This window comes from Pezoporus occidentalis, unplaced genomic scaffold (genome assembly GCF_034315485.1).
Source record: "Pezoporus occidentalis ecotype Australia unplaced genomic scaffold, CSIRO_AGI_Poc_V1 ctg94, whole genome shotgun sequence".
NCBI classification, from domain to species: domain Eukaryota; kingdom Metazoa; phylum Chordata; class Aves; order Psittaciformes; family Psittacidae; genus Pezoporus; species Pezoporus occidentalis.
This window is the reverse complement of record NW_026916304.1, coordinates 617,430-1,144,191: the sequence shown is the minus strand read 5'-3', so window position 1 is coordinate 1,144,191 and position 526,762 is coordinate 617,430. Positions and strand designations below refer to the sequence as shown.

General features: G+C 42.6%; 1 protein-coding gene and 2 long non-coding RNA genes across 6 annotated transcripts; all 3 read left to right on the top strand.

Moving 5' to 3' along the window:
• Window positions 1–36,998: 36,998 nt before the first annotated feature.
• Window positions 36,999–38,452, top strand: LOC134157309 (uncharacterized). Its single transcript, XR_009962277.1, has 3 exons — window positions 36,999–37,110; window positions 37,400–37,510; window positions 38,009–38,452. It is a non-coding gene; the product is annotated as an uncharacterized LOC134157309 (long non-coding RNA).
• Window positions 38,453–71,763: 33,311 nt separating this feature from the next.
• Window positions 71,764–125,310, top strand: LOC134157344 (uncharacterized). Of its 3 annotated transcripts, XR_009962287.1 has the most exons (7): window positions 71,764–72,467; window positions 75,112–75,226; window positions 75,363–75,676; window positions 113,021–113,143; window positions 113,716–116,447; window positions 119,314–119,402; window positions 125,205–125,310. It is a non-coding gene; the product is annotated as an uncharacterized LOC134157344 (long non-coding RNA). The 3 variants fall into 3 exon arrangements; XR_009962286.1 differs by lacking the exons at window positions 71,764–72,467; window positions 119,314–119,402; window positions 125,205–125,310 and adding an exon at window positions 72,767–73,004 and having other exon boundaries at window positions 113,716–115,990; XR_009962288.1 differs by lacking the exons at window positions 71,764–72,467; window positions 119,314–119,402; window positions 125,205–125,310 and adding an exon at window positions 74,653–74,965 and having other exon boundaries at window positions 113,716–115,990.
• A 6,650-nt stretch (window positions 125,311–131,960) lies between these two features.
• On the top strand, window positions 131,961–489,269 carry DPYD (dihydropyrimidine dehydrogenase). 2 transcript variants are annotated; one of them, XM_062606149.1, is made up of 23 exons: window positions 131,961–132,105; window positions 157,556–157,666; window positions 186,954–187,036; window positions 234,829–234,916; window positions 245,271–245,432; window positions 254,294–254,490; window positions 258,252–258,333; window positions 261,563–261,650; window positions 300,344–300,451; window positions 304,377–304,546; window positions 306,182–306,392; window positions 314,935–315,119; window positions 321,725–321,940; window positions 353,770–353,934; window positions 382,031–382,099; window positions 384,551–384,634; window positions 401,373–401,493; window positions 402,315–402,434; window positions 426,440–426,582; window positions 444,838–445,017; window positions 476,015–476,158; window positions 485,421–485,561; window positions 487,884–489,269. In XM_062606149.1, exons 1-23 carry the CDS (start codon window positions 132,067–132,069, stop codon window positions 488,052–488,054), a joined length of 3,078 nt encoding a protein of 1,025 aa, XP_062462133.1. In that variant the 5' UTR covers window positions 131,961–132,066; the 3' UTR covers window positions 488,055–489,269. The 2 variants fall into 2 exon arrangements, with proteins under 2 accessions (XP_062462133.1, XP_062462132.1); XM_062606148.1 differs by lacking the exon at window positions 131,961–132,105 and adding an exon at window positions 138,543–138,642.
• The last annotated feature ends 37,493 nt before the right edge of the window (window positions 489,270–526,762 follow it).

Sequence of the window (526,762 nt, the reverse complement as noted above, 5' to 3'; positions counted from 1 at the left end):
CTCAAAGGCTAGAAGCAGCAGCACTGCAGGTATTCAGTGCTTTATCTGATTAGAAAACAGCCTGGCACAGATGTGTTTTCTGCTCCATATATCAAGCTATGGCAGGCTTTTGCTGCTTCATTATGAAAGCATCTGAAGTAAAATAGGTTTTGGAACATAAAAAATGACAAATTTGGAAAAATATCTATATGCCAGATGGGTGTAGGAAGAATCCTTGTGACAAATATATTATTAAGGGAATATGCATAAGGAAAGAAACTGTGCCCAACTCTTCCAAGGATGGACAGGCAGGAAGGTAGCGTCTCACTGTGTCTAATGTATTCTCATCTAGTCTAAATCTAATTAATTATGTTGCACTGCTGACATCAGATCCAGGCACCACACACAATAAGCTGCATCGGGGCTTCAGCAGGACCTGATGGTTGCTCTGCCCTCCCTGCTTTTGTTTGCTTTCCTCGGGGCTGCGGGTCAGGGTGATGACATCTCTGCTGAGGAAAGGCTAATACAAACAGATGAGGCTTCTGCTGCACACCAGCATGAGCTCATCCTGGTCTCCAGAGTTACCACACTGTGTCAGTCTCCTCCAAGGATGCTGCTTGGAGGGGTTTTATTGCAGCCCGTGTGTGCTCCAGTTCAGCTTCTCCTTGTGTCTCACAGAGAAATGGGAGCACTTCAGTCGCTGCTGATTTACTCCACTGATGCTTTTGGAGCTGAGTTCAGTGTCTCAGAGATGAGGCCTGGACTTACTGGGAAGTCAGCTCCTGGCTTTCCCATATAGGAAGGGGTGGTGTCTGTAGCTCTCTGGCTCAGGGCACAAGGGGCTGTGAAAGCAGGAAAGTCAGTATTTCAGACTAAAAACCCCCAAAGGACAGGCAGTCCTGCATCTTTGTGGCACACCAGACCTGAGACGATATGAATGGCATCAGGAGGTGCTGCCTGCAGATACGAAACACAGCTGAAAGAGGTCTCAGCCTTTGGTTCTTCCCAAAGATGGGATACAAACCTGGCTTGGATTCAAGGTGTGAATGATCTAGCCATGAGGAATGTGTTCAGAACTGAAAGAGAAATGGAGGCAGGGAGGGTGGGATGGCAACCGTATCATTTGGCTTCATATAATTTGATTTCACTGATGCCCCCATCCACTATCTGATTGCTCTTTTCCTATTTAAACCCAGACAAACCAGGAGGCTTTTGCTCATGGGCTTTTAGTACTATTTTATTTGGCAGTTATGGAATACAAGAATTTTAGTATTGCCTTAGAGTTTCTCCTGCCATCTATCACAACCAATCCAGCTCATATGTGGGTGAACTGTGCTTTGATCCAATTATACAATTCTATTGGAGCCCTGTTACATTTCTTTTCCCGGGTGCATGTTGAAAAACTCAAGAGCAAAAGAAAATTCCACAAAGTGTTTCTCATTTACTGCAGGTTTGGAGATCCAGGAATGCATCAGACTGGCACTTGTGGAGGCCAACAGCAAACCAGGAAAACAACATGTTCTGCAGGGAAAAATACCCACCCTGTTAAGCATCGGCAAGATTTAGAGGGAGAGTAGCACAATCTGCATGTAGACATTATTGTCCTTGGGGAGACAGCCTTACTTTTGCTAATTGTATCAGCAAGAAGTTTGTTGGTGTCCATCGCTGCAGTGACAATGACAAAGGAGCTGCCAATCTGAAGACATTTCTGAGGATGAATAAAAATGACAAATCTGAAGACAACACAGACGCAAAATGACCCAGGCAGCATCCCCATGTATTATAATGACTGTAATACTTAACAACGCTGCTACTTTACACACTTAGTACCTCTATGGCAAAAATGCATTATTAAATCAACAACCCATGCACCATTTGATTACCATGATGCAGTAGTTGATCTAGGATATTTCTGGCTTCCACTGTCTTCGGGCTACAAAACATAATAAAGGGAATTAGGTGTCTCCCTTGCTCATCTGCTATAGAAAGCCATGCAGAGGCGTAGCTTCACAGTGTTGCTCCCAGGAGAGGAAATACACTCGCTCCAAAACTTTGTGGCTCCATCCTGGTGTTCTCCCACACACCTACCATCAGAATCCCCATCCTAAAACTATGTGACGAGGGAGATGCCAGGACCAAACCTTACGCAAGGGCAGATGTGCATGTGTGCTTGCAGCAGATGTGAGATGCAGCAGGAGGTAATGGGAAATCAATTCCATTGTTTCCCTTTCCTGTGCATTTTGGGTCAAATTCTCCTTCATTTTGCCATAGCACAGTTGAAAAGCAGCTCAACTGAATCACGAGAATTATACCCAAACTGATATAAGCAATGGGCATATTAAGCTATTGCAGACTCTGTTGTTTGCAGTGTTCCAGAGAGCTGTAGCTTAGCTGATGGACCATCACTTTTTGTGTATTCATTCTTTATTATGGTTATTAAAAAAGAAACATTAACAAAACAGGACATAGACCACATTCAGAAGTCTTTTTTCTGTCCTTTGCTCACTTGAACAACAAAAATTAGAGATATTTGGAATGAGGATGACATTGCAAAGCAGCAAAAAGCTCAGAGAAAGCCTTAGTAAGAAGAAAGACAGAAGGAAAGCTAATGGCACTTATGGAACAGTGCAGGGTTCCTGGTAGAATAAAAGACTTTGAAGCTTATGTTCAGAGGCTTGAAAGGAATAGGACAAGGGGGAATGGCTTTAACCTGCCAGAGGGGAGATTGAGATGAGCTCTTAGGCGGAAGCTCTTCCTGTGAGGGTGCTGAGGCGCTGGCACAGGGTGCCCAGAGAAGCTGTGGCTGCCCCATCCCTGGCAGTGTTCAAGGCCAGGTTGGACACAGGGGCTTGGAGCACCCTGCTCTAGTGTGAGGTGTCCCTGCCTGTGGCAGGGGGTTGGAACTGGATGAGCTTTAAGGTCCCTTGAACACTAACCGGTCTGGGGTTCTATGATCATTCCCAAGGCTGCCTGCTCTTGGTGACATCAGTTTTGCCTGCCTGTGATTTCAGCAGCTTAACAGTCCCTTTTTCCCTTATTCCCGAGGGTACAGACAGGTTGTTGGTCTCCAGCTCTGGAACGCCATCTGTGTTTCTGCTCCCTGTGGGAGGCTGACAAACGTGGCACCTCTCCCCGTGCCTTCCCCCGGTCACTCTGAGCCCCGTCATTAAGCTCTGCCACAGAAATCTGTTTAGTCACAGAAGCAGATTGCTTCCACGAAGCACAGAGATGTAATTTGCCACCACTTACGCTACAATATTAAATACTCGCACAAAGCTCCTTCACCTTTTCAGTTCTTTATAGCAGAAAATACTTGGTGTGAAATCCTGCCTAGACAAGGGTCAATGATAAAATCTGCCTCAGCGATGGAGCAGCTTCTGCCCTTCCTATGGTGAGTGGTTTTATTGGGTTTGCATTTAAAGCTGTTCCAATACATCAGTGCTTTCATTGCCGGTCTAGAGCACTTGGACACACGCAAAGCTGCTGCGGAGGGACAGCTAGGATTTAAGGACAGCCCTTGCTGGGATTTGCTTTCCCTTGGAAATGGATGGCTCCGAGGCAGAACACACTCCGAGTGCAGCCGTAAGCCACCATGCCTCACCCCAGGCTCCAGCCCGCTGTAGTTAATCATTAAATAATTCCCCCGGTGATGTTATCTGGTGCTGATAAATGACAGATTTCATTGTTTTGCCTGGAGCAGCTTTAAATTGTGTTAATTTCATCAAAGATTGACACTGGCTTTTATTTCCTTTTGCTCCTGTTGTGTCCTGTAAAGGCACCGCATGCCGCAGACTGCAGATTGCTCATAGAATTGGTACAATGGATTTTTCCTTTTTCCTCATATTTAGAGAAAAATTGTAATCAGAGCCTTGGAAATACCAAGGACTTTTCGATCAATAAACTACTAATGAGAGTGTATTCGAAGAGGAATATGACCACAAATCCAATGGCTTTTAAAACAACCTGAGTGTTGACTGTGTTTGTTTTACATGTGATCTCAGAATGATTTCTAATTTTATACAGCAGTGAATTTATTCCACCTCCAACACACGTTTCTGACACAGGGTTTTCTCCAAAACTGAAGATAAAATACATTATCCATCTTCCTGATGAGCCAAGCTATCATTGGGCTGATTCTTTCTTTTGGCAATGGGAAAAAAGATAGCCCAAGGTAGCCCTATTCTGTTGATGCTGAAGAAAAAGGCAGTTTTACATCAGTGGGATCTTGATCTTGATTTATGGCAAATTCCACCTATTTTGGAACAATGAATGTAACAGTTCGATGTGTATTGGATAAAGCACATGGAAAAAAATCAGAGCTGTAATTTGCAACTACAAAACTGATATTAAGTATTTTCTGTACCAGTAACAACATGACAGAGCACAATAGTCTGTTGTAGTAAACAAGGGGAGGTTTTGATCGTGCACTGTTGTAGCTCCCTGTGCAGAATGCTGGGTTTGACTAGGAAACAGTGAATAAAACTTGATATCCCAACTAAGGCTCCATATCACAGCTGGTATTTTTAATTGGGGTCTCTCTCAATAATTTCACTGGGGTACCCTGGGTTTGTTTTGGCGGCTTTTCATAATTGTGTTGGTTTATTCTCTTTTTAGGCGCGTGGTATAATGCAGTTGAAATACTTACTTAAATGTGGATAGAAACAAAACGTGTGAAAACACACTGTGCATGTGGATAGAAATGAAATGAAACCATAAGTCAGGTGTCCTGAGGCTCTGATTGTTGTTAATGGCTCTGACAAGCCTCATCTGGGGCCTCCCAGCCCACCTGTAGGCCAGGAACACTATTTAAGCTCAGGCATGGCCCACTTTCATTCTTTTGAGCAACGCTGTAGAGGGGTTGGTCTCTTGCTTCTTGTCCCTCACCCTGCTCATTTGCCCTCTGGTCTGTGCATGGACCTCCTGGTTTGGTGGCAGCCTCTGGAATGTGTCTGATCCTGACCTATGGGTTCGCCACCACATTGGCCTTGGAGTTGTGTCAGCCCCTTGAGCTTGTCTAATAGGAGCCTGTGGTTGAAGGTGCTCTGCTGTCCTCATCAGCTATTGTGGGACTGGCTCTGGCCTCAGCTCCTGCCTCCCTGCCCTGCTGGAAGAAGACATGGATTAGTCAAGGTAAATCTGTTAATGAAATTTACTTAACCTGGAGGAACCTGCCCTGGACCATGTCTGTACCCCCTGTTTTATATTAGAAGAATGGAATTTTTTAAGAGAATAAACAAGCAGCTACATTTAATGTCCCAGAGCAATTGTTCTGCTCATGTCAGCTCCTGCGAGCATGGACTAGTTTTCTATGCCTATTTTTCAAGTCTTGAGCCCCAGAAACATGGGTACAGGAACTGCAGTTCCCCCAGGGAAGCTTGTGCTGATGCAGAACTGCTGTTGAGCTCTTGCTCTCAATTGGTCTCCTCTGTGGCCAAGGGGTGTTTGTGGTCAATGGGGCCCATCTCCTTGCTCACCTGATTGATCTCATGTCTACCTGCTCCATGTGCAAACCCAAGTCATTGTTCAAGAGTTTCATAAATCAAACCATGAGCCTCCTGATGTCCATGGCCATGGTAAAAGAGATGGGGTGGTGGTGGCTGAGCACTGAAAAGAAGCTGGAGGGTTTGCTTCAGTTTGCTCTCTTCAGAACTCTGTGTTAGGCAATGAATGAGTTGATCCAAATCCCATGGAGGGTTCCAAAAGAAGAGCTGTGGTGATCTGTAGCAGAATGGAGCAGGTTAAAATTCCCCTCAGTAAATACCCAGCTCTTGAGAAGCCTGTAGCACTACTTCAGACATTGAGCAGAACAACACAAATGTGTAGGCCATTTAAAGAAGTGGAAGAGAAAAGCACTTTGTGTTGAGAAATATGGACAACAGTGTCATCTATTTCACCTCTAAAGAAGCTCCCTTTGTCCATCTTATTACTGGGTTTGATCCAGAGGAAGGCAGGAAAACTGTCTGTTCATGTCAAGGATCATGCTCAGACTGTTCGACTCTGTCAGATTTCCCCAAAAAAGTTTTGATTTCTCAGGAACTATGGAAAAAAAACTCATTTTTTCCAGATAGAGTGAGTTTGAGGGAGAAGCGAGTGTCTGCACATCTGGGATAGGTGCAGTGTGTCCTTCAGGTTATCTACAAGTGAATTGGGATGCGTCTAAAAGTAGTGTTACTGCAAAGGTAGTAGAAGAGCATGGGCCTTATCCCACAAAGTTGTAACCTGGAGCACTTGCCAGCTCAGACCATTTACATATGGGGTTAATGGGCATAATCTCTACATGTTTGCTTCCAACTGCTTTAAAGATTAAAACCCCGAAGCCGTGGGTCCTTGCAAGCAGTTGAAGATAACACATTCTCATTTTGGAAGTCCTCTTGAATGTACTGAGTGAGGGAAACAAAGGCAGGAAAACAAGCCTTTGGAATCAAGGTAGAAAGTCACAGTGTTTGTTTCCTGATACATCTGGGATCTTGCCACCTTGAGAAGCAGACCTTTGAAGCAAAAATAGCAGGGCAATAAAACAATAATAGTAAAAGGCATTGGCGAGGCACTTGAAAAACCTACATTTTACAGGAGTGTAATCATGATTTAAAAATACAAAAACACTGTTACTCAAGAGGGAGAGTGTGGGTGTTTGCTGGGGATGAGTCAAAAGAGAAGAAATCACAACTCCAGAAAGTGAATGCAAAAGCTGAAGCTCTGTGAGCAGAGCCTGCAAAAAGGCAGACCAAATTTATGCGTTTGTTCCGCATCCAGAGTTCACCTCCATGAGATGCAGAAGTCATTGATTAACTGACATTAGATTGAAATGGGGCAATTAGACAGAGGGAAATGTCTACAGCATAAATTATACAGGAAAAGTGTCTGAGGAGAGCCTCCCCTTTGTCTTTAAGACTTGCCAGCTGTTCCTTTCCTGCCTTGTGATTTTTACCTTCTCAGATAAGCATATTCCTGTTCCCTAAATCAACCTGACGGAGCAGAGTTAGCTGTACATCCCAGGGTACAGCTGTATGTCCAGATATGTTTGTAATAGGGCAGCCAGTGCAGTGGTAAAATAGCAGTGAATCATATTAGCAGATGAGGAGGCTGGAGGGCAAATGATGCTGTGGAAACACCTGCAGCAGACATTGCTGAACGCTTCCTTGGCTTGGATTTCTTGGAACACTTTGTCATGTGCTTAACCTGAAGCGTGTCCTTTGCTCCCCTTTCTAGTGGGTACCCGGCCTTATACAGTGTTGAAAGGTAGTCGCAGGAGTTAGAAATCCTGCTGGTTTCCCCTGTAAAGATAAGTAAATCACTGATTCCTTGCAGAAAGGAAGTCTGGGCAGTTCTGTGCCTATGCTGGCTCACTGATCTGGGCTTGAGACAGTGCAAGGCTTAATGTTGTGGGGTTTGGGCTTTTTTTTTCTATGACAATAACAACAGAAACTGAGGGTTTTCTTAAGAAATAAATTGCTCTAAGACTCCTCTTGTGCCTGTGGCAAGCATAACGTGACCTGAAAACACCTTAGTAGTGAATTTAGCTTACTTCTAAACCAAGCCAACTCTTTGCCATGGTTTTAGGGCATGGCGTGAGCTTCCATTGCCTCTCATCACGCTGCCTGATCAGCAGGTATTTATGGGCCCCCCTTCAGTTGAGAGCTTCCACAGAAGCACAGAGTTGTTGGAGATGCACAAAATGTGCTATTTCCAGCTGCAGCTTTTACAGCCCCTGCCCACTGACCAAGTTTAGACCTGGCTGAATAGGGATGGTCATGGCTATGGCAGCATGAAAAGACTCTGGGTTGCACCTTGCTCCCTGTGAGGCTGCTCTGAGCTCCTCAGCCATGTGAAAGACAGCCTGCCCTCATACATAGGGTCTCGGAGATGGGCACCCTTAGCAGTGCGGTGTGCACAGAGAGCATCTGGTGACCTACAACTGGTCATTTTGTCCAGAATAAGGAAAGAAAATCCACCTGTCTGAACAGCAGGTAAAGATGCAATGGCTGTGCTGTACAGTGATGTGTGCTGGGCTGTTGGAAGTAAATTGGGCATGAGGTGTTTTCTGATCTTTCTTTTACTTGTGCTGGCAAGATTGATGCATGAGCTCTTCTGCCATAGAATAATCCAGTTTATAGTGTGGCCAAGTGAGATGAACTGGTCTTGCGTAAAGCTCGCGTCACTGTTTACAAAGTAGAGAGTATTTAGAATAGCTCTTGGCCACTGCAGACTGCAGGCATTCAGTCTTCTCTCCCTGTGTTGATGGCAAAATCTGACAGTGAACTTGACCTGGTGGTAGCTGCTGGATGACTTCTTCAGGTTTGCATTTAACATTCCATATGTTGTCCATGGAATTCCAGTGGTGGTTTCATCCATTCTTTTCCAGTATTTTCTCTAAAAAGACAGTGTGTTTTTATTTCTCTGTAGTCCCAGCACAGCACTGGCTCAGAGCCACCCACATCTGATGGCATCTCCCCTCTCACCTGGAGCAGTCACTTCCTGATCCCAATTCCATTTGTAGGACCCCCTCAAGCATGAACTTGCATGGAGAGCAGGGGTTTATCATATTTAAGTTTAATGTGCAACACTGCTAAGGCCAACCAAGCGAAAGGGAACCAGGTGAACAGTTACTGAGTGGTGTTTATATGGTTTTATGTTGGGCTTTATCTGACTTGTCAGACACCCACTTTGTACTTTACAGACATGTTTCCTAGCCTTCAAAAATGCAGATTTATGAGTTTGAAAATATTTTACCAAAGCTGAGAGCATTTAACATTCCATAATTGGGTTGGAGGGCTGCGCATATCTCACCCGGCCCAATCTGAAGGGAGAGGGAAATGCTTCCATTTTTCATCTATAGAGCATGAAAATGTGAAGGCTGACTTTAACAATAATACATAAACCACAAGAGAAATGTAAACCAATCCAGCCTCATAATATATGTGCTTGTTTTGTAATTTCCTGGTGGTAAGGATTGTTTATACAGCGCTGAAGTTAAAACATCTGAATATCACCCAGACAGCATGATGGTTTTGTACAATGAACTCCTTTATAAGTCATTTGAAATGAACCTGTCAGTCATCATTAATGGTCTGTGAAACCCTACCCCAAGCTGGTGCCAAGTGTCCCTCAGCACAGTTACATCATGATAAGCTCTGCTGTGTTCACAGTAAATCAGGGAGTTTCACAATGAAGTTACACGATAAGCTTTACCATATTGCACAGTAAATCACTGTGTTGAACAATTACACAATTAAGCCTCCTTAGCTTTTTCTTTATGGGAGCGTCTCTCAGTAATGGATAAAAGTCAATATGAGTCTTTTTCTCCCCCTTCTACCACCTACCTCAAACACAATTTATGGGTGCTTCTTAAAGTTAGTGATAAGACCATGTTGTTAGGCTTATATGCCTGCACGTGTGATATGATGGAGTTAATAAAGCACTGGGGAGCAGTGCACAAGAAGCCTAGAGAAATCTGAAGCTGCATCTGAGGCTGGGTCAGTGATGGGAAGGGTATCCTTGGCTTTCAGTGGAGCTGTGCCAGTTTACAGGAGCCAAGTCTTTGATCTACAAGAAGACATGTACTAGAACTTCCTATTTATGCAGTGATTTGTGTTTGCTTTGCTCCATCTTGGTTTTCATTGTCCCATTCAATTTTTATTAGTCAACAAGGCTATAAGCAGCATCTTCCCTTTTAAAGTCTATTTTACCGATTCTTGTGGTTTACAGGAGCATTTCTTTCCCTACCCCAGCTCCTCTTGTGTGATTTAACCTGCTGCTCCTGTTTGACAACTCCTAACTCAATTTATTCTTTACTCCATCCCAAATCTTCAGCTGTCTCCCAGACATCTCCACATTGATGTCCCCTTGTCCTCTAAGGCCACAGGCTGGGACTCGAGCTTGCCTATCCTGTGCCGCTCCCTGCCTGTCTGCAAGGCTCAGGCTTGTTTTGTGATGCCTTGGTTTCATCTCCTCCTCCCTCCCTATGTCTCACCGCTTTCTAGAGACTTGCATAGCCTACTGCCAAGTGCTTCAAACATGCAGTTCGCATTCTCCTTGCTTGGCAGAGCCTCCTAAACTCCCACCCCACTACTACAGCCTTTGTGTTGCACTAAAGAACTGCACACCTTCTCATCTAATCTTGACAAGATGAAATAATAATAATAAAGGCTCCTGTTGCCATTCCACTTGGGTCCCTTCAGGTGTATGAATTTTTGGAGTCAGATTATAAGAGATGTCTGCTAAGAGATGTGTCTGCCTTTCAAAGAGCAGGGAGTTGTGTCTGCATTAATGCTGCCTCCGTAAAGCATCGCGTACTGAAAAGGGCTCTCATGTACACCACAGCTGCAGGAGTGAAATCCGCATCTGCAGCACATCAGAAAAGCTCCAGTAATATCAAGGGATGTAGCTTGGGCCTGTGCTGGCTGAAGGTCTGTCCGTGAGTGGGGACTGTGTAATGTAAGCAAGGAGATAGCTAACGAGGTTATTTTGCCTCTCATGGAAACGCACTGCAGTTTCATACCACGTTCAAGAGAGAATGTCACTGAAATGAGAAACTCAAGCACAATGCTTTGTGTTTCCAGAACTACCCTTCTGCTTTGTTTTATTTATGAATGTATTGTTAGATAACAACATTTTTGCCTATGAGCTTAGAGGTGCTGCTGTCTTCTAAACCCTAGTGTGAGCATTACCCTGTATGTATACATGAGAGCTGGTGGTGGTCGGCTCTCCTGTGTGGTGGAGAAGTCAGGAGGGAGTTCAAGTCTCTGCCAGCAAAGGTTTGTTGCACTTGCTGAGACAAAGTGTGCCATTTTTATCTGCTCAAAGCCACGCTGTTGTCTTACAGAAGTTCATTTGAGGTGGCTGGGAGGTTAGGAAGATGAGAAGTGGAATGTTTTCTAGTCTGCATGCAAGGCAGATCACTTATGATACGCATTGCTAGTTTAAAAGCCCTCAAGAGGATGCTGCAGGGCTCTGATGTATAAGGTATGTGCAAAATCAACATTTGCTGCCGTTATTTAAAATGTCATAAAGCTGGGATGTCTGCACTTTCTGCAGGAGCAGGCTGCGTAGTCTCCAAGAGGTATGTGTAGGTAGTATATTACAGCCCTTTTCCTCATATTCATCTGTTCCGTGGCCAAAATACATATTAACTCTCATCTTGTAGCAAGTGAATATTCTGGCACATGCTGTAGTATGAGCAGCCTCCAAACACATCATAGGACATGTGTGTTCCTGTTATGTAGGAGAGGTGCCTTTGTGTTGGGATGCAGGAAACCTGCACTTTAGTTTGTGGTGGACATATGGGCAAAATATAATGGGGGAACCCAGAAGGCTCTCAAAGCTGAAATGGGATGAGGCTGTCAGAACAACTATCCAGCCCATATGTGAATCCTCATATTGCAAGTGACATATATGTATTAAAACTAGCTTCTAAAAGCAGGCATTAAGGAGTTAAGAGGCAAAGTTACTAAAGGATTGAATACTTGAGGGCTGGGCATTTGAAGCTGTTGTTCCTGCCTTTTATAAGACTCAAGACATGCTTGAAGTTGTAAACTGCCTTGTCATCCCTGGAATCACATCTTCCAATGGGGAAGAAGTCTTTTTCCTGGAAAAACACTCACTCTCTGAGTCTTTTCAGATCCCATTTCTATTTGTGACAGTAGCTTTCTCAAGGAAAGGAGCAGAAGGTAGAACAGCATGCTGCTCCTGATTGTACATTTCTTAATATGCTTTAGGAATACACACACTGGCAACATTTTTTTACCAGAAAACGCCTCATTTTTCATGAAAGAATGACTTGTAGAAAAAAGCTTTGACTTTCTCATAGCTGTGTTTCATTAGGCATGTTTCACACTTCTCTAACACCACCTAAATGGCAAGTAGTCCTGAGTAATATCTAGGAGAGCAAATTGCTTTAAATGCTTCATTTAGGTGAATTTAGCAATTTCGTTCTGTATATAAACTGTAAAGGTTTTCTTAGCTTAGCTTTTCCACTTGCCAGAGTACAGGTATGTAGCTGTTGGGTGAGATCACGCATAGGCACATACTCTGAGGCACTTCAACAAAACCAAATATTCTAGCTAAGTGATGGTTTTAATTACTTCAGAGACACTGTACTTGGGCGCTACCAGGAGCAGGCAGGATTAGATTGTTTGGTAGTAATGGGGAAAGCACCTGATTTCATCATGTTTCCTATAAGCTATTGAGGAAGAGGAGCTGCAAGTGCTGAAAGGGAATTGAGTAAATACTAACTCCAAGGGAGCACCAGAAGTGATGTTCTGAGTATTTTACTTAAATATTTTTCTAAAAAGCCGTCTTATAACTTTGGTACTCCTTCCATGCCACTTTTAGTGCGAGTTCCTTTGATGCAGAACAAAAGCACTAAGGACAGAGGAAAGCCAAGCCCCAAAAGATTCACATCAGTAGGCTTCCCAATGCAATCATATTGTATTTTCAAGCAATGATTTCTCTTGCTTCCCTATTACCCTTACTTACTCTTCCTTTACGCTGATGGTTGAATTAACCAGTATACAAGTGCTTTTCTTCTCTAAATGTCCTTTAATTTGACAGCCTTGCAGCCTCAGTGCCCTCCTTTGCCAAATATTGCTTTTTCATAGACATGAGTTAATTCCTGTTGTATTGTGTGACAGGGTTGAGCACAGTGAAAGCCCAGCTTCCAAGCTGCCTCATTTCTTTCCAGCCCCTAAGGAATACTGGATGTGTCAGTAAGAGCAGATAAAACCATCAGTGTGTTCCTTCTGTTTCCTTACTTCTGAACATTTTTCTCAACTATATCCTAAAATGTGGGGTTGGTTTTTTTTTTCATTTTATTTTCCCCGCTCCTTGCCTCATCCAATTTCTTGCCATCTTCCCCATTTCTCACCTCCCCTATAGGAATGCAGTAGCCATATATCTTCACTTAGACTCCTTGCTGCAATTTGTTTGCGTGGCTGGAAGGAAAGTACACTGTCACTCATGAGCCTTTACACCTGCCAAAGCTAATGAGCTAAGCTTGACCCTCATTCTGCCTGTTTATTTAGAGCTTCACACTCCTAGCAGATTTCTAATGTCCCAAAGGAGCATCTGAGGTGTTACCACAAAGATTCCTATTAACAAAAAGTATATTTAATATGCCTTTCCCTCTATAGCAGCTTCCAGTGTCTGAAGGGGGCTACAAGGATGCTGGAGAGGCACTCTTCATCAGGGACTGTAGTGACAGGACAAGGGGTGATGGGTTCACACTGAACCAGGGTAAGTTCAGGTTAGATCTAAGGCAGAAGCTCTTCCCTGTGAGGGTGCTGAGGCGCTGGCACAGGGTGCCCAGAGAAGCTGTGGCTGCCCCGTCCCTGGCAGTGTTCAAGGCCAGGTTGGACACAGGAGCTTGGAGCAACCTGCTCTAGTGTGAGGTGTCCCTGCCTGTGGTAGGGGTTGGAACCGGATGAGCTTAATTAAAGTCCTTTCTAACGCAAACTAGTCTGGGATTCTGTGATGTAACTATGATTGTCTATATTCTATTTCATATCTAAATTGTATTTTTTTTCACTGCTTATAGTTATAAAAGTTTCAAAAGTAGAAATAAAATAATGGCATTTTTACTGGTCATTGACACTTGAAAAGTTTATTCTGAGCAATGGAGGTAATGCAGCAACAACGGCTTCTACCCAGCCTGACCCTGGGGTCCTGTCCTTTTCTTTTGGGTGTATGTCCTCATGGCATCCCTGATGGCAGTGACTTAACCCCTGAGTGACAGCACCCGAGGTGGTATAACTGGCATAACTCCATGATGACAAATAGGAAAAGGAGATGGGTGGTTGTACTAAAGGCGTCAAGTGATTAGTGGTTGGTGGCATGATATTTGTAGTCTGATGAGAAAAGCACCCAAAAGACTTAGACCCATGCTTCCCAAAGCTCTTGTCTGGCAGAAAGGGAGCTGAGTTACTCCTGGGGAGGTGCTGACTGGATACAGGAGGAGAATGTTTCACAATGAGAGCAATCAGCCATTAGAATGGTATCCATCGGGAAGCGGTGGATTCCCCAACACTGGACACTGTTAAGATTCAGCTGGACAGGGTGTTGGGGTGCCTCATGTAGGTCGTGTTTTGCCTGGAAAGGTTGGAAGAGATGATCTTTGAGGTCCCTTCAACCTGGGATTCTGTGATTCCATGAGGAGGGGCCAGTGGTGCACCCTTGGACCTTCTCCACGTCTGGGTCCATGGCGGAGGGCATGAGTGCTGTCAGTGCCACCCTGCAGAGGGAGGCTGATGCTCACCAGGGGTGCTTTTCCTTCTGAGGACAGCCTGTTATTTGACAAGTAATTTGCAGATTAAGGCCTAGACAACCCATAGAGTCTTTCAAAAGCTCCACAACCCCTCTGAGCCAGCGCGTTGTATTTATCTCTTACAGAACCTTGTCATTAGGCTCAAATTAAAAACGAGCTGTCAGTTTCTATTAATAATTAATGCTGAAATGTTAGCGCTTTGAAAGACTGTTTCAAGTGCAACACACCCCATTTAATGCTGAGCAGTTTTATATTTACAGTAATTCCACCTTTCATCCCTTAATGTCAACTTCTAAATCTTTAATGCTTTAATCACACTTCTTATTTTGATATCCCGAGTGAGCTGTTCAAACCTGCGTCCGCTCCCTTTCGATAAGGTGCGCGTTTTAGACTGGAAGGTTAGTCAGCAGCACTTGTTAATTATTAAGGAAAACAAAATGCTACTGCTGGAAAATTATGTTTGTTCCCAGCAGTATGTGTTACCTTTAATCTGTACTGACAAGAAGCAAGAGGAATCATAAAATAATCAGAGGAGCCAGGAGAGAGGATTGTTTGTGAAGAACATTACCCAGCAGAAATGTAGACAGCCTTGATTTGATTCCATAAATGAACCTAATTACTGCGTAATGTATTGTTCTATGGAAATGACATAGCTGGAAAATATGGAGTTAAAAGAAGGCTCTGTGAATTGGAAAGCAGATTATTTCTGCTTTCGAGTTGTGCTCCCTATAGCATGTTCCTGGACAGCACTGACTGACTGAGAGCTTCTGTCTTCACTGAAAGAAATCCCCCAACCTGCAGCACATGTCTGAGGCAAGGTCTTTACTGTAACCTTCCCATAATGAATAGGGAAGAATTCTGCAGGGAAACAGGCTGCCTCAATGTGCAGCAGAGTTCTTACAATTCTTGCTTTGTCTGTGATTCTGTCTCCCTGTACGTACCCCAGAATATAATGAAAGAAATACTTGGAATTTTCCTAACTGCCAGGCAGTTAATGGCTATCCTGGAGACACCAGAAAACACACTTCAGTGGCTTGCAAAGGAAAGAGACAATTTTGAACTTGTGGTTATAAAGCACATCATTCCAATTTGTTTGGGTTTTCCTTGCTGTTTCAGCCTGTTTCCTTGAAGTGCAATGTATAAATAGTTCATGGTATTTGTAACCAAGTTTACATTACATTAATGGGTTACGGAGGGATATTAAACTCTAACCTACTTTTTAATTACTGGGATCAGCAGAATGAGACTTTTTATCTCGCACCTGGCAGATTCATGTGCTCTGACGTATTGCTACCCATTTACACTATGAATTTATTACTCAGGCACACGTTTTCTGGGATAGATGCTGAAGACTAATCTGGTTGCTCCTATCTGCTTCCTCTGGTGCTGTTGTATGGAGCAGGAAGACAGTTCCCTTGTAACAGACACCTCAGCTTGCCCTTTCCTCTGCAGACACTGATGTATGTTGCTCTGGAGGGTACCTGCTATGACCTCTGGCCCCACTTAGTGATAGGCCCCATAAGGCTGCCTTTGTAATGAGGGCATATCATATGTATCTATCAGCAGTAAGATACCAAGATAACAATTCTTTAATAATAAGTGTTATTTCTTTTATTCCCTCTGCATCCTGAAGCATGTACTCCTTTTCTTTCACCTTTCGTAGGCAAGTTTCTCACCCTTGAAGAGCTCTCCTTTGGCTTTGCATTGGTAGCAAAGAGTTCAACTTGCAGCAAATAGTACCTTACTGCATGAATATCCATTTGGAGTCAGGGGATTGTTAAACTGAGACATCTCCGTTCTCTTTGGCCTGGCCATTCCCTCCCAAGCAAGCAGAGAACTATGTTGATAGGTGGTATTTTGCACCCATTTCGCCCAAGTGCTGGTGAAAGCATGATGTGCAAAGTGGCGAAAGATCCAGGCTGGATAATGACCAGTTCTAGCACATTTGCACCTCAGGTGCATGTATATCAGTAAGACTTAACTGGAATAAAAGATGGTAGGATTTTCTCAGCCTCAGAACTTTTGCTTGTATTATCAGCTCTCAGCAATATTATCTGCTTTTATCAGGCTCCCATTGACTGGGCTTTTTTCTAATTACATGAAGAGTGGATGAAGTCCTATTAAGTTGTCTGTGACTAGGAAAAGAATTACTGCACTGCTACTTTCAGTCCTCACTGGATTGTAAAAAATCAAGGCATTCAGAGTTTAGTGAAGCTCTACCTCGCACATCAAAACAGAAAGAGGAAAATTCCTGCTGTTACATTATCATGCAAGCATCCAATTCCATCCTTCCGCACTGTGGAGACATGCACAACATGCAGGAAAGTCTTAAATATCTTTGTTAAGATGCCCAACAGGACAACCCAAAAGGATGTGTAACTTACGTGTATTGTTCATTACAAACGTGATTAGTGTGTATATATATAATAGATGTGTTATTAAAGCACAGTGGGCTCTTCGAAGTTTGCAAGTTTGTTATGGATTGATTTATTCATGAAATGCTTTGTTTCTATGACAACTTTATTGGTTTGCCTGTGGTCTAAATACATATAGGCATGGCAGGAATTCCAAAGTACAAAACAAATTACACACTACCACCTGAATGGCTTGGTGCCCTTAGGGAATGTACAGAAATAGTCCACAATGAGGGCAGAAATCACCATAGACTTTGCCAGTATGAGAAGGCTTGCTTAATAAAGAAAAATGCTTAAAGGTCCTACACAGCTTCTAGCTCTGCAATAAAAGGGAAGGGATGGAACGGAAGAAAGGAATCTCTCAGGAAAACATAAAAGGCACCCAGACCCCAGCTGCAGAGATAGTAGCATATTCAAGAAAAAGCCACAGATCAAACACCGGCACTCTCTCCCACAAATAATAGAGCTTGGGAGAAGCTATTAATATTCATAACAGATCTAGAGCTACAAAGAAACTGGAGAGCTATTGTTTAGTAAGAAATTAGTGTGAAAGTGTAGGGCATTAGTTGATAAAAGGATAGGGAGGCTCATCGGGACAACACAAAATGGGATCAGAGCAGAAAGTCAATAAGTGGATCAAATGACAAAAGGACAATTTCTAGAACACAAGAGCAATAATTAAGACAAGGGCTTGGAAGATGACAACTGTTATGGAGGTCTGAGACCTAAACAGGGTAATAACATGTTTTAAAGCACAGTAAGTGCAATATAGCAGGCTTTCTGTGACTGATCCCCATGACATGGCACTCTCCAACACAGCATCCTAAACTATGGTAAAATCATGGTGCTTTGGCTGCTTCTGTCCTGTGTGTTACAAAGCTCTTTAGGAAATGAGAAGCAAGACCAGGGGAGTCTGTGAACCAGGCTCTCCTGCTCCATCACCCACAACCTGTGTGCTATTCAAAGCCATAAACATCAGAAGAAGCTGACAGCACACTTCCATTACAAAAGTGAGTTTTCTGGCAGTTTTTTTAAATCTAAACAAAGCTGCCCTGCATTCTGGATTGCATGGAGCAAATGAGCATGGGAGTTTCAAAGGGAGGAAGAATCACCGAGCATCCACTGCCTAGCCTGAAAGCCAGCACGCAAATACCTTCCATTAGAGCAACCCATGGCAAGCGCAAGTCTTTGCTTGGTTAACCACACTGCCCCACCAGCTCTTCTGCCTCCATGAGGGTCCTGTGCTGTGTTGGAGGTGACAATCCTTCTATGCTCACTTGGCTCAGAGCAATAGCTTGGTTGTTGGGGTGTTGTTCATTGAAGCGATGCTGATTCCACCTCTTAGCATGGAGTGTGCAGAGACTCGGGAGTGGGATGGGTACATCTGGCAGCAGAGCAGGCTTAAGGATGCAGTTGCCTCCCTCGTGCTGCAGTGAAGCCAAGCTGCAAAGCCAACAGGGTTCAGTCACTAAGATTTGGCTTAATAATGACTTCCAGATGGTGCTTTAGCCAAATAACCTTTTCTCATTCATTAACTAGGTAAACTCTGAAAGGCGACCAGGCTGACGCTAACAACAAGGACATGAGAGCCAGGGTCCTGAGTCCAGAAAGCACAGGGAGAAGAAAACAAAGGTAGTGAGATGCGAAGCCGTGCATGGCTCTGTGCTGGGCAGGCACTGCCACTCTCTAAGTGCCTGAGCCTTTTGACTAATGTGACATGGAAGCACTAATAAAATAAAAAGCTTCTCCAATTAGTGCATACTCTCTATTATTTCTGACTTGTGTTCTGACCCCGTCCCTTCCATACTCCTAATTGCCTGTGCTGCACTAAGTGACATCGCACTTTGAGCCGTAGTCTCCTGCAAGCGAATTATCTGTCTCAGCCTCCATGATTGATCTGAAATGGCTCTTACTGCAGATGTGTATTTACAACCTATGGAATATTTACAGGGATAGGCTTCAGAGGGAGGGAATGGTTACCTCTTTGGACAGAGAGCCTTATCCTCAGCTGGGTGTCCTTTGGTGTCACGCTTGCTTCACACATATATTCAAATTCACATGTATTTTTCAAAGTGATCCCAGAGCAAATCATTATACACATACCACATGTAGTTACAATGGGCAAGAGAAAGGGTTTGCTGTTGTCATTCTGTTCACTGACTGCTCTCCTGCCTTTGTGAAAGCCATACATAAATAAAGGAAGTATTTGCGGTGGCATTCTTGTGCATTCTCAAAGAAAACCTGAACCAGAAAGCCAGAAAATAGCTTTAAATGATTTCTTTTTCATGATAGTGTGCTGCTTTAGACATTTTTGGTGTCTTTTGGGGACACTTCTAGCCATTAGGTATTTTGGCCTTTTCTGTAGACAAAAAGGTCTACCTACCAAATCTCTCAATTAAGGTTTCCTTCCCCACCTCATTTTAACATGCTCCTTGCTTAAGGGGTATTAAAACTTCAAGTGACCTCTTGCTTTGGATGAAGTATGGCCATGTCCCAGAGCTGTGGTTCATAGTAAGCAATGGAAACTCAAGCCTCTAGCAGTTATCAACAAGAAAGCCATCTTTACCCTGTGGGGCTTTTTTTAAGGCTGGGAATTAGCCTTGGGAGAGAAAGGAGAGTTGACATCAGTCAAGTAGCTCCTGACTGCACCAAACCTTTGGAGTCTGAGAAACTGAAGCCTTTGCTGCTGTGCTGAATGAAAAAGGGGTTTGGTTGGTTTTTCTTTTTGCCTCAGTTTCAGTATCTAGTTTCAGGGTTGTTCTTTCTGTTGTTTAATTTTTCTTACTGGCTTAACCCTTCTCTGGTGCGAATAATACATTTTCAATTCAGCTTTCATTTGAAGAAAGCATGTAGGCTGGACAGGGGGGCAGTGTATCCCTCAAGGCTGACTTAAGCTAAGGCAGGGAGCCAACAGTAGCCCTAAATCTCCCTTAATGAACCAGTGGAGGCTTCACTCAGCACTTCTGAAGGATCTGCTGGCTTTCCAGCACTGTTCCCAAGAACCACAGCAGAGGAGTGACGGTGAGGAGACAGCAGGGCAAGGACACGCTTTGCACCAGGTATTTGGCTTCCAGAACAACCCCAGGAGCCAAGATACATGGCCAGAGCCATCTGGTGTTGGACGCAAGGGAGATGGGCAGCCCCGCAGTGCAAGTACCACTCTGCTTGTTTGTTCAACTTCTTTGCTCTTCTCCTTTTCAGGCGTAGGGAAATTTCTGGAGCACCCATCACAGGTGGATCTCCAGCAGCCAAGTGAGTTTATGGTTCACATATGGTATAATCAAAATAGTTCTGGTTGTACCATATCAGCACTGCTCCTGGTATCTGGTGCATGTGCTTCAGTAAAGAGTAGCTTTTAACAGACCCACTTGGCAGTGAATTTACAAACACTTTCCAGAAGTCCTTCCTTCCTCCCTTCCCTCTCATGAATGCTTTTAGGGCTCTTTTTGAATGTTATCTGAGCTGCATAGGAAAATGTCATAGTTCATCCCATAACTAACCACAATATTTAATTATTTAGTGATGCCCATAAAACAAGTGTAACAAAGGGAAAACTGCTCTGAACTTTCTTGACACTGTATTCAGCAAATATTGCTCTTTATCTGACATGCCATCATTTACTCGCTCAGCCCTCGGAGAACAGCGGGATGGCTGAACTATCGATAGAGCAGAAGAAAAATCATAGCAAGGAAAGTAAATTCTGACATTTTGAAACTAATGGTGTAGTTCGTCGATGCCTCATATTCAATGAGAAATCTAGAGGGAAGAGCTTAATGCACCTCTTAAAGTCTCCGTTGCAGTCCTAGTTTGTGTGATGTCATATTTATGCATGTATAAGGATGTCGTATGATCTGATGTGATGAGTTTATGCAGACAATACACACACATTCAGATGCTTAATAAAACTGCTTCTGTTCACTGCCTCTCAGGGGCTGGGCTTGCATGTGTCTGCATATGCATGCATACAGAAGGGTTATGAACAGATACCCTTTTTCATTAAGCGAGTGACATTTTCATGCTGTTGCAGCATCTATCTGTCTTCTTTCTGGCAAAGCTGTGTGCCTTTCAGTCAGCATCTGACTAAAGATCAATGAGAGAAAGCTTTTTGAAGGTGCTTTCAGGTCCTGCGGCAAGGGAGATGATCAGAAAGCTGCCATAAGCTTTGGACCCACTTGACAAATGAGGAACTGTTTTGGCGCTCTGTAAACTGCTGTCACATCAGTTAGAAACACTAATTAGAACTACTTTGCTGTTGAAAGTGTCCAGTGCATTAAATACCACTTCTGCTTATTGCAATTAGCTTATCCATTGACTTACACTTCATACCCACAAGACTATCAAAGATGGAAATGCATAAGGGAGGTTTTAATAATTGATGAGGGAAATTAGAACTGAATGGCAAAGAGTTTTTGCCTGCTACGCTTTGACTTTTCCTTCTTGCAGACCATGAAGCTCACATGTGAAATGAGCTCCTCTGTTTTGTCTGGCTGGACAAGAGTCACCAACCAACGATGCCCAGGTATGCAAGCATCGGATTGACAGCTTTGTCTCAGTGATGTGGAGATCAAGTGATGTGGGTCGCTTCAGAGAAGCAACTGGACACCCTGGTACACAGTGTGTAAAGCAAGATAACTTTATGCTCTCCCTGTATTGTTATCCAAAATGATTCTTACTATTGATAAAGCAGCAAGACTTTGTTAAATAATCTATACCATGTGGAGTTCAGAAGAGGGGGTTGTGAGTTTTAATGCGCTTTCTTTCCTTCACAGGGCACATTAATAGGGGGCAGAATCTAGTAAAACCAAAAAGCTAAGTTGTTTGTAGAGACTGACAACTTCCTAGTTTTGTTTTAGAGTTTGTGAGTCTGTAGTGTTTTAACATGCCTTAGGAGCAAGAAAAGGAAGCAAAAATGTTCTCATGCCATAAGACAACAGTGGCCCAGCCATTAAGGATGCTCTAATTCTACATTGTACACAGATGGCTTTAGCTGAGAGGAAAGAATATAGCTCTAAATAGGTGGCTTGCAATCTAGCACACAATATAGTCATGAGGCTGCATTGCTCCCCTGCACTTGTTACCTTGGTCTAGGCACTCACTCTTTCTGCTCAGGTTCCCACTGATAATGGTAGTCTTTAGTTTAGTTGCCAGGGTGTTAAGGAAGAGCAGGGCTTGTAATTTGGCTTAAATATGAGATAGCAATCTTACCACCACTTGTATTTCTCAAGAGCTGCAAGAGCTGTAATGATTCTCTCCTTAAGTGATATTTTTTGTTCTTAAACCTTGTTTTGCTCTTTGGGACCAGCTCAAAGGCTGCCTGTGTTCTGCTCCTCAGATATCAGTAACCTAGGATTGTAATGCACATTTAAAAGAAGCAGACAGGAAAGATAAAGCTTCAATGGGACAATTTCATCTGAATGCTCTTAAAAATCACCATTAATGATCCGACTGAGTACAAGAAACTTCCCGTTTTCCAATTCCTAAATAATTTTAACAAAGGCATAAACATATATACACTCACCCAAATGCAAGTATAAATTACAATGGGAAATGGTCTGGGTCTTTGAGTATATTTACAAGTTTGGGTTTCTTCTTTAGGAAAGAAAAGAGGAGAATTAAATGGCAAGATTTCAGGCCATACCATGAGCCTCCTCAGTCTACTCCTATCCAAAACCAGTGTCCTCATTCCAGTTTTGATGTCTGTAACTGGGAGAAGGGAGAGAACTGGTTTGTTTTAATTAGATGCATTTGAAAGCCAAAGTTGGTGCAAAATCAAACCTCAGCCTGACTGCGGCTTAGAGCAGATCAGCTCTTTGTCCCTGGAGCAAGCTGTAAGTACTCCTTTGAGTGGCCTTGCTGTTCTCGCTTCCATAGCAGGAATGTGATTGAGACATTACTTCTTCCAGAAACCCACTGCAATATTGAGGATTTCTGGCCATTATGGATGTAAAGACCCGACCTATGGAACACTTCTGAGGTTCAGCTGTGACTTTACCACTGTAAAGATGCTGGTGGAGCCAAGGGGCACTGTCTGTGAAGGAGGAGCATTGTCCCAGCCTGCAGCTTTACTTCCCTTCCTTCCTAATTGTCTGCTGCCTTCTTTTAAGTCTGGTAACCTTAAACCAGAGGGAAAAAAAAAGAGGATTATTTTTAAGCACGATGAAATTTAACTTGTAATCGCTGTTTCCACAGCAGCCAATTGAGAGGTAAGAGCAGAGCTTTACCAAGCAGCTCCTAATCTCCAAGATTTACAGATGTTTGCAAATGAGCAGGAAATCAGGGCCACAATGACCTGGCTGTGGTGCAAGTGCAACACATGCTCACTAGCTACACTAAAGACAATGCTCCTAGTAAATTTTGCATCACCTGCACAACTTTGATGCTTGTGTCAGGTTTCACTCAATGTTAGTAGGACCATGCATTGTGTTTAATATCAGTTATGGTATCCATCTGCTTAAGACAGGGTGTCAGAATAGATTCCATTGCTGGCAAGTTTCGACACGGAAACAGTAACTTATGCACTGACTGTTTCCCTGGAGGTTTTGTGCTCGTGTAAAACCAGACATTTAGAATAAAAGCAGTATTAGTTTAACTTTCACATGAAACTGCTAAAAATCCCTGTCAGAAACCAGCACTTCTGATGTCTGGTGCTGTAGGATGGGCATCACAGCGCTGCTCTTTTCTCTGGCAATATTTTAACAGTCAGCACTGATTTTGCTTTTTCCTTTCTTTAAAGTCCCTCTGTTGTAGCTGGCCAAAATTCTTCAGTTCTAAGAAGGGTTCTGGTTTTTCTCTTCCACACAAAGTAAGTAAAAACATGCTGTCAGGTATGTGGTACCTACCAAAAGCATCCCCTGGCAAGAAATGTGCCATATGATAGAGTTCAGCCCCTGCTCAGCTGTTTGCTCACAGCCCCGAGCACAGGAATGCTTGGTTTACTGTCCATTGTGTCTTGGTGATGCAGTTACAGCATGCTGGCTGCTGAAGGCCAAATCTTAACCGTGTTTGGGCTCATAAGGACTGATTCAGAGCTGCTCTGGGGTGAACATGGTGTTTTCTGTACCAGAACATCAGTGATGTGATTCAAATTCACACGTTTCTCAGAGTGATCCCAGAGCAAATCATTATACACATACGACATGTAGTTACAATGGGCAAGAGAAAGGGTTTGCTGTTGTCATTCTGTTCACTGATTGCTCTCCTGCCTTTGTGTGGGCCACACATAAATAAGGGAAGTATTGGCAGTGGCATTCTTGTGCATTCTCAAAGAAAACCTGAACAAGAAAGTTAGAAAATAGCTTTAAATGATTCCTTTTTTCACGATACCAGAGACTTTTTTGTGCTGCTTTAGACATTTCTGGTGCCTTTTTGGGGGTAGAAGACTTCTAGCCACTAGGTATTTTGGCCTTTTCTGTAGACAAAAAGGTCTGCCTACCAAATCTCTCAATTAAGATTTCCTTCCCCACCCCATTTTAACATGCTCCTTGCTTGAGAGGCATTGTAACTTCAAGTGACCTCTTGCTTTGGGTAAAGTATGACCGTGTTCCTGAGCTGCTTTAGAGAAGGGGGAGCTGTGGCCATGCAGGTTTGTGCCTGATGGGGGGTGCCTGGGTGCGTCCTGTTTTAGGGGGCAGGATGGGTTTAGGGGAACCTCTCCAGGGCAGGTTCCCCTCTTGATTGTCCCCAGGACTTGCTATAGGGTGTTGCTGGGCATCCTATCCCTTCTTCTGCCCCAGCAGCCAGTGGGATTTGGCTATTTTTGGTGCTGAGGAGGAGAAGCTATGCAGGAAGGTTATTTTCACTCTGACAGAAAACAGGGCAACATATGAGCTTTGGTTCATTTAACCAATGTATGTATTAAAACTCCTGACAGAGGCATATGTGGTTAAAGCAGCCCCGTTGAATGCAGTTGGCTTGGGAGGCAAAGGCTGCTCCTAAATTAGAACTGGGCTGGAGGCAAGTTGGTTTTCGATCTGAATTATTAGGCAACCAAATTCTTTGTCTCAGCTTTCATTGCCTGAGAAATGCTCTTGTGAAGTCTGGTTGGACTTAGTCCCTTAAAACTTCTGTAGATGGCAAAACTCCAGTGAACACGTTCAAATGGTATTTGAAAATAAATATGGGGTATATAAAAATACTTGATAAGCAGCTGAGCAGGAGAAAACTCTAAGAAAAATTGCTATTGTGTAAAGATATATAGTTGCAGCAATAGACTGATATCCAGTAATTTACTACTCCGAAGTTCTAAAAAGCAGATGACTGCAAAGTGTTTGCTAAACCATTCTTTTTCATCTGACATGTGGTTGGATTATGTGAACTGACTCACCATTTAAATGGGGCTACTGAGATTGGTGTGTTATTGATTCAGACAATCCTTGACCTCAGGGATAACACTTGCTCTAACAGAGGAAACGGGCTTTTAGGCTGGAATTCTCCATCTCTCTCTGCATGTCTGTTATTTGACAATACTGAAAACAAAAAGATTAGGGAAGCAAAGCAGGAGTTAATACCAGTGGAGCCAAGCGGCTTTCCCTGGGCTGTTGCTACTCATGAAATAGTGCTGGTGTTCTCCAGAAGAGAAATCCGGAGGTGCTGAGACTTTAGTCCTATGGAGTCCATTTTTCACCCTGGCTGCTTTGCATGTGTGTATATGCACATGTGCATATGAACATATCCACGTCTCAAAGTGCTGATGACTGACACCTTGGTGTTATGCTCTGAGATAGCCCAACTATACACCATGCAAGGACTGCATTCAAGCCTAAAATAGGAGCTTAGTCTCCATAGGCTCCCTGTAGAGTCAGTGGAGAGGTACAAGCTCTTCCACAAGGCAATTTAGAGCAGGTACCTATGGAAGGAGCCGCCTATGCTCACTGTGTGCCAGGGAGACCAGGTCTCCCCGAAATGGCACTTAGAGTGGCACCGGGGGTGTTCACAGAGCAATAAGTGCTATTGGTTCATAATGTCACAGTGCCCTCTGCAAGAGCTGCGTTGCTGCTGGGGAGGGAAACGTGGAATGCAGAGAAGGGGCCTGTCTGTTCAGAGTGTTGGGAAAGGAGGGCAGCAGCCCAGGTTGGCTCCACAGGAGCCTGTGGGGCTCAGACAAAAGCTGGTGGACATGGTCCAGGATGGCTTCTGGACCCTGCACACAGAGTAAGTGAAGGAGGGAGAGAGTTTTGTGTATGTGTGTGTGGTGGGAGTTCTTGTTTTATTTGTGTGCTGGGGTTTATTACTCCCGTCCTTGTGCAGAACACAAACATTCTGGGTCGCTGAGGAGGGAATTATGGCTAGGATGCACAGGCGAAAGAAGAGGATGCCTGGGATATGGGATTCTTAGGAGGTTTGGATGCTTCGGGTTTTTCTGCATAGCTCAGGAGGAGCTTTGTCCAGAATTTGTCAAAGACAAAGCTATCAGAGGGCACTTGTCGGGATGCCTTCAGGACCTTTTCTTTGCAGAGAAACCTCAACATAACAGATGAGTAACACAGCAGACTGATCACAGTCTTCACTTCAGACCTGCACTTTAAGTTTCTGACGATATCTTCCCTAGGCCTGTCTGTAGTCCCGGTACTGTGTGTACATTCCCAACCTGCCATTCATCACATGCCTAACAGTTGTCAATCTCCAGATATTAAGCAGATAGCCTGGCACTTGCCCAACAGGTACTGCATGATATCGCAGCTGCTGAACAAGTGCTTCATCAAAACATTTCTGGCTTTTTATCAGCTATTTCAAATCCCAGGTTGCAAATCAGTTGCTTCCTTTTTAGTTACATGGAAGCAAAACAAGATGCACCTGAATGCTTTTAGAAACAATTACTTCTAATACTATTTACCAATGCAAACACCCCTCCATCCTCAATCCTTCCTCTGTAGACTGTAACTCACTCCTTTCTTACTCTTTCATATGCAAACACTATGTTATAATCTCTGAGCACGTCAGATAAAAGTAGAATCTGATGTATTAAGAATGAAAATATTCTTCTTAATAAAAATATGGGTTACCATGGGATTTTTCCTAGAATTATACTATACTCAATATGATTAAGAGCCTCAGAACTGGTCTCTGAAAGCCTTATTATTCTGATCAAAGTGAAAATCCCATTTTTCTATGCCCGTATGCAGGTTGAAGAATGATCTCCTTGTATCTGTAGTATTTCCTAGGCACAAAATTTCACTAAAATCATTTGGGGAAAGGGCAACTGGCAATGTCTCAGCGTTGATCTTCCTGTAGTCTCTCTTCCTGTACTGCTATTGAAACAAGACGCAGAGGGAGCTGGTCTTTGGGAGCCTGAAATTTCACCCCAGGAACAGTATTGTGAGAAGAAATCCCTTTGTAGCTGCATGGAGTGGAATGATGTGGTCTCTTCTTGCAGAGCAGCAGCTGTGTGTTCACACTAAATGGCTGGTAATTCCATAGTGGAATGGCTGGTAGTTCCATAGTGGGATGAAGTCGAACATGGAGCCCTGTGTGATCCGTGTATACTAGCCTTTGGAGATATTTCCTTTCCATTTTCAGACAGCTCCAAGCCATTTGCTGATTCTTGGAAGGTTTCCTAAAGCTGTGAATCAGAAAACATTTGTGTGAGATGCTGATAGTATCAAATGGGTTACATACAGTAAGCTTCATTTGCTTTTATATGTTTAGGTGATAGTCTACTAGTGCCAAATGGTAGCAACCAAACAACATATCAAAACTGGGTATGATGTGGATGCCAGGAAATGCCAAGCATGCAAAAACCTTCCTTTTCTCTTAGGACCCAGAACTCTCACTGTACTGATACATGTCATAAAAGAGGCCTGCTCCTGCCCCAAAAATGTAATGGTCGTGTCCTACTGAGATCTGTAACTTAAATCAGGGTACAGTCAGAGAGCATGGCTTAAATGTGGGGCTTTCTTCCAGCAGCAGAAGAAATCCAGTAAAGTTTCCACAATTATTCCTAGATGGATCGACATAGTGCAAAATAGCGCACAGGTCATGAGTCATATCGAAGCCGAGTCCATGCTGACAGAGAATTTCCTCATTTCCTATGAGCTAGATTATTTTGTCTTAAATTGTGGACACCAAATAAAATGAGTTTAGCCTTTGCCTTTGTTGCTGAACGTGGCAAAAGGAGCTGTGAGTAATGGAGCAAACAGAGCAATCTGTTCCAGAGCCCCCGTGAAATCTTCCATTGTTTGGGGAACAAATCAGCCCATTCTCTGCATGAAAGGGGAAGTCACGCTTGGGAACTTGATTTGTTACAATGATCTTCTTTAATGCATTGCACTACTAGGGACATTCTTGCTGCTCTTGGGGTCCTTTGTGTGCTTTGTCTCAGGTTTGTTTTCTTGCCAGGGAATTGAAATACGTCTGTGTGTAAGGAAGTCAATCTTTGATTCTTTTTAGCCCAGAAGTGTGCCTGCTACCATGCTTCAGGTCACAGGCAGCGTTCCCAGTGGCACAGAACCAGGGTGTGAAAGGTCTGCTAATGATTTTACCCCATCTTCTTATTGCAGTGTGAAGTTTCACCTGAAAATTAAGAGCTTTGGGGGAGCTCGGAGCAGTGTTTGGAAGGGCACGGCTTCCACCACACTCACATGGTTGCTAGATTGGAGGTGGTTGGATACTTCCTCTAACCTGAGACATGACTAAGAAATATCTAACTTGTGAGTTCGTGTGATTTAATCAGTACTAACCTGAATACCCCGTCTTCCCCAAGATCTGGTTTTACAGGGATTTTCCTTCCTGGACCATGTACCCCAAAAATCCCAGGTGTCCTCTCTGGAGGCTGAAACTGGCTCCTGAGCTGGTCTTGCTGAGTCTAATTCCTTTATAGCTTTAAAAAGGCTCAGAAATGCACCTGAGATGCTGCTGCTGCTGGGGAAGGGGTTAATTTTGCCCTGTTTTTTCTTAGTTTACTCTTAATTTTCTCTTTGCTCCTCAGAGGAATGTGGGCTCAGCTTACAAGGAGTTAGGACCAGGCTAGGTTCTCTTTTTAGACAAAAGCCTGAAATTCCATGGAAGGATTTTACCCCTTTCGTCTGCTTTATCTGCCATTAGAAGGAGTGGCTGAGTTTCAGCAGCAGGTCTATTGCAGAAGTAGAAACAAGCTCTAAAGCTTGACTCTGGATCCTGATTTCCTCCAAAGCCTGTGCTGAAATTCAGACATAGGCTGGCATAACGAGTGCTGCTTAGAAATAATGCCATGCAGAGATTTCTGGGCTAAAGTTTGGTGTTAATCTCATGAAGTGCTGTCTGTGGGGTGTTGTTTCAGGGGTCATTCAGCAGCGTCTCGCCACAGAGAAGAGCACTATTGAACTCCTTGGAAAAGCTATGAAATTTCATACACTGGTTGCAACCCCAGGAGACTAATCCAGCCCCAAACACTATCACTCTTAGATTTGTGTTTCACTCAAGAAGTCATGAAGCAATCTATTTTGCCAGGGGAAAAGGGAAAAAAAAATAGAAAATCATTATTTTATCATCCTGAGTACTTTCCATGTATCACAAATGCCTGAGATCTTTGAGAAATCTCTCAGTTGTGCAGAAAAGCATTACACTGGCTGGGAACTCAGCCTTTCTTTGGGTATTTCTGCTTGTCATTTTTACTTACATACAAATATTAATGAAGACCTAAATGTGCCCTTTTCCTATTGCCCTTTATGTGTTTGATAAAGATGGCTCATAATCCTACAGCTGTCTTTTCCCCACTTTAAAAGGTTCTGGCTTCTTATTGCTGTCAGGATAATGCTGCATCATTCCACCTAACCACCAATAAATAGAAATGCAGAGCCATGACTTCTATTTGAAAGCATGCAGGCTCCTTTGTACTGTTTCTGTATATATAAATCTATCTTCCAACTTGTAGCTGTAGTACAACATCTGAATTAAATCATGACTTATTCTTTCTATTAAAGCTGTGTTGTCCTTGCCATTATTCCCTTTTCCAGTAAACTAATACAATGAAAAATTGATTCTAGCTGTATTGGACTGCAGCAAAATAACAAAAGATGATTGTTACATTATCAAAGCCCTCTCTGCTTCCATAGTATAGGAATCGAAACCACCTGCCTTTATCTTCTCAATCAATATTGCACCTGAGTCACATTTTCTTGGAAAACACTTTAAAGGTGTCCACTGTATGTTATTTAGATTTAACAGATGCATTATTCAGGCTGTCTTCATTTGTTTTGATTACCTGAGATTGCTCTGCCATCCCGGTGAGTTATATAAAGCCTGATATTAAATGCCACGCTAGACTAGTGTGTCAGTAACAATATCAGATGACTTCTCTTATGTGAAGCAGTGTGACAGCCGAACAAGTACACTGGGTGAAATGTATGTAGAAAACTTGTGCTCAACAGGGACAGTTCATTGCGTGCTGCTCCCTGCCTAAAAGGCAGAGCAGGGCAGAGGGCTTCAGTTAATGGTTGCTAGGACAAAATGACCTCACTGGGAACAGATTTGGGGAGAGCAAGAGCGGACATTAGAGTCTGCATTTCCAGAAAGGATGAGCCTGTGTTGGATGCCTAAACCTGTCAGCTGGGCTTTACAGCCTTGATTTTTAATATTGTTAACAGGCAATGCTTAAGAGCAGCTAATTTACTGCATGTCTCGGTAGCAGTCTGAAACTATCGGGCAGCTAGTAAGAACAGAGAAATAAATGTGCAGCTCTAGAGGCACGGCCATCATTTCAACGTGTGCATTTGCATATTCCAGCTAATGCCTGAAGTCAGATGCCTAAAATTAGTAGATTTATTTGGATGTGTGGAAATAATTGTAATTTGTTTCACAGCAATCAATTTGTGCTGCTTTGATTTCCCTTTCTACAGAATTAAATTATTAAGGGGCAAATATGATTTTCGAGAGACTTTTTATCATTCCCTCTGCTTGAAGTTTTGTCAAGTTTGACATTCCACAACCCAACATGCAGCCACGAGTAATAAATATTAAAAACCTGCAATCAAATAGAAAACAAATTAAGGATGAGGAATGCAAAGAAATGATGGACAGCAGGATAGTACCTTGCCAGGAAATGTCATCTTAATAGGGGCCTCTTCGCTTTATCCACTGCTTATCGGCATCGTTTCTGGGTGGCAATGCTGGTCTGAGTGAGGAGGCTGTGCCTCACAGGCTTTGTATAGGGCCATGTATGGAGGGCAGGGAGCAGGATGAAGGGTTGAGCCATAGTGTGACCCCACTTGCAGCACTGTGTACAGTGTTGGTGTCCTCAACATAAGAAGGACATGGAACTGTTGGAGCAAGTCCAGGGGAGGCCATGAGGACGACTGGGAGATGAGGCGCTAGCACAGCTGTCCTGGGCAATCATGGAGATAACACCATCTGAGGTTCACCTTGGCTTAGATGAGATCATGAGTGCCAGCAAGCCTATATCAAGTGTTTTCAACCTTCAACCAGCAGTACCGCTTTGGTACCTTGGCTTTCTCAGCTCTGCTGCCAGGGCAGCTTTGCTGGTGGCATTTTGGAGCTTCTATTTCTGATCCTAGCCAGCATGAAGGGAAGAACAAGAAATTAAGTGAGAAAAGCATGCTGGGCTTGGGTAAAGGTTATTTCCATTGGAAGTGGACCTCTGAGCACCCCTCCCTCTGCATGTCTTATCTCCTGTACACAGCTGCATGCATTTGCTGCCATGAGTGCTCAACAGGCTCTGCCTGCACCATGGGGTGGTGGGAAGGGGCTTTATACCTGGGTCTGTGAGAACCTGCAGTCCTGCTGTCTGCAGAAATGATCTGCTAAGCTGCTGCTTAGCTCCAGGCCTTAATGCATTCATATTTCCCTGTAAATATAACTACCAGCTGAACTAAAATTTGAGCTTATGATGGGATTCTGGCTTTCATTAAGAAGTTTTGTACCTATTTAAAAAATATATGCAGGAGCATGTTCTGATTATTTTAGGAACCTATGCAAATGTATTGATTTGCAGTAGGAAAAGCTCACTGTGATGTGTAAATTAAGCCATTTAAATCATCCTGTTTGGTAACTGAAGCCCCAGCTCTGTTTGCTCCATGGGTTAATACCCTATTACCCACCAGAGTTTTATAGTTGCACTTGTGGTCATTGCTGGCCTAGCTAGCTGTGCCCTTGGTTGTCTTTACTAGCAGAAAACCCTCCCACTGCTTGGGCTAGGTTTTGGTTGTTGCTGTTTTATGGTGGCCCAAGGTGTGCCAGCTGCCTCATCAGCCTCAATAGGCAAGGACATGGTGGCCTTGTGTTGGTGGCAGCAGCCATGCCAAGCTCTGCTGTTGATTGCTACAGATGCCTTAAACACATATTTCTCAGCAGGCAGAGTTTTCACCTAAATACTTCTGCAAAGCACCATTAGGGATATATTCTGTTTCACTCTCACCCTGAGTCAACAGTGGGGCAGATGTAATTGAAGATTAGACAGACCCTAAATTTTTTTCATGTCCTTGACATGAACGTTTAGAGGCTGCTTTAAGGATAGACCAAAGGATATATTAACACATAAATCCTGCAGATCATTGTATTAGTTCTCAGGCAAGCACATACATGAAAGGGTGCTCAGGGATTGGAACAGGCAGTGCTGGAGTCACCATCCCTGCAAGTGTTCACACACTGTGTAGACAGGGCCCTCAGTGCCATGGGTTAGTGGTGGCCTTGGCAGGGCTGGGGAACGGTTGGACTGGATGAGCTTAAAGGGCTTTTTCAGCCTGGTTGGTTCTATGGACATACAACCTGTGATACTTGTTATACCAGAGCTGGGCAACTGAAGTACATAGGTGTTCTTGGAAACATTTGTAGATACATGGGGTTGAGGTCTGAGATAACGTAAGAGTTCCCAGGAAACCCTAGCTTGGGGTCTACCCTGAAAAGGGATGCTGCAAAAAATAACACATTAGATAAATGATGTTCCTTTAACAGGTTCTCTTAATCAAAAAGTTGAGATGAACATTTTCTCTGGTGCATTGGCTTTTCCCTTCACCCATGTTTGATGTTACTGTCATTTAAGCTTTCACCAGATTCTTCTCAAATCTGTTTTTTTCTTAGCAGTAGAAGAGAATCACTCAGTAATCGAGGGATTATTCAATGCAGAAATAGTGGATACAACATCCATCAAGGCAAAACCACCCTGACTTTTGAAAGTCTTGCACACAATGCATGTGGTATTTGCCCATTTAAACAACTACAGGTTTCTGGGTCAACAGCCCATTGTTTGAGCCCACTGGTACTACGTAGCTCAAACCCATAACAGTCCTGGTAGGCAATGTTGCATCCTTTCAGGGCAAATACAATGTCCTAAAAATTCCAGATGAAACTGGGAAGAAAACCTCAACAAAACATTAAATGTAAATGTGAAGATGCATGTTTTAGTTCTCACATTTTACAAATGTAAGAGGTGCTGAATTTTACTGACAGTTTTCTTGGCAGCAAGTGAATGCCAAAGATGCACATGCAAATATTTGTCAGAACTGAATTTTTGATTTTGCATGCAGAAGGATTGCTCCAGAAGTGCTGGCATAGTCACTTGCTCACAGAAGAAAAGCAGTGTCATGGAGCACGTCTGGCCAATCCCAGGAAAACTCTGTATTTTCAATTTTAAATATTCTGATTAATCCATAGAGTAAAAAAAAAGTAAAATATAGTGAAAAGAAAGTCACTGAATATATTTGAATAACAACTAAATTCAAGATGGTGTGATTGGCTTATATATATTCCCTGAGCAAGGAGAGACAAAATTAATCAGATAAATTATTCATTTTGAATTATTTGTTCAGCTCTGTTTTTACAAGTGGAGGCCTAATACCACTGTCTGGATTCTGCAGTTCACTACCAAAACTCTCCTCTCATGTGTCCTATTATCCTGCCGGCCACTGCTTCGGGTCTGACTTCTTCACAGGTGAGCACTGCATTTGCTCAGAGGGCTATTGTCTATGAAAGAGTTGCTAAAAGCAATTAGGCCTTGAGTAGCATTGAAAGTCTTAACGTGCTCGTTGACCAAAAGGCATTAGAAATGTAATGTTGCCCATTTCTACTAAATCATTGCAACACAAATAGCTGCTCTGCCTTGGCCTTTGATCAGAATTAGATTCAGGTTAGAGTGCACTAGCACACGTACCCCGAGAAGCACTCAGCCCTGCTGTCCTAATTGCACCCCAGATATCTAGACTGTATTTAGAGGATTTAATGGCTCTACTACCAAAAGTCTGTTAGCCTTTATTGCATTTATTTTCAGGAGAAAAACTAATCATTGTGTTCTCTGAGATAAATACAGTAATTAAAATATAATTCTTCTTTCTTTGATAGCAGTGTGATATATGGTACTCGTCTGCAGTCTTGTTCCAAGCTCATACAGGAGGGGGAGGAGAAAGTTGAACTATTTAAGCACACATCACTCTTCTGACATTAATAATTAGAACCATGGAATTAACTGGGTTGGAAAAGACCTTTAAGATCATCAAGTCCAACCATTACCCAGCACTGCCAAGGCCACCACTAACCCATGTCACCAGTGTCCTCATCATCGTTTGTGAACAGTTCCAGGGATGGTGATTCCACCAGTGCCCTGGGCAGTGATTCTATGGACAAATGGTGGAATGACAATCGATGCTGCAGCACAGTCTTGCTGAGGGGAATTTGAAGTAGCAAATGATATGCCCCTGCTCCAAACCTGTGTGTGAGCCTCAGGGCTTTGCTCAGCCCCGGTACTCATGTCCCACTGCCCAGGCAGTGGCTCTGTGGGTCAGCCCCAGCCTGGGCAGAGGTCAGGGCTGGTGCAGGGGAGGGTTGTGATGGGACCTGTGAAACCTGGAGCAGTATGGTGGGCTCACTTCGTAAAAGCCACCAGATGATTGCGAATTTCATTGCCAAACCTGCCTGTATTTGAAATGCGAAAATACAGGAATGTAAGTGGCACTGTCAGCTCCCGAAAAATCACATCTTCTGCAGTCTGCAATACTTGTTCTGTTCCATATGTGGGGGGATTTTTGTGCAATGTTCCAGGCAGAAAGTGAAAAACTCTGCGGTGTACTGGCACGATGAAGCTATCTTGCATGAATGCAGTGCATTCCACTTAAAGTGACTTGCAGAAGTGGAAATATTATCCCCATTTTGCTGATGAAGAAACTGAAGCCCAGCGTTTCCTTTGAGTCGCATCCAGCGAGCACGGATAAAGCCAAGAATGAATGTGCTGACACGCAGGATTTCCCACTGCCACCAGACAGGTTGTCTCCACTGGGAATGTTTCATTCTGACTTTTATAGTCATCTCCCTGATTAAAGTAACATCTTACTAACCATTTGATTTCCACAGGATAGGAAAAAAAGATATATTGTCTGCCTTTGTTCCAATCTGCTCTCCAAAGCATCTCACAATGTGGTGGCAGACTTTGCAAGCTTTACTTGCAATGATTAGGCACAGCTAGAAGAGGCTGCGTCCTAAATTAACTGATGCAACTTGTGCATGCACTAAATCTGTAAATTTGTAGGTCTACAATATACAGAAGCCAGCGAAATGTGGCTCCTGGAAGCCTTATGTTGTCTGTAAGGAATCGTTACAGCTTTGGTTAGAATTGTTAACAATTCAGCCAAATGATATGAGACATAATTAGGTGAGTTATTGATCGATGCATATTAAGACCAACCTCCATTTCTAGGTTATTATGAAGTGTTACTGGGGCCTCTGAGCACATCAATAAAATCATTTATTTCTTCACATGGATACTAAAGAAGACTTAGAAAGATGCCATGTGCAGAAAGCTGCTTGTGCCAGTAAATTATATTTACATCTGCTGCATATGGATAGGCGGGATGCAGGCCAAGTATATGATGGTAGGAAGCAGCTTGCTGCTTCTGTTTTGGGAAAGTTCATCACAGTTGAGATTTTGGACAAATTGCATTCTGAATCAAACTACAAGAGAGAGCAGTAGATGAGCTCAAAACTTTGCTCCAGAAACTCCATTCAGAATAAGACACCACCTCATGTGTCTTAGCATAGAATTGTTTAGGTTAGAAAAGACCGTTAAGATTGAGTCCAGTCATAAAATCTGTCCATCAGAGGTTTGAAGATGTTTTTTTGGCTGCTGATGGGAGGAGGGAGGAAGAGAAGATCTTGCACTGAAACAGATTAAAATACAACCCGTTTCACTCTGAGTTTTGTGTTCAGGAAATCGCAGGCATAGAAGAGGTCCATCTTCACTGAAGTTGGGTACGAAAGTATCACAAAGGTATGACAGTCAGACTAAGCCAATGGCGAATCTAGGTTTCTGTGCTGGTTTGTACCCAAACTCAGTATAGACAAGACCAAATAGAGCTTTTGGGCAGAGTGCAAGGTTTAGATGAAGGATACAGATACAGAGGCAGATGAGTGCAGTGATTTCCCTGGCACAAAATCAGAGCTGAACAGAGCCCTCCCAGGAAGATCCCTTTGCCTGGTTTTGCACCTTTTTAGGCTCCTGTCTCGCTGCACCACCCTCTGTGTGGCAGGGAATAACTTGGGGTGTTGCCACTGGGGGCTGAGGTCCAATCTCTGCCCCAGTGCTGACCACTCAGGAAAGAGCTTCCCGTGGGGCAGGAGGGGTCTGGGAAGGGGCTGCGGGGGCAGAAAGCAGCTTTTGCCATTGTTGCTTGTGCGTTTTGCTCTGGAAGAACAAGAAGCTGGACCTGTGCCCTGGTCCTGTACAGGGCGAGCACATGCTGACTGTTGGGTCTGGCTGATGTGTATCAGAAACCCAGTGCAGTCGCTGCCATTACTTTGCAGTGCAGAAAAAGAAGCCTTTTTTTTCAGAGAACAAGGTGAAAATTGGCTTCTGCTTTGTCTCTAAACCACCTGAGGTCAGCTTAGAGACTTGAGCAAGCAGAGGCACTGCCCTGCAAGTGATGTCTGAAATGAAGCTGGCTGGACATGGTTGGACCACTCTTCCTGCAGTCCTCTCCAAAATCCTGCAAGTAGCAATGTGCATGGGGAAAACTGAGCATGGGAAGGAGGACAAAAAGGGAGGACTTTTCTGTTATTGTGCTGAAATTTGTTGACTTGTAGTTGTTAATACTGGCTAAAAGGGTGTCCAGTGTTTTCAGGCTTGGCTGCTGACAGGCTTGCCCAGCAAGCAGCTTGCCTGGCTTTGTCACAAAGCCAAGGACACTTACTGTTCCCTGTGCTTTCCCCCACCAGAAAGTCTCTGATCCCAACTCAGAGCATCCTGTGAAGATGATACTACCATCCTTTGCTGCCCCAGACCCTATTTGTGAGTTGCCCCATGGCACACACCTCTTTCTTCTGCAGGTAATTCACTTTATACCAAGTCAGCGATAGCTTGTTATAGTAGATCTCAATGTAGCAGATCACAACCATTGAAGACTTTGCAACTCTAAAATAACATTTTCCTGCTGCAGATATGGAATGGAGAGCGAAGGTGACTGAAGACCCTTTCTCAAGAGGCCAGAGTGAACCTGACTCTTCAGGCTGGAGCTAAAACTATGGTGAGCCCCACATCAACTTATAAAGGTAAATATGTATTCCACCAGTAAAATGCAAATGGGCCTGGCGTACTCCCCCACAGCAGAGTCCTGCTGTTGTCCTTGTTTGTGCCTATCCAATTTTGGATTATGTTTGCCTCTGAGATCTAGTAATTTTGACAAGTTAATTGCTGCCTGTTCTTGACAAGGCTGAAGCTACAAGGAATAAAGTAAAGAACAAAGAATAAGATGTTCCAGCAATGATATTGCATGGCAAGCTACTTAACATATAGAGACTATTGAAAGTGTTAATATCAATGGGTATTTTTTTTGCCCAGATAAAGGAACGTAACATCTACTCTGCTGAGACATGACTGAAGATCCTGGAGCAGCCAACTTGTGTGCTGTTGGAAGGAGGTCCATTTAAGATAAGGCAAAGGGCCTCAAAAGTAAAACAACAATAAAAACTCCTAGATTAGCCATTTAAGAATCTGCTAGAGATTTCCTTTCTGGGTCTTCAATACACTGGTTATATCACCTCAAGCCAGCCCAGCATGGGTTATGCAGCCAGAGAAAAGCCTGGAGCAGCTGATCCTGCAGCCCGATGTGTCGGCTCCGCTCCATCCTTCTCCTCAGCCTCCCTGGCCATGCTGTTCCTGCTAAACCCTGCTAACAACTGAGTTACATTCTACAGGTGGTAAATACTTTAGGGCGTAAATTAAAGGAAATTTAAGAGAAATTGGCTAGAGAAATTAAAACTGCCTCAGGCAGCTTAACTTGTGCAGCGACACATACAGTACTTAGCACCCTAGATTTCATTATTCTTAACAGCATAACTGGAGTCCTATTTTCACACATTAAATATTCTTGGAGTTTTTTTCCCCAATGAGCAGACATACGATGTTTTTTTTCCCTCTGCCATCAACATGCATGTTTTGTCCTTTCAGAGACTTTCTTCAGATTGGAATACAGATTAGTTTTACCTAGGACTGAAAGAGCTCGACTGCTCGGGAAGGCCTCAATCCCTGGTTTTTATGGAAATGCGTAGCTTTGGAGGCTATGGGGAGCTGCTCTCTGCTTAGCACTTCTGAGAGGAGATCTGTGCAAGACTATACCGTCTTCACATCTCTTGGATTTCACAGACAGAGTGAAATATGACTGTTTGCCGTGAAGAAAAAGCGTTTCTTAAGTAGGGATGGGCACGCTCCTATGCTTCCCCAAGGCCCGGTGTGCAAATCCCTGACAGCATGAAAGGAAAGGAAATATCAAAGCCTCACAAGAGATAGGGACTGAACTACCAAGGCCGGTTGTAATGTGCCTGAGGTAGAGGTTGAGGATGTATCATTAGGAGACTAGCAAATCTGAGATGTCTGCTTGTCACTGAGAACAGTGAGGGGGGAAAAAGGCTTCCCAGTAAGCCCCATGGCAGGCAGTGCACTCAAGGAACTACCCACTGGTGCGCAATAGCTCACCAGAAAGCTAAAGCAGACTGAGGGAGGCCAGCCTGGATATGGTGAGTTTTGATGAGTCCTGTGATAAGCTTTGGTGGCTTGCCAGTATTGCCATCGATAATCTCTTCACATTGCCACTTCTTGGGTTAAGACAGTGTGCCTCATGAAAGCTTGTGCTTCAGGGTTGCTTTGGTCATGGTCCATGGAGGCAGTTTCTGCATGCACACACCTGCCTAGATCTTGCTGGGCTCTCCCTTGTTTTCTTCTGAAGCCCTAGAGCCTTTCAGGGTGGGATTTGGGCAATGGAGAGCTCATCAGTAGAGAATCTGCCAGCTCACCAAGCATTGGTGTCTGCTTGTGGGGGGTAAGCAGCTTGCTAGACTCCCAGTGTATTGCATATGAATCCCCATGGACAGAAAAGGAGGCTCAGAGACACATGTGGGGCACCTAGACTTAGGTGTCTTAGTGTGGGGCTGAATCTCATCCTTGAGACTCAATGCAGCTGTAAAACAGGGTGTGCTGCCGCTTGTCACCCAACACTCTTGGGCATGTCAGTCCCTGCTGTGCTATCCTGCATTTAGGCACACTAAAGTGTCAAGTGTCATCAGGCATTTATGGTTAGGGACCAAAATCCTTCTTTAATTGCCCTGGGACCAGAGTGGATGGGTGTTCTGATGCGGAGCATCACCTTCTCCAAGATCACCTTCAGGTGTCTGGGTCCTACTGCTCATTAAATCTAAAGCCTCACCTGCTGGGATGACTTGGGCGTAGCTCATCTCAATAATTCTTTGCTATTGCAGGGGCCTTAGGTGTTACTGGCAGCTTTGTCTGTCTTGTTCTCAAGCAGTGGAGTACAACTTGATCTGAGGACTTGAAATACATTAGTCTAATGAAGTCTTTGAGTTTAGTGCACGGGTGAACTGTAGTCGCATATATGGTACAAGAGGTCAAACTGGATGAACTCATAGTCATTTTTGGCCCTAAATGATGATAATCAAAGAATGATTTCTAATAATGAATGCATTTGTAAAACTTCGATGCCTTCTCATGAATAATCTGCAACCAGAAAAACAACTTGTTTTGTTAAGCAGACTGCGACAAACAGTTCTTCCAACTTTATGCTATGCAGACATGTATTTTTGGATATTCTTTGGGGGAAAAATCTACTGCAGCCAAATCTACATAACCTGTGAGGAAAAAAAGAACCTGAAACAAAACAAAAGATATGTGTAGATTATGAAAGGTAGAGAATCGAGTTTGAATTCTAATGTAAATGTATGTCATTATCAGTAGAGATCACTTGTAAAGCACTATTTTAACTTGAAGAACTAAAACCTGGAATATTAAAGCAAAAGTCTTTTTACATGTGCATTTAGAACAAAAGCTACCCTGTCATTAGAAATGATATCTAACAGTTGGATGAGGGTTGTTGTTTTCAGTGTTTAGTTTAAACACAATAAAGATGAACAAAATTAAAATGTGTTCACTGATGCATGAGGATGAAGTCAAGATCAGAAGTACTATTTCCTAATTTTTAGATGTATTCAAAGGCTCTTCCTTTGTATTAACTCCTACAGATGTTTAATGAATGCTTAAAACCAAACACTGCTTTCCCCCACACACCCCCCCACTGTGTTCAATGCATTTCATACAGGCAACCTGATAAAAAGAGTATCTGGGAGGAGGGGAAGGCAAAATCAAAGTTGATGTATCAGAACATCTACTGCATATCTAAACACAATAAAATCTGAACTGTGTGGGTGTTTTCACTTGTTTTAAAGAATGTTCATTGATTTCAGGTTTATTATGTTTGGAATTGTGGTATGTTACACAAAGACCATTTTACTGATCTTTATGATTCCATAAAAGCCTACAACAATTTGGAGAAAACTGGCTGCACTGTATTTTTTCCCTTTGTTTCTGCTGTTAGACTTTGTGCTTAGCTCTAGGTATAATGAATACTTCGAGCTTTGCCCTCACTCACTGAAAACAATAGGAGCATTGCTACAGACTCTGAGGCATCCAGCTACAGGGTGTATCCTGGACCGTTCAACAGAGATACCTGTTTTGGCTATGTGTGGAATTGCCTACGGATAGCACAAAGCTGATGTGAAATGGACCTGTAACAACAACAAAAAGGGTATCAGTATCTAGCAGGTGCAAGCTGGTAAAGATCTGTGAGCAAATTTCCATGAGGTCTCAGAGATGCTATGCCCTGTTCTGATGAGATTTTTTCCTACTACTTCCCGTCTGACAGTCCACTTCCTGGTGTGCTCTTGGAAAGAAGGATAAGCCTGATGAAAAGGTGAGCTGGTGTCCAAGCAAAACTTTCCTTTTACCTTAGAAAGAAGTGCATTGTAGTTAGAGAAAAAGTAAGACACGGTATCTAAGAGCATCAGGTACAGCCAGGGGATGGTGAGAAGGACTTGGAGCAGTGGAGCGGGAGTCCTGAGAGTTGGGGTCTATTTATAACTCTGTAGAGATCCCACTGTGTGGACTTGGACAGAATGCTCCAGATTGAGAATATCAGTAGCGATACATAAGACCCCTGTTGGCTTCCAGAAGCTTTGAAGTATGTTTGAACCAGACTTCAGTGGCTCAGTACGTACTGCACTACCTGCTTGTGTTCTCCCAGGCTGAAGCGCAGACCTCCTGCATGGAGCTGTCAGGACAAAGCTTTTTCTCCCCAGGACCCAGAGGAGGCAGATCAAGGGTGCCAAGATAGTGGCTTTTTTGTGATGAGAGACTGGGCTTACCTTCTGCCATGAGGTGAGACCTCTTGAGCCTTCCCTTCTGGATCTGCAAGGAGCTAGCAGTCAGGAGAGCCTCAACATCAGCCACTGTGGGGTCTGCGCCCCGCCAAATCCATTGTGTCCTTCTTCTACAGGTGGGTAGCTGTGTGTGGGAAGTCTTTACTTGCAAGCACTGTGTGCAGTTCTGGTATCCCCAACATAAAGAGGACATGGAACTGTTGGAGCAAGTCCAAAGGAAGCCATGTGGATGAGCAGGGGCTGGAGCAAGGGGTGATGGGGTCAAACTGAAACAGGGGAAGTTCAGGTTAGATCTAAGGCAGAAGTTCTTCCCTGTGAAGGGGACAGGGGTTTGGAACTGGATGATTTTAAGGTCCTTTCCAACCCAGACCATTCTGTAATCCTAAATCAGCAGTCCTCATGACACAACACAGCAACATGCTTCCACTGTATTTTCCTAAAGAGACTCTGCAGGCTTCAGCCTGAATGTATTCAGCCATGAATGCAGCCAATGTATTCAGCCAATACATTCAGCTATGAATGTATTCATGACTTCTGTATATAAAGTCTTTCAGGACTCTGTGTTCTTCAAAACTGTTAAATGTTCCATTTAACCCCGAAACAATGAAGTAGAGGGCTATGGGTTTGCTTTAACTGACTCATGAATGAATTCTTCATCACCACCTTGTTCCACTCATTGCCAAAACAAGGAACTTGTGCTTCAGGGAGAGGATGGGCCACCCTAACTACAGCCTTTCAATGGTAATTTTTTAATTCATTGAGAAAAGCAGTGATTCTGTCCAGTTTGAAAGGCTCCAATTTCTTTTTTTGCTTATTCAGGTTAACCTTCCCTTTTTGAAGTAGTTTCCTTACTACATGGAGTTTGCATGTGCACAACAGGGTGCTCAGTTTCCTTTATAGACCCTTGCTATTTTGCAGGGCATGTGCCACAAACCCTACATAATTGTGCTTGATTTTGGATAAGCAACCCTGGCTTATGTGAGAAATAGCCTTACCTTTGGTGATATCTATCTCTATGGCCAGTCAGAGCTGTGGCATGTGTGAATTACGTTCTTAGACTGGCTTTGGTCTGCAGGTACAGTCAGAACCTGGATGTGTGAGTGCTGTACAAAGGGACACTCTTCACATAGACAGCTCCCGTGGCTTTTCCATTACTGGGAATATTGCTGTATTCTATGACTGAGGAGCCAAGGATGGGAAAGTGCCGGTGCAAGTTCTGTTAGGCAGATTTCCAGGGTGTTGGGTTTGTTTTTTGTTGCTGGCTGGGTTTAAACTGTGACATGACAACATTGTCCTTCGTATTCACTTGTGCTCTTCAAAAGGCATGATGTTAGGGAGAGCATTAAGAGGTAGTATTTGTGTTAACAGGATTCAAATACCCTGTGGCTTTTAGTCTCAGTTTTGCACCTCTATTTAATTGTTCCCAGATTTTTGCTCCTGACTGTAATTTACTGCTGGGTGTGAATGTCAAGATGTAGCTGTTTAGCTCACTGATTTGTGGGAGCAATGAAGTAATTTTATGCCTAGGTCCTCTCATTTGTACCTGCCAGCAATGCAGAGGCAGTCTCTCCTAATCAGGCATTAAAAGTTCTTTTTGATTAATCTCTGACTTTGCTGAAGACATTCCAGATTTAAGCCACTGTAATTCATTTCAGGATCAGACCCATTAAGTGTTTTCCAATGAATAATATACTGTGTCATTCTTCTGCTATTAAGTATTTCTAAGATCGCAGAAGGATTGATGCAGATCTGGGAGATACATGGCTCTTGTGCCTCCACTCTCCCCTTCCCTGACTTTCCAAGATTTGTCTCCAGGTGAAATTTCTTTATTTCCATTTCTTTCTGTGTTCAGCTGGAAGCATTCACGAACGGTGAAGTGTGATCCTGTCGATAAAGTGCTCTGTGTGGCCAGGCAATCAGGACAGAAATAATTAACACAGAAAGCGGCCTGCCAGTATCCTGCTGAATGAAACTGGAAGGAGTTCAGCTACAGAAAGATTTCTCAGCTTACCACTTCTGGGGTACACATAGCAATAGCCATTTGGAAGGACAACTGCCAGCTTCCATTTCAGGTTGCTTGACAGTACTAACTAGAGCACTAAGAACATCACTCCATGTCATCAGGAAATGCGAGCCAGATTTGGGATGTGGAGCATTAGTTCCAGACAGAAGAAGAGATCAGAGAGGGGATCAGGTGCTGCTCTGTTGTGGTGGATTTCTCTGAACACAGAAGGAAATGGGGCATGGGGAGTGCCTCTGGTTTCCAGCCTTCCACCACCTCCATGTTCCCAGCCCTGTCTGGACTGACCTGTCACCGTGCAGGGTCGATGCTGGGCTCATGGGCACAGCCACACACTGTCACCCAAGCTGTGTTGTGGTGCCTGTCCATGTAGGATGACAAAGGGAAGGGACTCCTGCAACTCTCTGAAGACCATCCTCCCTTTCTTCTTTCCACCAGATTCAAAGATGGGTGATAGAGCATGGAACAGAACAAATAGTGGCTGTATAGATTAAGAAATCTTCCTTAGGATCAGGGATGTCTCCTGCTGGAGAGGCGATGATCCCCTCTTCTACCACTGTATTGGCTGAGCATCCACAGCCAGGTTAAATCACAGAATCAGCAGGACTGGAAAAGCCCTTTCAGCTCACCCAGTCCACCCATTCCCAGCACTGCCAAGGCCACCACTAACCCATGGCACTGAGGCCTCGTCTCCACGGTGTGTGAACACTTGCAGGGACGGTGACTCCAGCCCTGCCCTGGGCAGCCTGTTCCAATGCCTGAGCACCCTGTGGGGAAGGAATTGTTCCTCAGCTCCATCTAAACCTGCCCTGGTGCAGCTTGAGGCCGTTTCCTCTTGTGCCATCCCTTGTTCCTTGGGAGCAGAGACCGACCCCACCTCACTAAAACCTCCTTTCAGGTAGTTGTAGAGATCAGGTATTAAAGCTGTGTGTGTTCAAGACCAGGTTGGGCAGAGCCTTGGGAGACATGGTCTAGTGCAAGGCATCCCTGTCCATAGCAGAGGGGTTGGAACTTAAGGTCCTTTCCAACACAAACCATTCTAGGATTTGTATGTCACCGCTGTCCTTTAGCTCTGTCTTTGCCTCCCACCCTGCAGATCCCATGCAGAGAGTAAGGAAATAAGGCAGAACTACAGTGCTCTACTTGCTGTAAACTGGGTATCTACGCTGATAAGATTGCTGCTGTACAGGCTAAAATTAGATCTGTCCTGGCAAGCACAGAAGCTGCTGCGTACTTTTCATGCCCTACAATTAGCACTGCATTGTCTGCCTGCAGCAGGAATATACTTGGTGCTTTCAGTGTTTTCTGAAACAACAAATGAGTAGATGAATAGGAGAAACAAGGGAAGACAAAAATAAGGAGTAGGAAGCCTATGGAATGGTTCTCCTCTGGAAATTGCTCAGACTGGTGGGCTGAGACGCCTGTGGCGAGACAGCATTACTCTGTGGTGCTTGCCAGTTTGCATATACAATGAGTTCTTCCAGGATCCCCGGTTCTGCCTTCTCACACTCAGTGATCCTGAGATGGTCCACTTGTACCTCTGCCACTGGTATATGTCATGAGCAGGCTATTACCCCAAGCTCTTACAGGCAATTACCTACTCTGTAGAGACGCTGGAAACCCAAGGCTATGCTGAAGCTATGCGTTGTTCATGTTTACAGGTTTAGTCCTGCTCTTGCTTACTTTTGCTTTGTGGTTCATCTTGCTGAGCACAAAAATGATGATCAGCCTCCTCCCTCTGTTGTGAGGAGGAGTCATGATGGAGGCCAGAAGAAGCACTGGGATCTAATTGATTATTAACTTCAGAAGATGGTTCCATGAGCTCCGTTTGACAGTAGTATTCCTCACTGACGTTACATCGCTTATTTCCTACCAGACAAGGTCTGTTGTCTTGGCCTGGAGGCCTGGCAAATCTTGTCTTTTCCTAGAGCTAGGCACGGCTTAAGGTGGTTTATTAAAATAGTGCCACAATTATGATGAAGAATTTGACTTTTTCCATGACTTCCACCGTGTCTCTTTTCAAATTTGTATTGAGTACATGGACTTGGTTTTTCTCATGCATCCTGAATTCAAGATTTAAAACTGACCTGGTTTAATTTGACCTTATCTAGCTAATTTCTCAAGGGCCTGCATTTCTAAACAGTGCTCTAAATAGAGCATGTTTCCTTCTATCTGCCCAAATAACTAAGTCTCCTGCAAAATTTAAGCCATTAAAAGTAAGGGTGATCAGGAAAGCTTCAAGAAATAAGTGAACTTAATATAAATATTCATAATCATGTCAACTCCACATTTGAAACCATTTCTGAAATGTTAGTTTGCTCTAACGGCTGGTCAGAAGCACAAAGGTTAGGTTAAAGCTTCCTTCGTTAATGGTCTGGCTCAATGCACCCAGCAGTATAATATATTTTATCAGTGAGGGAAATGATATTGGTTTAAGAGGTTTCATGTAACAGTCATATCCTGGCCAAATGTAATTTTGAAAACAATCAGGGCCATTATGGCTCACACAGAAAGAAAGATAAAGACAGATAGCTGTATATGGGTTTTTAATAAGTAATTCACCCTGGGTCTTGAAACATCAGATTGCCAAGTAATATTATTAATGTATAAGCATGTTGGTAAAATCATGTATTCTCTCCCATTGGTTGACTACAGATATGTTTCTGATGCAAATATCATGTAAGTGTATTGAATCCAAGCAATGTAAATAGACTATATAGTACATCCATCAAGCGGTTGACTTGATTATTCCACACACTAAAGAGCATTTTCTGACATCAATCTACATTCTGCCTAAATAGAACATTTTTCACCAATGATATTATGCATCATTTACTGTATATTTGATACTAATTGTTCAGCATATCGATCACCTGTCACTCTGAGAGTTTAGTGATCTTTGCAACTTGCCCTGGCAACTTGGAAGTCACAAGCAGTTGGTTACCTGTAGGAGCAGACTGAGATTCCCTGGATGAATCTTGCCCTGGGCAGGCAGCATAGAGAGAAGAGTTAAGGGATGAGTAAGGGCAGCCAAATTGGTACTTGAAAAGCTAAAAATGACAGCTTTTTGATTTTCATCAAGATTAGGCTACAACACAGTGCAAAGATTCACAGATATCACTTACTCTGCACTTTTCTGTTTGGAAGCAGGTTTTTATAGAAGGGTCAGGATGAGGACGACCAGTACAACAGAAAGACAGGGAGAGATTCTAGGTGTCGGTTCACCCTTTACTCGATGCACTGTGACATTTGGTTTTATGATTGCAAGATGCAGAAACTCTGTCAACTTCTTCTCTTGTATAAGTGGCTAAAAAGAAGGGGGTTATCGTTTTGTATGCAGAGCCTGCATATGTGGTAATCCGTTATCTGTCAGAGGACAATTACATCGATAGCTAAAGGATATGGCTTTAACTATCTGAACAGTTTCAACCACCTGATAAAGCAGAATCTCTTTTAATATACGTTGAACTTGCTGATCAATTTTAAACATTTGCTTTGTATATGAAAATATGGAGAGTTTAAAATAAGTTTAACTGCAGCTGGAGAGCGCCTCTCCATATTGACTGTTCGGTGTCTGTCACAGCACATACATTATTGAACTAGAAAACTACTGGAAGCAAAGGCTTTAGAGATAGGAGAAGAATATATTGATTTAATCATTGCATTCGTTCAGCAGTTCTTTTACAACCTTTTTTACAGTATGGAGTGTGGTCTGTCTGCTTGCAACAGACTTTATTCCCCAAGCCTGTATTTTCCTTTATAATCCCTCTGTGTTCCAGGCTTTTCCCTCTACAGAACATCAAAGCTCTTATCCAGATTCTCATCCCTCCACTGGCTCCACTACCATCAGTTCTTTCCCTCTGTTGTCTTCCTCAAGCCTGTTCTGCTAACAGCCTCCAATTCCCCCCTTGTATCCTTGTCCTTACAAGCTGGCCACCAGCTTGCCCTTACTCCTCATGAGGGCTTCTCCTTACTAGCACCCAGACTTACTATTCACCCCATTGCTGTTCCACTTGGACACAATATTCCCACTCCAGCACAAAAAAAAAACCTTTCTAGCAAGTTATCCAGATTTCCAGGGGGCAGATTGATTGTTTTGTAATAAACAGGAAAATTTCTGGGGATTAACATTTCAGGGAAAAAATGTAGAAAAGGATTCACTTGAAGCACAACTTTGTCTTGTGTTACATCGTGAGACCTGACTGATCCAAACTGGTTTTACCCCAGTGGCAGAACTCAAGGTTGTGTTATTTTCCCAGCTCTACCCAATGAGTCACTGGTGACATGCACCAACCGTACTGAATGTACAGACTGGTTGTTTCCTTAAACTTCAGTTGTCGGTCTTCACTCCTTGCCTTCTTTTTGCCTTTTTATTTAGCTCAACTCCTTCGGATGAATGTTATATTCTTACCAAAGGACTGCGCATTAACTCAAAAACTGGGACAAAATCACTAATATAAAAGAAAAGGTTTGCAAGAACTGATAGCAGCGTCGCAACAACTTTGCTTTCCCCAAAGGCATGATCATATGCTGCTTGTATGGAGATGCAGTCTCCCTCCTGCTCTGGGAATTGGCAACTTCAAAGTGGTGGCTGTCCACGTTTCTCATTGATTCCTGACTCTGGGGTTTCAGACTGCTCTAGAAGGCTTCTCTGAGTCATTCTGGGAACATCTCTGCCCCATCATCAAGCAAGTAAAGCCAGTTCTCATCTCCAGGAACAGAACTGCCTTGCATGCGTATGATTTGCTTCGCATCTTTTCAGCTGTCATTGTGGGGACCTTCTTCCCAGGGGTTATTCATAAAAGAGGCTTTGATTCAGGCGGCATGTGGGTTGGGTGTGTGTGTCAGGTAGCGCACACAGCACCCTCCCCACAGTGTCTTCTACCTTCTCCCTGCTCCCCCATCCTCAGCACAGCACCTTGGCTCTCCCCTTCATCTCTGCCTCCTGGCTCCCTCCCTCCCACCCGCTTGCTCCATCTTCCAACCCCAAAATGATTTGCTGGATGCACAGCTGCTTTGGAGTGGAGAAAGCTGTGTAGCAGCAGCTGTAGCTGTGAATTACATGAGGATACAGATCATTCCAGCACTTGCTTCAAAGGGATAGAGCTTATCTCGGGTGTAGACTCTGTGTAAGCAGTACAGAAATGACAGCAGCCCTGTATTGGTTTATTTGGGCTCTTGGATGGTATGGGCTGCGTAGGGAGGTGGGCATAACAGCTCTGTGGACATACACAAGTCCTGCTAATCTGGGCCAACCCATGGCCATGGCACCAGCAGCGGCCACTGTAAGCTCCTCAGGGCAGGAAAGGTTTCCTTACTTACTCATGAAGCATCATGCAGAGCAGCAGTTGTTTATAAATAATAGATGTTTAGAAACACTCAGGAAAATATTCTCTGCTGAATATACACAGCAAAATGTTACTGAGGCATCCCTGAGCCTGCAAAGCCACAGGCACAGTGAGCAGAACTGTAATGTCCCCCCATTCATCTCTCTAACAGTCACCACTCTGCTTTACATAGCTGTTTACTTTCTCAGGCATCTTCAGCCATAGCATTAAGGCACAACAGGGTGTGCTTTACTGGGACATTAATAATACATCGGGTGCGTTGTGAGCCATGACTGGAAAGGCTGAATGACTTCAATAGCCCCAAAAATGTATGAATGCTCCAGTAAACCACATCCGAGAGCGGTAATTCAGGTTTTATTTTGTCATTTTATTAATGACGCAAGTTACATGATATTGTATGTGATGCTGTCTGATGGGACAACAGGAGGATGGTGAGCCCACGGCAGTGCTGATGGGGAACATCTTCCTTCTGCATGTGCAGAGAGCAACTTTAGTTAAGGAATTTTAACTAACTGCATCTGCTTTGGGGGAATATCATAGCAATAGCAGGGAGAACCTGTGCAAACCTCTTGAACGTATTTAACAGTGAGTGTGGTGATGTTGTGAAGGGCACGTATATGTACTAGAAATGGGAAGATGGATGATTTGCATGTGCCTAATGCTGTAGCTAATCACATCCTTCAGCAGGAAAAGCTGGGCTCCTTGTTAGCACAAGAAATGATGAAAGAGGGGAAGAAAAAGAAAGAAAATCATCTCCCAAAGAGCACGAGAAGGAGGGAAGGACAGAGGCCAGTTTGTAGGAAGCATCTCACCTCATTAAGCATCTTATTTCCCTTTTATCGTCCGTACTGCACCGAAGCCTACAAGATACATGTGTGATTTATAAACAGTGCTGTGCATCAGCTGAGCAGTTTTATCCAGGGCTCTGGCCCTGGGTGGGTTTGTCTGCAGTGGTAGAACCTTGCCTGCTTTCAGCCGGGGTGTCACTTGCTCTGCTTGAACGCCTTTATTCTGATAAGTGGTTAAACACCTCTGTCCCAGATGAAGACAGGTAAATACAAGCCCGCTTTGCTCTAACGTCATCCTAAAATGAACTCATATGTGGATAGCCCTGCATTTCATTTAAGTCCACTAAAATAAGAGTCACTGATGTTTATTCAGAGCCAAGAAGGCTTCACGGATAATTTTATAGCCATTTAATACTTGTATTTGCTCAACTTAGTGTAGTTTAGATTTCCTTCTACTTTTGGCTGTTTCAGAGTGGACAATCCTGAGGAAAATCGGAAACAGCAATGAAAAATGCTGCTGTTCAGATTCCAAGATAAATCCAATAACAACTGACAGGATTGATTACAACCGAATCAGTGAAACCTCCAGACTCTTTTTAATGTGGTTTGAGACATAAAGAAGATAATGAAAGATGTTACTTGACAGGAGTAGGAGCTATGTCTAGAGCAAAAGCACACTCCTCTGAATTTTTGATTTCGTTCTTGAAGCATTTTTCCACTGCAAAATAGGATTTTGGCCAGAATTGACATATTCATGAAATTACATTAATTTCAATGACATTTATTGAAAAAAAAAATAGTTTTTGAATGATCCTTTGGAAAAATTCTATTTGGGAAAATGAGATAAAATCACAAACTAAAAGCACTTTTGAAATTAAATTCTTCACGTGTATTTATGGTTTTAACCTCATTTTATGTCATGTTTCTAGCAATATTATATTCTGGGGTGGTTTTACAGAACGTAGTCCTCTTCGCCTTTTCTCTCTGCACCTTTCTGCATCTCAGGGTAATTTCATGTGCAAACACACCATCAGGTACTATCCCTGCACATCGACTCACAGATCTACCTGTCTCCTCTGGCCAGCTTCAGCTCTGGGCTCGTTTCCCTGTCATTTCACATAGACGACAGTCTGTCAACTCAAACTCAATGTGGATGAGACAGAACTTTTAATCTTCCCCAATTCATGTCTTCCCTATTAGTCTCCTCTTTGATCACCGTGGACAACCTCACCACCCTGCCTGTTACTGAGGCCCATAATTTGTGCGTCATCCTTGACTCAGACCCTTTCTCAGGTCCTCACATCTAGGCTATGGCATAATCTCACTGACTACTGCTTAGCATCTTTCAGACCTTGCCTTTCCAGTCCACCCAAGGCCATTGCCCACCCTTTCTATGTCTCAATTAATGCAAGGGATTTTTTTATCAGGCCTTGATAAATGCAGCACCAGCTTTTTGGTGCCCACTTAACACTGGAAATACTCGTTTCCCAGATCATCCATCTCCCATTTTCTGTCCATCCTTCCTACATCTCTTTCAGCATTCAAACAAATATTACACCTTTGTCCTCATTTCGTGCTCTGTCACAGTCTATTTGAAGTTATCAGCAGTCACTTAGTGCTGCCGTTGATGAGAGCACATAATGATGCTCAGACCTGCACCCCCAGCTTCTCCCTTTTGCCTCCCCCTATTAAAAGGACCATCCTGCAAGCATCCCCAAGCTGCCTCGCATTCTCCTCCCCATCCCACAGTGAAACTCCCTGTGCCCTCTTTTCCTAGCTACTGCTAAGCTCTTCATTTGCTGCCTGTCCTGTTGCTCAACATCACCCTAAGTTCCCCTGTCCACACTCACCCATTTTTCTGTGCCCCACTTTTGTCTCTTGCCTTATTCTTATGTTGTAAGGCTTTAGGAGCAGGTATCATCTTTCTGTTTTGCCTAATACTTTGAGGCTCAGCCCACAGTCAGGTCTCATGAGATAGAAATCCATTATACACACGCACACACATGCACACATTATGATAATATAAACTGTTATTCTTTATTAGTAGTATCAGAATATGGCATGGCATATATCAACTCGTGCCCTTTTCTGACTTACTTAATATTCTACTATTTTATTGTCCTCTGTTTTTGTATTATTATTGTTATTTGAATAATTAACTTAATTAACTATTAAGTACAGATTTGAAGCTCCTTATTTTCTAGATCAAAGCATCTCCCACTTCTGTTATAATGAAACACTTGAATTCTTGGACAGTCTGCAAAGCAAACTTAGGTAAGAGTCAAAGTGTTTCATTGCAAAAAGCAAGAGGTGCTTTGATCTAGAGAATAGGATTTCCAATATTAATTTTTCATCTTACAGATAAAAGATCTAGCCCAACAAAGTGAAATCACACGAAAAGTTCAGCTGCTGCATTGCATAATGTGTGGAATATGTTGGGGGCACTCATTTATCACATGAGGTATGTCAGAAGGCTCCCTAACTCCCCTGCCCAGTTTCAGTATTGACTAAGCAAACTTCCCTATTCCAACAAAACTTGAGTGTAAAGCTGAGAAAACATTACTGGGAGCTCACTAGGATGGAAAGGTCCAGGTAGGCCCATGCCACAGCTCAGGGTGGTGGTGGTCCCACTGTACAAAGGGTGACTACAGAGAGATCCAGGTAGTGCAATCCACAGCTGCTGCTAGCATGACACTAGAGAAGCTCACAGCCTGCGAAGGGGTTTGGGAAATCTCAGGTTTGCACTGTTAAAAATGTCAGTTCAAAGTTAATTTTGAAAACTTCTTTCTATTCTGGCACATTCTGAATGTGATTTTACACTCTCATTTGCAGGGGGTGTGAAATAGCTGCTTTTCCTACAAATAGTTGTTCAGGTTCTGGGGTTTTGACCAGCCCTTGCAAGTACATCCGATTTCCACTTAAAATACACCATTTTGCTATTTTACTTTGCTAACAGAATGCACTTGAGAGTGAATATTTTGCAGTGTCACCAGAAAGCAGGAGTAGAAAAGTGCTAAAAATTGCCAGTGAAAGAAAGGAAAAATTACTGTAAAAGATTTATCACTGTACATGTGTGCTAAGAGCTGCCTTCACCCAGAGATTTCCCCTAAGCCATGGCACAGGTGACCATTCCATAGGATCCCAGACTGGTTTGGGTTGAAGGGACCTCAAAGCTCATCCACTACCCTGGGCAGGGACACCTTCCACTAGAGCAGGTTGCTCCAAGCCCCTGTGTCCAACCTGGCCTTGAGCACTGCCAGGGATGGGGCAGCCACAGCTTCTCTGGGCACCCTGTGCCAGCGCCTCAGCACCCTCACAGGGAAGAGCTTCTGCCTTAGATCTAATCTTAAAGGGTCCTCCCTGTCCCAGTGGAGAAATCCACAGCTACCACCTCTTTTAGGGTGTGTGAGCTGCACGGAGGTGCTGAGCTCCCAGAGATCCTTTTGGGAACCGATAGATGATGGATTAATACGTTTCCTAACAATCACCATGGAAACCAAAACTGGGGTGATAAAAAAATCCCACTGGCAATGTGGATTAGTGGCTGCTTCTCTGGGAGTCAGTGGCTGCCCTGGATGATGTAGTTTATCTCGGTGTAAATCAGATGTGACTCAGCGGCATACACAGCGCAGCCAAACGTGCAGAACGCTCATGTCAGTGTTGAATCAAAGCCTGAAACATGGGTTGTTATTTAAAGAGAGTTATGAAAACGCCAGGAGTTTCAAGAGAAGATCAACGCTGCTAAAGAAGTGAAAGCCAAGAATTATAGATATAACGATAGGAAGCTCTTAGGATTTATTAACTGTTTTGTTTGGACTTATTAAAAAGGAATGACACCCATTAAAGTATATCACGGGAATGAGCTATCTAGCAGCCCCAGGGCTGTGACTGAAGGGGAGCTCTATGATAAGGTGAGAGCTTGCTGTTGCTTTCCAATGACAAGGTATTTGGTAAAACAAAGAGAAGGTTTTGCTTTATAAATTGTTTGCTCAATTCAAGAGTTTTCTCAAACAAATATTGTTCTGCAAATACCTCTAAGAGCAAACAGCCCATTTCCCATGAAATACATGTGATTAGACATTAGTCTGAGATGGTTTGTGTTTGGTTGTTTTATACAGTTACCTGACAGGAGGATGGAGCCAGGAGGGGCTCGCTCTGCTCCCAAGGAACAAGGGATGGCACAAGAGGAAATGGCCTCAAGCTGCACCAGGGCAGGTTTAGATGGAGCTGAGGAACAATTCCTTCCCCACAGGGTGCTCAGGCATTGGAACAGGCTGCCCAGGGCAGGGCTGGAGTCACCGTCCCTGCAAGTGTTCACACACCATGGAGACGAGGCCCTCAGTGCCATGGGTTAGTGGTGGCCTTGGCAGTGCTGGGGTAAGGGTTGGACTGGGTGAGCTTAAAGGGCTTTTCCAGTGGATTCCATGTTTCTATTAGCTTTTGTGACAACTCAAAGTGTTCTGTAGCCATGTTGTTTAAGGAAGTTATGCACAACACCGCAGATGGCTGCACAAGTGATACTATTGCAGCAATTCCTTTTTGCTGTCTCCTCAGAGTGACATTTCTTCAGGTTGACAAACTCAGGTTGGCCCCATTTCTGTATTCACCTAAGCACCCATGCACCTCAAGTGCTGTAGGACTCAGGCATGCCCCTCTTCATCTTCACACCAGCCTCTACACGCATGCCTTACAAGCCTTGTGCATGAGCAAGAACCACATCTGACACAACTGGGGCTACCCCACCAGCAGGAGTGTCCCATCTCTTGCTGATCCCTCCTGCTGTCTGGCACCTCTTTTCAGTGTGTAGTCACTTTGGTGACTACAGCTTTCTTGCAGTGCAGATGTGAGCTGGGTACTTGGAGGTTCAATTCGAGAGCTATATGTACCAGCTTACTGGGTCCTTTCAAAGTGGTGTTTCTAATCCACTTCCTGTGAATCACAGCATCCCAGAACCATTACGGTTGAAGGATCCTCTGTAGATCATCCGGTCCAACCCCTGCCAAGGGAGGGCCACCCAGGGCAGGGCACACAGGAACATGTCCAGGTGGGTTTGGGATGGCTCCAGAGAGGGAGACTCCACAACCCCCTGGGCAGCCTGTGCCAGGGCTCTGACACCCTCATGTAAACAAGTTCTTCCTCATGTTGAGGTGAAACTTGTCCTGTGTTAGTTTATGGCCATTGCTCCTCGTCCTGTCACTGGGCACCACTGGAAAGAGTCTGGCCCCATCCTCCTGACACCTGCCTTTGAGCTACTGATCTACATTGATGAGATCCCCTCTCAGGCTGCTCTTCTCCAGAATAACCAGGCCCAGCTCCCGCAATCTCTCTTTGTGAGGAGGAGATGGGCAAGTGTAAGTCACAAGCTAAGATAAATCTCTTCATCTTATATTGTTATTTCTGTGCCAGCCTCTACTGTCACATCAAAACAACTCTGGGCTTATCTAGCTGCATTCAGAAGTTCTGCTGTCCGTTTTAGACCATGTAAAAACCACGGCTGTTTCTTTTAAATGGTAACTAGGATTTGGGAGCTTGAAACACAAAAGTTCCAGTCCTGCTTTGTGAAATTTCAGAGAGTGTGGCACAACAGGTTATAAAATACCACTGCAGACAGAGTTTCAACATGTACCTGAGCTACATAGCCATGTTCCTTCAACTAATGGTTTCTGTAATTCAGGCCATTTTGCTTTTCAGTTTAAAACCAGCAAGATGTTGAACCTAACCAGGATAATTGTGATGCCTTTCTTTTGGGGGAAATAACTGACAACTCTCCCTATGATATGGCAATAGGAGAGTGTCAGATTAGAAGTTCCTACCTCTGCCTCATGAGAACACTTGGTCCTTTGTGCATGCATCCTTGTTTTCATTTGGGCAAGTTTCATTGCAGCTTATTATTATTGAAAGTTAGAGAACAGATTGAAGACTGATAACAAGGAGATGGTGTACCATGGGAAAAGCCGAGTTGTATAAAAGCTTTGCCTGAGACTCAACTACTCTGTGTTCTGCAAAAGCTACTGCAGATATCCCTGTTAGTTTTATTGATCTTACAAATTCAGGACTGGAGCATTTAGAATTTAGCTTTGCTTTGGATACTTGCTTATTTTACCTGAATTTGCTCAAAATTCAACATATTCAAGTGATCTGACAGATTCAACCCCCAACCTCCTATGCCGTGTATCCCCCTTTCCAAATCTTTACAGCAATAAAGGAATTTCCTGTGTTTTTAAGAGAAATCTTTAAAACCTGTGATACTCCTGAGGTATAGGAAAGTGCTTTAGTTGCTGTTTTACTTAATATTAAAAGGTTAAAAAGCCCATGAAAACATATAGCTATGTGGAAATTAATGATGGCTATCTCTTATAAACTAGTGCTGTGTATGTACCTATCCACTCATAATGTTTTAAAATATACACAGCAGAGTGCAGATAGTGATAACACATTTGATTTTATCCACTGCAAATACATATATATATTTATATGTCAGACAAATAACTTATCTCCCTTCCTACTCTCTGTATTGATAAAATCCATAGAGGATTTAATCCATCCGAGTGTGCTTCTCCATGTTATTCGTCTCAGCCGTGCACTGGGAAAGTTCAAATATTTAAACTGCTTTAAAGTCAGAATATTAATGGCGCTTCTTAGAAATTCAATAACAGTTACATTTTTCCCAGTTGATGGATACTGTCACAAATGGCTACTGCAGAAGCGTACAGAGTTAATTACCTTGCGGCAATTAGGGTCTTAGTCCAAGTGCATGAAAACTTTTACTAGTACAGGTAAAGAGAGGCACTCTCAGCCCCTGGATCCTGAAGGAGTGTGCCAACAATATAAGGAAGAAATTCTTTACTGTAAGGGTGGTGAGGCACTGGAATGGTTTGCCCAGGGAGGTTGTGAATGCTCCATCCCTGGCGGTGTTCAAGGCCAGCTTGGACAGAGCCTTGGGTGACATGGTTTAGTGTGAGGTGTCCCTGCCCATGGCAGGGGGGTTGGAACTGGATGATCTTAAGGTCCTTTCCAACCCTAACTATTCTATGATTCTATGAACAATGCTGGCTGATAAGCCCTGAGGCAGCTCATGACAAGCAGTATTGTGTACCACCTAAGCACAAGATCTGGGGGAGTTCAGCTTCCCTCCAGTATAGGACACAGGATTTGATGTAGACAAGCACTGTTTCCCCTTCAAAGATCAGTCATGGGGAGAGGACTGCCAAGGAGAAGCGCAGCTTCTCTCCAAAGGTGCAGGCTATCAGTTAAACAAGCTGAGAGGAAAAGCACACAAAACTTACACAGAGCATTCAGCAGGCAAGGGAGCCAGCCCTGTGCAATGTTACACTGCAACTTTTAGTGCAAAGCCAGAACACATGCTTCGTTTCAAACCCTTTCTTAAATACACCCCTAATTATGAAATCATTACCAGAAACCTGCATGATAAGGAAAGAAGAATTATTATATTAACCTGGGGTCTTCAGTGTACTTGGAGGCATCACAAAGCAGCTCTCCTGCAGTCAAAGCCTGCGCACTCCCTGTTTTCTCTCATCCAGTGAGTCACTTCTTCCCTTTAATCTCCCATTAAAATCCTTTCTATCCTCTTCAGCTTATGACTCTGTTGCTGCAAGGTGGTTTGTGGCACTCGGTATGGCTAATCCTCGGGATCGCATCGTATTGAGAACAGAATAATTGAAAACAGCTTGAAGCGGTTGTAGTTAGGCACACAAATCAATGACAGATAATCATTTAAGCACAAACCAAAACAGACATTTACATGGAAAACAATCATGGCCTTGGAGTTACACCCTGTTCTTGCCATGCAAAATCTGTCATGATTTGGCAGAGTACCCTTTGGAAGCTAAACCTTGTTGCCAATGTGGCCATCCCCTCGAGACAGCCCTGGCAAAGCCCTGAAGGAAACCTGAGCTCAGCTGTAAATAGATTTGCCTTAAAGGCCATCTAGCTTCAGAAATAAACCCATAAGCAAACCCAGAAATGAACCTGCACTGCCCCCTGAGCTGTGTAAGAAAGCCATGGTCCGAGGTGAGCAGTTGAGAGCTGTGCAAAGCCACACAGCAAGCGAGAGCATGGGGCTGGGTCCCCCCTTTCAGAGTGCTGCTCCTATTCCGAGGGAGGTGGGTTGTGCTCAGGTACACTGCACTGTGTATGGAAGTGTAGCAATAATAAAACAAAACTCCCAAAGCAGACTGGCTCCTGACTGGATACTGCAGATGGGAGCACGTATTTGCCTGTAGTTTCCTGATGACAATCGTATTTATACCAGCTGGTTAAAATGTTTTAATAAATGATGACCTGATGAGAACGCTTTGCCATGGCTGTGGCCCTGGGGTTTGCTCATTTCTGCCATGGTCCAAATAACCGTTCCAATTAAAAAGCAGTAAAAATGACAATTTGAGGTCTTTCCTAGCATCTTTAGAAAGGCACCAGGAAACTTAAATCCCATCTTCCTTCCAGATGAAGGAAATGTGTTCAGGATGACATACGCTATCTGTTTGTCTTAGGGGGCTGGAAGAGCCAAGCCTCCATCCCTGGCTCATCCCAAAGCCAGGTGAGTGTGTTCCTCCCAGAGCTCTGAATTTCTCTGCCTGAACTTCTCTACAGTGTCTACTTTGCTACAATTATCTAATTATAAGTAGGTGAATGGGACTTTTCTCCCTATTATTTAGCCTTTTTCTTTAAAAACATCACCATCTTCACTGGAGAAGTTTCAAAAGTTGAGTTGCCAATTTTCCTTCCTCTTTCTGTGCCTCCAGTGAAAGGGTATTATTTATCAAACTAAGCGTATATTATAATCTTTGTAAAATGGTAAAGATCAAAGACTACCTTGCATCAAGCAGAATTACAGTGCCATAACATTTTATATTGTTGCAGCTGATATCAATCACGGCGTGACAGCAAGCTACAGAAGAGGGGTTTTGCAGCCGCTATCACTGACGTGCTGCAATGTCTGAAATACAGCAGCCAGGTAACATGTGCTTTGGGTGTGAAAGGGAAAAACCAGCAGCAGAAGTAAGTGCCTTCAGTATCCATGTCATTAAGTGAGGCCATTTGGCAGCGAAACACGTGCGCACGACTTTAATTCTGCCTGCGGCTGCTGCGTTCTCGGAAGGGAATAGATAAAAGCCTCTACGAGAAGAGAGGGCTTGATTTCAAGTGACAGTGGTGACATTTTCAGCAACAACCCCCCCGAGCATGGCAGGGTCCTCCATATGATACTCCTGCCCCCAAGGCATGAGCATCATCATCCTTCTCTCCCCAGGAAGAGGCAGGAATCTGGGTGTGCAGCCAGTGCTGCCCAGCATTCCCAAGTGCTCTGCAGCTCCCCTGCACCAGCCGTAAGCCAGTTGTTCTCCCCTCCATAACTCTCAATCACATCTTTGTTTAATTCATGCTTGAGGCCACTGACAGGCTGACGAAAGTTTCTCCTGCTCCTCCCCATGGCCCTGCCAGGCCTGCTGGGTCTTATAGCTGCAGCACTAAAAGCACTGCACAGTGTCCCCAAGACATATCTCTGGTGGAGAACAGCAAGGAAAGGGGAATGATAAGAGATCTGTTTCCATACATATCCCTTGCAATGCGGATACATCCCTCCTCTCCATGACTGTAGCCAACCCTATGTATTTCTCCCTGCAACACGCACAAGTCCGACAGCAGCATCTTCCTGCGCTGTGCTCACCGGCTGTGCTTCTGCAAAATGCCACCTGAGCTCCCAGGCTGTAGACCCCCCCTAGTATCCTGTAGTTGGGTTATATTAACACTATAACTTCATGAGAGGCAACTTCACTTCAAACAGTCCTGCTATTGTATCTCAGAGACTTCAATCCAGAGAGGGAACCCTTTCAACATAGCAAAGAGGATGAGAAGAAACAAAGCAAAAGCAGTTGGGAAAGGACCAGGGTTCAGCAAATCCAAACCTCTTGGGTTTTCAGGATTCTCCTGCTATTTGAATAAAAAACTGAGTTGTTATAGACAAATCTATTTTTCTGTCTCCTTCCCCTCTGCTCCTGAGAGCCACACAATGTACTTCCCCGCTGGTAACTAAAATGCTCCTAAAAACTTGAAGAATGATTTGAAAAAGGGCATTCCTATTCCTTATGCATAAAACATGCATGCATATTCATCTAAAACAGTTAGAAAAATTTGTACCAGTTATAATTAGCATGTTTTGTGCATCTATTTTCTTTGCTATTAAATAACAAATTTGTGGTAACCATAGCAACTGGAACATCACATGGTACTGGTGCTATTTTGGGGATAACATAAGTACCTTTCTTAAAGAAGCATTAACACCTCTAAGCTATGAATTCTAGTAGTTTTCATGATAAAATATCTGTTAGGTAGATTGTATTCACTCCTTGCTCTATCGTTGCTTTCATGTGGAATGCACTACCTTGTTTTGCAGTGCCTGTGACCACTTAAAAGCACTAATGAGTGCTCTTGTAGTGCAAAAAAGCAACAAACTTAAGAGAAGCTATGTGACATATTAATGGAACTTGCATTGAAGGGAAAAATACAATAAAATGAAGGATTTCTGTTATTGTTGCTGGAGAAGGAGCTAGCATTGGTCATGGAGCTCTTCATTCATGCTTGAATGGAGGAAAGCAGGAGGGAAAAGATGCTTTCATCCTGGACCAGTATAGCACCTGCTGGAATAAGCAGTAGATGCTGGGTTAGCTCTATTGGAAGGTAGGCGAGATCCTTAGGGACCTCACAAGGGAAGAGACCAACTTAGCAATCAAAGCCAATTCCCTGCCACCACAGTTAAGGGTGTTTGTCTACCGAATTTCTGCTGTACACACCACCACATGCCACGGGCCTTCCAACATGTCTCAGAGCCTTATAGCTAGTCAGATAGAGAGCAAGAGACCAAATGCTACAACATGTATGAGCCATTAAAAGAGATTAGATGGCAACAAGGTCAGTATCCATGTGCAGGCATAAATAAAACTTGCTGGAGCACCACATCACAGGTAAGAACAAAATGCCTCAAGAATCCCTGTCCATGTTGTGATGAATTGAGGAAAAATGGGCAAATGTGGGAGAAATTCCCCATTCAGTCTCTGAAACTGGTAATTCACTTAGTCATGAGAAGGTAAGTAGGATGAACCAAACAGACACCCATGAGAAATGGATGCTATTAAAAATATCCTGCTCACACTGATGTACTAATGAAAAACACTGGTTGACATGATCAGTTGTTTGATCATGAAACTGTGTGTATGGATGATACACACCCTGAGCTGTCAGGATGGTGTTATCCATCTCCCAGGCCAGAAGTAATGAGGGATCATTCACCCTAGGTGGCTCCCACACAGATGATTTGGGTTCATGCACATACTAAAGAGGCCGTTGGGCTGCGAAATTACTCAGACCAAGCCAAGGTGGAGTTTGGAGTGGAGGAATTTTGCCACAAGGTGAATAAAGGTACTGGGGTTGATGAGAAGAGCTGTGAAACTGAGCTGGAAGGAGGCACAGCAAGTATGCGCAGAGGATAAGGGTTTGTGGAGCTGTGTGGGTCGGTGAAAGGGTGTGATGTCCATCATGTGCCTTGGGCCTGAAGGTGGAGTGTATGGTGCAGGCAAGAGTTCACCAAGCTGTGGGCTAGCTCAGGGCAAATTGCAAAGAGTAGAAGTTAAGGTGAACTTGAATTTTATAAGTTCATCTGGGCCAAACCTGGCAAATCTGAGTCAAGATTCACAATGGAATCTTCTCCTCTGCCTCTGTCCTGCTCTGCCTCCTGTTTTCCCCCACTCAGAGTATCACTGGGAAATGCTCTGCAAAAGTTGATCTTTCTTTACCAGCCTTTTCTTACTTTAAAAAAGTGGCTTTTTATCATTGTGAATAATTGCAAATCATCAAAATGCTCCTTTTCAGCCATTTAGAAAGAAAGGATTTTGTTTCTAAAAGTGTTATAGTAGACAAGTTTACTTATTTTAAATCCAGCAAACTTTATGCTATCTCAAAAATGAAAAGTTTTTATTACCCTCAAATAATCCTTAATAATTTCCTGTGTTTTCTCTGCCCCCCCCCAATAAATAAGCCAAGATGGAGCAATCTCTTTTCACCCTTGCCGTGTCTCTGGGGACTTGCAGTGTTTGTTCTGGGGAGGCCCTGGCAGGATCTGCAGAGCTGCCTGAGAGAAGAAGCTCTCCTGGTCTCCACCATGCTCACTCCATGTGTTACATCATTGATCCTTTTGGACCTACCTGTTCTGCTTGCTTCCTGAAGCTACTCTGCGTGTTTCTTTGCCCACTGCCTGCCCTCTCCTCTTGTGGTTGGTGCATCTCCTTCCATTGCCTGATGCTATAGAGAGGGACTGGCCTTTGGCTCAGCTGAGGGTAACTCTGCTCCAGCCCTTCCCTCACCTTCCCATCTTATTCACCTCCAAACGCCCGCTCCTTAAGAAAAGGCTTGGGAAAAGGTCTACCAAGGCAGCACAAAGTGTTTCAGCTCCACACGTAAGCTTCCAGGAGCCCGGAGAAGTGAAGCAAAAGTAAAACCATTAGAGGCAAGAAGGGAAAGTTGCACAATATGTGTTTTTGTTGTTGTTTCCTTTTCTTGATCCATGCTGTGAAATGGGAGCTTCCCATTCTACTTTCCGTTTGGAGGGGAAGCGAAGAAAAGAGAAAGATTTGGCAGATGGTGGCAAGTGATAAAACACAAAGCGGTTCTTTTTCTGATATAGCAAATAAATGGCTTTCTGCCTTGCCTTTTGTTAAAGCTCTTAATCCAGCCTGTAAATAAGGACTTTCCCTTTGGACTGTTTAGATAGAAGACTTAGAGCTGATCTGAAGTAATGGGATCAGAAAACAGGAGATGTATATCAAAGAGAATGATACATATGCTCATAGTAGTGAACTTTCTCTTGCTGCACTCCTCATACGCTGTATGTAAATGTTCACAAGTACAAAGTGAGCTTCGTTTTCCTACAGACCTAAGCTGAGACGCCGGCTCTGAGAAGCCTGTTTGATCCCCAGGGGGCAGGCTGCCTGCCTTCAGGCAAAGCATGCATCCTCTGCAATAAAGCAGAACTCGAGAAGTAATTCTGTTACGTGGCCTGATTTAGGTTTACTAAATGATGGAAAAGCTTGGCTTTTAGGGATGCTGGAAGTGGAGATTCCCACCCCCAGATCTCATAAAAAGCAATGGTTCACCTGACAAAGTGAAAGAGCCAGCAAATCATAGACTCGTAGAGTGGTTTGGGTTGGAAAGGACCTTAAGATCGCCCAGTTCCAACCCCGTGCCATAAGATAGAGTGAACTGTTCATTAAAAAAAAACAGATTATCTACAACGAACAACCATTTTCCACATTCATAAAGGAACTTTTTACCCTAATTGTTACACTCTCCAAACTTTCACAATGAAGCTGTAGCCTTCCTCAAGGCTGTGCCGTGGCTTGCTGTGAGTACAGCCACAGCAATGCATTGTTCCTCTTGGGTTTGGAAAACCTCCAACTCATATTCAGCTGCCATAGGAAAAAGATTGGGAGAATTCACAGACTTGTCTGGTTTCCAAAGGCACCTCTGACCCAGGCAATGTATTCTAAACTCCTTAATCATTTTCTACTTACTGAAAATCCTCACTGGCTGAATACGAATTCTTCCCAAGCCAGATATTAAGAGGGAGAAAGGATTTCTTTTGTGGTTCTTAAAGATTAACATAAAAGTAGAGTGAGAATATAAATCTAAAATACGATGCATAGATTTTCTTCTTTTTATTTAAAATGCATAAATGAGTCACTTGCTTTCCATTTTGTATTTAGGACCATTTGGATGCTGTTTGATGCTATTTATATTTCCAGGGCAGCTTTTCATCAGATTAGTTTTTTGAATAGGTGTGCCTATGACTATATTTTAGAAGCCATTTGAAGCAATATAAAGAGGTAAACCTCAAACCAGCACCATCAAGGTCACTCGGAAAAGTTGCTCAGACTGGAGAGCTCTGAAAACAAACTTGTTTTCCTCCATTCCTTGCATTAATCTTATGTAAACCAAGTGGAACTTTACGGATCAATAATTAGTCCCAAGGAAAAACAAACCAACAAACAAAACCCTCAACAAAACTTCTCTTCTGCTGCCTACATCTGCTTTCCACATCAGCAGAAGTCAAGATCGATATCTGTGAAAGCTGCTGGCCTGAGCAGATTTTCTTCCCCATTGAAAATAAGATGGGAAGCCTTTAGAGGAGGCAGTGCAGGATCTGCCCTGTGCTCCCCCAGTCCAAGGCCATCAGCATGGAATTAGTTGCCTGTAACAATCCCAGCTCTTCCACTGAACAGAATGAACAATGGACTGACATCTGTGCATGCTGGTTTTCTTTGAAATGGTTTTTAGCACCATTGTACACTCTTCTAAGCTGTGCTGCTGCTGTGGTTTGGGGTTTTCTTCTCAAAGTAAACCTGATACCTGTCAAAACTACAAGAAGCATTATGAGTGTTTAAAATGGCTGTTTGTATTAATACGTTTATCAGCTGAAAGTTGTAAGAAGTTTGCTTTGAATTCATCCCTAATATATCTTTTAAATACCAGTCGAGGGGATGTTTTAATTCCACAACACAGCAAGCAGCCACTTTGTTCTTTCTCATTCTGAGCTCTAAGCTGTACAACCACTTCAATATCCCCTGCTTCAAATGCAAAGCTGTAATATTTAAAACACTTGAAACAAATATGTTGACTTCAGTATCAGTATGACCATCACTAAAAGGTGTGTCCTTCATTGCCCGTTTTAACATCATATTAGAAGGCCTTGATTTCAATTGAATTAAGTTTCAAGTTAAGTAATAAACAGGAATATTAGGCGATGGTACAGCACCATCCCAGTAATGCAAAACGATGAGCAGGGGATGAAAGGTCTACCCTGGAACTGAGGGGCTGCAAACATAGCCTGCTTTTCATATTGATTGTATTTTCCGATGGGCTTCAGGTCAGGTGCTGAGACCTTGGGGCTTGCTCCATCTCGAGCTGTCTCACTGTTTTCTTGGCTTACCTTGAGTAAGTTTTGAAACATTTTTGTACTGCTTCTCCAAGGATAAAAGAAGTCTAATAATGTTCATCAGTGTTGCAAAGGCATCAATGCCTCTGAAAAGGTCTTTGGTGTTCCCTATGAGGAAGATGCTATGCACAATAAAAGGAGACCTCTGTGTGTGTATATAAAAAAGTAATCTCAAGAGTTAGTGTTTCTCTGCAGGATATTTATTTTTGCCTATTAGTAAGTATATTGTGAATTAATGCTTTCATTTAGGTTAAAATAGGTTTACAGGCAAAAAAAAAGAGAAGAGACAGGTACCTGTTTAGGGAGAGGAGCAGCACAGAACTACATATGTTTTGCCAAAAGAATCTGTTGACACTGAACAGATCAATGTGTAACTGCATAATAAGGTGGGAAGATGAGATTAAATGTTCAAATACATATACTAATTAGGAAGGACATGTACAGCCATGTAGAGAACCTGATGGTGAGAAAATGACAGAGCCTCAGCACTACCGTGAATTATAAATGTCAAATTACAAGGATGCATGTAAAAAAAAGCTGGTAACTGTTAGGAACTAGACTCTGTATTCACGTGAAAGCTGTTGCTTTTATCATCTTCTTAAGTCCCTCTAAGGTGTTCTGTCATTCACTGTCAAATTGTCTACATAAGATAATAAGATGTATGTCACACAAGTGTTCCACACTGCTTCTCTGGCATTGCCAGGACACACCAATGTATTTTATCAATGGGGGTTTTGTGGGGTTTTTAAGCAATAAGAATATTAAGCAGAAAATCTGCTTCAGTATTAGCAGTCAATTACAGAGTGAGTTTTCTTTTCCTCTTGGATGTGCTAAAATCTAACACATGATGCCCAAACTGTAGGGGGAAAGAGAACAAGCAATGTGTGTTTGGATTTGGCTGCGGACTCAATAGGCTGTCAGAGAGCCATAGGATGCATGCTGAAAAAGGATGTTAACTACGTTTTGACGTGCAAGAGCATGAGTTTCATTTGCAAGATGTTTTGTTTAATTAAAAGGTAAATACCATTTATAATTCTTCTCACAGACTGGTTGAGAGCAGCAAAAACACCTACAGAGCTCTCAAGTCGCCTGAAGAACTTCTTTGATGCATCTGATCCAGGGGGTAGGTACATTTAAATGAGAACAGTTCACTACTTTATTAAGTGATGATTTTGTTTTTACACAACATTGGTTATTGCTTCTAAAAATGTCTAAACTTTGGTTGCAAGATATTAGCTGCTTGAAGCATGTAAAATGTTCTGCCGTGAGAGTGTGGTGAAGATCTCTCCCCAGATATAATTGACTCAGAACATTCTCCCTCGTGCAGAAGACATATCAACCCAAAGCATCACATAAACATGAAGGCATAAAACCTCTCTGCGCAAGCCATGTTCGGACCCCTCTGCACGCCGGGCACACAGGATTGCTGCTGAAACATAGTGCCTCTTTTGAGGCTTCCTTTCCTTTGCTGTATCTCTCCCTCCATACAAACCCCAAAGCTTGCAGTTCATAGAATCCCACAGTGGTTTTGGTTGGAAAGGACCTTAAGGCTCATCCAGTCCCAGCCACCTACCACAGGCAGGGACACCTCACACTAGAGCAGGTTGCTCCAAGCCCCTGTGTCCAACCTGGCCTTGAACACTGCCAGGGATGGGGCAGCCACAGCTTCTCTGGGCACCCTGTGCCAGCGCCTCAGCACCCTCACAGGGAAGAGCTTCTGCCTTAGATCTAAACTGAACTTCCCCTGTTTCAGTGTGAACCCATCACCCCTTGTCCTATCGCTACAGGCCCTGATGCAGAGTCCCTCTCCAGCATCCTTGTAGCCCCCTTCAGACACTGGAAGCTGCTCTGAGGTCTCCATGCAGCTTCTCTTCTCCAGGCTCAACAGCCCCAATGTTTTCAGCCTGTCTCCATACAGGAGCTGCTCATCCTCGTGGCTTCCTCTGGACTTGCTCCAACAGCTTCATGCCCTTCCTATGTTGTTATGTACATTTCGTTTAAGGTCCTTAAGACTCAACTCCTTATTATAGGCTGTGGACCCATGATCTGCTTTGGGCTGCTGGGGTTCCTTCAGCAGAACCCATCATCCAGACAAGGTCCTTCTCACTCCCCAAGGGCTGAGGTGAGTCCATGTCTACATCCACGGCAAGGGCTCTCTGGAAGCCTCATATGTTTGGCAAACAGAACTTCTGAAGCCAAGAGGCAATCTCAGTGCTCAGCAGCACTTACTGGCTACAACTGTGGATGAACAAATGTAAGGGAGCTGCCTGGCTCTGAGAGAAGGACCCTCTCCAACCAGTGGCCTTTAGGAGCAGCATCTCCAGGTAAGCTTTGCGAATGGGCAGCCCCGTAGCTCTCATTCTGATAGGCTGTTTTCACATAAGAGCAATGGCCTGGAAGAAGCACAGGCTGCTGACACCCAGCTCTGTAATTTGCTGAAGCTGGATCCTGTTCTGCTCAGAGGGTCTGATGGTATCAGCCTCTGGAGAATCAGTGTCTGACACTCCCAGCCTGTTGTTCATATTGGTTTGGTCTCAGCTGAGCTATTTCTAACAACGAAAAACATATCTGAGAGAGTTACAATTTGCTGTAATCATATTTTTCTAGTTTTTCTCTGTGATAATTACTCCCATAAATATCATTGCTTCACCTCAGCCCAAGAGAGTGCTCTCTGTTTCTGTGCTCAGCCTCACCCTTCCACACCCGCACTGCTGGGGAAGGACAAGGATAGTGTTTGTTATTACTAGGGCCACTCCAGCTATGGGGCTGCTGGGACTTCCAGCCTTAGTCCAGTTTCTGTCCTGTATTACCTGATCAGAAATTGACATCTGAAGGGAAAACTGATGAAGAAAAGGTGTTAAATTGTGCACATGTTTGTGTGCAACAATATGTAATGAAGTTTTGACTTGGTTGTCAACCAGACAAAGACTTGAAAACCAGAAGTCAAGGTGTAGCTTTGCAATTAGTCTTGGACTTTACTGCTGGCCCGTGGATTTAGTTTAGTAATAGAGAAGGATTTTAATGTAATTAATGGGTTGCAGATCTCAGGAACTCTTGCTCCTACTGTGCTTACAAACAGCTTTTATGATAGACCCTTAGACTTTATAGGTGTAGGGACTATGTTTAACCATCAGCTTCAGGGTCACAGACACTTCTGGACTTCAGAGTGGTACCAGGAGTACCCAGAAAAGAGGCACTTGTTCTGCCAGTGTAACAGTGTGAGTAGGTATCTGGGAAGGAAAAAGAGGTGACAACGAGACCAATATTGCTGGCCCCATTTTAAAGCTGGTGAAATGTGGCAAAAGACTGAAGGATTCACTGAAGTTACCTCTGTTGCTTATGGCAGACCTGGTGTTCAATGTAAAATGTCCAGATTTGTAATGTACCTTCTTAACTACAAGGCCATTCTTCCCCTCCAGAAGATGATATATTGGTATATAAATGTGCATTGATGTAATGCCAAGCTATAAACCACAAGCCTTTCAGAACTCATGTCCCTGATAGATTGCGAAAGAACTTGAAGTCAGAAGAATTGTGGTTTGTCTGACCTTATGCTAATCATTCTCCTTACTTGTGTCTTGGTCAAATAGAAAACGGATAGAATAATGAACCCTTTTGAAAACCTTCATTTCTGGGTGTTGGTCACGACCCAGTTTTCATAAGTTGCTAGGATATGGGGATAATCAGGGAAATGAAGATTCTATCTTATAAGACAAGACTGAAAAGCTTGATTTAAACAAAAGAAATTATGAGAAGGAATATTAGTACACTGTGAGGGGAGTAAATATCAGAGCTAATTAAGTTCAAGGACAAAATTGGCATCTGAACAAATAGATATAAACAGGGCCCTAATAAATGTGGGCTGGAAATCTCAAGAAGCTGCATTATGAGAATCTGGAACAGCTTTCCAAGGGGAACAGTAGGGCCAGAGAAAGTAAGTGCTTTCAAAATGGATCTCCATCAGTTTATGAACTGGGTATCATGCCCCAGACAATCAGAGAGCTAGGCTCTCAGGATAAACAAGTCCAATGTTCCTAGGTAACAGCCATATTTGTACACATCATCACAGGATTATTTGGGTTGGCAGGGCCCTCTGTAGATCATCCAGTCCAACCCCTGCCAAGGGCCACCCAGAGCAGGGCACACAGGAACATGTCCAGGTGGGTTTGGGATGGCTCCAGAGAGGCAGACTCCACAACCCCCTGGGCAGCCTGTGCCAGGGCTCTGACATCCTCATGTAAAGAAGTTCTTCCTCATGTTGAGGTGACACTTGGTGTGTGCTAGTTTACGGCCACTGCTCCTTGTCCTGTCACTGGGCACTGCTGGAAAGGGTCTGGCCCTATCCTCCTGGCACCTCCCTTTGAGCTATTGATCTGCATTGATGAGATCCCCTCTCAGGCTGCTCTTCTCCAGGCTAACCAGGCCCAGCTCCTACAGTCTCTGCTCACAAGAGAGATGCTCCAGACCCCTGAGCATCCTTGTTGCCTCCACTGGACCCTCTTCAGTAGCTCCTTGTCTCTCTTGTGTTGAGGAGCCCAGCACTGGGCACAGTGCTCCAGATGTGGCCTCACCTCAGTCAGGAGAGGGAGAGGAATCACCTCCCTTGACCTGCTGCTGCACTCCTCCTGATGCATCCCAGGATACTCTTGTCCCTCCTGGCTCAAGGGCCAGCTCATGGTGAACTCATCATCCACCAATACACCCATGTCCTTCTCAGCTGAACTGCTCTCTAGTGGGTCAGCCCCAACCTGTGTGGGTACCTGGGGTTCTTCCTCCCCAGGTGCAGTGCCCTGCACTCGCCCTTGTTGAACCTCATGAGGGTTCTCTCCACCCAATTCTCCAGCTAGAAAGTCTTGGGGATATTCTGTAAGAAAGAAGTAGGCAGCTACAGTCTGTCTCAAGCTCCTCTGGACTTGCTCCAACAAGCTGCATGTCTTCTTATGTCTTGCACACAGTGCTGCAAGAGGGGTTTTCACAAGCGCAGAGTGGAGGGGCAGGATCTCTTTCCAACCCCACCGGCCAAAGCACTTGAGATTTTCCTCAATATTCCCAATTAATCCTTCCCCCTCCTGAAGTGCCGGGGTAGGAGTACAGCGGGGGGGGGGGGGGGAGAAAGGTGGGGGGCCTGCGTCGCCGTGCGCGGCCAGCAGGGGGCGCCGCAGCCCCGCGCCTCTCCGCGCAGCTCCGCACCGCTCCGCGCCGCGCAGGCGGGATAAGCCCCGCGGGGCCGGCGGAGACAAAAGGGCGCTGTGCGTCCGCCTCCGCGGCAGCGTAGGGTGCGCGGCCGCTCCTCCTCCTCCTCGGGCAGCCTGCGCCAGGGACAGGCTCAGCCGCCCCAGCTGCCTCCATCCCCGCCCCGCTGCGAGGAAACACCGTCCTGTTGGTAGCGGCAATAGGGCAGTGGGGCACAGGCAGCCCGCGGGAGCTGTTAACACCGGGTAGAAAGCGTGTCCGCACAAACCTGTGCTCAGGTGTGCTGGGGGAAAGAAAGGGAGCGTCCGCTTTCTGTTGGGCGCTGCTGGTTCTGAATCACAAGGAACAATGAGTGGATGGCTTTAACATTGGGGTGATTTTTTGTTTTGGCTCGGCGTTTTGTGCAGCACCTGGCGGTGCCCGAAGCTCCCGCTGGACCCGCATCTTATCCTTTGGGATAGGGGCTCGGGGTTGGGGGAAGAAGAAAATGATGTAGGGTTGCCCCCTCGCAGCCCGCTTGGCTTTCCCGAAACATGGAGCGCGGGAGGCAGACTCTCAAGTTGTGCCCAAGGAAAAGTTGCCCGGCGAAGGGAAGTCGGGCGGGATCCCTAGCGCCGGTACCCGCCTGGCCCTGTTTGGTGTTGGGTTTTTTGCCTTGTTCCTCGGCAAACCCCGGGAAAGGGCAGATTTTGCCTGAGAAGTTTCCCGTAGTCGAATGGAGAGAAGGGGCGAGAGCAAACAACGAGCTGCACCTCGCCTTGTTCTGTCTTGTGCTCCCCTGGCAGCGCTTGGATCTGGGGACAGGCGGAGCACTGCTCCGTTCTGGAGCCCGCTCTCCTCGCTCGTAGCCCCTCCTAAAGCGACGCGCCCGAGCCCTCGAGTTGCAGAAGCAAAACCAACACTAAGTTCTTCTCCGAGAAGAGGGTCCGGGGAGCGCTCGCCTCGGCTGGGCCCTGACCTGCAGAGGGCAATAGTTGGACGCAAATGCGAACAAAGGCAGGGAGGCTTGATGGCTCGGCACTGTGGCCGGGACCCAAGAATGCCGTGTAGGTAGGCAGCAGGGCTTAATTAATGCATATTGAAACAAAAGATCTGGTAAATTGTTCGATTTGTCTTTAGGCTACATTTTCAAGGCTAATCTAATTCATAACTGTTACATTTATTCTAAAGAGATTAACACAAACTTCCAGGAGAGGCAAGCGGTTAACTCCAGAATTATCCCCAAAAAACTATTTACCGGAACGTTTACATCAGTATTTTTAGCGTTATTATTCTCCGCTGAAGGGATGGGCGAGGTGGAAACGGACGGCGGTGACGGCCGCGTCGCGCCTGGCCATTGTCTGCGGGGCCGGGCTGCTGCTGTTCAGCACCATGCGGGCGGACAGCGCCCAGCCCTGCTCCCCCCCTCATCCCCGGTCCCGGCTCCTCCACCTGGGTCTGGGAGATCTGGTGGGGGCTTCGCCTCCCATTCATCCTGGCAGCCTTTCCTCCCCGCTGGTGATGGATTTATCAGGGAGCGGAAAAGAGCTCCCCGACGGGCGCACTTTGTCTGCCCGTCTGTGCGCGTAGACGCGGCTGCCGCTGCTGTAGACGTCTGCAGCTTGTGTACATACAGCGCTTTAATAATTGCATATACGTCTCCATAACCTCATTATTCAGGAAAGACTGGAAAACGCGACCAAATTGGAGTGTTGGCCGCAAGGGTGATTGCAGGTCTGGATGCACACTCTGTCTCTTCCCAACTCACCGCCCCTTTCCTTCCCCCCCCCCCAAATCATATTTATCTGAGATCATGTCAAATTTCAGTGATCGGAAATGTCTTGCCCAAAAGCCATTCCCACTGGAAAAAGTCAAAAGGGTTCCTGGCATTAAAACAACCTTGCGTCATTCCTGATGAAATTAGCAGTGCTGCGTGTTTAGAGCTTTGCTATGGATGCACTTTGGTCACAGTAAGAAGTAAGAGATTTGGGGTTTAAACCCTCCCCCCTCCCCCCCCCCCCATCTGAGTAGGAGCCATTGGCTTTCACTAGCTGCACATCCCAAGACCAGTACTCGAAAGCACCTCAGCCCCACAGTCCATTTTTTCCTTGTCTTTAAGTGCAAGCGATGGGAATTGCTAACCTTGGCTAAGAAAATTTCATTTCCTCCATCATGCTAAATGGCTCTGGTCGACATATGTTTGTTATCAGAGAGAGGTGCTATGAACACAGAGCCATTTTCTTAGCAGCTCTTTGACTCTGTGTTACCATAGTCCCACACGGCATTGGTCCTTTCCCGTTGGGAAGTCATGAATAAGAGACTATGAAGCTTGCACGTCAGATCTTCCTCAATTAATCCACCATTAGCATGTTTGGGATCCTCTACTGGATGGTTAACAGCAGCTTTGGTAACTGTATGCTGTCCATACCCAATTATGCTCTGCTAAAAATGAACTCTGCAGAACAACCTTCCTGAGCTGTCAGTGTCTCCCGTTTTCCTATTTTAACGCTTGTGTGTAGTGGCAGGCGACAGATGGTGTAGATCAGATCGATTTGATTGCATTAGGCGATTTTTTTTTCCTCCTCTCCCCCCCGACTCCTTTTCTGGAAGCCCACATTCATCTGAGAGGCGATCGCCGGGGACATGGGAAGCAAGAGCAGCCGCCGATGTGTGAAAGCAACGAGACATGGCCAGCCAGAGGCGCCGGGTCCCTTCCCGGGGTTTGTTAACATGGTAATCCGGCACCAGGAGAGAAAGCTGTTTGCTGCTGCCCACAGCCCGTTCCCCATCACACATCAGATGACTCCCTGGTTTTACACACAGTTGGAGTTCTGCTCGAAGCCTGGATTTAAAGGGTAAGCGCTTCAATAGAGGTGGATTTCTGGTGGTTACTCGGGTAGGTGGCAAAAGGAGCAAGCTTTCAGTGATTTTAGGAAGAGGCTGCCTTTGAGCGGGCGTGAATATTTTCTTCCTTCCTCCTTTCCTTCTTTCCCTTCCTTTTTGTTTTATTTTTTAATTTTTTATTCCCTCTTCCCCCCACCTCCCCACTTTCCGTTCTCCCCCCCCCCTTCAGATCAATTTCTCGCAACCCCATCGTGCCTCTCTATTGACGGATAGGCTCTGTATCTCCCCCCCCCCCCACCTCTGAAATTCGCTTTTCGTGGCAAACCCGAGCTCTGCTCAGAGCTCCGCTGCTGATAGCTTAATTGTTTAATTCCCTCCACCCGTTCTCCTCCCTTCCGGCCGCCTCCCCGCCCTCCCCAGGCACGGCAGAGGCGATGGAGGTTCCCACTGGGGCCCTTCCCCGGCCCCGCCGTGCTGGGGCTCCGGTAGCCGGGCTCTTTCTGCGGGGAAGCGCCGGTAAACATGGCTTTCGGAGCCGGTGAACAAAGGTATTTAGTGCCGAGGCGGCACCTCCCGCATGCAGCGGGGAAGGTGCGAGGCGAGCAGCGCGGCGGGGTGTTCGCTCCCCTGGTGCTCAGCATGCCCGGGGGGGGGGGGGGTAGGGTGGAGGGGAGGGTGGAGGAGAAGAAAGGGGGGGGGGGGGGTGCGACGGGGAGCGCCTGTACCGGGTTGGGCTGGGGCGGGCAGGGACCTGCCGGCGGGAGGAAGTGCGGAGCGGCGTGGGGTGCTCAGCGCTGACCGGAGCTGTCCGCAACCCCGGTGCTGAAAGGCCCGGTGGGTCGGTGGGGGTCGGTGCGGGGCCGGGCAAGGGAAGTTTCGGCAGATGCGGTATTAGAGGGGGCTTGCGGGGGGGGATGCCGTTCAGGGGAAGGGCAGTGCCAGACGGACAGAGAACTGCATGGATTTCCCCGAGAATCGCATGTTTTAATATGAAAACACCAAAAAATAATCCTCAACACCCCAAAGTTTGGATTTTTGCCTAATTCTTTTGTGGAGCGGCTCCAGATTTCGGGGAACATCGGTCCAGGTGTGCCGCCGTAGAGTGTTTTCGCCACGACTCGGTGCGTTTTACTTCTTTTCAAACGGCTTTTGTTCAAGTTGAAGGAAAGCCACCACATCGGTTATTTGAGTTGCAACGGCAGCTAAATGGGGTTGCAGCCTTCAATTTCACAGCGGGGAAAAATGACAGTGTTTGGTATTTACTTTCCAGCTGCCATTTAGAATACGACTTGAAAGCTTGCTGTTAGAGGAATATAGGAAATTACACCTAAAATGAGATTAAAATAAAGGAGAGTGAATGGGATTATTTTTTTCTTAATTTAAGATTGTATGGCTATCAAAGTATTGTTTTTTCTTTTTCACTTTGTTTTTCTCTTTTTCTTTCAAATTCAGACTCTGACTTACAAAACACATGCTGTCTTCTCGTATGTTTTCATAGGAAGAATAGTGGTAATATGTCAAGGGAAACCAGGGCTCATGTTAAGGAAGGAATCTGTAGAAAAAGCAAGCATTAGAATCATAGAATCAATCAGGTTCGAAAAGACCTTTAAGATCATCAAGTCCAACCCTGCATCTTGTATTAATTTCAGTCGGAATCTAATCAACAAGCTGGTCAGTTACCGAGTGCGGTGGATAATGAGAGCGGTGCGTGCTGCATAATTACTCCTGGCTGCAGAAGTGCGGAGCATCCCCGCTCTGCGCGGGTCTGGCGGCGCATTGCCAGCTCCCCCCACACACACCACTTTTCACGCGTCAATCCTACAGAAGCTGTCTGGTCCTCAAGCATCGGGTGCCGGGGTGAAATAACCCGGCGAAGTTCCCAATCGCCAGGAGAAGTGTGCTGTGCCATGACGTTGCAGAGATCCTTTCTATTTAGTTGGGCGAACAATAAACGTTTATTATCACCGCGGCAGATCATCAGACAAAGCTTTCCCCTCCCGCCTCATCCCCCCCCCCCCCCCCCGCCAAGTGCGAGCGCTGCTGATAAGGGAACGCGCCTGGTGACAGGCAGAGCCGCAGGCACCGTTTGGAAATAACTTCTTTTATTATTATTATTATTACTATTTTTCTTCCCCCCCCCCCTCCCCCCATCCCCGGTTCGCCTTTTGAGAGCGCGTGCGGGGGGGGGGGGGGGGGGCGGCGGGTGTCAGCGCGGTGGTTGCGCTGCCGCGAACGAAGCTGCCCGCCCGGCTCGGTGCCTCGCAGCCGCCGGGCGCTGCCGTTCTGGCACATGCGGGGAGCCAAGCGCGCTGGATGTGTACTTTGAAGCCTTTTTCTCGCCTTAGATTCTGATGGCACTTGGGTTTTTTGATGGCACCGGGGAGGCCCGGCACAGGAGCGAGCGCCTCTGCTTGAGCTCGGAGCCTTTTGCGGTGTCTTTCTTTGATTTTCTTTCTCTTTGCCGCTCTCCTTTCCGCCCTCCCTCCTCTTGGTAGCACACCGAGTCAGTGTGAGTCAGGACTTGTAAAATGCGTTTCGGAAGCCCAGATGAAAAGTCTCTCAGGCGTGGCTGCTGCCTTATCGGAGCTCTCCCAAGCCCACCTATGCAAATAGATTTGTAATATTTGTGTGTTTAACCGTGTATCTCTCTTACAGGAATCTGTTGCTGCGTGTGTCATCTCTTGCAAGCTCCCAGAGAGAACTGATGGAGCACACGGGCAGGGAATAGGATGCCAGAGAAGCACAGAGGGAGAAACCAGGCGGTCACCAGGTAAACTCAACCTTACTTTGATTTATTTCCTTTCACCTCGCCTGCGAGACCTTGCCCACTCCAGTGAGGCAGCAGGAGAGCAGAGGGACTGGACGCGTGTGTATTAAACGCCTGCTCTTCTCATTTGCCTCCGCAGGATGGGAAGGTTCAGCGTCCATTGGATATGGGACAAGATCACTCGGCAACCCTTGTGGATTCTCCTTCTTCTAGAGGGGAATTATAGTTATGGATTTATTGTCCCGGTGCAGCACTTCCACCGCCACCACCAGCAACAGCAGCAGCTTTCTGACTCTCTTCGGTGACGGGTATTCTTGGGTGGATAATACGGATTACGTTGTTATTGCTTAAGAATACGCGTAGTCGAGGAGAGTACCGGCGGCGGGCAGGCAGGCAGGCAGCGCGACCGCCCCCAGCCCACCAGCTGGCTCCTAACCTCCTCTAGTTGCCAAGGTAGCACCTTTTCCATCTTTTCCTACGCTTTGCAATGTTTCACTCTGTCTGTGTCTCTGCCAGGGCGGGGGGAGCTCGGACGCCCTGTTCCCCTGCGGAAGGTGGGGGGGGTGATGCCCGCTGCTCTGTGTGTGTGTGTGTGTGCGTGTGTGAGCAAGCCCGCGGCTGGGGAGACGGGGAAGGCTTTGCTAAGCCTCGTAGGAATGAACACACTGCAAATGGCCCCCGGGGTGCCGGGGCCGCCGGTGGCGAAGCTGCTCGCCGCGGCTGGGAAGCCCCGGCACCGACCGGCCCGCGGCCCCCCGCTCCTCTCTGGCAGGGACAGGGGGACCGGGGGTCCCCACCGGCCGGGCACGGGCTGCCCGCAGGGTCGGGGCGGCCCCGGCTCCGCCTGTGCCTGCCGCCGGAGCCCGGGATGCGGCCCCACCGCAGGCGCGTTGTGCGGGACGGGGAGACGGCGAGCAGCCCGCACGCCCACTGGGGACACTCCTGTTCCCAGCCTGGGTCGCTGCTAGGGAGCAGGTTGTGGCCGGTTGCATCGTGGGGGTTATGCCCCCCTTGCCCTCACCCTACGGTACCAGCCCGGTGGGAGCAGGATTAGAAGCCAGCTTCACGCTCAGCTGGTCGGGAAGCACCCAGAGCTCATCAGCCTGAGGCCCCACCTTGTTCAGGGCCAAGAGGTTGTTTCCCTAGATGGAGCTCAGGTGGTGGCTTCTTTGCCCCTCCCCATACCCCCAAGAGTTCAGGACTCCCCAAATCCTACTTGCGGGTGGGAGACACAAGCAAGGGAGCACTGATTCCCATCACTAGCCAAGCCATGCCTCATCTCCAACACAGAAGAAGAGGTGCATCTGTCCCTCTCTCCAGTCTCAGCAGCAGGGCACAGCCTTTGGTTAAAGCCTGGTTAGCCTCTCAGATGCTGTGCTTAGGAAAATGCAGGCATAGCATTCATGCTTTCAGTCTTTTTTCCCCTGCTCCTCTGCCCCCAAGACTGGCAGAGGCAAGGAGCAGGGTGTGATCATCCCTATGTTTCCCCATTTGAGACGTCTCCGCACGCCCGGATGATCCCAGGTTTTGCTACCTCGTAGTTGCAATTGTGAGACCACATTTCAGCCTGAAATGAATTAGATCAGGAGCCATTTTAAAGCAAGACCAAGAGTACTGTGATGAGATAGCCTTTTTGAATGGATCCTTCCCATAAGCTCAGGCTAAGAATGATTTTTAACATGGGTGAGCCAGACATGGGGTGAGCGTTAGGTTGTGAGCGAGAGGTGGGATGATGGAGAATGTCTTTCTCTCTGTCTCTTGCTTAGCAATTGAAAGGCCATCCATGTTCTGCTTAATTATTTCCAACAACTGCCAAAGGAATCTTACTCTGTTGCCTTCAGTAGCGAGTGGAGTGCTCGTTGTTACACAGATGTGTGGATCTGTTATTCTTTAGACACATCTTTGATGCTAGCACTCTGATCCTCGTGTTCCTCTAATACCACTTGAAAGCAGCTTTTTTCCTTGTAGTTTAGTATGTTCAACAGCCTCAGAAATAATGTTAAATTACGCTTTAAAAAGACACCATCAGCTGCTAAATCCTAGTCAGTTCAGCACCATAACACAAGCCACATTCACAAGCGCTGCAGGAACAGCGATGGAAAGCACTGTTTTAAACAGCCAGGTTTGTATTACAAACCTTCCTCTGATCTGAGCTTTCAGTTGACATTTTCCCTTGAGTCACGACTTAGAGTATTATCAGGAGTTCCCATTTCATCACATAAAGGATGTGGTTTTGTTTGCTCTTTGCTTGGTTGAGTATCTTGCGCAGTACGGATTGGACTGGTCTCCATAAATACAAGCTTGGCAAAATGTTCCTTTTATACCTAGTTCCTTCTGGTTGCTTTCTGTTTAGCATGATGAGCTGGTTTTGCTGAATAATGCCTTAATGACAGGGCTGATGCATTTTTAATGCGTATACTCTTTGTCACTGTCAAAATTAACATTTTGATGATTGTGGATTTCTTTCCTCTAAAACCTGTGGGGAATTGCTCTGATACTGTGGGTTATGAGAGCGAAACTGTAAGGTCCGATCGGAGAAATACTGGATGTGCTCCCCAAAAGAACCATGAACTATTGTGAGCAGCAGGAGGGCTCTTGGAACGCTGTTTCCCAATAGCATGGTCTCAGAGTGGCTCTCCCTGTTCATTAGCAGGTCCTGGGGTCTGTCACGTCTCTATAGTGGAGGACAGAAGCAGTCATTGCTGAACAACAGATCTCTAAGAAGAGACTACTGCTACTGCAGGCCTGACTTGAGGAACACACATAGCGCCCATGCTCAAGGGAGCAAGGTTGCTCCTGTTAAATCCAAAATATCTGGGGCCAAATCCGTTGCTTGATGCAATAGTAAAGCCCCAATTGATTTCACTGCGGGAAAGATTAGACCCCTAGTGAAAGGGGTTTTTACAGCACTACACTCCCTATTTTTTTGCCTTAGAAATTGCGAATCCTGTGTGCTAAAAAATGACTCTAACCCCCCCCCCCCCTGCCTCTAATGAGACTCTATGAACAGCAAAACAATAATACTAAAAGGCTGGAGTGCAGCATAATAAGAAATTACTTTATCAATACGGGGTTTTAATTGTACCAGTACGAGTATTCTCTAAGACAACGTTATAGAATGAGGCTTGTGGCAGCCCCAGCCGTGTGTTAACAGCTAGTTTGGCGAATGCATATTTCATTCGTTCAGAATACTGAATTTCTGTTTGAAAATTTGGGTTTTTTTGTAATCTGCATCCTGATAGAAAATTAAATAAAGAATTAGCCGCAAAGAATTACTGTAATTTGGCCTTTTTGGGGTTCTTTTTAAAGGCCATAATCCCATGAAGATTTCTGTCTCTGGGTAATTTTATCCACTGGAGTAGCCTCCCTCCAAGGCCGCTCCTTTAGGTAAGTCTTTGTCATGCCAGGGCCTCTGTAGCAGCACAGCTGATGGATGGGGGAGCAGGCAGTGGGGTGGCAGCCACCCTGGTGCAGAGCAGGGTGCTGCAGGGTCCCCCCAAGCAGCCACCCTGCTCTGCAGTGGGGAGGCAGCAGGGGTCTGCCCCAAGGGCTGTGCACCTCAGGCACATCATGCCCCATGATGGGATTTGGAGAAGGAAGAGTAGTTTTGGTCCCTGTTGTCCTGTGCAGACAGAGGAACAGCCCTGTCTGGGTCTACCTATAACAGGGAGCATCGCTCTGCTTAGCAATACCCTAAATTAGGTGCCATTTGATTTCAGGTGCTCTACATACCAATATTTAAGCCTACAACCCTTATACGTATGTTCATAGCTCTAAATGGAATGAATATATAATATACACACCCCTCCGAAGGGAGGCTGGAGCCTAATATGCAGAGCCCCACTCTCCCAGATAGAGGCACAAGTCCCACTCACCTCAGCAGGGCTGTGCTGTTGTAGTGTGTATTTGTGACCAGTGCTGGGATTCCTCTTGTGGCCCACAGATTTGCCTACAATAAACACATGGAGATATGTACAGTTAGGAAGATACATTCCCTTGGGATCAGTTGTGCTTTCTTTCCACTTTGAAGACTATAGCTGATTTTGAGGGGAGTGGAAGGTTTCTTCCCATATCCGTTTAGGTTCTAGTGTTCATAGGTTTTCCTGAAGGAAAACAGTAATACCTGTACATCCACAGAGCTATACACATGCTTTGCAGCTGTAAGAATAAGCTAACTGAGCCTTTTGTCTCTGGGTTTTTATATTATGCTGGAAGTGATCTATACAAGTGGATTTTTATGCTGCTTTTCTAAGATAAACAGTGACTTTCCACACACAAAAGGCTTTTCCTTCTCTTCCTTCGAAAAGATTGCTGCTTTTCTGAAAAGCAGCTCCTAGGTATTACCCTCAGCTGTTATGACACCTCACCATTTAGTGTTGTAAACTTAATCATAACACTCATTAGTAATAATCCTAATTTCTTTTACCAGATTCAGCATTTGCCTCCTGCAAGCTTCAATGGCGGAAACATTCCCTGGGCTAACGCCCATGCTGCTTGCATGCTTTTTATTGCTATTATTTAGTAACCAAACGGCTCAAAAATCAAAGGACTTGATTATCACGTACCTGCAATGCATAGAGCTATTTATAAATGTTGGCTCGATAGGAACAATGACTCAAAACTTATTCAAATGACAGGCCAAAAATAAGGAGTCTAAAAGTGAAAACCCAAGCCAGAATTCATAGAGGTGATGGGAAGAGCCTGACATCGAAGGACAGAGAGGCTCCTAGGGGAGGTAAAGAGAAGAGGCCTGGAGGTGATGGTAGAGGGTAAATGTGCTGTGGCTCTGCAGAAAGAGCAGATGAGAGGAGATGCACCAGGCGAGGAGGTATTGCAGTGTGGCACTGGGAGGATGCACCATGAGTTGGGAAAGCAGGGTTGGAACAGCGCGCACAGTTGGTCGTTTGCTGTCTGGAAAAACAGTATCTAGTTAAAAGCGACCAAGTGAAAATGAGGTGAAATGTTCCAGAAACTAGAGGGGTTGATTGATGGGAGAAAGAAGAGCCCTCAATATATAGCTGAAAGGAAGTTGTTTCATATATATTTGTGTGCGTGTTTGTGTGTATATATATATATATGAATATACATACCTAGCCAAAATGACATAATAATACCCATATAGACAAATGAGCATCCTGCTTTTGAAACCATTCTCCTCCAGTGGGAATTTTCCATGGATTTCAGTGGGCCCAGTGTTTTCTCCTGTCTGCAAGAGTGCGCTGTATTCCGACGTGCACAAATAGACCCAGGAGCTATGTAGGGAGAAAATGCAGCGTGGCCACCAAGAAATGTTTCCTTTATAGGGAGTCCAATACTTCTCCAGCCAGCGGGAATGATAGAAAGCAATGGAGCAATCTCCAGGTGGGAAAACCCTTTCCTGGGAGATAGAAAATTAGCTTGGCCAAGACACTGCAGCCAGTAGTCACCTATGGGAGCTGGACAACCTTCTTGCTTCTGACTTCTGTGATACATCTCCATGGAGCCGAAATGGCTCTGATAATTCCCCAATACCACTAGAAAGAAGGAGGCAGGGCCATAAGAGGCTGCTTAAAGTTTCCAAGCTCCTTTCTCAGATTAAGTCAAATTTAATCTTTTATCTGTTTCAAGGTCAGTTGTCACCACAGTATTGTTCTGTATCAGTTTATCTGACTTGATGCAATGTCCACCACTTTTACATTATTACATGAGGCATGAAACGTAGGAAATATATAGCTGACGCATCTTTAATATTAAGAAGTGCTGATTCATAACCTTGTTTGGAATATTAGCAGGTCTCTTAATAAGGCAGGACAATGCAACAAAGTTTATTAATGTTCGTAGGTCAAGCCTATGTTTTAAATCACTGAAAATCAATGGCAAAGTGATCACCATGGGATTGATCTTCTCTAATTGGAGAAAGAGGGACATTCTGAACCAGAACTGTACAGCATTTGATTGTGCAGCCTGTTACCAAAAAAAGAACCGTCTCACTGCATCTTACAGAGGCATTTACATAGATAATGTAGAATTCATATGACTTCTTTTAGATTATCTGATAGTAATAGCTTTGCAAGTATTCACATTCTCCCAACAAGAAGTTGATAGAAAATTCAAATCAAAAGGCATCACGGTAATTACTGCATTATAAAGGATTTATTTTCTTTTCTAACTTAGCATAGAAATAATAGGAGCAGGGAGGCTCGATGCATTAATGCTTCACACCACCTGGAAGCTCATCCTTTACCAAGAATTTTTCCTTGGTTACTCCAAGGAAATGCAGAGCAGCATCTCCTCTTCCTCAAATCACCAAAAACATTCTTCTGAAATCCAAAATGACAGAGTTCAATGCCTGTGGTTTTACTGGACCAACAATTAGTTCAGTCTTGATGCTCTGGTTATTAAAAAGGACTACTGTTTCTTGTTCCCTTAGTTTCTTTGCTCCTTTGCTTGGCTGTCCCCACTCCTGCTTATGATATATGCAAAGGTCTGAGGGGATGGAAAGGGTTTTCTTTCTCCACGTTTTCTTTTAGGAATGTCAGGACCCTGTAATTCCTGTTCTTTTATGAATGTCTTCAACTATGGAAACTTTCTCAGACATCAGTTGAGGACATGGTGATTTTTCTGGTTTTAAGAAAGAGACCTTTTTCCCTGGATGTTTTCTGGGGGTCTGAGTAATGCAGAGGAAGGCAAGGTTTAGGTACCACACTTTTCAAGTTATATTGTTCTTTGTTGTGTTAGGACATTGTGTGGCTGTTGTACATATGATGATACAAACCCATTCACCTTCAGCTGTTCATAGAGCGCCTTGGTGAGAACAGGATCTAGTCCTGCTCTAGGGAGCAAGAAACAAACCCACTCCCTTTCACTTTCTTTGTTTAGATGTTCTTCGTTTCTGTGTATGTAAATTCTTACCAGTGAAGAATGCAGGACCCAGCCCCTCAGTTAGAGATGAAAATAGACGCATTTCACTTCAGTTCTGGAGCTGCAGTGAGTCAGTGCTGCTTGCTGTGCTCCAGCCTTCCTGGTACAGGGGGAGGAAAAACACCAACAAGGGAAAGGAGGCTGAATGGGCGTGATGCGAAATCTAAGGAAAGCAAACCAAATAAATAACTAACTTCTCCCTCCCATTCCCCCAGATATTTACCTGGAGTGTTTCTGGTTTAATTCTTACCAAGCACTGCTCTATTTGAATTAGTTCATGTGTTTTTGGATGCAAACCTTAACTATGTGTCCCGTAGAGAGGGTCAGAGTAAGAGCTGTTCTTTCTCTACTCCTCTTCTGAGATTAACTCTGGAGCTAGCAGGAAGGTCACTGTTTCATTTCAGAGAAGTCAGCTCACACTGACAAGGCTTTGCCTTCTTAGTGATGGGCCGTTTGCTGCTCAGAAGTGTGAGGAATGGCTCTTTGAAATATAGATACCTTGCCTTGCTACAGTTCATGACCAAATTTAGCTGGCAAGTATCAATGCGCTAGGGCAGCCGGATTGAAGGGATGAGAGGCTCGGGTCTTGGTTCGTTTTTTAAATCAGAGGATAACTCTTCCATTAGTGTAAATCAGTGATTTATAATAATGTCAAATGAGATTTGTGTCAGAGTTAGCCCAGAGTACAGTCCGGTCTTGGGACTTGAAAAGGAATAGAAACGTGAGGCTGAGACCATTAGTATTCTGCTTTCATTTGGGTTTGGTGTGGCAATATGCCTATGCACACATGCGCACAAATGCAGAGCTGCACCTCATTCCCACGGTTGTTTCCCATGGCCATGTGGCTGCCATTTAACAAGGGCCTAAGAGCACACAGTCTTCGTCCTGGTGTGGTGTGATTGACATGTGCAGAGATATCACAGAAAGGCTTTGGGATCCTGCTTTTCATCCATAAAAGGAAAGCAGGCAAGCTTCATTCCCGGCTAAACCCTTTGCACAGTGTGCATCAATAATGAGGCAGCATCTATTTATATATTGCTCACTGGAAATGACTGAATCCAGACAGAAGTTGGTGAGGCAGCCTGAGCTCCACCAGCCTCCATGGAGTTTATTGTTAGCACCCAGGATGACTCCTCAGGCAAATGGGGAAGAGGCATCATTTGGAGCCTACCACACCACAGGGAGGAATATCAGCTTTGGCACTTGTGGTGGTGTCTCCTCTCAGGGGATGCCTGCGGTGGCAGGCACACTGGAGGAGTGCAGGAGAAATGGTCACAAGAGCACAGACCCATTGCTGCTTCTTGGAAGTGGCACTGACCTGGGCTTACCCAGAGGGTGAGAGCTCCCTGACTTTCTTCATGGAGCAGCTCCCATATGGAGACAGACTGAGAGCATTGGGGCTGCTGAGCCTGGAGAAGAGAAGCTGCGTGGAGACCTCAGAGCAGCTTCCGGTGTCTGAAGGGGGCAACAAGGATGCTGGAGAGGGACTCTGCATCAGAGACTGTAGTGATAGGACAAGGGGTGATGGGTTCACACTGAAACAGGGGAAGTTCAGGTTAGATCTAAGGCAGAAGCTCTTCCCTGTGAGGGTGCTGAGGCGCTGGCACAGGGTGCCCAGAGAAGCTGTGGTTGCCCCATCCCTGGCAGTGTTCAAGGCCAGGTTGGACACGGGCTTGGAGCAAGCTGCTCTGGTGGAAGGTGTCCCTGCCTGTGGCAGGGGGCTGGAACTGAATGATCTTAAGATTCTTTCCAACCCAAACCAGTCTGGGATTCTATGATACTATGAGGAAATGAGATGTCCAAGAGGGAATGAGAGGAAGGCAGTACTTGATCAATACACACTGATGCCTTCTTGCCATGCTGTCACAAAAGGCTTTCAACAATATTTCTTCTTCAGAAAGAAGAAATAGACTTAGAAACAGATCTAAACAGATTTAGAAAAAAGATGCAGTAAAAAAGCCCCATCCAGTATCAGGATGTTGTTTAGGTAGGTCTGTGTGCCTGATAGTCCAGTGATGAAGCTAAAGGGCAGCGCTAACACATGCCCATGACAATGACAACTTGCTTGTCTATGAGATGCACAAATAAGGCACTCAAAACTCCTTACCAAAGCTCAATCCAGACACTGCTTTTGCTCTGTGTCCTTTTTTACTCCTCCTTTTCTCTGTGGCTCTTGTGCACTTTGCCCATATGCTCTGAAGCTATTTTGTTTTCAGTTTTATGTGTGTTTTATGTAAAGTAGAAGAATCAAGCTCCTCTGCTTGCTAAATTATAAATTGAGTGGAAATTGGCTGACTTTTTTTTAGACTATAAATTACACAAAATGTAAGTAACTGAGCTGAGCAGGCTGGGTTGGGGAGGGAAAACATGTCGATAGCATAGAATCTGTGTCCACGTGTCCCTGCATACTGCTAGTTGCTTTTCCAGCCTCGAATATCTCTTTCCTCTAACACCTCTTAGACCATTCTCCGAGATGCAGGTTTATTGTCTCCTCTGGTACTTTGCTCAGCATATTCATTATGCCTCATATAAATGAACTGCTCCTAAAAGCTCGTTTCCACTTCCTTGCTTTAGGACCAGAGTACATGCAGACTGCCTCCTCTGGGAGCACTGATTAATTTTTTTTCCCTTTTGTAAGTCAGAATGCCTGTTGATTTTAGTATCTGTCTCTTTGGCTTATTCCCTGCTTTGGCTCCACTTCCACTAACCCACATTGCTTTGGGTTATCTTTTCCTCAGTAGCCCACTGCAACCCCACAGGGTAGGACCGTGGTGTGAGAGCAGAAACAGCGGCTGGCAGTCTGAGAAATGCTGCCAGGACAGCAAGGGAATTGGCTGGTGTCTTGGGACAATGTGAGATGGTGGAGAATCTGCTTCAAGGCACAAAAGACATCCTTACTGTGGCCTGTTGCTGCTTAGTTAGACCAGGCAGTGCTCAAGGCCTGGCTGGACAGAGCCTTGGGTGACATGGTCTTGTGTGAGGTGTCCCTGCCCATGGCAGGGGGTTGGAACTGGGTGATCTTAAGGTCCTTTCCAACCCAAACTATTCTATGATTCTATGGTTCCAAGAAAAAGGGGCCTAAAAACAGACCCTTAAATCTATCCTTACACATTTACAAGTAGGCTCAATTTTGGGAGCCAGGAAGCCAACATTATCATGAGCAGATATGGGCATGGTGCTTCTCTACAGGCTTCAGGGCTTCTCTGTCAATTTTCAGATTCCTGTGACAAACCAAACTGCCCTTATAAGGGGAGACTGCTGCAGTCTTTGGGCACAGTATGCTCTGCTGATTCCAGCAGGGTGGAAGCATGTGCTTTGTTAAAGGGGATCCCTATTGAGTCAGTTTTGCCTGAGTAGACAGATGGCCTTCAGGAGTCTTGGGCTAGAACCTGCAGGGCACAAATGGGATCCTCTGTGCTCAGGCTCTGCCCTGCAGTTGTTGGAGTTTGGGCTCTTTTTCGCTGAGTTCATAAAACACATGCCTTTTTTGGTTTAATTCAGTCAATACTTTGATTCAGTGAGAATATGGTTTATTCTGTCCAGGCAAATGTTTACTGAGAAGTTATAAAGATGATCCAACCTGCCTTTGTAGAGCTGCTTATTTTATTGCAAAGGGAAGGCATAACCTTTCATTTCCCAGTGTGATTTTTATTAAACCTCTGCCTGTTTTATTTGCCAGACCACATATAAATTTAGTGTTATATGGAAACACTAAATTGTGTTTCCATATGAAAGACATATAGGTTGGTAAGCAGCCTATAAATCAAGCTGCTACTCCTTGAAACTCCTATCAGGATCATTTTAATCCATGGAATTGCTAATGAAAGCTGCTTCTCAACACAGAAAAATTAAGTTAACAGTAATTAATGTAGCCAGCCTGGAACCTTAGGAAGCTATTGCCAGCAAGTGTCTTTTGGTGCACTCAAGAGGATGCAGTTGGGTTGTTGGCACCAACGGACAGGTTGGGAATTGTAAACATGGTAATTAGCAGTAAGTTTCTGGATCTCAACTTGCCAGACTGGCAGCCTGATTCTTGGAGTAGTTGTCACATGGGAGGAGGGAAAAACAAAGTAAGGGAATTAGAGCAACCTTGCGTCGCTCCGCCAACATATGCCGCTGGACCAATGTTTTTCTTGGCAAGGATCTCCAACAAGGAGTTTAAAAGCAGCAAACTGGGAACCTCACCGCAGGCATCAGGCAACCAGCTCTGGCTCTTCTGCTCACACTATGAGTGGAAACTGTAGAGCCTGAGATTCCCCACCTCTGCGATGGGGCATGATGTTGATAAGGTTATCAACAATAATGGGATTAAAAGAGTTAAAATCCAGCTTTTGCCGTAATCCCAGGGTGTTCTATTGTCGAGCTATCAAAGATTAGGGTTATAGTAACCTTATTAACCCTTGGCGCAGTGTAAGTAAAAGGGAAATGTCAGCCTTAGTTCCACCATGAAATTAAATCTTCACTTCTCTAAAGGATGATTCAAACCCAGCTCACTCCAGCCAATGCGGTTTATGAATACACAGGGCCCGCATGAATTTAAGAAATCACATCAGAGAGAGAGAGAAAAGGATGATAAAGGTTGGTTTATCATTGTCAGAAATACAGTGGTTGCTGAACCCCTCTGCAAACACAGCCAGACGCTGGTGTGAAGGACTCAGGTTTTCCTTGTTAAGCTGATTTCCAGGGGGTAGGAGCTACCTCTCTAGCAATGGATGGTCCCCTCCTCACTTATGTCCCTGCGCATGGAGGCTGAATCTATCAGTAGGTGTGAAACTGCCCTCTGGGACTAGTTCTCTTACCTGAAGAGAGGGAAGGACATACAGACAGACCGGGCTTTGCTTAGAAGTCACTGGGATGTGGTCCAGGTAAATCTGTGTTTCCCTGTTGGGGCAAGAGGGGAATACAGGAGGCAGGAATGGGCTGTGTCCTTTGTTATGCTATTTTGACTGGGAGGAGGAAATAAAGTAGTGATAAAATTGGGTGACTCAGAGTGATTCTGCATGTTAAATACCTCAAACACTTACTCTGAGTCCCTAGCAGAGAGTTAATTAAGTATTAAGGAGCAGCCTATAGTGGGAAGTGAGCTCTCTGGTGGGCAACAGGCATTGCTAGAGAACAGAGATGATTTTAGTGGGGCTGTTTGCACGGAAAAGAGCTTTGGCACTTCAGCAACCCCTGTCTCCCTTATGGCATCTGCATCTCCTGGGAGTTACTGGCTCTGTGGGCTGATAGAGCTGGGGAGTGGGCACACTCTGCCTCTTTGTATTGCTTACCAAGGTCCTCGTGATCTCAGGTGGGGATGCGTTACAAAACTGAGGCTCATACAAGAGCTCGGTTCAGGGTGGTTGTTTTTCTTTCACTCACTGAATCATACTTCCCTCTGGTGTAAACTCTCCCAGCTCCAGAGTGTGCACCAGTTCGGATGTGCCTGCTGGGTCCTGGGCTGCCTCTGTACCCACTGCTGCTGCAACTGCTCCCACAGGCACAAACTGGCTTGCGCTGCTTCTTCTTGCTTTTCCGCAGTGTAGGAATAGACAGTGTGCCCATGGAGTTGTTCAGGAATATTACTGATGCTGCCTTCTAGGTGGTACTCCTGTGCTGGACAATTTCCCAGCAAAATAGTAAATGGCAACTGCAGAGAATTAAAGGCGATGGCGTATTTCTTTGACTGACATCTTGGAGCCTGCAGAACAAATGCAATTAGGATCCACAATATGTTGCAGCTTCCTTTCTTCATTTCCTACCCTGGAAAAGCTGCTGTTAGGTTCAGGTTAAGCTTGGTCCCTGCTTTATGTCAGGGACCTCTGCTTTGGGAGCAGAGCTTGCACCATGGTGTCCCTTCAGTGCTCAGACCTGCATTCCTCATCAGGGAGAAATCCCTGTTGGTGCCCACAGATGGGCAGAGTGACCCAGGGTTTGGGCTACTTGTCTTCACCAAGTTCTTTGATTGAGTCAGTTGATCTTTCAACTGATGTGCTCTTTGGTTTTGTATGGTCAGCAGTTGGTGCACTGTGATCAGAAAGATGGGAGGAGGAAAGGCAGTTATCCTTCAGATTTGTCCCAAGGAGGTAGCTGAAGACAAATGGCTTCCAAAAGCCAAGGGCTACAGTTGACTGCAGTGGGGCACTGTGGGTCACTCACCTGTAGCGAAGAGAAGAGGAATGAGTCAGAATTGTTTCTCTCCTGGTGGTGAAAGAGGGTCTTGGCCATATCATTTGGTCTGTAGGGTTACTCTGCAGCTTGTGGAGCCTGGCATGAAAATCCAGGCTTGGAGCAGTGCTTTAGTCACTGGAAAACATGTAGTGGGTGAAGGCAGGAGCAGCCATCCGGGAGTCACCATCCCTGCAAGTGTTCACACACCATGGAGACGAGGCCTCAGTGCCGTGGGTTAGTGGTGGCCTTGGCAGTGCTGGGGTAAGGGTTGGGCTGGATGAGCTTAAAGGGCTTTTCCAGCCTGGTTTGTTCTGTGATCCTGTGTAAATGCTGGCCTTGGCTGAAGGCAGCAGCAAGGTGGAGGCTCCAAGCACACAGAGCCTCCGTGCTCCCAGCTTGCTCCAAGTGGGAGCTTTACCCTTCAGTTTGAACATTGCTGCCATGCAGCGCTTTATTTGTTAACAAATGCAAGCAGTGCAAGGTTTGCTGTCCCCAGCGCTCCTCAGATGCCTCCGCTTGGGCAGACAGCGATGGTGAATTGTTCTGCAGAGGACCCTCTGCATGCAGAGGCAGGAGAAGCAGGGATGCATGGACCCACAGCCCAAAGGTGGTGGTGGGAAAAGGGCTGCCCTCCACTGGGCAGTGGCTCCCGAGGACTAAACCTCTTCTGTCTCTCAGACAAACTCTTTTGAAACCACTGAAGCTATTGTAAGGGTTCGGGAGATAAAAATAATGATGAAAAAGTGGATCTATTTTTTACTGAATTGCACTTTTTTCAGATACTTTGACTCAGAGTTCCGGCAGGATTAAAGAAGAAATTCTTCAACTTCCTATATCTGGTGACAAATTAAGTACTGCCCTCTTTCAGTGCTCCTGGCTCTCGCACCTCTGCTTTGTGCTCAAGTAACCTCTTACAGGGATGTGCTACAGCCTGCACTGCTCTGTGTCTGCTCCCTTCAGTAACGCTGCGCGCAGGAGGAAGCTAGGACAGCATCAGGAATGATGGAACCAAGTCAGGAATGGGAACCAAAGGATCTTCAAGCAGTCTAAATGCAGGGTAGCCCTACTGAAGTCTGTGGTGTTAGGTGAGCATTGGCTGTAACAGTGCTGAGGGTTGGGACAGCCTGATGACAGTCTGGATTTCAGTGCTTCAGAAAGGACTTCCAATAGCTTCCAGTATCTGCAGCCTTCCAGTATCTGAAGGGGGCTATGAGGATGCTAGAGAGGGACTCTTCATCAGGGACTGTAGTGACAGGACGATGGGTGATGGGTTCAAACTGGGGTGTGAAACTGGATGAGCTTTAAGGTCCTTTCCAACCCAAACCATTGTGTGATTCTAAGGCTTTAAAGTATGCATGTATAGCACAAATACTAGAATAGGAATACCCCTATCTAACAGGTGATAACCCCTATCTAACAGGAGATATGTGAAAAACAATCACCTGGCTCTCCTTGAAAATTACAACCTTTGATAGTTCAACTTACCCTTATAGAAAACCAAATCATGTGCTGATTTATCTGACTTACTATTATAATTAAGGAGAGCTTTGGGGAAGATGGGTAACAAAGCCATTTCTCCTCCTAGTGTGCAATGAAAAACCCCAATGCTGCCCGAGCAGCGGCCAGCCCCTGCACAGCAAGCTGGATGCGGTGATGTTGGTGATGCTCTGCTCCACTGGGCTCCTTGCCTGCACCAGGGCTGTCCCCTTGGGGTTGGCAGGAGCTCTGCTGCGCAGGGCACGTGAGCAATTGCTCTTGTTTTTAACACATCAGATCATAACTTGCTCATCCCTTCAGTGCCAGGGTTGAAAAACACTGTCAAAATGCAAATACAGGAGCTGGCTGAGGAATCGGGGAGTGTTGCTATCTGGGTGCTCCAGATTTAGACATTGTGATTGATAAAGGTTATAAAATATATTACTCTTTTCTGAGCAAAGAGACACTCCATTAGTATTATACAACTTGAACGTGTTTGTTTTAAGAATAACAGCTCTGTTTTACAGCAAGTGTGAGAACCCGTGTGTGCAGGAGCACATCTATGCACACACTGCAGTAGTCCAGCACCGCACGGAGTTAGCTGCTGAACTGAGCTGGCAGTGTGGAATGTGTTATCAATTCCCCACAGGGTAGGGCATAGTACCTGTACAACAGAGTCTGAGTTGTACTGGGTGAGCATGTTTCCCTAGCAAAACTTGCCCACGTTCAAGTTGTAACTTCATGAGCCTGCTTTCCATTATTTCCTCTTATAAGCTGAAGGGAAAAAAGGCAGGAAATGGCTCTCCCATGGAAGGAAAAGGTCTTGGCAGGACAACAGCTCTGTGTACGCTGCTAAATGCTGCTGGCTACAAGGAGCTGCTGAACGCAAGGTGTACGTGGTGAACTGAAGGAGTTTACAGATGGGTAATGACAACCCCAGGGCCTGGTGGGGTCTCCTGAGGCCAGGACATCTGGGAGCTCAGGGACCTTCAGTGGGCAGGATGGTGGATTAATGCAGTGAACATATCCAACTAATTCCCCCAAAATAACCCCTAACCACATGCTCAGAGGGTTCTCCCATCCTGCTGCTCCCTACCTCAGGCTGCAGTACTGAGGGATACTGCACCAAGGCATGATAGTGTAGTGTGATGCCTGGTGACAGCCAGCATTTCCAGCCCTCCTGTTCCTTGCTGGGGTGGGAGATATCTGGGTGGGCAGGGATGCTGCTGCAAGGCAATGGAGCAGCAGCTGGGATTGCTGGGAAGCAGCACGGCTTCTCCCTGCCCCACTGCAAGGATGTGGTTCAACAGCATCAGCAGGGCCCCTATGCTTTTGACCTTGGGTTTTCTCTTGATATGCATAAAGCACAATGAGGGGTTAGAGGCTTTTAATGGAAGGAAACTGACGAAGCCAGTGAATTATTTTGAATAGCAAATGTTAATATGTTTTGTTCCCAGAAATTTAATAGAATATGAGAGCGGGAAGTCAGCACTAATCATTAAAGAGGAGGGTCTTGGTTAAAGAAACTGAAGCTTAGGACCTCTCTCTCTAGTAACTTAACATTTCCACTGATGGATTTCCAAACAGCTACACTAAAGCTCTGGCAATCCGGGTATTATTTCCAGAGGACATATTTAAGCCTGATACTCACCAGACAAGCTGTGGGTTGCATGAAATAAATCCCTGCCATTCAGTCCCTTCCCTGGGTTAATTCGCTCCCTCAGTGAAAAGCTGGGAATGCCAGATTGCCAAGTGTGTGGAGAAAGGGAGAGGAAAGTGGTCTGATGAGCTGAGGAGTCCCCATCCCTTGGTGTAATCCATGCAGCACCCTCCCTGAGCAGCATGGCGCTTCCAGGCAGGATTCAAGCTTCCAACACCTCAGCATTCCTGCCCAGTGACATGAAACAAGATCAGTAAGAAACCTCTTTACTACAGCATGGTCTGGTTTTCCGATCCCAACAGAGTGCTGTACATTGGGTGTGAAAGTCCATAATGTTTGAGTAGTGCTGGAACTGACAGCTCTGAGCAAAGCACTTTCTGAGGTTATGTAAATGCCTAAAAAGCATTGGAACTAACCCCAAGCCTTCATTGAGCAGCAGATCTGAGTCCTGTGAAGCCTGGGTGTTGCCACATCTTCAAGTTGTGCTGCTACCTTACATAAATACTCATAAATACTTACAGTAAGTGCCCTAGAAAGATCTTTAACTCTCTGAGGGATCTACAAGAAGGTGTTGCAGGGCTGCCCCATCACCGCCGGCAGAGATGGTAATGTTGGGGTGTTCCCTTTGGGTTTGGTCCATTTTGGGAAAGAAAGGAGAGAGGCACCAAGGCCAGGCTTGGATCAACCTGGTCTATAGTGGAAGGTGTCCCATGGCAGGCGGTTGGAGCTGGTTGAGCTTTAAGGTCCCTTCCAACTCAAACCCCTCTGTGATTGAGTGGCATGCGTAGCACTGGCTTCTCCATTGAGAGAGCTGGTTTACTTCAAGTCCACCCTGAACTGCGGATATTGGGGATCACATCCCAGGGAGAGGAACAACACTACTTCCATTTCTGATTTCCACAAAGGGGGTAGAGACCTTTCCTTGTGCTTCTGTGCTCTAGTCTGGTGCAGCAACAGTTATAAATCACGTTTATAAATGCCACACGGGTGCTGCAGCCCTTGCTCTGAATCTCAAAACGTATTTGAGATTTATTGGCACTGTGCTGCTTCTGACATAAAGGATGTGGGGGACAAAGAGCAGGAGCTTCTGTGCTGTAAGGAAGCACATAAAAACCCGTCATACACTTGTAATTTCATGCTGGAAGATGTTGTTATCCAAACATCATTGTACTCAAAACTATTGTGTGCTTTAAACCTGATGTGTAAAATACTACCTGGTGTTAAAAACACCATAGTAGCGTGAGTGGCCAGAATGTTTTTGTGAGAGCTCTTGTTAGCTCTTATTGTCTTGTCCTTGGTGTGACTTAAGGCAGAAAATCAAGTTTACTGCATTTAAAATGCTTTCAGGAAGATGTGCTTAAGTAAATAGATGTCTTTATTTTCAGTGTTTGAAGAGGTACATAAAGAGAAGCGGGGCTGTATAAAGGTGAAGGCCATGTGGTAGAGCTTATTAATGCATATTAAAAATTGCCATGGATTTATTTTCTTTGGAAGGATTGAATCAGTGTCCTAAAGGATCTGTGACACTTTTAAAACAAAGTACTTGTTATACCCTTTGTTGTTGTTGCTTATTCCAGGCTGGGTGAGGAGCCAGTGCTAAATCACAGCTGTACCCGCCTTTTCTCTAGCCTAGGGAGCAAAGGAGTGGGACAGGGCACCTGAGCAAAGGGAAAATAGTAGAAGGGGAAAAGCACAGGATGGAAATGGCAGAGGAAGCGAAGAAAAAGGGGGAAAAGCAGAAAAAACAACCAGAGAGTTAAGGGAATGAAAAAGAACAGATTGGGAAAAGGAGTGGAAAACTTAAAACACCAGGACAGAAGACAAAGGAAGTAATGTCGTATCTGGCTGCATATTGGGTTGTGGGTCCTCTTTTGTCCTAAAAGGAGAGCTACCTGATGTGTCTTGTTACTGTCAAAAGGAAAAAACTCAGTTGTTGTGATTTAGAGGAGCTCAGTGTTTAAAATAAAATACACATACTGTGCTTCCCCACACTGATTCAGCAATAACTGAGCGGCTCGAATCAATGCGCTCTTCTCAAAGCCCAAAGATTGCATTTCTAAGGTGTTTATAGACTATCTCTGCTCTCATTGTGCCCTCTTACAATTACAGACAGGGACGATGAAAACACGTGTTCCCATGCAATTGCTTGCTGCTACCTTCTAAAAAGCCAAAGCCAAATGAACTTCAATAAGTAAACTAATAGCATCCTTGTGAAAAGCAACCTGAGGAGCGTTGCCTTACTACTGCCAGTGGAAGCAGACCTGCCGAGGAGAATAACCCTTCCTAAAAAGCCAGGTTTAAGATAAGATTTGAAGGAGTTTGACTCAGCATTTCCAACCTGATGCAAATGAATTGTGTGGACCTGGGCTGGACAAGCGCTAAGAATATATCTCCCATAAATCTTTACATTGTGTTTTGGAGAGACCAGTAATCAGAAACATCAGCTGTGCTTGCACAAAGAGCAGAGCGCTGATAAATGCACTGATCCCAATTTGTCCATCACTTTCCGAGTCATCAAAGCCATTTTAAAATCAATATGTTATGCTTAAGAGGGCAGCCATGTGTTCCTTGCTGGGCAGAAAGAACCCATTGAGCCTGTGCAGGGAGTGATAACATCCTGGTTTTGCAGTGTCTTGTGTAAACCAGGGAATATAAAGAATATTCCCGGAAAGCCATAAAGGGAGATGACGCAGGAACGGTTTCTGGGATGTTAAAAATACAGTTTATGCTTATGAGCTGCTGTGTGAGCCTGACTGCAGTGGCTGACTCGGGGTGATGCTGTGTGGATGAGAGGGATTGCTTCACAAATGTCAGGAGTGCAGAGCTGAGTCCTGAGCAGCTCCTGCAATTTTAGCATGTAAGGAGGCCAGAAGACAGCTCAGTGCAGTGATGATAATGTAGTGCCACTAATGTATGTAGAGATGTGTCTGAGAGCATCAGCAGGTCTGCCAGCGGCACTTTGCTGGACACCACAGTGATCAAATCAGGGGTTGCAGGCTTAAGTACAGGTCTGTGGGATCAAGCCACTAGTTTTTAATGGGTTTGAGCCCTTCTTAAATAAACCTTCATTAGAGTGGCACCGCTAAGTCTGCTTCCTACCAAGCAGCAGGAAGGCAGAAAGAGCATCTACAACAGTAATAGTTCATCACAAATTGTTTTAAAGGATGTAATAATAGGAAGCTTAGAGAGCTTGGATGGGGGGTGAAGGGTTGGGAAAAAAGAAGTAGGAACAGAGAGGAACAAAGCCCAGCCGGCTGCGGGTGAAGGAGGGATGTGTCTTTTCTGTTTTCTTCAGTCAGCTGAAGCACACACACACCCCATTGCAAACAGGAGATCTGAATGCTTGTGATGCACCTACAGAACCATCCTAGCCTTTGTACCCTGTCTGCAGTGCCAGGCAAACTGGGTATGCTGCCCTTAACACCCTTCCAACATCTCACTGCATGGCTGAGACCCACTGCAGGGTTGTTCAGGCTGTGATTTACTGCAGCATCTGCTTAAGGAGCTTCATTACGGTCTCCAGTTTCCAGAGATGATGTTTCAGTCTGTCCAAAATACGCCTGCAACATCTCAGACCTGTCCATGTCTTTTACTTTGCCTGCTGGATATAAAGTAGTGTGGCTCTTAGTATGCATCTGAATACAGGGTTTTAGTAGCTTGGATTGCTTTTATATGTTTGTGATGAAAGTAACAGCCCCTTAAAAAAAAGGGGTTATTGATCATGAGAAGACAGTGGATGGTTTTAATCTTTAGAAGCAGAACCACAAATCAAATTAAAGAAGTATATTTTATTTAAAGGCATTTTATTTTATTAAAAGCACTATACCTGGTGTTTACAGAAATAGAATACATCTTGTTTTTTTCAGATGAGGGTACAGAGGAAACCACGGTGAGAGTGAGCCCTTCTCACTCAGTAAGTGCACTGATATCAAGAATTCAAAATCACTCTTCCCAGATTGCATAAACTACTGAAAGATTCAAAAGTAAGGATTTGGACAGCTGTAAAATTCCCATTTCAGCTGGGAAACTATCATCTGCAAGCGTTGTGATCTTTTGCACAGTCACACACCATGCATTCTTTCTTGACTGAAAACATAGGACTGCCTTCATGCATGCCTATACATACACCAATACATATGTATGACGAGTAGTTGAGCATGTATAGAAGTGTGTGTGTGTACAGCTCTAAAGCTATATGCATATTGAAGATCCAAAAGTGCTTTTGGCCGCACAGTCTGTGCCATTTCTGAGTATGCTGGGTCCTGCTGGTACCTGCAGCAGCTTCTCCCACTGTCCTGCTCGGTGTGCGATGAGGAACCACAACAGAACCTCGCTGCCTCAACCTGGGGGCTGGTTTGCATGTTCCAGAGCAGCAGCTCTGCCAGAGGTGCCCATGGAGATGTGAGGACAGTGGCCTGAGCCTCATGAAGCAGAAAACAGCTGCCTTTAGCCTTGAGTCTGCACCTTCCACCGTTTCCAGAGGCTAAGCTGGTCCTTCCTTGGGAGAAGTCAACCAAAGAGGCTTCATGGATTTGAGGAGGCTGGTGGAACTGTGTGAATGCCAATGTCATGAATCAGATCTCTTGGAGCTGGATGGTTCTGTCAATTAAATCCCATCCCTTCAGAAGACAGGAACAAAATCACCACTTTATAATGTTTTTGTTTGCTGGCAAGGGTTTAAGTTGTGTGTGGCCATGCTTCCCCCTTAGAGTGGCAAAGAAAGAGACTTCATTAGTGAAATGCTGCCTTGCCAGCCTGGGTTAGCCCAGTGATAAAGTGCTCCAGCGACAGAAGTCACCTTCTGTGTTCAGCTGAGCTCAACTGGAACCGTGCTTTGTAGCTGTGCCATTAAGTGACTCTGAAGACGTGATGGTGCAGAGCTGTGCCTCTGTATTTCAAGGGATAATAAAAGCTCACCAGATGAACTGAAGGAGCACAGCTTTTCATTGTAGCAAGTTGGGACCGGATAAGCATCTCCATCATTGTGCTAAGGCAGCAGATGCACTTGGTGTTTGGAGGAAATGGTTCATGACCTGATGATGCTTCCCAAGGGATGCAGCCAGGAAACAAAGATGCTGAGGGGCCCTCGGGTGGAAGCAACACCAGTGGGGAGGGTGAGGAAAGGAGACAATGGGAGAGAGCAAGGAGAAAGGTGCAGAGCAAGCAGAAAAACCCTTTGCCATGCTTCAGGCTTGCTCTTGCGCTCAGAGCTGTGGGACAAGAGTAATAGCTAAGGTAAGAGCCCCTTCCTGAGCACCAGGAGGGTGCTGCAGCCACTGTCTCTGCAGTGAAAGTGAGGAGCGAAGCCATCATCAGCACGGGCACAGATTGCAGGGGTCAAGTCCAAGATCTGCATCTTGGGGGTTACTGGAGTATTTCAGTCCCTGAGCAGCCAACCCTGAGGATACATGAGTGCCCGTGCCTAGAGAGTGATGCATGGGGGGAAACACGAAGGTCAGAGGCAGAGCTGGCTCCCGGCTGTCCCAGCACAGGGGAGGGCTAAGCTGAGGTTGTGCACCCCTGGCAGGGCTTGGCCATTGCCCACAGTGCCCTGCTCATGAGCCCCCCATGGGCAGCATCCCATTGCCTGAGCACCCTTTGGGGAAGGAATTGTTCCTCAGCTCCATCCAAACCTGCCCTGGTGCAGCTTGAGGCCGTTTCCTCTTGTCCCATCCCTTGTTCCTTGGCAGCAGAGCCCAGCCCCTCCTGGCTCCATCCTCCTGTCAGGCAGTTGTAGGGAGCGATAAGGTCCCCCCTGAGCCTTCTCTTCTCCAGACTGAGCCCCCCATGTCCCTCAGCCATTCCCCATCAGACTTGTGCTCCACACCATGTACAGCAGTGGCTCCCACCTCTCAGGAGGGGTCCTCAGCACACAGTGATGGGCATCAGCATGGCCCAGTCTGTGCCTGCAGGGCACCAGGGAGTCTGAACCCATGCTTGAGGAGTTCTGCAGCATCTCTGATAACCCAGCTGAGGGTTTGCCCCCCTTGTCCCTGCATCAGATGAATCCAACTCAGCTGCACTGATGTGAAAGAGTGATTACATCTTAAAGCAATAGCTGCAAGAGGAAGGTGCAGCCAATAAAGCTATAAACATTGCTAACAGGCTGCACTGGCAATGGCATTATCTGCTGCAATCACCTGGGGGTTTAAAGACAAGGAAGCGAAACAAAGCTGGTTTTGTTGGAAAAGGTCACAGGTTCTGCACCAGTGCTCCACCCCCTGCTTGGTTCCTGTATCCCTGTGTCTTGCTGACCTGCTCCATCTGAGCTGCTGTGCCAGGGAGCAAACCCATGGCTGCTTTGGAGTCTGCTGGAGCCTGGGAGAAGGAACCAAAGGAGGTACCACGGATGGGATGGGATAAGTGTGAAGGGAGCAGGAGATAAAGCAGCTCCATGAAGCCGGGGCTGAGGCTGGTGTGATGCTGTGATGAGCTGAGGCACCTCAGAGGACCTGTCTCATGGCAAGGGTAGGTTACCATCCCTGTGACTTGTTTCAGTGTGTGTAAGTGTGTGTGCTGAGCCCAGAAACCAGTCACTGCAATGCCTTTCCACTCATGGTAGTCTCTGCTGCCCTGTGTTTTATTCCTGACATAAACCCGTGCTTGCGCTGCCTCAGGGAATTTCACCCCAGGAAGCACCTAGCTCGCTTGCTTTCCTTCACATCCATCGACACAAATACCTTTGGCAGTTTTCCTGCTACTGAGATTTCTGCATCACCCACTTTGGTTATGTCCTTCTTTAAGAAGTTAATAACCTGTCACTGCAAGTCCATTGACCCTCCGTAGCATATCTCTTTCATTCCTGAGGTCCTTTTGATAGTCACTTTGCATATTAGCACTGTTAGAATCATAGGATCCACTAGGCTGGAAAAACCCTTTAAGCTCATCAAGTCCAACCATTGCCAGCACTGCCAAGTCTACCACTAACCCATGGCACTGAGGGCCTCGTCTCCACAGTGTGTGAACACTTACCATCCAGCTTCTAGCTTTAGTATTATTGTGCAATGCACTTTCTTTTGTGTTACCCGAAGCTCATAAGGCATCTATCAGTTTGCCTCCTGACAGGGGAGAAGGTATCTGTAATATGTTCTGTGTCTCTTAAAAGGACAAGGAATCCCAAGCGCGGTAACTTGTGGATTTTTGTCTTGGAGAATTAGGATGTCTTTGCATTACTGAGCAGGCAAACACTGAGCAGTGCTTGATCAATAAGAGGCATTGCCAGAGGTGTGGTATAGTCTACTGCAGCTGACAGTAAGTGTTGCTATAGGCTATGGAACTAGGAATATGAAATGCAAAACGACAGTAATAATTCATGCATCCTGGGACATATAAAACCAACAGCATGTCAATAGCTGTGCCATGCTCTGCAGAAAATATGCAGGATTTAGATGTTGCAGGAGGCTGTGCTTTCTTTTAAACCACGCTTTCCTTGGCAAAAATATAGAATTTCCCCATTTGTTCAAAGCATTTGTTTTTGGTTTCACGTTGCTACTTTTCTATCAAGATTCTAAGAGCTGTGCAGCTCAAAAGGGGGCCTGAGATTCAAAAAGCAAAATATATGTATTTATTGAAGAAAACCACATAAAAGATTTATAAAACAGAGGGTGCAATGCTATTTGAGATTCACGGGCCATTTCAGGATTCATAAAAGCATACCTGGTTCTCATGTTGGCTTCAGAGGGAGTCGGACTTTGCTTGACGGATTACCCAAGAGTTCTCTGGCATTGCCTTAAAATGAAACGTCTTACAATCAGTTTGTATTTTACTTGGACTATTTTGTGAAATAAGAACTTCTCCGTTATTTATCCTCTGAAGAAAAGCCTTCAGGATAATTAATATTGCTTGTCTCTTCTGGAAAGATACTGGGGAGGGTGAATTACTGCAGCTAGGAAGGTATAGCATCTGTAAGAAGGAAGACTGTCTGATACACTTTCTCCCCTGTGCCACTATAGCACTGCTGCCTGGGAACCTAAAGGTGATGAATGCATGTCACTCATGATTAGATGAATATAGGTCTTAATGTACAGACAGAATGGAAAATACTTTAAAAAAGGGAGAATGCATCACAAAGAAAACCACCATACATGAATTAAATCCTCTCCTGTGAGAGGCTGAGGATACAAACGTATATAAATCGCCTGGTCTTCCGTGTAACAGCACACCCTCTACTTCAGAGTTGCAGCTCTTTAAGGGGTAAAACATCTTGAATATAATATTTGGCTTTGAAGACCATCAAGTGATTTTGATGCAGTAGACTGCACCTACCTAAACAGGCACTAATAGATATTTCAGCCCATCTTGCTGAAGCTAGAGTGTGACAGAGAGGGTGATTAAAAAATTAGTGCTGCTAACTGTCTGAGTCCTATGAAAAGGGATGTCTTTGTTCTGAGGAGAGCATCTTGGCTTGTTCTGCTCCTTCAGCTTGGTTTGGGGAGGAGGTATTTTACAGTCCTGCCATGATACTTGGCAAACTTAAAGCTCTCACAGCTGATCCTGCTTCTGTTTGCATTGAAAGAATGTCTATGGCGTTTATATAATGGGGGGAAACCTGCTATCTCTACTCATTGTATTTTCATTGTCTCTTTTCTGATGCCTGTACTGTTTGCCAGCTGTCGAGGGGCCACTTTGATGCTTGCTTTGATACCGCGGTTGATTGTGTTGCACAGTTGAGCCGACGTTTTTCCTTTCTAATCGGAGCTGGCATACTAGGATGGGGAAAAAAAAACAATAAAGCTTTCCTATAATTCTTGTTATCTCATAGAGTCTGCATTTGTTATAGTTGCTGGGGTGCTGGAAACCGGTGCTTGTAAATACCTATGTATATTCTGATTTGGTTTTGGTCTCAGAGATGATTTTGCCTGCTTCTATTCTTTCACCCCTGGCCACTCACGATTGTGTACCTGCGTGCTGAGTGGATATTGCCTCAGGAAGACACCACTCTGCATGTATTACCTGGATTATGTGCATGGCACAACCTACACCCTGTTCGCTCCTCTTGCTCTAAGGGATTAACATCTAGTCAAGAAATACAAACCAATACGAACAATTCACCCAGGGAGGTGTGAGTAGCCAAAATATCCAGAATGTTAATACTGGCAGCAGCAAAACAAGGCAACCTGGCTGGGTTTGAGTGTACTATGTGATGTCCACCTCTGTCTCACTGCTCTTGGAGATACACAGCTTCACCATAGTATCATAGAACCAACGAGGCTGGAAAGGCCCTTTAAGCTCATCCAGTCCAACCCTTGCCCAGCACTGCCAAGGCCACCAGTAACCTATGGCACTGAGGCCTCGTCTCCACGGTGTGTGAACACTTGCAGGGACGGTGACTCCAGCACTGCCCTGGGCAGCCTGTTCAATACAAGACTCTCCGGTGCCCATAAAAAGATTCACTTGCTGGTCCCCTTCTTTGCCCTGTGCTTCATGTGGTAATGCCAGGCAGGACTTAGATAATGCCCACTTGGCTGTAGCTATTCCTTTTCCCCCTATCTCTCCCAGCCATTTGCAGACTGATGAGGAACCATTCTGTTTCCATTTTACAGATGGAAAAGGAGAGACTTTGAGAGGCTGAGCGATTTGTCCAGGATGATGCAGCAAATCAATGGAACAAAAAGGGATCAGGCCACTCCATGCAGTTAAGGAGTGCCTTTAACTGCCCCATGGGATTCTCTAGGCATGCAGGTCCCTAAAGAGTCAGCTTCCACTGCAGGAGTGTTCCTCCATTATTTCTGTCCCATTATTGCTGTGAACAGTGGAGCAATACAAAATGTATTATTCATCTCTCCTGCTCATAAAATCAATACCTATCAAAACACAAATACAATTTAAATCAAAGGGCACTTGTTGAGTGCAGATCCTACTAATTAGGTCTGATTTCCCAACAATTTCTTAAATTATTTATTCAAGGGATGGGTGGCAGCCACTTTACGTGCCCCAGAGTGAATATTATAAACCTCTTGTCATGATGCAGCAAATGTGAAGTGTAGTACAATGCAGAGGGATTTGTAACCCTGATGAACTAATGTAATACCAACAGACATCAATCTGTGCAGAAAAAAATCTGTCTCGTCGTAACATCTAATGAGAGATGTCAAAAGACAATAACCTTGTGAAATGGGCGCACCTCTGTGGAGGATACAGGTTGTGCTGCTAGGAAACAAGTATAAATGTAATACACGCCTGCAGTGGAAGCTACTAAACCACCAGCACCATGAAAGAGGTTTACATCATGCATGGACGTTTGGCGGGAGGGCAGCTCCCTCCAGGCTGGTGGTTAGCTCCATAAGCAATTCCTCCATGATATCAGAGCTCTTTCTCTTATGCTGTTGTTGCTTAGTCTAGCCCCATTGTCAAGACAAAACAGTATTTATTCCAGATGTAGCTAATTACACCTTTAAAACCTGTAAAGAAAAGAGCCAATGGTTTGGGAGACTTTTGTATACAAATTAGGAAGCGGTTCACCTGTACAATGAGAATTCCCATTGCCAGTCATTAATGTTAGATCAGTGTACTTCAGACTTTACTCATAAGGATTTTCCTTATGCAGCTTCTTTGGATTTGAATTTTCAAACATATTCTCCCATCCATACAGCAGGTCTAAAAATTCCATCACACCAACCATGTACCAACTGAAAATCCTTGGTCCTATTGTACAAACATGGTACTTACTCACCAAATTGTTTCCTATCAGTGATTCAAAGGAACAACCTGAAATACTGGTATATTTCCTTCCCAATTTGTTGGAAATAGATGACTTTAAAAGTGAACATTTTATCATTTCACTTTTTCCTTTATCATCTCACAACAATTTAAGAGCAAGTGTAATTTTGAAGCCTAAACTAAATGGCAGAACCTGGAGCTCCTATGACTTCAAGGCAGCAATGCATGAGAGGCTGAAATAAAAGCATCGGAGTAATTTGGAGCTTAAACTCCTTACCCAGTGCCTTCCCCTTTGGCCTTAATGGTGACCAGGCTCCCAAGAAAGCTGCCAGGAGCCTGAGCAAAAAGCTGTAGTGGTCCAAAGTGCCTGCGTGCTTCAGCTGCTGCAGGCGTTCTGTGATCTTCCTACACCATTGGCAGTACTTAGGTGCAATTGTGCAAGGCAGAGCCTTAATTCCGGATTTCATGGCATATGAAAGTACAAGTAGGAATTGTGATGGTATTTAAACCTTCCTTATTAGCTGCACAATGAGTGTCTTTCAGCCACTGTTCTGCAAAATCCTTCCTGGTGGTATGTAAAAGACATGGACTGAAAGTCAGAAAGCTGAAGGTTGAATGCTGGGTATGTGGAAATGGACTGCTGAGCCTGAACTAATGGGAGGAGTAAGGGAGTCTGAAGAAGAACTGTATTAAGATATTGAGGACTAATAAGGGTAGTAGCATGGCAGAAAATATAAAGAAGCATGGCATGAATACATGGGTTATATAGGATAAATTCACCTCCAATTATTCAGCTCTCCTCCTTGTATTTTTGTTGGGTTTAATTAATAGAGGTTTGTCTGGCATGAATGAAAACAAAGTTCAATCCCAGAGTATTTAAGGTGTAAGTCTTAGCTACACGAAGTGAAAACAGACAATCCTACATGTAATGCTTTGCATTTTCTTATTCCAGTTAAATGAGATATCTGGAAGGAGCATCAAACATTGCAGCTACTGTTTAGTGGTATTTTCCTTTTCTTCTGCCCAATTCCTTTCATACATGTTTTGAAAGTGTGTGATTGTGTATTAGTGACTGCAAAGGTTTCCTGAATTAACACCATGGGCTCATTTTAAATGGAGGGTAGGAGCACATCTGTTTCAAACAGCTTTGTAAGACGCCTTTTGTGACTTCAAATATATCTAGTCGTGACCAATTCAGTGAGCTCCTACATACACAACTACTTATTTGCAATAATAGTAGCCAGTGCATCTATAAAATGGCACAAGCCTTTTGGTGCACTGAAATAGGTTCCTCCTCTCCCCTCTCCCTTAAGAATTCAGTTAGTGTTTAGTCAATCCCAAAGAAAAGGGTGTGTTCTTCCCCATGGCAGATGTGTTATTCGCTGTGTTGGATAGATGTTTTACATTTGGCTTGCATCTCTCTTGCAGAGAGGCATGACATTTTCTGTAGTTGTAACTAATGCAATTTTTCCACCTTGAATTTTTATAATTATAGAACATTATAAATATAATTGAAGGAATAAAAGCAAAGCAAACAGTCTAGATTATATCTTTGGGTTGTATTGAAAGGTTTGAAGTGTGTGGTTTTGCTGTACATCACACTGGATATAGTTTGGAAGTGATCACACAGAAGATACCAGCTGAGGGATGTATACCTTCCATATGAGCCTAGCTAAAATGACTTCCTTAGATAGGGAAATACGCTGTTTTGCACAGATGTCCTACAGATAAGGGTTTGTACAGCCTGCAGGTATCTTCAGTGGGCCAACTGAAAGTAAAGAAATGGAAATGTGTTCAACTGACAAATTTCTGATGTAAATGATTTTCCCTTAAATTGTGTAAGGATCAAAGTAAAGCTTTGCAGGATAGATCCTCCATAGGATCACAGAATGGGTTGGGTTGGAAAGGACCTTAAGATCACCTAATCCCCAACCCCCTGCCATGGGCAGGGATGCCTCACACTAAACCAGGCTGCCCTTGAACATGGCCAGGGATGGAGCATCCATCATGGGGATAAGGAGGCAGAGGACTGTAGTAGTGCTGCCTGGCCTCTGTTGTCGTACAGTCTGTAATGCATCTGTCTTATGAAGCAGGAAAGTACTATTACATTTAGTTTTGAGAGAGAGAGCTAAGACTTAGATAACGCGGGACCCATCTGCATGCATAAGGGAACTCTGGAAAAGCTGAGGGGTTGAAGAAAGCTGTGTGGAGGCCTTGGCTAACACCCTAAACCATTAGACCATACTCACCAGATTTATGTTGCCAAGTCTGTTGCCACTGATATCTGAAAGCAAACATTAGCAGCCAAGAATACCATGCTAATTAATTGCTTCAGGAGGACAGGATTTCCAAGATCTAATGAAAGATGGAATCCAGCTCCCATATGTCCCATTTGACGGCCCAAGAAAACATGCCCATGTTTTTCACAGAAACAGTGACAAATGTCCAGCTACTTGTTTCTCAGCTGAATAAAACTAATCTTCAGCCCCAGAGATGCAAATGGCTGCTCATCATAGAATCAGCTAGGCTGGAGTAGACCTTTAAGCTCATCAAGTCCAACCTTTACCCCAGCACTGCCAAGGCCACCACTAACCCGTGGCACTGAGGGCCTCATCTCCATGGTGTGTGAACACTTGCAGGGATGGTGACTCCAGCAGACCTGGCCCTGCAGTGTGAATGTCTTTCATGTCTCACAGCAACAGCCCCAGCCCAGCTTTCTTGGCCAGAGGATGGTACGGAGCACCTTGGTGGTCAACTGAACAGAGGGGAAGCTCAGTACAAGCAGGGAAGCAGCAGGATTGTGGCAGACCCTAGTGTATAACGCTTCTGAGCATCCCCTTATCCACCCAACCATCATTAGTATGTGCTGTCATCAATTTTTTGGAAACACCCCAAATATTTGTCTTCCTCTTTCATCTTTTCAACATGATCCATGTGAAATTGCTCATCTAAAAAGAGTGTCTTGACACCTGGTTTAGTGAAAATGGGCACCGGGAGAGCAGGTACAGATGGCACGGCAAAGTTTTACCTTAAATAATGAAGAAAATCTATTTTGTTCTGTTGACCCTAAGATTGAAGAGCAACAAAAACCTCCTAGGAAGGTCAAGGTAAGTAATTGTAACACACCAGCTCTTGTGCGTTTCCTCGAGAGTCCTCAGGTTTGGCCAGAAGAAGGACAATTCTGACCTTCAATAAGTTCCATGCAGGAAGGCACATCATTCTGACATGTCTCAGTAAATCATTTAACATGAGAAGGGCTGCCATGGTGCAGCCTGTGGGGTAAAGTTAGGCACAGAGTAGTTTTCTTCAGTTGGGCTTCAATTTCACTCTAGATTTTAGGTGATGTAAACCTCAAAAGGAGATCCTGATGCTACTCTCCCAGAGATGACATCAACACTTATGAGAACATGTTTTGATGACACAGCTGAGAGAATTGAAGTGATTATTATTATGGTAGGACCAAGGTGATAAGTACCATGTTCTGTATGAACTATTCTGAGTCAGACAAGCCAACAAAGGTCATCGTCCATTATATTAATGTCATAAATATTATGACACACTGACATCAAGATGGTCAAATGGGATTCTTGCACTTGTTTCTTTATTAAGTGCTGCTCCTCTTAAACTTCTCTGTCCTGGTTTAGTTTACATTTTGCTCTCAAAATAAAGGACTTCCAAGATTTTCAGCACAATGTTTTGGACACCCACATCACTTTTAGTGTCTTTTTCAGTTAAAGTAGCCAGCTGAAGTGTCAGAATCCATGACACCATGAACAGAGGAGGGAGAAACCAGCAAACACAATAATTCCTGAGTCTTTAGATACTGTCCCCCATTGCTTTATTTGAACTGTTGCCATCACATCTTCATCATGAGGGCATCTCCATGCCTCTTGCCCACATGCTGAGGCTGCTTCAGCTGAGGATGAGGACAGCAGGATGGCAGAGGTAGGAGCTCCAGTGATGGCTGTTGTCTGCATGGAGCCAGAACTGTTTCCTGTCGCAAATCACACTCTGGCCAGTCTTGTTGTTGTTGTTGTTTTGTCTTTTGCTATAGCAAATATGAACCAGTGTGATTCTCAGGAGTTAATGGCAGTGAAATGCGAGAGTGCAAATCATATATCTTCTGTGTTGCTGAGCATTTCACACGCAAAGGGAGCAGGCAGCTCAATAGATATCACCAGTGCATGGCTCTTCTGAATTCATCCCATGTGAAAGGAGTATCATCAGGGATGGAGAAAGGGGAGTCCTCTCTCATGAGACTTTTTCTTGCCAGCACCAAGGGGTCCTGCATCCATTGCTGACCAGTTAAGAGCCAGGAGTAAATTGTGGTCACGTTGCGTAAATACATGACTGCTTTAGAGCATGAAGTGTCTGAAGTATCTTGAAAGGGGGCTCCAAGGATGCTGGAGAGGGACTCTTCATCAGGGGCTGTAGCAACAGGACAAGGGGTGATGGGTTCAAACTGAAACAGGGGAAGTTCAGGTTAGATCTAAGGCAGAAGCTCTTCCCTGTGAGGGTGCTGAGGCACTGGCACAGGTTGCTGAGAGAAGCTGTGGCTGCTCCATCCCTGGCAGTGTTCAAGGCCAGGCTGGACACAGGGGCTTGGAGCAACCTGCTCTAGTGTGAGGTGTCCTTGCCCATGGCAGGGGCTGGGAACTGAATTATCTTAAGGTTCTTTCCAACCCAAACCAGTCTGGGATTCTATGAAATCTGTTCCCAAAACAGGCTCCCAAGCGAGGACAAGAGAGGTGACCTCTGAACCCATCCAAAAACAAAGCCTCTTGTCCACACTCACTAGCTTTACAAAGTCTGCAGAGGGGTGGTATCACCTTGAAATGTGGGTGCATCGGAGGTGACACAAGCATCCTGTGAGCACTGGACACTTGGCTTGCAGCGTTTAGGGGAATGTTATGGAAAGCTTCTGAAATGAAGAGAAATTTAAGGTGAGCTTTCCCATCCTAGGCAGAGTCCAAAGGGAAGAGCAGGGTAAGCACTGCTGGGAAGTGTCACACTGTGTTTACTGAGCACACCAGATAGGACACATGGTTTTATGTCAGCCTCGAAATTCAGCATTTCCAGCAGACTTATGCTGATATATGGGTGGGATAACATTGACGCAGGCAGGAGACAGCCACCAGTGAGTCACTGCAGAGTTTCCTCCAGAAGCTGGCTGTCTACAGCAGGCATCCCACTGCACTGCTCATCTAGTCTGGCTTGTAAAAGTCACCAGCCTGGTCTAGCTTGTACAATCTACAAAGAAACCACGTTTGTACTGTGCAGGTAGATGTTCAAAGTGAAACCAATACAGGCTAACTTGAATTGGAGAAGATAATGGCAAATCGTCACTTCCAATGAGAGTAGAATGCCTGGAACCACAGGCAGGAAAATACATTTACTGACTAGGAAATTATCTTGGGATAATAGTGGAATGCTTTGTGCTGCTGCATTGTGTGCTCTGATAGCTGAGGAAATAATACTATGGTGGAAAAGGCTCAGAATTTCAAAGAGAAGAGCTTTCATAGCAGAGTGCTTTCACAGGAGAGACTGTTTTTTCTGTGTTAGTTAGGGGAATACTAAAAAACAAACCAAATAAACAGAAAAAGTAGTTATTTTTTATGATTCAGACCTACATAGAGCAGCATCCTTTAGCCACTTTCTCTACTTTAGCTGGAAAGCCTTTCCTTGTTCATACAAGGTTACTTCCCTCTGTGACTGCAGCAGTACTCTTGACCACATGTGTTTTCAGAACTGGCAGCAACAAATCAGGCAGCTAGGGCAGTTTGCATGTTATGCAGGAGTTTCAAGCATGGTTTTAGAGAAAACAGAGCACCCTTTGAAATGTGGGAACGAAAGCTATATACTGTGCTGTTTACAATGTCTGTAAAGTGTATGACACCCAAAGTGCTTTTAGGATGCTCCAAGGTATACCAAAGAGCATTAGCTTCAGCACAGCTGGAAATGTCCCCAGATTCACTTATTTCTTATATCCTACTACAGTTAACACAGCCTTGGTCATTGTGAATAATCCACAGAGTAAGCCTATTAGGTGAGATTTAGCATCTACATTTTTCTGCTCACATCTGCTTGCCTGACATATGTAATCTGCCAGGATGTCACAGTTTACATCCTATTTTCGTTGGAGGATAATGAAACTTGATGGGTGTCTTCATCTCCTTCTTCATCCCTCTAAGAACTGTTTCTGCTTGTCAGCTCCTCCCCACGAGCACTCTTTGGAGCGATCCTTAGCCAGGTCCTTTATTAAAGGGGAGTGCATGCAAGGCTTGCAGTCAACCACACAATTTATCACTGTGCAAAATGGGTGCAGAAAGTGTTACTTCAAAGCCAGTAAGGAAAAAAAAGTGATGTAGTAATTCCTTACCTGAATGTTGTGGACTTCCTTCTGTCTGGTACAAACACACCAGAGATACACCAGATACAAAGCTCTATTGTGCCTCTCTTCGAGCAGCAATCAGTCAGCAGGAGCTTTCTGAAGACTTTTGTTTCCTTTTAATTCTTTCAAAACTGAACCAGAGGCACTTCAGGAATTTCAGATCAGCTCAGTCCAAGAGGTAAATTAAAATTAGGGAAAATTAAACCATTTCTAATGAGATGGTTATTACACTGGATAATGATGATTATTGGTTCTGCTTAATAAAGCTGTCAGCCAATGCAAAATATATATTAAGTGGAATTACATTGCATTATATTTCTATCAATGCAGAAATTCAGTGCGTTGCTTTCTCACAAACGGTGGGTATAACGGAATGTTAGACAGGGCTTCCTTTTCCAAATAGGATGAAACATGGAGCTTTCAAAACCAGCCTTTAAAAGCCCTGATTTAAAGCCCATTAAATCTAATGTGGTAAAGATTCACACTGACTTCTGTTCCATGTAGTCAGGACATCGCTAAAATGAGCAGTGTTCTCTCCTATTCCCTGTGCTAAATATCTAGGTAATACTACTGTGGTGACTATTTGACAATATTATTAGCCTGCTAAAGAAAAAACCTCATAGATCACGTATTCCCAGCCCCCTTGTCTCACTGAGCTCATTGCTTGCCTGTTCACCTGCTCCTGTGTTCTGATTTACCTGGCAAATTAGGAGATGGACTCATTAGGTGTACTACATTTTATTTCCGAGGTGAAAACAATGAGGAAAAACTATCCATTAGCTAAAAATGAGATGGTGCTGTGCAAAACTCAACAGTGGAGGTGCTTAGAGGTGAGGCAACTCCCCAGGAGCCAGGTTGGACAGGGCCTTAGGCAACATGGTCTAGTGTGAAGTGTCCCTGCCCATGGCAGGGGCTGGGAACTGAATGATCTTAAGGACCCAAACCTGTGAGCCTGCTGGCTCTCAAGATACTGGGAAATCAGGATGCTCAGCATTTTCTTGTTTAAAAGCAGGACATAACATCAAACCTTGCCTTGAGCAAGGTCCACTGTGCTGAGGAATGAGAGCCATCCTTCTGGGAGGGTGACTGCCTGCCTCTGCATCTGGGCCCTATATAGCAGTAAACTGCCAAAGGGGAAGGAAGAAAGAAGGGGGGAAGCCAAGAGCACATTACTGCTACCAGACACCCTCTGTGTAGGGTTTCATCTGAAAGGACATGTTTTAGTGGAATATTTTGATATAAATTGAGCAACGTTTGTCTTACAGAAATGGTGTTTTCTGCAGCTACAGTAGCAGTGTGGTTTATAGATTTTGAGGGACTAAACAAGCATAACAACTGCGTGACTAGATATGCCCCCCATGCCATCCGACCCAGTGAACTGGGGCGTGGAGGTGAGTGAGACTTTGTGGTGCACATTGAAACCTGGAGAAGCACAGATTTCCCTATATAATGTTATTTCTTCGAGGAAATAAATGCTTATTATGAACAGCAATGCATTATGTTAACCGAGGATGATAATGTGGTTAATAAGTCACAGCACACGTGATTGTAAGGGTTTTATCATGCTTTGAAACATTTACTAAGCGACATGATTTCTTGTTTTATGAAGCCCATTTTGTCGAGTTCCATAAACAAGGTTCAACAGTCACAATTTCATTAGCATTATATTGTTGCCATGGTAATGTGGTACCAATTCGATTGATGGGTTTTTCATCCTGGGCTTATTATAGAATCGCTCTTCCTGTCAAAGATACATCTATATGGAAACAGCAAACAGACCTTATCATCTGAATACTAGCTCCAAATTTCATCGTATGCTAATTTGGATGGGAGCAGAGCATGTTATTGGCATCGGATCCAGAACCCATCAGAAACACGATGCAAGTTACAAAACATCACACATGGCAAAGTCACACTCTAAAATTAGGAAAATTACTCGCATTGTTTGCTGCAGTATCTGAATTTGTGATCGCAAAAAGCACTTGGCTCTGCTGTGATCATTCTCTGCAAAGCTGGCGGAAGGGCACAGTGCTGCAGGTGGTAATATTAAAGGGGGCAAAAAAGCAGTTACAAATGCTAAGCGGTGAAATGTGAGCTGAAGGGATGTTGGTCTTTCTCCTGTTTGCACGTTCTTCAGCATGTCTGGGGAAAAACTGCTGTTAAACGCAACGCTTTGGTTTCCTGGTCTGTAGAATGGGGATAATGACCCCTTTCCCCCTCTGGTGTATGTCCGATAACAAGTGATAGCAGGTACTGCTAAAACATAGTTATTAAGTGAAGTAGCAATGGCTTTACCAGCTCCAGGAAAATACACTGCACACAGCTACAATTTGAGAACGTGGACTCACCCAGGGAAACACAGGAGAATTGGCAAGACAGAGAAGGCAGCAGAACATGGGCACTTATGAAGGAAAGATACTCACATCATTACAAAATCATTCCAGGGGTTGTGAAAACAAAGACTATTTATTGTAGTCTACAGGACAAGTGTCTGCAGCAATCTGAGCAAGGAGGGCTTCAATACAACATAAGGCAAGAGCGGGGTGCCTTACTGTATGTTGAAACAGTTTCGTGTGTATTTTCACTGGGTTTTGATGATTGTTTCCTATTTAGATAGGAAATATCTTCTTCCATCCTGACACATAATGCTCAGTTTATCATTTCTTAGCTTAAACATGTTGCGTCCTTTGCAGCCGCGGAGGTAAATTACAGGCAGGATGGTATTCCATATAATCAAAGATGTGCTCCATTTTACATGACAAGTTTTGTCTGATTTAAAAGGCAGTATCTTCCCCAGCTGAGAAGGAAAGAGACACCTTCACTTGCAGCTAAGAACACCTCAGAGGAGAGGCTTCTCCTCCATTAGGATCCTATTGCTCATACAAAAAGGTGGCCATTGTTACTACTATTATCTGTTTATATGCTTCCACCCTGATAAAGCCCCAGGACCCAGCTGAGACTGGCACCTCCTTGTGCTAAGCCACACAGACAGCCACGCTCCCTTCTTCAGGCAAATTATAAGTTTCAAAGGCATGAGAAAGACCAGAGAGGAAAATAAAATAGAGGGGGGTGGGGAAGAGCATAAATCCCTGACTAAAGGTCAGAGTGGCAGAAGCAGAGCAGGTCTCCAGCATGGATTTCCTCCATTGGGATGCTGCCGCACTGGGGTGGATGGGATATTTGGAGCTATCATCCCCCAAATTCCGAGGATTCAAACCCTAACCATGCACAGAACCACGCAGAAATGAGCTTTCCCCCACCATTTCAATGCCTGCACCTATGCTGCTGAGCAGGGGCAGCCTGAGGCAAAGCTTGAAGTCAGCTGAGCAGCCCACCCGTATTACCTATTAAAACACCTTCAGGCTGGCTCTAGGGCAACCCTGTTAATCCTCCCAGGGACAAAGGCTCAGGAATACCCTGTGTTCCCAAGCATGTTCAAGGGCAGCGGGGTCAGGGTACCTGCCAGAGGAATATTAATGGGTTTCCACACCACATACGAGGCAATAGGGATCAGCCTTTCTGCCTCTGTGGTAGGGACTTCCAAACACAAGCCTGAACAGATGGAGGGAGGAGGGGGAAAGAGTGAGGTTTTGGTCATGGGAGCAAAAAGTCAGTTTTCACCAGGATTTGAAGGCTTTGATCACAAGAAATACGATGTCTAAGATGAGGAAAGCGTTGTCTTGGAGTTTTTCTTGCTTTCTCCCTCTCTCTTATAAACCTGTAAAATGTAAAACCGTTAAACTGGGGGAGGAGACATTCATCTCCTGATCAGTAAATACTTCCTTTTGCTGCGTGGTGCCTGCTGACTTTACTGCTGCTGCAGCCTTTTAAAACACTTCCAGGAAATCTCATTAGAGTTTAACTTTATTTTCTTTTATTATTAAGGAATCTGAAGAGAGTTTCTAATAATTCCGATTTAACTTTTTAATAAAACCTGCAAATAATATGCCTGTATGGATTTGATCTCATATCTATAGCTGATAAAAACCCTGATCTGTAGTCAAATTCATTAGCCAGGGGTGTGTTGTCATCATACCGATGACTATCAAAGCTGGCAGCTTTAAAATGGCAATATTAGAGCAAGGCTGTATTTTTGTTTTCTAATGGTTTCATGTTTTGCATTCAGTATGGGTGAAGATTAAGACTTCGCACACAGAAGTAATATCAATTATGATGGGATTGTCCACAATGAACTGAGTGGGAAATTTGCTTAATTAAAAGTATTTCTCTTAGATAATTAAAGAAGTCTGTCCTACTATGGAACTGATGATGTAAATGAGTTTCCTATAATCAGTTCACTACTGATGACTCTCCTTAGACTTAAACAGAGGAAGAAAAAGGTAAGAGAAGAGTGAACAGGGCAGGGTGCAGGAGCAGAGCTGCTGTAGTTGGGGTATTTGGGCAGAGAATTTGGGGAGCAGAGCCAAGGCAAAGGGCAGAGATATAGGAACTGCTCTGACCTGCTCCCCTGGGTGGTTTTAGGCATCTGTTTATAACAACATACCTTTAAGGGAGAGCCCTAACTGGTGGAGTGTTTCAACCTATCTCAATGTTACAGCCTAAGTCTCCCGGACTAGTCCATCTTCCTTCCTCACCATGCCAAATGACCCATGGAAAGCCATAGATCTTCAGTGTGTGGGGACAACCGAACGTCAGCAACTTCTGGGAATGCTGCTACAAGGTAGGGCCACATCTAACTCCTTCAAACAGCCTCCTCAGCTCAGGTGTGCTGCTCACATGAAAAAACTCGTGATTCCCACTGTAGAGACCTACTTGTGTGCTTCTCGGAAACCCCTCCTGCCTGGAACAACCAGACCAGACATACAAAACACCCAATAACTACTTTTGGCTGAGGTTGTTGGATTAAATCTTCACAGAGAGAGCCAAGAGGACAGTCAAGAAATACTTCTCCATGCCACAACTTGTTTTCTCATTATTGCTTCTTGTCTCCTTTTTACACTCTTGGCGCTTTTGCTTTCTTCCCACTTAAGCTAATAGGAAGAAATACTGTGCCCTATTCCAGTCATTTCAGTAATTCTTATGATGAGTATTCAAATAGCAAGTGGCATTTATTGATATATATGTTACATTTCTGAAACACCAGAAAAATACTATCTGACCCGTTTTCTGCTAATGTTGGCTTAGATGATGTTTTAGGAGCAGGAACCTCCCTGCAAAGGATGCAGAGAATGGGAGTGTCAGTGAAGTGCATGGTCATGAATCTGGTGTTGATCTGTCCATGTGATTTTCCAGGTGAGCCTCACACCCTGCCTATGCTCTGTGCTCCCAGATGTTTGGCCCCGTGATGGCAGAAGAAGAAACATCTGGAGTTCTCCTGCTCCCACGGGACCCCCAGCTACCAGGCCCCGACCCACTGCGACTGCTTCTGGCATCTTCTGGTGGAGATGCTGCTGAGGCTGGCTTTGCCCTGCTTGCTGCTGTCTGCCTGTCTTATTCTTCTGAGTTATGCCCCAGCCCACTCCTATCGTGTTGTGCATCTGCCTCTGGGCTGTGTTGAGTTTTCAATTATCCCCACATACAGATGCTATGTAAAACAGCGTGCAGGGCTTGAGCAGGCTGAACACAGTAGAAATACACTTAAATAAAAAGTACTGCTGTAATACCAGGAGGCTGATTGGAAGCACAAGATAGCAGTGTCATATCCTGCAGCTTTTATGTTGGTAGATACAGATTTCAACCATTAGAGTCTAGCTATCCAACAAATAACAACCAGAGGAAATGGATCTGGGTGTCTTCAGTTGTGAACAACTGATACACTTTCCCTAGTAAATGGAGGACACGGTAAACTGCCACAAGACAGGCTTTTGAGATACCTACAAATATAATCAGGCATGTAATATGTGGCAGTGTCTATGTGTAACTTAGAGAAGCTCCCTGGGGTTGGAACTAGATGATCTTAAGGTCCTTTCCAACCAGTCTATGATTCTACGATTCTACTCACAATATGTTTAAAACATACATCAAGAGAGCTCTGACCTCCAAGAACCAATGTGTGGTTCCATTGGCAACTCCAAATTCAGGCACGGAAATAAAGAGCAAGTGTAGGTCTCAATGTCAGTATGTGTACAAGCAGTAAAAACTCCCCCAAATCAGGTACCATAATTCCTAGGTGGGGGGAAAATGATATGACAAAAGAGGGACAAATAAGCATAAAATAAGCTAATGTAAAATGTGCCTGTTACTAACCTCTAGAAGAGCTCAGCAGCTCGAATTGTAGAATGTGGTATGTAGACAAATGTAAAGAGAGGAACACATTAAGTGTGTTTTTCTCCAGAGCAGAATGAAATAGGCATACAGTGCAAATTATAATATTTAGTACTTTCAGGGCAAATTCTAGTTGAGGATCACGAAGTAATTTGAAAGTATTAATGAATTAGCCTCACAGCTAGCTTTCAGGTAGATAATAATGATAATTATTACTATAAATACATATTATTATTATCATTCTTGCTCCAAAGAAGTGAAAATTGAGGCCTAGAGAATTTATACGTTTGTCCAAAGTCTGTGTTTTATTCCTGTAACCATCCTCCTCTAGAACTATTATATATCAAGTTGACTATTTCCCACATACTGCATGAGATACACGATGCAGTTTATGAGCTCTAAACCCCAACCAGCTGAGCTCCCTTACAAAACAGTGCCTGTGAACATCTCCATTTGCATTTGAATTCTCAAGCAGCAACAATCCTGCTTAAAAAAAAAAAAAGCTATCAAGAAAAAAGGAATCATGAAAATCAGTAGAAAATCTGTCAAGGCCCCATCTGTGAGTGGGTATCAGAATAGCGCTAAGAAGCTCTGAGGAACAAAGTTCATTCCAAGTCTAACGCATAGTGCTTTCTGGTCGATGAAATGAATTCAAGCAGGGTGAAATGAGGGCACGTACCATGAAAAAGCGTGTTCCCCCACTGAGGAGTGCAGGAAAGCATTTCTGCTCTGTGTGTGGTCTCGGTGCATGCAGCCGTGCTTACATACTCAGTGTGTTCCTGTCTCCTTTTGATAGCCACACTTCTTTGGGGAGCATCAGGAACGAGTGATCTCTGGCCCTGACAAGATGAGGACTTGGATTATGTATGCCTGTTGCTAAAAGCAAGCTTTCATAGCCAGCTACCTGAAGTAGTATGGAAACAAAACCAGAGTTTCCACGCCGGCCTTGAAAATGCCCACATAAACACATTTATGTCCTTCTGAATGGGAATATATAAAGGTTAGGGACACTTACTTGCAGGCTATTTATATATCTCCTCTCAGGATCTGAATTCCTAAGAGCCTTGGCCTTAGCTTTTTGCTCTCATACATGCAATATTTGGAACTAACGACAGGAAAGTGGAGAACCACGGCATTAACACCATTCTAATGCACCAGATTATTTTCCTTTCCCTTTTTTTTGAGCTGTTAGAGTATGCAAATGTTCCGTTAACTGGTCCTCATGTTTTCTCTTTATTGAATTGCTTTCACGATGGCGAATAAATATTCATAAAGAAGTGCGGACAATAAATCATTTCAAATAGTTCAAAGCCATTTTCTTCCTAGACTGCATATATATTCAGCTGTGACTCGCCTTTAATATTTCACTCAAAAAGAGAGACTTGTAGAAGGACAATACAGATAATGTGTCAAGTAGTAATTAAAGCAGGGGGTAATGATTAAAACCATTTTGATCTGCATTGTACTCTGTCAGATTCATCATCTCCTGTGTTTGTTAAGATGACTTTCTACTTCCTTTATACAGAAACTCAAAATAAACTTCTTTTTGAAGACACTGCACAGAACAAAAGAGTGTCAGCCCTGAGCTTGTGGGGTCCAGAGCCCTCCCCAACTCTGGATTCAGGTATCATCTCATCCGTACCATCCTTACAAGATAAACTCAGCCAGCCACTGTCTCTGCTGCTAGCATTGTGCCTTCTCTGGGAAGTAGATCTAGATGTAGGGCAGAAGACAACCAAGGGCCACCCCGATATGTACAGGTACATGAAACCTGTCTCACCATTTAGATTTAAGATCAAAGCTCCAAAAGAAATTCAATTTAAAGATCTGGTTAGCTTATACATTTGGGGATCTTGGTTCAAATCCAAGTAACAATGATGTTCCTTGTCTCATTATATGCATTTTGGCTACTAATACACGTATTTGGCCCACACTCATTATCTTTCACGAGTTGTTGCTAAGCTTTTCGGCCCTGATTCAACAGAGCACTTACATACAGAGTTAAATAAATTGCTTTAGGAAAGCATTCTTCTTTGTGTTTAATCTTGGGCAGACATTCAACTTTGAAATCAATGGGACTTATGAACAGCCCTGACCTTGGGGTCTAAATGGTTGCTGAATCAGTGCATTGACAGAAACATACTGGAAAAGATAATATCCTTGTCTAATCAGAATTATAGTCTCTACTTTAATGGGAAATTACCCATAGATAACACATTATTCTGCTCAAGAAATCCATTTTATGGCATTTATTAGAAAGCCTTAATTCACGTTTTCTGTTTATGCCAAAGATACCAGATGAACAGTGTCATTTTTTGGTCATGTATCTGTAATACTCTTTAAATGAAAAAATAAAATACAGGAAAAGTGCTGGCACAAGGGGCCATTCCTAATTATTTACTAAGGCTTTCTCAATTGCCTGCCACATGGCAATCCTTCGGAGGACAGGCACATGGAAGGGGAGGCAGAGTGGTTCTGAAATCCCACGGACTTGAAGACCATGAAAGACCATGTTATGCAGTATCTAAACATGAAATGCACTCCAAAAAGCAACACTTCTAAGGCTGTCTTCCCAGTCTACATATGGAAAGTAAAGAAAAGTGGATGCTTCAGGTATCATGGTGTAGAGGTTATACAAGAGCAACTATGGCCAAATCTAAGAGAGAAAGAAGCAGCTGGTAAAATAATTGCTGCTATGTTGCATGAAACGAACCACTTGTGCTGTTCTTAAAAACTTCTCACACTTAGTTCTTCTTTATTCTATTACAAAGATGGCAAACAGGGGCTCTTAGATGTTATTTGTAGAGTTGAAACACAGAAATTCCACAAATGGGAAGTAAATGATGATGGATCCTGTCATACAATCTAATTCAATGAATGACTATGAAGTTCATAAGACAATGCAGGAAGAACCAATGGGTGCTACCTCCCTGTACAACCACAAAGGGATACTGTAGTCCACATTATTCCACTGGGTTCTGGGGGCAGAACTGGGGAAAAACACATAAAGAACAGCTGTAGAGCATTCACTTGGCTCACAGTGGTGGTGACTCCCACAGTCACCTGGATCTATCCTCATGCTGCCTACACTTGCTTTAAAGGTGATGAGTCAGGGATGCGCAGCTGCTTTACTGCATGCTCGTTGCATGAAAGCTCTGTGTTGCCTGCAAGCCTCTGAACCAAGGTCCCTTAGATCAAAGGACACACTGCAACAGGAAAGCACAGAGGGTCTTACCCTCCTGCATAACCCTAAAATTACCCCAAAAAAGGCAAAAGCTGAAGTTCCATAGCATGCTGTATCATCCACTCCACCCCAGGGGAGGGTGAGGTTGGAGCAAATCTGCCTTCTGAAACAGTTGCTGCTTCTTTAAGCTTTTGCCATAGATGGACATGAATTGGAGTTAAATTTGCTTAATTTAAGATCCCCTGTTCTCAATGAAATCAGTTAGTGTCTAGCAGGGGCAAAAGGCTTAGAGAGCTCAATGGGAGCAAGAAGAATTCTTTGCTGAGTCAAAGGCTTTTTACACTGTGAGAAGTTACTAGAAGGAATAATGGATCTATGCTACAATGTTCGGATCCCCTTAATCAGTTCTTTAGTTTCTGCTGGAATCTTACTGATTTAAGGACCTTAATTCTAGAGGTGAGTTTTGCAACTGTTTTAAGGAGGCTGGGATTTAACTTCTTTCAACTTTCATGGTGCCTTCGCTCAGAGCATAGTAATGATGCATGAGAATGCATGATCTCTATGGTGCATGTAACATAAAGGTCATAAGAAATAAATATTTCCCTTCTCACCTCACTAGTCCTTGCACTGTTACATCTTTTGAGGAACTAGAAAGAAGTCACCTGCTCCTTTTTCGTACCGAACAGTATCCCTGTGTGTCTATGCCCATTTGTTACAGTCATTCTCCTTTTTAACTTTATGAAGATTATTATTTGTATCTGCAAGTACCTTTGATGAATCTGCCTTTTGGCTTTATTTGCTGGTTTTGCCTGTCAATATTGGGCCAAATTCTTAATCAGTATTGATTTGCACTGATTTTGCTAGAGACAGGCTGACTTTTGACTGCTGAGTTGCTGGATGCTTAACTTTATATTGTAATCATTTCAGCTTTCTTCTTAATCCTTCTTTTAATAAAGGATTAGTTCATTCTTTTCATAACATGTAATAATAAGAACCACCTTAAGGCATCCCAATCACAAGTCCTATAGATGCTCAAATTCCTATGTTTTAAACAACAGTTTAGCATATACTGTAATTCCTTATGGAGCAAAAGAAGTTCATGGTGTGTTACACCATGTTATCTTCACACCCTGATGCAGCACCCCAGCTAATGTGAGATAAAAATGCAACATAATGTGATTTGGAAGAAATACTTCTTAATGCTCACCCACAGAGATGGGGAAAGGAAATATATTTCCCCTATTAAAAATATTTCCCTTTTCCCATATTTACCTGGAAACCGTGAAACCACCTAAGAGAAAACTGGGAGGAAAGGACCACAATGCATCCTGCATTGCTGTTTGAATGATTTCATTAATTCACTTCATTCATTTCAAAGCATCTTTATCAAAAGGCTGTCTGGTTACGATTTTTTCCTTTTTTTTTTAACTCCTCTTTTCCAGTGCTCTGGCTTTCCTCCAAGCAGGAGGATAGTTCCAACTCATAGCAGATGTAGACCATCCCCTAAGACTCAGGATCAATCAGACAGAAGGTCACTCTTCTCCTTAGCATCTTAAGATTGACTTTGGTTTCAAAGCCGGTTTTGTGTTCTGCAGACCCATTATTTACTCAAATAAGTGCTACAAAAGCAGCCACAGTCTGCTTAAAAATGAACAAAAATTGATTGAGTTTATACTCAAATGTAAACTATTCATCACAGAGGAATAAGGAAAAAAAGAGGCTCCTGATGCTGTGACAGAGTTAAAAGCAAAAGCTCCACATGGTAAAAAGGGCAAGTGAGAAGAGAGGGTGAAGAACAGGTGGCAGAAGAGAGACAAGGGGAAAGGGTAACAAAACAAGGGGAGAGGAGTATTGCAGGCAGAAGCTCAGACCAAAGCAGCACGTGCAGCCCCAGCAGTGTGTTTGTGGCACTTCAAAACAGGTCTAACTTTCCGAGATAGTAAAAGCAGAGTGGAAAGAGAAAGAGGAGGCGTGACAGCCTGTAGCAAAGAGTTGGAAGAGAGTTGAGAAGAAAAGCATAAGACACGCTCTGGTTATTTATACGGTCTCCCACACTTCTCTCTTTGCAAAACATCCTACGGTTCGGTTAGCTGGGGAGGTATGAAGAGCACAAGTAGATGCAATGGTTTAATGTGCTGATGCTGTGACTAAATACTTTGATTTAGGATATCTGTGCTCTGAACAGCAGGTTTAATTCATTTATAAAATCATAAAGGTGCAAAGAAAAAAACCCAAAATTTGCAAATTGATAACAGAAGTAATTTCTGTATTGCAGGAACTTCAGATGCTCAGCTTCTCAAATAGGAACCAAGATGTTCTAATAGTAAAACATGGCCCAAACAGACTTGGATTTTAAGTACTTTTCTTCACATTTCTATTTGGTATCACTGTTTTATGGAAGAAATACACATCCTTGAAGTTCAGATACAATGAACTTCAGGTACATGTTGGGATGAAATTACACTTGCTGTTCTATATGACCAAAACAAGGAAACAAACTGAATTGATTCTGTCTTCAGGGAAGTTATCAGTAACAGAAATGGGTCCAGTGTCTATTTATGACTTTGCAGCAGGTTTAAAGGTCTCCTTTTGGGAAACTCTGTGTGTACAGCTCCCTCTGCTCCATGAGCAGGCTTCTGTCTGCACCTTGGGCTTGCTGATCTCAGGCCTTGGTGCACAGGCTTTGTGGGCAAGGGTTGTAAGGGGCATGTGTTGCTCTTACTTTTATTGAAATTGTTGGCTAAAACTGTACTTTGGGTTGTAAAACTCCATTCACTGTAGTTGCTCTGAAGTTGAGAGATGCACTCTTCTGTTTCAGTAGTTACTTAACAGGAACCATTTGTGATATAGCACTTGATGATGTTTTGAACTCCTTTCATACACCACATCCTTTTAAACATTCCTTGAAGTTGGTGGGACCTGACAGCTTGTTTAGTCAAAGGCTATCTAGAATGATCCAAAGGATGTCTCAAATCTTAATGCAAAGGGGAATCCTTGTGGGCTCATGCCATATGCAGCAGCTTTCCCATTGGAGAAGAAATTGCTTGTCCCTTTGTTTGGGGTGCCTAAAGACTTCATCACTGGGAGACACAAAGCTTTGCTGAAGCTAACTGTAGGTGACTGGGCAAAATGAACCCCTCAAAGTGTCATCAATGAATGCCTTGATTTATGCACATGCAGTGTGTTCTGCAAACAACAGATTATCACAAATAATGAATGACCTTCAGTAAACAGAACACCAAATAATGATGTTGGCAGACATAGATTTTTTTGATAAACTGGATACTTTTTAAATAGATGTATTTAAACTGAAGAATGCAAAGCACATGCTGCTGTCCTGAAAGAAGAAGTATAAGGAGCTTTAATCTTCATTTCCCTGATGCTGAGCTTGTGTATAAGTATCCTACTTTGCCTCATAGAATCCCAGACTGGTTTGGGTTGGAAAGAACCTTAAGATCATTCAGTTCATAGCCCCTGACATGGGCAGGGACACCTCACACTAGAGCAGGTTGCTCCAAGCCCCTGTGTCCAACCTGGCCTTGAACACTGCCAGGGATGGGGCAGCCACAGTTTCTCTGGGCACCCTGTGCCAGCGCCTCAGCACCCTCACAGGGAAGAGCTTCTGCCTTAGATCTAATCTGAACTTCCCCTGTTTCAGTGTGAACCCATCACTCCTTGTCCTACTGCTACATTCCCTGATGAAGAGTCCCCCTCCAGCATCCCTGTAGCCTCCTTCAGACACTGGAAGGCTCCTATGATGAATGCTCCTTTGCTGCTATGGAGGAGACAAGGCACAGCTGATGGGCACTGTGTTAGTGGTAGGATGCTCAGCAACCATTACCTCAGCAGAGTCTCTGGGCTCCTATGGACTAGTACAACTGAACCCTAACATAATTGAGAATCTGTCCCTAAATGATCTCTTAAAATGACAGGTATATGAACAGTCTGGTTTACCTTTAAAGTTGGCAATAGTTAATTGAGAGAGACGTTAATCAATACTTGATGCAATTTAAACCTGATGCAACCAAGTTGTCTGTCTCTGGGACACTTTCCACCAGAGGTTTGCAATCTGCCTAGGACTCAATGGTATTTTGATGAGTAACATTTCTAGCAGGCTAATTTTCTAGCTAATTATCATCAAACACCCAGCCAGACTTTCTGCAATGTTAGATAGGCTTTGAAAAAAATTAATAAAGAGAATAAATCCCTTCAACCACGGGCAGAAGGGAATGACAAATTCATCACTATACAGATTCTCAAGTCTTCAACTTGTGGTTCATTACAATATGTGGGTGCTAAAATACAACATCTTATAGTTGGTAGGAAAAATAACTGATTTTGAAACTGAAAATCACAATCTGCAGATAGAGCCCAAAATTACATAAATAAGTGAAGTTGGAGGAATTTTAAATGGCAAACAGTGTGCTCTTCCAACTGAGTATGTTTTGGCCAAAGGGGTTCTATGCATTTTGGGGTTTGAGTGCTTTTTTTCAACCTTAAAGGGAAATAAAAAATCAACACCCTATGACATAGTTTACCAAAAAATTTCGGTTTTTTTATAGAACTTACATTACTTTTTTTGCAAGTATATTACTTCTATTCCAAAACACTTTGAGGTTCCAGCTAGTCATAAATATTTCTCATCTACTAGTCCCCTCTTCGTTTTGTTCTGTGGAAGCAGTAGGAGATGGAGGTAGAGACTTAATAGGAAAAACAGTCTCACTAGAAGCAGCAAAGCCAGCTCCGTCTCCCTGCCACAGCCTGCATCCTTCCACATAAATCCTGCTGATACCAAGGCTTGTCCCTCGCAAGATCACAACCTACATCTGCAGCAAGTAGTACTTGCTCAGCGTCACATTACTCAAGCAGTGCAAAATCAGCTCCAAGGGAAATTGTGTTACCATGGCTTTAATGGGGGGAGCTCATCATCTTTAAATGGCTGGCATGTACTTGCAAAGCACAGAACCCAAACCCAGAGATGACAGTTTAAGTATATGATGGGAAAATAACAAACAAGCGTAACAAACAGATGGGCCAGGCAGTCTGTTACAACGTGGTTCAACTGCAGGTCTGGCTGTGCGTGTGTAGGGGGGAGCTCCTTAGTCAATCTTAATTGTCATAGCTCCATTGACTTTGGTATTTACAGTAGTTTTATATGGTGAGGACTAATTTCTCTGTGATTGAGAAAGGATAAAAAACAAAAAGGCCTTTTAAATGCTTTTCTATCCAGTGACGGTGATGTAGGTTCCCTCTGCAATAGGTGTGAAATGACAAGTCTGCATCCACCTATGATCTCATCGTCAGTATTTGACAAGCCTAAAAAAAAAGAGCCCTGTTTTGGCTATAGAAGCTCTGTATGTAGGTGCTATGAGGCACGGGGGAGGGATCCTTCAAGTTTTGGGAATGTTTGAAGCAGGAGTTTGCTGTGTGGGCTAAAAGGGCTATATCTGTCCCCTTCTCTCCACATCTCCATGCATCCCAGCCAGGTGGAGATCGCACTTTCCTCCCCTGCTGTGGTGGCTGTACTCCACCTAAGTGCAGGCATTCTGCAGGAAGGTGTGATGCAGCTTAGCCGAAAGTTTCTGTAACAATAGCTTATGATGCAGTTAAAGTAAAAACTTGCAACGTGTAGGTGCTACAATGACAAACGGGATAACTGGTCCAGATTTGCAGAAGGAGCTTGGCTGAATATATTCCTCAAACAAACAAGCACCCCCCTTCAAACCAAACACCAGCAAGAAAACATGAAGACTTTTAACCTTTTTTCGGTTATTGTTTTTGGTTGGTTGGTTTTGTTTTGTTATTTTTACTTAAGATCTTAACCTTGCATGTGAGAAATCGCACCCAGCATAATACAGCACGTTTTTGGTGAGACATACGCTTCAGGGTTCCATGAAAGGGGTTGGTTTTCTGTGGGAGACTTAAAGGTCTTCTACAACCTGGTTGATTCTATAATACTGTGTGCAATGATAGATGGACCAGAGAAACGATAGCATTGTGTGTGCAAGACACTTGTCTAGGAAAGGTATCATAAGGGCAACTGGTATGTGGGGGCTAGTGGTAGGTAAAGAGAGAGGTAGAAGTAATAGTTTTGGAGGCAATATAAATAAAAGCAAGAAATCAAGTTTTGAATCTGATCAAAATCTACAAATTCAGGCATGAGATTAGATAATGTAATCTTGGTTTATTTGCTGGGAGAGGATTTATTTTATTAAAGCACAGTGCTATATAGCAGTAGTCATTTTCAGTGGCAATAAGATGGCCTGCATCAATGGGTAATGTTTGTGATAAAAGGGTTAATTTCCAGAAGGAAACTGGTTTAGCTCAGATTTATCTTTTATCAGATTGACTCTGCTTGATTTGCTGTAGCGATCTAATATGACCTTGATTAAATTAGAGCGAAAATGATGATGCAGCCTGTTTGTGCTATTGACAATTGCTACCTTAGGCTCGGGTGGCAGTGAATTAACGCCTTGCCCATATTTTGCAAGGACCTTGGGTAGGAATTAATTCCTCCTATTCATTTTGCCTTGCCAAGAAGGTAATAACTGTGGCTGATTGTAAAGGTAGCTGTTTCTGAAGTGGTAAAATAGGCTCAAAACAGTCCAAGACAGATGACTAGCTTGCTATCAGCCTAGTAGTTTAGCAAGGGCATAGGGATGTCCTACAAGTCATTCATATTATCTAAGCTTCAGTTCTTGAGCCAACAACCAAGGCTGGAGATAGCCTGTATCCATCATCTGATAAAAACAGCTGGGGGCTACAGCCACATCTGACACTTATAAGTGGAAATCAGAGCTCTTCTATGCAGTGTATAGGTCCTCGGTAAAAGTCAGCTCTGTGACAAGGTAGGGAAGAGATTTTCTTGAGCTTCCCCACAGAAAACATAGTCAAGTTTTTGTTCTTTTGCCCTATTTGCTGGAAGTTATAAGACAAAAGACGTACTGGTTAGTGCTTTGGAGGCTTCTACTTCTTTTCCAGCCCAAGCACTATGTTACCTTACAGCAATTATTTATGCAAGGTAAAGCACCATAAAACAATGTTTCTCCAGCAGTATTTCCTTGCTTATCTTAAAATATTCAAGTTAATTACCTGTGTCTGTTGGTGTTGATGGCTGTTATAAAACTCAAGTTATAGTTGTGGTCTGCTACACGGAGCACTGTAAAGACCTGAAGAAGACAGTGGCCTCTCTTAGAAAATTATTTTAATATATTAAAAAGCTGTAATATTATTATTTAAATAACATGAACAATAAAATACTCATTTTTGTGTACTATAAGAACTAAATAAGAAGATGTCTGTTAATATAAAATTCATATATGCTCTTACACAGTGAAACAACTCATGTCACCTGTAAATTGTCATCTCTAAGCAAGCAAAAAGACAGGCCTCTGGGAATGCCATGTGTTATACCTATGCTAGGGAGAAAAGCGTTCACAGCAGACAAGGTAAGTCTATCCTTGTTTTGCTTTTAGCAAAAAACTAAAAACCCCCTAAGATTTCTCTGGTAAACCTGCCTACTACGTTGGCTTTGCTTTTCATGAGGCAAGCATATAGCTCCCATCAGTTGCTATGGTCTTCTTTTGTAGTGTTGTCATTAGTACTTTCATAATAGACTATGCAATGACTATCAGATTTCTTTCTTTGGTCACAGGGCATAGCTGAAGGTGTTAAAAGGTGTTAACCTAGCTTAGAACTGCTGGTCTGAGCCATGAGAGGAATGAGTATATTGTGGACACAAAGGCTTAAGTACGCTTAAGTACACGTAAGTTGAGTTACCATCACTTATTGTTATTTCTTCTCGGAAAACACAAAGCCATTTGTTCTTTTTTGAACTCCTAAATAAGACCAATCAAAAGACATCAAGTTTGTTTGCAGGATGTTAATCTGGTCGCATTTTTTCTCTACAAAATAGTAATTTAAAAACCAACCAGTGGCCACAGTTTATAAAAGGTATGTTTTGTGAGGCATTTGAAAAGCTATCAAAGTTCAAACAAGTTCTGGGCAACTACAGACATCAGTAGTAAACACTGGTAGTATGTTGCAAATCATTCAACAGGCCAGTTTACCTTGTCAGGATCTCAGGAAAGCAACAAAATTACAGAAACCCTGGAAAAAATATTGCTGATCTCCTACTGATGCTCCTGCTGCTGTTGGAAGGGGTGAATTCACCACTATCCCTGGTAGTGTTCAGGGGCAGGTTGGACAGAGCCTTTGGTGACATGGTCTAGTCTGACGTGTCCCTGCCCATGGCAGGGGGTTGGAACTTAAGGTCCTTTCCAACCCAAACCAGCCTGGGATTCTATAATCTGAATGGAGAAACGCTGTTGCCAGAAGTTAGGTATGTAGTAAAGTTCTCTAATAGCTTGGCAGTCTGACTTGTTGGAGATTTGGAGACCTCTGCCCATTTTCCCCACTGGGGGAAATTTGGAGAGATTTGGAGACCTCTGCCCATTTTCCCCACTGGGGAAAAATGGCTGGAAGGTCAGTTTGTACAGACAGCAGCCAGTTGACATGTAGAGGAATCTCTAGTGAACTGGGTATCAGTTTGTCCTACTTCACTGCTGAACGATGAAATGCCTCTTTTCGAAAGGCAGACCTTACCCTTGCCAGAAACTTGCTGCCACAGGGAATATAGAAGAGGCAAAGAATGTAGTCAACAAGATCTGAGCACAAATGGTCTGATCCTCCAAAACCAAACTTGTTTTCATTCTTCTCATTCCAGATGTGTATATGCCTGGAAAGGAAGGAGCACCCTTTGCTTCTAACACCTGGGGCTGAGAGAGATGAATGCGACCCGCACCCCCCCCCCCCCCCCCCCCATCCACCACCACAACTATGAGATATGATTTCAAGTTTTCTGTTTTGTGTCCAGAAAGGCTGATTCGATCTGATGTAACTCTATGGCTGCCCAGTATCTCTAAAACTAAGTCCAGCATACTCCTCCTGTAAATTATTTTCAGCCTCCTCTTCCCCAGGTTCAACATTCCCAAATCCCATCTTAATCTGAGGTCTGTAGCTGCTTTTATCCAGGGAAGACTCATGCCAAATGTGGATACTTTTTAGTTTAAACACTCAGATTTCCTGACTATTCTACCTAGCTAAGGACCACCAGCATGGGAAGCACATTAAGAGACTGAAAATAATTTGAGGCTCATATAGAGAAAAAACTTTTAGACCAGGGCAAACCCAGGGCATCAATTCATCAGTTCTCAAGCTTATTAATAAGTACAGGGTGTGTCTACACATATCAACACTGGGGTTTGGGGTGGGGGGGAGGGGGGAACAGACAGATTTTTCCATCCCCTAAAATATCCTAAAGAAACATTTGGTGGAATTTAAATAGGAAAACATTATGCTATGCCAGAAACAAGTTTTACTTTTTAATTTTTTTTTTTAATTGCACGATAGTAGTTATCAAAAGATGTTTGTGGTGTGAAAATATGTGGGTTCTTTCTTGATGATTTTTTTTCTTCCTCCAAGATGATCATGTTGAAACTTGTGGTTCTTGCTACGTCTAAAAAAAACATGAAGCAGTTTAGGAGACAAGCTCTTGTTTACGCTGACACAGATGGCTGGAATAAATTAGTGGACTCACTAAAGAACAGTTCATTTTAGTTTAAAATGCATTTGGACACTTCTCAAAACTCACATGGTGACCATTTTCTGTTATTTATTCATCTAGTTGTGCTTTACAATTCCATGCCCAAAGGCTATGTCTGAGTAATGGTCAAAGTTTCCTCTTAATGGACTTTTATCATTATGTATATCTCATTTGTACTCCTGTGCTGCGGCCGACCATGGGCTATCCTGTGTAGCTACTCTTTCTGGAGACTGGTGCAAATCCAATTGCAACCAAGCAGATTAGAAAGACAAGGTAAACTTCACTACTGTGAATGTTCTAAATTGAGCATTTTCCCTAAATCAGTGAAGAAACGCATGAAGTTGTAACTACACACTTCAACATCAGTGCTGCTATTTAGAATCACAGAATCAACTAAGTTGGAAAAGACCTTCAAGATCATCAAGTCCAACCTTTACCTCAGGACTGCCAAGCCCATCACTAAACTATGTCAGTTTGGGAGAGGCTGTGAGAGCAAAGCTTCCCAAATTAACTCTTCAATTCCAATCCCCCTGGACTGGATCAGGATGAGGGAGGACAAAGCATAGCACTGTTACTCTATGGCTCTTCACTTATGGACCATTCAGAATCACCGTCTTCCTCACACTTCAAATTTTTCAAATGCACATACTTGTTTCCTCCTTCAGTGCAGTTAAGACATGCAGCATGTGTCTTTGCAGTTGATGAACCTGGCACTCTAATCAGTGGGGCTACTTCTTTCAACTTTAATAGTGCTTTGCATTGTACTGGCAAAGTCACCACCACTACTACTGCAACTCCTAGCATAAGGGAAGAAATCAATCTAACGTCTGAAAAGCTGTTGAGAGCCTTCAGAAGTAGCTTGTCATCTTCATGGAATTTTCTTGCTAATCCCATTTCTCTTGGACCTTTTGTATACTGGATATATCACCTTTACACTGTTGTACTCCAGAGTTCATAAGCCAAATTGAGATGTCAGAAGCAGCAAGTAACTAAAATAAACTGGCATAGTGAGGTGCTCAAAGGTAAAGAGCAACCTGGGTTCACTTCAGGATTTCCTGAATCCCATGAATTTGACAGATTAAGTTGCTTAAGTGTTGTGAGTAATCTGGATTGCTAAATCAGATGCTGGGAAATACTAGCTCTGAGACTGTAACCATCACTCTTCATCGCATACAATGAGTGAGGAAACTGGTCCTGGGATAAAAAGTATAAGATCAGTGTCCAAGTTACAACTGCACAGCAAATGGAAGTCTGGAAATGTCCTGTCTTTCTAGTGCTTGGACTGATGTGAATCAGAGGCAGTTGTGAGGCAGAAGTGGGGACTTGCTTGTATGGAATGTCAGTACACTAAAACCTTCAGGCTCCCTAATACATTACTGCCAGAATTTGAATGCTGAACTTTCAGAGTTTACAGTTTACCCCTTTAAACTTGCAGATTAACTACTGCAATGGCTGGCAGAGGAATCTTTTCTTTCAGATTGCAGGTTGTGTTTCTGCAACCATTTGAATTCAAAGGGCATGGCCTTGCTTGCTGCCTGCTGCCCATCTCTGCCCTCCCAGCACAAGGCTGTTGCTGCTGTGGTGGCACTGAGTGCCTGGAGGTTCTCAGAGAAAGTTCATTTGTGGCTGTTTCTTTGGCATATGAGCAAATTTTACCTGAAGAGCACAAGGAACAAAGTGTTAATGGCAATTTTCAAAAACCTATAACTCAACCAAGCCTCCACAACATTTCATGCCAGAAAGGAAAGGTCTTTAGCATCACTGCTGTTTCTGCTTCTTTCGAAACCCTGCTGAGGGGCTGCAGGGTTGAAGGGAGGTGGTTAAGAAAGAATAAAATCAGAGGCTTAGCACTTCTTCAGGGGAAAAAAGCCCAAACTATATTTAGGCTGTGTAACATGTCTGTTATTAAAATTTCATATAACTTCTGCTTTAGAAAAGTGGGAATACTTGTATTCTGATGGATGTTGTGCATGTCTCCCTATTTGTGCTCATTTATCTCCTGAAACAAACTTTAGCTGTACAGATGCTCAGTGCTGATAAAAGCACTATTTGCCACAGCTGAGAGTCCAGAGATCAGAAGGGTGATCCCTCCCAGACTGCTGGGGGAAGCTGGCAAAGTGCAGCAGGCTGACATAGACTGGCTGGCTGCCACGGTTTGCAGACAGTAAGTTGATCCCCAGAAGAAATGTGTGGAAGGGGAAATAAGAGAAGCCCCCTTTACCTAGAAACACAAACTGGGAGGTTTTCAACCACAAGGGTATGGCTGAATCCCATTCTCTGACCTGTACTTACTGGAAGAGTAAGTCCTGCTTAATTTGGATGGGAAACTGCTGTTGACATAGAATTTAAATGATGTTACTATTTACTGGTTCTACATGGCAAAAATCCATGGCTTGGTAAAAAATATGGGAGGAAACCAAGGATTTATAACTTGCAAAGCAAAGGAGAAGAGGTATGTGACGATGCTTATGAAAAAGTAGAGGTTTGGCCCTTAGTGCCATGGGTTAGTGGTGGCCTTGGAAGTGCTGGAGTGAAGGTTGGACTTTATATTAAAGATCTTTTCCAACCCAGGTGATTCCATGATTCCTCAAAAGGCTGTTACCTTTAACAGCTGAAAACCAGGCAGGACACAATGAAACTGGAGAGTCCAGTGACTCCTTGCTAGTCTCTTCCAATGTAGCTGCTCCTCAGGAACATACGGATGTGAACCGTAGACACAAAGTAGTTTATTACTTCATATACATGGAATATTCCTTGTGCAAATGACTTACGGGGCCTAATGCATTTGTATAGTCAATATACACACAACTAAACTCCCCAGCTAGCATCAGAGACCGCTGAGGTGCTCAGCAGTGTTGACACTAATGAAATGAACCAAGGACGCTTGGATTTGTAGGAGATACGTACTACCAATGCAGGGAATCCTGCTTCTGATTATCCTGCCTACACTTGAGGCACACAAAGACCACACTCGTATTTCTCCACATTACCAGGGAAACAGTCTCCACTGGACACTTGGAAAGAAAGGGCTCATTTACAGAGATGGGAAGAAATAAAATACTTAGAAAGCCAAGAAAATTTTCCCTTCTATTCTATAAAAGGTATTTGTAAACATGAAAGGAAGAGAAAAGGCAAACCCTGTTCTCTACTGCACCCAAATCAGTGTTCAGAAGCTACTCTAGACTTTTTCAGGCTTTTCATAAAGCAAATAAGAATGGGAAGTTCCCCCATCCCTTTTTAAATGCTTTTAAAGCTGTAATAAAGAAGAGAGAATGAAAGCTAACAGGATAAAGTGAGTGCTGTAAAGAGTATGTTAAAGACCAGATCTGAGAATGCAAGAAGTTGTCTGGCATGTAACTAGGAAAAATCAAAGATTGGTCTTCATTAAAGCTCCTCTATTGTGAAATCGGGAGAAAAGCTCTTGTATTTTGGGGGATCATGCATGTGGCTACTTGGAAGTGCTGTCTAGGAATCAATGTTATGGTGTTAGCTGGTTTCTAAGGTAGAACTTCTGGGTATGTTGCAGTGGAAATGTTTATTTTGGTGATACCCAAATATTGTGTCTGTGGAACTAAAGGACTGCAATGTTTGGGTGCAAAGAGACTTAAGAGAGCCCAGAGGCTGTGTGACCTGCCCTGCTTGCCCCTCTGGCTCTCCCTGTGCAGGGTGGCTTCTGAGGGTGGGGATGCTCCTTGAGGAGGTGCAGAGGAGGGATGGCTCAGGCTCGATGTCTCTGTGGGGAGCAGGGTGAAGGTCCAAGGAGAACCCGGGCCGGTGACACTGGGAAGGTGTGCCTGTAAAATCATGGAATCAACCAGGTTGGAAAAGCCCTTTAAACTCATCCAGTCCAACCCTTACCCCAGCACTGCCAAGGCCACCACTAACCCATGGCACTGAGGCCTCGTCTCCACGGTGTGTGAACACTTGCAGGGACGGTGACTCCAGCCCTGCCCTGGGCAGCCTGTTCCAATGCCTGAGCACTCTCTGGGGAAGGAATTGTTCCTCAGCTCCATCTAAACCTGCCCTGGTGCAGCTTGAGGCCGTTTCCTCTCGTCCCATCCCTTGTTCCTTGGGAGCAGAGCCCAGCCCCTCCTGGCTCCATCCTCCTGTCAGGCAGTTGTAGGGAGTGATAAGGTCCCCCCTGAGCCTTCTCTTCTCCAGACTGAACCCCCCCAGGTCCCAATCACACTTGTGCTCCAGGCCCTGCACCAGGCTCCGTTGTGAAACCAGGGTGAGGGTTAGCCCTGACCCTCTTCCACTGTGAGGAAGCAGGGCGAGCGATGGCGGAGGCGACTGTGGTGTGCGTGTGCGTGCACCGAGATGGGGCTACGGCGAGCCACGGGGTCGCGGCCGAGCCGCGGACACCCGCCCTTTGGGCAGCGACAGCCGAGCCCCAGCCTCTCCCCTCCGACGGGGTTTCGGTGAAGCGCCGCGCCCTCTCCAGCCCCTTCGCCCCTGGGCTCGCCCCGGCGCGGCTCTTACCCGCCCACTTGGGCGTTGCTGTCCGGGCTGTCGGCTCCGCCTCCACCCGCGCTCTGCTCCACTCCGGGGTTGCGGGGAGCCTGGGGAAGGCGGAGACGTTGTGGACACCATGGCTTGTGTGCTGAGCCGGGACACGGTGGACATTGAGGTACCTACGCGCCCTTGACGGGACTGTGCGGCTGTCGATAGCGGGGAGGAGGCCGGGCCGGGAGCACCGGCAAAGTTTAACTGCGTTAGGAAGTGCCTCTCCGCTGTGGCCGCTGCGCACCGCCATGCCGGGGGTACTGGGCACCGCTGCGGCTCTCGCCCCAGGCGGTTGAGGGGTGTGAGGGGTCGGCACCCGGCGCCTTCCCCTTCTGTGTCCCTCCGCGCCGGCCGGGTCGAGGGCTGGGTCTGGGCTCGCCCCGTTGCCGCGGCGCGGGAAGGCTGCGCGGGGGCCGTGGCGGTCTCAGGGGCCCTGAGGGCTGGGTCCTGTCACAGCGCCTTGACCTCGGGGGTGTGCAGGCCCTCCGCTGCTCCCCGTCCTGTCATGGGCCATGCACAGTGTCTCCTGGCAGGGAAACGGTTGCTTTGGATGCTGAACGGGATGGCAGGAGGAGCACCCTTGCTGCCAGTGGCTTCTAGACTTCACAGTGGGATTTACTGGTTTTGCACGGTGTTCTTTGCTACAGGTCGGATTGGGAGCTTGAAAGTAGGGTCTGGACACGGCCAGATGTAAGGTGGAGTGGAGCCCAGGGAGTGCAGCATAAGGTGGTGAAGTCCTGCTGGTGGGTGCCAGGTTGCATGCTTGGGACTCAAAAGTAGCTTTCCCCCACCTTGTACTTGGCTGTAAGCTTCAGTTCTTTTAAAGAGCCGAGTAAAAACACAGTGATGATAACCTAAGTTGTAGCGTGACAGTTTCCTTCCAGCCAGGCACAACTTTTTGCTGTGGTATCCCTTTAAGTTTAAAGTACTAGGTTTAGTTTTGCTGCAGCTCATTGAGTCATAACATGCAGATGTGCACAGCAGAAGCTTGAATACACCTCTAGGTCACTTGTGACTGAACTTTAACACAGTGAGTTCTCATATTGATTTGTTTTGTGTCCAGTACGTTTACTATCTGATCTGTTGCTCAAACCTTGACAGATGTCCAGAAATGGTCTTATAGATACTCTGTTAAAACGGGAACGTGGAATGGATTGGAAGAATGAACTATCATAAGTCTTCCTGGCAGTTAGGGAAGCACCGTGATAAGAAATCAGTCCTGTTACCAGCTCAGTGCTTTCAGAGTAGCCAATCTGGGGTTTTTCTGCAAGTGCTGAAGTTCATTTCTCTGTGACAAAAGTTGGATTTTAGCAGGACAGACTTTTGAGTACTTTCTTCCAATTTTTAATGCAAAATATTGCTGGGATTATGTTGTTTTCATTTCTGGATACGTATGGCTCGGATTCAAAGAGCAATATGTTATTGTAGCATCACGTGTTGGTGATAGTATGCAGCATTACGTGGTTTAGGAGAGTAACTGATGGAGTCTGAAAAAGGCTGATATTCACTTTGCTCTCAGGATGAAAATAGAAACTTTGCTCAGTATCTCCCTGTGGTTTTGTTTTCAGCACTCATTGAAATCAAGGCAGACCACTTCTAACTAAATGTATTGTCCTTTCCCGATCTGATGGAATAAATTTAGTCACTGTATGGTTTGTCTCCCAGATGACTATATCAACATTTATTGATAGTCTAATTGCAGTGCTTGTTGCTGGGTTTTGGGTTTTTTTTTTCCCTGCATGGGACCTTTTTGGGGGGCAGAACTAGTGTACTTTCAATAAAGCAAGCATTTTATCCTTTTATTTGAAGTAGAAGAGTGTATTTGAGCCAAGCCTATCTAATTGTAGATAAATACTCCCAGAAATACGCTTTTTGAGTGGAGAAGTCCATCAACATGAGCACTGGCAGCAGAACTTCACTATTTTGGTCACTTTCTTGGCTATGGTATAAAACCTGAATGAAATATTTCATGAATTCAGTGGTCAGCCTTGCAAACACGGTTCATATGATGAAACTATTAAGTATGACCTTTGGAGGCTTGGTACTACTTTATCATTTATTTAGATAGTTAAGGCTGGATGAAAAGACTGATATTGGTTAAAAGAGGAGGCAGTCTGAGCTAGAAGTAGTTAAACTCACAGCCAGTTCTCCAAGTTATTTAAACAAATGTAAGTCCCAGGAAGCTGTTCTTGAGGAATCTTGTCCTCCCTTGGTTGGTTTAGCCAGCAGCTTCAGCTCCTGAGCAAATCTTCTGGCCTAACTCAAACAGTTGAAGAAATTCCACAGATAATCTTGTTCTAAAAGTCTGCTTTCCAAATGGTGGAAGATGAGGAGGTTGTGATTAAAATCCAGGGTCTTCTCCAAAAACTGTTAGTTACAAAAAACCCCACCCCAAAACCCAACCCAAAAACCAAACTACAGCAAAAACACTTCCCCAAAACCCAAACCAAACAAAGAAATCCCCACACTAACCACCAGCTTCCCAAAACCCAAACACTGCCTTTGTTTAAATCTGGTCAGCTCTATCAGAATGTCCTGCAAATATTCCCCGGGTGCAGGAAGAACGATGTCTGCAACTGCCTGACAGGAGGCTGTAGTGAAGTGGGGTTGGTCTGATCTCTGCTCCCAAGGAAGAAGGGATGGGACAAGAGGAAATGGCCTCGAGCTACACCAGGGGAGGTTTAGGTGGAGCTGAGGAACAGTTCCTTCCCCAGAGGGTGCTCAGGCATTGGAACAGGCTGCCCAGGGCAGTGCTGGAGTCACCGTCCCTGCAAGTGTTCACACACCGTGGAGACGAGGCCTCAGTGCCACGGGTTAGTGCTGGCCTTAGTAGGGCTGGGCAATGGTTGGACTTGACTATCTTAAAGGTCTTTTCCAACCCAGGTAATTCTGTGTTTCTTTGATTCTAAACTCTAAGTAAAAGGGAAGAAAGTGCATTTCGAAATAGCTCCAGGTGAGAGTACTTGGGTGGATGGTGCAGGGACTTGGTTTTTTGTTTATTGCATCTCTAGAGTTTCATAAGAAATGATGAAATTATGGTCTGAGGACAGCATTCCCTTTCTAACTTGTAATGTGGAACTGTGTTAAATGTACATTCAAACTCCAGATAGTGTTTACGGGCTTCAGACATACCTCTCCCGGTGATACTCTGGGGAAGTAGGTTCCTTTTTTCCCCCCTGTTTTTAGCTGATTCCCTACTATCATTATGTGGAAACTGTACATAATTATATCTGCTGGAAGCTTCAGGGTTCTTTAAAGAGTTAAAATTGTCAGATCAAGTGCTCTGAAATTAATGAATGGCAAAACTGTGAAGTACTGAGTAAATCTTAGTTTATTGTGTTCATGCAGGATAGCACAACCCTGAATGACTTATTTGCTGTTTTTTTTCTGTGTTTTCCTGACTGCATTCCAGGCTTTCTCTGCAGTCCCTCTGGTCATCTCATTTGGTTATGGATACTTTGGTATTTCAATTTGATATTTTGGTGTTTCATTGGGGGGTGGGTATTTTCTAGCTCTTTGCCATCCTGTCTTACAGCTGGTGAGAGTGGGTCTCAGGGTCTCTTGTGAGGGCTTCTAAGCAGAGCAGAGATGCTTTGCCACGCTGTCACAAACCTGAAACATTGCCAGTGAACTAATACACACCCTGAACATAACTGAGTGTGAAACAGCATTATCATTCTTACAGTAGGAAGAGAGTACGTTGGCATTTCACGGATCTAACCTTACCTCTGAATCATCTCCTGCATATGTTTAAAGGGGAGTTGGGTGTTGATGAATGGGTAATTCCTGTCTGGGCCAGCAGCTGTGTGCCTAGCATGCTGTTAGAGCTGCTCCAGATTGTAGCACTGATGCCTGACTTGTGAGGATAAAAGGAATGGTGTGAAGGGCTAGAGCCATGTTCTGAAATACTGGAATTACCTGGGTAGATTTGTGGTGCTTTCACATACAATATAATGAGCATCTTCACTGTAACTTTGTCAGGCTTCATTTAGCTTTAGAAAGTATCTTAAATCACATGTTTTTGTTTGAAAAGCTATACTAAAATTAATCCATGTAGCTTATTTCGTGTTCCTTTAGAAAGCTAACATTTGTTGTGCTCCTTGTGCACTGTACTCTTATTTCTGTGGTGGTGTAATCCATAGGTATCAGTGAGCTGCTGTTTCCTATTGTGGGCAAAAACTTCACAAGCTACGCTAATTTCAGGGTGAAGAGGAGTGTTTCTTAAGGGCCAGACTGCCCATTGCATGCTGAGTTTGGAGTTTCTTCAGCAACATGATACCCATTGCTCTCAGAAAGGGTGCTAGTGAAGGTGGAATGAAGGTATAGCCTGTTAGAACAGCTCATCAGCCATCTGGTTCCAGGGTCAGGTGGCGGGGAAATGAGCCACCTTTGCACCATGCTTCCTGCTGCATGTAAAAGCTGCCTGCAAAGTGCCTCTAAGCCTCAAGGAACATTTATTGTCCACCCTGTGGTTTCCATACTGCTTAAAGTAGCAGGTTTGGGAGCAGTGATGGTTCTTCATGAGGTTCTTTGATCAGGCATTGGAACAGGCTGCCCAGGGCAGTGCTGGAGTCACCGTCCCTGCAAGTGTTCACACACCGTGGAGACGAGGCCCTCAGAGTCATGGGTTAGTGGTGGCTTTGGGAGCGCTGGGGAACGGTTGGACTTGATGATCTTAAAGGTCTTTTCCAACCCAGTTGATTCCATGATTCTGTTCTATGATTCATTCCCTGGGATATATAGTTGGCAGGTGCTACAAAGCACTGGCTATGCCATCAAGGTAAGCAAGTTTTGCTTGTCAGGTTTATTCCTCTCCCAGTACAAATGGACTGTAACAGTGAAAGACTGCAGGTAGCAAAGGTGATGCTTTGAAGGTATGTCTGAGAGCTGAGCTCAGTGCCCTTTAATGTGGGAAGCAGGGCAAGGACTGAAAAGTAAAGAGTACTGTAAAACCACAGGAAATTCCCAGTAAGAGAGCAGGGAATCCTACTAGTCAGCGTGGCTTGCAAAACTGATGAGCGGGTGGATGTTCCAGGCTGATGGCTGTGTCTTCCTTAGGTCATTTGAGGAGCAATCAGTGAGGAAACAGAACTTCCTGTTTGGCTACTTTTGTTTGATGGATTTCTCAAGCTCTTTTATTGGTTTATAGTGGTTTTATTGCAGTAAACACTTAGCTGAGTGGAACAGCAATTGTAGCATGGTTACTAAGACCTTGTGGAAGATTGTAGACCACAATTAGATTATTTTGAATGGTGTATATGCAAATCATGTTGATGCTCAAAGAGTTATTATGGTCTTGCCTCCACTGCTGATAGTCTGCTAAACTGAAACACTGACATTCAGTCAAGTCCTTCAAAATAATTATATTGGGGGAAAACCCTAAGAAGATCTACTCCTGTGCTTGTCTTTTTCCTTCGACCTTTGAGTTTTAATGTTATTCATGAATTCAGTTTCCATTCTACTCTTATCATAAGAAGGTCTTTAAAATAAGACCTGCTCCTCCCATCTTTTCTCATGGCTGGGACTTAGGAGTTGTCACTGCTGTTAGCTCTGAAAACAAGAAGGAACTGAAATTCATTTTCCTTTTAATTATGTAAATGGATTTCATGCTGGTTTCATGTTGTAGCCTGGACTTTTCATAGCCTGGACTTTAATTTTATTCTTTTCTTTGCCTAACATTGCATCCTTTCAGACAGTAAAACTGCATGTTGAACTAGGAAGCTGAGATCTGTAAAGCAGATCCTGTATGCAATCTTGTAAGGCAGGATTTTGCCCATCAGATGTGACAAGAGTGCAGTGATGCAGTGCGGTGTTTTGAGATGCATTTGAAAGGTTTTAGCAGCAGGGCAGAACTTGCAGAGTTTTCAGTGCAGCTCAGTGGTGGGGCTGTATCTGGTGGACTGGGATTTGCTTGGGCCTTAAGGTTACATAGTGCTCTCTATACTGCCAGCACGGTAGGATATACCTACTACATGCATGGTGCAGTTTGTGCTACCCAAAGGCACACGCTACTGCTTTTCAAATGGACACTTTATAAAAATCTGCTCTCCATCTTCTCCTGTACCATTTTTTCAGTGTCAGTAGCGTGACCCAGGGAGCACAGATGTACCTGGCACTGCGTTGGGAACAAGCTCCTTAAAATATTGAGGCAAGCTGAAATGCTTGGTGGTTGCACACAAGCTGCATTGAATGTGTCCTGTTTGTTCTGGCTATGCTAACCCTTTGACAGCACAGAGTTCAAATCAAAACCTGCTTTCTCTCCCTCCCTGGTTGCCTGGCAACCTCCTTCCTCTTATTAGCATATGATTTCTATTCCTTTTTTTATTTATCAGTACAGTGTTACACACTCTGCTCCCTGCCCTGTGTTGTCGCCTTTGAGAAGAGCAGAATTTGTGCCTTTATATGAGTATGTGATTTGGCAAAGAAATCAAACATTTGGGATTAGGAAACCTTTAGCCATAAATGGCTTTATCAGAAACTCAGAGGGTGGTGTTTGTGTGGGCATGTTATTTAAAGTCTTTTCATTTTCATTTGCTGTCATTTGTATACCAAGGGCAGAATTCTTCTGGAAGATGAGCACAGCATAGATCTCCAGCGTCTTTACATGTGCGGAGCATCAGTTTGTGAAATGTGCCAGCAGAGACTGGATATACAGATCTTGGTGGGCATTTTGTCATCTCCGTGTGTATGCAGTTCAAACACAATGCCATCATTCCAAATGTAAATACAACAAAATTGGATACATACAGGTCAAATTGGGACTGGGAAGGAAGCAGGTAAAGAAGTATGTGGAGGAAATGAACTAAATGTTTTGGGTTTCTTATTTCTAATAAGCATTATAATAAGAACAACAACATTTTGCCTTCAAATTGGCCATATTTCTTCGATGAAATAACAGGTGATTCAGACTGGGTCTTAAGTTTAAATTCCTTTTTTTTCTGTTCATAGACAACTGTAAGAAATACTGGAATCTTTGTTGTTGCAGATGGCAAAGAACACAGGATTCATGTGGGCAAGGTTCTCTAAATATCATGAGAAAAAATCAACAGCCACATCAAAAATTAGAAGACACAGAAATAATGAAATGGCAAAGCAAGTACATTTGGGGACTGCTTAGATCAAGATGCGTATAGGATTTTTTTCCTAATATTATCCAAAATCATAAGCTGTCACCCAGTTAAGTCGCAGTAGAATCCCCATTCTCAGCCCAGACTGACACTAAAGTTTTCTTTGCATGCAGGAAGAATGCAAGAATCTCTGTGAAGCAATTCCAATATGTACTTTGTCCCTCAGACATCACTTCATAGCCCTCCCTAACTGCTTTACAACAGAAGAGGGGTTTATTCCCCTTGGAAATGTATCATCCGAATGACTAGCATGTCTGTGTCAAACCGATGAGCGTATTTGTGAAGGACTTAGTGTTAGTGGAGGTTCCACTAAACAGCGGTAGGCCTTAGCCAAAGGCATCAGATGTTTCAATTCCCTCAGATATGAGTGTATGAGCACACATTGTGAGTAGTGGGAGGTGACTTACTCCATCTGATAGTTGTAGAATATCAACCTTAGTTGCTCAGACTAACAAACTAGATGGGGAGGGGGGGAGGAATACATCCATACTTTTGTGTAATCTCAGAACTAACCTCAGAACAAATAACCTCCTTTTTCAACATCCTTATTTTCTTATGCTGTAACTGAGTTAGGCAATTTCACTTCTGACCTCTTATGAAACATCTGATCTCTTTACCATGGTCAGAGGTGCCTCACTAAGCCAACATGGAGTTTTGAGTGGGTTTAGCTCTTGCAGAGGCATCACCATTTGAAATTAGGGCAAGCCCACCTACGGAAGTATTTTGGTTTTAATAATGCTTCCTGTATTTATACATATAGTTTCAGAAAGTTTTATTAGTGCGTGTGATGTTGGTGTTCTATTTGTAAATTTAAAGTGATAGAACACAATGAAGTTCTGGAAATGCCAAACCTTTCATTTGTGCTCAAGCCAAAGTTCAGTTTTATTTTCACTATGACATTTGCTACCTGAAGTGTTACAAGTGACTTGACCTTAAAATTACGTTGATTTTAGTTCATTGAAAGGGTTGGCCTTTCCAGTTCAACTTGACACCAACGGGGCATATGGGACAAGGCAGACATGCATGCCTGTGACTTCATGTGAAAGCCAATTAAAAACATATCTATGTGATGAATCTAAATATTTCCATTTTGATGAGGTGGTAGGCATCAGTTAAAGGCAATCATGGTGCATTCTGACATTTTAATTTTGGGTTCAAAGCCAATTATAGATGTAATTAAATAAAGTAATGTCCAGGCAGCCAAACTGTCTGATTTACATGTCTTACTGGTGTTTGCAGGTTGTTTTTAATACAGGTACCTGTGCACACCACTTGGAGGATGTAGAAATGTGGTGAAAAAATGGTTTATATTTATTATGAATATTAGACTCTGTGCCGTTTTCAGATAGGTTTTTTGGTACCTAGGTTATTTATTAACATATTGCTGCACACTTTCCTTGGGTCTTTGTTGTGTTTCTCTTAGCTATGCTCTGAGAGGCCTTATTTCAATTGAAGCTGCCTCTTTTGGAATGAGCTGTGCTAGCCAGGGTTTTCTTGGTCAACAGAACATTTGAGCAGCTTGAAGGGAATTAATCATGCTGCTTTATAGGAGATGCATCACTGAAATTTGAGCTACTCTTTCTCAAGATGGAGATGTTTGATTGTGCTGTGTGTTCTACCCAGCCTTGGGAGAGCTCCTGGTATTGCCCAGCTGTATCTCGATCACTTGATGGAGGAATGATAATATTATGATCTGAAGGGAGCTCTTTGCAGCCTTGAGGTGAAAGGATGCAAGGCAGGACACCTCTTCGTGGGTGATGAGAATTAGACTAAGAAATATGCAGAGGGGTTTAGTGAGAAGGAGAAATAGAACAGGCACTGCAAAGAACAAACAAGCGAAATAGGTGATCTTAAGATCCTTTCCAGCCCTAACCATTCTATGGTTCTGTTGCTGAATTTAACAATCGAAGCATTATCCTTTACTGTTAGGATCTATACTAGCATGTTAGCTCATCAGGAAATGCTTGGTTTTGCCTTGATTGTGAAGTGCATCCTCTGAAACCCGAGTCTATTCTGCTCTTAACAACAAGCTGCTTCCCTTGCAGGCATATATAGCATCCATGCAAAACTCATGTGTGAAAGTAGGTAGAAGTGTTAGAATAGGTTGTTAAAAATGTAGATCCATCATGTGAGTAAAAGAAGCTTGGAAGTATAAAAAGAGGTTTTACACCTGGAAGTTATTACAGTTATTTAGATTGCATGGGAATAATAACCAATTGTTTTTGAAGATGTATGACACATTTATGAAAAACCTTGAAGGATAAATGGATCTTTTTAGTATGCTATTTCCACAAAGGGCTCCATGAATAAAATAATAGTGAGAGAACTCTCAGTGGATGCTGAATGCTGCTAATTGATGAAATTATTACTTATTACGCTGCAACTGAACTCTGCTTCGAAACACTATTTTCAGTATGATTTTTGGGGAATGACAGCTGAAATGGAAGAGGCTTTGTATTGAAAGTGAATAGTGATAATTTCTTGATATCTTGGAAATGAAGGATATTTCAATGACAGTTAAAACTGAGAAAAGTGACTTTATTTTAAGTGCTCGGAATATTGCTATGAAAATAAACCAAACTTTTCTGAAATCATTAAAGTAGACTTCATGCGGCTTTATGAGGCATTTTAAAAACAATTGTAAGTGTTCTTATTTCTAATAAAGCAGCCAGTTATTTAAGTAAGCAGTTTTCCTGTTATGTCACAAGTTAAGCTTACAAATGAGATTTGGGAAGTAAGGTGTAGCCATTGCATTTAGGAAAACTGATTGTAAATGAAATCAGCATTGAAGAAGTACTCCATGTCTTACTACTTAGGGCAAAAATGGGAATGAGTCCCAGGTTTGCCTTTGGTTTTGTATTGATGAAACGAAAGCCTGCTGTCTTTGGTGTGTCATTTTAGCTCTTAAGGAATGTTATCAGTAATTGGTGTGAGGATCTGTGTGCAAACTATCACATGTAGTGTAATATTTTGGGATATAACTCCAGGTGAATACACGATCTGATTTCAGCCTTAACAAATCTGTTCAGCAGCACTGGAGGTCTATCTCCCTCTCTGTCAACCTCTGCAGTCTTCAGAGCCTGAGGACAAAGGAAGCTTATGCAGATCCACTCACACGCTTGCGTTTGTGTGCTGAAAGAGGAACACAAGATGGGACGTTACAGGTTGTTCCTGTTACAGAGTTGTTCTGCTTCCATTTGAAAGCTGTGTTGGATATTGCCCTTTTTCAGTTCCAGTTGAAAACACAATGTTTTCAAGGTTTTGATAAGCTCATACGTAGCTCTTCAAAACAGATGGAAGTGAGATAGTGACAAAAAAGTTAGGAGGCAAAAAAATACTCCAGCAAGATAACCACAGCAGAAGCTGATGCAGAAATGAATACAGAACAAACTCCACACCCCAGAAAAATATTATCTTGTCTCAAATTTACAGTCTGAGTAAAATGTCAGCAGTTGCCAATACTACAGATTGCTGAAGGGCCAGTTCCTCTTTGCTAGGATACCATAAGAATTGGTTTTTAGGATATTTGTTCTGAAGTATAGTGAAGTAGCTTGCAGGATGCCAAACCTTGGCCCCAGGTGAGGAGATAAGATTGATTTATGAACCCCAAGAAGTACTCAGCACAAAAGCAAAGTTAGCTCATTTTGAACTCCCAACAGAATGTTCTCTATGCACTTAATCAATGAGTCCTTAATGAATAATACATAAGCAGTCTTGGGGGCTGGGTCAAAAGTCTCTTAGTGCTGGAGCAGTGTTCTTGTCATGCTTTTCTCTGATTTGCTTTTGTGATCTTAGCTGAGCACCTAATCAGCTCAACTTCATCCAGGTTTGCCTTCCATCACGGTCAGTGGGCAGGAGGTCTTCTCTTTCCAGGGAGACTCCAGTAACCATTTAACTGTTAGGCGAAAGTGTTGCTCCTGTAGTTTCCTGTGACTCTTCCCCCTTTCCTCCCTATGTCTCGCATGGAAGCTAGGAAACTCGTGCATTTGAATTAAGTATTTAAACTCAGAGTTTCAGGCTGAGAACCATCATCCTAGAGGATGCGCACAGGGTGCCAAGCAGTGTGCAAGTCCAGGAGGACAAGAGGGAATGGATTCAGACTTAAACAGGGGAAGTTCAGGTTAGATCTAAGGCAGAAGCTCTTCCCTGTGAGGGTGCTGAGGTGTTGGCACAGGGTGCCCAGAGAAGCTGTGGCTGCCCCATCCCTGGCAGTGTTCAAGGCCAGGTTGGACAGAGCCTTGGGTGACATGGTCTAGTGTGAGGGGTCCCTGCCTGTGGCAGGGGACTGGAACTGGATGATATTAAGGTCCTTTCCAACCCAAAGCAGTCTGGAATTCTAGGAGCTGCTGTGGTTGTGTAGTTGTGTACCCCTTGTCTAGTTAGCGTTTTGTGATACCCAGCTGGAGGGTCCTGCTTGGCATTCTGGCAGCTGTGAATCCCTCCTCATTGCTGACTAGGACATGGATCTTCCACTGTTGGAGTCAGCCCTTGCTTACAAAACTTACCTGTCTGTGAATGTCTGTCTTTGCTCATGAAAAGTGAGCAAATAATACCTTAAAGAAATGCTGACCTCAAGTCAAGTTGAAGGAGGTAAAGACCAAATCCGAATTGTATTGCTGGTTCTTCTGGCATGTTTCTGAAGGTGTCAGCTGGAGATGAGCAGGAAGATAGTTAAAGCACTTATATGTAGGGTATATGTAGGGTACTTTTGCTTTGCATCATTCTAGTATAAATAATGTTCTTGTTATTCTGCAGTATTTGCTGCTGCTCATGCCAAACCACAAATAAAGGGATGCTGATCCAAGTGTTGGTTAATGTTTCCATCCTAATTGAATTATGGCTTTTGGGGCTTGTATCTTCTAGCCTAGGAAAGAGAGCTTTGTCCTCTCAGCAAGATGGCAATTTAATTTCTGTAGAAGTCCAATACTTAAATTTTTCTGCCCCTTAGAATTCCAGGCTTTAGGATCATTACAGTAGGATTATAGGCGAACTACTTAACTCTAGTTTTAGAAAACCTTATAAATGATAACAATAGTAATTCTTCCCTGTTTAGAGGTCTCAGAGCAGAAATGCAATTTGGGTTAATAAGTAAAAGAGTTGGAAAATAATGCTGCTACACATGCACCCTTTATAAAGTGTTTTAAAAATAAGTGTTCTATATCAGCATGTGACAAAGTATGATAGATCAGATTCCAAATGTTTGCTGGCACATTTTCAAGTTGGGCAGCCGAATCTGATTATCCTATTTATTTTTGAGAGTATTACTTCTGCCTCGTGCCCACACATTTCTAGAATCCCAGACTGGTTTGAGTTGGAAAAGACCTTAAGATCATCCAGTTTCAAGCCCCTGCCATAGGCAGGGACACCTCACACTAGAGCAGGTTGCTCTAAGCCCCTGTGACCAACCTGTCCTTGAACACTGCCAGGGATGGGGCAGCCACAGCTTCTCTGGGCACCCTGTGCCAGCGCCTCAGCAAAGAGCTTCTGCCTTAGATCTAACCTGAGCTGCTCCTGTTTCAGTTTGAACCCATCACCTCTTGTCCTATCGCTACAGTCCCTGATGAAGAGTCCCTCTCCAGCATCCTTGGAGCCTCCTTCAGACACTGGAAGCTGCTCTGAAGTCTCCACGCAGCCTATTTTAGCAGCAATTCAGCAATATTTAAAGTCAATAAGGTTTAAAAATTAAAAATATTTAATAAGAGTAAAGAATTCCAAGGAATTGCTTTGTCTTCGCTATTATCGCTGTATGTGTGTCATCTATACCTCTTGTGATGCCCTGTGTATTTATGGAATGTGATATTTCTTTGCTTAAGGGTGTCGACATTGGGTGACTGTGTGCTTCTGCTTAAGAAGATGCCCTGTTAAAAGGCAAAGGAGAAATCCTCATATCTTTATTTTTTTCAATTATCAGACATTTAATAATATTTTAACACTTCATAGCTTCATGTATCAAACCCTTACTCTTTATAGCATAGGGTCAACAAATCCTTCATATTTCCATTTTCCTTCTACATGCTGATTTCCCTTTTTGATGAGGATGCTCTGATGTCTACACAAGCTTCCTAGAAATAAGTCATTTCATTGTGAGCTTTGTATTTTACCACTGTATTAAACAGTCAGTACTGAAATCTTTTGGTACAAGTTTGCACATTGGTGTACATAGGTAAGTTTACTCATTGCTTCTTAATGTTGCAGCAGATTTAGAAAGTTGAGTTGGCACGTTCTTGGAACAGATACAAACGTTCACATGTGTTTCGAGCACTGAATGTACTGGAACTTTTGGATGCAGATTGTCACTCTCATCCTTACATTTCAGGCTCATTTATTGGACTTTGAAAATCACCTTTTAACAAAGTTTCCCGAACATTGCTGCGGTCAGCTAAAATTAGTTCCGCTGATTTTGCCAATGATTAAACTTAAAGCAGTAATAGCTGCTAATGCTGATTTCTCTCCTATGATCAAAAAAGTCAGTGGAGCATTCACTTTTCATTAACTGACATGTCTCTAATGCAAGTTTGGGTTTTGGTTAAGCAAAACCCCACAATTGAGGGTTCAGTTGGGACATTTAGTTATGGGGATACAATGGCCTAGTTTTGGGTTTGGCACTAAGTTTGCTTCCAAAGTCAACCGAGCTTGCTTTCTCTTTCAGTCTGTTTGTCTTCTTGCAGGAAAATAGAAGTGAGAAGTAAATGCATGTGTATGATAATGATCCTTTTTGCTATGAGATATTAATTAAATGACTGTCTATATGAGTGAGCAGTTACAAATGTTATTTAGTATTCCTCCTGTAGCAGAGCAATTTGATGCACAAGTGATCAAGGCAGACATAAATATTACAGCGAGGAAACCAAGAGCTTCTGTTATACCTGCAATGCAAACCTAAGTATTTTCTAAAGCTTTACGTTTTGATTTGTAAAGAAGGAAGATAATTTTACTACTAAGATGAGTAAAGGTAACTTCAGAGTGTAGGGGGTTTCACAGACTCTGGAGACCATGTGTGTGCTGACTTTTGAAGTAACAGCAGTCATCATGCTAAGAATCAAGGCTGTGACATGAATTGCTCTGTTTCTTTGCACTTAGCCAACGGGTTGAATGATTAAAGAGTGTCCAGTTAGAGAGAAAATGTACTGAACTGTTAAATATAAGTGTAGAGGATAGCTGCGCCAAATGTTAAAACCCTTCCATTTCTAAAGGCTGAAAATGAAATCACATTTTAGTCAACAAAATGAATACATAACAGTGAATTCAACTTGGAGTAGATCCATGAGAGCTGTGCTTTGCTATGCCTTCTAGGATGCTATATTAACCCTCATACCTTTTGACGTAAAGTATTGTTTGCAGTGAGAAAATGTGATCTTATCACAGAGTAGGGTGTTCCTGGAGAAGCCTCAGATCTGGGAACTTCATCTGATGGTACGGCGGAGTTTGAGCCTGCTTTAAGCTGTGTGGCTTTTAATGTATATATGCTTGTGTTAAATACGTGAATAACTCATTGAATGCTGGGATGCTATTTGGATACTTAGGCATGAAGAGTGGGTATTTGCTTTGGTTTTTCCTGTGAGGGTCAAGGTGCTTCTGCAGCGATTAGTTGTGTCAAGAAGTTTCATGCAGAGTTTCCAGCAGCATCATTTACCACCCAGAGCTCTTCCAACGGAGAAGAGTGGTTGGTGTCTATGGGAAGCAAGTAACACTCTTTGTTTTCTATTGTAATAAACCTCTTTAGTGACTGTAGTGACAGGACAAGGGGTAACGGGTTAAAACTTAAATAGGGGAAGTTTAGGTTGGATATAAGAAGGAAATTCTTTCCTGTGAGGGTGGTGAGGCACTGGAATGGGTTGCCCAGGGAGGTTGTGAATGTGCCATCCCTGGCAGTGTTCAAGACCAGGTTGGACGAGGCCTTGGGTGATATGATTTAGCGTAAGGTGTCCTTGCCCACGGCAGGGGGTTGGAACTAGATGATCTTAAGGTCCTTTCCAACCCTAACGATTCTATGATTCTATGATTCTTGGAATTGACAGTAACACCTAGCAGAAATGCGTTGCTGAGGTAGAAACATCAAGCTCAATCTGAAAGTTAAAATATGAGGAAAGCAGGATTGTGAAATTTTGCTATTTTGTTAATCTGTAATGCTTTAACTTTGCTTCTGTAACAAAGTGCATGAAGAATACCACAGCTTTGTTAACACAGACATATTTGTAACCAAGACTTGCGTGGCTTTTGTGGGAGTGTTCTTTTTGTTAACAGACAGTATTTACATACTGCAGGGAAATCTGAAGACCGTGAAAATCCTTAGTGGTTAAACTGGTTTGGAAACCTCACTTTCCAAGTATCTAGTAACAGATGTGGGACTACACCTCTGAGATGCTGGTATGCTATGGTATTATTACAATATAAAGAGTAGTCTTACTCTCATTAGAGGCTGTGTAAGGAGTGCAAGAAGCTGGAAAGGGGTTTGTTTTTGTTCTGAGATAAAAGCAGGCTGTCTTAGGGGGAAAGCCAAAGTTACGTGGAAGATGAAGATGTAGTATTTAAGTGCTGTGCTGAAGGCAGGGAGCTGTCAGTGTGCAGCTAGATGATGTTTACCACAAGATCATCTATTGGCCTTTGAATTCTTGTTCTTTATGAATGGCTTATATGGCTCAGAGGAGAAATAAGTCTCATGACTAAAAGCTGAATCTTTTCCCAGGTATGTTTCACCTCCCCCCTTGCCCATGTGCACACCAGGATTCGGGGTCAGGCCTATCGGCTTCTCAGCCACTGTCTCACAGGAGGCTGCAGCTCTGGTGCTCCTCTGGCATGTTTCCTCGTCTCTGCACAGAAATAGAGCCCCATCTTCCAACCCTTTGGGCCTTGAGGACTTTGTTTTGAAGATACCATAATAATGTAAATTGCCAGTTCTTGGGCGTGGACACAGAGGGTCACTTGAAGAGTTTATCTTTTCTGAGAGAGGTGAGAGGCTTGTGGCCTGTCACACTGTGATAAACTGAGATTGAAGCGGGTTTGCAGTCAGCTTGTCACTTTGCTCACGTGTGCAGCTCTTTGTCTTAGTAACAGAAAACATACCTGGTGATACACAAAGTAATCCTTTAAGGGTTTCCCTTCTGAGTCCCATGCTGTCTGGGATCCTTTCTAGTTCTAGAATTGGGTTCTCCAAAGGCTGACCACGCTATTCCCCTGACATCTGTGGTTGTTTCACATTACATCGAGTTTTCTCTATACTTCATTGCCTCTCAAAGCAGGCCTAAACTCCTGTGAAAGCAGTCTTCTCCTTTTTGAAAGGTTTTGGATGAATTCCTAGGATGTGTTACCAGCCAGCTTATATAAATTGCTTTTAAGGATTCTCATCAGCTCAGATTTTCAGTAAGGAAATGCTCATTTGATACAAGGAGCTATTCTACCATATAGAAGCATGAGGGAGAAATCTGTTATTTTCCCATATTCTTTCTATGCTAAGCAATAACACAGACCTGGCTTCTGGAAAACAAGACACTAGAGGTATTGTTTTGAGATCTTGTGTATCTTTTAGTGCCAGAAGCTCCCCCAGGACTAGAACTTGCTCATTTGGTAAGGAAGCTTCCACTTGCAATAGTTCGTAACTTTACGTGGCATTTGAAGTGCTGCATCTAACTGCTAGTGCTTCATGCAGCAGAGTGAATGCAAGAGGTAAAATGTGAACTAGGCAATTCAGATAAGTTATTAATAGAAAGTGCTTGTGCCTTAGTCATCTTTTCCTTAACTGAGATGATAGTTGAACAAAGTCATTACTCTGGGTCAGCTAATCTCATGAAAACAAATACTTGGAGATTGAGATCTTTGGTCTTTGACTGACTAACAACAATAAAATTAACTTCATGTTCAGATGTACTAGAAAATATCAGGAAAAAAAAAGCAAACCTGGTACTTGTTTCTGTCAATAAATGAACACTTGCATAGCTTTGAAATGAATTGTTTACTGTGCTCATTACCCTCAGAAAAAATAAATACGTTCTCATTATGTTCACTTGGTGAACATATGTATCTTGCAATGCATTTAATGTTACTTGCTGTGAGGGAGATTACAACTCTTTTTAAGGAAATTGGGTAGATTAATGGAATGGGGTGGGTTAAATGGCTCTCCACATGGATTCCCTGGCATGCCCAGCCTATTCCTGGATTTTAATTGATGTATGTGAAAGCGTTTAGCTGAGGATGCTCTGTGAAGGAGCTGGAGTCAACCAGGATCTAACCTGTGTATTGCAGGGGCTGTAGATGTGCTATATGCTAAGCCACTAACACATGGGATGACATTTTATGCCCATAATCATAGTCTGCATGTGAAGAATTGCATTTTAGCAGCTTCACTGAAGCTCTGTGTATATTGAGCTGTGGTGATCAAGTGTTTTGGGGCTGCTCATAAGAAACTGTTGTGGTTTAAACCCAGTCAGGTAATTCGTTCGCTCACTTCCCCCCCTTTCTTGCCCTCCCCCTGCTCTCGGAGGGACGGAGAGGAGAATCGAAAAGAATGCAACTCACACAGGTTGAGATAAGAACAATTTAGTAACTAAGGTATAACACAAATCACTACTGCTACCACCAGTGATAATAATGATAAAGGAAATAACAAGGGAAGAGAATACATCATCTCACCACCAGCCGACCGATAACTCGCCCCCCCCAGCCCGACCAAGCTCTGACCGATACCTCCTCCAACCCCGCAGTCTCCCAGCCCTTCCGGCTAACTCCCAGTTACATCCTGGGCATGAAGTGCTGTGGTATGGAATACTTCTTTGGTCAGTTCGGGTCAGGTGTCCTGTCTCTGCTTCCTCCTGGCTTCCCCTCCTCCCTGGCAGAGCATGAGGCTCACAAAGTCCTTGGCCAAACCAAAACATCCTTGTTATCAGCTCTGTTCCCAAGCTGAAAGTCAAAACGCTGCACTGCACCAGCTACCAAGAAGGGGAAAAATGAGTGCTACTGCTGAACCCAGGACATTCTCCACCCCTTATTCCATACCATTCACGTCATGCTCAGATCCCACATTTTCAATATACCATCACTCTTATCTCAGTGCACTCTTATCTTAGTGCATGGACCAGTCCCTATAAAGCTGCTGTGTCCATCTGGTCCATGATGCCAGGCTCCATCTCTTGTAACAGTCTTCCAGAGCAGGAGAGACTGTGTGCAGTGTTCACACTCGTGAATAACTTGGGCAATAGTGTCCATTGCTAAGTCCACCCCTTGATCATGAGTCCATCTCTATGTTGCGTCTCTGCTCTGATGGCCTGAAGTGCCATGGGCCCACCAGGCTTAAAATAATTCACTGTCCCCTTAAGCAGTTTCTGCAGCTTCTTGCTGGGGACTCCATACAGCTGCCTTCCATCTCCGACGCTTCCAAAGCACTGGAGGGGCCCAGCGGACTAGATACTTGCCCATACTGTCCCACACACCCTGCCACTCATGACTGTCCAGCTTTGGGGAAAATCTCTTGGTCCCCCTGCATCGTCGTCTAACCCCAGACAAGACCCAAACCTGACTCTGCTTAACTTTTGAGATCAGACAAAATGGTTGTGGGTAGAACACAGTCTGTGTGTGTGCCAACATGCTGATCCCCACCACAATCAGCAGGCAGGTCCCAAGGACACCCAAAGGCCATTCAAAACCTTCAGAACTCTCAGTTGATGCTGCTGTACTTGTCACTGGGGCTGGTGTAGCCGCTGTGCTTGCCGGCTCTCCCACCGCCAGCTTCTCTTTTCCTGAGTCCAGCTCTTCCTCCTCTGCCTTGCTGGGAAATGCTGCGTGGTCTCCTGCATCCTCCTGGGGCTCGGCGGGCGGCTTCCGGGAAACGCTCTCGGCTGTCGCGGGGCTCGGCTCCTCCGCGGGGCTCGGCTCCTCCGCCGCCTTCTCCCGCTGCTCGGCAGCCCCTTCCTTCTGCTCCTCGACCGCCCCGACCTCCTCCACCGGCAGCCGTCCCCTCGCGGCCTCCGGCCCCGCTCCCGCCGCCGCTTGGTCCCCGGGGCCGCTCTCCCGGGCCGGTTCGGCTGCCGCCGGCTCCCGGGGCCGCTCCCCCTCAGCTCCCCGCAGCCTCACGAAGATGGAGAGTAGGGTGAGGGCCAGGACGGTGAAGAGCAGCCGGACGGCCAGGTACAAGTCCACGGCCACGTCCGTCCCGCCCTGCTGCTGGAGCCCGCCCGTATTACAAGCCATTGCCATAAAGCACAGTGAGACAAGAACCTTAGCCCAGGCCCCACACTTGATAAACACTATCACAGCAAATACCGGCTCTACGTAAGTTACAACATTCTGAAGCTGTGAGATCAACAAGAACAACTCTGAGAGCCAATAAATCAGCATTGTGATGAGTGACTATTAATCCAGTCAAATCTGTCGTTATCTCAACCCTTCGTGCCCCACGTTGGGCACCAAAAAGAACTGTTGTGGTTTAAACCCAGTCAGGTAATTCGTTCGCTCACTTCCCCCCCTTTCTTGCCCTCCCCCTGCTCTCGGAGGGACGGAGAGGAGAATCGAAAAGAATGCAACTCCCACGGGTTGAGATAAGAACAGTTTAGTAACTAAGGTATAACACAAATCACTACTGCTACCACCAATGATAATAATGATAAAGGAAATAACAAGGGAAGAGAATACATCATCTCACCACCAGCCGACCGATAACTCGCCCCCCCAGCCCGACCAAGCTCTGACCGATACCTCCTCCAACCCCGCAGTCTCCCAGCCCTTCCGGCTAACTCCCAGTTACATCCTGGGCATAACGTGCTGTGGTATGGAATACTTCTTTGGTCAGTTCGGGTCAGGTGTCCTGTCTCTGCTTCCTCCTGGCTCCCCCTCCTCCCTGGCAGAGCATGAGGCTCACAAAGTCCTTGGCCAAACCAAAACATCCTTGTTATCAGCTCTGTTCCCAAGCTGAAAGTCAAAACGCTGCACTGCACCAGCTACCAAGAAGGGGAAAAATGACTGCTACTGCTGAACCCAGGACAGAAACTTCCCCAACAAGCCAGAGAAAGTGGACAGAATTAATGAAAAGAGCAAAATATTGCTTTGTCTCATTAAGAAGCCTGTACAGTTTTAATACCACAGCCTGTGGCAGAGCACGAAGAGGGGTTTTCTGATCCTTATTCTGGCTTTGAATTACCAGTAGCAAAGATAGACTTACATAGAATCACAGAATGAACCCAGATGGAAAAGACCTTCAAGATCGTAAAGTCCAACCATTACCCCAGGACTGCCAAGGCCACCACTAAATCGTGTCCCATGAGGGTTATGAAGGATTAAATACTCCTGGTGTAACTCACTGATTTCAGTAGAGTTCTTCCAAGAAGAGCTTTCAAAATTTGGAATAATGTCATCTATTTTATTAAGACAATGTGAGACCTGCAGGACTTTCTGGTGACTGCTTGAATTTACTGCAGTCCCACCTTTTTCTTAACACTATGCCCCCTCTGCCTATCGTGTCCTGTCCTCACCCCACAGCTCTGGTTAGTTTTGGAGCATTTCTCATAAGCATAGTGCTTCCATAACTTCATATTTTATGTTGATGAATGTGCATTTAATTAAAAAATGGGATTTAATTGCAATAGCTGCTTCTGATTTCAGCTAAACTGGTGCCTATGTGAGATGGGAATGAGCTGGGTGTGACACTTTTAATGGAATTAAAAAGGCAATGACATTTCTATACCAGAAATTTCTGTCGGATCCCTGTAGAGTGCGTGCCAAGCCTGGCTTGATTTACCAGAAACTGTCATTTCAGAAACAGGGCTTCCAACTGCAGGATGTGTCCTACCCCAAATGGCTGCCTTGGAATCACTTATTTTGAGTAATACTAATTCAACTTCTTGATGAATTCCTCACTGTAATGATAAGACATGCTGGTTTAAAACATTTACAGCTTTTTCATTAATAGATGATGGTGAAGATTAGAGCTAGTATTTTATTTTTTGTGGAGACTTTTTAATCACAGCCTTTAAAGTAGAAGCTGAGCAATAAACATCTAATAAATAGCTTATCCCAAGTTTATTCTCAGAAGCTATGTTACTGTGTTGGCACAGCCCAACGTAACTGTTTAGCACTAAAGTCTCAAGATTTAAAACCAGTAGCTATCACACTGAGAACAACTGGCATCTGTGCATTACATATGAGTAGGATATATTTTAGGGATACACTTTAGGATGATGTTTTGGCATAGGTTTAAAATGTAATAAACAACTTGGGTTTCGAGTTCTGCATTACTGTATGGAGATCTTCAGTTTTCCAGTGTCTGAAGTGGGCTCCAAGGATGCTGGGGAGGGACTCTTCATCAAGGACTGCAGCGATAGGACAAGGGGTGATGGGTTCAAACTGAAACAGGGGAAGCTCTTCCCTGTGAGGGTGCTGAGGCACTGGCACAAGGTGCCCAGAGAAGCTGTGGCTGCCCCATCCCTGGCAGTGTTCAAGGCCAAGTTGGACACAGGGGCTTGGAGCAACCTGCTCTAGTGTGAGGTGTCCCTGCCCGTGGCAGGGGTTTGGAACTGGATGAGCTTTAAGGTCCCTTCCAACTCAAGCCAGTCTGGGATTGTATGATTCTTGGAACCTAAATCAATATATAATAGTCAAAATGAATACATTCTCTTATAGAAGAGGGTGTGTTAGGGAATTAAACCATTCTTTAAGAATTCTTTAGCTTATAATAATCTTTGTCTTTTAAAAGGCATAAAAGAAACCATTGTCAAGAGTTATTATTAAAGGAATTCCTTAAGGCAGTCATATTTGAGGGAGTCATTGCAATATATGTTGAGTTGTGTTCTGTAGGTACAGACTGCTTGGCTTTCCTCCCAAAATGAAGTTTTCAGATTGATATGGAATTAATTCCTATGGAAATAATGACAGGTTAATACTTTGGTGGGGCCCATAATCATCAGTGTTGTGCAAAGTTGCAGGCTTAACTATGAACTTACATGTTGTGCAGCTATGCCACAAGTGTGTACCTGATGTGGGCTGAATATACTTCTGTCTACTTACTCATACCTCTGTTTCTTTCTCCATCCACATAGTATCTAAATAGATTTCTACAAAAATATGTGATATTCTGATTTGCAGCCATTAATGATAATAGATTTGTACCTACTTTCTTTTTAATGACATGAATCTGGCCATTTATATAAAACACTTAATATATAATGTATAGGTTTTCCTCTACTATACAAATAACCTCTTAATTTGAAAACCAAAGCTCATACAGCTCTGAGAAGTGATGTATTATGTACCCACCTCCTTCACTGGGGAACTTGAGTCTTGCCCTTTCAACATTTGGAGAGATCAAGCAGCAGCTCATCTGGCAAGAAGGACAAATTATGTATCAGAATAAGCATGGGGTTGGGACCAGCAAGATCACAGATGCCCAGGTAATGCTCCTCACTGCTGAGGCTGGGTGTCTCAGGATTCCTTTCTTGCATGTCCAGGGTGGTTTATCTGTATTTAGCTGAGTGCCTGCATTAAGTGTTAATTGCAAAACTCCCCCTGGAACTTTCTCCTCAGTAATTTTCCACTTCTTGGCTGACCTACCTGAATGTATTTGTTACATTTCCTAAATGTCTGACTAGCCATAAGCTGTGGAAAACCATCAAGGGAACTGAAATGAATAGGAAGAAAACACCCTCACTAATTTCCTTTTCTGACAGCTTAACAGACCCAAAAGTATTTATATTACGTTCCCATTTAGGCAGTTAACTTCTGAGTGGTTCTTAAACACCAGGGACTTGGAGCTAGAACAGCCACCTTGGTCAGCAATCCAAGATTTAGGCAGATAGTGTATTGGGTAGTGGGAATATAAGGAAGTTTGATATAGTATATGTGCTCTTTGCCAGTATTGTTTGGGATTTAATTCTGGGACATGCTGCGCCACATAGTCCTTTTGGATTTCTGCAACTGTCGCACTTGGAGCCATGCTCCTGCTGCAGAATTCCAACAGGAGCAAACATATGGGGATTCTTCCGTCCTTGGCTTGCCCCGCCATTTGTTCCATGGTTTAAACCAACTGGTGCTGTACCCAGTGGAGTACATCTGTTGCAGTTTATTACTAGACATTTGCAATTCATTTCACTTTGCTACAATAATTATAATATTCATGGCCAAGGGTACTGCATGAAGCAATTACAAAAGAGAATAGGCAGAATCTTGCTTGAGTGTATGTGTGATTCAGGACCTCCTGCTTGGTTTGGGTGCTTTGGTTACTCACCAGCCTGTCACCAATGAGTCAGACGTGCTCTGACAGTTGAGTTTGATCATCCTGAGAAATTAAGGTAGCAACTGAGATGCTGTGACATCCCTGATGTAAATGTCCCTGCTCTGTTTTAATTCCGAATGAAAGAAATTAGCATAAACCACTGGTGAATGTATTTGGTTGCTACATCTGGGGAACACCCAGAAATGGAGCAGAGTCTTTGCTGCTGAATTCCAGAAGCACATCTGATGACACCCTCAAACTCTTCCTGGTAACATTAACAGCACATAGGCAGCTAAATAGTCTATACCTTTTGGAATGTTGTACCCTATTTATATATGCCCAATGTCTCTACGTGCTTCAGGCAAGCTGGGAGTTACTCCATTGGGCTCTGTTGTTGTTTGCAGCTAGAAGTTTGAAGTTGGTGAGATTTCTGTTTTGTGGGAAGAATTGTTGAGTCCTGAGTAAAAAGTTGATTAGGAAGTGACCCCTTTGGATAAATAAAAGTCCCCCAAAACATCAACACCATAAAATCTTAATCCAACAAGTTACTTCTTAACCATTGTAACCCACTCACACAAAAAATTGAAATATGGAAACATCTTGATCTAATATTCATAAGCCCATCATATTCATCATGTTCAGTCTCCATTTCTGTAAGTCAGTCTCGCACATCTTTCACATATAGTAACAAAGTACAGCCTATTCACCACAGTAGAGAAGTGTAGTGCTAAAGTCAATTTGTTTTAAAGGAAGACTTAAAAACCAATTCCAAGAGTTACAACCAACACTGCACCTGGTTTGGTTCTCCATCACAGCTCTGAGTCTGAATCTGTCACTTGCACGCTGTTCACACTCACCCTTTGAATTAAATGAGGTCAGTTTTGCTGTGGAAAGCTGTCATTTACCTGATTTAAAGAAGAGGTTGGATTCCAAATCGCTGGTTTGATTTTTCTTGTTATACTAGTGCCATGAAAGACATCACAAGCTTCACTCTGCCTGTATCGTCAGCCCATTGCTGTCACTTAAAAGTACACCTATATTCCCAACATTTCATAGGATCACAGAATCCCAAACTGGTTTGTGCTGGAAGGGACCTTAAAGCTCATCCAGTTCCAACCCCTGCCACAGGCAGGGACACCTCGCACTAAACCATGTCACCCAAGGCTCTGTCCAACCTGGCCTTGAACACTGCCAGGGATGGGGCAGCCACAGCTTCTCTGGGCACCCTGTGCCAGCACCTCAGCACCCTCACAGGGAAGAGCTTCTGCCTTAGATCTAACCGGAACTTCCCCTGTTTCACTGTGAACCCATCACCCCTTGTCCTATTACTACAGTCCCTGATGAAGAGTCCCTCTCCAGCATCCTTGAAGCCCCCTTCAGACACTGAAAGCTGCTCTGAGGTCTCCACGCAGCTTCTCTTCTCCAGGCTGAACAGCCCCAACGTTCTCAGTCTGTCTCCATACAGGAGCTGCTCCAGCCCCTGGTCATCCTCGTGGCCTTCTCTGGACTTGCTCCAGCTGCTCCATATCCTTCATATGTTGAGGACACCAGCACTGCACACAGTTGTTTGTGTCCTTTCGAATAAATCATTGTAGGAGAAGTGAAATTAACCCATCAGCTCACTGGGTGTTGAAGGAGGTTCTTTTTGTGAAGGGGAAGTTGGATTTTATACCGAAATGATGAAACACCCAGAAATAACCTGGATCCTTTAACATATTTTTTGCTTGTTTCACTTTGCGAGTGATATGATGCAGCAGAATTATATCACAGTATCACAGTATGCTAGAGATTGGAAGGGACCTCAAAAGATCATCTAGTCCAATCCCCCTGCCGGAGCAGGAACACCTAGATAAGGTTACACAGGAATGTGTCCGGGCGGGTTTTGAATGTCTCCAGGGAAGGAGACTCCACAACCTCCCTGGGCAGCCTGTTCCAGTGTTCTGTCACCCTCACTGAGAAGAAGTTTCTATATGCTGTGCATAACAAACATCTGGCAATGGATACCATTTTCATGGCTACTACATAGAATTCTGTTTTCTAGCACTCCTAGAAATGTCTTTAAATATTCATCACCTAAGTGGTGTGGACAAGACAGATCTGAACATACGAGTATGAAGTTGGGCTATAATGTTGCTTAATTGTGTTTTGGTTTGGCATAGCACTATTAGTAAGTGTGTGAGGTGTTATTAAAGAGGCTTTGAGGCTTTTGGGGGAATTTTGCTTGTTTTTTAATAGTTTCTGTTCTCTTTCTACAGAACATTCTGGCTTTAAATCCCCGAAAACAGACGCATGCAACTCTCCATTCAACTGCAGCAAAGAAGCAAGTGAAGAAGCACTGGAAAAGGAATTCTGACAGAAGCTGTTCAGTAAGTGCACATTTATGATCGTATCTGAAACATGCAATAAATCATTGAGGCTGAAATCTTGGTTCTGTGAGAAATGCCAATTTTGTTTCCTTTGTCTTTCAGTAGCCAAATTTGGCTCCTACTTCTGTTCCTGTTGATAAAAAGTGACTTTGTGGTCAGCTCTTTACTTTTCAGAACCCAGTATTTAGTATTTCTGCCATTAAATATCATCATTTTCTCTCTTGGTATTTAGATTCCTAGTCTCAGTGTGAGATTTGCCTTAATCCTATCAGACTTTGTTGTCTTGTTGATCTCTCATTTGATTAGAAGGTTTGTAGTGATTTGGCTCTCTTCCTACAGATTCTCTTAGACAGTCCTCTGAATTCAGAAGGCTTTTAGGTAGACTGCTATGCCTGCAAACTCTTTTCTTTATGGGCATAATGTTAGCCAGTATGACCTACAAATACTTACTGGGAGGAGCAACCCCCAGAGCATCTGTAGCATTTTGATGCTACATATACTCTAATATAGTTCTTGGTTTATAGCATAGAATATAGCATACAGAATCTCTCTTACTGTAGCTCATACTGATAGAATCAAAGGATGCTTAAGGTTGGAAATGACCTTAAGATCATCCAGTTCCAAACCCCTGCCACGGGGAGGGACACCTCACACTAGACCATGTCACCCAAGGGCCTGTTCCTGTTTTCTTATTCATTGGCTTAGCTAATGTTATAGTAACTGGAAACTAGTGTACAGGAAAAGCTTCTGATTGTGAACAGGGAGGATGATTTTGAGATATCTGATACAGTTACTGCCCACAAGTGTGTTTTCCTGCTGCACACACAGTTGAGCTGCTCAGCAAGAAGCTCCTGGGCAGCTACAGTTTACATCGTTATGTTTTGAGGTGACCTGAAATCAGTACCGGGTTGTAAACACCTCTCTTTCCAGAACCTGTTTGTTAGGAAGCTCAGGTGTCCATGCAGCAGGGCAGCTAGGCACTTGTGCAGTAACCTGATTAGTTGTTCCAGTGTAGATTGTCCTAGTTAAACTTGAGACTGTAGCATATATGTATATACCTTCCCAGTGGGTGCATTAACGCTGATTTTCTAGTGCTCCTGGGCTTTAAGATCACTCTTGGTTATTTCTCAGTTTTCCCTCATTTCAGCCTTGTTTGATCTTTTTATTCAGTTGAGTTATAGAATGTTTGATATGTGAAGATTTTGCTGTTAATTGTGAAGGTGCATAGCTTTCTAGAAACTGTCTCTTTCCGTGTTCCTACTCTTAGCTGTGGGTGCACAGCTCATGGTGCGTCAGATGTTCTCGGATACCTAAGGTCTGAGCTTCTTGGGCTGTGCAGACAGTACTGATTTTGGGTTCATCTCTAGCTTGTGTGCCTTGGCTGGATTTTCAGTTGAAAGAAATTCTGCACATTAGCAAATATTGCAGTATGATGTTTTGGCATAGGTTTAAAATGTAATAAACAACTTGGTTTTTGAGTTCTGCATTACTGTATGGGGATCTTCAGCCTTCCAATATCTGAAGGGGTCTCCAAGGATGCTGGAGAGGGGCTCTTCATCAGGGACTGTAGCGACAGGACAAGGGGTGATGGGTTCAAGCTGAAACAAGGGAAGTTCAGGTTGGATCTAAGGCAGAAGCTCTTCCCTGTGAGGGTGCTGAGGCGCTGGCACAGGGTGCCCAGAGAAGCTGTGGCTGCCCCATCCCTGGCAGTGTTCAAGGCCAGGTTGGACACAGGGGCTTGGAGCAACCTGCTCTAGTGGAAAGTGTCCCTGCCCATAGCAGGGATTGGAGCTGGATGAGCTTTAAGGTCCTTTCCAACACAAACTATTCTGTGGTTTTATAGTCTGTGCAATTGTTAGAATCCTGAAATGTTGAGATCTGTTCATGTATTGCAACTTACAGGGTCAAAGGTTAGAGGTAAGCAAATAGGTGTATCTGTACATGTACACACCTTAGTCACAAATAGTTCTTACACTTCCTATTATGATTTACGTGGAAGAATGTCACTTTATTGAGTTTGCAAGTCATGATGAAAAATATGAAATGCAGAAGAAACTGTAAAAGGGGTGGTGCTTATTTTTAAGCCAGGAATACTCCTGGGTTTTAGAGTTTTCAAACTACTCAGAAATACGTAACCTATTTTTACTGTGCACTGTTTACCACACAAATCACTATTGTGGTAGAAAAAACCCTGCAAAACTCAAAAACTCCAACCTAAACAAGGTACCCCATCACATAAAAGGCATTCTGAAAACATGAGAGACTTTTACATACTTCAGATCATTGTTGTTGAATGGTTTTAAAAAGCAAGGAAGACAAAATGATAGAATCCTTTCCTAGCCTTCTTAAGATAAGAGGGGTAATATAGGACAGGAGACACTGAGCACAGTTTTCTGTCTAAAAAGCCGATGGCAGTAATGTTTAGGCCTGCTTGAACAGGTCAACTCTGTTTGAAGTCCATAAGGAAGTTTGCTTTTCCCTAAAATCTGAATTGGGCTTTTAGCTTTTTGTTCTTTTAAAACTGTACTGAGCTGCCTGTGCAGAATTCCTTTAGAGGGAAGGTGGGAGTATGAAAATACAAAAGTAATTAAATTAACAGCTCTCAAAACTCCGAACAAAAGCTGCATCTGCTGAGGGATGCACACAGTGACTTTGTAATGTCTAATACACTTCCAGATGGCAGACTTACATATGTCCTCCAAATAATTACACAAGTGCAATTTTAATTCCTAGCCTGCTCAGAGACACTTTGGGTTGCCCATTAACTGGGTTCTGAAGTGGAAACTCCAGTGTCAAAATCTTACCTCAGCATTGGGAAAGCCTTCTAAAGGGAATGTTCAATTATACTTGCAGGGAGTGCTATAGTTTATTTACTGTGTTAGTGACCAAATTTTGCTGTAAAAATGATTCATAGGTGTAGGTGCAAGGTCAGCTTTCAGAAATGTTAGCTCAAGTTTTAGATCAGAATAGGTAAACTCTTCATTGCTGAGTTGCCCTTGGTAACAGTGCTATACCAAAGCCTTAACACTGGTTTCTTCTGGGTCATGCTGAAAGGTGGTCTCAACACATGCCACTAGTCTGTTTGGGGAAACAAAGGTTTCTGGTGGTCAGAAGACATTCAAAGTAAAAGAGTTTTGACATGACTGTAGTAAATCCTGGAGAAGGAAACAAAATTTAGATCACATTGGGTCATCAGTTTACACGTAAAACTAAAGCAGAGAAACGAACTGTGGAAACTGTAAGGACTTGATTTGATTTCAAGGTTTTGCTGGGTACTTGAGGAGGATTTAGACGTCTGATTTATGTGTCTATTATTTCTGGCTTCAAACGCTCTGTAATTCAATTTCTGTGTGCATTTTGTGCTTGCTGACATTTAAATTGTGATGGGCACACGTATGCATTTGTGTTACACGCAGCGCACTGAATTTCTTGCTTTATGAATAGGGTTTCTAAGCATTATAGGAGAAGTTCTGTTTTTACTTTGTAGATGTGCAGATTTGTTGTTATAATGAAATTCCCCTCTGCAATTCTTATAAATCCCTTCGTTACTGGGGAATTCAGTGGGGGACTGTAGTCTGGTCTGTTTATGTAATCATGGAATCATAGAATCAAACTGGCTGGAAAAGACCCTTAAGATGATAAAGCCCAGCCTTTAACCCAGCACTGCCAAAGCCACCACTAACCCATGGCACTTGAGGGCCTTGTCTACATGGTGTGTGGTACCTGCTAAAGACAGGTGAGAGGGCATATACCCACCTATGTATTCAGACTTTCTTCAGTTTCTGGATTTAGGAATACTAGTAATAATTGCTCCAGATGAACAGTTGGACATATTTCAACAAGACAAGAAAGGTGGAAAGGAAATGGGGTCTAAATTGGTTTGTAGCTAATTGCCATAGCCTGTAAGTGTATTGATTTTCAGGCTGTAGTTGCATTGTTCTTCATTTCGTACATTTGCTAAGCCCAGTCAGCATTGTGCAACAAGAGCCTTTCTTCCTTGAACAAAATCAGTTTTAAGCTCAGGTGGTCTGTGGTTTTGTTTGCAGGGGCCTCACTTTTGAGGCAAGTCTTTTGACTTTCCAGCCATTAGAGAGAGCCAAATTCTTATGTGCAACATTAAGGTCCAACTACCAGATTGCTCTGTGCTAATAGTGGAGAGTGAGATTTGCAGTTCATTGCAGGATGTAACTGATCATGTTCCTCTTTAAATTCGGAGAACAAGGTTACTCCCTTCAAACAGTAGTAATAAGAGCTAAACCTTCAAACTGCTTTCCATTTTGATTGTACTGCCATGGCTGTCACTATTCTATAGGAACATCTGGAAGTACCTCTTGTTGTACAATTGTCCAAGCTTACATAGAAAAACCTGTAAATAAGGTGATTCTTCCTCACCTATAATTAGTCTAAGGCATATATAGTCTAATACTTAGACTATTAATAAGTCTTAAGTGTTGCCTTCCAGTGACATGGAAAAATGCCACGTGATTTTTGTGCCCAATCCCATATCACAGTGAGCGGGTCACAAATAACTGGTTGAAGCAGAAATAGTGCCAATTGCAAAGAAGTAGATCTGAAACCCATTTCACCCAAGGCCTGAAATCAGGAACCTTCATGAAGAAATGTTTGGTTTTTTTTTTTTTCCCAGGGACTAATGTGTCCCTTCCTAGACATGTCTTGATGATAAGATTAGATATTTATGAGAAAGAAGCCCCAACATTGTAAAGCAGAGAACACTCATTAAAGGGAATCAACTCAATTATCCTCAGAATCCAAATGTATAGTTTACCTTTGCAAATATTTAGTTTTGTCTTCATTGCAGATGAATATGGGAGTTGAGCTCTTTGCTGAATGGATACACAATAGCAGATGTCTCTCTAATCGCTGCTGTATTCAAACATTAATTGGTAGAACATATGTAGGATTCTACTACTCTGAATAGGTATAGGATAGCAGCAGTCTTTTTAATCACATCACTATTCAGCCACTAATTGGTGTGATGATTAAGGGACATTAGAGGGAGCACTTTGACATCTGATTCTTTGAACTGATGTGTGCTCCGGCTGCACTGGATTCATCATGGCCATGATTTCTTCAGCTCTGATTCCTAAACGTGGCAAATACTGCATTAGGATCTATTGAGGTGATAAGGGAATCTACTGAGAATGATTCTTTAACTAGTGGTTGGCTGTATATGCACAAAGTCTTCATATGAATAATACATGGGTTGCTGAGTATCAGAAAGAGCTGAGAAGTAGCAGCAAGATTTTCTCTTTCCTCAGTGTCAATAATTAAATATTAATACACATTTTAAAATGTAGCAGTTTAATCATTTAGCAGTCAAATTCCTACTCATGCATTTTTTAGGTTAACTAATTACTCTGCATTTGCTCATATCGATACCATATGCTGGCATTTATAACAGTTTTATTGGTATAAAGTGGTTTACATGTTTATAAATGACATCACTTGCGTGTCTCTAAGGAATGTATATTCTAATCCTGGAATTTTCTGTTTTATTTTAGTTTCAATGTCTTAAGGTGTTTTTATTAGAATATCTCAATAGCTCCTAACTTGCCTGGCTGGTACAAAGTGGTGCTTTTATGCACGTTTTCTGTGTATCGCATTGTAAATCCTAGCTGATGGCAAGTTATGCCGAATTCTTTCTTAGTTCTCTGCAAAAGGTTTCTTCTGACCTTGTGGCTCTTCTGCAGTGCTGTGCAAATCCACTTCTGGCCTCTTTGATACCTCTGTTCAGAGTTCTTCAGGTTTGGTGTCCTTCAAATTTGATGTTAGATGATTCCCTTTCTTATAGAGCCGTGCTTAGCAAGGATTTTTAATTCCAGGTGTATTTCTGATCTTCAGCATTTCCCAACTGAAGTGTCTTAGGCTTGCCAATCATTTGTTTTTACACAAACACGTATGACAAAATGCAAATGCTGAATTCTAGGTATGTCTGATCAACTCATTCCCCTTCATTAAAGCTGCACAGATCAGAGAGTAGAGATAGGAGCAGAAACCATCTTCATTGCTATATTTCATCTTCTGCTTAGCCTTACATTCTTTTCCATGTAGATATCTGTATGTGCACTTTCCTGTGATTATTGAATAAAGGTGCCTTCTTGTGTTGGTGTTTTGGAAAACAGAATAAATCCCAAGACCAGCTTCCCTTTTTCAGCCCCTCTACTGAAACCAACATTGCTCTTTTTCCTCTTTCCTCTCCTAAGGTTTCCTTCTTGTATTAGTGAAAGCACCATCTCTGGTTTGTTTAGAAATCTTTCAAATCAAAAATGATCATGAACTTTAGGTTAAGCAGTTGCAAGTCTTTGAACATTCTTACTTGGAAAAACCTCTGCTATTGTTAGCTGCTAGTAACTGCTTACTTCAGATCTATTTATCACAGTATCACACAGTATGCTGGAGATTGGAAGGGACCTCAAAAGATCATCTAGTCCAATCCCCCTGCCAGAGCAGGAACACCTAGATAACGTTACACAGGAATGTGTCCAGGCGGGCTTTGAATGTCTCCAGGGAAGGAGACTCCACAACCTCCCTGGGCAGCCTGTTCCAGTGTTCCGTCACCCTCACTGAGAAGAAGTTCCTTCTCAAGTTTAAGTGGAACCTCTTGTGTTCCAGTTTGCACCCATTACCCCTTGTCCTATCATTGTTTGCCACTGAGTAGAGCCTGGCTCCATCCTCGTGACACTCCCCCTTTATATATTTATATACACTAATAAGGTCACCCCTCAGTCTCCTCTTCTCTAAACTATAAAGACCCAGCTCCCTCAGTCTTTCCTCATAAGGGAGATGCTCCACTCCCTTAATCATCTTGGTTGCCCTGCGCTGGACTCTCTCCAGCAGCTCCCTGTCCTTCTTGAACTGAGGGGCCCAGAACTGGACACAATATTCCAGATGGGGTCTCACCAGGGCAGAGTAGAGGGGAAGGAGGACCTCTCTCGACCTACTAACCACCGCCCTTCTAATACATCCCAGGATGCCATTGGCCTTCTTAGCCACAAGGGCACAGTGTTGGCTCATGGTCATCCTGTCGTCCACTAGGACCCCCAGCTCCCTCTCCCCTACACTGCTCTCTAGCAGGTCGTTCCCCAACCTATACTGGAACCTGGGGTTGTTCCTGCCCGGATGCAGGACTCTACACTTTCCCTTGTTATATTTCATCCCGTTATTCCCTGCCCAACTCTCCAGCCTGTCCAGGTCTCGCTGGATGGCAGCACAGCCTTCTGGCGTGTCAGCCACTCCTCCCAGCTTAGTGTCATCAGCAAACTTGCTGATAGTACACTCAATTCCCTCATCTAAATCATTGATGAATATATTAAATAATACTGGTCCCAGTACTGACCCTTGAGGCACTCCACTAGTTACAGGCCTCCAACTAGACTCAGCCCCATAGACTACAACTCTCTGGCTTCTCTCCTTCAGCCAGTTCGCAGTCCACCTCACTACCTGGTCATCCAGTCCACACTTCCTCAATTTAGCCGTGAGGATGCTGTGGGAGACTGTGTCAAAGGCTTTGCTGAAGTCAAGGTAGACCACATCCACCGCTCTGCCATCATCCATCCACCGTGTTATTTCCTCATAAAAGGCTAAGAGATTGGTCAAACATGATTTCCCCCTGGTGAAGCCATGTTGACTGCCCCTCATAACCCTCTTATCCTTGATATGCTTTAAGATGGCACCAAGGACAAGGTGTTCCATCACTTTCCCAGGGATGGAGGTGAGGCTGACCGGTCTATAGTTACCCGGGTCCTCCTTCTTGCCCTTTTTGAAGACCGGAGTGACATTTGCCTTCCTCCAGTCCTCAGGCACCTCTCCCGTTTCCCAGGACTTGGTAAAGATGATGGTGAGTGGTCTAGCAATGACTTCCGCCAGTTCCCTCAGCACCCGCGGGTGCATCCCATCTGGACCCATGGATTTATGGACGTCCAGATTGCTCAACTGATCTCTAACCCATTCCTCATCGACTAAGGCAAGTCGCTCCGTCGACCTGACTTCATCTAAGGTCTCAGGGGTATAGGGCTCTTCAGGACTGCCTGCAGCAGAGTAGACAGAGACAAAGAAGGCATTCAGTAACTCTGCCATCTCTGCATCTTCTGTCACCAGGGCACCCATCCCGTTCATCAGTGGGCCTACATTGCCTCTGGTGTTAGTTTTGTCTGCCATGTACTTGAAAAAGCTCTTTTTGCTGTCCTTGACCCTTCTTGCCAGGTTTAATTCTAAGGAAGCCTTAGTCCTCCTAGCTGCCTTCCTACATCCCCTAGCAGCAGCCTTATATTCCTCCCAAGTGGCCAGCCCCTCCTTCCATGACCTGTAAACTCTCCTCTTCCACTTGAGCATACCCAGCAATTCCCTATTTAGCCACACAGGTCTCTTGGCCCTCTTCCTTGACTTCCTACGTGTCGGGATGCTCCGATCTTGAGCACGGAAAAAGCAGTCCTTGAATGTCAACCAACTATCTTGGGCCCCTTTTCCTTCAAGCAGCCTTGCCCATGGGATTTCCCCTAGCAATTGCTTGAAAAGGCCAAAGTTTGCCCTGCTAAAGTCCAGGGTTGCAATTCTACTTGGTATTCTACTAGTCCTACCACACAAGATCCTGAACTTCACCATCTCGTGGTCGCTGCAACCAAGGCAGCCCTCTACCCTTACTGCTTCAACCAGACCCTCCTTGTTAGTGAGGATGAGATCCAGCAGCGCTCCTCTCCTGGTCGGCTTATCCACCATTTGCAGGAGGAAGTTATCATCCACACACTGGAGGAACCTCCTGGACTGCGGCTTTATACTAAGTCCTGGAAGACCTCTGCTAACTGGAAGTAAAAGGAGCTGAGAGACCAGTTTTAGCATGAAGGAGGTAGGATAGCTTGCTGAATGCTCTATTGTAAGCAGGGCTGGTAGCACTGTCCAATATTAAGTTGCACTGAAGTGTTCATTGCAAGAGCCTGCTTGTAGTTTGCCTGCAATTTTGCCATATATTAGGACAAAAATTTGCCTAGTACCAGTCCATCAGTTCTTCTATGCATAATCAAAAATCGATTGTATATGCATTGGGAAAGCCTTCTAAAGGGAATTTTTGGTAGTGCATCTCAGGAATGATTTGAGACCTTAATAATGATTTCTTGATTGTTTTATAAACTGATACATTGTTTCAATATACTGTGTAAAATAAATGTAGTGTCCCATCCATTATTGGGAGTAAAGCTTTGGGGATTCTTAACTCTGCAAAGATTTAGGTACTCCTTGGTGTAAGAAGCTTCCCTCTAGCATGTGTGCTTCATACTGATGAAATGGGGACTGGTGGCTGGTCCAGTCTCTGGAGCTGTGGTGTTGCCATATGGAGGCATATTCCCTCTTAGTTTTTCTGGCTGTATGCTAAATCTGTCTTCAGAAAGCTTCCTGTACGTGTTTTCTGCAGGGACTTCATCCATCTCCAGTCAGTCCCATTTGATCAGCAAGTTTCTGGAACAGTCACTCAGCAACACTTTCTGTTCCCCTCTAATACTGAGAACAGGACCACAACCAAATGACGCTAGCTGAAGTGGAAGAGGTTTGCTTCTATAGAGCTAAAGATCCTACCATGCGCTTTCCATTTGAAAATCATCAAGTTGTAATGCGTGGCTTTTTGTAGTTTTCTTTAAAGTTGACCATTTCTTGTTCACATACCATTCGAGAGGAATGTTCTTAACATTGCTGAATCAAGCAAACAAATTAAGAAGCATCCAGATGTCTACCTGTATAGTTACCTTAAAGGCTATGCACTGTTCAGGACAGACAAACCTAAAGGTAAAGTATTTTATGTTAATAATGCGAAAGAGGGGAAGAAGATAGAAAGGGTAGAACTGACCCTTTATGGATCAAAATCACTTTACAGAAGGGTAATAAACTCACTTCTAGTGTGCTGAGAATATGCTACAGAGTCTCACACAGCAGGTTTAAATTTGACTGTGGCTGTAAATAGAAATAAATCTAATCATAGAATCATAAAAATGTAGGTTTGGGAGGGATAGTGAGAGAATTTCTGGATGGGGACAGAATGAAATATAGCCAGACATTCTTTGACAGATAACTGTAGAACCCACTTCTAAAGGCATATGATGATGGAGCCTTCTCATTCTTGTTAGTGTTTAATCAATGCAATAGCAAGTTTTGCCTAAAATGGACTATCTTTTCTTTGTTGAAGATCAAATTGCCATCTTGTCCTTCTCCTGTTACTTGAAAAATAGGTGATGCACCCCTCTTGGTATAAAATCTGTTGTATTAGGAGATTCCTGTTCAGTATCTTTCCAGTTCTCTCTTTTCCTTCAACTCTTCTTTGCTGGTCATGTTTTCCGAAGCTGTTATTCTGCTGCTTTTCTTTGGATTTCCATTTTCTGCCTCTTTCTCTAATTGTGATGCTGAAAAATGACATGATTTTCAGCTGGGACCTAGCTTAGTACCAAGGAGAATGAAGTAATTTCTTTGCTTCACACATGTAACTATTCTGCAATGAAACTATTCTGCACCCTTCTGAAAGGGTGTTAGATTGTTTGGTAGTGAATCGAGGCCTAAATTCTGACCCTTCAGTGGGCTTTGATTTTTGAATTCTTACCTTTGGAAGTGTTTAGTATCTCCTCCTTCCCTGTTTCCCTTATTCCAGCAAATGTGATGTTGGTAGAAACCGTTAGTACATTCTGTCCAAGTCACTGGAGTCCTGGGTGAATCATGAAGCATCTGGATGTTTGTTTTATCTAGACTACCTTTTGAATTGGCTTATGAAAATGTGCTGGGGAATACTTCCACAGTTCTTACTTGAGATGTGTCACATCTAGCACTTATTCAGGATTCCATTTATCCTCTTCAGGATAGAAAATCAGATTGATTTAGCTTTGTTTTTGCATACCCGTGTTGGCTTTTCTCTGATCACATTATCATTTTTAATCAATGAACTCTTATTTTCTCTGTCAGGGGCTATAATTGCTATTTTCACTCCTTTTTTTTTTTGTAAAGGGAAGCATTCTGTCTGTCTTGTCTGGCCTTTTGGAACCCCAAGGCCTCTGAGACTTTGAGTGCAATTGATAGTGGTCCATGAATTGCTTCAGTTAGTTCCTTGTTGACTCAGTGATATATGAACTGCATCTGGCTGATAAAAATACTCCCAAACTTCTTTTTTTTCCCATACGCAAGCCTAGCCTTCAATTCCATAAAAATAATTGCGAAACACAGGACTTTTAGTAATAGTTATGGCTATACCATGGCATCTTCATAAAGAGAGCAAGGAAGACTGTGAAGAAGTCATTTCACTCTGCCTCATTTGTGATCTGCTGTCCTTTCCTGTACATAACCTGTTCTTCTAGAATCGTAGAATAGTTTGGCTTGGAAAGGACCTTAAGATCATCCAGTTCCAACCCTCAAACTTGTTTTCTTCTTACTTATTCTTTGTTTTCTTCTTACTTCTAACATATATAGAACTGTTTCTTCTTTTTTTCTCTTCCTTGCTACTAAAATTTGCTTGGTGCCTTAGCTTTCTGATTTTATTCCTATAGTGATTGTGCTCTTCATTTATACTTAGAAATGTACATACTTCCAGATGTGTCAGAGTTTCCCTGCTTTTGTGATTTTGATTTCCAGTCTACCCTGATCCCTGAGTCTTTTGAAATGACATTTTGTGAAGCTCACCGTCCTCATTCTGGTACCCTCACAACTTTCTAAACTTGGAATGGATTGTAGTGTGTGGAAAGTGATTGTTAAGACACTTTGTCTTTCTGTGTACAGCCTGAAAGCCACAGATCCTAATAATGGTAAGGTGCAAGTGTTCCCTGATGTGATAACTGACAGCCTTTGTTAGTTAAAGTCATATTAAATCAGGAACATTAAGTTGTACAGAGTATCAGCTGTTACTAAGTCAGGCATCAAGCAGAATGGGCTTTAGCCTTAAATTTAGCAAATGGGGGAAGTCATAAAATAGATAATCATAGGATATAATGTTATCAAGCCCTTTTTATTAATCTAATAGAAATTCCATACAAGAATTACCAAAATTTAGGTTATTATTTTATAAGACAAACCCAGATGTTAAGGAAACTCTTTAGATCTCTGAACAGCTCCAAGATGTGGATTTTGAGGAGATTATTAATTCAAATAGAAGTTATTTGGAATTTGCATCCTGGCTTGTAAAGAAGAGTTTCAAAATGAACTGGAAAACAACTTCAGAAAGGATATTAAGAGTATGAGGGTAACACATAAGGAATTGAAAGAAACGGGATTGATGGGTAAAGCAGAAAGTACAAAGGGAGAAGTGAGAACATTCAAAAGTCAAGTTGAGTCACACCTGGTGAAAGAAATTGAAACAAATAGTAAAAGGTTATTCAGCTATATAAAACAAATAGTAAAAGGTTCTTAAGCTGTCTAGATTAAAGAAAAGAAAAAGAAAGTCATTGTGAAGGTAGGATTAAACGCCCCAGGTATTGTCTAAAATCCTTGTAAATCAGCGTCCTAGTTTCAGTGAAATGGGACTAAACCCAGAGGTGGAAATGGAAATTACCCCAGACAGGCCCAAAGGAACATTTTGAGGGTTGAAGTGAAAAGAACAGGAAAATGTCCATAACAGTATCACATGTGAAATTACAGGCCTAAGAGTAAAACAAGCTGTATGTTGTGGTACTTGATTAAAGGTGCAGGTTTTTATGTTAAAAGATGGAGAATTGATGGGCAACTTGCAAAACTTTTTTCTTTAAAGTTCGAGGCACAGATTTATTACATGTGTTAACATCAGTATAAGATGGAATAAGACATATTGGCCTTTATAGTTAGGGACAGATCATGACACACTGACTACACTTGTTTTGTTGCCAATTAATGAAGTATCATCTGCTTAGATTGGAATAATAACATGGATAAGGGGCTGGCTATAAGGGAAATGAGTTAGTAGTGCTTCAGAAGGAGCTTCTGGGCTTTGAGCAGAGCTTCGTGAAGGATCAAGCTTCAGATTCATTCCATTTAGTATTTTCATTAATGAGCTTGACATAAATATTAGGAGCGTGTTACAGGAAAGTCGACAGGCCTTGTCAATACAGAAGGAACTAGAACATCATAAAGAACTGTGTGACGCTGAAGTTTAGAGTAAAAAAAAAAGATAAGAATCAATTTAATAGTGCAGTTAGGAGGCTGTACAGCAAAGTGCTGAGGGTAGGAATGACTAGGATCTGAATGATTGGAATTAGAGAATAAGTTGGGCATTGGAGAATGGCTGGAATTAGAGAATGAGAAGATGATTTAGAAATACCAGCTGATCAGAGGGTGATGGTTCCATCAGCTGGATGAGAAGATCTGAATGTGAAGGGTAGAGAGAACTCTGATCATCTAAATTGTCACTTCCAATGTCCTACATACTTCAGTGTTTTGGCCATAGGTGTCTGACATAGCATGCTCGGTGATTCTGTAGGCTTTCTGTGCTGATCGCTACCTGTTAAAAGGGCATATTCAGAGTATGTAGAATAAATTGCTTTTTAATGACTTCAGATGCTATAGTTCGGAGTGTCATTAAAATGGTCATGAGGAAAACCAGTTCTGCCTTCAAGTATGGTTTTGAGCAGTGTGCAGTAAATAAGGCTCAACACTAAGAGCAAATGTTGAAAGACTATTGATTAGGTGAGCACTCTGTCTTCTGATTCAGGCAGCACTTCTGTGTCAAATAGCATATGAACATATCATTAAAACTGGTGTTCTGTGTATATGTGAAGGGGCCAAATCAGGGTTTGAAACAGCAAACTTTTTTTAGGGAGTTTTGAACTGAAGTGCTTGACTTTGCAATGCCTGGGTTTGTTTTATGGTGCCCTGTATCATTGGTGGGTTCTGCTGTGTTCTCCAACCAGCTCTTTGGCCTTGAATTTCCACACACATGGCTGTGGGAATGAGATTAATAAACAGGGATTATATACCTGAATATGATTTTTATCAATATAAATTAATTATAAAATATTAACATTAATATAGTAATTAATAGGTAATATTAATAACCTATATGGATCATTCATGGTTTCTTGTTGCTCTGTGACGGTCTGTAGCTGATAGGTGCAGCCTGATGCTGTTAAATATCTTTTTAAGGTTTGTGCTCTGATGGGCATTCTTTTCACTTGCTACTTGCACTGCTGTGCAGACATCCAGTTGCTTTAAGGCTGATTCAGCTATATGAAACATTCCCAAGTAATAATGCTGATTTTTATGCCCGTCAGGAAGATACATGTTAACTGAACGTGTTCTCCATTCTGTAGAGCTTCGCCGCAGGTCGGTCTTTAGCTTAATTATGTAGCTATTTAATATTAGGTAGCATTGCTGTTTCTTGGCTCCCTTTCCTAATATTCTTAAAGCTTTAGGCCCTTAGATAAGCATTATTTCCATCCCCAAATTAAAAGGACTTTCCTTTCTCAGAAGTTGCCATTGCCTGTTGGAAGGAGCTGTGGAATAAGAAAAGGTCTGTCAGGGAAGCTATCTTTAATACCTGTCCTCTGGAAGCTCAGTCTGGCTAATGCTGAATTAGCAATATTTTGTGAAGTCTGGACTTCATGAGCATTTGTTTGTAACTGTTGAATATGCAGCCCAGCAAACTTGTTTTGCAGGAATTGTGTGAGTGTGTGGGGGGAGAGCTTTGCTTTCACTTCTGTGGCATCTGAAGTAATTAGAAATAACAGAGATTGCAAATCTCTTAAACTTGGATCACTGAAATTCAGGAACACACACACACACTTCTCTTGCTTGATAATTCTGCTGCATTTTTGACAATGTTTGGACAGTTTTTCCTACTTTACACACTGTGGAGGCTACCTACTGTCTTGTCTTTGTATTGCAGCCTTTCAGCATTAAAAGGGGCCTATAAGAAAGATCTAGAGAGACTTTTGCCTGTTGTGACAGGATGAGGGGTGATGGGTTTAAACTGGCGGAGGGAGATTCAGGCTGGATGTGAGGAAGAAATCTCCACCATGAGGGTGGTGAAACCCTGGCACAGGTTGCCCAGAGAGGTGGTGGATGCCCCATCCCTGGAGACATTCCAGGCCAGGCTGGATGTGGTTCTGGGCAACCTGATCTGGTTGAAGGTGTCCCTGCTCATTGCAGGGGTTGGACTGGATGAGACTTGAAGGTCCATCCAACCCAAATTAGTCTGTGATTCTTTAGTGTAAAACCTTTAGAAGCAACTTTGCAAGAACATAAGAAGCCAATGAATCCCAATACACAGTAACTATGTCGTAGTTGGGCGAGCTTAACACACATTTTAATTGCATAAGGAGCACCACTTACATTCTCTTTCTCAAAGGCTGTAACAGTAGTGAACAGTAACAACATACAAGCTGTATTTTAGCATGCTTGCAGGCAGCACATATCATAGGATGTGGCCATTTCTTGTGTTGGAAGCCTAAGTCCTGTTGTTCGTGCTTTCTCTGGAGTTTTCCTTTCTCCTTTCTATTTTCCTCTGCATTTATTTTCTGGTGAGCAGACAAACAATGCGGGAAGGATCTTGCATACATTGGGAGCAATAAGTCGGGAAAGCTGTATTGCCACCAGGAAAGCTGTGGAGAGGTGCAGGGTGTTGCTAAGCAACACCTCATGGCCACAGATAGTATTTTCCTTTTAATTTATTTATTCTTCAGTAGGAGTGTGTCCTGCTTGGAGCCATTTGGGTAATAGTTAAGCAAGCACATAGGAATCAGAGAGCTGCAGGAGCGGGATAATGGAACGTGATATAAGACAAATAAGAAAGGAAAAGCCACATAATGAAACAGGCCAAGAGACATGAAATAATTAGTAAGGATTAAAGGGGGGAAGTAAACAGGCATTGGGAAACAGAACAGGAGAGGGGAAAAACCAAGTTATAAAGAGAAAAAGAAATGAAAAGGGGAGATAGGGCACTATGGAACAAAAATGAAACATTGAAAGCTCAGTAGGGGAGACAGGAAAACTGCTGCATAAGAATAAGGATTAAAAGTTGGATATAAAAACAGCTTTGAGAACGAAAAAGGTGAAATTTGGTAATTGTGTTAAAAGAATAACGATCTTGGTTTCTTTTTGCTTTGCAGCTACCCTGCTCTTTCCTAGTGCTCTGTTGGCACATATACAAAAGTAGTAGTGACACTCGGGCTCAGGACTGATGAATATGTCAAATACATTTTCCAGAGATGACAAATAAATTAAAACAAGAGTTTTGGTGTTACTCAGCAAATATTTAGTGTGTATTTTGTTCAAATAGCATTTACAAAACTAGGCTATTGCATCTTAATGTGAAATTTTGGAATCTAGAATTGTTTAGATTGGAAAAGACCTTTAAGATCATCAAGTCCAACCATTCCGGAGCACTGCCAAGGCCACCACCAAACCATGTCACTAAGGACCTCATCTACATGGTTTGTGAACATGTGAATCCTACTACTAAAGGTACTTGGTTAAGCTCTGTTAGCAGGGAGGGAGTTGTTCATAGTTAAACATATTAAGCAGGGGCAGGGATTTCCTGTGCAGTGCTCTGGGGATTAAAAGCCCTTCACTTGCAATAGTTGGAGCCACTTCTAGACTTGAGAGTAGTGCAGCCATGAGAGGAAAATGCCGTGATGGAGCCAGCCCTGGTGAGAGACCCAATGTATTAGCTCAGGAACTGTGCCATCTACCCAGATGTCTTGAGGAGCACTGGTTGTGGGACCTGAACTAGACTCCTCCTCCGAGTGCTAAGACTAGCTCATACCAAGGAGCCTTGCATCATGGTTTTCTTCTGGTGAATCTTGGCTCTCTTTGTCCCTGCTTGCTTGGGAATTGCTAGCTGGGTGCTTAACTAGTGCTTTGGGGCATGCATTGCCCCTCTCAGCTTGAGCACGGCAATTTTTGAGCCTGACAAGAAGGGGAATGCATCAGTCTGAGCTGTCTGAAGGCAGGCCACATGGTTTTGGGAGAATAAGGCTATTCAGGATGAGACATGAAAGCTTCCAAAGGAGTAACAACCTTCCAAAGTAAACAGTAAATGGGTCACAGAACTGGAAGAGTGCATAGTGCCATACTGAGGTATTGGGTTGTTAGATGCTTTTCTCTCTGAGGCGGTAAACAGAACTGAGACCTGAGGCTATGTATTTATCCTGGATGTTGTTTTCAAGCTGCATGTGAATAAACAGTGTTACAGCAGCATTTTAACGCTCTTTCTAATGTTCAATGTGAAAAGAAGTTCTGAATTCCCTGCTGACAAATGTAGGTAAACATAAACGCTGTTCATTTCTGTGGATAAGAAGTTTTTCCTTCGTGGAATTTCTTACAGAAAAGAAACTGATACCGTTTATTCCCTTTAATTTGTACTGGGAGATTCTCAAGCTAACTAAACATGCACGGAATCTTATCCAAAGAAAATGACACCGATTTGAGCAGTTATCCTTCGGTTTTGATTATGTCTGTGTGTCTGTAAATAGTTGACACAACAGATGGTGAGAACTTTGTAGGATTTGCAGTTATTGTCATCACAGAATCATAGAATGGTTTGACTTGGAAGGGACCTTAAAGATCAAGCCCCATACGTCTGATTTCCTTAATATTCTTTGATAGGGAGAAAGTATGTCACAGTAACAGTGTTTGTACTGTCCTGCTTTGTTGTTTGCCCCTCTTTGCCCAAAACTTGACTTTCCACCTCCTTAGCAATGAGTGTAAGATTTCATTTTGACTCACTTGGCTTGATGCAAGGTATTTAAAGATACTTATTATGTTGGCTGTTGAATAGTTTTGGCTTCGAGGCTCCAAATGAACTAATTTAGTGGTTCTTGTACATTCAAATAAATGCTTTCTGTGTTTTTGTGGTTTTTTTTTTTTTGTCCTTCCATTTGTTTCTTCTGACTTGGTAGGTATTGCAGTCGGAGGTCACTGTCCTACTGTATATAGACACTGTAGTGTTACAGGAAGGTTTCAGATAGCAGTCAGTGGTGAGCATAATAAAGAATGTGTAGAAATGTCATAGTCTTTTCCGTATTTGTTCTTCTTTATGCTACTTAAAAAGACTATAAAATAAAAAGACAGCAAGCTTTCCTCTGATTTAGCTATTTTAGATGGCCATTAATATAAAATGTATTTAAAACCTTGGCTTTCGTGAGCATCTCAGTACCAAGGACATGTCTTTTGAATCTCAAAGATAATGGAAGCAGAGGAGTCTAGTTTGTTTTCAGATATGTGAATTGACAGCTCACTCATGTTCTTCTCCTCACATGTCCTGCTGTCTGTCACCTGTGGTCATTTCAGAGTTAACATGTAGCTTGAAATAGAAGAGCTGCGGTACAGTTTTGTTGCATGTAGTGCATAGTTTACGAATGAGCTTCAGATCGTTTTAAGTCAAATCGTTCCTCATGTTTTGTTGTGTGGAAGGATAGTGATGGAAACTCTGATACAAAGTGCTGACGTGTAACACAACTGTACCAGGCTCTCCATACAAGGGTTGTGCTCTTCTGGCTGCAGCCTTTTTCCTAATTCTTATTCCTGTGACTCAGGTAGTTGGTTCTCGAGCAAACTTAATATTTCCAGTTATTCCTCTGGGGAAATCTAGTCTCAATTTAATATTTGACTTTGTCTGTGGTAAGTACCCTCAGCTGTCACTGAGGAAATTTGTTTCATTGCTATCTGAGTCATCCTTTATGCTGGGATACTGATTTTCAGCAAAGCCAGAGTAGACACACATCTACTCTTTTCTTGGTAATTCACAGATTCAGAGGATGGGATCTTAATAATACTTTTTGTGGCATTATTTTAGGGTATTTTTTGCAAACAAAAGTTTGCAAGGAGGAAGGATGATCCTTTATGAAGATTTGGCTAGTGAGCATAGTGACATATAACCACATATGGTTACAGCAAGAAATACCATCACCCACAGGCACCAAAGTGTTTTTCATGCAGAGCTGTCTCTGATTGCTTCTGCTAAGCTACACAGAGGATGGGATTTTTCCTACCCCTTCTGCAGGACATTGGTTAACTTGGAGCCCAGAAGTCATAGATGATACAGAGTTCTCTGTTCCTAATCTAGTCCCTTGGTGCTGTCACCAGTTCCTTGGTCTTCTATTTAGCATCTTTTCAAGCTCTTTCCAGAAGACTTGCAGACTATTTTATATAAGTCTTTTAGATGACAGAATCAAGAGTACACAACTCAGTAAGCAGCACATGGAATGGGGTTTAGCTGGTGCATGTGTTTCTGTAGCTGTCAATAGAAGGACATGATCTGTAAGATGAGGAGAGAAAGGCCTTGGTAGGACGTTGCTGTCGTGCTTTCACCCCAGCCAGCAGCCAAGCACCAGACAGCTGCTCACTCACTCCCCCTACCTAGTGGGATGGGGGAGAGAATTGGAAGGGTAAAAGTGTGAAAACTGGTGGGTTGAGTTAAAGACAGTTTACTAGGTAAAGCGAAAGCCACACACAAGAAAAGCAAATCAGGAATTCATTCATAATTCCCATCATCAGGCAGGTGTTCAGCCATCACCAGGACAGCAGGGCTCCATCACACATAATGGTTACTTGGGAAGACAAATGCTATTACTCTGAGTCAAAGAATCGTGGAATCAACCAGGCTGGAAAAGACTTTTAAGCTCATCAAGTCCAAATGGTCCCCAGTGCTGCCAGGGCCACCTGTAACCCATGGCACTGAGGGCCTCATCTGCATGGTGTGTGAACACTTGCAGGGACAGTGAATGTCCCTCCCCCCTCCTTTTTCCCCCAGATTTATAAGCCAAGCATGATTTCATACAGTCTGGAATATCCCTTTGGTCTATTGGGGTCAGCTGTGTCCCCTCCCAACTTCTTGCGCACCCCCAGCCTGCTCGGTGGTGGGGTGAGAGGCAGATAAGCCTTGGCTATGTGTAAGTTCAGAATTAGCAGCACTGTTTCCAGCACAAATCCAAACAGTAGCCCTTTCCAGCTGCTATAAAGAAAATCTATCCCAGCCAAAACCACACATAACCATGAAAGAAAGTGTTTTGTTGTGGCACTTTTGAAGAGCACTGTTGCCTTGTAAGAGATGAGAGGTGTTGGCATCTTGGCTGAGGAAGCAAGCCTGCTACGTGTCATTTGCATTTATTCCTCTGGTAGCACTGGACTGAATTGTTTCAGGGTGGCTTTTAAGCATTTGAACTTTAATTTTTGAAAAGCTCTTATATTTAATGATTAGAATCACAGAATTCCAGACTGGTTTGGGTTGTAAAGGACCTTAAAGCTCATCCAGTTCCAACTCCCTGCCATGAGCAGGGACACCTCACACTAGAGCAGGTTGCTCCAAGCCCCTGTGTCCAACCTGGCCTTGAACACTGCCAGGGATGGGGCAGCCACAGCTTCTCTGGGCACCCTGTGCCAGCGCCTCAGCACCCTCACAGGGAAGAACTTCTGCCTTAGATCTAACCTGAACTTCCCCTGTTTCAGTTTGAACCCATCAACCCTTGTCCTATCGCTGCAGTCCCTGATGCAGAGTCCCTCCCCAGCATCCTTGTAGCCCCCTTCAGACACTGGAAGCTGCTCTGAGGTCTCCACGCAGCTTCTCTTCTCCAGGCTGAATAACCCCAATGTTCTCAGCCTGTCTCCATACAGGAGCTGCTCCAGCCCCTGCTCATCCTCATGGCCTCTTCTGGACTTGTTCCAGCTGCTCCATGTCCTTCTCATGCTGAGGACACCAGCATTGCACACAGTGCTGCAAGTGGGGTCTCATGAGAGCAGAGCAGAGGTGCAGGATCCCCTCCCTTGACTGCTGCTCATGCTCCTGTTGATGCAGCCCAGCACATGGGGGGTTCCTGGGCAACAGGCTCACACTGAAGTGGCTCATGTTCAGTGTCTCTTTGACCAGTTCTTTAGCTATGTGTGAAAAATAAGAGGCATGCTGTAAGTTGGTACGCTCAAATATATGGGGTTAATTCCTTAAATTCTTGGTCTTCTAAAAAAAGCAGAGGCTTTTGGGTGTGTGTTTTTTCTTATGCTCTTTGTTGAAGGTCAAGAGCATAATCTGTTCTTTAGGAGTACAGTTCTACCTGCATTTTAAAGATTCTTCCTTTTTTCCCAAGTTATGAGCTCTGTAAATGTTAATTCTCAGTATGAGTCTGGTCTTTACCTGCATACTCTCATTTTATTTAATCTCAGTGAGTCAGGGGAATATTTACCTAAGCAGAGTAAAGAATCCCAAGGGAAAAGCAAGGTAGGTTGAGGTATGGGAAAGTACTGGGAGGAGAGGGGTACAGTGTTTGGGATATTTGCTTTTCTTGCTAATCTTTTACTTAGTTGTATTTTCCCTGTCAAGTGAAAACAGTATATTTAGAACTTCCGTGTAGAGCCTGTGTCTCTTTACTTAGACTTGATGGCCTTAAAGAATTCAATTGTAAATTTATGCTAGGAGCAGTGAAGAATTGAAGGTTTCAACGATTTAGAACAGGTCCCAGACATGATCTTAAACTATTGTCAAAGCTCTCGTGTCGTGCTCAGGCTCTCTAATGGGAAAAAAGCAGGACTGCATTAAAAGAGAACTAGTATGTAGACAAAGCTTGTCATATTCTAAGAGATAGTGTGTATTGTTCCCTGCTACAGAGCCCTTTGCAGGGAAGCAGTCTTGAAGTGTCCCTGCAGATGCAGAGGAACCAATACCTTGTTGCCAAGTCCTCTCATTTATCTCCTGATCAAGTTGAGTATTTATTCCAGGAAGAGAAGGAAAAAAGTGGGAGAGGCAAAGGTTTTCCTTCCTTTTTGTTCTCAATTTTTCTCTGTCTTCTCAAGCTCTCGCGAGGGGAGGAGCACTGTAAAATGTCCTGCCTGGTGGCATCACCTGCATTCTCTGCTCCTTTATTATTTCCAGCTGTGCCTCTGCTGTCTTGCATATCATTTGTAGCTTTTCATCCTTTTCTTTGGAGTTCTTTGGTGTACTCTGCTTTGTGTGCACGCTTGGTCCATTCAGAATGCCTTTTCTCATCCTCCCTGTATCGCTACTATGGGATGTGTTATCCAGTGCCAAAACACATGGTGTCCGCATCTGCTCTGACAACAGCAGGTTGAATGCAAGCAAGATACCATACCCTTATGTGAATATGAAGGCTGTTACAGATCTGCCACTTGAAATTCGTTCGTGAAACAGCGTGAAAAGGAAGTTAGCAGAATGCCATCTCAAACTGGAAGATCTTTCTTCCAAACAAAGTGTTACGGATGTTTAACAAGTTATTAACTTTCATATCGTGACCTGTCTGTATGGATGAAGTACACCACATTTAAACTGGGAAAACTTTAGAAAGTAATCCAGAATTGGCTGCTTCCACTTCAGAATTCCCAGTTACATTGACAGGATTTCTGGTAACGAAGAAAAACCCCACACTTTCAGGAGCAGAAAATATCTCGTGCCTTGGAGATTCCTGGTGTCAGTCCTGTTTTGGTGATATATTCCTGGTAGAGAAATGTGACACTTATGTTTGAGTTTTCATGTGTCTTATATTTAGTGCCTTAAAAATATTTGTCTCAAAACACCTACAAAAGATTACCATGGTTATGCTAATCGGGCATTGATTACAGCCACCCACAGGTCTACTGCATCGGTTTTCCTATGGATTTTTATCTGATTGCTAACACTTAAAGCTGCTTTGCTCTGGAAGTCTGCTATTTTAGATGCATTAATATCTCTATTTTTCAAAAGGCCTGTCTGGCCAATGTGGTTGTATCACGAAATGAACAAATAGTTATAACAAATGTTCATGTATTATGAATGACATGCTGTCAAACGTTATGTAAATACCTGAGGGCTCAATATACTTTCTGCAGCTATTAGGAATATGTACATAGTAAAAAAACTACCTATTTTTCCTATGTGAGCAGCTACTTGGGTACCAGTTTTAAGCTGCTTTCCCCCTGTTTGGAATGAGAACCCCTAGAGAATGAGTCACAGCACATGGGAAAGAAGAATTTTAGTAGGTAGCTGTTGTGTAGGTCATTGTATCTTAAAGGTAGGATCAAACAATTCTCTTGTTTAGCTTTTAGGGATGCTCTTAGATCAAACCCCTTGGCAAATGGCATTGGTTTTGTTTAGTTGCTCAATATGAAGCTAGTTTAAGGGGCTTCCTGTATGGAACACAGCTAGTGGCTACTGAATAACTGTAATGAGTTGTAGCACCAACATTAGAATAAATGCAGTCTTTGTAAGCCGTTTTACCCTATAGCAGATGGGTGCTTAAGTCTGTGAGTGAAGATCAATGGAACAATTTAGCTTTTTGTGCTGTTTCAGTGTAGAAAGACATTCTGTTCCAAATCAAGTCTGCTAAGACTATTTTGGCTTCATTGGAATAAAGTAGAGTGATCTGTAAGTTCACATCAAAAGCTGATGTGCTATTCCAAATTCATAACAATTGTCTGTTAGTCTGGTTTTAATAATTTTGCTTTGGCATCTAATCCTGTTTAATTAGATTCTACTCTCTGTTGTTTCAAGATTCCATAAACTGGAGTCTTATATACCAGCTGCTAAAGCAGGAGTTACTGTCTAAATGATATTCACAATGAGTATTTGGAAGGTTTACAATTATACCCTTGCTAATAAATTGTGCTATTTTCCCCAACAGTTTTAAGTGCTAATCTTCAGAAGGCATTTTAAAATTAGCTAAAATTCTGTCAAGAGATTTACAAAAATTGTTAGCATGAAGATAATTATGTCACAGTCCTTGGACTCCATCTCTGATTGTGTGCATAAATCAGAACATGTCAGCTGTGTTTTCCCTTAATAATTATCCTTGCAGCAATATATTACAGTTTAGATGACTATTAGAATGTTGCTTTAGGTTTAGAAAACACAAGTTAGTTCTACCTAAAGTTTTCTGCTGATGAAATCATTCATGTTTGGTGTTAACGTTTTGTCCATCAAGAAGGGATCAATGTGGAAATAAGCATTTTACAGTGTTACAGTCCCATGAAGAAGTCAGCTTTGTGCTTACAACTTTATTACACGAGGTCAATTCTACAGTATGGCAGACAAAAGAGGTACCCAGTGTGGTCAGCCTTGTGGTGTGTGTAGGACACCACTTGGAAAGGGGTTATAGGACCAAAATTGGAGGCTTTCCTTGCTGAATCTGTAGAGCACATAGGGACTTGTAGTAGCCAGTTTTGGCAATGTGTCTTTGGAGCCTGCCTTCTTAACCTTGCTGAAATAACTATATCCTTCAGAATTTGGAGCAGGTTGTCTCATTTCAAGCACTCCAAAGTGTAGGTGCAGGTTAATTTACTGTGCACTTTTAAAGATGTGGTTGCAACAACATGAAGAAATGAAGACACAACCTACTCTGTAGGGCCCTTTTTCATGGATTCTAAGGGAGAAAACAGGAGAAAAATGTATTTAAGCCTGGGTAAATACAAATCAGACAGGTGAGAGCTGTTCCATCTGTCCATTGCTGCACTTTCCTGATGTTGAATACTCAGAGAACATTTGACAGAAAAATGTTTTCTTTTTAACAAGTATTTGGGGAAAAAATCAAGCTTTCTAAGAAAATGTCTTAAAAACCCTGCAAAAGCCATGAATTCCAAGAATTCAGCAATCCTACTTACCCCCAAACTTCTTTCATGGAAGAGAGTCAGTATTTTAAGTAAGGCTTTTGATTTGGCAGTGTATCAAATAGGATAAGAGATGTACTCCAGTGATGCAGGCTGCCTTAGAATAGGTCTTACACTGGTGTCAGATCAAAAGATTTTATTTCTCAACTATCTCAACATGTGTGTTAAGATGATCTGTAATACTAACACTTTGGAAAGTCTTCTGTGAAGTATTCTGGGATAGAGTTAAAGTAGCAGGATATGCCTTATTGTGATCCCACTCTTGTTTGGCTGGAAGATCTAAGGTTGATTTCTGTGGAAGTAGGGTTGCTTCTTTCGTCAGTATTGTATTGCAGGATGGGCGAGTTTGAGTTATGGTCTTCTTGATACTCTGACTCTTGGGCCTGTCATGACAGAGCAGAGGCAGCAATGCTTTGGGGATATAGGGACAACATAACTGATGACGCCAGGCAATGGAATGCTCTTGGTTTCTGAGCTGCCTCTGCGAAGTTCTGCATTTGACCCAAGAAGCCAAATAGAATCACAGAATCCCAGACTGGTTTGGGTTGGAAAGGACCTTAAAGCTCATCCAGCTCCAACCCCTGCCACTGGCAAGGACACTTCACACTAGAGCAGGTTGCACCAAGCCCTGTGTCCAACCTGGCCTTGAACACTGCCAGGGATGGGGCAGCCACAGCTTCTCTGGGCACCCTGTGCCAGCGCCTCAGCACCCTCACAGGGAAGAGCTTCTGCCTTAGATCTAACCTGAACTTCCCCTGTTTCAGTGTGAACCCATCACCCCTTGTCCTGTCGCTACAGCCCCTGATGAAGAGTCCCTCTCCAGCATCCTTGTAGCCCCCTTCAGACACTGGAAACTGCTCTGAGGTCTCCACGCAGCTTCTCTTCTCCAGGCTGAACAACCCCAATGTTCTCAGCCTGTCTCCATACAGGAGGTGCTCCAGCCCCTGCTCATCCTCGTGGCCTCCTCTGGACTTGCTCCAGCTGCTCCATGTCCTTGTGACGTTGAGGGTACCAGCACTGCACACAGTGCTGCAGGAAGGAATATCAAGAATAGCTTTTCAAATGGCTGAGTCATGCAAAGAGGGCTTTCCCATCCACAACCAAAATGTACAAGAAGGCTAAGCTGATGAATGTTTAGAGATGTATTTTCAAAAGCAGAACTTCCTTTTTGCCAGAATGCTAGTTTTTTTTAACCTAAAACTAGTGATTCCTTCTTTATGTTCTCTAGTTATAAGAGCCAGCTTGTTACTTCTGGCCGTGTCAAAGTATAAGAATACTTTGGACTTGGTAGTTGCTGACTTTCCTCAGACTCTTAGAATATTATTCCAAGGTCTGTATCATGATGTTATTAATACTGTCACCATAACTGAAAGTATGGCATTAGGAGCACATAGTCCTTGCTTCTGAAGCTTGCAGTTTACTTTACTACAATAATAAATTGCAGTAGGAAAAAAAATCATATTTTTATGGTTATGGGAGGAAAAGCTTTTCAGTTTGTTCATTGATCTTCATCTGCATCCATTTATCATTTGTCTTTCTCATTTCTGATTATATGTTCCACCAGGATGCTGTGATGCCACAGATATTTGTAGATATCAAGCCTATATCGCCCTTTTTAAATAGTTGTGTTGTTTTAGTTAAGACCTCATATGATAAATAAGGCACTTGTTTCTATATGAAATTTCCTCCTCACTCTCTTGCTTTTAGATTCACTTGTAGACCTCGAAGTATTTATGTTTGAATCATTTAAGAAACAGTATTTAGACTTTTGTGGCTTTTTGACATGCGATGCTATTTTGCCTTATGATGACTGTGTCCCTAATCACAGCTCTGTACTTATTTTTCCTCCTGAACTTCGCAAAGGTAATACTTAGTATCACACAGCACTATAAATCTGCCAACAGGGATAACATACAGAGCGCTGTATAATCATTGAATCATAGAGATAAAACTTCTAGACTTTATACCCACTGAAAATCACTTGGCAATAATCTACCAAAGCCATTTTTTTTTCTCACTGCTTGTGTTTTGTTGTTGGTCCACTTTAGCTGCTGCTCAAACTGAAACACCCAGGTGTTTAATTGCTCCTTATAGTTAAATCTGGGAAGTACTATGGGCCAAAACATACTGCCCTATGCAAGGCATTCATAGATATTCATGTGTTTGGTAGCAGGGATAATAGAATTAGCTCAATTGTTGCTACTGATTTAATATTTAGGAGTGTAAAGCTCACCCTGGTCATAGTCTACCAAAGTTTCATCATTTCCCTGACACACTTTTGGAGTATTGTCATGGTCACAGTTCCACACTGGTTGCCTTTCTTATAAACTGATATCCTCTCAGGTAATCTACAGATGTAGCACGCAAGCTGAATCCTTACACCCAGAAAGTGGCATTTATACACCTGTAGCTTATTTGTATTTGATATTTCAAGCATGACCAGCAGGTCGAAGGAGGTAATTCTGTCCTTCTGCTCTGCTCTTGTGAGACCCCACTTGCAGCACTGTGTGCATTCTTGACATCAGAAGGACATGGAGCTGTTGGAGCAAGTCCAGAGGGAGGCCATGAGGACGCTCAGGGGCTGGAGCAGCTCCTGTATGGAGACAGGCTGAGAACATTGGGGCTGTTCAGCCTGGAGAAGAGAAGCTGCGTGGAGACCTCAGAGCAGCTTCCAGTGTCTGAAGGGGGCTACAAGGATGCTGGAGAGGGACTCTTAATCAGGGACTGTAGTGACAGGACAAGGGGTGATGGGTTCACACTGAAACAGGGGCAGTTCAGGTTAGATCTAAGGCAGAAGCTCTTCCCTGTGAGGTTGCTGAGGCGCTGGCACAGGGTGCCCAGAGAAGCTGTGGCTGCCCCATCCCTGGCAGTGTTCAAGGCCAGGTTGGACACAGGGCTTGGAGCAAGCTGTTCTGGTGGAAGGTATCCCTGCCCGTGGCAGGGGTTGGAACTAACTGTTCATACAGGAGATGCTCCAGCCCGTTGATCATCCTCGTGGCCTGCTCTGGTCTTGCTCCATTGGCTTCCCTCTTTCCGCGCTTGAAGCAGTGTTCTAAATAGTGGTTTTTTTGTCTGTTTTCCTTCAGGGTGTTAAGTTTCATTTATGCTTACACAAATACTTGCACCTAATTGCTGATGAATCAGGAATTCTTTCTTAGTATTGTTGATTTGGATTTCTTTGAGTGTATTTTTAATGACTGACCTGCCTGGATGAGTTTGGAGCTGAGGGTCAGTGTATGCTGATCTAAATAATGAAATACTTCAATTTAGCACTTGTCTTTCTCATGTAATCCCTTTGAGTTTTTGGAGTAAGGTTTTGCCATACAAAGGCCAGCTGATTATAATAGAAACAGAGAGAAAATATCAGCTTAGCCGTGGGGTAAGATTTTAGTACTCGTGCTTCAGGCATGCATCCTTTTTTATGAGGGAGAAAAGACATTGCAGAATTCCAAGTGTAGCTTGGTTCTTTGCCCCTGCTCAGAAATGTAATGTTAAAACTTTAAAACTTTGTATTAAAAAGCCTATAATCTTATTTAAAAATAATGATAGTTTAAATGAGAATTGGGCAAGCTCAAATATCCTGTTAGGTCATTTACAAATATCTATTTCCTTCCCAGTAGTGCTTTTGTAGCCTCAAATTGAATGTAATTATACAAATAAAGAATCAATACACCAAAGAAATAGCAAGAGGTAACTTTTATTGTATTTGTTCTAACTATCTTTAAGATGTGGGCTTGAAAATGAAAGAAGATATTAAAAACTGGAAAAGCAATAGGACCAAATAATAGTGCACATATTTCCTTAACAGCTCCTGCATAAAGAACCTGAGAACCCTGCCTTCAAGGTTGTTAGCAATAGTTAACTGTTTCGCTTGCAACTTGTGCTTCTTTGGCACCCATATGGCAAAATTATGCCTCCCAGAGGAAAGTTTTGGTATTGGAGATAGGTTCTACAGGGAGCAGCGGTAACCTAAAAGTCTCTTGTATTGAGGAAGCTCAAGAGAATGTAAGAATCTTTTGATTGATGCCGCTGATCAGAGAATTGTTTTGCTGGTGTTTCATGCTCACTTTGCACAGACACAGATTTCTGGCCTTCCCCCCCCAGCATCTTCTGAATCCATTTTACTGCCTTTGTGGAAGCAGGAAAAAACAAAAAGATGAGCACTCTGTTGGATGGAACCAGTCACACAGTTAATAACAATTAATAGAGGATAGTAAAGTTTTGGCTTCATTGATAATCTCCAGATTGTTGGCTTTTTCTTCCTTTTAGACATCCTGGTGAGCCAGGATTTCAGCCTCGAGTGGTTGAGGTGTCTATAAGTAATCTTTTCAGTTTGTTAGGCTTTTAAAATGAAATAGGAATTAAATACAATTGGTTTATTTCCTTGGGACAGAATGGATAACTTCTATTCGCATTCTAAAACACACATTTTGGTTTCTGTTCTTGTCTGCATATAGCAGCTTTGTAGCCTCGCGTATTGGTAAAGGAAAAACGAATTCCTTTCTGAAAGCTAAAACCAAGGAAAAATTCTATACATTTTTCCTGGAACATTGATACGATGATTTCCATGACAACCATATAATAAGATTCATGTTTACTTTGTTTCTGAGTTCTCAATGTCTTTTTAATGACTCCTGTGCAATTAAACCAGAACGCATCGTTTGAGGTTCTGTGATACAAACCCGTGTTGCCTGCCTGATGTCGAATACTGTTAATAAAGGTACAATATACACGTGAATATGTCTGTCTGTTGCAGAAGTGTGAGCAACTGGAGAACAATTTTGATGACATCAAGCACACGACTCTTAGTGAGCGCGGAGCACTTCGAGAAGCAGTGAGGTAAGTCTGGGTCACCATAGCAACAGTCACAGATGTGGTAAAGAAAGAGTCATTCTTCATTATTGGGGGAACAAATGAGTTCATTGCCACCATTCAGCTCTATTCTCTAAGGTATTAATTTGTCAGTGGAGAGGCTTCCCTTGAGGCTGTACTTTGGTTTTTGAAGCTGCATAAATGTTAAGCCTGACTGCACAGTAAAAAATGTAAATGTTTAATTTGTTATTTAAAATGCTTAAGGGGTGCCTTGCTTTATATTTAGTGAATGAAAATATTGTTCATCTAAATTCTGTAAGTGCTAAAGCAATTGTGCAATGCTGTTTGAACAAGCTTGTGTTTGCCTTCAAATTGGATTTGATTTTTATATATGTAGTACCTGTGTGCTCTGATTTTAACACCAGGTTGGCATGATTTTGGTTGTGCTAATGGAGCATTAAAATTTCACTGGTTCTTTGTATATTGTAGAGATGTATTTTTTGCTTAATATTCTCACCTCATTGCACTTCAGCCTTAGCAGATGCGGTTAAGATTAGTCAGGACATGAATCTTTGGCCACCCTTATTTGCAGAGTATCTGCATATAGGACTCCAAAGAAACTTGCTGGCTATAGCATGTGGATTTTCTAAAGTAATAATCAGGAAGATGTTAATTCTCTGTAGATGAGGAAATCATAGTGACCTGGACTTGTAAAGGTTTTGAAAGTTGGATAGTAAATGATGCCAACATAGTGCTTCATTTCACATGCTTGGTATCAGAGTAATTACTTGGACTTACACTTCAGCACAGTAAAAAGCCAAAACAACAACAGAAAACTGAGGGTCTTGAAATACTCATCACCCTCCCCTTTGCTTTAATTGTGTTTAGAATCCCTATAAATTTACATTTGGGTGTGAATGACTTGATGTGCATGACACTGACTTTATGTTAATGGTGCTCTTGTCTCATGTTACACTGCTGTGAATAAGTGTTTGTAAAGATCCTGTGAGATGCAATGCAACCTGCCTCTTTTGAACCCTTTCTTACTACCTTCAGATAATATTCTTTCATTTCTGAACATTTCAGCTCCTGGTGTTGCAGGTAATTCTAATGGCATTCAACTTTCTAATTGTGATTTCTTGCTTTTTGCTTTCTTTGCTTCATACATTTAGGGCTTTTCCCCTATGTGACCCTTCATCAGCATCTGTGATTTCACATTATGTGATATAAAATAGAGATGAGGAGAACTTTTGGTCTATGAAACTACTTTTAGTGTTCTCAACAAAGGGCTTTTCAAGTTGCTGCTCTCCTGTAACACAGGGAGGTTTGTGGTGTGCTGTGATACATGACTCAGCAGAGTTAATCTTGACAAAATTGGGAGCTGACAGCTCTTTGGTGATAAACACTAGCTAGCAAAGGAAGCTTTGGCATTTTAAAGGTCATGGTTCTGTTACAAGGACTATGTAGAGGAGTCTCATGATTCTATGCTCTGCATACAATAAAAAGCACTTTATTAGCTCATAAATTCGTACCCTGGCTATTTCAGCTGGTGTACAAGCCATTCTGAGGAATAGTTATTGATTGTGAAGTGAGACAGGTATTGTGCAATGCTGGGATTCTCTTAATTGCAGTCAATATTATATGATTGCTTCTTTTTCTTAGTTGTTTTTGTGGAGGTAAAGAAGTACCTGACTTTAAAACGCGCTGCAGTCTTTATTTAGTATTATGTCCTTGCCTAACACATCAAAGGTACAAAATGTGAATTTAGAGAAGTATATGCAGGTAGTTCCTATGTATTTTTCTACATGTGTGTAGAAGACACTTGTTATTTTAGGCTGAAGAGTTCTTTCAGCTGCTTCATAGTCACCCACATCCTTGGTAGCTGCATTTTTCTGCTTTTTTTGGATGCCAGGATTATTTGTAGCATATGGAATTTGAATGGTACATTTTGACAGATTCAGGTTCACTTTGCTTTCCCATACCTATAGTGGACATCGGACCAAACGAGGGAGGACATAGATTTGCTGGCCTCAGGATTGTGAGGTGCTTTCCTCCTCCTTTTGGTGAGGGAAGCATGTGAAAAGGGTTGCACATTGCACAAAAGCACTAAAATCATGTGGTCCTGAAAGCGAGGACAACAACAAAGTCCTAGTTGGATAGCTAAATGCATATGTGTGGATCCCAGATGAGCCTTGAGTTGAGTGGCAGTGTGCCCAAATCCTCTCTGATTTCCCAGAGTGCTACTGCTGCTCTGCCATAGGAGACAATCAGTGTTTTCCCCCAGTGCTCCTGTTTGGAATGAGGCCTTCCCTTTTATCTTTGAGAGAAATGGTCAAATGAATATAGGTTTCAGTACATTTCTACACTAGGAATATCACTGTGCTCTGCATAAACACTAATATCCAGGAAGGGTCTTGTTCTTTTCCCAGCTCTTCAGAAAGAGAATGGTATTTAAATTAAGGATTACTGAAAGCCATCTTTTATGTATATAGATGTATGCACAGGAAAATTTCTGAGGGGTTTTGAAATGGTCATAAAGCCCAAGAACTTTCCCTAGTTCCACTTTATATATAATTTTAGGCTTTGAAGGAGGTCATGGGCTGATAGTAGTTTGCCATTACTCAGCGTATAAAGAGTGGTATTGTAAGAAGTTGGTTTACTTCTGATTTCACATCAAATCATAAAGCATTTAATTCAGTTAATGTTTTGCTTATTTTGTTAATGTATTCCAAATGGTTTATTTAGTATGATATTTTAATGCAACTGCAATGCTTAAGTAAACAATAAAAATAGATTAGTGTTTGGAATTGGCTTTTATAAATGGGCCATCTATTGCTTTACATGCCTCGAATGTGTATACAGTAATTGGGCATTTGAGGTAGTAATTTGGCAGAAAAATTGCATAGATATGTACCTATGATGTCAGGTTGCAGAAGTAAAAGCATTAGGCTTTTGTTAAACAGGGCTTAGTTTGTTCTTAGAGTATAATCAGTGTAAAAGACCTGGATCCTGATCCTCAGGAAAGCTTCATCTAGGAATCTGAAGGAGCTTTTAGACTGGTTTGGCTGCTATAAGGACATAAGTATTTGAAGAGGAGGAAGTGCCTTTGCTAACTGTGTGCTGACCTTGGTAGTCTTCTCGTAAGTGGAAAACCAGAATGTGGACTGCAGTAACCATTCCTCTAGGAAAGTAGGGTAAGGGAGCCTTGAGGAGTCACAGGCTGAGCACGCTGGAGCTGTTGAGCCTGGAGAAGAGAAGCTGCGTGGAGACCTCAGAGCAGCTTCCAGTGTCTGAAGGGGGCTACAAGGATGCTGGAGAGGGACTCTTCATCAGGGACTGCAGCGATAGGACAAGGGTTGATGGGTTCAAAATGAAACAGGGGAAGTTCAGGTTAGATCTAAGGCAGAAGTTCTTCCCTGTGAGGGTGTTAGGCGCTGGCACAGGGTGCCCAGAGAAGCTGTGCCCTGTTTCAGTGTGAACCCATCACCCCTTGTCCTATCCCTACAGTCCCTGATGAAGAGTCCCTCTCCAGCATCTTTGTAGCCCCCTTCAGACACTGCAAGGCTGCTAGTTAGCATGTGTGAAAGCTTTGCAAGTGAAAACTAAAGCTGAGTATTTTTGTATAGACTTCTTGTTACTAGAGGAAAATGTAAGCATATTTCTTTGTGCTTCGAAATGGGAAAGGAGATAGAAAGTTTGCTTGTCTGTTTGGATCAGTATGAAAAGACACCAGAGTTCGTTTGGAATTTTATTTTGCATTCACATACTTGCATATGGCTTTGGATAATGTGAACATGAACATGAGGCTTCAACTGTGATTTCCAGTTTGATAGAGACAGTTTCTGTTAATGATGATATTCACTGTTGTCTTGACAACTGTATAAGCTGGGGTTAGTAATAATCAAGCTTCTTTTAATATGGTCTAGACTCTCAGATGGATTTGACAGTTTCTATGGCTGGGCAAAACCCAGGAAAATTGCAGTGTAAGAAATTCCATGATTTCACAACTGTTCATTAGTATTTACAGAGTCAAAGTTACGGATTTAAGAACATGGGAACAAAACAAGTCTGCAGCAAAACCACAGTGTAACCAACATATTAAAGTTTAACATATTAAAAGTATTCCTGCTTTCCTGTATTGTTTCTAAGCTGTCCTGGGAGATGGGACCAATCTCGAGTAACGTGAAAGGGAGGGTGAATGAGGAGGAATAAAGATGATTGCTTCTGGATTCCTGATTCAGGTCTTAAAGGTCATCTATTCAAATAATTCCTTCATATTCTGGTGAGATGAAGACTTTGGAGGGAATTCCAGTGATCCAGAGTATCCACAAGCCTTGGGATCAGTGTGCTTATTTGGGACTGAGGGAGGAAGTTTGAATTTCTCTTCCACCTTCTTCTATCTTTACATTTCTACTGAATGCAACCATTTGAATACTGCTTGGGGCAGGTTTTTAGGGGAGAAACAAGTGATTCCTTCCTATGTATTTAACAAAAATAACAACCCACAAAACTGTGGAGTTTGGGATGCAGAATATTAGAAGCACTTGAGAACGTTTAGTAGTACTTCCATAGTAAAGACCTATGTGGCTAATAGAAATGAGTCTAACTTTGGTGTGAGTGCTATTTGGAAACCAGAATTTCACTTTCATCCCTAGTGTGCATTACAGAGCAAACAGATTGTTTATGGAATGGGGTGGGTTAAATGGCTCTCCACATGGATTCCCTGGCATGCCCAGCCTACTCCTGGATTTTAATTGATGTATATGGAAGTGTTTAGCTGAGGATGCTCTGCGAAGGAGCTGGAGTCAAGCAGGATCTAACCTGTGTATTGCAGGGGCTGTAGATGTGCTGTATGCTAAACCCAAGTGAATAACACATGGGATGACATTTTATGCCCATAATCATAGTCTGCGTGTGAAGAATTGCATTTTAGCAACTGCACTGCAGCTCTGTGTGTATTGAGCTGTGGTGATCAGGTGTTTTGGGGCTGCTCGCAAGTCAGTAAAGATGGACAGAATTAATGAAAAGAGCAAAATATTGCTTTGTCTCATTAAGAAGCCTGTACAGTTTTAATACCACAGCCTGTGGCAGAGCATGAAGAGGGGTTTTCTGTTTGTCAGCATCACTTGCATTGACCAAATGTTGGCCATGTATCTTCAGAGTGCAAGGCAGCCCTGTCTATGGATAGCTGTGGCTGAACAAGCTCTTTAGGTGCTAGAAGCTGTTAAGTGGCATTAGCAAGGCTCTGTGTTCATGCAGTTTTACCCTGGTCTTTGTTGGCGGTTTAACTCCTGAGTCTCCCATTAGCCATCCTCTGGGGGCTCAGCAATGCCTGGGATACACTGCTTAGATCTTGCCATGATGGAGTAATTTCTGTGTACAGGCAAACACTCTGCAGAGCTGTAACACGCAGCATATACAAGAACCTGTGACATTAATGTAATCATTTCTATGAGGGTTATTAGAATATTTGTTGTTGTCCTGTATCATATACATGGAGAATTAAAGCTCTTCATATTTCAAGTGTGATGGGGAACGGCTGGGGGACCTGGGGGGTTTAGTCTGGAGCAGTGAAGGCTCAGGGGGGACCTTATCGCTCCCTACAACTGCCGGACAGGAGGATGGAGCCAGGAGGGGCTGGGCTCTGCTCCCAAGGAACAAGGGATGGGACGAGAGGAAACGGCCTCAAGCTGCACCAGGGCAGGTTTAGATGGAGCTGAGGAACAATTCCTTCCTCACAGGGTCCTCAGGCATTGGAACAGGCTGCCCAGGGCAGGGCTGGAGTCACCGTCCCTGCAAGTGTTCACACACCGTGGAGACGAGGCCCTCAGTGCCACGGGTTAGTGGTGGCCTTGGCAGTGTTGGGGTAAGGGTTGGGCTGGGTGAGCTGAAAGGGCTTTTCCAACCTGGTTGATCCTGTGATATGACAAAGTCTATTGTTTAGAGTCACAGGTATAGCTCACACTGAAGATCTTGTGGAACGAGTGATAATGTTCATCCTCTGCACTTTAGAATACAGTATGTACTTGATGTATTTTTAAAGTATAAGTCAAGAAAACTATCAAGTGTCTTGTTTCCAGCTTGATTGTGATATGGGCTTTTCTAGTGAATATCAACTTCATAATACGTTGACTAGAAGTTTTGATACTGAATTATACCTGGGAGTTTATTTCAGCTGGTTGTTGCACACGTGTTGTTCCAAAGGTTGTATGTAAGTTCTCATTTCTAACCTATGAACTGTAATTTGGTTTTGATGTAGTGATGTAGACAGGCTTTTCTCTTTGAATATTATAGAGGAGGGGATCAAGATAAGCCTAGATTGCTTTCCTTTGAATGCTCATTTAGTCACCTAGGTGTATTAGTCAACTATGTAAAACTAGTTAAACAGTTAAACTAGCAACTTTGACCTAAACTTGTGCATTGATGTTGTTCATTGCTGGCAGATGTGAAAGGGGATTGAATTTTTCAGTGATTCCAATTGGCAGTTGTGTATATTCACAGTTACTTTACATAAGGGGACTGAATTATGCCCTGCAGTGTATATAAACAACATGTGGATCCAGACCAAAAGCATTGTTAGCAACATAGCAATATAGCCAAACCGCAAATAAACACCCCAAGTTATATTCATGGTTTTGCAAGCTGCATTATAGTTACTACTTCTGTTGATCTACCGAAGTGTGCTTTAGACAAAATCTTACATGCATGTGTTTGGTGAAGGTTAGCATGCTTTTCATATTCTTCTTGCATGTGTTATGGTGACTGAATGATGCTTCAGGTCTGTTCTGTGTGTGGTAAACACATCATTTCTGTCTTCACATGTACCAGTCCCCAAATGTATTTCAGAAAGGAGATGGGGAAAACAAAACCCTCTTTCCTGTCACTTCAAGAGAGGGGAGCCTGTTCTTCCTTCTGAACCATTTAGTGTTTTGATTTAGAGTATTGGATAACTGTCAAAATCGAGCTTTTTAGCAAGCTGCAGGAGATGTCTGATGTTGATGGTGAAAGAGATTCTGAGAACCACTGTGGCAGATGGCTCACCACAAAGACTCCAAAGGTGGCATGCAGTGGGTGCAGCCTCAGACCTCTCAGTGCCCAACAGCTGCTTGTCTGCCGACTGTGAAGTGGGGAAAATTGCACTGCAGAATTGGGAGTTCACTCTGTGGGTTCCGCTTAGTTACTTCTCAAAACACAAGGTTTGAAAATGTGGTCTTTACTGCTATTAACAAGCAGGAAAAATGCTCTGGGTTGCTCAAGGAGGTACATATATATATGTATGTATGTATATGTATGTATAGATAAAAACCATATGGATATACATAATGTGTGTGTATGGGTACATAATGTATATATGTGTATATATGTGTATGTATATATTTGTATATTCTATGTGTTTATATTGTATATATGTGTATATGTGCATATATGTATGTATATAACACGTGTGTATATAATATGCATATACATATATGTATATAAAATATGGATATACATTATATATATGCAATATATACACAATACGGATATACATATTTTATACACAATACATATACATACTATATACAATATGGGTATACATAATATATATACTATATATATACAATATTGCCTATCAGGCTTATGAATACCTTGGTTTCATCAGCTTATACACTTTGAAAAATGTATTGGTTCATTAAACAAAAATTACAATTGATCAACCAAAGAAGCTGAGAGCTGAATGAAGGCAGTTTGCTTTGACCCAGGGCTTTCTGCAGATCATTGAGATCTGATGTTTGCGTTCCAGGGCTTTGGATGGTTTAGTTAGAAGGTGGCTCCCACCACTTTGCTTCATATAAGGCAGAAGTTCTTCCCTGTGAGGGTGCTGAGGCACTGGCACAGGGTGCCCAGAGAAGCTGTGGCTGCCCCATCCCTGGCAGTGTTCAAGGCCAGGTTGGACACAGGGGCTTGGAGCAACCTGCTGTTAGTGGAAGGTGTCTCTGCCTGTGGCAGGGGATTGGAACTGGATGATCTTAAGTTCCTTTACAACCCAGACCACTCTGGGATTCTGTGATTTCAGACCATAACAAAAGTCTGGGACATACAGAGAAACGGTGTGTTACAGCTTTGGTGAAGAAGTCAGCTGTTATAGCTCAAGCTCTTTAAGCTCGTGCTGTTTTATTTGTAAGTCATGAATTTAGTCTCCATTATTAAGATTACCACATTCCACATGTATGCATGAAACCGCATTTCCTACAGTGACTTCTGTTTCATGTACAGTCACTAACCAGTCTGTCTTTACAAATGCTATATCAAATATATCTGCACTTGTTTCTTTTCAGACATTTACTGTAGTTCTCAAAAGCCTGAAGAAGTGTTATAATGTGATTCTCACCAGAACACTTAAAAAGACATTGATTTACTGTCTGACACCATCACAATAGAATAATCTTTTAAAACTATAAGGTTTTGTAACTTATTTTTAAGCAGCACTACTATTTTTTTGCTACTGTTTGTTAATAATATTCAGTATTTTGACTATTAGTGTACTTTATAAATAGCGATTACTATTACTCTGTTTAATATTTAATGATCACTGTTACTACGAATTATCATTACTACTATGAATAGTGTTTGTAAATACTATTTGCTTTATTACTACTATTCAGTAGTAGTGTTTAATGGTACTTTCTAATACTACTAATGCTTTTATTACTGCTATTTTGCCTACTGAAATGCCTCTAAGCCTCAAGGAACATTTATTGTCCACCCTGTGGTTTCCATGCTGCTTAAAGTAGCAGGTTTGGGAGCAGTGATGGTTCTTCATCAGGTTCTTTGATCAGGCATTGGAAGAGGCTGCCCAGGGCAGTGCTGGAGTCACCGTCCCTGCAAGTGTTCACACAACGTGGAGACGAGGCCTCGGTGCCATGGGTTAGTGGTGGCCTTGGCAGTGCTGGGGTAAGGGTTGGGCTGGGTGAGCTGAAAGGGCTTTTCCAACACCACTGATGCTATTAATTAGTGTTAAGCAAGCATTTGCTTTGTTTTTGGTAATGTAGAAAGAAAACGGTTTTGGTCAGCATCTGTATTACCAAAAGGGTAAGAAAACACTTATCATTTAATTTATTCCAGGGACCTACAGTGTATTACTTGTTGTTAGGTCTTGGGCTATGCCTCACAGTGTCCACACCTCAGTGTTCCCGCTGCACATTTACTTGCATGGCAAGTAGATGCTGGTGGTGTCAGCCCTCTTCTCGCCTGAAGTGTATTCTCTTGTGATTTCCTCTCAGATAAAATGATTAATTGGGGTGGGAATTGTTGTCCCTGTAATTAAAGAACTCTACAGAAATGTTTGAAAATACTTACATAGGAGCTGTTACATATTTAAGAAAGATTCTGGTTTTGTGGAGTGTTTTGCACTAGGGAGAGCTGTGACTGCATGACTAAGCCTGAGTGCCACTAGCCATGGAGCTGCAGTAGCCAGAAGAGAGCTGAGAGTCTTGTTTCTTGGATGAATCAGCCTGCACTGAGGTGCAGCTACACTGTTAGCATCTGGCCTAACTTCTGGGGTTTTTTTTGGTAGGTGCAGACAAGCTTAAATAGCTCCTTTGTCGTCAAATGTTCAGTCATGGCCTACCTGCAGGGTGCCTCTGTGTCATCCTCACTGACACTAACTGGAGAAGAGAAGCTGTGTGGAGACCTCAGAGCAGCTTCCAGTGTCTGAAGGGGGCTACAAGGATGCTGGAGAGGGGCTCTGCATCAGGGACTGTAGTGATAGGAAAGGGGTGATGGGTTCAAAGTAAAACAGGTTAGATACGGCAGAAACTCTTCCCTGTGAGGGTGCTGAGGCGCTGGCACAGGGTGCCCAGAGAAGCTGTGGCTGCCCCATCCCTGGCAGTGTTCAAGGCCAGGTTGGACACAGGGTCTTGGAGCAACCTGCTCTAGTGTGAGGTGTCCCTGCCCGTGGCAGGGGTTGGAACTGGATGAGCTTAATTAAGATCCTTTCTAACCCAAACTAGTCTGGGATTCTGTGATTCTAAGACTCAATCAACATAGTGGAAAGCCAGTGGGGCAGGAGGATGCACTCCTGCTGTGGCTGTGAGTCCTGCATGTGGCACATGTGCACCTCTATGCTGTCTCTACAAGTGCCAGCACAGGCAACTGTGATGAGGAAGCAGCAGGGACATAGATGTCCATGTTGGTTGCTCAGGCCTACAGGAGTAGGTTAGATCTACATTGAAATAAACACTACCTGCATTTCAGGGAGGGTTACGTCAGGTCTTGATGCCAACTGTTTTGCTGTAGAGACCCTCTACTGCTGAGCACTTAAATGACTGCACATATAGATGCAGTCATTTTGGGATATCTTCTGCTGTTTGATATGTAGCCATTCTAGGGATAAATCCTTTTGCAGCCAAAATCATTGAATCCCAACTGGTTTGGGTTGGAAGGGACCTTTTTCTTTTCTAATACAGGAACCCGTTTAACTGGCAGAGACTATACAGCATAAATAGTTTGCTGTCTTTCCTAGTTGAATTAGGTATGTTTCACTAAATGTAAAGCTGTCTCCCTGTACTCCCTGCTTCTGTGATCTATTTTGATTCTTTCATTCTACTTGGCTATGCTGGGTGAGTGAACAGTTTACCCCTAAATTGGAAAGGCCTGAGTAATCTTTTGCTGTTGGCATTGCTAAGCATTCTTTCTCCTTTTAGTATAACAATGTCATAACATATACCTTTTATTTTGCCTTCAAACTGTACCTGCAAACAGAGCTGTGAAAAGGAACTTCTCTTAAATCTTATTTAATTCTTGATGTAAGACAAGAATTTATTGCTTTTGAGCTGAAATTGTGAAGCCACAAGCTGGTAACGGTAACTCAATGTTTGTAATAGGAAGCGTTGTTCCTGTAGCACGGTCCAATTATACAATAGTAAAGCAGGGATGTAACACAGCAAATGCTGCTTCCCTATTTGTTTCAGTAGGTTTAGCACAGCGGGAAGTGTGGCATTCTTCCAAGGTAATGCGTCAAGCTTACACTTGGCTGGAAGTGCAGTGGAAGTTATGCTAAGACTTTGCATGCTGGCTTAATAACTCTTGCTCAATGTACGCAGCAGTGGCCTTGTGAAAGGTGTTTGATGTCAGTTCATTGCCAGGATTTTCTATTCTAATGTTGAGATGTGGTGGTATCATGGCGGTATTTGAACAGGCTCCTCTGTGGATGCTGTGCTTAAGGCATTGCGGTTCCAGTAATCAAATATCATTCCTGTATGGTTAGAGATCATGGATGCCGTTTTTCCAAGACCCTGCTGGATCTTATGAAACCAGAAATAACTATTCCATTCATTTGGTCAAATGATTATCAAATTTTTCCACCAAAACCCTCTTATTTTGAGGAAAAACATATATAAAATGAGAGCTAAAATGAAAATAGATATATAATGTCAACAGAGTGTCTCATTTCTTTTTGAAACCCAGAGAACCAGTAACTTATCAGCAGTGTGGTACCTGGAAGAAACCAGAGGTAGAATCCTAGAATGGTTAGGCTTGGAATGGCCTTAAGATCATCCAGTGACCTAAAAATCATGTAGAATTGTTGCAGTTGGTCTCTCTTTTAACTACTTTTACCATCACTTAAAAGCCGTTCCCCAAATCAGTAGATATCCCTGCTGTACGTGGCAATCAGTCCATCACAGCTGCCTTAAAGGTACATGACTATTCCTTTACAATTAAACATACATTTAAAATAGCATGGGAGTGGCTTTACAAACTGCTCCATGGCATATCTCAGCATGTTTCAAATGGAATGAGGTACAGCCACTGCTTATGGAGCAGTAGCAAATAGTTCCCAATTAAGGAATTAATCTTCAGCCTCATCAGCAGTCTTGGTACAGAGGTTACCAGCACATGTTAAAAATAACGTGGGGATTTCCTTTTGTGACCCAGAGTACATCAGTAGTTTCAAGTAGATTATTGAATGCTGTCATAGGTAAAAATACCAATGTACTGCACCTGGTTTGACTTTGTGATTATAAAGGTAAAATACCCCATTTCTGGCTTTTTTAATCCCCATGACTGATTTTTCAACCAGCCTCTTCTAATCTGACACCTCTTGGTCACATTTGCTTCGATAGTAAGTTTGGGCTTACAGTAAACCCAGTAATTGCTACAAGCATTTAAAGCTTTCCAAAGAGCTTTAGTTCCATCCATCCACCCACCTTTCTTGAAGCATTTCTGAATGCCTTTGGCAGTGCTGAGCCAGCAAATGGAAGGTTGTTTGTCAGTGGCAGCAGTTGTTGGTCCAGGAGGAGTGTTTGTTCCAACACATCGGGGTTGTTTCAGCACTGACACCTGAAGAGTGAATAAAAGGGAGTAAAGAACAGAGGGGATGCAGAGGGGTTAAAACCCAGCTATCAGGCTCGACCCGTGCTCCTTCAGGCAGAAGTAGTGTTGGGTGAGTGGAGAGAAAGACCGCTGACTTAGCTGAGCATCAGGGCTCTGCACTGGTCTAGCAAAGCAAAGATAACTGCAGACAGTTATTAATGGGACTGAAAAGGGGGATCAATCAGTACTGATATCCCTTAGTAATTCCTAGCAGCATCAAAAGCACCAGCAAATTCTCCATGCAGTTAACACAGTGAGCTTGCTGACTGCAAATACGGGTTGTGTACGTTGTCTGCGTTTAAGGGTCCTTAAGGTGCATCAGAACTGGCTCACTAAGTAGGGGAAAAAGTGAGCATCAAGTGGACAAGGGCTGATTTGTCAAAGGATATAGGTTGAATTCCTCAGTCGATAGTAGCAACGATCAGAGCAGTGACATACTTTGGCATAGGGTGTGCCCATAGTTAATGAAGAATAAACGTTTGGGGCTGTCCAAGCTGGCTTTAGGCTCTTGCAGCTGCTTGCAGTGGTCTGAAAGCTGTTTTTTTACTGGAATGGCACACATACGTTTGAACATCACCTGTCAGGGGTTTTGGGGATAGCGATCACAAAAGGAGGATCAGTCAGAGGTGAAGATCAAAACTAAGAGCGACAAAACACGCTTGTCCCTGGATATCCTGGATCAGAGTTACCTGCTCAACGCCTTGGTCTGCTTTGATGACTAGTGGTGACGCTGAGAATGGTGCTGCTTTGTCAGGAACAAAACTCCAGCTCAACCACTGAGTCTATACCTGTAACATGCTGTGATTTATTTCACCTTTTTCCTTGCAGACGAACATCCAGCAAGAGAAAAAGGCATTGCAGTTTCTAATGCTAGGGAAAAAGACCTGGATTAAAAATGAAATATCCAAATCCTATAGAAATAAATACTATCTTTCCTTAATCCAAAGCCTTATCCCTAGTGCTGTACGAAGCAGAGCGGCTGAAAAGTTTAATCTCACTGTTTTGTTTATTGTTACCAGTCAGTAATAAGCTTCCTCCTTACATTCCATTATTTAATGTTTTCCAGACCTTCATTTCCTGCGGCACTGGATTTTCACCTGTAAAGCTGTAAGCATTTCCATACATTGTGTGGCACATTTAGTGTGGGACTCCGTTTTGGCAGTAGTAGTATTGCAAAATCATGTTGAGCCTTCAGGAGGTGAAAAGACTGTGCCTCTCAGATGAAGTGAGAATTACTTGTGAAAGCATAACCTGCACTATTCTTGCTCTTCTAAATATGTCTTAGTGCTGTATATTTGCTTTTAGATTGGAAATTGCCATTGAATGGTTAATGTGGGAAATGGCTGTAAGAAGGAGGAAAAGAATCAGCATTTTCATGTGGCGTCTTTGCTGCAGTTAGAACAATGGGGCAGTGGCACTGATAGTTTGCTCATTCTGGTTTCCCTTTACATCCTGCCAGTGCTCGGGGAATGGTCAGTTAATGCTATTATCCCAATAACTCTATTAATTACAACTAAAAAGGAAGAAAGCAGTGAGGAGGTTTTTTCTTCTCTGATTGCCAAGTTATTTGTATGTAGAGGGAAGATTCTTTTTGTATAATCAATCTGCTGCTACCCGTTTTACTGCCAAGCATTCCTTCTCTATGGTAGCATAATGTTACCTAGGGAACAGCTTAAAGCTGACACATACAGTGGTGCCACAAATTAATTTCACAGTTATCAGGATATAGGGTGATAACAACAACATGAGCTACTGTGAAATTACCATTGTTCCCATTGAGTTACAGTGTAATTATTACTTTTGTGGCAACTATGCAAATAACTCATGTCACCACTGTAGGATGGGATGTGCTTTCCTTTCTCTGATTCAGTACTTTGTGCTTCAGAGACATCTTTATGTACTGTAAACTAGAGCTGGGCTTTGAATTGGAGTCTAGATACGGTTTTGTCTTCACAAACAAAGAGAGAAAAGCAGAGCTTAAGAGACTAAAAACCCCAATCCCTTGCAGTATGTCCACTATCACCTTGAGTCAGATCTGCAAATGAGTGGTGATTTCACACAAAAATAATCCAACTGTTATATTCCCAGCATGAAAATGGGAATATTTCTTCAAAAATGGAGTTCTTTGGTTAGCTGCTTTTATTAATGGGCATTTTCAGATTTCTTTGCTGTTTTATGGAGGTTGTTTGGTGGAAGGGACAGGTAAAGAGGTGTTTGATTACATTCTATGTTCTTATGTTAGGTAGGACAAAACCTTCTGGAGCAAGGTTAAGATACTGTTCCCAGTGTGGATGATGGCATATATACTTGACCCTGAAGAAAGGACCCTGGTAAAACCACAGCAGCTCCTACCATAGAACCATAGAAATAACTCAGTGGGAAAAGACCTTTGAGTCCAACCTTTACCCAAGCACTGCCAAGTCCACCACTAAACACTGCTCTCCTAAGCATGTGATGTCAGAAGGCAAAAAGGTCACATAGTGTGGTGACGTTGGCACAGATTCTCCATATATGACTTTGTTAGGACGAGAGATCAGTATGCCTTGGGCTGCAGGTTAGAGTGAGTGTTTCCAACAAGGTAAGCTCCCTGTTGGTGTTTTTAGTTTGTTCAGTTTGTTTTTCTCCATCCTTAACTGGGATTTGCAAAGGTTTCTACAGAGAACTTAGGTGTGCACTTTACAGTTGTGTGTGGGTAGCTTGCTTTAAGGTCCCTTTTAAAACCCCTATAGCAGGTAAGTGGCTGATGCCCACATTTTCACAAGTGCTGAGGATTCAAGATCTTTTAAACACTTAAGTGTTTAAATAGGGAAGAAGAAAGAAAACTTTTGAGACATTTAGAAAAACATCATAGGTACTATTGCATGAAAAAAAGGAGTGAATGAAACTTGACTGGCCAGGTTGGACAGAGCCTTGGGTGATATGGTCTAGTGTGAGGTGTCCCTGCCCATGGCAGGGCCTTGGAACTGGGTGGTCTTAAGGTCCTTTCCAACCTGAACCATTCTGTGATTCTCTTCTATGATTCTTAATTTATATTTGATAGTATACTAAGAATGAAGTTAGAGAAAGCTTTTTCATTTTGTTATAATAAAATGACATTTGAAGTATGTTTTTAAATTGCAAAATTGCTTGCAAATGGAATCTCTTTTCCCTGTTCTTGTTATATTGCAGCGACAGAACTACAGAACAGCTTGATGAGCCTGTGTCAGTGATTGTGATGTGGTTCTGGACAGCCTCATCTGGTTGAAGATGTCCCTGCTCATTGCAGGGGGTTGGACTGGATGAGCTTTGACTTGTGAAGGAATAAACATGAGCAATGTCCTGAAGGAGCTGTGTCTGTGAGCAGTTCTAAAATGCAGTTTTGGTGCATCACTGAGGTTTGAGCTGCAGGGATATGCTGTGAAGCTGTGTGAAAATGCAACAGTTGTACTTTTTTCCCCTTGCATGTATGAGCTATAGGAGTATTTCTTTGAGGTTACGAAGAGAATTGTAGTGAAGCTATTCAAAGAGTAGGAATCACAGCCAAATGGTGACGGAATGATGAACTTCCATGAAGCTCCCCCTGATCTGTCTTTCTGAATTGCTGTACCCAAAGGAGAAGCATTTGAAGCGATAGTTGGGGTATGTTTTAGTAGCTGGATCTCTGTGAGTTCATCTCGAGAAAAGCAATGTTCTGGTTCTGTCTTTCTTGAGTTGGTTTTGTTTTGGTCAAAACATCCTGCTCAGGTTTTGCACTGTTGGAATATACCAGTAATGTAAAACTGCTGCAACCAGCGGTCTAGGGGAGAGGAATCACAAGACTGAGACTCCATCTGGAGTGCTGTGTCCTGCTCTGGAGTCCTCAGTACAGGAAAGACCCAGACCTGCTTGGGAGGGTTCAGAGAAGGGCCACAACATGATCAGGGGCTGGAGCACCTCTGCTGTGAGGAAATGCTGAGAGGGTTGGGGTTGTTCAGCCTGGACAAGGCTCTGGGGAGACCTTATTGCAGCCTTTCAGCTCTTAAAAGTGGCCTGAAGAAAGATGGGGAGAGACTTTTGAGCAGGGCCTGTTGCAGTAGGGCAAGGGGTGATGGGTTTAAACTGACAGAGGGAAATTCAGGATGGATGGGAAGAAGAAATTCTTTACAGTGAGGGTGCTGAAACCCTGGCACAGGTTTCCCAGAGAGGTGGTGGATGCCCCATCCCTGGAGACATTCCAGGCAGGCTGGATGTGGTTCTGGGCAACCTGATCTGGTTGAAGGTGTCCCTGCTGATTGCAGGGGGATTGAACTGGATGAGCTTTGAAGGTCCATCCACCCCAAACTGTTCTGTTGGATAGTCTATGATTTTAAGATAAATAAACCTTATGTTCTGGCTCATTTATTATCCATGTGAGATATATAATGGTGAAAAAGTGTGTGGTAATTAATGGACTGGCTTCATGGAATGACTCCTGTTTATCATATGGTTGTTGCTGGTTTTAGCAGTTGGCTGACAAGTATATTCATTACAGTCTGAGGAGGTCACTAATTAATATGGATGTTGGGAAGGCTTTATGGGAATACTCTAAAAAATCTGATTGCTCAACATTTTTCTTCCTGTCATCCTCTACTTTTATAGTTTTAGCTATTGAATGGCTAAGTCAATATTTAATGACACATATTGCTCAGGTGCGGTAATACTGAACCCACAGGTGTTTCATCTGAAAGAAACAGCTTTTTCTTATTGTCACAGAGTCATAGAATCCCAGACTGGTTTGGGTCGATGAGCAGAGCGCTCAGCAGAAGCAGCCTGAAAACTGAGGTCCAGCTGTTACTGCCGGGGAGGTGGATTAGGACCTGGAGGCTTCCAAAGGGTCAAACCTTGCATAAAAAACGAGTCCTTCTCATGGTGCATACTCAGTTGAAACCCCTGAACTGAGGTTTGTAAGCAGAGCCCTGGAAGGTCCTTCAAAAGGTACTCATGATGCCTGTCAGAGAGACAACCTCATCTGATCTGGAAATACAGCCTGAGCTATCTTACGTGCTGTAAGTACAGATGAGTGTGTATGTAACTTGGTGGTGTAAGGGTGAGGAAAGGAGTGTCGATGGACAGGCCATCAAAGGACAGGACACCAATCATTTTTATGTTCTCATGATCGACAGCACTTGGTGCTTCGTGCTGTGACTTTATCCAGGGAAAAAGGGCACCATGTGAGAGTGGAAGAAGTCCTTGGTTACATTTCCCTTTAGGGAAGGGGGGAACTTTTAACATGGGACTTGAAAGGGAAATCTTAATGTGGGACTTCCATGCCCCTTCCTGTATGTCAGAGTCACTGACCCTGAGAGACGTGGGTATGTCCTTACTTGTAAAACCACCCTTCTCTTGGAATTTCCACCTACTGGAAGAGGCTTAAAATGGCATTGCACAAAATTGTCTGTCCTTCCCAGACTGCAGACTGTGGTCCTCTTGTTTCACTATAATAAACCTACTATTTCTTTATGCAGGGCCACTGAAAATTAACAATTATGAGCTGTGCTCTGAAGAATATAAATAGCTCCTCTTCTCCAGGGAAAAAGACAGAGATCAGTGCCAAATCTTGCTAAATTAAAAAAACAAATAACCTCTTTCATTTTGGCAGGGTTGGCAGTGTTCTGATCCTTGGCTTCAGGGCCAACATATTTTTCTAGGCCTACATAGAAAGATGTTCATGTCATTTCTGCCTCTACAGTAAATAAAAAGCTGGATCAGCTCTCCTGTGTTGTCTCTGTAATGAGTTCCAACTGGAGTACTATCCCTCCATGCTTGGCAGCTTAGGCAGCTTTTCAGTGGAGCATTTTCTGGGTTTAGAAAGGGAGATTTTTAACCTTTTCCTTGCCTAGAAAGGTACAGACATTGTAACACAAGAGAGATCCTTAAAAAGAGAAACTACATTCAAGTTGTAGAGATTGAGGGCCATTAGTATGTCTTCTGTTTATCCAGAAGAGTTCTCTGCATTGACAAGTCTGTCTTCTGGTTTGGGGGGTCAAGAATAAACTATTAGTTTTGTTCTTCGTAGTAAGATAGAGGTTCTGGCATCAAATACAGCCTAGGACTATGAGTTGCTGTCTCGTACCAGTTACTCCTATATGGCATAAATCTCTTCTGGTTTTGTTTTGTACGTACATACATACACACACACACACACATATATATATTATTTGTTCAGTAGTCTTTTGTATTGCTTATGGGTTTTCCTCATTGAAATACTAAAACCTGAAAGTAATTGGTCTGTAAATGCTTTGAGTGGTCAGTTTGCCACTGACCAAGGAAACAAGCTCGGTGGGACCCAAGTTTTAACTGAAGGCAATATATGACATTGTACACTCAAACACTACCAAAGAGGGAAAACTGTCTTAGAAGAGAAATGTGATCTCTCCAAGCTTCCCTAGAAAATAATATGTGATTAGGGAATTCCTTGGGGACAAATGATCCCTTTCCATTGTTCCTCACGTAGGTTTGTGAAGAGCTTGCTTTATCTTCTTGTTTTGCCTATTACCAGCTTCTCACTGTGGATGAAGGAGATCTGCCACATCAGTGTGCTGTTTTACACTAGGAATTGCTTCCCTGAGCACAGGTGGAAAGCACAGCAAAATGCCAAGAACTTTGGCCAACACTGAGAAAGCTCTTACTTTTGCATTTCACTTTAAGCCAAATTCATATTTAAACTTGAGCATGTGCTTCAGTGCACGCAAAAGTGCTTGTTTCTGCAAAAGTAATGTCTGTACTTTATGTAGTATTTATGTTGGCTTATGGATATAGACTCAGGGCCTGGGAATTCAGCTGTTGCTTCTTGTGTGATGATGCCCTGCCATGTATCCACTGATGTGTCTGTTTTCTGGAAGTACTGAATGGATCAATCCCAAGTCTCATCCCTCAACTACCTACTAGAGAACAATAATACTCCTGTCACACCATGGATAGTGCTGATCTTGTGAGTACATTTCTGTGAGGAGCAGGATTAATAACTAATGCATGTTCCCTGTGTGTAAAATAGGATAATCTCTGACAGATGGTGGTTTTTAACAAGAACACTGCAGTAATTCAGATCACACCAAGCATGTTTTATCTGTGCCTCAAAAGGAAAAGGTGCTTACATGGATGTGTATAAAACCCACGTGGCTTTCTTGCTTTCTGTTACAGTTTTAGATCATGGACATAGTGGATTTTGGAGAGGTTATAGTAGTAGTAATGGTGGTGGTAGTGGGATTATGTCAAATCTCATAGCATGATAGAAAGGGTCTGCCATTAGCTGTCAGGTGTGCCTATCTGGAGGTGAAGAGCCAAGAGGAAAACCAAATTGCTACCAATAGTAGAGAGTCATCACCAGGTTGCTGTGCTAGAAGGACTGCCTGGTGTGCTATAAACATGTTAGATATTTAGATTCTCATTGTATGTCACAAACTGTTCTAAAAAAGTGTGCACATGGCATACTTGTGATGGATGGGTGTCATTGCTTAAATGAAGGCTTTGAATCCCAAATGTATGTGCAAGTAGTTATTTTCTTCCGTTTGTAAAGTACTGTGCTAACTATTTCTCAGAATGAGTAATGTGCCATGTATAGCACCAAAAGAGTGTCTAAAAGTGCTTCATATCATGCTAAGAAGAAATAGATGCGTCTACTGAATATAGCATGTAGTTTACATCCTTGGAAGTATCCATTGGACCTTTTTTCTCTGGAAATGTGATTCTGAATTACCCATCTTCAACAGAATAGAGGCATTTTTTTTCAGATATATTGAAAAATAGATGATTATTTTTCAAATAAGTGGACTATTTATTGAATCAATTTTTATATTGAGAGGGCTGTTAATATGCGAGAGGATCTTTTAGATGGTCAGACAAAATACCTGGTAGTTACAGGACACTAGGGGTGACTATCAACATCACTTAAGAGCTGCCCCCCGCATCTTCCAACAGCTTCTTTTGCATCATAATTTCAGTAATTGCATGAAGTCTTCAAAATGTTTCCTCTGGATACAGTACTTGGCCCAGGACAGAGAGATTTTATGATAGAGCCATCCCAATGTCATCTGATGTGGAGATCTGCTTTGAAAGCAGCCTTAAGAGTGGCTGGGAGATGTGTGTACTGCTTCTCACTCTGACATCACTGGGATGAGTCTGTCTCAGGCTTAAGGATTGCTGTTATGTGTAAGGATGATTAGTTTATAATACCTGGGGTGTATGTATTTGTTTAGTAAGTGATCATCTCAGTGGATCTACTGGGCAGAGGCTGAACGTGGAGTCTGCAATGAAGAGTGAGAGCTGTAGCAGGGACATTCAGAACTACTAAGTGCAGAGAAATGAGTGGAAGGGAAACCCAGTACGGTAAAGTACAGTTCAGGAAGGGAGAGGTATGTATTTTCCTCCCCAGGTGAGCCCAGCATGAGAATGTGGCACTAAATTAATCTGTATATTCATTAATATGTAATACCTGTTATCTCTCAAGTTTTGCATAGTACCCCATTGAGATCAGTGGTTGATTGACATCATTTGGCCATTGTCACCTTTATCTATTGTGTTCATAGACTGAGATCAAGAGCAGGAGTTGATCTTCTGTGAAAAGCAAGTTCCATAAGTGTGCTGTATTGTCAAAACCCTAATGCCTACAGGGTCAGATTTCGGGGAAACTCTGAAATCTATTTCCTTTTGCCTGTAGAAGTAGATTGATTTATAAGAGTATGAAAAAACCTCAAGTTCTGAGTTATGTCAGTCCGTGGCATAAGTATTACACCTTTCAGCTTTGAAGTTCAGGTTATTTATTGTAACACAATGGAAATACTCAGAGTGTTTTCTACAGAGTTAGGAAGAGGCTAACAGCAGTCTATTGTAAGAACAAGGAAGGTTCTGTTCTTACTGCATTGATAATTTTTCGCTTTGAAGGCTCAAAATGGAGAATAAGGTGATAAAGTGATTTTGTGTAATAAATATTTTTGTAACTTAATTTGTGTAATACATTTTTTTACGAACTAATAAGTAACTTTTTGGTTGTAGTTTGAAATAGCATCCCTGTTAAAATACAAATGTTTGAATCAAATGGTGACACCACTGGACAGGAGTTATCAATGTCACCATGAACCGTGTATGACTTTGTTACTGGTTTATCTGCTGTATTAATGGAACAGTTGCCAAATCAAGGTCTAGAGCTGTATAACAAAACTGAAAGCTTTAAAGTACCAATTAGACCAATTGGGACTGACCCTGTTCAACGCCTTTGTCAGTGGCATGGACAGTGGGACTGAGGCGCCCTCAGCAAGTCTGTGATGGCACCAAGCTGTGTGGTGTGGTCACACGCTGGAGGGAAGGGATGGGATCCAGAGGGACCTGGACATGCTGGAGGGGTGGCCAATGCCAACCTCATGGAGTTCAACCATGACAAGTGCAAGGGCAATCCCAGGCACAGCTACAGGTTGGGCAGAGAAGAGATTCAGAGCAGCCCTAAGGAGGATCTGGGGGTGTTGGTTGATGAGAAACTGCACACGAGCTGGCTTCAGTGTGTGTTGAGCCAAGAAACTCCCCATGTGCTGGGCTGCATGACTGGAACATGAGCAGCAGGTCAAGGGCGGAGGGATCCTGCCTTTCTACTCTGCTCTTGTGAGACCTCACCTGGAGTATTGTGTGCAGTTCTGGTGTTCTCAACATAAAAAGGACATGGAACTGTTGGAACAAGTCCAGAGGAGGCCATGAGGATGATGAGGGGCTGGAGCACCTGCCGTATGGAGACAGGCTGAGAACATTGGGGCTGTTCAGCCTGGAGAAGAGAAGCTGCATGGAGACCTCAGACCAGCTTCCAGTGTCTGAAGGGGGCTACAAGGATGCTGGAGAGGGACTCTGCATCAGGGACTATAGTGATAGGACAAGGGGTGATGGGTTCAAAGTGAAACAGGGGAAGTTCCGGTTAGATCTAAGGCAGAAGCTCTTCCCTGTGAGGGTGCTGAGGCGCTGGCACAGGGTGCCCAGAGAAGCTGTGGCTGCCCCATCCCTGGCAGTGTTCAAGGCCAGGTTGGACACAGGGGCTTGGAGCAACCTGCTCTAGTGTGAGGTGTCCCTGCGAGGTTGGAAGTGGATGATCTTTAAGGTCCTTTCCAGCCCAAAATGTTCTATGATTTTGTGATCCTCAGTACATCTGGCCAGTGAATGCTGATTTTTTCATCATATGGTAAATGTTTTTCACTGTGGATTTCCCAGTGTTGCTTTCAGGATGTGTTTCAGAAGAGGGAGTGTGGGTTTGTGCAGTGCTGCTGCCTGGTGCAGGTTGGTGTATGCCTCCTTCTGAGTTGACAGCTGCTGCAGTGATTTCAAGTAGAATCCAGGTTGTCTTCCCTGTGGCTTCTCCAGGTGCTGCAATGCCTGGAGGGGGTAAAATGGCACTAAACTTGTACAGATGTCAACATCTGCACCAGAGTTGATGCTCTGTTGATTAAAACTTGGGAAGTCTGACACCTTAACAGTAATTAACCCAAACTACTTGTGACTACAGATTTCATGTTATAGAGAGCTTTTTCTCTCTTCTTTCTCCCTCTTAGTGTTAAAGGAAATCATCCATTTGTTTTACTGGTAGGAACCCAGGCAAGGTTATATGAAATATTTCTATATTTCTTAGAAATATTAATTGTAAAACATTCTTTATTAATTCTTTAGGTCATTCCTTGAATTAATTTAGTTTGTTATATATTAATTATTGAGTGTAGTTGTGGCAGGTGCAGCTGCCCTGTCCAAAGGCTGTGGATGCTTCCCAACAAGAACAAGGAATTGAGACAAGAAAGGGCAGGAATTTGGGTCCTGAGCCCATGGTGGGTACATGACCATATCTGGCCACAGCTCAAGTTCAGCTAGGGCAGAAATGGAGCCCTTTGGGCAGCCATTTAGAGTTGGTCCTCTTCGATGCAATGGGTCTGCAGTTGGGAAATCACCCCTTGGTCTAAGGGAAGTCCTCAGGGTTGAGAGCCCCCACTTTTTAGGTGAGAGATTGCACATTTTGGGTCATTGGCCGTAAAGTTTAAGATTCAGCAATGCAGTGATGAATCCATGGGACATCCTGAATCTGTAGTTAATGTTGGTGGAGCTTTAATTGCGTTTGAACAATGCATTTCATGGAGCCTAAATGTATTGGTTCCGTGACAGTAGTCATACTGTGAGAAATAGAGACTGGGATTAAACTGTTGTACACTAGAATTAGAAACGTGGGGACTACAACATTCACTTTACAATCCAGATACATACGGTTTAACGCTACATAGTGTAAACTAGCCTGTAGGTTGTAACTTGCCTGCTGGATGGATGTTACAGAAGATACATGGTCACCTTTGCTCCTCTGTGAGTAGTACACATCACACTTGTTTTAGAAACCCTGGAAAGTACCTCGTTGTGTACTCAGGACTGTAAGTGATGTGTATGTTCTAGGACAGCCACTTTGTGTAGCAGAGGCTGGAGCACGACAGTTTTGTTCTGGAAGAGTGACTGAAGAAGGCTGCAGCTTCTGTGGAGCTGCCCTAGAAACACTGAGTAGCAAAACCTGATTAGGGAAGTGCAGGTAAGGTTTGTGAGAGCTGCATGCTGGCAAGTCCTTCCCCAGCTAAGAGGCACTAAGGGTATGGAAGATACATCTAGGTGCTGGTAAACAGCCGTCCAGCTTCCAGATGTCATGGTAAATATATGTGCAGGCAAACCTAGCCTCAGGCTGAGAGGAACTTTCCTCTTCTGATGCCCCTTCCTTGGGTCTCTGTGTCAGCTACTATAGTACTGATGGTTGTGGAGTCCTGCTCCGTCAGTGTCTTCTGTTAATTGGCAGCACCTTTCATTTCATGCTTTGAATTGTGACTTGTACCTGGGGATATCTTGGTTGTCAGCTTTCCTTGTGTTATGTTCTTGATAATCTTGATGAACATATAGTAGTGAAATCTGCCTATTACCTACCTGTGCGTTCTGCCAACATGTTAGAGAAACTCATGCAACAAGATGTGACTCCATGCCACTTCCTAAGTGTCCCAGATATGTATTTGCCTGGTTTTGGACAGCATTTAAGATGTGCATGTATCCATTTTGGAGAGAGATGCAAAAGCACAGGTGGCTTTTAGCTTTTAGGGCAATGCTGCTCTTCCTGATGCAGTAGTACAGCACTGCTGTTGTGCTGGGCAGTCAAGATAAGGGACATCAGTTCAAATGAAAGGCTGCTCAGATTATTCGTTGCTCTGCCGTGGCTTGGATCTGGCGACCTTCAGGGCATTTTGAAAGCACTGTGTCCCCAAGCTTTTGCTGGAGCAGGGGAAAGCCAGTGAGAACTTTCTCCTGTGTTCATTCTTCTTCTTGTTTGTTTCCATTAGGATCAATATGTTAAAAGGTGAAAGAAAATGGAAAGAGAAGGTAAACTTCAGATATTCGGAAGCAGTTTTATGTATTATAGCTCAAAATGAGCCCTTTTTTAGGGTTGGGTGGTTTTGTTTTTGCAATTGGAATGTAAAGGTGGGATTCAGTGGTAGTGCAGCAGCTGATTGTAGCTGGTCTCCAAAACCACGTTTAGTGTCCAGTGTTAAGTCTTTGCATTCATGTATCTTTCCTCCCCCCGGTTACGCTAGCAGTTCTGAGCTGCGTTTTTTAGAGATTCATATAGAAGTATTTCCTTTTTGGGGCATAATTTTGTAAATTCAGTTTTTTTCTTTTAAGAAAAAAAGCTGTTTAATACCTAGGAATAATGCTGTTGGAAAGCTGTTGTGTAGCATTGGAAAAGTGAGACTGTCTTTCATGTAATTCTGTTTTCAGAAATGGAGTTTTCAGTTAAATTGCCATAAAAACAAAGGAGTAAGGTAGAAGGAGAATGTTGAAGTGGTGAAGCTGTTTAGTGATAGCACATGTAAAAAAAACCCATGAATTATCAAGGAAAGTAAAAGATGAAGTTCCTGGCACTTGGCAGTGGTATTGGTCAAGGAAATACAAAGGAACTTGGACAGAGGACCCAGGGTCTACCAGTTTGTGTCTGTGCTGTTGAGATACCCCAGACTGGATGTGGGCTGGAGCATCTGTAGAACTGGAGCTGAAGCACTCTCTTGGGAGACTGGCTTCTGAAGTCCTCTGCTGATCTAAAGTGCAGTGGTAACATAGATGAGACAAAAAGCAAAGCCTGGGATGTCTATAGCCCTGGTATCATAATACATAAGCAACCAGGGATGCTCACAGTCCCTTTGAGAAACGTTATTATCTCTGCATACTGCAGAAATCAAGACAGAGATTGACCTTTTCTAGGTCATCCAAGCAGCACACAGGAGCTCTTGAAACTGGAAAGAGCTCTTGAAATGTTTCACTTCTGTGCCCTAGAGCAATGCAATTAAAGTATTTATAACCCTAAAGGATGCTCATGAGTGGACAATCAGTTCACTTCCATGGGCATTTGCTTCAGTAAAAGCAGCTCTGTACACACAGCGCAAGATGTGTCTTGTGGTGACTTATGTATTAACATTGGAACAAAGAGAAAAGAAACCAGCCACAGGCAGGTACTTTGAAAATGCTGCTGAATGCGTTGAAAATGAATGTTTCCTTACACTGTCATCTGTTGTGAATATTATGTTTTATTGTAGCAAGTTTGCTTGGTGGGGATTCATAAATACTGCAGTATTTCAAGCACTTGAAGGGAAGAATCTGTCTTTACTTTAGAATGTATGTTTGTATCATTGCCATTTACATTAATATGTAACGTACTCCTTAGAATGATCTGGAATTTGAAGTTTCTCAACTGTAGAAACATCACACTTCTCCTTTTAGGAGAGTTTATCCTCCCCTAATGCAGAATTCCATTAAAACACATACTTTGCAGCTCTTTGCAGCAAGGTACAAAACCTGCCCCTCTTAACCAAGGGTGTAGGCTGGAAGTACTTTCCCAAATAGTCTATAGCATTTAAAGGCAGCTTTCAGAAGGGACTGGATGGACATTAGGGGTTGTTCTCTGGAATATACTGCTTTCCAGTTGCTCTTTGGCAGTGTGGCTCTGTCAGAAGGATCTATTTATGCACAGGCTGGCTGAGAACAGGGAAGCTCAGAGGTCTGTCATCCTTGAGCCTCTCTTTATGCCACAGATGGTTTAATGTAGAGATTTTTATGTTTTGAATTGACTGAAATAAAGTATTTTGAAGGAATTTAAAAGTCTGATTAGGTAGAAGGGTTATGTTCCTTCTCACAAACCTCCCTTTTATTGAGTACCTTCAGACTTCTTCAATAGGATTATTAGATACCAGAGTCACACTTCAATTATGTCTTTCTTTCTCTAAGTATGCATCAGATGGATGCTTTATATGACAGGTGAAAGTAGAGGTTTTCTTTGGGATAGTTTCTTTTCCAAGTAGCTGATTTGCAGGGTGCAGCCTCAGGATAGCACCAGTGCTTTTGTTAGCGAGTGATTTGTGCCAGCCCCAATACAAATAACATATGTGATTTGTGGGTTCTGTTGCATTCAAATGTGCACATGCTTTCTGTCTTCAGATATCCTGTATTTTATCAACATGAGGGATCCGTATTTCTTTTCTTGCAGTGTGTAGTGAATACCAAAGCAGTGTATTAAGTTGTATTCTAGTGTTATGAAATAAGTAAGAAAGTTACCTAAGGTTAATTTCAGACAAGAAGGGACAGTGTACCATGCAGAACATGGCTTCTATTTGTTGGATACAACTGGAAAACAGTTTCTTTGTGTTACTCTCTAAGAAATATGTGTGAATATTCTGCTTGGACTCCTATTTAATTAAAAAAGAAGAGAGCTTCATCTTAGTACTGTTGCTGATATGTTTGGTAACATACTTGAGTGGGCTGAATTCTGTTATTCCGTGTGGCAATCACAGCGTACAAATCACTGCATTTTGTGCAGCAAACGTAGTCTGTTAACATTCATTAACCTTCAGCTATTTCAGATAAAACCAGCCCCAGAGCTTAGATGTAAAGTAAAATGATTATTTAATGTTATGATGCAGTATGTGCATGTGCCAAATTACACCTTATTTTCTTTCTGAAACTCACTCAGAACCTACAAGATACTCCCTGGATGATTGGGATTTTGCTATGTAGATCCAAGAGATCAAATTGATGGGAGAATCAGTAAGGGAAAGACATTCTAAAAACGAATCTGTAGGATTTCTCCTTAGTGTGAGAAGATGCTGTTTATTGCAGTAATTAGACTCAGTGGAGAAGGATGTCAAGTGAGCTGAGCATTATGAGCAATGTCAAGATACGCAGTCTTTCCTCATCACCAGTGATTTAAAACGTACTTTCTGCTTCTCTTTCTCTAAAGAACCATGCAAATAAGACTGCTGAGGTTTCTGAAAATGAGAAATACTAAAGATGAAGTAATTTGAATAGTAACAGCAATTTGGCAGATCTTCAAGAATGCAGAGAATCGTATTGGTGGTTGCAATATTTGGACTTGAAATGTCTCACAAGTTACACCTCTGTCACCCTAAACTTTATTATCTGGCATAAGGCTGATATCTACTGTTGAAACATTTCTATCTGGCAGACTATGGGCAATGGCACGTTCCAGACTATGGGATTTGGTACTAGATAACAACCTTTTAACATGCAAAAATAGAGTTTATTTTTTAATAGCTGCCTGCAGTTTACTCTCACGCATGTGTTAAAATCCATAGAGTTAGTTAGTTGGTGCTCTGCAGAACAGTTGGTTGTCACTGTTCATTCACAAGTGTATGATACAAAAAACAAAAGTTGATGTAACTTGGCGTGATTTATTAAAGCATTATTCTTTCCTCAGAATTGAAAAATGCCATCAAGGAGCTCTGGATCTCAATGATGTACACTTCTACATTTACTGGTTCTGCTCTTTTTCCTTTAAAAATGTCTAATCAATAGGCCTCCAACTTCACCAGCAGCCTGAACATGAGACTTTTATTCTTTTACTGTCATATTAACGCCTGTGACAAGGGGTCTTCACCTGACACTCAGCAATCTTCCTGGTGATCAATGACACAGTGTAAAGTCCAGGTAACTTTTGAGTTGTCTTCACTGTTGAGAACAAGCATGAGTAAAACTAGCAAAAGTGTTGCTCTGATTTCACCTTAGGGAGCAGTGAAGTTAGAGACAGACTTATAGAATCATGGACTTGTTTGGGTAAGAAAGGACCTTAAGATCATCCAGTTCCAAGCCTTACCATGGGCAGGGACACCTCAAACTAGACCAGGTTGCTCCAAGCCCCATCCAACTTGGCCTTCTCATTGACTTTCTCTGGACCGTGGTTTTGTTTCCTTGGAGCAGCAGATCCAGTGTTGCTCTTGATTGTGGTAGCTTTTAAATGTGAATTTTCAGAAAGCTTTTTTAAATTCAGCAAGCCAAAAACATCTAACCTGATGGTTCAGTGGAGACCCAGGTATGAGGGATAACTCAATGGTTCTGGCATCGCCTTGGAGGCTTTGGATGCGACTGATTTCAGTGCTGTAGGCTGCTAAAGCTGCTGAATTGTTCTGTGCCTTAGTCCTTCATTGTCAAAACTGAAAGAATATTTCTTTGCCTTACAGCTTTGATGGGGAGAGAAGTACCAACCAGGAGTGAGACATGTATCTCCAGGGGGCTCCAAGGATGCTGGAGAGGGACTCTTCATCAGGAACTGTAGCGATAGGACAAGGGGTGATGGGTTCACACTGAAACAGGGGAAGTTCAGGTTAGATCTAAGGCAGAAGCTCTTCCCTGTGAGGGTGCTGAGGCGCTGGCACAGGGTGCCCAGAGAAGCTGTGGCTGCCCCATCCCTGGCAGTGTTCAAGGCCAGGTTGGACACAGGGTCTTGAAGCACCCTGCTCTAGTGTGAGGTGTCCCTGCCTGTGGCAGGAGGTTTGAGTTAGATTATCTGAACTTCCTTTCTAACCCAAACCAGTCTGGGAGTTGATGATTCTACATTCAAAAGTAACTGCCTATTTTCAGGATGAACAGTAGTCACTGGGGTCACGATGCAGACAAGTTTTATGTTAGCAGGAAGTTATGGTTTCCAAAATAGCATGTTTGAAAATGGCTCATTGGTTCATGGTGCTTGGCCCAGGTATCACTCAGTGCTTTTGTCTGTTGGTTAGTGAGGCAAAAGACGCGTCATGCATTTTAAAGCTGTGGTAATAAGCCTGGGTTCTGGAGCTACTACAGAAATGCTGCTGGTGTCTATTACAGGTATAATGATGTGGAACTAGATAGAAAACTTCAGCTGTGTTAAAACAGTAGTCAGAAATAAGTTTGGCAAGTGACTGGCAATGTACCAGTATGAACATTTAGTACAATACAGTGTTATAAAACATAATGTAAAACAAAACATTTGCATTTTGGAGTCAGATTCAAATACCTCTTTCCTTTTAAAAGGAAAATGTGGGAACGTGGCAGTTTTGGGAAGTCATCAAATGAAGATTTATGACAGAACTGTGGGTCTCTGAGCTGTAAATGCTGGTCCCAGAATTACCATCATGGAATAGATCATTCGATAGAATGTAGAGCCATGGAAGCATCATTGTGAAGCACCTGGGCACTTGGGGTAGGTTTGGCTGGACGGGTTGTCCCTAGGAAGGTAAATGCCTCTGTCATTTAATGCTCACTACTGTTGGTTTTCTTTTTTCTCTCCTTTTCCTTCATCCATGTTTTTCCCCACCCCAGATACAGTGTGTCAGTAATTTAATCTCTTATTTCTCCAAGGTGGTAATGTCATACTTTATATTCATGGTAAATTAATAAAATATTTAATAGGTACTAGCATGAGCCATTATGAACAATGTAGAAAGGTGTAATACTGGAGGGCATTTGTCACACATAATTCATGGGTGCTGACTGAACTGATTTCCACTCTTCATTGAGATGGTTTGAGTTCCACACCTTCCCTTCTGGAAATTGGGAGAATATGGAAAATGCTGGCACTTGTTAATATTTTGTCTTCATAGCTGAAAAGGGGACATAAAATCACAACATCTACAAATCAGATAAACCTGATTTGTTTCTTCCGTTGGAACATGAAAATGATTTGAACTGTTCATCATTATTTGTTATGTTTGTATTGTGAACTGTGGTAGTAATGAGAGAGGTGCATTAGCAGTAACCCTTACTCCTCCAGAAATGAACAGAAACCACTGCTGTGGCACTTGCAAAGTAGTCCTGTGAACTGTAGTTGAGTGGTTATTTGGTTGCATCTGAAACCAGAATATGATGTTTAATTTTTTGATGGAACCTGCCTCTGGGGTTTATCTCTATGCACTGACTTAGGCTCATACCATGTTAGAGAAGGATTAGGATAGGTACAGTGTTACTGATGTGGCAGTAATAGGATTCATTCAGCAAAGAAATGACTTCACTTTAAAACATATGAATAGTTAGTGCTATCAGGAGCTATTCAGTAAAAATAGCTTTGTATTTTCAAGCTAAGCAGAAAAATGCTGGTGCTGGTGAAGTACATGTGTTGAGAAATACGTCAGGAGCTTGTGTAGAGCAATTTCCAGGATCAAAATAATCACTACAGAAGCTCATTTTGACTGTGTAACACTATTTCTCTTCACAGAGGCAACAAACATGCAATGGAAAGTATACATTCAATCCATATTTTTAATGATGGGCTAGAAAATTATTCATTTGCACTAATGATAGGGAGACCCTTTTATGAATGACTGCATTGTGCAAATCAGCAAGTGAAAAAAAGACACTAAAAGACTAATGTGTCACAGAATGTACCTAATCTGTATTGACATTTGTGGTTCAGTGTTAACTTTATGCCGGTACATCATCTTGCGCTGTGGTAGTAGACCTACTCAAGTGTATTTTAGCAGAGATCATGCTGTGCTATCAGTATTTTACCACAGCAGTGTCACTCCTCCCTCTTTACTGAAGAAGGGAAGAATTGTACTGCTTTACATAATATATTGTGCATATTTCTGTTGCTTTTGTTGAAAACTGGACAGTTTTGTGTGGTCATGTTTTGCAAACCAAATCGGTGTAACTTAGGTGGCTGGATTTTAGCATGTGTAAAGCACCAAAACAGATTTGTGAGGAGATTTTGTGATTCAAAGGGGCTGAAGAAGCTAGTCCTGGATAATGGGATGAAGAAAAGACAAAGAGCTTTTACTATTCTTCATTCCTGTGTAATGCAGAAAGACAAACCTCTCCTGATTGGCAAAATATCCCATCCTCTGATGATGCAAAAGATTGCTTCACAGTGTAGAAAATAATGAGTAGAGGCTATTTCCAAGAACGTGTTTCTAGTCATAGTGTAACTAGGATGTTTCATGCCAGTTGTGTAATGAGAGATGAGAAAAACTGGGTAACTGTATCCTTCTGTTATTCTAGGATTGCAAAGGGAAAGCCAATTGTATTGACTGATTCACAAGTGATCCTTTACTTGTGTTTGTTTTTTTCTGTCCCACTGCTTGATGTTAGTAATAGAACGTGTATTAGTGAAACAACTAATACAAGTGTTGGTTTGAATCTCTATCAATATTCTGTGTTGAACTGTATAACTTCAGTCAGAACTTGAAGACTGAAGATGAAACCTGTGTAGTTTCTAGTACCTTTAGGTACCTTTCTTGACTGAACAATATTTAACACCATACCCACAGAAAATGCAGTCCTTGAATACACCTGTATGAGGCTGGAGTGGGGTTCTAACACAGTATCTTTCCTTCTGCTGCTTAAACTTTGGAAGCCATTATCCAGATGCCTTCATACAGGCAAGCTAACTGCTTTTGAAACTGCTGACCAGACAAGTCCTTGTCTGCTAAAGCAGCAGCACCATTCACTATCAAAACTCTTACCTGTTTATAGGAACCCCAAATTGGAACATATTCTGCTCAGATTCTGGGCAAGATGAGGTGAGGGGAACAAGAGCTAGGCTTGACAATTGGCTTTCCTGAGCAAGGGATGCAGGGATGGAGCAGGCCGACAGCAGTAACTGTAAAGGAGGTGCTCCTGGTGGCTTCATTTGTGGTGAGAGCTGAGGTCCAGGAGAGCATTAGAGGCTTTTAGCAACAGTAATGCTCAGGACAGGGAGAGTGGTGATTATTCGGTAATAAAAAGAGCATGGGTAGAGAGCTTCAGGATTCTTACTGTAGAGAGCTTTAGCAAGAGCTGAGTCTGCAGGTATCCTCCTCTCCTGGAATTCATATAGAGTTCAGAAGGCAATCAGCAGCCCTCACTGTTAAGAAAGAGAGACATTGGTAAAGAAGCTATACTTGTGATTGTGTTGATATCATGGGCTGTATTGTATCATAGAATAGTTAGGGTTGGAAAAGACCTTAAGATCATGTAGTTCCCCCATGCCATGAGCAGGGACACCTCACACTAAACCATGTCACCCAAGGCTCTGTCCAACCTGGCCTTGAGCACCGCCAGGGATGGAGCATTCACAGCCTCCCTGGGCAACCCATTCCAGTGCCTCAGCACCCTCACAGGAAAGAATTTCCTCCTTATATCCAATCTAAACTTCCCCTGTTTAACTTTGAACCCGTTACCCCTTGTCCTGTCCCTGCAGTCCCTAATGAATAGTCCATCCCCAGCATCCCTATAGCCCCCTTTCAGATACTGGCAAGCTCCTATAGATAGTGAGGCATGAAGATGCTGGAAGTTACCAGCTATATTAATCAAACCCTAATACTTCTGAGTTAGAAAAGAGCAACACTAAAATCACAGTGTCCGGGGTTGCAGGAAGAGTTGGGTAGTTGCTAGCGCATACTCTGTGTAGAAAGAAGAGGTAGTAATGGATGGTGGAAGAGGATAAACACTTTGTACTGATTTAATTTTCTGCAGTGTCTCTGTGTGACTTGTCTGAGGAATACAGCATTTGAATCATTGTGGAGTACTTATATATATATAATATATATATACGTATATCTAAATTTTAACATTTTTTGTGTAATTATTTTCAAATAACTGCATAAACACGAATTGCCAAAAGGCAGACATCTGCTCATCTGTCTCCAGAGAAACAAGCTACCCAAAGAGAAGATTTCAATGCTTCCAGCAGGTTTGTGAGAAGGCAATGCCTTTGGGAAACGGGCAAAGTCTGCTTTTTCACTTGCGTTGCATTTACAGTCCTGGGATTGTTCTGTTTGGTGTAGGGCTAACAATTGGAGCATGTACAAAGAAGCCCAAGTGATCTATCAAACCGCACTGAATCAACAGATTAAGGAGTTTTTTGTATTCATTCTGCAAAAAAAAAAACACATTTCTTTTAATATTTTCCAGACAGCACTTAACTGCTGAGCCCTCACAGCAAATGTATTCATTCGTATGCCATTAGCTTCAGGATGGGAGGCAATGTGACAAATACTTTGTCTTTTATATAATCTTCTTAAAAGGATGTGAAAATTCTTCCTACTTACGCTGTAAGTGTAAAACCTAAAATGCAGGATTTTTTTTGTGCCTTCCTTTCAGCAACAAATGTTTGTCCTAGTTTTGCAAGCACAGATGAACTGATTGAGGTCTGGTCGCCACCTTCTTGACATGGGCAGGCCATTGCCTTTTCTGTGTTTAGCTCATAGATGGTGTTTTCTTTGCCAATATACATCCATCCAGAAGGCCCTGCTCCAGTGTTTAGAAATCAAACCCTTTGGAAAATGTGTTCAGAGGTGGTTGCATTGGAAAATCCTTGTAAATAATACCTATTTTGAGTCTTTGGGTACTGTTATTTTAACTAGAATCCTTTTATTTGCTGGTAAGGTGCTAAAAATAGGGAAAATGAATACTTGTGTCACTCCTGTAATCCTAAATAGATTGAGAGATCCATGAACTCTTAAATGCTTTCAAGTTGCTTATCTCTGTGGGGAACCTCAACTGCAGATAGATAAGCAGACATAAATTTGCCATTTTTAAAGACCATTATTCAACATACTAGGAGAAATTGCAGAGATAGTGTAAACCCATTAGGTCATCTCGTCCAGCCTCCGGTCCATCTAACTTTATGGCAGTCCTGCTTGATGAGATTTTAAGGTTGATTTTAAAGCTATCTTATATGCCCAATAAGTAGTGTTGCATGTAGGTGGTTTACTGCACTGGATGAATGAAACTGTGATAAGGCAGATGTGTGCAGTGCTTCTATGAACAAGCCTTGCCATCAAGAGGGTCAGGTTCTAAATTAATGGTGACCACTTAGATCGATTGAAAGTTAGCCTGCATATTCCTGCTACTGTCTCCATAAGGTTTGGTTAGAAAAAGAAGAGGAAGAAAGCCTTTTTATTTGAATTATGTATTGGTTTTATGTAAATGTCAATAGTCTGGAGAGTGACTTTTGGCTGTGTCATTTATTTATATCATCATACTGTGAATGCTGTAAAAGTCTTCACAGTAAAGGTGATTAGAGCAAAATGTAGCTATAGCACATACATACCAATCATTCACTCTTACTGAGTGTATTTACTTCTAGTAAACAAATAAGACTGAGTTTTCATCTGTCTGCTATTGAAATATTATTTATATCTTTAAACTCCATTATTGTGGCCTTTGAGCTCTTAAAAGGGGCCTATAAGACAGATGGGGAGAGACTTTTGAGCAGGGGCTTGTTGCAACAGGATGAGGGGTGATGGGTTTAAACTGACAGAGGGAGATTCGGGATGGATGTGAGGAAGAAATCTCCACCATGAGGGTGGTGAAACCCTGGCACAGGTCTCCCAGAGAGATGGTGGATGCCCCATCCCTGGAGACATTCCAGGCCAGGCTGGATGTCGTACTGGGCAACCTGCTCTGGTTGAAGGTGTCCCTGTTCATTGCAGGGGGTTGGACAATAGATAAGCTTTGAAGGTCCCTTCCAACCCAGACTATTCTGTCATTAAGAATGCAACCTTGATTCTTAGTGTGATTTGTAAAGAGTTTCTCTTTGCTCTGTGCTGATCTGTCTGATTTCTGTTATTATGTGTCATAAAGCTCTTTTCATTTGCTGAGGGGATACTGGGTTTGAATCCTTCGTTTTTAAATAAATTTAAGGTAGAGAAGCCAAATAATTCCCTTAAACAGCAAAGTGTCCAAGAAAATGCCACCCTTTTTTGAAGCTGCCTCTGCATTAGAAGCAGGGATACATCATTTTCCTATGGCTAATATATGCAGAATGCTATGCAAATTAGAACCAAAATAGCAGTCATCTTTCCTTTTTTTTTCTGGGTCTTGGTGGCAAAGCATGTTAACAAGTGACAGTGTCACTTCTCAAGGTGTCTTAGACAAGCCTCTTTATTGGCAAAAGTAGATGGAAGACAGTCACTGTACATGCCTAATTTCTAGGAAAAATACCGGTCAATCTCAGTAATTTACCTCCTGCTTGGGAAGAAGCATCTTTCTCAGGCTCACAGTGGGAATGTGACTGACCTTATATCATGACTGACCATGCTACTAGTATCATGGGTTTGGAACTGATGGGAAGGCATTGTGTACGTAGAGGGCAGTGAAGCCTGCCTTGCAAGTGCCTGGATTCTAGCCTAGGTTGCCATCAGATCCATTCTCTGGGCAAATGGCAGGATGATTCTGTGGTGGTAAAGAGAGCCAGAGAATTCTTTGCCCCTCAGATCCTAAAAATAAGGGAAGCAAACATTAGCTTGTTCTGCTCCTACTGCCTTTCCCAAGACTGCTTCTCCACCATGGCTCTTTGTTTAAATCACTCTTGGATTAATAGTGGTGGAATTGCTGGCATGCCTAAACTGCAAGACAGATGAGCATTAGCACTATTGGTTTGATTATTAGAGTCTTTGTGGTGCTCTAGTGAGGAAATCGGTTTCTTCTGGGTTTGTAGTTTTTAACTGACAACATTTTCTTACAGTTTCAATTCATGCATTTTAGGTATACTTTGCAGTAGGTTGTTGTATATGTTGTTATGAAATGTATTACATCTTTTCAATGAAAGAAATGGTAGATGCGTGCTCCTGCTGTTAATGAGTTACTGTACAGTGTCAGTTGTAAGATACAGATGATGAAGGCATTTGGGGAGAGAAAATGTCTATGACTAAACTCGTAAAGTGTGTTTTTGCTGACATAAACCCAAAGGAGATTCACTGACATTAAGATAAACAGACAAAATGTTTTGTGCTTCATATTCTGAAGAGGGAGTCTACGCAGGAGAAGCAGCATGCTACAGGAAAATAATTTCTCCTAAAAAGACTAGAAGTGATCCTTGATGTAAATCAAAAAGTCCCTAACACTTCGGGGAGATCAGTCCAGGTGAATGAAGATTATTGTGTAGAGGGCAAGCTATAATAAAACCTGTCAGTTCTGTCAGCCCTTCTGTCTGAGGTCTATAGAGGATTAAAAGGATATTGAACATCATGTAACAGCTGTCTCCTGTGTGAAAGGGATCACTGTTGTGTTGAACATAAATGTGCCTGTTAGAGCTCCATGAGGTTAGGTGTGCCTGAGCCACAAGTGGTTGCTTTGTCAGCTAAAGTACTGCTTTCATGCACTTGACACAGCACAGTCCGAGTTCTAAATAGGTAGCATCAAAGTCTTACCAACAAGTGTGCTTCCTGTGCAGCTTTTGCACTCTTGGCAGAATATTGGATACTGTTGCGTTTGGCACAATAAGCAAAAAGCTATATTGAGTTCTTGTGGTGTTGAGGAAATATTAATTAATAGCTGGTGTGAAGCACAGTCAGTGTTGCCAGACAAGTTGCAAATTGACTTTTAACTGCTAACTTTTCTTTTTTGGAACTCTAAAAACTCTGAGGTTGAAATGCAAGAGAGTTGTTGACAGTAATAACAGCTTTAACTGTACTGAAGTTTTCTGGGATGGTTTAATGAATTTGGAGTGTTGATTAAGACTTTCGAAACACAGAATTTCGTAATGCGTAACATGAGACAAAGGAAAAGGGAACGATGCTTCAGCTGAACATTGCTGGAAATCTCTAATATGTAAAGTGGTTGTGTTTGAAATTAAAGAGAAAAAGAGTTCTTTCAGTTCTGAAATCATAGAATCTTATCGTTGGGATTGGAAAGGACCTTAAGATCAGTCATTTCCAAGCCCTGCCATGGGCAGGGACACCTTACAGTAGACCAGGTCACCCAAGGGAAATGAACTGGAGGAAATATTCTACCTGATACATCCTTTACTTATAAGATGCAGGTTTCTTTGTTGCTTTTTAAGTTTAGTATTTGTAAGAATGAACTATGAAAACTGGATAGCTATTCAGTTTATGGAATGGATTCCTAGGAATATGGAATACATTCCTAGGATAAAGGTGGCCCTCAGGTTATCACAGACTTCAGTAGTTACATCATGGACTAGATGATCTCCAAAGGTTCCTTCCAACCCCTAATGATTCTGTGGTCATCTGCTTTTCTCTAAGCATTCATGTACTTGGCCAGTGGTGTGGGTATAAAGGTAAAGCTGAAAATTAAACTCAGGATAAGTAGATTTTTCTACCCAGAATGTATCCTGCACTTTTGTATGTTGGTAAGTTCAGCCTTATTTCCTCTTACATGAATTTTAAATAACTGAGGTTGAAGACCCAGATTCCCATATACCTTTTCTTTCATTCTTTCGTTTCAGTCTTAAAGTTTGTTATGTACTAAGGAGGTTCCCAGCATCATTTTCCAGAGAGCAATGGTAACTTCTTAGCCAAGCACTTGGTGGGAGCAGTGAGGCCATGGAATAGGTATATAGGATGTGTGGGCTGATTGCAGGACCTAAACTTAAATCCGGATTTTAATATGAGTTCAAGCACCACATTTGTTGACTCTTCAGTTACAGCACATCTGGTAACATTCGTTGGTTTATATGGCACTGTGTAAACTCTGTAGTTTTATACAGAGCTCTTACAGGATTGTTTTTACCTTCTTAATCCCACCTGCAAGCTGAAACAGCCGAGCTTTCATTGAAGGTGTTGTTTAAAAAAAGGTTAGAAAGAGATATGCAAAAGTAAGAGACTTATTGTTTTATCTAGCTCAACCCCGCACCCCAAGGCCACCTTTGGGTCAGCTTTTAAAGCCAGCGGTCGAATCAATGTATTGAATTGTTAAAGCTAATTGAAACCAATATCTAGCTTGTTATTCATGGGAATAGCAGAAAATGTTGCAAGTTAAATACAACCTTTTTAGAGAGATACAGTGGTAGTGTGGGACAGGATATTGAGAAAGAGGCCAACCAAAATGCATTAGGGAGGTGTCACAGTTTAACAGATGAGAAACTGAAGAGGTGAGAAGACCAGAAGTCTCCCAAGCACATCAGGTGCTGTTCCCCATGCTGGTTTTCTGTGACAGACAGCACCCAAACTGGCAACTGCTACTTGAGAATAACTTCAAATACTTCCTGATGGAAACCAGGCTGGTCTTGCTGGGGCTTGTAGCTGCTGTCTTTTTAGTATCTAGAGCTGAAGTCTGACTTCCTCTCTGACTGCGTTACCTGATGGAAACCTAGTGACGCCACTTGTGTCAAAAATGAAAATTGAAGCAGCATGGTCCTGGTTGGAGCAGAAAGAGAAGGTTGTTCTTTTTAATAGCCCCTTCCAAAATCTAGAATGCTAATAAACTGGAAAGAAACCTTTGTCGCTTGAAAATGAATGCGAGAAATGGAAAAGAATAACATTCAAATGAAGAATCAGAGGTTCATTTTGTGTCTTAAGTCATAGAGGCTGAGGTGGAATAATTGCTGCAGTAAAAGCTTGTAGATGGGTTTGATAATAGAGAGCTGAGTGGTAACTGAGTCTGTACATACTTATGAGGAGCTGTATGATTGGCATATCCCATTTAAGATCTACCATGAAGGAGGAAGAACAAATAGGTTTTGACACTCACTGGACTTTGTGCCTTTCTACCATCTGAGAGCATTATGTTTCTGCACCTCAGCAATAATGTTTTGTGAGTCAGTATCATAATAACTTTGGCTTTGAAGTCAGAATGTTGTAGAGCAGTGTGGAACAAATGGATTGTAAAAACAATGTGTGGATTTAAGGATGCTGTAAAGGAATTGTCCTGGTAAAACTCCAAAGAAGAGGTGTTCAGCGTGGGAGTGAAGGAGCTAGTGAAAGGTATTCCAGTTTAGTGCTGGTGATGTTAAAATACATTTTAGTAAGAGTATTAGAGTATTGCTTGGGATGAGCTGCATATAACATAGCTCCCAATCAAAATGTGAACCATTTGTTTGATTTGCTTGCTCACAGATTGAGTCTGTGAGAAAGCAGAAGATGGTTGAAATGATTTGCATTATATGTAAAACCAATGTTTTGATCTCTGGTATGTCAAAAGGATGCTCCAGCTTTTCTCATTTGGCATGTCCTGATATACATGCTTTGTGCTATGATGTTCTGTAAGCCACACTGCTTTGTCTATTTTTAATCAGCTGTAATTTATGGAGCAGCTTTATTCTGTAACATTATAAATTGGAGAGATAGGATTAAAATAATGCTATACAAGCTATATAAGATGAAGTGGGTGAAAGGCAGTAGTCTTTGGGGCTATATTGCAATATGGTAAGTGGAAAACTTCTGTATCACAGTAAAAGGACAGGAGGAATTTAAGAGCAGACAGGATATATTTTCCATGAAGTGACTAGGAGCAGACTCCTACACCACTTTTGCAAATACCTCCTGGCAGGCATTGGATCGCATTATTTATGTTATCAGTGTTATCCATTAAAATGGAGTTACGGTGAAGGATGATAAAAAGTTATAGGACAGAGAAGTGGAACAGCTTTGGATGAATGGTGAAAGAAGACTGCAGAAAACATAAAACAGCCAAGCAGATGCAAAGGGGAGAGGAGAGTTCCTGCACTCAAGGGGGATTCAGAAGTAGATGAGGAAAGAATTATGGTTGTGGAGAGAAGAAAAGAGAAAGATGAGTCATTGATGAATGGAATGATTTGGAGTCTATGTCCATATGATTCAGTACCTCTTAAGTGTCCAAAAATAACCTTGTATGTAAGTGCCATTATTCTGCACTAGGGTAGGAGGTTTTTGTGTCTGAAGACTAACTTTCAACTCAGAGTATTTCTTCCTTTCAGTAAAAAGCACCTCTCTTACACCTCCTGTAGCTGCTAGCAGCAATGTCATAGCTGTCTCTAATGCTGTAGAGTGTCTCTATTTAAGACTTGCCTCCTCTGGTCATCATAACTTACTGATGGAGAAGTTGTCCCATTTTCTGTGGGTCTGCAGAAGGCTCACAGGACTCCCAGGTGATTAAAGAGGCAACAGTGATGATGTGGGAGTCTTTCCTTCTTTCTTCAGATAGGAGCTACTATTGCCAATGGAAGTGATACTGAATGTTTTGTTCCTTATGGTTCTTGTGCATTGCTAACAGGCTGGGGATTTCTCCTTCTAGTATTACATAGCCAGGACCATGGTACCTGCTGGTTTGTATTGTCTGTGTTCACTGCCTTTTATACAGTTTCCAGTGCCCTTTGTGTCAGACATGTTTCTTAGGGATTAGATTTCTTATGGTCCATTTCTTATTTCTTATGGTCAGATGATTTTATCTCCATTGTCACATTACACGTACACCACAGAGCCCTCAGCCTTGCATGTAAGAGTCCCTTTGTCTGCTTCCTGACTTTGAATGAAAACAAATACTCCTCTTAAGTATCATTTGTCTTTGGCACTCATCACACTGCTGCCAGCTGTAGGTTCTCACCAATTGCTTGCCATTGGTGAGGATCTTTATTGTGACATCTGTTGAAATGAATGTATGCATGTCCAGATCTCTGGTTCGGGTTGTCCTTGACCATGTTGAAGTACAGCAAGATGAAATAGGGAAGACAAAGCTGAAGATCAGCCATATGCGGTTAAAAGATTGAACCTCAAGGGAAAGTCTTATGGGATGCTCTTCACTTCTGTCATCAAAAACAGTGGGCATTCAACTTGAGAACTGATTTGTTTGGAAATACAGGTTTACTTCTTCCTTACGTGTGCCCTCTTCTACTGTTTACCCTCCCCTACTCAGGGTTTAGAGAGTGTTGCTAGACACTTGGAACCAGCAGTAGCCTTGACATGGGAACTGGGTCTGCTGTGCAAACTGTCCTCTAGTTCGTTGAGTTGAATCAGCTCTCCCATTCTCCTAAAATTAAGTGACCAAAGCATCAGGAAGTGGATACAGAGCATCATTGTGAAGCCTTAGTAAAACTGCTGCATGGGTATTCTCTGTCTAGGGGATAAAGTTTTAGGAACTTCTACAAATAGTAGAGCTGGAAGCCTTTTTCAAAATGAATCTTTATGTCCTGCAGAAAGCCACATAAATGCATTAGGATTTCATCTGCTTCCAAACCTCTGCCAACACTAAGCATGATAAAGGTTATTTGGACCTGTTTTGTGATGGATGAGAATTTGATAGGTTATCAGCAGCAATCTGTTGTCAAATATTCCTCCAGATGATCTTTTTCACACCTGGCCTTCCAGCACACATTTGATTGCACTTCAGGTAATATTATTGCCAGGTAGACAATCCTTCACTGCAGGTTTAGGTAATGATAGAACTAAATGTCCCCTCTTTGTTTAAAAGCAAAAACATGGGAAGAGGTGTTCTAGACCTAGAAATTAGACTGTCTGGTGGTCAGATGTTTTAACTTTAGGATGAAACACGGTAATACTTTAACAGTGAAACAATGAAAACTATTACTTGAAGATTAGTCCTTAGCTTATAGCTTCCCTTACTCCTGTGTACATGAGAGAACTGGTTTCTGGTATCATTTTTTCCTAAGGGAAAGATTTTGGTGGTGAAATTTGCTACTTTTTTTATCCTTTCTTTTCCTCATTTGCTTACTGTTCCTTTTTATGCACAGATATACCTCATGGCTTCTTGCATCTTTTATCCCAGCGGGTACTGTGTGTTCCAGAAATTTGCAACTTTTATTTGGCTATTCCATTTTTCCTTTTTTCATTCCATTAGGAAACAAAAATCACCACTTCTGAAGTGCCTTTTCCTTTTGTCATCTTGGATGTTCGTCGTCTGCTGCTTTCTGTGTTGCGGAGTGGGTTTTGGTGGTAGTTGGTGGTTTTTTTTTTTGTGTCGGGGTTGGGTTTTATTAGTACCCAAGCTAGTGGAGGTCGATTGTGAATGGGTTTGTGTTTGTGAATGGCTTTAGGTGTTTATTTTGCCCTGACAAAATGGGTAGGTATAACCCAGATAGCTGATAACGTTGGGCTACTGCATAAGCATCATTTGCTCGCATTATTGTGTGCCTGAGAGAGATTTACAAGCAGGATCACCTGAATAAATAACTTGAGTTTTGCAACATTGAAACAGAAGAAGTTAAAGATTTGAAGTTCACTGGGGATACATATGTATAATTTAACACTGTTGGGTAAAAGATGTAAATTTTGAGCTTGGATGTGTGGGAAACATGATTTTCTGTCATTACATAGTCACAGGCATGTCTCTAAAGTGATGCCAAATTATAATATTTGCATAAATATTTATATAAATATGCTATAGTTGCATAGCATTGGTAGGGGCTTTATAGCTAACTTAATTTACCATTTCACTATGAGACTGGGTTGAAGTAACAGCTAAGTGCTTCCAGAATGGAAAACAGCATTCCTTTGAGTTCCTTGAGTTTGGGGTTTAGCAGTGCAGATTCTGGTGTTGCCTTTTACATGGAAATCAATATGCATGTGAAGTGAATATTGTGAATCGCATCTTTTAACATACAACATCCAGGCTCCATGTTTCTGAAGTAGATGCTGTTCCATGAACAAATAGGGGAAAAAATGTTGGAAGGATTCTCTCCTATATTTTTACTAAGACATGCTGCACTATATATGCTAAGATTAGCATAGGTCTGGCTTTGTCTGATTCTTTGTGTATTTTTGCAGCCCAGAATAATAAGACCACTTAAAACCATGGATGTTTAATTTCTGTGGGTGGGTTTTGTGGTTTTATTTTTGGGGGGGTGGGGTGTTTATTTTGCCTTTTGCTGTAGCAAATCATGATCATGGAGCTTTTCATTGCAATTTGGTGAAGGAGAGAAATGGAATCTCAGTTTCTACCTTGTTGTTCACGTTACCTTGAGCTAAAAGCAAAGTAGTGGAAGAACCTTGTAGAATAACAGAGTGGAAATTCACAGGGTGGGAATACACTTCCAGAAAAAGGAAAGGAGTGTAATATTTAACTGTTTCTTCATATGGGATATGTGGGTTTTCTTCACATGGGGACATACATGTGGAATTGAAGCTTGTGGTAATTGTTGGTGCATTCTCATCAGCATGATATTTTGCTGTGATTTTTGAAAGGATCAATCCCTTGCAGCAATTTACGTAATAACTTTGTGGTGGGTGATTCTCCTATTTTTATTTATGCTTTTTTTCTTGTGCCTAGTTCACTAAAATGCCATACCTTTGCTCCTCGGTACAGTAAATGTACTCTGTAATATCTATTATGGTACAGTCAAAGGATAATTTATTGTCAGATAGGAAAGTAGGTCAACACTAATGTCACTTGATGATCAACCCCCCAAGTTTAATAAAACACCTCACCAGCATGCATTCCGCACAGTGCTTGATGTTTTATTAGGACTACAGTACCTTACAGTACCTAGCTAGAGCGGGAGTGTAATTACTGAGCTGTCAGGGTGATAAGTGGGATTAATGGCAGGCTGGTGCACTTTAGTCTGCAGAGTGCTCAGAGAAGCAGAAGATGGTATTATTATAAGAGAAAGTCTGGCCTGGCATATTCATGGCACCCTTCCCTCTTCCCCAAAACTCACGTTCCAGTTTGTGTTACCACCACCACCACCACCCCCCCCAGTAGCTGACATTTCCAACAGCTGTTACTTGTGGAAACAGCTCAAAAATCCAAAGAAAAATAATGTGCTGAAGATGCTTGTTAGCCACAATGGGGAATGTGTACACTGCTTGTCATAGAATGTACAGTCAGACTGGTTTGAGTTGGAAAGGACCTTCAGCTCATCCATCTCCAACCCCTGCCATGGGCAGGGACACCTCACACTAGAGCAGGTTGCTCCAAGCCCCTGTGTCCAACCTGGCCTTAAACACTGCCAGGGATGGGGCAACCACAGCTTCTCTGGGCACCCTGTGCCAGCGCCTCAGCACCCTCACAGGGAAGAGCTTCTGCCTTAGATCTCACCTGAACTTCCCCTGTTTCAGTGTGAACCCATCACCCCTTATCCTGTAGCTACAGTCCCTGATGAAGAGTCCCTCTCCAGCATCCTTGTATCCCCCTTCAGACACTGGAAACTGCTCTGGGGTCTCCACGCAGCCTTATGCTGCTGGGTGCCATTCTAGTCATTTTTGACATGACATTATTCTCTATATAATCGACATAAATGCTTTTGATGTGAAATGCCATTCTTTTGGTCTTGGACGCAGGACTGTTGTATTTTAAAGGGAACTATGTTCAGGAGAGTGAAGATCAAAAAGTTGGAATGGGATCGTTGCCTTTTTTAAACCATGCCTGTTCTTTCCTTACTGCCTGCTAGGCAAAATGATCATCCAAGCCCTCATACTTTTTTATTTTGTCTAGTGTACCTCCTTCTTCTCCAGTTTCTAGTACTAAAACTTTGCTGCCTTTCAGTCTGCTTAGAATGCTGAGACCTCTTGACTCACTGCTCTGGCCACATCAACCCTCTGAGGTCCCCACTGGCCTGGTTTTGCTTGTTAAGGCATTCAGAGCATGGGTCTGTCAGTGGATAGTGCTGGGCAGCGTATATTTAAGGTATATTGAAGTCACAGCTAAACTTACTGTGCTCTTCCAGTAACGAGTGGTGTCCCTCAGGGATTGGTGTTGGGACCGGTCTTGTTCAACGTCTTTGTCGTTGACATGGGCAGTGGGATTGAGTGCACCCTCTGCATGTTTGCCGATGACACCAAGCTGTGTGGTTCGGTCGATACGCTGGAGGGAAGGAATGCCATCCAGAGGGACCTTGACACGCTTGTGAGGTGGGCTGATGCCAACCTCATGAAGTTTAACCATGACAAGTGCAAGGTCCTACACCTGGGTCGGAGCAATTCCAGGCACAGCTACAGGTTGGGCAGGGAAGAGATTCAGAGCAGCCCTGTGGAGAAGGACTTGGGTGTGCTGGTCGATGAGAAAATGAACATGAGCCGGCTTCAGTGTGCGCTTGCAGCCCAGAAAGCCAACCGTATCCTGGGCTGCATCAGAACGAGCGTGACCAGCAGGTCGAACGAGGTGATCCTGCCCCTCTACTCTGCTCTTGTGAGACCTCACCTGGAGTATTGTGTGCAGTTCTGGTGTCCTCAACATAAAAAGGACATGGAACTGTTGGAACAAGTCCAGAGGAGGCCACAAGGATGATCAGGGACTGGAGCACCTCCCGTGTGAAGACAGGCTGAGAAAGTTGGGGCTGTTCAGCCTGGAGAAGAGAAGGCTGCATGGAGACCTGATAGCAGCTTTCCAGTATCTGAAGGGGGGCTGTAGGGATGCTGGGGATGGACTCTTCATTAGGAACTGTAGTGACAGGACAAGCGGTAATGGGTTCAAACTTAAACAGGGGAAGTTTAGATTGGATATAAGAAGGAAATTCTTTCCTGTTAGGGTGTTGAGGCACTGGAATGGGTTGCCCAGGGAGGTTGTGAATGCTCCATCCCTGGCAGTGTTCAAGGGCAGGCTGGACAGAGCCTTGGGTAACATGATTTAGTGTGAGGTGTCCCTGCCCATGGCAGGGGGTTGGAACTTAACGATCTTAAGGTCCTTTCCAACCCTAACTATTCTATGATTCTATGATTCTTATGCCAGAGCCCTCTGACATCTGGCTACTAGAACTAGTAACCTGCTCTGGTGTTGGACCTGGACTTGGCTTTATCAGATTTCTTAGCTTTTGCAGCCTCTGGGACCTTTTTTGCTTTAAACATATCCCCTGAGATCTTTCCCCTGTCACTACTAGTTCAGTGAGAGAATCCAAACAGCCTCTCCCAAGTGCCTTCACATTTTGCTGGTTCCATGGTGCTTCAGTACCCAGCCAGATGATAATGAATAGGAAGGTGAAAGACTAATCTTTTACTTAACTGGCTTGGTCTTCTCCTTTATTTCACTCTTAACTGAAAAAACCCAACCAAAATATCCCCAAAGCAAACCAAAAGCAGTGTCTGTGACTGACAATGAGGCCAGTTTTTCACTGAGGGTATTTGAAGCATTTCATTCCTTTTAATATGCTTGTCATTTTCTTGTGCATGTAGTCCACAGGTCTCTTGCAGATGTTCTATGGTTGAAAGTACCCAGTTCCAGTAACAAGTACCACTCCTAAAGGTGGACTAGTGGAACTTCAGTAGTTGTGCTCAGATAATACATAAAACCCAGGTTTTCTTTCCTTTTCCATAGATTGTAAAACCCACAATGAATTTACATGAATTCTGTCTGATAAAGAAATGATCTTGAAAGAGCATCTGGGGTAACTGAATGAGTTCTGAGATAATGGTAGTGTGGCATGTGACCTGTGATAGATACTGATGTGATTGAATGCTCCATCCCTGGCAGTGTTCAAGGCCAGGTTGGACAGAGCTTTGGGTGATGTGGTCTAGTGTGAGGTATCCCTGTCCATGGCAGGGGGTTGGAACTGGACGATCTTAAGGTCCCTTCCAACCCAAACCTGTCTGGGATTCTATATGTAAAACTGAAAGTGTGCACAAGTACCTTTCTGTTTAGTAGAAAACCATTTTACTTTTTAGGCTGACTTTTACCTTTGTTTTTTAATTCATTGTTGCATTTCTTTACTGCAGATTGCATAGAATACCCTGAGAGCTTAATTCTTAGATGGGACTTGTGCAAGCAACCAGAGCAGTACTATGTATGCTGCTGTTAGTGCCATGGATTAGTGGTGGCCTTGATGATCTTAAAGGTCTTTCACAGTTGGTTGATTCTGTGATTCTGTCCTCATGGATGACTAAGCAGGAACAGCTAATAATTCCTTGCTACTTACTGTGTTTTAATGTACAGTTCGGTTTTGTCATTAGGGATGACAAGAAGAGGATTTTGGGGATTTCCATTGGGAATCTTCAATAGTCTTATTGACCCTAATGTCAGTAGCATCATTTTCAGAGGTCACAAACATATCACAAGAAACTGGTAGAGAAGTGACTTGAAAATTCATCAGCGTTCTAAGTCTTTGGCACATACAGGACAAAGTAATTCTGCTGTGGAAATACTGTTGCTTTTGTACGTCTGATTATCCAACCTCCAGAATGTAATCCACAGTGACACTTCCAGAACTACATCAATCCATACAGGTTCCCAGCACGGATGTTTTTCAAATAGAGGAATGATATGGTCAAAAGTTGAGCAATCTTGGATGCCAGGGGGAAAGTGATTTCTATGTAATTAGGCATTGTTTCCTAATACTGGGACATCGGTAGTCCATATGTCTATAACTGCATCCCACTGCCTGCCTTTGTAAAATGGAGTCAACAGAACGTAACCAGTCAGTGTTGAATGCAAGTCAGTAATGATCATGTTTTAATTTTGAGGTTTTAAATAGAAATTTAATGAAGATGCTCTCTATTATTCCTTTGTGGCTTATCTTCTACCATGCTAACTCAAAAACCTTATTGGCAGCGTTTGTGTTCCACATCTCCTTGACATGTTTTCCTTTATTCCTGTAGATGCTTGAAGTGTGCAGATGCCCCCTGTCAGAAGAGTTGCCCAACTAATCTGGACATCAAGTCATTCATCACAAGTATTGCGAACAAGGTAACATCAGGCTTGGAACATGGAAGCAGGTAGCAGCAGTCCTGTTACTGAGATTGCATTTCAAGGTTTCTCTTTACGAAGTCTTAAAACAAACAGTTTTTACAACAGATGCTTTAAAGTTGAACAGTTTTTAATTGGTTTTAGTTCTGGTTTAATTGGTTTGGCCTGGACAGATAATGGATAGAGCAGATGAGGTCACTTTCCAATGATGTTTTGGGGTTTGATGCTTTTCAAACGCAATGATATTCCAAACCCCTGAGCATTGCAATGTAATTATTGAACCTTGCTGCTACCTGAGGAATTACAGTTGAAAAGCTTTTTGGTTTTGTTTTTTTTTTTTATGAAGTGATGATAGTTTGAATTTGCTTTGGGCAGCAGTTTGGCATGAAGGTGGTTGTCTCAAGGAATGTTTTCCTGCAGTTTATAGTAAGAAGGCTCTGATGAGTGCAAATGTAGTCCCTCAGACTATTAATACAATACAACAGGAATAAACAGAACCCCTCAAACCCCTCTTTGGAGGTCCTGTACCTTTTCCTTTCTTAATAGGCTGTTATACTGTAATCATCACGGAATCTTCAAAACATGAAGACATTATTTGGATTTGTGATTTACAGTTGACTTTTTACAGTTAGAACTAGAAACAAGGATGACATCAAAGCTGATGTGACAAGATTAATTAGGCTGCCTTGGGTAGCCTAAAGATGAGTAGGTATTGACTGCCTCATACCTTTTAAAATGTGCTTCCCATCATTAGGTGCCATGTGATTTATTTGTCTGGAGAAGTCCAATTAGACTCGTAATCTACTGGGGGTACTATAGAGGTTTTTCTGGCTGCATTTTATGCTCTAACGTGTCTCATTTAGATGCAGCTGAAAGGGCCAATGCAGGTAAAGCACGAGTGAAGTGGGCAACAGCAGCACTGCCGTGTGCAAGTTAACAGCCACATTGCTTTTACTACACAGTGTGTTGTAGTATGAGAAGACAAGACACTGGTAAATTCTGCACCTTAACAAGAAACATTAGGATAAGAGGAGATATTAAGGTACATGTATCAATTAGAACATTAACTGTGTGTTGATATGGTTTGCAGTAATTGGTATTATGCAGCATTTGTTTGCCTGAATGTATGTATCTGTTTGCAACCATACTATACTCTGTGTTGTGTTGCTGCTTATTACCTCTTCAGGGTTCATGAAGCAGGCAAACAGAAGAGAGAAGGGACAAGGCAGTAACGAAACTGCCTGTCTCCATCTCATTATTGTGCTGTAGCTTGTTTAGGAAACCTAAAGCAAATTTTATGCAAGTATTTTAGCAGGATGGTATTTTCTTAGTAAGAAATGAGTTATGTGTTTCTTGGAGTAGGATAGGGTGATTTGTTGTTGTAACAAAACTGTTTATTGTAACAAAAACTGTTAATAAGGAAGCAGAGAAGATGGGCTTAAGAGTGCCACAGAGGATGTCAGAAGAACTAGGTCTTAATAAGCCCAGATTTAAGCTGTCAGATGGTCAGTGACCAGCCTTACAGAATTTGGGTTGTTTGATGATATTAAATTATCTTGGAAGTTACAGATGTCAGGGTTTTGCCCTGAGCAGGTAACCTGATCACTTGCTGCTTTATCAGGAAATCCTGCTTTAAAAAAGCATCAGCAGTGTACTGCTATTCCCTCGAGAGGCTGAATAGTCTTTATGGAAAAAATGGAGTATCTTGGATTACTGAAACGTGTCTCCAGCCTTTCTTTTTGGACCCTATCCCTGTCTATCCATAGCTACTGTATCCACTCTGAAACTAGTTTGTATGAAAGGTATACAGCAGTTTTGGTAACTGCTTTTACCTCCTGTTGATGCCTGATAATTGCTTAGACAGCAGGAAGCATCCACACGCAGGAAGCTTTAATAAGTCAGGTACTTGATTTCTGCTAGCCAGGATGTTAGGATGGGAAATTGCATCCTTCTGTGAATTCCAGTTCCAAGTGTGAGTTTACATCGGCTTGCTCATTGCTTTCTCTCCTTATCCTGTTGGAAGAAATCCATTATAACCTGGTTGTGGAAGGATTCCTCTGCAAGAGCTATAGTGCTGACTTAAACAACCAAACAGAAAACCAACACAACCCCCCCAAAACCCCAAATCCAAAACCTAAAAGTGAGGAAACCACACAACCAAACACATTGAGATGCGCTATCCCTGGAGACATTCAAGGCCAGGCTGGATGTGGTTCTGGGCAGCGTGATCTGGTTGAAGGTGTTCCTGCTCATTGCAGGGGTTGGACTGGATGAACTTTGAAGGTCCATCCAACCCAAACCATTTTGTGATCCTGTGCTTATCAAAGAGCTGAAGTCATGGGCTGAGAATCAAGTCCTGTGAATCTGTGGCCTCCATGTCCGTGGCTGTGCCTTCTGCAATTCATGTACCAAGCAGCTTCTTAGGGAAATAAATCTCCATCCTTCCTCAAAAATAACTGTCAATTCTTCTGGCTTCCCTTAGGAATAGGATTTCTTTTTCCAGGTATCGGTGTGTGCTACTGTTTTTACACTGCTACACTTTGAAACTCCTGTTTTGTGCCAGGCAAGCCATAGATAGAAGGTGATAGCTGAGAGAAGAAACCTGAAGTCATGACCATGGCTGCTCCTGCAGTGTCCTCTCCCCTCTTGCGCTGTCACTGTGGTGCCTGGGCTTCCTGCACCGTACACTTTTAGAGCAGATAGAAAACAAGACAAGCACACTAAAACGCCTAATTTGATAAGTTTTGAATGGAACCAATAAGGAATTTTTCACTTTTTAATGCATTTCCGCCTAAACTTTTATTGACAGAATCAGTCAATAGGTATCAATCAGGTATCATGCAGCAGTCTGCTTGCTGAATAGTTTTGTGTTAATGTCATAAAAGTATTTACTTCACACGATCAAGGATATTTTGCATGTTGAAAATGCATTTCAAATGGATAAGTACAGTTTCGTCTGGTTTCACCGTGTAAATAAACTTTCATTTTTAATCCAAAATCTCATTGATATATCCGGCAGCTTCGAGACAAAAGGAATAGGTGAAGTATAGAACATTCAGGTATTTGAGGTCAGTAAATTGGGGTATACTTTCTACACTTATTGAAGTCCCTGTCCTGCTTCTGAAGCTGTCTTCATCACTCAAGAAACTCCCTTCACCAGGTTACCTTTCTACTTGTTTAGGAGGGATACAGTTCAATGTATCCCTGGTCCTCATCCCTGTGTAAGCAGTGAGCAGGATTGCGTGCAGGTATTCATTTAAACACGATTCATTATTAATACAGAGTATTTAGACAGCAGCTACTGCAAATGAATTACTTTGTCAGGTATTTAAGAGCTCCATTGTTCGTAGTTTGTTTTGTTGGCAAACTGCTCCAGCAATCTTAAAAGGTCAGGGATTCTTGTTCTCTTAAGCCTGAGGCTTTTTAGATATTTACAGGCCATGTACAATGTAGCTGTTGTGGCTGTTCTGTCAGTTAGACCTGAGCTCAGGAGTAGAAGACAGGGGAGGAGGGGTTGTTTCTGGGTTGAGAGGGTAATTGAATTGCCAGACTCAATGCGCCTCGAGCCTCTTTGAGAAGAAGGATGTCACTTATGCTGTATTGTGCTTGCTGCTGTGACACAGTGGAGTTTAGGCCACAGCTTCCATCCTCTTTTCTCCATACAAACTGGATTACAACTCCACTTTATAAAGGTACAATCTATTCTATTGTGGCTTTCCAATCAGTGTTTCTTCTTGCAGTTGTGTCTCTCAGAGGCCAGACTTCAAATTCACCATGCGCGCATCACTTCTTTTGTTTCTAAACATCACCATGGCACCAAAGAAGTATTCTGACTTCCAGCTGCCCTCTCTTTAAATACAGCCTCCTCCTTGCAGAGTGTGTGTTCTTTGTTTTACAGTGCACAAGTGCCACCTTAGTTATTGCTTTCTTTAAAAAGGAAAACCCACTAAGAATAGCAAGCATTCAGCTGCTGCAGAGGCAAGTTTTGTTCTAGCCCTGAGTGAGCACCAGGAGTGAGTTTAGGATTTTATGTCCTCTTTTTCCCTGTATTGATATGTCAAAGCAAAAAGGACTTGGTAAATGGACTTCCAGCACCCGTCACCCTTTAGACCGGCACAAGCAAATCCTGCAGCAGCAGACAATCCTTGAGCTTTCCAGAAGCAACTCCTATCCTGAACACTTGCAGCTTGTGCAGCTTGTCCAGCTTACCTCTTGTGAGTAGAAGTGTGTGCCAGAGGATGCCGCCCATCAGCAAGCAGCAGCTCTGCCTTTCTGTCGTTCAGTGGGACTTGGAGTTTGTGATCAGACACCTTTATGTTTGAGTAGTTGCATTGAAAAACAACTTGTTGGTGCAGTTCAGACCTGGGGATATGAAGTTATATGACATGGCACAGGCATAAAGAGCGAGTGACTCAGCCTTGATAGTCTGAGTCAATAATGAAGAATTAGGGGTGCAGAGGTAGCTTTTGTGGTATCAGTACTCAGAAATCACACTTTGTTGCTGGAATTCTCTGTTCTCACATTTTTATCTCAAGTCTTGCAGGATTACGACGATTCCTGACAGCTTCCTCCTTGTTCTGAAAGACCATCTTCTCCCAAATCCCTTAATGATAAAGACAAACTGGTCTGAACTGACACAGCAACCGTTTTCTAGCAGATTTTATAGGTACATGTAAGCCTTCTGGTGACCAGCATTAAAAAACCCCAAAACAACAACCAGCCCCTCCCAAGATAACCCCAAATCCCCAGACCAGCAAAGCCATGCTGCCCTCTGGGTAAAAGGTTGTCCCTGGGCTATGCAGAATGCTGGGAGGGAAATGGAAAGAGAAATGAATGCCAGGGAAAGTTATGAATCGCAAGTAGATTTTCAGATTTCAGGCTTAAGTTTCAATAAACCCAAAGGAAATGTGTGGGGTTTTCAGGAAAGAAGTTGATTTCTTCAAGGGAGGAAGATAAAGATGGATACCAAAGGCTAGGGGTCAACCCGATGTTTAGGAGATTGAGGGAGTAAAGGTAAAAGTGTTTGTGGTAATATACTGGAAATGAGAAAGAAAGAAAAGAGTGTGGAAAAGGAAGGCAGGAGACAAAAAGCTGCGGGATCATTAAGGGAAAATAAAGTGAAGGAGAAGGGAAAAAGGTGGAGAGGATTCTGACAGGTGAGAGGAGCAGAATGATGGCTTTTCTGTGCCAGGAGAACTCTGAGTAAATTAACAAAGGACATCTATGCCATTGCAAAGGCTGTAGAAACTCATGAGTCACAGTTCATATGTAAAACGCTGTAAGTGGGATCCTGTTAATGCAGTGAAGGATTGTGGAAGTCAGAAAGCTGCTCTATGATTGGGAATAATTGTATCTACATATGCATCACAATCAATCTTTAAGTACTCCTCTGAGGCCCCGGCTTTGGGAAAGGGCTGTTTTATTCCGCTTTCTCTGTTCATCTTTGTATATTCCAGGTCACTAAATACAAAAGCCCCACATTTTCAAGGAAAAAGTAGTAATGGTGTTAAATTGATGCACTCGAAACAGTGACTTTTCTTGAGATGTCTGTTTGTACTTAGTGTAATGGAATGGCTGACAGCTGGTTTCAGTTGCCTTCGTGTAATTATGTAGAATAGACTTTTGCGATGACACTATGTCAATTAAGGAATCTCTCACATTCTAGACTACAAAGGACAAAATGACAGTACAAGATATTCCTTCCGTTCTTCCTCATAGAAAGATAGTGACACTGTGTGAAATTACAGCCCCGTTCCGATGACACGAGTCAAAGGATGTGCAAGATTTCGGGATTGATTAAAACTCATCAGCATTATAATACAGAATATGTATGATTGGGAGAAGTTGCCGTTCTGTTGTGTTCCTTCTTCTTTGGGAGGTATTGGGGGGGGTGGTGACAGACTTGGGGGCGTTTCTTGTACTATTTGAACTGGTGTGTGTCAGTGTGAAAAATGCTTCTTATATAACAATGTACTTTAAATAGTGGCTCTTTGCTATGTGGAAGTATTTCGATCCAATCTATCTTGAGGAGTCTTAAAGCCATCGCAGAACATGAGCGCGGATAGGAGATGGTGATATTTCCCTGTGGTTTTTTGCTGCATCTCCCTTTTCTTAAACTAAACCTGGATGAAAAGGGAATTACAGCTTTTTTTCTTCTTTCCTCTGAAAGTCTTCACTCTGTCCCCAAAATCCTGATGGGAGTCAGTGTGTTCATTCTTATTACACAAAGCATCATAATGCATATTCTTCATTGTTTTGGGAGAAAAACGGCAATATCAGAACACCCTGATGCATAATGAATTTATGTAAACAGCTCTTGAATTGAATTGAACAAAAAGATGCTATGAGCATTTCCCGATAGTGAACGCAATTGCTTCTGGTCTCTCAGTATTGATCCTGTGTGTTTTAATAGGGTTTTTTCCAACTAAAAACCAGTCTCATTTGCATGCAAATTATATAATGCTTCCAAATGATACATGTGGAGATCCTCTTCTGCCTGGTTTCCACTGAACATTGATATCTGTTTAAGGCTTGTTTTTGTTCCCTGTGTTAGCAGTGTAGTATTTATTGACATTTTGATGTAGGAAACCACGGAACATCCTATCCAGTTAAATTCATTTATTTCTATGGAAGTGCACAGGAGAAAGGATTCTATGAACAAAGGCAGAGGCAGACATTAACCTCATTAAAAGATTCGGAAACATTCTAGTTTTTAGACTTGCCTCCTCTGTGACATCTGTAAGAAACCAGCTCATTGAGTCATCTTATTAGTTCAGCATCTAAAAACATGACTCCAAAGTGTTAAGGCAGTTTGCATCATGCTATGCCCTGAAGTAACTTGGTCATTTTAAAGGAGCCAGTCTCCCTTTAATTCTGATCCCTTCTCATGGACATTGTGCTGTGTGCAGTTCTGGTTGTCTCCATGCTGGACATGGAGCTGTTGGAGCAAGTGCAAAGGAGGCCACAAGGATGATCAGGGGCTGGAGCACCTCCCATATGGAGACAGGCTGAGAACACTGGGGCTGTTCAGCCTGGAGAAGAGAAGCTGCGTGGAGACCTCAGAGTAGCTTTCAGTGTCTGAAGGGGGCTTCAAGGATGCTGGGGAGGGACTCCTCATCAGGGACTGTAGTGACAGGACAAGGGGTAACGGGTTCAAAGTGAAACGGGTCAGTTCAGGTTAGATCTAAGGCAGAAGCTCTTCCCTGTGAGGGTGCTGAGGCGCTGGCACAGGGTGCCCAGAGAAGCTGTGGCTGCCCCATCCCTGGCAGTGTTCAAGGCCAGGTTGGACACAGGGTCTTGGAGCAAGCTGGTCTGGTGGAAGGTATCTCTGCCCGTGGCAGTGGGTTGGAACTGGATGAGCTGAAGGTCCCTTCCAACCAAAACCAGTCTGGGATTCTATGATTCTAAGTTCACCAGTAGTAAAATTGACACAGGGAGACTTTTTTTTGGCAGACAGGAAAAACAAATCATCACTGAAGCTGAGCTTCCTTTGCATCTTTAGAGGTGTCCACTTTAGCACAGTTGGAGCACACTAGTGAAGCAGTGCAAAAGACTTGCCCTGCTGCTCCCAAACATGAGTGGAACACTTTGGGCTTCAGGTGGGACTGTCTTTTATTTTATCATTAAAACTTATTTGAAGTGTTAAGACTAGATGATACATACTCTTTGATACAGTTTACCTAATGTCTTAATATTTATCACAGTAAGATGTACTGTATATGTACAGCTTGTGGTGCTCTCACTGGAAGAGGACTGGAATGATTCCTCTTTTTCTTTTGCACTGCCACTATTTGTGGTCAAATCATGACCATAACATCTCAAAACTTCCCAAATCTGGACCCCACCTGCATGTACTCCATCCTATTTCCCCCCAGTTAAGAGTTCATTGAGTCCTGTTAGGACTTCAGTCCCAGTCTCTTCCTTACAGAACTCTGGCACGATGTTCTGAGGCAGGTTTTCTTCAATAAGCCATGATTTCAGTCCTGTACTCACACTGCCCCTTGCCCCATCTCTCTGAAGTCACTCTGAAGCTACTCTGTCTTTCCATAGCATAGCTGTGCTCAGAGTTTGGGTTGAGTTAAATGCATCAGCTGTGTTGATGCTGCCTGTAGTGGCACAGCTCAAGTGTGAGAACATACTTTACAGAGATGGAATAGTATTAAGCTTAAGAAGGAATATTTAACAGCTTTATATATTGATTTTAATTACAAAACCTAAAAATGTAGAAAATCCTTAATGAAGTTACTTAACTGGAAATGCACGTTGCTGTAGGTGTTTCCATTGAACTGGAGTTGAGGATAAAGGGAAAACCTAACTCTCATATGTAGTGAAATATCATCCTGAATGGGAATTCTTTGGGAACCATTTTGCCTTTGAGTTAGGGAGAAATTCCCCCTACTAGTTTGTAATTATTCCTTTGCAGTGGAAAAAAGGAATGGTCAGGTGGAATCGCCTGGGGAGCAGACATCTAGTGCCACTTAAGATGCTGCAGGGTCTCTGGGCTGGTCTCCGAGTGCTGCTTCAGAAAGTTGCAGTTCTCCTGCATTGACTGTCACCTCTGCTGTCTGCATGGCTGTGTGTCAGGGACGTCTACCGTATAGCTGGACTTCTATGTTTTGCTGCTCAACTGAGCTTACAATGGCTTTACTGGCTGTTTTTAGCAGCTTTGACAAGCTGTGGTATATCGAAACAGCATCATTCATCCGGAAGGGCAAAAATATTTGCCAATACATACAATTTCTGTTTAAGTAATCCTCCTTTATATTGGATTAAATTAGATTTGGGAATGATAAAGTGCCTTAGCAGACACCACAGGCAAAATAGTTGAAAGTTCGCCCGCAAGAGTTGTGTAAAGGGTTTGCCTATGGATTTTGACAGTGCCTAGGAAAATCCCATGCAGGTACACCCAGGTGATGGACAGGGGCTCATGCTGTGGAGTTGACCAGTATCTGTAAGCAAAAGGTCCACTTACATCTACAGATACATCTCTTAAACGCTGGCATTCTGTTGGGAATCTCTAGGCTGTGTCTGTAGCATCGGGTTTAACTTCAGTGAGTTTCATGCTCTGTCTTCTAGTACATCTTTAGTGAATTGAACGTTCCAAAGCAAAGCCTTGTTACTCATTGTTGGTTGTATAGTCAGATCTTCATGCTGCTCTTTTGATTCATAACTGGATTCTTGCTTTTCTGTGGCACCTCAGCTATGTGCTGTGTACTGGGTTGTCTCCTGGCCCTTAAAGGAAACTCTGGCATTAACCAGCTTCATGGGCTTCCCTTGGTGGGGCTTAAAATGAAGATCTAGAGTCTACGTGGAGTAAAATTCTGTATTGACTCTACAACAGCAAGGATAGGATGTAAACGGTTTGCTTCAATTCCACCATGATGTCATGAATGTCAATGTAATGTATATTCAGAGCAGCTATCAGTAGTTGCACCACTCTAAATGAGACTTCAGTTCACTTCTCTGATGCTCCCTCTTAAGAGAATTATCCAGTCTAAACCCAAAAGCCAGCCAGGGGTTGTTTTCTCACGGCATCGGATGCTGGGAACTTGCTGATGCCCATTTCTTAGGTTTTTATTGTGGAAAGGAATCTTCCCAGCTGTCATATATCAGGAAATTGTTCCTTTGCTGAAGATGTGCACTGAATATTGAACATGGCTGAAGTTATGAATTGTACGTAACTTCTTCAGTCAGTTCCCTGGTTTACTGTTTAGGGAAACAGGAAAATCAGGGTTTGCCCTGATCAGTATGTACTTGAGGAAGAGAGTTCAGTGGTGTAGTACCGACAGGTTGGTACATAAGAAGCTTTCTCCTCTTTCCATCATGGATCTGAACAATTGGCACTACTGATCTGGTGTGAAGGACAGGACTATCTGCAGAGGTGGTGTGCACAGATGTGTGAAATAAGCTTTTCATTCTCTGTGTCATAAAGAACTGATGCTCTAAGTGGCACTTGTTGGTCAGATCTCCAGCAAGGGTTACAATTGAGCTACTGCCCAATTGACCTAGAAATAGAGAAAGTATTTACAAGTATATAATGCAGGCACAGGAGGTTTCAAACCTAGACCTGTTAAGGCACTAAAAGTCCTACAGCCATCTTAGATGGAAGAGGCTTTAAACTGATTTTGCAAGCTAAAAAGGTTTATCTTTGCAGAATCAACAGTTTTGCTTTCTTTTTAGCTTCTTTGACGTAATGCAGATTAATGTTGGCACATTTAAATAATGTCAGTGTCATTTATTATACTCTTATTTTTTTATTATTCTATTAACCAGGACCAGTATTTCGTGTTTTCTCTTGAATTGTTGCTTCCTTGGTATGCGACACTCCCTCACTCTCTCCTTTTCCCCCCTTCAGAACTACTATGGAGCTGCCAAAATGATCCTTTCTGACAATCCCCTTGGCCTGACGTGTGGAATGGTGTGTCCAACATCAGATCTCTGTGTTGGTGGCTGCAATTTGTATGCCACTGAGGAGGGGCCGATTAATATTGGTGGATTGCAGCAGTTTGCTACTGAGGTAGGTTGGACTTCCAAATGTCTTAAATTCTACGTATGTACCAGTGAGTATTGTCTAAGTGGTTGCCTGTGTTAATGGTTTGTGTAAGAAAAAGTTGGTATTGATAAAATAATGGCCTAGGTTGTTAGAATAGTTATCTTTTTCCTTACAGCACATTCTGAAGCTTAGAAGTGCTTTCATAATGCAACACTTTATAGGAACATAAGGAACGTTATTTGTGAACAAGAAACGTTGGTAGTTGAGACAATTTGTTTTCTACTGAAAGGTTTATCTAAGGCAGCTGAAATTGTGGATGTTACTGAAGTAGGCTGCATAGGGAAGAAGATCAAGTGCACCTGCATCTGCAACTGCATGTTAAGTAGATGTTGAACTGTTGTGGGTGTAGTGTAATTCTATAGCAGAACTGGTATGCATTTGTATTGGTGTTGTGGCTAAGAAGTTTCAGATGATTTAGGCTTTTAACTGTCCTGTTTTGTCAAAACTAAGTAAATAAGTTGTTTCAGGTTGACCTGGAATACATGTCTGTGTGCATTAATTTGGATAGATAAGAGATACCCACACTTATGTATGCATAAATTGATTAGTTCATGCAGGTATGTGTATATTTTTGCTACTGAAGCAAAGCTTGTTACTTGCCACTTGATGTTAGGAAGTCTTATGGAGAGTTTCTGGTGAGGCACATGTGCATTATTTGTGACTATATAGTTTCAGTCACACTCTAGAACTGCCTGACAGGAGGTTGTAGTGAGGTGGGGTTGGTCTCTTCTCCCAGGTAGCAAGAGGAAACAGCCTCAGGCTGCACCAGGGCAGGTTTAGATGGAGCTGAGGAACAATTCCTTCCCCAAAGGGTGCTCAGGCTTTGGAACAGGCTGCCCAGGGCAGGGCTGGAGTCACCGTCCCTGCAAGTGTTCACACACCGTGGAGACGAGGCCTCAGTGCCATGGGTTAGTGGTGGCCTTGGCAGTGCTGGGAATGGGTGGAATTGATGAGCTTAAAGGGCTTTTCCAACCTGGTTGAGTGCTTGATTCTAATTTCCATCTGAAGAAAGGCAGAGGATGCGACTCATACGTTCAGTCCTTTGCAGGCAGGGAGAATTTGTACTAAACTCAGCTGATCTCATCTCTGAAGTGTCTTTGTGTAAAGTGAGGAAGTTATGGCTATATGAAAGAAGGTATATGCGTGTGTTAAGACTGTAAATTTCTATACAGTCCTTAACTAATAACCATGTCCCTCTTCTGTATCTTGGGCCATTTGGCTGATCACATTTACAAACATACAGTGAAATTCCAGTCACCTTTACAAGGCCTGAGGAAAAAAAACAACAACTTTATAGAGACAGCCCAAAGTAGAAACGCAAATCAATGTGAAGTAGTATTTTACCTGTGCTGTCATCCAGAGACCTCACACCCCCTTCTCAATGGCTGTGGGTCAGGATTCAATGAGCAACCAGTGCTATGTGCTGCAGTTCTTCTCCTTAAACCTATTTGTATCCCTCCTTTCTTCTCTCCAGGAGACTTGCAAAGCTTCTGGAACACCTGCTAAACATTTCTGCTAGCTGTTGCTCAACCTTCTCTCCCATCTGTCATTTGAGTAGCTATCCACTTCAGTTTTCTAGAGGTTTGAATGTAGATGTGTGTAAGAATCAGTTTGGACCAAAGCTGTCACAGGATGAGACTCGAAACGGTGAATTGCATTTCTTCTATGTGTATATTGAGTATATGTGTGTATATATATGTATAAAATATATGTATATGCATATATTCTATGTGTATATTCAGATTTTATCACTCGAGGCAATTTTATTACTTTGTTGTCTAATGAACTTTATTCCTTATATGGAAAAATAGACCATTTTTTTGCAAAGCAGAAGACTTTTTTCTATAAGAAATTCAAATAACCAGGACAAACCCAACACCCCCCCCCCACCAAAAAAGAAAAAAAAAGAAACATTAAGCAGTTGTCAAATAGATGATAAATACAATGGTGAAATATTACTCTTTAGGAACCAAATGCGAGTAATATCTGTTAAAACTTGATTTGTGTCTCCTTTTAGCCCTAACACTATGATTAATAGAGAGGAATTATGGCTTGCTAGATAATGCTAAATATCTGCTATTTTTCTTCAAAAATCTTTAGAAATCTATTAAAAAAGCTCAGTGCTAGCACAATGATTGATAGAAAAACTGCAGAGAGGATGAATGGCTCCAAATGGCTTTACTCCTTGTGTTTCAAGTTTGTTTAAAGTGATAGTAGTTCTAACAAAGTAAGGTTGTTGCGCTATTTAGCACTGTAACAAAAATAGCATGTCGGGAAATTTTATCATCTGGAGTATTTTGTGATATCCTAAAATGATAAAATTTGGTTTGAATAACCTTTAGATTTACTGCTTTTTAACAAAGCCTTTGTATGTACTGTGGTACTCATCAGAAGTAATACTAGGCAGTCGGTTTTGTACTCAGTGTTGTTGGTTTAGGTTTCCTTCAGTTAAAATTGGGAAAGTATGTATAGTGGGGAAAAAAAAACAATGGTATGAATGCTTCCAAGTAAAAATCATGACAAAAATACAAACCACTGAAGAAAATCCCACGGTTCTGTTGCTCATAGAAAAATTGGCCCAGATACTGCAAGCAAAGTGTGTTCACATCTTTACTTATCTGAGTAACTTAGCAAATGGTGTAATGCAGGCATGCAACATGTGCTACTCTTAATGAGAGCTACATGGTAATTCTCAAGGACTGTGCAATAGTTTGTCCCACAGGGGCTTATTTACTGCAAACTCCATTGTGCATAAAGCCAGTTTTAGACTTCTTCCCCCCATGGAATTCGGCTGAGCATCATACACTTGCCACGTTACGCGTGTGCGCGCTACTAAAAAGGCACAACTGCTAGCTGAGATGAAAGATAAAAACTGCACTAAACCAGGAATGTGGGTTTAAAATGGCAAATATATGGGTATGACGTGTGGCCCTTTGTGCTTCTGAACAATGACTGATCATCTGTTCACACTGCAGTGAAAATGCCTAATTGTAAGATACTGGTCTTGCATACGGTAGAGCGACACAAAAATGGCTCCTCACGCCTACTCACATCTTCCTTCTGCCCCTCCGTTGAGTTCCGTAAGTGTGGTCGGCTCATTCTTACGGTGAATTGTAATCCAGTCTGGAAAAAAAGGTGGATTTTTGACAATGAAACGTTCAAATGGGGGGGGGGGAATGAGGAAACGTCCGTTTGTATTTTTGATGTAGAATGTGTACACTGGGATGCAGTTACCACGGTAACTGTTGCATCTAGAGAATAACATGGAGTAAAAGCTCACTATTATAAATGATGAGTGTCAAGCACAGGTTACACCTGCTGCTGCACGGGTCAGGATTATATTAATGTCTTTATCTGTCTCCTTTGCCCAAGTACTTTAGAATCAGGGAACATCTCTGGGTTTGGAACACAAGTCCAGTGAAAATATACTGAGGTTGGAGTGACAATACATACAGGCATGAGCTGTATGATTGTCAGTCCCACAGAATACACTAAAATTACTGGTTATTCAGGTACAAGTTTGTAAGCTTGTAGTAAAAAGGAAGTGTGATCTATTACGTTGTCTGTTGTGGTATTAGCAATGAGCCCTCAAAATCTTCCATTCTTGGATAGACATCATGGAACTGAAAGGTTCTCTTGTGTTTCTAGTTAATCATTCTGAATAGTGTACCACAAGCTAAGCAGAAAAGGTATTAATTTAGTTGCTGCATGGTAGATTTAAATACTAGATCATTTAGTATTGGGACTCTTGTGCCAGCTACAGATCTGGTGATTTGTTTCTCTCTGGAGATGCATTCTAGCTGCTGTTGCAGCAGAAAAAAGTCAAAGAAGGAAACTTCATGTGTTTTTTTTCCTAAAAGATGCATTGTATGAGCTTGCCTGCTGCTAACCTGGAGGCATCTCAGCAGGTCTGGAAGGGTGGGCTGTGGTGAGGATTCCCTACTCAATGCTCAACCTCCCTTCTCCCCCAGCCCACAGTGTGCAAGGAAGCAACAGCTATGTCTTGTGTTCAGGGTGCCTCATTTGGTCACATATTGACAGCTCTGATCAGTCTTAACATGATTCTCGTGGAGCCTTCTGAAGTTCCATCCTCCTACAGTAACTCGGGATGAATCTGACTGAAGTTGTGAATGCTCCATCCCTGGCAGTGTTCAAGGCCAGGCTGGACAGAGCCTTGGGCGACATGGTCTAGTGTGAGGTGTCCCTGGACAACTTGCTGTTGGAACTGCTGGTGTTGGAACTGCATGATCTTAAGGTCTTTTCCAACCCAAACCATTCTGTGATTCTGTGACTTCTGATATCTCAGGCCAGTGCCGAGAGACTTGCTGCTATTTGGACAAGTTCCATAAACTCCACAATATGTTTTACAGGCATTAAGCATTCTTTGGTTTCTTTTTAAGGCATTTAGATTAATGTTGCTGTGTCCTTCCTAGTGGTGGGATTCATGACATGTTGAGGCATGGACTCAGCAGTGTCCTAGATCCATGGCTTTTCTTGGGACTGGAATAAATGCTAAAATACAGTTGTTATGTAGGTTTTCTGCCTTAAGTAGTCAACTGCCCCATATTAACGGAAACCAGCCTACAGGATAAATATCCATGGAAACCAGTGGGGGAGTGTGAAACTAATACAATTGGTTCCTAAATGTTACTGATTTCATTGCCTGTATTTTTCTTTCTGTGCATGAGTGAAATTGGTAATAATTCAGAATACACCAATATGTTTCCTGCTAAAATAAACACCAGCTAGACGCTGGTATTTATCTATTAAACAGCTATGTCAATAGCTGTTTGGTATCTCATCATATTAGTGAAGGATATTTAATGGCAAACCTGACTAATAAACTCCTTTCTATAGAGTTTAAGCATGGAAACAAGCATTGAATTCTGCACATAGGTGGAGAAGGGTATCCACAGCATTCCGATGAAAAATTCCGATTGGAAAACTCCAAAGTGCCTGAAACGAGTTACTTTATTCTAATTTCTATAAAAAATTGGAATCATGGTTGTGAGTAACCTGCTCTAATGGTTTTAAATGGCTTAGATTCATTTAAACCATGCTTACTATGCCATAAAATGATTGTCATCACGTTAGCAGAATGCATTTCTCTGAGTCACCTGCCACTCTGCCAAATGTCACCTCTTGTCATCAAAACATGCTAATACTAAAGAATGAGGATTTTATTCCATGAGGAGAACAATAAGCTTTTCCCTATCTGCATCCTGAAAAACAGCTACAAGGAGTTGGCTGAAACTTTTCAGGAAAATGGAACTTTTATCAGATGCTCAGCAATTGAAATCACTGGAGTTTGCTTGAGTGGGAACTACTGTGTTTGCATACAGTGCCTGCAGTTCTGCTCTTTGTGAAGTACACCACATGTTTTGGAACAAGAACAAGCTCACTGCAGTGAAAGGATGTTTAAATGATAAGGGAGAAGAGAACAAGCCCCCAGATTTCACACTGGAGGGGGAACATTGAGCAAGTGCATTCACACCTTTACATGTTGAAGTAATGCAAGTAAGGAAACTGTAATATGTTATAAACGTCTAAATCAAGAGAGGATTTATTTCAGTTGTTGGAACATGAGTAGAAAAGAGTGGCTGGTTTGATTTGGTCAAATTGTGTCTTGCTTGAGGACGGAGTCTCCATAGCCTTGTTTTGAAAAGTGGTCTATTGACCCTAGTGACATGAAGCTTAAGAAGTGGATGGAATCCGTGTGGGTTTGGTTTGAAGAGGCCCTAGATGATGAAATAATGATGATTGCACAGTATTTGATAGTTAAAGAATAAATGCCAGTGCTATTAATGTCTAGTAATAATCTAACTAATCTCTATTGTTTGTGTATGAGTGAGCCAGAAGGAAAGGCAGACATGGGGACAGTGGCTTAGTCTTTCCACTGAAAGATTCAGCTTTAAAATCCATTATTTGGTCCCATTTTCCTGAATGGGTTAAATTGGGTTAAATATGGGTTAAATAACCAGAATTGGTTAAAAAACTCTGCCAAAGAAAATAAAACCTTCACCCGAAGAAAAAGGAAATCCTCTTTTTGAAGGGAAGATGGACAAGGACAGCAGTAGTACTAAACTGTACTTGCATCTGGACCACGTTCTGAGCAGGTTAAAACTGGAGATGAAGTTGGAGTGCCATGAGGGTGGTCAGGAGCTGGAGCCCATCCTGTATGAAGACAGGTTGAGAACATCAGGGACTGGAGCGATAGGACAAGGGGTGATGGGTTCAGACTGAAACAGGGGCAGTTCAGGTTAGATCTAAGGCAGAAGCTCTTCCCTGTGAGGGTGCTGAGGCGCTGGCACAGGGTGCCCAGAGAAGCTGTGGCTGCCCCATCCCTGGCAGTGTTCAAGGCCAGGCTGGACACAGGGGCTTGGAGCAACCTGCTCTAGTGGAAGGTGTCCCTGCCTGTGGCAGGGGTTGGAACTGGATGAGCTTTAAGGTCCTTTCCAACGCAGACTAGTCTGGGATTCTATCACAGTTGTGTGCGATGTGGCATTGAACACTTGCTTGCAAGGCAGGTCATCTCTGCACACCAAAGGATTTGTCCAGAAGAGTTCAGTGATATTTAATTGGGTGATTTACAGCGTAGGGAAACTTCACCATCAAGTGAGTGAAAATCGTTTGAGATGCATTGGAGCAGTTTGCTATTTTCACACAGTTCCCCTGCCAACCTTAATATGCAAAACTGCCACTGAATTCCAGATGGCAAGATATGCAGCATGGCCAGCTTGTGCAGCAAGAAAGGCAGTTTCACCCTCTTTGCAAACAGGCAGAATTGAAGTTGACCATTCAGCCTGAACTACTAGGATTTCCTGCATGAGTGCTTGGTTTCTGAAACTTAATGCCACACTGTGCTAGTGTGGCACTTTAGTATCACAATTTCTGGATGGGTATAACTATTCAGTAATAAATATAATCATAATTATGTTATCAATAAATTAATAATGCATTTATTAAGTATATGCACATTCACAGTGTTCAATATACCCATTAAATACACAAGTTATAATTGGTATCGCTAAGTAGCCTTCTAAAACAGCTGCCGGAGACTTCAGTGGAAGCTTGGTTTCATTCAAGCCCTTTCCGGGTGGATGTAACAAAGCAGAGATTTGAGCATAACCCTGGCGCATTTTGGTTATCACAGTCTCGCTTCACAGCACAACATCAGCTTTCCAGCCTGTGAAATCTATTAATAACCACATTAAACCTTCCCATATTGTGTCATTGTCAGGTTGAAATGGTTCTTTTTAAAGAACAATTATCTGTCTCCTGCTCCTTGCAGTCGGTTAAAATGCTGTGTCAGTTTACAAAGACTGGAGGAATTTGACACAGGAATTTGAGGAGGGGAAGGAACTCATAATTGCTTTACCTGGCATGAGTGCTCAAGTGTGCATGGAGAAAATGAGCATTGATTCCAAATAGAAATGGAAAATCCTCTTCATGAGTGGGATTTCCAAAGTTCAATGTGAAAAACCTTTTCCTTCTTGAGTTCTAAGGACAGTAAAAGCTGTCAGTAAACTTGCACAATAACTTCAACAGCATGTTTATTAAGGCAACAGATGATGGGTATTTTAGAGGACCAGTTGGTACTTATGGAATGCAGTCCTGCATCGAAGTAGATGGGAACAAGGTTGATTTTTGAGGTGCAGCTTTGAAGCGTTTGTGATATGACTGAGAATCCCAGTGCAGTGAACTCTTGCATCCTTTTGGTATATTGTGCTTCTGCCACAGAATATGTTTTTCCATGCTCCTAATCTTTAGTAGCTTGCAAAGGGCTGTGAATCTATTCTTTTTCCTTTTGTAGGTTATTCAAGACAGACTCCATTCCTTCCTCTACAATGTGTGTAAATGCAGAGCACAGGGAAGTGTAGCTCAGTGAATGTAGGACATTTCTGCCCTAGCCTCCTACCTGTATGGCTGATCAAAGAACTGATTAAACCCAAATCTGATGTAACTCATGTGCCATTACAGCTAGGTTAGGAGCCCATTGTGCTGGGTTCTGTATAAATAGGTTACAGTGATAAGAGACCATCCCAAAGTACTTTTAATTGTCAAGACAGAATGGAGCAGATCATCACCATTTTACAGGAGAGGAATCGAGGCGGTTCAGGGGAAAGCAGTCTAACTTTCATTCGAGCTTTTGGACACCTGATTAAGAAGTGGAGAACATCTGACATAGGTCAGCAACTCACATGAAATAAGTCGTATCAAAACAATCCAAGAGGAGGCATCTAAAGCATGGGTTACCTTTGAAAAGACTGCACTGAAGACTAGGGGCAGTTCCTAAAAGCATTTCAAAACCACCTAAGGTTGGTTATTACCACCTCTGAAAAGTCAAGCCATAGGTGATTCATCCAGGGTCACACAAGATGTCTCTTGAAGAAGCAAGATTGTCACTGGCATGACGTTACCTGCAGAAATACTTTTCTGGTGGTAAGAATAATCTGAACATTGTTTGGAAGGAAATTTTTGGTGTTGCAGAGGTTCTCTGCCATCTGCCTGGCTGTGTTGTTATTGTGTTACTGCTAGTAACACAACCGTCTTCCCTGTAAGGTTCTTCCCAGAAGGTTCCATCTTCTCTGTAAAACTCACGGTAGTGAAAGATCATTTTTGAGACAAAAAGGACTAAACCCTGCAACTCCAGTATCTCTCACAAATGCACACACATCATGTCATTTGGGAATTCCTATCGCATTCTGAAGCAATCTGCACTGATAAATCAAGGTGACAGCACAAGTAGAAGCTTCCATCACGTCACTCATAAGAAAGTTTAAGGAGGGAATGTAAAGTGTGTAATCTGTTGTATTGCTTTTCAGGTGTTCAAAGCTATGAATATACCTCAGATCAGAAACCCATCCTTACCTCCTCTAGAAGATATGCCTGAAGCCTATCACGTGAAGATAGCTCTTCTTGGTGCAGGACCTGCAAGTTTAAGTTGTGCTTCCTTTTTGGCTCGATTGGGCTATTCAAACCTCACCATATTTGAAAAGCATGACTACGTTGGTGGCTTAAGGTAAAAAACAATGACAGCAAAGCACTGATTCCAATGATTGTAGAAAGCATAACAAAAACTATGGAGCAAACATAGTTTATACACAATCCTTTACCAAGGAAGAGAGTATAAAAATTCATTAATTTAAAGAATTCGTCTTTCAGGTTAAACCAGTTACAGTTACAAGGGAGCTTTAACTCTAAATCTGGTGGCTACCTCCTGTGTTCTCTTCATATGACCTCTCAAATTCCAGGGGGGAATTGTTGTCATCAAATTAACACTTGAGAAATTGATGTCAGGAACCATTTTCCCCTTACCCAGAAATGTTAAAACAAGATTATTATAATCATGGAATGGGCAGGGTTGGAAAGAACCTGAAGATCGTCTACTGCCTGATGAAGTACTTGCAGCCCTACATAGCAAAAGAATTGGTAGTTGTTTAAAATGTTTTATACTGATACTAATTTCATGGAGAAACTTTTAAATGTAGAATGTTTTAATGAATTACCTTTGTGCAAATAAAGGTGACAGTGAATAAACCTGTCCCATGTGCTTGGGCTTGCAGCTTTAACAAACCATAGCATAAGAGAAAAGACCTCCTACAATTCACAACCTTCATCAAATTGCAGATATACAATGGAAGGCACCATTGCAGGTTTCCTATATGGTCACCACTTGGCTGATATCTCTATAGTGTTATGCCCTCTCTACTTGTAGGTGAATTTCTATCACCATAGCAATGCTGAGATCATGTCTTCTAAGTTTCTTGGATAAGATAATGTATTTTAGAAGCTAACTAGTGGATACCAGGCCATTCAAAATCAAATCTGTTATGTTGAAGATATACTCACACTAAAACGTTTATGAAGAAAGAGATAAACAGAGAGAAGGGTAACACGCTCGCGTTTCTCTTTGCAGCATCACTGGAATCAATAGAGTTGACACCGTTAATGAATTTGATCCATAATGTCATAATGTCAAATACTTACTCAGTGCTCTGGGAGATAGAGAATCAATGCTGGAGAAGTTGAACTGATTACTTGCATTTTTCCCAGTGAGGTTCAGAAGTATTCCACCCAATTATCAAGGTGTTTATATATAACTGTGGAGCTGGTTGCCATAGAGGATTGCAAATGTAGTATATGAAATACCAGCTCACCTGCTGAGTAACATATGCTTTCATAAATACCAGATTTCTAATCAGTTTTTAGTAGGAAATAATGACATGTTTCTAACAATGAAGCTTTACTTGGTGACAGGTTAGACTCGGGTTGGGCTTGGCAGTATAATGCGGTACTTTCTGCAGTTGCTTACAGTACAATCCTTCAGTTGCTTCCTGTGTGCTTGCCTGTTTGAAACAATGTGGTTTTAAGTTGCATCCGTTCTTCGTGTTTTAAGTTGAATTTAAAGTAAAACTCAGTCTGTTCTGCTGCAGAAAGCCTTACACTATGTTTTGCCTGTTCTGTTACTGTCCTTAGTGGTCAAGCAGTGCAGTTTAAAAGGGATTTCTTTTGAGTCTTCAGGAGCATATAGCAGTCAAGGTCAGCTTTTCCTTCCAGTCATTGGAGAAAGTTTCACATCTGGTTTAAGAGCATCAGTTCATTTTGTTCTTATTTTAATCTTGGATCAGAAGGGAGGTTAGCCTGTGGCACCAGTCATTGATTATTGCATTTTTAAGTCTTTGCAGCCCAGCTTTTGACAAATTTAGGTTATTGATGAGTGCATTTTCAAGGCTTCAGAAACTGTTGCAGCTGGCTGACAAGCCCAAATTAATGTTGGCTTTGGAATCAGCTGCTTTTTTAAAGTGCATTTTAACTAGGATGTTCTTTCACATCCGTGCTCCATCATAGCTAACTGCAGTAATGTTGTGACAATAGAAAGGTGTTAGGGATTGCAGCTCTGTGGTGTGATACATAAGTGTAGTTTAAGCCTGTGGTTGTCTGACCATGTCTGAATTCTTCACATTGGTTTGCCTATATTTCACCAGTAGTGTGAAATTTATGCTTTATAGTAGAGAGTAGGCATGAGCAGATCATGCTCTTGCTTAGAAACCGAACAAGCTTCAGTGCTTGTGCTCCTGACTATGCTGGTGCTTTACAACATACATTCCTTTCATCCCTTAAGCAAAGGTACCACCTTAGAAACATCAGGCACCTTTAACTTGGATCAGATGTGTAGAAGAGGTGAATCTGTGACGTGCTGGTCCCATCCACTGCATCCCTTCTGCACTTCTGCCCCATTTCTTTCCCCCGCTCCATCTCTCTATTGCAGAGTCGGAGCCTGTCTTTGGCTGCTGAACGAAGTTGTATCAGAATAATTGATGTATCAGAAGTATTGATCAGCATGATGGCTTCCATAAAATGCTTATTGTCATAAATGTGCATGCATGTGTCCCCACAGAACTGTGTGTTTGCATAAGAACATGTATGTACGTATACGTGGGTATATTCCACAGCACAAAACTGTAAGTAAATGTTTAATAAGAGCAAGGAATAATTTACAGGTTCTGGTGGTGACATAAAGCAGCCAGTGGTGTTCTGGGAGCATGACAGGCCTTCAACAGATATATAGGTGACTTAGAAAATAGGACTTTCCTTTCTTTATTAGATTTCTTTATTAGATTTCTTTATCGAATCTCTGTTGCAGAATCATCTTGATACATTAGTTTGTGCCTCAGATGCATTTTTACTTAGAATGACCTATGAAAGTTGTATTGTCATGACATGTTCATTATGTATTATCTGATATATAGCACACTTTTCATTGCACACTGGTCAGGAAAGGCGAAAAAAGGGCAGTATTAGAAATTAGAAGGAGGACCACCACTTTCTTATCAATGTAAATAAAGTTGATGCGACTTGAAATAAAGAAAATCCTTGTGGCCCATCAAAGTTAGATGTTAAAGATGGTGTGGTCACTACCAATATGTACAACAAAGCCACAGTGCATCTCTGGTGCCAGTGCTTTCTTATGGAAATGATAGCTCCATTAATTTGAAAACATATTAGACAGAAGCTTTAGGAATATCTGGGGAGAGATTCACTTTTCTGCATATGCAGGGTTTTGATCTTCATTGAACAAAAGTATCTAAACAAGAACTTCACTCTGATTACTGTGATTTATGTGGTTTATGGCAGGGCCTTTGAACTGGTATAAGTAGATGTCATTTCATTGGAGATAAAGATTTGTACCAGTATATATGAACTGAGATTTTATGCTGGCGCTGCAGTTTGTCCATACAGGAGATGTGTGATTCTGGGAACTTGAAGGTGTCATTCCAAATCTTCCCCAGGAGGAAAAAATACCAGATAATAAACATCAAGTCAAAAAGCAGACTTGAGGCCAAGAGCTGGTAGAAAATGAATTACTTTGTCCATACTAATAGCTTAATGAATCATTGCTAGGAGATCGCTTTGCTTTTAGTAGCCATGAGACCTGTTCTTCAGTGGGTGTCTTCTGTTTGTTTAGTGTTACGTATTCCTGGCGAGCAAAAGAAATGGAGCTGAAGCTCTTTTGCACTCAAGCTCAACATATGTTAAACAGTTACCTGCATGTGTGGGCCGGATTGGCCTCAAGGTACTTCTGGCCTGTATTTTTAGCATTGGGTGAATAATGCTGTTGTGTCACTCTAATAACTTAAAAAAACCAAGCTTCAGCACATTTCCATTCACATATGTCAGAATTAACTAAGGTGTGCTATAAGAATTGAAGTTGTAACAAATAAATCCTTTCTCCCTCATAGCTGGAAGTATTTCAGAAGCATTCATTTCTCTTTGTTTTAGTACGTCTGAAATCCCCCAGTTCCGCCTGCCGTACGATGTGGTGAATTTTGAAGCTGAGCTTATGAAGGATCTTGGAGTGAAGGTAATGAAAAATACACCCTGCCTATGTATAGCTCAGAGAGAAAAAAAGAACAAGAACCCTGCCAAAGATTAACAGCAAAATGTCATGCACATTAGTAAAGAACGATTAAAAGCTATGCCAGACAGAGGCAGGAAGATGCTTCCTCTTGCTCAGGGCATTTGTCTGTCTCCTGTCTGAATGCCACTAGTTTGGAAAAGGGCAATCAATAGTTCTCATCTGGCATGCCGGCATGTGATTAATTGTCTGTAAGAAACAAATTCCTAAATTGCTTTAGGGGTTCAGGGTAGCCACTGGAATGATTTGATTTTTTTTTTTATAATCGAGTTTTTTTCCATGCAAGTTTGGCATCACTTAAAACATTCTTAGTCCAGACTTCTCCTTTTGTTCCCTCTCCCTGGTTTGGGGATTTTTTTCCTTACTAGTTTAGCACACGGTCTTGCATCCAAGTGAATCTTACAATAAAATGCATAAAATTAAAGTGTTAATGTGTAAAAAAAACCCCAGTCATTCAACTTGTTGGAAAGTAATAGTTATGCATTATTCTGTTAAATAAATGTCTGTTGTTTCTAGATAGTGGGAACACTGCTTTATTGTTAATTTAGAGCTGGAGCTGAAGATTTAGATTGTATTTACAACTGCTGCTCATTTTAATAGAAGTCACAAATAATGCATCACTGGATCAAATCTTAGAGTATTGGGAAAGATAATGTATTTTTAACATGATACTAAAGCATACAGTGAAACAAGAAGTTCTTCCAGGAATCCTTCACGTTGGTTCATATTGTGACTTGTCACAAGAGTCGTGTGAGAACCTCATCTGCCCAGGTTTCATAAACATGCGGGGAAGATGTAAGATAAAGCTTTAAATGCTTTATGTCTGTTTTTCTATTCTAAAGATCCCTTTGTACCCCTTTAGAAGACTGACACAATGGAGGTTGAGGTGGGGATGGGGCTAAAACCAGAGCACTGAGACATTTTTAGATCAAATTGCTGGGCAGAAGCTCTCCAAAATCCAGTTTCCCAGGGCTCTCTGCTATGGAAAGGTCTCTAGCATGGACTGATGGAGCCACCACATCAACTTGACCTGCAAGTCCTCTGCAGGTTTGAAGTGCAGCAGAGAATCTCAGTGTAAATTTGCTTCCAAGCTTTGTCACTGGTTTGCAGTTGACCCTTTGGCAAGCTGGTTAGCAAAGTACCTCAGCTTTAGATACTTCACATATAAGCTCAGAATATTTCCTAGTGTTTACTTAAAGCATTTCAAATCTGTGCTGGAAAGTGCTGTATTGGGTAAACGCTCAGTAGTGCTGTTTATTCAAGTAATTCTGCTGAAATTAGTAAGAATTAGTCAGCTGAATAAGGATTACGGAGCTGGGCCCTGGGAGTATTATGAATCCCCACATAAAATAGTATTGCCATTTAAATTCCTTCATTAGGTTTTCATACCGTATGTCTACAATAGGATAAAAAACCGGAATGACAATTTATGGGATGTATTGTGTTGCCAGTGAGGATGTAGTCTGTGGTCCTGAAAGGATTACAACTCAACAGCTTTTACACTCTGATAAAATCTGTAATACTAAATATATATACTAAATCTCCAAAGACCAAAACCATGATGGGTGGTTTAGGTTTTGTAGCCTGTATTTTATATTTTTCTTATTTTATCACTGATAGGAAAAGTATATTAAATGGAACATAGATTCAATAACAAGAAATACAATGACATGAAGACTAAAGCGCTATCCGTTGCTAAGATCACAACACATAGTGCTTGCACAATAGAGCATGGCATTTTGTAAAGTGAATACCCAGGCTATAGAACAAAAACCTGGGGGAAAACATTCAAGTTCAGCAAGTGTAAGTACAGAGCTAAAACCACACGTACCCATGTCAAGAAGTACAAAATACCAGAAGAGGAATCTCACGCACTCTGTGCACTCAAAAGCCTTGGAGTTAGGAGAGCTGAGCGAAAGGTGTGTGTATCTTCAATTGCACAACCTTTACACAAGAGGCTGCTGGAGTTGGTTTGCTGAACACACAGCAAACACTGTTCCCCGTCTCTTGCAACTATAGTTGCTCAACCTCTGCAATGGCTGCTCAAAGCAGGGTTGCTGGTGGAATATCACTGTGCAAGTCTATCGGCTTTTGCTTCTGGAAGCAAACAGTAATTGAACTGCAACAAGTATGGATAATAGGCACATTTTTATTACTGTGACATCCTTTTCAATAAATAAACACCAGTTGCCACACTCTGGGCATTGCTGATTGTCTGAATTAGGATGATCAAGTGCAAGTTTCTATCAAAACTCATCTCATTTTCACTTTTGAATTTGGAAAACCTGTGTTAGTTTACCATACAGAACAGTCTGCTGCAAGTACAAGCAAGTAGGATGTTCCTCCCACTTCCTGCCTTCTCCAGCCCAGTCTTCTTCAGGCAGGTTTTCTGAATCCACAACCCCGCCATTGGCTTCACTGAGAGTTTTTGGCATGAAGGTTTTCTAGCTAGTGTTCTCAGTGCAAAGTCCTGGCTGTGAGCTTTGAGAGTGCAGCACAAATCAATACCTCCTTCCTTTGGGAATGGCATTGTATTCTGCGCAATTGGAGGCCTACCAAGTGCCTGGTGCTGTGCGGGAAAACATTGCTTGGTTTTCTGTTCACAGCCCCTGTTAATACAGAACAGTGTCATGTCTTTTCTGTATTTCACTGTAAGAGGCTCATACTTGCACTCCTGTTCCTGCAATAAACTTAACTGTTTGGTTTTTGGTTGGTGTGATTTGTTTAGTGTATGTTCCCTAAAGGATGTTCTTCTTCCCGATCATGTTTCTTAAATTCATTATTTTCACATGGGAATACAGCCTTTTGGAGTCAGCACTGAGTACAGTGGTTTACTCACGGTAGAAAAGTGCCGTTTACAGCTTCACTTCAGTAGTGTGTTCCAGAAACAGGCTCTATTCATTGGTTTAGCTTGCTTTAACTCTTGTAGCTCACAGCAGAAACCAAGCTAGCCTGTGGTGGCCCCCATCTGAGGATCATCTGAGGGTACCTTTACCCATATCTAGTTTGGGCCACTTGGCTTAAGTCAGAGCCAATCTGGCTTTTTAAGCCTGACGCTGGGGAGGAGGGGGGTGTGTGTGAAATGAGTTAGTTGTGTTCATTAGAAGATGTCTGTATGCAAGACACAATAGCAATTGTTTTCACATGAAAAACAAGTAATCTCTAATTCTTTCAGATCGTTTTTGGTAAAGGCCTTTCAATGGATGGAATGACACTCCAGACCTTGAAAGAAGATGGCTACAAAGCAGTATTTATTGGAATAGGTAAGAAGAGCTCAGTGTCCTGTGTTTTGTCATCTTGTTAAAATGTTCCCATTTGTGTGATAGATTTGAAAGGAAGCTGAGGCTGAATGGGCTGATTTCTTGGTGGTTTAAATAATTAACAAAGGGATGAGCTAAAAACTTACTCATAATTAATTGCCACATTGGCCTGGGGTGATACATAATTTTTGCCAGCCGTTTACTATACTCGCATAATTAGTCTGTATGTAAGCCAGTGGAAAGCCATTCTTTTTTTCTTTCCTCCATATAGAGCATGTAACATCCTTCAGATAGGCTGTAGCAAAATATAGATATGAGATGGGTTAGCAAAATAAGCTGGCTTTGATACTAAAACTGGCATCATAGGTCTGTCTCCTCTCATATGCTAAAGAAGGCCTACACTTGCTGCTATCTGAACCACTTTTTAATGTTAGATTAGAACTGTTATCCATTTACAAGCCTTTTGAAGTACAGCTGGACCCATCTCTACCATATGATAGGCACGTTGAGCAGGAATGGTCTACAGTTGGTATGAGGCTTAATGCTCTTTATTGATCTAGACGTTGCCTAAGTGAACATAATAGGAAACAAGTTGTGCAACTGTTCCTCCTTCCTATTATTGATTACAGAGATGTAATTCTTAGTACAGTGACAACTGTTGTTTACCATCTGGTTATGCAGTATAATAAGCTTTGCAGGTCTATTCTGTCATGTGATTACAGTACAGTGTGTCGGGATTTATCTCATTCTGAATCCTCACATTGTTAGAGACCTTCCATGTATAAGAATTCTGATGTGTCATGTTTTAATGTAATTGTATACACGGCAACGGTCCAGCTTTGCTTCTTTATTGTTTTCATCTGTGTCTTTCAAGCTGCTTTGTGAAATCTCACCAGTCAGGGATTAATTCATAACTAAACATTTGCTTTTGGAGAGTCTAATGATTAGGAAACAATTGTCAGTCACGTTTGGAATATCAGCATGATTTCTGACTCAGAAGTGCGATAGAACAGTTCAGTTAAAGGTTAGCAAAAGCAGCCATTGACTACTACACAGATGATTGGAGTGTTCGGCTTATATACATGGGTTTATCTATGTATATTAACATTACAGATGTATATATGTATGTAATTACATACATAATTTTCTGACCTTCAAGTTACCCTAATGTAAAATATTTGTGGTTGGAATATAGACAGCATTGTTCCATACAGGTGCTAGGTAAAGAGACGGTGACACAGCCAGGATTTTAATAACCAAGAGAAGGTATCTGAAGCATAATGCTCCTGTAAACCATGTGTTCACTGATTGTGTTAGGAAACAGAGGGTATAAATGCTAATGAGGGATTATGTGTTCCTACAAAGTTTTGTTATTGGAAGCTACATTGCATGTATGATGAAGTTGGTCCCTCTCTTTACCCCAGGTCTACCTGTCATCTTGTACACAACTGTGACACTAGTCAGTAATGTGGCCTTACATGTTGGTAGTGAAAGATGGACAAACCAAGGGAGTCACAGATTTCTAGAGTTAGCTACATGAATGCAATAGGACATTTATAAACTCTCTGTAACAGCAGGCTTCCCTGAATGAGTCTGTACTGTATTTCTTTGTGTTCCTTGCCAGCTAAACAAAGGTACCTAGTGAAATGTCACATTTAAACATTACCCTGAACCATAGGAGTAAAACAGTTAAGAATCACTGCTTATGTAAGGTAGATTTTTTTGTTTAAAGGTTGTCGTAATTTGCTTCTGAATGACTCTGTATCTTAACGGAAAATAAACCTGGAAATTCGCAATTTTGGATGCTGGAGAGGGACTGTTCATCAGGGACTGCAGCGATAGGACAAGGGGTGATGGGTTCAGACTGAAACAGGGGAAGTTCAGGTTAGATCTAAGGCAGAAGCTCTTCCCTGTGAGGGTGCTGAGGCGCTGGCACAGGGTGCCCAAAGAAGCTGTGGCTGCCCCATCCCTGGCAGTGTTCAAGGCCAGGTTGGACACAGGGGCTTGGAGCAACCTGCTCTAGTGTGAGGTGTCCCTGTATGGATAACGTTGTAGAGACTGCTATGGCATTTGGGGTTACAAAGATGTATGCTGTTCTAGCAAAGACCTGAGGAAAAGCTTTCATAGTCACCTGGATAAGCTGTAATTAACAAGATCAATCTGGGCAATGGCATACTGGAAGCCAGCTCTGCCCTCTGACAGTGGAATCTCAGAGAAATGGTAGGTGAATTTCAGCCACAGGATTGCCTGTTACCCTGTTTGCTTTTTGTAGTTTTTTCCTTCAGTCTCCTGGTTGTTTACCTTATCTGAACTGTGTTTAATTCAGCTAGTTCTTAACACTGTACCTCTGTTTATTCCTAAAGGACCAACGTGTGAATTGCCTCGTGTGTGTCCATCATTTACCCTCATGTCCTCTCAGTTTCCTCTCTGCAAAGATGTGTATTTTGCAATATCTGGCAGCAAACATATCATGTGTTTTGCATACAGGGACCTAAGCAAGAGACCATTTTTCTCCAGCAGTCCTGATTTCAGATCACAGCTACCAGTATTAAAGGGTAGTCCATGAATCTCAGTTTCCTCCCTCAGAAGGAGTGATAGACAATAGCACACAAGAGAATGCTATCGGTTTTAATTCTGTTTTCATTGTCATTTAGTTTGTTGCAGTTCTACACATAGTCTGATGTCAACGGGTGATTATAAATGCTGATAAAAGATTAGAGATGTAGAATGAGAATCCTTTACATCTTCATTTAGCAATTCCATTGATCTTCCAGTTGCAAATCTTTGGGGTTTCATCTGTTACTCACACAAAATACTAAATCAGGATTCAATCTCCCAGCCAAGCTTTTAAAACTAACCCCAAAAATGAGGCAGAGAAGAAGAAAACCTTGTCCAGATTTGCGAGCTGACACTTGATACTGGATGAGTCTCGTGTGACGCGTTCAGCAGACTCTACCTTGAATCAGCTGCGCTTCTTGATCCGAAACATTTGCGAGGGGTTTGTGACCAGGCTGACAAAGCAGTGTGAAAAGTTTGCTATTTAAAACCAAAAGAAGCCTTGCATCAGTTGCTGCCTTCTGGAAAAAAACACAGAGGCTCGGGGCAGCAGAGAACCATCATGCTGAGAGCAAGAAGAGAAATCAATGATGAGGTGAGGGGCTAGAGGAGAGAGCACATGGACCTTGGAGGCAGCAAAATAAGGCAGCGAAGGGGATCTTACAGAGAGAACAGAGGAGTCTGAATGCTTTGTGTTAATGTGTCTCCTGGTTGTTTTTTGGGTAGAATACTTGCAATTTGTACAAAAAACGCCTGTCTGTGTGTCTATCAGAGCATATGCAGAAATACTGGCTTTTATTACTCATCCTTCTTGCAGCTGGGCGAATACTTCGGAAAGCAGGGTCCTGCGGGGCTGTCTTTTAAGACTCCCCAAAGCATTCTATATTCTTTTTCAAAGAGAAAATACAAACCAGTTTGTTTATCCAACGATTTAGTTGAGAATGAATGACCTCAGTCTTTAAAGTAGTTAGGGACATGTTTGGTGTGACAGTCACACAAAGCTATGGAAAAGCTATTACCATAAGCGTATTTTCTGCAGACTTTTGTACAAACCACTGTCCCGATTCTGTAACATTTTATCATCAAATAGATGTTTTATATAACATCATTTATGTTATATGGAATCAGCTAAAATATAGCTTCAAATATTGCTTTGTTTGGTAAAATGTCTCAATAAATCTTAAGCCCCATTCCCAGAAATTGCTTTGATGCTTTGAGTGTCCACAGGCTGAAACTTGCAGCACCAACTAACTTCCTACTTAACTTCTCATTAAAAGGCAAATGCAACTAGCAAGGATGCTCTCTTCTTTCTTCCTCCTTTTGATGATGTTGGATTACTATAAAGTTAGTTTTATTGTGTTAGGGGATTCAGAGATTCTATTAAACACTGCAGAATGGTGAGTTAGATGGGCATACAGAGCAGATCTAAGCAGATTGATGCTGGGATGTATCCTAAGTAGTATATCCTACTCGCAAGGGTTAAATCTGTGCAGAAGAAGCAAAACAACTGAAATCCCATGTGGAAAGAACCTTTGTGATAATTGCAGCCATTCCTAGTTAATTAACAGAGCATTCCAACAAGAATATAATCAGATGATTCCATTGATTGGAATGAAATTACACCCCCCAAAACGAAATGAAAAGTCCACACATCGATGTACCTTGTTTTAAAAACCCTAACCCCGAACCATGTGAGATTAATTCACTGTCTGTTCCCCAAGAAGTAAGTAATCTCCTCATGGCTGTTATTATCTTCTGATTAACTATGCAGTGCCACCTGGTGTGCAGATGGGAGGAATATTACACATCAAGAGCTCTGTTCACACCCACCCACCCAGATATAAACCTACGTGGCAAAAAGTGAACAGATGTTCATTTTGCTTGTGCTAGAGGAGAAAAAATGGTGCATCATACTCCTGATTCATCAACTAAATTTGGAGGACATGCAATCTGCATATGGGGCCCGTAGGCCCATGGCCAGCACAGGCATTGATGGAGGAAATATGTCACATTCAAAGCAGTTCTCATTTCAGGTTGTGAACAGGCTTTTGTTTGGTTGTTTCTCTGCTTTTCTTTTTCCCTGGTGTTTCTGAGTTTTCTTCTTCTCTTCACTTGCCATTGCACTTAGCACCTCCAAAGGGAAAAGTTTATAGAGGCAGAGTCACTTGGAAACATAGCTAGGATTTAGCTGTCCTTTGGTTGTTTTCCAGAATTGTTTTATGTTTGTAGGCATTTAAGATGTTCCCTACAATGATGCTTTTAGACCCTTTGGAAAGACCTGTCTGGCTCAGCAGTAATGTAGCAAGTCATGTAAAATATGATGCATCTTGGTTAAAGCTAGAAGTGTTGTACAAGCTTTGTGCAGCCTTAGGCTCTTGGGATCTAAAGGTCTGTTTTTTGTGTGTGATTTGTATTATTTGATAATTTGTATTATTTGATAATTTTTAAGTATTTTGACACTTCATAGAGGTCTTGCTGCAAGGAAGGCAAAGAACAGATAAAACACCACAAGCAAGGGAGAGAAAGAATATGTTGGAAGGTAGTGCAGTAAAGAGTGATGTTGGAGATGTGATCAGCTACATACACATAATAAATGTGTGCCTTGCTTAGATTATGGGTTGGTTTTGTTGCTTGTAGACAACGGTTGTCACTGGCTCAGCATGTTGCAAAGACAGTTGTTTTCACCCAGGATTTTGAATGGTGATGACAGTGGCCTTTCAGGCATCAGTATCATGCAGTAAAAGCTAATACAGTCTGCAGAGCCAGGGGAATGCTTGGAATTACATTCGATTGTGATCAAACAGAATCAAATCCATTTAGCTGCAAAAATGTGTGCTGTAATGAGAATGAAGTCATCAGGATGAATCGTGAAGTCCTTTGAACAGTTTGATGAGCAACAGTGATGAAGAGCAGTGGCAGGGTTTGGTCAAAGACAATCCAAATTCTTTCCCAATTGCTTTACAGTAACCTGAATCATTTAAAAAGGACATTTTGAAGGGTTTTTCTCTTTTCAGTAAATATCCATAAGATCTGTATTGATAGATGGACAGTGATAGATGCATTTACAATGTAGTGCATAACAGGATCAAAAATGCAAGTTGAACTACAACTGCATGAAGTCCTAAAGAAGAAGGTCCACACGAGTCTGTGCAGTCAGGTACAGGGCTTTATAGTGTACCTTCTGGAGAGCCTTAGCTCGTGGCTCACAGCATTCTTCTGGAAGATCACATTCCTTTATTTTCTCATGTCTCATGGAGAACATTATAAACGAATTACACCATCAGTTGGTTCTACTACAAAACTCGTTAGTCTTCAGTATTCATTTTATTCTCATTCTCTCTTACTCTCTAATCTAAAAACATTTTGTTATTAGAAAACAAAAGGAATATAGTGACATTAGAAAAAGAACTTGGGGAAAGAACCTGTTCTTACATGCTTACAGCAGATGTTTGAACTTGCTTTTATTCCCAGTGCAGCATCCTTCCTGGAGACCAACAGTGTACGTACATCCAAGAATTTTTACACTTGAAGCATCTTTTTCTACTGTTCCTATTTGCTGTTCTTCCAGCTCTATTGTTCTCACCCCTGCTATACACGTTGGTGGAACATTCCTAATACACATTGGATGCAGTAGGCGGGTGAAAGCTTTTAAGGCTTAGATGCACAAACCCGCTTATTTATTATTAATAGTCCTAGGACACTTTTGAAAAATACTAATAATGTGTCCTTGGGCATCCTGAAGTTATTCACGTGCAAATTACACAGATATTCATTCTCTTATTGACTTACTGCTACCAAAACCCCGCTTAGCGTAACAATCTCTGCTGCACATGTTGTACAGAACATTCTCCTGTCTGTTTGCAGTTCCCCTAAGAAATGCTCACCTAAGTATAATGGCAAAATCAGTTTGATTCATACTGGTTTAAGAGGTTGGTTTGATTGGTTTAAGTATGCTGGAGAGGGACTCTTCATCAGGGACTCTAGCGATAGGACAAGGGGTGCTGGGTTCACACTGAAACAGGGGAAGTTCAGGTTAGATCTAAGGCAGAAGCTCTTCCCTGTGAGGGTGCTGAGGCGCTGGCACAGGGTGCCCAGAGAAGCTGTGGCTGCCCCATCCCTGGCAGTGTTCAAGGCCAGGTTGGACACGGGCTTGGAGCAACCTGCTCTAGTGTGAGGTGTCCCTGCTCATGGCAGGGGTTGGAACTGGATGAGCTTTAGGGTCTTTTCCAACCCAAACCAGTCTGGGATTCTAGGAGTAGTTATTTTTTTGACTGTTTTAGCAGGTGAATTAATCTAACGTTATTTAACAGTTTTCAGGAGTTTATTCAGGCATTTGTTTTTAAGTGTTTTCGTGTTTGAGAAGTATGTAAAAGAACAAAATGCTGAACAACATGATGTTAGATATCGCATTTTCATATCCTGACGCTACATGCTTTAGTGCTTTACACCTAAAGAGCTTTGCTTGCTTACCTGTTGTTTCTGAAAGTTCACTTTATGAGTCAGTTACTTTTGTCTTCCAGATGCACAAGTATTAATTGTGCTGCTGTCTTTTTACTTCCACTTTAATATTCAGGCACAGAATGACCGACCATCTATAATACAGCTGGTGAGTGGGTGCATATCCATTTACTTGAGTAGAGCTCTCTTTCCTTGTAAGTAGAGTGGTTCAATATGTATTTAATGCAATCAGACACTTTTTGAAACCTTGTCCTACCTAATACTGTAGGAGGACTGATACAATACACTATTATTTCAACAGCAGGTTTAGCAATGCCTTGATTTCCTTCATCTTGCTTGTGAAAGAGAAAAGGCTGTTTAGAAACCAAGGCTAACCTAGGCCATTTCTTCTTATTTTTAAAGATTGAGGAGAAGTAGGAAGTGTATCACAGTCTCACTTGGTAAGTGCCAGTTATTGGTAAGAAGATGGCAAGCACTTTTTTGTGCTAATGATTAAAGTTTGAAACAGGCTTCCTGTATGTGTTTATGTCTCATAAATATAATGTTCCTGAATTCATATTCCTTTCACTGCCCACTCAGCGAGGGGTGGATCTGCTTGTTGAATTGAATTGACAAGTTAAGACAAAACCTGGGTTTATGCAGGGGATTTGTAGCTCTTGTTGGAGGACTTTTAGAGGTGGCTTTAAGGAAGCTGCTTGCTGTGCCACTTCTCTCCTCTGGAGAGTGGTCCTAGGGAAGCCACCGCTGGATTGACCCCATCTTACCTGAGGGTTGCCTGGTGCTTCTCACTCATCTGTGTTCCTTCCCATCATTGCTCGGTGGTCAGGCCTTAGTTGATGGAGGTGCAGTTTGGCATAATTAAGGGCATTCCCTCATTGCAGGGGAAAATCCTGACACCTGGGTGTTCTAGAGGCCAGTTCCGGATAAACTGGGGCACACATGCTTGTGATTCCATTTGTCTGGTATCCACAGGGGCCAAGGGCCTTCTGAACCCTGTAGCTGCCTTTGCCTGCAGTACGTGCCTGAAGGAATCCCTCTGTCTTTCATTTAGGCTCAACACATTCATTGAAAAGCTTTTGTATTCCAGAAGCATTTGTGATCTTCTTATCCAATACAGTGGCTTCTAGCATAATGAGAAGGTGCATCCACTGCCTCCCAGATCTCTTTAGTTTTAATGTGATGGTGGTTTTTAAAGGTAACAAATACCTGAGGAGGAAAATTGACATGTTCACTATAGGAAATAATCTTTAACTAAGCTATGTAAATATTTTTGCTGCTCTGTCTTGAATTTTGAGTGGATAGAGATTATCCAGGCTTTTAAACCACTTGTCATGCTCATGATACTTGAAACTTCTTCTTTACTGTGTGTTCTTTACTGCTCTGATCTAGACTTTAGGTGCCAGTCATATGGCTGCTTTTACCATAGAATTGAAAGACACTGTAAATCCATCTGCTAATAGTTACCAAGACTGTGTATATAATGAGGATAAAACATATCAATGTTACAGTATTGCATACAAGTCTTATAAGAAAGGTTAGCAGGTAGACAGGTTTGTGTAGCATACTGCTGCATCCTATAATATATCAAATTTGATACTCCTCGTGTATCAAGTCACATGGGTAGTCTTCTGTGCATATTTTATAGTATCAAACTCTACTCAAAATCTGGCACTTTCTTGGTGCTGTCCCAAGGTGTGGCATATATGCAGTAATTAAGATGCACTCTTTGCACTGTTACTGCTTTCTGTGCTTGAATTACTGTAAATTGTCTTTATAAAACAATGTTTGCAAGATTAAAAGACCAGGATGAGCGTACTGAGTACTCAGAGTGTTTGGATAATGCTAATACAAATGACATGTTCATCTAACAAAGAAAACTCGTTTCCCAACATTGTCCTTGACAGTGTTTTCTTTCACATGGTTTGGCTATTGTGCATTCATTCATGCTAAACATGTAGTAAGCTGAATGTGAACCCTTAGAGAAGGTGAAAACGCATTCAACAGGGAGTACGATGATTCAACATTCCCTCTAATGATCTTTGCTTTCATAGAAGAAAAGAGAATAGTGACAATGTAAAGATTAACAGTTTTCAGTCAGTTCATCTTGCCATCAGGTTAGAATTACTCATCGGTTACAAGCAGGAGTTTGTGGTACATTACTACATGTCTGAAAATTACCTGGGTTTCGTTATTGTTTCATTGCTGTACAACTCACTGCAGAGTTCTTAGGATCTGTTAGACATAATTCCTTGTTGGCTTGTGATTGATGATCAGAGGTGGTTGTGGGTTTGAGTGTGAGGTGTTTTAAATAGATTCTAACAGTTTAGTAGATAGTGACATTTTAGTCCCTGATTGTTAGTTAAATTGAGATGGCATTAACCATTATCAAAGACCGTTCCTCAATAATAAGATGTTGGTACCTTTTTTGTGGATTTTCTAACTGAGAACAGTACATTTCCTCTAAAAGAAGCAGTCGTTCTCATTTTAGAGTTATTGTAACTAATGTATAGTTAGTATACTGCTTAGTAGTTATACATTGAAAACATCACGATTCATTATTTCAATATAAAGGTGATTTAGATATGATTGCTTTTCTGTTTGCTGGGAATCACAGGCTTGATGCTTCTTCTATGGCCCAGTTTGAATTTTCTGTGTATGAAAAATGATAGCTGAATCTTCGTCTGGGAGATTTCTTAACCTTGAGAGAGTTAGAGAAAGGTTACTTCAAGACAAAACCCAAATGCTTCCGAGAGGATTTAATGATTTGAGACTGCTGTAGCTGAGGTGGCTTCAGGAGAAGCTTGGGAAGGTGCCAGTGGGCTAGCAGAGCTCTTCCATGCTGGTTAGTGTGGATAGCTTGAGTTTGAGACTGCTGAAGTTGTCCATGGGATGGGATTTTCAATTGCTGGTTTGTCTCCTTGTACACAGATTGTGAGTTCTTCAGTTTGCTGAGTGTAGAGAGGTGGACACCATGACCAGGAAGTGTGAGATACTCAGTTGTCGTGCCTGTACTAATCACTGGGATAAAGTTCCTGCCTGTTTTGTTGCTGTAGGAGCTGCTTGAGAGTAAATTTTGGAGTTAATTTCCATTAAAAATCCTGATTTACTTCCCCTAGTAAATAGAAGCTAAACAAGTCACCCCTCATTGTTACAACCCATGTGGGTACGTGCTTTGTGTGCAGCTTCTTCTGGAAAGCCCAATAGGATTAAGTAAAGAAAGTTTTGATATCTTAGCACTTTTTAAATCATGGGGACAGAAGAGTCTTAATACACCCCTTACAGTGGCAACTTGGTTCCTTATTTCTCAAATGCGAATATGGGCCTTTGCATATGCTGAATGTGTTCTTTATTGTACTGAAGCATAGAAGGTATGCATTGTAGCTCAGTCACTTTTGTAGACCTGCCATGCTTGCAAGAATGGAATGTGTTTAACCAGCCTTGCAGAGTGAATAATCAGAGATACACGTGTGGTGTTCAGTGCTCATTCAGAAAGCCATAGAATATGCCAACAAAGTGTGTAGTTAAAGGAGAGCTGAGTGACTTGCAGCTGTGTCAGGAGATGGTCATTGGTTTTAACTGGAAGCTACATTCACTGCCTTTCATTTTTTACTTGGTTAATAACAATCTATATAGAAAAATATAATTTTAGGTATTATGTATAAGAATATATACATGATAATTTGTAAAGTATAGCAATAATATGTAGTATTTTATACATTATTATTAATATTCTATAATAATATGCATAAATCCTGCACCACAGTAGATCAGTGGAAGGAAGCAGCATGGTGTGATGCTCAGCTAAGGGAGACTTGGGCTCTGGATGTTGACCTCCTGTCTGATTGTACTATCCCATGGGAATAGTGAAACTTAGCACTAAAAGGGTTGTAAAAGTGCTGTGGAGAAGCTAGACTGTGCTCGTGCTGGCAAACATTCCGGCTGTTTCTTGGAGATGCAGAAATCTTCATTCCCAACCACTTGCAATTTCTGCTGCTTCCCAAATTTCACTTCTATTCCAGTATTTTGAAGAAGCATAACAACCAAAGTAGCAAGTTAAATAATGCAGGTTTCATTTTGCATTAGTGGCATGAATACAGCAATTTCCCAGGGATCATAAAGAAGTTGAAAGTTTTTATTGGGTAACTTCTCACAGTATTATCTTTAAATTTTCCCCTGTAGGATTACACTGTTAAGGATGTGTCCTAGGTATTGTTTTTTGACATTAAAAGCTAATAATTTACCAGCAATGAGAAACACCTTGCATAATGCCTAATAGATATTTATTTCAACATTTGGGATATGAAAAGGTCTAGCCCAGAAATATTTTGCTTCCCTGGGTATGTTTTAGTTACTCTTTGGAAAAGAGTTTTGGAGGCAGTGTGGTTGCATGTGTGTTGCCGATTTGAAGAGCAGTGTGACTTTGCTTCCTTCCGTTCTCAAAGAACAGTGTGCCTCTGCTTGTATGACACTCCTCCTTGTAGTAAGACCTGCCACGCAGTAGGGTTTTCTTATTTCTAATAAGCATGTGGTAGTATAAGGGTCAGGGACTAAGCAATGAGTAAAAGTCAAAACTCCAAATGAGGCGCCTTTGCTATTTAGCACTGGGCAGTGATAGGTACAGATAACGTTTGATTAATGAGCAGCAGCATTACAGTGGGTGAAAGCATCTGTAAGAAATGATTTATTATTTCAAAGGGATTGGGAGCTCACCATATCTTGCAGATGTAACTGTGTGTGCCCGGGTAAAATGAATGAGATGCAACATGTGAAAAATGGAAACGCATTACTTGCAAAGGATGTGTCACAAGCAGGGTAGTTTTGTTCAAGTACACTTTGTCATGGGGATTGTTAATGCTGCCCTGAATACAAATCACTGAAGCGGTTCATAAAATCAACCTGGTTGGAATTCTTGCATCTATCATTGAGGCAGAAATGAGGGTTAAATGTAATATTTGCAACTTCCCTTCAGTGTTTGCATTCGGCCTCATATGCAGCCATTCAGACTGCATGTCTGAAGAGAAGGGATCCTGTCTTAGGAATACAGTCTAAGTGAAAAAAATGTATTGATGCAATTTTAACATTGTAATTGGGGAAATGAACCCGTTTGTGTTGTCATTAAAAGGTAGTGCCATTCAAATTTGTTCAATTTGCAGTGAATGTGTTTATGCACAGAGGTCTCATTCTCCTTTCCTGACATAAGCTGCGTATTTGAAGATGAGCAATGACTTGTAGATAGAGGTGTTACTTTTGCACCCTCCTGGGCTAGTCTTGTAGTTCATGGGTAGTCTTCTAGACTGCTCTTGGTTTATAAAGTGACCTTGTTCTTTCTGTAGTATGTGTCTGGGTGTGCTGATCCAGTGTCAGGTCCCTCAGTTCTATTCAGATAGTGCAGACTCACCTCCATGAAACTCCGTTGTGCGTTCAGACAAGTCAGAGTGCCCTGACTCCTATGTTAGAGAAGAGCTGCCTTTTCTCTGCTTGTGGCAGTAGGTAAGATGGGACAGCGGAAAGATCCAGCCTGCTTTCCTGATTTCTCATCTTACGCCACATCAATGGAGCATCTTCCACTTCCTTACTTTTCTGTTTGATTCAATAGACATCGAGAGTATTTTTCCTGCTGGGATTCAGCACTGATTACTTCAGTGCCTGTAAACTCCAGCCAGGAAAAAAAAAAAAGAGACATTTTTTCCTGTCATGTAAAGGAAGTATAACCTGTGAAAGCTTTTCGTAAGGGGTGCCTGGCTTTAGTGACATCGGATGATGTACTGCTATGGCCCTTGAACCTATTTTCACCCCCTGATTTGTCTGTGGGATTTAGTACAGCGCAGGAGTCACACTGTGTTTGGTTACTTAAGGTCCTCATTGTTTATCCAAAATTTTGTTTGAGATCCTGTTAGATTCTGTTAATAACATTCCCCTTTTTTCATATACAGGCTTTTCTGCTCTGTTCTTCATCTCATTTTGATCTTACGGGCTCCTCTATAGTGGGCACCAGCAGAAAAAAAAAGGCTCTTTATCTTCAATTTTCTTTTCATAGCACTCTGAAGTAAAAAGAAGAGGAAATTAATCTTGTCCTCAAACCATGCCTTCAGCCAGTTCTTTAGGGTCCTTGAGTAATGTCACAGCTTTGAGTTAGAAGATTCTCTTGTTCATGGAGAGGTTGGCTTGTCCTCTCATCAGATCCTCCAAGTTCTTTTTCTAACATGTACTAGACAGCTAAAGCAATTATGAAAGTGGAGAGCATCTGGTTTTACTGTCACTGGATTTCATAAAATAGAGCTCCAGCAGCGATAGCAACTCCCTCTCTTTAATGTGGAAGCCACAAACTGACTGCATTAAAGGAGTGACCTTTCAACCTACAAGCTGAGTGGAATTACAGCAGCTTGCCAACCATGAGGTCTTGGTAGTATCTCTGCAGCAGGTGTTGGCCTCGAGAACATATGGAAGAACAGCTGGACACTAAGTCCTCTGAGCTCCCACAGTATCCTGACCCATGTATATTTATGGGGATGGGGGGGAAGCCCCCCAAACTAAACAGACCTAAAGAAATTAATCCAAATTTATCCTAATGCTCCATAGGTGTTGCAATAATTCAGTCTAGCTGCCAAATGCACCTTCAGAAGCAAAAGCTGTCAGAAGCATGATAAATCTGATCATTTCTGTACTGAATGATCTGGATCCAAATTCCTTTGTCAGGATGCTAAGTCTATAAGCAATCAGGCATGGAAGAGGACAAACCTGCTGCAAGCCCATCTGTAGGCTTCTTTGGCAGAAAAGGTATGTAAAAGGTTGCTCTTCTTCCCTTGTGCTCCTCATACAGAAGAAAATTACAGTACACCTTTAATAGATACAGCTTTTAATGCCCTTTTTCATTGTTGTGTGTAGTGATTACCTTCAGCTTCTGCATTAAGCTGGCTAACAGCCTCCTGCGAGACCTCCAAAGTGCCACTGAATTAGGGTTAACGACAAAGCATTTGAGTGCTATGGTCCAGTGAGGATGGTCTTGATTTTATCAAGGATCTGGTGAGATTTTCACATGCAACATGTATTCTTCTTTCTTTTGCACACTTTTTCTTTAGTATCCTTGTAAAAACAAAGAAAAAGAATGAAAGGGCAGCCTAACAATGTATAAACGTAAGGATATGAATGTTGATCTTGTTTCCACTGTAGTTATTACTGAAGCAGTTGATGGAAGCCAGGAGCTTTGCCTGTAATGTTTGGCTTAAATGAAATCTGTAAGCTTTTGAAACTATATTATTACACACTATTAACAGCAAGTTTGATGCCTCGCCCTTTGTATGTATGTATATATATGTATGTAAGAGTAAAAGGAAAACCTTTATAAGGATTTTTTCTTGCAGTCCGGAGCAGGAACTGCGCAAAATACACTCATTGGTCTCAGGAGTGCCAGAAGCGCACAGCTACTACTGCCTCTTGACATCTCACCTTTACTAAGCAATAAATGCAGCTATTTGAGCATCACCATCTTGTAACAGAGACCTTGCCTTAAAGGCACAAGGGGACATAAAGGTTATAGAATAGGCAAGCAAAAATAGAGGCAACTTGAAAGAAGTTAATTCTCCAGATGTATATCCAGAAATCCAGTTTTTGTTGCTGAAACTTCACAGAAAAACACATTTATCCCACAACTGATTTGACTTCAGCGGCTTAGAAGGCAACAGAGGCAACAGAAAAGGAAAGGGGATCCTGGTGTAAGCAAGCAATAGACATTGTTAGCTTTGTTCAGAGCAAAGAATCATTTAACAGCCTCTCTCTCCAGTTTGTCAGTTAAAAAAGTGAATTGCTTTTATTCATGTATATATGAAAAAAGTGAATTGCTTTTATTCATGTATATATGCCTCAGTGAACATAGAATCACAGAATGGTGTGTGTTGGAAGGGACCTTCAGAGCTATCTAATCCAGCCCCCTGCAATGAGCAAGGACATCTTCAGCTAGGTCAGGTTGCCCAGAACCACAGAACCCAGCCTTGTGGGAGGAGGCCTCTGCATCCAGCATCCTGCCAAACAGGATGTGCACTCTGAAAACAACCTCTTCTTCCATCCCTTCTCAAGAAGGTCACCATCCAAACTCCATGCAAAATGTACTCTTTACTTGTTAAAAAGTGTTCCCAATTTCTCTTACTGTAATGTGGGGAGCACTCTTTGGTATGTAACTTTTTCTTTACATCTATATTAGTAAAGTAAGGATGCTGATTCATGGTCTTTCTCCCGTACTAGTTGTACTTCTGTCAAAAGTTGGTGCAGCTACTGTTCTATTTAGAGCAATGCACAATGGGAAGGAATAATGTCAGATATAGGTAAGGGCTTTAATCCATGATTTAAGTTCAATGTGTTTTGCATAGAACAAACCCAGCTTAGGAGTCAAGACAGGTTTCCTGCTACATAAAATCATTTGGAAAATCTGTGACATTTCTCCTATTTTAGTTAAGGAATAGTAATGCCTGACTGCATACAAACGGTATTGTTCATAAAGGAAAGCTTTTATACAAGGAGAAAAAAAGTATTCTTAAATCTCTAGATGATTTTTCCTTATTTTAGGACAATTTTAAGTGGCTAAACTGATTCACATGTATAAAACTGTGGCTTTGCTTTAAGGTGCCTTGAAGCTTCTGCCCCTTTAGAATCTAGATATATGTTTCATATACATAATTATAAGCATCCTTACTTAAGTCAGGAGTTATTCCCATAGCAAGCAGTATTCACAGCTGTTGAAGTCTATTCTGCAGTCATCTTAGTGGCTGTATTGCATCCCAGGGGTATGAGAAGTCCTGTATTGAAGCCAGTGTTACTTTGAAAAAACATTGATTTGGGGTCCTTCAACTGTCATCATTGTTTTCCAGTGCAGTGGAACTTGGGTAATAAACCACAATATGCAAGAATTATGAACTAATGCTTCAAGATAAAGGCCATCATGTCATTGTCTGCTTTTAAAATTCTATGATATTTTTGCCCATGTTCTTCAGCTGGGATAGAGGTGTATCTATAACACTATGACTAATTATCTTTACATGCATTTATCACTAAATAAACTTCACACAAGGCAGCAAGACTGTTTACTTAAGCAGTATAATACTGGGAATGGAAGATAGCTCTAGGAACACAGGATTACATTGCCAGAATGGCACTATTTATTAAGCTATGATAACGCTAATGTTCTTCTTTGATGTATAGCATGTGCGACTTCAGCTGAACTTGTAGAGAGCCTTAAGGATGTTTCATTGAACATTTAGTATGGCAGCAAGCCAGAATACATTTAGCCTAAACCCAGATGACAGGTTGGTAATGAGGTAGTGATTGATGACCACTGCTTCCGTATGAAAACCTGCTTGATATGCTGGGGGGGAAATGCATTGCTAGCTCTTTTCATTTCACTCCCTCTGTATTAGGTATTCTTTACTGTAGAGGAGTAGCAGTGGCTCCTGGTTTTGCTTTTAGATGAGAATCAAATGCATAACTGAGATTTTAGAAGCACAGCCCTATGGCTACATTTATGTGTAATTCAAATCCTAATTTCAGTGGATTTTTGTTATCAGAAATAACTGTGATTGTATCACCTATGAAATGCGCTATAATATTCTTATTACCTGACTCTGTAATTTTACAAGTCCTGTGGTTCACTTTCTGTGACATCTAAATGGCATTGCTTTCCCTTCTGAGATAAAGAGACACTTGGCCCAAAGATTGTAAAACATTGCTCGGCAAAAAAAGCCTGGAGAAAAGACTGCTGCTTGTTTTGCTTAGTCCTCTTGAATGCTTTGTTGTAAAGACACTTCGCTTGTTGAGAGAATGGACAAACTATTGTTCTGTGCACCAGGAAGGACTTTCAAACCCTGTCCTTTAAGTCAGATTCCAGCCTGGTGTCTGACTTAGAAGTAGAGTTAGGAGGAGGCAGCAGAGGACTGTAGGGGTTATATCCATAGCTGTACACACTCAGACAGAGTGTATGTTAGATGTCCCCAAAGCTGCAGGATAACTAATGGGATCACATTAAGGCCTGGTTAGAAATCACCCAGGGATGCAGCAAAGGGCATTAGGGCAGCATAAATATCCAGTGTCAAAAGAGGCTCATTATTAAAGTTTTCCCAAGTGGAAATGTCTCTTGGTCAGGAATGGGTGAGGAAGCTTGTCACCCTAAGCAGAGTGACATGGTAGTCCCTCAGAGCAAAAATGTGAACAAGAATAATTGAGATCAGTGGATAAGGAGGTAGTGAAGCAGGGCTGGTAGTTCCCATTACCCTCCTGCAGCTCCTGAAAGAAGTAAAGGAAGTGGGAATGGAGCGGCTGGCTTTTCGACAAGGATCCAATGCAATAGCAGAGGCTGGTTTGTGGTGTGTTGTAGAACCTGCACTGGTCCCAAATGAAGGAGCTTCTTCACTGGGGTTTGCTGATGGGCCTTTAATGGCTTGATGAAGGTGCATGTCTCTGAGGCCAGTTGAAGCCTGTCTGATACTGCTCAGTAGCCAGTAATGATTATTGTATATTTGGGCTAGTAATGATGACTTTGGGCAAACCCAGGAGTGCTTCTGGCAAGACTCAAAGAAGGGGCAAAGTAGGCAAAGCAGGAAACCACCAGACTTCCACTGAGCTGTGAGCTGGTGGTGACCAGAGTTGATCAGGAAACAGGTGCACCTTCTCTTGTTGGCTTGACACTGGGGAGAACGTGTTTATCTGCTTCGGAACCTGCCCAGGAGTGTACAAAGTGAGAACTAAAGTGGTCAGTAGTGCCTCTTCGTGGCAGAGAGGGTCCCTGTGGAATTACAGTGGTGTTTGGAGGAGACTAGAAGTACAAGGTGTACTCAGTGCTGTTGTTAGGCGCAGAGAGAGGAGATGGCCACAGAGCAGGGCTGGATTCAGATCTGCAGTGCTGAAATGGAAATGCACAAACCAGACATGTTTAGGACAGGAATGATGACCTGGGCTGTCCTGGACATTTAACTCCCACAGAAGCAAAATTAACGTTGTTGTTTTCATACTAAAGCATACCCGTTTGATGTTGTCTTCCTTCATGCGGCTTTCGCTTTTCATCTCACTCACATCCTTTTCACAAACCTTTGCTTACTGAATAGCAAGTTCCTTAGGGAACACTGGTCTCCTTTTTGTTTGGAAGGTACCCACATCACACATATTCAATACCTAAATAATACTTTAGAGATTATCTTTAAACTTAAATGTGTCATTCATTTGATGGGAACTTACGTTCCCTGGATCCCCTGTATGGCTCTAGCATCTCCCTGTCCTGGAGCTGCAGAATTTGTCACCTCAAAGTTTGATTTAAGCATTCGTTGCTTATGATTGATTCTGATGAACGTCCTGATTGAGTTTGTCAGACGTTCACCCTTATAAACTGTCCCTAACTGAGATGACCATGCTTTGTTGCTCCCTGACCAGTGACAGGATGGAGCAAGTGCATTGATTTTTCACTCTTATTTCTGGAAAGACCTTAATTTTAACAACTAGTGGCAAGCAAGGACGTAGCCTTTGGGTGGAGATTAATGGCCATATGGTATTGTTGCTTGTACACTGGAAAGCTCAGTTATTTACTGTAAAATCTGACTCAAAATTCTATACGCAAAGCAGAGACTCCTACTTGGTTTGTTTCCATAACAACATACAAACCAACATCAATCACTTATAGTAGATCTCCACACTCCATAATTAGGGATGCAATTTTCAGAAGTGTGGGAGGAGCTGTGTAAAATGGGTTCTGTGGTAAAAACAACATTAGGCCTTGTTCTTACAAAAGCTTCTGCACAGACTTCACTTTATGCAATGTAAGTAATTCCATTGGCATTTATGGCTGTGTCTGCACAGCTCTGATGCAGTGTCTGAAGTGACTACGCACTCCACGCTCTGTGTCATGTCTGGATGGCTGATGTATGAACAAGGTTTGCTTGAAGGGGAGCTTGCCTCCCATGGAACAAACACACTTGGTCTTGACTCAGGTTTTACAGTCATAGACAGTGTCTACAGGACACTTTAGTATACAGTGCATGGAATTCATTGGATCATAGAACCACAGACTGGCTTGGATTGGAAGGGATCTTAAGATCATCCAGTTCCAACCCCCTACCATGGGCAGGGATGCCTCACACTAGAGCAGGTTGCTCCAAGCCCTGTCCAGCCTGGCCTTGAACACTGCCAGGGGTGAGGCAGCCACAGCTTCTCCAAAGCATCTTGTAGCTGGCAAACCCGTGACCCCTTAGGCAAGTGGTGTTTGAGTCTTGTTGCTTTCAACTTCTCCTGAGAAAACGCTGGCCATGTAAGCCTGGAAGGGAAAGGCTGAAGGAGAAACCCTACAAAAAATGAGGGAGAGTTGGAAAACAGTAGATAAAGTCAAGGCAAACAAGAGAAATATACCTACAAGGAAATGGACCCAAGAAGATTAAGGAAATACAAAGGAAGAGCTATTAGATATAATTGAATGCAGAAACTGGGAAAATAAACCAAATTGAAGAATTAAAAGCTGAAAGCCATGAGCAATATCCATAAAGATGATAAAAATGGAAAGGGTTCAAATAAAAAGCTCCTATAGCTTTTTTTTAGCCACATTTTCAATGGTTTCCTTCCTTTGGTAATCTAGATATCAGGGGTTTTTATCTTTAACGGAGTAGAACAAGCGAGTGGCATGGATGCTGAATTTGGATCCTTGCTGTTCTTCATAAACGATTGTTTATCACATAGAGTAAACAAGTAAGGTCTGAAGTTAAAAGTCAAATGAAATAGTAGCATTTCTATAAATACCTGTCTGGACTGGTTAGCAATAGTAAGTGGAAAGATGGCAAAACATGAATTTTGAGGACTTAATCAGTTCTGATCACACTCCTTATTCAACTCAAAGAATAAGTGTATTGCTATGTCAACAAGTATCTTTTGTTCTGAAAACATAATCATTTCCCAGCTCAGTTGCCAAGTGAGGGGTAAGAGAAGTTGTATAATTAGACATGTCCAAAAGAAGTCACATAGTGGCAACTAGTAATCCTGCAGGAAGGTTGCCATTGTCTGTGCTGACCCCAAATGACCATCTCATTCAAATGTACCATTCATTAAATACCTCCTGCTCTGCTGCTGCAGCTGAGCTTTTCCTACTCGGTGTGGAGTCAGTGGGAATAGGGGGACTTGTAATTAGGTGCTAATTTTGATTTGCTCTCTGAATAACCCTCCGACAATGGATTATTCCTAGGGTTTTAATAGTAGAATTCACATGTGTTTCCCAAAGGTAGGGGTTGTAGCTGCACACTGATATGTGCACGTCTTTCTGCCTGTGTCCACTCAGTACAGGCTGCTGGCAAGAGAGCTATGATGTGACCTGGCCTGTAGATATCATCCATCTCCTTAAAACAGTTGCAAAAATAAGCATTTTACAATAATTGATAGATGTTGGAGGCTGGATTCCTGTCTCCAGTCGCTGGGGAGCTCCTCTGGTCTCCACTGGAGAGAGTGGCCTTTCAAGGGCATTGCCCACTTCTCTCAGCACCTTGATTTCTGGGTGCCTCCAGAGCCCCAGTTGCAAGGAGATAACTGTTAAGATAATGCTGATACTAGCAATAGGCAGGAAATAGTCTGCATGCTTCCCAGACCATGAAGATTCTGCTTATGGAAGATCGCTGTTCCAGCATTTTAAGATCCTATTGTGTGAATGCCTGAGAGCCATCACAACCTTGTTTCTAATACATGATCTGAAGACAAATCACTTGAATTTCTTTGCACATCTGTAAAGTACAGGGATAAATGTTTATCTGTTATCTGTATACAGGATATGTTGCAGATTGACTAGTTGTGTAGCACCTTGAAACAGAAAGCACTCCAAACAGTAAGTGCTATTTGTTACCATTGGTATTGAAATAACTTGTGCAGCCAAGTGTGGAGTATAGCTCGCTGTCTGCTGAACTGATTTGCATTTCTACATGCAGTGAAAAGGGGAAGGTGTTGCTATAGGATCTCTACCTTCGTTTTATGAATTTAGTGGCTTTTGCAGTACAGCCAGCAATCCTGCATGCTGCATTTGTTAGATGCTGAATTACAAGGCTTCAGAAATCTGAAGTATTCTTTTCTTCTTCACTGTCACGATAGCATTGCATTTATGACATCTTCCTGATGGCTCTGTTTGCTGAGAGCATTGTTCTGTTTATCTCTGCTCAGGTTTTAAAGTATCTTAGTTGGCTGTATGATTTACCTTTTATTACTATCGCCCTATTCTGTATAATCTATGTAATTGGGAACTTGGGTTTCAGTACAGTGTGCTAAGCTATCTGTGCAGATGATCGAATGAATAAATAAGTACATAGCAGAGTCCTCCAGACCTCCCCTATGGTGCCTCAATAGTAATCTCTTTTCGTCTTGCAAAGGCTGCATTTGGAAATAGTTCTTTCTTGCCCCTTCAACACTTTCTTCATCCAAATAGTCTGAAATGTGGCTTATTTCATTACTTTGTTTCTGAGCTGGGAGTCTCTGAAAATGGCTTTTTTATTTTCCTGTTACATTGGTGATAGAGTTGACCATGAAAAAAAAGCAACTGTCTGCTATATAAATAAGTATCTGATCAGCATTTGATTGCAGACTCAGGAGATGTTAAAATCCTAATCCTTTCCTTCACAAATGTGAGGGCACGAGCTTTGGGAAAGACCTGTACTTACAGGTATCTATGCATGTGTTTGGGGATGTGATCGCCAGCACAGGGTCATCAAGCCGATAGTTCTCATTGCGCATGTTATGCCTTTAACATACAGAGCTGATTTGAGCCATTTCAGTGCCTAAGTGAATACTTGTTTTCTACTCACATGTGGACTGTAATCAGAAATAAAATGCTGGTTCCCAGAGCGCAGGACTCAGAGGTAGATTTTTTTTTAGCAGAGGATTCTGTTTATCCAAGTCTCTCTCTTCTCACACAACTGTTGTTGTTGCTAAGGTTAATTAAAGTCAGTCTGTGTCAAGGGCTCAAGCAGGCATAGTCTAATTTTATATGTGAAGCAAAACAAATTTATCATTAAAAAGACTGGTGTGAAAGGCTTGTTTTGATAAAGCTGGTTTGGTGATGCTGAACTTGGGAAAGGAAATGTTGTCACTAGGGCAGTGGGTGCACAAATCAAGGTTTTCCACGTGCATGGTAGGATTTCTCACTGGACTTCATGAAGTTCCAGTCTTGGTGCAACCTGGTAGGAAATCACATCAGAGGTAGAATTACTGTTCTTACACGTTGCAGACATCCATCACTGCATAGTGATATTGAAGAAGTTCGCTTTAAATACTAATTACTTAAATCGTCTGACAACAGGGGAAAACTGTAATCCTTTTTCCTTTAAAGTCCTTGGCCTACATTCCTATGTTACAAGATTACTGAGCATTTGCATTGAATAAGCCAAACTGAAGTCCATCCCTTGCTGGGAAAGGGACTGTGAGTGGCAGGATGTGCTTTCTGCAGACAAGTATGTATGCTACCAAATGGAAAATGCAAAACTCTTCCCATACCTTAAGAGTTCAACTGAAGGGGGTATTTCATAGAGCCATAAGTTGGAAGGGACTTTTGGAGATCGTCTAGTCTAACCCTTCTGCTCAAAGCATGGTCAGCTGGAGCAGGTTGCCTCGCACTGCATCTAGTTGGAGTGTGAACACCTTGGAATATGTAAAAAGGGTAAGTTCAGTGGCCAGACACTGGGTTCAGGTGTACAGGGGGGTTCTTGGAGCCAGGGAGACACAAGCGAGTGCTGAGAGCCGTGTCACAAGCTGGACACTCTCATGACTGAGTCTGACACAGCTTGGGAATTGGCCAGGAGCAACTGTGGGAAATAGAACATTCCCTATGGAGCATGAGCAACCAGGCTGTGGTGCAGAGGGTCCTGCACCCTGCTTTTGCAGGTCTGCAGCCCAGCGAAGTGCTTCACTCTCCAGCATCACAACCAAAACCAGCTATGAAGCAAGGAGAAACTACCAGCAGCACCAGTGGGTACTGTAAAAAGGAATGACAAGTGCTTGTAGAGGGGGACTTCCTGTCATGAGGCACTGAGGTGCTTATCAGCTGGCGTGATGGGGAGTCAGTCAAGTGAGGTGTGCTGCCTTCTGGGAGCTATGAGCTGAGAAGCTGCTGAGAGAGCACAAACCAGGTGGAGAGCATGAATCAGCGCCAGTGTGGCAGCAGGGCCAGGGCAGGGACTGTGCCCCTGCACTGGGCACTGGTGAGGCTGCACCTCGAATCCTGTGTTCAGCTCTGGGCCCTTCACTACAAGAGAGACATTGAGGTGCTGGAGCGGGGCCAGAGAAGGGCAATGGAGCTGGTGCAGGGCCTGGAGCACAAGTGTGATGGGGAATGGCTGAGAGAGCTGGGGGGGCTCAGTGTGGAGAAGAGAAGGCTCAGGGGGGACCTGATCACTCCCTACAACTGCCTGACAGGAGGATGGAGCCAGGAGGGGCTGGGCTCTGCTGCCAAGGAACAAGGGATGGGACAAGAGGAAACAGCCTCAAGCTGCACCAGGGGAGGTTTAGATGGAGCTGAGGAACAATTCCTTCCCCAGAGGGTGCTCAGGCATTGGAACAGGCTGGCCAGGGCAGGGCTGGAGTCACCGTCCCTGCAAGTGTTCACACACCGTGGAGACGAGGCCTCAGTGCCATGGGTTAGTGGTGGTCTTGGCAGTGCTGGGGAATGGTTGGACTTAACCTCAAAAGGTCCTTTCCAACCGAGATGATTCTGTGATTCTACTTCAGTTCAGTTTGGTCCATACCAGCTTTAACTGTGTTACAGTTAATGTTAGATTTCTGCAGGGAAACTTGATGTTGTTGTGAGTTCTTTAATGAATGGATCAGACTTGCACTACCCGGTTTACCTGCAAATCCCAGCTCGGTTTTGGTTCTGGCACATCGGTGGTACCAGAAGACTGCCAAGTATGTTTCAGAACAGATTTTCATGTTCAGAAGTGTGTGTACTGATAGTGCAAGTTAAGCATGTTTATCATCTATTGATGTTCAGTGTGTTTTTATTTCAACTCTATAACAATATTTCTGCTAAGGAAGACACAGGATGTAGCAATTTATTTAGCCTAAAGGAATTGAAGATAATCTCTGTGCTTCTTTGATTGATTAGTCCGAGATAGCTAACAGGTTTTTCAAACAGTGTCAGAATACTCAGTGGCAAGTTGATGTTGACATAATTGAAGTTGAATGTATTAATTTTGTCTTATTGATACAGAAATCAATGCATTTTAAGATTGGTCTGAGTTTGATCCAAAGCACAGGGAAGGGCCAAATTCTGTGGACAGCTAAATATTGTCTTCAATTGTGCAGCATCAGCCTTGGTCAAATAGTGGCCAGCCAGCACATCAAGTATTGGACAGACAGGAAGGAGTATCTTGACAGCAGGTAGGGATTACTTTGTATAAAAAAGGTGGGATGTTTAGAATTGGCTCAGTTTGTGGTTTTTGGCATTATAATGTATTCTCAAAGGCCTTGACAGCTTTGAGCCAAACTTATCTTTTAGCTCATAATAGAACAGTGAAGTAATAAAACACAGTAGACCCCCAAATAGTCTCTTTTTCGATGAGCCTGATTTTGGACATACACACACACCCCATCCCCAGTCTGTATTCAGTTTACCTCCTGAAGATGAGTAGAAAAGCTGAATTCACTAAAAGTGCCATATTCTACATTTGACAAAAATTAAATCTGTTTTAAAAAGAAAGAACAGCACAAACTGCATCTGAAATGTATTCTGGTGGCATTGGATTTAGGCACTTGAAAGCAATTTCAAGAGCAGATTTGCATACAACAGCAACCTGTAAGCAAATTGAAAGTGCTGTTTAGGATTCATAGAGGAACAAAATGCACACTCCATCTCTGACATAATTTGTCTTGAGGTTTATGAAATGATTTTTCATCGGATTATAATATTTAAAGTAATTAAAGATACAATTTTCTCTTTAATAAACAATGTGTTTTGTAACTTCATTAAAGATGATGCCTTTCTTAATTGTAATGGTCCAAAAGGTTGGCAGCAAACTGTACATTAACTGCAGAGATAATAATGATTTTATATGCTAATAATTTTTAAATGAATAACTCGTGTAGTTTTTCAGCCACAAGGGGAAAATAATTTATATTCCTCAAGCTTTCTCTGGTGTTAACCCCTTTACTTGGGGAGAGAGGAGATCCTTGTAGAAAATGCTCATTTGTTTTACATTAGCGCTAATGCAAGCGTGTAGGACCCACTGGTGTGAAAGGATTAAAAGCAGCAGCAGTAGACAAGCATGAACATTTCCGAGAGAAATCCTTGTTAGAGGGACCTATTGGGGCCATGTAACTTGATTTTCTATTTATTGATCAGATGCTTCTTGTGTTTGTTACCATTTGAAACTCCACTGGGAGAGAATCTTCCTGCTGTAGTGGTGCAAAGACACAAAGAGGCACCGTGAAGGCATTAAGGGCTCGTGCTCACTCCTTGGGATGTTTGTGTGCCTGGACTAACGTTAGGATGGGTTGGAGGTTGTGTCAGGGGAAGCATAGGCTCTCTTGGGAGCATTTGCACCATTGGCTGCAGGCAATTTTAGGTATCTAGTTTCAACCTTCTGAAACAGTTGTCTCTGGACACAGCCATCTCTTCATGGACTGAGAAGGGACATGGGTTCCTGCCTCTTGGATGCTTTAATATCACAACAATTAGTTGCAGAACATAAGAAACATGAATTTCCCATTTTGGTTTCTTTACTTAGACACCAAAAGGGTAAGTTTGAAGAGGAGGAGGAACTTGTGTGAGTGCCTGTGCAGATTCCTGCACCCACAAGCCAGGCACCGAGCCGTGATCTCCAGTGCCAACGTTTCACTTCATGTTCTTGACTGTTGGGTTTTGAGGGGGCATTTGGAGACCTTCACTGTCATTTCTCTTTCTGTTTTCTAAATAGTAGCCTTACAGCATCTGAGCTTCAACAGCATTATAAAAGTACGAGATTTAGTAGGTGCAACACCCAAGGAAAACTCAGGTGCTTGGCAAAAATGGTGTAATTAGTTAATAAAGACACTGTCTTTGAGTGAAATTTCAGTTGAAATACCACATGTGCTGCTGCTGGGAAAGAAATTCAGATTGAATTAATGGATTGAGAAAAATGTAGATGATTTAAGACTTCTTTCTGTCATTGCCTCTTACTCAGAATAGTCTGGTCAAAGCATGACCTCACTTAGTTATTTCTAGTATGTGAAAGTAGTCAGGAGCAGCTGTGTAGTCAGTTTAATGTTTCTTGGCTGATCCACTAGGAGAATATCACATAAAGCTCCTTGCAAAGGCAAGACAGGTAAACACATGCTTAAGGATGTGGATGTGAAGTGCACAGATGAGTGAGAAAGCTCATTGACCCTCCAGCATGTTACAGGAATGTCAAAATTGTTTCAGTGTGCTCTGCACTGACACCCAGCATGTGCCGATCTGAGAAGGCAGAGCCTCTCTCTGACAATGCAAACTCCATATTCACCTGCAACTGTACAACTCTGTGTGCTCTTAATTGATAGTGAATCACGTTGAAAGCATCTCGTCAGAATGTTGCTTTGGAGAAAGGAGTAAGAAAGTCTTTTTAACTGTTTTGATAGATGATTCATGGCACTGGAGCTGCTGACGAGGAGCCAATAGAGCCAAGCCTATAAATATGTGGTTACAAGAACAGTGGAAACGGGCGTTCTGGTAGTGTGACAGACTCAAAAAGCACTTTTTCTACCAGAGTAGGTTTCTAAAGTTGCTTTCTTCCTGTTCTACATTCAGATGCCGTTGTCTAATTAGACTAATTGGCTGGCAAATTTGCCTTCTTTTAAATGAAATTAGTTTGGAGGTGAGAGAACAAATACCATCAGAAACCTGAATTACTCTTCTTTTCCATCATAATTGTTTCTTTTTAACAGAGCAGAACTAGGCTTCATTATTTCCAGGGAGTTTCTGTTTAATTTGCTATATATGACACATTTCCAGAAGGAATAAATATTGGCTGTCTATTTATACACCTTTAAACAAAGTAATCATAATGGAATAATTGACCTCCACCTTATCTGCAGTGGCATTAATGGGTACAGCTCTAAGAAATACTTGCTACCTGATGGTGTTTTAACAAAGTGAGCTTGCTTTCAGTCAGTAAATGGGCATTTTCCTATGTATTGTCTTCTGTAGATCCAAAATACACCAAGGATAATGAGAATGAATGATAGCTTAGATGTGTTCTTTCCTTGAACTGCTGGTTGTATTAAATCCACAGCTCCTGTGCACACCTACAAATCTATAACATCTGCTTCAGATGAATTCAGGAATAAGGGGCTGCATTCTTTTATTCTTGGTCCAGAGATGAAAATTGATCATGGGGAGACACAAGGGAGCAGATTTTAGTATCACAGCTCAATGTGGTTAACTGGGATGGTGCACAGCTTCTGTTCTCCTTAGCTGTGTGCACACAGGTTACAAATATTATTGATTGCAAAGGTCAGGGGAGGCTGGAGGGAGGTTATGTCACTTGATGCTATTTGGTCATTTTTAAGGGACAAGAGCTATGAACCCCCAGAGCAGCTGGGACAGGTACAGTTTAAATCTGACAAATGGAGATTTATGTTTGTGTGAGCTGGCAAAGCCCTTCAGGTAGGAATAATAAATGGAAATTTGATAGGTTGTTTCATCATGGGGCAAATAATGTGCAGGAGAAGGGGGGGGGAACGATTTAATTATTAGCTTTTCATCAGGATGCACTGGTGATGGGTTTTCAGCTGTAGATCTGTGCTGAAGGAAAATGAATCTGGCTAGAAGTCTTTTATTTTGTGAGGCATCATTTGAAAATGGTGCCTCACAAAATGGTTTACCTGAAGTGATTGAAAAACGCAGCGTAGGTGGAACGACACAGGAGTAATTACTGAATAAGCTTCATAGCATCTTTTTGTTCTTCCATGTGGACTAACCCAGGGTAGAAATATTCTAAGATTTAAGATAAGGCAATGTAATATGTTAACAAAGACCTAGGAAACAGCATTTGTCTCCTATAGCGAAATTTCAAGTAGAGCTGTAATTGCTCAGTGGTATTTGAAAGCCATTGCTGGTTTACACTGAAGACTTTTACATCTTAAAAATGAAAAAGGTTTCTGTGAATCCTCGTTATGATTTAAAAATAGGAGTAATCAGAAAGTCCTATAGTTTATGACTATTAATGTGGGATTTTCTTCCTTCATAAGTCAGATTTTACAAGTATTTAATACAGATGCAGTTATATACGTTATAAAGCTATAGTCGATCATAGAATCATATAGAATCATAGAACAGTTAGGGTTGGAAAGGACCTTAAGATCATCCAGTTCCAACCCCCTGCCATGGGCAGGGACACCTCACACTAAACCATGTCACCCAAGGCTCTGTCCGACCTGGCCTTGAACACCACCAGGGATGGAGCATTCACAACTTCCTTGGGCAGCCCGTGGAGTGCCTCACCACCCTCACAGTAAAGAACTTCTTCCTTATATGCAATCTAAACTTCCCCTGTTTAAGTTTGAACCCATTACCCCTTGTACTGTTGCTACAGTCCCTAATGAATAGTCCATCCCCAGCATCCCTATAGCCCCCCTTCAGATACTGGATCCAGTCTATTGTTTCATAGTCACTATATTAAATTATGGAATTAACGTAGGAGAGTGGCGTAGAGAAGCAACTACAGCTTAGCATGTCTCTGATTCTTAACTGTTCTAGTTCGTCCAGTTTAGGAAAGAGTATTATAAAAGTCAGTGTTTGTAACACTTTGATACCACCTGTTAGCCCTTATGTTCCTGTTATAGTATACTATAGTGTAGTATTACTATAGCAAGACTAGAAGGCGATTTTAGCTAGGACAGGTTGATGCTGCCTCACTACACCTCGTTGTATAGTGTGTGAGATCTGACCAAAGATATTATTCCAGAATACTACTGACTTCATTGTTCCTTATATATTTCCACAGGATAAATTTGCTGCCTTTGATAGATTAAGTTATAAGTTTAAGTATATAAGTTTATAAGCTCAAGTTAAGTTTATAAGTTTTTAAGTTTATAAGTTTAAGTATATAAATTATAAGATTAAGTATATAAATTCAGTTACTTTGATGGATTAAGTTTTCAGTCGTTCCTTTGCTGCAGTATAGGGGCCTGGTATTTGTTGTTCTTTGTGATGCCAACTAAGCATGTGTGTTTTTTTCTTCGTGAGTGTTTTCCATCCATTCTCTTCCATCCACTCCCTGTGTATTTACTGGATGCAGCTTTTATTGATCCAGCTTTTCAAGATGGGCTCAAGTCTTTTTGGAAATAAACCATGGAGATAAAGAGATCTTTTCTATACTAAGGTTTGATTTCCCTTTTGTAACTTTTCTTTGGCTTTGATAATTCCAAGATAACTGCCCATAAACTGGGTATTAGACAGGTAAATTGTAATAATCTGTTTGGGGAAAGATACTGTTTCTATTGTATTATTTTCTGCTTTCTTTTCAGGAGTCAGTTGCTCCCACTCCCTCCATCCAGGTTCTTTTGCTTTCACTTCTGCACATTCTGGTTTTCTATACAGTATACAGATCACATTGACATACGGTTTGTGAGATGATAGAATTGTTGTGTCCTTCAAGCTATTGATAGGTAGTCCCCAAGGAGGTGATCTTGCTTTTGTGGCCACTATACTCCAGCACTGCTTACTGAACAAGAGTGAGCACTGGGGCCGGTTTCTTCTCTGGCATAGTGCAGCCTATCACACTGACAAAGAGTATCTGGCTGGTGTCTGGAGGGAACACAGCCCCCCCTGTGTCTTTTTCTGGCACATCAGTGCTAGGAGCAAACTTGTGGAAGAAAGAGGGAAAGAAACATTAACATATCAGGTCTTAAACTTCAGCATACCTGCTATGCCGATTTAAGGATGCTTCTGAATAATGGCAGCTTATGCCAGTGAAGAGAAGTGACTAAATTGCAGTCAGGACTAAGAATCCAGTTCAGCTGTACTGTAATCAGACTGGAGCAAGCTCTTTTCTGAGTGGAATGATACATTCTTCTGTTAGAGATGGATTTGACTGAGACTACCAAATGTATTTTGCTAGTGACCTTTTCAGATTTGTCACTGGTATAACAAATGTTAGGAAGATGACACAGGAAAGGTTTGCAGCAATATTCCACTTTATTCTTTTACAGCAGATGTTTCTTCACTTACTCTGTATTGCAATTTACAGAACTCTTACGTTCTACAAATCAAGATTCATAGCAAACTGTTGCAATGCTTTAAATCCTGCAATAAACAATATCAGGCAGAACAGAACCAGAGGGAAGGTAAGCAGGCTTCTGCATTCATCCTTCTCTGTGATGAGCTTTACTTCATAGTACTCTTCACATTTCAGCAAGCCCTTTCACCAGGACTCCCATCTAACTTGCTAGCATCTTCAGATCAACTATTGCTTCAAGCATGGGCAACATTAAGTATCGATTTCCAACCTGAAAAGAAAGGTTGGAATTACCACCTGTTCCTTAATTTAGGAAGCTGTATGTCTTTGTCCAACCTAGTATCACTTTTTCTTGTGTGTCCTTCAAATGGTGATATTTTAAAACCACGTAGGGATACTGGATGGTTCAGTTCTAAGGTATGCATTTCAAAAGAGTGCTTTTAGATAGTAAGTGTTCCAGTCAAACTGGGAGTTAAAAATCTTTATCTGATGAGTCCTGGGTCACCTTTGGCCATTTAGATGTCAGTCTGTCCCTGTCATTAAATATTGTGAAGAAAGACCATGAGGCTGCATTGTTTTGTAAACCAAGCATGCTCATAATCCTAATTCCCACCACTCATGTGGATTGATTCTACACTCTGCCTGTGATTCCCATCTACAGTGTAGCTCTTGTGGGAGTTTGGAAACTGAGATTGGACAACTGGCTTCAAAGAGAAATGGGATTATAAGAATGAATTCAGTTCTGGCTGATCCGACTACTTCATTCCTGTTAGTTCAGTACCATTTACAAGAGCTCAGATCCTCGTCTCGGTGTCTAATTTAGCAACAAAGGAAGGTGTGAAACCTAGAGACTGCAATACATCCAGGTTCAGATGCTTTTCAAAGGCATTATGGTATGGACATAGCTGTTCAGTTTAGAATGCACTGCAGCAGTTGTGTGTGGCTCTTGTTGATACACATGAAAACTGTTCTTTTGCATATGCTGTACACAGTATTCATCCTAAATAGAGAGTGAGAAAAGGCAAATCCAAGTGTCTTGTAGTTCTTTCACTTTTCCCCCTTTTCTTATGAACCAGGCTTTTAGCTCTCATTAGGGAATGATTCTGCCAAATCTTGTGAGTGTACCTATTCCGAAGGAAAGAAACCATTAATAAAAACCAGGAAAAAGGAGCAGTTATATTACCAAATAAATCTACCAGGCTTGCAAAGAAAACAGATTTGAAAGAGCCACCTGCTGTGGCGATGAGGCAGTAATCTCGCCAGCAGGAAGTAAACGGGGAGAGGAAGAAAATACAAAATCAGAGACATTAAAAAAGTAATTAAAGCACTTATCTCCATCAACATACATAGCGAACAACAAAAACCCCGGCCACCTAGAAAACGTGTTCTGTTGAACCTCACAACGGGACGGGAAGTAACAAAGCCGCCGCCATAAAGGTAGATGATCTCCAGCAAAATGAGAGAGATCCTTTAAAAATACAAACCTCCGAAGTATTTACTAATGTCTTGATTACTCATGAGCTGACCTTGAGAGAAGCTGAGCACCTGCAGAGCATTTGCAACGTGACTTAAACCTTTAAAGATGGGGAGTAACTCTTTAGATACTAATGGCTTTTTGTTCCATTTCACATGAATGTCATAGGATGAATTGTAAGGGCGCATTTAATATAATCAGGTGTGTGGCACAGCTTAGGTCCCGTGTGTGGATAATGCATTTCAGGATCATTCATGTCTAAATTGTTGTGTAATATTGATCCATGGACAGCAATGTTATCAATATTGATAGGAGTGAATGTGACTTTTTAGAAACAAATACCTAGAGCCTATGCCACTGCATACAAATAGGTTCTATCACGTCTAGGGAAAACTGAATTTGACAGTTATAAGAATTTATTGTTTCAGTGTTCTCTTTCAAGGAAATAATGTATTTATAACTCATGGTCCAATTTATACAGTTCATGGGTTGTTTGCCAGAAACCAAAACTGCTCTAAGTACACATATTTTTATCTCCATTTCTCTGGACCACAAATTGTTGAAGAAGAATAGAGGATTCAGAAATACTCTAGGGATGCTTTTGCGCTTGGAACTTACACAGTGTTCTTTCCTCTCTGCTGTGCACCTTTGTAGCCACACTGACCATATGGTACCTATAGCTGCAAGTCTCGAGGCAAGTATGAAATGCCATCAGAAGTGTTATAGCTAAAACGTTTCTGTATGGGAACACAAGGAGCTGGTTGGAACACTGGATGCATGAAAGGGCAGGGAGATGGGACAACATGAGTTCTTTCCTGTTAATTCAAAAGGAGCCTTTCAGAAGGGAAGTGGTGGATTCAGGAATTTACCTTTAGAGAGCAATGGCCTTAGCTCTGTATCTACTTTAGCATATCTTCTCAAGAACAAAACCAAACCCATACAAACCAGTATTGTTGACATCCAGTTTCTCATGAGATTCATGCATTTGTCTTCTCATTCTCAGACGTTGTTGACAGATCAAGGCTTTCCACCTGACCGTAGGATCTCTTGGGGTCCTGTTCCTTGGCACATCCCTGTTGTAGGGGCTGGGAAGAGCAGAACAAAATTTTTTCCTGTAAATTTTATTGCTTAAAATCTTGCTTAACTCTGAAATCTGAGCAGGTTTTCACGGAGATGGCAAGAGGTGGAAAACCCTCCCTTCTCTCTTCATCAGGGACTGTAGTGATAGGACAAGGGCTGATGGGTTCAAAGTGAAACAGGGGAAGTTTAGATTGGATATAAGGAGGAAGTCCTTTACTGTAAGGGTGGTGAGGCACTGGAATGGGTTGCCCAGGGAGGTTGTGAATGCTCCATCCCTGGCGGTGTTCAAGGCCAGGCTGGACGGAGCCTTGGGTGACATCATTTAGTGTGAGGTGTCCCTGCCCATGGCAGGGGGTTGGAACTGGATGAGCTTAAGGTCCTTTCCAAACCAAACCAGTCTGGGATTCTATGATTTCTAACTAATGCTCCATGTTTGTATGACATGGAACATTCAACAGCTTCCAGAAATTCCCATAAATGGGTGAATGGAGCTTGAGGTTGGATTTGGAAGTTTTAAAAGATAGAAAAAGGGATATGCAGAGCCAATGAATCCAACATTTATAAATATAGTGCAATTTTGGGATAAAGTCAAAAGATCCATTATAAAAAAATGCCAAAATAGAGTTCTTGGTATATTCAAACACAGGTTGCATTCACCAGTCTGAATTTACACTGTTACCTGAAAGTAAGGGCTTGGTAGACACAATTCAGTCAGTTCTCTTGTTGGAAACTCTCTTCTGTCAGGGTAGCAACAGTGAAGAGAATGCAAAGAGCCCTCTTTAGTGCTTAAGAGATCATAGCTCATCATTTGTTAATCTGGTTCAGCTTAAGGTTTTCCAACATGTGGTATTATCACAATTAAAAGTGAAGCAAGATGAGCATGTCAGCACTGGATGTAAGGAAAAGCAGGAAACCTCACGATGCTCTCACACATTCTGTCCCTGGAGGCTGCTCTGTATTTACACTTCAACTTCAGCTTCATGTGGTTTTTGGTCTGGAGGTTTGCTTTCAGTGAAAACTGTATTTGACCTTTACCAAGGGTGAGGGCTTCTTGTGTATGTCAGTTATTAATACTGGCTGAGAAGTTCATTTGAAACTGCAAATCTGCCCAAACATGTGAGATCGAAGTAATCCAAACAAGGAGTTCAGGTTCAGAAGGTGTTCCTGTTTCTGGGGAGAGGGGATTTGATCAAAATCAGAGAGTGTGCCTCCACTCCCACTTGAGTTTTCCTTTCCAGACCAGGTTAATCGTTACAGTAATAGCAGCAGAAGTTATTTCCTCTTCCTTTGATGTGCTGATGTGCCTTGATATCTTTGGTGCAGGAACCAAGTGGTCTCGGTGCATTGCTCTGCGTGCCAAACCCTTCCATGTTGTATGCAACATTTTTGTATTATTGCCTTGTGCATCTGACACATTGACTCTAGTCGTTTAGTGATTCACATTTCATCTGAACTGGGAAATTGTGAGAGTAAATTCCATCTCTTTAAATGGAGATGATGCTGCCAGTGAAGAAAAATAACATGCATCAGTATTGTGAAGACAAAAGAGTACAAGATCTTGTTAGGAAGCAGAAGTTTCCAATATTAATATATATGTGTGTGTATATATATACAGATATATATATGTGTACATATATATACATATGTATGTGTCTGTGTGTATATACATATATATATATATAGCCTTCCAGTATCTGAAGGGGGCTTATAGGGATGCTGGGGAGGGACTGTTCATTAGGGACTGTAGTGATAGGACAAGGAGTAACAGGTTAAAACTGAAACAGGGGAAGTTTAGATTGGATATAAGGAGGAAGTTCTTTACTGTAAGGGTGGTGTGGCACTGGTAATGGGTTGCCCAGGGAGGTTGTGAATGCTCCATCCCTGGCAGTGTTCAAGACCAGGTTGGGCAGAGCCTTGGGTGACATGGTTTAGTGTGAGGTGTCCCTGCCCATGGCAGGGGGTTGGAACTGGATGATCTTAAGGTCCTTTCCAACCCTAACTATTCTATGATTCTGTATGCATGTATATATTTGTATGTGTATATATGAAGAATATAACAATGGGAGGTTAAAGTCTGTGTTTTCCAAAGCCACTGCTATAGTGCTGTAGTGCCATAGTGCCGGTGAAGGAAATGATTGTGACTTTGATATAGGTTATATAAAGACAAGAGACCTAGACTTTGGAAACCATATGATATGTCAGACATGGGAGAGATAGTGCCCACTAGAGAAGGGGCTGTGGGGATCATATAGAGGGAAGACAAAAAGAGGGCTTCATACTGGGTGTCGTGATGCTTCCTGAGAGGTAGCTAGAGCATCTGGAGGTGAAAGGCAGGGCCTAGCAAACCATAGGCTCAGGAACAGAGATGAATTGCTTTCTGCGCTGTACCTGACCCAGATTGGAACTATCTACATTAGCTTTTGCAAAGCTGAACTAGATCTGTCATGCAAGCTGTTATTTTCACAATGTTTCTACTGTCCCTATTCTTAGTAAATGCTGTTTTACACAGCCCATGAGGCTTCGTTGCGTGGTTTGGATAGCAGTTGCTTCAGAAGCCTGTTCCCTGCCATCAGTTAAAGGGACTGAAGCTTCAGGAAGTCCAGGGCTTGCTGGCAGAAGGCTGGGGTTCCAGCAGAGCCCTCTGTTTCTGTATGGGTGTGCAAAGTCTATCCCAACACCACCAGTGCAATTGTTTTTCTTGGCTGCCTCCTCTTGGTTACCCTTCAGAAGAGCTGCTCTTCAGTGCAGGTGAAGGAAATGGTTGTTAGCGCTTGATTTCTATACAGGTTATTTAAAGACAGGAGACCCAGAATGCTGAAAGATTGTTTTTGCAGGACAAGAAATACTAAGTAATAAAGAAAATCCTTTTAGATGGCTTGCAGGTGGATTCGGAGGGCAGAGAACTGCCTCCTGCTGCCTTCAGCTGAAAACCTAGGGGATAGACCTCATCTTTTTCTAAGCAGTTTTTCTTGGGTGGCTCCTGGCTATTTTGTATTAGGCTGTGAATTCCCTTTTGCTAAAGGAGCGCTGTGATTTCCCTTCAAAGGGGATTTCTCTTGGTTCATTATTTTGACCTAAATTGTGTCTTTCATAGGTGACGGAGGTTTATAATTGTGTTTCTGCTTTAAATCCACTTGCCTGAAACAATGATTTTCCTCTACAGCTGCTTTTTTGTTAAATCTCCTCTCTCCCAGGAAGCTGTTAGCTGTTTGTCAGTATGTGAGCTGTCTGTAGAACAGACTTCAGTGGGCTGGCCGCTCAGTATGAAATGGTGTCTCTAAAGTGGATCTTACCAGCTCATGATCTCTGCCTGCCTCTTCCTTAGCCAGCCGAGTGGCTTTTTAAGGCATACCCAACCGCTCTGTTTTAACAAAGTTAAATACAACCCTTGTGATGGTAAATACTAAGCAACAAAAGGAACAACTCCCAGTGATGCTTAGCAAAGAGTTTGGAACTGCTGGGGTTTTTAGAGGTACAAGAACCACCCCCCCTGCATTTCCTTCACATTTGATATTGCAGAAATGGTTTTCGTGGAGATTTCAGCAAATGAAAATAACAGAAAATGTCATTTATACTGACTACCTCTTAGACATTTGTTTGGTCATGTCAGCCAGGCTAAACGTTACTGAGTCCAATGCATTCACAAGTGGCACTTTGATTTCAGTGGCACTGTTCTAGTGATGAACCTGAACCTTGAACATTGCAACATTCCCATAATTCCACTCATCCTTCATGTAGGAGCTCAATTACTGAAGCTGTTAAAGATGGAATAATTGTCATTATTCCATGTGAAGGTTCCCCCCCCCCTTTTGTTTTTTTTTTTTTGAATGGGAATAGGTATTAGGGAGAAAGGGAATTCTCTTTAATTCAGGCTGCATGTCTCACTGATGACACGAGGCTTTCTCCCAGAAGCAAGCTGAGGGTTCTGAATCATAGATCGTAGAATCAACCACGTTGGAAAAGACCTTTAGTCCCATCAAGTCCAGCTGTTCCCCATCACTGCCAAGGCCACCAGTAACCCATGGCACTAAAACATGTCACTCTGAGTTGATTTACAGATATCTCAACAGATACAGTTGTATTCCTCTGTTGTCTGCCTGTAGGCAGTCACCGAGAGCTTTTCTTCTCCAAGGTACTTTTCTTGCCATAGATGTTTTGCAGTATATACATAGGGAAAAACCTGTGCAGTTTTAACAGAGAATCTCTTGAATGCATTTTACATATTATACTTCCAATAGCAGTAGGTATTTCTGGCAGCCTCTTAAGATATCCATTATTCATTCTTCATTAGCTGATATTGCAGTCTACCCAAGAAGTACAGCGTTCAGAGGTCTTGAAGATCAGTACGTGCTCGTGTTTGCTAACCTTATTTTACTCAATATCCACCTATAGATCGGTGGTGTTAGAAAGTCAGGTGTTCAGCAACCAAGTCATGATTTTTTAATACATAAATAGAGCTCAGGAAAGTGCTCAATAATGTAACGGGTTTGAAATGCAAAACTTTGTGACTTGTGTTATTTGCTTTTTGCCTTGTGAATTCACAGAGAGGATGGTTTCATTCTGTCAGTGGAACTGTTAAAACTAAAAAGGTGCCTTTTGATTCCCTTCTTGTATTCTGGTAACTTCATTCAGGGATCTAGAGGTTTAAAAAACTTCCCTTGCATCAGATGGCTCAAAACAATCCTGAGCTTTCTTATCACTGAGTCCTGATCTTCTGCTGTAATAAGAACAGACGTTGGCTGCTGCACTGATATAAAAAGGCCAGTATATAAAGAGTAGGGAAAGTTTACTCCCCTGCTTGGAACAGGACTCCTCAAAGTGCAATCCTGTTTTACTGTTGACACTGAAGTAGTGTTGCTGGGGCTTTCCAGACCAGGATGGCTCAGAGGAGAAAGGCTTGTCTGCTGTCATCTGCTCCTGAGCATGGCAGGAGCACAGATTGCTTTGCACGCTTCAGTTCTGCTTCTTGCTCTGAGGACTCCTCAGTTCTAGTGTGTTTTCTTAGAGAAATTGTTGACATTTCCTTTGTTCCAATGTGTAATTATTAATTACATATTAATTAAATAATTATTAATGAGAACATTCTGGGGTTTTAGAGGTAAATATGAAGGTTGAAAACACCCTGATAGATCATTGCATTTGCATGACAAGAACGTTTTAACTTCTGTGTCAGCTAGGCTGGCTTTTTGTGCTGTCCAGATGTTCCCACAGGAGCAAGCATATACTCTGTTATAATTGGAAGATGCTTTTTGCTGCTTTCTTTTAATTGAAAGGTATTTGTTGCTGTTACTGGTTGTGAAGTTTATCCCTGTGTCTATCCTAGGGCTTCTGTATACATGTTTGCTATTAAAAACTATAAATGAATGTCAGCCAATAAGGACTTCAGGCTTTAGAGAAAACAATCAAGAATGTCAAAAAATGATGCATACAAATACTCACAGATCAGACACATCTGCAGCTTTGCCATTTGACCTTCTCTCCTCATTGTTTAAACTGGTTATTATGGAGTGATTTGTATTATCTGCAGGCTAGCTGCATTGAAAACTGCCTCAAAACAAAGGGAACAAACCCATTTCACAGCAGTAAGAGTTAAATGTGTATGCAGGTAAAACAATACAAGAAGAGCTGACAAGAGACTTCTTCTCTGCAGTAGCTTCCCTGCTTTTGTACCCTGTTTTGTCTAACCCTTTCCTCTGCATTTGCTTTGGTATTTGTTATATGATACAGGTTATCCAACAATCTTGTTTTCAAGTGCCAATACTTATAAAAGATCACCAGTTATGCCAGCTACAGACTACAAACATGAAACTACAGTCATTTGTGGTGTTCTTTTAGAGACATCTAAGGGTTTGTAAAAGTGCTTGTTTTGAGGACATTTTTCAGTATGTGTAAATAATGTCATTGACATTTGCCTTTAGTTCTGATATGCCTTAAAATATATATTTTAGGTTTGCCAGAACCAAATAGAGACGGTATATTCCAGGGACTGAGAATGGATCATGGCTTCTACACATCTAAAGACTTTCTACCTTTGGTAGCAATGGCAAGTAAACCAGGTGAGTGGTATGTTTTTGTTGTAGTCATGGTCACTAAGCAGCATATCCAATTATGAAGCACCTCCCAGTGAATTCTTCTGGGGCAGGGTTTTCTCTTGTGTGTGATCAGGAAAGTCATTACAGAATCAACATCATAGAATACCAAGTTGGAAGGGACCTCAGGGATCATCTTGTCCAACCTTTCTTGGCAAATCATGACCTACACTAGATGTCCAACCAGAATTCCCCCAGGATAACTTATGCCCATCACCCCATGTCTTTTCCGTGTGACTCCCTGGAAAAAGGGAGTCTCCATCTTCTTTGTAGCTAGTCTTTAAATACTGGAACGTGGTGATAGCCTTAACCCTGAGCCTTCTCTTCTTCAGGATGAATAAGCCCAGTTCTCTCAGCCTTTCCTCACACAGTTTCCCATCCTTTGATCATCTCTGTGGCTTTTCTCTGGACCCTCTCCAGCCCATTCACATCTGTTTTATATAGCAAGGACCAAAACTGATCACAGTGTTCCAGGTGCTGCCTGACATGAGCCGAGTGGGATGATGATTTCCTTAAGGCAACCAGTGATGCCCTTGCTGACGTAACCAGCATCCTGTTGGCTTGCTTTGCCCCAGCAGCACACTCTTCACTCCTGTTGAGCTTGTGTCCACCAGGAGCCCCATGTCCCTTTCCACAGAGGTAGATACCAGCCTGTGCTGCACTCCTGGGTTGTGTTTACCCTGTGCAAGACCTGACACTTGTCCTTGTTGAACTTCATGAGATTCTTGTCAGCCCACTCTTCCAGCCTATCCAGGTCATCCTGCAGTGTGGCTCTCCCTTCTCAAGTACCCGCTTTCCCTCTCAGTTTGGTGCCATTGGTAGACTTGGTCAGGGTATGCTTGATCCCATCTTCCAGATCATTTATGAAGATATTAAACAGGGTTGAGCCCCGTATTGATCCCTGGGGGACCCCACTGGTGACAGGTCACCCTCTGATCACCACCGCACGGACAACTTGTCTACATCGTAACTTATCAGTACCTCTAGTAGGAGGCTGTAGGAAACCCACAGTCCTAGAGACTGTAAAACAGTCATCGATAAAAATCTAAACATATGGCAAATCATTACCCCTAGTAAGTTATTTTTGTCATTTTGAATTATACTCCAGTGATGTCATAAGCTTGTATAAATTATCTTGATATAAATAGTATATATAAGGTGGGCTTGGAAAAAATCTGGTATTAAAGAAGGTGTTGGTGACCCGTATAAACAGTTGCTTTCTATATTGTTGATAAATGATTTGACTTGATCCCCGATTATGTGCTCTGCATGTTTTACAGATGCACCTTCCTTACCAAAAGAGCTTAGAGTCTAAGACTCAGGACAACAGTAGTATGCCAGGAACTAATAAGACAACACTTGCTTCATAGGCACCAAATGCAGTCTTGTTTTATGCTTTTGTATCTTTCTTTTGAGTATGGAGATGGCTGCATTTGCTCCCCAATTATAGCTGCTTTCAGTGGCCCAGAGTGTGAAGTCATAAACCCCAGATGGATGTATGAGATGGGGCTTGTGATTTCTGTGCCACGTTCCCTCGTGGTCTAGATTCCCCAGTGTGCAGATTGAAAAGCAAGAGATTCCGTGTACAGTTACCTGTAGTAAACCTGTAATGTATATATATAGTATGTGGTGTTGTACATATGATCACATGTTTAACCACACATACACCTTTTTTATTAGTTTTCACCTTTTTTTATGTACAAACTGATCTTAGCATTCAGAGATTTCTTTTAGCATCAAAGATGTGGACTTGATCTTAAAGGTCTTTCCCAACCTAGCTGGTCCTAAGATTCTGTGATCAACTTGGGTTGCCTGCTTATTTAGCAGGCTTTCCATAAGCAATGTGTTGAAGAACATATCTTCTGCAGCAAATTATTCTGCATATAAAAGCAAAGTTCATTACCCCATTTCATGCAAAATGTTTAGGAAGGGAAATTCTCGGTGTCATCTGTCCCATCTCTCTGCTGCTTTGATCAAATGCGTTATTTATTTTGTCTTAAGCTAAAAGGGAGCTGAAATAGGTTGGGAGAAATGGGTGGGTTTGGGTTTTTTTTCATTTGATTCTACGAATTTGACTAAAATTCGTAAGTTTATTATTCCGTGTGGACTCATAGCACTTATGTACTATAAGTCACCTGCCTTCATGAGGATCTGTATAGCATTGATGTGCACCTTTGAAAGCGTTGCAAAGTAATCCTGTAGATTTGCCAGGATATGGAATGGTATTTCTTATACATTAAGTCTACAATGATAAAAAGGATGAACTTTGAAGAACTAGCCTTTTCTGAGTGACAGTAATAGATAGCCCTTTGGTGTTGTCTGTTAATTAACATGGTCTTTTTTGCTTAATTTTCCTCGTGTCTGTCTGTAGCTGCAGCCACCTCTTGCTCTCTAAAGCACAGGGTTTTAAACTAAAACACACGTCCTTTTCTTCTTACTATGACAGTTCTCTAAATAATAGACATAATAGACTTATTCATAGTAATGTACATAGTGTGCATGCTTATAAAGTTCTGAATACCAGTATTTCATATAGTTTCCTCCAGGAGGAAAGTACAGATACAGAGACATGAACTTACCTTGGGAATGTTCTTTGTTCCCCTTGTTGTGATTGATCCATCCTAGATTAGTCCTGTAAAGGCCCTCTGAGCTGCCATTCTCCTGCTGCACTTGGGCTTTTTCTGCTGCTTAATGTACAATTTTGAAGGAGTAGGTTTGTTAAAAAGGAATGAGAAAAGTTTAGAGGGAATTGTAGAATAAGAAACCTATTTAGTAAATAGTAAATGCAATACCATATACATGGGGGGTGTGGAGGGGGAGGAAATGAGAGCATTTGACATACATTAAGCATTCCACAAATGGAGAGATAATATGTGCGTTAGGATGCTGTTTCTCACTCTCTTTCTGTGTCTAGATTAAAAGCTTTGTTTCTTTGACTTATACTTGTTTTTCTTTCCAGTTGCACGTGCAAAGCTGCTACTAGAGCAGGATACTGGAGTTACGCTGCAGCGAGCGCCTCCTGACTGAAATGATCACAGGCTCATTGACAATATAGCTATATATCATTTATGGTATTATTTGTTAAGTTGCCATAATTTGCCTAATCAAGTTGTATTTAAACTGGTGATAAAGTTTAGCCTCATACAAGGAACACACAAGAGTTCAGTTTTACGTTACTGTTTCTTGTATCATTGAATCATCAAATCCAAGCTGTAGGTGATGAACACATCATGTTGTCATTCTCTCAAAGGTAACTCTTTGGAACTCGTCTGTAGAAAGCCACTGTAGATGAAATGTTTTGTTCCAGTGGAACATGTAGAATTACTGTCATAACACTCTTCTTTCTGCCTGATGTTCAGCTGCTGTAGAGAATAGCCTCTGAGAACCATGTCACAGCCAGACCAGTGTTAATGCCTTGTAGAAAACTAACTGAGGGGAAACTTTTATAGACTTATTACACAAAACTGTCAACAACTGGCCACCTTTCGGTGAATGACAAGCGTTCTTCTCTACAATCTGTGGTGTTGGGTTTTTAACTGGGAGGATAATGAATCTGATCAGAGAGAAACTTACTTCTTAAATAAAAAGGTCTCATGATGCTAATCTCAACCTGACAGGACCCACAATCCTACCAACGTGTTGTCATTTGAATTCTTTCCAGATAGAAAGGTGCAGCTGCTTAGAGTACTGACTATGAAATTATGTATATGAGCATATCTTAAAAATGGGAATAAAACTGTCTTTCAGTGAAGCAGAATAATTTGATAGTGACACTCCATGCTTGGGAACTGTAAGATGCAATTTTACACTGCTTTGAGTGCAAGTACCTTTTCAGCTGTCATGCAGAAATGGTTTCTCTACTTGAAAATGGGGTTTTCCTTTCATCTTTCAGGGATGTGTGCCTGTCACTCTCCATTGCCATCAATACATGGAACTGTGATTGTACTTGGGGCAGGAGACACTGCTTTTGACTGTGCAACATCTGCTTTACGCTGTGGAGCTCATCGTGTGTTTGTGGCCTTCAGGAAGGGATTCACTAATATCAGGGCTGTCCCAGAGGAGGTAAAACTGGGTAATAGCATTTATGAGAGGGCATATTGATGGTTATTTATACAGGACCTGAATGTGTGCTACAGGTTAAGACATCTACTAAAGGTTTTCTGTATAAAAACGCTCTTCAAATGTATAAATGTTTGTTAAAGATCAGAGGCTCACTTTATATAGTCTCTGTACAAATGATTTTCCTCTGTTGTACCTGTTTCCTGTAACATCAGAGAGAGGCATTTGCATACAGGGGAAAATTGTCTCATAAATTAGAAAATACAGTAGATTTTTCTAACTTTGGGAGCACACCAGAAATCAAATGGTCATTTGAGTCTTGTACGTGACTCTACAAGTCATGGTTGGATCCTAGAATGATGCCTCCTGGCTGCTGTTTAATGAACCTCTGTGATTGGGACGTTGCTTTTGGTGCCTATAAAATCTTCTGAGAAGATTACTTACAGTGATTTTGGCTTTGAATAACTGCCAGTGGCAATGGAGCAGTGTCATTCATCACAGATTTCAGTGCTCAGTTTGATTTTCTAGGTCGGCTTTGCATGTCAGCATTTATCAGGACATCTGTACGTTTTGAAACAGACTGCATCCTCAGCATCTCTGTACTACAGGAGGAGTTTTTCAGATAGTTTTTTGGGTTTTGGTGATCTTTTCCCATTATCATTTACTTTGTACACTTTGCACTCTTAACATACTTCAGGATATCAAGACGTGGATCTTTATTATGAGGTTTATGGTAGTTTGGTTATCAACAGATGACCAAGATGGTGGGCATCTTCCAGGTCTCGTAGAAGGGGAATGGAGGTGCAAAAAAAGGTAATGGAGTGTTTCTTGATGCATAATTGCACTTTCTGTAAGAATTCTGAACATAATGACGTTGCTGAAGCCATTGCACAGACTTGTGTGCTATTCAGGTACTTAGCCACTCAGGAATCAGCTTTCATTCTGAACCAAGATCTTTGTTAGCAGCATGGGTAAGTTCTTCAGTGTTGTCAGTACTCATCCAGTCATGCAGTGGCTTTGACAAAAAGTGAAATAAAAGCAGCTTTGGGTAGTAACAGCCATGCTAGAATGATGTCAGCTTGGAGATTACATGTTCAAAGAAGTTGTCTTGTGAACAGAGATCATTTAATCCCAAAGACTTTGCTAAGGCAAAATGCTGTTTGGCTTCAGCACTTTTCCCACAGCAGAGATTCAGAAGATCTGAAGTTTGGATTGTCACTCAAGAAACTTCTTTGCACACAGTAGTCAGCATTTCATGACATCTTAAAATCAGAGTAAACACTAATCAGGGCATGGACTTAATTAATAATTGGTGTCTTTTAAAAGACACAGATTTTTACATGAGAGAACTCTTTCAGAGGAGTTACACATATTCATAGTAACAGGAACAATAAGAAAATAGAGTGGAGAAATATTTGAGTTGCAGATTTACCTGCTGCCCCTGTCTAGAGCTGCTTGATCCAGTAGTATGGAAGGCTCTGAAGTTGGCATTGAGATGACTGTCTGTACCCAGATAAATTCCATTGCAGAAGAAGGTGTGCTAGCATCCTGAGTTAAAAACTGGGTTATGGTATGTTGTTGGGTTTGGGTTGCGTACAGCAATGCTCAAAGTATATATTCTATTCTTCTACCCTACAGATGGAACTTGCCAAAGAAGAGAAGTGTGAATTTCTGCCTTTTCTCTCCCCTTGCAAAGTTGTCCTTAGAGGTGGACAAATTGTTGCTATGGAGTTTGTTCGAACTGAACAAGACAGTGATGGAAACTGGAAGGAAGATAAGGATCAGGTTGTCCGTCTAAAAGCTGATGTGGTGATCAGTGCCTTTGGCTCCATTTTAAGTGACAATAAAGGTAACCCTGGCTAATGCATTCTGGAAATGCTGATTGTTGTTCTAACTACAGCTGTTTTTTGTCCTTTAACAGTATTGTGAAATGAGTCTTCTGGAGGAAGGCTGGAGGAATTCCTTACAGGAATTTCTTTGTCCTTTAGGTTTGTCTCTTAAGAGCAGAGGAATCTGATAACAAAGGAGTTTTCTGTGTATCACTGTATAGAGTGTATCAGTGCGTATAGGAATTCAGATTAGAGGTGCACTTGTTCAGTATATTTTGCTTTCCTCTCTGTAAGTGGGATCTCAAAGAATACTCTTGGGGATTTCTTCTGGTCTCACTAATTAACTTTAGGGAAACTCATTATACTGTAACTTTAAACTGAACTGATCTGATCTCTGGCATCTACCTTTTACCTATTAAATTAAGTAAGAATTAAGATCGATTCATTATTCTGGTTCAGCTGGTCTGGGTATCACTCATTTCTTGTGCATACGCAAGAGAACTGTGGCTTCTCTCATATATACCATATTCATTAAATTTACCCATGCTTGTCATGGCTTGTCTCATTATTTAGTTGCACTTTATAAGCTTTGTCTTAAAAATTAACAATTATATAGTTCCATATTAAAGATCTGGAAATTGGCATGAAGGTGGCATTTCAAAGAGTGAAGGAGTTGTCTGGGCGTAGCAGAGAGCTGACGAACATGAGTACAACTCAGAACATAGGAACTGAGGAGAGCTCAGAGTGTTCTCTGACACTAGGTTAGATTGAAAGAGTTCAGGCAAATGCATCAAATGTGACTTGGAAGTAAAAAAAAAAAACACTGACTCAGCAGAAGACAGATTGATGAAGTGGATAGATCTTCAGCCTGGATACTCGTCAAGCTTAGCGAGTTCTGAAAGGCTTAGTGCTCAGTGTGCCTTCCTTTCCAGGGCACAGTCACGCCAGCTAATTAACCCATGACATGTTGTCATGGTCTTTCGGGTATAACTGCTCTGACAGAGGACTTGGCAAGTGCCTCAGAGTGCATGCCACCACAAAAGATCATAATCAGATGCTGGTTCTGCCAGTGTAAATGGAATTTCAACATTCCTTAGCATAATGGGGGTTTGTAAATCTTTTCAATCAACGAAATCGTAAGTCTAAAATTGTCTAAGCAGAGTCTGAATCTGAATGAGCTACTCAGTGCTTTTTGTTCACAAGTCCAGTTCTGTATAAAGTTAAACCATCATACAGCCATGAGTCTAAACTCTCTCCTGTAGTGAAAAGGCAGGATCAGCCTAGTTCCCTGAGGGACACGTGAAGTTAATTCCAGGACCATTCCTATCTTGTGTGTCTTACTATTGCTTTGGGATAGGTTCATGCGGCCTAGACTGTTATCTAGACTGCAGCTGTACCCTAGGACAAAATCAAATCGGTAAAGTAAATCTTAGCCTATGCTGTTAGTAGGTTTTGGTGTGATTCACAGACCCTATAATAAAGCAGTGATTCTGTTTTCTCCCGCATTAAAACCTGCTTCAGCTAAAAGGTTGAACTTAGTGTGTTGCTTAGCCATGCTACTGTGCCAGTCGTGTATCTCCTAGTTAGCATTCACTGTCTAAATGAGTTGTTGTGAGGTTTTTAAATAGGAACCTAAAATGGGAGGGGAACAAAGTCATGCTGATCAGTTCTTTAGCTTGGGGGGAAAGCAGTACACCTCAGTTTCACAGTGTAATTTTGGTGACACTGCTAATAGAATAGCAATCACTTTACAAATTAAAATACCAGGCGTTTGTTTTGGATGTTATGAAAATGAAAAGGAATTAGGACTTGAGGGAATCAATTGTTTATTTTGAGCGTAACCATTTTGGTTGCTTTTAAATCTATTTTTGGGCTAAGCTGTCTTACTGAAAGTCAAATTTGCTTTTCACCGTCGAGTGGGATTACAACCAAACTTGCATATGTAACAAAAAGAAGCTTGGGGGGGGGGGAACACCACAAAAAAAAACCAACAGAACTTCCCACCAAAATAAAACAAAAGGAAACCCCAAATCATCTTCTGTTCTGTTCTTAGTGTTGGATTTCAAAAAAGGAAGCCCATTTTTGTGTTTTGCATTCAAAAGATGGATATATTCTCTATCAAAAGATGAAAATACTGGAGGTGCTCAAAACCAGGCAGTGTGATGACCAAACTGATATGATGCTGAACTTGACCTAGCTTTGAAGAAGGGGATGGAGTAGGTGACCTCCAGAGGGCCCTTCTAGTCTGAATTATTCTATGACTGGCAGTGTTCAAGGCCAGGTTGGATGGAGTCTTGGGTGACATGGTTTAGTGTGTGGTGTCCCTGCCTGTGGCAGGGGTTGGAACTGGATGATCTTAAGGTCCTGTCCAACCTAAACCATTCTGTGATTCTATGACTGGATGACTGAGATGCAGGTTCAATAAATGTGTTAATTGTTGCTGATAGAAAGAGCTCTGTCATAGAATCATAGAATTACTTTGTTCAGCAAGACATAAGCATGGGGGTAACTTATTTCTCTCTCTCAGATTGCAGAAATAGCTCATAGGTAGAAAGCTTTTTATTGTCCTCAACAAGATGTTTCCGATTCTTGTCCGGTAGCTGCTACATTTGCAACTTTGGTTCCATGTGCTCACAGTAGGTATTTAGTCTGTTTGGTTTTGTAGAAATAAAATGCTGGATGTGTTTTTAAGCAACAATTTTAGTAGGTATTCATCCTCCCATGCGGGATCATAGAAATGCATCATTAATTAAAAAAGATGGTCTTCTAAGTCCATTTGATGCTCGCGAAGTTGCTAATAGACAAAACAGAAGAGTTGCCTTCTAGACTATTGTAGGAACATTACCTCTTTACTGAAAGCAGTAAAAAAAAACCTCAAAAACAGTTCAAATCAGACCACTGCAGATGGAGTAATAAATATGTTTTGCTTTTTGTTAAGGAAGCCCAGGTTTTTCAAACACAAACTGCTTTTTTTTGACTGTACAGCTTACCGAAGCCTTCAAGGCATCACAACTGACCTATATCAGCAAAAACATGTGAAAGAATTTTGTCCCTTTCCTCATGTTTCTGTTCTTTTGCTTTGTTATTTTGGAGGCCTCTGACATATTAGTGAATGAGTGAAATACCTTCTGTCACCATTCCAAATTGCAGCTACTCAATCGATAGACAAATGTAATTTTGTGTACAGCCTTCTTAACACCAGTCCAGTTGGTTTTAAAGGCTAAACTTGGAATAACCGTTTTCGTACCTATTTTGTTCCAGTAAGGAAAAGGGAACCATTTGGTTGGACTGCAAAATTGTCCTTGTTCTGATTTCTTTTCCTCAATTTCCGAGAAGAACGTGGACTTTCTGAAGAGAACCATGGAGAAATTATGGGAAATAGTACGCTTGGTCAACATGTACTGTAACATGCAGTGCAGCACAGGGGAGTAAGACAGGGTGGGAGACAATGTAAGTTTAGTTAAGCGTTCTATTTAGTGGGCAGCAGTAAAGAGAAAGGGTTCCCATGTATAAGAACACTAAATTTTAGCATGTTAATGTCTTATTTTATTTTCCTGGAGAGAGACAAAAGGGGAATGCAAAAATACCCGAGCAAACTCCAAATAGCACCTTTGCAAAAAACTCCATAGTAAGCTATTTGCGAGGACAAAATAGAGTATATGAAATATTTGGTAATAAGCAGCTACTGCATTGCAAGTGAAGGGTAAAATTCAATTTCATATTCCTGGGAATCATTCACAACTTTCAGATATTTTGCTTTTACTTTTAGGGCAGCTTTCATCTTGCTTGGGACCTGCAGCAGCAAAGCCCAGGTGGCTTTACTAGAGTCTAACTACTGCCCCCCTCAGTATAGTTCAACATGCAGGAAAGAGAAATCTGCCCAAGTTGTTTACAGTGCTATTAAGCCACTCATAATTAATATTTATTTCTATAGATTGAGATACATTTCCCTGGGAAAAGGGGAAAGAACTTGCATAGCTCTTGTACGGTTTTGTTTTCCTTTGTGCAGATGACACAGAAGGCAGCAAACCTGCAATGAGTGTGGAGTTTCTTCATGCAGCTTGCTCAAATGATGAGATAACTTCATCCTCAAAGCACTGAAGCCTTGACTATGTAATGAGAGGCTAGGAGGGAGGGAGAGAGGTGTCTGGGATGCCCCATTTGGGAATGCCCAGAGGGGTGACCTGGTGTCTTCCTGGGAGCAGAGCATCTCCCTCACACCCACAGAGTGCACTTTTAGTCACCAGAATTCTGTAAGATTGTCCTCTAAAACTGAATTTATAGAGATTCACAAGATTCCTACTGAAATAGGTAGGAGTGTTCCTGCTGAGTCATTTGGAATATGATTTTTCTCTACAAATAGGTTTACGGAATGAGTCGGAGTACAGCAGTTCTACACCCTGAAATGATGAGCTATTTCCAGTATCCTGAAGTGGCTTCATGATGACTTCTAAAGCCCTGTTAACTTAGATCAGGAATTCTGCTCTTTCACCCAATAGGCATCTCTACACATTGGCTTGCTGGTGACAAGCAGAAAACAAAGTCAGTACCAGCCTGCAGCCTCTTCTAGCATACATGGACCCAGCTTTATCCAGCTAAACCACTCCTTAATCCTGGTTCAGTGTGCTGGTGTGGCAGAGGCTGTAGGAAGCAGGATCGTGCCTTTATTTGCTGGGCATTTGGACAGGGCAGTGTCAGCAGTTAGTCTGCTGGTGCATCTGACAGCTCTAGTTTTGCATCTGAGATGAAGAAAGTTGCAGTTTGTTTGTATGTTTCTGAAGTGATGTTGCTGTTGGAAAGGAATTCTGGAAGATGGATATCAAAAATAACATCAATGAGCTACTAAAGCTAAAATTACAGGAACTTATGAAATTGGTTAAACATAAAAACCATTAAACTGTTTATTGAAGCTTCACAGATATACTGCAGCTAATGAGCATTTCTGCTATTTAAATAAGCCCAAATTGAACACACATTACATGGATACATAATTAGTCATGGCAGTCAAACACACACAGGCTCACTTTTAAAGCTTTATTTGAGGAATCTTTTCCATTTGATTTGTTTTGTTAATTAAAATATTTTTTCTGTGTTCACTTATATTTTAATATTGTTTTTGCAAGCGCTGTAATTTGCTGCTGCTTTCCCATTTGTGTGTGTGTGCTCTGTGAATACAGCAGATTTGGACTATATATTCAGAGCTGTCCTTTTGTTTGGTGTTATTTGTGTTAGCGTCACTTGATAGCATCAGAATAATTCAATTGTATGGTGTCTTTCATCCAGAAGGATCTTTTCAAATGATATATAATACCTCACCAGGATATGGAGGAGAAGGCAGCACAGCCACTTTGAATTTACAAGAGAAAAGCTACGTTAGTTTTAGGTATGGGAGTGCATGGATTTTAAAGACTGTCTTTTCTTTACCCTGTCCCAAATCATGCACCAAAAACCCCATTAGGTATCTACTTTTCTTACTGTTCAGTTCCAGACAACGGTTTAGAGAACCAGTATTTGTGGTTACCTCCCTTCAAGCTCAGGTTTGGCTCTTAGACTCTTTCTTAGGGGCAGAGAAAGGGCTTCTCTTTCTGCAGGTGCTCTAGGACATGGTCCCTTCCGCCTCACAGTGTCCCTGGGTACTAGATCCAAACTGGGAGGACATTAGGAACTCTTACATAAAGATGCTTTTAAATCATGCCTTATTTTACTTAGCCTACATCTCAGTATCTGCTGAATACTGTGTCAGCCCTGCTACCAAGGAAATGTTCTCTTCCCAGCTGCAGTAATACTGGTCAGGCAGACAAATCCCCAGGCCCTGGGGAGATGCTTCAGGTGAGGGTTATGTTGGGCATTCTTTGCACTCAAAAAGCTTTTGGTGTAATTATGTCTAGACAGCTATTTTAGCACAAAGCAACCTGAAGTTAGGTTTGAGAAATGTAATAGATTCAAGATAACAGAGGCTAGACCCTGTTTTTTTCCACAAGATGAAATAAGTTGTCAGAACTGCCAGTTTTACATAATTTCATCTGAGAAACTACATCTCTGATAACAAGTTGCCTTCTAACACCTTCACTGTGGTTCAGTCCTGTCTCAGAGAAACAAAAATCATCTATTAAATCCCCAATACCAACTCCTGCAGCACCAAGGGTTTTTCCAAGCATGTCTTCACAAGCCTTCATGTATTTAGCTTGCGAGAACTGTCCAGACCACATGCTGAGCTGGTACCACTGCATACAGGAAGTTATCTTATACGTGGCAAATAGAAGATGGTCAAAAGCTTTCTCGAGGTGCAGACAGGCAGAGACACAGCGAGAAAGTTAATCTATTGATGTAGAAATGTTACTAAAATAGTCTTAATAAAACCATCAGCCATTGTGAGCACTTCCCTTATAAAGCAAACACCCACAAACCAGCAAAACCAGGCAACCAAAGCAGCCCGAATGCTCCTTTTCCAGACTGGAAAATGTCTCTGTTTGAAGGTTGTGTGATCTTTCAGCAATCCAGATATTTTTCAAGGAAACCGTTTCATAAGGTTTTGATGCTGTTACTACGCAAATAGTATTTTTGCCGAGTTAAGCCACCGAGTGCATGCAGGGTGGGAGGGATCGTGCAGGCAATAGGTCTTCCAGATAGATTCAATACTTCTGTTATGAAAACCTGCTGCAGTCTTTCAGCTTCAGACTGTCTTCTCTGAGTCTGCCTTCTGAACCAGTTGCATTATAAATACTTTGGATTAGAGTCCTGTGGATATGCCAAGGGGTAAAGGTTGGACTTGATGATCTTAAAGGTCTTTTTCCAACCTGGTTGATTCTATGAGAGTGTAGGTGGGACACGTAGGTGACAATGTTTGTGCCTTGCTTCCTATTTTGTTGTTTTGCCCTTGATTATGCACAGCCCCCGCTTTGAAATTCACTTCTAATGCATGATTTGGGTGTGAAGGAAGATGCAGAGCCTGGGAAGAAAATGCCATTGCGATGCTCTACGAGAAAGCTGCATCTGAAGCTGGTATAGACTCGCTGGGCAATACTTTGCCCTCGCATTGTCTTAAACTGGCAGGTTCCTCTTTTCCATATATGACAGCACAACTCCATCAGTTTAATTGACCTTGGCAATCTACATCTGCTAGTGGTGTGTCCCTGAGGGATGGTGCGTTTTTAAGCTGCATTTTATTGCAGGATCTTCACTTCCCATAGACAAAGCTCTATTGAAACCTTTCCTTTCGATACATGCCATCAATGTTTGCTCCAAATCTTTGTGGAAATGTGATTCTCTTCATGAAACTCCTTTGAAGTGGTTTTGCCTCTGTAATAAAACCATTAAAAAATGCAGAATAGAAATAATGTTAATATAGAGCAAGATAACCCTTCACTCCCCCTCCCCCCTTCCCCCCCCAGCGTTTATGTGTATTTAATGCCATGGAGTATAAAAACTTCCTTTCCTATTTGCACATCTACATTATTTTTAAGGACAATAATAGTTCGAGTGCAGAATGCCTGTATATGCCATTTAATAGTAGGAAAAAAATAAGGTATCTTCATATATACTCAAAACAGGAATTGCAGTGAAAAAATGCAGAATCTATTGTCTTCATATAAGCATTTCATTTTGATTATGGCTTTATGGTTATATCCATATCAGGTTTCCAAGTGAGCCATACTTTTGGGATGTTCTGAGTTGAAATACGAAGTGCGGATGATTTTGACTTTATTGAAACCTATCTTTTTCTGCATGAAATTTCTTTAAAAGCAAACACACTTTGTCAAAGCCAAAGCTTTGATAGCACCGCATTTCCTGGTGAGAGACTGTTCCATCTGAAAATGCTCCATCAGGTTTAATAATGACCTGTCACAAAGGAGCAGAGTGTTTCTGTTGTGAGGGTTGAGAAATCGGGGAAGTAAATTCGGGAGATCTAAATGAATTTCTGGGAATTGCATCAGAAACATTGGGGTTTGGGTTTAAATGTTACAATGTAGGAAGCTGTACAAGAGAGTGGATAGCCAGTTATACAGGAGAGAAGGATGTTGGTACGGGAAGTGCAGCACAAAGCTCTGCATGGAGGGAAAAGGAGAAAATGTGGTTTTTCTTTGTTAATATTGTTCATCAATAGGATTTTCAGAAGTGCTCCGCTTTTTTTCTCTGCGAGATGAATAATGCCAGTGAGAATGACTTTGGGAATCCCAGCTTCTGGAATGTGCACTGTGTTCTCAGGGAGTGACCAGAAGAACATCAGCACTGATTATTTCTTGAGCCTGTGTTGAGTCAGTCACTTATTGTGATTCATGCACATTTGTTTCCTTCACAAGTCTAGCTTTGCAGTCATTCAGGACCTGGTTACTATCCTGATACTCCCAAACTGCTGTTCTATATCATGTGTGCTGCTTTTCCATCATAGTCCTCTCAGGAATTGCATGCTTCCACTTTTCCCTTCTACTTTTCCTTCTACTGTAAATTAAGTAAGAGAAAGAACTCGGACCTGCTTTTCTCATTGTTATCAGTGTGCATTTGGTGGATTTTAGCAATGTTTTCTTTCTTCTGCTAACGTATTTTCATTCCCTTTAATTACAGTCAGAGAGGCCATGGCACCTATCAAGTTTAACAGATGGGGTCTTCCTGAGGTAGATCCAGAAACGATGCAAACAAGTGAACCATGGGTTTTTGCAGGCGGTGACATTGGCGGTCTTGCTAACACCACAGTGGAATCAGTAAATGATGGAAAACAAGCTTCTTGGTACATGCACAGATACATACAGGTGATTGTTTTAAAGTATTTTTCCCACTGCTATCTGCTCTTAGATACTCTTAAACATAATTTCATTGTGGTTTAGATTAAATATAGAAGTGAGAAAGTCATACCTTGATTACCTGGTGGTTTGAATATTACAGAGGCATTCAACTTGGATCACATACTTGAGTTTGAGTAGTTGAACCCATACTTAACACTGAAATCTAAGCAATGTGTTCTTTGTTCTTGGCCTCAGCTCTGAATTCCACTAGAGTATAGCAAGCGTCCCTGCGCTGCACAGTGCAAGCAGAAGTCAGAATTGGGTAACTAGGGAAAAGAAGTGAGACCATCAGTGTTAAAAAGTGAAATCTCCCAGCAGTGCCTGAAGAATCACCTGGGGAAGACTTTTTTAGCCTCGTAACACTTTGCAGAGCACTCAGATGATTTACACCTGAGCCACAGTTTGCTCTGGTGAGGCTAACAAACGGGACCCCAAAACCCAATAGGAAAAATGCACAGAGGAAAATAGTGCAAAGGAGAATTTACCTGAGAAAGGTGAGTTTAAGGGTTGCAGACTCAAAACCCCCTGGTAGCTGCATATTCCCTCTTGGTGCTCCTTACATGTCACTGCCCTCGTTTTTGTAGTAAAAGAAAGCGTGATTTCTAGGGGAGCTGCACAGGAACCTTCTGAGACAGGAGAGCCAGGCTGCGTGTGCAGAACCAGCTGACAAAGCATGCTCGTAGTGCAAGGAACTTTTCAGAAACACGATACATGATTCATTCTTCCACAAAAAAGAGATTGGAACAACTGAAGTTGGGACTGTAACAGCTCGCTGTCTTTCTCCCCCATCCATCTGCTCAGAGCCTCTCTGATTGCATGTTTGTGCAGTTTCATGCTGTTGGGGTCTGATTTCACTTCCTAAAAATACTTCAACTGAAAGCTTGTTGTTAGTATCTGTGCATATTTTTTATCACTTGTTCTCAAGCGCTGTTTGTGTCCTGCCTCCTTAGACCCTATGAAAATGCTGAGTGTGAAGCATCTTTAATCCCTGACCCGCTTCCTTCATTTCTCAGTGCACAGTGAATTGGGGTAACTGTGACAGGGGGAGAGAGGGATATCTCCTCTTTTTTGTCTCCTTCCTCTTTAACCTCTAGAAATACACCCATCGCTTCAAACCCCTCCTTTATCACGTTGCTTCCTCCTCAAAGCTTGCTTCACACCCACCCCACCCCCCACCCTCCACACCCCCCAGAATGTATTTAGTACCTTGGAAAAAATCTGAATAGTCATGGCTTGAGAATTAGAATTTTAAATCAAGCAGGCTTGTGGTCTTAGAGCATCGCTGGTACCCTTTGCAGGTTTCAAGGCAGCTTATTCAACCTTACAGTCTCCCCAGGAAGCTAATGGGAAAGCCTTACAGCAATCTTCACGGGAAGGTTTCCAAATGTCAAGTGTCACCTTTCCAGCTGTTAGATGAATGGGTTGCCCAGGGGCATTTATTTGGATGTGCAGCCCTTGTAAAATCTGGTTGCTGTGGTGCACAGTGCTGTAATTTGGCAATTTACTTCACCAGCAGTGTGGACCTAGTAGAAATTGTAGCAGCTGGAGGAGAGTTTGGTTTTAAAAGAAGTTGTTTAGAGGAGGATTGTGTTCACCTGATGTTTATAGGGGTGGCTGTGTGCATGTGTGTGCATGACTTCCATTCACAGCCCTGTATTCTGGAACATTCCCATATGAAATGAGAAAAGACCCTTACACACTGCCTTATTTTCTCTCTGCGGTGAGATCCTAAGGCAAGCATCCTCCCTGTGACCCCTGTGCATTGAGTGCATGTTAAATGTTAAATAAATACATGGATACCACCTCTCCGTTTTCATTTGAGTTACAGCCCTTCCCCAAATCGCCAACTATCTCAGCACCGGCATCTATAAATAATGCAGTCAGCCTTTAGCAAGTAAAACTGTTCCATAGGGTTTCTCATCCAGCCCAAGACCCTATCAAAGCCTGAAACTCAAACCCACCCCCCTGCCTACTTGCAGCATGCGCTGTTTGACCGGCACCCTGTTTGTATCCCAACCTACTCCAGGCAAAAGGCTAAGCAAACAGATGGGCCTGATACATGCCCTGAAACTCCAGCTCTGGCACGTGGTCAAATGAAGGATGAGATCCAGACTCAAGGACTCTCCAGCAGCAATGCCATATGTTCAAAACTGGGAGTTATTTACAGAAGCTTCTTGGCTGCTCTTATGCTGGAAACTCTCCATCATTAGTTGCCTAAATGCCTCCTGCCTTAACATAGTCCTCCTGCAATATGAAGCATGGATTCACCTCAGCAGCACCTGTGTCAGCTTAGTTTCTATTAACATGACCAATCAAACCCTAAGAAAAGTTGTGGTAGAATCTACTAGAAAATAGTCAGTGTTCCTAGAACCATACTTTGCAGGTCATTAGAGATCCAAATAGAACCAGCCCGATTGACGCCACCATGTATTTGTAGGATTGAACCTTTTGTGTTATTCTGTGAATGTCATAAATATGTCTGTGAAATAATCTTGGTGATTTATTTAGGTTGGGGATTATAATGGCCCTCACTTTTGCCTGACAGTGACTTCATGATCCTGTGCAGAAGCAATATAGGCTGTTCTCTTCTATGCCTCAGTTACCAGTCATTTCTTTTTGATCAGTAAATGGGATTTAATAATATAATGGTCCTATTAAGCGTAATTCACAATTAGTGCAGGACTAACTTCTAATTTTCTGTGCCTGCCTTGACATCAAAGACAGCTCTTGCATTGAGTTTCTCCCAGTATTTTCTTGCTGGACCACTGCACCAGCGTCAATGCTTCACTCTGCCTCTATTCAAACACTTACTTGGGGGTGTTTTCCCATAAGTGGCAGTGAGGCTGCCATCTTGTCATTAAAATCCCTCTTAAAAAGGGACTTTTCCTCTCTGGTTCACAAGAAGTTTTCTTTTATTTAAATCTGTTATCTCCCCCGTGTGGGCAGCTTTCTTTATATTCTCCCTATCCTGAAACGTACATGATACCCTTAAAGAATAGAGAGCTGGATCCTGACTGGTATAAATTGAACTACACTAAGATGCTATTCAGTGTGAGTTTTGAGCACATCACAGTGTTCTTTTGAAGCAGCATTGTCTATTTGCTATTTTTTTCTTTATGTTGTCAAAAATATATAGGCTTTTATATCTGAAGAGTACAGTTGTTGATTCTTTTCTGAGGGTTGACTATTCTCCTATATTCCTTGAGCATACATGAATGTACATTATTTCATAGTCAATACTGGAGATGGGTGGCTCCCTGGAAGCATGTCTTTGAAGCTGTTAGTTATGGTGTCTGCTTCCTTTCAGGATAACCAAAGAACAGCTTTGTTTAGCTGGAACAGCGTATGAAACCACTAGCATGGAGATGGGTAACAAAGTACCTCCTGCAAAACAGAGTGGACTAAATGCAAGTACAGGAAAGCTGGTATTTTAGTTGCTTACCACTGAGTAAGATATATGTCTTTTCCAGAAGCAGAATGCCAGGAAAGAGCTTAGAGAATCTCTGCTCACTGGACAGAGCCCTGAGCTACCTGCTGTAGTTGACCCTGCTTCAAGCAAGGGTGATGGTCTAGCTGGTCCCCAGGCATCCCTTCCAACATTTGAGGTTGTATGATCTAACAGAAACATATTTAACAGAGTTTAAACTTATTTAACTAAGTTAAATAATGGGTAATCGGAGAGAGGATAGAAGAAAAACATGCAAGGGAGAAAAGAGAAGTTTTAATAGCAGGCTTAAAAATAGAGAAAGCAGGAACGAGACAAAAGTGTTCAGGAAAACTCTTCCAGGTAGTAATATCTGTAGAGAAGGCTCTCTGTGAAAAATAACAGTAATACAACTACTCACTTGCACAGTCTATCTTTATTAAAGGCCTGAAAATGGAGTTAGACCAGATCGCTTTGGTTACGAATCCTCTCCATCTAAAGGAAATGAATGTCACAAATGGCATCAGTTCTAAAGCTGAGTTCCTGTCTCTCAGCCCTGCACTACAGACTCTGCTGCTTTTGCCTCTAGGCAGATCCTGGTTTGAGTAAGGTAGGGCCAATGCATGCAGCATATTGGGATTTTTCACCACCCTATTCCAGTAGCCAAAGAATTGCTGTGACTGGAACAATGCATACGTGCAGTGTTGTTAGCTCAGCTGGTTGGAATCAAATTAGAGGAAGAATGGGCTTACTTTGTGTCCTCCATTCTTAAAAATCAAGGGAAGAGTTACTATAACTAAACCTTTGCCTGCAGGCTTTCTTTTCGTATTTGTTTGTGCAATGTCAGGGAAATCCTTCATTATAAAGATGATTTCAGGAAGCTATAAAACATTTTCGTTTGCCAAAACTTTTGCTTTGTAGAAAACAACCCATCAGGGCTCAGTAAATTTATTTCTTTTATAAGCTTTTATTGTGCTGAAAGGAAAAAACAGCAAAACCCCCATAAATAGAGCAAAAAAGGGAAGTGATAGGAAGGTGGGAGATAAATCTGCAAGGATGTATAGCCACTGGCTACTGAGCTGTCAGCTGCATCCTGCCCCTTGGGTGTTTTTAGAGGCTTGGTTTATTCCATTGAAGCATTTTTAACCCTCCCTCTGCCACCTTCATGGGTCACCTCATGTTAACAAACATGTAGCACATCTTGTGATGCTGGAATGGTCTGGATGGAATTGTTGTATTGCTCTTTGGCAGGGAAGTCTGGCAGGAAGAAGAGGTCTCTTTGCATATGGTTTGGGAAGTGGCTTCTCACTAGTTTGCATGTGATGGTATGCATGAGGCAAGGGCAATTTTTGCATGGGTGTATTTGACCACCTGGTCATAAGTGGGTTTGTTTTCTGTTTGATCACGGAAAGCTTATCTGGGTTCTCTAGTTAAGGATCACTTTCAAGCAACACTCATTGTAAGTAACTTGTAGAGATTAAATTGTCCTCCTTGGGAAAAGAAGCAGTATGATGTAACTTAAGCTGTATATGAAGCACTTAATCGCTCTATAGAATCATAGAACCAGCTAGGTTGGAGAAGACCTTTAAGATCATCAAGTCCAACCATTATAGGAGTTTACAGCTATATAAGCATGGAATAGTTTGTGAGCAATCCGCAGACTGAAATGTCTTCAGAGAGAGCATTTGAACAATTCTGGAGAGGAAATAACTGCTTTCCAAATGGGCAGTCGGGTTCATTGCTCACATGTGCATGTAGAGTGGAATTGGCCAAAAGGAGAGAGGAATATCAGCTGGGTGAGGTCAGGATGCTGGAGGTATTTAGGTGATCTTTACAAATTAACTTTTCTCCATGTCCACCATTAACAATACCATCATCCAGGCTGGACAGTCCCAGGACTTTCAGTGCTATTAAGCTGTCAGAAAATTGTTATTGCCACCCCCAATGTATCATCCCTGAATCAAAGACTTGGGGTTGGAATCTGAGCCGTGAATCCAGGCAGTCCCAAACCAAAATAGATGAGTGAACTCTGGGGTTTTGAACCAGCCTAGGAAGGAAAAGGCACTATAACAAACAAAAAGCGTTCATCCCATCCATGGTTTTTAGTTGTCATAGGTAAAAATGGGGTAAGTTCCTTTTAAAAACAAAAAGAAAACAACCTATAAAGGGGCTGTTTGTAAGGGCTGGGGTTTTTACTCTGTTACAGAAAACCTTCTCCACACCTCCAGTCATGGGGTTTGTTTTTTGCCCTGCTGAAGAAACCTTCATTTTAAGGATAGAATAAACTCTCCCTCTAAGGCTGTGATCTTCTGTTGGGACTTACTAAGAACAGACTGTGCAGGGCTTCTCTGTGTTAGAGATTCCTGCTTGATTCCTTTGTAGTTTTATCAAGTCATCTGTCTGAGTGAGCAATGAGATTCACTGTATCTGCTGTGGCCGGATTGGGATGCTCTTTGGGATTTGTGCATGGGAAAAGATGTTCTCTCTACAGTTTCTCCAGTTTTAGATGCACCATTTCCGTGGAAAACTTTCCACTGACTCTCCAGAGAAAAGGCTGTCTTTAAAATGAAAATACAAGTGTCTGCAGTGTCGCAGCCATAAGGTGTAGATGATGTTCTTTGATCCCAAAGCAGAGCCTTAATTTTTGTCACCATTAAATTATTCTTCTTGATACAATTAAATATTAAAACCATAGTAGTTTTGCATCTATTGATCTGTGTCCCATTGTGGAGGCTGGATAAAATCTGTAAGTAGGAATTTGAAATACACTGAGTTTGGGTTGAATATCCTGCACATGGATACCTGTCCTTGGGTTTCACATTCTTTGTCAATGAGCACCTGGGAATAAAACTAGAAAAGGTGTGTGTATACCCCTGTTTGTATGGGGATATAAATGAACTGTTGCACTGTGTTTATTACTCAGTTCTTTCCAGCCTGGCATAGGGTTTCAGAATAAATGCTGTTTGGACAGAACATACTACGTATGCGAGTGATTGCATGTGTTGTTGATTTGCAAGTCTAAACACAGAATACTTACACTTTTGGTTATTATATGGGAATTATTCCCTTAACAGGGTTAATAATAAATGATATAAAAATGAATCAGCAGACATTTCTGTGATTTCCCTTTGGTTGTTTTTTTTTACAGTCCTTACATGGTGTTGCAGTTTCTGCTGTTCCAGAACTACCGCTCTTCTATACTCCTATCGACTTGGTAGACATCAGTGTAGAGATGGCTGGACTGAAGTTTCCAAATCCTTTTGGCCTTGCCAGTGCAACCCCTACTACTAGTTCTTCAATGATTCGAAGAGCTTTTGAAGCTGGATGGGGCTTTGCTGTCACTAAAACATTCTCCCTGGATAAGGTAAGGAGCTATTTAAAGGTATATTTAGCATGTAACCATTTCGTTGTAGGTTTGAAATAGCTGAATCTTTTGGGAATGGCACCATTAAATATACATTTATACTATACTAGTTATCTAGTATTTATACTATTATATTTATGCTAGTTATCTGGTATTTATGCTGTTATAGTATATATCTAGTATTTATACTATTTATAGTCTTTATCTAGTATTTATACTATTATATTTATAGCATTTATACAGTATGTCCAGTATTTATACTATTATATTTATGCTATTTATACTATTTATCTAGTATAAAGATAGGAGGGAAGGGTATGGTACATTGTATAAGTCAACTTGTCTGGGAGGTTCCAGCAGTGCACTGTAAAGATGACATGATTTCTGGTTTTGTTTGCCATTAGTTTCTTCATATTTATTCCCCAACCTTTTAATATTAGCCAGCTAGTTAGGATAATAGTTCTTTCTCTTTTAAATATTGCAGTGCAAGTGTTTTCTGTGAGGGATCAGAATGCAAAGGGAATGAGTAACAGCTTTATCACACAGCTCATGAAAGGCGGCTTCTGTGCCAAGGACTGCCAAGATAAGCCATTGAAATCGAGTTGCAGTTGCAATGTGATGATGTGGGTGTAAGTTTGAGGCTGGGTGGGTTGTAGAAGAGAAAGATGGAGACAACGTAAAACAAGTCTATGAAGGGAAGAGTAGTTGTGCTGTGTTTGTATTACATAAACCTTCAGTAACGTAGTGGAAGAGGAAGGGGGTTAGTTTTAAGTCTTTAAGGCTCTTGCTCAGCGTGGCACCTAAAAGAAAGCATTTTGTGTAGATTTAAAATGTGTAATTACTTGTTTGAGAATTACATTCAGGATGGGTTTTGTGTTGCTACATTCAAACTGGCAACGTGAGACTGAGCAAAACGTTCAGACAATGAAACAAAAGAACAGTGTTGATAAATGTGTTGCAGAGAAAAGAAACAGGATTTGGGCTGAAAGGCAGATAGAGTTTGACTTGTGGAGGGAGGATGAGGATCAAAGGTAAGTCCTTGGGACTGAGTAACAGTCCAAGTAATGGTAGTTTGTCAACCAGTGTTAACAGTAGTGTGGGCTGAAGAGAGCTTTTGAGATGAATTTGGAAACAAGGGGCTTTTATGCGTGGTTCAGAGATGGGATGTAAAAGCATACTGATGGATGGAGACCTTAGCAGAAGAGCAAAGGTGGGTTTGTTATTCTGCCACCTTTATGACAGAAAGTACCATAAGTGAATGAAGTGTAGGAGGTGGCCCTATAATATGGGGAAGATCTAAGAAGAAAGCACTGTATGACTACAGCATACTGTAAACTATGTCAGACTGGCTTCTGCTGCCACACCTGAAGTAGCCCTGAGGAAGTAAATGTCCTCTGAATAGCAAAGGAGATTCCAATCTTACTGCATAGGGTTTCTTATTGAAACACTCTTCAAGGACATAGATGTCATGGAACTATGCTTAGAGCTGACTTATGTGTATAACATACCATCAGCTGTGATTGTGCAGTGCCCAGGCTAAAGGCGACTCATAGCAAGTGCTGAGATTTATTTATTTATCAGGTTTATTGCTGGTATACTCGCAGTCCTGCCAGACTGCACGTTGGGTACTGTATATCTCAAGAGTGAAACAGGCACTGGCTGAGTTCCAGCTTGGGTGGGAGTCCAGGAGGAAAGACATGCATGTTGTAGGAAGTGATGCTGGTACTCTAGTAAGCAGCAGACTCTGAGTCACTTCTCAGATGGCGACTGCATGGTGTTTCACTGAACGCCATGCTCTGGAGGTGTGACTCGATGGAGATCTTTCAGGGGAGGGGATTGCTAAAAGCAAGTATCTTAAGTGGTTATAAAATAGGTTTATATATATATTTGTTGCAATAAGATGCAAAATATTGCAGGTAGTATTTATTTTAAGTAGATACAGTTCAGAGAAGTGCTTTGGATGAATTCTAGTCCAGGGATCCCTGCCCATGGCAGGGGGTTGGAACTGGGTGATCTTAAGGGCCTTTCCAACCCAAACCATTCTATGATTCCATGATTTCTATCCAAGCTTCCCTCTGAAGTCTAGTCAGAGGCAGTACTCTTTGATACCTAAACTCTTGCATCCCATATTGCTGTGTGCAGAAGGACTGTGTCCACCCAGGTACTACCTGCTTTTTCCACTGTTGTATTCTTGCCAGTAGTAGACTTCCCCCCGGTGTTAGGCCTTAGTATTTGTGACATGATCTGAGATGCTCACCTGGGAGGTGCTGCAGACATCAAATTGCTTTTATTTAGAGTAGTAGTGTTTGATTAATGCTGCAAAAATAAGCATTTCAAATGGGATGAAAAGCTTAATGAGGTTCAGCAGTTCTTCTGCTTCTGGTTATTTGGACATAAATCTTGTTCAGCAGGGAGTAGAATGCACTCTTGGGCTGTGGTACCCATGGAAGTAGAGGATTCACACTGGGCTGTCCTGCTCAGCTAGTCGCAGCTAATGGTGTAGCAGGACCAGGAACAAAGAATTCCTGCTCTAAGCCTATGGAATCAGTGGGAGGAGGCAGAGCTGCTCCCCACACAGAGCAATTCCCAGGAGCTCTGGGAGGACGGGAGCTCGTTAGACACAGGTTTTGGCAGCCAAAGCTCTTCCACTTCAGCCTTGATCTGTGTGATACAAGCAGGATTCTGTGTTCATCCTTCTTGTCTCCGCATTTTATCTGTTCTGCTTAGGTTTAACTGGTGGGCTTCCTTCTTATTTGCAATAAAGTCCAAGTGTAAACTCCCTGTGTGGCAATGGGGAGCTTAGCAGCAGGAGAAATGCTCCATTTTCCAGAGCCAATTCCTGAATTCACGACTGTGTTCGGTCACTGATAGGAAAACCAATGACTTCCCTATTGACCACGGGTATCCTTTGGCACTTTAGCAAAAGTGACTGATGCAGGCTAAATTTCATAGACATACAGCTAGTGAAAAGCATATGCAGCCTAACCTTAGATTTCCATGCATCAACTGCTGTGTAATGGAATAAGACTGGAGAAAAAAGCAGGATAAATCATGGAAGAAGGATATCCAAGGACAGAAATAAAAATGGACTCAGTCTGGAGAGCTGTCATTCTCATAAGACAGGGGATTTATTTTGCAGGAACCTCTTCTCCTTTTCCCTCTTATAGCACACCTAGAAAACTCCTCTAGGATGCTAGGCTAGGGATCCCTGAAGCCATATCTTCTTGTACAGGGGATATGTTGGATAACAGGGCTGCAGTTCTAGCCCCTGGACCATAATTTACTCCCCTAGTCTTCCCAACTCTCATCAGTCTTGGCCTCACCTTGAAAGCATCGCATGTTGCCACAGAGGGAGTTAGCGCAGCACTGTTTCGTGCTGTGCTCGCTCCCTTTACAAACACCCACATGCTTTGCTGCATAATTGCCTTCATGACAACCTGTGTAGCATTTTCTGTTTGTAGGGTGAGGATTTCAGCTCCGAGTGATTCAGCAGAAGTTTGTTCTTTGCATACTACTGTACTGTTGTTGAAACAGAAATAAAGCTGATAAGAGCTGAAATTCCTTCAGAGTATTTCTGTCTGTAAGTGTACTGCACCCTGCATATATTAGAAGGTACTGGATATAACTGTGTAATACAAATATGCATTAGAGTGTGCTGTATATCATAGAATGGTTTGGGTTGGAAAGGACCTTAAGATCAACCCAGTTCCAACCCCCTGCCATGGGCAGGGACACCTCACACTAGAGCAGGTTGCTCCAAGCCCCTGTGTCCAACCTGGCCTTGAACACTGCCAGGTATGGGGCAGACACAGCTTCTCTGGGCACCCTGTGCCAGTGTCCCACCACCCTCACAGGATATATATGTGTCTGTGGGTATCTTGTGAGGGGGAGTAGTGACTTCTGGAATTTTACTTACCAAATTAAATGCATTTGCGCAGCTGCTTCACTATCGAATAGATCTGATTTCTGCCAGCAATGAGAATAACTGCTTTTAAAGTGAACTGTCACTGGGAAAGAAAACTGGTAGCAGAATAAAAATGTCCCTTCACACACACACTTTTTCCTGCATTCATGTCTTCTGTTTTTGACTGCAGAATCAATAGCTCATTGCTCTGTTGGTTGAAGTAGTATTTCTGTCTTATTCAGATGATAACTCTGCTGCAATGTCTTACTTGTAAGTTCTGTTGGCAAGCTTTTGAAGGGAAATTTGGGGAGCCCTATATCACAGGAAAATGGGGGAGCTGCATATCATGGAGCCCACAATAAATGAATCCCAATTATAACCTCTTTTAGCGCTTAGGTGAACAGAAACCAATCTGTGGAATGAGAGATCCTGCATTAATTAAATGACTGCAAATGGGAGTTTTTTAGTTGAAGTGTTGCACTGAGCTGGTTGATTCACTTAGAGCATATTAGTGAGTATTGTTTAGTACACAGAATTTGCATTAAAACCTGTCATCAGAAAGGTTGTACAAGCGTAGTATCAAAAGAAGTCAGAGGCTGTATGAAGTGTGCGCGTCTCCATTCCATACCTGCTACCGCGGTGAGAAGTTTAGAGCAGAACTGGGGGGGGGTTATCAGCTGAATTCAGGCTTTGTTGTTCTCTCACTGCATTGCATGGGCTGCTTAGAAAGAGGAGAGAAACCCAACAACTGGGGGAGCAGAAATGTTTTCTTTGCGTTTTAGATGCTTCCTTCACTTCCAAAATGTAATTCTGATTAATCAGACACGTCTGTCTTTATTCTGTTGTGACATGCATTGATTTGTGACGCTGTCGCTTTCAATAATGTGGAAACAGTTGCCTCTATTATGAGGAGCAGCGGAAATCACCACGCAGACTAACTTAATTTTTAATCTTTACTCTTATTTTTTTCATTATAGATGGAGCAAGCTGCAAGGATGGTTTTAAAAACAAAGCTACAATTAAAACTAGATTAAATCTGAGCTATACCGTAGCGGAGAAAACTTTCTAGTCATAATATGTGTTTATGCAATTCACTGATGTAGATTTTACAACATATTTTCAGAACCCTTTCTAAGTTAAAACATTTGCTGGCAGAGAATTAATGGTTTTATCCAGGGTATATCACATTTCTATGTGTTGTTACTGCAATACACGTATTTAGGCTCCAACTAGTTCTCTCTCTGTACATTTGCAGTGTGTGCACCTCGCTTTGTAATTGAAGGTGGTAAAAAACCACCCTGGTACAATGACATGTTGTTTTCCATAACATTGGTATTTCACAGAAGTGAACCTGTATTACCAAAATGTATATTTTTGTATGATATTACAGCACAGTAATTTAGATTAAACTGGTTATAATTTATGGTGCCAAGCCAAAAAAGATATTTAAGCTGCATTAAAATGCAGCACCATGACATTTGGAGTTCTGATGTTCTTAATATGACAAAGGTTATTCTATGGAGTTTTGCTATAATATGAAATATTAATATTTCACAATACAGTTTTGATGAACTACAATTTGCCTCGCTTGCATATGATAAAGAAATTAAATGCTTACCAAGGGAGTTCAGGGAGAATTAGAGCCCCGCCTGAACATCTGCTTGAAATGTTATTATCCTGTCCTAGTGACAGCATCGCTCCCTCATTGTTTCTCAAGATTGACAGCTGAATATTGGACTGATTTCTGCAGCAAATCTGTTGTAGGTGAACTTGGGGGGGGGGGGGGGGTAAAGAATTTAGAACATGCTTTTGATTTCCATCCTATAATTTCTTTTTTTATATACTCTTGACATTTGTAGATGCCGGATTGAGGTCTAGCACATGGTAGCAAAGATAGACCACTGACTGGCAACGAAATGCCAGTTGATATCTCAGTAAACAGGAATATTACTATTCTTTATTGTGTGGTCTGTGTGAAAGCTGTATGGGCTTTCTTTGGGGAGGCAAATGATCAGATTGTTAATGTCAGCTATAAAAAGGACTGTTTGCCTTTCTACTACATAACATCAGCCAACTTGTATTAACTATGTTTTTTAAACAGGAAAATGGGCATTTTACAGGGTTCCTCGGCACAGAAAACTCTTGAGAGTTAAATGAGTTTTTGTTTTTATGAATGTTAAAATTATGACTTTTGAGTTTAGAGTTCTTAGTTCCTTACGTACCTGATTTTGTTCCATCTTTCTGAAAAAGTTGTAATAAGAAATACCAGCTTATTGCATCCCAAGTTTTATGGTTTTAGGTCACTGCCTAAAATTAGCAAAGTTTAATGGGGAGGTAAAAGACCATCCTAGGGAAATACAGGAGAATGTAATCATTATTTTTTGCAATGCTGTAGCTATGACATTGTATTTTACTTGAATATTCTTATACAGAAAATGTTTTATTTGGCTAGAAAAAAAGGGATCTGCAAATCTGAGTAAGTGGCAGGAAAACAGATTTTCCTCCTTTATCCTCAAGAAAAGCAATGTGCAACCTAAGGCACAGATCTCATCTCTACTTAGCTTTACCCTGACCCAGTATAAGGAAGCCTGGAGGCTCTCTTTAAATGCTAATAACTTTCATAGCTTCAAAATTGTTGTCTGAGTAGCTAGAGAGGACTCTGTTTGACCACCCTTTCTCTTCAGTCTTTACACCTGGTGCTTTAGAGGCTTGGTACCTCTTCATCCTGGAGGAATCCCAGCTTGGAGATTTATAGCACAGCTTGATCAGCACAGTGAAAGCAGAGTGGACAAAGAGCCCAAGATTGAGAGCTTTAACCAAGTCATTATTGAATAGCCAAGTCCCTTCGTACCACAGCTGCACTAAATAGATGGGTTCCTTAAATTGTTGCAGGTGTACTACTTGATACCAGCTAACTTGCAATTGTAGTTTGGGTTATTGTAATAATCTATTTTTACCATTAGTAAGGCTGGGTATTTTGACCAGTTAATACTTTGCATGTTGAAGGTAACAACTGCATTTTTAAAGCAAGAGTCCTCTGTATAAACTCTCTCTCTTTGCGACTGTATTTATTACTTTAGAAATGAAAAACTTCTCACAAGTTCATGATAAAAATGAAACCTCTGGGCAAACGTTTAATCCCACTCTTCCTGTAGCATTAAATATCACAGAAATGCTGTGTTTCTCCTGCAGTGAGAGCCACAGCACAGAGATTCTCTCATGGGGATGTCTGTTATCTCATGGCATGGAGCACGATGTGACGACTCATCAGTGGAAGATGAAGAGGGATCGGGCATGCAGGGGTGTGAGCACTGAGTCAGTAAACCTCCTCTGTGCTTAAGGACAGATTATCACAGAGGATCAGCAAGTTGCTTTCCATAGTATATCTTTTTCTTCCATTCACCCTCATGGGGCAGAGCAAACTTGGCAGTAACTTACATATCTCATTCTTCTTGAGCTATTCTTATAAGTTCCATAGAGTCTTTAAGCCAGCAATGAGATATCTGCCTCAAAGATGCACACAATGTTGGCCATCAAAGGTAAAACTAGATATATGTGCAAAACTGCTGCTTGGTAGGCAACAGGTTCCTTATTACGTCGTTGCCTAAGGATTTGGTTTCCCTTCGTCTGTTTGCTTTTTACACTGTATTTAGAGATGATTTCTTTTTCTTCTGGGGCCAGTGGTTCAAAACAGTAGAGCAGCAGTGCACTAACATGTATAAAGTGTCAACTTGACCATGAACATGGAGCTTGAATATTTTAGGCAGCTTATATAGAAAAGACTTGTCAACCGGTTGTTTTTAGTCCAAAACCCCTTGCCTAATTTTAGTGAAACTCACTGTGCCCTTGGAGTGGCACAACTGAGAAACAGTTCCAGTGAAACTCAGAATGTAAAAATGACAATATTGAGTATTTTACTACATAAACAAACTTTTCTATTATAAAAGAGCTGCCAAAAGTAGGAGTGTTCATTCCCACTCAGAGTAATACATGGTGTTCAGGAAGTGACCAGTACTGAAGAGAAGATGTAATTCCCACAACATAGCCAGTCAAACAAAATGGATTCAGGTTTTCCACTTGGCTAAAAACCCGAACACTGTTTCGTTTCATGTTGAAGAAGCTGCTTTGTTCTTTCCTACCTTTGCTTGGTTTACCTTATTCTGCTGATAATAGCTGCAAACATTGACCAGGAGAGAGACAAAAAGAGCCTATGTGCCTTGTTTCCCAAACCTGCTGAGAATGTGCAGTTCCTGAGGGCTGGGTCTTGAAGTACTCCATGTTTTTGATTATCACATCCTGAATAAACAGGATTCTAACCAGCAAATATGTAACATACTTATGTAAAATAAAATTCGTATGCCGTTTGCTGCAGTTGCTTTGTGTGCCCTTGGAAGGTTGTTGGTACTCTTGGCAATACCTCAAACTGATTTTGTGTCGGGAAGGAGTTTAGCTACAAAGGCAGCTTCAGTGGAAGATACTGCCAAGTGTAATTCTGAGATTTAGAATTTTCACACTGAAGTTTCGTTCTTCATTTCTACATTTTAATGATAAGAAAATCCACAATTCAATCCAGACTTCAGCAGTTCTACTGGGAGAATGAAGTGGAATAAAGTTTAAGTGCTCTTTATGCTTCAGTTGCTCTCACAGTTCAGCATCTTTACTGAGCTCTGCATTCATTGCTGTGGTCAAGTGTTGGCTTCTGCAGGAGTCTAGGTGACTCTTTGTCTTCGTGGTGCCTTCTCCCTTGGGCACCCAGCGGTTAGTTGTTTCTTGCTTCAACTGTGCAGCCTTGTGTTGGATGAGCACTTTTCCCCATCTCCAGCAAGAAAAGCCTACTAGAGCTGAAGCATGTCATGCAACAGCTATTGCCAAAGATTCCCAGTTGGACCATGCAACCTTGCAGCTGTTTGCAGAAATGTGGTCCCAGACTGACTCTGTCCAAATTCTGGCCATAAATCAAGTCAGGCGTGCATGTGGTGGGGTATAGCTTGTGTTAAAATGTTTGCAGATGTAAGCTGAAATGATAGAACTAGTTCTAAACTGATGTCTGTTTCCACATGTGGGTTTACAGGGGTTTAGCTTAATCATTTTTCAGGGTATTTTTAGTTAAACCAGTGTGGCTTTTGTGTAAAGGCATCATGCTTCTCCTAAATGCTCCAGTTATCTTAGGTCTCGAGTTCCCACTTGGTAAATGAAACTGTTAACATCTGATTTGCCCACACAAGGAGTTAAGAAAGCAAAGATCTGATTTCTGAATCTTATGGTGATATAATTGCTTTACCTCCTGATTGACGTTGTTGCAACAGCAGAATGAAGTCCCATATGTTTAAAAACCCTGATAGGTTCTTATGTTAAAATCCCTGTTCCTCACATATGTATGTGAGTTTATTCTAAATAGCATTTCTTATTATTATTTGAGATTTATGATTAGCTCAGTATTTTGCTATAACAGAGATTGTGGCTTTCTGGGACTCCATCCTTCAGTCAGCAAGTGGAGGGGTTTGGGGAATAAATCTTCTGGGATTAATTGAAGCAGGAGACAATTTAACTTTGGAGTTACTACGTTAAGAATTATCCAAGATGCTCTTGTCACAGCGAATTGCCAAATGCAAGTTTTGCTCTATAGACAAAGGAAATATGAACACACAGTTTTAATATTCCCTTAATATACATATTCCGATATTATTTACCTGTCCAGTTCCCTCCCACATTGTGTGTTGTAAGGGCATACAATGTTCAGTTTGTGCGGAGGATTTCATACTACTTCAAAAACCTATTTCCACTGGTTTACACTAACGTTGATGAATGCTTTTCAAGTATTGACTTTTGAGACTTTAATCTCCTTTGACTTTCTGGTGCATTTTAGACTATGTAGCAGTTAATTACAATGCTACGTAGAGCTTTCAAAAGCAGCCTCGGTTCCTTTTCACTGTTCTCTGCCATATACTGAAACCTACAATATGTAAGTTTGCAAATGCTTTTTTCCCTTTAACTTTTGCTTTCCCAACTTCTTTGAGAATTCAGGGGACTGTGAGTTAAAGAAACAAATCCTAAAATGTATTATAAGTGACAAAAGACGTAAGGTAATGTTAGAGCTGGGTGTTTTTTTTTTGTTAGCAGCTGACCTTCTATTGCTAGCAAAAAGGAAAGTCTTGTCTAGGAGGCAGTTCAATAAATGAACAGGCTATATATTGATTCCCCCCCCCCGTTATGCAATATGATTTCCCTTCCCTTGCAAGGGTGGCCGTTGTACAGAATGGCGCTGGGATCATGGTCATGGGAGCGTATGGGAATGTGTAGACTAAGGAAGGCTGTCACAGCAGTCAATAAGATCTGAGAGGTGTTGACTAATTGCCTGCTAATTACACAGTAAATTGTCTAATTAAGCTGATGGTTAATTAGGGTACGCTCGCACAGCAGTCTCGTGGAATTTTTGTCTGATGTCTGGGAAGCAGCTTGTGTAATTGGCAAACTGGTCCGGACTGGCAGAGAACACGGCTGACTGGGAAGCGCGCTGCCAGTAGATGACAGAATAAGGATGCATTTGCACAAAGGTTGTCATGTGAACACAGAGGGGTTTGTTAGCCTTCTCCAGCTACGTGGTGCAACGAGGAATTCAGCTGAGAGCTGCTGGAAGCTGTAAATAAAATCAGGCTCAAGCGTGTAGCATTAGAAAAGCAGTTAGAAGTGCGCTTATGTTTTAGTCAGATTTTGGACTTTAGAGACAAGAGTATCAAAAACTCTCATGGAAAGAACTTCACCAAACTGCAATATGACCAGTAATTTTTGCATTGTAATCTGTTCAGTGGAGTCACGGAATGATCCTGTTTCCTGGTACATATCTGTATGTTTATGTCAAAGAAGTATAGCTGTTAATAAAGGTGCTTGCCAGGCATCATAACCATCATCTATGGCATTCTGATCCTCATTAGGCTTTGTGTCCGTAGCTACATGTGACAGATTATGAACAGGTCATAACGATGTGCTGAACTTAAGGTGTATGCATGATGCATAACTGTAATAGCATTAGTGAAAGTACCTAGATTCTGACCCAAAGCTGATGGAAACTGTAGGCAATATTAACAGTGAGAACCTGGACAGTGCAGGAGTACAGGCACCAAGTCAGTATCAGTTTGCAGTGATTTAAAACTGGAATTCAGCAAAATAGCATGGTACAAGCACTTTCTTGAGCTACAAATGTGAGCTTCTCACAGAGTCAGTGCAGCACAGCACAGGATCGGGTCTTCACATGATGCTGAGATTGAAATCGGAGCTATGTATATCAGCAAAATCTAAGCTAAACCAAAGGAAGAGTGTGTCTATGGTTTTATTTATTAAGAATATTTTGATGTCACTTGAACAAACTGGAGCTTAATATCCTCTTTCCCTCTCGGAATGTTCTGTTATTTCAGGGGTTTCTGTTTAGTTTTTAACATTTGCAGTATGTGATTCGCACACAGCGCCTTCCTGGAACAGAAGAAGAAAAGGGAGTGAATTCCAGATCGAAATTGCTCATGAAAACTCTTGACTTTAGGTTGATTTTTTTCTTTCTAATGTAAACCAGAAATCTGTTTTCTCTCCCATCAAAATAGCATTAAAAAATAAAATCAAAATTGGAGGGGGTAAATGACACTTTCTTTGAATTAATGAAGCCATTTTTGTGCTGTGATCTTGCTGCTTCTACCTCCCTGCACCTGCACAGTTCATAATGCTTTTAATGTCACACCGTGTTGTGAATTTTAGTTCCTGGGTTTTCCTTGAGCCAAATTGAGCTGTCCTAAGAGCATCCTCACTGTGCCAGTCATCAGACACGGGGCTCCAAACACTAACAGGCCGATGGAGAAGACCTTACACCTTCTCGGGGGGGATTCTAACAATACTCGTAGTGTTGCTGCTCTGTGTTTATCTGCACAGAATAAACCGCTACAGTTCCCCTGCATCAGGTTCTGTGAATTGTTGCATAAAATTAGAAAGGTGGAATTCATTGATCCGAGTCAAAACCATATAGGGAAGCATTAGACCTACTTTAATTCCAATAATACACATTTTGAATTTACAATTTAGATCTCAGTGTCTGTTTTTCTACATCCATCTACACATACGCAATCCCAAACCTCTTCGAGTCATTTTTTTCCTCACTGGTCTTTAAGGATTATTCTTTAAAAGCATTGGAGAAACTGTTCTTTTTGTCTCTGGCAGCACGTTCAGGAACAAAGCTGACTTCTCACCAGCCAACTGCAGGAACCGAAAGCACACGGTGCAACCATCGCGCTTGCTTTTCTTTTCTACCACAGGGCAGCAAATGGATACGTTGCTAATGCGTTTTATTCTCTGAAGACAGAGAAAGGAGTTCAGAGGATAATTGTTACCTTATCACGTCCTTCAAAAGGAATTTCTGGCACATGTTATTATGATTTATGGTTTAATAAATCATGCAACCATAGAAAAGGATGTTTCTGGTAATTCACCTGGTGTAGTAAATGTAAAACCCTATTGCAACACCAAAATTTGTAATAGGAAGATACTGTGTGGGAATAATCCTGCTGTAAAACAGCATCAGTTACTGACTGGTTTTGGCTTTTAAAGAATATATTCATGTTTTCTTTTGCAGTTCTAGCTTTATCTTATCATGTATCTGTGCTATATTGTAGAATGGATTGAAATTAGATCCAACTCTTCCCAGCCCTAGTTGATCTTAAGGGCCTTTCCAACCCTAACCATTCTGTGATTCTATGATAAAAACGGAGATATATCCCAAATATTCCTAATGCATTTTTTCCCCAAAGCATCTTTATTGTCCGTTTTGAAAGCTTATGCTTAAACAGTATAGTCAGAGGAGTGTATTGTCAGCACATTGTCGGTGTTATGTTCAGGTTTATTGCCTGTGATGGTTCTCTCCTGTGAAGTTCAGGAGGGTTTCTGTTTTGCCACCCTTGTACTTAATGTGTATATCAAGCCATAGAGAAAGTTCAGTAAAGTGACATTGATTGAAGTGTTTTCAATATGTCGAAATTCCACTTTATAACTCTCGGCTGATTTAGCTTGAGCAGTTGATTGCATTGTTCATTGTTTGTGGGAGACCGGGGCATGGTTGAGAGCGTGCTGAGCAAAAGTCAATCCAGATGAGATAGGAGTAATGCTGGGATCATTAGAGGAAACATCCAGAGGCTACGGCAAGAGAATTATCAGTCCTTCTGGCTGAGGGATGCAGTTCCATTCCAGGCTGTAGCTGCAACAGCAGATAAGAGCCAGAAGCCTACACCCCTTTCATTTTCTCAGTGCAGTCCTTGCTAAGAGCATCCATGCTTTATATTTCAAGACTAACCTACTGCAGGGAAATGCTATATGGAACTGGCTCTTAAATCTATCCAGATATTGTCAGTGGTGACAGACTTCACACTTTGAATGCCGCAAAGTGCCTCATTGGGGAAATGAAGAGGAGCGCAGCCCATACTGGGCTGTTTTGGGTACATTAGAGTAGACTGGAAGGAGATGCTCGCAGTTCGTCCGAATGCTGTTACATATACTGGGAGCTTTTGCCCCGGGGTGATCTGTAACAGCCGAAGTCTCTTTAACTCCAGCATAAGCTTGGTTTTCCTCCTTAACTTTGCAAGGATTGAGGAAAGGTGAATATTGGGTTTCTGGTTACTCATGATTTTTGTGCTATTCTGTTTTGGTTCATGTTGCTGCCAAGAGCAGTGTTCTCAGGTCAGTTGGTTGCTTCTGTTGCGTAGGAGGTGTATTTTGAAGGCTGCCAGGAGTACCTGGAATAGGTGGTTTCACATGAAGGTAATGCAGAGCTCAAGCACATAAATAAACAAGATCTTATTTCCCTATATCTTGGTATATTTAAACTCAGATGAATTTCTCTGCTTACTTTTATGGACTTTCTGGTTTGCTATCCAGACAAGTTTTGTGCCTTTAGGGAGAGCAGAATATTGCAGTCTACAGCCAAATTTTTGGAGGGTGCATTTTTGAGTATCACATTTTTATAATGGTTATACTTTGGTAATTTCTTATTCCAGGCTAAAAATATTCACTTATCTTGGGTTAAAATTGAATTAATCCATCAGCATAAGCATGTATTACCATGTTTTTCTAGAAACAGGAAGTTTGACCTGGAAATGAAAACTCAGTCTTCATTTTACAATAATACTGTATGCATCCAAATACAGAGTTTTCTTTATTTGAGCAACTTTGCTCCCATATAATTTACATTTTCTTTTCCATTCTAACATTATCATTGGAGACTCTAAGAATATATAAAAAAGGGAGTAAGAAGATGTTTGAGAGTAAAGTATTAAAACTATAAACCAAAGTCCATCAATCTTACAACTTTCTTATGCTTCTCTCTTCAGTACCAGAAGTGATGCTTTGCTACCATGACAAAAATAGACCTTTGTGTGCATTGGGAGTTGCATACCTGTAGGCACATAAACTCTGTCTCATGACGTTTATTTGAGTGCTGTTTGGGTTGGTATTTTTTGCTTCTTGCATTCCTCCTTTAACACAATTTAAAAGATGAGTGCCAGAGAGTCCAAGGATTTGATTAGGTTTAAATTACTAAAAGGCAAGAGTTTTTGCAGAAAGAGTCTGATGGATTTCAGACTCTGCTGGGAACCTGTCTGATGGTTGAATTCATGCAGAGGAGAGACTTGCTTCTGTGTCAGACATCCTCCATGTGAGTCTTGCTTCATTTACATTCCAGGGTTCACATTCCCACTATGTCTCTTCTGTATGTGTTTTCCTTATCACAGAATCACAGACTGGTTTGGGTTGGAAAGGACCTTAAGGTTCCATCCACTTCCAACCCCCTGCCACAGGCAGGGACACCTCACACTAGAGCAGGTTGTTCCAAGCCCCTGTGTCCAACCTGGCCTTGAACACTGCCAGGGATGGGGCAGACACAGCTTCTCTGGGCACCCTGTGCCAGCACCTCAGCACCCTCACAGGGAAGAGCTTCTGCCTTAGATCTAACCTGAACTTCCCCTGTTTCAGAGTGAACCCATCAGCCCTTGTCCTATCACTACAGTCCCTGATGAAGAGTCCCTCTCCAGCATCCTTGTAGCCCCTTCAGACACTGGAAGCTGGTCTGAGGTCTCCATGCAGCTTCTCATCTCCAGGCTGAACAGCCAATTATCCTTTAAGAAGTGTTTTATCATGCAGCCATTTCTGCTCTTAAATGAGCTCTTACCACAGGCAGTGGACCATCCATACTTGTTTGTTTGTTGCAGGATGCGCTGGACTGCGTCTTGTTTCTGATGGAGATGCTGGAGCACAGCATCACCTGTATTCCTGTTTTCCCCTCTTTAAAACAAGAGTTCACCATGTGTTAGCTGGTATTCAAAAGCACAACATCAGTGCCTGTTTCCAAATAATGCATCTTAATAGCCTAATTGAGGAGATAGGGTTTGCATTCGGCATGCATGTTTACAGTGGGGTGACTTTCTAGAGCTGAGCTCTCATGGACGGAAACATTGAGGGCCTCCAAGAAAAACATTTAGTTTTTAATGTATTTTTTATTTGATTCAAATGATGGAAATGAGAATTGTTTATTCTAAGAAATCTTATGTGGCCATTACTGGGGGAGGGAAAGCAAACCAGCATTTCAAGCCAATCCATGCCTGCACGCCTGTATCTCTTCTGGCTGGAGTTTTCCCCTTCGGTGCCATTAGCATTTTCATTTCCAAAAATGACAGTCTGCAGTGGAAACAGTAAAAATGTTCAACCTGTGGTTTAAATTATTGATTTTTTTGAATATTGAAGCTGTATTTCAAACGGGTTTTGTTCAACTTACTTCTGGGCAGAGGGTTCCAGAGGTAATTTGATATCTAAAAGCCTGTGTATTTCAAAGCCATTTCAGCCTTTTGAGTTCCTTCGGCTGATCAGATGATTGGGTAAAATGCCTTATTGTCTTCCGAATTGCAGGCAATAGATAAACTGAAGCTCAAGGTTAGCACAGAGACATGCATGCAATGCTCTTGGTGATTTATTGTGTGTACTCAGTGTCCAACTGACAGAAAGAGCTCATTTATTTTTAATGTGGTAACTTATCTTCACTTAAAAAAGCAAAAAACTGTTGAGATGCTCGTATTCACAGTGGAGATGGGGGGAGCTCTGTTGTCCTTAGGTAATTATCTGTAATTACTATTCGTTGAGATCACGGTATAGAATCCATTCTGTGTAAATAACAAGGAGATGCATATATGTTCACAAATAAATTGTGTTGTATTACCACAGAACAGAATGGCTGCAGTGAAAGAGAACTGCAGTACAAGCAGCACTCATGGTTATATCTGAATACTTTCCCAAAGGGCTGGGTTGTTGATGGTTGTACTCATACGTGTAGGAATTTATCCACTCACGGCATCCTTCTATCCGCAGGCAAAGAAAAAACCCAAGTAAAAATGGTGTTACTCTAATAAGGCTCAGTTCTGGCAATGAAAGCATATTGAGCATGCTGGATACATGGGAACTGTGAAAACGAGATGAATTGTAGGAATGAGCCTGTTTAAAAAGTGTTGTTATCACTGGTGACACTAAATACAGAATAATGGGATGATTCAGATTTAAAACAGGCCTTTTGCCTTAAGGAGGCTATGGGTTAAAGAGCACCCAACTAAAAGGATGCTTCACTAAAGGATGAAATATGCCATTTCAAAAGCATGCCAGTTGTTTTGCAGTTGTGCATATGTGGTGCATAGATGCTTGTGTAAAACTCAAATATATGAAGACAATCAGGAAAAGATGTGTGGCATGAAGAGTTTGTTCCCTCCTGCAAAAACTCTAGTTTCTGTGATTGTAGTGGAAGAATTTGTCACAAAGTTTGTGGATATTCTCAGGATATGCTGCACTCGAACTGTTTTGCATTGTTGTTCACAAAATGCTGTTTAAATAGCACGAGGATGAACGTTTCTGCTGTATCACAGTGTGCACAAAATAGTCTCATCTTTGCTGTTCCCAGATGTGCAGCAAAGAAGCCTGCCCTGCTCTGTACTGGCTGCACAAAGCAATGTTAACTAGGGGAAGGTTCTCTAAGATGAGCAGAGCTGGAAAAAAACAGATTCCTACTGCCTCCAAAAGCAGAAGCAATTTGTTTCTGTGGCAGGCAAAAGGATGGGAAGACATTCCCTATATCCTATTTGTCACTAACATAATTCTCCCCAGTCCAGGATTTCTTGTGGAGAGAAGAAAACCTTATTTATCCTTATACAACTTTGTGCATGACTTTTAATGTTTAGCATCAGAAGGCTTTTGAATCCCTGTCCCAGTTTTAAATCAATATATCAGAATACATGGAGAGCCTGCAGGTCAGGCTGCTCTCTCTAACTGAGGACTCATTTACTCTTAGTTTTGAGCATGTGTAAGCCTTCTGTAGCATGTCTCAGCTGGCTCTGCCATTAAGGGTGTCAGAGATCTAGCCCAAACCATTGTATGCTTCCTTATACCCCTAGTGGGAACACTAGCCACAGATTCCTCAAATGAAGCTCTTAACTCAATTGTAGTCTCTAACAGCCACCTCCCTGTTAATTTGAAGGGAAAGAGACTTCCATGTCTACCCAGTGTGCTAGATCCTCTTATGAGCATATTTACTTAACTGACAGCACTGAGAAGTGACTCCAGTGAGTGCTGGGGTTTGGAACCTGTTATATATTTAATAAGAAAGAACACGGCCAGCTCAGAATCAGTCTTTTTCCTCAGTGGTAAACAGGAGAATTGTCTTGCTGGGAATTCCTCCTTCCAGTTCCTACAGGAATATTTTAAAGAACTTGGCTCTCTTTCTGCTTTATTAAATTAGTGCTGGATGTCCCGCAGGGCTGATTCTGAAAAGCCAATAGAATGTGTCATTTTTCCTGGGCATTTACAAGAATTAATAAGCAGTGATTAACCTTCTGCTATGAAAACTTGAGGTGAAGCAGGAGGAAAACCAGACTTGAGACTGGGGCCTCTGTGTCTGCCACAGACAGATGGGAAGCAGAGCTCATCCTTTGGCATACAGAGTCACTGTATACTTCAGCACTCACTGCATGGGTTCCTGTCTGTCAGAGAAGTTCAAACATGTGCAAACACTGGGTGTTTATTTATTAAGAGCTCAGCCTGGAAAACTAGAATCAGCCCAGCAGGCTGGAAATCTCTGCTTTGAGGCTCTCGAGAGGGGAAAGCCACCTCTCCTTAGGTTATAGAGCCTGTGTGCAGTGCTTCTGGTCCTGACTGATGGATGAGCACACAGTGCTCTCAAGAGACTGATGGCAGGTCTGTGTATGCTGGCTCTCCCTTTCATTAGCTCAATCCACCCAGGATCTACATTCCCAAAGACCCTCCTCCCCAGGATGTATATATGGTGCCCCAAGCTGAGTCTCAGCTTTCTTGCCAGAGCTGTACTGCATCCTCATAACATGCAGAGTTCCTTCCTTGATTAAGGGGCTCAGGAGGAATTTGTTAGCCATTATAAAAATCATAGCTAAGTCAGGATGATAGTTGAATTTGGAGTGGCAGATTTGAGATTCTTTGCGAGTTGATTCATAGGAAAGTAATTTCCAAAGAGTTCTGTCAGTTATTTGGTTTTCATTATTTAGTTTCATTCTATTCTGATACTATGTCAACTACATTTATGTGTCTGAAGATAACATCGAACACTTTGCATGCAATACTCTTTATGTATGTCTCCATTCTGGTAGCCAGTCCAAAAAGGAAAATATTAGTTTTATTTAATGCATTTTAAAGCAGATGAGACCCCTAGCAAAAATCAAAATCTGTTTGAAATATCCTGTCTAGAATTTAGTGCTGAATTAAAATAGGTTTGAATCTCTTACAAGATGCTAAAATGCTGAGTTAAAATTCATAGGAGGAGATTGTTTTTCCCCACAATTCTGCCATCCAGATCTATGTATAATCAGCCTCTGAGAATGTTAAGTGGCTCAGCCTTGCAATCTCTGCTCCTGCAAAAGACCCTTTGGCTTCAATAGGACTTTTGCATAGGGAAAGATAAAAGGAGCATGTTCAAAACAAAGTTAATGTTTAAGAGCTCAGGTTATCAAAGTAGAAGTGTTACGGATAGATTAACATTGGAATGTAAATCAAAATATTCCCCTAGATGCTGAAGCCCTTCCACCTTCCCTGTACTCCCCTTTATCTATGACTTGAAATTGCTTTAGTGCCACCTGGAGAATTGATACTTTGAAAATCATAGTACGAGCTATTTAAATACCTCCCAAATAGAATTGGTATAATTGCCTGGAATTTCTCAGCCCTAAATATACAGAAATGCTAATCAATGCCTATAGTGTTTAAGCATTCTTAATCCTAATGGAAAAAGAAAATGCTGCAGGTAAGTACAAGTCATACCTCAATATTTGCAATTCATCCCCAGCAGAAAATTTAAATACATGCTTCAAGGGAGTAATGCGATTCTCCTCCTAATTACTTAATCCAGCAATAAAAAATAGTTTGGATTATATAGAAATTTAACGACAACTTTGGTGATCTGGAACTCCCCGATGTTGATACTTTGTGCAAGAATTTTATCAGTGTTTTAAATGGGAGTGTACTGAAAAGATTTTCCTGCTTGATTATTGAAGAGAGCATCTTTTTCTTCCCTTAAAGGGAAGCATCTCTTCTCCCTTCCTCCTAGGAGAATATAACAGTCTTGATTGACTTAATAGCAATATGGTGGGAAATACTGTAGTGATGGCTCACAATTTACTAATGGAGTTTTATGAGACAGCCTCTAGAAACTGGAAAGACATTGTTTATATGGCTTCCCTATGAGAAAACTGTAATTAAAATTATACCACAGATTCTATCAAGACATGTTAATATTTAATTAGGCAAGAAGTGAGCTTGGTACAGGTGTCCAGAGTTGTTGACAGCAGCTTTGTTAATCCATGCAGTATTATTGTCTCTTAAATAAATAGTTACCTCCTTGCTTTTTACAAGCGTGAAGGTACATGCTTAATTAGCAGACATTAGAATCCCTGTGTTACTATTGAATTAAAAATCCTACATCTTGTGGGCTTTAAAGAATCCATTTTCTCCTTGTTTGCTGTTTCTGTCTGAATTTTGTTAGAATTATGAGACTACATGCACTTCTCTCCCAGTTTTTACCTGGAGGAGCTCATTCTGTGGCGTTCTATGTCTTGGGTTTTAGCTCATCCCTTTAGGAACCTGCTGCGGCTGATGTTGCCCTGCTGCCTTCTTAACAGTATTTTGCTTAGCAAGTAGAAAACAGGATGAGAGAAAAACACCTGTATTCTCTCTAATGATGATCTTAAAGGTCTTTTCCAGCCTGGTTGATTCTGTGATCCTATGATGGTGTTTGAAAACCTATGTTAATTTGGCCTCCTCTTGAAGTACAAGAAGGGAATCCATTTGTATTATTGCAAGCGTGACTCCTTGAGTGACTCTCCCAAACTTGCTGCTGCAAACATGTCATGTAATTCTTCCTTCTTTTTCCTGGGTCTTACCTATCGGCTTTTTATTGGTTTTTATCCATCTTTGTTCATGCCTGGCTTTCTTGGACACATCCTTTTCAAACTGCATTTTCCTTCCTATTCCGTGGAACCATTCAATAGTACTTGTTTAGAATGAAGCCTTATCCATTAGTTTTAGAATCCTGTAAATATCTCTTAAGGCAAGCTAAGTTGTTCTGATCCAAATCCACTGGATTCCCAATGGTAAGCATTATAAACTGGACTAGTATATTTTAATTATTAATAATAGTTATCATTAATATTATTATTAAATTAATTTTTCACCTTTGTGGATGTACATAGGTGCTTAGAAGCCATGCCACAGAAATTTCAATTTAGAATACAGCTCAAAAGCTGCAATCCATGTAGGTATTTCTTTTGTCCATTTATTCCCATTTGTCGTGGTTTAAACCCAGTCAGGTAACTCGTTCGCTCACTTCCCCCCCTTTTCTTGCCCTCCCCCTGCTCTCGGATCAACTCCCACGGGTTGAGATAAGAACAGTTTAGTAACTAAGGTATAACACAAATCACTACTGCTACCACCAATGATAATAATGATAAAGGAAATAACAAGGGAAGAGAATACAACACCTCACCACCAGCCGACCGATAACTCGCCCCCCCAGCCCGACCAAACTCCGACCGATACCTCCTCCAACCCTGCAGTCTCCCCGCCCTTCCGGCTAACTCCCAGTTACCTCCTGGGCATGACGTGCTGTGGTATGGAATACCTCTTTGGTCAGTTTGGGTCAGGTGTCCTGTCTCTGCTTCCTCCTGGCTCCCCTCCTCCCTGGCAGAGCATGAGGCTCACAAAGTCCTTGGCCAAACCAAAACATCGCTTGTTATCAGCTCTGTTCCCAAGCTGAAAGTCAAAACACTGCACTGCACCAGCTACCAAGAAGGGGAAAAATGACTGCTACTGCTGAACCCAGGACACCATTTTATTCCATCCTATTCTCCTCAGATCATTAGTGTTGCAACTTTTTGCTTGCAGCAGAGAAATAGAACGTGGTCTCACAATGTTGATAACTTGTCAGCACCTGCTCTGGGTTATTATCCACAAGTGCTTTCTCAATATTTTAGAGAGCGTAAGTGAGTTACAGATACAGAGTTTAGGGGTTTGATAAAGCTCATCAGGTACTTCATCCAAGCTATGCAAATAATGCTTTGCTGAAGCAAAGATAGAACTTAGGGGAGAGTGAAGCTGAGTTTTTACACAGTTTCAGGACATTCTGTCCTAGTACTTCAGGGCTTATCTGTGCTGTTATGATACATCATTTGGTTTCATAGTAGGTACTCTCAAAGCAACGCACTTCAAATAAACTGAAGCAGTGATTTCTGAAAGATCTGGTTTGTTAGCAGATCCCAGTACAGTCCATATAGTGCAGTTGAGGAGCTTCAGGTGCATTCCTGGAGCCGAGGTTACATAGAGTTCTACAGATACTGCTTTTCCTTTGGTATTTAGAATTCTGTGCTTGAATTCAACTGGTTCCGTTGCCCATCTTCTGCTGACTTCTTAATCAGTGACTGTTTTTTCATGGGATTGTCTCCTGGGAGGTGCAGAGCACAGGCCAGAAAAGAACTGGTGCATTGTTAACACTCTGGTTGCTTAGTGAAATGGAAAACTAAAAACCTTCAGACAAACCACCATTTGTGCCAAGGAAAAACCAGATTCAGGAATTACTCACAGAAACTGTAGTTATTTCTAAGAAAACCCAAAAAAAAACAACAGAAAAACCCCTCAACCAGAGCTTGAGAAATGGACTGCTTAGGTTCAGATTTCTATTTCACAAAAGTCTGGGATGTTTCAATGTGATTGTCTGTTCTTGTGCCCTCTCCCTGAAAATGGATCAATGCTTTGAGGCAATCACTGACCATCTTTCTCATCAGTCAGCTAAAGCAACCAGTCATCGATGAGGTAGTTCATTATAGCACAAAACTGAGATCTAAGAATCATAGAATCATTTAGGTTGGAAAAGATCATGAAGATCAGTGAGTCCAGCTGTTAACCATACCCTGCAAAAACAGATCCCAGAGTTGAATATAGGTAGAACTTTCTCTCCAGAGCTGTTCTCTCAAGTCTGCTCTCTTCTTCAATGGGCATGGGGTTTGACCACACTGTGGTTTGACAGCAGAAATGTGATCGTGTCCTACTGCTTACACCTTTATCAGAACACTGATGAAAAGTGTGCTCACGTTGAGCATTAACAAGAGATGTTTCAAATGTCCTTCAGGGTGTTTTTTTCCCTTTCTCTCCTCTCCATCCCTCCCTTCCCTGTCTTTCCCAGAGAAACTGATACAAAGCTGATGAGAATCTGGCTTTGCTTTGAAAGCATCTTTTGTTCAAAGACTAATTTTAATTTTGTGATAAAGATTGCTTTTTGTATTGTGTTGAATGTGATATCTGGTAATTGTCAAGGCAAAGTGCTGTAGGACATCATACAGTTTTGAAATGATCTTTTGTAATTACAGTACAAATGGCTTACAGTCTAATGGCTGCAAAACATGCAAATATGTCAAAAATCAGGAAAAATAATTTTAAAACATTATGGCTTTGTATTAGGAAAAGTTTTTGTTAAAAAAAACTGCTCAAATTAAACTAATTGTCAGCAAAAATCAAACCTTCATTTTCCTGTAAAATACTCAAGTAGAAAATACATGTTTGCACATTTGGCATGAACAGCATAGTTCCTCTTCCCATTTGTTGTACTTATATTCATAGTTTGTGCTGCTTTTGCCTTGTATTTTTATCTCCTGATTTATTACTTTAGGGAGCCTTAGTTTATAAAATTAGGACTTCCAGTCAAACCATCATGTATGAATTAACAAAGATTGGGAGCCTGCTGTTGTCTTAAGCAAGGGCAGCAATGACTAGCAGTGGGGATGGGATTGGTCTAAGGTTATTGGTCTAAGGTTACCCTAAGGTAAGAAAGTAAACAATTAGGGTCTAATATATTAAGATTATCTAAAGACTTTGGGGTTTTGCTATCTTAATCAGAAGTTATTGGTAGCGATGGCCTACTGACTGAAAATCTCATCAGTCAGAAAGGTGCTGTGCTGAGCAAGCAGCAATGATAAAAGCTTAGGTAGGAATGAAATTTAATGTCTCTTAAGTTTTCAAGCTTCTCACACGTTCTCGTGGTGAATCTTAGAGCACTAATGTGATGGTGCATAAAAATGCCAAATATATGGTAACTAAACCTCTAACTCCTCATTTGTCTTTAAAACAAGGGGAGTGCTTCAGCAGTTTCTCTCCCAGATCCCGACACACTGCTTTATCCCTTATAGGACTGCAGTCTTCTGTGCTAACTTATTGATTTGGAAAACTAGCTTGCTTGGTGGAGCTTGAGTGTTAAATTGGTTTAATAAACACAAATGGTGGGATAGTTTAGGAGGTTAACATTCTCTTTTTAAAGGAACAGTTTGCATAACTGAGCTGATTCACTCTAGAAATAGAGTATTAGGGAGAATTTACAAGCACTGTTTGTACCCCAGCATTTTGGGATGTAAAATATGTCCCCATTTGGGTACTTTCGTCTTTGCAAACAGCTGTCACAAGACAAATAAGAATAGCCTTTTCCCCTCTATAGCATACTAGGTCTTGTAGGTAAAAGCTGAAGAAGTGTAATTTAGAAGTAACAGCCAGGATCTTTTTCAGTCTCTTCTGTACTATTGGAGGGATCAGAACACTTGGGCTTTATGTCACCAATGTGACTTAAAGGCTGAGGAAATAATAGAGTTTGAAATTTGCTTCATATTGTAGGGTGAGGGCTTGAAAAATAATTATTTTGCATCCTTTTATCATGAAATGCTATCTATCTTCAGGAGAAGGAAAGCAGTGAAGAGGAACGAGAGGGCTCGGTCTCAACTTTGTTCACAGAAGCAGTGAAAAGGAGGAGGTGTCTGTGGTGCTGAATTTCTCCTATCTGGTAGCGGAGAGATTAGAGCAGTTTCTGCACGGTGGGATGTTCTGAGATAAGTTTTTCTGTCAGGGTGGTTTCAGCTTCTAAAACACGCTCTTGTATTCACTGAGGGGAAAAGAGAGAGAGTTAGGAAGTAACTTTGCTGAGGTTTTGTACTCCTGTGGGAAGAATAAAGTCTAGCCTGTTCCCTCCCTAGAATAAAACGTTAAATGCAAGCATTAGGTTGCATTGTGTGCAACATAGCAGTTGTTTGTGCACAGGAGGGTGCTAGTGGCTCCATCAAACCTTCTTGAGCAGACATCATAAGCAAATTTACTTGCCTTGCTCCATGAGCCAGTAAATCTCTTTATATGTGGTAAAAATCCTCTTCTAACAAACTGATAAGGTCTTCATGGAAATTAATTGTTCATCCGCATGGTTATACCTGATGGAATTGTTTTGTGTTTGTAGAGGTTCTTGCTGTGGATTTAGCTTCCTGTTAAAAGGAGCCTGAAAAGCTCAGCTGGGAAAAATATCTGGACTTGGGGAAATTCAGGAGAGCAAGTGGATGCTTTGGGCCTCAGAAAAGGAACCCTATGGAGATGTCACACATCTCATTTCAGAGACAAGGGGAGGAATAACTCATAGGAACAGTGCTGTGTGAAGTGGTATTGTTGCTTCAGGTTTCACTTGCCTTTTGTAGATGGTTGAAGCTCCAGAAGGGGTGATACTAGACACAGTCTGGCTAGACAGCTGAGTCACAGAAGAGGCAACTCATCACAAGACCTTGAGTGAGAGTTGGCAGGGAATTAGGAGGACATAAGTCTGTGATGCTGTTCATCTCTAGGAGGGTGTGCAAACAGCCCCGAGCCAGATTTCCAGCATGCTTGAACTACTGCAATATTAGGTAGAAAAAGGCAATGTCTCCTTCTCCTCCGTAATTTTACATAGGTGAAATTGTACATCAAGTTTCACCATAAATAGTCGGGACCGTAGGGAAAACTCACTCTTGATGTTGGAAGTCAATTAAAGCATTTAGGAAATAAGGTCTGAAGCTATTTCACAGGTATAGTGTTTTGAAATCTTTACAGACCTATTCAATACAGCTTTGAAAATCTGGGGGAAAGAAGGACATCATAATTTGCTTAAATTCCTGCATTTTAGCTCCTGCATTTTGTTGTTCAAGTAAAGAAGGTGGTATATTGAACATAGCAAAGCATTTGGGCTTTTTTCGCATTGCAGTTTACTGTCTGCTACCCTTAAGTATGCTGTTTGAAATGTTTGACTAAAATTACCTTAAGAAGGTATTTATTTAGATGTTCACAAAGAGGCCGGCATGACTGCCTTGGTGTTCATATTGACATGTAGTAAGTAGTAACCCTGGGAAAGTACAGACACATACTCCGCTGGGAAAGTACAGACACATACTCCGCTTGGCAAGTACGATGCCCTCCCTCCCCAGAAGAAAGGAAGGTCAAATAAATTAACTTTGTTAGAAATAGTAATCTGCTCACTGTGTTAAATCTTTTTCTCATATTAATGAAAAGAAACTGACAGTGGTCACTAATTCCTATCTACTTTCATAAGTTAAAGATGAGAAAAGCTTAATTTGAAATATGCAGTGACTTTCATTGACTTTGGGAGCCAGTGCTGCAAGGCAAGTTCTCTGTCTCTCATAGAAGCTTCTCAGAGTGAAGAAATCACGTTAGCATGATTAAGTGTGGTTTTTAAATCCAAAGATCTTATTCAAACCCAGGTATTTCCAGTGCAGAACACCTGTAATTCAGGAGTGAATATTTGTACAACTGGTTAATAGATTAATTAAAGGTACAATTAATTAATTTTCTTTCCATATCCAAACTATAAATGCCTGTGTGTTCTCTTAAGCAACCTTATTATTGCAAGTGTTAATTAAAATACCATTAGCTGTAATATTGAGGGGAAAATGGGCCGAAAAAGAATGTTTCAAGCTCCGCAAATCAATAGAAGCACATCAGAGCTCTGATATGAAAAATCAGACAGATTTATCCTTTTCGTTCTCTTTAGTATATTTACCTCCTACAGGTACATTAATTGACTCGGCTTGAGGTTGTGGTATACTTCTTGGGAGACTGCTTTTACACAGACTTTTACATACATTTGTCTCCAAACTTATGTCTTTTTTAGTTTCCAGGAGACATGATTAAGAAGTAAGAAGTGAACTGAGTTAATGGAGATCTGTCTTCTTGATTCCCCTTAAAACAGTAACTCTGAGAAGAGAGGTGAATGGCTTGATTCATTTCTACGGGCCATTAACTTCCACGCCTCCAGATGACAGCCTTAATATTCACAATGTGAATTATTTCTCTGCTGATTAGTTTAGGAGAAACATGCCAGGAATGTATTATCACATGATCTAACACTGTGCTGAGCACCCCTTTGGATCTCTTAACACTGAAAATATCCCTGCTGCCCAAACAGAGGAACATCTCTCAGTTTAAATGGCGTGGTTGTGTTTTTCCACGACAAAAATCAGTGGCAAACTGCAAGTGTGGACAGTGTGAAGCAAACCAAGTTTTAGAGTGACTCGTAAGGCATGGGCTGATGTATTGATTTGCACCTTTATTTAAATGTGACTGGCTAGAAACTGCTGAGTGTTTGGGCTTTATCTTTAAGAAGCTGTCTGAAACCTCCCAACCCATCAGACCTGAGTAGTTTCGAATTCAACGATCTGATTGCAGAGTTCAGGGGTTATTAGAGCAAATGGGGCCTGATCAATGCCTTGGGTCTTTATTTCTTAGTGTGTTAATTAATTAATCAACAATTAATCAACTATATGTGTAATGCAAATGAACTCAGTCTCAAGTAACTAGAATACCTGAAGTGTTCATATGCAGAAAAGGGGAATCCAGAAGCAAGAGGTTATTGGCACTTTTGTTTGTGTAATGTGGCTTTCTTGCGTTATGTCTTGAGCCGGGTCTATTTGAGGGATTGATATGATTGTTCCTGGGGAAAAGAATCAGCTTTTGAGGCAAAAGAATAAATTCAGTAACTGAAATATTCTTGCTTCACAGTTGGCCCTTGATTCCATTTGTTGTGTTTCTTGTTGTTGCATTGACTCCCCTAAAGCAGATTGTTTTGCTGTATTGTAGTAGTGAGTACAGTTTCCCTAATCCCCAAGTCTACATTGGTTTTCCAAGATTAATTTGCAAGACACACAAAGACAGGCTGAGAACACTGGGGCTGTTCAGCCTGGAGAAGAGAAGCTGCGTGGAGACCTCAGAGCAGCTTCCAGTGTCTGAAGGGGGCTCCAAGGATGCTGGAGAGGGACTCTGCATCAGGGACTGTAGTGATAGGACAAGGGATGATGGGTTCACACTGAAACAGGGGAAGTTCAGGTTAGATCTAAGGCAGAAGCTCTTTGCTGAGGCGCTGGCACAAGGTGCCCAGAGAAGCTGTGGCTGCCCCATCCCTGGCAGTGTTCAAGGCCAGGTTGGACACAGGGGCTTGGAGCAACCTGCTCTAGTGTGAGGTGTCCCTGCCCATGGCAGGGGGTTGGAACCAGATGAGCTTTAAGGTCCTTTCTAACCCAAACCGGTCTGGAATTCTGTGATTTGCCCATGAAACGAATAAATTTTCTATGGGCTATTCTGTTTACCTTTGCTAATGATATTTTGTTGACTCATTTTTTACATGGCTTTGTCTTCTAGTGTGGTCTCTGTTCTCCCCTAGTTGCTCTTTATTAAAAGTCTTCTTTCCTTGGTCTTTAGAGTTCATTAAAGCTTTGCACTGTTTTCCCCAAGGACTGTTTATTGCTTCCATTGCATGGGGAGGAAAGACACTTGGTTCATTTTGGAGTTTAGAGAAATTCTCTGTTCCTGTATGCGGACCTCTGTGTTCAATTGCGCACATTGTTTTGTAGCAATCAGCTTTTTCTTCGAGTCAAAATTAAGATTCTAGGTTCAAAGCCAACAGGCTTCTTGCTCCAGTCTCACTGTGGCTTTTTATGCACACAACCCTTTTACTGTGAATTTTAGCTGGGATCATAGGAAAAGCTGAGATTTCAGAAAAGAGAAGGAATCGGTGCCAATATTTGGCCACACAAGGAAAAACAGTGTTCTATTAGAACACCAGAAGATGGTTGTTCTAACCCATGGGCTGGAGCACTGCAGCTGTTTAATCATAGAATCATAGGCTGGTTTGGGTTGGAAGGGATCTTCAGAGGTCATCTCGTCCAACCTCACTGCTGCTCTGTCCTTACCTGGTGGTTTGGAGTCAGTGGTCACTATTGGCCAGCCACCAGAACTTCCTACCTGTGATCCCATGTGAAATTCCCTCGTAAGACTGAAGGGCTAAGCCCAGTCAAGAGATCCTTTACCTAACTCTCTCTGTTTTAGAGCTGTAGCAGGAAGCAGAAGAGGAAGATGCTGGCGAGGCAAGCTCTGTGTAGGTATTTCACACTCCTCTCATAGAGGCAGTTCTCTGTCACTTGTGTGATTTTATTCTGTATGTACATAGGCAGATTCCTTGAATCATCACCTAAGTTATAAACTCCATTGTGTTTCCATGAACTGTAAGCCTCCTTGTGTCTGGGGCTGTCATGTGCTAACAAGAGACAGGAGAGGTGCCAGCGTGTCAGTCATTACAGACGCACTCCATCTAGTTTATGCTGAGCTAGGAGAGGCAAGCGAGGAGTGGGATCTTAAATAAGGACAGCAGATCCCTCTCGGGAGGAATCAAGGCAGAGCAGCCAGGTGGTAATATTTGGATTTCAAAGCCAGGAAGGATTTTTGGAAGCAGAAGCAGCTTGGTCTGGAAACATAAAGCGATGCATGGACGCAGTGGAGGGTTCCTGGGACACAGAGGCGGTGGAAGCTGCCATTTGAAGGAGCAGCTGTCTGCTGGCACGGAAGGTCCCTGAGCGCCAAAGGGGATCTCACAAAACTTCAAGGAAAACTCAGGAGTGGGGAAATGCAGGAAGAGAGATGTGTGCGTGTTTGCTGTGTCGTGCGGCTCTGGGTATCTCTCGTGGGCATTAACGGGAAGAGTGGCTGCTTTTGAGGCAGGTTGCAAAGCCTGTGTGTTACCTGATTCAGCTTTGCGGGATGAATTGTCACTCAGATGTTGGCTGTGACGGAGCTCTGGGAAGGAGTGAGACAAGCCATGGGGATTCAGCAGCAGTCACAGGGTCTAAACGGGGGTCTCTTTGCTTAGAAGAGAGAAGATTGTCTGGAGACCCAAGGCAGATAGGAAAACTTCAGTGTTTGTGTATGGAAGCAGACCGAGGCTTTGTGAGTGTCCCAGACGATGTATAATCTAGGCTGTAATATCTCACTCTGAATTCTTGCCTGTAGTAAAATGAGAGAGACTGGAAGCAGAACAAAACACGCACATCGTAAGATAGCGAGCAGTACTGTAGGTGGCTCCAGGCATTGTCTGGCATACACACATACACAAGCCAGCCACGAAATGGAAAATCATGCCTCATGCGTCTTACCATTATTTACACTGAACCCAAGAATAATAATTCCCACCAGCAGACAGGCCGTTAGCTCAGGCTTAGTGCCATACTGCTGTAGCTGCATAGCTTCTGACTGCTTTGAATGGTAAAAGGGAGCTCGTGGTTTCTTGCAGCATGGTCAAAGGAACTTGTATCTGTTGGCAAATGACCACATGCACCCTGTGCTTGCAGGAGTAAGGTCTGTTTGACAGCATTGAAGCCATTGGCTGTTTTTAACCATGCTGGATGATGCGGTATCACTGGCCTGTAAGTATGAAAGCCTTTCTGGGATCAAGTCAAAGCACCAGCTCCTCTGAGGCAATTGAAAAGGAAGGAAATGCTCAAGAGGATAACGTGGAGCAAACTGATGGAAATGGGTCTTCTGCATAAAGAGCCATTTCTGTGGTTAGGCTGGGGAGTGAGGGCAGTGTACTTGTCTTTGTGGTTTGCACACATCCAGAACGTGTTCGGAATGGTTTCTTCCTGACAAATGGAACTTAACTGTTGAGAGGGGGATGAAGCTTTTGTGATGAAGGGAAAATATAATAGGAAAATTAGGGATTATTGTCATGTTCGTTTTCCAGACTTATTAGGCCTGAAAATAGATGAACTGGGGAGATTAGTTTGTGTGATTTCTATGTATGTAAATGGACATATAATTATCTATCAGGATAAAATGTTAGTGCATATTTACTGTATAATGATTAACTTTATAAGCAAGTGAAGATTGCCTCAAATTTACATACAATGTGAAGAAAAGTCCCTTTATCCTCTGTAACTGCAGCGTTTGGCAGATTCAGGAATAAATAATCTTTTGTGGCAAGGGTATGCCTTATCAAACATATGCAGATCAGTGCTAATTAATGCTAATTAAGGTTTCCTGTCTATCTAGTTGGAAAAACGTCCAAATGTTATGAAATCCAGTTAGTGTGCCTATTACCCTAATTGTTTTATATGGGATGGTTCTTAATTAAAATATGTAAATTGACCTTAATTGCTATATACTAATGGAGGTTCATGTTATCTCACTAGAAATGACAAGATGGCGAGGAGGGGTACTTAAACAAATCATTCTGATACATTGGGAAATAAATGACCTTTACTCAAAATGATTTCTAATTGGAAATTGGCAAAAGGAACATTTTGCCATCTATGTTTCTCTCTCGTTTAAAACAGTGTCAGAATGTACAGTTCTTTGGTGCTGTAGATAGGGTGACACTGCGGCTTCATTAAGGCTACGAAACAAGTCAACATTTTGAGTATGTACTGTGTGTTTCAAAATCACATGCTACGCTCGTGTTGAGCTTTGGGAATGTTGTAGCTTTGCAGTATTTATCTGAACGGCCATAATTTTGGGGTATATATTTTGATCTCACTTAATCCTATGTTTTCATTGATGATGAAGGGGGCCTGCAGGATGCCGGAGAGGTACACTGCATCAGGGACTCTCACAACAGGACAAGGCATAATGGGTTAAAACTTAAACAGGGGAAGTTCAGGTTAGATACAAGACAGTTCTTCACTGTGAGGGTGGTGAGGCACTGGCCCAGGGTGCACAGGGAAGTGGTAAATGCTCCATCCCTGGCAGTTTCCTACACTATACAGGTGAAGTGCGAAGAGGGGCTACCCACCAGCCTCTCTGATGGTAAGTCAGGTTCACAGGTCCAGTCACCAGCAAAAGTATGCCAGTGTATCAAACGCAGAATCCCAGACTGGTTTGGGTTGGAAGGGACCTTAAAGCTCATCCACCTCCAACCCCTGCCACGGGCAGGGACACCTCGCACTAGAGCAGGTTGCTCCAAGCCCCTGTGTCCAGCCTGGCCTTGAACACTGCCAGGGATGGGGCAGCCACAGCTTCTCTGGGCACCCTGGGAAGAACTTCTCCCTTATATCCAACCTGAACTTCCTCTGTTTAAGTCTGAACCATTCTCCCCTCATCCTCTCACTACAAATACTAATGTAATAACAGTAGATGTTTGAAACACCTATATATTTATGTTCCTCTTACGTCCTTGACGCCATTGATCTATACCTCACTTTTCAAAATCAATCTGAAAGGTTCCACTGTTTTGCAGGACATTGTGACCAATGTTTCTCCGAGGATTGTGCGTGGAACTACTTCAGGGCCTCTGTATGGCCCGGGCCAAAGCTCTTTTCTAAACATTGAACTGATCAGCGAGAAAACAGCAGCATATTGGTGTAAAAGTATTGCTGAACTGAAGGCTGACTTTCCAAACCGGGTGAGTACCTCAGTCTAAAGTGCTTAGTTAGAATGTCCAGTTTATAGATGTGTGAAAGCTCCCCTGTTTAGTATTTATTGAACAGAATGCCAGTTGCTTTATGGCATAGATGTTATTAAAAACCAGAAAAGCCCATCCAAATCATCTTTGATTCTATGAAATGACTGTGGAGAAACAGAGAGTGATCATGATTTTTTGTTAGGCTGATGTTTGCAACCCAATAGGTAATATCAAGGGGAAGAGTTGATCCCAGCGTGGGTGCTCATCAGTTCTGCTGTGAATAATTCTGTATTTAAGGTCGTATTTAAAGGTATAACTCATAATAATCAATTTAGTTGTGAATTGGGTTTCATTATGAAAGGAATCTTTGTTCTTTTTCATTCGTAATGCAGATGTGAAAGATATTCTATTATTTGCATAAGAAATTGGCAGCTTTAGGAGAAAAAGAAGTGACACTGACTTAAAGTTAACTTCCCTACAAGGATGGAGTTTTGCTAGAGCCTTTTGGGCTATGAGGAATATCTGTCTTAAAAGGTGATGAACAAAGTTGGGAGCAGTGGTGCCTGATAGTTGGCATAAATGGTTTTCAGCTACTGTTCTAATGAATTAGAACCTCGAGGTGGAAAGTAAAATTCTCTTCAGTCATTCTCATGAATGGATAGAGGTAGAAATCCCAGAGCCTCCAGATCTTCTGTCTTGAAAGTTATTACCTCCTTGGTTCAGCTGTGCACAAAATAAGCTCACATTCCTGAATGTATTCTGACATGAAGACAATCAGGGTTTGTTCTGATGGGAGGGTGGTGGGTTGTTGTATTTTTTTGTTCCTGGATGTAGACATCAGCAAGTATTAAAATGTTTAAACACATTGTATTGATGGTAAATGTTGAGAGCTGCATGTTTGATACCCGGCTTCACTGGGTGTGGATGTGGATGTGGATGTGGATGTGGATGTGGATGGATGCTGTGTTTCTTTCCTCAGGTTCCTGTAACTTTTATCTGCTTTGACTGGGCTTCATAATAATCTGTGAGGAAGAGCATTAGCAGCAGTTTCAAAAGGAAAACAGGAGTTTTCTGAGCCCTAGCCTCTGTGTGGGATGAATTACCCCCAGTCCTCCATAGCTTCCAGGGTGAGCACTTCTGATCATCCCTCACTACGTGAGTTATTACTTTGGGAACGTGCATATAGCTCCTGCATGTTGGTTGTGGCATCTTTGTGGTTGGTAATGCCTGCATGGGCACAGAGGAAGCAGCACCCAGCAGTAGACCTTGGCTTTGTGCACAGGGATGTTTCAAATGTGCTCATGTACTCATCTCAAAACTGTCATAATGGTAAGTTTGTTGCTAAGTGAAAACAGACTTTTGTTCCCTGAGTAGAAAACTCTTGGTGCTCCTTTTGAAACAGTCTACGCAATTAGAGCTTGCAGATCCTCCCCCCCTCTCTTCCCAGTTTCTGTTCACTCCTCTAGAAAGCCTGTTTAAACTCAATGGGTTGGATTAAAACCAAAACCAGTTTCTGAGAACTGTTTGGGTGAACTTAATTAAGAATGACCTTTTCTGCTCAAATGAAGGCCAGAGACAAGGAAACAAGTAATTACAGTACAAAAGCCTTACCTTGCTACAGTAAATATTAAAAGCAAATCCAAATGTACCCATAATTACTTTTGCTCTGTAATACAAGTCATTTAAGGTAAGATCTATATTACAAATGAAAAGGGTATTAGCAAAATGGCAAGGAGATAATCCCACAACAGCATCCTATCTCGACCCATTAAGAGGAAGCGAACCATAACACAAAGAGAGCAGCTAAATTCCCCCAACAAAGCCTAGGAGATAAACAGAATTTTGCAAGGGGTTGTGCAAATCAGGGCCACCAGTCACAGCTCAGTGGGTAATGTCACATAACTGTGACTCTGTGAGTCAGAAACTAGCATCTCCCTTGTGCTGTCTTCACCCCTGTAGTGATCTTTGGACTCCCTGTTCTTGCCTGTAGCTTGCAGTTATCTCTGACAGGGGGTTGGAACTGGATGATCTTAAGGTCCTTTCCAACCCAAACCGTTCTGTGATTCTGTGACTGCCAGTTATTCCCAGTCTTCTTGTCTGTTAGCTTCGATCGTGAATCCTCTTCAAGTGGACTAGGGCAAAAGCTGCCACCAGCAGAAATTTGCTTCAGTGTCACTGGCAGTGAATGGAATGTCTGGAAGGGTTCAAGCAGAGGAGAAGGCAGAAAGAGAAAGTGTCTGGATTTTGTATCTTTGCTTATGAAGTCTCATCAAAAGCTTTGCTGTTTTGCGTTGGGATTTTTTAATTGAGTTGATTTAATATCACTGCTGCTGCTTTTTTTTAGTAAAACACGTGAACACACAGAAAATGGATGCTAGCACAGTACAGGCACAAGGTTAGTCTTAATTTTTAACCACGTGCTGCTTTGTTGTAATGATTGCAGGTAAAAGTGGGATTGTTTTCTTTTTGGTACTTCAGGCATCTCAGTCAGGTATTATTTCATCAACTTGACTGAGACCATTTAAAACATACAGTGGTATTCAGCATTGTTTATCCTTAGATGTTCAAACAATGTGATTCCCTTTGTGTTTCCTCGTTCCATCAGAAAAACCATGCGAACTGGTCTTCCTTATCCAAACCTTTTCCTTACCATAGCTCAGCTTTCTCATTGAAGTTAGGTAAGTCACCTACTTACACAGACGTCTTTTCTTCTGCTCCCGTAAGCACATCTGTGTATTTACACTGCCAAGTTGCTGGCCAAATGAGGGTTGCATATTATCCTGGAAGTTCTTCAGCATTTGCACTGAGGAGAACAAGCTTGTGAAGAGCATGGTTTGAAAATGGTCCAACACTTTTCTACATTACAGTATAAACTGAGGGGTCAGGAAGAAGGTGGTGGACATGGTTACTGAAAATATACTTAAAAGTAACTTTTTGGCCTCCTAACTGGACGGAAATGGGTCTGTGCTGCTGCTTGACTCTAGGGAACATACCCAGGGTACTGCATTTTTAGCTGGGGCACTGATGCTGGGATTCAGTTTTGAAGTGGGAAACCTCTTCTGCTAGAAACATTAAGACCTTAGACCTCAAAACTAAGCTGAAAACTCTCATCTTAATGTTTGTTCTGCTGCTTGCAGAATGCTGCTGACAGCATCTCTGACAGTTCCTTAGCAGAGAGCAGTTTTTCAAGGCTAAAGATGTGTTTCTGTCCAGGCTTTTGTTCAGAATGTCCCAGGAACATGTGTCAGGAATAGCCATGCTACAGAGCGTGTGAGAACAGATCCCTGCATCCCAGCTCTGGGGTTTTGTGTGGTTTGTCTTGCTTGAAATCTCCTGGAATGGAGTTATTCTGTTATACAGGGGGTTTCTACAGCAGAGGTGTGAAATAGAGCAGCCAGTTTTGGTTGGGTTTGGTGTTGGGGCCGGGGGGGTAACACATTAAGCCACATTTATTTTCAGTTTACTCTGTGGGCATAGAAGGAAAGGAGAGGTCATAGATCAAGAAAAATGCAGTTGAACAGGCATAAGGGAGTGCCTGTGCAATAACTTTTGGTGCAGAAAAATGCAGTGTTCAGAAAGGTTATCTGAAATTAGCTGAATAACAGTAAGAGATTTGCAACAGCAGCAGTCATAATTTCAGTAGTTTACATGTAGGGTTGATTAGTTTGCCAAAGTGAGCCCTGAAATGGGTCCTACATATCAAGCTCATGTGTAGGACCAGCTCTGGGTTTAACAGCAGTTTTGTCTACAGACTGTGAATGACATTTATGTATATATATGTATACTACTAGTAGAAGACTTTATCATCTGGTTCCTGAGACGCATTGCTTAGAATATCTAAACCTGCTGTAGAACTCCTTCGAGACTTAAAAATAAAGGGACATTAGGTGGAAAACCTTTCAAGAGACAGAGGAATCACAGACTTACATCTTTACTGTGAGGAGAAGGTCAAAGCTGGCTTTCCCACTAGATGTGTTAGGAATAGCTTGTGTATTTTTGCAGGCATTATTACAGCTTTCACTTCTGATGGGTGTTCAGAGGTCTGTGGGTTATTGTGTACAGTATTTACGTTTACATTACATAGTATTTCCATTTCCAGATGCCAGTCACTGACTTGATTCAGGTTATAGCAGGTTTACCATTTGGGTTTCAAATTCGAAAGGCATGGGGATTTGGAATAGCATTTGTAATACAGGTAATTCAGTGAGGTGCAAAGCAGAACCCTCATCTTCATCTTTGCAGGAGTCATGTTCAGAAGTGAAGATCAGAGTGTCAGCATCATAAGCACCATCTCTTCCTTGGTCTAGTATAGATAGCTTTGCCTTTCCATCACAAGGAAATACTACTTTGTACTCCAAATACCTACTGAGGTGTCTCTCCATCCATGTGATGTCACAGACATCCTGACAAGTCACACCACCTAGAAACTTGGAATAAACCATTTCTAAACAACCAGGTATGGCTGCGCCCATGTGGACCTCACTTGCAACCAGTATACTGTGGGGATGGGGCATGGGGAGGGCACACACCATGCATTCTCAGGCCTATCAGAGGACCCTTCCTGAATGCCCAGATGCTTTTCCACATGAACTGAAAAGGACAGAGCATAAGGGAAGGGAGCCCCAAGCTGGGATATGGAAGTGCCCAGTAGTGCAGAACAGCTACCTGGCTTCCTTTATCTGAATTTCAGATCTACAAATCACATTAAAAAACTCCAGAAGTTGTTATTGCTGCAGCTTAAACTTCCCAAAGCCAGCCATCATGGATGCTTGGTAGGAGGTGAAGAAACCCACACAGCAGTTGTTAAATTCACCATATGGAAAAGATCCCTTTCACTACAGAAAACTGGCAGCAGGCCTAGTCCCTTAACATCAGAGGAAATCCTAGCAGAAGAGGGAGGATGAGGTTGGAAAAAGGCACTCATACTGGTTACCTTGCCCAGGAACTATACACTTGGTCCTAGGTAGTGTGGAGTGGCCAAGACTCCTCAATTTCCAGTGACTACTGTGATGAGTAGAAGGGAAAAGGCTATGAGGCAGGGAGCGTATGAACACCTTCCCTTGTTCTTCTCATCCTTCACTACAAGGAAGTGGGAGGATGGAAAACAGAAAGATGCCTCCTAGGAAAGAGAACGGAGCTGACATGGAGGAAGAGCAGCCACATTAACAATGCGACTCTGCATATTCCAGGGGAGCTTCTGCTGTCCCATACCCTCAGGGTGTCCTCATCGCTCCTGGCATTGGTTCAGTTCTTCATGAGTTAACAGGACACATTTTCCTCCTGTGGGCACATGTAAGGAGGAATTCAAGCAGGGCTCTGATTTACACCAGAAGTGCCCGCCCGTTCATGTAGGCACAGCAGTTTCTATGTGCAGAAGTAAGTGAGCACAGACAGGTGCCAATAACAGAAACGCTGATGTGTTGAGTCTTTGAGATCATGTTTTCTTGTCAGGAAAAACGTTATGGGAAAGTCTTTTCCACAAGGCATAAAAAAACGCTCAAGCCTCATACGACTTGAAGAATAGAGATAGATGGTGGGAGTGAGCTACAAAGTCTGGTGCTGTAGGTTGGCATTTCTGGAGGATTAGGTGATAGTGGGGAAAAAAGAGAGAAAACACAGGAAAATCTTAGCATCAGCATGTCTTATAGTTGTGGGGGCTACAGCGGCTCTGCTGGAGGCTTGGAAAGTAACAGAGAGCTGGTACGTGCTCAGTGGCAGACATAGAATCATAGAATCATAGGATAGTTTGGGTTGGAAAGGACCTTAAGCTCATCCAGTTCCAACCCCCCTGCCATGGGCAGGGACACCTCACACTAAACCATGTCACCCAAGGCTCTGTCCAGCCTGGCCTTGAGCACCGCCAGGGATGAAGCATTCACAACTTCCCTGGGCAACCCATTCCAGTGCCTCACCACCCCTAAACCAGACTTTACATCCTAAAAACAGTAAAGAAACCCATTCTGCAGTATGCTCTGCCTTCAAAAAAGGTGTTCTTTGGCGACATCAAGAGAATCTCAGGTGATAAATTGAGCTTGGGTTTCTGAAAGCATTTGGTAGGGTCTTACTTTGAAACAAAGTTAAGTTCCCTAAGACTTGAGGGAAGAAACCCCATGAATAAGTAGCTAGTTAAACATAGGGAGTGATGCTAAGGAAGAAAGAATCCATGTTCACAGTGGATAGAGAGCTCAAGTAAAATTCCCTGGGGGTTTCTGCTGTGTTTTGTGCTGTTTCAAATGCTTATTAACAATCTGGAAAAGAGAGAATTTCAAGAATGTAAACTTTGCTGGGAATGCTAACTATTGCAGGGGGATAAAGATGAGAGCTGATTATAAAGGGTTGTGAAGGGTCTTGTATTACTGACTGACTGGCCAATGAATTGCCAGGTAAAATTAAAGGCAGATAAATGTAAGTATGCACATGGGATAAAACAGTACTAAGTTTATGTATACAGTGATTGAATGTAAGCTAACTAAACTAGGATTGCAGGAGAGAGCACTATGAAAATCTCAGCTTAATGCTGAATAGCATTGAAATAAAGCTTACCAATACAGAATTTCTGGGGAAGGAGGAGAGAAGACAGCAAAACCCATCACAATGCCAGTGTATTTCCAGGTGATCCTGCACACAGAAACAATAAACTCTGTGAGAGACAATGTCTGATCATGCATGTTCAAATGATGGTGCAGGACACCATATTGGTTGGACCCAACTGCCCCAAGGTTAACTTCTGGGGTTTTAACACACTCCAGCCATCAGGCTGAGGGAAGTTCATTTTAAGAAAGCACATTTCTTTTGCTGGAAACTGCGATTTGTAATTGCAAATAGAGCCACGTAGTAAATGCAGCAAGATTTTTTTTACCCTCAGTCTATGATCCAGCTGTTTGCGATGAGAAATTAGGACCTTGAGGAGAAATGTGAGAAGATCTTTTATGCTTTGCACTTGGAAAGTACTGCTTTGTGGAGAAACCTGTGTGGTGTCGAACTGTGCTTTCTTCCTATGCATGTTCCAAAGCCATGACTTACTCAGTTTGTTTTACTTTCACAGCTAAGGTTTGACAAATAGTAGGCAGCTCAGTAAGGCAGAGGACTATTTGTACATACGCTAAGAATACCCTTTTGATTTGAAGAGTGAGTTATTGATCCCTGCAAGAAAAGAGCAATTTTCACTGCTTTGTGAGAACGAGGAAGGTGCCTTTAAAACTTTAGCCTTAGGGTAAGAACCAGGAGAAAATAAAAGCAGTTTCTGAAATACTTCACCAACTGTCTCCTAGAAAATGACCCAGTATTGAGAAAGACAAACTCCTTAATGGCCAGCATCAGCTGAAGCTGGTTCAGGATGTGCTTCGGCTAAAAACTCCTTTCTTGAAGAGAGACGGGAATGGTCATTAAGCAGGAGCATCGGCAAAGGAAATGCGCTGAACAGAAAGACAGGGTGATTAAAAGGAGATTTCTGGAATGTAAGTGCTGACAGTGACATGAAGAGGTGCGTGTTTTTGCTCATCCGTCTCATTAAGGTTTGGATTCCCTTTTATTTTTCTGTGCAGACTGTTATTTAGAGAGCAAAGCAAAGAGCTCTTCAAATACCTGACTGTTTTCTCAGTCTGGTAAGTTCCTGTGTGCACAATGGAGCGCTGCGAAATGGTCCATGAAATCCAGCTGGGTATCAGGCAGAGCATTCCTTCTTCCTAGAAATGGCCTCTGTAAACTGCAACGAAAGAAGTGGCATCGTGTGTTAAAAGTAATCTGTACACTAAGATGTCCATTTCACCCCCCAAATATGTGCTTAAAATAGCAATAACAACCTTGGTGCAAGGCCGTTAATAACCAGCCAGGGTTAATGGCCCTCAGCAGTGCCTTGGGCCATCAACTCCTCCCAGCCAGTCATTACTCCCTGGGAAATGCCCTTTACTGGGTACTTATTGCTTTAATAGTAGGATGTCGGAGATGCCATTGGATGGGAAGAAAACGACCTTGTGGCAGTGTTGAAGAAGTAACCCCCAAAGGGCAAAATTTAAGAGTGAGGAGCAATCAATGATGCACCAAAATGAGAACCTGAACTTTGTCAGAATGACAAAATCTCGCTGGCCTTAGTATTGCATGTGCAGAATGGGTACCCCCCAAATACCTCTCCCCCCAGGTTTTCATCATGTTTGTCTTGGGCAATTGGGTAAATTACAAAATCTGATCTTTTCAAATGCACAATAGCTTTGACATTCATTTGTGCTGGCTGGGATGTGGTGTTAGTCTTTCATGAGGCACCGAGTGTATCTGATGTAGATAATCCTGCTTTTTTCCTCTCTTATGAAATGTATATTATAATCATAAGAAGAATAAAGCAAATTTATACTTGGTCAAAGTAGTAAGGATATGCTGTTCCTGTAGCCCATATTCTGCGCTTGCTTTCTTGATGTGGTTTACATGGGAGGCATTCTGCTAGAGCTCTAATGAAGAAAAACATGAAGGCTGGGTCTATATTTAAAAGTCTTGCTCACATACTTATGTAGGCTAGGAATACTAAAAATACAACTGCGTCTAACTGCTGTCCTGGCGGCACCCTCGTGTAGATGCAGTTACACCATCAAACTGTTTATTTTTGTTCAGGAGCAAGTAAAGAGTTTACTGATCTGAGCTGTGTAGATAGTAGGAGAGCTGGCTCTGTGCAGGCATGTTCTAGCTTAGACAAGAAAGGCACATGCTGGAATCTCTCACCATTGGAGCCAGCTCTTCAGTGTGATTGACAGCAGCTGGACTGTATCCCAGCCTCCTGTGCTTCCTGGGGAGGGGGGCTATGGAAAGATCTCAAATTCAGAGTGAAATGTAGGGATGAAGTGTTCCAAGATGTTGGATTTTTTTCCCTCATCCACTGAGAGGAACATGTAGATTAGCAGAAGTCCTAGTGGGCTCTGAACTGATCTTCATCTATTCCCTCAGCACTGATTCTGACCTTTTTATGCACATTGAGGTTAAGAATTAGGATCATAAACTTTTCCATAGTTGTCCTCACCAAACTCCTTGTGTCTGTTGTATTTCCATGCCCTAGATCTTAGTTCACCCTGCCTTTATATTTTAATGGCCTGTTTGAAACTACTGAACTGTACTTGCTATTGATGTTAAGTAGCAACTGCTAAACGTGTGCAATCAGGTGGCCAGCAGGACCCAAAGAGCAGCATCCTCTATTTCCCTCTTCATATAGTATTAGTCTGCTATATTGTTATGTGAACACAGACATCCCAATAAATTAACACGGGATAGCAAATGACTGTGTGTCAGCGTGGTAACTATCCATGTGCGTATTTGTAAGTGCAGCAAATACAAGCTAATTCATCTTCCTATGAATATCTTTAATTTTGGGCTTATTTAGTATGTTCTGGGGTTTTGAGAGAGCACTGAAGCAGCCGATTGCCCAACAACTCATAAATCAGCAGTAGCTTGTTTGTCTGTCTAAGCCTTGTGCTGTCATCTGTAGTGGAGATGGTACGTCCTTTACATTGTGGAAGGAAAAACATGACAGGAAGCACTTATTTACTGAACACTTAAACCCAAAGAATATTTTAAAGGCTTCTTTCCAGGAGACCTACAGACATCCTTTGTTAGGAGCCATTTACGTTAAAGGGAAACTCTAAGAAACCAATAGAGTAGTTTTCTCTCCTGTTTCCTGCCGCTGCAGCTCCGTGGCTCACAACTCCAAGGAAAAATGCTTTTTCGCTGCTTTATTTTCATATCTTTCCCATGTTTTTTTTTTTTAATATGTGCAGGGCTCCTCATATATATTTTATATAAGTTTCATTTTCTTTTAATTCCTTTAACATTTTGCTGTAAATTTGTACTGATGTCGATTGGTTCTGTCTATACATAACAGCTAGTTAAGGTCTTAAGGTATGGAAAAAATATATATGTTAAAGCTGTATTCCTAAATTTCAGGGTAAGAACCTGATAGACTTCTCAGCACACCATTTGTGGCCACCTAGCCATTTATGCCAGGTACACCTCCAGATTCAAATCTGAATACACTTGCAGAATGTTTCCTTTAGGTTAACCACAGCTCAGGTGTGTAGAGCTTATGTGTATCCTGTAGGTACCCCAAATTAGAATCACAGAATAGTTAGGGTTGGAAAGGACCTTAAGATCATCAAGTTCCAACCCCCTGCCATGGGCAGGGACACCTCACACTAAACCATCTCACCCAAGGCTCTGTCCAACCTGGCCTTGAACACCGCCAGGGATGGAGCATTCACAACTTCCCTGGGCAACCCATTCCAGTGCCTCACCACCCTTACAGTAAAGAACTTCCTCCTTGTATACAATCTAAATTTCCCCTGTTTCACTTTGAAACCATCACCCCTTGTCCTATCACTGCAATCCCTAATGAAGAGTCCGTCCCCAGGATCCTTATAGGCCCCCTTCAGGTACTGGAAGCTGCTATGAGGTCTCTCATTCTTACTTATGAGTAGTTTGTGTATCTCAAGGTAAAGAGGGAGCATTAAAAATGGATGTAAGTCACATTTGCATCCTCTTAATGTTGTGCTGTCAGCACCCCACTGGTTCCTAGGAGGACTCCTTCTGCCAGAGGCATCCGCATTTCACGTGATGTATTTTCACTTTATCTTTTGGGGACCACACATCCTCACCGCTGAGTCACAGATAAAATCTCTGCACCATTACATGGCAATTGGTCTTAACAGTGCTTTCATTTGAATTAAACTGTAATCCTATTGACTCTTCCATGCATTTCAATGTTGAAGTGTCCAATCCCATAGCAGCAGGCTGCACAAGTTAGGGAACCATCTTATTAAACATCCAAATATTTAGTGAAAATAGTAAGGCCTCTTTCAGTTCCTCAGCATCTTCACATAAGCTTGCCTAAAAGATGAAGGGGTGGGTGGAACTGGCAGTTGAGGAGGAAAGATTAGTCAGAAGGTAGCTGCCAACTTCCAGCCCTTCATTTTGCATCTTCTTTGCAGCTGGAGCATAGCCAAAAAGCTACTTGGGTCATCAGCCATAACAGCTACTGCTTAAGTAAATTATAATGTCTGCATGTATAAAAAGCAAAGCTGCCCACTCATGAGATTTTCTGATCATCTCTCAGATGGGAGCACTTAAGACCTGCCATCATGAGGCTCTGTGCAGAGTGGCACTGTTGTTCACGGAATTTATGGGCTAGCTGGGAGATAACGGGATAATAGGAAGGATATAGGAAGAGACCGAGTTCAGTGGGAAGCATGAAGTGTCATCTTCTCTCCTTGAAAAGTTCTGTGCCTGACAAAAAGTGGAGTTTCTTTCTTTGCTGAGGGACTATTTGAATAATTTTCACTGTAGAAATAGTTGTATATGAGACATTTTTTCCATGGAGAATGTTTCTGGCTCGCCTCACCTTCTCAACTTCTCTTTTTTCCCTTTGAAAAAGTCCTGAAAGATATTACTAGCAAGGTTCTTTTGAGTGCCCATTTATTGCTAATCATTTGAAAAGTGCAGTAAGAATTCATTTACCATAAGAAATGCTACTGCTGCTACAGGTTTATTGTTAAATCAGCCTGTGGCTCCCGTTAACATGGGCCTAACGAGATCTTCTACCAGGTCAGGAGGGCTCTTACTCATGTGGAGAGGTGAAAGCTGGGTAGGAATCAATGCACGTATGTGAGGGCATCTGGTGTTTGCTGCAGTCTGAGGTTGGTGTGTTGTCTGTGAGGGAGGTGGATGGAAGGCTGTGGTTGTGGGGATGGCTCTGCTGCTAGGCTATGGGTCTGAGCTGGCCCTTGGTAACAACTGAGTCTGATTACAAAGCCGAGCTGTATGAGCTTAGGTAGGGGCCAAAGAAGTAGACCCAAAGACTGTTTGATTTAGTACAGTGAAGGGGGAGAGCAAAACCTGAAGTAAAAAGGGTAACAAGGAAGAAAAATCAACCCACTGGCCCTGCAAGGAGGGAACAGTGGAGACAGTGATGAAAGGGAGCAAACACGGTAGCTTGCAGATTGCATCAGAGAAGAAAAGGCAAATCCAGAGGTAAAAGCCAGGTTTAAACAAATACCACACTGCAGCAGGTTCGTGTGTCTGGGAAAGGCTCAATAGGCTTAATGTTAGAATTGTTAAAGATAGGTGGCTCTCTGCTTGGTGCAAGAGTATGAAGAGAATGAGACACAAGTACTTGTTGATCATGTGTATGTGTGCAGGGGGGTGGTTCATAGATAACCCGAGGTTGGCAGGAGCCTCAGGAGGTGAGGTGAGCTAGTCCAGCCTCCTGTTCGAGGTAAATTGGTTACAAAATCAGAACAGTCAGAGAAAATGAGGTGGATTTAGAGAGGATGCCCAGAGAAGTGGAAACTCAAGTGCTCTTCACAAGAATCATTCTAGTGTCTGGAGGAGACAGGCAAAGGTATCACAAGAAAATGAAGATCAATAGATAGAACAGTTATTATTACATTACTGTGTGCGCTGGAGCTTTCTACCATCCTTTCCTCCATGCTTTCCAGCAGGAAAATATCCCAGAAAGACTTCCTGTAAGAGTTCCTTTCCTCAGTGAAGTTCAAGTGGGAATGGATCCCACTGGTCATTGTAAAGATCCCTTTTTTCCAGCCCTGTGATGAGGTGAATCTGTCCCATGGAGCAGGCAGGTTTTGCAGTGTGAGGAAGCTCTCTTTTCTGTGGAGTCCCATACGTAGACCAGGCAGGGTGGAATAGCATGAAGGGACTGAGAGGTCTCACCCACGTGCAGCTGGTGTTTAAAGCCCTTAGATAATTTTCTGAGGGAAGGAGAAGCCTTATAGCCCACACAGCTTCCTAATGAACATCCCCTCATCGATCAGCACAACCTCACCCTAAGAGCTGTTTGTGCAAAATCAGGTAAATTAGAAGTGATTTCAGTCCATCACTACAAGCAGAAGAGAGTGGGTGAGTTGTGGAGGCTGCAACCAGGCTGACAAAATCCTCCCAAGCATTGCTTTGGCACCAGCAATGTCACATGATGATGCAGATCACAGGGCTCTAACATGTAAAAGGGAGCGTTTTCTGTCTCTCATCTCTGAGCTACATTTTCCTCCTCATCCAGCACCGGTACCTGGAGTTTTCTTGAGCCTTCGAATGCAAGGAAGTGAATTAAAAGAAGCCCTGGGGGTGATGGAGAAGGGAAGAGAGGCTGGGCTTCTCAGGGATGCAGAGAGACAGGTTTGACTGGGGAATTGTGAGCAGACTGAATGCAGGAGTTGGAAACAAAGTTCCTCAGGGTTCATTTTGTCTCTTTATTTTTCTACTGAATTTGTTTTCTCCCAAGTTAAGCAGCTATTATAATAGCTGTAATAGGGGAAATATATCTACGTGTATCCAGAAGCAGTCAGGGGCTGGAAAAGAGAACTTCGGGTTCCCTTCAGTCAGTGGTTGCTCATTCCCTCTGTAGGAGCAGCCTACATCACTTGAGCATAGTTTCCTATTGTGAGGATGGACAATAACAATTAGCAAGGTGTGTTAAAAGGACTGTGGGTATTTCTGGGCACATAATTTGATGATAGAAACATTTCTAAAGGTAGAGGGGGGAAAAAAAACATATCCACAAATCTGTGTTGCCTCTCACCAGCTTTGTTTTCCATATGTGGTCTGAAGAATCAATAATGTGTCAGCACCCTGGTGTAAAGCCTTTGCTACAGGTCATAGCATGTGTCTGAAATAGTGTAGAATTAGATATATCCTTTTTTCTATTAGCTTCTGCAATATTGTATTGGCCTCCTCTGCTTTTTCTTTATATTAAATCAGTGTGGAAAGTGCAGAGCTACAGCAGGGGCATGGCAGATCCACAAGGACTTGCAGGTATTGTTTGCAAGGAATACTGCTGAAAATGGGTGTCTGCCTGCACTCTTCTCTTGGATGCAGCATTTGTTACCTCCACTCTGCTCCTTTCAGTAATGCAAATTTCCATTCACCCATGGATTTGTTTTCCGGCATTACCAAAGAGACTAAAGGTTGAACTAGGGTAGGATCTAGATTTCCTATGCAAAATAGGACTAGGTTTCCTATGCAAAATAAAATCCCAAAGATTCTATCAAATTCCCAGAGAAGGCTTCAGCTGCATGGGGATTTTTCAATGGCATTTGAAGAGTTTACCTGAAGGGCTGAGATTTTCAACAGTCTGTCATAGAATGTAAATGTAAAATACTTGAGTTTCTCTGAAGCGTTTCGTACAGGGGCTGTATTTTCTTCCATTAAACGTCTGTTTTGAGGAACTCGCATTCCAAGTCTCTTTCACTCTTCAGGAGTTACCCCATCTTAATTAAAGTGTCCTGGAGTGTGGGAGCTACATGTGCACCAGAAAGTCTCCATTTGTTTCTGTCCCTTCAGTTTGCTTTCAGTCACATTCCAGGTTGGTAGGACCCTTATTAAATGTTTGAATGGAAAGTTAGCTTTTCATTTATCCCCACATGCCATGTGAATGATCTGTGCCTTCACATTTACGTGTACAAGCAGGGTAAGGTCGTGGTAGCTTAACTCCTGCCCTGAGAGTGGCTGATAGAATGCCGAGTCTCACATGGCACAGGAGTAGTTACTCCACCATGCTGCTCTCTTGTTTTTGTATGGGTGCAGCCAGTCCTAAAGAGCAGTCTCTTTAGGTCTGTGCTCCCATCAAAGCCACAGCATTTTGTTATCTTTCAAAGCAATGGATTTGTTCATAACCCTTGGTTTTTATTTGTCTGAGGGTGTTAGATCCTAACAACTCTTGGCTTTCATTTGGAGCTATAGCCCAGGGTACTCACAGGCGCCCATCAAAGAAACTCACTGATAGGAGTAGAGTCATCCTATGAAAATAACTGTCTTTGAAAAGAAGTGTCTCCGTTTAGGCTGAGAAGAAGATCTTTGTCATGTCCTGCTTGTGCTGATCTGGTAGGGTGAGCAAATGGTGATGTTTTCAAACCCCCATCTTCAGCTTTTTGAGACTTATTTGCATGCTGGTGGTGTTTGGCCTGGGTTTGTGTCAATCTGTTACATCTCACTTCCACTTCACTCTGAAAAACAACTGGAGCTTGCAATACAAAGCAACAAGATAAGGATAGAGCTTTATGGAGAAGATTTGCTTAATAAGACAGACAGCTAAATAAGAATCATGCTAATATCCCCTACTTGTCTTATTTTCACTTACTCAAATTACCTTGAATGTATTCTAAGTGCAAGCTAAGGAGGAAAACAATGGCTGGTTAGAGCTTGTTAAATTATTTACTCTCTACTCCCTGAAAAGAGAGACGAGAAGCAGAATTATAGGTCAGCAGTGTCAAGGCATTCTACATTGCTTTGTCTTTATCATCATGCAGAATCTTTTTATTAAGGCAGCAGAGAAAGGATAGATTTATGGACTGAAGGTACAATGTTTCATATGTCCATATCCATCTAGATTGACAGTTTCTACCAACATGAATTTCCCAGGAGAGACGGTGTCAGTGGATGGCATCATTTACTTCAATGTTCCATTATTAAATTGATAACAAGATAATTCCTCTGCTTCTCAGAGACATGACAGGGTTTACAGTTGTTAACTTTCTTATTGCAGGGGATTTGATGTTCTAGGTAGCTTTTAATAAGAAACTTCTTTTTATTTCAGCTCTGCGACAAATCAGAAAGTACAGAGAAAGAGAAACCTGGTTGGGTCTGCAAGGCATCAAACTCGGGCTGCTTTCTAGAGGGTTCTTTTGCCACCAGTAAATCTTGGTGCTCCCCTTGTTTTTCAGTATTGCACGTTTAAACATGCAGTATAGAATATTTGCTGCAGTTGAACTCTGTATCTTGTGAGGTGGGTGCTAGAAATGTTCTGTATGGCTGTAATTGCAGGTGGGTGGTTTTGAGGATGATCCTTTCACCAGCCAGCGGCCATTGGGAAAAGACAGGGAAAGAGACACAAAGTGGCAGTGAGCCTCCAAGAATCTTTCTTCTGACAAAATGTGGACAAGAGGAAACGGCCTCAAGCTGCACCAGGGCAGGTTTAGATGGAGCTGAGGAACAATTCCTTCCCCACAGGGTGCTCAGGCATTGGAACAGGCTGCCCAGGGCAGGGCTGGAGTCACCGTCCCTGCAAGTGTTCACACACCGTGGAGACGAGGCCTCAGTGCTGTGGGTTAGTGGTGGCCTTGGCAGTGCTGGGGTAAGGGTTGGGCTGGATGAGCTTAAAGGGTTTTTCCAACCTGGCTAAATCTATGATAGCCAATACTTGTCCTGAACCTGACATTGTGCAAGAGACAGGGGTACAGAGGCGGGCTAATAGTGCAGGTCTGGTGGACCACATGCTCTTGTAGCTCCGTGTGTGCAGGACTTTCACGAAATGCCCCGAGTGTGTTGGTTTGTTGCAGTGTGCGGGTGAAAGATGGCATGGGTCAGAACTGAGCATGCATACCCCTCCTTCAGACAGACAGAGGACCTTAATGCTGTGAAACAGTGATTCAGCTGCCAAGAAGTTCTGTCCTGCTGTGCTTATGTAGGTGTCTTTTCCACTGGTAAGTGATGAACTAAACATGCTATTTTTGCCATTGTTTTAGAAAAACTCTATCTGCAATGCCAAGCTTTTTCTTACTGAATGCTTCCTGAGGAATTTTGCTTAAAGAACTAGTTTGCTCAGACTAAGCAGGTTCTGTAGCAAGGCTCTCCTGTGCTGTTTGAGAAGAAACATGTCTTTAAAGAAAGCTGGAGGTCTGCCTGACCCCAGTGCAAATACCTTCTGAAGTTTAGATTAATCAAGAATAATCTTGTGGGTATTTGAAAGCTGGATCTTAATGTAGTCTTCCGCACTGCCTCTATCCACAGCAATACTCCTTTTCCATACCTCTGCTTCCCAAACAGGTAGCTGTTACAAAACCAGTCCTTCAGCCTTCTGGAAAGCTCCTCTTGATTACAGAGCTCTCGGGGGAGCTGGGTCTTAAAGAGGCTTTTTTAAGGATCTCTTTCTATTTCTGCACGTCAGAAATAAAACCTTGGGGATTTTTGCAAGTGACTGGGAATCAGAAGGGGGTGCAGGTTGAGGGCAGCAGCAGTGTCTGAATGGAGCATCTATGGACACTTGGTGCAGAGCTGTCCTCAAGCCTAGTGCAGCAATGAGAAGGGACAGGCAGACATTAGATGGGTGGCTGAATTCCCTGAGTGCAGGGAGATTAGGCCCAGACTGGGAAGGATAGGTTAGGAACAGATCACGGGCTACGGCCTGTGTTAGATGACCAAACTAAAGATGGTTGTGTAGAGGATTGCGATTCCATTGCACGCATTGGGAAGTTCTGCAGGGATTGACAGTGTTCATGTTTCAACCCAGCCCCCTGAGATTTTTTTTCAGGCTCTTTGAGTGTGCTGAAACTCCCTTAATCCCTGAGGAGCAGTACAGGACAAACGGTAATTGTCTACCTAGAGTTTTACTGCTGTCTGGCTTTAAATAGATGTTCGCAGGTTTGTCTGACCCAGAGTCAGCCTGGTGATTTTTGTCTTCCTTCTCTTTGTTTTGCAACCTCTTACGGTGCACTCCATGTGTTAGGGAAGAAAGATCAGTTTAAAACATACACGGTGGCAAGCCTCATCCTTTTTACTTCTTTTAATGCTACTGCATTTATGAGGCATCTACATAGAAATAAAGGAAGAGGAAAAAAGCCCAAGCCATTCGCAAGGGAAATAGATTCGAGTTTAAGCTTCCAGAGGATTATTATAAACAGGGAGAAAAAGTATGTTAAGGATTATGAGAAGTACCTTGTCAGTGTCCTTTTAAACAGAACAACTACTAATGCGTTAGTTCCAGAATTGTGTGAAAGGTAGCTTTTTACTAGGTGCTTTAGCTACCATAATAGTTACCTTATAATCATGTCCTAAATGGTACCGTATACCCCCTCCCTTTTCCATCTCCCTTCCATCCAACAGACAGAAAAGTTTTATTGTAGACCTCGTATTTCCATGAATGATGGAGAAAATCCGGTGTGCAGAACTGTGTCTGATGTTACAAACAGGCATTTGTTCCTTTAGAGGCATTTGGAGGGATTGTCTATCTCCTCGTGTAATGTCAGGGCACAAAGACCCCGTCTAGTGACATCCGTCACTGCTGGGGAGGAAGCAGTGTCTGCAGGGCCAGTGTGCTCCTTGATGCAGGGAGGAGTGGGCAGGATCTCCTGACAATAGGCAAAATAGCAGTTTGGATGATGAAGAAGAGGGAAAAGCATGTGCCAGCTATGCCTCTGATCTGGGATAAGGAACGGGCCAGGGATCCCACTGTGCTTCAGCCATGCACGGGCTCACCTCACTCAACATACGACAAAGCTACACTTTAGTCAACCTTCATTTACCACTTACTACACTTCAGCAGCAGCTCTATTGTAAGATCTGTCAGTAGCTGGCTTTTGTGAGCTGGGCCAGCGTGGTGTGGCCTCGCACTTGTGCTTCAAACAACTGTAATTAAACTCATGTCAGGCTGTCACTGCACATCAAGAGAATGGATCTGCCTTCAGGGAATGCTCCTGGGTTGGGCCATACACTGGACTTACGGACTTGTGTGAGATACCAGCTGCCTGGGGCTGTGTGTAGGGGTGGTAGTGATGTGCGTGGCATCATAGGCACCAAAAATGTCATAAATGAATAAAACTAACGTTAAAATGGTGAGAAGGGGATGAGAAGCTGAAGTGTGAGACAATTGCTGTTTATTACTTTCCCATAAAAACCTGTGATTTTTATCACTTGTTACACTTGCTTTTCTCTTTCTAGGCAATAGGAGATAATATTCTGTGTGTGATTTTAGGAGTAGAGTCAAACCTCAAACATAACAGTGCCCCTAAATCCAGCCAATAATGATGTCATGGGTACTGGTTTTGTCATGGGTACTGGTTCCAGATGAAAAGGCTGCAAAGGCATTTTGGAGAAGAAGAGTCACTTGAGGCAGGACAGTTTTGTTAACGTCGAGTGCTGGAGGATCTGTTTCCACCTAGGAATGAAGTTTAATTTCAAGTTCTAAGAGAGCACTGGGGGAAAAAGGCGAATGAAATCCCTGCTATTTTTAAGGTTGCATTATTCCCTGAGAGATCCTGGGTTTCCTGTGAATGGTCCTGGCAGAAATGGCATTCTTTGCTTGCAGTTATTTTTGTAAACCACCGCTCCTATCAAAAGTATGCGCTTCATTTTCAACGTGAATGCTAGAACTAATCAATATTAAAGAAACACATTGTCTTCATTAACAGCTCTTTGAAACATCACAGCTCTTGTTCCTCCTCTTCTGCACATCCCCAACAGAACCTTCACATTGCATTAAGAACGCTTGATATGACCTGACTCAGCTCCTTGTGAATACAGTCAACCACCCTTGTTGTCTTCCAGCTTTGCCTGATGCAGCATACGGTTTGTGTTCAAGCTGACTCGGGTGCGTTTCTGATGTATTTTGGATTGTGGCTGCAACTGTGAAAACCCCTCTCGTGTTGTCAGTGTCTGAGTTGCTTTGCTGTACTTGGTTTATAGGAAATGTGAATTTGACACGATACGGTTTGTAGCTGACTTCCAGCGAGTGCATATTTTAACTGATTTCTTACTCTAGTTTCTCTCATGTAAACGTCCTTAAACTGAGTTTTCATGATGTAAAAATATTAGAGGCTTTTAAAAGAGATTTCTCGTTGTTTCCAGAATGCTCCATTTGTCTTGAGGATTCAAATAGAGCAGATTCTGCTTTATAAACATCTGACCTGTGGAGCTATATAAGGTTTTTCACAAGAGAAAAAATCCTATGGCATAGGAGGGAGAGTTTTTCCCTCTGTCAGGAGCGCAATAAAAGCATGGCCAGTAATGGTTGTGTGCATCCAATGAGAAGTTCAGTCTGCACACAAATAAGCACCTACAGGCAAGGCAGACACTTCATCAACTGCTTTCTTCTCTCCATAGACTCCCACCTTGCAAACATCAGCCAGGAGGGTGGATGGGTGGGTAGTCTGCAAGTAGGTGGGTGGTAGACTGATAGGTAGAGATTTATCAGAGCAAAGCAATAGAAACAATGGAAATAATGATGATGAAAAGTGGGATTGTCATCCTAAATTAATAGGTTGTAACCTCACCACATGCCATTGTCTCCATAGCTGCCTGCCTCTTTATACTGTAAAACCTCTCTTCTAAAGATACTGAATATCCAGCTCTTGTTATGGGTATAGTTTAGGAGTTTACGGCGTTACGGGAAAGATCAAAAGAAGTGTTGCACTGCCTGGGAGTGACAGATTAAGCTCATCCCAGCTATTAATGCCAACAGTAAAACATGTTTGGAAAGTGAAAAGATTAAATCCGAGTTTCATCCTGCCTGTGAATCAGACTTACATGTGAAACCTTCATACTTTTCATGTGATTTTGTGTAGTCTTAAATAGGATTGGCATTGAACTGGACATTGACTGGAGGAGTAGTTAACATTGGTGTCCTGGGTTCCGCAGTAGCAGTCATGTTTTTCCTTTGTGTTAACTGGTACAGTGCTGTGTTTTGACTTCCAGTTTGAGAACAGTGTTGGTGAAGCCGATGTTCTCGGTTGTTGCTAAGTGATGTTTACCCTGACCAAGGACTCTGTGAGGCTCATGCTCTGCCAGGGAGGAGGGGAGGCTGTGAGGAAGCAGAGATGGGGCGCCTGACCCGGGCTAGCCGGTGAGGTATTCCATACCACAGCACGTCATGCCCGGGGTGAGGGGTAACTGGGAGTTACCCGGAAGGACAGGGGCTTCCGGGTGGAGTTCGTTTCTCTTGGCCGGTGGTATCGTATTCTCTTCCCTTGTTATTTTCCCTTATCATTGTTGTAGCTGATAGTAGCGGTGGTGATTTGTTGCTGGACTGTTTTTGTCTCAACCCGTAGGAGTTGCACTCTCTCGATCCTCCTCCCCGTTCCTCCGGGAGCGGGGAAGGGGAGAGCCCCGGTGCGGGGAGGCAGGGGGGGGAGACGGACACGGACCTCGATTGTTGTCAGCTCGGCACCACTCACTGGGAGTGAGTGAACAAGCTACCTGACTGGGTTTAAACCACGACAGTTCTTTTTGGCGCCCAACGTGGGGCACGAAGGGTTGAGATAAGAACAGATCTGACTGGATTGATAGTCACTCGTCACAATGCTGATTTATTGGCTCTCAAGGTTGTTCCTCTTGATCTCACAGTTTCAGTATATGATATCTTACGTCCATCCGGTACTTGCTGTATTAGTGTTTTTCAAGTATGGGGCTTGGGCTAAGGTTTTTATCCCATTGTACTTTATGGTAATGACTTGTAATACAATAGAATCATTGATCATGAAATTGATCTGGCTTATGTTCCCAGTGTGGTCACCACCTTTATACTTTGGGAGGTATATGATGGAGGTGCTTAGCAATTACACATCTTTTTTCTCCTTCTCAGGTGCTCAACCTGGGAAGGAGACATCCTTTTACCCTCCTAGTCGTCCCCCCAGACCCTTTACATTTGAGAGTTTTGAATTTTTTGAATGGCCTTTTAATGCTGTTGAGACTTGTTTGCTGATGGTGATGGGAATCACCATGCTAACACGCATACAGAGTGTGTTTTACCCACTACTGATTTCAAGAGTTAAGCAGATTCAGGTTTGGGTCTTGTCTGGGGTCAAACGACGATGTAGGAGGACCGAGAGATTTTCCCTGAGGCTGGACAGCCATGAGTGGCAGGGTGTGTGGGATAGTATGGGCAAGTATCTAGGTCAGTGGGCCCCTCCAGTACTTTGGAATTTCACTACTGAACAACTGCAAAATCCAGAAGAATTAGTAAAACACTTAAATGAGGTGTGTGGTCATTCTGGCCATACCAGAGATGGACAAATCATGGCAACGTGCTGGGGCTTGGCCTATGCTTACAGGGCCTTGTTCAACACTATCCAGCACCTTCAAAAGGAAAAGAATGTTGGCGGATCTGAGGGCAAAGCAACAGTCGCTACTCAAACTTTGGCTGCAATGAACAGCACAGCTGTCCCAGTGGCAAGTACAGCAGCTGCTCAAACTTCAACTGCAACAGACAGCGCGGTTACCCCAGCTCCAAGCACAGTAGCTACACCACCCCCAGTAACAAGTACAGTTGCTACTCAAACCACAGTGATAATCACTGCAGCCAAACCAGAGGACCAATTCGTACCAATATCAGTTGCCCCTGTACGCAAGAGAACAAGCAAAAAGGAGGCAAAAAGGGTGAAGCGAGATGAAGAACCAATGAATTCACCACCCGGTCCAGAATCTGATCAGGAGTCATCATCACATGACGAAGAAGAAGAAGAAGAGGTAACTTCTCGACCTCGGACCTCAACCGAGCTGCGGAATATGCGAAAAGATTTTACCCGTCAACCAGGGGAGCACATCATCACCTGGTTACTCCGATGCTGGGACAATGGGGCTGATGGTCACGAACTAGAAGGTACAGAAGCCAAGCAGCTGGGATCACTTGCTAGAGAAGGGGGAATTGACAAAGCAATTGCAAGAGAGAAAAAGTCCCTCAGCCTTTGGAGGAGGCTCTTGGCAGCTGTGAAAGAAAGGTTTCCGTACAAGGACGATGTTACGAGTCGTTCGGCCAAGTGGAATACTATAGACAAAGGCATCCAGTCTCTGAGGGAATCGGCCATCGTAGAGATGATCTATCACATCAAGCCGAATAACGGGGATACACCTATAGATCCAGATGAAGTTGAATGTACACGACCCATGTGGCGAAAACTTACACGGAATGCACCGTCATCATATGCCCATTCATTGGCAACAGTAACCTGGAATGACATAGTACCACTAACAGTGGATGAAATGGTTCATAAACTCCGAGAGTTCGAAGACAATCTCACCCCTTCCATCATCTCAGCTGTGAAAAAACTGTCCCAGGACATCGAACAATTGAAGGACAATCTATCTGATTTATCCGGCTCCTCACGTGTACCAACACACGTCTCAGCTATTAACAAAAGGCGTCCTATTGTTCAAGAGAGGAGATACAGGAGGTATACGCCACGGGGTACCCTATGGTTTTACCTGCTGGATCACGGAGAAGACATGACAAAGTGGGATGGAAAACCTACTTCAGCTTTGGAGGAACGGGTGAGTGAACTGAAGAGGGGAGCAAGGGCCAAGACTGATCGTCCCATGAGAGCTACGGCTTCAGTCTCTGGTGATCAGTTTCCCAGATGGAGTGGAAGAGCTGATTTTACTCCAGCTCCTGTGATAAAGAAGAATAATCCCTTTCAACACGACTTAAGTGTCCAATGCTGTGACGACTGTTAGAGGGGCCCTGCCTCCAGCCAGGTGGAGGTAGGGGACAATCGGATTTACTGGACTGTGTGGATCAGATGGCCTGGCACATCAGTCCCACAGAAGTATAAGGCTCTAGTAGATACCGGTGCACAGTGTACCCTGATGCCATCAAGCTGTCAAGGGGTGGAACCCATCTATATTTCTGGAGTAACAGGAGGATCCCAAGAGTTGACTGTGCTGGAGGCTGAAATCAGCCTGACTGGGAGGGAATGGCAAAAGCACCCTATTGTGACTGGTCCAGAGGCTCCATGCATTCTCGGCATAGACTACCTCAAGAGAGGGTACTTCAAAGACCCAAAAGGGTACCGGTGGGCTTTTGGTATTGCTGCTTTGGAGACTGAGGAAATTGAGCAGCTGTCCACCTTGCCTGGTCTCTCAGAAGATCCCTCTGCTGTGGGGTTGCTGAAAGTTGAAGAACAACAAGTGCCAATTGCGACCACAACAGTGCACCGGCGGCAATATCGCACCAACCGAGACTCCCTGATTCCCATCCATCAGCTGATCCGTAGACTGGAGAGTCAGGGGGTGATCAGCAGGACCCGCTCACCCTTCAATAGCCCCATATGGCCAGTGCGAAAGTCTAATGGAGAATGGAGACTAACAGTAGACTATCGTGGCCTGAATGAAGTCACACCACCATTGAGTGCTGCCGTACCGGACATGCTAGAACTTCAGTATGAACTAGAGTCAAAGGCAGCCAAGTGGTATGCCACGATTGATATTGCCAATGCATTTTTCTCAATCCCTTTGGCAGCAGAGTGCAGGCCACAGTTTGCTTTTACTTGGAGGGGTGTCCAGTTCACTTGGAACCGACTGCCCCAGGGGTGGAAACACAGCCCTACCATCTGCCATGGACTGATCCAGACTGCACTGGAACAGGGGCAAGCTCCAGAACACCTGCAATACATTGATGACATTATTGTGTGGGGCGATACAGCGGAAGAAGTCTTTGAGAAAGGGAGGAAAATAATCCAAATCCTGCTGAAAGCCGGTTTTGCCATAAAACGGAGTAAGGTCAAGGGACCTGCACAGGAGATTCAATTTTTGGGAATAAAATGGCAAGATGGACGTAGACAGATCCCCACAGATGTGATCAACAAGATAACAGCAATGTCTCCGCCAACTAATAAGAAAGAAACGCAAGCTTTCTTGGGTGCAGTGGGGTTCTGGAGAATGCACATCCCAAATTACAGTTCGATTGTAAGCCCTCTCTATCATGTGACCCGGAAGAAGAATGATTTTAAATGGGGCCCTGAGCAGCAACAAGCCTTTGAGCAAATTAAACGCGAGATAGTTCATGCAGTAGCCCTTGGACCAGTCCGGACCGGACCAGATGTAAAAAATGTACTGTACACTGCAGCTGGGGAGAACGGTCCTACCTGGAGCCTCTGGCAGAAAGCTCCAGGGGAGACTCGAGGTCGACCCCTCGGCTTTTGGAGTCGGGGATATAAAGGATCTGAGGCCAGCTATACCCCAACTGAGAAAGAAATACTGGCAGCCTATGAAGGGGTTCGAGCTGCTTCGGAAGTGATTGGCACTGAAGCACAGCTCCTTCTGGCACCCCGGCTGCCCGTGCTGGGCTGGATGTTCAAAGGCAGGGTCTCCTCTACACATCATGCAACCGATGCTACATGGAGTAAATGGGCTGCACTAATTACACAACGAACTCGAATAGGAAATCCCAGTCGTCCAGGCATTCTAGAAGTCATCATGGACTGGCCAGAGGGCAAAGATTTCGGAATGTCACCAGAGGAGGAGGTGATGCGCGCTGAAGAGGCCCCACCATATAATAAACTGTCAGAAAGTGAAAAGCAGTATGCCTTGTTTACTGATGGCTCTTGCCGTATTGTGGGAAAACATCGGAGATGGAAGGCAGCTGTATGGAGTCCTGGACGACAAGTTGCAGAAACTGCTGACGGAGAGGGTGAATCGAGTCAGTTTGCCGAGGTGAAAGCCATCCAGCTGGCCCTGGACATTGCTGAACGAGAAAAGTGGCCAGTACTTTATCTCTATACTGACTCATGGATGGTGGCAAATGCCCTGTGGGGGTGGTTGAAGCAGTGGAAGCAGAGCAACTGGCAACGCAGAGGTAAACCCATCTGGGCTGCTGCACTGTGGAAAGATATTGCTGCCAGGGTGCAGAACCTGGTGGTGAAGGTACGTCATGTAGATGCCCATGTACCCAAGAGTCGGGCCACTGAGGAACACCAGAACAACCAACAAGTGGATAAAGCGGCTAAGATTGAAGTGGCTCAGATGGACTTAGATTGGCAACGTAAAGGTGAATTATTTTTGGCCCGGTGGGCCCATGACACTTCAGGCCATCAGGGCAGAGATGCAACATATAGATGGGCCCGTGACCGAGGGGTGGACTTAACAATGGACACTATTGCCCAGGTTATTCATGAGTGTGAAACATGTGCTGCAATTAAACAAGCCAAGCGGTTAAAGCCTCTTTGGTATGGAGGACGATGGTTGAAGTATAAATATGGGGAGGCCTGGCAGATTGACTATATCACACTGCCACCAACCCGCCAAGGCAAGCGCCATGTGCTTACCATGGTGGAAGCAACCACCGGGTGGCTGGAAACATACGCCGTGCCCCATGCCACTGCCCGGAACACCATCCTGGGCCTTGAGAAACAAATTTTGTGGCGACACGGCACCCCAGAGAGAATTGAGTCAGACAATGGGACTCATTTCCGGAATAACCTTATAGATATTTGGGCCAAAGAGCATGGCATTGAGTGGGTATATCACATCCCCTACCATGCACCAGCCTCTGGGAAAATCGAACGGTACAATGGGCTGTTAAAAACTACACTGAGAGCGATGGGTGGGGGAACTTTCAAGCATTGGGATACACACTTACCAAAGGCCACCTGGTTGGTCAACACCAGAGGATCTGCCAACAGGGCTGGCCCAGCCCAGTCAGAACTGTTACATATTGTAGAGGGGGACAAAGTTCCCGTGGTGCATATGAAGAATTTGCTGGGAAAGACAGTCTGGGTAATTCCTGCTTCAGGTAAAGGCAAACCCACTCGTGGGATTGCTTTTGCTCAGGGACCTGGATATACTTGGTGGGTAATGCGGGAAGATGGGGAAGTCCGATGTATACCTCAAGGGGATTTGATTTTAGGGGAAAACAGCCAGTGAACTCAATTGTATGCTGTTGCCTGCTGTGTAATGCTTTTATAGCCCATCAACTAGATGTCTCCAGGTCACAAGCGACTGGCCCTGACTTCCCTCCAGCCATCATCCCAACAGAGAATGAACTTTGAACATCATGGACCGAATGGACTCGGCAGCATTATAGGGATTGGTCCATGCACTAAGAAAATGATTTTTCCTCTTGGTCTGTATGTATATGGATGTATATATGTGGGAGAGCGATGGTGTATTGAAAAATGTGGGATCTGAGCACGACGTGAATGGTATGGAATAAGGGGTGGATAATGTCCTGGGTTCCGCAGTAGCAGTCATGTTTTTCCTTTGTGTTAACTGGTACAGTGCTGTGTTTTGACTTCCAGTTTGAGAACAGTGTTGGTGAAGCCGATGTTCTCGGTTGTTGCTAAGTGATGTTTACCCTGACCAAGGACTCTGTGAGGCTCATGCTCTGCCAGGGAGGAGGGGAGGCTGTGAGGAAGCAGAGATGGGGCGCCTGACCCGGGCTAGCCGGTGAGGTATTCCATACCACAGCACGTCATGCCCGGGGTGAGGGGTAACTGGGAGTTACCCGGAAGGACAGGGGCTTCCGGGTGGAGTTCGTTTCTCTTGGCCGGTGGTATCGTATTCTCTTCCCTTGTTATTTTCCCTTATCATTGTTGTAGCTGATAGTAGCGGTGGTGATTTGTTGCTGGACTGTTTTTGTCTCAACCCGTAGGAGTTGCACTCTCTCGATCCTCCTCCCCGTTCCTCCGGGAGCGGGGAAGGGGAGAGCCCCGGTGCGGGGAGGCAGGGGGGGGAGACGGACACGGACCTCGATTGTTGTCAGCTCGGCACCACTCACTGGGAGTGAGTGAACAAGCTACCTGACTGGGTTTAAACCACGACAATTGGTTTAACAGTAAATAGCGGTGTATGGAACTGGAAAGCTGTGTGTCTTGCTGCTCTCCCAGACAGATACTATTAGAACTTATTTTACCTAAAACCCTGTACCTCAGTGAAGATATCAGAGGCAGAACCTGGACCTCAGAGATGCTCACTGCAGTGAGGAGAAAGGCAATACACGGAAACAGCTCTTGGGAAAGTGGGACCATAAACAGGAAATGGAAAAACAAAAACTGGAATTTCCCTCTGCCATTCTGACAGTCCTCTCAGATTTCCCCCACATCCTACATCACTGTCCTTCACTTGCACAGATGACATTCCAGGGGGCTGGTGTTGGTGTGTCCTGGCTTCCTGAAGTCACCCGGACTATGACATTTGTATGCTGCCACATCAGACTGTGAACTCTTGCACTGTGTCCTGCCTACCCTTAAGAGCCCCAAGTACTTCTGGCATTGTAGAAATAGTGAAAAACTTCATTACATTGGCCTCAGAAGCATGAAATTTTGGCATTCTGTGGGCTCTGTGTCTAGGACAGCCCTTGTTCTTCCTTCAAACATGACAAAGAATGCAAAGTTCTCTCTGCGTCTGACTAGACCCGCTGGTTTTCCTTAATGACTTAAAAACCAGTGACAAACCAGATGATTTTGTATGCTATTTCTCATCCCTAGTGAATTATACACAGCTGCATTTCACTATACATTCTAGCAGTATACAGTTCACGTATGCAGGTAAGGGTAGTTAATATCTGGAGTCACAGTAAAGTACTAGATTACAACAGTAACATGGCTTAAAATGATTGCCTATATCTTCTTTTCAGATCCTGATTGCCAGTATCATGTGCAGCTACAGCAAGGAGGACTGGACTGAACTTTCAAAAATGGCTCAGGTAATGGTTTCCTAAATGTATGCCTGCATCTTTTCTTTTTATTTCCCTTAAAACCAAGAGCTGCAGTAAGGAATTTAAAAAATTTCTTGACAGAAAAAAGGATCCAAGTGAAAAAGGAGCATTTAAAGCATGTCCGTTCTCATTTGTTTCTTCTGTGCTTTCATTAAAGTGATGGAAATGTAAATATAAAAGCAACTTGTTACAGAGAAATGGTCCCTTGGATTTTGAAGCAGTACCTGCAAAGCCTTTAGTCTTTGAATCTATGTACTTTTTATTTGCATTTTAAGCCAGCTGTATATTATGACGGATGCCCTGATAAAATTTAATTCTACCTTTGAGAGCCAAACTTGATCTTACCTTGCCTACAGGCACAGGAGGTTGACAGCGCCAGAAGAAACCCTGAATATAAAACTCTTGAATATTTAAAGTATAAAAGGCTCATTTAATGCTATTCTAGTTTTAATATAGACTTTCGAAAATGATAGGAGAGAAAACCAGCATATGTAATAGCAGTCAGCAGGCATCCTATAATATAAATCCAATCTTACACAAATGCAAACAGACTATGCCCCTGAAATTTCAATTCAATTTGAAGGCAAAAACCTATTTAAAAACATGTCCCTGTGTCCATAGGGAATAGTCTAAGAAATAGTTGATTAAGACTGCGATAATTTCATTCAGAAAGGTGTCTATATCTGAATGTAATGCAAAGTTGTTGTTTTAAAATGGGGTTTCTTTCCCACATGAAGTGTCTAGAGGAAATACTAAGCTTAGTTTCAGATGAATAAAGAAAGGTTTTAACAAATACAAGCAAAGACGAAGATTCTTTTATCATTATTCCAGCTTTAGCTTTAAATGTTTTCTAAGCTGTGGGATTGTATTTAATACATGTGTAGATATGTGTGTGGGTATTTTGAGTCTGTGTTTTCATATGAGCGTGCATGTTTGGGCATCGTTGTTCCTTTCTTCACAGTGTCCTAAGCCCTTCTGTGGCGATGTGGGAAGACTTTGGGCATTTTATTGGCATTTTAAACTGATGAGGGGAAAAAAAATCACTTTGGGGACTTAGGGAAGCAAAGTGAAACATTATCAGTAATTAGCTTGGTGATCTTCAGCACTAGTCCATTTTATACCTGTATTTACTTAATTGACCATGAAATCTTTTGTGGAATCGGTGCTTGACAAGAGCAGTACTGCTTTTAACCTGACTAAGATGAATGGCTTTATTGTGCCATGTGCTCCTCTGTTTTGAACACAGAGGTACCACTATCCAACTTGAAGACAGAGATTTCCAATCTGGCTTCGTATTTATGTTGCCTCTTTAGAAAATAAGTAGTTATTTAAATGCACTCCATAGTGTGTAAGCTACTCGATAGAACTTTCTTCAGCAAAGTAGTTGTTAAGTCTTTGCTCTGTGGTGAGCAGCGCACTTGTTTGGGATGCTCTGCTCGGAGCAGTGATATTTAATCACATGCATAGGATCCTACCTAGGAGGTAGGTTTGATCTGTGGCTTTCCAAAGAGCAGCAACCCCAGAAGGTACCGCAGAGCCTCTCAGCAGGAGGGTGACCTATTCATACTAAAGGTCAGCTTGTCACAGAGGCCGACAGCACCATCTTGCAGAGCTGGCCAGTATGTGGAGCATTCCTGAAGGTGATGGATGGCTTCTGCCCTGCTCACGCACTCAGGAAGCTGCTGAACCATGGCCACACAGCAGGCAAAGTTACTTCAGTTCAATAAGCAAGAACCAAAATGCAAATGCAAACCACAAAATGCTAGTTACAGCCACGTGGAAGGCAACGAGAGAGTCTCAGGCTGGAGCAGTTCAACAGGGAGGAAGAGGAGTGTGTTTGGGTGCTGTCTTTGGGACCCTCATCCTTACAACTGTAACAAACAGAGGGTGCTGAACAGAAATTAGCATGAATCATATGTTTGGATAGACTTTTTATTATACAGTAGTAAAAATACTATAATGTGATACTACAGCATAATGCTATACTCTCTTGTTTGACTTCAGAAACAAAAATACTTCATGCCAAAAGCTATGGCATGCTACTGGTGCCTGCAGGAAATTAAGAGACTAAAATTCGCTAACTGAGAAAGAAGAAATGTACTACTGAGTCACAGGTCTTGAGAGCTCAGGAGCACCTGCGTAACATTCACTCCCCAACCTCATTCTCAGTTCTGCCCAAGGCCCTGGAATTGCATTTCATTTTGTAACATTTTCCAGAACCATCTCCGTGTCTCTTTTTCTTTTTTTCTTTTTTTTTTTTTACTTTAATTTTCTTTGTCATGTCCATTTTTGTACCATTTCTTGTTCAGGCTTTCTCTCTGCAACAAACAATACATCCAGTCTAGAGAAATCCATACCACACGAATAGTAAATGCTGCAGGAAAAGATACATTACTGGGAGTTAATTCTGCGTTTGTTCTCCTTTTGCATGTTTCATAGGTTGCTGGCGCAGATGCACTGGAGTTAAATTTATCATGTCCTCATGGTATGGGGGAGAGAGGCATGGGCCTGGCCTGTGGGCAGGTAGGACTGTAACCGCAATCTCTTTCATGTCTCTTCAGTCATCCTGCACTGCCACTTTGCTGGTTACACCTCGGGGGGAAGACACAAGGAGGAGATTACGAGCTGGAGATTTTGTAGGTTGAATGTGTTTAAATATTTAGTGCTGAAAGCAGAAAAAAAAAGGGAGAAGCTGAGAATATACAAAACGCTTGGTTTTGCTGAGAACAAAAATGCATTATGTATTTGACAAGGAACAAGATGAAAACAAAGACTTTCCCAAAAGCGCTCGGACTGGGTTCCATTTCAGTGCCCTGTAGATATCTTTCAGATCACAAGCCAGTAAGTACTGCGTATACCAATAATGATTTTGAAGGACATGAGAGATAAACACATTTCAATTCGCGGTTTCAGCATACAAACCTCACTGCATTGTAGAATCACAGAACAGGGCAGACATTCTGGTAGTGCCACCTACAGTTTTAGCATCTTCTCTTCTGAGAGCCTGTGTTCTGCAACCTATAGATTTGATAGAATTTAGTTTGGAATTATCCGCGCCTGATACCTCTGCTGTGTAGAATTCTGATGCAGGTACATCCCATGACTTCAGTGAGGAGAATGTGCATGGTTTTGCCCCTGAAAGGAAGATAAAACATGCACAAAAGGCAGTTCTTACACTAATATCCTTGTGAAGCTTTCAGATTTTTGCATGTTTTGTTCATGGTTTGAAGTTTGGTTTGGCTTTAAAACGTACCCAAATGTGGTGAACTTGGAAGTCTGAAAAGCCTTGGTTCACAGCCTACCGGGAGAGGTTTTCTAGGGTTTGACTGTCCAGGTTTCAGAAGCCTGCATTTTGAGCAGAGGGGGAAAAAGAAGTAGAGGGAGATGCAGAGTGGGAATCGTGGTTGCAAGAGCAGAATTGGACACATACTATTCAGCTGAGCCCCTACTAGGGTCAGGGTTAACCCTAACCTGGTAGGGGCTTGTAGACATCTTACTTCATCCTCACTTCCTCAGGTAAACACTGAACATTTAAGAACTGAGGTGTGGGTGGAGAGCTAAACCATTAGCTTCCTACAACTTTTAGGAGGGATGCAATAAGAGCTGGAATTGGTCATTTACCAAAGTTACAGTTAAAAATGGGAGAGAATGATGCCAACCCCCCAGGACCACACCAGCAAAATGTTAGTAGTTATTACTAATCCTTTACCCTGAATTGTATTCAACCACAAAGAGCTCCAGTGGCGTTTTTGGTAAGCTTAGGAAGCAGTTCCCACCCTTCACTCTACAGAGCATCTCTCAGGAGTTTGGGTTGTCCTACCTGAGCTGGCAGCATGCAGGGTGCAGTTTGGTCAGGGAGAACCCTGAAGGTTTTGCACAGAAGCTGAAACAGGCTCCTTTCAAGCATCCTATTTCTTTTTTCTTCTTTAGGCATATGTTATTTCCAGCTCTCACTGGTTGGAATAATATATGCATGTGAAGTTGCTTAGATGTGTAGTCAGTAGGGAGCTGTCTGGCTACATGAGTTTTTACATATCTTTCAGCTATTGTAAAATCAGAGAGAACCAAATGCAAAATCTCAGCACTCAGGGCTATCGTGTGGATTTGTGACTCTCTGTGGAGGAGATCAGATCCATAAAGCACAAAGAAGATTACATTATATATACATATATGTTTGTATAATAATAAAATCTCTCTCCCATACAATATGGATATTCTTTTGAATGTTTAATATCTACAACTTTTGCTAAAGTATGTTCTCGTGTTTGCTTTACTGTCTCACCAAAATAGAAAGAAAATGTGCTTCTTTAGACAAATAACTGAATAAAACAAGCCCTCTTTAGAGGGCTTTATCCTAGGGATCTTCCTCAGAGTTGGCTAAAATTCAGTTATAGTTGCTTTAAATGTGGTTTATTGAAGCAAAAGGTGAGGATAAACTGGATAAAATAACCAGATTTGATGAGATTTATCAGTAGCTCTTTAGAGGGCTTCCACACCTGGTGGTCTCTGGAAACCCCATCATAAAATAGGAAAGTGCTAGGAATTATTTTGGCTCTACTCCTCATTTGGAGGGGGGGGGGGGGGGTGTTGCCATAGCTAAAGTCAGACAGGTCATACATAGGTGACGTGGGGAAGAGAGGGCTCAGATATGCCCTGGGATAAAACCGCCACTTGATGTCTAGAAGTCAGGGCATGAGGCTTTGAGAGACAGAGCAGCTTTCCTGTTTGTACAGTGAAATAGGTTTTCTTAAGCCTTTTTGATAATATAATCCATGTCTTCCTAGGAAATTTCTGTAAGGATTAGGTCCCTTTTCATGCCGAAGCACAGCAAATCCTCAGGAAACTACAGAAATGGGTGAGGTGAAAAATACGGGCAGAAAACCGCGTGTGGATTTTTACCATTGATAATGGCTAAAATGTTCTGCCTTTTTGGTTGTTGTTCTTTAGAAAAAAGGAAAGAAAGGTTAATTACACTGTCTACTTTTTCTCCTCATTTCAATCCCTATGGTGTGCCTAAGGGGAAGTGTAGAAATCTGGGAACATCAGATTGGGCTTTTCTCTCTCCTGTTTTGTTCTCTCGTCTCAAACACTTCCATTGTTTTATACTTACTGTATATTTTAAGGATTCTAGATATATCCTATATATATATATATATATATATATATGAATTTGTTCCAAGCATGGCTGTTTGTTTTATACTGAACCACAGTGCTCAGCTTTTATTTGATTTCAATTCCAAGTCATTAGTGCAGACACTCTGGCGCCCAAACAGCATAGCTAGCCAGAGGGTAATATTAAGAGGCATCTGTATTGTTGCCAATAAGTTACTTAAAGCTGGTTCTGTATAAAATGTCAATTATATTTACTAGTTCTGATTAATGGTAATAAAGTTAAGGTTTATAATACTTCATAACAATCTGCAACTTTATAAAAGTGGGTTATCATTAAAAATCGTAATGCAGTTTCCATGATGAGGTTTAACAGCACTAATTCACAGGTTTTCTTTGACTCAGATAACATAAGTGTACCAAACATTTCATAGGAAACATAAAGCCAACAACAGATCATTAAGAAATGACAGTATCACTTTCCCAATATAGCTCATTACTCTAGCAATTATGGCATCAAATTATGACAATAAGAAATCAGGTGAAGCATTGGAGATTTCAGTGTCTAACTTCTGGGGGTGTATTCGTGGGGCATTTTTTGTCTCTTCACTGGAAACCATGCAAAGATGGGGTTTAGTTTGTTGGGTTTTTTTTTACTTATCCCTCTAAAAAGTGGCATTAAGTATTCAGAACCATTACTGTGATGTGAAATCAACAAACCTCAGTGTTTGGCTCTTTGCTTTTGGTCCAAAAGTCAACAAGTCTCTGCGGCTGCTCTGGTAAGAATGAATGGTTGAATCAAGGTGTTGATCTGGGGTTTATTTTACATTCCTGCTATGTGTCGTGTTATTCTTTCTTGTTCAGGTCTAGGAAGTGTCACCTAGAATCATTACAATAAGACCAATTGGGATGAGTTATATCCAAAGTGAATTTCCTTGGCCTAGTGGGGAGTGAAAACCAACAGAGGGAAGAAAAGAGCAGCTTGAAGTTGCTTGGAAGGTAGTAACAAAGGTGCTGGAAGAGTAGCTATGAAGAGGGAAAAATGATTCTCTGTAGTGTCATATGATGCAGCAAAGGTCAATGGCCGCAGATTAGCAGGATGGATGTTTCAGATTGGGCACCAAGCAAAGCATTCACCAAGGTTATGCGGTACAGGAGCACGTCTAGTAGGGCTGTGTACTCTCAAACTCCAGTTTTCAGGGCTAAGGCAGCAAAGCCATGGCCAACCTCAACTGGTGTTGGTGTTAGTCCCACTTGGTGAGGGAGCTTGGTCCCTGCAGATGCTTCTGTGATTCTGTGGATTCACCCTGCTCTGATGCTATCCAAAGGTACTGCATTATTTGTACTGCGGATAGGAAATGAGGAGTGGATAAAAGCAAACGCAAGAACTCACCTGTTCACTTGGGGTGAGAAAAGCAGTGTGGCAGGGAGATCTCAGCCCAAGTGCAAGAACAGAGATTTTTTATGCTATAAGCAAATAGTTGTAAAGTTAATAACAGCCTGGCTTATAAATATTTCTCATTAATTAGTTGTACCTCCTAACCTCTAAAATAGGGGAAAAATGTCTGCCTATCTCAGCATTTAAGCTATAGGTTTGGGGGATTTTGGGGGGTTTTGTTTGTTTCTGTTGAAGGAAGCAGGTATGTCTCTCTTGTGAGCACTGAAATCCAGGTCCTGGAGGTTTAAGTAATCAGATCATTCATCAAATGAATTTGTTTTGTGGTTCTTTTCTTACCTTTATTTTCATTTGCCTTCAAGTGTAGCTGCTGCAGCCTCTGCTGCTGGCTGTGTTTATTGCCTGCAATTAGGAGGCAAGTTTCATAAAAGCCCACAATGCCTCATTCAGAAGAAGACAAATCTGTCCAAAACAGAAAGCAAAAAAACCCCAAAGCCCTGGTTACTCTGCACAGACGAGAGCTGGCTGCATGGCACAATTGGATTTGCTCTGCTGTACCTTGGAAATAGGAAAGATGAGGCTGCTTTTTAATTGAAGTGCACAGCATAGCATGCTAATTCACTGTTGCTCTGCCAGCAAGGAGCTGGAAGTATTCTAAACAAATGATGCCCCAACCAGAATTTGATTATATCTGTGTTCATGTGGCATTCTACTATCAGCCTATAATAGTATGCTGGTTAAGTATAATTCATTGAGTCCTGCAGGCTGTATTAGTTCTCCCTCTTTTGTATTGGTTACTGCAACAAATTAATGCAAAATACAGCAGGGTAGTGTTGCACTGTGCTATAGCAGCAGCTACTCCCCAAAATCCAACGTGACCCAGGAGCATCCAAGTGAGGTTTGTGTTCCTGTTCCTGGTGGAGTTTCAGGGTTTATGTATCCTGTTGTTCCCTTTCATTGGCCAATGTCATCCTTGGGACCTTAAGGAAGTTCTTAAGCTGGGATCTTAAAGAAGTAAATCCCAACTGATCTCACCGTCTCTCTCTGTCAGTGCCCTCTTTTCTTTGGGGCATGTTTCAACCCAATGATCTGTTCCAGTCATGTTTCGGGGAGTTGAAACTCTGTCAAAGATGCTGAATTTTGGACAGCTGGGCAGGGGAGAGAAGTTGTCTCCCCCCAACCTGAGGGATATGAACTGTAATAGCCCAGCTGAGAGCAAAGCTCAGGCAGATGCAGGAAATCCTGTCACAGGGCACAAACTCCTCAGAAACAGGGATTCATTCGTTCAGGTGGTGATGGTGTTGCTCTGCATGTGCACAGGTGTGCTGTGCTGGAGGGTGTTTATCTGGGATGTTCGGGGAGAAGGGATGCTGCTGATTGCCTCCTCCAACCCCTGCAAATGTAGATCCAAGAATGCTTTTTCTCAGGCCAGGGTATGTGTTTTGTGGGCTTATCTTCCTGGCTCCCATACTGATCATGTCCACACATCCTCCTTTATCTTAGCTCAGTTTTGTTGCTTTAACCTCTTTGGATGTGTTATTTACCTCCTCTGGTTTCATACGTGTCTCTTCCCTTTCTCTTTCCACTAAGTCCTTCTTGAAAACCCTCCTCATAAAGTCAACCCTTTCCTGAGGTTTTTCAAAGTCACAGTTGATTCATGAGCTGTTTCACTGGCAATCTGCACAGAAGCAGCTTGCTGACTATGTGGTGACTCCAGCACTCACTCCCTCCAGTACCTGAGGCTTCATTCCCTTTTTTGTTGCCCACACAGGATTCAGGTGTGATGGAATGTCATGATTTCAGTGGATTTCCTCCGTGTCTTTAGTTCCTTATATCCTTTATGTGCTCATGGAGTCTATTTTGTGTAGCATATAAAGGGAGACAATACTTTACAATGAGCTATGACAGTTAATTGGTATTTTGTCTTAAGAATTGTGTTTTTCCTGCACTCGAGAAGAAATGAATTAAGATGCAAAGTTTAATAAATTCATCATCAGAACAATGTTCTGTGATTTTATATTGCGCTTTGACAGCGTTTAATCCACTGTTATTGCTTTGAAGGGTTTTTAATTGAATTGCTCAAAAGACCAAATGGAAAAGAAAAGGAGATTATAAATAGGACAGTAACTGTTGAATTGCTGAAACCTTTTAGTGGTGTGGTATGGTTTTGTGGTGGTATGTGATGAAAGCATTTCAGCTGGCATTTCACATTATAGATGGCAGATACCAGTTTAGCCTATGTGTCAGTGACCTGCCACTGTTTCTAAAGGAAGCAGGAAGATTTGAGCTGGATGCAGTATATATGAGAGAGCCAGAAAGAAAGAAAACTGTGATTTTTTTTAAAACCAAATGGCAACCTGTACTTTTCTTGCAGTTGTGTTAATACTTGGAGAAGCTTTCAGGCAGAAAAGGGCTGTAGAAAACTCAGGCAAGCCAATTTCTGTGCTCTAGATGATTGCATGTTTTGGCTAAAGGTTCAGATTCCATGGCCTGCTTTGCCTTTGGGTATGTGGTTGCAGCATAAGGAGGTGGTATTGCAGTTGTTCATTCTGATGATGTCTGGTAAAGAGGATTTGTTGGAAAGGAAATGATCAAGTATTTCTGTGCAGGTAAAAGAAAAGATTTTAAGCTGGTTCATCCTGGTGCACAATAAAAGTTAACTGTGCAGTGCACATTAAGAGCTTTTCCTTGCTATGGTTTCAGTTTTATGCCACCATTCGCTATAGTTAATTAACAGTGTGTTAACTGGTCCCTTCACTGCCTACGTGAGGATTTTCAGGGTTAGACTCATACTTGAAACTTTACCTCCTAGTAAAAGTCAGCGCACTGGGAGGCTGCTCTTTGCAGCAGAACAGATCTGAATATAGTCCCACATGATCATTATAAAACTAAGTGGGAAATCCTTCTCAAAGGATAGGTTTTACATTCCTCACTTTGGTGTTTTCAAAGGGTTATGTTTTTCTCAACTATTTGGTATTTTCTGCCTCTGTATTATAGGAAAGGACTGTGAGATTCTTGTGCTCTACCTGACCACTGCTGCAGCACTCAGATTCCAGTTCTGTCCTTCCCTTTAAAATACTTCATGTACGGTGTAAACCAGACAGAACCTTTTTGCCTTCTAGCAGGTAACCTCTGCATGAACTAAAGAGCTGTAATATTGTTTCATCAGGCTGTGTACCATTTATTTACAGTGATATGAGAAACCTGCTTTTGGTTGGCCGGAAACAACCAAAATGAAACATTTTGTTCTGTCAGGGGTAAAAAGGCATTTGTATTAGTCAACACTTTACATCCCCCAGTGCTGCTGATAATGAAATCTTTCCATTTAGTCACTTCAAGAAGATTATAAAATGGAAATGTGTAGTTTCTTGGAACGTTTAGGTCCAATTGGTATCAGAACAAATAATTTGCTAATTTGAGCTGGCAGTCTGTGCTTCACCCTTTCACGACAGCTATTATTGACCTTTATTGTCATAATCAAAGAAAACAGTGGTTGTATCTGGCTCTAGCATTGCACTAAAATCAATAGCTGTAAACAGTGATTGCTCCAGTTTGAACTGACCTATCTCAATGAAGCACAAAGAGCTTTCCCTGTCATATAAGGGAACTATAACGATTTAAAAGCATTGTAGTTAATTTTCAAAGTAGAAAGTTTTCCAACACTGATGTTTCTTCTGGTTGCTTCGATTAACATTTGAAATTGAAAACCACCAAAGCAAACAATGCAGACCAACCGACCAACACCCCAAACAAACCCCAAACATTTGAAATAAGGATAAATGTTATGTCTTCAAAACAAATCCCATTGTTTTTAGTGCTGAGAAAACAAAAAGCTTTTATGCGAGCTGAAAAGGGAGGAATTGCAAAACTGAATAAAGACAGCCCCGAACTTCTCCATCCTCACTTGGATCTCAGCTTCCTTCTCATCGTTTCTGTAACCCCCAGCCCAAATCTGTGTTTGGTACTTTTGTCTCCTGGTCAAAAATCAAAACTCTCAAGCTCGTTTTTGACCTTGTCTTCATGTTGGTGATCATTCAAGCTATTAGGTACCACATTATCCAAGCAGGGGTGTAGGAGTGCTGGGCTGCTAATAAGGTATCTCCCACACAGCACTTTGATAAATGTATTCTTGAGTTGGGATGTTGGCCTGTGTTAATATTGGTAGATATGTTAAAAAGCTTTGAAGTGGGGTTTGGGTTGGTTGGTTGGTTGAACATCCTGTTATTGGGACATTTCTGCAGCTCTAGCAGTGTACTGCAATAAGGAAATGCTGTAGGAACTTATTGTTCCCATTTTGTCATTTGGAAGAGGGTGAAGTGATCAAAGGCTATTTCTCAAATGCTTTTAACATCTTTCCAAGGTTCTAATTGTAGAGCTGGAGAAGGGAGAAATAGTGATTGTGATACCAAAGGGATTAAGAAGAAAGAAGGAGATGGGGATCTGCTAAAATTGAGATCTGTTGAAATTCTGATGTTGTCAAAACCTTTTATGAGCCTTTTAAGGTTTCTTCAGTTAAACACTATTCAATTTGAAGTTCTGATTTGTTTTAGATGTACCAGGTTTGGGGGTTTTGGTTTGGTTTGGTTATTTTATTCCAGTTTTCTAGAAGCAGGAACCTCAGCAGTATCATAGTCTCATGTTGGCTTTGCTCACTAAGTGCTGCTATCTCACCCAGTATAGACAGGGGCTCAGAGCTTTGACTTCTCAACTCGGCCATGACCAAAATCTGGACCCAATGACACACTGTTATCACTGGTAAAAAAGGGAGAATCCCACTTAGGATCCCCAGGTGGAACTTGCAGTGACTGCTTTGAAGAGTAGCTGATCATATAATGCCACCATACTTGCTGCTTTACTTTACCATAATGAAGCCCTAGCATTCAAGAATGGAGCTTAGATGACAGACGTTGTAGTTCTTCTAACTGAACCACAGAGAAAAAAAAAGAGTTGAATCAGATCTCTAGGCTCTTACTTTGATGGTTTTTGGAAAAAACATCTTCCAGGCTGCCCCATCCCTGGCAGTGCTCAAGGCCAGGTTGGACACAGGGGCTTGGAGCACCCTGCTCTAGTGGAAAGTGTCCCTGCCTGTGGCAGGGGTTGGAACTGCATGATTTTAAGGAACTTTCCAACCCAACCCAGTCTGGGATTCTGTGAAATGAGGAGTCATTGCTTCTTATAAATACAAGGAGCATATAAGCCTTTGCATGGTCTCCAAGTGGTCATGTTGGGCCTGGGGGAAAGGTGTCTACCAAAACGAATGTAGTCTTTAAGAGCTGATGGGAGATTTCCGTGCTATAGTTTTAGCATATAGTTTTTAATCTGCAGTATCTTGTAAGCAAAAATTAAGCTTTTTTCACTTGTAGTACATGCTCATTTATATGAGCTCTATGAAATCTCCTCCGTTCAAAAACATTACAGGGTTTTTCCTGTTCTAAAGAGAGCACTTTAATATAGAGAAATAACATAAATGTCTTCATTTACCTGGTAGATTTCTTTTAAAAGGTCCTGTGGAAGAAAGGAGCATTTCAGAGTCTCGAAGTATATATAAGTATATCCTTGAATTAAACCGGTGAGCAAAAGTCACAGTACATATTGTTGCTATGGTAGTGTACCTGAATGGTAGCTATGTGGACGTGGCTTAATTCTTCTCACGTGAATCTCTGATGATTCAGGAATTCTTCCACAAAAACCTCCAAAACAACCAAACTTACAATCTCTCCTCTTATTGCAAAGACCTTTTGTTTCGAAGTGCAAGTGAATAAAAGCTGAACCGGAACAAAGCATTTGATGCTTCCACAACAAAAGATGAAATCATCCATTTAGGGACATCTCTGGACTTTTATCCTGAAGAGATTTTTACTGTCCCGTTGTACTGAAGATGTCCAATGAGATCTTGAAGTTGTTGTTAGCTTGGTTTGGGGGTTCTTTTTTCTCTACTAGTAGTAAAGGCTTCCACCACCTTCTTACACTTTGGGCCTCATGCTAAAAGGCAATACTGTTGACCAGAAAAGAGCCCTGAATTCACGTGCTGCCATCTCTCAAAGCTTTATTTTGTGGCATTGGTGTCACATCGCGTCATATCCTAGATTCTAGCCAGAAGGATACAAGCTCTCATCCAGCAGCTACAGTTTGGGGGGGTTGACCAAGCTGGCCTCTGAAGTTTTTTAGCCATTTTCTTAATTTCATCCTAGTATATAGAGGTAGTTTCACACACAGCAGTGAAAACTGTTATTCCTGCCTTAGGTTAAACTGCCTCATTTCTTTCTTTCTGACAGCTGCGGTCAATAGATGTTAACCAAAAGCTGTCAAATTTCCTGAGAAATGAGGAAGCATTTTTTCCACTCTGGATGGGAAGCAGAGAGTTGCTCATCTTCTATCCTGGGAAATCTTCCTTTCGTTTGACAGGATTTAAACAAATTGTTAGCTTTAATTAAGTTTGAAATGGGACAACTGCACAACCCAAACTGCCCTTTTCTGGATGTGAGAAGACAGTAAAATTAGCCATGAGGTTCAGGAATGGTGTCTCTTCTGCTCTAGTGATTGACTGCAGTTCTATATTTAGGTAATGCTGAAATTTGGGCTAGGTTTCAAGAGAGAGAGTTTTATGAAGGCAATGTCGGATGTCTTGGAGGAGGAGGGAGAAAATATAGCTGTGGAAAAGATCAATAGTAATACAGTACAGGGTGAATTCTAAAGACAGACGAGGCCCTCAGTGCCGTGGGTTAGTGGTGGACTTGGCAATGCTGGGGTAAAGGTTGGACTTTATGAGCTTAAAGGTCTATTCCAACCTAGTGGATTCTGTGATTCTATGCCATTAATTTGTAATGCTTAAGGCTGAAATTCCCATACTTTTTTTTTTAATTCTGATTTCCTCATGAATTTCTGGATTCACGTTTGATCTGGAAAGGAAATACGTGATAGACACATATAAAAAGTTAAAGCTTATCAGGCTCAGCCCATCTGTGGGATGTCTGTAAAAGATGCTGATCCAGACCTGCGTGTTGAGCTGCTGGAGTGGATTGAGTAGGTGAATAATCTACAGAAATGATCATTCCTCCTTTTCCAAAGCTGCCTCAGTGTGTCCCGGCCCTGCCTGCAAGTGCAGGCTGTGGCAGGTAGTGCTGCTGTAATGTTCACAAGGAAAAGGTGGCATGGTCCTGTTGCATGGAGGTTATCCACAGATGGAGGAAGATTCTTCTTTCTTGTTTTTCACATGAGGGTGCATTTGAGTCCTCGTGGGCGCTCAGACAGCAATTTGACTGAGAGCAGGTTTAGCTCTTGCCTTGTAGACTATTGAATGAAAGAGTAAAGTGATTATAGGATGTGAAAGAAATTGAAAAGCCAGAGCTTGCAAATTCTCACTTAGAAAGTTTTTCTTAGGCTGCATCTTTCCTGAAGACAAAATCACTCCCTCCTTTTCCCACTGCTATCCATACGAGTTTGGAAAATGGATCTACTGTGCTGAGTGAAGAAGTCGACTGGAGATCCCTCCAATGCTAATAGATGTTAGAGGGCTACAAGATATACTTCCTGAAGAGCCTTTATAGAAAGAAGTTCTGTCACCAGAAGAACGCACTGATGAGGGACTCTTGGTGCCACTTGCTTACTAACTATATATAACAAATCCCATGCCAGCTTCATGTGTATTCAATTTATGCAAAGATAAAATAAGTCCCATAACTTAGAATCAGCTTTTAAAATTGCAAACACATTGACATAATGCATGATTTAGCCATGAAATTCAGTTGCAAGGGATACATATGTGACTAGTTCTGTGGCCATGAAGTATTTATGAGGAAGATGAGACTTACGCTTGCATTAAATTGAGTGTTCTGATTCCTGAATCTTTGTTGTTTAGGTCATTGTAGTCAGTGATAGCTGAGATTTAAGAACTTCACATGCAAGGTCCTAATATATCTTGCAACATTCTCTGTTCCAGCTATTCAGGAGAATGGACTTGCACAAATCACCAGCATGACCTGTAATAATAACTGCTATAGTCCTATGTAAGAAAACCTTCATATATATGTAAAATCAGGATTCAGTCTGTGAAGAGTTGTATGTCTATACTTTCCACAATTGCAAAGATCCTTACTTTGTTCTTAGTGAGACAGAACTGCCACCGTGATAGTAATTAGGCGATGGACTGAAGATTGCATGGTATTGTCCATATTCTGCAGCATGAATTAGACTGGATCAGCTCAGCTGCTCTACTGAGTGGGCACCTTCCTTCTGAAGTTCTTGGGGAAAACTCTGTCACAGATTTATTTTTATGGCATCTTTCAGACTGACATTTGTATTCTTTATATATGCACACATGCATATGTACATTCCCTCACACATCTGTGCTTCCTACGGACTGTTTGCGTAGTTCACAAAAGCGTGTTCTTGACCCTAAAGCAGTTGTATTTCTCTCTGTTGCATTATTCAGATACTCTGAAAAACTGATTAGATTCAAATATTAGGAACATTTCTTTTGTGCATGTAGCAAGTATCACACGGTTTAAGGTATTCTGAAGGATCAAGGGCAGTCTTCTACAGGACAAACCTCTTCTGACCTGTATGCAATTGACTTAGTAAAAGCTGGGCACCGAAGCAAGGTGAGTTTGAGGAGGTGCACCTCAGTCTGCCTCTCCTCTCTCCCATTTACTAAGCAGCTGTAATAGTACTTCCCTGCCTCTGAGAGGTGTTGTGGATACAGTGTAAAGATCATGCAGTAGCAGCATAGTGTAAAAACAAGGATTCTGCAAGAGCACTGAAAACAGGGCGCAATAAAGACTTCCAGAAACCCAGAGTCAGACATTTCTGTGGTAATCTTGTCATGAGTTTATTTCTTTCCATGAAATACAAGGAGAGGTGACCTACTCTATGCTCAGCGTCTTCACACTCCTTTTTAAACAAGCAGGATGTATCTGCCTTGGGGGTGATAGGACGTGGGATTCATCTCATTACCAGTGCCAAATGCAATCAGTAGACAACTTGCTGCTTTAATTTCTGAGGACTTACAGTTATGGTTGTACTTAAGCTTATCGTGATCATTTGGGGGAAAAAAAAGGTGAATGGTTGTTTTTCCTCTAGTATATCCACCCATTGGCAATGACTGGTTAGGATTAAAAGTTCCATCTAGCCCAAGGCTATAATGAATATTCAGGCAAAATGGCTCTGTACAGCTGCTTTAGGGAAGTATAAAGGCAACGCCTCTACCACTCAAATCCCCCGTGCCTTTGGAATAAACAAGCAATATTCGATTAAGGACAGGAAGACAGAAGACACACTTCTGTACATCTCATACCAAAAGAGACTTTGTGTGGTGTTAAATTGCCAACAGATTCCTGGAGGTACGGTGCATGAATCAGTGTTACATTTTGGTCGATGGTCGATGGTCGTTTGACCAAGCTCTCATTGAAATACTGTTTGTTTAAAAGACAATGATAACAAAAATAGAGCAGATAAATGAATTGTGTCCCCAGCTGAGGCTACAGCCCACCGAAACACTGTTCGTTCTTCTGGAACATGCTAAACATGCATTGCACTGTATCATCATTAATGAGGGAACCAACAAACCTGCTTGTGGGTAATAGAAGAAGATAATTTGTAGCAACAAAAGCAGTAAAATCCTGTACTACATGAAGCAGAAGAATATTTTAGTTTGTTGATTTAATTACACCTAATAACATTTTACATAGCAACCATTTAGAAAATGTTTCTTAACTATGCAGGCTTTATCAAGCACTTTATCAATGGTAAAAGCCGCAGGCACTTTCATAAAGTTGGATTGTGGTAAAAAGAAGAGATTTATGTTGTATTAGCAGTGATAGGTTTTGTTTCTAGCGTGATTTACCGGCCTCAAGGTTCATTCTTTTACAAGTAACATGCTCATCCTTGAATGTTGTATAAATCTAATCTCTGCTTAGAATCAGTCAATGCAATTTGGAAATTGGGGTCAATCTTTCAGAAAGCCAAGTAGATGTGAAGCCTTGAATCAGCAAAATTAATAAGGCAAAATGAATCATAGAATCCCAGACTGGTTTGGGTTGGAAAGGACCTTACAGCTCATCCAGCTCCAACCCCTGCCACAGGCAGGGACACCTCACACTAGAGCAGGTTGCTCCAAGCCCCTGTGTCCAACCTGGCCTTGAACACTGCCAGGGATGGGGCAGCCACAGCTTCTGTGGGCACCCTGTGCCAGCGCCTCAGCACCCTCACAGGGAAGAGCTTCGGCCTTAGAGCTAACCTGAACTGCCTCCGTTTCAGTGTGAACCCATCACCCCTTGTCCTATCACTACAGTCCCTGATGAAGAGTCCCTCTCCAGCACCTGATGCCTTATAATGCATTTTTCCAAGTCCTCAGTGCAAATAGAAAATTAATGGGTTTTTCTTGATGATTTAAAAAATAAAGGGTGATGTTACAGTTAAAAACAGGTGGGGATGTATTCCTCTTTGTGAATCTTTTAATTGTCTGTGGGGTGGCACAAGGGTAACCAGTATTCTTTTAAAGGTATCTAACATAATCTTTATATGATATTTATTTAATGAGCAACAAATTAGACAAAGGATGGGGGGGGGGAGGGATCAGCTTTAGAAATGCCTGTTTTATTCCAAAATTGTCAGATTTAATGGAATTTATCAATTTTTTTGTATACTATTCAACACCTTTCCCATTGCTCTCAGTGACTCTGCAGCAAAGCACTGTGTTCTGTTCATTTTTCCCTGTTTCCTCACAAAACATCCTTTTTCCTTGGGCTATGAAGTGAAGGAAAATCAAAGATTTCACCTCCTTTGGTTGAGTTTTCCAGTTATTTTCCGATGAATTTACCTGTGGTTTTATGGGTACTAAATCCGGGCAGGTTTCCAAGGCTAATACAAGCGAGCCTTTCAAAAGGTCTTTTTCTAAGCATGTGCCAAGCTATCAGATAGTTAATCTGTTTAGTAGCTTGAGAAATTGAAGACCCTTTCATTGCATTTGTTGCATTAATCTGGGTGTGGGAGAAGCAGAATCGATGGAAAATTTAGGTCTTTACTTACTTCTGGAAAAGAAAAAAAGCTCAAATTATTCTTTATTAAGTCAGGCAGACTCGTTAGGATGGGAATTGGGTTTGTACAAAGGGAAGAGCTCTTCCCAATAAGTTACTCAACATGGATTAAACTAATTGTATTATTTGTATGTGTTAGTGTGTGTAATTTCTATGGCAGCAATCTTAGCTCGCTGAAGTCAGCGTAATGAGTTATGTGGTGCCAACCTCCTGAACGGTAGCACAAGGATTCCTGAGAATCATTAACATAAAGGATACACAATTCATGTCTCATTTCTGCATGGGGCCTCAAGGAAATTCAGAACAGAAATGAAAGTCAAAGATACAGCTACTCTCATCCTGCCAGTGCAGCGCTCATCCATATTTCATGGGTGCTGCATGGGCGGGGAGGTCACTGTCTTTATTGGAATGGCACAGCTAAGTCTCAGGGTTTTACTGTTCATGTCAAGCACTGTGTGCTCTCGAGGAACACAGCCGGGGGTGGGGGGGCGGATTTGTTGTGCTTAACCACTGATGTAAAAAGAAAACACAACAAGGAGTTATTTCCTGTGTTTCCACTGGATTTCTTGAAACTTCATTTAGGCTCATCCCATTCTCAGTCACAACATAGCAATGCAGCTCTGTGAGGTTTTACAGTATCCAATTGTTCTGATGCAACAGACTTTATTTTTGGAGAGATTCAGTAAATGTAAATATCTGCTGTGTTCACTTTTATTCATTTTCCCTATTTTGTTCATTTTCCCTATTTCCTCTTATTTTTTTTTCAGAATAGTAAGTGAAGGAAAATCACTTCATGACCGGGAAGTGATTTTCCCACTGCGGTACCAGTGCTGCGGTACCAATTTGCCTACCCAGTGGTTACACTTGCACTGACTCTTGTAATAGCACCATTCAGTTCTTAACTGCATCACATCTACGTGAATCACTATTGCAGGTTTTAAAGTATTTGTTGAAGGGCATTATCGGTACCAAACGGAAAAAACAACAACCCATACCCTGAAAGTTATATTGAAAAACAACCACTCTGTGTGCCAGAGGCAGAACGTTAGTTCCACTGAGCTGTTTGCAATGGAAAGGATAGTTGATTACTGTCTACATGAGATGTATTCCATAAGGGAAGTAGATGCCTGGAAATCAGGAAAAGCCAACACTTGATTCGATTTCTGGCTTTAGCAGAGATGATTTCGATCTTTCATTTACACTGTGGCCATCCCAAGCTGTTCTCCTAAGTCAGAGGAGAGTTCAGAAATGCTGAATTGCATTCTGATAGCTCTGTAAGCTCGCCTCATCCTTGCTGTTCTGATCAAGGCATGAGCAGCCAATGCTTCGGTTTCACATTATTTGATAGGGTTCTGATTACGTTCAATATATGTTATATAGACTCAGTCATTACAGCTGAAAAGCGATGGGTAAAGAAAATCTCTGTCATCCAAAAGGATCTTTTTCCCTCTGTGGGAAGGGAACATTTTGTGACATCTCTGTCTTTTTTGGGGAAAAAAGAAGCTAATCTTCCTTTTTTTGTGATCTAACCTTTCTGCAGTGGTTTTGCAGTTCCTCGATGTGTCTGAAATAAGTTAACTAATGAGATGAGGTTGAGCCCTGGTGTGTAATTTCACAAAATCACTGCATAGCCATTTACAGCAAAGTTTTCTATTTCCTTGATCTGTCTTTTGTTCTTATTACTTTTAATTATGTCCTATATTTATCTGACCTATTTGAACAGGATCCAGAGCTGGTACGGAACATCTGTCGCTGGGTTAGACAAGCTGTTGAGATTCCTTTCTTTGCCAAGCTGACCCCAAATGTCACTGATATTGCGAATATTGCAATGGCTGCGCAGGAAGGTAACCAACTCCAGTGCACAAGCTGTGCAGATTTACTCATTTGCTGGATGGGGTAAGACAGGGCAGTTGCTGAAATAACAACAAACAGCACCAGAAACTAATGTGAAGAGAGTTTGAGGTGTTTAGAATGAGCACAGCGATCGAAGGCTTCGTGATTGTGTTCATGCTTCTAGAATGTAGCAATATATGACAAGAACTGTATTAGACAGTAAGTTAGACATGCTTGTGTGTGTGTGTTTATCTGCACACTTCTGTGATAGTTTTACGTTTACCGTATCACTGTAAACTCCCCTATTCCTCCATTTAATAGTGAAAATGGTGTGTCTGTCCTGAGGAAACAGAAATACACCATTTGAAGATATGTGGTTTGGGTTTTTGCCATAGAGCTTAAAGTGCAGCCTGTCAGGAAATGAAGTTCGCAAGTAGGAATCTATCACTTTGAACCGTGGTCATCATTTCTCTGTCACATCACTCATCTCACTCCTCACAAGGTTGGAGGAGGTGACCTCTGTGCTGGGGCATCTCCAAGGATCAACCAACCACTGTGGCAGGTTCTGTCCCACACACCCGCAGGGCAGAGATCTGCCTGTCAGCCCCAGCGTATCCCTTACAGCTCTTGCAGCCTGTCTTGAAGCTCATGTTAAATTTAGCAGCCCAGAATTGGCCCTGTGCATCCCCCTACAGTTTGTTGCTTTCTGTCTTCAGCTGTTTGTTTGAATTTCTCCTTATTTCACACTTTCGCAGTTTTCCCGTTGTATTTTTGTCTCTCTTGTCCTTACACACATGATTTAACAAAAAGCGACTGACCTTTTCTTTCACAGGTGGCGCAGATGGTGTTACAGCCACCAACACCGTGTCGGGACTGATGGGACTGAAAGCAGACAGCACACCTTGGCCAGCAGTCGGCGGGGGCCTGAGGACCACATATGGTGGCGTGTCAGGTAGGTGTTGCCCTTTTTGATGCATGCTGCTTCCTTGGAGGCTTTCAAAACATCAGGAGGTGCTTGTAGTGGGCTAGAATATCATGTCTGCAGTCACACCGAGTCCTTAAAGCTCACTGCTGGTCAATGTTTCGAAGCCATGACAGATGGAACAGATTAAGTGTGAAGGCTCTTGGGTTGCCCTTTCCTTAATGGTGAAGTGCTGCATCAGAATCCTGTGATGGGGTCGCTGGAGAGGGAAGGAAATCTCTTCTCTGGTGACCCTTGCTTTTCCTCAGATTTTTCATTCTGTCACAATTGTCAGGCCCCACGCTAGACAGAGGCTAATGAAAGGGCATCGCAGGGGGAAATATCAACAACCCAAATGCAGTGTGTGTTTCATAGCCTCCCTCCTTCCCACCGAGGGCACCTCTGCCAAGGAGGTTATTTCCTCCTCTTCCCCTGGGGCTAAAAATGATAGACTGTATTAGGCAAACATATGCATATTTTGTAGCCTGTTTATTGTAACACACAAGAAGAGCTTGTGTAGGAAGTATTTCCAAGTTCTGCTTCACAGTTTCATTTTCAAACCAGCAGTGAAACTTATGCACTCAAGTTCAGTGCGTGCGCACACTAATGTATTAATCTATTGACCCTGTGCACTCTGTTGCTGTGACAACATGAACTTGGCCCTGCGAAGACAATACTGTGAGCTTCTTGACTTGACTGGTATGGAGATTAGTCTCCTTGGTGATAGAGGTAGCAGTAAATATACATAACAGAAGTAACAGCATCCCCCTGATTGAGTCAAACACTGTTTTATCAGACGTGCCTCCTACCTCTCCCCAAAAAACATAATGAGAAGAGACCAGACAGGCAAAAAAATGCTGTATTTTATGTGACTGGTGTTATCCTTAGAAATGCAGCAAAAGAGAACTTTTAAACAAACTTTAATTCAGATGAGTGTATTCAGTGGAAAATTGCCTCATTGCCTTAGATAACTACATGGAATTTGGGATTTTTTCAAGGAGGCTGAAAAGGAAGAAAGAGATAACAATCATTATGCCTATTGCACGGTGATTATTTCACAGTGACACTCCAGTAAGATGTTATATCTTCATATTATGCAAAATGTGAGGAAGAGGGGAACAAGAGCAGAACAGCTACAGCCCATTTCAATTTCTCTAGCCTGCCATGTTGACAGGCAAAGAATAAAGGAGGTCACAGTGGGGGCTGTGCATTAAAAATTAATAACAGAACTATTGCAGTAGTATTTTATATAAGTAACACTATTCGCATTGCCTCATTGAAGTTGCAGTTTCTGAATAGGCCTTCCTACCATAAGTCTGTCTAATAAAATCTATCAAATAACTGCGTTAGGAAAAGTGTCTCTGTGGCACAAAGCTGACACATGGGTGTAGTGGAGGTTGCAGTGGCACCTGGATGCTTGGCTATAAGGGAGGAGGCACCAGCATTTCTGGAGTTTATGTCTGTTGTAAGTGGGACTTGAGGAAAAGTTCTTTATTTGATATTTATATGGATGCGGTATCAAAACGTATTTTTAGTGACATGGTTTAATGGAGGACTTGGCAGTGCTGGGGTAAAGGTTGGACTTGATGATCTTCAAGGTATTTTCCTGCGTGATTGATTCTATGATCCATCAGAGGAGATAGACAATGTCATTTTTGGATACACCATTGCCCATGATGCAGATCTGGTTCTTTAAAATACATGAAAACCACTGGGAGTCAATATGTAGCCAATAACATCAATAGGCTCTGCAGTACATCACAGCGCTTTCTCCTTGGCCATCAGGGTTATAGCAGTACACAGTTTAATGCAAGCAGGAAAGCAATTTTAAGTGGAGAGAGCTAGCATGCTTACAAGCAGACCATCTTGTCATGTCAGAGCGAGGGGCAGGGCGACCACATTCTGAGGTCTGGTCTGGCTATGCCAGCGCTGAGATGCGTGGCCTGCAGCCAGACACTTGACCTTTCCGTGCTTTGTTCCTCCTGTCTGTGAAATGGCAGTCACACCACATCAGTGCCTACAGGCTGCGCTGGGAAGTGCTCTGCAGTCCCAGCAGGAAAGTTGCTTCCTAGTGTCAAGTATTGGTTTTCTGTTTTGATGTGCTTCCACGTCTTGTTTCTGGTTTATTACCTGATGGAGTCAGGAAGTTTTTGTTGTTTCTTCAACTAATTCCTCTCAAGAGAGAATTAATCTTTTAAGTGAAAGGCAGTGCTATTATAAAAGCAGTAAGCCTGGTCCATTTTCCATGTGTTTTACCAAAGCACAGCTGGTTTATCATGTTCTCTAGTGCACAAACCTAGAGCAGATAGAGCGCATAGCCAAGCTGTATCTCAAATGCTGGACTTTTTCCAGTCGCACAGATTTCAGTTCTTTTCTGGACTAGAAATGAGGCTGGCTTGGCACAGAGGTACAGGAAGAGTCTGTGTCCCACAGGGTGCAGTGATCCTGGTGGTGTATCACCAATAGTCACCAGCCCCAAGGAGGCCTCAGCACAGAGTCCCTGTGGTCAGGGGTGCTGGTAAGGTCTGAAATGTAGCTGTGCTCAGAGCTGCTGGCCCTCAGCATCACCCAGCCAATGAGGGATTGCTCACAGTTTATGGAGTACTGGAACTTGGCCTCTTCTTCTCATCTACCTTATGCAGAAGCAGCTGTATGCAGGAGGCCTGTCCTTCATTATTCCAGAGATACTGAAAAGAGAATTTCTTTTCAGTTCCTAAGTGATGGTTTCCTATGGTTTGTGTAACATCCATACAAATAACAAGAAAAAATAGTTGAACATTGCTGCCAGACCCTGCCATGTTCTGAGAACATCTTTAAAACCAGAGACACTTAATGCAATTACTTGAAAACCCTCATTTAGCTTTGAGTTGTCGCAGTCAGTGTTTTCTTCCTGTTTTGATGTAATTTGATCAGCTGGAAATGGCTAAGCTGTAAGAGGCATCACTGTTTCCTCCTTCCTCCCCTCCATGCTGTTGGGTGGGTTTGACAGGGAAGGATCTCGGTATCCCAGGTGGATGTTTGACCACTAGACTGTAGGATTAGGCTCTCTCTTCTCTATTTCCCTGCGAGTACTGAATGATTAATACAGAGTGGAACAGCTCTCACAGGATGCGCACTCGCTGACCTGCACATGAGCCTGACTTGGGAGAGCCAGGTTTAAATCCCAGGTGTGAACATGGATTCCAAGTTTGCCCTCCAACTATTGACATGGTGAAATCGCCCTGGGGTTTCTTTTCCCGTCCTGCCTCTATCCTGGTGCCAAAAAACCCCACAAGATTTGCAGGAAAGATTTCACTTGAATTTTGACAAATGGTTGTTTTCTAAAGAAAAAACATTTCTAATTGGCACTACAGAGCCTCAGCTGAGCCCAAAGGCTATGGTAGCCCTGTGTGGCCCTGTTATGTGAGAGGACCTGTGCTTAGAGGATTCCAGTCTTCATCCATTTTCATAAGGTTCTAGGAACTGCCCATTCCTCAAAAAGTGGGAATGAAGCCTCCAAAATTTGGTATGGGAAATCAGCCCTTATGGTGGAAGAAAACTACTAAAATGAAGCTATGGCTCCCCAACGTGTGTAACTATCATACGTGTTGACAGGATTAGAGGCACACTTTGATTTCCATTAAAAGGAGCTTTTAGAATTGATCCGATAGTATTTCAGGTTCGACGTGGGATTTTACCCCGAGTTCTTCCTATATGCATGCAGTGAAATGATTGACTATTTAATATTATGAAATATTGTTTCTTAAAATGAAGCTAATTCAGGGGGTTTATCCCCATAAAGAATAATGTCCTCTGGCTCTCTTCTAGTCTGTATAAGTCTAAATCACTTTATAGAAATATAAATTATTCTGTAGCTATTAGAATAAGATGCCAGGTTCCACAGAGGAATGGTACTGTACTGTCAGCAGCTACATGCTTTCCTGAGATCTCTTTCCTTTAAATGTCTATTAAAACTGAAACCCCAAAGTTTTTCCATAAGCTTTCATCCTGTGCTTCCATATTCCAGATGTGTTTTATAAAGCACATCACATTGCAGCACAATAGGGTATCTATTGCAGGCAAAATAGAGCAGCGCTGCTGTTTGAATTTCCATGGGGCCTTTTTGTTCTTTGTCATCTGTTTGTTTCTCTGGTTTTGTCTGGAAGCCAGATCCTTAGGGGATACATTTATAAATCCATACGCTGGACTTAGCAAAAAACTTGGGTTAAAAGCAAATCTCTCCATGGTGCACTTGCTGTGGATCCTTTTAATGCAAAACTATTGCAGTATTTTACAGTAGTAGCTAGAACACCTCATGTCAATGTACTGTTATTGCTTTCTCCAGGTAGTCCATTCTGCGGTACTTTTGGCATTATTTGCACAGAATAGGTTGTACATAGTTTTGTATGGTTTTCAGAGCAAGAGGGATTCAGAAAGTTGTGTGTTCTAACTTCGTAGCTGACCACGAGGGATGTCAGCATGAATATTCATAGATAGCAGGTTCAGTCATTAAATGTGGGGACGTATAATTGTTGCAGTTAATTTGAGTTACTTTTGAGGCAAGTTAGTGCAGCTGTCTGGTTTTTAAAGAAAGAACACCATCCAACAGCAATTGTGACCTTTAAGGGGCTGCTTTGCAGGTGTTACTTCATTACATTCAAATATACACATTCTATGAATAATGGACGTTATTAATAGGGGCGTATATTCTAATCTGAAATGTATGAATTACATTGGAAGAGGCAAAGTTGAACTTCTAATAATAAGGGCTGCCTTTGAATTTTATGACACATCATTAAGGGGGGGGGGGAATAAACCCCGAGCATTCACTTTACTAACCCCAGTTCTTTCAGTGGAGTTTGGTCAATAGAAATGAATGAAAAGCTGCCTAGCACTGGCAACAAAACAAAATGCATGTATGTATAGGCACTTCTGTTTAATAGAAATATTTACTGAGAGTTAAAGACTATTTGCATTAAGATATAGTTATAAAACTGTGTGGAGAGGAGTAAAATAAAATCTATATGCCATAGTGTGATTTTAATTTTGCTTTATTATTGCTGTTAAGTGTAGCTCAGCCATTAAAAGCCCTTATTTGCATCTATTATGTCTGATTCACAAAGAGCCCTCTGTTTTCCACCGTGTCCTTGCAGCAGTGATTTCTCTTAGTGCTCCGCCGTCACTGGTCTGTGTAGGAGAGATCAAAGCCCTAATAATAGATTTCTGACAGGGAGCTCGCCTGCTACCTGCCCTACACAAATCCTCACTGTTCATGTTTGCTTCATGGCAACAAAGCAGACAGAAGGAAAATGCCAAGCGCTGAGTTTGAGGTACAGCCCTGCCATAGCTTGACATTTCAGCAGAGCAGCAGTTTATGAGATGCATAATTTTTCATCTGGGACTCAGCTGCCATTTTCATAGGAGCTTGCGGCTCATCGACTGCCTGGAAGTAGGGCAAAGGTTTACAGCATAGATCAAGGTCCCCATCCTTCCCATCGCTGTTTAAACCCAAGTATTATTCTTCAGATTAAGGTCTGAGAAATAAGCAGATTTTTTCTTGTCATGGGTTCATTTCTTTACCCCACTTTTCGTATTTTTTGGAGCCAATTTCTGTCCCCCAACGAAAACACTTTTAGCACAGGAAGCGTTTGTAGTTGATTCAGAATGATGGGAATTGATTTCATTCACCCAAAGATGAAACAAATCCTGGGACAAGAATGAAGCACGAGTCCTTCCACGCAGCGTTGGAACAAAGCCGTGGTTTTCTCCTCCTCTCGCTTCGCAAAAAAAGAGCTCATTCCAAGCTCAAAATGAATGGAAAGTCTTTGCTCCCGATGTGTAATTGGGTTGTGTTTTAGTATTGTTAGAGATTGCATTTGAATTCTTGCGTCCGTGCGCATGTACGCGGGAAGCGAACGCGGCGTAGGTCCGTGCGAGTGTTTAATTTGGAGTTACACATCTCCGTGAGCTCCAGTGACAGTTCACCATGTCACAGCCTTGCATGGAACAATGGTACAGTGCGTTGGATTAATTAAAGAAGCCTTGCAGAGAACTGAATCCTCAGTATGTCAAGATTTCAATTTTATGTTAAATATTTTCTAAAGGCCAGACCCTTAAATCTCAGGGGCTGTACCAAGCAGTGAGCTGTGAATTTAACCATAGGCTAACTGCTAATGATAAGGAAAAGAGTCCAAGTTGAGGCAGCTGTAATACAGTCATTGGATTAGGCTATCAATCACTCGGTTCCCTGAGGAACAGGCAAAGACGACAAAACAGTGAAAAGGGAAATTAGGAAGGGAGGGCATGACTAGAATGAGATTCTTCACCAAATGTATCTGTTAGTTGGCTGAATCCCCCAAGCATCAGATAGAAATGGCCAGCATTGCTCTCAGACTAAAAGCCAAGTGTTTGTTCCAAACTCCTAGAAAACCATCAAATCGTCATTAACTGTTGCTGGTCTGTGCAGGGTGTTAGAAACTCAGTCACGATCTTCTCCTGTTTTAATAGCCTGTAATTAGGTTAATCTCTAAACCACTGTTGTTGAACACTCTGGATTTACTGTTTGCATCAAAGCTCATATAGAATATGTCCAATTGAAATAATTAATTTTCCAGATGAGTGGGTTTTTTTTAATAAACAGATAGCTGTTAAGCTGTTGAGTCTTACTGATGGCTGCTAAAGGCAAATGGCAGAGGGCAATTCAGATAAAATCGTAAGTTCTACTCGAACATAATATGGGAAGAAATAAGAGAGAGTGACTGTGGCCGAGCTTGCCCAAGCATGGGTGAAAGAATGTGCAGTTTTAATCTGGGTGCAGGTAAGGAAAAAGGGAAATAAGTTCTTTATAGTGATATGGATTAACATGATAAAGTAAAAGGGGCTCTTAGTGACTCGGAGACACAGTCTGATTAACAAAGAATGGAAGTGAACACAGAGAGCAAAAGAGATGTCAAAGCATTTTAAAGCAGGGGCTTGTATTTAAACTTGGTTACAGTAGTGGGTAGAGTGAATGCACCACATGCAAACTATAACTGCGTTCTGTTTTGGAGATCATTGTGTTGAAAACGATATTTCTCTCATAAAAACTTATTACCATTCATTTTGGAGGTGATTTAAACATAACCACATTAAGTATCTTATGAATTATTTATCTGAAAAATACCTGGCATTTAAGTAAGACTCGGCACTTTCCTTGTTGAACCTTATCCCATGGGCCACAGCTCATGGATCCAGCCTGCCCAGATGCACCTGCAGAGCTTCCTACCCTCCAGCAGATCAACCTTCCCACCCAACTTGGCGTCATCTGCAGATTTACTGAGGGTGCCCTCGATCCCCTCATCCAGATCATCAGTGAAAATATTAAACAACACCGATCCAATATTGAGCCCTGAGGGACACCACTAGTGACCGGTCACCATCTACATGTGACACTGTTACAGTGTATGTGCGTGATGGATTGAAACTTCCATTATGGAAGTTTAGGGAGCTTCAATACTGGAGGCAAAGACCTGACAGAGGCAGTAGGGTCCAAATTCACATGAATACCTGTCAGTGTTGCAAGCTCCCTGCTGTTGATTGTGCACGGCCCATCATTTTCTTTTCTGCTGACTTGTTATTTGGCACCTGAACCAGCAGCAGGGTTTGTGGTACAGGTGGTACTTGAGAGTGATCAATGAGGCAACTGTCTTCCATGGAAATTACCAACTGTACCTGTCAGTCACAGAGCAGAAATCCTCATTGTAATTCCCCCAAAACCCAGGAATCGGGCAGAGTTTGTAAACAATTCTGATTAACAGTTGTATCAGCAGAGGTTAAAACCCCGGAGTACTGACCTGGTGTGTTTTAAGCATGTTCTTTTCTATATCTTACTATGCATATTGATGTGCTCTAGTCACCAAGTGGCATATATTGGTTGTAGAGCCTGTCTGTATTCACTGGAACACATATTCTCATCCTACCTGAAGAGTAAACATAATTCATCAGGGACTGTAGCAATAGGACAAGGGGTGATGGGTTCAAAGTGAAACAGGGGAAGTTCAGGTTGGATAGAAGGCAGAAGCTCTTCCCTGTGAGGGTGCTGAGGCACTGGCACAGGGTGCCCAGAGAAGCTGTGGCTGCCCCATCCCTGGCAGTGTTTAAGGCCAGGTTAGACACAGGGGCTTGGAACACCCTGCTCTAGTGGAAGGTGTCCTGGAACTGAATGGTCTTAAGGTCCGTTCTACCCCAAACCAGGCTTGGATTCTATGGTTTTACATTGCAGGGTGGGCCAACTGGCTACTGTCTTTTGTCATCAATTTGGGGATACTACCACTGCTGACAATACACCCCAGCTTGTGTACTGTGTGCTGCTCCTCTGCCTGCTTCTGTAACTTCAGTAGCTTCAATGGCTCAGGCATCTCTGTGAGGATGTTGGGGCTCCCACCATCTTGCTGCTAACAATGCACTGGATCAATGTGTTTTAGCAATAGGGCAGGAAGTGGCTTGCAGAGCAGGTTTCCCAGTTCCATGGAATGGTCCTTGCTGAGGTTAATCCAGTTGCAGGTATTTTGGCAATCAGATCTGGGGGATTTAGGGAAAATAAGAAGAAATAATCCTTGGAACAGCTGTAGCCCAGGGCATTGCTTTACATCCAGCAGCACCAAAAGGACATAGTTACACAATTATTGCTGCTGTCCTGCTTCCATGTCGGAGTATCGTAGAGTCACAGAATGGTTTGAGTTGGAAGGTACCTTAAAGCTCATGTAGTAATGAGTAGCCTTTGGAAGTTCTGCCACTGGTTAGCTGTGATTTCTGATGAACTCACCACAGAGAATATATCTAAATTCACCCAAATCCTGCTAACAGTCTGGATTTTTTAGTATCCTACTTGATTGATGACTAAATCCTGTTGCCAACTTCACACATAAAATACAGGACACAAAAGAGAGCAGATTTGTTTAACTGGGTAGATCCTGGGTTTGTATTTCACTGGGCATCACAACATCCCTGATGAGTTATTGCCAGAAGCATCTATTAAAGTATTTCATAGCCATTTTTTTACCTTTCAAAAGAACGCAACTAATATATGGTAGCCAGCTAGGTGCCCCGCATTTTAATGTGCCTTTTCATGCAAGCACACCATGTATAGAATGAGCTATGCAGATACCCTGCTCACACCCAGGATACACAAACAGATCCTAAAAAACCCCCTGTAGCAATTTGGCTTTCCAATGTATGATCCATTTGCAGCTCCTCTATTGCCAGGTAATTGCAAATGTCTTCCCTATTAACATGCACTGTATAACCATCTTTACTAAGTCCTTTTTATATCCCTAAAGACACTCATAGTCAGGGATTGAACCACCTTTGTTGGGGTTAGGTGAGAGCTGAGTGAGAATTGTCGAGCACAGTGTCCCACTGTTTCAGCATGAGCAATCCACTGCGCACCTCTAGCAGGTGGAGACAGGGTTTTTAATGACATGAGATCTGTCCCTTAAGTATCTGGTGCCACACCTGACTCAGCACTGAGGTGAGGCTGATGCTGTGAAGAACTTTGTTAGAGGCAGCTCAAAATGAGGAGAAAGCTTGTGGGGTGTGTTGCAGGCAGGCATGCTGATGAAGACATGGGGAACTGGGTTATGGTTGTGTTGATATGTTTCTATATATTCTATATAAGCCATTTATATTCTATATAAACCATTTCTGTATGTTTCACATTGAGTGACCTATTGGTTTTCAAAAGAATAGATGATTACTCCAGTCCACATCTTGGCTCGGCTGAGCTTATCTTACTCCCTGTCAGTTATTGCTGCTCTTACACTGTTAATGCCATGTCAGCAGCCCATCTATTGAATACACCAGCTTTGGCGGTATTTATACCAACATTTGGATATTTGCCCACTCAAGAGCTGCTTAGATTTTAATAGGGAATGCTCAGAGAATCCTCCTCATTCTATGACCTAATAAATTCTGTGCATCAGGAGGACTTGCAGTGAAGGTATTGCCAGACGAGGCTTTTAAGAATCAATTCCTTTGTACTGTAAGTCAAGCAGCTTCTTCAGGACATATCGAAGGTGGGATTTGAAGAACTCAGACTTCCAAGGACAATCTGGTAGCAACTTACTTTCCCTAAGAAAGACTTGGAAAAGCCTGTGACATGGGACAATCTGATTTATTGAAATAATGAAGAGATTTCTTGCGTCTTTGGTGTTCATCAAAACACGTTTGAGGATCGGTCCTTGGGAAGGTATCCATAAAGGGGAGTCACCCAAAGCCTTGCTGCATCTTGTCCAGTCGAATTTTAGGAAGGGGTTCCCTCCTGCACACAGATGTCTTTCCTGTGTCTTTATTTTCCTTTTCTTTCAGGCTGTCTGTTTTACAGCTCTAAGAACACCTCCAGCTCACAGTTAAAGTCAGATATTGTGGGGTGGTAAAAGTGTCTTTAAAAACAAAAGGAAATTGACACTCTTAATCTCTTTCCCAAACTTTGGCTCCTTCCAGGGCTATCTCCAGTGTCCTTTGCTGTTTCTCTCTGCTCCTCATAAAGAAGATTCACTGAGCTAAAAGTTTGCCAGGCAGAGAAGGCAGGCAGTAGTAGTGCTCTTTCCTGCTTATGCTGTCTGCATTGCCTTCCTGTGCTGCAGTTACTACCAGGACACCTCTGTGCCTGAGAGCCCTTCCTAAAGAGGTACTGATAACCTCTCCCTTGTCCCTGGAAGGACATGGGCATTCTGAGATGATGTGGGTTTCTTTCTCCCTCTGTTGACTGCATCAGAAACTTGAGGTTAGTATATTCCTAGTGTAGGTGCCTGTGTCATATGTCTAAGATAATATCCCACTTTGTGATGAAATGGCAGTGGTTAAGCATGTAAATATGTCAGGTTTTTCTGGTGAAGGCAAGGCTTTGGGTTATTTTGAAAACACATCTTTCTTTAGCCCAATCCATTTTCTAATGTGATATCACAAGAGAAAGTGCTATTTTTATGCTTAACATTAAAATATCCCTCAATCAGTTAATGTAAAGCATCTGGTATTTGTCTGTGTTTTAATAAGCCCCAATAACACCACTGCAATCCCTTAATGCTGTTTCTCATATTCTTGTTACAGTAGGTATATCTAGGACACATCCTCTGGTTTAAAAAGCTCGCAGGAAATTCCAGCAGTTTAATCTCAGTGTTAGAAAAAGGATCACAGCAGCCACCAGAGTATTTGGTATTTAAGCTGGTTTTGGTAAAGACTCATGATGTGCTCCCTGGGAGCTAAATATTGACAAGCATGCTCTGGCAAGCAAGATGAAGCTTGGTGGGTTAACACAGCTCAAGTCCCTGCATTGACACTGTAACCCAAGTCCAAAAACTGTTATCCTCCACCATTTACTTTGGCTTCAGAGGTGATACTGTCCACTTGAATTAGGGATTTCTACTATCTTTTTAATACTGTAACTGTGAATTCATACTTGATCTAGGACCATGATGCCTGCAAGGTTGCTTGCGCATCTGTTTGATGAGACCTTCAGTAATGTGTTGTGTGTAGAATCACAAATGATGGCAGGAAACGATCCCGACTTCAAATCTTTAAAGTAGAAGTGTGTAAAATGATTCTTAAATCACATTTCTCTGTTAGGCAGTGGAACACACCATGGCCCAAAACTGTAAGTCTGTGAGAGCAGTTGGATCAAAAGTGAAGCTTGGACCTGATTCGTTACAGCTTAGAATTTAGGAGATTAATTTTTAGTTGGGTTCTGTAGGTAAAAAGAAAATCCCACTTTTCCCCCTCTGATTTTAAATGCACTCTGTAATGCTTGCAGTTCACTTTCTGATCTTGTGAAGAAAGAGCTTAAGCCTATTTGGGCTTCTAGTAAATTTGGCATATACACTAAATTGATTACCCGATGCATTGTGCAACATATGGCATTGTTCTGTCTTTGTGTGCTTCATAGTATTTCCTTCAATTACCCGCATTTGTTTTGATTCCAAGAAATGCACTTGTTTTGGCCCTCTGGTGCTTTGGACTTAAATGCTGGCTTTTCAGTGCTGAACAGATGTGTTAGAGTTGCACATGGAACATTTCTGCTTTTGTGAGTCTTCGTCTTGGAGCTTTCCATGCACAGTATTAAGTCAGCGAGAGCTCATGCAAATGGGATCTCTTCATTTTCATATGTACATAGATTGCTTAAAATAACCTTCAGCATTCCTAGTAATTCTGCGGGACCAAGGAGAAGAAAACAACCCAGTTGTGACAAATACACTGCCCCCAGAGTGAATCAGTTCCTTCAGATATGTTTGACTTTAGGTTAGAGAAAAGCAGGAAGGATGAGAATGTAATTCCTTTGTGGGTGACAGCAACAGTCAACAACAGTCCTGTGTGCTTCTGTGAACAGCCTTCTTTCCACACTGGAGGCTGTGGTTTTAATGGGCATAAAAATTCATCCATGAAAATGCATGGAATAAGGTGCCCGGGACATTGGTATGTAAAGGAGACCGCTTGAGTTGATTTACAAAGCATCCTTCGACAGAGCTTTCCTTTGAATTACCACCAGGTTTAGAGAAAAGGGCAATGTGACATCCTGGAACAAGAATGTGGGATCTGTGTCCAGGACGGGTGACTGCTGCCTCTTCTGCTCAGGTGGAATTGCTCTCTTCACACCCAGATTTACTCCACTTCCACCTTTGTTCTTTAGTGAGATAAAAAGACCAGTGTTTAGGAGTTGTGTGGCTACTGGTTTAATTCAGTGGAAGCCAAGGGGATGAGTAAGTACATAAATTAATACCCTTTACCCCTTGAGCTGCCCTCAATGGATAACAATTAAAAGAGCAGTGCACTAAATTCCCTTGCATCCCCTTATGTTGCTGTGAATACATCAAAGAAATGAATATTTAGTCCTATTAATGCTGTTATTTTTTATTAATGGAGAAGTCAGATTTATGATACAGGTGTCTAATTTCATCTTGAAATCAGCATTGAGTTGCATAGCTGGTCACAAAGCAGGCCTGATAGAACCATGTTTTAGTCACTGACCATAATGTATCCAGAGCTAGTAAAGGCCTCCACAAATAGGGTTTGTGCTTCACAAATAGTCTGCACAGCATGGACATGCTATCATTTTGTTTTCCATGAAGACATTAACTCTTCAGCTTGCTCTAAACTCTCACCTAAAGAAATGGACTGAAGCTTCCCATGACAGTGGAGGTTATGAAAAACAAGGAACAGAAGAAAAAGCCTTTCTTTATAGCTGTCATCCCTGTGCAGCCAAAGTCTCAGGTAAAGCCCAAGGTATCAGGTCTCTGTTGGAGGGAGCGGTCCTTTTCTTTTCTGGAAAACTAAGTATTGTCATGGTAATTTCATTACAACAATACCAGTGTCTAAATATTTAGAGACCTATGTGGTTATAACACCCTAATCATAAGAAAATGTTCTTGTGTCATTGAGCGCTGCGTGTCTGTAATACAGGGTTTTACTGTCTACAGTGGGTATTAGCTGAGTATGTCCATCATTACGATTCTGTGAGCAATTGCCTTTCTTGAAACTGCTTGGTATTTAGGGATAAAGCACTTCTGTTGCATCTTGCCAACTCCTGAGGCCCAATCTTTCAACCTGCGGTGCCTTCACGGGAATGATGATGTCTCCTCTCTCTGGATCTAATCACATCTGAAGAGAATGAAAGGGTGAAAACACGTTTTGTTTTCTGGAGAACTTTCATTGCATTGTACATTATTCTGCTACAAAATGATTATAGTGTTTTCTCTGCCAAAGGTGACAGTGAAGGAAGATAACTTCATGGGAAGAGAGATGTTTGAGTATAGGCAACTAGCACTTGCAGGGGCTTGGCTCGAGGCACTGAATTTATTTGTGGGTTGATGAAACTGTGGTCTCCATTTTTCATTGCCTGGGTGCAAAGCAGTCTTGTGACAGGGTGTGCTGCTTGCAAAGTCTTCGCTGCCACGGCATTAGTTTAATCTGTGGGCTTGTGCTCTTTCCAGAGCAGCAAACAGACCTGCAATTGCAAGGAAGAGAAAGCACAAGCAAAAGAAAAGAGAACCCCCCCACCAAGTGTTTATCTTCTTAAGGCCATGCTGTCTTGCTATGGCCCAGGCAATCTCTAATCATGCTTTGAGAGTTTTTCAAAGGAGGAAAGCTGTAAGAAAACATTGCAGACGAGTTAGTGGTAAATACTGCTCAGAGGGACTCTTGACTTGGGGAGATTTGGTGTGTGTTTTGTGCATTCTTTACACATCTTCATCCCCATCCTGCCTCTGTCCCTTGGAGACTGAGCTATAAAGGCATAGTGCCCTCCAGCTTTAGCAGGAACTACCAGAGAATGGGATCTTCTTGTGCTCTCCTCCTAAAATCTGGCAGAGAAAGTAATTGATGCTGGTTTAACACTGGCATATAATGTAATGTCTGAGCTCAATGTGTAGGAGCAAGTTCATTAGCCTGAATGCACCAACATGAAGCTCCCAATGACTATATATTCACTGAAAGGGGGGTCAGGCATTGGAACAGGCTGCACAGAGCAGTGCTGGAGTCACCGTCCCTGCAAGTGTTCACACACCGTGGAGACGAGGCCTCAGTGCCATGGGTTAGTGGTGGCCTTGGCAGTGCTGCGGAATGGTTGGACTGGATGAGCTTAAAGGGCTTTTCCAACCTGGTTGATTCTGTGATTCTGTATTTTTGACTTTAAAGACCACCTAAAGTTGTAACCCTTCTGCTCCATAGATCCTTCAGATTCTTTGTTAACATAACTGTGGCATGTCTTGGGTGCTGAAGAATCTTCCCAGGATGTTGTTTTCAGCAGGATAGAGCAGGAACCCAGCTGTCCTCTCCCAACCCATCATTTGATCATTAGATTATAACTGGCCCTACAAAAATCCCATCCCTTCCAGCCTTCAGTATGAACAGCTCTAGTTCCTGCTGTTGTTCATATGAGTCTGCCCAGATCCCTTTGTGTTGAACTCCAGAACTGCAAAGAGAACTTGTCGAAACCCCCATGCTTTGCTGCTTTTCCCGAGCCTGCCCTGGCAGCAGGAGCTTGCTTTCCAAAGAGCTCAACATACTCCGGTATGGCCCTTGTTCTTTCCAAATGATGATGCAGCCCACCAGCTTACAGACACATGCAGATCCCCATGAATAGGCAAGGTAGGTAGTTTCCATTTATTGCTGGGAGGAAAAAAAGGTGTCAGATAGCTTCCTACTCATCCTATGGCAAGCAGATGAGTATGGCTATGTGCTTCAACTACCTTAGGTATAGCTATCAGCTCTCCTGGTTGTGTGAGTCTTGAGAAACGGGAAGTGTTGAAATAAATGGCTACGATACACATCGTGTTGAAATAAACATTTATTTTAACACATTGTATGTGATGAGCCATTTATTTTAACACTTTTCCCTGGAAGTGTTGAAATAACAGGTTTTATCAGGGGACGTGTCATCCACTGTTTTATGTATATGTGAATATGGAAATATAGCTACTGAGTGTGCACGTGTATATATATATATATACACTCACAGAGATTATATGGATATGTAATAATGATATGGTAGATGTGCGTGTAGGCACACATATCATTGCACAGGCAAATAAAGGGTTTTCTGCTGAAATGGAGTCATTTGTTTCACAAAGTTTTGTGTTCATGCCATCATTTTTAATGTATTTTTTAGATCTATAAATAGATCTAAATATAGCCATACATAAAATTGTGTATTACTAGATGGTAGCAATAAGGTGAAATAGATAAAATAGATAAAATCAAATCAGTAAGTCCTGAAATAGGGCAAGAATGATCCTAACTTCTGTAAAGGGAGAAGGTAATACTTCATCTGAGCTTTCTAGGTATCTAGACCTGGTTTCTTCAGTTCGCTGTACTTTCATGAGTTCTTCCTTTTCTGTAATGGTCTTCTTAGGCAAGTAGTTATTCAGCGGTGCAAGGGATGCTTCAGGTTTGGTAGACGTACACAGACATCCTGCTTTCTGGCATCACGGTCATGTTGACCGTGGTGCTTGCTTTCGCTAAGGAGGTTAAAACCAGCTCAAACAAAGGTTTGAGATCTGAGGCTGACAGAGGCAAGGCTGCCTTTGAACAGATCTCTAAGCATCTGCGTAAATAGCCACGAACACTGGTACTAGACTGAGTTAAGCACATCTGTCTCTGTATATTAATGGGTTGTGAGACCTGCCCTGTGTTCAAGTGAAGCAGTTGCATCTTTTGAGGGTAAGGATTGCCCAGCAGAATTTGGCTCTGACACCCTCATGTAAAGAAGTTCTTCCTCATGTTGAAGTGACACTAGGTGTGTGCTAGTTTATGGCTATTGCTCCTCGTCCTGTCACTGGAAAGGGTCTGGCCCCGTCCTCCTGGCACCCGCCTTTGAGCTATTGATCTGCATTGTTGAGATCCCTTCTCAGGCTGCTCTTCTCCAGGCTAACCAGGCCCCATAAGAGAGATGCTCCAGACCCCTGAGCATCCTTGTGGCCTCCGCTGGACCCTCTCCTTGTAGTGTGCAAAGGAAAGAACGTGAACAGCACAGTGTGAGACAATCCCCAGGTTCAAGTGAAACCAAAGTAGAAAGCCTGAATGGAATTAAATAATAAACATCTGCTAAATTGCAACAGAAAATGTTCTGCTGGGTTTCATGCAGATCACCAGAAGGATCGATTTTTAGTGGCTCTGTAGTTTTCAGTGAGGGAATGGCTCGGTTAGAAAATGTTTAGCCAGCTTATGCAGCAATCGCAAAACAATTTGTATCTGTCCTCGGGATTTTTCCTGCTGAAGCTCAATATGAGTGAGAATTCCCCCAGGTCTTCTGGATAAATAATATTTACAGATAAGGAAAATTTAATTTTTCCCTCTCTCTTTCTCTGATTCGAACCTTTTTTAATTGAGAGGAGTCTCTGATGACTGCCAAACATTTATTGAGCGAGAACTCTGGTGATTTGATGAACTTTGAGCTGCAAGAGCATAAATAATCATTAGTATAAATTCAGAAATGGTCAAAAGAAAGCCTAAAAAGGACACTGATTTTTATTTGTGAAGGAAACAGGAAGCAGAATGATGACTTCTTTTTACCAGTCACAGGTTCAACTCAAACCCAGGGGTATCCCAAAGAGAGTCATATGAGAAAGAAGCTTCTAAATGAAAAGGGGGAAATAATTAGCAGGGAAAATATTAACACATTTTATACTCATATTAACCAACAGTTTCTTGATCCATGCATGTAACAGTCACAATACGCTAACAAAAGCGAGTAGAATGCAGTCGTTGTGGTTTCAAGGGCCAGTGATGGCAGAGTGAGGTAGAAACAGTTTCGAATCTGCAGAATCATTCACTTTATTCTATTGAGGTAAAGTCCTGGCTTCGCTGTAGTCAGCAGAACCTTTGACACTGATTCAGTAGTGTTGGCACGTTACCCATCACAAATTATGGATCAAATGAAGCATTAGTCAGCCATTGCTTTGAGGATGTTGGCAAACTGCTGTGGAACCCCCCCATAAAACAAATATTCCCTCAACTGCTCCATTTGGTAAATGAATAATTAAAAGTTTTGGTTGGAAATGGCCAGAGCCTGAGGAAATAGTACATTATTAGTGTGATTTGGCCAAATGGCAATTACTGTGTGAGTGCGAATGGACTGAAGGACTGCCCAGGCTGTGAAATAGATGAGGAGCAGTGAAAGACTCTTCTCTGCATCCTGACGTGCACCATTAAAGCTGTGGCAAGGACCATCTTGAGCTTGCTCTTTCGGCACTAAGCTGTAGTTTTCAGTGTGCTGAATACTGTGTGTCCCATCTGGGGAACCTCATAACAGCAGTGGATAGTCTTTCTCTCTAAACATGTCTGTTTATTCAGTTTTCTTCTGCATATAAATGCATTCTCTGGCCATTTTGAAGGATGTGCCTGCTACACTGTTTCATTAAACCACCGCGTTATCGGGTAATTGTTTAAACATAATGCCATAGCACTATCAAAAGGAAAGGTGAACTAATGGCATTTGCAAATGTCAGGGATTATCTTAACACTTTTATTATAGTTTATAAAAAAGTAGGTTCAGGGCATTCCATGGCAATTATTTCCACCGAAATTGGTTATTTAAATAAATTGCTAATTATCTGGATATGACAGTATTGAAAACCCTGCTAATGACTTTGTTGATAAGTGTAGCTTATGATGGCCACCTACAGGTGGGAGAGGGAAAGAACATGGCACAGAAGCATTCCCATCGGAAGGAATGCGAAGTGAATGAATGGTGCATAACAAAATATGTGTATAAGATGAAATTGTGTGTATAGCACGTTTCCCTGGCCTGTTTACAGATGCAGATGATATATATATTATATAAAGCACTTTGATCACCAGAACTAGGCAGCATGCACATTATGCAAAAAAATCCTTAATATAGAATTGTTTTTTGTGGGTTTTTTCCTTAATTTCCAAACTTTCTTATGTGGTTCCTTCCTGCAGCATTGGATTAATCATCTCCAGCACCTCTGTTTTTCCAGACCAACTGCCTTCTGCAGTCTTCATCCCAAACTCTATTTGCTGTCATTGGCGTCTTTTGTCATTAGGTTTATTCATTTGAATGGTCAGGAAGATGGGAATTTCAGCTCTCTTCCAAGAATGGATTTACAGAGGGAGGGAGATTTTGAGGGTTTCTTTCTTTCAGCAGAACAGACTGCATCAGGAATTTATTAATAAAAAATAATTTATTAGCCAATTTTTCCTTGTAATATGTAGGCTCTTTTAAATCTGGTACTCAATTTATAAAAGACTGAAGTGTAATATAATATAATGCAAATGAAGGCTTCATTTTGCTTTACAGTGCACAGAATGGGGAGAATTATGACCCAAATTCCTTTTTTTTCCATCTAGTAACCATAGATACAAAAATTGGCTTTTAAGGCATCTCCTAACCAAAGATATGAGAGTTTCCCTTTTAAATCTGCTGCTTTTGTTGATAGAGAGTTTGATAAAGACCATTCAACCTGTTTCAAGGTTCAGACTCAGTATTGTCAGTGTGAATTGATTCACCCCAGTTCTGTTTGGCTGGTTTCTAACGCATCTGGATCGTCTTTACCTAAAGGTCCACTTAGAGCTGCTGCAGATATGTGTGGAAGACTTTAAGCTACCACGTTTAGTGCACTATATTGCAAGAATGTAGCCCAGAATTCAAAGCTTCTTAGACTTGAGGTTGGTGGATCACTGTGATCAAGAAGATCTGAATTGTTTCTGCTGGGAATTGCCAAAGCTACTGATCTGCCTGAAGCTTAACCCCAGGCTTCTCCTAGAAGAAGGCATCAGATTTGGCTCTCAGTCCTCAACCTAGTGAAAATTTTTGGTGTTGAAGTCATAATAAAATGTGTTTTCTGGCACTGGTAGAGGGTTTTTTACTTCCTAAGTAGGTATAATACCTCTCACCAGTTTTCCATCAGCCTGCAGTCCTCGGAGGACCGGGGCAGCTCTGCCTGTCTGCACTGATCAGAGCATTTGATCAACATAAGTTCTACTTCTCCTTCATGCTCTATTTTGCCCTGTTGGATTTCCTTGAAGGCAATCCCTGAGAGCCACAGAAAAAACTGACTTAAAAAAAGAAAGAAAACCAAAATTCTTTGGTTTAAGTGAAGAAGAAGGTCGAGGACTTTGGCATCAGACACATATTGAATTATTGAACTCTCTATTTGCAACCATTTTTCCCTAAATAATGAGATATTCAAAAGGGTAGTTTGCAACATAGAGTAGTATGGAACTAGATGATGTTAAGGTCCTTTCCAACCCTAACTATTCTATGATTCTATGAGACTGTGTTATCTCCACCAGGTATTTTTCTCTCTTCCATTTTCACATCTCACTCCTCTCCTTGAGGTCTGGATACATGGACTTTGTTTGCTAAATCTCATTCTTTTACAGCAAGGTAAATGATAGCCATATCAAGCATCTGGTAGCAGCTGTAATGCTACTATCGAGAGAGTGCCATGTCAGCAGTTTCCCAGCTACAGGTGCTTAACTAGTGGAATTACAATTCCCAAGCACATCAAAGTATGTGGTAGATGCTTATTTTCTTGGCGTTGAGCTGTCTTTCAAATGCATGCTGGATTTGGACCTCAGGCTTCTTAAATTCCATGTGATTTATCAGACAAACTTCTGCATATTTCCATTACTACATACAGCTCTTCCTTAAATCTCCGTTATTTCAACCTTTGAAAAACTCAAGTCTCCACAAATATCTATATTGGAATTTATTACCTTCCTGTTTGCTGTGTTCTTTCTTTTATTTCGGGTTATTTCACCATTTCAGTAGGCAGAAGGATCTCTATCACAGGTAAAGCACGTTGTGTTCCAGACCAGAAGCATTTCTTACAGAAGGGGAAGCTTCTGAACTGTTGATCGAGAATGGCTGCACCTTCTGATGTTCTGTATTCTGTAGAGCAAAGAAGATAGTGGCACCTCAGTCAACCCTCTGATTGTCATTAGAGCCATGTATTTACTCTCGTCAGTAGCACTCCTGAAATGTTTTTACATTCATTTGGGGGAGTTACAGGTGAAAGGAATACTTTTGCCATCGTACCAATTTATCACTAATTTAGTAATCACCAAACGTAAGTAATAGCTCCTATTATGAGTATCAAGTGCAGCTAGTACTGAAAATTACCTATGTTCCATAATAAACTCTAAGCCTCATTGCCATCTCTGCTAGGTGTCATCAAATCATATGCTTGATTTCTTTGGGCTGAGTGAAGGCCTTTCTGATTACTTATTGTGCTGAACCTTAAATAAACTGTAATTTGCTCCTTTTCCTCTACTGACCATTGTACAGAGATAGTCATTTAAGTGAGAAGGTGGCTAATTTAATCACAATGAGGAAAGGAACTGTTATATTCCGGAAATATTGTCTTGTGGAACTCTTTGCTATGGGATACCATTAAGGTCAAGGGTCTGTAAGGCTTAAAAGCTGATGGAATGCAACCTCTTAGAGTTACATTGGGGTTAAAAGAATAGAAACCTTCATGCCTCAAGGCAGATGTCAGTTTTTAACTCATGCAGACTGGAAAGGTTTTTTCCTCTAGCCACATGATTTTGGAGTTAACAGCATCTATATTCTTTCACCTTTCTGAGGAATAACTAGCTCATCACAGTGAGATTCTGCAGTAGCTCTGTCGGTGCCCGAAAGCAATATAACAAGTCTGATGCTTACCTGTAGCCTCAATTTCAAACACTGACTGTTGGAGGAATTCCATGAACTAGTGCTTTTGGATGAGATTGTTCCCAGCCATTTTGATGTGTAGTGGATGTCTTGGCATGTATGGCCCTCCGAAGGATTGATAAGTAAATGCGTGGAAGCAAACAGCGTGGTTCCATGTGGGTTTTTTGCCTCAAGTCTTTCTCTAAGACCGTGCCATCAATTCTGTTGTAAGATTTGCTCTTTGGACCCTAGCAGTCATCCTCTTTCAGAGAGCTAGTCTGTTTCTTTCAAACATGTTACGATTGATCTAGCTCAAACAGCAAATAGTCATTAGTGTCCTGTGGAAAGTTCCTGTTCAGCTCCAGGTCCTTTCTGTGACCTGTTCTTCTGTGATGGGAGATTCTTAAAGGCAGTTTTGGTGAGATATCTAAGTTTTATGAACCAGGCTCTAGTTTTCACTAGAGCACACTGAGAATGCTTCTTGGTCAAGCTGTCATGGAATCACAGAATCCCAGGCTGGTTTGGGTTGGAAAAGACCTTAAGATCATCCAGTTCCAACCCCCTGCCATCGGCAGGGACACTTCACACTAGACCAGGTCACCCAAAGCTCTGTCCGACGTGGCCTTGAGCAGTGCCAGGGATTCACCACTTCCTTGGGTGAATTTAAGCATTACCCATGTACGCAAATGGATGTTTAGGTGGTGAAAACATTATAGGACCATGTAGTTTCTGTTGAACTACAGACAACAAGTATCTGTGCAAAGCCTGTGAGCAGTTCTGATCCCTAACATGGGCATCCAAGAACATCTGGTATGGAATTGCTGGCAAGCAGAGGAGTCTGTCTGATCATATAGTGAGTCTTCTGGGTTTTGCTAGCTGCAGTGATCATCTATAGGAGAAGGAGGAGGTGTTGTATTAAGTATGTAATGAGAAGGTGCTTATCCTGAGGCAGCAGAGATTGTCATTGCCCAAGAAGATAATTCCATGCTGAATCCAGAGCAGATGTCAATAGGGGCTGCTTTTGGGTGTGAATGTGTTTAATACTGATGGGCCAGGGTCTGCTGTGAACTCAGTGTGGTCTGTCAGGGTTACAGCGAGGGGGATGTTGCAAAAGGCAACGTGAGCTGAACACACAGGGGGTTTAATGGTTATGACAAACCAGATTTCAGTTTTCTGCAGTGGAAAATTACCTTGATAAAAGAGCTCCTTGGCAAAGTGACCGTGTCCTATTTATAGCAAAACATGGCAGGTTTTGTGAGCTGAACTTGTGGTGGGGTCATTCTCCCCATCGACCCATAGACCTGGGAGGTCTGAGCTGGTGCACAAGCAAGGAGGAGGCTCGTTCTAGAGAGCAGAACCCTGAGCTGATGGCAGGTCCTTTGTGCAGACCAGAAACCTTGGCCTGAGAGGCAGCACTGACAGGGACACTGGAGGGAGGGTTGATGCTGGGCTCAGCAACACAGTACTGGCTGGAAAAAGCGATTTATCCTTTACTAAAGACTTTCTTCTATTAACAGTCCAGGCAGCAGAACTGCCCTGCTTCTGTCTCAGAAAGGGTAGAGAAAGAACTGCAGCACAGCTTGCTTGGGTTGAAGTCTTGTCTGCAGGAGCTGAGGATGTTGATCAGGCATCTAAGCAGAGGTGTGGGGATGCAACAGCTACTGTTCCCCCGTGGGCTCTTTTCCCACACTTCCAAACTGTGGTTTCTTCTTTCCTCTTGTTTTGTTCATTGCATTGGTTTTATTTCTTTCTTCCCTTTTGGCTATTTGCTCTTGCAGAAGGTCAGAGCTTTAAAGGTTATGAAAATACCCACGGAGGGTGTTCAGAAGCATTTCAAATCATGGTATTTCCCTGAATTACCTAATACAGTACAAACCCGAAAGTACTAGCTCTGTGTAGGCTGACAGGGTTGACAGCCAGCCAGTTCCTCTGGGGGTGATGTGTGCCTCCCTTACGCTACTGTAGTGTTGTCCAGTGTTTTCCATGTTATACATGGAAATTTCCCTAAAGGTTCTCTAAATGAAATGGGAATGTTAAGAATACAGGAGTTATCCAGAGAAATCCCAACCAGCCTCAGATAAAACATCAGGGGAAGTGTCAGCTGTCTGTTCTCTCCATCATTTAATGAGCAGCATCTGTATGCATATATTAAAGGCTTGCATACCGTGAATAGGATGTAGCCAAAGCAGAAGCATTGCAGACGCAACGCATTGAGACTTTAGTCATCGTTCCTCTAAATGTAGCAGGGAGTTGTCTGACTCAACTTCTGGATACCATTTAAAAGTACAAGCTCCAGTCTTGGAGATAGGACTCTAAAATAAATATACTTTATTCTTTTGAGCTTCTGACTAAAGGGGGCTTACTTAAAGGATTGTCCAAATGTACAAACATCCAAAGGGGAAACATGTTAAATAAGATGTGAGATGTCAAATGCAGTGAAATGGAGTTTTTAAAGAATCTTTACTCAGACAAACAAATGAGATGTTCCCTCTGATTTGGTCTGTGTTCAAAAAGACAAGCTGATTCTTTATGTAGAAACACAGGTCTCTGTCTACAGTGTACTGTATGGGAAAGTATTGCTTTCTGTCTCAGACATTGTTAGTCTTTGTTTTGAACATCAGCTAAAATGTTCCAGCCAGCTTTGCAATGTTTATCCAAATGTTTCTGTGATTTCCTGTATTTCAGCCAAATTCATAGTACTTTACAAGTACTGATAGCACTTAAAACCCACTTGGTGTCAATTTATAAATGAACACATCCTCTGCGTCTCAGAATTAGATGTTAGCTCCTGATGTTCCTTAGCATGAGGCACTCGCAAATGACATCAGGGTGCGTTCTGCTACTGCTGACAACATGTTCTGGTTTTCCATAGGAAATGCCATCAGGCCCATCGCCCTCCGCGCAGTGTCTGCCATAGCCCGTGCTCTTCCCGGATTTCCCATCTTAGCAACTGGAGGCATCGATTCTGCTGAAAGTGGACTTCAGTTTCTGCACAGTGGGGCATCTGTTTTACAGGTATCCTTTCTTTCTTTAAAGCATTAGAATGAAAGGAATCAAAACCAGAATGTAGCTTCAAACATTAGAATCATGGAGGGTTTATACCACTGAAAGCAATTTTCATAGGATCTACCAGGTTGGCAAACACCTTTAGGCTCATCAAGTCCAACCGTTCCCAGCCACCACTAACCCATGGCCCTGAGGGCCTCATCCTCATGGTTTATGAACACTTCCAGAGACAGTGATTTCACCACTACCCTGTGAAGCTTCATGCTTCTTGCTAAGAGACAATCATTTCAGATGGAGGAGGAGTTGCCAAAATAACACTTCAGGTGTTCCAGTGCCAACCTTGGAAGAGGCTTGCCCTGAGTATGTTATCACTTTTTCTCTCTGACCTATAGGATTTAAACATTAAGCATCACTCCCTTGTCATACAAACAGGGTTGGCATAGAGTTAAGTTTCAGCTCTCTGATGTTCCTTTATTCTTGGGGTTTGTCTTCTGCAAAGAACCTTTTCAAGGGGAGAGGCATTTCAAAGAACACTACTTTGGTCCCACTAAAGTAATCCCTGTTCACCCAGGTATCTTTGTCCCTTAAGCATGATTATTAGAGCAGGAGGTGCAGAGCTCTGCAGATCTCTGTCTCCTGCATAAGAGGCTGGTGGTGTAGCCTGTTGTAATGGAGTAAGGTTTTAGACTGGATCATAGAATAATGGAATCTCAGAATGGTTTGTGTTGGAAGGGACCTTAAAGCTCGTCCAGTTCCAACCCCCTGAATACAGTAGCTGAGGCTTTTTACATTGTCTGTGTTGTTTTGAGATGCTGGTGAGACCGGCATGGTTATTTAGTCCCTGTCATGGAATGAAGCCTCAGTGGTCTGTTATCATGGGCACCAGAAAATTGGCTGGAAATCAGCCCCTTACCTGCTCTACTTTGCAGCATATGTGTTAGAAGGGCTAAGAGGCAGGTGGTGGTGATGTTCTCATATTCCATTATGTATTGCTACGTTCTGGTTGATGCTCATCCCCTTGATCTGGAGTTCCCATCACAGACAACAGCATCTGTGGATTCTGTGGATGTCAGCTTTGTGTCACTCTGTGGAATGACTGGAGTGGTTTCATTCCCACAAGTCTCTTTGACATTAAAATTAGATTCAGTGTGACCAACCTTTTTACACAGCGCTGGTGTCTGCTGAGATTAGTCATTTGTTTGCTGTGTTTCAGACAAAAAAAGCCCCAAAACGGGCCAACTCAGTGGTTTGCTTGGGTTTTTAACAGTGTTGTGTGATCTGAGCTGTACAATGTGGAGTTTCTGGTCTACATCTGCTCCATCTGGTTCTGGATGACTAAAAAATGAAGTTGTTTCATGTCATTTATTCACTTTTGTATGGGCTAACGTTAAACTCCTCTGGATCATCCCTATCCTCAGTGTGAGTGGCTTATTTCTCTTTCACTAATGGAGGGAAGTCATTGAAAGTCATTTGGGATAAATGAGTTCTAAAGCTGCTGTGTAGGTAAAGTCTGAACTAGTTCAATTACATTTATTTTAACATAAGCCTTTAGTAAACTGCATACAGGATTGTGAGTCGAGGCCACAAGTCTTTCCCTCACCAGGGGAAAAGCAAATGGAAGGGACAACGAAACAAGTAATCTCTATAAAGCCTTACAAGAAATACCCTTGACCAGGACTAGACTTGCTCAAGCGAGATATGTTGTGATAGACAGAAGACACTCTCATCTTCACAGGTCAACTTTGGAGCCTAATTAGGATTGGGAGAATCATTGCTGTTGTTTTCCTTTCTTAAAATGATACACAAATAAGCCACTAATATACTTTTCCTGAATCCCAATCTCTCACATGTCCTTGGTATCAAATGCCGGAGTTGTTCCTTTAGCAGTCAAACCCCCTGTTCCGTATCCTACCAGCTTTGACAGTTTACTTCTGCTTCCTCAGTACCGAAATACAGAGCAAGTACAGAATCTGGAGATAGCATCAAATAAAGTGATCTGCTGAATGGTTCAGTCTATTAAGATTCAAGTCTTATTCAAGTCTGGTACATATCAAGTCTCCAAGTTCAGTAAGTAGAAGCCTGGACTGTACTGGGAGAATTATATATGCATCCTGTAGCCTTAAGTGTCTGCTCTGGACACTGTTGGAGATGGTGCTGAATAGACGCTTGGACTGACAAAGTACTGCACATTTTGTGATCTTACTTTACGTTTCCAACACCACAAGGACGTGGTACAACTGATCCAGAGGCACAAAGCAAGGAGCCTGGACATTGGTGGTGATGGAGTGAGCTCTGCGCTCAGCAGTGGGTGCATTCCCAGTACCACTGCTGGGAGTGGGAACTACCACTACTGTCACTGCCCTGTTCCACAAAATAGCACGTGGATGTTTCCTTGTTTTTTAAAAGGGTATGGAACGTCAATTCAGGCAGCATTAAATGCAGTCTGATACCACTCAACAGCACAGGTTGTACTGGTCCATCCACAGAGCCCAGCTACAGAACTGGGAAAGCAGCACTTGCATGGCCACTGGACTTCACTTTATTTTGCCTAGATGAGAATTCTGTGTCTTCTCTGCCATGAGAAGCAGACCTTCATGGGCTAAGATAATACAAAGGCTTTGTGGGTTGATTTAATTGCAGTCTGGCATATCTCTCAGAGAAGAGGTTTATGAATAATAAATGTACCTCCATTAAAAGCAAGATCAGGTTTTCCTCTGCAGCTATTTCAGTTACAACCAGTTTTCCATTATTTTCTTTCCCAATTGCTTTTATTTGTAAGATACGGGGATTTATTTTCCATTTACAAAATCATCATACACAGAAATGCAAGTCAGGAGTGACCAAAGCCATATTTTGATATATGCTATAACCACCTCAAGTGGTATTAAGGGATAGAGTAGGGAATGGTTTTGAGGGATAGGTTCAGTATTCAAAGTGTGTTCTATCCCCTCTTTTAGAAGATGCCCATGGCAGGGGGTTGGAACTAGGTGATCTTAAGGTCTTTTCCAACCCAAACCATTCTATAAGTCTATGATTCTATGGAGGGCAGCATCTTAGGTGACATTACTACTAAAAGTTTGTGTGTAAGAAAGTTTTGCAGTAGGGGTAGCAAACAGCCTGGATCTTGGCAGTCAGTGGTAGCTGGGATTCACATTTTATACAGCAGCTTAACAGCGCATTCTTCCACTTTGTGGACTTCAGCATCAGTTGCAAAAAGACCCTGTTTGTTCTTTAATTCTTCATTACAAATGCTGAACCATTTCAGTCACTCCTGACTCAATAGCACTATATTTTCCTGTAACATAGTCAAATTTAACAAGCCCTTTTAAGTTCAGACATGGAATTAAACCCAATAACTTTATTTATGGAAGTAACCCTGCACCCATTGCATACCAAAAGCTCTAGACACATCTAGCTGCATCTTTCTGAGGTGCAGTTCACTGCTATTTGCTTCCAGTGCAGCTGAAGTTGTTTGGGTGTCCTAATGTAAGTAAGCTTGTTCAAAGCCCCGATTTATCAAGATAAGATGTATATTGGATTATGTTTCTTTGCATCTCTTGCATCATGGGGGTGATTTACCATTGTCACACTGATGGGTGGTTAGGTTTTTGCAAGCCTTTGCAAGAGACGGGCGTTTTTCAAAGTCATCTTGCTGTAGGAAATTAAAACCGGGGACAATTATAGCAAATTCCAGTGGAAAGAGAAAATGCATTATGGAAAAAGCAATAAAAGCGGAAAAATATTCAAGTAAAAGTCGCTTCACAGCAGCTTGTATGATTCAATTGTAGATCAATATTGTGTAGTTAATGCATTAGCAGTAGAGCATTAATTTGCAATTACCGCAGGTGATCTGATTCTCTGGGTTCTGGCCATTGACATAAATGACCTTTTGTTGAAAGAGATTCTGTACTCATTACTTCTAGCAGATGTAACAAAAAATAAAGGTGGACCTGAAATGTATTTGTTTCATGGTAGAGTATCTTAACGTTATATTCTGGAATGAAATACTTTTGTTCAACTTGAATATTGGTCATTAGCATGTAAAGAATATGTGTTCCTTTTCAGACAGATTGCTTTTCTTACTAAGTGTGGGAGTCGCACATGTTCCCTGTTGCTCCAGCATGGCTGTTTGTAAGGCTCTCTGCATAGCAACACTATTAAATCCACCCAGATAATGCTGCTTCCCAGCAGGTCAGCTTTGCCCCAAGCCCTATTTCAGACCCACCTTCACCTATCTGTCTCCCACTTAGAATCTTGAAATGGTTTGGGTTGGAAAGGACCTTAAAGCTCATCCAGTTCCAACCTCTGCCACAGGCAGAGACCCCTTCCACTAGAGCAGGTTGCTCCAAGCCCCTGTGTCCAACCTGGCCTTGAACACTGCCAGGGATGGGGCAGCCACAGCTTCTCTGGGCACCCTGTGCCAGCGCCTCAGCACCCTCACAGGGAAGAGCTTCTGCCTTAGATCTAAACTGAACTTCCCCTGTTTCAGTGTGAACCCATCACCCCTTGTCCTATTGCTACAGACCCTGATGAAGAGTCCCTCCCCAGCATCCCTGGAGCCCCCTTCAGACACTGGAAGCTGCTCTGAGGTCTCCATGCAGCTTCTCTTATCCAGGCTGAACAGCCCCAACTTTCTCAGCCTGTCTCCATACAGGAGCTGCTCCAGCCCCTGCTCATCCTCGTGGCCTCCTCTGGACTTGCTCCAGCAGCTCCATGTCCTTTTGATGTTGAGGACACCAGCACTGCACACAGTGCTGCAAGTGGGGTATCCCAAAAGCACAGTAGTGGGGCAGAATCACCTCCCTTGGCCTGCTGCTTGCGCTCCTTTTGATGCAGTCCAGGATGTTTGCCCTGCATGGGATGTACCTTTCAGCCCTGTGGTGCTGTACTCTTGTCTTCACCGTGTTATATTTAGCCTCCAGACCTTGCACCATGACCCTCCTCATCTCTCAGGCAAAGGGATAATGTAGGAATATACCCACCAACAGAGACAGAGCCGCCAGGGTGCTGGATCTGCCCTATGCTCTTCTCTCCTGCCCCACACCAGTTGTGTATGAGATCCTCAGGGATCCGCAAGAGAACAAAACCATTTGGGAAGTATGACAGCCCATGACATGAAGGCAATAGTGATGAGTTTTTTGCCTCAGAGAGATAAAATCTCTCACCACTACAGAACATGGTTGTTTTTATGAGACTACATGTGTTTTGTGTAATGTTTTCAAGGAGTGTTCTTGTTGGTGCCTCTTTGGAGCCAGAGTCTCAAGGGATTCGGGACAGTTTGATGAGTATTTTTCCTTCAGCAGGCTTTTTACTGAAGCATTTAGCTGGGGGATTTTTCTAACAGCAGGATGTCCCTTTGTGTGGGAATAAACAAGCTTTTCCCTCAAAAAACAGTGGGACTTGGACGATGAGAGAGAGCATTGTTATTTGTGCAAATGAGAAACCCTGTGAGGAACCTTTCTACATGGTATAGGATACCCTCGGTAGCGGGATATAAATGCAAGGCTCTGAAAATATCATCATTGTGAGATGACGGGGGAAAGAAGAGTACCGTTTTACAAGCATTATGTCACATCTTAATGTTTAGATGTTCCCATTTTCTCCACCCTAATCTCAACACCCCATCCCCCCCCCCCCAAATCCCATGAAATGTATTCTGGGTTCATTTATCATATTTTCCCATATTTAATTTTTCATTTATTATTAATTTATTAATTAATAATAAATTTCTTTATTAACTAATTTATTAATTAATTGCAGACTGATGCAATTTCTCTATGGCTTTTTATGTCTACAGAACTGCAGTGTAGAGAGCTGAAGAACACTTAGTGTTCTTCTGAGCCCATCTCAGTGTCTGTCCAAGTCAGTGAAGACACAGATACTTAAGTGAGGACCAGATGAGACCAAAAGAATTCTCATTCAGGAATTACTGTTTATGCCATTGAATGGTATGGAGAGTGAAAAACTAAAAGAAATTGAAATCGTGTGTGTGCAGAACAGGGCAGTGATGGAGCCAGCCTTGTGGTTTACAATTCCAGGTTAAGTTTATACTGAGTAGTGATGCCTTCGGCAGTGCTGCGTTAAAGGTTGGACTTGATGATCTTAAAGGTCTTTTCCAGCCTGGTTGATTCTGTGATGGCACTTGGAAAAAACTGTTATGTCTTGCAGTGAGTAGCAGTGATTCTGAATGCAGAGGAAGGGCTCAGTCACTAAAGCCCACCCTTCCTCTGCCCCCAGCCCATCCTTACACCAGCACATGGAGGGGAAAGAGGCTGAAGGCTTTGCTTTGTGCCAGCCAGAGCGTGTTCCATGGGTAGATAAGCTTCAGACAATACTTCAGCACCAGCTGGACACTGTGAAGCTTCTGTGGCTCAAGGGATAGAAGAATGCAACCATTCTGTACAAACCTGTCCATGGTGCAGAGAGGTGAAGATTGGGCTATTTCTTCTCTCGCCCATTAAATTGATGAGTTGAAGGATAGATTGCTGGATGGTGTCAGGCCACCAGAATGATACAAGATGAGATTCAAGGAATGGCACTTTACATCCACCAACAATTTTAAGGCAAAACCCACTTTTCTGATGCAAGTCTTTTTTTTTGAGATATATGTAGTCTCGTGTAGAAAGAACAGGTTTTAGCCCGTATTCCTGAAGAAGCTCAGTATATGTTTGTAAGTCCTTTTGAGTATCCTCAGTCTTGTTTGAGCTTAGTGGCCATTTTCACTGGAATTTGCTGGAAGATAGGAAGTAATGTGCTATAACAAGTTTTGAGAAAGCAAAAAAGCAGAGGAGAGCACATTCCTGCATTCCTTCACTACAAGCATGAGCGCACTATGAGCTCACCTTTATTAGACCTCTGAGAATCCACATGGGACGGTGCTGTTAGGACCATGGCAGCCACAAGAAAGGCTTTAATTGGCAGTCACACCTTATTAGATGTCAGAGAACCCAACCAGGAGACACAGAGCTGCTGGAAGCCAGTTATCATTAGTTCCAGTGCTCACAGAGCCGTGCTCTTGAAAATGCCTTCAATGGCCGCGGCACAGGATGGAGCGGCCCTTCTCTGCAGAGCTGGGATTTACAGGGCATGCAGAAACAAAAGGGGGAACAAAGCACTGTTTGAACATGTCACCATAAAATCAAAAGGAAACCCAATGTGAGAGCGAGAGAAGTTGGGGCAGACATGCTCAAGTGATCGTTTCTGATAAACATTTCAGTATTTGCTGCTTTCTTCTTGGCTCGGTGCTGATGACAGGAGCTCAGCCCGCTCTCAGCTGTCTGTCTTTGCTAAGAACAAAAAGTCATTAGAGGACTGCCACGCTTGCTCCATTACAGATGCTTGGGTTGGAAATCTGTAATGGATAGTAAGGGTTTGCTGTGAGAATTCCTTTTGATGGAAATCAGAATTTGTCAAACAAAATCTCGATTCTTTTTTCCTAATAAAGTTGGCAAAAAATACTAAATTTGAGCAGGTTTTCATTGTTATTGATTTTAGTTTCATCGTGACTTTTAATGGAAAGCTGCACTATTCGGATCAGCATACTGTAAAGTTACAGACTGAACTCTAAGCTAATAATGCCTTCTACTTTGTGCAGTTTCGCAGTAGTTTTATATGTAGGGGGTTTATCTATTAGCTTACCTTTGTTTCTGCTTATTTCACCAGCTAGTAAATGAGGTCTTCATTGATAGGATTGTTAGTTCATGATTTTATAAGAATGAATTCAAACTCATTCCCTAACAGTTGCTATTTGTCATTCTTACAGCGGATTCTCATGCAAAGTAGGTTTAAGTATCGCTGAATGGTAATCATTATTTACTAACAATTAGGTCTCAATTGAGCATCAGCTCCAGTGCTTTCCTATACCAGTCACTTCCAGCAGAGGATTTGTTCGCTGCTCTTATACCTGGGGACACTGAGCCTGCTTCTCTTTCAGCGTGAGGTGTCCCTGCTCATGACAGGGGGTTGGAGCTGGATGATCTTAGGTCCTTTCCAACCCAAACAATTCCCTGATTCTGCCCAGGTGTTTCCCTTTTTCCCTGGATCTGGTGACCCAGGTTCTTGAAGGGTTGAGGAGATGTGAACAATAAGCAGTTTGGCAGCATGCGCTCTCCATGTCTCCCAAGGATCCACCGTATTGCTTGTCTTTCCACTGCTGATGTGGATTCCAATGGCCACTGTCTTGTGTGAACAAGCAGAGATCTGTCCCCCTGTAGATAAAACCACCCGGTATGAATTGACATTGAGTGAGTTTGGTTTAAAAGTTCACAAGGGAAAAGCAACACGGAGATGATGACTCTTCGGAAGAGGCTCAGGGAAGTGTTGGAGGGATTGTGGGCAAGTTGTTTTACTCAGCTCAGGTTGTTTTCAAACACAGAGCTAGCTCTGTTGTAGATTGAGTTGTAGTTCCCCTCACGTCTCAGTGTGGTGATGACTAGAAATTGAACCTGAAAATGCACCCATCTCCTTCTTGAACATTGAAAATGTCAATGGAAGGAAAATGTTTTTTTGTTCCTGCCACCTCCAATAATTACTTAGGGAATTCCCTGTGTTTTGTCTTAAATCAGATGTATTATAGCTGCAGGGGACATCCTGAGTTTTCCTTTCCATATGGAAGCAGCTCTGTTGATCTTCCAGTCGAAAGCCATAGCTGGCAGTGGAATGAAGAAAGGGAGAGGCAAGCCGTGGAGGAGGCTGTGCTCAGGGAAGGATAGAGCCCATGAAGGATGGAGCAATTGGGAACAGGAGCTTTTCTGGAGGCTTTTTCCTGCTACAACACAAGCACCCCTTGAAACACAGCTTGATCCAGCTATGGAGAGGTCCTTTTATCCATGCAATTTGAATGAATGAAACAGAAACCATTTCATATGATGCTTGCAGTACATTAGGTAAGGGTGTAACTGCCCTCAGTATCAGCTATGTAGCTGCTTTTCTTGCTGCTGTTTATTGTTGGAACAGAGCTAGGTAAAACAATCCCTGAGGAAATGTGGATGTGTTTTTTTTATCTCGGACACGAAAGACTCAGTGGGTCAAAACTGATTTCTTTGCGTGCATCTCGTTCTTCAATGGACACAGCAGCCACTGCACAGATTTGGACAGGCAAGCTGATAAAGGATGGAAGCAATTTTAGCTGAAATACAATGTGAGTACTAGAGGGAAAGGCTCCCAGGGATGAGGGGTTAATCACAGCAGGGCTGAGCTGGGGTTCCGCAATGGAAAAATTGCTTTTCTGTTTGATTGTGAGAGGTTTGCAGCTTTCAAACTTGTGGTCGCAGGAGGATATCCCTCAGTGCATGGTTCTCATTAGGGTTTGTTGAAACTTCTGTGGGGAGAGGGTTTTTCTTTGACCAATTTCATTTAATCAAAATAGATGTGAGTTCAAGGCCCTGCTGCATCTGGTCCAGTGGCCTGGATGAGGAATGCTGAAGCTTTATGCTGGATCCAGGATGCGTTAATGAACCTGAGTAGTACCACTAATAAGGAAATAGTTACCCTGTCACAAAGGTCAAAGTGTTTTCCAGTTTAAACTGGTAATCAAAACTCTCAAAATGTGTGGAATTAACACATTTAAAGAAAAAAACCTGTTTGGGTGATGGTGATCTTCGTTTCAGTCTTCCTGCAACTTATTTTAGTTTTGACCTTTTCATTCCAATTAGCTCCAATTGCAAACTGGACATGTTCAAATTAAAAATGGAACAATGGACCCGAGAATCATGGAATCAACCAGGTTGGAAAAGCCCTTTAAGCTCATCCAGTCCAACCCTTACCCCAGCACTGCCAAGGCCACCACTAACCCATGGCACTGAGGCCTCATCTCCACAGTGTGTGAGCACTTGCAGGGACGGTGACTCCAGCCCTGCCCTGGGCAGCCTGTTCCAATGCCTGAGCACCCTCTGGGGAAGGAATTGTTCCTCAGCTCCATCTAAACCTGCCCTGGTGCAGCTTGAGGCCATTTCCTCTTGTCCCATCCCTTGTTCCTTGGGAGCAGAGCCCAGCCCCTCCTGGCTCCATCCTCCTGTCAGGCAGTTGTAGGGAGCAATCAGGTCCCCCCTGAGCCTTCTCTGCTCCAGACTGAACCCCCCAGGTCCCTCAGCCGTTCCCCATCACACTTGTGCTCCAGGCCCTATCCCGAGCGGATGGTGTTGCTGTTGGTTAGCTCTTAGAAAACCCAGTCTTTAAACCATTGCTGACTTCTGACTGTGTTATGTTACTTGATGACTTTTAACATCAAACCACCAGATTTGAGTGGCTTAGCTGATACCTGCTTTAGAAATACCTTTAGAGGAGCTGAAGGATGCAGCCCATGGAAATGAGTGAAATAAATGTAGGTCTGTTTCGCACTGCTTCTGGTGCTGTACCAGCGTCTGTAGAACTGCTGGGAGAGCTGGAGGATTTCCACAGCAGTACTTAGAATAAAGAGGGAGGAAAGACTTTTGGGTGTTAATAAATGGAATATGAAATTATATTCAACGTATATTTAGAGATAGTTGTAGAGCCTCTGTATGTGTTTGGGCTGTTCACACGAGGGAGTTAGTTCATCTGCTTTCAAAGATACCTTTCATTTTGTAGATCGACAGCACAGTGATACAATTTGCTACAGGTGGCTGCTTATGAGGCTGTTTTCCACTCGATGCTCAAGGCACGTGGAATCATATTGTTTTCTTAGGGAAGATGATCGCGATCAGCACTTCTGTCAGTGTGTGCGCCCACCAACTGCATAAAGGTCCACTTCATAGTTCCAAGAACAGACAGAATGCTTTAGTGAGATAAGGAAATATACCCATTCCTCTAGGGGTGGTTCACAGGGGAAAAAAAGCCACAGTTACCTCAGGGAGCCTTCTGAATATTCTCCACTTCTTCTGCATTTCCCCTCTCAAAGACAGGGGATGCAGAATTGCATCACTCAGGCTCCCTTGGTAAGTACCAGTTTTCCACTCTGGAATACTCAGTTTTGAGTGATTTACATCAAAGATACATTAATTGGCAGAGAAGAATTTAAGGGGAGGAAAAACACATCTGAGTAGGCTAGGAATTAATGCGTTGGATAACATTCCTAAAGGATCCCTTAGAGTGCTCTTATCCCTTGCTGTGCCCTCATCTGATAAGTGGCTAATGGATTCTAGACTTTTTTCTCCTCCTTCACTCTTGCCCAAGGTTTCTGGGGCACAGTACACGAACAGGGACTGACCAGAATCAGGTCCTTTGGGGTCTCTGGGCCAACGGGAGCCACTTTGGTAGTAGGGAATCTTTTCATCTCAGGAGGCTGCTGCAGCTTCAACACATGCTGGGTGGCTCTTTTTGCTGCCCGCTTACTGCATCCTGATTTCCTTACTTGTGGTCCTTCATCCAAATCAGCTCTGCATACCGATCTAGTAACTCAAGCCTTGTTAAGTAACATCCCATCTGCTAACCTGTGTCTCTAGAGTCATTTGAGCAGCTAATGTGAATGAATCAAATCATTCCATCTGTACTGTATCAATATTTGGTAAGATTTTTCTTCCTTAACAGATTTGTTCTTTAAAACAAAGAATCCCACTTTTTTTCCAGAGAGCTCACCACGGTGTCCGATAATCCATGTCCCCTCATGTTCTTAATCCCAATATCCTCTAACAAAAGTAACAATTGCTGCTAGAAGGGATAATTTAGGCTACGCAGTTAATGTGGTGGTAAGTCAGTGTTCAAAGAGACATGAGGAGGAGGAACCATTGTTATACAAGCAGTCTTTCCATAGACCTTGGCATCCTGAAGATTGGAAGCACAGCAACCTCTCTCAGAGGGTATTTTATTTGTCTCCTTATTCCCATAGCGCATTATTATGAGTCCTGTGTCAGCCAGCCAAGGCTTTTCACTTGGTAGAGCTGGGCACATCTAAATCATTGTACAGGGGCTGGAAAACACGCGTTTTTATTTCCATAGGCAAGAGCTCTGCAGCATATAGATTGCATGGCCCAGGAAGATCTCCCTTTACTTGAGTCAATTTTTGCTAGTTGCTTTTGAGAATACATTTTACACTGTATGTATGCCTTACCCAGCTTATAACTCTGCTCTTGTCCACTACAATAAAGGCTGTGGATTTATATGGATACCCAGGTGGGCACAAACAGAATCCTTCCTGAAGCACCTTGTATTCATTTACAACTTCAGTCTTTTTCCACCAGAATATTAATCAATAGACACTCATCAGAAAAGCAGCAGCCTCAGCTATACATGGAAAACCAGCTTGGAGTCATTCATAAATGTTTGTGTAACAGGAAGGTGTATTTCTGTCTTCAGTGCTTATCAGGAAGGATTTTTAGTAGAAAAAGATGGTAAATAATGCTAAAATTGGAAATATATTATCATCTAAAATCTAACCAGTACATCGTTTGCTAACCATTTGGGCATATCAGCCAAAAGTATTTCAAAGGAAGTCAACCATATTAATGGAAATGTGGAATTGTTAATCCATTGTAAAAACACTCACAGGTACAATAGTTGTTTATCCACTTGCTATGGTAAGAATATTAGAATTGTGAAGTCAAAGGCCAAATTCCTAATCCGATGGCATTTTGAGAGCTATTTTTTACAGAGACCCTCTGCAGTTTAGAGCCAGAGCTGAATTAAGTCTCCATCTTCTGGGGAAGAAAGATGCCATTCTGCTAAATGCTGGAATTTTATCATTTGAGGGGGGAAAAAAATGGGAAAAAGAAAGCAGCCAGCAAGACCTAAGAATATAAAAGCATTTGAGATCTCAGAAGGAGTTTAAATCAATGCCCTGCCACAGTTAGAGCACAGATGAAAGAGCCTCTGTCTCAATTGCCAGGAAACTACTTAGAAACTCTTGCTTTGATTTTTTTTTTTCTGGGTTCCTTTTTTTTGGTAGTCCTTTCCATTACCACTAAATGCAATATATGGGGACATGAGTGATGTCCCTTTGATGCTGTACAGCTACAAGTGGAAACTAATATGGTAGAGCAGTCAAGCGATGTGATTTGTGTTTGTGTATACAAATCTGTACCCATCAATCTTCTAACTTGTAGGCTGTGTATCGTTGCCACCCATTTGCCTCCGTACTGTTCCTTCTGTTTTCCAGAACTGACAATTGTTTTACACCCAGGTTCTGCAGAGAGAAATGTTTATTTCAGAGGGGTGTAAAAACTAACATTTTCCCCAAGCTATTGTGTCCTTATCACAGATTCATTCTTGGCAAAGGATTTTAGTAATGCTTTCAGTCAATTCTGAATAGGACCGTGGCTGCTGCCAAACACTGCAGCATTCTTGTTCCCACAGATTTAGTCACACCAAGAATACTTAACACTCATTGCAAGGCAACATGTTATTAAACAGGCTGGATTCTCTGCCCTGCTCCAGCCTCTTATGGTGAACTAGCAGTACATGAGATTATACACACACTACATTGTGTTAGTTAAAAGTAGTGAAGGGAAGAAGTGATACAAGCATATCTAGATCTTCATCTCCTCTGCTGAAATCTCTGCTATTGATGGAATAGAGGGAATGCAGGTGGGGAATAGGTTCATTTTTGGCACCATTTTCCCAACCATCACCTGCCCAGCTGGGATTTCATCATATAATAATGAGTTTATATAAAAACTGAAGGTAGTGGGGTAAGAGAAAGGAAACAGAGCAGTGCATGGAGAGGGGTGCATTGTTTCCTCTTTCTAGGATTAGAGAAAATGTCTTCTCCTCTGCAACGTCCCCCAGTGAGAAAACGCAAGCACATCTTTGAACAGAAATTGCTTTAGTGAATGATCTGGCTGGAAATGCCTTAGCTACATTGTCCATGTTCTGCACAGATAGCACAGGTCTTCCACACAGACCCCCCAGGATATGCCAAAATTTGGTCAGGAACCACATCCAGTTTTGGGCAACAAAACCAAAATGCAATGTCTAGGTAAGTTTTCTGGAGCAATCTTTCCCATTGCTCCTAGAAACAGAGACTATGGACAGAACCTAAAGGGTCTGACACAGAGCAGTTTGCTTCAGTAAAGACTTCAGGAATCGCCATCTCTCTGTTGTGTAATGATTCTGCTGCAAAGGCATTTACAGTGTTCTATAAGCAGTGTGGTCGTACCTGTCACCAGTAATGATCTTCTTCTTCAAAATACATGAATTAAAAGTTTTAGATCAAAGTGAGTGATTAATGAAAATCCTGTCACCAGCAGAATCCTTTTTACACCATAATAATCTCCTGACAGCTTACTCCAGTTCCTCAAGTAAGGTTTGCATTGGCTCTGCATCCTTTGACAAAGTTGGACTCAGTATTTGTGTTTATTTAGTAAGAGAGCAAACGGGCCATTTCTCATGCAGGACATCAGCAGGGACCTTTGCATGCCTCTCCCATCGTTGCATTTTGCAGAACAGATTTAGTTAGACCCTTAGTTCGTTTTTGCATCCCCATTCCACAGTGAGATCATTTGGTGTATGTTTGATTTACCAGCAGCAAAGCAGGCATTGTGTCCTTAAGCATCTCAGACATGTCTGTGTAGATTAGAATTGTAACCTACGGTTGCAATTCATACTGGACGTGTTTAGATTTCAGGAATACTGAGAGCATGATATAATTGATCGGACATAGCATGTTGGCCCGCTTGTCTCTTTTGGGATATAAGGGGCAGTCATTGGAGTCTTGCCCTGGGGCAAAAGGGGAGGAGGTCAGATGTTAAAAATGGGATTGTAAGAGTTCTACAGAGCAGTAAAACCAAGCTAATGCAAAATGATCTCCTTGTATATTAGTGCAATTTGAATAATATATGTTAAAAATGTAGCACCTTTCTCTTCTAGCCCAAGTCCTGGTCCAAAGCTAGAGACAGACACAGACAGGAGGACAGCTAACAGCTTCATTGTGGTCTGGACCTCACTCTGTCACTTAGTTTACTCACAGGGCCTGTCTCTTGTCCTCCAAAGAAGAAAAAGCTACTTCCTACCTAAATGTAAAGGTTGGACTTGATGCTCATAAAGGTTTTTACCAAACTAGTTGTTACTGTGATCCTATGTTTCAGGTGAAAGCCTGGGTCAGTGAATAGATGAGTGTTAATTTACAAAGATTCACTTGGATCATTTGGGATCAAAGGATCTTAAATAGATGCCATCTCTGCCATGCTTGGAGCAAGCTGCTCTAGTGGAAGGTGTTCCTGCCCATGGCAGGGGCTTGGAACTGGATGAGCTTTAAGGTCCCTTCAACCCAAACCAGTCTGGGATTAAATGACTGCTTAATAAAAGCCTGATGCCGAGGGGAGGAGCTGAGTGGGCAGTGCTTGCTGCAGTTCAGTTTCATGCTGCTGCTCTAATCAGTGTGAGCAAGACCTGGACGTTTAGCTTTGCAAGGGAGGGGAAGCATGCCTATTCCCAGTGTAAGCAGCAGGAGTGAAGTGGGAACATTAATGATGTGTGGAGATGGGTCAAGTCAGTTCTTCTGCGATGTTTCCAGATGCGTGACTTTGATTCTTACCTGGTTTACTGTCCTGCCGCTTCTATCGTGCTGAAAAGAGAGCACAGTGTCATTTAAACTGGTGATGCTGAGGCAGCCAGGGATGATGCTAAAAACCTCTCCCTGTGGTGTAGAAATTGTCATGGCTGATGGGTCAGGGTTTTAGCTTGACTTTGTTCACCACCTTCTGAAATGCAGCAAAGGCTTCTACACTGATTCATGGGAGATACTGTAAGCCTTAACCTCACATCTGATATGTGTAATGTAAGAAATTCCCAAGCTCGGAATGTTTGGCCAAAACCATGGCAAAACTCTTTCTGTTAGTTTCATAGGTGTTAATGTTTGAATAGCTCTTGTTCCAGGAAAGGCCCATAAGCATAAGCACTTGCTTTTATCACACTGAAATCAGTGAAAGGCATGTCTTTGGTTTATTCTCCACGCCATTTACCACCATCGTCATAAGGCTGCTACAGGAGAGGAGGATTGTCTGAAAGCACTAATTCTGGTTCTGAGCCTTTCCATTTCATATAACAGCTATTTTAAGTGATGATATTTACATTTTTCTTTGAAGAGTTGCATTTTCCCTTCCGTTCTGGAGCCTCTTTGGCTTTCCAGGGAAGGCAGCCAGTGCCCATAGACTCACAGGGAGCAAATGTTGGCTTTTAGAGTGGTATCATCTTCTGATCATTTGTATATGGCTGCAGTTCATAACACTGCACCACCAGATGGAAAACAGTAAAAGCCTCTTTATTTATAAGGTTATTACAGGTATCCTCCAGTGGATCTCATGCGTATATATGCTGTCAAAGCATTGCAGGGTTTTGACAACAGTGCCTGAACTTGTTTCAAGTGACATAACATGGCTTTTAACTGTATCTTTTCCTTCAGTTTTTTGTAGTTTTAAGAACAGCTAATGAAAGCCTTACCCCTGCACTGAAAACAGAGAGAAATCCTGGTTTAAATACGCAACAGTTGAGTTTTACAATTAAATAACTTGTATTATTGTGAGGATGTTCTTTATAATTGCTCTGGAAATAGCAAAGCCTTGAGGTTTGTGGAAGTTACAACAGACCTAATTCATGCCCACACTGTTTCTCAAGAGAAACAGACTTTGGGTGATGTAAATGCACTGCATAGCAGATGTTCTTGTGCTTATTTTATAGTTTGCCCTTATTTTCCCTTCTACAGCCATAGGATGTGGTATTATACAATGTGATGGGTACCTGTCTTCAGGACTGCAAGTTGTATAATCATTCCTGAGACTGGAAAAAACAATTATATATATCTCCTTATATATTTTTTAAGTCTCAAAGTTATGATTCATGGTGTGTTTTCATGTCCAGGGAGTGTGGATGTGTCTGTGCGTGTGCACATATTCATGTTCTAACAAAGGTGGCTGTTTCATTGTGGTGTTCATTACGTGTGTATGTGTAGGTATTACCAGGAGTATTATTTTTAGGTTTTAGAAGAAAAGCTGAATCAGAGTTCTGCAAACGCTGACACATCTGGAATTTCAGAGCCTTTCCAGGGACTGACAATGAATGGGACTCAACCAGCCCTGCACCTCGTCACTGATGGATGATTAGAGTTTAGCTAATGAGGTGGTGTTCAGAGAAGAGTCAGGGATTTTTTTATGCACTTGTCAGTTTGCATCTCTCTGGGTTTAAATCTGAGTTAGAACCCACAAAGTGGTCCAGAAGGATCTCTATAAATGGCCAGTTATACAGATTATGCATGTATATATACATATATGTACACATATATATTCACAGATTATGTATATATATACATATATCTACAGATTATACATGTATATATATACACAGATTATACATGTATGTATACATACATATACACACGTATATATATACACAGATTATACATGTATAAATGGCCAGTTATTACCTGCTCTCAGTAGTTTTGTGTTTACATGTTAAGCTCTGCAGGTCAGGAATCATTGTCTGATGTGTTTATAAAGATATATTGCTGTCTAAGGCATCTAAGTGGCCTGGCCTCCCAGTACCACTGCATGGCAAATGGGGATTAGCAGAAGGGGACCGTCCTGTTCTATACCTGGCAATGCTCACCCGTACTAGCGGGTCAGCTTCATGGGTGTTGCTTGCTGAGACATTTTCATTGGAGCTAAATTCTTCTCAGCAGTATGCAGTGAAAGGGCAAGAAGCAATGGGCACAAACAGGAACTCGGGAAATTCCATTTAAGTAGGAGTAAAAGCTGCAAAGGAGGATGAACACCGATTCCTGTTGCCAGGTTGTGCAGTCCCTGAGGATACTCACACCTTGACAGCACAGTCTTGGGTATCCTCTTCTAGTTGACCCTTCTGTGAAGTGGGAGGTTGGCCAAGGCAGTGTCTAGAGATACCTTGCAGCCTCAACAGGTCTGTGGTTCTGTGATTTGCTTGACTGGGACCTAACTAGATATGTCTGTGCATCCTGAGCAGAGCAGGCTGGGGAATACCACTGTCTGTCTGCAGGGAGAGGCCTGGGGTGGTTTGTCTTTGGCATGCTCAGCATCAGCACCCCAGAAGGCACACTTGGGGCTGGGCTTGCAGGCTTCCTTCTGAACAGCCTTCTGGTCTGGTCTAAGGGCTGTGATTAGAAAACCCAAGCATAGCTAGTGTTATTGAGTCCTTCTTTTACTGAACTGCAGTGGTGGTATTATAGCATAAGACTAAGCAGCCAATTCATACCCTGAATTCTTGTCATTCTTTCCCAGTGGAGTTGCAGAAAGGTTCCTCTGATAATGAGTAAATCCAAAGAGTTTGTTAATACCGAATGCTCCTTTGCCAGGATGTTGCTGATAATGGACTGACGTTTTGCAGGTGTGCAGTGCAATCCAGAATCAGGATTTCACTGTTATCGATGACTACTGCACTGGACTGCAAGCTCTGCTTTACCTGAAAAGCATTGAGGAGCTCAAAGACTGGAATGGACAGAGCCCTGCAACCATGCGCCACCAGAAAGGAAAACCAGTACCTAGTATTGCTGATCTGATGGGACAGGTATGTTGTTTGACTGCCATTCCTGCATAGTGACACTGATTGGGATGCAATTTCATAACCATTGTATGCAGTTTCTGCTTCTTGGTTAAACACCTCTGCTGTCACAAGTAGTCACCAAGTCTTTTTCCTTCCAAGTAAAACAAGCATCTGAGGGCAGCTTAAGAAGACAAATTGAAGGGACTTGATACAGAATAACATTTGTACTATAAATATGATCTCTCCCCTTCATTCATAACACCAGGTCTTTAAAAACACAAAGAAAGTGTAGGATGTAAAATGACAAATGTATTGGAACAAGGTCTGGAGCTGCTTGTTTTAATGAAGATCAACTTGATCCACATTGATACTAACACTGGGCGAGAAGCACCTGGGTTTTCCAGTGAGGATATAGGAAAATTCGCCAGCACTGGAGCTGACCAGCCAAGAGAGCTTGTCACAAACCAGGAGTTAATGGGAAGACTGGATCAGGAGTGGCTCTTTGGTTGTTTTACCTGAGTATCTCATTGTCCTTCACGTGTGCTGACTCCCAACCCACCTGCAAGGCAGAATGAGGAATGGTGACACAAAATAATGCAAGATCATTAAAACCCTGAAAGTATGTGGTGGAATAGGAACAGAAACTATGGTCTCTCTGAAACTCTAACCTCTGGGTTGCCTTTCTTGTCTGCTGTGGTACTTACCTGCTACAAAAGCATCTCTGGAGATATTTGCCAGCTGCAGTGGGTTGCAGCTATGCCCGTGCTGCTCACCCCTCCACCAGGACACGGGCTCATCCATGCTGAGAAGCAGGGAGGTGTAACTGGCTTCCTACTGATGCCCTACTGCTCCTGCTCTAAGCAAAATACCTGCACAGCAGGGAGGCTGAGCTTTTGTTTCTAGTTACTAGAGGGGCTCACTTTGAAGACTGATATCAGTGATACATCATGCCTATTGATTATCCTTCCAAAACTCTGATAGAACACTGTTGAAAATGTTGTAAAAAGTAAAGAATTACAAAAGAATAGGATTTGGAGTGTCAGGCACCTCCAAATCTCCACTTACTGTTGCTGATGACTGGAGTTGGATTTAGCAGGAGATTAGAGACTCCCGCGTTGTTGTTGTTCTCTGTGGAGCTCTGAAAATCATAACATTACCTTTGAGGAGAAAAGACAATCCTATTCCTAAAGCTCTGGATAATGCGCTGCTTAGAAATAAACCAAGATACAAGCAGTTTCATTTTCATCTGCTTATGTTAAGCAGTTAAACCAGGCTCAAAGGGTTGCATCTAAACTTCCTTCCTTTAACACCTGTGGAAGCATCCACAGCATTTCCAAATCATGTAACAGAGATTTGTTGTAGTTCTTCTTTAAAGCTGCATTCAGTGTTCTATTTCGGATTACCTTTGCATTTTACTAAAGAGACACCCCTTGTCAAAGATGTTTCTTATGTCCTTTTGAATGAGGGAAAAATAATTCTAATTCTTAGTCGTTTCCACTTGTCACTACATCAATAATTAACTTTTAAATAGGTAGCGTGAAAAGGCACTTTAAGGAAGCATTTAATAATTCAAAGGAATTTTAACTTGAAACAGGTCACATGAAAAAGAATGGAAAACAAAGCCCTGTGTAATCTTGTCTAGCTGGCTCTGTTAGGCATTTAAAAGGAACAAGGCATACAGAATATAACTGGTGGTATATTTGATTCCCGTTAGCGCCGACTTATACCATTGGATCGTTGCTACTAAATAATAACATGTAAAGTTAACCACGCTGCACCATTGAGAAGTTAGTGATGTATTTTAGGCATACGCTTAGGATGGGTTTGTCCACGAGTGAGCATTCAAGGGGAAAGGAAGGAAAATAATACAACACAGGTAAAAGGAAATACCATGATAAATGATCCTACCAGGGGCAATCAAATACAAAGGCTTGATATCATTAATATTTATAGTATCATAATTAGCAAGACTGTGCCTAAGCAGTGTTATTAGTGTAAGTAATTATGTTATCATAAACTAGGTTTGCAGTATTATAGGAATCGGTATTCTTACTTTCATAAATTATTATCAATATTGGGTTTCATGTACTTGTGCCTGGTAAATTTAGTTCGGTACTGGAGTTTCCTCTAGTTTCAAACACAGATATCTAGATTGCTTGGCAGCAGGTCATAACACTCACTTCTGATCCCCTTTCTAACATACAGTCACTAAAAAGCATGTCCTTACTCTGTTGGAAAAGAGACGATAGCCTGTTGATGTTATGTATATGTTATCGTCGATAAAAGTGATGGGTGGGGAAGTATATATTATCCATGGAATAAAATGTGAGGGCCGTCATCTTGCATTATGATTTTAAAAGCTTAGAAGGTGCTATCCAAGTTTTCCTGGTCTTAGTGGGAGATGAAACGCAGCTTCTTTAGTAAAACCTTGTGAGGAGCTAAACAGAAAATCCTGATGAACTTTTGCATTCAAAGAAAAGGAAGGCAAAAACACTAATTCTGATTTGTCAATATTTTTGGTGCAGTAAATGTTAAAAATATAAAGGAATCACTCTCCATTTTGTTATAAAATTCCTGTTTATTTTAATGGAGAATCACAGGGATAAGGGGTTCAGGCAATTGACAATTCAATGAGAAGGAACTGAGGGAGGATTCTTTTCACCAGCCTCAAGAGCCACTTGCCTTCTGGTTGTATAAAAATTCATTGAGCCTCTCCCAGTTTTGAATATATTACAGAGTTAGGACGAATCCTATTCCCAGCTAAGTACGTTCATAATAATAGCATCTATTCTGATTCGCAGTACATTATTGAATGAAAACCCATATTTTCATACAGCAGTGCACTACTCTTTTGATAATTCATTTTCTGTCCTGGTTTCAGCATCAAACAGATCCTGTGTGCAGAACATTGCCACAGGAGAGTTTTGTAATGAAACCTTGTAGCATTTGATGACCAGACTAAAAAGTAAATGTTTGTTTCCCAGTGGTACACATGATGGTAAACTGAAGCTGTCTTGCCATGCAGTCACCAGATAAAGGACAAAGTGAATGGTTATCACTGTCAGTTATTACATTTATCACAATAATTTCCTCCCTAAACAGAAAGAATAAGAAAAATAGTGTGCTAAATAGTGTTCTGTAATAAGCAGTGTAACAGCAAACATCAGCTTCTGGCTGGAAAAGAGAATGATGTTGATTAGTACCTGTTCATGCTTCTGAATTAATGAAACTAACACTTTCCATCATATAATTTTAAGATAGAATCCCAGGGCCGTCAGTGTTGGAAGGGGCCTCTGGAGATCATCCAGTCCAACCAATTCCAAGGCAGGGCAGAATGTTGCGGAATGCAGTTTTTGGTATATGAACCCCAAATTTATCACCTCGGAGCCAGCTTGTAGATATTTGCTGATAGCCAATACTTGCCATTGCCCAAAATGTGACCTGTAATAGCAGTCAGATTCCCACCTAGAAGTGCTAACCTGAGTTGTGGCTTCCAGTCAACCGGGTGATACTGTTTTTCATAGCTCCACCAGCTCCATGGACAAATGGAATTGGTGGAGCTATGGAAAACAGTGGTTGTAGCCTTACCCGTAACTGCTCCAAAGAGAGTCCTAGCCCATATGCTGTGTCAGACTTACCAAGGTGGACAAAGCCAGCCTTTTGGGCTTCCTTCCTCACTGCTTTTTAGATGGCTTTAGTTTTGTGTTTGGTTTTGGTTGTTTTTTTTTCTGGGGGAGGACCTGACATTTTAAGCCTTGACACAGATAACTGTCATTAACATCCCCTCTAAATCACCTTTCCAGGAAATGAATGGAATAAAACGTGTCAGCTTCTCTCAGCTATAATCTCAGCTTGCAAAGCTTGCCACTGAGTGGGAGAATGGCAAGGTAATGGTGACACCACACTGCTGCTCACTGGGTCCCTCAAGGAAGACCTTTTGTAAAAGCACACTTAACCTCAGCATGAATTTAGGACTGAGATCAAGTGCATGATGTGATCAAGAAGACAGCTAAGATGTAGGGCACGGTCTTATCACCCACAGTTATTAGGGTTGCTGCATAAGAGGGAAGAGCACAGGTAGTACCCCTATAATCCAGAATTAACAAAGCTATGGCTTAAAATAACGTTCCTGAGTTTCTCAGGAAGATACATGACCAGAGTGATAAAGATCACTCTGTTCGCACCTGGTACCTACATAGGTACAGTATTCCCCAGAGGTACCATTTGCTCTCCTGTGTCACCTTATCTGTTACAGGACTCTTTTGTCGTTGCTCACTGATCTTACTGCAGAGAGCTGAAGTGGTTATGTCCCAGAATGCACAGGTGTCCGCTGGTGCTCACAGAAGCACTATAGTGTTCTCCTGCATAAACTTCCACCTAATGTCAGCTATAAAACTTGTACTTAATGCAGTGGCCTCTGTACACGCCAGGTAGCTAGGCATTAAAAATAGGGCAGTGTAGGTGTGGGTATATATGTAAATGTATATGGATGTTTCATACCTTGCTTTCAGCACCAGTTTTGCAAAACCTGACATTTCTTTGATCATATTTAAAGGTTAAAAGAAAAAGAATTAAAAATAAGAATTTAAGCATCTTGCTTCCAGAAATAGCCAAAACCCAAAGCCAAAACACAGCCCAAACTTGTTTTCATTGCGGCTCCTCCTCAGCTGTTAAGATTGTGCTCTATTGAAAATGTTAAAATCATGTCTGATACAAACACATTTATTGAAGGTGGTTTATACCAGCAGACTGATGAGAGAATGATCCCGATGCGCAATGTATGAACTTCAGTGAGAATTCTCATCACCTTGTATTTAGCAAGCTAATTTGTTCCCTGAGTGCATGGTCTTCCCAGTAAGACTAAAATGTGCCCTTCTTTCTTATGAAGAGTACAAACCTAATCCTAACTTGATTGTAGTCAAATCTAAATAGCCTTTGGTATGGCAGAGAAGAAACCTTGCTCTACCTTCAAGATCTCATACAAAATGTTAAATTAGCTCTTCTATTAAAGAAATAAACTAAACGGGAACTCCCAGCCGTGCAGGAACACTACTGCAATGCATGCACCAAGCTTTGGCTGCCTTCACATTCTTCAAGACCTCTGACTGCCTGCACTGAGCAGAGGTTTTCACGGTTGATCTTATTGGAAGTGTTCCTTGTTGTTTAGGAAGGTATATTTGTCCAGTATGGTAAAAAACTGTCCCCTTGTTTCCAGCACTGCATAAAGAACCCAGAAGAAAGCAGTATCTGTGGCCATGTCCAGAAATACAGGGCGCATGGTAGTAGAGAGATTGCTATAATCAAATTAACATTGATGAAGAAACCCTTTTTCCCATCTCGCCTGAGCAGTTCTGAAGAAGAGTCAGAGGTGAAAAAACAAATATCTGGGGGCTGTTTGCTCCTTTTTGCCGTTAGCTAAGTCCTGCACCTGAAATACAGCTCTCTGCCAGGCATAGCCTCTTCAGGGTAAGCCTGTATTGATTAAGAAACCTCTTGGTTTAGGATACTATGGGAACCTCCCAGCATTTGCAAGCTGAAAACAATTACGAGCCTGAACGATCTGTAGAAGAAAGTCCCTGCCTAACATTATTTTTTCCCCCTAACTGGTCTATTATGGAAGTTTATGTTGTGATTATCTCCAGTGCTATTCCTCACAGGGACTGCAGGTTGTTACAGAAAATAGATCTTTTCCTAACGGTGAAGCCATTTGCAGCAGAAATGGATAAAACAAAAGGAAGTGGGATTATTAAAGGGAGTTTAAAGTAGTTTCATCTTTGTGGGTTTTTATGTGTACTCTATGCTAAATGTGCTTCAAGCACCGAGTTTAAAGTTCCATATTCACAGCCAGTAAACGTGGCTATTAAGGAACAATGTCTTCACCTTAACTCCTTGGCAGTGGCGGGTTTAGTGCATTCACCGCTGGCAACGGACACGAAGCCAGGAAAATCCAACTGCTCATGCAAAAGGTTTAAAACACCCAACCCAACGCATCCAGGCAGTGCCAAAAATACATCTTTCTTTTTGTGTACTCTGCGGTTTGTTTTACTTGGGGAAAGGGCCTGGTCATACCCTGCAGCATGCATTCATTACGGTGCTCTTTGACTGGCAGATGCAGAGTAATAAGGTGCATATTTTAGTGCTTATTAGAATCCCCTGTCCAAAAACAACTTGACAAATTTGTGATTTCGACAGTATCTCATTTTGCTGGCTGCGGTGCTCTGTGATTGCCCAGGCCACGTGGCTCCCAGTTTATGCATACCACCAATCCTGCTCATTAAAATGGCCACAGTTCACCAGTTTCGGTAGCTCGGAACGAACTTGGAATGAATTATTATCCAACAAAGAGGCTGCTGTCATGCAGAACAAAAGACAAGCAAAAGAGAGCTTTGGCTTAATGAGGCTAAGTGAGTGTCTCCCCTGCATCACCAGCTACTTGACGGCCTTTGAGCATGGGTTTTTTCTCTCCACAGGCCAAAACCTTTGGTCTATTATTTTGTGTTTATGCACCTTGAGGCTAATATACATTTTAATATGCTGCACATGGAGAAAAAAATCAGCCATTAGATTAGAACATGTGCACTCCCTGTTAAGTTAATGACAGCCGAACATAGAGATAAATTTAGGTTTTCATATTTAATTATAGCACCGCGCAGTGCGTTTAGCAAGGATAAATTGCACTATTATTATGCTTCATCTTTTTTTGACATCTTTTCATATTAACCATGCGCACTTACCCCCCACTTCCTCCCCAGTGTCACACAGAATGTCTCTGTGCATCATCCTCCTCGAACACCATTAATTTTTCATTCTCTACAGTTGTATGTGTATTGTTGTATTTGTTACTCGGGGTTAGGCTTGCTGGGTGGATGAAACCATTCCAAACAGCCCCTGTGTAAAGCTATCTGCATAAACAATAAGGACAGAAAAGACATAGAAAGAACCGGCCTGCATGGCCAAACATGGCTTCTCACATCTGCTCCCAGAGCAGGGGTTCCCAACCCTTTTTCCCTGGATGCTTTCAACACAGTGCCCACTGTCTGCAACTGCTGTGTTAGCCCCTTGCTCAAGGAGCTGAATTAGAAAAGCTGGAGAAATAATGCATGCAAGGTTAAATGCATTGTACAGAATATTGGGGTTGGATAATTAATAATAATAATGTGGACAATAGTGGCATTAATGTAAAATATCTTTGTTCTGAAAAAGTCAGCAGTGTTTTATTGCGTAGGGACTGAAACAGCTAATGCTGATAGGTGCTGTTTGTATATGCGTTTGTATATGTGTTACCTCTGTTTGTCAGAGCTGTTGCTCCAAGAATAGCATCAGAAATCAGGCCAGACCTCAGGTCTGTAGAAGACAATATGTAATTAAACACAGTTCAGCCTTATGAAGTGCATGCCCTTACCAAGTTTTAACGGGAATAGTTAATTTCTGGTGAAGTTAGATTGTTACTACCTGTGAGAGCTTTTAGATTTGCTTTCAGCTGTGGGCTGAGCTATTCAGGTAGCTGTGTCTTGTGAAAAATATGTTTACATGCTTCACAAAATTAAGGGAATGCTGCTATTTTCCAAAGTGGATTAGAGCAGGTAATAACTCACAGGAAGAAGATTTGTCTCTTCCCACTGTGTGTATAAGCAAGTAGAAGATATTATGCTACAGGCTTATTCCTAGATTATGCCTTATTGGATAGTTGTTTTGTGACAAAAGCCACTGCGGCTTGATGACCAGAGGGTCATGACAGGAATAATAATCACCATATGAAAGGGTGTCTGGATCTTGGTGATAAAGCATTCCTCATTGCAATCAGTCAGCGTTCGCTGGTGCAAGAGTTTTCCTCAATGGCAGAGATCAGCTTTTTCATATTCATTGAGAGCAAATCAGTCTCTCTCTTTCCCTCTCCCTCTCCACCCTCTTTCTCTCCAACCTGCAGTTCTGTACCAGCTTTTACTGCCAAGGAGATTTTTCTTTGTCATGGAGTTTGGGGATGTTTAAGACACTGCAGCATGCACGGGATTGGTACTGTTTGCAGGGCCTTATTCTTTGTGTCCTTGCTGAGTAAAGCCCTGGTCACTAGTGATGGATAGCTAATTGTCTGCAGTTCAAGCACTAGGAAATACATCCAGCAATTAATTTATGTGTGCAAAACTCTTCTCCCTGATTTTGTAAGTGCAGATTTGGATGCAAATTGCATCCCTGAAAGCAAGGTTGTGCCTTTCAAAAAGCAAGCTGTAATTACTAGTCTGAGAACCTGATGATAGGAAATTCTTCCTCTAGAACCTACCCCTAGTGAGAGAAGTCATTTATTAACATTATTGTATATTTCTAAGCAGTACTTCTAACTGTCTTTTTATTCTTAAAGCACTGGTAAAAAGCTTGATATTATATGAGATGTAGTCTTACGGAGTTGCAGGCTATATCCTACAGGCATCCAGATGGCTTAGAAACATCTGTGAAATCAGAAATGTCTCTTCTGTATCTACAGGTAGCTATTACTAGTAAAACCTACTTTTATTTATGTATTCCTATTTTCTTTATGGTACCAGTCACAGACACATTACTGATGTGCATGTAAAGACTTGAGCTTTTAGCTTCTTTGGTCCCTTTAAACTTCTTATCTAAGCAGGCTGTTTCCTTGGATAGCAAGGTGCTCTGTGGGCCACAGTGCTCTGTGCAAGGAAGGTACAAAATGAAGTGTGTGGTATTCGTCATAGCAGACTGGGTATTCATTTTCAGCCTGTTTGCCAAGACTTGTGTTCTTGTGCTAGTTTGGAGAAAAAGAAGTAGCTACAGCTTCTCTTAATTCTCTTAGGAACAGATTTGGCCCTTAAGCACAGCCCTAAGTGTAGTTAGGAAGTAAGTACAAGGAATCTAGAAGCAGTGATTTATGGGGAGAGGCTAAAGAAGCTCAGACTCTTATGTGTCCATATGTCCTGCCTAAATGATGTGTGTAAACAGAAGAACTCAGTGGTCTACAAATATTTGACGTTTGCAATCAATTGAGAGAGGGGGATTTGATGTTGTAGAGTGAGAACTGCACCAAGACTGATGACTTGAATAGGAGAAAGGAAAGGGAATTGTTCAGGAAAAGCAAGAGAAAAATTACCCTGATTGGAAGGAAAGCCTCTTTGTAGAAATGGTAGAGGTTTCGTGCTGGGTTGCTGAGATTAAAGGTGGGGAAGACTTTTAAAGCTTGAATTAAAAGTAGGAAAGACTTGTAAAGCTTGAATTCAGGAAGCCTAAGTACTGCTGGGAGAAATTTCGGGTTGCAGGAGTATGTGCTGGGCTGGTAGACTTTTCCTGTCAGATTTGCACAGGCCTATGGCCCTTTCCAGCATTTTAGCTGCACGATAGGGTTCCTTGGAAGCCTCCTAACAAAGTGTTTTGATAGTGACTCAGTATAAGCCACTGGAGCTAACAGTAGCTAATAATATGCAATTGAAATGTCTTTTTTCTTTTGCTTAAAGATTAAGGTCATACTTAAGGAACAGGAGTATGTCCTTTGCCCATTTGTACTGCTATAAAAAGCCCTTGCAGGTTTTTTTCTGTAATCCTGTGTGGTTTTGATCCAACCCCATGGATGCCTCAGCAGTCAGAGCGGTATTTTTATGAACAGATAGACTAAGAATGTCTTTGTTTCGTTGCCCATTAGTCATACATTGGCACAGGGCAGCTGCCCCCAGTAGCTGAGCAGTGCTGTTGGTCACACCATTTCTGCATGTGGAAGTTGAGAACAGAGATTTCTGCACTTTGCTGACCTATTCATGCTGTAGAGAATTCATTAAGGGCCAGGACCTGTGTTTGAGTTGTTCCAGGGAACAATTACAGCCAGCCTGTAATCTGGTGCTCCACGGCGCATTGGGGCTCTGTAATAGTTCGAAGGGGCCTGGCAAGAATTGTATTGATTTCTTGGGATCTCATTCAGCTGATTGCACTTGGTTACTCGGATGGTTGATGTTTAAGAACACCTACCCTGGCTGTTATTAAGAAGGTGGGTTTAATCTTCACATAGGTAAGACCTTGTTTGCCCTTCATTCAACTCAGCAGATGAGGTTTTCGTGAAATAGCCCCCTTGTAATTTTTATGCCACAGCTCTGTTTTTCATTGCCACACTGGGAGCTATGTGGGGCAAGTAAGTCACTGTATAACCCATCTACTGGTCAGGGTATGTCATCTCATATATCTGTTCTTTCATTCATCATTTTCTCTCTTCCCTGTTTGACTGCTTGGAATTATTAATGCTTGCTTTTTTTTTTTTTCCGATTACTGTGTTATATTTCTTCCAAGTTGCTGATTTATTTATACAGAAAAGCTATAAAATCCCTTGTTGTTCCATACAGTCTGCATGCCTGAGAAACCCAGAAGAGGATCACTGAAATAGTCCTTTTGTTTAGATCACTCAAGATTGCAGTTGGGCTCAAAGTAGTTGAATTCTAGAACATATCAACTCTAATTTCATTTTTTATCCTCCCAATTATTGCAGTGTAGAGAATGGAGGCTAAGCATTACTGTTTTCTGAAGAGCGTGCTCTCATTTTCAATGTTAAATACATGCCAAAAGGCAGATTTCACAATTCCACACCAAAAGACTAAGCCAGGTATTCACTGTCTTCCCTGAGCACTCCTGACACTTTGAAATGCCCATTTCACACAGTTCCAGTTGTCAACTGAACATCAGGAGGCTCACTGTAACCCCACAAGGCACAAATGTAACTGCTTCTCCTCTTTTACCATTGCTCTGTAATGTCTTGCTAAACTGTCAACAACTCACAAGCCATTTCCATAAGCATAAATGATATTCTGAACCCTCTAAACTTACCTGTTACAAGAAGTCTTTCAGTTTGAATCCATCACCTCTTGTCCTATTGCTACAGTCCCTGATGAAGAGTCCCTTCACAGCGTAGTCGTTCATTCAGTAGACATTTTGTTAGTGCTTGGGTTTTGACTTTCAATGCCTGATCTGTGGGTGGGCTTCTGTGCCTGCTGCTGGATTTTGGGCTTAATGACCAGGATGGAGCAGGTGGAGGCAGAGCATAGTGTTTACATTTTCCCATAGGACTTAATGTATTCGTCTTTTGTTGAGCTCTGAGGTATTTTTGTCTACATAGTGTGAATAGTTTACAGAGGTATTTATAACAACATGTGAGTGATGAACATGCAGTCTGCAAGGTTTGAAAGTCTGCCTCAAGTTAAATAAAGCATTTCCTTCGCATCCAGCCTCTGTCTGTGCCTCAGAGAGACATCTGTCAGGATGTCTCTCTGCAGTCATGACCACTGTTTTGGCTGTATGAGTATTGGTTTATAAACCAGCACTCATTGGGAACATAGCTTTTAGTGCACAATTGAGCGTTTATTTTGCAGTGGAGTCTTAGCACAGTCTATTACAAGCATCCAGCTTAACTGTCCTGATACTATAGAATCGTAGAATCCCAAGCAGGTTTGGGTTGGAAAGGACCTTAAAGCTCATCCAGTTCCAACCCCTGCCATGGGCAGGGACACCTTCCACTGGACCAGGTTGCTCCAAGCCCCACCCAACCCGGCCTTGAACACTGCCAGGGATGGGGCAGCCACAGCTTCTGTGGGCACCCTGTGCCAGTGCCTCGGCACCCTCACAGGGAAGAACGTGGTCCCTAACTGTAAGCATTGAAGTTAAATACCTAAGAGGTGGGAATAGTAGAATGTTACACACAGAGTGGGGTTTATTTGCCTCCAGATGTGTTTTAGGAACTTAGAGGTATCTAAGGCATCTCTGCCCATCTGGATCTTGGAGCATGGCACTAGAGACCTGTGCTGGGGCAGATGAACCTGTTCCAGCCCAGAATCTTAGTATGGTTCAGAATGACCCCACTTGGAGTATTGTGTGCAGTGCTGGTGTCCTCAACATGAAAAGGACATGGAACTGTTGGAACAAGTCCAGAGGAGTCCACGAGGATGATCAGAGGCTGGAGCAGCTCCCTTATGGAAACAGGCTGAGTACACTGGGGCTGTTCATCCTGAAGAAGAGAAGCTGCGTGGAGACCTCAGAGCAGCTTCCAGTGTCTAAAGGGGGCTCCAAGGATGCTGGAGAGGGACTCTGCATCAGGGCCTGTAGCGATAGGACAAGGGGTGCTGGGTTCACACTGAAACAGGGGAAGTTCAGGTTAGATCTAAGGCAGAAGCTCTTCCCTGTGAGGGTGCTGAGGCGCTGGCACAGGGTGCCCAGAGAAGCTGTGGCTGCCCCATCCCTGGCAGTGTTCAAGGCCAGGTTGGACAGAGCCTTGGGTGACACGGTTTAGTGGGAGGCGTCCGTGCCCATGGCAGAGGGGCTGGGACTGGATGATCTTAAGGTCCTTTCCAACTCTAACTGTTCTATGATTCTGTGATTCTATGAAAGCCTTACAAGCAGAAACACACTGTCAAACGAGGGTGCAGAAGGCTGTTTCCAAAAGCATATGCTCTCTCAGTCAGGGAGATCATTCCTTCTCCAGAGGGAGCAAAGAGTGAGATACTGACCAGACCTGCTGCAAATATGTCCTGGAACTCCAGCAAGATTCCCCCTTCATGGAGTCAGGGCTGAAGGAAAAGACTCCAAATGCTTGAATCCCACAGCTGATGTGACCACCTCATGTGGTCACTCTGCCCCAGAACAGTGTCAGCCACAGAGGTTGTTGCTCGAAGTTCATCTTAGAAACCCAAAACTGTGACCAGCCACACTGAAGCTCATCTAGCTCAAAGACAAGTAAGCTGCCGTTGTTAGGTCCTGTCTCAACTGACTGATGTTCACTTAAGAGAGTGGAATTGGATCAGGATATGACAAATGGTTCTTAAATGGTACCGGGGTACACTGAGTATTTGCTTCTACACCTCTAGTGGAATAAATGTTAGTTCAGTTAAAGCTCATTTTGAATTCACTAAAGGCTAGCTGTGCTCATTTAGCCAAGATATACTGGGTTCCTGCTGTGAAAGGGACTGTGTTCTAAACTGCTTGCTTTCAGTTTCAGGCAGTGAGAGAGGATACAGTGTTATCAGCCCACCACAAAATAACTCTGTAATGCAATTGGAGACCCAAGAATAAGAGAGGCAGCAGTGGAGTTACCAAAATCTCTGGTCCTAACCAGAGTCAACTCTCCTTGCCTCACTCCCATAAGCATACTTGAATTTTCTTCCTGTCTTGCAGCTCATAAACATGCTTCTCTTCACAGCACACACCATATGCTGTTGGAAAAGGGCTGTAAAGTTTTATGGGTATATTTGAGGGTATTAGAAAAGTATAATAAAGTCAAAATAATGCAAAGAAATAGAAATTATTGAACAACTGTATTAAAATATTAGGCTGGGATGGTTTTATTGCATGCGGGTTGTACTTGGCTTTTACAGTGATGAAGGGATAAAATTCTTTTTAAGAGTTAAGAAAATGAAGGATTTTGATTTTAACAGTACTTGTAAAAATCCGCTTAACCACTCCCATATTGTCAGTACATTGCTGCAGACTCTATGTAGTTTTAGCTCAATCAGTACAAAACTGATTTCTGATGTTTGTCTTTTGGTTTTACTTGGTTTCAGGTTTTACTTGGTTTACTTGGTTTTTACTTGGTTTTACTTGGGTTTAGGAAGCAGTTTCTAGTTCAGAGGTGAAAGTTTTTACTCGTACAAACCGAAGTGTTAAGTTATTAAATAGCATTGCAATGAAAGTACAATAATGGTGGTGACCAAATCACAGCTATGTTTTTTAATCTGAAATCAGTTTCATCCCAAAATGTGGCCCCATTCACTGGAAACCCAGAGAGAAAAAGCATGGTTGCTCTCAGCAGTGCTACCCTCTTTTTCCTGTTGAGAAGTGAATAATGTACCAAATGGTCATCTTGAAGGCAAACATGGGCAGTAGGGAAGTCTACGGACTTGACTCGTATAGCTTCCCTCCATTCTCCCAGACAGAAGGTTCTGCAGCTCAGTGTTTTCATGGCAGGGGGCTGGAACTGGATGATCTTAAAGCCCTTTCCAACCCAAACCATTCCATGATTCTATGGTTCTATGACTTTTCCCCCTCCCAAATACATTGGAGTTGTCGATACTTGAACTTTTCCCATGGAAAGTCTCTCAGAAATACATTGCCAAGAGCTTCAAACTATTTCAGGGCTTTCTGTCTTACACTGGCTCCTCCATGGTGGCTGTTCCTGGCTTGCCCTCCGTGGCCCTCTTACCACCCTCTGCCCATCCTGCCCTGTGAGTGCAGGCCTGGGGGATGCCCTGCCCAGAACCATGAACCCTGCTCAGGTGCAACCTGTAACCCTCATAGCTCAGCCCTGACCACTGGGTGTAACACGGGCTGGATAAAAGAGGCAGGCTGGTGATGAATATTTCATGTTGTGGGGTTAGTCTGCTCTTAAATTGTTGAGGAATCCTGAAAGATAATATGTAGCTTATTGATCCATGCTGGAACCACGGTGCTGGTTGTGAAGTGAGCTCAGCCCAGAAGTGCAGCTTTGTTTGTGTCCCTCGTGGATTTTATATACATAAGAACAGTCAGACTTTAGAAAAAAAGGCTACTGTAAGTTTTACTGTGATCTATTATAGCTGATGGGATCTTCAATTATTCTTCACCCCTTACCACAGCAATCAGAGACTCTAGAGAAAGGTCAAAACCTGCTTTTCTTTGTCTGGCTACAGGGGTAGATTCTTTTCCCCAACTTATAGGAAAATCAGAAGTCTTTTAAGGCTTAAAACTCAGTGTCTGCATCTGCTTTTCATGGGGGATGCATGAAAGGGATGAAGCTATTTTCCAGGGGACATTTACGGCACACGGCTTGTGTAGAAATTAACAACAGGGAAAGTGGTAAATGGAAATTGCCACAGCAATTGCAGTTTTAACTCTGCTTTATATTTCTATATAAGGATTTATTATCGCTGTGATTCACCTTCTCCTACGAGGTGAAAGAAAGGCAAGCATGAAGTAGCAGCAGTTGTGGAAGTCTGGAAGACTTCAGCTTGCAGGAAATACTGCAGCGTGTCTGCATGTTGTGTCTTCCAACACAGTAGTTGTAACCTGCAAGTATTTGGCATATCTCAGATGAGTTTCACCGTTATAGAAAGGAGTCAGCAAACCCCCAGATCTGCTCATTACTGATAGGGAAATGTGTAAAGACTTTGAAGAAAAGTTTTCTTTAGGAAAGAAAACAATTGATAGCAAATTCTGTGGAATAAGCTGCGTTCCCATGGAAATAATCATCAACACTAACTTTTTGAAGCTGGTATTTCACATAGAATCATAGAACCCCAGACTGGTTTGTGTTGGAAAGGACCTTAAAGCTCATCCAGCCCCAACCCCCTGCCACAGGCAGGGACACCTTCCACTAGAGCAGGTTGCTCCAAGCTCCTGTGTCCAACCTGGCCTTGAAGACTGCCAGGGATGGGGCAGCCACAGCTTCTCTGGGCACCCTGTGCCAGTGCCTCAGCACCCTCACAGCGAAGAGCTTCTGCCTTAGATCTAACCTGAACTTCCCCTGTTTCAGTTTGAACCCATCACCCCTTGTCCTATCGCTACAGGCCCTGATAAGACAGAGCTGAATCAAAATATTATGACTTTATGATCTCTCCTTACCCATGTCAGTGTCAGTGATACCAGTTAAAGTGTCAAAAAGAAAATGTTATAGCATCCTGAGGTTGCTTAGCTTCCTATTGAAGACTGCAGCAGCCTTTTGTAGAGTGTGTAAAGGAGTTCTGTGTGGTGGGAAGTAGCTGTCGTAAGGAGAAATGATTTACTTTAAAGACAAACCTGATGGAGGAGCATCTAGGTTGAAGATACAGCTCATACTTTGGCTCATGCTGGAAATAGTTTGTTTTCTTGGGGTTTTACAGCTGTATTTGCATTTTGTTTTTCAAAATAATAAGACGAAAGAGATGCCCTTCAATGCCAATGAAGGCAGTAATATCCGTGATAAATAACTCCATACTTTAACATACTGGTTATGGTTTTGCATTCTGCTTTGTAATTCTAGTTCCAGAAAGTCCCTAATGGCAGAGAATAGCGTTTATCGAACCTAGGTGGATGTTACACTGCTTTACTCCATTCTGCCTGGGTGCTGACATCAGAAGTGATTCCTATAGGCACCTGACTTCAGAAAGGAGAGATCTGTTTGTACTTTCAGGTTCAATGTGCCCAGGAATATTCCTAGGTGCTTAGGCCAGCTGGCACCAAGCAGCCTGTGCTGATGATCAGAAGCTGGTAGTCTCCAAAGTAGGTTGGCTGCAGGCAGGCTGCCTGCTGGGGACAGCTCCTGGAGCATGCCAACTTCCAAAGCCTTTCCAGGAATTGCCTGGGACAGTGATAGCACAGGCCAAAAGTGGGCAAGAAAACGTTGTAATGCTTTGTTAGGATAGATGGCAACATCCTCATTCCCAGGAACCATCCCCAGGCACTGATTTACTCCTGTGGCTATAGACTGAGTCTTGCAAAAGAGTGGAAAGAAAAAGAGAAAGCAGTGATTATGGTAGCATGTGAGTGGGCATGAAAGATGGACGGATGGACGTAAAAATGAACTGTACTGGATGGTAGTGAAAGTAGCACTGGGAAAAATTGCTCTCACAGCCTGAGACTCCAAAATGAAGGAAACCAGTGAGAATATGTAGAAAATCTCAAGAAATAGATCCTATCTAAAATATAATGGAATGGAATATAATAGAAATGTGTGACCAGTATACATATTTCTTTATGGTGTGACTAATATCTATGTGTATGTATGTGGTATCCAAGTATGGACAATCAAGAAACAAATAACAGCTCACTGTCTTTCCAAATGCTATAAACCAGCTAACCCGTGAGTTCATTGCATCCTCATGTGTGAATTCAGATTGACGTTGCGCTGATTCAAATGAAAGCACTCAGAAGCTGCGTTTCCATTAAGTTGTACATATGTAAGAAGGACATGGAGCTGTTGGAGCAAGTCCAGAGGAGGCCACAAGGATGATCAGGCGCTGGAGTAGCTCCCGTATGGAGACAGGCTGAGAACATTGGGGCTGTTCAGCCTGGAGAAGAGAAGCTGTGTGGAGACCTTGGAGCAGCTTCCAGTGTCTGAAGGGGGCTCCAAGGATGCTGGAGAGAGACTCTCCATCAGGGCCTGTAGCAATAGGACAGGGGTGATGGGTTCAAACTGAACCAGGGGAAGTTCAGGTTAGATCTAAGGCAGAAGCTCTTCCCTGTGAGGGTGCTGAGGCGCTGGCACAGGGTGATGAGCGTAAGGTCCTTTTCAATCCAAACCATTCTGTGGTTCTATGCAAGTAGGCCAGATAGGAATGAAGTTGCAGAATGAAATAGTTGATGCATACAGCATACATTCTAGGGGGTTTTACTGTGTTCCAGCTCTCGTCTGGCCTCATGGCCTTAATGCCCATTAGCAGCTGTAGCTCACTTTAGGTGAACTCCTGGAGCACAGGTTCAGCTTTCATTTCATCCAAAATAGGATGCAGTTTTTTGCTCTCTGAGACTGCTCTGCTCCAAGAACCAAAGTGCAATACATAGAGATAATCAGGCCTCCAAAGGTATACTGATCTGAACTTAAAACACGGATATAGAGAGACCAGGAGAGCTGGTGCAGTAGCATTGCAGCAATGCAGAGCTGCTGTGAACAAGCCAAGGCCAGCCATCAGTGGAGCAGAAGCAGGAGCCATTAACCACTCAGGAAAGGAGATGTTTGCACAGACAAGGAAGAATTTTGTGCAAACATAAATGCATTAGCACAAAGCAGAGAAGACAAATCTGCTGGTGATTGTCTCGCATACAGGATCTTTTTGCATTGGCAAGAAAGCTGTTTTGCCAAAGCTTGCTTACAATAGCAAACAGTAAAAATGCATCCCATCAGGGGAACAAACTGGCTTGGAAAATGTGATTTTGCAACTCTTGTGTAGGCTTTGATGCACTACAAAAGAGCACAAATTAACTTTCAGTGCCATTTGCACAAGCGTGAACTTTAAACTAAGAGGGGAGCCTGAATGCCAGCTGGCCAGTTCAACAGCAGTAAATGCTAGCTAGATACCAGAGACTTTGTTGGCATTTTGTGAGAACCTGAAACTGCTGACAAAAACATACAGCGTGAGGTTGGACAATAGAGCAATCAAAATGCCAGCAGGACAGTGGAAATTACCAAGCTGAACAAATTAAAATACCAGGAAATATCGATAACACACAAAATCTCTGCTTTTAACTAAATGAAGTGAATGAATGAGGCATATGACTAAACTGGGGCAAGCAATTCAAGAGAGGTACATACAAAAAGGCAGAAAGCTTAACACCAATAGGTTCTAAGCAGCAAGAGCCCTGTAGCAAAGTGTCTACATGGTGGTTTGAAGATACGGGGCGTCTTCTATGCAGATGGGAGCTGGTAATGGGTACTGGGATGCAGCCAGGAGAGCACTTGCACTCGGAGAAACAGCAATAAGGCAAGTGAAAGTAAGGACACATGTCTCGTTGCTGAGGTTTTCCAGAGGAGGAGATGGGAAGCTGCCCATATGCACAGTCTTTTAGCAGTTTAGCAAGGCGTTATACAGGCCTGCAGGAGGTCATATGCTTTCCATCTTAAAAAAGTCAAAGTAGTTCCAGTTTTTGACACAATGCTCCTATATTTACAAGCGCGTTAGATATAAGAATTAAAGAAAGGAACTCTCTCAGTCCTTTTTGAGCATCCATTATGGTAGATACAGGTGGAAGAAAGTGCAATTTGGGATCACACCATTGGTAGAAGAATGCCAGTACCTGGCTGGGATTGCTGCCATCGCTGCATAGGTGCAAAAGCACAAATCTCAGAACGAAGCCTTTGCTGTATTAGTCAAACTGCTGTGGCTTGACAGTCATTTTGCAGCAGTTGCTACAGATGGTGTGATCAGGATCAAGCTGCATTTGGAGACAGCGGAGCCTGGGTATTCCTTGTTCACTCATGCAGGAAATGGTCCCAGCAGCAAATCTCTTCTGTGTGGCGGCTGCTCCTGGCTTTGTAAGCCACTCTGAGTCTCTCCAAGGACTTTCATCTGGCAGAATACCTCTATAAAATATGGAGAAAAAGGAGCCAGGCAGACAGATGACATGGATGATCTATAATAATATAAATTATGTCATCTGTGACCTTTATAGCAGCAGCGCTGTTGTAGACAGCGCTAACGTGGAGAAGCTGCACTAAATAGAGAATATTGTTTCCCTTGCTGTCCTATGGTCGAAAGGCTACCAACGAGTTTATTTGAGCAGTAGGTTGAAGCACTATAAATAGCTGGCATAAACTTTTAACAAGATGAATTAGGTCAAGAAACAAAAATCATTTTGGTTTTAGAATTGAAATGAGGATGAGATTTTTAAGTAAGGCAGGTTTTGGAGTAGCAAGGGGCTGTAGGACTTGCACAATCACTGAATCCATGAAGAGGTGTGTTATCTGGAACTATCTGGGTGCAGAAGAGCTGAAAACAGGAGATTTGTCAAATGATGCAGAAGAGATGTACACTGTATGCTCCATTTTATCTACCATTGGGAACCTTTAACTCCTGTGATGAATTCAGGTGGAGCCATGTCCAAGAAGAGTGGGTTAGTTGTGATCAATCAGCGAGACATGGTCCTGGTTCCCCCATGGCTACATGGAGGCTTGACCACAGACAGTGTAACTACTGTGTGCTTTAATGTCAGCCATACATAAAAGCTTGTAGGATCAGGACAGGAGAGAAAGGTGTCTCCATTGTTTATCTGTGAGGAGCACGTAACCAGTGAAACAGTGGATGAAGCAGTATGTGACTGTGGTTGTATTTAATAGCAGTGAGCAAGCTGAGTGCATATACTCACAAGCCTAACTGTGCATACAAATCCATGAAGTCTTGTAGTAACAAGATGATCAGAACTCATTTTAAAGCCATTATGAGAAAGTGACGTTTAAAACTACAGTGATATGTGCATGGGATCTGTATTTCCAATGATATCCATGTCAGATTTTTCAAATCAGATTTCTTTCTCTGATTGACTGGAGTGAAAATCTAATCAAATCAGCATTTTAGAATATAGGTCCATTGTAATGTCATTTTCAGAATATAATGATACTTTAGATGTTATGCTTTAGCTGTTACAAAGACAGATAAATATACAAGAAGGGCAATGGAGGGGGACTTGATTGATTCTAATGATCACTTCCTTGTTTGTCTACATGAGCTTTTTATAGAGCATCTATTACTTTTGTACCTGTGCATTGACAGCTCCTCACTGCTGGATGGTGACGTAGGAAGCATCTGTATCGGTTTAGTGAAGGTATCATTTTTGTAATGCGTTATTGATATTTGGTGTAATATTAACTTTCAACAGTTTAGCAGTTATTTCTTTTCAGACCTGTTTAAAAGTTTTGATAGCTTCAGATGATCAAAATTCATCCTCCCTTTCTGTCCGTGGACCAGTCCAGCTTCACCACCTGGCTCTATTCTCATCATTCTTTGTGAATGTCATGTGTGAGGTGTTGATTTGTCACATTTTCAAAGCTGTTGGGAGGCCTTAATCAAACCAGAATAGCCGAACTCTGCATAGGAGAGCATTCAGCATTTTCTCATCCTACCTCTCGTCAACCAAAGTGGGAGTTCTGACTGTCTAGGGGTGGAAGCACTTGCTATTAATACCAGATCTATTTGTATCCTGGGTCTTAGCGTGAAATTTAGTGAGTTTAGGTTATTGAGGTGACGATAAAAAGGATTGTATTTTTGAGGTTGAAGATTCTAAAAGCAGTGGTGGGGTCCTTGGTCAGAACTGCAAGAGCTGAGTAGAGCTCATTTGTCTGCACTGAATACTTTACATTTAAATTAGGATTGTGTGAAATAGAGATGGAAGGATTACTGCGTGATGATGAGGGAAGGCATTGTCGTCTGTGCAAAAGGAGGATAAGTGCTGTAGTTTGTCTGCCATAAGGGATGGATTACAATGAATCTGAAGTGGAAGAAGGTTTGCTTAGGAATTATCAGCAGTGGTTTGCATCTCAGTAATCTATTAGTGCAGTAATATAAGGATAGTTACGTGATGTGTCATCTACCAGGGAAAAGCAGGGTTTATTTCTAGATCTATTGAGATGCTCTACTGTTTACAATACAGGCAAGTTGGGAATAAATCTGGAGCTTCCATGCAAAACAAAAGGGCAGGAGAAACAAGTATCAAAGCAAAACCAACCCAAGTATCTGCATAAGTGCCAGCAGATGGAAGAAGTGGATGCTCTTCCCAGCTGTGTAGAGTTTCACTGTTAGCAAAATGTATTGGATAGGTAAATTTGCAGCTTGGTTTAGCTGCAAATATAGCAGCAAGTTTAGCAATGGTGAAAATGCACTTTTCTTTACACACAGTGGCAGCAGTGGTTATTTTCGTGGATGTACTCAAAGCTTTATAGAGTGGTGTTCAAAATCTCAGGGTTTTTCCTAGAGGCTGGAAGGGGTGGTTGCTATTTGCCTAGAGCACAAATTTGATGGGCGTGATTGATTAGAATGTGTACTTCTATGTATGTAGAATGCTGCATACATAGACTTTCTATCTCTTCAATACTGCAGGTTGTCTAAAGCTGCATTTCCACCAGGAAGATGCTGGAAGGGAATGCGGGAGAGCTAAGGAGGATGTAGACAGTGTGTGTTTCACCTCATCCTGCCCACAGGATGTCGTTTGCCCCTGGGCTGCGTGATAGTGTTAAGTTGCTCAAGGAGCTTTTGAACAGGTTCACATGGGTCATGCAGGCAGTTTAAATGCAGCTTCACAAGGCTTCAGGGTTCTAGGAACAGGGTCAGGCTGCTTCTGGTGCCTGCCCCAGCTCATTGAGCACAAGTGGAATTAGCAAATTCAGCTTAATACAGCTCCACTCCCCTGGGTGGGTCAGCAGCATTGGTGAGTGACAGGTTGGTTGGTAACCACTAAGTTAGCCAGAGCAGCAAGGAAATCCATGCTTTCTCATAGGTGTAAGAAGAGATGTATTTTTGCTGCCTTTTAATAGTCTAGCTATCACCTATGGAGCTTCTTTGGAAGGAGCTGGAAAAAGTTATCAGTTACTGCTAGAGTTCAGTCTCCTCAGCACATATACCCCCAAAAGATGATGGTTAAATCCACAGAAACAGATTATTTTAGGGTTGCTCTGAGCAGCTCAGTTACCAGCCATTTTGGAGGAGAAGGTGGGTAGAAGTATCTAGAAATGGCATTTCTTGGTATCCTCGGGTAATTTACAACATTGATAAGTGCTGAATGTATGGATATGGATGCGCTGTGGTATATAAAGACACATGGAAACGTGAATACTGGATTTGTGTGGGTTTACTTCTGTAACAGTAAAAGTACAACATCTTCCTTGCACAAAGTTTTTGCCAGTATTGAGGCTCAGCTGATGCTGATCCCTGCTTTGTGAATGCATTTGGATCCAGTTGTATTTGCTTGCCTATCAGATATTTGTTAATAGCCATTCTGCTGACATCTTTGTTCTGCTGCTGCTTAGCTGACAGAATTTCGTCTGCATAAATGGGTGGGAAGTCCTTTCCTCACACGTCCAACAAACTGGAGACAAAGTGCCTGCCAGTGTTTTAATTCCTTTCGCATGTTCTGCTTAGAGAGTGAGAAGAATGCTTTCACTCCGCAGTGTCATGAATATGGTAATCTATGGAAATCACAGAAAGCAGGTACTTAAGTTAAGCACATACTGTACTACAGGAATCCCTGATGAATTCAAGTCTCTTCTGTTTAGAGGAGATGTTGTTGTCTATTAAGTGACAGACTGCCAGATGTTCATGAAGTAGCACAGTAATGTGTATCAGTACCTTCTTTTCTTCACCCCAGAAGGTAACGTTTTCTTTATCATCTATGTCATCCTGGCTTTTGATTGTAAATGTCTAAGCTTGCTTCAAATATTAACTCCTTTTTGGTTTATTGATGAATATTTCATGACTTCAGTACATTTGTCGAATGGAAGTTGTTGCTGCGCTACAGTAAGCCTAGAATCCTAGAATCTTTTCCTTCACTTGGTGTGTGTGTGTGTATATATATATATATAAGCTGCTAAAACACCAAACATTTGAGGCAGACATGAAGAATGATTTGTCCATGATAGAGGAAATGTTGGCAGGGTGAGAATAAATGATGAAAGGAGAAATAATTGTTGTTTTAAATAATGGTTTTATCTGCACGCTCAAGCATAGCACTGTCTATCTCACAGCGAGGTCACAACAATATGTTTTCCTAGAACACACATTCACGTTCCCTTTAGTCGCAGAATTACTGCAGGGCTGGGGGTTAGTTCACCCACTTTAAATAATCATAGGCTACAGCAAGCAGAATAGCTGAGTAACAAAATGCTCTGAATATACTGAATGCACTGGTATATACACACCAAGTGTGGGGAGCAGAGGTTACGGGAGCAAGCGTATGAGCAGTAATTACAAAGTATTGAGCCAGTGCTGTTGACTAAGCAACTGGAAAGTTCCAAGAGCAAAAAGAAATCCAAATAACCGAAAGGCAGAGTTCACTTTTTTCCTGGAGAATCATTGTGTTCTGTCCTTTATTTTGAAGGCTTTTCCGCATCATTAAAGGCAGCGATGTCTCAGCAATAAGAAACAGAGCTGTGACCATGCACGAACCCTTTAATACAAGGGACAGATCCCTTGCTGCTTCTTACTAAAGTAACTACGGCAGCTCTGGGGGCTGTGCCAAATAGTGATGGCCCAAGAAACTCACTGTCAGGTGGAAAATGACGGAGGGGTATCCCATCCTCCCACTGGCACATTACCCCCATGCCATGGTGAGGACTCCTGCAGGATTCCCTGCTGGAAGTCTTGACATGAACCCTGCTGCCATCTGGATGGCTCCTTGGTGTCATGGGCCCTTTCCATGTATTTTCAGGCTGACACATAGAAGAGCAGTTACTTAAGAGAATTTACCTTTGAATGTCTGAAAGAGTAAGAATGTCTAAAAGGGTAACAATTCATAGCTTCACTTTCCCCATTGCCATGCATACTTAGCTTTTATTAAGCAGTTTATGCAATTAGTTGGGAAAGCTTATGCTAAACATTGTCTTTGTATATCTATGAATATGAATATGTATGCTATTTACCACCTTCAGGGGAACAAAATTCATAGAATCATAGAATGGTTTGGGTTGGAAAGGACCTTAAAGCTCATCCAGTTCCAACCCCTGCCATGGGCAGGGACACCTTCCACTAGAGCAGGTTGCTCCAAGCCCCTGTGTCCAACCTGGCCTTGAACACTGCCAGGGATGGGGCAGCCACAGCTTCTCTGGGCACCCTGTGCCAGCACCTCAGCACCCTCACAGGGAAGAGCTTCTGCCTTAGATCTAACCTGAACTTCCCCCATTTCAGTTTGAACCCATCACCCCTTGTCCTATCGCTACACTGCCTGATGAAGAGTCCCTCTCCAGCGTCCTTCAGACACTGGAAGCTGCTCTGAGGTCTCCACGCAGCTTCTCTTCTCCAGGCTGAACAGCCCCAATGTTCTCAACCTGTGTCCACATGGGAGGTGCGCCAGCCCCTGCTCATCCTGGTGGCCTCCTCTAGACTTGTTCCAACAGTTCCATGTCCTTTGTATGTTGAGGACACCAGCACTGCACAGAGTGCTGCAGTTCAGCATGAGGGTTTACTGTAAGGTTGGAGGGGGTTGGTTCCCAGAAGGAGCACATGCTACCTTGATGTTGTGACAAGATTCTGTTGTCATTACTGTTGCTTTTCATTGGTACTGGGACTCTGTGTTTTCTTCCTCTCTGGAAACATTGGATTCATTGTGTTCCCTGAGAACAAGGCAGAAAGCAGATACCACATCAGGAAATCTCACTAATCTTCAGTTTTGGTGGTGTAAATTTGCAAGGAGTGGAGGCAGATCACTGAATGGAAGCTGTTGTGCAGTGAAAAGTATGGTCATGAACATGCAGGATGTAATAAGGATTCTAGGAATATGCAGCCATTTGGAGCACATTAGAACAAACGAACTTGAAGGATTGAGAAGCAACTGGGAAAGAAAACATTGAATCTGCTTTCTCTGGAAAATTTTCTGCATCAAACATAGACGTTTTCCACATGAACAAATAGGGGTCAAAAGTTACTAAAACCTTTGTGCTGAGGGCACCTAAAGTGACCCATACAAACCTGCTGTAAATTCTTGTAGCTCCTGGGTGAGGGCAGATGTCTGCCTCACTTAAATGTTAATGTTTCTCTTATCTGATTGCCTTTCAGAACCATGATGCTCCCACTTTCAGGGGTCCTGCTTCACCTCTTACCCTCTTCAAAGCTATTCATACTTGCCTGCAATCTCCACAGCTTTACTTGTGTCTGAGGTAGTCGCTTGACCCTTTCACTCTTAGCTTTTACCTGTCCAGCTGCTGGTCTTCCCAGTTCTCTGAAGCCAACAAGAAACCTTCCCAGATACAGTCCTGCCAAGCAGCAAAGGGGTAAAGCTCAGCCTTTCTGCATGTGTATTTGGGGAGGATAGCTACACTAACTACAGATCGACTGTTCTTCATAGGAAGGGAGTAGTCAGCATGGATTTACAAAGTGAAAACCACATTTAACCAACTCAGTAGCCTACTACAATGAGATGACTGGCTTGGTAGATGAGAGGAGAGCAGGAAGTTTTACCTTCAGCAAGGCTTTCAACACTGTCTTCCGTAGCATCGTCGTAGACAAACAGGTGAAACCTGCTATAGCTGCCCTTGCTCTGACCAGGGGGTTGGACTGGATAATCTCAACTGTCTCTGATTCTGTGAAGGTCATTGACCACCTTTGTTCCAATCATTTAGAGAATTGGTGTTTTCTCCTCATTTCTTCTCTCCTTCACTGGAAGAAAGCAATTCCTTAAGTCATTTCAGAGACAAATCTGTTCAGAAAGCAGACAACAAAGAGCCAATTTTTGTTTGATTTCTAAAACATTACATGGCAGAGTTTGGGTGTGACAATTACCATCCATTTGCACAGGTACAGGGTATCTGGGCCTTTGTTTGCTGCATCTCTACTGCAAGTAGTAAGGAAGATTTCAGTACAGTACAATTTGTGCTCTTTTAGCAGTTCGGTTTGTCAGACGTTTTTCAGTCCTCATTCTTCTTCTCGTCTAGTTTTGCTGTGTGCAAGCAGAAACATCTACCCCTGACAAATGTGAAGTACGTGAAGTAAGTCAATTTGGCTTTAGTTCCACTTCCAGATTTATGAGGGACATCACGGTTTCACTTAAAATTGTTTACATGTTGGGAGTGTACAAGAGGAATGTAGAGAATGAATCTCCATACCTCAGACTGGAGGCAACACTCAGGTATAAGAGGAGTTGATAATGACATTACATTCAGTGTGGGAAATTCTTCACAAACAGTGGTTTTGAAACATGTTGCCTCATACCTCAATGATACAGCTGCGCTGAATTTCCATGAGCCAGTGCTTATGGAATTGTCCATGCAGTTTCTTTCTTTACCTTGCAACCACTGCTCCCTGAAAAGCATTCTTGTGAAAATCACTGTTTTCCAGTGTTCTTTTTGATGTTGTATTTCATCAGCATATACCAGGCACCCACCAAAGATGCTTTGTCACTCCTGTGTCCCATCCGCCTTCCTGCTACCAAAACCTTGCCACACAAACTCAATACATGTGTCAGCTGAAATCTGGTGCTTCTAACAGTAGCTAGTATCCAGCCCCTCATAACAGAAGACAGCTCCCAAATAAGCAACCCATGACGACATTATGGAGACGTATGTATAGAGTAAGGAGCAGATCAGTTACAATGTTAGAAATAAAATCATAGAATCATAGAATAGCTGAGGTTGGAAGCGACCTTCAAGTCTGAGGCATCTGGCACAGATTGCAGTGCCCTCTTCACCAGCCTGCTCCACCAGTTAGGCTACTTGGTAGAGTGCCCATCAAGATTGCAGCAGTCTGAAGTGGAGGATTCTCTCTACTTTTTACCATTAGGAAACAAGCACCCTATTTAGTTCATAATATGCTCAATTACCTTTAGATTGATCCTTGAATAAATTATAATCAAACCAGACTTATTCACCTTAAAGCTCTCCAAGCTTAAGGTTTTATTGTTGATTCATTATGTTGTCAGTTCTCGATTGGCAGGGTAATGCTTTTATGTATCTGGATAGAGGCAGTTTTAGTGGAAGATACTGTTATCTTTAAATGAGTAGGATTTAGCTTTTCTGGTAAGAACAGATCCTTCAATGATGAATCCCTGGAGAAACTACTGAAACAAAAATCACAATGTTGCTGGAGATTTCTACAGTTCATCAGTTAAAAGGCGGCTTTGGGAAGTCTTGGCAGTGAGAGGATTTGGATTTTTACTTCCTGTCTGTAAAATACTCCAGCATTTCAAGCTTCCAGTTCTGTGATAATGTAATTATAAAAAAGTAAATAATGCCACTTAATGTATTTATTTTGGCTCCATTCTAGATGTTATCCCTCCAATAGAAACACGCTGAATTATGGCTATATAGAGACAGATGGATGCAAATAATGCAGCTATAGATATCACTGATACAGATCTATAAGTACACAAGAATTATCTAATTACTCTGCTTGTTGCAATCTTCTAAGCACTTGCTATTCACACTTATTCATATGAATTGTTCTTTTCTAGGCAGATGTTGATATAACAAAGATATCAGTGTATGGGGAGTTTGCTGAAGTTGGAATATCTGGAAATTAGAAAAACCCAAACAAGCTGCGCTGCAGGAGGATTTCCAAAGTGGAGTCAAACTCGCCAAGTTCTGTGCTTGTGCTTTATGGGAAACTATGCTATTAAATCCCCCATGTGCTTAGGAAGATAGCCCCTACAATGATTAAAGGTGATTTAACTTTAAACTCTCTTAAACACCCATCTCTTCATCAGTTATCTCAACATGTTTTGACTTTTGCTGTCTCCAGGAACTCAGTTCATTAAACTATTGTTTGCTATTTCATATGGCCTTTGCCTTCAAAATGCTTGAAACCCCAGCTCTGAACAATAAGCACTCTCATCAGCATAAGGGGAACCATCAGTAAGTCCTTCCTAAGCTCTTGAGGCTACGTTTTAATGTATTATTTATTGCTATAGAAAAGATTGTTTGTTTTCAGTGCTGTTTGATGAAATTTGGCTTGGCTGCTTGGGAGCGACCAGACTTCAAACACAACATAACCAGACCTATGTGTTCCCTTAATTATTTTAAATTCCATTTAATCAATTTCTTGATGGAAAACCAGCAATGCAGAGAGAGGAGAGAGTAAAGTTGGATGTTACGTTACTAGATTAATCATCATTTCATTTCTTTTTAAAAGGCAGAGAATCTACAATTTAATATAACTGAGTGCATATCATTATGAAACATCTAAAATATGGTACTGAAGGCATTGCACACTTTGCAAATTGTCTGCTGTGCATTCCACCTATGCTAGATGTAAAAATCTGAATACTTCCAAGTGCGCAATAGATAGAATATGAGTCATTTTTGTAGCTGGTTTTTCCCCTGTACACAAGAATGAATTCTTTTTCCACATTTTTCCTTGGATCACCTATTTCATTTCAATATGCTCAGTATTTCTGTCTATAGAAATTAGGGAATTGGTCATACATGAAGAGAAAAGTAAAGGATTTATTCTGCAAAGACTTAGCTGTTCTTCCCCAAGATGATCTTTGATCAGTCAAGCCATGAACAACTGCCTCCTCTACTCCTTCAGTTAAAACCTCAGCAGAATTAGCTTTGCTACCTGCTCTGAAAGTCAGCAATTCAATTCCTGGCCAGACAGGGAAGAGTCCAAAAGTGCTTTGTCATCAGGTTTCCTGCCCTCTCGAGCCCAAAGTTGTTGCCATCAGCACATAAATTATGAAGTGAAAATAGTTTCTCAGTGACACAGCTACTACTTACTCATAGCCAGAATGTATTTCTAGTTGATGCAGCCAAGCAGACATACATCAATACTTTTAATAAGAATCTATATGTTTTAGGTCTTTGCTGAAAGTCTCTGGCTTTCTAAAAGTCATGTAAAGTATTGAGTCTTTACGTGTGTGCTTTAGAACCTATTGATTAGATTGAAATTAGGCAAATTCTTCTACTCTTTCCTGTTTAAAATAATCCTGGGTTTGAATTCTTCCTTGACTTTGTGAATGCTCCATCCCTGGCAGTGTTCAAGACCAGGTTGGACGAGGCCTTGGGTGATATGATTTAGCGTAAGGTGTCCCTGCCCACGGCAGGGGGGTTGGAACTAGAGGATCTTAAGGTCCTTTCCAACCCTAATTATTCCATGATTCTGAGATTCGATGACTTTGGTATGTAAGGCCACTACCTTGCCGCTCTTTGCAGTAATATCAAACGACTTATTTTAAGGCATCCTAGAGAATTCCCTCTCCAAGATCATGTATGGTAACCGCACTGAAGGAAGAGTTTGATGTCTGTAAGGATGCCCTTGAACATGACATTCAGGAACCAAGTTCCCATTGGACAGACAAAACAGGAGCCCTTTGCAGTGGGCAGACTTAGGCTAAATCTAGATCTGGGACAGATGGGGTCTGCAACATCCCCCATGGTCTTGTGCTTTGTCTAGATGGAGGCTTTGTCCCAGAGTATGGTTCAGTCCCAGCTGAAGGGGGACTGCAGGAGGGCACCTTCTCTGAAGAGCACCACAAGACCCTCAGTCTTGTTCTGGCTTGAAGTTAAAGACATGTGGAGGCCACACACAGAAGCAGGGAAGCTTTCCAAAGACCTCACCCTCTGGCTGTGTGCTCAGAGAGCCAAAACCATAGCAGCCAAGAAAGCTTTTATTTGTCATAACAAGAAGCCTGAGGTCCCAGGGTTGGGTATTGTGACTGACAGAGTTCATTGAGGGATTTTTCTCCTAAGGATTAACGGGAGTGCGGGATAACCTCTTCTGGATTGACTTCATTTTAAAAAATAATCATTTCTAAATTTTTAAATAATTCCAGATTTAAAATTCGCATTGAAATTCCCTCTTCAAAAATTGATAGCCACAGCAGCCCTGGATCTTGTTCAATATGCTCTTTGAGGTTGTATTATTAGCGTGAACTAATGCTAGCAACTGCTGAGGCGATGTGTCCCCTGTTACTACCTGCTAGTTTCTGGAGTACTGCAGTAGCTTCTGGGTTTAGTTCGGTGGATGAAACACTTTTGCAGAATAAGAAACTAGTTTCAGGGGAGAAAGGGCATGGTCTTTTGCATCAGGAGAAAATCCATGTTTTCTACCTTTTTCCATTACCCTAAACCTGGGATTGTGGCACACTGTCCATGTCCGCTAGGTAAGTAAAGGGGCTTTTTCCTTCAGGAAGCTGGGTGTTCTATGAAATCATGTTCTTGGGTGAGAAATGAGTTTTGTGAGTCAGTAAAATCTTCCTCTCAAGGTCGTTTAATTGGGTTCTAGGATTAAATGTTGCAGAAAAGAATGCGAGTGGGACACAGAGGTAAATGAAAAGATGAGAATGTGTTGCAGTTCATTTGATGTGTGTTAGCCTTACTTTGACAGGTCATAGAATCATAGAATAGTTAGGGTTGGAAAGGACCTTAAGATCATCCAGTTCCAACCACCCTGCCTTGGGCAGGGACACCTTCCACTAAACCATGCCACTCTGTTATCAGAATGCAAAATGTATGTTTGTAAGCTATAAAACTATATAGAAATATATTTAGATAGCCATACAAATAGTCCATAAACACTGGTGGAACTCTTCCAAATAAACTGGGAGTTTTATGATACCTTTCCATGTGCCATAGAAGTAAAGTTATACATTTGAATTATTTAACATGATATATTTTTATATCTAAGCAGGTATGCAGTGGGGAAATATGAGGCTGTTGGAAGCTGACCTGCAATTCAGCTCTTTTTCTGCTGTGCTGTATTAATATTTTAATATTCAATATCTATTTTTCAAGTCAGAACCTGAGGTTCATACGTGATTTTTATTTACTTCAGTCTCACCGGTTTCAGTTCCAGCTTCCCGAATAAGGACCTCAGCAAGGACTTGGGATCTTGCTCTTGGGATCAGACTCACCTTTTTGCTATACCTGCTCATTGAACATCATCATGTGTCCTGGTTTTTGTTTCAGAAACTGCCCAGTTTTGGGCCTTACGTGGAACAACGCAAAAAGATCATAGCTGAGAACAAGCTTAAGCTAAAGGAACAGAGCGTGGCTGCTGTGCTTCCCCAGAAAAAACATTTCATTCCTAAGAAGCCCATCCCAGCAATCAAGGTAACAAAAATACATGCTTACACATAAGAAATCATCAGCCATCAGGCAGTTGACACGCACAGTCATTGCTAGCAGTTTGAGTTGGTTATTACTGCTTTTAAGCTTGTTAGAGAGCGTCAAAGACTGCTCTTTATGCAGGCTTCCTAGCTTTTTAACCGAGATCGATGGGAGGTGATCTGTGATGTACACGTATAGGTATTTCCCTAATGTCATTTTTCAAACTGAAGATATTCGGGCAGCGGAACAGGAATTGTAGAGCAAGCCATGGGTAATGCCTCAGCTGTTAACAGTTTCTTTCGGTCGTAATGCTACAGTCTGAGCTCAGGTTTGCATGATACCCTTGGATTACTTGCCATGTGCTGAATAGCTTTGTCTCTCATGTAAGATCAATGGGAAAGGTCTGTGTTCAGTACATAGGAACGCTGTGTCGTAGGTTTTCAGACACAACTTTTAAAGCTGGAGAATGTTTGTCTAAGTAGCTGATCCACTGTCTGCAATGAGTAAATGTCAAGGCGAAAAGAAAACCTGTGACCCCATCTACTGCATAATCCATACATTGGAGATTTCCCTTCCCTTAGGTAGCCAATAAATGTCAACAAATTGAATCATCATAAGCTAATTATTCTAGGTGTTCCCTTTGGACCGTACTTAAACTTCATGTCTGAATAGCCTGGAGAAGAGAAGGTTCCGGGGACACCTCAGAGCAGCCTTCCAGTACCTATAGGGGGCCTACAAGGAAGCTGGAGAGGGACTTTCTGCAAGTGCATGGAGGGACTGGACAGGAAGTAATGGCTTTAAACTGAAAGAGGGGAGATTTAGATTGGATATTAGGAAGCTCTTCCCTGTGAGGGTGCTGAGGCACTGGCACAGGGTGCCCAGAGAAGCTGTGGCTGCCCCATCCCTGGCAGTGTTCAAGGCCAGGTTGGACACAGGGGCTTGGAGCAAGCTTCTCTAGTGTGAGGTGTCCCTGCCCCTGGCAGGGGTTGGAGCTCTATGAGCTTTAAGGTCCCTTCCATCACAAACCAATCTGGGATTCTCTGAACAGGAAAGCTAAGAAAAATCAGGATTTTCATGTAGGGCCTTTCATAAAGCAATGTGAAAATTGTATCTGTTGAGCTTGTTGATAGTCTTCCTCATATAGGTAAGAATATCAGATCTCTACAGATCGGTAACTTCCACTGTATGATCAGACCTGTAAGAATTCTTGCCAAAATAATGCCAAACATAAAACACAGTAGGAGCAATGGCTCAAAATAATGCATCATTCCCAAGGGAATTTTGCAGTTTACCAACACATGCAGTATTCCAAACTGCAAAACCAGCCAGGGAGAAGTGTTGAGTCATTGTCCTGTTGAAGTTAAGCATTTTGCCACTTCTGTAGGCCTCTCAGTATTCTGGAGTGCTTATGATGGTTTATGGCACCCAAAAATCACTCCCCTCCTCATGTGTCGAAGGCCCCTTCTTTCTGTATGCCAAAAGTTCCAAGGAACAGTGAACTACTTCATTTTTGCCCACTTATTCAAAGCCTACTTGACCTCAAAGCTTTTGTGGTTCTGTTCTCTTTGGAGAGAGAGGATTGATGTAGGCAAAAAGAGAAAGGAGAAGCCACAGCCAATAACTGCATTTTCAATGAGATCGCTTGCTTCTGAAAAGCAAAGGACTGATACCGTCCAAAAGCAAACAAACTGAATGGAGGAGAAAGTGTAGCAAGAGGCAAAATAAGACCTAAAGACTTAAAAAAGCCATAACTGAGAAGTTGAGGTTAATAATTGATCAAGCCTAACTCCAGGTACAAAAGCAAAAAAAGAACCAAGTAGTCGGAGAGACATTAAAAAGCAAAGAGGCCCTGCTGCAGAAAGGATGAAAATGAATTCCCCCAAACAAAAACTTGGATTTATGCTGAATACTTTTGTGTGGTAACTGTGGGGAGCTTCTCAGCCAAAGGAATCAGGTTAGCATCTTCCTCACCCCTTCGATTAAAAGAGACTGAGAAAGACTGAAGCAATTAGAAGAAGGTAGGAAACACCAAGGCCAATTCTTGACAGTCTTTGAGTCTGACCATTCCTTAGGCAGCAATGCTTTAACCAGCATGAGAAAAGCAGCAATGAGAGATACTGCATTGGGTTTGCAAGGGAGGTTTGGGGAGTGGTGGCTTCTGTGAGAAGGTAGATGCTTGCAGTAAGCTGTTATCCCATGGGAAGCCTGTGCTGGAGCAGGTTTGCTGGCAGGAGCTGGGACCTCAGTTCCTGAAGGGCTGCCTCCCATGGAAGCAGTTCATGAAGCACTGCAGCAATTCATGAAGAACTGCAGCACATGGGAAGGACTCATGGAAAAGTCCGTGGAAGACTGTCTGCCATGGGAGGGACCACAGTGGAGATGGGAGGAGTGTGAGGAGTCCTCCTCCAAGGAGGAAGGAGCCTCAGAGCCTCTTCACTTTACAGCTGAGGAAGGAGAGTGACAGAGCATCTTTGATGGGCACCTGGTTTCCAGCCTGGGTCACCCAACCACAGATGCTCACTAAGAAATAGGAAAATACTGTTTTTTTCTTGGAATAGGGAACTTGCCCCAACAAAGGGAGGTTTTATTAAAGTTTGTCATTAATAGATCCATCTGTTATTCTATTGTGGAGAAAAACTGCCAGGAAGATTCAGGACATTCATTAAGGAAGCTAAGTTGAAGCTTAATGAATAAAGGTGACTTATCTGATCCCCTTCACTGCTCAGGAATTCTCCACAGAGAGAAGCAGAGGAGCTCAGACCTGAGTGATGTATTTGTAACTAAGAAGTATTCACACTTGGAATTACAAATCCCAGACCATCTACAAGCAGTTCTGTCTTGGCTGACCCTCCAGGACAGAGAAGAGGATCCATCCTGTCATCCAGATACCAGACTAGGTGGGAAAGGTCAGCTCTTAAAGCTAGTCCCAGGCTAACTCCAGTTCTCTGGAGCAGTGAGGATGTACGAAAGCTGATGGGAACTGAGGAATAGCTGCCCTTGGAAGAGCTGTGACCCCCGCCTTGGCTGCTTGTGGTTTTGGAGGGTTGCTGCAAATTCCTGCCCAGAACTCCCTCATCTGCCTGCTCGGCTGTTGGTTGGTGATATGTAAATTCCAACATTTGTTTCCATTCCACATGCTGCCAAAACGCCTTTTTTTATAGGTTTCAAAGCCCTCTGCAATTATCCCAAATCTAATTTAATTTTTGGATGGCTTCTCCCGTGGCTTTTCTCTTTATTCTCTCTATTTCTCACTATTAATTGGAACCGCGTGCTCGGCTATGCAGCCGAGTTGGTTCTCTTTTCACTTACCAGCAGTTTTGCCATATGCGGATCTTCTCAGTTGCATTTTTGTACAGCTCCCACACATGTATTTGCCTACCTCAGGTAACCTCCGTATTACTTTAATTGCTTTCCTTATAGATTCCTGTGGGCTTTTTCCCTTGAGATTCAGTTCATTGTCCTCCAGGGTTTATACCATAATATCTAGTCATCATTTACCTGCTTATTTTACTTCTTCCTTTCTCCACAAGTCTTGCTTGCCCTGTGTGGCAGTTCAACCACTCTCGCATCGGTCTGTCTGCTTAGCTAGGACATGATCTGTTCTTCCACACGTTGGGAAAACATCCATAGATGCCTTCAAGCTGAAGTTCCTTATGTTTGAACTACTTTTCACCCTTGTGTGTACCGATGCGTTGACGTGGCATTTCACACATGCATATATGTAAGTCTTTATATGCTGATGCCATAAACCCCCACCTGAAAGCTGGCATCTTGGGAGGCATCAAGCCACGTTTAGTCCAGTGCTGTGCTTAGTATGTAAAATCCTCTCAAGAGGTGAGGTATATTGATCTAGGTGCAGCACTAACAGTGTTCCATTTGGATCCTTCCTCAATACAAGCAGTGTTAGCTTGTGCTCACCTGCCTGCAATACTGTAGTCTTCATTATAAACATGGAGCTGTTGCATATTCCAGGTGGGACTGTGCATGTGTCTCCCATAATTTATGGGACTCTAAATCTGCTTATCCCAAGTGTTTGCTCCACAGTGAATCACAGCAATAACCTCTCCTTCAGTAGCCCATAATGATCCCTTCTCCATCACAGTATCTCAGAGAACATAAGCAAATTTAAGTTACTCTTAAAAGGTGAGAAGAAATCCTGGAGTCTGAATGGAATAGGATGGAATAGAGTAATTTCAGTTGGAAGGGACGTACAGTGATCACCAAGTCCAACTGCCTGACCACTTCAGGGCCTACCAGAAGTTAAGGGACATTATTACTAAAGGCATTGTTCAAATGCCTCTTCAACACTAACAGGCTTAGGGCTTCAACTACCTCTCTAAGAAGCCCATTCCAGCATTTGACCACACTTAAAAATGTTTTCTGATGTCCAGTGTAAAATTCCTGGTGCAGCTTTGAATCATTCCCACGTTTCCTATCACTGGATACCAGGAAGAAGAACTCAGCACCTGCCTCCCCACTTTGTCCCCTTAGGAAGCTGTAGAGGGCAATGAGATTGTCCCTCAGCATCCCTTTCTCCACACTAGACAAGACCACAGTCGTTATAGGACTTTCCTTCCAGCCCTTTTACCAGGTTTCATGCCCTCCTCTGAGCCGCCTTAACCTGTGGCATCAGAATTACACACAGTGCTCAAGGTGGGGCTGAATGCTGAATACAGCAGGACAATCACCTCTGTAAGGTGGAAGGCACCACCTTAAACACCAGGTCAGAGAGTCATTTACTTTCTTTGCAATGTTTCATCCCATTTCCACGCTCTCTCTGTATCCTGATGAGGTCACTTCTGCACACCCCCTTGTTCTTTCATAGCCTGTTGAATCCTGAGAACTGCCCGAACACCCCATAAATAACAATGAACAGAGTACCTGGGATCAAGCACACTATAGAAATGTGATGTGCTTTGTTAGGAGGTTTTTGCCTTACATGGTAGTGAATCAGCTTCAGTATTTGTCTGAGATCCCTTGGAGACTCATCATCTCTATGGTCTTTTAGTGTGGTCTTCATGACAATGGACATAGGAGGTCTACCAGGAGCCAAACGTGAACCATGAGTTGTATTTACAAAGAGAGGTTTAGTAACGTGATGGCTAATGAAAAGGTAATCGCCCTAAAATGTTTGATAAATTCACGTTAAAAATGCAGCTATAGTAATAAAAATAGCATTGTAAACATGATACCCTACTGGACAGATCTGTTCCTTATGTACACTGAAACCCACATCTGCCTGGGTTAGTGACAAGTGTCATTAGCAACATAAAAACTGCTCTGATTCTGCTCTGGTTGTCTCCACAGTGACTCAGTTCCCTGCCAGTTCCACTTGCAGGCCTAAATTCCTCTTCCAGTTCATCCAGAATGGTTTTGTTATGAAGAGGAAGACAGCACAGCAGTTATATAGAAGTCCCTGAGGTTGCAAAGGGGTAACTTAGGACAAAATTGAACTTCCAGCTTTGTTATTGTAAGTCTATTTTTTAATTGCTTCTGGTAATATGTAAGCCAGGAAGAACACAGCTTGACTCGCAGAACCTGGCTTCTGTTGGCAGGTTGGCTGTTGGCTTCTGTTGGCACTTGGCAACAAACCCCATTCTACTGTAAACAGTGCAAATTTGATGCAGAGCCCATTGAGATACACCAACTGCGGCATCCCAGAGTGCCAGTTTAGACAGTTGCTTTTTTGGAAAGAAAGCACTTTAAATAGGGAAAGCTCATTATTTCTTGCTGCACTGTGTATTTTGTTCCAAATGCTTCTGATTTGATGGAAACAAGAAGCTATGAGGTAGCTTGAGATGCTGTAAAAGAGTGCACCTGCAAAACATCTTTTAAGTAAAGTACCATTGCTTTTTTAGTCAATAAAGCCTTGAAACTTTGCAAATGACTCAGGATACAGTTTTTGCTTGAGAGAAAGAAGTGATGAAAAGACACAACACCCAGGAGTATAAATGAGCAGTACATCATCGACACAGGCCTCTCAAATGCCCTCATCCTTTCTACTTGGGATTCTGAGTCCCCAGAAGTGTATTTTGTGTGCTGTGAGCAATGAGACTTGGTTACACATTCAGAAATCACCATGCCATATGCATTGGGTTTGTTATTCCCTTTCTAAGTTTGTAGTTGGAAAAGTATATTTTGATCATGTTCTTCTAAGCAACCATTTCCTGAGCTATCAAATGCTAATCTTGGACTCTCTCCTTGCTGTTTCCCGGCTGTTTCTCTGGGAGGGCATTAACCAATTCACCCCTTTCCCATTGAAAAAGCCTTTTCTAATTCCCAGCTTTAAATTGATTCCTGGCTGGTTTATACTCCTATGCTCTTGTGCCAACATTGTCATTTAACAGCTCTTTTCCCTCCCTGATTTGTATATAAAGAGACATCATATTCCTGCTCCACTTTCATCTTCCTAGGCTAAACATCTTTTTGTCTTCTCTCTAAAGCAAGGTCCTCCATCCCATAACTGTCCGAGAAGCCCATCTCCGCAACATCCAAACAATGTTTCAGAAATACAAACGTGAATCCAGAACCTCCCTGAGAAAATTGTTAGTTACCTCTTCTATTTAAACCTCTGCTTTTGTTAGGTTAAAAAGCCCTTCACTATCAGGAATCCCCCCTATACTGATGCATTTGCAACATGAGCAGGCAGTGGGAAACTACTTCATTGTATGTCGTACAGGTTTTACATCATTTCTTCAGAACACAGAGCAGTACTTGCAGGGGATGTGCATTTGTGATTGATATACAGTGGAACATTTAAGGGTTATATACACAGAACAGAGGCTTGTAGGATACTTAGTGTTGCTGAGGGCAGTAGGTCACACAAAGACACATGTATGTTGAAACTTGCAGCTGGTTCAAGCCTATGTGAGGCTTGAAATAAGCTGGGGCTAAATTCTACAACTGCAGTTTTTCAACTGATGCAAAAGACTGCAGAAACCTGAAAACTGCTGAGCAATTCCCAGTAAATCCATAAACATTTCTGAGAGAGACATAGGAATGAAAAGACGTGGGAATGAAAAGAGCAGTTCCTAAGGTATCCCATATGATTTAGTTACTATAAGCTCATCAGTGGAGGCAGAGTGAAGGGCTGTGTGTTCAAGTCTAGTCATTTACAATCCTGAAGTAAAAAGTATTATCTGAAACCCTTTCGTAGTAGTTAATTGACCTTTTACAGTCCTTTAAGCAAACAGATTTCCCTTCAAATTTGCAGTGAATTTGGACCATGCACATAATCAACTTGCACAGCTCTATTGATGAGTGCTAAGTCATTAAGCTGTGATAACTTGCTCACTTACAGTCATCTGTCCACACTCATCATGCTGCCTTTAGCAACGTGCCATAGCTGTTTTATGCTGGAAGAGCACTAATGTTCTCTACATATTGTTGAGAAGAACTGGAAGGCTTTTAGCATTCAATGAATGCAACCAAGGTATTTCACATGTCAGCAATGTAGGGGTTTTGGCAGACAGAAAGCATTTTGAGTGTTTTTGGAACAAGAAAACAATGCAATTCCCCTGTCCTTCTTCCTGGGCTTAGGATATGGTTGAATTTCCTACCTCAGCAGTGATTAAGAGCAACTTCATAGATCCTAAAACTGATAAAAAAGCTAAACCTTCATTTAGTTCATGTATCAGAGCTTTCATTTAGAGCTAACACTGATAAAGCCATATTACCCTATTGGCATAGGAGTGCTTAGGTTGTTTGAAAGTAAGGCTGCCCAAAATGTGCAATGCAAACTTAAGTTACTGTAATCCAATTCTGCTGTGGTGAGAACTGGAAACAATATATAGAGTGTTGTATGCAATTAGAAGTGATAGAGGTTAAATATAGCATATTTATATCACATACTTAAAATGGTAGCTATTCATTTCAGGGTAGGACTGATAGGAACAAGGTCAGTATTGCTTCTTTGAAAGCATTGACAAACAGAATACAAAAAGAAATCCTTATCATGTTTCTTGGCGATGCAAGACCAAAGGTAAACACTCTGAAGCTTTATGAATTCTGGGCAGATTTGTCCATCTCATATTTGGCTTGATCTTAAGCATTTTTCAGTTGATTTGGTTCAAAATCATCATGGTTTGTTACAGCAGAATGGCTTTGAAGCCAGTTCTACTCTCCTATCACTCAATGAGATTTCTTTAATACTCAACATAGCTGTTGTTGCATCGCATCACCTTCATTTACTGAGCCCAGCTTTATCTTAACAATGTAAAATCTTGCACAGAAAATTGAGCTTGTTTTGCAGCATGGGAACTGTTGCAAAAACAACTCACAAAATACCCAGGCAACCAGTACTGTGCCATAGAGTGAATCTCTTAAAATCATAGAATCATAGAATGGTTTGGGTTGGAAAGGACCTTGAGATCCACTTTCAACCCCCCTGGAAATGGTTTGCATCAGGTAGGTCATGTTCATCACCTAAGCAATACTTCCACAAGTTAAACTGATTTAACTGAGGGGTAGCTGTTGTCCAAAGGACCTGGGACTTGTCCCATCTCTACCATTGACTCAGTGAAGCTGAGCTGCCACTAAACTCTGCAGTTTCCCTTGATGCAAAGAGGAAATGGTTTGCATCAGGTAGGTCCCCAGCAACTTCTTTTAGAGGAGATGTCTTCTCCCTGTGGTACGTACCCATAGGCTGTCTGCAGCGCAGATGTGTAAGGCTGATGCCACAGATTCTTCTGTGTAAAGTTAGAAGAACTGAATCAAGACTTGCAGGATGAGACCCACAACTCGCTTCTGTGCAATATGTGCAATAAACTGATGATGGTGTCATTTGTGCATCTTACTAAAGAGAGAAAGCAGTTGTTCTGTCAATTTACTTGATTATGCCCCTTTCTTTTCTTGATGTGAGTTCTTAAATCTTTGCTAATGACAAATGACTATGGATGATCTGATCGTTTGTAGCATGTCACTCCTGTTTAGTGCTCCATTTTGTTCCTTGATGTTTCAAATAATCATGGCAAAACAGCCAAAATAAAGTACTCAGTGTGTAACCTATTTGTGGAAGGTATTTGTAGACAAATATATACTCCCAGTGGTGCCTACATTGAAAGTGTGCCTGTATTCTACATATTTTACAGGACGCATGAAAGTCAGCAACTTGGAAACTTGTAAGAGAAATCCTGAACATTATTCCAATGCATGGCCAAACCTTCCGTATCAAAGTACTAGAGCAGCTATAGAAGTCCTGTGCAGCTATAGAAACTGCTTAGGTATCTTCTGAATGAGTCAATAAAGTCTCTTATTTTTCCCCCAGGATGTAATTGGAAAAGCACTGCAGTATATTGGAACATATGGTGAGCTCTGCAACACAGAGCAAGTCGTGGCTCTGATTGACGAGGAAATGTGCATCAACTGTGGCAAATGTTACATGACCTGTAATGATTCTGGCTACCAGGTAAGAGCACCGCTGTAATTAGCAGAGAGGCAGGAGGAGTTATCTTTCTGCTGCTGGGAAGAAAGAATCCACCTTCTGTTAATGAGCAGGAGGCAAAAACAGATGTATGGAATATTGGATTGGAAGCCCAGTGTGCTCCCAGGCTGTGCCATGCAAGCCGTGCCCGAGCTGTTTGCATGGTGGCGAGAACATCACCCAGCATGGATTCCTCTGGAAGGCTATGCTGAGTGTACCTCTGTAGGTCACCCTCCCAGTCTCTCCAACCTGGGGGATTCTATGGTGAGAGCAGCAGGATGAAGTCTGCAGGATTTTGAGCTGAGGCTCCTGTTTGCACCAAAGTATTTCTTTGATTAAATAAGTTGTACAGAACGTATGTACATGACGTTCCTTGCCATGTCCACGAAAGCTGATGTCTGCAGTCATGCAGACTGGAGTGTTCTGCAGTAAAAAGGGCAGTACAGGAAGGTTCAGGTTCTTTTGGAAAACCAAAACTCCCTCTAGCATAGCGTCCATTACTGCAGTAAGCAAGAAGTTTTACATTAACTTTTCCGTTCAGCCCAATCCATGTGTAGTTTGTCTGAAACAAACACTTTAACACCGTGACCTTTTCTTTAGCCTCAACTCCCTCTAAACAGTAGTAGGCCTGATGAATTTGACTGCATACAGTCAAAGGAAGAAACCTTCCCTTTTAAAAACAACTCCTGCAATTAAAACAAGTGTGTCAGGGCTAAGGTTGGTGTGGATTTTTCTACTGATATGAGAAAGTTAATGCTGCGTCTGTACCAAATGAGATTACTACGGTAGCCTTTTAACTGTGTAAATTTCTTCTTGCAGTCTTCACATCTTTTCCTTCCATCAGATTTCCCAGTGAAGAGGAGGATACAGCCTTTGCAGAGCAAAAGGCTGCATTTATACTTAATACAACTTTCTTTTCATACCTGGAAAAAAATGAGCACCAAAAGAAGCCAAGTTTAAAAGCTCAGGAGGTTTTCTAAGCACAAAAAAAAATCATGTTTTTTCTATAATTAATGAAATTGAAATGAATTGCAAAGAAATCCTTAATTGCAAAGAACTCGCACATTGTAACATGTGCTTTATGCTTCTCTTTGTTACAGAAATACCCATGCTGCTCTCCAGAGCTATCACCTTGTGTGACTCGAGTAGAAAAGCTTTCCTTAATTTCAACTTAGCGCTAGTGTCTTGACTTCCTCTCCCTCTTTGAACTCCCTTTAAAGATGTGTGTTGTTGTTGGGGAGAGAGGAAGAAGCCCTTAAATACGCAGAAACCAACGCTCTCTTTGTGCTCACGTTGAAGTAAAACTTGTGGATTCAGGGCAGTTAGTACCTATTGCATGCCCTGTGCTGGTTGCTACAGCGACTTCTGTGCTTTCCTGGTAGTGAAACCCCAAATGCCACAAATCTGCCTTTGGAGCCAACCTGCAGCATCACCTTGTACCTCCCATCTACTCCCTGCCTCCTCCAGTTGCTGACAGTGGTGATGGAGGTTTGCTAAGGCACCACTTGCTTGCAGAGAAGTGAGAGTTCAGCTTTCAGGCCTGATTTTTTACTTCCTAAAACTCTTGAAAGTAGATACTCAGTGGGGGTTTTGTATTTCTCACTTCTAGGCTGGCTTGCTTAGATACTGAAGCTTTTGCAGTTGCGTGGTGCTTTTGGTTTTGCTTTTAATTGCTATTTCCATTATACCAGGAGCTTACTTCATCGCAACTGCAATTGTCATTTCACATTCAAATACATTTATCACCCTAATTGGTAATGAGGATTCACTGCATGGAGACTAAAGCAAGCTCTGCCTGCCCACAGCTCAGATATCCCCTTCGAAGATGTGCAAAGGAAAACAGTCATGCGAGGCCCCATGTGCTGTGTTTTTCTCTACTGTTTATTACATTAGTTTGTTTATGCTGTGCTTAATATTGAAGTCAAAAGAACACATTGTGCTGAGGCCATCCAGGCATGGTCTGGTGTCTCCTCTGAACCCATAACCCTGGTGAATTGCTGTCTTAGGACATATTTCCTTCACACGAAGGACAAACATCCCTCTGGGAGTTTCAGCATCATGGGCCATACTCCTCCTTTTGTAACCAGCCCTTGTGAGCTTTTGCCGAGGTATAATTTGACCCCTAGTTTTAAAGTGTCAGTGGGGAGGGGATGGGGCTGTTTTGTTCCCTGCCAGTCGAACAGTTGCTATAGCTGCAGTGCAGCAGTACACCAAGATGTCTCCAAGTGCTGCAGCAGCCACTAAAACGGGAGCAATTGTGACCTTTTCCTGCGAGCACCATCAATAAATGTTTATTCCTGTTCCCAGGCTATACAGTTTGATCCCGAAACCCATGTGCCTGTGGTTACTGACAGCTGTACAGGCTGCACCCTGTGTCTCAGCGTCTGCCCCGTTATCGACTGCATCCGCATGGTTTCCAGGACAACACCCTATGAACCAAAGCGCGGACTGCCCTTAGCCGTGAACCCCGTGTGTTGAGGTGCTCAGCTCAACTTTACACTTGTTTGATGCGATTGATTTGCTTCCTAATTAGGCCTTGAAAATCTACTCTTATAAAAACATATCACATTGATAGCTGTCCGGATGAGCACTGTGTTTTCCCATTGCTATGCTTACAACAGTTAAGATTTGAAATCACAGTTAGTGGTGGCTGTCATTGTGCACTGGTTGAAGTGTGACTTTTCCTTATGGTTCCTGCTGTAATTTCACAATTCCTCTTGAATCTCTGTGTATTTTCTGGCTCTAAATATCATGAAGAAAGCCTTCTGAATGAACTACAAATCAATGGGCAAGCTGGCTGTTTTAAAGGAGGCATTTTGTAATTACACATTGCATTTAGCTTTAAAAGAGTTTCCTAGAAGATGTAATTAACTACATAGCATTCAAACAAAGCAACGTGGCTTCTGTTTTTCTATGCAAAGAAATGAAAGGGAGTTTAAAACAAGATTTAAGAACTGGATTAATCACTTTCAGCTACTCCAGCATATGGTAGCATGTTTTTATAATCCTTTCTAATTCTTCACACGAGTCACTTTATAGACTAAATTTGCTGTGCACTGAGACGTGCTGGACTCCTTAGATTTGTGTCTTGCCTGGGTAGCTTGAAAGTCCCTTTTCCCCCAGTCATAGCATCCCTCTAAAACCGGTGAAACCAGCTTCTGGTGGAGTCCAGGTTGCATTTCAGGATTCTGAGATGTGACAGCGTGGTTTTGCTCCGAGCTCATCCTCTAAATACCTTTTTAATTGTGCCAGTTAATGCTCCAGAATGTACACGTTCCAGGTCAGGGATCTGATTACGTGCAAATGGAGTGCACGCCCTGCAGACTGCCTTTGCCAAACGCAGACACATGGGGCACACTGGCAGGATGGTTCCCCCCAGTGCCAATTCTTCATACTTCTGTATGGTTATAATAGTTTCACAACCCAAAAGAAACACAGATTTGTCTGTCTTGCTAAACAATAACTCAGTTTTAATCAGTTTTGCATTCACAGTAGGAACTTCCTAATATGAATGTATTGCTGTCTGCTTTACTCCACTGAAGACTATAAAGCCTTTAGTTTCATCATAATAATAAATGATCTAACAGTTCCATTTGTTATGCCCTGTATTGTGATCACCAAAAGCTTTGATTAAAAATACACCCTGACTTTTAAATTGTGCACATAATCATAAATAAATGATAAAGCAACTTGGGTTTGTTTGGGGCTTCTTTTTTCCCATTTACTGAAGAGATTTATTCTTGATCTCTAAGATTCACTCCAGGAACCATTCATGAGTTAATTCATGTGTACATTAATCCATTAATTGCCTACAGTGCAGAATACAACACGTTCTTTGCCCCTCTCTGGCACCGCCTTTGACTCTCTTCCTTTTGCATCCTTTCCCCGCTTGCACACACTTCATGCACACATGTGTACTCTCTGTGTCACTCCAACGTTTTCAAGTATCATTTCATTTAGCATCTTTGCTCCAGCAACACTGTTTTGCTGACACTTTGGGCTTGCTTGATGAGATCCCTTGGCAGGCTCAAGCCCGGTGTCTCCACTAATAGCTTTCTCGTCAGCCTTTAATGTTTCTCTTCATCATTGTGGGGTTTTCACATACAGATGAAAACAGGAGCAGAAACTGCTTAGAAATATTTGCCTGAAACATCTTTAAAGCCCTTGGCCTCATGGTAGTTCTTATCTTGTGAGAGCTAGAGAGGACTCATAGGAAGAGCAAGCTGTTAGGGGCAAAGTACAGAGATAACTGACTGACAGGCAGTATGCCCTTGAATGGGGCAGGAAAAAACCTCAAGATCAGGTCATTTGCAGCTAACATTTTATGTTCTTGGTTGCAGATGCAAGGGAAATGAGCTCTGTTATGAATTACTCCTTATTTTGTATCCTACCTACCATGAACACTGAGGGTGAGGCAGTGTGTGTCCCCTGTGACAGAGCTGGCCAGCTTCTCCAGGGCTTTTCTTGTTACATCCTCAGGCCTGATTCCCTTCTTATCCTGGAGGCATCACATCTGGCAGCAGGATAATGTCAGGAGATCTAATTTAAGTATCTAAGCACATGTACATCATAAATGTAGCAGCAAAAGTAGAGCTTTTCCTAGGATATTCAGGAGGAACAGGACATCCAGTATTCCTGAGAGTCATAAAGTGATCTTTGGAGGAATAAAGACATTCTTTCTGGTTCAAGGTTATAATCAAGACTATCATATACCCAAGAAGGAATAACAGGTTATATTATGCAGGTTTCTTTCTCACTACCCACCCTCTCCCCCAGTCTTGTTCTGCCAAGTCTGTTAACAGCTTCAGGAAATGCCTTCCCAACTGAATGTGAATGCATCCTAACTCTGACAGCCAGCAATAAATCTGTGGTGAAGGAACTCAGAGAAATGGCCATGGTTAGGTCTCCTGCAAGACTGTCTTTAAGTCATTAGGGCAAGGTGAGGTGTGAGCAGGCAGGGGAGAGAGCCACAAAGGACATATTTCTGGGGTTTATGGTTTTTTTTGCATCCATCTTGGGGAATCCATCTCCTTCAGTGCATTCAGGAGCCAAGGAAACGAATCAGAACTATTGAGCCCTATTCTGCAGATGCTGGAGCCAGTTAATGCAAAAAGAGAGGTGAATTTTCAAAGTGTAAAAGGTTCCAAATGAAGCTCATATATTCCAGTGATTTAGTTGGACATTTAAGGAAGTATGTATTATTAATGACATACTGGGCAAGATCCTGCCCCCCTCGACGTTGCAGGTATTAGCCGTATTTTCCTATTGATTATTAATAGAAGATATTGTAAACTATATTTGAGATGTTAAATTCTGATAGAAATAGCCCATCTTCCAGTAGTACATTCTTATTCCCATCATATTCCTGAACAGAAAAAGCTCCCCATGTTCAGCGTACGCTCTGCAGTCCAGGTAATACTTGAAAAAGCTGCCAAATCTGCTTCTGTGAATCCTGGTGCACCCATACATGTTAATTGGAAAAAGAGATGGTTTGCCTTGCTAACAGGCTGTACCAGCAGTTTGGGTTTTGGCCTCTAGGATGAACACACATAATATTTCCAAGCCAATGGATTGGCACCATTAGGAGCCACAGTTGCAAAATTACGATTTAAAATACATCGTTTTCTGATTTTAAATGAAATATTAATTTAGCAAAGTTAAAATAGCCGTCGTGAAGCTGATGGGTAGCCTGGATCTCCAGTGTTGAAGCCAAAGTACGTGTGTACTGCCCCTCACTCTGATGCTTTACTGAAGGAAGCAATCTTAGCATCAAACCTTAGAATCAGGCAGGTTGGAAAAACCCTTTAAGCTCATCCAGTCCAACCCTTACCCCAGCACTGCCAAGGCCACCACTAACCCACGGCACTGAGGGCCTTGTCTCCACGTGTGTGAACGCTTGCAGGGACGGTGACTCCACTGTTTGTGTCTGCATCTCATGGGCCTTTCCACGTATTTGGCAGCCAGGGTCCTTAAGACAAGGGTAGCAAATAGTTTCAAGCTGTTGCTCACCTGTTTTTCAGGTACTATGTAAGGGAAAGTTGACTAAAACATTGGCAACCATTGGTCTGCCTTGTCTTTTGTAAGACCAAACATTTTTCTTCTTCAACAGTGAGATAGGGTGAAGCTGCTCCTCAGTATTCCTTCCACGGTGAGAGCTCTTCTGTTGCATTTCAGCCAGGAAAGAGGCAGACAGCGTCAAATGCCTCCCGTGGGCAACTCACACTGGTAATTGCCGATGAGAGTCCCACGCCACCAACTAGGGCTAATCATCATCCTAAAGGACGTTATTCTCACCTGTTTAGTCTAGAGACTACTTACTGTCACAGCTTTTACTTGTGCTTAGGCCTTGCCACTGAAATCTTCATACTCAGTCTGAGAAATGATGTTTCTTGGGAACTGAAGTCCCATTATCATGCAAATCAGATGGCTTGCAGATAAAAGTCACCCACTTTGTTTGTGCAGGTGCAAGGCACTGGATTTGAGTTCAGCGAGGGAAGCCAGTGCTTTCTGTTTCTCCTATGGGTGTGCTGCATTCTCTTTCATTTCTTTTCTGCAGTGAGTGGTGTGGTGCTTGACAAACGGCACTAGAACCAAAGGGAGCCAAAGTGAACAGCAGTGATTCTGTGATGTGGCGCAGGGTCCAGCCTGATAAAAGCATCGGGGCTGGGCAGTGACAGAGGTCCTCTGCTATGAAGAGGTTGCCCCAGGGCAGAATGGGCACTTCTCTTTCCTTTTCTTTGGCATAGACCTTAATAATAATAGCCTGTCCTCTGCACTGCTGGCAGGACCACACATCACCCTTTCCATGACTTTAATGTTAAAACAAAAGCAAGCTTTGCAGGATTCCTTATTGAAGCCTGTAAGAATTACCATTTCTAACCAAAATCATATGGAAGCTAGTTAAAAAAAATATGAAGTCTCTTTAGCATAGGGTGAAATAGCTAGCAGGATGGTAAGCACAATCATATCTTGGTGGCTGGGCTGCAGTGGCTGCAGTGATTTCTGCTTGCAGCCACCTGCTTGGTAGGAACATCCCAGCATAACCCATTTGCTGGTTCACCAGCACACACAGAGCAGCCTTTCTGAAGAGCCCCACACTGCTCTCTGTGGACCTTTTCTTATGACTGCATAGGTAAACCCCTTTCATAAGTTTTATGAGGTGCAAACATATATGCTGTTTTATGCTACTAGCCTATTTATTGGATTAGCTGGAGGATTTGATGCAAAAGCTTAACATGATATTGAAAACACACATCACTTCTATTGTAGCTAAGAAAATCAGCTTTAGAATTAGAGAGACCTTGTATCTGGCATTATGTATAGCCCTTTAGCTTTTTAGCATGGCTGTTCCTTGTTGCTATAGCAACTGAATTAACCATTTCATTAATATAATGGCATAAACCGCATTTATTCAGTTTTGCAGTCGCGGGTAATCCACATGCAGCTTGCAGCAGGCTCCTCAAGCTGTGTCCCTTTCACCTCAGCCCCACGTATTTCCTCAGCATTGCCAAAGGGGTTTTATTGGTATTCTTCCTTGTTGGAGAGAATGAGCTGTTGTTTTTGAGGAATGTTCTATTTTATTCTAATTAAATTTACCTTGGTTTCATTGGCTGCCTTCTGCTTTGCATCCCTTAGGTGAGAAAGCAGACTTCCCAGGCAGCATTTGGTGCAAAGAAGTGCTGTTCTTTGCATCAGAACAGAATAAACCACTTAAAAGCATGAAACCTCATGCCAGCGATCAGCTTGTAAACTTGGCATGATGTGCCCTACTGTAAATACTAACAGCACTCAGCTATGGATGCTTCCCAAACAGTAGTGTTGCTGAAACAAGTGGTGTTTAAAGCAGAGGGAGTGCTACACTCTTTGCTTACCTTGGGTTTAATGTTTCCTAAGCACTGCCCATACGTCGTAATGGTCACTGAAATAATGGATTACTTCATTGAAGTAATACCTCTGCCCACCAGAGGGAGGAAGTGGAGGTGATGGTGGTGGGTATGTGTAGATGGGATTGGAGGCCCCCTCAACTCTTAACTTTCTGCCTGTTTATGACATAGGGGCCCCAGTGCTTAGGTGGGTGCCAGCAATACCCCAGGACTGGGTCTGCTGGGTTTTGTCTTGCTCTGCACCAGTGATCATTGAATCATGGAATCAACGAGGTTGGAAAAGCCCTTTAAGCTCCAACCATTCCCAACACTGCCAAGGCCACCGCTAACCCAGGGCACTGAGGGCCTCATCTACCTGATGTGTGAACACTTCCAGGGACTCCAGCACTGCAAGGGTTAATAGAGGCTGCATCATTCACGTGTGCTGCCTTCCCTACCTGAATTACATTTTAAGTGCTTCCTCCTAGGCAATTCCTTGTGTAAAAATACCCAAGCACGCACTATGGTGTTGTAGGTGAGGAGTTTGGACGTAAATGTTATGTTAACATCAGACATCGGAATAAATGACTGAGTTTGGAAAAGTCTGCTGTGAGTTTGTCATCTGGTGTTTCATTTTGCCATTTGGTTGAAGTTTAGCCAGAGAATGATGTCCCGTAATGATTAACAGAGAGCTTGTGGCTTCCAAAAGCATTGCATCTGAACACCATTTCCCCTGCACAGACATTAAAACTGGTAAAATAACAAATATACATCACTCTGCCTTCATGTTTTTCAAACTAAAAGCTCTTTTCTATCCTTTACTAGAACTTGGCACGCTTTAAAAATGTCAATCAGATACTTTGGAAGGTAAAGTGATTTGGGGGTCAGAGGGGGAGCACCCCTTAGCTGGAGCTCATTGGAACTCTTCTTGTCCAGCCATGAGGAGAGAATAACTGCATTTAAAATAACTGTGTTTGAAACAAAGCAGGGGCCTTGCCTTCCTTTCCCTATCCTTGTGGTGGAGAGAGTACCGGGGCTCCTGCTCTCTGGGTAAGTCCATACCTTTGTGGCTGAGGAAATGCCTTTTGGCTTCCAGAGCCGCCAGATGAAAGCAAGTCCTTATCCTCTGTTAACCTCCCTTTACATTCTCTAAAATGAAGGTTAAAAACTCGCTTCCCTCTCTCCTGAGGGCTATTCTAAGGTTGATTAACACTTGAGCAATAAGCTGTGTCTGTACCAAACTGGGTGTTATTTCACCATCTAGCGCAGAGCTTGTATAATCCAGGTAACAGTGGCATCCCCTAACCTGTGAATGTGTAAGTGCTGTCAAAGATGCTCTGTAAAAGGCAGCCATAAAACCAGAAATGTTGTCTAAGATTTGATTTGGAAGCAACAAATCTACATCTGCAGTGGAGCCACCCCTGCAAAGCCCTGGCACAGGGAGCCCTCCAAACAGCAGCAAAGACCTGGGCTTTTAACCTAGAATCATCGAATCCCAGCGTGGTTTGGGTTGGAAAGGACCTTAAGCTCATCCAGTTCCAATGTGTTCCATACCACAGCACAGGCAGGATGTAGAACTTGGGGCAGTTACCTAGAAGTGCTAGTTTGCTGCTTGGTCGGGCTGGGTGTCGGTGGATGGTGATCAGTTTTATTGTCTTCCCTTGTTATTTGCTTTATCATTATTATTATTGGCGGTAGCAGCAGTGATTTGTGTTATACCTTAGTTACTGGACTGCTCTTATCTCAACCCATGGGAGCAGCATTCTTTCGATTCTCCTCCCCATCCCTCTGGGGACAAGAGGAGGAAAGGGGGGGAGTGAGCAAGGACTGCTCACACCTTCCAATGTATCCTGACCTGCACAGGGTTAACAGATGTGAGGACATCGGCTCAACTATTAAGAGGTGGCAGTAGTCGAGCTGGAGAAAAGCTCTGGGCATGGAGCCGGCCCGTTCCCACAGCAGAGAGCCCGGGCTGAGCCCCTTGCAGCTCATCAATGTTCAGAACCTGCTCGCTCTCTGAGTCAGGAGTGATTTAATGTGCAAGGCAAACCACTGCCTGCCTCACAGCTCTTAACCAGGCATGGCAGGACAGCCTGTTCACACGCTGCAGCAGGCGTCTCTGAGCTTGTTAACTGGTTCCTGCCCCAGGATTCACGATGGTGCAGTGCAACCCAAGTGTTTGCATTGCTCCTGACATTGTACCTCTGGTGCTACATAAATGCTTGAATACCCGATTCCAGCGCAGGCTGCAGCTGCCCTTCGGTAATGGATGAAAGGTGTAACCTCCAGGTTATGACAGCATCCCTGCTGCCTGGGCTCCACATTCAGAGGGAGAGGGATTTTGGTTTTCCTTGGATGCCTGGCTTCGTCCCAGTTATCCATAACATCAATTTGAGGTCTTAAATTAAATCCTTTAGCACCGGTTATCAACCTGTGACGCGGTGGCATTTCCTTTCTTCCTCACTCAAACAGCAGCTCAGGTGCTGTGCTATTAGTCACAGTGTATTTTAACTTCCTAATGGCCATCAGTACAGATGAAACAGGAGGTAGAGCTATTGCCAGAGAGGCTCTGGATACCAGGCTAAAATTAGCCTTAGAAGAAGAGAAGGGAAAGTATTACTGTTACCCAAGCGCTGCTGAATTAGCCAGACAGAGCTAAAAATAGGTTGGAAATGTCTATATTATAGCTGAAAGAGTGTGACTTCGTATTACTTCAGCTGAAATGGTATTTTTTCTGCATGAACTTTTAGGCATACCAACAGTATGTATCTGCAATACATTGTGTGTGTGTATATTTATATATGTCCCTATATATAGGCATATTGCACTTTTCATATATGTCTAGAGAGATGCTAATTATTGCTCATGGTTCAGTTTATGTTTCTAAGTCATATGAGACACTGATAAAAGGCTGTCTATCTCCGAAGCTATCATCTCCAAACACTTCTGATAACAGCAGACACAGCTTAATGCCTAACTGGGGAACAGAAATGCTGTTAGATGGATGCACCCCTGAGACCCCTAGCATGAGCCATAGGGACTCGTGGGCTTTTTGCAGCTGTGTTAGGGGGGTACATAGACCTCCCCACTCCAATGCATGTGATTATTTACCTGCCCTTCAACACCAAGACTTGTAGATCAGCTGCTCTTTCAAGGCCTGGTCTAGTCATAGGTGCTCAGAAAATCTGTGCTCCTCTCTGCATTCAGATGGCCACTTTGGGGTATCATTCATCAGTGCCATGTCTACACACTGACACGTGCTTTCACTGTGTATCTGGACAAGATCAAGGGAAGGTAAGGTGACATTAAACCCAAATCAAACAATTTAACTGCACCAGAGGGGAGACAGATACTAAGGTTTTTTCCCTACTACAAGGACACAGCCTCAGAACCTGCCCCTCAGGGCAATGGGAATACCTTGGGATTTCTCCATCAGAACACATATGCTACAGCACATGTCACCTGAGAGGATTTCATTACTTTTCAGGTTTTCCATAGTTTTTATTTCTGGGAAAAATATATTGCCTTAAAATTGAATTCCTTGCTATTCATTCAGAAGCACGTTTCTATAGCACAGCCGTGTTTTGAGGGGGTGAATGCCTGCAATTCTCTGCCCTTCATTGCTCTGAAGGCAGCAGCTCCCCATCTCCTCACTCCTGCAGGACATGGCTCAGTATCATGCCTGGAAGCTGGATGGGGAAACAACCAGAATATTGGCTCTGCTGGGAAATGGCTCCTCACCTCTCCGCCTGTGTGTTCTGAGCAGAGCATGCCAGAGCCCAAACAGGTCTAGCGTGATGGGTTTGCAAGTCCTTCTCCAGGCTGGCGTGCATCAATGACCTGTGATTATTGCACAGTTCAGCTCATGAGTCAGCTCGCTGCCTCTGGAACACCACGCACACCTTTCCTGACCTTGCACATCCTATTCCTGCACGGGCACCAGTGCCTTCGGTCAGCTCCGCGCACTCATCACACTGCTTGCTTGTTACTGTGCACCCCAAATCAAAGCTAAGGTCACCTCACACGTTCCCAAAGCCCTTGGCTGTCTCAGGGCAGGGTATTTCAGTGACTGCTTCCATCGTGATAACGTGCAGCAGGGTGCCATCACCACTGCCCTGCTGCTTTCAAGCCAAGCCCTGAGCCCGTCCTACAGCACACGTGTCACTCTGGTGGTGATGATGGTGAGCAAAATCCCACCATCATCACTTAAAGCACTTAAAGTCCTTAACACATCTGCTGGGGAGAGACTGTTGCGACAGGACAAGGGGTGATGGGCTTAAAGAAGGGATTCAGGCTGGATGTGAGGAAGCAATTCTCCACAGTGAGGGTGCTGAAACCTGGCACGGGTTGCCCAGAGAGGTGGTGGATGCCCCATCCCTGGAGACATTCCAGGCCAGGCCGGATGTTGCTCTGGGCAACCTGCTCTGGTTGAAGGTGTCCCTGCTCATTGCAGGGGTTGGACTGCATGAGCCTTGAAGCTCCATCCAACCCAAACCATTCTGTGATTCCATGATTCTATATCCCAGCTTTCTTTGACCTGGCTTTCCTGTGGGGATACCCATGTCTGATCCTTTAAAAACAGGGAGACAACAGCAGCATGTCCATGAGGTTGTCCTTAGCAGTTCTGTCCACTGCAACCATCCTCTGTCCTGAAGAGCAGCCTGGAGGCATTGAGCATTGCTGCTATGATGTGAGCCAGCCACTGCACCTTCTGTGTGCATCATTAGTTGCATGTAGTGCTTACAAACAGGGCGAGCTGAGTGGCAGGGGCTCTGTCTACATCAAGGCTGGCTGACACTGGAGACTAGCAATGCTTGGTCATTGCTGCAGTGCACCCAAGGCTGCAGCAGCTACAAAGAGGGGATTTGCATGGTGACAGCACCCTGAGCTGTCCGTGTCACATCTTCCACAGCTGCTGCAAGGAGGAGGGATGAACAGCACCCAGCCTTTGGTTTCTATCACTGAACACAGCTTGCTTTTAAGGCTAAAGTCCCTCTCTCTTGAATTGTTAAATACATGTGTCAAATACATGTTAAATACATATGTTCGATAAATATGTGTTAAATGCATGTTGGAAGGGCTTTAACTCCTTTGTGACTCAATTTAGAGCCATGAATGCTGCACTGCTGCTCAGGGAGGCTTATTAGAGGTGAGCCCGTGCAAACCTCATGAGGTTTAACAGGCCAAGTGCAGGGGCACCCGCATCAGGGCAACCCCAGGATCAGTACAGGCTGGGGGTGAAGGGATGCAGAGTACCCCAGAGAAGAAGGGCTTGAGGTGGATGGAAGGTTAGACATGAGCCTGCAATGCACATTCACAGCCCAGAGGCCAGTCCTATCTCAGGCTGAGAGGGTTGGGGTTGTTCAGCCTGGAGAAGGCTCTGGGAAGACCTTACTGCAGTCTTTCAGCTCTTAAAAGGGGCCTGTGAGAAAGATGTGAAGAGAAACATGTCCCTGCTCATTGCAGGGGACTGGAACTGGGTGAGCTTTGAAGGTCCATCCAACCCAAACTGCTCTGTGATGCTATGGTTCTATACCCCAGCTTTCTCTGACCTCCTTTCCTACAGGGATGTGTATGACCTCAGCCAGTTGATTTTAAGTACTCACTGCTTAACTGGGGCTGCAGTAACCCAGAGCTGCTGCACATGTGACAAGAAACCAACAAAGAAGGTTTCCTCCTTCATTTCACTTGTTCATAGAAAAAGAACACTTTGCTGCAGGACAAGTGTGTGTAGAATAAACCTGACAAGCAGCAGTTACAGTGTGATGAAGCTCCTCTGTCCCTTCCACTTTAGTCCTTCAGGTGCAAATGACTGAATTGTCAAACCTGATGATAGTGTTTGCCAAAACACGTCTAGAGGAAGGCTGAGACACAAGGATAGCACAGCGTGTCAGTGCCATCTAGGGTGCTAATGCCAAGGACCGTGTGGAGGGGACGCTGGCTGCAATAGCATGGGGAAGAGGATGGTCCCAGCAGAAGGCACCAGGGCACATGATGACCGCTGGAGCCAGCTGCAAAGGTGCACAACTCAGTTCCCAACCATGACCGCTATGAATTTGGGAAGAGCCTGCAAGTTTAGTGCTTACAGATGGCTTCATTTGGCACTCCTAATCCTTACAGGAACTACTAATCCAATGGGAGTTAAAGACTGCCAGAAGGAAAGCATGACAATTACAGCAACACCCCGTTCCATGAGTGCTCATAACTTGATACCGTTACAAACACCAAAATGCATCAGCATCAGGTGCTTTGTTAATCACACTGAGGTTCGGGCAAGGACCGGCACCAAGGAATGAAAGGTGAGTGAAAATCACACCTTCCTATGTCCCTTCCCACCCAGCTCTTTGGCCACATGGATAGCGTGGCAGCAAGCTTCATAGGGAGAAAGCAACACGTGAGATCTAAGCAGTGGTCAAACAGCACAGAGCTGACAGCATAGCCACAGTGGGCATTTAAAGCTCTTCACTTCTCCATGTGTTCTAAAAAACATATCCTCTGTGGATATGTGGAGCTAAGCCTGCTTCCCACCAGCTGAGCTTCAAGGGAAGATGCCCAAACTAACCTGCATTGCCTGGCACTCCATAAGGATGTGCATGTGTCCAGTGCATCAGCTAATGCGCAGCTCCTGCTGTCCTCTAGTGACTTCCATGTGTGTGTGTGCAAAGCCCCAAAAGAACAAGTGCATGAACACAAATGTGCACACACACAATTCACCCCATTCCTTGTTGTTTACTGATCTCTAGTACATTATCTGCCTGTTTCCTTTTTCCAGAGGTGCTGCACCCCTGGATATTGTCTTTGGGCACGTTTTGAAAGCAGACTCAAGAAGTCCTATAGTGTCCATAATGTTCATAAGGATTTCCCTTTGACAGGAATCTGCTAGTTATCCATTATTCCTTGTCTTAAAATCCTACCTACAAGAGCTGCTGCAGGAGCTCCTGCTGCCTCAGGAAAGGCTGACTGTAAGGTCACTTAGTAAGGGAGTTGAAAGGTGGGTCTAGTGGAAGGCATCCCTGCCCATGGTTGGAAGTGGATGAGCTTTAAGGTCCCTTCCAATCCAAACCAGTCTGGGATTCTATGATTCTGTGGAATTCAACTTGAGGGCAATGTATCTCACTGCAGTGAAGGGCTGGTTCCTCTTGGGGAGGGATACTTTGAACAGACATGAAGTCATGACTCCTCACTCCAGCCAAGCACGGGGTAGAAGAAAAGGCTTCATTTCTCTTGCTTTTGCTAGAAGATGTCTCCATCAGCATGAGGGGAAAACAAATCTCAACCAGACTCCAGCATAATAGCGGCAGTGACAAAACAAGCTCCGTTATTAAACTAACTCTTGGTAAGAGCCAGATGATTTCTGCAGACAATTTTGCACGCAACTGCTAGCTGTAATGTGCAGAGTGAGTGCCAGATTGCCCTGCTGATTATTGCTGGGCTTATGTTCCCTCCATGACACGGTGGCATTTGGAGAGTGGGGTCTAACCAACAAGTGGGAGATCACTAATAGGGTTTCTGAGAAAGAGAAGTACAGCAACTACCAGTCTCCCTCTTCATACCCTCACTCCTGGTTTGCACTGAGGCAATTCCATATGCAGAACTGTTCTACCCAGTCTGCATTTGCAGCACCATGCAAGGAAACATTTCCCAGAGCAGCGGTACCTGGGCGATGCTGGCCCTCAAAACCCCTGAGACAGAGCTGTATCCCTCATGATGCTCCTGACCTGCCTCACACACACACGCTGCAGAACACAGCTTGCTTCATCCTCCAATCTGTAATACACCAGGGGCCAGCAGCTTGCTCAGACTGAGCCTGTGAGCAGCTTTCTATCATATGCTTCCCTGCCTGCTCACAGAGCAGTTTGCTCTGAGCCAGTTTTCCAAATTGGATGCTTCTGCCCTCTGCATAATGTGAGATGAGAAAGAAAAGCTTCTAAGTTTGTTGCTTTCCCTTCTTTTTCACTGTTTCATTTTCCTTTTCGTTGTTGATGCAGTACTTAGAAGTTTAAGCAGCGTCATTTTAGTCTGGCACGACAGACACTATGTTTAGTGAAAGGCAACAGGAAAAGCAAGGACTAGGCTTCAAAGGCTTTGAGGTCGTATTTCCTTCTGTTAAAAAGAGAATTTAAATGTCTTGAAAAAGACTAATTACTGGAAGTAGAAAACCCATTTAATATTTGATTGAAAAAGTAAATTACCAAATTGATTCAGATTTTGAACATCAAGAAGTTGATGTATGACAGGGAGATCCAGCCAAGGAAATAAAGGGTCCAAACCCAGCAAGTGGCAGTGGCAGGAATATTAACGATGTTTGCTAAGGGGTCGATACTTCTCCATTTGCTTTGTGCATTACTGGAGCAGGGACTTGGGGCTAAGGGAGGCATTCCCAGTGGGAACTACTGGGACAGACTGGATGGATAACACTGAGCTGGCACGTAACCACCACTGGATCAGATCTTCATCGCAACAGCAATACATGGACAGATTCTGATTTCATTTACCATAAGACCACAGAGCTCAATGGCTGGTTTAAGTGCATGGGAGGTCAGAATCAGTGGTTTGAATTACATCAGCTTGTCTGGGGATGGGTCTGCAGTGTGTGTGTCCAGCTCTCATCCAGCTCTCCATTGTCTCCAGTGGGAATACCCCAGAGGCTTGGACCCTCTTTCCTAAATCCCTGCTTGGGTTTATATCTTTCAGTGCTGCTTTCTATGGGAAGCCCTTCTAAAGGGGCTGTAGGCAACAGGCTGAGAAAATAATGTGGAAACAGAACTGTTTCTCTGAAGGCAAGGACTTCACTCTGCAACCAGGTTGCTCTTTTTCCTTCTTCCCTGTGCATCTTTACTTAAACTCATAACTAACAGAATCCATCCCAGAGATAAAATCTGCCTTTCCAAGGACAGTCCCATATCTTGCTCCACTTACTTATATTTATTTAAGGCTTCATCAATTCCTTCCTCTGCCCCTTGTTAACAAACATTGCATGTTCCTCCAGCCACTGCTGCCTGGGTGGGTTGCAGGCCACAGCTTCTGTCCCCATTCTGAGCGTGATGGGTAGTTCCTGACCCTCCTTGTGTCATAGAAGGGTTTCCACACGCCCTACCTGGGCTCATACTGCTCACAGCACCAGCAAAGCTCCCACCTCTGTCCATGTGTCCATGTGTGTGCACCAGTTCCCAGCAATGGTGACAAATCTCACATCATCAGGCACATCACAAGTGATTCCAGCTCTACCCATACTCAGTTTTCACCTACTTGGAAGCATATTGTGTCCATCTGCATCATATGCCTATAGCAGAGTGCATCACCCACAGCCTGTTACCTGCGGAGGTTGTTCTCCTCCCATCAGCGCCCTGGCACAGCACCATTTCAGACCCTCTCTGGTGTTCCAATTGCTTCAGGCTTGCCTCAGACCATGATGAACTCATCAGTGGTTGAGTCTGTCCAAGGCTAATCTCATTATAGATAATCTTGTTTACCGCATGTACTGGCCATGGAACAATGTTCGCTGTTAACTCTTGTCCTCCCCACAAGCCAGCCTGTTCCAAACACAACTGTAAAGCCCATGTGGGGGTAGCTGAATCCCTGATCCAAACCCCGCGGTACATCATATCCTCCAAGGACAAGGCTGACAGCAGCTTTACTTATGGAAACACAGCAGCAGTGTGCCTGTAGTCAGCCAGCACATCATCTCCACCCCTAACTTTCACATCCTGACATCACATCTCAGTGATGGCTCACCAGCATATCCCAGTGAGCTCGTGCTCATTTTGGGTTAATACCAGTTCAAGCCAGCCTGTTGCAACACAGAACTGCAGGACGTGTTTACTGGTAGAAGTTTGTGTTTGTTTCAATTAAAATAAAAGATGTTTTCTCCTAAAATCCAGGAAATCTGGGGAAAAAAAAATCCAAACAATTGGAATTATTTTAATCACAATTTCAGATATTTGGGTTTTTTTTGTCATTTTGAATCTTTTCAATTCTTTTCCCTTCCATCCTGACAGGTCAGCTGCGGGATAGTGAGTTCACTGCATCATCTACTGGAATCATCATGTAATAGAAATGCTGAGATTTCCCCATTCTTTTATGGCACTTGTTAACTCAGCGAGGATGGCTGCAATGAGAACCAATGCCTTGAAAAATCACTGCTTTTCCTAGATCAGTTTCTCCACTTAGTTTCAGCAGGTTGAGCTCATAATTACTTCTACATTAAAAGCTGACTGTTTCAATTCATTCCCACCCCTGAGATGACAGCAGCCAAACTGAGAAGACATTTTCAAACATGTAAAACAGTGACATTTTCATTCCTTTCTCTGAAACCAAAATAACCCAAACAGAACATTTTCCATGTCTATCACAAAGGTATCAGGAGCCTCTCATTCCTGTGAAACAAGTTAGTTTCACCAAAACAACTTTATGTTTCCTTGCCAAAGCCTTTTTCCTTGCCCGTATCCTGGCCAGCTCTATTCCCAGTTTCCCTGGAAGAGGTGATAGGAAATGTGCCCCAACATTTGGGCTGCAGAGGAGCAGAAGGACATTTGATATTGTCCCTAAGATCCTCCAGGGACCTTCTAACACACTTGCCACTTGTTTCCTCTTAAATTATTAATTTCTATTCATAATATTTGACAATGCCATAACGATGAATTTAGGAAGCCTGCTTTGCTGATGCAGTGTTCCCTAAATTATTTCATGGTTGAGGGAGAATCCAGTCATTAAATAGTAGTAATGAACATATAGAGTGAAACAAAGCCAAGGCCTTTGAAAGGCTGCTTTGTAGAGTGATGGGAGAAAGGAAAGCTCTTGTCTCTCTGGGACAATATCTGATCTTAAGCTGTAGATCTGGTACTTCCAAACATCACCTATGGAAGAAGTGCCTCAACCCTGGCGGCTTTACTCCTGCATGTCCAACCCAATAGTTCTTCCTTGTTCTTTAGTTGTTTGAATAGCAAGATCTTCACATGTATTAGCTGGGTCTCAAACTCTCTTTCTCAAGCCTCTTGCCTGATCACAGTTACAGGTGAGCATTAAAGGGCACTGTAGGAACTGTCACACATTAGCCTGTGGTCTCTGGTTGTGATGGGCCTGTAACGAGGGGAAGGTGGTAATCACAGACATGATGCCATACCTTAGGCGTGCTCACCCTCATACTGCTTGATGCAGACTTGAACACCTCTCCAAACAGCCATAAGCATGATATGTCCAAAGTGCAAGCATGGCCAGAGATCAGACCCAGAGACCAGATCCCACCCATCCATCACCCAAAGTCACTTCTTGTTCAATGCATCAAAAGGGGCATAAATGTGACTTCAAGTAATGGGTTCAAACTGAAACAGGGGAAGTTCAGGTTAGATCTAAGGCAGAAGCTCTTCCCTGTGAGAGTGCTGAGGCGCTGGCACAAGGTGCCCAGAGAAGCTGTGGCTGCCCCATCCCTGGCAGTGTTCAAGGCCAGGTTGGACACAGCGGCTTGGAGCAAGCTTCTCTAGTGTGAGGTGTCCCTGCCCATGGCAGGGGTTTGGAACTGGATGAGCTTTAAGGTCCATTCCACCCCAAACCATTCCATGATTCGATGATTCTATAAATACTGTGGTGCCCTTATTCCCTGAACCACAGGTGAAATTAGAATCCAAGAGCAGTTGGTGCATTAGTTTCTAGACTGAGCTAGTTTTAATTTTTTTCCAAAATCCAAAAGGCAAGAGCCACTTGGATTGATTGTGATGTGGTAATCACAATGGCACTGATTACCAGGGAAATATCTGTAGGAATCAGTGATGGAAGTTTAGCTGTAAACCCATCCTACGGAGACTGTTGATTGACATTTAAGGATGCTTTGTCAAATGCTGCTGTTTTCAAAGAGTGGAGACATCATTCTTTGATGTCTCTCAAAAACCCCTCTCTCAAAACCTCTGTGGGTTTATGTATTTGTTTGCATCACACAGTAACAAATCTTAGTTTCTCTAGTTTTTAAGATTCCATTCTAAAGGATGACCATGCTCAAGGATGTATCTACTCGGATACCTTGGGGATCAACTAAAAGATATTGAATCAATTGACAAAACCCATTTTGGTTTGTATATAGACAATGAAAGGATGAGTAAGTCATGATTGTTTGGTGCTGTTTTAATCATCTATCCAGTGGAGACAGGAGACAAGGTTCAAAAGTCCCTCTAAGCACCTATAAATCCAGCCATAATTAGCAATTCTAGAGACTTCTTTTGAGGAGCAAAAAGCATTCAACAAGCACTGTGAACATGTCTCTATTCCAAACACATTGCATTTCTTCATTAGGTATTCCAACAACAACCAATAAGAGAAGTGGCTTTGGCAAGATACAGAAGAGCTCAGTGCTTAGCCTTCAGCACCTTGATGCCTTACCGAAGCGGACAGGGAGATGAGAAGGGAGTGATGGACTTGCTGGTGGGTAGGGCAGGAGAGGACAGGGCTTGCTGCTGGTAACATTTCTGCACCATGACCCTTAGAGCCCTGCCTCGTGGTGGAAAACAACGGGTTTAGGCACTACCATGAGGACGAATTGTCAGTCCTAAAAGGACAAGACACAGACAGGGTGAAATGATCTTGTGTACATCGCTACCCTGGCATCCCTCATTCAGCAATGCTTGGGCATGGCCTCTTCTTTTTGCAAGACGCACAATCACCATTGCAGACCTGAAAGAAAATGTGGGAGAAACTACAGGAGCAAACCTGGAACTGTCAGGGAATACAAATGGGTGAAATAAGAGACCGTGGTGAGATCTGAAACGTAGGCCAAGCCCATTCAGCTCTTGCAAATCAAGTGCTTACCGTCTGCTGCAGCATCATCCTGCTCCCCTCCTCGTTGCCTTCATTGTGAACAATGCAACATTTCAATCTTCTTTAAATTCAAGGACACCAAGTCCCTGAGTGCCCTGCACTGAATAGGAAAACAAACCTGACCGGCCTTAACAGCATCTTAGCTGACGTCAGTGATGCAGAACATATTGCTACAAACGCAGACTCTTCTAGGGGTGCCATCCATCCACACTGACAAGAAAGGGAGCGTTCGCTCCCTTTATCATGTCTGAGAGAGAGGGATGTGTGAAGCAAAGCTAAATGTGTGAAATGCAAATACAAGTGGCTACGTTCTGGTAATACATTCCCTGTATTGTTTAGGAGTACTGCAGGGCTCTGGCTCGGGAATGCTGATCTCCCCAACAGATGGCACATCAGCCCTACCTACCTAGAGAAGATGTGCTCCTGGTAAACCAAAGAGGCAGGAGCAATGTGAAGCATGCGAGGGGAGCACACTGGCATCCCCCCTATTCGCAGCGTTGAGTATCAGGGCTGGGGATCACAATGGACACTCAGAGAGCTCCATCCCAGGTGTTTTCCCAAACAAGGTACAAGCTGTACGGTTTGGGGGATAGAATTCTTTCTTTGGTCTCTTTTGGGTTTTATTGGGGTTTTTAAGGTGAGATTCTTGGGATTTCTTAATTGGAAAAACTTTATTAAAATCACTGTTTGGTTAAGTACAGGGGGACCATAGAATCCCAGACTGGTTTGGGGTGGAAAGGACCTTAAAGCTCATCCAGTCCCAACCCCCATTCATTTGCATGATTCTATGGGCTTCTATTCCACCTGAACATATATTTCATGAGCTCTTGGTAACAGCTGGAGGCACCCACAGAGAGTATTTCTGCTTCAGATACTGCACTGGGGTTTAGATCCACCTGGATGAGCAGATTAAACCTATGTAGCTATCACCTAACTCCTCCTGTAGGTGTTCACTCCAAACTCAGAGCCTCCAAACTTCCCTACAGCCTCTAAGCAACACAGAGAATGGTCAAGGCATGGAAAGGTTGTCTTCCGGGCAAAGGGGAAACCACCCATATCCCACCAGGCTGAGAAGTAGAATGTGAATCAAGGAACTGTTTTTTCTACCTGTCCTGTATTGAAGAAAGAACAAAATTATATTGAGGAAACTCTATGGAGAATAAAATTTGCATATGCCAACCTGCTTATGAGCCTTTTCTGCTGCTCCTAAAGGCCATCAGTGTCTCAGCTTGATCCAATTACCACAGTATCCGGCTTATCACACTGACCATTTTCTTCCCCCCCTCTTTTCTGCAGAGCTGAGGCCTCATTAAGGGGAAATGTGACAGGTCCAGTCAGTGCTGAATCCAAACTCTCAGTTCTGTATTTGGAGGCAACCTTAGGTTGTGGGAACTTTCATTCCACACAACAGCAGCCTCCTGGTATTCATACTCTTTAATGGATTTAGACCATTCACAGTAGTTGTGCTTGTCATATTGCTTCCCCCTGAATTTTGGCTCTAGTAAAGATTTAATATTACTATGTATATATATGTATATATGCAAAAGCATATCTATTTCCTTGAAATGTCTTTCAGCATTCTGGTGAAACAACCATGATGATGCTTCTCAATGGATTGAAAAGAACTGCATTTCTTGTCACTGCGCTACTCCGAAATGTCAGAACTATCAGTGAAGTGATGCTTGAAGTGAAAGTACAGCAGGATCCCATCTTTAAACTTGGATCATTCCGAACAGAGTTCCTTTAAATTCTTCCTGTCCTTCTATTTTAACTCTCTTGGAGAGCCTCTCAGACATGCAACAGGAAATAAGCTATAGCTTTATTGCCCCACAAAAGCATTTAAGAAAAAAGAGTACTTTAGCTTCTCCAGGTCAGAACATTTCCACTGTAACATTTCAGCATAAACACAGACAAATGGCTTTACACACTGATTTAATTCCTCATCTCAGATGTAAAAGCAAGACTTGTGAAAGGAATGAACTCAGGGCATTTCAAACCTCTTTGAGGGAAGCCCCACCACTGGCTGCCTTGACCACAGCACTTTGGAATGCTTGTCTGCTGGAAGCCTTCTCCCTGCTGCTGTGCATGGGCTGGGGACGCTCCCATTCACCTCTGTAAGAGCCTTTCCTTAAAGTCTGAGGGAAAGGAAGCATAAGAGCATCATTTCCAGCAGCACAGGAGAAAGGGATCTAACCACACACCCGCATAGAGCAGGATTGCAAAGGCAGAGCAAGGTGTAGTTTGCCTCGGAGAGGCTCAGCACACTGCTTGCCCTTTACACTTAGGAAAGCTTTTCCCTTAGGAAAGCTTTTCCCTCCAGGATGAGGCACAGAAGCTAAACCAGGCACTGCTTTATCAAGAACAAACACAACAACAGGGAAAAATCACAGCAAAACAGAGGCTGAGCCTTTCCCACTCACTAATTCTAGCATCACTGCAGCTGCATCAGCTACAGCCTTCCAGTTTGTATGTCCTGAGTGAAGAGATGGGTCTGTTTGAGGGAAACCAGAAAACCCACCGTCTTTCATGGGCACTTCATTCACTTTTGAAAAGGAGATGTAAATGACATGCAAGCCATGTGCCTTTTGCCCCCCAGTGGCATTTGCGAGGCAAAATCCAGAAGCAAATCCCAGAGCAGAGTGACTTGTAAAGAGAGAAGATGCAGCGCTGCTCCCCAACTCTTCCCTGTGCTTTGCTCAGGGATCATCCTCTTCAGTGACTAGGACAATGGCCAATAAATGCCTCATATTCCTTGTATCAGGTACACAAAAGAACCCCTCAGTGAACCAATGATATGGGAAATCTCTTCAGCTTTGTCCAGTGCCAGGATGGCTGGATGGAAGGTGTGATTTACCCATCACACTGGCGTTACCCCTCTCACTGAATGCATGGAGCACAGCACCTTCCCGAAGCCAGTGGAGCCACGAGGTGTCTCAACTAATACAATAAAGAATAAATACCAAAAGCTCAGGATCCTGTGTTGGGCTTCCTGCATACATACCTTGTGTGCATGAACCAGGAACAGCAATGCAGAAACGAGCTAAGGAGCTCTTCAGGAGTCAGAGTGGAGCTTAATGGGTCTATTTATCCCTGGCAGAACTCCAGTGATGCCAGATCCAGCGTAATTTTCCATACAAATGGAAACACAATGCAGGAAGCCATAAACTGGCTGTATGAAAAGCCAGCTTAGGTCTGCAGTTTATTAGCCTGGGCTTCTGGCCACAAGAAAATACCTAATTTGCTTCTGGACTGTAGGGAGCCCTGGAAACCACACAGGATGTTTGTGCTGGGCTTCATTTAAGCAGGGAGTAGGTGCCACCATCATTATCCAGTATTATCGCTATCTCTATCTATATCATCATATGTATATCTCTATATCTCTACCTATATCTGTATCATCTATATTATATCTATATATCTGTATCTATATCCGTATCTGTATCTATCTTTGAGGAGGACAGGCTATTTTGTACCAGTAGTTCTCATGATGCTCAATCAGTGCAAAGAAACTTAGAAAAAGATGGAATATTAGTTCTTGAATTTATTCGTCCATTGACGAGCTGGAACTTTAACTCATGGAAAAAAAGCTGTTTCTGTCCAGTTAGCAACGGGCTGGATCCCGTCACTCCCTAGGCTAGGCAGTCCACAGCAGGGCTAAGTTTGGTGGAGCAGAGGTGATAGGGGACTTGAAGGGCACTTCCAAACATGACCAGAAGGAGGATTTCACAGACCATGGGAGCTCCTATGGCAGAAATCCAGGTGCTTGCAGGCCCACCAGGGGCTGAGCGTCAGCTCAGTGTGTATTTGGAGGAGCATGATTGAACAGACTGAAGGGCTCTAAGTAAGGCTGAGGTTGCAGGACATTTGGCAGTACCTCCTCATGCAAGTCACTTAAAGCTCATTTTGCAGCTCAAACACTCCAGTTTGTCCCTGTGGTAAAATGTGAATGTCACAAATAGTAAAAAGAAAGAAACCAAAAAACCACAAAAGCAAAAGAAACCAACCAAAACCCCTCGAAACAATGAACCAACCAAGATGTACTGTACGGGTACTGTAAAACTGTGCATTTGGCTTTTCCTATGTGAAATATTGACATCTAGAGAATTCTGCCCCTCTTTCAGATTCTGCTTCTCAGGGAAAGTACGCTTCAAGCTATAGAGAGAGTTACCAGGTTACCTTTTAAGAGGAGGGCATCACCCTCCTCTTGCTCTCACACTTCTTAGAAGATGTAAAATTACCATTGACCGCTGTGTAGCAAGACAGAAAAGCTGTGTCTCATGGTGATGGACTGGATTGCTCCACTGACTTACCTTCAGCAACAGACTTCATGCGTATCAGGACATAGCTTAAAAGGAATGATCATCTTTGTAATAGATCACATGCTGAGTCACAAGCTACATATTCAACAGAAAATCAAGCTAATTGCTCACTTCTTCTTAGCTATCCCTGAAGGATAATCGACCTCTGCAGAGCTGTTTCTTAGTTGGAAACTAAATAATTGAGCTGAAGAAATGCATTTCTCTTTCAAGTTCCTCTCTGCGTTTTCTTTTCTTCTTCCCTGCACCAAAGTCACCAGCATGAGCATGAGCCTTGAATTAAGAACTAAAATCAGCTCGAGTTTTGTTTTGTTTAATCTACAGCTGAAAACCAAAAGAGGTTGTCGAGGCAGAAGAAGGGAACATTGCACCTTCCATGCCAGTTCTCATCATTAACATGCCATGCAGCATCTTCTTCCTGCATGTACATCAAGACTCTTCAGCAGGATTTACAGCATGTGGACTTCTGCGTGTAACAGCAGCCCTGCAGAATGGAAAGGAAGACCTGGACAGTACCAGAACCTGCTAGATTTGTGAAGGCCCCAGATTTGATGGGAATCTTCTTTATTAATTTAATCTATCAGTGGCTAATCGCTTCTGCACTGTAAATCTGCAAAGGTCAATTCTTGAAATCGCCAAACAATAAGAAGGTACGAAACACTAACAAGTCCTAATGCAATCAGAACGTTAATCGATAGTCTAAATGAAGCCTTGTATTGCCAGTGATGCATGAAAATGTATTATTGTTAGGAACTGCAAGCATGGGTTTCACTGAAAGCAATAAAAGGAAAAGCCATGTGTTTGGAGAGAAATACAGTATAAAGAGCATTTGGAAGTATTGACTCTACAATTAACTGTTCAAAAGACCAGCTTCAAAAAATAAGCTGTTTCACCGAAAAGCTGCTTTCTTGCACAAAAAAGTAAGTCAAAAGAGTGTTAATGCAATAAAGAGATACCTGGAAAAGGTCAACTCTGACCTGTGTGGATGCAACAGGAGAATATGTTTTTTTATATATATATACACATATTAAACACCACATTTTAAATATATGTATTTATTTAATTATGTATCATTTAATATATTAAATCATTTATTTAATATATATTCAATACATAGTATTGACTATTTAATAATATGTATTTATTTAATATAAAATATTGATAAATATTATTAATATGATTAATATTATTAATAATACTATTATTATTAAATCTTCATAAACTGCAGCCTCACCCCAGACAGAATACTACAGCTACTCCATTCACACCAGAGGACAGAGTTACTGCTTGTGTTCACTTCTGTAGCAGGAAGCGGACTGTTCACGTGGAGGCTCACTCCCCAGCACTGCCCTATGGCCATTGAGGAAATCCTGCCTTCCCGAGTTTCTAACTGGGTTCGGATGAATGCTAAGCAAAAACGGTATTTTAAAACCACCTCTGAATTCTAAAAGGCAGCAAAATAGTGTTCTGTTTGTAAGAGCAATTTAGCTTTATTAAGCAGCATGACACAGACTAAGTGAGCTAAGCTAAGCTTTGTGCAGCACACTGCAGCAGTCAGCAGCAGCAGCAGACGCCAATCAGTCTAGAACCTGATTACTGAGGGCTGTGCAGACAAGGAAAGGTGTTAAAACCCCCTCTTCTCACTTACTCATCTCCCAGGCTTAGACACCCCATTTCACCTCTGATGCTACTGGAGGAATTGGCAGCAGAGGTTTAGCAGCTCCACTTCTCAGACTGTATTTGTGTGTTTGTTTTCATTAAACGCCTTTGCCAAGGTTGTTTCCCTTGCATTGTTAGAATATATTTCACGAGCAGCGTAGGCAGCACTTACTGTGAAATCTGTACTTCCCGTTTTCCTGCTGGCACGAAAATTGGATGCTTAAAACCAGTTGGGAACTAAAGAGTTGGACCTGTTGCAGGCAGGTCTTCGATTGCTATTATAAAAAGGCCCATTAGCAGGTTTGATTGGAGCAAGCAAGGTGTGCTGCTTTACTCCATCAGTCTGATTTCTTCCCAACTCAATCCTGCTCATGAACGTTAGAAGTACTGAATTAGAGGAATCTGGTTTTCATGGCCAGGCATAGATACAGGGAGCAGCCATACAATGATGTACTCACGTTTTAGGCAGAAAAAAAAAGGAAGCATTATTCTTTCTGAGCATTTCCTTCCTCTTTAAATCTTCAGATACCCTGCTTTCTCTAAGGTCATCACATGAATTTAAGATACACCATTCTGGAAACTAAATTAGCCCTCATTTAGTGGGAAGTTGAATGCAGGCAGACTAATGGTGGTGCAAATATAATTGGTTCCCAACATGTGTCAGTGTGTATACTCCTCAAGCCATGGAAAAGATGCATTATGGGACTAATTTTTAAATGTTAATGGATATTGGATAGTTGCCAGACACCCAGCTGTGCACAAAACATTGAGATGGTAAATAGCTCTTGATCTGTTTAGAAACAAATTATAATGGCTGTTTGGATTCCACACGACTGAAGGCATGGTAACCAGCACAGGCTCCCAGACTGACCCTATTAACTGCGCTGAGGGGAATGTGCTGATTTTAAGAAGCAAAAGAAGAGACATAAAATTGGACTATTAAGATGCCATTTCCATTACTTTTAGATTCATATTAACCAAACAAAACCCCAACAACAACCCATAGCACCTGTTACCGTTGCCTACATGAGCTAACTTATTGAAGGGAGCTTTTTTGCTAGGTTCCTTTGGTAGGAGGTCAAAAAGAAAGACTTTCATCACTCAGCTAACTTGATTTGGAAGCTGAGGTCCACGTGTAAAGCTTACCTGCACTTACAGAATAAAATCACACCAGCAATGGGTCTCACTGAGCTGCACCAGGGAACGAGACCTCTTCATTTGACGTGTAGTTCTCATCATTTTAATGTAAAGTCTACCAATAGCAGTATTTGCAGGATATTCCCTGCTTCAAAACATCTTATTAATTGTATTCCTTTGGTCAGCAAAGCCCAACAGGGGATTTTTAATCAGCCGGATTAGGTGCTTTTGATTACTACACCGTAGAATTTGCAGAGAGCATCATTTCACAAGTCAGAAGCAGACTAATTGTCAGCAGCACAGGAGAGCTCTATCCCACAGAAGTGTGTGCTCAGCAGATTGAGACCCCTTGTCACAAATACATAAGACAGTCACACATATATTCAGGAGATCTTCCCCTTTAGGATTTTGCTGTTTGGGTTTGAAAAAACCTGGTAAAAAGCCTTCAAGTGTAGGACATGATCAGTCCATTTATGACAGCAGTTTCTCCATTAAAACATCCCACCAAAACGGTATGCAATTCCAAGCAGAGGAACACAGTGTCACTGAATCAACAGGGAATGACCAAACAGCTGACTATGCAATGTCATTAAATCACAGCCTGTCAATAACGCAACTTTGCAGTTACAGCTTTGTATGTTGAATTTGTGCTGCTTAGCACCTAGTCTGTAGGCTGGGGTTTAAAGGGGTTTAAAGTGGTGCTTTCTGCTAATGGTGGTAGCTTCAATGATCTCAAATGGATTAAGAAAGGGGCCTGAGCTCAGATTTCTTCAGAATTCATTTTCTCTTTCTGAAAAGAACGATGCTTTCAGCAAATGTAGAACATCTACTGAACAAAAAGCATCCTGACCACTAGGAAATGTGTGCTGTTCTAAGAGGAACCATCAAACCATGACAAAGGAAGAGATTTTTGCCCTGACAGCTCCAGAGTTTTGATCTGTTCTTAAAGAGTAAGCATAGAACTTGGGGCAATGTTCTACTTACCACCAATCTCAAGTGCTAAGAAAATGAGATGAGAAACAGAGAAAGCTCCTACTGCAACCCTGTGAACTTGTTTGACAAAGATGAGTTCTGGCCCCACAGAGGCATGCCTCAGGCTTGCTGCTACCCCATCACTGCCATCCTCAGTCCTGTGCAGACCTGGGCACAGCATTCCGTTTCTGCCACCGAAATACTGAGATTCACTGAAATACTACTACTAATTCCACTGAAATGCAGCGTTTCAGTGGCATTGGGACACCCACTGCACAGGAGAGTTTTGCTCTTCTCATGCTTGTGGGAATCACATAAGCAACCCTGCCAGCAGAATAGGAGACAATCACAGCACTGCCTGCAGCAACAGGAATGCTGGAGAGTCAGAGTTTGGACATCTGAGCATTACTGGTGAGCTAGGCTTAGAAGCTGGGTGGCAACTGGTTCTCTTCTGAGCTTCAGCAGGGAGGATTTTATGCCATTGATGCTGTCCTGAGGAGATGCTGCTGTGCTGCTTCCTCTGCCATTGTCAATAGGCAAATCACAACCGGCTGATGTCTGGCAAGAGCAGAAAGGGTGCAAACAAGCTTGTTCTTCATTCCTCATTCTGGCTGGGGTCTGGGAGTGCACCCCCAGCCATGAGCGTTTCACACCTTTGTAATGTTAATATTCCCTCCCTGCTGCAAGCAAACAAGCGGGACTTCCCTTTCCTAGTAAAGCACTGATTCAGCATCAGGATTCAGACAGCACGTGTACTGCAAGGACCAAGCTGCACCTTCAGTGATGTTAGCATCAGCCTGAAATAATTCCACTGAGATTGGAGAATTCATTCCTCATTTTCCAAAGCCAATGAGAACAAAGTCTGACCAGAAGCATTCAGGGTCTGAACGACCTACATCCAAAGTGTGTTTTCACAGATGCAGAGTAATTCCATTAGGGTACACTCTGCAAAATCTTTCCCTTGCATAACTTGTTTCCATTTCTCTTTAGCGTAATGAGATTTCATGATGAAAGCCAAATACAATCTGGTCGAGCAAAAATGCATGTTAGGCTGATCCTAATAAGCCCAATGAAAATCAATAATGCTGCTGGTTCCCCTGAAATCAGCCTACATAAGCTCCAAGCACTGTGTTCTGCCTAAAGCAGAGTATTAGCAGCTTATATAAGACAGAGATTTCCCAGTCTAAAATCCAAAACCAACCGGAATTGAGGGAAAAAAACAAACCCAAAATAAATAGTTGTTATAAAGCCCCTCCAGATCAGAGATAGTTGTCTTCTGTCATTAAAACTGTATCAAGGAGCAGTGTTAAAAACCCAGGCAACCTGCTGCAATCAGCTGTAGAAAGGTGCATGTAGCATCTATCATATCCCACTCCTTTTGCTCACAGTTTGCCCTGTACTCAGTAATGGGAAAACCCGAGTTAAGAGGGGAAGAGAGGGCAGATCTGAAAGCCAAGACAGGAACGTGCACATGTCAGAAGCTCATCTATATGTTTAGTCATATACAGCGTCTCTGAGAGCAATACCCATCATTATGTAGATTGCCGTGCGGCACGTATTTCAAATCACATCCTTCTTTGAAGTTTGCCTCTTCTTAAATAAGCTAATAAATGTAGGGAGCTTAAAATATCATTTCCCTTGCTTTAGTAAGCTGGTTTTTTTCTCTTCATAAGAAAATGTCTCTCTGTAATGATCTGCCTTATGAATGACCTGGGGAAATCGTTTCAGGTTTCTTTAGAACGCACCCATTTGTTTCTTATTGGTGAGCTCAATTTCCCGGCGAGTTCTGGAGTGAACAGCAATAGCCTATCCGCAATACTGGATACCCAAAGGTGCCAAATTAGTTCTAGTTTCCTATTAAAACAATATTTAAATAATTCAGCATGCAATTGCCTGCCTTATTTTTGCCTTTTCCAATGCTGTGCTATTACCACGTTGACAGATTTTCAAGAGTGAGGCGTTTTATGAATTCCTTGAATTAAGAAATCCGTACAGGAACAAATGCAAGCACGAGCTTTTATTTCTGTGTAGCGTTTGCATTAGAAAGGCTTCCCTCAGGACAAGAATATATTGAATTCCTGCAAGTGTATAACTTGATGTAAGTAGCGTATTTGTATTTATTTACCAAATGGAAGCAGGGTAATGCCGAATCCAAGGTTTGCATCATCATTACCGACCACACATCTGTAAGCACATAGAATTAGGTGCCATCTACATTGGAAACGCACTTCTCCCTTTGACAGGGAGATGGGGCATGGCTCATTGTGCCTAGTTCAGAGGTTGTATCGGCTTCTGCATGTACATCACAGGTGTACAGTGCTGTTGCTATGGAGACTGGCTCAAATGAGCGGAGAATTTCATTTTGATAAAGTTCTATTCTTGGCCAGAGGAAGAAGGGCCCATCCTATATTCAGCATCACATATGGCAGGGCTTTAGTACTTGAGAGACAGGCTCTGTAAATAACAACAGGCTTGGAAAGCGAGCTGCATTTTCCCCACATGGAATTAGCACCTGTAAATAACACCTTGGAAGTGGGTGGTGGAAGCATCCCTGTGACAAGAATCTGGGCAAGCAAAGCCACCAGCAGAAGCCGCTCAGGGCATCAACAGCACACTGCTGGCCAAAGCCACAGCGAGCCTTTGTTCAGCTGAGAAGAGGAAAAGTCATTCCAGGTGGAATGTTTCACCAAGTCCAACTTAAACCATTCAGATTAAAGGAATACCTCCATGAGTATTCCCAGAGAGCGAATGAATGGCCACGGCTTTCACAGAACCACAGAATGGTTTGGGTTGGAAGGGACCTTAAAGCTCATCCAGTACCAACCCCCTGCAAGAACCTCGCAAGCCTCCCCAAACCGATGTGCCCCTACAGAAGGGACAACATCTGCTCTTTATGGGTGAAATCAAGCAGAAGTGAGGGACCAAGAGGGGCACTGGAGGTGGCACAGGGCTGCAGAAGGGAGGTTTAGCCCCTTGCCTGGGGCTGGGAGTCACATGTGTCCCAGCGAGGAGCGGGCTGGTGGGAGCTTGGGAAGCAATAGATCAGATTTCCTCCACAGGTTAAACTCAGCGCAGAAAAGTTCTTAGTTCCTTTGGCAAACAAGGGTCAGGAGGTGTCTGTGGTGGGGTTTGGTTCTTTTCTCTTTAAATCTTGGTATTTGGAAGCTCCCAGCTCTCTACATCCAGCAGCCTTATGCGAACAGCTACTACACCAAGACTTCTTCTGGAGTACGGGAATTTTTTCTGCACTGATTTGTAATAAAGATCAATAATAAATATAATAATTAATTTAAAAAAAATAAAATATTAAAGAATTTACAGCTATTCCCAGACTTCATGCAATGCTTGAAAACTGCGGACTCCTTAAAGCCTTTTACCTCAGAAACACCTTTCTTTAACCTAACTACTGCTTCACCATGGTGAAATCAATTCTGCTTCTGGCATGGATTAAGCACTAGTCATTGCTGGGAACGCCTGTTGGCAAAACTGAGCCCTTTAGCTACCTTATGTCTTTTCCTAAACTGTATCTTAACTTCCACAAATAACCGATGAGGTGGAAGGAATCTCCTTTTGCACCTTTATCATGAGCCTTTATTATGAGAGAAATCCATTTTGTACCATCATAATATCACTCGCCACAAGGAAATAAGAGGATTTGCTTCTCCCCTCATGAAACAAACACCCAGACTGCAGTACAAGAAAAGGCAAAGAAAACAAAAAGGTAGCAATAGTTACCCTGGTAAATTGAAATAGTGACTATCTTGGGGGGGGAAAAGCTGTTATTAAACTCCAACTACCTGAGACAGTGTCAGGCGGTGTGACAATGAAGACGTCATTACTAAATAGGACTCTTCGGTCCCTTAGCTGTCAATAATTAATACATTATTTACACTTGCACATTCTCATTTCCCAGCTTTCAAGATTTCATTTACACTCTGATCCTTTGCTTCGCAGGAAATTTAACATCATTGTGACCTTCTCCTGCCTGGCACTGTACACCTATCAAGCAGAGAAAGAGAATAGCATCTAATATGTGCATTTATTAAGGCAGGAAGCTTCAGTGACTGGAAGAAGTGACAAATGTCAGTGCTGGCTACAATAAACTGGGAGAGAAGAAAATTGCCCCAAAAGAAAAATCAATTAAGAAGCCATTTTATCAATAGTGTTTCGAGAAGCCTCAGCATTTGCATGTTTTAGAGTGGCTGAAATAGTTCTAATGAAAACCCAAGGGAATTAGGAAGCTTAGGAAAGCCATAGCACAAAGTACAGAGAACCTCATGGTAAAGATACACCATTTTGACTATGTGAAGTTGAATTACTCTGGGAGGTTGAAATAGCATTATTTGTCTCATGATGCTGAGGAGATTCCTCGGAGAAACAATGTCAGATGAGATGTAAATTGCTGTGACATCACAGTGTATATGAGCATGAAGTATAGCATATGTTAAAACTGCGCTGTAAGCAAGGATTGCTAGAACACAACCAATGGAGCAGCCACAGTCCTTTTGGAGCTAGTGCCAAGTTTGCTGTTGGACTAAATTGTTCTGTTTCAAAAAGCAACTACTCTGGCCCTGCCCTGGTACAATGGGAGCTGTACCAGACACTGAATGATCCTGAATGGGGAAAACCACAGCAATTTGAAGTTTGGGCTCTCGGGGGATGTTTCTATTGGCTTCAGTGGATTTTGGAGCATGACCTCAGTGCAATCGGAAACCAGCAGAAGAGCTGCAATAGTCCTACTCCAAACAAGGTAGAGCTGACAAAGCCCAGAGATGCTTTTCCACATGCAGGCATTCTACTGAACCACTGAACAAAACCCCTTTGGCATTTTTCAGTTGTGTAGAATTCATCATCATCACTTAGAACGTGTTCTCCTAAGTCCATAGAAACCTAAAGCTCAGATCTTAAGGGGGCTGTATTCTCTTAGCCAAGAAGGAGCTTCCTCCAGCTGGAGTTTGCCCGTGCTGCCAAAACAAGAGGGTTGCATTAGGCAAAAGAGATGACTTCTGCAGCGCAACAGCTTCAGGGTTAACCATACTGTGATTGCTGCAGTTCTCTGTGCTAGGGATGGAATCCAGGACATTTGTTCATGCAGAGGCCTGCCTGGATTTGGCACTTTTTGCCATTTCATCTCAGGAGCTGCAATCAGAGGGAAAACACAGCCACGCTGGACAGCCTCTCCTGAATGCTGCACCATCTGCTTGGCCAAAAGGAGCACAGCATCCAGGGGAAGAGCTGAAGTGATGTGAACACGTTGCTCTAGCTAAGGTTGGGCTTCCTCACTGTGTTCAGGCACTGTGGATGTGAAAATCCACCTGAGACTAACTTCAGCCTCAGTTCACCTATGCACAAACAGCACAACAACCATTCCAACAGTAGCAATAACTAGCTTTTGCATAGGCAGCATTCAGCAGTCGCTGTCAAAGCTATGTAATGGTCTGTAATGTAATTCCTATAACTACTCCACAGTTAATCTCCATTTAACTGATTTACCATTACACAACATATTCACCCCACTTTTCACAGCCCTGTCTCCTCTCTATTATCAGCTGGTGATCCCTAACTGCCACTGGACTGGGCACGTGTTGTTACTGCATCCCTGCTGCATCCCACTGTCCCCACCTCTCTTTTCCCAACCAGCTTTACAACAACTGCTTGCTACAAGGCTATAAAACTCAGTTAATATGCAACAAAAGGGACTTCATGCATTATTTTGCACTCTGAGAAATCAAATAAAGATTCCCAGGATGAGTTCTTGCACGCCAGCTCTTAGCCAGGAGCACAATACATTGGTTGGATTTGTGTTTTCTTGTTAGCAGTCGAGGTTTTTACAGCAGAAGCCCTGGCACAATCTTTGTGATGGAGGAGCAAACAGTATTGCATCCACCCTGCCATGACAAGTAATCATTTCTGGAAGCCTCAAAAACAGTCAGAATTCCAGGGGATGGACTGGAGTCAAATTGGTGAGAGCCCAAAATGTGTTCAAATGCCACCCAGTTGCAAGCATATCTGTTCTGAATTCCTGAGCTCCTATGAGAATACAGTACTCCTGAGACCAGCCAGATTGATGGCATCTGCATGCAAAGGCTTTTTTGCTTGCATACAACACCCCACATGAAATCAGAGAGGAAATTCCCCTCTGTAAACCACTCCTTGACAAGCGATGGGCCAGCTTTAGTGAATGGGTTAAGAAAATGGACTGTCCTCAGTGCAATTGTATCTCACTTTTATTTGCTCTCCTGTTTATCATTACCAGAAATATTGGTTATACGAAACAGTGAAGAGTTTTGCAATATGAATAATTTGGAAAGGATTTTGGTCCCTCATGGACTCCAAGGGAACTCTTCATCCTGCTCTGTCTTCATCCCTATGCACCCCTGTGACTACTGAGGGCTTTGTTTTCCCCAGTGCTGACCTCAGGCAAGAACCCATCACTGACCAGGAAGCTCCTTTGTTTTTCATCGTTCCTGCCAATGTATTAAGCATGCCTAAAGTTTGGTAGGAAAACATGCAGCTGCAATGATTACTTCCAATTTGGCCGAATCACCCATAGCCCATTCCCTCCAGGATGTATTTGTCAAAGGTGGGAGACTGAAAAGCAGGAGATAATCAGCACTGCTACTTCTCAAGTCCTCATTCCCATAAGGACAAAGAAGAACACACCAGAAAGAATCACATTTGGGGATTTTTCCTGTTAATCATCACCACCAGAACCATACGCTCCAGCATTCTCCACAAGATAAGGACGACCCATTTATCAGTTCTGTGAGCTGAACACAGCTGAACCCTCCATTTCTGAGGCTTAAAATAGGAGTTAATATCCCCAGACACTTCTGAGGACGTGGGTCTGAGCAGCTGTGATTCTGTTGCATAACATGGGAGGACAACGTGCTACAGATGACTTCATATATCCTGAGACCACACTTGGAGTACCGTGTCCTCAACATAAGAAGCTGTTGGAGCAAGTCCAGAGGAGGGGGAAAGCAACCATTGATGAAAACAGAAAGATTAAGGAAACGTGGCACAAAAATACTGCAGTGAAGCACATACATGCGGGCATGTGGGTTTATGAAGTTAGTTAAGCAGGTATAGGAACAGATCTAAGTAGGAAGAGGGAAGGCCTACTGATGCTCTTCACCAAATGACAGGCTTTTTGATTACTGTTTCTAATGTCTATTTTGTCTTGAAGCTAACAGGAGACAGGAAGCAGCTTTGAGTGTATATGGTCGGGCTCGCTGGGTTTGAGAGCTTTGGAACGTAGCTGCTGATACATTAAGGAAAACACAATTTGGCAGCCTCAGCCCACGCTGTGCGCCGGGCTGTTATGTGGGGATGAGGATGGATAAGGATCACAACGCCAAGTGTGAACTGTGTGTAAAACCCCAGTTTATGTAAATTACCATTAAAGCCTTTACTCTTGTTTGCTGATAAATTTATAGCCATTAGCATCAAGGTAGTAATCAGGATTTATCAGCTTTGCTTTTCTTATACCCTGTGAGGCTCTGATAACTTCTCCAGTGACACACTGCAACACTGTGCACTATTAAATGGTATGCACAAATAAGTACCTAATGGTAAATTTAAAGATGTTGCAGCAGTCCAAGTTCTTTCATTTTCCTGATTATAATGGCATTTGCATAATGTATGAATTCAAACATTATTGCTGTTAAATAATGCATAAATATTCTCCCATGCTGAAATACATCTATTTCCTTGCCATGAATTATTTTGAATGTATCATTCAGTTGTTTTTCTATTTAAAAATGTAGTTAGGACTCCACATAGATCAGTATTATGACTGGAAGAAGGATCATCACAAGTAGCTGGCTAACGTTCCAAACTGTAAATGAAGTATACATTATTAAATGGGCCATCTCCTTTCTTCTTCAGAAAGCATAATCACCGGAATACAATATTTAGTATTTCTGAAATGTCAGAACAAAATGCAGGTACAGATTTGATTATCTGGCAGCTTTCAGGGAAGAAAAGGAGAAAAACCAACATTTTGCTTCCCAATCTGAAGGGAATACGAACATGGTCATATATAAAGAGAGATAAAGCTGCAAGAGGGTTCTTCAATAGCTTCTTGAGAAACTGAGCACCATCCACACCCAATGACTACCAATCCCACATCCCCCGGATGATGGACCCTTTGATTTCTATTTGATTTTATGAAATGTGCCATCCAGCAAACTCTCAGATAAATCCTGTCAACAGTGTCACAGAAGTCACTTCCATCAATGACAGATGACAGGTTGAATAGAAGGACTTCAGGATTCAAGTACCTAAACTGGAGCACAAACAGAATTGAACTCGGTGCACATTTAACACCAAACATGTCAAACTGAAAATAACATCAGAAATCTCTTCCCTGCTCTCAAATTGGGTGCTTCTTTTCAATTCTCTTTGTCTTACTACGTAGACATGACTTAGTGTTTCAATTGGGCCCCTCACTTGCTGGATTGTCTCAGTCAATGCTGCATTTGGTGAGGGTAGGAAATAATCAAGACTCCAATAAAACTCGTCCTTTAATGAAGTGCATCACCTTTTATGATTTGTCATTACAATGCTAGAACTTGTCTGCTCCATCAGTGCCATCACCATATAAACACACACACCTTCACCTACATATGTGGAAAGAAACTATTTATCAACTAGGTTTACTTTCATTGCTCCTCCCTTTTTGCCTTTACTGCTGCAGATGGTACAGTAGAAATACACTTTTAAGAGATAATAAGCTGATCTACTGGTAAAACGAACATGTTTTGCTTACACTTATTTCAAGTGAGACTGCATAAAACAGGGAACATTCTGAAATGGATTTGATCAACTTGAAACTATTGCAAAGCAAGCAGAGAAAATGTCATCTCTTTAATTCAATGCTCTTGTTAACCCAAATCGAACAGATTTGCTCCAATCACTGTTCAACCTGGCCTTGAACACTGCCAGGGATGGGGCAGCCACAGCTTCTCTGGGCACCCTGTGCCAGCGCCTCAGCACCCTCACAGGGAAGAGCTTCTGCCTTAGATCTAACCTGAACTGCCCCTGCTTTAGTGTGAACCTATCACCCCTTGTCCTATTGCTACAGTCCCTGATGAAGAGTCCCTCTCCAGCATCCTTGTAGCCCCCTTCAGACACTGGAAGCTGCTCTGAGGACTTCAAGCAGCTTCTCTTCTCCAGGCTGAGCTGTGATAGGGAAAGATCCCACCTGTAAAATTTCATCATACCCACCCATACACTGCATAGTGAGAATGAACTCTTCCTTTCCCTTTTGTTTGAGGCATTTCACTTTCTGCAGAGGCATGGCCTTTCCAACCACTCCAGACCTGGTTCCTTGGTACAGTAACATGGGCAGCCCATGCCAAGCAGCTCTCAGGTAGCTGAACATCTGGTTAACTGCACTCAGACCAAGTACCACCCTTGGGACTAAGCTTTCAAGTGCAGTGAATACATCTGGGTTACCTGCTGCCCACAGCAAAGCTACCCTGTCTGATGGAAGCTGCTGTGCTATAGCAATTTGTGTGGGTCATAAAGAGAGGACTAGGCATGTAGAAAGAAGTACACTCTCGTTCAAAATGCCTTTGTTTAATTCACAGATGGATTAATGAAGTATGAAACTTGCCTCCTTATCATGTGGTGGGTTTGCTGTCAGGAGCAGAGGTGCATCATTCAGAACAGGGACAAAAAGAAACCATAGTGTACATTAAAAACGCTCCTTCCCATGGGTCCCCTGCTTTGATTTCTGCCTTTAATCCCAGTAAGAAGTGACAGCAGTTGGATAAAACAATCAAAATTGGAGTTGAAGAGCTTAGAAACCTCCTGACACTTCAATAAATAAAAACCAATACAAACCTTGAAAAAACAAACTCAGTTTGGCTCTGAATGGCCACACAGAGCAGAACTAACGCACATGCTCAGGGCTGGAAGTTGCTTCTTGATTTATTTTCTTCTCATTTCATAAATTTTAAATAAATAAAAAAGAAATGCTAAATTCTACCTGGAGAAATCAACTATTTCATAATCTTTCCAACAGTTGCTGCCAGTTCTCAGAAGAGCTCTATCCCTGCTGCTAAATGCCTACAAATCAATGTTTAATATTTTGGAAGATGAAGTCTTAATTATCCATCTCCCCTCTAAGCATCAAACCCACTTTCAGTGAAAATACAACCATTTGCTGACTGCTCTTTTCCTGCAGGTCACAGAGAAAGGCTTCCAATCCCATTTTTGGTTTGCTAAAGAGAGTACACATTTCACCTGAGCTTCCCCATCGACAAGCTGATCCCACCCAGCTTCTAAACACCCTGCTATATTCAACTGCAAGTGTCCTGTGTTCAGCAGTAGCAGTCATTTTTCTCCTTCTTAGTAGCTGGTGCAGTGCTTTGGTTTTGACTTTCAGCCTGGGAACAGCACTGACAACACCGATGTTTTTAGTTGTTGCTAAGTGATGTTTACTCTGACCAAGGACTTTGTGAGCCTCATGCTCTGCCAGGGAGGAGGGGAAGCTGGGAGGAAGCAGAGACAGGACACCTGACCCAAACTGACCAAAGAGATATTCCATACCACAGCACGTCATGCCCAGGATGTAGAACTGGGGGCAGTTACCTGGAAGGGCTTGTTCACTGCTCGGTCGGGCAGGGTATCGGTCGGCGGGTGGTGAGCGGTTGTATTCTCTTCCCTTGTTATTTCCCTTATCATTATTATTATTGGTGGCAGCAGTAGTGGTTTGTGTTATACCTTAGTTAACGGACTGCTCTTATCTCAACCTGTGGGAAATACATTCTTTCCATCCTCTTCCCCATCCCTCTAGGAGCAGGGGGAGGGGGGAAAGGGAAGGGGAGGGGAGTAAGACAGAGACTGCATGGTTCTGATTTACAGCTGGGCTTAAACCATGACAGCATGTACGTGTTACAATCAAAGCATGATATTCCTTCGGCATGTTCAATGTGCAGTCCAGACAACCCTTCCTGCAGAATAAATCTGCCATATGTGCAATTACAACATTAAAATGTGCTAAATTCATGAAGGAAATACTGAGGAAGGACAGATTTGCAGATATTTGAGCAACTAAAAACATTAACGTCTCAGTGTTCAACCATCCCACAACTGAGCACCTTGCTCTAGCAAGGCATTTACTTCTATTTAACCGAGGTTGAAAGCAAGGGATCTTTTGGATCTGGAACCTTTGAAAGTGAGTTACATATCAAACTTCTTTCAATACCCACCTTTCAATTTAGTATCATCTCCAAACATGAAGATTTTTAGCAGAGGCCAGAAATGAAGTCCACTGAAACGAATAGGAAACTTTCAGCTGATTTCAGTGGAACCTGCATAATCCCCAGGAGCACAAAATCACTGCAAATCTTAAATACATACACTCCAGTCAAGTGGAGATTTTGAACTCTCTGTTCAAACAGAGCTGACAAAAACAAATGGATGTTTCTAATAGATGTTTCTATTTTAGACAGCCACTTGTCCTCTCCTTTGCTCCTTGCACTTGATCCTGCACCAAAGTCCTGGGTTGAATCTGTGGCATCACATTTATTTCTGTGGCAAGTGATTTCTGGACTCACAGGCACAACAGTTGTACCTTCTTTGCAGAAGAACAGCATGAAATAAGAGAGCATAAACTCAGAACAGATGAAAACATCTTTAATTGTCAATCCTGAAAACAAAGGTCTTTGTAAGTTTAAAGGCTTCGTATAAATGTAATTCTTATGTTGTTTTCAAAAGCCTAAGAAAGCATGTTGTATCAGAGCACAGGTTTATTGATACAGCATCCCTCGTCTGACACTAGTCCATGTCTGATGCTTAGCAATGAAGTTCAGGGCCTGGCAATCAGAACTTTCCCTTTAGAGCATCTATTTCTTATACTGATATTGAGAAATATCACAAGTTGCTCAATCTGCAAATCCAACATCTGTGCTGTCAAAATGCTTCTTAATGTTCAGGCAAGAAACCCCAAACCAAACCAAACCAATACAATGAGGCCTCAGTGTTTCGTTCCATATCCTACTAAATTAAGTGCAGATCTTGCGTCAGCACACAGAATATGTCCTCTTCTGAATCAACAATGATGGGCACAATTCTTTCTTGCTATGTGAAGGGAGTTTATGTACAAGAAAGGAAATCTCAGATGCCAGTATAAATTACATTAGTGGCATACGCAAGTCTGAATCCTGTCACAGAATTGGAATCTTGAGGCTATAAAGAAACATCATCACTTCTGTTACTGCAATGCCACTTGGCCCACTGAGTTGTCCAAGCAATACACTAACACCCTGGCATTGCTTTGTGTCATATTTATAGTGGAAGCCTCTTTTCGGAAATGACATATTACCCTTAGTTTCAGGTGAGAATGTTTTAGGTAACATTATGAGTCAAGATTTGCTTAAGACCCCAATCTTAACGACACACCTACTTCAGTTTACAGCCAGGG

Excerpts from the sequence above, each read along its gene's own strand:
- DPYD (XM_062606148.1), top strand. The coding sequence starts at position 138,586 with ATGTGCGGAGCATCAGTTTGTGAAATGTGCCAGCAGAGACTGGATATA. Across the intron at positions 306,393-314,934 it reads CATTTTAAGTGACAATAAAG|TCAGAGAGGCCATGGCACCT; the intron begins GTAACCCTGGCT and ends CTTTAATTACAG. Across the intron at positions 315,120-321,724 it reads ACATGCACAGATACATACAG|TCCTTACATGGTGTTGCAGT; the intron begins GTGATTGTTTTA and ends TTTTTTTTACAG.